This window comes from Ambystoma mexicanum, chromosome 7p (assembly GCF_040938575.1).
Source record: "Ambystoma mexicanum isolate Mex_15411 chromosome 7p, UKY_AmexF1_1, whole genome shotgun sequence".
In the NCBI taxonomy this organism is placed as follows: domain Eukaryota; kingdom Metazoa; phylum Chordata; class Amphibia; order Caudata; family Ambystomatidae; genus Ambystoma; species Ambystoma mexicanum.
Genome location: NC_090939.1, coordinates 857986156 through 858473742, shown reverse-complemented (window position 1 = coordinate 858473742; position 487587 = coordinate 857986156). Strand labels below are relative to the sequence as shown.

Below are 487587 nucleotides of genomic sequence, written 5' to 3'. Positions count from 1 at the left end.
TGAATCAGGGTTGTCTCTTGGCTCCTCTACTGTTCAGCCTCTTCATCTCGGATCTTGCTGAAATCTTCAAAGGCATTCATCATTTCTCACCGAATTTAGCATTCACGTGCTTGAACTACATGCTATATGCCGATGACCTTGTCCTTTTTGATTACACCCCAATCGGTTTGCAGCACAAGCTCGATGCCCTGGATAAATACGCAGAGATAAATCACATAGGTATAAACATAACAAAATCACAGATACTAACATTTAGACCAGGAATGAAACAAAAATAAAGGCGCTTTCAGTGGAATATTGGTGGTTCGCCTCTTGCAAATGTTTCAAACTTCTGCTACCTGGGATGTAGAATCCTTGATCTCCACAAGAAAACGAGCTTCAAAGTTACCAACGTTCCAACATGTTAATGTTCACAACCCAAACCTTTGCTGTGAACCAGAAAATCGCCCACTTTTCCCTGAACCCGGTCCTAGAATTTTACAGGGCGAAGGTACCATCAGTAACCTATGGGGGTGAGAACTGGGGCCTCCCACCCCTAGTGGATTGTGATGCCTTGGAGGAGGGTCTTACACATATCAAATGGTGTTCCGGTGGCAGTAATCTTGAGTTTGGATTATCTTCGATAAAATATCATCTATATTGAAAGAACCTCTAGCTGCTGAGAAAATTTCATTGTGCCAAGGACGAGTCAATTTGGTGGCTGTTAAAGCAACTGCTACACAAAAAAATCTTGGGTTGCCCTTCGAAACTGGGAAACAGAGGGTGAGCCGATTTGCAAAAAGTATGATATATCGAAAGACACACTATTATAATCCAACCCAGATAAAAGGTATAGGCCAAAATGACTGCACCGAAAGTTCCGACCCATACAAAAAAAAGGGTCGAACCTTTGGTGGCATGCCTTTTAGGTAGGTAAAAAAAGTACAGTATAGTGAGCGGGGGGTTGCGGAGGACACCCCCGCAGCACACCCAAGAAAAAATAACAGGGGCTGCGGGGTGCCCCCGCAACACCCCGCTCACTATACTAGAAAGCATAGTGAGAGGGGGTTGCGGGAGGAAGCCACTGCAGCTGTCCGAAAAAAAAAAAAAAAAAGAAATGACCCTGCGGTGCCGGTTCCCGATCACAGAAGTGAAAGGGAAATGGCGCCGTAGGGACACAGCGCGTCTTGAAAGGTAAGTAGGGTGTGCGTGGGGGAATGGGTGTTTGGTTTTGTAGGGGTTTTAAATGCATGTTCGCATGGTAAATGTACAAACCTTTTGTGGTGCGTACATTTCTCATTCAAACCCTTTCTGTCGCTGACTTTTCCGCGCTGGAAAAAACGCAGATGCAGATGAAAAGGAGTGGGACTGGATCGACACAATCTGCAAAGTCAGAACCTATCATCAGTATGCCGACTTGCCGTTTGATAGGCCAGTCTGAACCTGTCCTGAATATTTGAGTAGGTCGCCCAGTCGATCATGGCGGTCAAGGGTGATTAGATTAAGATTGAATTTGATCCACACAAAGGAAATTCTTGGTGTTTGGAGTAGGGTTCCGAGAGAGCCGAGTTTGTCACTTCTACTCTTCCCCTGAAGAGGTGGAGACGCTACACCACATAGTGCTGCACTGTAGAACATTAGAGGCGAGGCGTAAGGTATACTTTGGACACTTAATTCAACCATATGTTCAGCTTCACCCTGGCAGAGAATGGCAGCTAATTATGAAATCATTTGGCCCTAATAAATGGATGGTCCTAGACGCATGTAAAGTGCAATACGACCAATATAATTGGTATTTTGGTTATGAGCTCCTTTTCACGAGTTGCTAGGCTGTATTATTTTTTCTTATTTCGTTAGCTTCTATATGTATATTTTATGTGACGCCATACAGTTTATTTTTTCTTTTTTTCTAGTAAAAGGTTTACATGATTAGCTTGCAATTTGTATTCTAAATGGAATATTGTATCTTACCTTTGTTAAAGGTTACTTGTTAAACGAAAAACAAAATAAAGAATAACGAATACATAGCAGTACATTACACAACCACGGGAGGTGGCAAGGCTCAACAGAAGCAATCAATTATTACCTCTGGAACAGACTCACCTCAAGCGAACAGGTTGCTTAGCACTGCTTGGCTGACTCTGGACTCCTCCCTGGAATTCCTGTCGACGCAGTAGAATCTCATGAAGGTGTGCACGGACCTCCACAAAGAAGCCCTGCAGATGTCCAGCAGGGGCAGACCAGACAGGACAGGAACGCCGTAGTTGCAGCAATCGTTCTGGTGGAGTGGGCTCTCGGACAGCCAGGCATCGGTCGGTACACCAACCGACGACAGTGTGTGATGCAGTCGGAGAGCCACCTTGAGATGGAAGCCTTCCCATGGCTCACAAGACCAAAGTTCACAAACAGTTGAGAAGACTTCCGAAAACTCTTTGTGCATGCCACAAAGAACTTTAGAGCACAAGCAACGTCCAGCGAGTGCAAGACCCTTTCTTCCGGTGACAAAGGCTTCAGAAAAAATACACAGGTGACACCAAAGGCTCATTGAGGTGGAATTCCGACAGAATCTTTGGCATGAAGGAGGTGTGCGTCCGCAGCACCACCCACGATTCATGGAAAGTCAGGTATGGCTGTTTGCCATCTCACCCACCCTCCTGGCAGAGATGATGGCCACAAGGAAAGCAGTTTTCCACAAGAGTAACTTGAGCGGGGGCTGATGCAGACTCGAATGATGTCCCCCCCCCCATGAACCTCATCAGCACCACGTTGAGTTCCCACGCCGGGGCAGGAGCCTTCATCGACAGGAAAGATCGAAATAGTCCTTTGGTCCCACCTTCTCATCAAGGAGTTCCTCAAAGAGAATATCTTCCTGGAGACCTGGTGTAGCGGGAGATAGCCGCCAGATGCACCTTCATAGAGGCTTGCGCCAGTCCCACCTTGGCCAAGTACAAGAAGTATGGAAGAATCTGCGGGGCAGTGACCCTCAGAAGGGGGGTGGGGAGGAGAGGGGTTTCTGCGACTGGCACCATGTAGCAAAACGCTTCCACTTGGGACAGTAGCACTTAAGAGTCGACAACGCTCTGGCCTTGGCAAGGACCTCCCCGCAGTCAGCTGGCAAATCGTATATTCCAAACTTTAGGGCTATGGGGTACAGGTGTCTTGAAACCCTTTGCCCCAGGTGATGTTGGACTGAACGCCCCACCAGCTAATTGCCCGACAGAACTCATCAAGCAGGATCTTGTACGCAAAGCTTCCTGACACCTGAATCCAGCGAGCGTCCAGGAACTCCTGAAGAGGTTGCATCCATAACCTGCAAAGGCGGATAAAGTAGATGCAAGACGACAGTATGCTTAGCAGCGACCTGATGGTCCGCACCGCGGTGGGCTTCAGTGACAACCGTTGCACTCTCCCCAGAATGGCCGCTACCCTCTCCTCTGAGGGCGACGCCAGGCAGGACACCGTATTGAGCCTGGCTCCCAGGAACAGCGCGATCTGCGATGGTGTCAAGCAATCCATTGGATAATTGATGGAGAATCCCAGATAAGTCAGCAGCTGGACTGTCGCCTCTGTGTCTGATGGCCAACTCTCGCAAACCGGTGAATGAGCCAATGGTAGCAGTACGGGTACACGTGTATCACCCACAGACACAGATGGGCCACCACCGGTGCCAGGCACTTCGTGAACACCCTGGGGGCCAACTTAAGGCCGAAAGGGAGGGCCTTGAACTGGTAGTGCCATCACTGCACTACGAAGCGTAGGAACCTTCGGTGCGTCTTGTGAATGGGGACGGTGACGTCAAGAAAGAAGTCTCCATCCTCCAGTTGGCCGAGCATGAGCGGCAACGTGACCATCCTGAATTTTTGGGACTTGAGGTACTTGTTGAGACGACGCAGGGCTCGAATGGGCTGCCAGCCCCCGCTTTTCTTTTTGACTAAAAATTATCTGGAATAGACTCTGGAGCCGCAGAGTCATCTTGGAACCAGCTCTATCGCCCGTTTTCGTAGCATGGCCCGTACTGCCTCCAAGAGTGTAGGGTTGTGCTTCGCCTGCCGGGCCACCGAAGGGATCCACGGACACTTATGCTGAGACTCCAGGGTATGTCCATGGGCGAGAGCGTCCAGCAACCCTCTGTCGGAGATCTTCTTCCACTCGCTGATGAATCTCGTCAGCTGGCCTCCCACCGGGGTGCATGGGTGGGGACCTGACGTCTTGGCCCGTTCAGTCGTGCTTCTGGGCCGGCGGCCCACCTTGAAGACGGCAACAGCGCTGACCACCTCTGCCATAGGCCTTGGAACGGCCTCTGTAGGCCTCCTGGGTCATGGACCTGGAGGGCTAGCGGTACAAAGAAAACATTTGTCGACCTGCCCACTTTCCTCTGGAGGTGCAAAAGGAAGAGCAGTGCTGCTGGAGAGTGCTCAGTGCATGGGCCGTTTCTGTATCCGCCTTGATTGGCTGCAAGGACTTCAGCCAGCCTTGACGACGGAGGCAGACACCGTTCCGACCCCATCCCCGTCTACCAGAACCCTGTGTTGGCGATGTCCAGCGCCACTGTGATGGCATGGTCTGAAGCCACCTCTCCCTCCTGGAAGAGGGGGGGAAAATCGCCTCCATCCTTTTGTCGGGAAGGAACTTCAGACGACAAACTAGGCCCTGTGCCGTCGCTGCATCCATTGTCCTCCTTCACGTACTCGTGGACCGTGTGCAGGGACTCCAGGTGCTCGTTGTCCGTGAATTAAACTTCTATGGCCTGGGACTTCATCGCTTCCCTGCACATTTGGCACCCTGAGGGGTCGGCGCCGGGCTCAGAGACAGCATCCTCTTCTCTGGCGTGCCAGCAGTCTTTGCCACCACCCCCGCTGAGGCCTCCCGCCTCGGAGGCAGGGACACCCGGGGCGCACTAGGGGTTACCTTCACAAGGTCAGCCCCTTTGCCCTTCGAGAGAGAAACTGCCACCAGCTCAATCGTCGACAAAGATTTCTCATGCACCGCCTGGGCCTTCTTCAGCAGGTCGGCCACCTTTTCCTCCGTTCTGGCCTTCTTGAGCTTCTCCTGCAGCTTAGCCGGATTGGACGATTTCCTTTTTGAGGAGGAGCTTGATTGCTGGCTGGCGATGGAGGCGGATGGTGATTTTGATCACTCCCTGCCCATCGCGAGACCCGCTTGCACGGTGACCCTGATGGAACCGGACTTGCTATACTTGGCCTCGTCTTGGGCCCACACAGATGGGGCGTCCTCAAAGGACTTCAAAGCCTGCTCCTCGGACCGGTCAGTACTAGGTGAGGCATGACCCTGCTTGGGACACGGGGGCAGAGGCCTTGGCGTTCAGCCATGCCGCTAGTCTACTGTGCCTATCCTTCGTAGTCTTCTTGGAGAAGCCAAGGCAGATCTCGCACTTTCTCCTTGTGGTCCGGAAGAAGACAGTAGAGGATTGGCAGGTGTTTGTCCTCCACAAACATGTTCCGCAGCCCGCACTTCTGAAGAAGGAATCATCCTTCCTTCTCCTCCATCATGGTCGGAGGGCGCAAAGTAGGCCTGATGGCTTTCTGGAAACTGACAAAACTTCGACGATCGGGGTGCTGAAATTCACTGCCAATGGATCCCTGCTGTCAGCAGATGGAGACAAGAGCACACAGGCTCTTTTGGAACAAAAATAGAACCTTTTTCTGTGAAAAAACACAAAAAATGCAGAAGCAGCTCAGAGCAAACTCGAGGACTCCCAACACTGAAGAGTGCAGTAAAAATCTGAAGATGGCTGCCAGAGGAGGGGCTTAGGGAGAGGACAGTCAATTGATGGGGGCAGTTTGACCCAGAAGACAGTGATTGGTTTAGAGGAGAAACACAGTGTGTAAGTGAAAGTGAAACGGTTTTTCTTTTTACTGAGGATTCTCAGCCTAAGGGGGAATATTCATGAGCATGTGACTCCATCCCATGCTGGGGAAATGGGGAATACCATGTCTTACCTTCCGGTGTCTCCTCCCCACTGCCAGAGGACCCCCTACCCAGGTGATCCTCCCTCGCTTGTCCACCCCCCAAATCAGGATCCAATATCGATGGCCCTTCCCTGGCCACCTGAATAAGGGATCCCCTGAGACTGAGTCGTGAAACTCCTTCAGGTTTTTCGCACCTCCTAGCATTCTGTAATTTGTCCAATCGTCTGCTGTTTCAGAGTCTTTGGTCTGTGATGTTAGGAAGTGGGGGAAGAGGCACAGGAAGATTTGGGAGCAGTAGGTAATCCCCATACTGTGGAACCTCTCTTGCTGGAAAGCCTTCTACAGGGCTATGTTACTTCCACTACGTTGTCTGCCACATCAAAAACTATGTAAAAATTGACACCCCAGCGTGAGCTCCTCATTTCGTGACCGGGGTTGCTTTGAAGCAGTGGTTCCCAGCTAACCCCTGGTTAGATCCCCTGACTTTTGGCAGAGGTGAAAAGCCTTCCCAGAGATATCAATTAGAGGAGGTGAGGGATTTGATGGGTTGGGCACACATGGTTGGTTTGAGTGAAAATCAGTTGCCAGATGCTGCTTACACAAGGCCTTGTCAGCGAATGAGTCACTATGACCAAGATGACAATATAATGAGAAATAGATTTAGGTAAGCAGAATTGCAGATTCTCATTTATTTACATGGCTTTTATTTAGAGTTTCATCTGCCACCTAGGAGCATATCATTACATAATGTTGTATGGGAGCTGCGTATGGTTAAAGGCAGGCAATGACCATTGGAATTGGGTTCCATCAATATGTTGCCAGGAATGTATTTTTGCATTATATAGCACTTCATGCCAAAGTGCTACAAAAATAAAACTGGAAAGAACAATGATTCATGATTTAAGGAAAGAAGATATGTTTTAAGAGAGGAACAAAAAGGAAGAAAGAGTGGTTTAAGACCCAATAGACATGGGGTAAAGAATTACAAGGCATGGGAGCCAATAAAGACGAGGCATGAAAGCGAGAAAAGGCACAGGGAGGTGTAGGGAAAGAAAATGAAGCAATTCAGAGTGAAGACAACAGGATGAACATACATAGTAGCAAGGGAAGAGCAGTAAAGAGGGAGGCCAGGCAATGAATACATTTGAAAACAATACATAAATAATAAAGCAAGTATGGCTCAAAGGTAAGCTAGGACATAGAATTAAGTGATGGGAAGATAGATGTACGAAAATACATTTTAGAAGGGGGAGAACCTGCAATGAGGGAGACCAATTCGTAATACAGAGCAGTAGTTAAGACGCGATAGGACCAAAGATGTGATTAATAGTTTAGTAGGAAAGAGCTTTATGAATATTATAGAGTAGGTAGCGACAACAGCGACACACAAGAGAGATATGGTCCTGAAAAGAGGAGTCAAATACATCACCAAGATTGCAGGCGGAACAACTGATCGCAATAGCGGAAGGTGTGAAAGAGGTAGAAAAAGGAATAGACGAAACAGAGGAAGCAGGGCAAAATACAGATTTTAGTCTTGGATTAATTTTGGTGTAGAAATTGTGAATGCATCCAAGACTGAACAGCCAAGAGTTCTGTATTGTAAAGGAAACATTAGAATTCATATATAATTCATTCAAACAAGGGCATATATCGTATCCCTTGTTAATAGGTAAATCGACAAACTCAATTAACAAAATATTGAACTAAAAAGTTAGAAAATGCAATATGTTCTTATTTTTCAGTCATTATAATCAACAGGACACACAATCTGTGACATTCCAATTAATCATGGTCATGATAGGATACAGCTCCCTTGAAGCAAAGGTTTGCTAGGGTGTCACTTTGGTTCCATCTTTTATTAAAATGTAAAATTTCACAAGATCTTTTGCAGTTTAAGGCCATTTTGGCCACATTAAGAGTTTGGTGTTAATTCCGCCGAATTACTGCCCAAGTTGTTTACCGTTAACGCCACTTGGTCCACTGGGTTAACCACAGGATTACAAGTGGTCGTAGGTAGGCGTTAGTCCCGATTAATTGAGTCCTTGGGGATTTTTGGTGGAATTGCCACCGGCGGAATTACTGAGTGGTAATTCCACAAATTCTTGGAGTAAAAGTGGAGGATTCACTTCCAGCATAATGCTGGAGGTGAAAACTCAATTTTCCCTAAAAAAATCCACAGAATTACTACTGGGTAATTCCGCCGATTGTAATTCCGCCAAAACCTGTAATTTGGCGGTGAGGGAAAAATGTAGGTAATGGAATGACCTCCACTTCTTTCTCGCACTGCCAAACTCGTAATGAGACTTTGTTTTACGCAAGAGACCCTCTTGGTGCCATGTTCGCAGAAAAAACGGAACTGAGGCTACGGGCGTCGTGCGTCCTACTTATCACATCGGGTGACGTCGGCTGTCGGAGGAGGTCCTCGGGGATGGCGCATCGACGCAGAAGATTTTCCCAAGCAGCACAGCTGTGGACATTACCTGTCATATATATGGAATATGTCGGAGGACCCAATCCCCTCGAACGACACGTTCTCCCAATGCTAAATATTGCAGCTTTTCTTTTTCATTAAAGCAATAACGCAACTGTCAAATTTATGTAAACAAGAAGCAGAATACATTGAATGTCAAATTGATCTACGCCATAATTGGGAAGTTTTTTTATTGAATTCTAATCAATACCTAGTTGAAACATTTATGTGTCCTTAACAAAGGGTTCACACAGGGCAATACAGAAGGAAAGAGTCTGTACAATGTCTGAGCAAGTCATCATATAACAAAACAAAGATATCCTCTTCACAAGAACAGTGTGGGTCACAGCAAATATAATCCAGCCAATTTCTACACAGGAGCTAGAACACGGCGACAGGAAGGAAAGAAGGATTAGTAACTTGTAAATCCAGTTCTTCATCCTGTGTACCTTCACTGAATGAAAAAATTTAAAAAACACCATCTCTGCTAATAAGCAGGCTCTCAGAACACTTTTCCAATTTGGAGAGAAATCTTAACTGTCAATAATAGTAATAATGATAATGAGTCCTCAGTGTCACCTTATCCATATGAAAGAATGTGTGAACTTGCGGGTGTAGAGCAACTGAACCTCGCTTACATTAGCAGATGCAATGACCATCTAAAAAGACACCTTGCCAGGAGAGGCAGATCAGCTTTGGGCATGGGCTCCAAAGGAGAGTCCATCAGCGTTTGATCTTTGCTTGTAGCATACAGTTTTCAAGGAGGCACTGGATTCCTACCCAGAGGTCTTAAACCTTTTGTAACCAAACACATCTCTGGGTTTTTTTTTTAAAAAAAGGATTCCTGCGAAGGATTCTTCTTATTTTCTGCAATGGCAGAGTTCTAGTTTTATTGAGTATAATTACTGACCAGATTTAGCCAACCAAAGTATGTTCGATTGTACTGGTTGTTCTTGGTAGGTTGTCGGATATTTCCGCTGTCTCAGCACCATAAGAACCTCTTCCACTGTAAGATGTAGGAAAGGGTTGTCCAACTCCAGGCCTAAGGGGGTGACTTCCGACACATTTTCAGGATATCGCTCTAATATTTATGAGAACAAATGTGTATACATTAAGAATCATTGTATGCAAATGTATCTCGTGAATATTAACGAGAGACATCTGGAAAAAAAATAACTGGTTTCTGGCCCTCGCAGCCTGGCGTTTCGACAACCCTGGTGTAGGAGGACCTTGTAGATCTTCTGGCCTCCCTCAGAAGCTGCATGTACTCTTCTGGCGAAATCAGGAGTCCATACCGCAGGTACTCAGAAGCCACGCAGTCAGGTTCAGTGATTGCAGGTTGTAGTAGTACACAAAGAGGTAGGTTGATTCTGGTTAAGTGGTTTGGTTTGCATGGCGAGGTCCACTGTGGTGCCCTCAGGTCTACATACCATTACCGAGACCAAGCAGGTACTGTCAGGCTCATTTTTGCTATAGAGTGTTTCAGTTTGATGATCTCCTTGGGTAACAACAGGATCGGGGATACACAGAGTCAAAGACCCTGGACCAGCTGACATTCATTTTGGACTTTGATTCTGGGAACTTTGAGGCAAAGACTTGGCATTTAGCATTTTCTGCCACTGTGAACTATTCCAATTGGGTAAGGCACTATTTTTCAAAGATACATTTTGCAACATGTTTGGTTAGCACCACCTCATGATCATGAGGTCCTGGTTAGAATCTTGATGCCTTTGCTTTTATTAAACGTTGGTAGGAGCTGAGAAGGTTTCCATCATTGGTTTTAGTAAACCAGAAACAACAGGACTAAGTGACACTGAGCTTGTCTGGGTTGGTTGAGCTCCTTCAGTATGTGAAGAGACAGGTTTATTAAGCTTCAGAGCAGCTCACTATTATACCATGTGCAGGCAAGGACATCATCAGTTGACAAGATTATTGCAAGTGGTGTGGACAGAGATGCTTGAGAATACTCCGACCAATCTGATGATTAAACAGTATGAGGTGAAGGATCCCATGGCAGTGAAGATTCACTGGAGATGGTCTGGATTTTGAAATTTGAAAGTAAGATTTTGAGGGTCTACAGACCCATATCTCATTTAGTTGTCTATATCAACTATCAGACAGGTTTAGCAGCCTTTTCTGGAAGTTTTCTATGCTTGACGGCAAAATGCTGAACATCAAAAAGTAATTAGACGTCAAATGATTCCCTCAGCAGTGAGTAGGCTTTCATCGAAGCCCTCAACATTTAGAGTGTAGGCATTGGGCAGTGGGCGCAGTGCCGGTGGCGAGTATGGTGCTAATCTGATGGACCTCAGATATGCTGTATCAGAACTGGTCCTAAATGAGCCAGGGCCTTTGGAATTGTCCTTTTTCTGAGATTTTTTCTTCTTCAGAAGCCAAGCATAGTCTCATACCATCCGGATTGTCGAGTTTCCTGCAAAACATACTTTGTCATATAGGGCACTCCTCCACCTTAGGGTTCTCAGAGAGGAAGCCAACACATGACATTGTTATCCCTTGTAGAATGCATTTTCCCCCAGAGGCACCACACTTATTGAAGAGTCACATGTCAGGCACAGGACCGTTCAACAGCCTTTCTAGTGAAAAAAGACACTAGAAAAAAGCCCTACCTGAGGAAGGGAAAAAAAAAGTTCAGAGGAGTAGGAAACATCAAAAGACATCAAACTACGTTGAAAGAATTTTAAAAATCAATTAAACAAATTCACTGAAAGGATCCTACTGAAGAAGTGTTAAAGGATCGATCCTCTTGCAGAGATTGGAAAGACTGCCAGTATAGTGCATGATGGTAGCGGGCACTCTGACTTTAAAGGTTTGGTTTCATTGATTTTATGTTTTTTTGCTACAGCTGCCTATCCACAATTGCTCCATTTTGTTAATTCTATGTAAAGGGGTATGGAAATGCAGTTTGGATAGACTGCCTTTGTTTTATGAAGTGGACATTTTGTAAAACAAAATATTTCATGCCATGTAGGCATTTACATTATTACTAATATGATACTGTATTTAATAATTTTGAGATTTCTCTCTGCATATAGTCAGAGATTTTCAGTGTTCACAAATATCAGTGAAGACCCCAGGATGGGAAAAAACCTAACTCATAATCCTGCTTTTCCAGCATGGGTATCGCTCCAACCTTGGGAAGGCTATCGGAACAATTTTCCTAAAATAAATGTAAACCCCATTTCTAAATTAGAAAATAAAATGTCTACCTGATTTTTCTTCACAAACATTCCCCAAAGGTAGAGCTATTCAGGATTTATAAATGTTAATGAATACCCCATGGTGGACAACCTTGCCTATCAACATAAATAAACGTACAATCTTTAATACAAAAAAAACAAACGTGTAATTGAGGAACGGAATATGAAAACCTCCCCAAAAAATGTGCATGTTAATGAGCAGACAAGACAATAATGGAAGAAAAAGGTGACCATGCTTATTTGGATCCTCCACGTCCCATGGTGAGATTGTGGATATTACTGTGGATATTACTCATCCATTCCAAGTCACTGCAACATTTAGGTCAGTGTCGTGCCACTTTTGGCTACCCGGATGTTTTGAACTAGAGAACCCATCAGCTCCAGGCAGCCTAGTCAATGGTGAGGGATCATCGGTGTCTTAGTCCAAACCATCTTGAGAGCCACAGCTTGCAGACCTCTCCCTCAGCCCCAATTTAAACAAGCTACTTTAGCTGGGGCAGTTACATGTTTCTGTGTAGCCAGACTGTCAGTTGTGTTAAGTAATTCAAGCAAATGCCACCCTTACCCAGAACTTAACATAAAATGTTGGCAATGGCAAAGATTTAATATGGTTTCTGGCTAGAATGGAGCATTTGACATCATAGGCTCTTTAATATTCACTTAGGTATTGTCAGTCTATTGTATCACCTAATAATGTTAGGAAATAATTTCCATTTGGGCTTTGGGACACCAGACCAGATTCTTTATGCCTCCTCGTAATGTTTTCCTTATGAAACGAGGTAGGGTTCTAGTGAATTATTGTGCAGGACATCTCTTTTACTAATGCTTATAATTATGTGCAGATAAAAAAAAAAAAACTATTTCCTTTCCAATACAACGTTTAACACATGGCAATTAAGCCCTATGTGGGTATTTTGATGATAATCGGCACGTAAATAGAAGTGGATCGTTTAGCGATACTGATGTCTTTGTGAAGGCAGGTGTATACAGTGAGGGAATGCTTAAGTGGCTGAGCACATTTGTTCATTTTAAAAAGGTACTACAGGGATAGCATAAAGGTGGTTATAAAGGAAATTGCTCAGATTACCTACATTGGTGTCAGCTTTAAATAATTTGAAGATTGTAGGTGTTTATGAATAGTCTAATGGAAGCTGGACATATTTACATTTACACACTGCAAGGAACCAGTCACAGACTGTCCCAATTCATTCCAATTAGTAGCAATGTTCTGCAGACCAGATCACGTTTAAGACCCACAGAATTAAAACTTCAATTTTCTGCTGACAGCCCAAGTTAGAAAACACAATTTCAAGGAAAACCATATTGAGAATGGCCGAAAAGTAGTTTACAAAATGTATTCAACACAAAAAACTTCTCACTCAATATTCTCAAAGTTTAGGAGCTTGGTGAAGTGGTCTAGTTTATCACCTTCAAATGTTCCTGGGAATTGGAAAGCAAAGGTCAAAGAGCTTTTTCCTGTGGAAGTAATTGCAAGGCTTGTTATATAAGGAAACCGGGGATTAAAAGCTTGGCACAAAAACCACTTAAAAATCCCTGCACAAGATGTGCAGATGGTACAGCATTCAACATGGAAATGCATGCCTTTTTTAAATAAAACATTCACAAAATGAAACTTCAGAAGCATTAAACTACACAGGATTATGAATGAGTATAGACCTAAAAAGAATTGACAGCTGAGTTTCCCCTGCAACACATCTCTTTAAAAATTGGAAATTCTCTCTGGCACATGTCTTTATAATAGGTCATTTATCTAGCTCCTTCAATGTTCGAGGCGGACCTTAAAATTCAAACTTAAAACGGAGATTCGATTTTTATTGTAATTGTTAAAAATAACCCTAAAAAATAAAAACATTGAATGACAAATGGCTGCTTTGGCGGTGCAGTAAAATCTTAATGACTCGGGGAAATGTGTTACCACTACTTTGCTGATGACATTTTTGGGTGGGAGGCATTTGATTGAGGTAGCACATACTACAATGAAGAGTATATGCGTTTCCACTGCATGTACAGTCTATAGACACTCCTGCCCTCAGAGGTGTAGTGTGGGAAATGTACGTGGAGGGCTCTTCCAAGGGTTACCAGGAGGAAGGTACTTTGAGGAATTGTTTGTGGATGGTGGTGGAAGGGTACACAGTATGGGATAGGTACAAATAAAAAGGAACCAACCCAAGACACAGAACACACAATTTTCAAAACATAATATTTGTATACTTTCATCTGGATGTGTACTCCACCTTTCCATGAACCACCCTCACCGCAATAAACCAATGTTGACGGCATCTAGCAAAAACCTATTAAAAAAATGTCATCCCCTAGCCCCCTTAAAAATGTAGAAAGTCTTCTGCAGTGGGTTTTGTCATGTAGTTACAAGATGTACTCTGCGTCTTCTGCGTTATCTTTCCAGAAGGGTGCGTTGTACTGAAATGAAAAGAAAAAGATACCTTTCTTTAGAACCATGTAAGCATCAAGGATCTCTGTATTTCTGGCAATGCGGCTGACAAATTTACTTTTCCACTGTTTTTAGAAAGTGGTGGGACACAAATAATTTCTGGTGGCCATCTGGAAAAAGTGACTGATGATCGCTCAACTCATGCCATTAATGTTTTAATATAAGAGTCACAGTATGACAGCTTTGACTTCCATATCCAAGGAAATAGACATTTTATTGGTTGGCATGGTTCCATGTCTTATTTTATTGGTTGGCATGGTTCCATGTCTTTATACCAAAATATTTGATAAAGAATCAACATATATTGAATATTTTTTAACAAAAAATGTTATAGTGAATGCACTTTTTGGGGGTGGAGGTTCCCCCAAGCCCCTATTTTCCACCCCAACTCTTTATCAAAAATATTTAATCCTTTAACCCACCCCTAAATGCATTCTCTCTAAAGTTTTTCGTAATAAAATAAACGATATAAAGACTGCATACCGATTGCGACCATTACTTACAGGACTTGCACTGTGCCAGTTCTAGAATCATGTGTATGGGTTGTAATCAAATAAAAGTAGATTTACACCTTCAAATTACAAAGGAGCCCACACCAGTCCTCCATACCAATAGACAGACCTTTTGCCTACTTGTATATTCATGGGGCGGGGAATGGGTTGAAGACAGAGTATGCCGATTAGGGGTTGTACGTTAATGCAAAATATCCTGCCAATCAACAATAAATTATACTAGACAATTGTTTTTGCAGCAACTTCTTACTTCATATAGTACTAACAGCAACCAGATATTTAACGTTGTGGAGTGTAGAAGTATACAATAGCAGCTCATATTTTCACATTTATCACTCATTCCCTCTTATTACATGCCAACATCCACATTGCATTTAGGGGAGGTGCTAATCCGGTTTCTTTTTTCTATGCTTTCTGGAACTTGCAGTTCTGGATTTATAATGTGAAAATCCAGAACTACAAGTCCCAGAATGTAAAAAAACAGGAGCGGACTTGCATCTCCCCCAAAAAGGATTGGGGATGTAAGCACCTGTGGTATCCAACTGTTGAAAATAACAGGCTTACTGGTGGACTTGGTCAACCTTGAACCATGCGCAAGGCTGCAACAGCCCTGCAAGAAATTAAGCCTTCGACTTTCAGGCTACACAAAGACCTCTGCAACAGGTATATGGAATCCCTGAGTTCCCTTACCGGCTTTGTAAAATCACACAAAATGCTACCCATCTTTAACTGCAGAAATACAACTTCAATTCCCTTACAGATGCATACAGTATGCACGTAATCTACAAGTCAAGCTAAACACTTGTGAAAATATTTAAAGAAACCTTTTTTTTATTAAATCATCAACGTCAACCCAAAGTGCACATTTGATTTACACGATCCTCTCAGCATAGGGCATCCTCAACAGTGGCAAGTGAAGCTACTATTTTACTCCATACTGTACTGCAGCCATATTGAAAGCTGCCTTGAAAAGGTTTGTCAAAGTTACTTTACTATGCACAGCATCTAAATCTAGAACAGATTAATGTTGCAACAGCAAACATTACTTACCTTTAACAACAACTTTGCAAAGAATTCTCTTAAAATATTGACATGCTACTTACCTGGCGACCTAGAATTTAAAAAGGTAACCCAGCATGAAGTTGGATGCAAAGGTCAGACAAATCTGCAGTAAGATGCAGACCTGCATTTATGTCTGGGTTCCATAGAGGTTTTGTCTCCAAATCCTATGTGTGTTTAGACTGAGCGTCCCTATGGGATCACGAGTAGCAAGACAGTGGGGTTTGAGAGAAATTGGGCTGCATCCAGTTGGCAAATATCAGTTACCCAGCATTAGTTTTTCAGTAGCTTGTATATGTTTAGAGTCTAGTGGTTGGCTCTCAGTATTACATCTTTTTCGAATTTGAAAAACTGGGCAACAACAGGGGTGCTCCTGTAACACTATTTCTCTCCTACATGTACAGTGACCCACAATCCTTTGTATGTCGATGTCCTCAGATTGTTTGTTTTTCCTGCCCCACAGTATGTTGTTTGTACTGCAACTGAGCACCCACTGTTTTCTTGGGGGGGGTTTTGGGGGGGGGGGGGGGAGGGGTAGGGTGGGCGCCTCCGACTAAGCACATGCAAGCTACAGAACCATAATTACTGTGCGAGTAATATTTGTCTTCTGAAGTTTGTGAATCTGCTTAGATCACATGCTATGCAAAGATCGTAACAAGCAGTACTTGAGCAGGTGGAGGGTGAGAAGTTGGAATAGCATAAAATACATGTTTTTAGAATTGCCAGTCCCACTTGTGAATCCGCTCTAGCTTGTGTCTCTACACAATAGTGTTGCGTAAAGGTATGTGCTAAGCCCCATGTCGCAGCTTTGCAAATCTCTTCTAAAGGTACATTAGCAACGAAAGCTAAGTTTGTCCCGTTGCTGCATAAGGAGTGAGGTCTTGGTGTAAATGGGACTGTTTTTTGTGCCAGTGTTAAGCAAAGCTAGATAGATTTTACAAAATGATAGGCAAGATTGTATGCAATACCCTGTGGGAGACAGCACCAGCCTTGTCCTCTTTGCAATGGTTAACCCAACCTTTGATATAAGCATGTACTACACAATTTGTTAGAGTGACCGAGCAGCCAGACTAATCTCAAGAGGGGTCAATGTGAACTGTAAGATTATGACAGCGAGTTTCACAATGAGTTATTCAAATAAACACAAGGTTTCCTGATTAAACAATTATTAATTTAATAGTCAGTTGAATAAGCCTTGTTTAGAAGTCATAACAAAATATACTTCAATTAATACACATGTTCAGTTTCAGTAAATCAGTTGATACCCATTTGGGATGGCACACAGACACTTCCTACAACCTGAGATGACTTAAATAGCTAGGACACTGGACATTAATACATCACTGTTACATTTAGAGCAATACTTAGACGTAGGTCAAAGATGAAGGTTATAAGAACAAAATAAGAGATCTCACAAATATTCTGAAGCAGGTAAGTACTTTGGAAACCCCCCAATGCAAAGATATTAACCCCTTTCTGGAAGGAAGACCAAACACAGTCAGAGGGAAGAAGAGTCATTCAGGGAGCCAGGCCAGGCCAATGTAAATTGGGCAAAAGTCTAATGTTAATGTTAAAGGATATTTGTACCACGCACTATCACCACCGGAGTGGTCCCCTGGTGCTCTGGCGGCTCTGAAAAAGGGAGGGAGGGAGAAGGGGGGGGAGGTTAGTGGGAATAAGCTGGAAAAGTGCAAGAGCAGTGATGTGCTGTTGGCAGCCTCAGCCCGGTGGGTCCGTTGGCTGGGCCTGGGGTGTTTTACGGTTCTAGGTGAACTGAAGCACTTTACAGGTAGGTAAAAGTCTTGCAATGTTTTACAAGCTGAGTAGGCTTGTGAGGTAAAGAAGCTGTTAGCAACTCACCTCTACAGAACCAACCAAGACAAGTCTCACCTGAGAACAAGCAAGGCTACACACAAGAGGTAAGTTCTCTTACACTGTACAGTACCTTTGGTTAGAAGAAAAACGGTTCCAGCTGGCGTCTGTTCTTGTGCAGCTCTGCAGATCCTGTGTTCCTGGGCCTCAGTCGTGGGGACAAGAGGGAGGACGTCTGGAGAACTCATGCACTGCATCGGGACGATCAGCGACAGTAAAGCACCAACTTCTATTCAGTGGCACTTTGCCGTTTCAGCTCCTTGCGTCTCAGCAAATGGCACCACCGCGGTTCTTGGTTGTCGAGTTGGGCTTTCCTTGCATCTGGGTTCCAGCACTCTGTTGAGGTGGCTCAGGCTCGGTCAGTCCTGCTTCCTGGGAGTCCAGAGGATCTTCCTGGAGCTCTTGGCCAACTTAAAAGCAACGTACACAATCAGGTGTTCTTCTCCCTGGCTCCTAGGTTCCAGCAGCAACTGCAGTGGAAATACAACCACTTCGAGAGGATGTCCAGACGGGATTACTTTGGAGTTGATTGGTCCCACCAACTCAAGGCGAGAAGTCATCCTTGCAGGGCTTCTCTAGTCGAGGCGAATTCTGAGCTTTAGCACAGCAGCAGGGCTTCACCGAGCAAACCGACGGTCCAGGAGTTGCAGCAGGCGTCTCTTCAGAGTTCTTCTTCGGATTCCTTCGTCCAGTGGTCGACTGCCTTCCAAGCTAAAAAGCCTCGCCTTTTATGCAGGTTTCTCCCATTCATTCCATCCTAGCTGTCAGTTACCCAGCAGAGGGTGGCTGTCCTTGCCGGACAGCCAGCCAGTCAATCACCTAAGAGAGCATTTCTGTCTCCTAGGAGACTAAACCCAGGGAGTTTCGGGCACCTCCCTCACTTCCTGCCCCTGCCAGACACCCTGGAGCCAGAGGCGGACTTCACCCGTGAATCCTGCCAAAGACAAAAACAAAGGGACCAAACCTAGTTTGGCGCACAGAGTAAATCTCAAGAAGGACCTTTCCACAAAGAAATGGCGAAAAAAAAGACCACCATGGGTGCTTTACTGCAGCTGCAATGCAGCCGGCGGTAAAAGCACACCACAGTAGTTAAAAGGAACAAGTTACTTACCTGTAACTGTTGTTCTCCAGCATGGGTCTGGCATGGATTCACATGCTCATGAATATTCCCCGTCGTCAGGCTGGGAATCCTCGGTAAAGAAAAAACCAGTATCAGTTTCGTTTCTGATCTGTCTTTCGTAGTAATAACCAATCACTGGTCTCTGCGTCATACTGACCACAGCCAATGACTGCCCTCTACCTAAGCACCGCCTCTGGCAGCCATCTTCAGATTTGGAAGCACGTGAAGTGGCAGTATGACCAAGTGAAGAGCCGCAGAGGGGTAGGCGGGAGGGTTCGCATGTGAATCCATGCCAGACCCATGCTGGAGAACAACAGTTACAGGTAAGTAACTTGTTCCTTCTCCAGCATGGGGTCTGGCATGGATTCACATGCTCATGAATAAAGAATACATAGCAGTACACACATGCACAACCACGGGAGGTGGCAAAGGCTCAACATTAAGCATCACATCAACTCAACATTAAGCATCTTACCTCCTCACCAGGCTCACCTCAGGCGAACAGGTTGCGCAGCACTGCTTGGCCGACCCTGGACTCCTCCCTGGAATCCCGGTCGACGCAGTAGAATTTCGTGAAGGTGTGCGTCGACCTCCACGTAGCAGCCCTGCATATGTCCAGCAGGGGCACACCAGATAGGAACGCCGTGGTAGCTGCGATCGCTCTGGTGGAATGGGCTCTCGGACGGCCAGGCAGCGGTCGGTTTGCCAACCGGTGACAGTACATGATACAGCCGGAGAGCCATCTGGAGATGGAAGCCTTCGAGAGAGCCTTCCCCTGATTGACAGGTCCAAAGTTCACAAAGAGTTGTGACGTCTTCCGAAAACCTTTCGTGCGGTCCACGTAGAACTTCAGCGCTCTAGCTACATCCAGCGAGTGCAAAGTCCTCTCAGCCGGCGACGAAGGCGACGGGAAGAACACAGGTAACACCAAGGGTTCGTTGAGATGAAAGTCCGACGGTACCTTGGGCATGAAGGAGGGGTGCGTCCTGAGCACTAACCTCGTGTCGTGGAAAGTCAAGTACGGGGCCTTGCAGGAAAGGGCCTGGATCTCTCCCACTCGTCGTGCGGAGGTGATGGCCACGAGAAAAGCTGTTTTCCACGAAGAAACTTCAACGGGGCCGAGTGCAGAGGCTCGAACGGAGGTCCCATGAGTTTGGTCAGTACCACGTTGAGCTCCCACGCCGGGGCCGGAGCCTTCACCGGCGGGAACGATCTGAACAGTCCCTTCATGAACTCTTTCACCAGACGATGAGACCACAAGGACGTCCGGCCCGTGGTTCTGGTGTATCGGGAGATCGCAGCAAGATGAATCTTGATGGACGCGTGTGCCAGACCAGCTTTGGCCAGCGTCAGCAGGTACGGCAGCACTTGGGGAGCCGTAATCCGTAGAGGGTTAATCTTCTGTGCGTGGCACCAGACAGAGAACCTCTTCCATTTGTGTCCGTAGCATTTAAGAGTCGAGGACGCCCTGGCCTTTGCAAGAACCTCTCTGCAATCGGCCGGTATGTCGTATCCTCCAAACTCTAGCGCTGCAGGAGCCAGGCCTGCAAGTTCAGCGACTTCGGGTCGTGGTGGAGGATGGCGCCTCCTTCCCTGGAGAGTAGATCCGCGTCCGCCGGCAGCTTGATTGGCGGGGACGCCGACAAGTCCAGAAGGTCCGGGAACCATATCTGCCTCGGCCACGCAGGTGCGACGAGGATCATCCTGCACCGTGACCTCTTGAGCTGGTTGACGAGCCGGATTAGCAGAGGCAAGGGAGGGAACGCGTAGAGGAACAGGCCCTCCCAGGGGAACGAGAAAGCATCGCCCATGCTCCTCGTCTGGGGAAACCTGCTGGCGAACCTCCGGCACTTGGTGTTCGTCGCCGTCGCGAACAGGTCGATCTGGGGTGTGCCCCACCGTCGGAAGAGGCGATCCACCAGATCCTGCCGTAGTTCCCACTCGTGGCACGAGCGCAGCTCCCTGCTGAGTGAGTCGGCGATGGTGTTTTTTATCCCTGCCAGATGAAACGGCACCAGAAGAATCCCTTGGGCGACGGCCCAATGCCACAGGTCCTGCGCCTCCTTGGACAGCGCTGGGGACCTGGTTCCGCCCTGTTTCCTGATGTAAAACATGGTGGTGGTGTTGTCGGTGAAGATCCTCACCACCTTGCCCTTGAGGGACGGAAGGAAGGACCTGAGGGCCCAAAACACTGCACGGAGCTCCAGGACGTTGATATGCAGGGACTTCTCCGTCGGGAGCCAGAGTCCCCTTGCGTGCAGATTTTCGGTGTGCGCTCCCCACCCTTCTAGGGAGGCATCCGTGGTCACAGTCACCTGGTGGGCTGGGGTCTGGAAGTCCATGCCCGCCGTCAGATGCGCGCGGGTGCCCCACCACCGTATCGCTCGTCGGAAACTCTCGTCGAGCTTGATCCTTTCCTCGAAGCTGCCCGTCGTCTGGATCCAGCGCGCATCCAGGAACTCTTGCAACGGGCGCATCCGGAGCCTGCACATGGGAATGAGGTAGATGCAGGAAGACATCATCCCGAGGAGGGACTTGATGGACCTCACCTTGGCCGCGTCGGCCACCAACATCCGTTGCACCTTGCCCAAGATGGTCCTGGTCCTCTCCTCCGACGGGGAGGCCAGAAGGGACACTGTGTCGAGCCTCGCTCCCAGAAACAGTGCGACTTGCGCGGGCACCAGGTGGGATTTGGCGTAGTTCACGGAGAATCCCAGGTCCGTGAGGAGTTGGACGGTCCTTGCCGTGTGGACCACGGCGAGCTCCCTCGTCTTGGCGCGGATGAGCCAGTCGTCCAGGTAGGGGTAGACGTGAATCCCCTCGCGGCGCAGCTGCGCCGCCACCGGTGCGAGGCACTTGGTGAAAACCCTGGGTGCCGACCGCAGTCCGAAGGGAAGGGCTTTGAACTGGTAATGACGCCCTTGGACCACGAATCTGAGGAATTTTCGGTGCCCCTTTAGGATGGGAATGTGGAAGTAGGCATCCTCCAAATCCAACGACGATAGGAAGTCTCCTTCCTCCAGCTGACCCAGGACGTGCTGGAGGGTGACCATCCGGAACTTCTGCGCCTTGATGAACTTGTTCAGGCGTCGCAGGTCCAGGATGGGGCGCCATCCTCCCGTCTTCTTCTTCACGAGGAAGTAACGCGAGTAGACTCCGGAGCCCCGAAGCCTCTTTGGGACGAGTTCGATGGCGCCCTTTCTGAGCATCGCCTTTACCTCCAGGAGAAGTTGAGGGACGTGAAGTTCTTTCCTGGCCACGGGGGGGACGCGCGGGCACCTTCTTTGAAACTCGAGCGCGTGGCCCCGGGCCAGGGCGTCCAGCACCCAACGGTCGGTGGAGATGGACTCCCACACGCTGACGAAGCCCGCCAGCCGGCCTCCCACCGGGGTGCTTCGGTGGGGGCCCGACCCCACGGCCGGTTCAATCCTGCTTGGACGCGGCCTTGCCGCCTTGGCCTCCTTGGCGACGACGGCGGGGGCCGCCAGACTTGCCTCGTCCTCTGTAGGCCTCTTGCGACGACGAGCGGGCCGCTTGACGGTAGGAAGCGAAACCGCCGCCGGAACCTTTGGAGGCGCCCTTGCCTCCGCCGCTCCGAAAGGGCGTCCGCCGTTGCTGCAGTACTCCAAGGGCCCGGGCCGTCTCAGTATCCGCCTTGATGGCCTGAAGGGAATCGTCCACTGTCTTCCCAAACAGGTTGTTCCCGTCGAAGGGCATGTCCAGGACCCTGGTCTGGACGTCCTGCCGAAAGTCCGTAGCCTTGAGCCATCCGCGACGTCGAAGGCAAACGCCGTTGCCCATCTGGCGGAACCCAGTGTCGGCGATGTCCGTCGCCACGGTGATGGCGTGGTCCGAGGCCACCTCACCTTCCTGCAGGATCTCAAGGGCCTCCGCCCTCTTGTCGTCCGGCAGAAAATCCAGCAGGGGAGCTATCTTGTACCAGAGTTCCCTGTCGTAGCGGGCCACGATAGCCAAGGCGTTGGCCGCTTTAATCGTCGTCGCCGCCGACGAGATGACTCTGCGTCCCATGGCATCCAATTTCTTTCCCTCGCCGTCCGGCGGGGAAGTCGACGTGGAGGCCGCACCCCCCCCCGCTTTCTTCCTGGCTGCCGCGGAGACGACGGAGTCCGGGGTAGGCTGCGCCCGGAGGCATAGGGGGGCCGAGTCCGGGACCCGGTACTTTTTCTCGTACCGGTCTCTTTTCGCTGGCGTCGTGGAAGGGTTCTTGAGGAGGGAAAGGCCCTCATCCCAAATGTCGTCCAACAGAGGCACTGCGAGGACCGTCTTCCTCTTGGTCTCGCGCCGTTGGTAAAGGAAGCCTTCCTTTTTCTTCTCCTCAGGGCAGAGTTGGAAAAGCTCGGATGCCCTGGCGATCATTGAGTGGAACGATCCAATCTCGTCGGGCGGAGAAGCCCTGGTGGGAGGCGACGACGGAAAATCCTCGTCGTATGCCTCGTCGTCCGTACCCGTCGCTGCCGTGTCAGTCCCCGTATCATCCCCTCGGGTGGACGGGGAGGAGGGCTGGACGGGGCGCGACGGTTGAAAAGGAGGCGGTGGATGGATCCTTCTTTTCTTGGTAGGGGGAACACCAGAAGGTCCCGGTTCCGGATCCCCCGACGGGAGGGGTTCCTCCGTCGGTAACGGTAGTCTCGTCCTTATCTCGGAGCATAAGGACTGTATAGCCAACAAAATGGCCGCTGAGTTGTCTTGCGGCGCTGGCAGAGGGGAATCCGACGGGCGGGCAGGGGCCCCGTCGGTATCCTCGACGATGTCGTCGTCGTCACCTGCGTCGGGGCCCATTCCGACGGGCTGGTCTTGTTCCACGCCTAGGCCGTGGCTTAAGACCTCGATCAGTTCCTCTTCTGAGGTTGAGGCCGAATCTACGACGACGCCCTGCCCCCCCTTCTTCCCCACGGAGGGTTTCACGGGGGTCCTATCGATGGGCACGAAAGAAGACTCCCTCCGAGGAGGCAGGGAGATTCTGGGCCCCGAGGCCGCCACCACTGGTGCAGCCTCCACAGGCTGGGCCAGGGCCGCCGCGACCGTTTCGATAGAGGGCTTGGTCGAATGGATCAAGGCCTTCACCACCTTAGGTGCGCTCACCGCCTTATCCTTGAGGGAGGGGGCACTGCCACGCTCCTCCTCTGCCTTAGAGCTCGACCGGGGTCTCTCCAGGAGCTTCGCCGGGTGCTCGGCCTTCCTCTTACCCAACCCAGAGCGTTGGCTCGTGGTTGATGGTGCCGGGGAGGGTGCGCCCTGCCTGGCGCCCGTAGAGCCCGACCGTTCGGCGCTCCCGGTGCCAGCGGACTCGCGGTGCTTGGCCTTATGTTGGGCCCCCGTCGCCGGGGCGCCCTCAAAGGTCTTAGAAGACCGCTCAGATTTCTTCTTCTTCTCGCCAGACGGGCTCTTACCCTCCAGCCAGCTGGCGAGACGTTGATGGCGGTCCTTCATGGTCCGTTCCGACATGTTGCCGCAAAACGCACAGTCCTTCTCCACGTGCGTCTTGTCCCCATGAAGGCAGTAAAGGCAGAAAGAGTGTTCGTCCTCCTTGAAGACGTTCTGCAGCTGGCATCCAGGGCAGGCCCTGAACAGCTTTCCGGGCGTCGAGCTTCCCTTCTCCTGGGCCATCTCCGAGACCGGGCCTGAGAAGCTTCTGGAGTCCTCCGAAGTGTAGCTCGACGAAATCTTCACCCTTGAGGGGCACAGATGAATCCGACACGGGTCCCCGTTGATCGGATGTAGGATCGGTGGAGCTTGAGGCTCTTTTGACCGAAAGAATCGAAGTTTTTGTGAAAAAGCGCGAAAAAATAGCACTAACGCTCGAGAGCAATAGCACGAGGATCCCAACACATGAACGTGCGGTAAAAATCTGAAGATGGCTGCCAGAGGCGGTGCTTAGGTAGAGGGCAGTCATTGGCTGTGGTCAGTATGACGCAGAGACCAGTGATTGGTTATTACTACGAAAGACAGATCAGAAACGAAACTGATACTGGTTTTTTCTTTACCGAGGATTCCCAGCCTGACGACGGGGAATATTCATGAGCATGTGAATCCATGCCAGACCCCATGCTGGAGAAGTAAAACACTGCCACCATGCATTCATCTAGGAAAGGTTAACATAAAAATGTTACGTGAGAAACTAGACAACAGGGATACTAAGTAACCCCTTCAGCACCCTATTGTAACATGGTGTGTGCTGGGTCTAGAAAAGGTGCAAATGTAAGTAAATTTCACTTCACTGCTCTTGGAAACAGTAGTTTATCCACAAGAAGGTATTTAAACCTTGGGGAAGTCTGGAAGACTTCTCTGTGTCACTGCACTGAAGGTGCTGTGTGACAATGTAAAGATGCCTATGCAGTTTGTCAGACTCCATACTAACAAAGAAACAGTTCAAATCACATTAAAAAATACATGAGTGGGAAAAAAGGGTCTCTCTCTCCAGGTTCAAAATTAAAAGTCCTAAAATCCAGCAAAGTTGCTGGGGGTCTCTAAGGTAGAGAGGAATTAACACATTTCTGAGAATTCTCCCTAACACGCAGTAATGGTGTGTGCAGTAAAGGGGTGACAGCGACTTTCCACCCTAGTGATGGGCCTATGTAAGATTACCGTATACCGCACAATGTTTTTAGTGTGGTCGTTATTAGGAAAGATTTATCTTTTCACAACCTTCCCTCCATATTCTATGGAACCTGTCAGGGTCCAGAAGTAAAGGGCTGACACAAACGTGGCATGCTTTTGGCTATAGACTTATTGTGAAAAGGAAAGGGAAAACCTAGCTATCCCTACTGCTAAGAGGGGTTTCCCTGCCTCAACTAATGAACTAAGGGGATGTCAGAATGTCCAGCAAATCATAAAAGTTCACTGTCATGTCAAACCTACTTTTGTCCCCAACACTTATTTTCCAACTAAGGATAATGTCTCTAGGAGGTCCATAAGGATGCCTCCCTCCTTCTGGATAGAGGATTTTGCCAGTTCGTAGTAAGGTTTACCAGGATAGGCGGTTCCTCTTCACAGGTCTTTCTTTCAGTGTTCGCAACTACCAGAGGGGAGGGATGACTCTTCTCCCCTCCTCCAACCCCCTGGTTGTTTCTTCTTACTTCTATACACAAATACTAGAGGACTCCCTCCCCCTGGTTTATTCTTCTCCTCAAGAACTGCGCTGAAGAAGAGGTATTGGCTTCTCTTACTTCTTTGCTTTCTTTGACCATTGACTAACTATGGGGTATTGCAATGGCGACTATTTCTCTGCCTGTTGCACCTGGTAGGCTCTCCTGCCAGGTACTGTGACTATGATGAGCACTCTTGATGCCTTTGCATTCCCATATTGTTCCCTGTTTGGGGAGCCTTTCATTGTTTGCCCACTTTTGTCCCTCTGGCTTGGGTATACTGTGCCTCCTCTGCCACCTACGTACCCTTTTCTCTGGTCTACGGCGGTGTCTGGTTTCTTCGGAAGTCAGCTGTGTGGTTTCCCTGCCAATGCTCACCTGCCTTCCATCTGCGGCGGCTCTGCAGGGGCCACATCTCTTGGTGGCAGGACCTCTGCTTCCCAAGGTCTATGGCCTCCCAGTTCACTGGGAGTTTTTCTGTCGGCTTCTCCTTCATGACTGTACGACACCAGGCCGCCTCTAGATTCACTTTCCCTTCATGCGACGTCCTGGCCCGTTCTCCTTCTCTGTATTCCTTGAACTTTGTGGTTCCTCCAGGGAGGGCAGTTTGAATTCCGCTAGTCCGTAGTTTACTTTTGAAGAACGTATTGTAATTGTCTACTTTGACTAGACTGCGTGTTGGATCTTTGGAGTATTCCTCATCACTCTGCACATCTTCCTTGTCACAGTATCCTAACTGCTATGATTAACTGAGGGACAGATGTTCTTCCTGTCTCCGTTTTTCTACATGATTCACATGGGTAGTCCCTACTCTTTCTCATCCGAGTACTTGTAAGGTGGAAGTATCCGCCTTGCACAGGTACATGGAAGTGTAGGGTCCTACTGGATCCTCTATAGTGTAAGAGGGTGAGGGAGGTTTTGAAGGGGTGGGTAAATACTGCGTTCTCTCTAGTGTGTCGTCCCTCTTCCGATAAGGGGTTTCCATCCCCATGTGAACCTTCCATGGTGCACCCCCCCAGGGGGATTATTGGACTTTGGCACACCACCCTGGCCCCATGAGAAGTGTCCCCCCTTACGGGAGAAGGGACGACATTGAAGGATCCATTAACCCCCAAACATTTTGCTTTTGAACCGGTCCTGACCTTTTACATGGAAGTCAAGCCTTCTGCTTTACTCCCCTGGCCTTTTGATTATTTTGTTATAGGGAACTGATCAGTCCTTCAGGAAATCACTACTGGTGAAACTGATAAAAGGGTCAGAAAAGGCCAAATTGCCCTCTTGCTGGCATTTGTCAAAAAAAGAGACAACACAAAGTGTGGTTTGTTATATGCTAAAATGCAAGGTAAGCAGTTTATTGCAATAGACTGGGAAAAAAAAATCAAGAAAAAAGCCAAGCTCCAACTCCAGAATTCTCCAATTTTTGGACAGACACCAGGAGTTTATATAGTACAGAAGGGTCCCTGTGATGTCACAGTTATGAAAACCTATTGCTCCTGCTCATTGGCTCCATTTACTAAGCTACCTATGGAACCTATATGTGTGCACCAAGGGATTGGACAATCGTTATCTAAGACCCCACCCATGGACCTTCCCCTAAGAAAGTGCTACCTCATCATATCTGGAAAATAATTGGTAAGCCCTGAATTACTTCTGCAGTGAAAAAAAAGACATGTGCTAATTGTGCGGCCATTAACTGGCTGCATGCTGACACATTTGTGTAGGTGAGAGCGGGAGAGACAAGTGCATCACCTTATTTTAATTAAAATCAAATAGCCCATGTTTGCCTCCCATGCCATGCTGAAAGCCTTGTTTGCAATCAGTAATCGCCATCCTGCTCTTGACATATTTATGAATAATTACTTCTGTGAGTCATCCTGCTCTAACCCTGTTAAGATTTCATCGCAGCATTTAATTGTTTCTTCTTTAGCCGCTCCTCGCATCCTCCCGTCATGCCTAGCCGTGCAGAATGCATCAATCTGTGACCTCCTGATTTCTTGGGAAGTTATAAACTTTAAACGGTTTGCTGTGTCCTTGTAACTCAATTCATCTGACTACTGACCAGACACAATATCTTACTTCGCCATGTGTACTTCCTGCAACGACTCAGCATTTTACATTCCTTTGGCTAGTCACCATCAAGCCGGCTACAGCATTTTCCCCGATTTGTTCAAGCGTGTGCAACTGGGCCTTTCTTAAAGTTGCAAGGTTGAATTCTCTGCTGGTGCAATTTTTAAAATGGCATTTTGTTACGTTCTGTTTCTTCTGCAAAACACATTAGCGCTGCATTGATTTGTTGCCGCCTACCGGCCTAGTGCATGCCTGGCACATGACATTTCTCCATATGGGTATGCTGCAACATGGCCCTACCTATAGAAATTCTGCCCTACTAGTGTCCCGAGTCCCTCATCCCTGGTACACACTTAGCTGTCACCTAGCTTCTATTTAAAAAGGACACCAATTGTGCGAGCTAATGCCTCCTCTGTCCCTACTTGTGTAGCAAAGCTAACTGTTCTTTGTGCCAGCTGCATTTCCAGGAGAATTAGAGTGCAGTTTCAAATGTGTTCTTTCTGATTCTGTAATTTTGTGTTTTCTGGGTAGGCGAGGGCACCTGCTTTCTAGCCAACAACTGCTCCACTACAAAATGATGTGTCTTTGCTGGTCTTTTTACCTTTTTGTTAAATTTTTAACAGTGCACACAGCATCTTAAAATGCATTGTAGTGGGGATACTTTTGTATCACCCTAGTCTTTTACACTTAGGATTTTTAGTTACTTTTGTAAGTGGCCAAAGACCAAATGGTGGCAGAAATTCACACATTTGCGTTTACCACGTATGGCTTTTGAACTCTTCAATGGGCTACCTCGCTACAATCATTGTTGTTCCATGTTTTCTGCTGGAACTTCAATAGTCGCCAGCTTGTAGTGCAAGTCGCTTCCTCCCGAATTTCATGCTCTCAGCTTTAAGGGATCCTGCTCTTCAACTGCGACTGGAAGGATGCCTGCTGTCACCTGTGTTCAGTAGCTGTCGCTGGAACTCAATTTACCCAGTCTGATGAAGAAATGCTGAAGGAACTGATGCAGACATCTTCAGGACACTTCATTGCCAAGGTTTGTACTCTGCTCCTGAAACCGACCGGAAGAATCCTTGCATCAACAGTTCCTGTGCACACCTCACTGGAACAAATGGCAGGAAAACCTACCTCCAGCAATCCCCCACCAGTTGACCCATCTAGTTCTCTGGGAAAATCACAGTCAGGGGGGGGGTAAGAAATCGCAAAGCATTTGTTTCGCCCTATTATCCTTAGAATAAACATTCGTTATTCCATTCCATCACTTTTTGATAATTGCTTCTAAATTAAGCTGTACTTGAAAGATGGGAACATAATTTTACTTACCATTATTTCTATGGAACATTTCACCAACACAAAATTCAAACCTTAGACCCTTTTTCTAAGAAGAAGCTTTGTGGCTTTGGGGCAAAAGGCCCCACTCATAGGGATTGACCCAATACAGTTAAGGTATATTTCATGTAACTTGTTCCATTCTAATGCATCACCACTTACCTTCTTTTTGTTGAAAAAGTTATTGAATGCATTTCTAAGAATCTGAAGGTGACTGTTAGGACTGATTTTCTATACTCTGGCCTGTGGACAGATGTACAGAATGCCAGCCTATATTGTGAGAGGGACAACTTTTGGGGAGCTGTAGCCAAACCAGTTCAGGTAGCAGTGACAGGTGGTCTAGGCCAAGTTCTTCAGAGGTGGTGAGCTTGTAAGGGGTCCACAATGAGGTCACATAATGGGATTCACAGATTACACTTAAGACAGGATGTATACAAATACAATTAGTGTTTATTGGCCAAAATACACTATAGAAAAACTACTACTGGCAAGTAGAGCTATCACACAACACTAATACAAATAGATACATATATACATTCACTTATTAAAGGGCATCATTAAGCAATATGCCCTGAGCGACGGGGGCATTACCGACTCAGGTAATGCCCTGGGGCATTACCAGAGTCGGTAATGCCCCCGCCGCTCGGGGCATATAGCTATTAGTACCCCGGCCCGCAAAAACTGCGTGACCGGGGCACTAAAAGCTTTTTTTTGGTCCCGAAACGCTGCAGCGTTTCGGGACAAAAAAAAAGTCGTCAAAGGAAATGGCCGACATGGCCTTTCCATGGTGGCCATTGGGAGCAGACGCACTGGAAACAGAAGGGTTTCCAGCGCGTCCGCTCCCGAAAAAAAAAAAGAATGTAAGTGCGGTTGGGAGGGCGGAAGGGAGGGGGAAGGAAAAACGTACCTGGGTTCCCGGCGGGGGATGATAGAAGCCTCCAGCCGTGTGGAGGCTTGGAGAGGGGATGGCCCCGCTCAGAGTCTCAACACGGCAGGAGGCTGCCATCGTCCCCCACCGGGGACAAAGGGTAGAAGGTAAGTGGGGTGGGGAGGGGAGGGCAGGGAGGTTGGAGGGGGGAGGGAGGGAGGGAAGGGGGAAAAAAAAAAGCCAAAGCTTTACCCGAGTCCCCGGCGGGGGGCGAAGGCAGCCTCTCAGCCGTGGGGAGGCTCGGAGCGGGGATGGCCCCGTTTCGAGCATCCTCATTGGCCGAGGGGCTGCCAGGCCCCCCGCCGGGGATTAAAAGCCATGGAATCCTGACAGAGGGATTCCCGGCCTGGTAATGACTTGGCGAGGGCCAATCAGAATGGCTCTTTCATTCTGATTGCGCCCTTGCCGGATACTAATATTCAATACAAACCCCTGCAAAGGAAAAGTAAGATGAGTAGTATGCACTCAAGGTCCACAGAGAATGATCCCCAACTTAAACTGTCCAGCCCTAAACTGTCTGCGGCCTTTTGTCCAATAGTTCAGGTAAAGGTTCCACAGAATCTTTGAGGCAGGAAAAAATGCAGGTAGGTCTCTGGGGTACAGTGAAGGTTTCTAAGCGTGGACCCGGGGATTGAACCTTTGTTGCTCCGTGTCGTCTCACTTCCACGATGAGCACGTTGCCCCCCCCCCCCCCGAGCTATCCTCCACAGCCCTCCAGTAGCCCGCCTAAAGCTTCTGCTTTCCTGGGCACTGGAAGTCCTTATAAGGATTCCCCTGGCCTCTCAAGCCAGGAAGAAGGATAAAGAACAAGATGGCAAAAGGACAAGCAAAACATCTTGTGGCACGGCCATGTTTGACCAGTAGCCACAGTTAGTAGCCAAACGCGGTAATGCTAACGATAGGGAAAAAGTCACTGCTGCCACCAGCTTATCCTTTTAGCACACCTAGAGTAACCAAAAACCCTCCGAGTGTTAGTCTAGAGCAAAACAAAAAGTGTACCCCATTGTACTGCAGTGTAAACTGCATTGTACAATAATAAAAGTTACCACAACTGATACAAAGTAACCAAAAGTAGTGAAACGACTAAGGGAAACAAGGTTTCCCAGTACCGACAGCCTAAAGGACATGCCAGTTTCCCCATAAAATATGAGCAAAAGCCAGTGTAGTGAAGCTTAAGGTTTCACGCACTGCAAGAAAAGCAGAACAGAATCAAAAATAAAAGCAAAAAGTTTGGGGGTTCCATAAAGATGGAAGGAAAGGGGCAGTAAAGAAAAATGTTTCCTAACAGACTGCATATTTGTTTATAAATTAGTGTTGTCTAATATCACCCGTTTGTTTCATTTCCTGGTGTGTGTTTTGGGCCTAGAATGCATATAGTATGTTTGTACTTACCTGCCGAAATTGAATTATTGTGAGCTTCTCTGTGGGGACTCATTGTGGGCTCCTGACCCCACTGACCCTCTTCTGAGAATAGGCGTGTCTGGGTTTTGGTTAACCTCTGAAGAGATCCCCTGCTCATTATAACTAGGGTGGCCTCCTAAAATCTGTCCACCAGGTCAGATTCTAGAAATCCATTTTAACAGTAGCCAGACAGGCCAGCGTACTGTCGGTGAGGCACTCCGTTTCAGGGAAGGGGAGCCAGTGTAAGGTCGGGGAGATGAGATCTAATTTGCTAGAGTTGGTGATGAGGCAATCTGCAGTGTGGTTGGCCGCTTGAAGGTGGGGGCCACAAGAGCAGCTGGGAGCCCTGTTCAACGGGTTTTACCCCTTTTGATATGCCTCCCGAAATTGCAACTTTTTTCGACTCCCCCTTGCAATATATATATATATATATATATATATATATATATAGTATGGAATATAGTATGGGGAGGACTGCGGGGGGGGCGGGGGGGGTCTCCCCCCGCATATGTATGTGGTGTAAAGGGGAGGTTGTACTTATTTATTTATTTTTTAAGTCCGCATTTTCGGCTGTCAGAATTCTGGGGGTCGTAGTAATCACATAGATCTGCATGCAGTACCATTCAGAGTCCTAGGGCAGGATGGAGGCTTGAACTTGCAAAGTAGAAAGATCCGACACCTAGCCATTTAAGCATTTTTCACAAAGTGTTGTTGGAAAGATCACTTGCTATCCACAAGATTGGGATTCTGCGCAGTGGGTGATTTGATTCAAGCACGTTTTGTCCACCCACCTACAAGTAAGTTCATGATTGAAGGGGTATACACATTTGGTGGGGATAGGTTTCAGAAGGTACTTGCCATCTATTTTTGAATGGTTTAAAAGGCATCAACAAAGCCTCTTTTGGGCCCTTAACATACAACTGCGCATCCTTGCATACTGGTGTATCAAGATGCTGAGGTCATCTAGGTGCAAACTCCGCTGTTCCATATATAGGTTAAAGAGTGGTCAGCAGTGGACGGCAGGCAGAAGAGTGAGGTCATATGAGCTCAGTGTCTGCTGTTGGAGGCTGGACCTGCTTACGGTCACCGGTGTCCCTTAATGGAAGCTTGAGGTGGGTCAGTAGTGGATGGTAGGCAGAAGGCAGGTATAGCAAGGTCTTGTGATCTGCTCTCACCACGTCGGCCTTCAGACGCTCGATCAGTTTATGCCTCCGGTGTCCCTCTTGTTAGGACAGAATTCCTATTTTGAGGGCCCCTCTACTTTCTTGCCTTTTATTTTATTTATTGGTTGCTGACCTATTTCTGGTGGCCAGAGGGCCTTCTCACCCGAAGACAGGCTGTGTCTTCATTTTTTGTATCGCCTCGTGCTCTGTGTAGAAAATCGTTTTCCATTACCTAGTCTGATATTATGTTTGCATTTGTAGTATTTTAATAGTATAGCCAAGAGGGTTGAATTTCTGTAGTGTATCAGTGTTGGTCTTTGGGATTTCTTTTTTTTTTCAAATTCATCTTTATTGAACATTTTTAAAACAGTTAATGACAAATGTTAGAAAAATGTGAGATTGTTTTGGAATTGTGAAGAGGGAAAGGAAATAGAATATATTTGAAGTCTTTAATTGGGTTTTTATCAACAGATCTTGATATGAGGGGGAGAGGAAATGAATTATGGATTAGAAAGTCAATTGCAAATAGGAAGATTGGTTTGATTGTATGAACTGTTTTATTGTCGATTCGTTTCTCTTCCCTCTTTTGTTTGTGTTTTCTTTTTAAACCTATGATTGTTTTATGGTAAAATATGGAAATGAGGATTGATTGATTGTATGGTTGTAAAAGGTTAAGTTAACCAAATACAACAATAAATAAAAAATTTAAAAAAAACAGTTAACATTACTTTGTGAGGCATACATTTGAACAGCTTTGCAAACCTTACTGGAGCCCCCAGCCTCCGCCTCAATCACCTATGTATCGTCACTAAACCGCCTTCCTTCCACCCCCTCTCCTTGTACCCAACCTCTAACCAACCCCTTTTTCAAACTGCTATTCCCTACCAACCTTGTTAAAGCCATTAGTGATAAGCATTCACTCTCCCTTCTGTGGTCCTCCGTTCCCCTGTAACCTTAGTGTTGCCTCCTTTCGCTAGTTCTCATTTTGTGGCATCCCCTACTTGCATTCTCTCTACTCCCCAGCCCCCGGCTCCTCCCTCGACCTCAGGTACTTATCGACAAACGCTCCCCACTCCATATCCAGGGTCCTTTTTATCTGGGGTCCGGCGGTTTTTCCATTTCGTGGCTAGACATGCTCTTGCCACTAGAAGCAGGCCTGAGGCCATCTCAGGTATCCTACCATACCCCGGTTCCCGCTCCTCCATTCTGAACAAGACTAACAGGGGGACCTGGCTCGGCTGATCACCTCCACCTCCTTAATCCTGCCCAGGACTTCCTCCCAGTAAACTTGCACCCTTGGGCAATCCACCACCCGTGCCAGTAGTCTGCCTTCTTTCCACACTCCGACCAGCAAAGTGGGCTGGCATCTCGATACATTTTAGCCTGTCTGACTGGGTCGAGTTGCCACCTATGTAGGAGCTTGATGCCATGCTGTTTATATTGACTCGATACGGAGGTCTGATGAGCACTCCTACAGAGACTTCCCCCATAGTGTCGCATCTATACCCCCTTCCAGGTCCCTTTCCCATGTCGCCCTCAGGTTTTCTGTGGACCCATAGCCGGATTCTAAGAGATCCTCATACATTGCTGAGATCAGTCCCTTCATCTCCGTCCTCGTATCCATAATTCTTTTAAAGGGGTTCAGGTCCTGCTATAATGGTTCCCTCCATGCGCTATCAGTAAGGACCCCCTTCATTTGCAGATACAGAAATACTGAAAGTCTCCCTATACCCAGTGCTTGTGTAGGTTTATGAACCTGTCCCTTTTCAGACACTGGTTTACCCTCTCCAAGCCAGCCTCACAGTAAGTCTGGAATCTTTCTGGGTTAGGTATCACACCTCTGAGTCCCGGGACCCATAGATGTCCCAGCGGTAAAGGCCACATTGTGCCCCCCCCTTATACCCAACCCTTTCTTCCAGATGTTCCATATGGTCCCCAGTATGGGGTGGTTGTGAATTCTACTGGGGATACTGCCTCTCAGTACCCATAGCCCTTCCCCCAATGTAGCCAGGTGATGGTTGTCGAGTGCAATCCATTGGAGGTCTCCCTGTGCCCCGAGATGTGGTATAAGAACCCTAAATTGGGCTGCCTCATAATACCTCTTCACATCCAGCATTCCCCCCGGCCCCCCTTTTCCCTTGGGGAGCAGGAGTACCTTCCATGCTATCTTTGCATTCTTTCCCTGCCACAAGAACCTCGATCGGGAGCACCTCATATCTCGGAAGAAAGAGTCTGGGATGCCGATCAGGAGCATCTGAAATACATAGAACAGTCTCGGGAGGACAACCATTTTTATTGCATTGAGGCGCCCCTGCCATGACACCGTGAGCTTACTACATCTCACCAAGACCTGATCAATCGTTGACTTCAGTGGAGTGAAACTGGCCTCAAAGAGCTCCACCAGGTCTTTGGTAAGATTGATACCCAAGTATCTTAAACTATCCCACTAACTTGCACTAACTTGCATCCCCAGGGGCTCCAATCTCTCCTTGTCCCCGCCTCCGTCCCTGCCCAGTGGGAAGATAATGGATTTGGACTTATTTATCTTCAGTCCGACAAGGGTGCCGTAGGCTTCTATATGGTGGACCGCCGCTGGTATGGAGGTAAGAGGGTTCACTATGTGCAGTAACATATCGTCTGCATTTAGGGCGAGTTTATATTCTTCCCCTCCAACACATTTCCTCCACGCTGTTGCACAGAGGATTAGGGAGGATAAGGGGTTCCAGAGAGAGTGCATACAAGGACGGGAGAGGGGGGCAGCCCCGCCTGGTCTCCCTTCCCAAGTCAAACCATCGGGAATACCCCCCCCATTCACCGCTACACAAGCCTTTGGGGACAGATACAGTGTGATTATGCCGCGAAGGAAGCCACCTCCTATACCGTATTTGACAAGTACTGCCTCCAGAAATTCCGATTCCACCCGATCAAATGCTTTTTCAATGTGGACAGAGAAGGGCTGAGTCGCCTCATCCGTCGCGGCTAACATGCATCAGGTGTAAGGTCTTCCTCAGTGTGTCCGCTTCCTGCCTGCCCCTAATAAAGCCCACCTGATCCAGGTGGCCCAGATGGGGCATGTAATCCTCGAGTTGTGCCATCAGTACCTAGTGTACATTTTTTGCATCTATATTTAGGAGGGAGATCGGACGATATGCGCCACATTTCTTAGGGTCCCTCCCAGCCTTGGGTTATCACCAAAATGAAAGCCCTTGAGAAAGACTGGGGCTTTACCCGTCTTTATAATATCTGTAAAAAGTACAGCCGTGAAAGGAAGTCAGACTTAAATGAAAGCCTTGTAGAATCCTGTGTCCCCCCGGGTCCTTCCGCACAAGCAGCCTCTCCACTGTGGCTGCTTCTTCCCCCTTCCATCTGGGAAGGCAAGTATTCGCCAAGTATTCGCCAGGTACTCTGCAATCCCTTCCATGCCAGGGGTACGTTTCTAATTTATATAGGGCCTCAGAAGGCTACAAAAGCCTCCTGGATCCCCTCTGTGGATGTCTCAATTGCTTCCCCATCCCTCTATTTCTGCAACCCACCTTTCCGCCCTCTGCCCTTTTAATCTGGCTGCCAGGAGTGCGTCTGCTTCATTGCCTTTTTTGTAAGATTTCTGTTTAAGAAATTGCAGGTTACGCATTATCTTCCCCTCCTCCAGGAGCCGTAGTTCATCCAGTTTCCCCCTAGCCTCCTTGATGGCATCCTCCCGCCCCTCTCCCTGCACCTGTGCACATATCTAGGTTGTATATCTATTCTTGTAGTGTGTTCTCCATCAGAGCCCGCTCCCTTTATTTCTGCGTTCCTTCCCTAATCAGTGCGTCCCTCCAAATAGGTTTCCCTGCCTGCCACACTGTCCTTCTGTCCACTTCTATGTGATTCGCGACAAAGAATTCCTCGATATACCTAGCCATCTCCTGTTGGAACACCAGGTCCTTCCATAGGGACTCGTTGCACCTCCATTTAGTCACCCCTTCTACCCCCGGTTCATTGCCCACCCACCCGAAATCCATTGTCACCATGTCATGATCTGACCACGAGGTCTGGCGAATTTCGGCATTCAGTGCCTCCTCCCACAGGCCATTTGAGACACAGATAATCTGTTCTTGTTAATGTTCCATGGGGTGGTGAATAAGAGGTATATCCCCTCTCTCGCGGGGGGAGTAGCGCCACATATCCCACAGGCCATATAGCTCCAGAGTCTCCCTTCCTCTCCCTTACAGTATCTAGTCTCCTGGAGGAACATGACATCCAGCCCCACCCTGCGAAATTACCTCACCATTTGTGACCTTTTATTAGGAGAGTTCAGGCCCTTTACATTAAGCAATAATCAGCCGGCTTGCTTGAGCAAGATCGCTTGTGATCGAAGTCAAGTTACCCCACTACTAGGGGGGACTCTGATCCCCTAAAGACCCAGCGAGTCAGGCTGCCATATTCTGCCTGCTTGTTAGGGAGAATTCTCAGAAATGTGCTAATTCCCTTCTACCTTAGAGACCCCCCCCCCCCCCAGCTCCTTTTGCTGGACTTGATGACTTAATTTCTAACCTGTAGAAGGTGAGACCTTTTCCCCCCCATTCTCTCATGTATTCTTCTGTAATTTGGACTCTGTTTCTTCCGACTTTGGAGTCTGACAAACTCCAGAGGCATCATCTTTACATTGTGACACACAGCACCTTCAGTGCAGTGGCACAGGGAAGTCTCTTCGATTTCCCAAAGTTTAAATACCTTCTCTTGGTGAAACTACCGTTTCCAAGAGCAGTGAAGTTAAATTGCCTTTACCTTTTGCACAGACCCAGCACACACACTATCTTGCAATCGGGTGCTGGAGGGGTTATTTAGTATCCCCTTTGTCTAGTTTCTCATGTAATATATTTATGTTACCCTTTCTAACATTAGTTGCTGGTGCTAGTGGTTTACTTTTTCCTACCATTGTGTTTCTAACGCGGGCTGCAATTGCAGCTGCAGTAAAAGCACCCATGGGTGCCCATTTTGTCAAAATAGCCCCGATCTTCTTTTTTCGCCATTTCTTGTGGGAAAGGTCCTTCTTGAGATTTACTCTGCGCACCAAACCAGGTTTGTTCCCTTTGTTTGTTTTGTCGTTGGCGAGATTCACAAGTGAAGCCCGCCTCTGACTCCTGTATGTCTGGCAGGGGCAGGAAGTGAGGCAGGTGCCCGAAACTCCCTGTGCTTAATACCCTTGGTTACAGGAATGCACCCAAAGGTGATTGGCAGGCTCGCTGTCCGGCAAGGACAGCCACCCTGCTGCATTATAGACAGCTAGGCTAGAATGAATGGGAGAAACCAGCATAAAAGGCAAGTCTTTTTGGCTTGGAAGGCAGAGTCGACCACTGGATAAAGGAATCCGAATAAGAACTAGGAAGAGACGCCTGCTGCAACTCCCAGACCGTTGGTTTGCCCTGTGAAGCCCTGCTGCTGTGCTGAAGCTCCGAATTTGTCTCGACTAGAGAAGCCCTGCCAAGGACAACTTCTCCGCTTGAGTTGGTGGGACCAATCAACTCTAAAGTGAACGCGTTTGGACATCCTGTCAGAGCTGGCTGTACTTGCGCTGCTGGAACCGAAGTGCCAGGGAGAGGAACACCAAACGAAGTGCATCCCTTTTAAGATGGACCCGAGCTGCTGGAAGAGGGCCCGGATTCCCAGTAAGCAGGACTGACCAAGCCTGAGCCACCGCAACAGAGTGCTGGACCCCACATGCAAGGAAAGTCCAGAGTGGTATCCGTGAGACCGCAGTGGTGCTATTTGCTGAGACGCGAGGAGCTGAAACCACAAAGTGCTGTTGAATAGAAGTTGGTTCTTTTCTGCTCCGGACTGTCCCACTGCAGTGTAGGAGTCCCCGGAGGTCCTCCCTCTTGTCCCCACGAATGAGGCCCAGGAACAACGGGATCTATAGGCTGCACAGGAACAGGAACAGAAGCCAGCGGGAACCATTTCTTCTAACCAAAGGTACTGTAAAGTTTGAGAGGACTTACCTCTTTTTGTAGCCTTACTTGATCTCAGTTGAGACTTGTCTTGGTTGCTTCTGTAGAGTTTCTTGCATTTTCTACCTCTCACAAGCCCCCCAGCTTGTGGCCCTTCATTGATTCTAATTTTTCTACAAAGGCTTCTAAAACATTGTGCACGGCTTCCGTCACCTTCAAGTAGTGTTTCAGCTCACCTAGACATTTGCCCAATTGATTTTGGCTGACCTGGCTCCCTGAAAACCTCTTCTTTCCTCTGACATTGTGTTTGACCTTTCTTTCCAGGAAGGGGTTAATCTGCTTTGCATTTGGGGGGCGGGGGGGTTCGAAATCCCTTACCTGCTTCAGAATAATTGTGTAATCTCGTGTTATTCTATAACCCCTTTCTTTGACACACTAAGAGTGTGTATTCTTGAGTGTATTTGTGTGTTACTGATATATTGCCCCTTCTGAAGACTTATTCAAACTGACTGTTAAATTAATAATGGTTTAATCAAGAAACCTTGAATATAGGGGTTTATATGGATACTTGTCACTGTGAATCTCTGTGCATCTCCCCAACTGCTCACATTTATCCCTCTTGAGATAAGCCTGGCTGCTCAGCGACACTACCAACCTGCGTAGTACAGACTTATATCAAAGGTTGGGTTCCTATTGCCAGGAGGATAGGGTTGTTGTAGTGCACCCACATAGGTATCTACTGATTTATTGAAACTGAGTGTGTATTTTTGAAGTACTTTATTGTGTTACATATTTTGCTCCCTTCTAAGGAAGGCTGATTTAATGGACTTAAATTAATAAATAATAGTTTAATCAAGAAACCTTGAGTGCAAGTGTTTATTTGTATACTTGTCATTGTAAATCTCTGTAATAACCCTACAGCTCACACTGACCCCTCTTGAGATAAGCCTGGTTGCTCAGTCACTCTACCAACTTGTGTAGTACATGCTTATACCAAAGGTTGGGTTAACTATTGCCAAGAGGACAAGGATGGCGCAGTCTCTCACAGGGTACTGCAAACAATCTTACCTAACAGCGCCCCCAAGTGGCCACAGTCTTTAGGATTTGAGCAATTTTTCCTAACTTAAAATATCCGGTTCCCTTTTCTGCCTATCCCGTATGTGTTGGGCCCTATCCCCTGGTCTAGGACCTACCATACATAATAGGGTTGGGTTGTGTCTCTAGCACACTGTGCTTAAATGTGTAGGCCCATTAGGAGATTTTGCTTGCTTTGTTAGGTTGTGTGTTTCACTTGAAGGCTGACTTATGTTGAATGCCTATCTGATGGTGGACTCCCATTTCGGCAGTGGGGTGAGGAGAGTCTTAAAATACATTTATTGTTTTTTATAATATCCTATGCATTTCTGAAGACTGTGTATTATGTGCTGTGAGAAACCAGAGGGTGTCTCACCTATTTGTCCACAGGGATCTCTCGCTTAAGTGGCCAGGGCACGTCCATCGCCTTTGGATCCAGACCCTGGGGGTAGACCAGTGCAGCAGGATCACATGGGTGAGGGGTCTTCGGGGATTGGGAGTGAAACAGCCGATGGTCAGACACAGTATTCCCCCTTTTTTGTTCATCTACCCCATCCTATTATTGTGTAGGATTTCCCAAAGTCCGAAACCCCCTTTTTAGACTAATATTGGGCCGAGGAAGAGAGGCACCGAGAGCAACCAGACTCTCAAATCGTCCGGGTCAGGCAAAGTCAGGCACTTTACACTATGTGCATACACCCGATACCAGTAAGCTCCCACACGAATAAAAGGCAACACCTACAGAAACACTGTGCAGAACTTCCGGGACGGAGGCACACCTACTGGAGCAGAGCAACAGACCAAGGGACAAGAGAAGGGGCCTGAAAACCCCAAGTGTTCCCTACTGGAGGTTGTTGCCTCCAGCAGACTGCGAAAGACACATGGAGAAGGCCAGATCCCACAAGTGAAGATTGCATTGTGTTTTAAGGATGCCAGTGACACTCCTGGGTGAATGGCAGAGTTGGGGAGGCGAGACTAAGCCTGCGTTACTAACCTTGACTCGTGAATTGGAAATGGCAAAACAAGAAAGAAGCGCACACAGCCGGTGAGTTGGCAAGCGATCTGAGAGACCGTTACGTGTTAAAGCCAATGGAGTAGCAACATTTCATCACAAGCGAAGGCTGCATGTGTGTGGATGAGGCGTGAAGAAAGGCAGACCTGTGAGTGAACTTTGAAGTAATAGGCAGCTGTGAGATCAGCGATACTAAGTAACAGAGTGGTACATCGAAAGGAAGTAGCCCTTTCGAAAGTCTCAGTGAAAGGTACATTGTTTGAAGTTATAAAGTGAGCAAACAGCAGGCGTGAATTAAATGAGAGTAAACGTGAACACTGATGTCGAAGTGGTCCTGCGGTGGTCCGTAAAGAAAGCCATGGACATTCGAAAGTCTTTTTGACATCAAAAAGGGGGACTGAGCCTGATTGAGGGAGACCCGAAGTACAAAAGGATTGTGGAAGGGCTCCCCCACTATCCCCCGGGCAAGTTTGTGTTGAACTGTGATAAGCTTGGAGGGAAGGGAGCCCCCGGCAAGTTTGTGCTGACCGACAGAGGGGGGTGGGGGGATACCTACGTGATCTGTGTGCTGTAAGGTCTGAGTCCGACAGAGGGGGACTTTTGTGAACTTCGCGTTGGAATACAATTTTGAAAGTCAAGAAAGACTTTAATGTGGAAGGCCAGGCGGGCCTCAATCCACGATTTGGAACGGCTAAGAGTGCTAGAACCCGAGCCAGATTGTCATTCTGCCAACAAGGACAACCTTACTCAATGAGGTTTAACTTGAGAAGGAGAGCTGGTTCAACTACTTTGATTCTTTTGAACACTGATTTTTCCTTTGCATACATTTCTACTTTTTACACTTTTCGTACAAGAGATAGGGCAGGCAGTAGGTTTTTGTTAGCATAGGCAATTTTGATTTGACGGACTTCACTAGGACTGCTTTGTTTATCGTTTGATGACCAAGACTACCCCCATTTTAGTTATTGGGCAAAATAGGAGTTTCTCGAACCAACATTTTTCGATAGAGGTTTCACAAATTGTATCCATTAAGTCAGTGTCATGCTTGTGATACCATGCCTTCCCTACAGTGCTAAGTACTTATTTGACTTGCTAGAGCTTTAAGAGTAACAAAATAAAAGTAGATCTTTTTCAGTATATCAGTGTGGTGCATTTTCTAGAGAGTGCCTGGACTAAATTGTACCTATGTGTCAGCCCATTACCCCTACCTAACCAGCCTTGTCTATGTACATGTTTACCTACCTTTAAGCAAGGTTTGGTTTTGCTTCCCCTTGTCAAGCGTTTCAGCCCACTACTTGGGTTAGTGATTATATCCCTCCCTAGAGGGTTGCACAAAAACTGCCTTAACGCCAGAGGTGGGCATTGTCAGAAATGGTTGGCATGAAGAAGTGGGAATAGCAAGGTCCCATGACCTGCTCTTAGTGCGTGTGCTGCTGGAGGCTGGATCAGCTTACGCCACTTTATGGAAGTCCGAGTTGGGCATGGTCGGCAGTGGATGGCAGTCAGAAAGCGAGAAGAGAGGTCAAATGCTGCTGGCTTACCTGGCATGCAGGGAGCGGGAAATCCAGCCCTTTCCAGGCCCTAATAGGACGAAACAGGAATTGCCCTTTTCTTCATCATCTGTCCTTTTCTTTGTCTGCCCTTTTCTTCGGATGCATGTGCAAGAGACGCCCTGTGATCTAAGAGTTGAAGGAAAAAAGGGGCAGGCTAAGCGGGTGGGACAGAGGTCATGTGACCTAGAGCCACTTACAAGAGCTGACCAACTGCAAAGGAGAAAAGGCTGGAAAGCAGCTTTAGATAAGAAGGAAAGGGGCAGGGTTAAGGAAAAAAGTGCCAAAAAGAGGCACCAAAAGGTCAGGAGAGATTAAAGGGTGGGTTCGATAGATGTCGCATAATTTGGATCTACTTGCACCAGCTCACCAACTGCAAAAGAAAAAAGGCTGGAAGGCAGCTGAAGCAAGAAAAGAAAGTGGCAAGGTTAGGAAAGTGCAAAAAAGTGTCACCAAAAGTTAAGCAAGTGGGAGGGGCAGCGGTCATGTGACCTAGATCCATTTTCACCAGCTGACCAGTTTCTTTTCATTTACAATTTGGGCTTTCCCAACCTTCACCTTCACCCAGCCATACACTTAACTCTCTCTCCTACTTTCATTTTTTCCATCGCCATACCTATTTTTTCCTCTTTTCCACTGACCTTTCCCTGACCCTTTATTAAAGGCATGTAGCCAGGTTATGAAGAAACCATTAGTCAAACGGTCTTGTTTTCCATTCACTGTCTTGGGTTTGTCTAAAGGACTTAATGAGCCTGGAATATGCAGAGGTAAATGAGACATGGAAAGGTTTGACAAGATGTAGGTCGTGAATTGAGGACTGAGGAGATGAACGGAGTAGTTGTGGAGGCCAGTGGGGGGATGTTTGAAAAGTCCAGCTTGTCAAAGTGTAGTGTTAATTAGAGCCTGAATTTTAAGTGATGGGAGAGTTTAAACGTACAAAAAGTCATAGTGGCAGATGCGATCAAAGAGGTAGTAATAGTGTGTCTGTTAGGTCATGATAAATCTTCTTGACCTGTGTCAACACCAGGAAGCTTTGCTTTGACTATGTAACTATTTAACCTTGTGCCTAGGTGAAGGGGAATCCTTTTCCCCTCTCACCTAGTCTTTTACTCTTTTTTATGGCCGACCTGTCTCTTCATAGTGTATGGTTGAAGTTATAGTTTCCTACCACTTTTGGGCTTAGGCTGGGTTGCCCTTTGGGCTCCCCCGTTAATTTCTCTTTAATGTTCCTGGGTGAACCATCGTTCCTGAAGAAGTAGAGAGGGATTTTCATCCCCCTTTACATTTCATCTAGGGAGCCAGCACATCCTACCTTATGTGGAGTGCTGGGGGGATACAATGTAGCCACTTTCTTACTTACCTGGTAACATTTTGTTACAATTGCGAGTCTTACATGAATTGCTGGTGGCAGGGGTTTTACCTTTATGACTTAGTCTTAATTACCCCCTTTTAATTCAGCCTCAGTAATGCACAGAAGGGCCACCATTTTTCTTGTAAAACGGTGGGCTCCTTTTTTTGCCATTTCTTGTGTGATTGCGGTTTCTGATGTCTTCCATTGCCAATTCTGGGTTGGAACGACCTCAGTGGCTGTTTTGTCTTTGGTGGAAATCCTGTGGATTCTCCGGCCAGGCTCCAGAGTATCTGGAAAGGCAGGAAGCGAGGAAGGAGCCCAAAACTCCACAGCCCTTATGACGATAGGTTATTTATAACGCGCTTAACATGCAGAGGTTTCAAAGCGCGGACCCGGGGATCAAACCTGTGGTGCTCCATGTCTTGCTTTCAAGGAGAGCATGTTGCCCCTGAGCTATCCCCCCGCCCTTTGTCTTCCACCTTACCTAAAAGGTAACAACTCCCAGTGGAGGGTTGGCTGTCCTGATTGGAAAGCCAGACCACTCCTTGCTGTAAAATGCAGGGAGAGAAAGCAGAAGTTGTGCTGTAGTTCCTGATAAATACTCGAACCTGGAAGCTGATGACAAGTCGACCACTGGAACGGAAGATGAAGAAAGGACAGGCACAGTGATTTCCAGCGACCAGAGAGCCTGCTGTGTAACCAGAGCCTGCAGTTACCCTTCCGGCAAGTGACCTGGGGACTCCGAAAACGACGACTCAAACCCAGTGCCTGATGGGATCTACTAGAGTCAAGAAGACCTGCATTTTCAGACATCCCACGTTGTGCTGCGACCTCGCAGGGCTGCAATACCCCAAAACCCTGGGACCTCGATCCATTGTGCAGTGCACTGTCTTCCGAATTCCTTGGTGGCATCCTTCTATAACCCGAGACACAATTTGAGTCCTAAAAGACCCCTAATCTGAGTGCTTGACCTTGCAAACAACGAGAATCGACAAGTGATATTCAGTCTTCTTCAGGCTCCTGAAAAGGGCACCAAAACCACAGAGCCGCATCAAGCCGGTAGGAAACTCTTGTCTGGAGCCTTCTCCGTTGATACCTGCTGGAAAATCCCTTCCAAAGTCCTGTCTTCCATCTTTATGACAAAGGTATCCACTGACAAGGGTTTTGGCTGCAGATCCTGCGGTCTTCCTGCTGCAGCTCTTCTTCTGTGCTGTGGTAACGTGTTGGCTGGGGTATTTACTTACATTAAGCCTTTGTGATTTCTGTAAAGCTTTTGGGGAGTTTTCTGGGATTGGGAGACCTCACCCAGCTCACCCAGGACCACTGCTGGAATCCTCCTAGGTTGTCTTCTCTGAAGTACCTGGACCCTAACTTTAAAGTGAACTACTACTTGTTTAAAGTCTGCCACGTGATCTCTGACTTTTGCCTGCAACAGAACCCTATCTCACCCTGCCTACAGCTAGCACCTATACCACTAGAGCCCCTCTTCTGCCTCTGAGTGAACTCATGCAATAGACTAGGGAAGGACTGGATAAGTAAAGGATTCTGTCTTGAAAAGTATAACAAGTGTTGAAAAGTACTTACTTGCGAAAGAGTTAGTTGGTAACTGTCTCTCAGAGTGAACAGTTACAAAAGTTCTTACTTACCTTGAATGTGTGTTGTGCTATTCTGAAGTATAAAAAACAAACACACATATATAAAGGTTAATGTACTTACCTGTGAATTGGTTGTGCCTCTTTCCCAAAAGTAATGCTGTTGGCTTCACTAACAATTTCTTTCAGAGAATAGATGGGTAAGTTCCCCAACTGGGTTTTGCTTCCCCTAACTTGCTGTATAGCCTGTTTAGAATAATTCTGCCTTAGGTTTTACCTACCTAGAATAACAATGAGTCATTCATAAAGTGTAACATTGTGTTTTTCTTTCTCTGGTCTGTTTTATACAGATTCTAAAACAGTCTTGGGTGTGTACCTACCTTTAAGTTGCTGGTAGTTCCTTTAACAATTATATAGGTTTTACTTTCCTTGAGTGAGCTGTGTGCCATCCGAAAAATAAGTTAGAGTTATTGCTTACCTCCGTCTTTGTTACACAGATCTGAAAAGCAACAGTAATGGTACATTCCAACATTAGGTTTTACCTGCCTAGAAAAGCTGTGTGCCATTCTTTAAAAAGTGTTCTTTAGGTGTAGCCGACCTGGGTCTGCCTGGTGGCATGCTATATTGGTGTAAAGAGTTATTGCTTACCTTAGACTGTTCCACTGTGCTGAAAAGCAACTGTAATACTGTAATTGAATATTACACCAAAAGGCTGTACACGCCTAGTATAAATGTTATCCTGAATTTGTTATAGGTATATACTGTTCCTTGAATCTGTGTTCCACTATTCAGAAAAAAATCCTGTTAACAGGGTTAGTTGATTATGGGATTTGTTTGCAGAGTGCCACTACCCTTGTTTTGCAGAAAGAAGTCTAAAAGTAACCAATGATTTTTACTCCCCATGAACAGGTGTGCCCTACACTAAATGTTTTTGTTAAGGTCTGATTTACCTAGAAATACTGTTCGTTTTCTAAATAAGGTCTATGCTTTGGTCCGTGTACTTTAAAGCATAGTGCTGTGTTTTTATAATGTGCTTATATGATCTGCAATAGTACTCATTTCCCCCAAGATTTATCTGGGCCTACTTGTATTTAAATAAATCTTTTATTTTTACAATACATAGTGTTTCAGTGTTTCTTTGGACCATCTGTCTGCTACAATGTCTTTGTACCGATTCTACAGCCCTCTCTCCCTCCTAGGATAAGCCTGACTGCTCTGTCTACGCTACCATATACTCAGGTGGTAAAGCCTTATACTAAGAGCAGAGACTTTTACTGTCTCAGTTGAATGGTTTCACTAAGCTCTTAGTTGGACTTCAGAAAACAGTTGCAACAGTGTCTCACACTGAAAAATAACCCCAACTGCTGGGCAACCAAGAGGGATGAACTTAACGCATGAAGCAGTCTGTATAGCTTGTGGAGCAGTAGGTGAGAGGAGAGCATTATTCAGCATACAGCTATTCACCATTCAATGATGTAGGGTAGCATAGCACTGGGTAGGGGGTGCAAACTAGTGAATGCAGCCAATTAGCCAACCCCAGATAAATACACAGACCATGGGCCAATCAGGAGGCCTATGATTAGTGTGTGCCCTGCCCCTACCAAATCATAGGAGCTGCAAGGGTCTTGTGCTCTGATTGGATAGCAGAAAGCAGCAGATTATCACAGGCTAAGGGGGAAGGGGCGACTTAGGACAGAGCCTTGGGGAACATTACCAGCTGGTGAAGTAGGTGTAGACAGAGAAAAACACAACACCATGGACCAGGTCATTCGACTAGATAGAAGAACCAGCAAAGTGTAGCCCCAGTGATTTCCAATTTTGAAGGGGAGATCAAGAAGGTAGAGAATTGAGTAGTGTATAGCTGGTAGTTGGCAGCAAGACAGACCAGTTTTGTGAAGTATAGGATTGAAATGCGGTGCTGGGTGAGTGACAATGTCGTGAAGAGGTAAAGATGCTTTGAAAGACGTAATCATGGTAACGTTGAACTAGAAAGAAAGGTTGAAAGAAGCTGGCAGACTTAATCTAGATACATAGGGATAGATTTGTGATTGTCATGTTGGAGCGGAAGTGTTCAGAAAGAACAGTTCAATCGGTGAGCAGATTAAGGAGTCCGAAGAGTATTTTCTTGTGTTTGAGAAGACAAGTACCAAGATTGTAATTTCCCCATGAGAGATTTGTTGAGACATCACCTCAACCAACCGATGACTTAGTCAACATTTCTCCCATGCAATGCTTTACAGTATTTGATTTGAGGCAGTAAAGTTGCCATTGTGCTGGTGGAAATTTAATTTCAATTTATTTGCAATCCCACTTACTTTGGTTTGAAATATTTAACACACGACTTACCTTGTGGTTCTGATTTGTCTCCTGCATGCTGCTCCATGTTGACATTTTCTCCATCTACAATAACAAAATATATATATTTGTTTGATATTGCCAATAGATCGTTCTTGTGGCCAACGTTAGTACATCCAAATATTGACCAAGGATTGATCAAGTTTAGCTCTACTGGCAGTTTGGCCATGGTGTGCAATGGAGCAAGGGTGGAGGTAAAGAGTAGGATTTTGGAAACCATGGCTTTTGGGTTGATCGGTCTGTTCTAAGTTGCTGTTTAACATCTACAGTAATGATACCAAAGGAAACTCGAAGGAAAAGAAGCGGGACACTTCAGGAGTAAATGGTGAAACCATTAGCATTCTTTTATCTTCGCAAAAAAAGAAAAAGAAAACATTAGATTATTGATTTCGAGAATATTTAACAAAATAGACTCTGACAAACATCCAAATACATAAAACAATGATTTTGAGCCAAAGGAATATTGTTCAGGGGATCCGCAAGAGTATGGTAGTAATCCAGTTTCAATTCTTTAACCCGCCAATTTACTAGTACAACTTTATGGTTAACCAGGATTTGTGATGTGTGTTCAAAAAAGCTCTTAAGCTCCTAAAACTAAGAAGCAAATAAATAATAAAGAACTGCTGGAGAGCAGTGCACGTTTTTGGCACCAGTCACACCCCCTCTAAGGCCATTTGTAGGCCGGTTGCCATGACAACCATCACGCAAGTATGCTAGCCGGCTTCTTTCAGCCCCAGCTGCTCGACGCATGAAGGCTCTCCCGATGCACCTTCTTGCATGATACAGCGTTTTCTGTTCTCGCCGGACGCTCCAGCCCTTTTCTACATTCCGGCTAAGCGTGCACCATTCTGTGACTGCACAGGTAAGCAGACTTGACACTGATCTGTTGAGGGTGCTTTACTGTGTGTACTGTGGATGACTCTTTGATCCCCACGCATACACTAAATATGTACATGACGCTGCCTTCCAATTTCTTTAATACAGGCGCTGCAGTCTATTGTGCTGCCCCCCTTTCTTGGTGGTTTTTTCCACCCTTACAAATGCGCATTAATCGTCCTATTTGTAATTGCTCGGTTCGGGTGGTTTTGTGCTCTTCTTTCACAGCAACCCCTGTGCTGCCGCATCCGGTCCGTGCAACATCAGTCCATTCTGGACTGACCTGTGTTCATCACAGCATTTCTACCCAGCATCGATTGACATCGTGCCTACAGGTAACCCTCTCCTGACACCGTATACACCTTTTTAGCTTCACCAGTGTTATATACGGGTCACTTAACTTTCACGGGCAGCTATTTTTCCTTACTCTGCCATCCTGTGTATATGGAGCTTAGAATTGTGTCCGTTGTGTCTGCCGCTCTCTCTACACTTTCATCTCCCACACCCCTTTCCCCATTTTAACTTCTCTTTAGTACACAGTCACTTCTGTGCCCTCCCTTTTCAGGCAATCCCTGACGCATGGTGTATGTCCACACACATATACTAACACACCACGCAATTTTGCACAACTGCCAACCCCATGACTTTTTTCTTCAATTTTGAAATCTGTTCTCTCTTCTGCTTGCTGTGCTAGAAGTCCAGCAACTATAAAGGCAAGCACAAGTAACAGCCCTGGCCCATTTCCCTCGGCTGTTTTTACAAGCAGTACAAGAGTCTTGATACACCGGGGTAGCAGCCCCGTGGAATTCCCCTGCCCTCTATACACATAAAGGGTGAGTGATCCGTGTCTGCTTGTTAACAGTATTATAAACCTTGACATCCCATTGAATATATACTATAGAGTACCAGTGGTACCAATCCTGTTCTATTTTTCTCTGCCCCCTTTAGGGATAAATTATCATACCACATTAATTCTGCCCTGAGGAAGGCTCCAAATACTAAAGCCTGTTTAGGCTCGCCGAAACGTGTTCTCCATGCGCTTTGTTCCCCTCCCTCTTGGAAGTACTTTGGGAACAACTCCTCGAACTTTAAAACACGTTGGCAGTTAATTATATGGCAAGACAACCATATGACCTAAGTTGATTGAATGATTTTGTTCTGTCTAAACCAGGGTCATTTTTTATACACACGGGTTATATCTAGTCCACAGGTACAATTGTTTTCCTGCCGGGCCCCTGTTTTTTCATTAATTGGGTTTCTAAATAATATCCAATCTCCTTTTTCTGATGAATTTACCGCCTTTGGAAAACCGATGTACACATGATGAATGTTAATGTTATGTTTTATGTTCTTGTCTCATCTTTTGTTATGTCTTTTAAACTTGTGTAAAAAGCATTCTGAAGTTCTAAAAATGTGTTTTGTATAATAAATGTACTGCACATACTCCTAGGACTTTTCTTTGTTTTTTTTTTGCTCGTGACTTTCTTTGAAAGCATACACCTTGTATTAACATGGAGATTTACCTTAAATAATTGACAGAATTTAGGACTGTCATAAGCGTGGGTACCTCTTTTGGTTCCTTTTTTTGGATAGGCTTGCGAGTGGCAAAGCTGCAAGCAACTCCGCAATGACACCCAAGACAAGTCTCAACTGAGTAAGGCTAACACAACAAGAAGCGAGTCCTCAACTTTACAGTACCTTTGGCTAGAAGAAATGGTTCCAGCTGGCTTCTGTTCCGGGGTAGCTCTGCAGATCCTGTTCCGGGGCCTCAGTCATGGGGACAAGAGGGAGGACGTCTGGGGACTCCTGCACTACAACTGGAAGGTCAGCGGCAGCAATGGGCAAACTTCAATTCAGCGTCAATTTGCAGTTTGCATCTATAGCAAATAACACCACTGCGGTCTCACGGCTACCACTCTGGACTTTCCTCGCATCTGGGGTCCAGCACTCTGTTGAGGTGGCTCAGGCTTGGTCAGTCCTGCTTCAAGGGAGTCCGTGGGATCTTCCTTCAGCACGGGTCTGTCTTAAAAGGGATGCAGTCGGTTTGGTTCTCCCTGGCACTTCGGTTCCAGTAGCAGCAGCAGAGGTACAGCCAGCTCAGAGAGGATGACCAAACGAGTTCACTTTGGGGTGGATTGGTCCCACCAACCCAAGGGGAGAAGTCGTCCTTGCGGGGCTTGTCTAGTCGAAAAGAATTCAGAGCTTCAGCACAGCAGCAGGGCTTCACCGGGCAAACCAACGGTCCAGGAGTTTCCTTCGTCCAGTGTTCAACTCTGGCTTCCAAGCCAAAAAGCCTTGCATGCAGGTTTCTCCCATTCATTCCAGCCTAGCTGTCTATCACACAGCAGGGTGGCTGTCCTACAAGGACAGCCAGCCGGCCAATCACCTTTGTGTGCATTCCTGTAACCAAGGGGATTAAGCACAGGGAGTTTTGGGCACCTCCCTCACTTCCTGCCCCTGTCAGACAAGCTGGAGCCAGAGGCGCGCTTCGCCAGTGAATCCCACTAAAGGGACCAAACCTGGTTTGACGCGCAGAGTAAATCTTAAGCACCTTTCCTACAAGAAATGGCGAAAAAAGAAGACCGGGCCATTTTGACAAAATGGGCACCCATGGGGTCTTACTGCAGCTGCAGAGGCAGCCCGCGGTAGAAACACACAATAGTAGTAAAAAGTAAACCACTGCCACCAGCCATTAATTGTAGAAAGGGTAACATAAAATGTTACCTAAGAAACTAGACAAAGGGGATACTAAGTAACCCCTCCAGCACCCTATGGTAAGAGTGTGTGCTGGGTCTAGAAAGTTACAAAATGGAAGTAAAGTCAATTTCACTTCACTGTTCTTGGAAACAGTAATTTATCCAAGAGAAGGTATTTAAACCTTTGGGAAATCTAAGAGACTTCCCTGTGCCACTGCACTAAAGATGCTGTGTGTCACAATGTAAAGATGATGCCTATGGAGTTTGCCAGACTCCAAAGTCAAAAGGAAACATAGTACAAATCACAGAAACCTACATGAGTGGGAAAAAAAGTCTCACTCTCTCTAGTTTAGAAATTAAGTCCTAAAGTCCAGCAATAAGAACTTAGGGTCTCTAAGGTAGAGGGAATTGGCACATTTCAGAGAATTCTCCCCAACAGTGACAATACAAAAGTGGCATATAGGGCAAAGTGTGATGAATCCTGCAGAGTCATCATGAAATCCCAGCCTAAAGTCTCCTCCCATGTGGCCGGGGAAAGGCAGCCGCTACCTGATCCTAGTCCTGGGTCGCCATCATTCGGTTGTATCACCTGGGAGGAAATGGCAGTCAGGGGAAAGTGGTGACTACGTTAGGAGAGACACATATACATCCTCTTCTGAGGATGAGATTTCCTTATTGCCCAAATATCTAAAGGCATGTTGTCACTGTAAGGCTCTCTCTACCAGAATTACCCTAAGTGCCAAGTATGAAGACCCTTTTTACAAACATGAAAATAGTACACAGGGAGATCCAGACGTTAATGTTACAACTTCCAGTAGATATAATTCTACCTTTTGTTTAGATCTTAGATCCAAGGGAAAAATATCAACTTCCTTAAAACCCTTCCTTAAGCGTACACCCTCTAAATCACTCAGACAGATTGGATTAATTGATGAAAGAACAAACAAGAAAATTATCGACTCCAAGTCTTAGTACTGAGACGAGGAAGAGGGGTCCAGAGGAAGCAACTGTTGTGGGTGGTCTAGTTATTGTAATGACCAACACCTGAGCCTCAGTGGGACCTCTAGGTGCTAGTGAGGAAGAAGCAGCAGGGAGAAGCTGGAGTTGCCGTTGTGACGGCAACAGGACTCCGTGTTGAAGACGAGGCAGAGGTCGGGACTCCTGGGATATGAAGAGGACACGCAGCGGGAAACAGTATGGAAGTCTGCCACCCCATGAGAGTGAGAAGCGCTCTACACACCGTAAACTGCTCCGGTAGTGGATTTCCACCAGAGAAGGCACAGAGCTGGGAAAGCTTAACTAAAGATCAGCGCAAGTGGCGTCAGATGGACGGGAGCTGTCAGACGCAGAGGAAATCCCAAAAAGTGAAGCAGCAGTACCGACGATTCAGAAGGAGACTCCGGGTCATACTGGTGAGTTGGCCTGAATCAGGAGACCCTGGGGCGCTCCGAAGGAGACCACTAGGTAACCATTTTTTTTTAATACCGAACAATTGAATTAAGGCAAACTGGGCCCAACTAAGGGATTCCGAATAGGGAAATATTGTAACCGCATTGCTAAAGCCAAAGAAAAGTAATTATAAGGCAAACTGGGCCCAATTCTCCTAAGGGATTCCAAATAGAGGAATATTGTAACCCACATTGCCTTATAATTGCTTCTCATTGGCTTTGGTAAAGTGGACACAACGCTACTCAGGAGGGATTTCAAATAGGGGAACATTGCAACCCACATTGCCAACACCAAAGAAGACAGTGAAGACACCAAGGCAATATGAATCCAATACTCACAGAAAGAGATGGCCAGAGGGAGACAGTTGTAAACCAAATTGCCAGCAGCCAAAAGGTTGTACAGTTAGAAAACAGACTGCAGGAGCAAAGCCGTCCTTGTAAAAGGGATCAAGGGGGAGAGAACGGTATCCTGCATTGCCTAAGGCAAATACATGAACAAGAGAATCATTATCCTTTTGTGAAATGTACATTTGGAAGAAGATATAAGCCAATTGTGTTAGAAGTTAAAAGACTGAGCAGAGAAACAGTTGTTTGTTCAAATCTCCCCATTGATGATTCTAGTGTGGAGAGTTTGGAACAAGATTTACCACAGAGTACACATTGTAGTAGTTGGAGTTTTTATACTGGAATGACAGTGAACCAGGAAAGGGACAAATTGTAGTTAGCCCTGGCAGGGTGTATACCAGGAAGAAGATGATTTAAAGTACTGTGGTTGTGGTGGAAAAGTGTCAATTCCATCATCTTGTTTTGATTAACTGTTGCATAACAAAGCAATTGTTGAACCATCCTGGTTATGATGTGCTAAGATGTGCTAAGAAAAAGTCTTTTGGTTTACCAAACTGAAGGTGGTGGAACCGGTTAGGGAGATTTATCATTTGTACGCTTCATCACCTCTGTTAATGTTAAAGGATATTTGTACTGCGCACTATCACCACCAGAGTGGCCCCCTGGCGCTCTGGCGGTTCTGAAAAAAGGGAAGGTGGGCAAGTTAGTGGGAACGAGCTGGTAAAGTGCAAGAGAGCAGTGATGTGCCGTTGGCAGTCTCAACACAGTTAACATCGTTCGCCGGGCTTGGGGTCCTTTCCGGTCGATAGCCGTTGTGTGCTGTTGTGTGAGTCTATGTGTGGTTGGTTTGTTGTAGTAGTGTAGTAAAGTTTGTTGTTGTGCTATAGGGTTGTGGTTGGTTAGAGTTTGAGAGGTGTATGCAGAGGGGTGAAATTGTTAGTGGGTTGGTTATTGGCATCACTGTCTAGAAGTGATGTGCTAAAATTCCACGTTCTTGCAAGATGTGGCACATTGATATCTCTGCATTTCTATCTAGATCCGGTATTGGCTGATATTCGCAATCCTATCTAGATGCGATGCAGGCTAATGTTCACGATTCCATCTAAGTGCGGCACATGCAAACATTCACATTTCTATCTAGGAGCGATGGATGCAATGCAGGCTGGTGTTCCCGATTGCATTTAAGTGAGGCACGTGCTAACATTCATATTTCTATACAGATGTGACACTGGCTAATGTTCATGATTACATCTACGTGTGGCACATGCCAACAATCAATCCTATCTAGATGTGACTCAGGCTAATGTTATACGATATGATATAATAGGATATTTATAACACGCTTAATACCCAGAGGTTTCTAAGCGCGGACCCGGGGATCTAACTTGTGTTGCTCAGTGTCGTCTTGCTTCCAAGGCGAGCACGTTGCCACTGAGCTATCCTCCCGGGAAAGTGAGGCACATGCTAACATTCACATTTCTATCTAGCTGCGACTCAGGATTATGTTCACAATTCCAACTGAGTGTGGCACATGCTAACATTCATAATCCTATTTAGATGCAACGCAAGGACAAAAAATTACAGTCCTGTCTCGGATAGGTGTGTGCTGATGGTCACAATTCTTTCGAAGTATGAGTGTTGTAAGTGATTTTGGCCAGGCAGTCTATGTTTTGGTAAGGTAATGTAGAGTGGCAGGGCTTTTGGAGTAGAGGGATTGCTTTACTCCCCACCGATGCCACACTTACGTTTTTGCCGTCGATTCACGATTGGCTTCACTGGCTTCCCTTGCCGACACCTGCACACACTTTCTGGAGCCGCCAGTGTTGGAGCTGCCCTTAGCCTTTGGGCCCTTCGCTGCAGGGGCTGCCGGGCAGAGGGCTGCCCTGTGAGAGTGCATTAAGACTAGGGAGCTAATGGGTGGGGGAGCTTACAGGAAGGTAGACAGACAATCACGGGTGGAGGGAGGATTGAGTGGCGGGCAGTGGGAGAGGAAAGGGAAGAGTGAGCCGGTAAGCTTGCCAACACATAGAGCCTGGAGGCAACCCACGATACGGCCACAGAAATTCTGGGCCCAGAGTGTCAAGGAACCTAATACTGCTCACCTGGGGACGCCAGATGGAAGTGCCGTTCCCCACAGTGCAACAGTGCTATGGAGCTTGCCGGAAGGCACACAGCCAATCACGGGTGAAGGGAGGGTTGGGAGGCGGGCATAGGGAGGGGAAAGGGAAGAGGGAGCCTCTACTAGTGAGACCCCAAGCACTTTTTGCTGGACTTCTGGAACTTTTTCTTTATATCCTGAATGAGTGGAGCCTTTTTTCCATTCATTCATTATTTTTGAACTCTGTTGTCTGTTTTACTTTTACTATGAAGTCTTCTTTGCTCATCCATCTCTTAAGGCAGCTGTGTTTAACTTTTGCAGCACCCAACTCGTTATGGACAGCTTTGCTGGGAACCCATGGGGTTCTCCTTTTGAGATTCTTTCTTTATCCTCTAGTAACTACAGTTACTAAGGCTAGAGGGATACTTTGTATCTCTCCTAAAACCTTATACTATGAAAGATTGGCACACACCACCTTATGTGAAGTTCCAAGGAGATACATAGTATCCCACGTCTCTTTGCTCCTGTGACTTTTTAGGTCATATAGACAACCCTCTAGTTATGGCTGGTGGCAGTGGACGTGTTCTACCAACTATTGTACTATTTCTTACTGCAGACTGTAGTCACAGTCTCGGTTGTGCACAATAGGGCTACCTAGGTTGTAACATGGTTGCTCCTTTCTTTTTTCGCCATTTCGAGTGTGGCTCTCCTTTGTTAGCCCCTCTACCATTCATGGAGGGGTAGGTGTATGTGTACTTTGCCTTTGGCAGGAACCCTTGGGAGTCCCTGCCTAGGCTCCAGTGTGTCTGGGCAGGAAGGGGCGGGGAGGGGCGTTTCACTCCCCTTCCCTTTGTTTGCTCGAGTGCCTGAATGGAATCAGTGCCCACTGGGGGGATGGACAGCCACCCGCCCCTTTCTATGAACTGCTGAGAGAGATTGCAGTGGAGTGTGTGCTGAAACTAAATAAAAGGTGAGGTTCCTGAGGTGAAAGCCAAGTCAACCACTGGAACTTGAAGTAACCGAAGATGATGACAAAAGACACCTGTAGACCCTTTGCAACGCCATGAAGCGACCACTGCTCTCCCAACCACATTTTCTATGCGACAGAGGAGGGCTAGGACTGATTTTCTATACTCTGGCCTGGTGGACAGATGCATAGAAGGCCAACCTATATTGTGACAGGGACAACTCTGGGGAGCTGTAGCCAAACCAGTTCAGGTGTCAGTGACAGGTGGACTAAGCTAAGTTCTTCAGAAGTGGTGAGCTTGTAAAGGGTCCACAATGAAATCACACGATGGGAATCACAGATTACACAGACAGGATGTATAAAAAGACAATTATCATTTATTGGCCAATCACACTATAGAAAAATGACTACTGGCAGGTAGAGGTATCACACAACACAGGAAAAATAGATTACATATATACATTCACTTATCAGACGGCATAATATACATCACAAACTCCTGCAAAGGAAAGGTAAGGTTATATTATGCACTTTAGGTCCACAAAGAATGATCACTAACTTAAAGTCCATCCCTAAGTTATCTGGAGACTTTTGCCCAATGCTTTAGGTGGTGTCCAATTAAAGTACTGAATAGAAAAGAATCGAATGCCAAAAGGTGAGGTTGCATTTTTTCAAAATCCAATAGGGTCGAATAGTCAATTGTTAGAAAGATTTCCGAAATTTTTTTTTGCTTAAAATAATGAACTACACACTTTGTCTGCATATTATGCATTTATTTTGTTATATATATATTGTTTTAATGTTTCTTAAATATAATAGCTTGTTTAATGCAAAATGTATTTTATATATATATATATATATATATATATATATAGTGATTCTAACATGTTTTATTCACTTTTAAATATATGTATTTAATGCCTTTGAACATTTTTTAAATAATTAAATATATTGAACATTTTGTAACATTCAAACAAACGTATTATTTTTTCACCAGTAGATGGTGCTGTTGGTTTACTTTTAGTACATTAAAGTTTTGTATAGGTTTTCATTTGTGTCCAACGTGTGACATCTTACGTTGCGTAAGGTAATGTAGTAGCCATTTTTGGTGTTCTCTGTTCCTGGTCCAGTTGCTTTTTGTACGCGCTCCCCGCTTTCAATGGATTTTTTTTTTCCAATGGAATGCTTTTTCTGTTTTTTTTTTTTTAGCTTGGATTATTTTTTCCTGTGGATTGTTGTTTTGGATTGAAGCTTTTTTGCATGGATTTTATGGTCGTATGCTTTTTTCATCTGGATTCATGGATTTTTTTACTACAGAGTTCGGAACTGGATTACTTTTTTTCTTATGGTTTTTTCCCATGGATTATTAATTTTTTTCGGTACCTTTTTATTGATTTTCCACTTCGATTATGTTTCGTGCCTTCTTCGGATGTGTTTTTTCACCGTTTCCTGCATTTGGTGACTTCATCCGGTGTACAGAACTGGCGGTTTTTGGCGAGTTTATTTTAAGTTTTACTAGCATTTTAAATTATATGCAATTGCTACTAGGTATTGCATTGGTTCAATCGTTTGAAAACTGTTTACAATGCTGTTTATGTGTTCCTCGTAGTCTCTATTTTCTTTTGCTTTTAGGGTTGTTTTCCATTGAGATTGTTTGCGCTATTTTTATTTCCGGTGTAGTTTGTTCCGATTTAAGGTGGTTGATAAAGTGCCACAAGTTTGGATTGTTTGTATTGAATTCTTTATTGATTTTGCTATGCCCTCCCTCGTGTATGTTATTGGTTTTTGCCCAGTTTTCTTTAACTGATTTGTGGCAATTGCATATTTTTATTTCGTATTTTGCTCTTCTCCTAGTGCCTTGTCGCGTTAGCTGGCCAATCCATGTACTTTCTAAATAGTCCATTAAATTACATAATTCCTCTTCATGATCGGTAAAGTACTGTGATGAAATCAATGTGTCATAATCTGTTACTACACTGTCCTCGCTCACAAATGCCAATGCATATAATTTCTTGATTTGATGTTGGAATTCACTGTCCTCTACGTATTTTGTTCTCAGTCCTATTTTCTGTATTTTTTCCACAATGATTGTCCGAAATGAAAATAACAGCCTTGAATGTGAGTGTCCGGGGATATTTTTTCAAAAGCTCTCATTTGTCCTTGTTCAAAATCCATGATTGTCTTTGGTGTTTTTTCTGGCAACGATTCTTTGATTAATGTATATATATATATATATATATATATATATATATATATATATCTGTACAGTTCCTCTGATTTTCCTGGCATTAATACATAAATTAACGGTATAACTGTCCCATTGATTGTTGCGCGATTACTATAAAATTGATGAAATGGTGCTGGACATGATTTAAAAGTTGCATCCCCGTGCCATATAGTCGAATCCCCTAGGTGCAATAAATTAGATAAAGTAGCAAAAATCAAACATTTTCTCATTTTTAACATCCAATGTTTTCCACAAAAATTGTTCACCTTTGTCCGTTTTCTGTAAAATTTCTGGTACATTTATATTTAAATATGTCTGTGGTGCCATCGGCAAATTCTCCTTGTGTTGTTTCTGCCCGTTTACATTTCTTTTCATTAGCTTGGTGTTTGGCATCTGCGCGGCATTATGTAGTGGCAAATTTTCATAGGCTCCGTTTACTAGCGAGCTGGTCGCTTCATTTTTATTTTCATCCACATTTTTTAAAATGTTACTTATCGATTTTATTATTAATATACTTGTAGTGTCTGGCATATGATTATGCTCCAATGTACATCTTATATTTTAATTCTCAGTTATAGCTCTTCCCGTACACTGACATTTTTTATACTCCGTGCATTTCCAGTAACTTGTTTCTTTCTGTGTAGATTCTCTACTGTAGATATAGCCTTCATATACCAACTGCGAACCTCCCATTTGCGATTTAATGCATTCCATATCCGTATCAAAAGGTATCTGAAACAGTCAATTTTATAGATTACTATTGGTGTTTGACTGTAAAGTGCTAACGATTTAATTATTTCGTCTTTTCTATTTATTTTACTTACCACTTTATTTTAGTGAGAAATACGCTATCGTCTCGTCGTTTGTGTCAGCTGCTCTCTCCTTTTCACCTTCCCTCACGCACTGACAGTTTGTTTCCAACCGTCACCTGTGCATATGCTTTTTATACAAGGTTCTTTACTCTTCGTTTTGTTGTCGTCTTTTAACCCTTTCTCGATTTCACTTTCATACATTATGGTTTTCAATGTTCGATCCTTTTGTTTCGAGCAAATTACCTTTTTACATTATTTGTACATGATGTCGATCCTTTTACTTTCGATCCTTTTGATTCGACCCTTTTGTTTTTCGGGCCTTTGTTTTTGGTAATTTAACCTATAACCACTTTAGGTAAAGTTCCACAGATTCTGTAAGGCAGGAGAAAATGCAGGTAGGGTCTCTGGGGTCCAGTGAAGGTTTCTAATGATCAGAGTCCAAGCTAAACTAGATACCCGGAGTAGTCCTAGCTTTCAGAAGTCTTGTGCTAGCAAGCAATGGCAAAGCCAATATTGTTAGAATAGGTTTATTATAAGGCAGAACACTTATAACGGGAGTTTTGGGGGCATGCAAGTATAACTAACTTACCCCCTGTACTCTGATTCGTCCCAAGACTTGGCAGACCGATAGAAGAAGGTCCTAACTCAATTTTCCCACCGTCAGCCTCAGTCCTTGATTCACAAGGGTTGCATGCTCTAGCAGCTCTCCGGTTGGTGTCTTTGGCTGGTGTAAGGACTCTCGAGTGAAGAACTTGGTAGAAAACGATGCAGAATCACTCTCAGGACTGGCCTCAGCGCAGCCAAGCAATTTCGGATGGTGGTCAAAGCAGCACAGCGACGCAAAAGGATTCAATTGCCACGGCCAGACTTTCCCTCCTATCTCGGGTCACCTTGATGCTAGGACACCGACACCTGGTTGTATTGTGTTCAAAGAATTCATTCACAAGCCTAGTTACTATACTGTAAAGTACTAAACCATGTCCACTACGGAAAACTAGAAGGCAGAAGCTCTTATTCATCTTACAGTTGAAAAACTAAAAGGTGTAAAGAACAAAGCCTTATTACTAAAGGAAAGCAAGCAGAGTTAATCCAAAATGTGTCGGATTACCAAACTGAGTAGGGCTGTAACAACTACTCCCAGAATTGATCTGGATAATGGACAAATTATAACTCTAGGCACTCGTCTTCCAGCAAGTGAGGCAAATTATGTGGATACTAATGTAATTGTTAACCCACCTCCAAACCGCCTAACCTCACCCCAACCTATGTCTAACATGTCAGGAGAGCTGGCTCTTGAATTAGAAAAAAATGAAAATACAGCTTGAATAAAAAAGACAGGAGTTTCAGTGTGAAATGCAAGAAAGAGAATTAAGGAAGGAAATGACACTCCGAGAAAAAGAGATGCAGCACGAGTGTTGTATGAAAAAGTTGCCCCTTAACTCCCCTTCAGTTTAAGAGCATTCTATGTCTGACACCTGCAGGTTCAGGAAACCTCGTCTCCCCATTGATTTGATGAGTATGATACTAAAACTGATATTTTGGATTGGCCGAGTACATTTGGTTTAAATGCAAAGTACAAGGTATATGTGAAAGTGAGTTTGTTCAATGGGGAATCTATAGGCTCTGCAAGAGTGGCTGTGATGGTGTTGACTGGTGCTGTATACGGGTGCCTAAGCCCCCCCCCTCCCCCCCCGAGTACAGATAACATGAAAGGCAGATCAATAGTTCCAGTATTGCAGAAATCCGAATTATAGTGCCTTTATTTTAAGGGGGAAAAAGTGCACAATGGCACAGTGCATATTTGGGTTTTAATGACCCAGGAAGTGAAGGGTGCTTTAAATATTACACACAGATCATGAGTATATGAACATATATCAGGAGAGTCGGATACAAAGTGAGAAATGCTCAAATAATTAAATGACTCCCCCCTGTTGGGTAGCACAGCACTGCAGACTGGGATATATTTCAAAATGGATGCCCAAGTACAAAATGGTGTCTTAAGGACAGGTGTGGAAGGCCTGACTCATGCCGATAAGGAATGGTCTTTGGCAGCATCTCGCTGTGAGATAATGGAGTCTGGAAAGTTAATCTTGGAACTTGGCAGGAAAACTAGACAAGATTCATAATGAGAAGGGTATGATGTACTTTCTGAAGACCAATTTGACAAGACCAGCTGCATTACTTGGCAGCAAATCAATGAACCTTTTTGTTTTTCCACGGTATAAGGGCTAACTAAACTTGGCAAGAACCCGGAGATAAGAGATTGACAGTGATGCGATTTAAATTGTTTTGGCAGGAGATGAACAATGTAATTGTGTTCAGCGGGTTTAAAATTGCTGGTCAGTCTATGTGCTAGACAGCAAGTGTTTGCCAACTATGAACTAATGTGGGCTTTGTGATTGACAGATAAGCCGTCGTATGAGGAAGGGGAGGGCTTTACTCTGGCTAAAAGGACCTATCAGATATATGCTCTACTACACTAATAATTTGCATGAGGGTGTTGCATCATACATAAAGGCCTACATATGACAAGTTGACGGCAAAATGGCTAGGAAGGCTTTTCCGTAGTGTGTTGTGTAACCACGCTTAATAAAAGAATGCAGAGAGAAACTTGCAGGTGCCTTATTCTCTTCTTGCCACTGTCTTGGCTTTAAGAATGTTCATAGATGCCAGAAGCTGACGAGATGGGAAGAAGTCCCCCTGTTCACTTGGCAACCATGAACAGGGACCCTAAAATCTTTCACAAAATTCAGGGACAAGGACCCAGGCTTCATGTTGGGATGCTGGCAGGGATGGAGAGCTGCTTGAAAGAGACAAGTTCAGTGGCAAAACTGCAGTGTGCTCTCATATTTTGTCAGGAGCATCTCCCCATGACTGTCAGCATGACACACTTTGCTTCTGTGAATTATTGTATGTATTATGAGGGACAGAGGCAACAAGAAAATAAAAACATGTTTATGTACATATTACGGGGTTGTGGTAACCTTAAAGTAACAGGAGTAACGGGAAATATTGTGTAAAGGGAATAAGTATATGAAGAGAGAGATAAAGTGCCCAAGATTCCGGACCCAAGCGGGTTCCAGAAGAGGTGGTCTCACACTCTAATCGGAGTAAAACTAGGCAGCGTGCAGGACAGGTTCACTGCGGAGACGAGCTAAACGCTGTAATCAAGTATTAATTAGGGGCGAGAGGATAAAGGGTGATCATTGCTGTTTAAATGTAAAGAGTCGACTAGTTTGTTTGTTTTGTGAAGTAATTTGAGGAGTAACAGTGATTGAGCATAGCAAAATGATTGGCGCCAATCAAAAGAATAGACAGGCTGTTGAAATTAAAGGTTTGATCCGCGATTGTTGGAGCGCGCTCATATTGTGTTTTTGAGATGTTTAAAAATCTGGTAAAAAATATGCAGTCAAATTGTGACTCCACGTTGCACCTTTAAAACAAGCAAGTAAAATCAGGTAATGGGTTAAAATGTATGTACGCACAATAAGACGACTCAATAGACTAAAATGCTTTGCACAGCAGAAATTCGACAAGCAAATAATACAAACTAAGAAGAAACAGATAAGCGATGTGGGAGAAAACAGCCTTGCTTAAAAAAAAAAATTCAAAAGGGAAATGCACAGTTGGAAAAAGATTCTTTAAATTGAGTTAGGAGTCAAAATCCCGCAGTAGGTTCCTTTTCTGTTTTAGCAAATGAAGGCAATTTCATACATGACATGTTTCAAAAAAACAACAAGGCAGAAACATAGCCATTCTTTATAAGGTGCATAGCTGATAAGGCGTTACGCACTGACATGCACAGTGAAATGTATGTTCCAAACCGCAGTGCTTTTGAAGATTACCCAATGATCCTCGTGCTGACAAAGCCAAGAAGTGATTAAAAAGTTACAGGAATTGAAGGGTGCGTGAATTTTGAAAAAGGAAAAAAAGAAAAAGATAGCTTTTCATGACAAAATAGCTATGCATCAGTTTGCACAGAGAAGCAGAAATATGCTATTGACAATATAATTTACGAAACATTAGTGAAATTGTCAGAAACCTAGAGCGAAATTATGTATTTGTATTAAACATTGAAACAGGAAAATACATAAAAAGTCATGGAGATGATTGAAACAAGTGTCATTTGTGCATTCTATTAGAAAAATGTATATTTTTGTACCAAGCTGTAAGTGAGCCAGGGCGGACTCTGACCCTAATGGAAATATAGTTTTGAACAAGAACTCATTGAAATGAATTTTGTTTTTGGGGGAATTTTTTGTGATTAACACATGTAAATGCTTGTGTTTTAGAATAAGAAATCTCAGCTGTAGGTCCGTATAACAAACTTCAGCTGAGGAAGTTGACAATTGAGTATGTTTTGAAAAATACAACATTTTCATTGCATTTGTGTATGTTTATTGATGCCATGTGCTACAGAAACAATGGATTTAATTCATACATTGTGGACTGGTTGTTTAGTCAAGCAAGGGTATATATTTTGAAGAATTGTTGATTTAGCCAGGGGAACTGTATGTGGTTGAACTTTATTTTGAATATACTGTTTTGTACAGGAGGTTGCACCCGGCTATTGTATATGTGTGCGCTGGGGAGGTCCTATTGGGTCACTGTTTTAGGGTAACAAGGGTCACTTCTCATTCTTAGGGGGTTTGATGGTTATTTTTGGGGTTGGTACTCGAGGCTTTCTCTGTTAAGCACACGTTAAAGTACCCCTGAGTTGTTAAAATTCTTTGGCCTGACGTCCAAGAATAAGGAGTGCACTATTTATTGTTTTTTGCAGCGTTTGTTTAAATGGATGTACTTATGAATAAGTGCAAGAAGGCTGGGCACCGACAAACAGAAATAAGTAAGGCTTGGCATAATTAAGCACAATATGGATTATTATGCGCAATTAATTGATTTATTGGGATAAAGAGTTTGAATACATAAACAAAGAAGATATTTTTTATGAGGCAGGGGAAAAATAGAGATGATTAAGATAAGACTGTCATGATATGCTTATAAGGAGAAGGGGAGTCACACACACACACTTGTGAAAGTACCGGCAATCAATGGATCGCAGGCCTAATCCACATAAAACACCGGTAGCTAAAGAAGAAATTCAATATTGCAATGAGAAAACACATCTAGGATGTTTTTGCTTTACATTAAGAATACCAGTTAGGAACATTATGTTTTGCAAATAATTATATAAATTAGCTAGATTTTTTGGAGACTATAAATGGAAGAGAGATGGGGATATTAGGGTTCGCCAAAGGTCAGACATTGTATCAGAAGCAAGCGCAGAGAGTGCAACAGGAACAATAGCCAGAGCAAGCACAAATGAATTCTCGGCGACTCATGCAGACTCGGCGATACGCAAACACAGGACAGGTATTGACACCCAGAATAGAAGGTGCCACTGTGGTAGGAGGAAATCCTTTCACAGGAATGAAGGTATGCATGTGCCTGCAATGGGATAGTTCACAGGGTGACTTGATGTGTTCAGAACTATCTGTGACAATAGGAGGCACATCCTTTTCTTTTTAATAGAGACTGGGGCTACACGTTCATGTATACAGGAGGAAAAGTATCCAATGTTGGGAATTGCCATAAATGCTCAAGGATTCTTTGGAGCTACAAGTTGAGTTGCTTTTTACTGATGAATTACCAGTCTCTATAGGAGAGTGTGACATGACTGTTCCTTTGTTACATCTACGACAGACATCAGTTGATCTGTTTGGAAGGGACTTGATGACAAAACTTAACATGACTATTTCATTCAAATCACTAAGGGATGGTGTCTTCCATTTCAGGAATACACTATATAAATGTGGACGAATTTACACTGGCATTCACAGGGCAAGTGGCTCTGCAAGGCATTCCAGTTGAGTCAGAGGGTTTTCCTTTATGGATTGAGCATTCTATTAACATGGCTACCTGGCTTAGTGGGGAGGACCGTGAGGATACCGGACAAATTCTTGTTCAGACCACAGATACCTATGGACGAAGAGGGGGGGGACAGACAATACCTCTAGAAATGGAAGCAACCATAACACGAAGGGAAATGGCAATGCTCCAAAGAACGGACAATGAGGGTAGACAATGGAGGACAGTGATAGTTCTCAAAGAGGGGTCTAGGTTGACTGACACTACGGATGACATGTTTAGAGAAGACTAAACAAATAATGAAGTGGTGTTTTTTATGAGCATCAGATAGTGAAAGGGAAAGGGGAAATCTCACAGCGTACGGCAATGAGGCAGCGCCCAGCATAAGTTCAAAAAGACTTGGAGAAGGTGCCAAGTGTCCTGTGGACCAAAAGCCCTTATGACATGTGTCTATTGAAAGAAATAGGGGAACAAAATAAAATGTACACGCATATAAAGGATTAGAATTTGTAAAATATGAGAGTTTGTGTTGCGATTAGACAATTACTGCAAGATAATAATAAACAGTTAAAATGAAAAGCACTGAAGTAAGAAGTTCAAAACCAAAAGACTGATGTCAATCCAGGGGGTGAAATAAAAAATGAATGAGTGAATGAATATTAAAGCAGCAAAAAACACAAATTGATAGAAGGTGCAAATAAAGAAACAAAAAATAACATTGTGAGACAATGGTAATGGAGGGAGTGGATAACATATCCAGATTTGCAAACAATGAGCACAATGGATGGTGCTTGTTTCAATTGATCAGTGTAGTACATTTGATGAAAATAAAATGATTAATGAAAGGCCAAGAAGGAATGGGTGGCCAAGATTGAACAGTATGAGAGAACCTTTAGTAGAATTGCACAAAAGAACATAGGAGAGTAAGTAACAAGAGCATTGTTTATGTTTATATGAAGATGTTGATTTATGTTTTACAGATGAAAAATATTGTCATTTTTGGAGAACAGGAGGAATGTCTATATGGCCTTAGTGGAGCATAACAATTTAATGGGAAGAAACATATTATGACAAATAGAAGTACAAGTAGATAAGTAGAGAATTAAAAGGTAAGTACCAGTTGACACAGTAAGTGTGTGAGCAAACCTTGTTAATCATTATAAGAAACCCAGGTGAGTACAGAAAAAAGGTAGTAAGAGATAGAGTCCTTTTGAATAGGTAATGCCTTTGCCCACTAAATACCAGTACTCTGAAAGGGTAAAAAACATTTTCATACTGGATTGTGTCCACACATGCCTGTTCTGGTGCACCTATATAAACCAGTACCAGTATTTCCAGATAAGAAAATACTCCAGTTTACTTTGCCCATAAGGCCAGTAATGATACAACAACAAAACATGTTCATTCTGGGTCTGTCAATCTATGCCACGTAAGAACATACTCCCATTGGCTTTGCCATAATGGCAGTAAAAAATAAAAATAAAAAACGACATTTTTTAAAAAAAAAGCCCTACCACTGTAGGACAATATCCTTGCTGGAAACACAAATCCCCCACACCCCCACCATTTAGAAACCACTCATTTTGTACTCCCCACCCCCATTCCCCCCAACACCAGTACAATCTATCATACCAGCATAATAAAACATCGCCGGGCAGGCTGCACCAATGCCCCTCCATTCCATATACATTATGCTGCGTTCGACCTCAACACCAGTAAAAAAAATTGCCAAGCCACATGAAAGAAACATGCCATACCCCCCCCCCCCCATGTAAAACACTCATGTTGGCTTTGGCCCTTAAAGTACAAAATTCAATGCCACAGTAGTATTCTGCCAGTCCCAAGGTTGTGTCCTATCCTCCACCCCAAACCCTCCTTCACATAAGTGGTTGTCTTTGCCCAAAAACGCCAATAAAACATGCCATACCCCGGTCAAAAAGAATGTTCATGCGCCACTGCCCCTCCCCAGGTCCCCGTCTCTCTCTCTCACACACTCACACACGCATACACACACCTCGTCATTCACAGAAGCAGCCAGAAAATTCACAGGTCATTCTCATTCACACGTGCACTCGCATCAATGTTCACCATTCGCACTGAATTCATTCATACGCATGCACACAGGCACCCCCTCACATATATACACACACACAATTACACATCCATTAGCATGCAGACAGGCATACATTTGTTTATTGTTCCTTAGTTTTTAGCATATCCGGTGATTGATTCAAAGCGTCATATCTCAAGCGTTCTTGCAGAGCGGTACGATTGCCGGCATTGTCGTACCACTCTGCAAGAACGCTCGAGACGTAACGCTTTGAATCAGAATTAATATTTCGATGGATGGATGCCACAAACAGGCAGACAGATTAATCCATACCAGAACAATCCCACAACTAATAAAAACATACCAATTGGAATCAATCACCGGATATGCTAAAAACTAAGGAACAATAAAGGTTCCATATTAGAAGTAACTAAACTTTCAATAGTTCAATTAACTACCCACAAAAGCATAATATCTGAGGATAACTAATTAGATAAACATCCAACAGCTGAACTAAGCCACCTAAACCCCTGATGAACCGTCACACCTAGGACGGGGAAACACGTGTCGGAAAGGGATGGGCAGGATAAATGTATCTGGATGCAACAAAGAGCAATTGGCGAAAAATACAAGTTGTTCACTATTTGTATTTCGTGTATAAATATTCACTAAGGATTCAAAATTGTCTGAATGACACCAATTCAACAAACATTAAAGCCACAGAACAGAAATAAAAAGTGCTGAAATACAAGGATAACATTGAGTGATTTCTACTAATGCATGGACTCAAAAGTAAGCGCACATATCTACAGGGTTCAACAGTATTGTTTTACTCCGTCTATTTTCCTGTTCAGTCTCAGGATCAGGACCATGCATTTGCAGCTTCTTGATTCAACAATCTATATATACAACTAGGAGCAGTGCCTTAATCTATGCAAGCTGATCAGTCTTCTTTCTCTAAGGGTCCTTGCTCACTCTGGCCCTATTCGGTCAATGCCTCTGGTGGGGATAAAACAGGACCCCTTACCCAGTGCTAAATTTGTATCCAGCGCCGGGACTTCTGCAGGCCGGGCTGAGCAGCAGCACTTCTTTGGCAATCGCATTGGTCTTGTTATGCATTTAAAGCAGCACAGAGCAGAGGAAAGACGATAAGCAGCAGTATGATTTCTGAATGCGGTTCTAGCATAAGCATACCACATGAGATGGCCCTTTACTTGCACTTGCACCCCTTCTGCCAAAAGGCTTAAAGCGGCATAATATGTAGCACAGAATTTGTACATAGCATATTTTATTGTTTATATATTTACACATGAACGATTTATTTACTGTACAAAGTGGAATGACAGCAGCATCAACCTGGAGTCCCAAGCTGAGAGTCCCCAAATAAGACAAATGATATTGCCCTACCCCCTCAGAGGCAATTTATGATGGCTTGTATTATGCACAGAGGGTTCATGGGTACTGAGAAACAAACATTGCAGCAACTGTGGGACCAGCTCAGAACCAGAGCAGGCGTAGACAGCAGGAAACCTGCACGTGCACCAAGCTTGAGGGGGAAATCTTCTGTTAATACTGTATGTAGACCGTGTTTTTGCTGCTCCTGTGCAGAGTCCTCCACTTCTGTAAGGTATGCTATTTGGAAGGCCTAAACGGAGCCTGTGGAAGGCTGTGCTTGTGTCCCTCGCTCGGCAAAGGAGCACTAATTCCCAGCTGCCATGGAGGCAAGAACATCCAGGCTTTTGGGAGCAACTTAATGAAACTGACTGCAACCCATGAAGATGTGCACTTTGATCTACTGCGAGCATGACCCCCCGCTCCGTGCTGTACATGCCTCGGTCTCATCATTGTATCCTTCACAAAATGCATGCATGTCCGCATCTGCTTCCTGAAGTCACAACACAGTTTCATCTCCCCACTAACAATTATTGTTTCCCTTTTTACATGAGAGCAATTTGCTTTATTATAGAGAAAAATGCATTGTGTCTGGTGAAAAAGAAAGATAGTATGATCCTAATAAGGCAGAAGACTAGCAAAAAATATTTGACATTAAATCACACTTCTGCGTCAGGTGTACACAGGTAACCCAGTCATCTTTGTTTTTTCCTAGACACAGCCCACAAAGAGTACCTGGACATGGCTACCATTAGTGTCCAGGGAAAGTAATCCACAGGAGATACCTATGAATGGAATGGCATGCCTCAGTAAATGCGCTAGGAATGACTGATGAAATTAAAAAAACACTCCCAACTGAATGTGCCCGTGTTTGGAAAAGATTGTAGCAAATATAGAAAGAATAATGGCTTTAAATGAAGGTTTTGAACCCGTAGGCCCTTTTGAGCGTGGTAGTGCTATATGGAATGGATGGGGATGCAGAAGTTACTCAAACATCAATGATGAGACCGACTCAGGAAGTTGGCAAATATTAGCTGTTTTATTAACAAATATCTAAAACAGGGAGTACAACGGACATTCGCTCAAATCTCTCAAAGCTTACTCAACACATTTCATTAAAAAAAAAGTAATGAAAAGTCATCATAAGTGACTTCATACTACGTGGCAAAGTAAGAAAACCCAAACTGGGTTGTGGTAGGACAACAGGAAACATCTAGGCATACTTTCTATGGGGGATGGAATTGTGACTGGGTCTCTACAGTCAGGTGGACAACTATGCCCATCCCTAGTGCAAGTCAGTGTCATAAAGTACACGTTTCATTGGGTCTCTAACTATATGGCTCTTTAATACGTGGCCTTCTACAATTGGTTGTCACGCTTGTTCCCCTCTGGAATATTCCACTCGCTAGCTGCTTACAAGGTGGTACCCCAGGTGCTGGTGGGTTGGACTTGACCAGGCCGCCCCACCCAATTAGCCCATCATCCATCATCACTCAAGCTCTCCGCCATTAGAATAGTCTTTGAACTTGGCCTTGTAGTAGCTTTTCTCCTGTGAATTGAAGGGAGTTTGAGCATGCCCTTATCTTCAGGTCTCGGTGTAGCTTGCCCAAAGTCTATTTTCATCCAGACCATGTGATAGGAGACTGAGTTTTGAGCTCCTTTTTCAAATTTAATATTATTAAGATGACTAAAACTTGCCACTCGTTGTCTTTCTGTCGCACCTTAACAGGAGCCTGTCTCGCTTCTCACGTTCATTGCATCTTTCCATGATGGATAACCAGATTCTTGGCTGCCCTGGACAAGCCTTCGATTCTTTCTTGCTCATCAGCCGTTCTTATTCTACTGCGCCACACTTTCAGCCCTTCTGCTTAGAGGATCCCAGTTTGCTAAAACACGACGTGGTACATCCAGATAGTTATATCTACTTTGGCGGCACCACCTGCAGTCTATTCACTACGTATAGGCAGCCTTCATGAATACTTCGTCTACTTGCGTTACTGCATCTGTACAATTATAAAATGGCTTGAGTTATTTTCTGTGCTTTTTACACGTGCAATCTTCATTCTGCAAGGGTCACTCGATTCTTTACTTTGCCACAAGATTCTATATGGTCCATTCACTTCCTCTGTTGGCATCTCTTCTTGGCTTGTCACCTTGCTTCATGTGACGTCACTGGTCTCTTCTTCCATCCGTCTTTACATGTTCTTCAGGGATATCTCAAGAGGCTGTCAGCTCTTTATGGTTACATAAAGAATGGTTCTCAATGGGCACCTTGTCTCAAAGGCTTTTCGTGTTATGGGCATCATTACAGGTGTCATGCTTGTCACCATTTCGAGTTCCCAACATATAGGCAAGATGGGGGCGGGACTACTGGTATAGGCATTTGGCTCCTCCTCTACACCCCCCACCGACCCCCTCTCTGGCTGATTAATCGACCATTTCTCACCAGTTTCCACCTCTAGACCTCCTCTTCTGAAATAATGCTTCTTCGGAGTCCATATCTTCACCACACCTTTTAACGACCTTGCTGATTTTACATGGTCATCAACACTCCAGGTCATGTGGCTACATTGTCCATTCGGGCTACAGTAGATCCCTCCCCCACATACTTCTTATGGTTTCGCGGATACAGGAACTTACGTTCCCTCGGGTGAATGGATGCTGGATTCTATATATTTTCTAATTTCTTCATCAGTCGGCTCCTTGGGTACAAATCCAGATTCAACATCGATCATGATCTTCATTCATAATTATCCTGATCACACAGAATCGAAACATGATCATCACCAATAATGCTCCAAAAAATTTGAAAATGTTCGTCATCCATTGTGGAGCCTATGAGCAGACTGATGCAATCCAGCCGTCATCTGCAATATCTTCTACTTCATCTTCAATCTTGATGCGCAACTTAGTCAGCAATGTTATGGCCTCTGTCAAGGTGCCATTCTCATCATCGTGAGAAGGTATGAATATGCAAGATGATTCCCTGATTTTGTCACAAACGCCTCCATCCATCGCTGTAATCATGTCCAGGACATATCTACTCTGGAGACTCAGTCTTATGGCTCTCCCGGATATCTTTGAATCCTTTTATGGTAGTGTAGATTGTCCGCAGGAGCCCCCATCTGGTTATTTGTAATCATTTAGCATTCGCCATAGTCTGGATCCCTGGCATGAAAATAATCGCGACTCCTGCCAAAGTCTGACTGAACAACCTGTGTTCATATGGAATAGCACTGAAAGCTTCTATAGATTTAGCTGAAAATTAATTCTCCCTCTTGGTTCAATGGAGGAATCCAAGTGATCCCCCTCTTCCTCGTAGGAGCATTTGCTTTTGGAAACTCCCCAATGTTCAGGTCACTCTTTGGAATCAACAGCACTGGAACATGAGTGATCACTATAGAACACAACCCTCTCCCTAGTCCTTGGGCAGCTTCTTATAAGCTCTGGATCCAAAATCCCAGCAGTGGTCCATTATTACTACTGTCCGATCCTTCATGCCTGGTACATCGAAAGTTCGATCACACTGTTGATTCATCCAGACTTTCCTCTTGCCATTGTTTCTGAAACACAGCTCTGCACTGGCTAGAGGCACTATCTGCAAAGGTCCTCCTTTATCATCGACCCATGTCAGCAATTTTGCATTCTTCAGCCAATGCTGCTTGCATTCATTCTCTGTAGTATTTATGACTTTCTCATGGTATCCTGTAAGTGGTAATGCCCTACATATGACCATGCCTTCATCCCATCCATGTGCAGAAAGCACAGTTCCCTTTATTTGCAACTGACCTCAATTTTTGCGTCTTTGTCTTTATTATGTTTTTACTTGACAATTGAGCTTTTTGTTTATTTCCCCATCTGATTCCTGCTCCCCTCATTCCAGGCTGTTCATATCTAATCGTGTGATCTCTGATATGTGCTCTTGTCTTCAAATCTTGCACATAATTATCTTTTTAGGTTGACCACTCGGTTACCCATACCAGGGATGCTGTTCGAACCTGGAACTGACCTCTTGTATGGCAAAGTGCAAGGTGCGTCAGGCAATGAGCTTTCTAGGCTGCTGCTTGAATATCTTAGAATTCCCCAGAGCATAAGGTAGGAGAGCACAAACATAGCAACCCTCTTTGGATGTCCTTTCTCCCACCTCTTTCATGTGCTGATACCACATGTTATTCCCCAAATGTGCTGTACCGTCTAGATAATTATTTAACTCAATCATCTTCCCTTGTGCTTCTCTTGTGTCTCCCTAATGCACGATTTACAAAATACTCATGTAGCATATCAAAAACAGTTCTCTTTGTGGGAAGACTTATAGGATAATTTGTCAAAGAAATTGGTGACCTTACATGTGTCACTGGTGTAGGGATAATCACAAATGGCCTTGGCCTTTCAGTAACAGACAATTCTGAGAGAGTCACTGGAGTGGGGAGAATCAAGAGGATTTCTGCCTTCTTTGGACCAATAAAGGAAACAGTCCATGTGTATCAAAAGAATCAGAAAAGCAATGATAAATACTCTGCATGCATATATTATTCACCAATACATCAATCCCCACCATTCACGATTATCTACACGTCGTGGAGTATGCTCACTTTCCAATACTGAACCACTCTCAAAATTCCTCACTGTGCCCGTTTGCTACTTTAAGGAAGGAAAAAACCTTTTTAATCATGTAACTCTGTTCGATGATCAGGTAATTGCAAGATCTGCTCAATTATCGCAGAGAGTAACCTTCTTATCGCAGGGCCATTTTTAGGATCATGCAAAAAGACATATATTAGTACTACGCCCAACAAGAGCAGGATAAGCTTGTAGAATAAAAATAATGAGAGCCTATGGACATCGACATCAGATAGGACCATTGGTGTAACTAAACAAGAACTCGGTGAGGAACGAGTCTGGAAACTGCTTGCGTTTCCAGTCAAATTCAAAATCCAGATCTGGCATATTTAGTGCTTCAACACTTTCTAAAGTCCAATTCAAAGATTCCTGTGACTCATGGTTAATGTTATCCCAGTAGAGCTTCAGGTTCTAGAGGCAGGTTTGTGGCACAGCAAGTCTTTCAAAGTCAAAAAGGCTAAAAGGTAGTGTGTATGGTTTAAAGTCTTGCAAAGCAGCAAAAGTCAAATGTTCCTGTGGATACCTTCTAGTCTCTATGAAGGTTTTAACCAAAGTTGGAGACCCTGTTAAAAGGACTCTAAAGAGACACAAGCAGCGGCTTGAGTCAGAGGTAAGAGGGGGTGAACCTGGACCCCTCTAGGTGCACTCCAATGCTCTGGAGCACTTTCTGGAATCAGGTAAGCAATACATTTTTCCCCACAGTACCTTAGGTTAGAGCAAAAGGTTTGTGGTGGATGCTCTGCAATGTTGCAGCTCTGGACTCGACCTCCGGATTCCTTCGTCGGATGACGAAAGACAGGACAATGGACAAGATCTCTGCAGCAGTCTCGAGGGAGGATCTCTGCCACGACTTTCAGCAACTTCTCAGGTCACTTTGCGGTGTTGGCACCTTTTCTGCAGTACCAACAAACAACGCTATTCTCCCGGTCAATCTTCTTCGCTTCCTGCAGTCCTGCACTCTGATGAGGGGGTCTGGGCGAGTTGGATCAGATCTCTGGAGTGTCCTTGAGGGCTCAGCAAAGATTTAGACAGATTCAGCCTTTCCACGCCGATGCACTCGAAATGGGCAGCAGGTCTCCTGGTATTGGGGTTGTGCAGCTCTGGAAACTCGCAGGACCTCTGGAAATGGCTTAAATCAAAGGTAGTCTTCGGACTGGTTATTCCTACCAGCCAAAGAGAAGGAGTCATCCTCTTCAGAGCTCCACTGTCACACAAACAGGGTTAGGACAGAAGTGGTTGCTTCACCGTGCTGCAAAGGGTTGTTCGGTAAGAATTGGTGTAGTAACACTGTGTGAGACTAAACACCACTTATCTGCTTGGTATTCGGTAACCCACCTTTTGGTATAGGTCTGTACTACACAATTGGTAATGTGACTTAGCAGCCAGGCCGATCTCAAGAGGGGTAAATGTGAGCCGTAGCAATGAAATACATAAATACAGGTAACCAAGTAACACTTACACTCAAGGTTTCAGTTATAAATAATTATTTATTTAGTTATCAATTTATAACTAAGCATTCGTTAAAAAGGCAATTTGTGTAACAAGGTCAATATCCTCTGAAACACTTTTCAGGATCAGCACAAGTTTATTGAATACTCTAGATATCCTTTTCACACACTTCCTACATCCTTCATTCACAAGGACAGTAATGGCATTTATCGATCACACTGAATAAACTTTGCAGATTCTGAGGTTGCAGAAAGGAAAGGTTTAAGGAAGGAAAAAGGTTAAACAGGTTCTCAGTAGAGGGGAAGACACCTAAATCTTGCGAGGTCTAGACAAGCCTTTCCCAGCAATAACAGTCTAAACAAGTTACCACCTATGGGGGACAGAAATATCAAAGTCAATGGACTAGAATAGTCTGCAGGGAGCCAGGGCAGTCAAAGTCAATCGGAGCACAGTCTGTGGAGCTGAGGCACTTAGATAAAAAGTCTTGCAAAGTTAGAGAGTTTGTAGAAATCACTTGTAGGGTCATAAGCTGTGCAGCCTGTGAAAAGCAGAGTTGGAATCAACTCTAAGGGAAGCTAATGCAATTCCCAACTCAGAAGAACATTGCTAAAGAGACACTGATGTAAGTACCCCAAGTCTAAACAGTACCGCTTGTTAGAAGAGTGGTCCAGCTGGATTCTGCCCTGATGCAGACCCTGGGTTCCTGAGCCTCAGTCGTGGGGCCAAAAAGGAGGACGTCTGGAGGGCTCCTGCAGCGGCAAATTGGAGGTCGTCGGCAGCTACGGGCTCTTTTTGGTTCAGTGGCACTTCGCGGTTTCAGAGCTTGGTAAACAGCACCACCGCGGCTCTCTGATACCGGTTGGGCTTCCTTCACTCCTTGGGTCCTGCACTCTGTTGAGGGGACTCGAGCTTGGGTCGTCCTGCTTCTGCAGAGTGCTTCAGAGACTTCTGGAGCTTCTGGCTGGATTTCAGACATTGCACTTGACTGCGGATTTCTCGACCCCCAGCACTCGGTTCTTGCAGCAGCGAAGAAGTACAGCCAATCAAGCAAGATTGTCCAGTGGAGTTCATCTCAGGGTTAGTTGGTACCACTAACCCAAGGGAGTTGTTCCTTCCGGAGCTTCTCTGTCGAATTGAAAAAGGAGTTTCTGCACAGCAGCAGTGCTTCACCAGTCGATTCAAAGGTCCAGGAGGATGCAAGCAAGCTTTGTTCACGGTTTTCTCGTCGGGTGTTTCTCCCAGTGGTCGACTGCCTCTAGTCACGAAACCCTAGCCTTTTAAGCAGGTTTTTCCCCCCATTCATGCACAGCCTAGGCTGTCAATCACAGCTGGGAGGCTGTCCTTAAAGGACAGCCAGCCAGTCAATCAGGACTGGTTGCATTCATGCACTCCTAGAGACAAAGGACAGGGGAGTTTCGTGAACCTCCCTCACATCCTGCCTTTCCAGACACACTGGAGCCAGAGGCAGGCTTCAGGGCTGAAGCCCGCCAAAGGCAAAATGAACAAAGGGCTCAAACCTGACTCAACGCACAGAGTAAAACGCAAGTAAGACCTCACAAACAGAAAATGGCAAAAAAAGAAGGCCAGAGCCATTTTGACAGCTGTATTGCAGCTGAGGATTCAGCCTGCAGTAGAAAAGCACAATGGTAGGAAAATTAAACTGCTGCCACCAGCCACATAAAATGGGGTATGCTGGACCTACAAAAGAGAAAAGAGAAGTAAAGTCAATTTCACTTTACTATTCTTGGGAACAGTAGTTCACACAAGAAAAGTTATTTAAACCTTATGATAAATCTAAAAGGATTTCTCTGCGAAACTGCACTGAAGGTGCAGTGTGTCATCATACACAAAGTAGATGGCTATGGAATTTTTCAGACTCCAAAAACAGAGAATACACATAATCCAAATCAGGTCAAAACACATGAGTGAGAAAAAGGTCTCACGCACCCCAGGGTAAAAATGAAAAAGTCCTAAAGTCCAGCAAAAGAGCTGGGGTCTCGAAAGTTGAAGGGAATTAGCACAGACATGAGAATTCTCCTTAACAAGTGTCTGCAGGTGTTCCTATCTTCTACGTTTACTTCAGCTTCCAGTGGTCGACTTGCTTTTCACTCCAGGAGTCTCTCCCTTTATACAGTTCCAGCACACACTCCTCTGCAATCTCTCACAGTAATTTACAGAAAATGGCCTTTGGCTGTGCAATCAGGACCCCTAGAGGGGGGGGGGGGAACACACACACACACACACACACACACACACACACACACACACACACACACACACACACACACACACAACACTACCCTCCCCTCCCCTCCCCTCCCCTCCCCTCCCCTCCCCTCCCCCAGAATGGTAGAACAAGGGCTAACCAATAACAACCATTCTAGTAATGGCGAAATAAGAGTGCACTACCGTACATAGCATGCAGTATAGAAATGACAATAGTTGGCAGAACACGTCCACTGCCACCAGCCATAACTAGGAGACTGTCTGTGACTAAAATGTCACAAGAGCAGAGAGAAGGTGGATACTAGGTATTTGGCACTTCACATAAGGTGCTGTGTGTCAATTTCACAGACTATAAAGTTTTAGGAGAGATAGAACTGTAGTTACTCTAGGATAAAGAAAAATGGTCTCAAAGAAGAACCCCAAGGGTCCCCAGCAACACTGTCCATAAGGAGCTGTATGCTGCAATAGTAAAATACAGATGCGTTTAAGAGCTATGGAGGAAAAAGTGACTCCATAGGACAGGTAGAATATAAAGACTAGAGTGCCAAAAGACAGAGTCCAAAGAAAGAAGGAGTGGAAAAAGGCTCCACACATTTAGGATTAATGAAAAAGGTCCAGAAGCCCAGCAAAAAAGTGCTGGGGGTTCACTAGGTGAGGAGATGAAGCATAAAAATGATAAATAACCCTAACAGGTGTCTGCCTAAACTAGAGTTGTATGAGCACAATGCTCTTTTCAGTGCACCGGAGGAGTATCTGTTGCAACTCTGCATGATAAACGAATCAGAAAACCATCTAGGGCATCAGAATGCTTTACAAAGTGCAAACCATCCACTTTACTGACTATTCAACCGGAAGTATTCAGATGTCTGGCTGCAGACATCTTTCATCACGATTTCAGATGTCTGGCTGCAGTCGGTTGTAAGAGAACATTGTTCAGTAAAAGAGCCTTCTGAGAGCCTTATATGCCAGCAACAGTCTTTGCCACCGACCAGCTCCATGAACCACAGTCATTATCTCTTTTATCCATATAAAAAGAGACTGGCCGATGGGGTGTTAGGCAAACTCTTTGAAGGTAAGGTTTGGCTAAAGACTGTCCATACAGGAGGCCTGGCATCTTATAACGTATACTTAATGTTCTGTTTGTCCCCCTTTTTATCCAGACTCAGAATACATTAAATCATTTATAAACAAAAGTGGTTAGACAGCAAACTTTGACTAGGTTCTTCAAAAGCGCTTTCCAATCTAGGCACCTCATTTAGAGCCAACATCTACAGGGTAGTGCTCACAGAATGCACGAAGAGTAGATATCATGGCAGCCCTACAGAGGGCTTCCTTACCGTTTAATGTACCAAACTTTAATCTTCCACCAGAGGAACAATCCCTAAACACTTGTCCAATCATAGTTTAGTACAATCTATAAAATCAGCTCATAGAGGTATTATAGTATGTATGTAAATACACTAAACAGGTGTTCACGTGTGGTGCACTACTGCCTAGTGAAGATCCAGTCAAGTAGCATTAGCTTGCAGTTTGGCCCTCTTTAGTCATTCGGTCAAACAGAAGCGACTCTCCATGCAGGCCAAGAACTTTCTTCATAGGGACTTAAACATTGAATCAGACAGGACTGATACCACACACATACTAAGGAAGTCTGGTCTTTATATAGTGCTTAATGCCCGATTCTTCATGCTTATTACTAGCAACTTCTGTATGGAAGCTTTTTCTAAAAACTTAACGCTGTTGATAGTAAGCTCGACAACACACAATGAGCGGCTGTTGGTGTAGCCTCATTGGGTGGCGCTCCCTAGTGTTTTTAGCCCTATTTGAGGAGCTGTTTGAACATTAGTCTTCAGTTTTTTCCTGAACTGCAGGTGTGTTGATCGGTTTGAATGTCTGGAGTGATATGGTTCCCAGTGACGCTGCATAACGGGAGGCCAGGTTCTGTTAATTTTTTCTTTCCATCAGTTTTTGTTTTTAAGCCTCACAAGGGTGCAGATTATGGAATTGCGCTGACCCATGGAGATGACTGCATTGGTCACCAATGCCTTGCTGTTTTGAAGAAGCACATTGTCGGCCAATGTTATAATCTGGTAATTTTGCAATGCTAATCTATTAAAATGTGGCTGATGTTGGACGCCTATACAAAATACAACATCTATAATGATGTGCCACAGATTCGCAAGGATATCATTTCTTAAACCATTGTTGTTCACTCCTCATTTTGCATGGATATAAAAGACAATCATCTGCTATAACATTTGGCGATTTAAATTTTTTTTTTACAGTTGGGAGTACATTAATCAAACATTTTCTTGCAATTAAAAGAAATTTGCTGAGTACACAGTTCATTTGGTGGGCATTGCCCATCCGGGAGGATAGCTCAGCGGCAGCGTGCGCGTCTTGGAAGCAAGACGACACAAAGCAACAACAGGTTCGATCCCCGGGTCCGCGCTTAAAAACCTCTGGGTGTTTAAGCGCGTTATAAATACGCAACTAAGACAAAAAAAAACACAATTACGCAACTAAGAAAAAAAACAAACAATCTCTGTAACAGCGCCTCGATGCCTGCGGGCTGTGTGAGCGCTTTATAAATGTTAAATAAATAAAATTGCAACATTAATGTGCAAGAGACTCTAAACCTTGAGCAAACAAACAGCTAGTGTACAAATAACAATTTGCACACATACTACTTAGCATGTGGTGGAAAGTGAAACAGGGCGTGTTTTTATAAAAGAAGTAGATCTAACATAATCACATTCCTAATTGTGAAATGCGTCCACCCTTTCCCCACCCACTTGAATGTATGAACTCTTCGAAAAAAAACGGCGTTATAATTTGCTTACTGACTGTAGTGTTGTTGCCTGTAATACACTGTGAAGACAAACCTGTAGTGGAATGTATTCTGAATTTCAACTAGGTCTCCACATTTCAACATCCACATTTTAACAAAGGTCTGAATTTTAACTAGGGCCAAGTGTGTGTGTGACTCATGTGTGAGACTCAGGTTGAATCTAATAGATGCCAATATTGGGAATGCACAGAACACGTGCTAGAAAAATGAAGGGTGTTATCACTTTGCACCACGACACCACAGTTGTGGGCTTAGTTTCACTGAAATAAAAAAAAAAACGTGAAACTAACTTTACCTTATCCATTTAACATAACAGATTTCCATACTAACAATCACTTCAAGTCATTTCACGCCGGTTATATAAACTTGGTGCAGATTGATGGAAATTAAGGGTTGGTTTGGAAATTAAATAAATTAAATGTGCAGGATTAAGGCTGAGCTGTGTCTGAATTGGAACGTGACAAATCAGAAGTGTGGAATGTGAGATCCATTCTGCTAAAGACCATGCATTATTTTAAAAACGTAGAGAGCAGGAAAACAGCACCGAGATGTAGCTATTGCTTCAGTTTCTAAGCTATCAGGATGAACACCGTCAGAACATTCTGGGTTGGCGGATTGAAAAATGGGAGGTGGTCTTGAACGACACATGAGGTCACAGAAAGAGGCGGGCATTTGTACAGTTTATGTAGGTCGGATCAATATTCTGGGGAGGTCTCAGAAAAAGGTTTAAAACCGCTTGCAGGAGAAAAGGCGGCTGGCTCTCTTTTTCTCCTTCACCATCCCGGGCTGCTGGACTTCATAAACTATGGCTTCGGGTTCCGGGCTGGCAGCCGTCTCAGAAGAGTTCTGCGGACACTGGGGGAAGTGTGCAGGCAGAAAGGCTGACGGATGACTCAGTGGGGCTTGTTTCAGACGAAGAGGGAGTTGGACAGGGGCATGTTCAGGATACATTTGAAGAAGTTATCTTTGGTGAGTTCAGTCAATGTGAGGAGCAAGCTAATTTGTGATCAGATAGTGTATAGTGGGAAAATCTTTTTCAGCTGTTGCACTACACAGTGAAGTTTTAAATGTGTGTGCATAACTGTTTATATTTTTTTACGATTCACGCAACAAAATTCAAATGTAATAGAGGTTTAGTCTCTGCCAGGACCTGTTAGAAGCTCAATTCACAGAGTGCTGGCTAGTTACCAAAATACACTGTCTTGACGGCTCATTTATTAAAATGATAATTAAAAAAAACTAACCCTATGAAATCTAGCATAGCAAGTCCCTTTTATTGCAGAGAAAATAACCAAGTGAATTGCACTGAGAAATGTTTGTCGATTCCTGGTTCCCTGATACAAGTGAACATTTTGCATTGTATATGCTGTGTATTTTGCATATTTCTAACTTCTGATAAAGAATAATTCAAAAGTCGAATTAGCTCAGAACATTAATTGCGTTTTTAATCTATGATGGCAACACGGGCACTGGGAATAACCAATAATGAGTTTGTACTGGGAACTAAAGTGCACGCCTGACCTTTTATTTTTTACTTGAGTTTGTACTACCGCCTGTGGTAACTTCACTTTACCACGTGTGAGACAACAAAACTGGTTATTGTACACTGGGTTTTAGAAGGGCTATGTATGTGCATGAATGTTCATATGTCATTTACGTGGTAAATGTGTTCTGAGATGCAAGCCAAATGGGCTTAAAAGTAGTATAGTAAATAAAATACTGCAGTAACATCGAGTCAACCTTGGGAGTGTACTATGACCAGTATTTACTTGCTGTTCATGATCCAGTTATAAGAACCATTATCAGACAGTGCTCTAAAGTTAGGATCACCCCTATACCACAGATACCACTATACCAAAAGAAATATCACCAACCGAAATACTAAAATAACAAAAAGAAAAAGAAAATACTCTAACAAACCGCTGTGTAAAGATGAAATTTAGGGCTTTAATTTGACCCCACTAATCACCTAAACTTCTGGTAAAAACAGTTCCGGTCAAGAAAATGCTGGAAAACAAAGCTTGAATGTCGATAATAGGGCAAAAAGGCCAAGAAGCTTCGCTATTCGGCCATACCGCTTTATTATCCGGCCAAAATAATTCGGTTAACCCAAATTCTTGATGGTCTAGCACCAATGGGTTCCCACATGTGCCAGCTAATTGAGCTTTACTGTATTTTGTCACGTTTATGAATTTAACTAAGGATTGAACACAATGGCTAGTGTAGGGGAGGACTGGCCGCGAGGCCCTCCTCACCTGCAGCCTTCTCCCCAGGTGAGGACCATGACTCGGTGGCCGTCCCCTCATGCCACCCGGGCCCAGGTGGAGGAGGGGTCACCCGCCGACGACATTGCCCACACATATCCGTTCCCTGCATATACCCAAATTCAGTTAGGCCTAGAAGCCATCTTGTTAGGCAAACATGGCGTGAGTTCAGCACACTGTAGTGAGGCCCCCACCTTTGGAGGACCTTTCATGCATCTCTGCCGCCGCAGTAGCCTTGGTAGATCCGCTGCGAGCGCGTTCCCATGAGAAAGTCGGATATGAACTAACCCGAGATGCTAACATTGTAACATTAGTCTCATCCACAATGTAATATCGCACCCGGTATGACCTGGTCCGCGAGGCCGGGGTGACGGGAAAAAAGCTGAAGCATCACTATCTGAAGAAAGTAGAAAATAATTCAAGTATTGGCATTAACAAACTACCTCGGGTTAAACAGATCATGTAAACTGTGAATAAACCATAAAGATGTAACGTTACATGATACCACCCTAGGTCTGGACTAGTGCTGCTACAACCACAGAGAAAGATTTCGGCCAAATGTATAGCCTTTACTTACTCATATATGTTTCCTTAATCACCTAACGCAACGAGCATCAATTTCTGTAGGCCATAACCTAGAACGACCTCGTGTAACGTTTAATGTACATAAAATAATCACATCATGTAGTAAATATAATGTTAGGTAACGAAAAGGTACTCGGACCGACTGTATTAAAGAAATGTGTAACGAAATGGAAATATATATGTGTGTTTAAATAACATCAAAATAAGGCGGAACATTATAAAAGTTCTGCATTTAAAAGTTAGCAACGCACGAGGAAAAAACCTTTGTGAGTATATGCAAGGCCATTCTCCCTCCCACCCGGCCAAGCCTGCCAGATAAGGAAGCTAAGGCCTGTGCCGCACTCCCTCACCTCCCCCAACCAAGCTGGAGCCGCTTCAGAGAGTCAGAGGCCCCGGTACCGCATCCAAGGCCACAGCCCACCACCTGGGTTATTTACAGCACGGTAATAAACCCACGTTTTGAATCCTCTGATCTACCAGCACCCTCTCGTAAAGTCCACAACCCTCCCCCTAGACCACCCCAAGAACGACCCCCATCACTGGGACAAGACACAGAGACCCATTTATATAATAACTTCTAACGCGGCAGACAGGCATGTACCAGTCGTCTCAGGCCCCAAAACTCAGCCCCTCGACCTAGAATACCGGTCAATAGGACACAGGTAAATCTCACCCTAACCGACAATCACCGGACCTCTCAAGAGGTGCATTCCTCATGCGTTGCGTTTATTGTATAAGACAAACTGCTGAGCAATTTATTGATGAACTTAGATGTCGTTTCTTGAATAACTGCAGTGTGCATGGCCTAGGGCAAACGAGTCAGGAGAGGTATTCATCTTTGTCACAGGCTGCCCCAGCATACCAACACCGCTCGGATGACCTCAAGCTGGCCTGCCAGGCCCAACCCAACCCACGAGGCTGACCAGTGACGTCCTCACGCCAAGACCAACCGCGCTGCAGCAACACCTATAGTTAGTCGACGCCACCCAATCCCAATTAACTTGTGCCCCCTATAGTGTGTAGGTTCTGATGACGTTTTTTGTATTAGAAATACGCCTGTCTTTGCTATTGTCAGACAGAGCGCTCTCGGAGGTTGCAGAGTTCTTTGCATGCCCTATTCTTTGGATAAACTCCCACTTACGCTCACCCGCACTCTGTCTTGGTCTTATTCCCACTACGGGAGAGTCCCTTATTGTCTCTCATTGCGGGGAGGATCGTGCTGAAATTGGGGGCGCTTCCTTTCAGTGGTGACCCCGATAGCGTGATATCTCCAAATTATTTTTCCTAACTCCTTTCTAACGACCCCCTTGTGGCACGAGAATCTCCGGTCGAGAAGGGATACGCACGGTGAGCCGGCTCCGGGAGGCCGCCCGCCAACGGCGACCGGCACAATAAGAAGTGCGCACTCAATGAGAAAGGGTACGGGATCCCGATTGGAAAAAAATCCCCTTTGAGTGCCGCTCGCCGGAGCCAGGGGCTGACCGTTGAGTTACCGGTGACACCGCCTGGACGGACCCAGTTTCGGAGACTATCGGTTCAAGACGGGCACGTGAGTACTGAGTGCGAGCGATCGTAAAGGGGAAGGGAGGGGAAATGGTGAACAGGAGAACGGGGACAGGTAGAGGAGAAGAATAACGGGGGTCTACTAAAGACGGGTCTTGAAACTTTCTTTATCTTTTCTTTGCATATGGCCATTAGGAGTAAGAAATAAGTGAAGTGGTAGAAGTGACGGAAACCTAGCTCCGAAAGGGGGTGGAAGGCGGCGCCGCATAGTGCTATCTAAACTAGTACTGGGAATATATGAAGAAGTAAGAAATAAGTTATTGGTGTCTGGCAAAAGGAGACACCGGGAATATTTTTTTTAGTGATTGCTACTCTCTCTATTTCTTTTTTTCCAATCCACAGGGCAGGGGAAGAAAGCGAAAAGGGTATAAGATAAATATACTAGTAGAAGGACTATAAAATAGGGAGCACATTTTGACGAGTGGGGGCTAAGTAGTGGCACGTACAGACGTGAACATAGCAACCTTAGCAGAAAAATAGGGACAGCTGGCCAGGGAGGAAAGGGAGGAAATAGGAGGAAGTGTGAGTGGAAAGGCATTGTGATGGGTGCGCGCACCGTGTGAGTGTTGGAGACGATCGGTTGACCGCGAGGTGGCGCCAGAGAGTGTTGACCATAACTAGTACTTGATCAGTTGTGAGTGGAATCACATGAGAGTGTATGGGAATGGAAAGGAAATGAGCTATGGTAAGTGCGAAAGGATTTGCGCAGTAAATAAACTTGGGTGATAATATTTGAGACGTCCGCTCTTGTCTGTGCCATAAAGGTATACATACATAGATCTACACCTAACTAAACGTAAAGAAGGTGGACACGGCTGTGAGAGTGATTTAGAAGATGGGGGCCGAAACTCCCTTGTCACATATTTGTAAGAGCTTACCGGGATACGCTGAACGAATAAATAAATATCACGATCAATGGGTAACAGAATTGAAGGGGGAGGGTCTGCCCCAGATTTGGCCCGAGGGAGGGTCTTTTGACAAAAGCGTTCTTGATATGGTACGAACATGCATTAGCCTCAAGTATAAGGGGAAACAATGGCAAAATAGGAAGGAGATATTAGACCTCTGGAGATTGTTTGAGGAGGTACCCCCACCCAAAGCTCCGGCACCAAATATTGATCTACCTTCCACCACAGATAATCCATTGATGATTCCAAGAGAGGAAAAGGAACAGCTAAGTACAGCACAACCTGCGGAGGTGATTAGTTTGTACCCGATATTGCCTAAACCAGCCCCCGCAGCAGGATACAGTGACCCTACGTATGTGCCTCCCCCCACAACTGGTACACCACAAAGACCAACAGCCCCCCCGCCATACGAAAGCACCAGAGAGCGCGCCCAGGGAAGCACACAGAGGGTGGATATAGAGAAGCTAACGAGTGACTTAGAGTCGAGGCTTACTGTGGCAAGGGATGAACTCTCAAGGATAAAAGACATATGTGAGCGCACAGCGTGTGCCCCCACACAATCAGGACGCACGTCTAGAGCGTCGAGCGAAGGTAGACAGATTGAGGAAGGATGGAAAAAGGGGGAAATACTGTTCAGGATTGAGGAGGAGCCGACACGAATAATAGAGGTAGGAGCAGTAGAAGGGAGCATTGGTGATGAATCACGAGAGAGAGGGATCAGAGACGACTTGTTATGTGATGTCAGAGGAGGGTTGGATGACAGTGACAGGTTGAGTATGGCAGTGGGAGGGGAAAGCGAGGAAGTGGACGGTGCATGTTCACTAGGGACTATAGACGACGAATGGATGGGACGACTAAGAAATAGGGTGGGGAAGATGGCGTCATTGAAGTCAGCAGCGACTAAGGAAAGGGAGGGTGCAACTGCAAAAGGGAAGTTACAACTTCCATTGATACACAGAGGGGGGGGGGAGACCAAACTATATACCATGGGCTCAGATGGATAAGGCTAATTTAATGAAATTATTGCCCCAGCTGTCAGGAGGGGCGAGCAAGTGGATATATGCATTTGAGAAACATACCGCCGGCATACCGTTGGCAGTAGGCGATGTGAAAAGCCTACTAGTAACCGCAGTAGGAGATCAAGCGGACAGAGTATGGGCTAAGGCTGGTTTCCCGGCCGTGACGTTAGATTGTGATCGCCATGATGGGGCTTCCTTTAATACAGTACGAGCAAGGGTGTGGGACGCGCTGCGGGAGACATTCCCAGATACCCCTGATTTACAGTCAGTAATGCAATGTACAATGAATGACGGGGAGGATGCTATGGATTACATTCTCCGGGTGCAGGAGATGTGGAGAGCGGAAACGGGCACGCCCTGGCACCAATCCACATCCCTATTTTATTTTATCATTAAGAGAGGGCTCCCAAAAGAGGTGCAGAAGGCACTCGATAAGATAGCGGGCGTTGAGGCGAAGGGGTGGCCAGAGATCCAAAGTATAATAGTGCACCATTGCAAAAGGATCAAAGAGAGGGAGAGGGAAGTAGCACAGAAAAGGTTGGCAGACGAGGCAAAGTTGGTACAATCAAAACTAGTGAAGGTTGCAGCAGCGGTAGCAGGACTCCCACTCATGAGGGAGGGAGAGGAAGGAGAGGAGGGGCAAATAGCAATACAAGGAAGAATAGCAGCAAATTGGGCAGGACAAGGACAACGACAGTGGACTGAGCAAGAGCAGAACGGAGGTCCAATGTGGCAAGAGTGGGCCCCAAGAGGGGGAAGAGGTGGGTACCGGGGCCGAAGAGGAGGACAAGGGTATGGAGGAATGGGAGGTAATGGGTGGCAGGGTCCCAGAGGTCCACAGGGGAGCTGCTGGAATTGTGGGAGATGGGGGCATTACTCAAGAGAGTGCAGGAGCAGACAAAACAACGGGTTCCAGGAGACAGGACAGTACGGTCACCCCCACCCAGGAAGCCCCTACGGCCTCCCCATGGGACAATATCAACAACCAGAAAATGTAGGACAAAGAAGTAACGCACAGCTACACGGACATCAGTACAGGACACAAAACCACCCACAGAATAATGACAACATGCAATACACGCCAGGTAACACTTTCGCCACAGTAGCTAACGGAGCACCTGCTCCTGCACCTTACAGTGGAGTGTCAGTAGTTTCGGGGAACATTTTTGATCAAGGGGGGGCAATGAGACACCCCGCATAGGACAGCCCACAGAGAGCACTTGCGTGTCCAGTACTATCTACGACCCACAATGCATCAGAGGAACCATTGATAGGAGCGCAGATAGGAGACAAGCAGTTCATATTCATGGTGGATTCGGGAGCGGAGAAATCATGCATTAGAGAGGGCCGGTTCCCGTTATCTAATAGAACGTTAGAGACGCAGGGGTTCTCTGGGGCTGTAATTGAAGTTCCTTACACAGAAGCATTGGATGTGACAGTGGGGGGTAAAACAGTGAAAGCACCCTTACTGTACTATGAACACTCTCCCATTAATTTGCTGGGGAGAGATCTCTTGAGCAAACTAAACATGACAATATCATTCACAGGGAGCGGCATCGTATGTTCGACGCCAGGCATATGCCCTCTCCGCATATTAGCAGTAATACACGGCCACACAATAATGCAAGAGATCAGAGGGTTACCAAGAAACGAGGAGATGTTTGTTGAGGGCATGAGAGCATTGGCTCTCATAGTACCAGAACTGAAAAGGATGGATTGGAGGATTCCAGCCGAATTCCTCTTCCGCCCCATAGCAAGCCCCGACACTGCTCTCGGGTCAGTGGTATCGTTGGATTTACACGCAGTACACGTGTCAGCAAACAGAATATGTGTGATTGGCGTTGACATGGAAGGATGTGAGTGGCGGACAGTACTGTGTACAAATGCAAATATCCCACTGAGGGAGCTCTCGGACGAGGAGCTATTTTCAGACACTGAGACAGATGGCGAAATAGTGATGGAACTAGCAATGCCGTGTGACATTGTAGTTACAGCCAGAAGAACTCAAGTTGAATTAATGGCAGTGGTAGGAGCACCACATGCATTTTTTGATGACGACATGCGGTTAGTACCCACTAACATATGGACAAATGGCCCCCATGACGTGGGGTTATTACATGAGGTTCAGCCTGTGGTAATAAAACTGAAACCGGGAGCAATTATACCCCGGGTAAAACAATATCCATTGTCACGCGAAGCAGAAGAAGGGATCAGAGAGACACTAGACGCACTGCTAGCACAAGGAATAATAGTGCCCTCAAACTCCCCATGCAACACATGTATTTACCCGATTAAAAAGGCGAAGGGAGGTTCATGGAGGATGATACAGGATTTACGCCCACTCAATGATGTGATTCAGAAGGAGTTCCCTTTAGTCCCGAACCCATCAACAATACTGTGCAACATTCCAAAAACGGCGTCCCACTTCACAGTTATCGACTTAAAAAATGCATTTTTCTCGATTCCCTTAGCAGAGGAGAGCAGGTACTTAACAGCGTTTACACTAGGGGGGAGAAGGTTCGAACACTGCAGACTACCTCAAGGGTATTGCGAGAGCCCAAGCATATTCAACAGGGTACTACATGAAGATCTGGGGAATTTGTGTGTAGAAAGCACAGTGATTCAGTACGTTGATGATTTATTGATCTGTGCACAAACTGAGGAAGAGTGTAGAAAGGACTCAATAACGCTCCTGACATTATTGGCCAATAAAGGGTACAAGGTGGACAAGGGGAAGTTACAATACTGTCTGACCGAGGTCCTATACTTGGGACAGCTGATATCAAAGGATGGCAAGCGGATCATACCCGACAGGGCACAGGTGATTAGAGCAGTTGGGGAGCCCAAAACAGTAAAAGAGATGCAGAAATTTCTGGGAATGTGCAACTATTGCCGAGCATGGATATTGGATTATGCAGCATACACGAGGCCCTTGTTACAGGCACTAAAAGAGGCACAACAGGAAAACAAACACATAGAATGGACAGAAGAGATGAACACAGCATTTGACTCACTAAAAGGGCTGATATCAAGCGCCCCAGTACTGGCAAATCCAGACTATGGGCGCGAATTCTTCTTATTTTCACACTGCAAAGGAACACTGATGACAGCAGTATTGACACAAAAGACATCGTTAGGGCACAAACCACTGGCTTACTATAGTGGCACCCTAGACGCAGTAATGCAAGGTCATTTCGCGTGCGAGCAATCTCTAGCTGCAGCCGCGTTCGCGATTGAGAAAAGTGCCACGATAGTGATGGGCTGTCCCGTGACACTGTTTGTGGAACACTCACTCTTTGCAATATTAGAGCGATCAAAGAGCACATTGACAACACAACGCGCCACAGCATATGAAATAATACTGTCCAGCGCAAACATCCACATAGTAAGATGTAAAACAGTGAACCCAGCCACATTCATCACAGAGGCATGCACCGTAGAGGACATGCAAAACCACAACTGCGCTACGTTCACAGGTGACGAAGGTCAGGATCAAGTGATTTTTGAGAATGCCCTGAACGAGGGAGAGGTGTATTTCGTAGACGGGTCAGCATCAATAGATATGGAGACAGGAGAGAAACATGTGGGTATGGCAGTTGTACGATTAGAGGAAGATGAATACGAAACACTAGTGCAACACCGCCTCCCATCCCACTATTCAGCCCAAGCAGCAGAACTAATTGCGCTAATAGAAGCATTGCATGCCGCCAAGGGGTGCGCAGTGACAATATATACCGACTCAGCATACATGACAACGACAGTACACGGCGGGTTGGCACGGTGGGGGCGGAGAGGGTTCCGACGAGCAGATGGAACACCAGTTCAGCATGCAGAACTATTGAAAGAACTAATTGAGGCTCTGCAAGACCCCACGGCAGTGGCCATCGTAAAATGCCAAGCCCACACCACAAATACAGATTTTATATCTTTGGGGAACGCGGCAGCAGACGCCGCTGCCAAAGAAGCTTCGTATTTACAGAAAGGTGTAGTAGGAGAATACATGTTGCACCACACAGCAAGCCAAGAGGTCCCCACAGGATACAACATGATGCCCACACAGGAAATAATAGAGCTGCAAGAGGGAGCTAGTGCAGAAGAAAAATTGCTGTGGACTAAAAGGGGATGCAGCAAATCGCCGACTGATTTGTTATGGCGACAAAAAAGTTCAGGAAAAGCGGTAATGCCAGTCACATTGTTAGAAATAGCATTTCAACAACTACACTTTCCCGCACATAACGCAAAGCAACACATAATGGCAGAGATACAAGAAGATTGGTTTGCACCTTGCCTCCATGAACATGTCACAAGACTGGCTTTAGAATGCACGACATATCAGATTTACAACTCAGGTATGACATTGCGCACACTGAGAGGAACGATACCCAAACCAAATGGCCCATTCAGAGAGCTCCACATTGATTATGTAGACATGGGAGAAAGATGTAACGGGGCTCGCTACATGATTGTGGTTGTATGTCCATTTTCGAGATGGGTGGAGGCAGGCCCCTGTGCGCGCCCTGATGCGAAGGGCGCCGCGAAGTTCCTAGTGCGGGAAGTGTTCCCGCGCTGGGGGATTTGCGAAGTTATTCGCTCAGATAACGGCACGCATTTTGTTAATGAACTATTGAAGGAAGTGACTACCCTATTGGGAATAAAGCACAAATTATGTTCAATTTATCATCCTCAAAGTAATGGCGTAGTGGAAAAAATGAACGGTCTGTTAAAAAGCAGATTGTCAAAACTGTGTTTTTCCCTTAAAAAGACTTGGATGTACTGCCTGCCTTTGGCCTTGTTCGAGTTACGAAATCAGCCAAGTAAAGACCACCACTTGTCCCCGCATGAGATCGTCACGGGAAGGAGAATGCACACAGCGCATTCACCTCTCCGTGAACGTTCTGATGCACACAGAAGCGCAGCGATATTAGGAGAGGAGTTCACAGAGTACTTGAAAAAACTGACACGGGCAGCGCGCGTAATTGCAAAGCAACTAGCCCCCCCCTCTACAAGAGAGGAGGGGAACACAACAGAAACAGAGACAATGCCGGAAAAACCATTACAACTAATGCCTGGTGACCTTATATATGTCAGAAGTTTTGTGCGAAGGTGGAATGCACCACGTTTCCATGGCCCTTATGAGGTAGTGTTTTGCACACCCACAGCAGTAAAGGTAAAGGGCCTACGATACTGGGTGCATTTGACAGACGTACGCAGAGCTTATAGCGCCGCGGAAGGTGAGGTACAGGACGGGGCACAGACAACTGCGGACAATGAAGTTGTGCAGAATGGATGATGGAAATTTTGTGTGCATTAAGTGTTGAACACTGAACACGAATGGCGCACGACATGCGTACTAAAATGAACATGTGTATACACATATATATATATAATTTTTGCAACTTTTGAAGGTTTTTTTTAGTAATTTTTGAGTTTTGGAGAAGTTTTCTTTTCTCTCTCTCTCTCTCTCTCTCTTTCTCTCTCTCTCTCTCTCTCTCTCTCTCTTTCTCTCTCTCTCTCTCTCTCTCGACTTTTCTCTTTATGTATGAAATAATGTACTGATAGTAATATTTGTAAAGTTACCTTGTCTGTGGACATACCCCCTCCTTCACCCACTCCCATACTTTGCCGATAAATTTCACAACGTTCTAAATGTTTACATGGGTGTACTTAATGCACTTTTATGTCTCAAACAGGATTTACTATGGCATCGGATGGGCAGCCTGCAACTAATAGATTTGTTAGATTTAGAGAAATGTTAGTGGATAGATTGACATATTCATACGAATGCGGTTTATCAATGTGTGTTATTGTGTTCTTAATCTCCATATTCTGCCTAATGACACATTGGGTCATAGCGTTCATCTCTACTGAGATGAACGAGGGGGGAGGGGGGAGTAACACCACCCTTGCCCCTGGCACGAATTCAATTACAAATATGAATATTAAAGAAGGTGATTTTTTGATCTGGGATGGATCCCGCCTTGTATGGGGCTACTACACTGCACCACCCACTGCTACCCCGTCACGATCAAAAGATAAAGATATGGAAAATGACACAATGTCCCTACCTGAAATATATAACAGCCCCACTACCCTTCCCGCCCCGATACAAAACAGCGACTTGTTGTTTATTGAGGAAAATGGAAAAGTAATTACAATGACAGAACACAAGTCCCTATATAAAGAATTGGAAAAGGGGGGAGGGAATGAGAAAGGGGGGCCTATTCTTACAGCTATCGAAACTATAAGGTATAGGAGGGGGGAGAGAAGTAGGCGAAAAAGAGAGACAAGCAGGAGGGGGTATGATGAGTATTATGGGTTAGGATTAGACAAGATGGAAGACCCACGACACCCCCACCAAGCAAATAAATGGTATGCAGATATGAGTACAACAGCTAAACAGACAACTAATGAAAGCTGCTATGTCTGTTCGCTCATCCCCCATGCATCAGGGACACCCAAAGTGTTGTTGCCAAGAGAATTGCCCATTGTGAATGCCCAATGTCTCCTTCATCTCACACTGTGTAGAATAAAGAACACCTTTCAAGCACACGATGTCTCTTTCAAAATAATACAGGACAACAAAACGTGCTATTCAAAAGAGTCTGGAGTGGTCTGTCCTAAAGAACCTTTCTTTGCAATACAAGGGACGCTGTTTTCAGAAAACAAATGGAAAGATGAAGAAGTACTGTGCAAAGCGGAAGCACTGAGAGGTGTCCAACCAGACAAACTGCGATGGATGGAAAAAACGTGCTTACCAATATGGAGAGAACACATCTCTAAACTAACATGGGTAACAGCGATGGAGAAACCCTTCAAGCTACAAAGTGAAATACAAAACGAACTATGTTTCAAGGGGGAAGGAAAAGTGGCAATGGGAACGAACAAAAACTGTAACAAAACTCTCACCATCCCAGACATGAAAAAAGGAACAGCAGCACTAATGGACACATACTGGGTGTGCGGGAATCAGGCTTACTTGCACCTTCCCCAGGCATGGAGTGGCAGCTGCTCAATGGCCACTTTGCATTCGGCCCTAATGGTGATTCCAGAAAGCCACGTCGACAAAAATAAAAAAAACGCAAGGAAACATGAACAAGGACGAGACGTCTCCCACTGCAGAAGCACACCTCTATGTCCTGTCCTCCGGAGGGAAAGAAGAGGAGCTATCACGGAACAAGCGAGCATCAAACTATATATCGCAAGCGTCATCCGATTTATTGGCACAGATCCCAGACAGGTATCGCCTGTTCAGCTCCGTGGAAACATTTTTTGCATCTCTGGTCTCAAGTGTCCAAGCAAGAGCAAATGCAAAATGGCTTCAGATCACACGGTGGGAACTGATTCAGCTGGCCAATGACACTGAAGAAGGATTCAACATAATAAAGGTGGAATTACGAGCTCTGCGACTAATGACCATGCAGAACAGGTATGTTCTGGACCTGCTAACAGCAATCGATGGAGGTGTTTGCCGGAAAATAGGAAGTGCGTGCTGCACGTTCGTACCTTCTGAAGACGCAGAAAATGGGTCCCTGTCCCACGTCATTGAAGCAGTCCATAACCTGGGAGAGAAAATGAAGCTGGAAGGTGGGGCTAAAGACAGCTCATGGTTCGACAATATCTTCTCCTGGGTTCCCTCCTGGCTTGGAATGACGATGAAATTATTGATACCGGTTGCGGTGGTCCTCCTCGTGGTGTTCTGCCTGTGCCAGGTGGGCCTTCGATGTTGTGCTAACGTAGTCCCTAACGGTGCGATGATGATGGGGACAATGGGCAACTCAGGTGGTACAATTAAGGCAACACAAGAAGTACATGTACAGACAGGACCGGATAATACTCCCAGATACCAGTTAGTGCCTATGTGCCGTGATAAGTACATAGTAGACAAACTATGGCACACCACTATCAAAGAACCCCGAGATGTGGAACTGGAATGGTATGAGGAGGTCTGGGTGGACTTGGAAGAGACGGGTGACTGTATATATTTAACCTGTACCCCAGATGAGTATGCTAGAAGAGGTGAGAGCTTGAGGGGGGTATGCAGAGCCTGGATGCCTAGAAAAGGAACACCTGCATGGGATGACGCAGTGATAGAGGAGCAGGAATGCAGAAGATTAGAAGAGCTAAAGAATTCGTTACTTTAGTAACGAAAGGGGGGAAATGTAGGGGAGGACTGGCCGCGAGGCCCTCCTCACCTGCAGCCTTCTCCCCAGGTGAGGACCATGACTCGGTGGCCGTCCCCTCATGCCACCCGGGCCCAGGTGGAGGAGGGGTCACCCGCCGACGACATTGCCCACACATATCCGTTCCCTGCATATACCCAAATTCAGTTAGGCCTAGAAGCCATCTTGTTTAGCAAACATGGCGTGAGTTCAGCACACTGTAGTGAGGCCCCCACCTTTGGAGGACCTTTCATGCATCTCTGCCGCCGCAGTAGCCTTGGTAGATCCGCTGCGAGCGCGTTCCCATGAGAAAGTCGGATATGAACTAACCCGAGATGCTAACATTGTAACATTAGTCTCATCCACAATGTAATATCGCACCCGGTATGACCTGGTCCGCGAGGCCGGGGTGACGGGAAAAAAGCTGAAGCATCACTATCTGAAGAAAGTAGAAAATAATTCAAGTATTGGCATTAACAAACTACCTCGGGTTAAACAGATCATGTAAACTGTGAATAAACCATAAAGATGTAACGTTACATGATACCACCCTAGGTCTGGACTAGTGCTGCTACAACCACAGAGAAAGATTTCGGCCAAATGTATAGCCTTTACTTACTCATATATGTTTCCTTAATCACCTAACGCAACGAGCATCAATTTCTGTAGGCCATAACCTAGAACGACCTCGTGTAACGTTTAATGTACATAAAATAATCACATCATGTAGTAAATATAATGTTAGGTAACGAAAAGGTACTCGGACCGACTGTATTAAAGAAATGTGTAACGAAATGGAAATATATATGTGTGTTTAAATAACATCAAAATAAGGCGGAACATTATAAAAGTTCTGCATTTAAAAGTTAGCAACGCACGAGGAAAAAACCTTTGTGAGTATATGCAAGGCCATTCTCCCTCCCACCCGGCCAAGCCTGCCAGATAAGGAAGCTAAGGCCTGTGCCGCACTCCCTCACCTCCCCCAACCAAGCTGGAGCCGCTTCAGAGAGTCAGAGGCCCCGGTACCGCATCCAAGGCCACAGCCCACCACCTGGGTTATTTACAGCACGGTAATAAACCCACGTTTTGAATCCTCTGATCTACCAGCACCCTCTCGTAAAGTCCACAACCCTCCCCCTAGACCACCCCAAGAACGACCCCCATCACTGGGACAAGACACAGAGACCCATTTATATAATAACTTCTAACGCGGCAGACAGGCATGTACCAGTCGTCTCAGGCCCCAAAACTCAGCCCCTCGACCTAGAATACCGGTCAATAGGACACAGGTAAATCTCACCCTAACCGACAATCACCGGACCTCTCAAGAGGTGCATTCCTCATGCGTTGCGTTTATTGTATAAGACAAACTGCTGAGCAATTTATTGATGAACTTAGATGTCGTTTCTTGAATAACTGCAGTGTGCATGGCCTAGGGCAAACGAGTCAGGAGAGGTATTCATCTTTGTCACAGGCTGCCCCAGCATACCAACACCGCTCGGATGACCTCAAGCTGGCCTGCCAGGCCCAACCCAACCCACGAGGCTGACCAGTGACGTCCTCACGCCAAGACCAACCGCGCTGCAGCAACACCTATAGTTAGTCGACGCCACCCAATCCCAATTAACTTGTGCCCCCTATAGTGTGTAGGTTCTGATGACGTTTTTTGTATTAGAAATACGCCTGTCTTTGCTATTGTCAGACAGAGCGCTCTCGGAGGTTGCAGAGTTCTTTGCATGCCCTATTCTTTGGATAAACTCCCACTTACGCTCACCCGCACTCTGTCTTGGTCTTATTCCCACTACGGGAGAGTCCCTTATTGTCTCTCATTGCGGGGAGGATCGTGCTGAAATTGGGGGCGCTTCCTTTCACTAGCCTCTACGCACATATGTGTGCAATACTGTACACATTTCCATCGAAGATGATATCCAGACACTTACATTTCTGCAAGACCTTGATCATGACTTCTTGCGTTGTCACTTTTGGACTTTGTCAGGTTTGCAAATTTGGCACAAAAAAAAATAAAGTCTAGAAACAACTTTTTCTTTTCCAAACGCTTATGGTCAGTTCATTTTGACGGCACAAAGCAACAGATTCATCAGTGTGAATTTTTTTTTACAGAATCCCCAAAACTTCATAGCATTTTCTTGGGGGGCGGGGGAGAGGAGGGAGGTGGGGGTTCAGAAAGATGCACACAGATATAAGTAGTGTGGTCAGCCAGAAACGTATAATTTATTATAAGTAAGATTACAAATTATTCCAAAAACCTTATATAAGTTTCTCCACAGTGATGCATGTCAAAATGAAGTCTACACCAAAGCCTATAAAATAATTTATAAGAGTTTAATTTATAAAAGCACTGTTAGCTCATATGTGCACAGGCTGAGAGCAGGCTTCGGTATAAAACAAACAAATCAGTGAACAATAGGCACTTCATGGTAAAAGCTCAGATTCCAAAGTCCATTTCAAGTCCCGTCACCAAGCTGGAGCGGCAGACATTTCCATTGGAGTGAATGGAGACCTTTCTTCTGTGCCCGGTGGTTGGATATTTCCCAGGAAGGTTGCTCGGCCAGAGTGCAACTTCAAACCTTATACTGTGTACCGCCGGGTCTTGTAAACCGGGACAAGAGGTCACTCAGAGGAGCTAGACCGGAGAAGGAAGAAAGCAGGGATAACTTTGCATACAACAGCAGCGTTTCACTTCACATGGCTACTAGTGTCGTTGGCATGGGGAGAAGCACAGCAGCTTTCGGAAACGGGGATGCAAAGGAGGAAACGGAGCTGCTCACCCAAAAAGCATCCCTGCTTAATTCCTTAGGTCATCAGTACGGCACTTGACCACAGCAACCAAGCACCAAGATAGAAAAAAAATAATAAGACTGGCAGAAGAAGCATCCATTCAAACAATGGAAATATGAGCAAAGCAAAACCCTTATCGCACCTTCTTTCAAGCCCAGTCAACATTACCCCTTGTGAAATAGTTACCAACCGTTCCCATGTCACCACAAGCCACCTTCCAGTTGTGAAGTTCATGCAATGTTGGCTAAAAAAACAATGATCCTGAAGACCTGGTGTCAGTTGATAGCTATGCTATGAAACAGCATAGATAAAGTTATTTTCTTCATATGTGAAAGAGAAATTAACTTTGGCTCATGCATCACCTTAAAATGACCAAATAAAACGCAGAAAAGGTTCTCAGTACACTTACCACCGCCAGAATTTTTGAAGCACAATTTCTTCTTCTGGTAGGCAATGTAGCTCGATACAGCTCCAATAAGCGCCGCTCCCACTGCACCGACAATGCCAGCTATCACCGATGTTGGTTGTGCTGCAGAGATTTAAACGTATGGTGACCCCATATTCAGAAGACAGAACATTACTTCCTACGTACCCCATGCCATCTCATATGAACACATCCAAACGCAAAAGGAGAACGTATCCTAAACGTATAATTTGCATTGCAAGCAGTGTTTGGCATCGTCAGGATTCACAGATCTCTTTCCGACACTCTCTCTGAACTCGATAGAATCCCTTCATTAAACACTGGAGGTCAGGAATGCAAACGGGCTAATCGGCCGAGCAATGTGCTTGACAATGATCGACTACCTTCATGCATCCTATTGTCTGCCGTACCTACCTAGTTTCTTCAACATCAAAGCAGACTGCTGGCAAGATGCAACCTTAGCGGTGAAGTTTAGGAGTGATCAATAAAGGGGGGGGCTTTTGCATTTTATTCATCTATATCAGGGGTCTGTAACCTTTGGCTTGACAGAGGTTTTGGACTACAAATCACACCAATCATAGTCAATGGTGAGGGATCATTGGAGTCCTAGTCCAAAACATCGAGAGCCACAGGTTGCAGACCCCTGATGTATATTAACAAGCGGCTCGCCCTTTTGTTTTGCAATCTGGCAACTTCTTTGAAGCCAACTATGAAAGCGCAACAATACTAGGATGCAGAAACAACCAAAGGCTAAAGGATCTTCAACCAATTAAATTCGATATCACTGGCACTGTGACTAAACTACCCTGAAGAATCTGTGGCAAATATCCATGACACATCATTTTATATATTTATTGCCAAGTTAAGATGTCACACCGGGCTTCGGGGCAGCAGTGGTGAAAACAGGACTAATTGTGGCCAACAATCTTAAAAGCAGGGTGGAAATAAATTCCAGAGCTAGCTTTCAGAGAGAAGTGCTCACCATTTACATGGCCATAGAAGTCTCTCAGATATGGACTGGATTAACGAATGCTATAGGTGCTCCATTAACTCTCCTCAGGTGCACCACAAGGTGTCCAGTCAAACGCTTTCACAGATACACCATATGCAAAACACTAAACAACGAATCCCAGAGAAGCGGCTGCAAACGTTGCCTCGCCAGACGTTTCGCACTACAACTCCCAGCAGTCCTAAGCAGCATAGCCAATGGTAAGGCATCATGGGATTCAAAGTCCCGAAAATCAGGGCAGTCTCATGGGTCAGTACCTAGAAGACTCAAAAGCATTGATTTCCAAAGAATATGCATTAAACAGAACGAAATGCTAAGTAAGTTCGCGAATAAATAAATTTGATGCACTTTCACCTGAGTGGATCTCTTCAAAGCCAATTCTGGCAATGGAAAATCTACAGGAAAGAATTCCCACGATTCGTGTGAAAATCTTAAGAAGCTTTAGGAAGACAATGTGAGAGTTACCAATTGTACAACGTCCTTCCGGAAAATTGCATAGTGAGCAGGTAAAACTGATGGCAGCTAAGCCTGCACACTATCGTCTAAGCTGATTGGAAGCATTCGGGGGAACTGGTGCCTAAAGCAAGATGCGTCAATTTACACATGGCCACGGGCGCAAATCAAAGGTTTTAGCCAAGTGTTAAATAAATGTTGAGTTCCCACTGTAGAGCGCGTAGCAGAAGCAGTACTTGTAAGCGAATAATCAAGTTATGGGGGATTTAAGCCTAGAGATCTGCACATAGCCTGCTGCTCACAGCAATACATCCTGGTGGGCCGGGGCAACAGACCCTTTGGAGCCCCACATCTTCCGGCTAATAGATCTGTGCAAACTCTACAAACCACTTGAACACACTTGGGGATAGTGAGGGGTGGAAGCACTGCGTGCAACAAGTAATGCGATAAGACGGCTTTCTAGGGTCCTAGTTCGGCATTATGCATGATACAGCATTGCCAACTTGTGGTAACCTACAAGGTTCAGAATTGGTCACTTGCCAACGAGCTCTCACCCCAGGTTATGGGCATGGATTCACACTACTTGAAACTATCTCCTCCACCCCCTCCCCAGCTACGGAACATATGTACATAGGAGCCCATGAGTAAATTATTTTTTAAATAGGTCCAACACACTGCTGATGGTTGTGCCACATGTTGGGGATGGCTTAATTTATGCTTTAAACCCAGAAGAGTGGTCTGAACGCCCTAGGATTATAGACAGCCATCTGGCTCATGGAGCCAGCTCTTCTTTGGCGCACAACTCTAGTTGACATTTTTAATTGTATTTTTGCCATTAAGTTATCTGCAAGAATCGAAAAGCGTGAAGCTGTATCCAGACAAAATGGGGACCTTTTGAATAATGAATAAAGAAATGTCCTGAAATCTAGGTGGGTCTAAGGCGGCTGCACTGTATAGAAGTAAAACTGGTGTTACCCAGTCCCACCAGCACATTCTACTGCTGCTCTGAGAGGTAGGTCAGCCCATGCCATGCCGCCAAGAAGCAGCCCTGGTTGAAAGAAAGCGGTAACTGTGCCCATTGCATCCAGGTTCAAGCAGTGCATGGTTCAAGAACAGTGACAGAGACTGACCCAACGGGGAAGTAAGTGGCAGAAGGGCATTACATTTAGTGTGATGATTTTGAAGCAGCAGAGGAGAAAACCGAGTATTTCCTTAACATCCTTGGCTAACCAGCAGATTATGTTGGTTTTAATTTTCGTCAAGCAAAACAGAAAAAAACAAAACCCACATACAAACAAACCAAGTTCACCATCATGGTGGGGCGATTGGCTTCTGAAGTGAAATTGCCTCAATTAACTGGGCTCCATCATTTCAGGTCAGCAGCAGAAAGTAAGAGGTTTCAACTTCAGAATTGTAAACGGTCTATCACAATTACAAAATCACCCTGGGAACAAAACGGGGTGATTAAAGAGCACACCGGCCTAAGAAGCAATATGGGCTGCTAGGGCAGCACATCCTAAAAAGGGGTGCAGTGGCAGGGATTCAGGACAGGCAGAAGCTATGCAGGGACCCATTTCAAAATCTATGGGGGCAACCTTCCGCACAGTTGGGAAAACCTGCCTAAAAATGCACTGGTCTGGCAGTAATTTAAGGTTTTAAAAGAAGTTGAAAAGGCAGTGGAACATGGTATGTTTTTGGGGGCAGAAGCAGTTTCAGTTGGTGCAGTTGTGTATCCCAGGAGCACATATTTTATCACACATTATATATCATACAGAACCGGGAGAATTAATTCAGGGCAACATAGCTAAAGGATTGTGTGATGAATAGATAATGGAGAATTGACTTTCTAGTGCCAATTGCAATGGGTTAGGGTTATTGCCTTGGTTTCATTATCGAGTTTGCATAACAAACCCCACCTTTAACTTTATTCATTGCTACCCATATTGGCAGCCTCACAATAAAGAGCTGAAAGCAGGGTGAAGCGTGTGCGACGACTATTAAATGCCTTTTGGCGAGGCCAGTCAATACACTTTTGAAGGGACAGCCGTTAGTGTGTGAACAAACACACGTCCTTGGAAAATATGCGCCTTGGGGTCCCTCTGTGGCAAAAACCAAGATAAAGCAGCCTAACACCCTAGGGGGGGGGGGGTTGAGTGGCTGCAGATTATGACAGGGCAGGTTTATTGGCAAAACAACAACAAAGAAAGGGATCCAGATTTGGAAGCAGAAACACTGAATGACCACTTTGGGAAAGCGTGTAAGCTTTCTTTGTTTGGGTCACAGATAGGTTCCCCCCGCCCCCTAAAATGTGGGAGCCCATTTCAAATGCAAGTGTTAAAAGCCTCCAATGCTAGGCCTTGCGGGGTGGGGGCATCAGTAGAAGCAACACTGGCCACAAGAGTCCAGTAAAAAAACAAAAATCATAGAAAAATAGTGTCCAGAGAACCCCAAAAATTGAATTCTGCCCCAACAACTACTCTGGAGAGGGTTTACAATGGTGCCGCTTATCCAAGTGGTTGTTCGATATTACCGGAAGTCCTCGTTATGCACAGACCAGACCTGGATCTTCTTAAGGATGGTTCCGGCTTCCTGTGTAGCACCCTGTAGAAATGTACATTTATTTTCGGCAGAAGGGGAGCTACGTTTGACTCTGCATTCTGTCGCGATCACGAAGCAGGCATCAACATTTTGTTCTATCATTTGGAAACACAGAAGACTACGGACCTCAATATTACAGTGTAACACTAAAACCAAATACCCAAGAATGAAGAAGGAAGGATTCAATGCTAGGCTGTTGGGTGGGGCTAGATTTCGATTAGAAAAAGACAGACCAAATTAGGTTTACACTGAAATCTCTTCACTCGCTGGCTACTGGTTGTACTGAAGACATTCCACACAAGGACTAGTACTTAAAAGTACTGCTCCAAAACCAGTGCCTCATTAAACACCAAACAGGAACGGGGGGAGGGAGGGACCTGGGGAGGGTGGACCCAGCTTGCTCTAGAACTTGCAGACAGCCAGAATTCGATGATTAGAATAAAAGTGCAGAGCATTGGGACTGGAGAACAGCCATGCTGCGGCTAGCATCCAGTATTTGTGCAATCAACTGTAGCTTGTGATGGGAGTCAATGAGGATTGGAGCAAATTCATAGATATCCCATGAAACACCATGCGACCGAAACACAACTCTGGTAGGTCTTCAATACAAAAATCTCTATGGTCAACCCGTTATTCTGATCCGAGTAGGCGAACTGCGTAATATGGGCCGGAAGGCTGGCATGTGTTGCAACGGCCGTGCCTCCTTTTCTGACAAATGTTAGGGCGCTCAGCCCTGGCAATCTCTAAAAACTGCACACTGCGACTCACTGAACTTCCCCCGACCTGCTTCCCGAGCAGGCTAAAGTAAACACAAAGAGGAGTGTTGTGGGCTGGACCAGTGGTCAAACAGCGACAGAGGAAGAACATTGGGCAGAAGATTTCATCAGGGTGGTGTCGGAGGGGAATGTTCCCAACTCCATGTCCTTAAATGAGTCAAGTAGCGAATCCATGGATGACGAGTGTTTCCGGATTATACAAGATGCCATTATCAAAAGGAGAGTGGAAGTGGGTATTGGCTAATCTGGGCAGATGCACTGAAATTGCCAAGAAGTCGTTAGAACAATGGCTAGTGAAAAGCGAATGGACATTTACAGGTAAGGGCCTATTGTTGAGAGGCTCCCAGACCGTGATTTCATCTATACTCATCCCAAGGGCATCGCACTAGCCCACAAGGGACAGCAAAGACTAAGGCCCATTCACGATTGAAAGTGTGGTTCCCTGGGATAGAGGAATGCGTGGATGAGTTTCACCTTGGTTGCAAATTATGCCAAGCTGCCCCTGCACAGAAAGCGCTGACCATTGATTCCATGCCAAGTGGGTGTACACCCTGGAAAGTGGTACACATCGATTTTCGTTCAACCTGCCGGGACCACCATTCCCTGGTCATATTTGAGCAATGGTCCCGGTACCCGGAAGTGGAGTTTGTGCCATCCACCTCTCTCCGATGTTGCCCTGGCGATCGAGAGAATATTTGCCACCCATGGTTTTCCAGAGGTTGTGTGCTCTGATAATGATGCTCCATTTCAGAGTGAAGATTTTGCAGAGCTTTTGTGCACCTATTTTTTTTTTTTTATTTTTTTTATTGATTTTTTACAAACAAAACAATGAAAACCAAACAAGAAGCATAATCATAATGGTTCAATTACACATCAAGTTATCGTAGTCACTGCTCCCATTATCCCTCCCTCCCCCCGTGAGCCTATTTGTCCATCTCTTTCAGTGTTTGGCACATGCGGCCGAGTTTCGTCCTCTTCGGAGTCTTTTGGGTTTGATATTACTCCAAACAATTCTGTTATTAGCGTTTTAACCTCCTCCCATTTCTGTAAGTCCTTCCACCATACATCCACCTTAGGTTTGTGGCATTTCTTCCACCCCGTGGCGATCCTACGTTTCGCAAGTACATACGCCAGATTTCTTAGTTTCTCAATATGTTTGAGTTTCCGTGGCCTAGGGAACCCGCCCAGTAAGCAGGCCGAAGCCGTGTCTATGACAAGAGTAACCCCTCTATCGGCCAGTTTCTGCGCCACATCACTCCAGTAGCATCTAATAATCGGGCACGACCAAAACATGTGTCATGTCAGCGTTTTCCAGGTTACATTTAGGACACACTTGTATGCCAGCGTTTCGGAACTTAGATATCCTCAAGGGGGTCATGTATGCCCTATGCGTTACATACAGCTGAATTGGTTTTAATCTGGCATTTCTAGATACTTTTTTGTGGTAACCCAGGGCACGCTCCCACATCCTGTCCTCCATCGGGGCCCCCACTTCCATCTCCCAGTCCAGTCTCAAATGCGTCAAATCTTTACCCACCTTAGCCGTCACCATCTCGTACAGTCTCGAGATCTCATGACCCCCTTCAGCCATATCATACATTGCTTCCAAAACTGCATCTGGTTCTTCTATCAAAACTGTTTCTGGCCAGGTGCTCTTAATCATTCGCACCAATCTAATGTATGTGACATATTGCCCCGTGTGTAGCCCCGCCTCTTTGTTGAGTTCTGTAAACTCCTTAATGGATCCCTCCTGCCATACATCGCCTAGCGTTGCCAGCCCCACCGACTCCCAGTAGGTCCTAACAATCGCCCTTAGCTTATCATCCCCTCCTGTCAAAGCAACCAACGGTACCTGCGGGGGGTATGGGACCTCCATTAGGCGACAAGCCCTATGCCAAATTTTCCGCCCAAGCTTCAACATCGCAGGGCGCCCCCTCATTTCAGTTTCGGACAGCCAGATCATTTCTTTCAAATAAAACGGGGCACAGTCCTGCCCAAGCACCCTGTGCTCAGGGGTCACTTCATTCGGAAAGCCACTTAGCCACATATTGCAACTGTCCCGCCAAATAATAAACCTCAAAATGGGGCAGTCTAATTCCTCCTTTTTCATAAAAGTTCTGCAGTTTCCAGAACGCCACCCTATTTCGGGTACCGTGCCACAAGAAATCCCTACACATGCTGTTCAATTTACTAAAAAACTTCTTGGGTGTTATGTATGGGATATTACTAAAGTAATGCAAAAGCCTGGGCAGAACTACCATCTTGAGCATAGCCCCCCGCCCCATCATCGCCAAGGGCAATCTTGCCCAGAACTGCATGCTGTTTCTGATTTTCTCGACGGCTACTTCCGTATTGTGTCCGTGTTCATCTTGCGCCGTGTGATATATATCTATGCCCAAATTGCGAAAAGAGCTTGTTGCCCACGGTACCTGTAGCACCGGTAGTCCTTCTGCAGGGATCCCCTTATAGCTACCTAATGGGAATATGACAGACTTTTGAGGGTTCACTGAGATGCCCGACAACTCTGCATACCTTTCCATCACTTCAAGTATGCATAAGAGATTTTCTTCTGGGTACAGCAACAGATCGTCCGCGTACAAGGATATCAAGTGTCGTTCCCCTCCCACCTCAATGCCAATCGTCTCATACTGTGCCCAAAGGCATATTGCCAAAGGCTCCAAGGCCAAGATGTAAAGCATCGGGGACCAGGGGCACGCTTGTCTGGTGCCTCTGCCAAGTTGCCATCTTTCTGATATCACCGCTCCAGTTCGGACCCTGGCAAGCGGCTCACTATACAACATCTTGGCCCACCTGATATAGCACGGCCCCATTCCATACCCTTCCAAAGCAGCCAATAGCCATGACCACTTGACCGAGTCAAAAGCCTTGACTGCATCTAGAGACACTATTGCCATCTCACCCTCGTTCTTAACACCCCATTTGACCACCCGATGAAGTCGCCTATGGTTGTGTGTAATGTTCCTGCTCTGGACATAACCCGTCTGATCAGGATGTATGAGTCTGCCAATCACTTTCCGCAATCGATTTGCAAGGACAGCTATGAGAATCTTGCTGTCTTGATTGAGCATCGACAGGGGCCTGTAGGAACCACATCTGTGCTCCGGTGTATTGGGCTTGGGCAGCGGTATTATAATCGCCTCTCTAAGTGACTCAGGCAACCGTCCTATCTCAAACGCTTCATTCAGCATGTCCAGCATGGGGGGAGGATTTCCTCCTTGTATACTTTATAAAATTTGCTGGGGAACCGATCTGCCCCTGGGGCCTTACAAGTGGCCAGCTGCTTTACTACCTCTTCTAATTCCTCCAACGTGATTGGCTCATCTAACTCCTCCCTCTCTTCGTCGCTTATCTTGGGCAGCCCTATGTCTTCTAATGTTTCGGTTATCGTGCGCTGGTCGCCTATCTCATCTCCATACAGCACTCTGTAATATTCCACAAATTCTTTGTTAACCCCCTCTTGCGTGGCCACCTTTTCTCCGTCCTCCCTAATAATAGTCCTAATCAGAGGCTTAGGGGTCTCGCTTTTGTATAGCCAGGCCAAAAGGCGGCCTGTCTTGTCTCCCCCCGCGTGCTGCCTCTCAACATATTTCTTATAATTAAGATTGCAGAGTCTTTTCCAGTGCCCTGCACATTGTTGCTGTAGTTGGAGTACCAGCTCCGTGTCTACATCTTCGCTCTTTAACTTTGTTTCTAGCTCAGTTTCCACCCTCTGTAGGTCAGCCAAGACCCCACCCTGTAACCCTCTTGACTTAGCAATGGCCGCCCCCCGCATCACCACCTTAAAAGCTTCCCATAGTGTGCCCACAGAGTCAACACTTCCAGTATTTTCCACAAAAAAGTTAGTGATCTCCTCTCTTATATCTTCTCTAAAGATTGGATCCTTGAGCGCCTTCGCTCGGAGGCGCCATGTAGGGATTTTCGCCATCGGAGGGCAATATTGCCATCCGCGGATCAGGGGCGAATGATCCGAGAGGACCCTGGCCTTGTATTCGGTTTGCGTAATCTCGGCCATCACATCTGCTTTGACAAAGTCGTAATCGAGCCTAGTGTGCAGTTGGTGCGGGGCTGAATAGTGCGAGTATTGCCTCTCAGTGGGATGTTTCATCCTCCACACATCTGTAAAACCAAAATCTGTTAGCAGCGTCCGCAACGCTCTCGCCGCTGGGCTAGGCTTACCCACCCTGTCATCTGACCTGTCCACCACCGGATCCAACACACAATTGAAGTCCCCGCTCCAGATCACCGCGCTCCCCATACACACACTAAGATTGGTACACAGGGCTCTGAAATATGCTGCTGTGTTTTGGTTGGGGGCATACGTGTTTACTATGCATACCTCCCTGCTCTCCACCAGCCCCCGCAGTATAGCCGTCCTTCTATCCATTTCAACCACCTCTTGTGTCAATTTGAACGGGACATGCGGTGCCACCCAGATTAGCACTCCCCGGGCATATGCAGAGTATGCCGAGCCCACTACAGTCCCTTTCCACTTTCTCTTAACTAGGTCCAACTTCTCCCGCGTCAAGTAAGTTTCTTGTAGTAATGCGATGTCCATTTTCTGCCTTTTCAGATACATCATGATCTTGTTTCTTTTCAGGTAGCTGTTAAGGCCCCTGACGTTCCACGTTATCCTGAGGTCCCCCATAGGTCGTTAATAAGCATCCACCCGATCCTCCATCGATTACGTCCCTTCATACACCGCAAGTACCACAAACTGATTCTCCCAAATAGGCTCGAAACAAAACTTAAACTCCCCATAATCACACACACACACAACTCCCCATCCCCCAACTTTCTGCCCACCCACCCCTCCCCCAACAATGCCCTCCCCAACCGTTGCCCAGCTCCATTCCTGGATCTCAGGCACCCCCACATCTAGCCCTGCCGAGCGCAAGCTTCTACTCGGGGCTTAGTAGGATAAAGCCACCCTAATGGCCGCTGAAACTAATAGTCTATTGGGGCAGGTCGTCCGCGTTCTGTTGCTCCTTTCAAAAAACATTACACATTCAATTGCCAAACCGTTACCAATTACAGTTACACTCACTATATTCCAGTCCGAATCGAGCACCAGGCTCAGATTGTGTACCAAGTCACAGCTTCTCCATACAATCAGGGTCCTTCTTCTTACTGAATCTTCATTTGGTATGATCCTGCCGATCCCGATCCACTTCTTGTTCCGGGCAGCCCTGCAGGTCCAGCCATGCGACAACATCCTCAGGGGTATCGAAAAATAGCGCTTTGTTCTTATGTAGCACTTTTAATCGTGCCGGGTACAGAAGCATATATCTGATTCCTGCTGCCCTCAGCCTCCTTTTGACGGCTACGTAGCTGTACCTCTGCCTCTGTACCAGCATCGTGTAGTCCGGATATGCTGTGATGTTGGTGGATGCTCCGTCTATCGTGCTGCCCTTACGAAAGCATTTGAGGATCTTTTCTCTATCTCTGTAATTCAGGATCCTCGCGATGATCGGTCTTGGGGTGGCCCCCGGCCGGGGTTTCCTCATCAGGGCGCGGTGCGCCCTCTCCACCGTAAATCCCTGCGAAAGATTACCAGCTCCGATCCCTTGCAGGATCATGTTTTCAACGTAGTTTGTGGGATCTTGGCCTTCTTCTCCCTCTGGAAAGCCAACCATGCGAATGTTGTTTCTCCTCGCCCTTCCTTCCGCCTCTTCCACACGATTTTCCAAGTTAGCGACCTGTTTTAAGACATGAATCTCCTTCGCATTGCTCGTGCTAACATCGGTATTAATCTTCACCCCACTTTCCAAACCACTGGTCCTTTCTGCAAGTGCCCTAACATCTTGACATAGCAGGGTGAGTTCTGTACCCACAGCATCGATCTTATTCTCCAGAGCTGTGCGTAGATCCGCCATTGCCAAGTCCGATTTAGCGCTTAGCCCCGTTATAGCTTCTAGGATCTGGTGCTTATCCCCTTCGGGGGCATCCTCAGCAGGGGTCTCGATCGCGCTCTGTACTGATGTTGAGGGGGTCCGTTGCGTTCTCGTGAAAGTCTCCATCGTGGGTTGCTTGGTCTTGACTCTCAACCCTTTCGCCGACATGGCGCTTCCCGCTGCTCCTGTACGCCTCCGCTTTAGTGCCGCTGTCGCACCGTCCTCGGTCCGACAATGGTCGCACATTCGAGATGGCACTTCCAATTGTCTTGCGGATGGGCTATGGCCTCCCACTCCCCATGCAACTTCCGTAGGCCTCGTCCCCCAAGCATCCAATGTCATCTCCTCTTGCGGTCAGATCGCCGAGGCTCCATTCGCGTATGTCAGGCCGGGCGCTTTCATGGATTCGACCACTCTGCCATATCACCCAATTGTGTTACTTCTCCAGGCAATTTACCGCAGCCGTGTCCCGCAGGTCCAGGGAATAAGTTTCGTTTCTCCTCGGAGGCCTTTCCTTTGTTAGCTGCCATCTTGGTGTCGAAGCAGCCACACAATTGCACCAACAAAACCATGTATAACTCACGATTCTCGGGGACTATGAGCTTCTCCAGCGAACTTCACTTAGCGTGCGGCTTCCGGCACCTGATCCTCAAAGTTTTAGGCGCTTGTTGCAGTTTCAGCAGGTAAATTTGGCAAAAATAGAGTCAGATCATCAGGAGCTCCTCACGCAGCACGTCCTATTCCATGGCCAGTTAGCCACGCCCCCCGCTTATGTGCACCTATGGCATCCGGCACAAGAAGATCACGCCAGCCATTAGGGCCACACGCTAATGGGAACACAGAGACTCAGGATAACTTATGATTGCGCGCGCCCAAAGATTGTGCCTCAATAGGCCACTATACCAGTTTCTCTTGGAGTACCGCACCACACTGCATTGTTCAACGGGAGTGCCCACAGCAGAGACCCTGTACGAGAGGTGCCTCCGCGGCTTCATCCCAGACAGAGAAAACTGGAACCCCAGAGTTGTAGATGAAGCCAGGATTGAGCTCGGGAGAAGGAACAACGATTATGAGAGCGTGAGGAGAGGGCTACATGATTATCAGCTAACGCTTGGTGATATCATCCTGGTGAAGACGAGAAACCAGATGGGGAAGTTGGTCCCAATTTAGAAACTGTCCCGCTACAGTTGGTAGACATGAAGTGGTGACCGCATCTAATGGCCACAATACAGAAACAAGAAAGGTGTTCTTCTTCAAGAGGTATTGCGCCCCTGCAGACGAATGTATGGAGGATTCTGTGCAAGGCATGTCCTCTGGCGAGTGGAGAGATCTGTGAGAAAGGACCAGAGCAAGGACTCTGGTGAAGGGGTGTTAGGGAGATGTATCAATGTTATACTTAATCCCCTCTCACCCCCCAGCAATTTTAGCTGGACTTTGACCTTTTTCTTTCTCTCATGAATGAGGGGAGCCTTTTCCCCCCTCATTCATACTTATTTGCTCTGTCTTTTGGAACTCTATTCTTTGAATTCTACCTGTACTATGGAGTCTGTCTGCACCATAGCTCTTAAAAGGCATGTGTGGTTTTACTACAGCAGCACACAGCTCCTTATAGGCAGTGTTGCTGGGGACCCTTAGGGTCCTCCTTTAAGATTACTTTTCTATATCCTTCAATAACTACAGTTTTCAAGGATAGAGCTACTTGGTATCTCTCCCAAAACTCTGTAGTCTGAGAGATTGGCACACACCACCTTCAGTGGAGTGCCAAAAGGATACCTAGTATCCCCCTTCTCGGAGCTCCTGTGACTTTTGTCACAGACAATCACCTAGTTATGTTATGGCTGGTGGCAGTGGACGTTCTCTACCAACTACTGTGTCGTTTTTATACCGCAGGCTATGTCCATAGACTCGGTAGTGCACAATAGGGGCACCCAAGTACCAACTTGGGGTCTCCCTTCTTTTTTCGCCATTTCTAGCGTAATTTTTACTTTGTTAGCCCTTCTTCTACCTTTCTGGGAGGGGTAGGTCAGTGTGTGTGTTTTGCCTTCGGTGGGAACTATTGGGTGTCCCCGTCTAGGCTCCAGAGTGTCTGGGCAGGCAGGGGGTAGTCGAGGAGTCTTCACTCCCCTGTCTTTTCTGCCAGAGTGCCTGAATAGGACCAGCTCCCGCAGGGGGTCTAGCTGTCATGAATGGACAGCCAACCCACCCCCTTTCTGTAAAATGCTGCGTGAGATTGCAGAGGAATGTGGGCTGGAACTGTATAAAAAGGCCAGGCTTCTGGAATAAAAAGCAAGTCGACCACTGGAAGCTGAAGTAACTGAAGAATATGACCAGAGATACCTGCAGACCCTTTGCAACACCGTAAAGCGACCACAGCTGTCCTGACCCCTTTTTCTGTACGACAGAGGAGCTCCGAAGAGGACAACTCCTTCCCTTTGGCTGGTGGGAACAACAAGTCCCAAGACTAACTTTGAACTGAGCCATCTCCTGAGGTCCTATGAGTTTCCAGAGCTGCAGAACCCCAATACCTGGAGACCTACTGCCCATATTGTGTGCATCGTTGTGGAAAGGCCAAATCCATCCAAATCTTTATTTAAGCCATGAAGACAATCAAGGGATCCGATCCACCTCACCCAGACCCCCTCAGAGTGTGGAACTGCAGGAAGCGAAGATGATTGACCGGGCGATCCGTGCCCTTTGTTGTTGCTGCAGAAAGGGTGCCAAAACCGCAGAGTGAGCCAAGAAGTTGCTGAAAGTCATGCCCCAGGTTCTCCTCGAGACTGCTGCTGAGAGACCCTGTCCTTTGTCTTGCCGTCATCACACCTAGGAATCCGGAGGCCAGGTCCAGAGCTGCAACCTCGCAGAGCACCCCCTCTTACCTCTGACTCAAGCAGCTGCTTGTGTCCGTTCATAGAGTCCTTAACATGTCTCCCTTGTTATTTAACTTGCTGCTTCTATAACACTAGAAACTGGAAGAAACCCACAGAAACTCTTTGCATGCTGCTTCTTGTAAAGAATTTGAGCCCTCTCCGAACTGCCTTTAGCTAGGGTTGCTGTTTTGGATTGAAAGATTTACTGGGCAAAGAAGACCTTTCTAGAACCTTGAACCAAGCCAATGTTACACTTATCATTTTCATCCCTTTAAGTGACTTTACTAAATGTGTTTGCAGAGTAAAAGTATTACTGTACTAACTGTTAGAATCCGCAGGTGCGCGTAGTAACTGATAATACGATAACATTGCCTCTTACCTTTCTAACGTTGTTACAACTGTAACTGCAAACAAACCGTGAAAGTGCCCTTTGAAGTGTATTCTCAAGTATTGCAAAGTGTTCTAGTGTAAACGTCCAAAGTATTTAAAGTGATTCTGGTGTGTATATATAATTAATACATAATTGTATATTTATATTAAATATGACAATGCATTACTTACCGTAAAAGCATTTCTGATGGTTGTATCTGCTTAGATTCACATGCTGTGCATAGGTCCGACATCCAGTGGTCACTGTGGAGTATTGCATTTTGTTTTTCGTAGTCGAAAAGGGGACGTCGACAAGGCGTGTCTAACACTATCCCTATAGTGACGTGCGTTGTACCCACAATCCCTCACGCGTCGAGGTCCCTCTGTATGTTGTACGGGCAGGGCAGTTTCACTGGGGGAGATAGAGACATCTCCATCAAGTGAGCGAACCATGGCTGTCGGGCCCACATTGGGGCCACCAGTATCATGGTCACTTGTTCCTGGTGCATTTTGTGCACCACCTTGTTGAGAAGGGGAGTCGGGGAAAAGCGTAAACAAATTTCCCTGACCATTGAATCGACAGACCGTTCCCCTTGGATTGGTTCTGGGGGTACCTGGAGGCGTAACTTTGGCATTGTGAGTTCTCCAGGGTTGCGAACAGGTCTATTTCTGGGAAGCCCCATTGCTTGAAGACGTCGAAGACGAGGTCTTCGTGCAGTCGCCATTTGTACTCTTCGGGCAGGGGGAAATCCCTGCTGAGTTTGTCTGCCAGCAGATTGAGTTCCCCTGGTACATGTTGTGACAGTAGGAACTTATTCTGTTTGAGAGCCCACTTCCATATATTTTGGGCCAGTTTGGACAGTCCTGGAGAGTGGGTTCCCCCTGCTTGTTGATGTAATACATGGCTGTGGTGCTGTCTGTAAGGACCATCACTGTCCTTCCTTGTAGGTGTTCCTGGAAGGCTTTTAGCGCCTTGAACACCGCTAGTAGCTCCAGAAGATTGATGTGTTTGGATGCTACGTTCGGAGTCCACTCTCCGTGAGCAGTCTGATGGGATAGGTGAGCCCCCCATCCTGTGAGGGATGCGTCTGTGGTTAGAGTGGCTTCCACCGCGGGTGTGACAAAGGGTTTCCCTTTTTCCAGGTTTTCCTTTGTCCACCACCGTAGCGAGAGAACTAAGGCCTGCGAGACCACCACTAGATCGTCCCATAGTCCGCTGGCCTGACACCACTGGCTGTTGAGCCACTCTTGCATTGGGCGCAGGCGCGCGTGAGGTACCAAATAAATACACGACGCCATCATGCCTAGCAAGCGCATTGCTTTGCGTACCGTCACCTCTCGACCGGCCACATATTGAGGGATCTGAAACAGCATGTTTTGGACCCTCTCTTTGGAGGGGAAGACGAGGCCGTCCTTTGTTTGAATTAGAGCCCCTAGGAATTGTTTGATTTGGCTGGGGTCTAGGCTGGACTTCTTTTCGTTGATGGAGAAGCCCAACTGGAACAAAAGGTCTACAGTCTTTTGGGTATTGGAGAAGCATGTTTCGTAAGAATCCCCTGTTATGAGCCAGTCGTCGAGGTAAGGGTAAACTGGGTGGACAACCTGCGCAGGTGGGCCGCTGCCACTGCCAGCACCTTCGTGAATACCCTTGGTGCAGATGCTATGCCGAAGGGTAGCACTCTGAACTAGTAGTGTTTGCCCTCGATCATGAACCGGAGGTATTTTCTGTGCGCTGGCAACATTAAAATATGAAAGTATGCATCTTTCATGTCCAATGTTGTCATGTAATCTCCCTGTGATAGCAGTGGGATCACTTCTTGTAAGGTCACCATACGAAACTTTTGGGGTTTGATAAACTTGTTCGCTGGGCGCAGATTTAATACAGGGCGCATGGTTAGATCCTTTTTGGGTACAAGGAAGTACACTGAATAAATACCTTCCGTTACCTGAGATAGAGGTACGACCTCTATGGCTCCTTTTTCCAGCAGTTGTTGTACTTCTTGGAGAAGGATGGCAAGATGTTCCGGTGTCATGCGACGTCCCCTCGGGGGTTTGTATGTTGGGGAACTGTTGAATTTGATGCAGTATCCGTGGGCTACGGTGGAAAGTACCCAGCGGTCTGACGTTATACCCTCCCATGCTGGAAGAAAGGATGTTATCCGGCCCCGACCGGTGTTGCATGGGAGGGGACGCGAATCTTCGCGTCACTTGGTGTTGTTGGGGGCTTGGGAGCCTCTGGGGGTGGACCCCCGGCCTCTTCCTGTGCCCCAGCGCTGGCCTCTTTGGCTGTACTGGCCACTATTGGTCTGGAAATTGGTGGCAGGGTACTGTTGCCATAGCCGCGCCTGGTAGAGGACTTAGAGATTTGGTCAAGAGTTTTGATAGTATCGAACTCTTTTTTAGCCATCTCCAGAGCCTCATCCACCGCTTTCCCGAAGAGGTTTGAGTCTTCAACAGGTTTATTTATTAAAGACGCCTGTGTCTCCGGTTTGAACCCTGAGTTGCGCAGCCATATGTGGCGTTTTAGGATTATTCCCTGAACTAGGGAACGTCCCGCAGTTTCTGCCGCATCCAGAGAGCTCTTTACAATACTCTTGTTGACCTGGGTTCCTTCGCCAATAGTTGTAAGCAGGCGTGTACGTAATGGTTCCGGCGCTTCTTCGGCGTCTTTGCACAGTTTGGCCCACTGCGCGTCCGCATAGCTAGCGAGCAAAGAATTGTGGTTTGCAATTCTTGCCGAAAAGGCAGCCGAGGATGTAACTCTTTTTGCAAGGGCATATAACCGCTTGCCCTCCTTGTCAGGTGGTGCCTCACTGGTGGAAAGCGGTACACCTGCCCTCTTTCTTGTGTTGGTTACTACCAGGAAATCCGGAATGGAATGTCCCCTGATGTACAGCGGGTCTGAGGGTGAAGGAGTGAAAAGTTTTTCAATTCTAGGATTGACCCCTCTGATTAGTGCGGGCGTGGACAGCGAAGGGATGATTCTTCTCTTCACCGAAGCGAGGAGGGGAATGGTCTGACTGACCGGGGGTTTCTCCTTAATTACTCTTTCCACAAAGTCTAATTCAGGGGAGAGCTCCCCAGTGTCCAGTTCGAAATTTGCTGCTGCTCTGCGCAACAGGGCATTAAATGTGGGCTGATCGTCAATGGGAGACGTGTTTCTTATAGGTGAATTGTCAGGAGGATTTAGGTTCAGGACATCAGTGTCAGAATATATTGATGGGGATTGCCAGGGGTGAGAAGGTCCTTCTGGATTTTCTCCGAAGCCTTCTCCTACCAAGTCTGGGCTGTCTTCCAGACCTTCCTCCTGGTTCCGTCCCTCTTCCTCGTCCATAAAATCATCCTCTTCCTCAAAATAATGTTCTTCCCCAGTGAGGTCCTACACACTATGGAAGTCTGAGGCTGTGTCCTGGTGGGGATTGACTAGTCTCGGAATTTTGGCCCTGGGGTCCTCCTGAGGCCCTTCTCTTATTCTCTTGGGAGTGGGAGGGTTCTGGGTATTCATAAACCTCTCCATTCTTTCCATGCAGAGATGGAGCCTTTCCATGGTTTCATGGGGTACCCCTGAGCGGTCTAGCGGGGGAAAATTGGTGTCTTGTAGCTGAAAACGGCTCGACCTCTCCCACAACGTCGAGGAAAGTGTCCCGTCGCCCTCCGAAAAGCCTTCAGGTGTGTTGGGAATCCCTTCGACTGAAGGAGATCGTCCCTGCCTTTCTTCAGGCATTTTCGGCGTGTCCTTCGACCTTTGCGTAGCGCTCGACAAGTCTTTCGGCGTACGCTTGTGGGCGTCAGCTACCACGATCCTCGCCAAGCTCTCAGCGACTCGTTTGTCAGCGGAGGGCTGTGGTTTTGACGTTATGGGTGTCGATCGCTCTACGGCGGCATGCGCTTTCTGCTGATGCGCGCCGGCCGATGATTTGGGGGCGGCGCCCTTATTTGCCGAAAGCCCAGTCGCTGCGAGAGGGGCTTCGAACCCGAACGGTCCGAGGAGGCCGCCGGTGAAACCTGCGTCTCTCCTTGGGCGCTGATGCTCTCTTCGCCTTCGACGAAGAAGAGCCATGGGTTGTGTGCTTATGTGTGGTCTTGTGTGCGTCAATGTCGCCGGGGTGTTCATCCCCATAAGCAGGGCGTGAGCCGAGCCCGTCGGGGCCGGGGACAGACGACTAAGCGCGTGTGCGCTCTCTAGGGGGGTTTTCGACTTCCATAGCGGAGGTCGTGGTATCACGTTCCTCGTCACTGTCGGAGGTAGCAACGGTGGGTGGAGCGTCGGCCTTCGACATAGCGTAGGCCGCCCACCTCTTGACCCTACGGTCTTTTAGAGTCTTCGGCTTAAGAAGCCGACAAGCCGTGCAACCTTCCTCTTTGTGATCGAGGGGCAAGCAGCGGTTACACCGTGAATGCTTGTCCTTCCAAGTAAACTTGCCCTTGCAAAGCGGGCAAAACCTAAAGGGTGTCCTCTCCATAGCCGAGGCAATAAATCGTGATAACCACCCCAAGGGAAAGGAAGGGGAAAAGGAAAGGCATTCTCAGAAAAGAACTAGAGATGTCCCACGACCCCCACTCTCCCTACTGTATTTGGCCTGCGAGGCCAGGCCACGTGTTCGGCAACGCCGAAGGATCTCCTCCGCTCGTCCCCTCCGTCGAAGATCTTGCTCGGCGGAGACAGCTTCACAACAGCGTTGAGGGGGGGAATCGATATGTTCTATATTAATATAGAAAAACGACCAAAGGTCGAGGAGATGAAATCTGCAATGTCTCTCGAGGAGCTCCGCGTAAAGGCGACCAGTAGCTGGGCGGAAAAAAACAATCTGAGGGACCTCGACGCGTGAGGGATTGTGGGTACAACGCACGTCACTATAGGGATAGTGTCACAGACACGCCTTGTCGACGTCCCCTTTTCGACTACGAAAAACAAAATGCAATACTCCGCAGTGACCACTAGATGTCGGACCTATGCACAGCATGTGATTCTAAGCAGATTAACAAACATCAGAAATGATTTTATATAAATTATACATGTAAGTTTCTTTGGTGTGCATGTCTAACTAAGGGTCAGTGTTAATTTATGCAAAACAAAGGGGTTGGTTGAGACTCTCCCAGGGGCCATCCACCCAAGAACAAGTCAATGGACTGTGTTTGTGCTGGTAGAGAGTTTCCCAGACCCCCCCCCCTCTGTTTTGCATACCAAGTAACTTTGGGTCTCATCCTAAGTTACCAGGGGAATCCAGACGTGGATCCCTTGCTCAGTGCTCTTAGAGAGGCACAGTTTCACCTCACTGATGATGTCCAACTAGGCTGAAACACGTGTATCGGGTTGCTGTGGTACTCTTGTTCAGAGGAGAATTGCCTAGCATTTCGGTGCTTGACTGCCACTGGGCAGGACAAAGACGGATATGCGATGACATTTCTTCTCTGTGAAAATAACAGTGAGCTAAAGCCTTGGTTGAGACTCTCCCAGGGGCCATCCACCCAAGAACAAGTCAATGGACTGTGTTTGTGCTGGTAGAGAGTTTCCCAGACCCCCCTCTGTTTTACATATATACATTCACTTATTATAGAGCATGTTGCATATCACAAACTCCTGCAAAGGAAAGATTCGTATTATGCACTCAAGGTCCACCGAGAACGATTCCCAACTAAAACTGTCCAGCCCCAAGTTGTCTGGGGCCTTTTGCCCTATAGTTCAGGTAAAAGCTCCACAGAATCTTTGAAGCAGGAAAAAATGCAGGGAGGGTCTCTGGGGTCCAGTGAAAGGTGCTTATGGTTAGAGTACCAGTTAAGCTAGTTAACAGTAGTAGTCCCAACTTTCAGTCTTGTGCATGGAAGCAATGGAAAGCCAAATGTGTTAGAATATAGGTTTATTATAAGCCTGCTGACTTAATGGGAGTATAGGGGTAGGTAAGAAGCTCTGTAACTTACCCCCCGTACTTTGATTCTTCCCCAGATTTGGCAGGACAAAGTGTCTTCGGTTGCTTTTTCCACCAAAAGCCAGTCCTCGATTTGCAGCGGTTGCAGGTTCTAGCTGATCTCTGGTTGGTGTATTTTACTGTTGCAAGGACTCTCGATGGAAGAATGCAGCAAAACTCAATGCAGGACCCCTCTCAGGACTGGACTCGGGTCAGCGATTTCGGACGGTGGTCACTGCAGCACAGCAACACAAAGGGACTGCAGCAGTCAGACCTTCCCTCCTATCTCGGGTCCCCTTGGTGCAAGGACGCCGATTTTTCGCAGAGGTTAGTCTCATAGGGCCAGCTGTGGAACTCCCAAGTTCCAGGTCAAAACTCAGAACGGCAATGCCAGCAGCATGGTAGCCCAAATTCGTAGTTGGCCAGCCACAGGACGATCCCAGGACACTTCTGAAGGCTCTTTGTTTCAGGGTACCAAGCAGACATCAGGAATGGATGGTCCCCTCCACTCCAAGGGTCACAGCTCCTTCGCAGGACTGCTAAAGATCTTTAGCAAGACAGGGCTCCTCCACGACAGTCGCAGAAGTTGGTTGCCAGGCCTCCTTCAGTCGGGTTTCCGGTTTCTTCGCAGGTCTCACAGCTGGATAGGATTCTTGGCTCCTTCAGGTTTCTTCAGGATCTCCGAGGAATGGGTGCAGGGGGTAGTCTTATCCTAAAAGCCAGGTAAGAACTGCTGCCCTCACTAGCCAATGACAGAACTAGCACCCCCACATACCCCAGCAGTGGTTCAATCAGGACCACTGTTGGGAACATTCATGCATAACACTGACACAATGAAACCAGTTTGTGGATTGGGACCAGAGAGTCTCAGCCGACATCCTGCAAAGACGCACGGCCCTCCAGTAGCCCATCAAAAGCTTCTGCTTTCCTGGGCACTAGAAGTCCTAATAAGGATTTTCCTGGCCTCCCAGGCCAGGAAGAAGGCTAAAGAACAAGATGGCAAAAGGACAAGCGAAATATCTCGTGGCACGGCCAAGTTCGACCAGTAGCCACAGTTAGAGAAAAAAAAAAAAAAAAAAAGAATTCACTGATGCCACCAGCTCTTTTAGCACACCAAGCGTAATCGAAAATCCACTGTGCGTTAGTCTAGGGCAAAACAAAAACGTACTCCATTGTAATGCAGTGTAAGCTACTTTGTACAATGATAAAAAGATGCCACAAGTGATACAAAGGTAGTAAAACAACTAATGTTTCCCAGTACGACAGCCTGAAGGACATGTCAGTTTCCCCATAAAATATGAGCAAAAGCCAATGCAAAAAGAGCAGGTCAGAATCAAAAATAAAAGCAAAACGTTTGGGTGTTCCCTAAAGATGGAAGGAAAGGTGCAGTCATGAGAAATCTTTTCTGAATCAGCATAAGCTGTTACTCCTTTCTAGGCCTGGGGAGGAATGGAGTCCCTAAGCATGGCCGAAAGTGAAGGATGCAGGCTGCCACAATCTATGATGTACTATTGGTCCCTGGCAAAAGGTACATAGTAGACCAAACCACTGAAAACAAGATCCAACAGCAACCATTCCATTGGCCCATTAATTCCAATTGTGCCCAGGGCCACATGTTTAATTCCTATGTGACCCCCCAGATGTCTTGGACTACAGCTCCCATGATCCTCTACCAATGAATATGCTGTCGAGGGACCACTGAGACGAAGGACAAAATATCTGGAGGGCCATGTAATGAGTACCCAACCAGATGTTAAAGGCAGAAACATAAATATCAGAATAAGCATTCGTCAGATGCCAAGTTGTAGATCCTATGCATCCACCACACAGACAGGTTAAGTTTGTTTTTATTTTTTTTAAAAAAAAACTCAAGCAAATAATCTGCATAGAATACATGCCACTTAGACATTAACAGATTTCTAATTAGCAAATGTGGCATGGTATTAATCCCCCAGAAATGTCTTACCGTCAACGTTGGCATTATTGGACTGTCCTTCATCTCCTGCAAAAATAAACAGATATTAGCTCTGCAAAGTAAGAAAATATGACGTGGGAGACAGCAACCTCCACTTCTGAAAAGAAAATAGTCATCACATGAACTTTCCCTCGCAAGGCAACATGCAAAGTGCCAGCCTGAGCATGCAACATTAGGAAAGGCGCTTCGCTCTAGCACACATTGGCTAATTGCGCAGGAGGCAAACGAGGACCACAGCGCAAAGAAGAAGAAAGACTGGGCTGAGCTCAACCGACTAAAGAGATATTTAGCATGGAAGATGAATAGAACCGCTTTCCGACAGGGATGATATGGGCAAAACCTATGAAGTAATGGGACAGAACAGACACAGGCAAGTAAAGAGTGGGAGGTAAAATAAGACAATGCGAGAGGAAGTAGAGTGTAAACAGTTACAGCAGGCCCGTTTAGTGACAGCCCAGTTCTCAACTGCCTAGCCTGCTCTCGACATGCAGTGTTTTAACGTGCACCAATATCCAAATAGATGCAAGGGGTCATGACCCGCTTTTACCATGGACTTCCATTTGAAAGCTAGCGAGCAGTTCAGGTCTTCTAAACTGTCTCTTTAAAATGTGGCCATTGAAATCAAGCGTTTGAAAATTTTTCTAGAAATTTGAATATCTGTAGTGCTCAAAGCAAGCCGCTCTCTACTGGCAGAAGCCCGCAAGAGAGATCAGACATCTTAAAATGACCACCGTATCAGACAGAGCACGGCCATCGGAAAGAAATCTCCAGCACAGGCAGCTTTCTTTCTGTCACACACGATATGATTTATAACGCGCTTAATACCCAGAGGTTTCTAAGCGCCGAATCTATGTCGCTCTGTGTCGACTTGCTTCCAAGGCGAGCACGTTGCCGCGGAGCTATCCTACTGAGGCAACATGCTAACAGATATTAAAACTGAACTCCCACAAGCCCATCCATTACAACTAAAAAGCTAACACACGATTCTGGGTTACCGCTGCGAAGGGTAACAGACCAGGGAGTGAAACGATTTGCTTTGAAAAAAGCCCAAAAGCGGACTTTTGCACGGACCATGTCTAGGGTATTACTTCACACTGCGATTAGGCATTGTACCCAGGACAAAGGGGAGGTCCTTCTAGGCCCAAGTGGCCATGACCTGAACTCTACCCTCTGAAAAGTTATGCATGGCAAGGGACCCGCTGTCTTTCAGACACAGACGGAAACACTTACATGCCTGCAGCCGTCCTTTCTTTATATTCAGTGCTGTGTTGCCAATGGGGCTGTTAGCAGGTATTTTTAAGCCTCAGAAGAAAGTTCATGACTGGTCAAGGACGGTTATGGTCGGCCATATCATGAGACTGGGGGTGGAATGGAGCTGGCTGTGGTGGTTGGGGATCCAACACCAGGATGCCATTTCAAGCAGAACTAGTGACACGGAGGTTGGACGAAGTGTGTGGCTCCAATGTGTGCTTCAACACGTGCCATGCTCTTAGAGTGTCGCTTTGGATAATGATCTGCTGACGTCCATTCAGAAAGCGCCTGGGATAGGCAAAAAGGGGAACTCTGGCAGCCTGCGAGTCTGGTTTCTACTTCAGACCCCGATGACGAGGCAAGGTGGCTGCGTGGGCACCACATCACAATATTCTGGGATCTTGGAGAGAGAAAGATCTATTTTTATTGTCTGCACCCCTTGGGGAGATTACCACAAAAGAGTTAGGAACCTACTCAAAATTGCTTTTAGATATGCCACATGATAGAAAGTCTGCTGCTCACATCTGCAGTCAGCCATTGTTGGTGGACTCTCTTGCAAGCTCATAGGCTGAGCCTTCTGCCAAGTATGCGTGGGGCGGGAAAAGAAGCATGCCAATTCATTTAATCAAACCTGTGTTGCTCTGCAAAGCCCTGTGGCGGAAAATAAAGCCATCTGCGTCATTCACCATCTGCAGCATTTCTGGACTGTGGGAGGGACTGCTTGCCCATGTGGAAAACAGTCATTGGCAACACATGGGTCGGCTCCATTATAGTGCATTTCAATGCTGGTGCCAAGATCTACTTCTATTGGGCACTGCTGCTGCGGGTTTCAGGGTTCCACCAGTGCACATGCGCAGAGATGGGCAGTGTGGGTCTCACACTTGCCAAAGGTGTATGGTTTAGTTTTTAGGCAGCCTATGAATACTTCTCTATGATGCGAGCATGAGTGCATGTCTTAGGGTCATGGTGATTGACAGGAGAAAAGGCAGCAAAGTAGTGGCCCCATGAGAAGCAGGGCCGCCTTATGTACCCCTGCTTGTAACCCTCCAAGGGCCCCTGCCACTCCTTTTCGCTTCTAATCTCCCTTCTTGCCTGGCAACAGATGGAATGGCGCATCCAAGCTGGGCCTGGAGACCTGCTGAATAGCTTAAGGAAGCAACAGAGGACATTTGCAGAGAGGAAGAGGCCATCTCACAGGTGCATGCCACAGGGTAAACAACTTCAGCGAGGACCAGCAGGATTGCTGCACTGGCAACAGGTTTATCTCCCCTAGCAACAATGACAGAGGTTGGCCGGTCAAGGATGGACCGGTGGTGACATTCTATCTAGTTCCTGACGTAGTACAAAGTGACATGAAAGGACAGAGTCCCTGGTCTTCCTACTCCCTTACAGCCCAGCATTTTAAGCAGTCTCGGTAAGACTAAGCAACCACAAAAATGTGCTTTATATGGCAGGAGAACAGCAGAGGAAATCCATTTGGTTGTGGAGTAGAGCAAAGGGAGATGGCTTCTTGGGCTCTAGCCAATTGGAAGATGGGCACGTGTCACTCGCAAGCCAGCAGCAACACGGTGCTCTTATCCCTCTATGCTAAGGCTACACATCTCACCAGGTGCACCAGGTCTGAACCTCAGATTAATTAAAAGATCTCGGCTTTGTCAGTCGTTATGAATGTGTGCACATTGAGAACCACGTACCGACTCTGAAACCACCTGCAGATAATAAGGACATCATGAACGCATTCAGGTACAGCATTTTTGTAGGTTTTGATGTCTAAACACATCCTGTATGTTTTTATTTTCGCCTCCCTATGATGTGCTTATTGGCATTAGGCAATACATCTACTTGATTGAATATTCAATTTACTGAAATGTGCTTGGATTGTGCTCAACATATATCCCTATCCTCCGCTCTCCTGGCAGAAATCACACTACCACATTTGGCAAAGTGGCTCTGGTGAGCCGTTTGGACGCCTGGTCCAAGGGTGTCTACAACAGACAATTGCAGGGGTGCCTTAGACTCTATCCAAATACAGATCTTATGCCATCATCTGCCCTTTAACCTTGATGACTCAAATAAACAGAAGTTGCCATGCCACAGAGTGCAAGCATCTGCATTTCCACATCATTTAGGACACCTTATGTTCAGGGTTTAAATGTTAAAGGTATTTGTACCGCGCACCGTCACCAACGGAATTGGTCCCCAGGCGCTCAGGCGGATCTGGAAACGATAAAGGTGGGATGGGTTAGTAAGGTGAAGAAGGGAGTAGGATAGTGAGAGGAGTGGTGTTCTGTTGGCAGCTTCAACTCAGTATACACCGGGTGCTGAGCTTTGGTGCGGGTATCGGATCGGAGTCAGTCCGCGTGTGCTGTTGTTCCGGCTTATGTGTTGTTGCAGTGTTGTGAAGTGCGTGCGGCTTGTTGTGCGAGAGATGGTTGTGTGAGCTTTTTGAGTGAGATAAGTATGCAGAGTTTGAGCTTATATTGGTTAGTGGGTTACCTGACCTTTACCATGCCAACATTCACAGTTCCGTCCGAGTACGGCACCCGCTGGCCCCCACACTCCCATCTAGACGTGGCGCAGGCCAATGTCCAGGACCCCATCCAGGTGTGGTCATGCCAACATTCACACTATTATCTAGATGTGGCGCAGGCTAGTGTTTAGAGACTCGTCCAGGTGTGGGCATGCCAACATTCACAACTCCATCTGAGCGCCACGCAGGCTGGTGTTCACAACTCTAGGTGTGGCACATGTTAGCATTCACGTTTTTCTAGGCGTGGGCATGTTATCCTTCAATCGATCCTATCCAAATGCGACGCGGGCCAGTGTCTATCTAGATGTGCCTGCCGGTCTGGATAGGTTCGTCCGGTACGTACGAGTGGGAGTGTCACTTGAGGCTTTCGTCTGGGTCTAGGTATGTGGTCAGTCTCTGCAGCCTTCCTTTGTGGCTATTTTCCATGTCGTCTTATGCTCTGTCGAGTGGTTGGTTCTTTGGTTTGAGTGTTTGTCCAATTTGAGAGTGGTCAAGGTTGGAGTTATTTTCGGCATTGTTTTAATGTCTAGGCATTCTAGTGCGTCTTTGTTGTAGTTACGCTTTGAAGAGCCATGATTTGAGGAGTTTCCTGAATGCTAGGTGGTTTGTTGTATTCCGTATATTCTTAGGTAGGTCATTCCAGGTTTTGGGTGCCTGGTGAGAGAAAGACGATCCTCCCCTAAACATTCTAGCATAGTTGCCGCCTGCTACTTCCATCAACATTAACATATAGATGGACAGCGATCCATTCACACAATGGATACTTGGACCAATCCTTCCCATTTTTCATCGCTAGGTCAGAGTGCCATCTTAAAGAGCATTGTGTCACCTGTGCTTACTAGTCTTCAGCCAGAAGGCAAATTGCAACACTTATCCCAACTGGCCCCATTCATGGGCATTTACAAGCCAGGGTTTCTAATGCTTTCTTCCTGGTCTTGCTTAAAAATAGTTCAAGTCAAACGATGCATGCAAGGCTTGATACGGAATTACATTATTTTTTTTAAAAGCCAACAACAATGCTCATTTTGTGATACAACTAATATGAATAGTCCGAGTAAAGAGGCTATGGTGATCCCCATCGTGGCTACTCTGAATGCGCAGGGATGGCGACAGCCCCAAAATACAGGAGTGCCCTCAACAACAAGACGTGCTGTAACTCTACAAAATCAGAGGTGAAAAGAGACTAGGACTACACAAACATACGTCCATGCTGTAGAACCACAAGAGATCGCAGATACTATCCTAGAAAGAAGTGTGCGCGGTGAAGTGATACCGTCATGGTGGGAAGGTCAAACGTACCAGACGGCTCGGATGCACGTCCTATAAAAGGAAACAAAGCAGATTATTGCATAGCTTCTTGCGCAAGAGTGAATAATGACTTGCTGCATGAGTTCAGTAGACCAGAGTGAAGTTCCTACTTCTGTTAGGCTAATGGCCGTAACGGCAGAGCAATGTTAATTACATTCCCAATAAGATGTAGGACATTCAGTCTGGCATCTACTTCACAGGACAAGGGGTTGCAACCTGTGGCTCTTCTGCTGCCCATTATCCGGCATAGTCAACGGCAAGGGCTTGTGGGAGCCGCAGTCCAAAACATCTGGAAAGCCACAGGTTGACAAGCCATCATAGGACAACCCCTCTTTATCCTCTTTATCAAGTGTGGAGGGTGTAAAAGAAAATGTCCTTTCATGGTGATAAATTGTGCAGCAAATGATCATTTACCAAGCAGCAGCAGCATCATCAAACCGTAATTATCCTTTAGAACAGGGTTGTCCAACTCCAGGCCTGAGGGCTGGAATACATGTAGGATTTTCCAGATACCCCTCATTAATATTTATGTAATACATTTAAATACAATGCTTCTAAATATGTGCACATTTTTGCTCATTAATATTAATTAGGGATATACTAAAAACCCATCAGGTTTCCGGCCTTCGAAGCCCAGAGTGGAACAACCCCACTTTAGAATAATTACTGCAGGAAAACATCTCAACCATTGTTAGCAACGTCAACGTTTAGGGCGTGATTAGGAACAATGGTCTCAGTGTCGAACCCAAGCACAGACTACAGCAACTCAAGCTTTTGGGACGCACCAGAAACGGGAGTAGGAGCCGCCTAGCTGCCCCACCAGGAAGCAGTTGACATTTGCACAAAGTTACTAATACAGTGCACTCCCATACTGTTCCAAATGACGAAACAGTAATGCAATGCAGCGATTGCAAACTTTTCAGACTGAATAGTGAATTCCACTTAACAAGCACCACACACCATTTGGCAAGCTTTGCATTGGAGGCAGTGGCCCAAGCAAGCACACATTAACTCGCAAAGCAGGCGAGAAAGCCACAAATGACAGTTGTGATAAGATACAATAATAGGTTACTCACCATAATGTAAGTGGTACTCCTATATAAATATATATAGTCTTCTTTGGTCCACACTATCGGGTTGTCTAGGGCAAGAGCCCTTTGTGCAACATGTCTGAAGAAATTAGTATGGTTGCATGCTTATTCACCCCACGCAACCAACACTTTGCCTTATGCAACCTGGTTCCTGCAGTCCTTTTCAGCCCGCTTTCAACATTCCACATAAGCTATTATATTGGGGGTGAGGGTGAAGATGGCGTTTTAAGGATGAAAGGGGTCTATGGACTAAAAGTTACACATGTGATATTTTACATGATCCTTTGCTACATACAATCACTGATAAATGAGAATGGCGAATCGGGCAAAAAAGTTCTTCAGAACCGACTGCTCCAATTAGGAGTTGGAACTTGACTGGACTCCGTGGAGTACGATTTACAGAAGGCATTGGCAAGTGGCTACGGTGGACATCCTTTCCCTGTCCTTTAAGAGGAGACACTCCCGCAAGGCCACGGAAGCTGCCTGTGCCAAAACCAGGTGAGCATAAATGCACTAGGCATACCCGGAAGAAAGTAGCACAGGAAAAGGTCAAGCCAGATGGCAAAGGCATAAGTCCCAGAAGAGTGCCTTCCATAATGGCAAACATTCAGTTGGCAGTCCCGATTTTCACAATATGGGCATTGTCGAATTTCAGGGTCCTGCTCACATCCATTTATTCGGGGCACTCTCCTTTTTCATCAGATGGCTTAGGGAAATATAAGCTCATGCACTTCCTGGTTGATACGTGACTACACCACCATTGTCCTCTTGGTATTAGGCAAACCACCTTTTGGTATAGGCCTGTACTACACAAGTTGGTAGTGTGACTGACAGCCAGGCTTATCTCAAGAGGGGTAAATGTGAGCTGTAGGGCTGTAGCAATGAAATCCACAAATACAAGTAGCCAAGTAACATTCAAGGTTTTCGTTATAATTATTTAACATCAGTTTTTTAAATAAGCATTCTTTAGAAAGGGCAATGTATGTACAAATCAAATATACTTGAAAACAGTTTTCCAGAATCATCACAAAGCTAGTAGAAACTCTGGGGATGCTTCTTACACACTTGCTACACCCTGAGGTGACTTCACTAACTAGGACAGTAATGGCATTTATAGAACCGCTAGTACACTTTGCAGATTGAGGTTTGCAGAAAGGAACGGTTAAGGGAAGGAAAACTGTTAAACAGATTTTCAGAGCATGTGATCGCTTTGAATCTTCCAATGAAGTCTAGATAAAAACCTTTCCCAGCAATAATAGTTAATAACCAAGTTATCACCTATGAGGGACAGTAAGTATCAAAGACAAATGGACTAGAAGAGTCTGCAGGGAGCCAGCACAGCCTGAGTCAATTGGAGCCCAGTCTATAGAGCTGAGGCATTTCTTAGATAGCAAAGTCTTGTACACATTTAGAGAGTTTGTTGAAGACAAATCACAGTAGGGTCACAAGATGTTACACTTGTGAAGGGAAGAGCTGAAATGAACTCTAGCAAAGTAGCTACTGCAAGTCTCAATTGAGAAGAGCAAACCTAAAGACACTGATCTAAGTACCACAAGTGCGAACACTACCTTTGGTTAGAATAGTGGGCCAGCTGGCTTCGGTCTGGTTGCAGTGATGAAGATGCTGGGTTCCTGGGCCTCAGTCGTGGGGACAAGAGAGGACGTCGGCGGCAGCAGCTAAGGGCTCTTTTCAGATCCACTTTACAGAGTGGTTTCAGCGCTCGGTAAACAGCCCCACCGCGGATCTTGAATACTTGTTGGGCTTCCTTCACTCCTTGAGTCTTGCACTCTGGTGAGGGGACTCGAGCTCTCATCGTCCTGGGGATACTCCGGGAGCTTCTGGCCCGATCACAGACATTGCACTCGACCACAGATTTCTCGGTCCCTGGCACTGTTCCTGCAGCAGCAAAGAAGTACAGCGAGTTGGGGAAGATGGTCCAGTGGAGTTCGTCTCAGGGTTAGTTGGTCCCACTAACGCAAGGGAAGAAATCGTCACTTCTCTTGTCGATCAGAAAAAGGAGTTCCAGCACAGCAGCAGGGTTTCACCGGGCAATTCAAAGGTCCAGGAGGATGTAGCAAGCTTCGTTCACGGTTTCTTCGTCAGGTTGGTCTTCCCAGTGGTGACTTGTCTTCAGTCCCAAAATCCTCGCCTTTCAAGCAGGTTTCTCCCATTCATGCACAGCCTAACTGGCACTCAAACAGCAGGGTGGCTGTCCTGAAATGGCTGGTGGCAGTGGTTTAATTTTCTTACCATTGTGCCTTTTTACTGCAGGCTGAATCCTCAGCTGCAGTATTGCAACCATGGGTGCCCATTTTGTCAAAATGGGCTCGGTCTTCTTTTTTCGCCATTTCTTGCTTGTGAGGTCTTCTTTGGGTTTTACTCTGTGCGTGAAACCAGGTTTGGTCTCTTTGTTAGTTTTGTCTTTGGCGGGCTTCAGTGCTGAATCCCGCCTCTGGCTTCAGCGTGCCTGGCAGGAAGTGAGGGAGGTTCCCGAAACTCCCTGTGCCTATTCTCCTTGGTTACAGGAATGCATCCAAAGGTGATAGTCACCCTTCTGTGAGCGCGACAGCTAGACTGCAAATGAATGGGAGAAACCTGCATTAAAAGGCGAGGTCTCTTGGGAGAGAAGGCAGAGTCGACCACTGGACGATGGAACCGAAGAAGAACTGGAAGAGAGAGAAGCTTGCTGCAGGCTCCTGGACCGTTGGTTTGCCCGGTGAAGCCCTGCTGCAGTGCTGAAGCTTCAAATTTCATATTGACTAGAGAAGCACAGAACAGATGACTTTTTCCCTTGGGTTGGTAGGGCCAACTGTCCCTAAGACGAACTTGACTGGAACCCCTCTCCCTGCTGGCTGTACTTCTTCACTGCTGCTGAAACCGAGTGCCAGGGGACAGGAGCACCAGGAATGAGTGCGTTGTCTTTAAGCCGGACCCGAGCACCAGGAAGATCCCGAGGACCCTCCCTAAGCAGAGTGACCCAAGCCTGAGCCACCTAAACAGATTGCTGGACCACAGAAGCAAGGGGAGCCCACAAGGTGTCTAAGAACCGCAGTGGTGCTATTTGCCAGTAGCTGAAACCACGAAGTGCCGCTGATCTGTAGTAAGCCCATTGCCACCACCGGCGACCTTCGAACTGCAGGAGTCCTACAGATGTCCTCCCTCTTGTCCCCACGACTGAGGCCCAGGAACACAGGTACTGCGTGACTGCAACCAGAACAGAAGCCAGCTGGATCCTTTTCTTCAGACCTAAGGTACTGTCTAACTAGGGGTGCTTACCTCTTGTTTGTAGCTTGCTTGTTCTCACTGGAGACTTGCATTAGCTGCCCTTTTGCAGAGTTGCTTGCATCTTTGCTTTTCACAAGCCTCCCAGCTTGTGGCCCTACAGTGATTCCTTTCTACAAACTCTCTATATAACATTGTGCAAGACTATGTGCTATCTACACGAAGTGCCTCAGTTCCCCTAGACTTTCTTCAAGTGATATTGGCTGTCCTGGCTCCCTGCAGACTCGTTTGACCCTTTGACTGTGTTTATCTGTCCCTCATAGGTCATACATAAATTACTTGTATTGCTGGGAACCTATACTTCATTGGGGGATAGTAAAGTACTTACCTGTTCAGAGAACTTGTTAACCTTTTGTTTACTTCCCTAACCTATTCCTTTTTCCACAACCTAGTGTTAAAGTGATATATCAATGCCCACAGTGTCCTAGCTATTGAAGAGGTGTGTGTGGTGTGTGTGTGTGTTCCCAAAACGGTATCTACTTACTTAACTGAAGGAGTATATTTTTGAAGTGTATTTTATTGTTGCATATTGCTCGATCTAAAGAAGGCTCATTTTAAAACTGACCGTTAAATTAATAAATAATTGTTTTAATAAGAAGCCTTGAGAATAAGTGCTATTTGAATACTTGTCACTGTGAATCTCTATGTTGTACCTCTACAGCTCACATTGACCCATCTTGAGATAAGTCTGGCTGCTCAGTCACTCTACCAACTTGCGTAGTACAGACCTATACCAAAGGTTGGCTTACGTATTACCAAGAGGACAAGGCTGGTGTAGTCTGCCACAGGGTTACGACATACAAGCTTGCCTAACACTCCCAGGCGCTCACGTGTTTTACTCGATGGTTGGAAAAATTGTACTTTGTTGCCGATTTCCCCTCCATAAGACACTGGGGAGTCAGGGACTCTTTTTGCTATTCTTCTGAACCTTTCCTGACTTTTGGAGGCAAGTGAAGCCTTTCTGCTCCACTTACCTTGCTAAGCTCATCTGTTCTGGGGGCACTGATTAGTCCCTATAGCCATCAGTGCAGGAGAACTCTGTTCTCCATTGTAAAGAGTTGTGTTCATTTTTCCAGCACACATCACCTTCAGTGAAGCGCAATAGGGACACTGTCACTGCAACTTTGTTTTTAGGTAGTTTTTGGTTACTTGCATGATGTGTCCAGGATAGGCTGGTGGGGTCAATGGTGGTGCCGTTTGGATCCTCCTCTGAATCGCCGAAACCAGTGTCTGGAGGGTTGAGAGAATATCCTGCGACAGATCTCTGGTAGGTGCCTGGGGGACAGGGTCACTGGGCTCAGTGCCTGTGTCCCCCCCCCCCCACCCAGTCGTAATTGCTGCCTCCGGCGGGCAAATCCTTGACATTCTCGTCATTGTCACCAATCCCCTCCGGGATGGTGTGGATGGAAACAAGGTCTTCCTTATCGGACGAAGAAATATCCATGCCTTGTAGCTCTTCCACGGCCCCCCTTTCTTCGGGTCCTGAGGGGTTGGCTTCAGGCTGAGGTCTGGCATCCTCTTCTCTGGAGTCTCCACCACTGGTTAGGCCAAAGACTCCCACCTGGGAGGGAGCGCCACCCTGGCCGCCACCGGGGTACCCTGGACCGGGTCAGCCCCTTTCACCTTCGAGAGGGCAGCAGCAACCATCTCGATAGAAGAGTATGTCTTGGCCTGGATCACAAGGGCCTTAGCTGGCAGGACAAACACCTTATCATTCTTTGACTTCTCCAGCGTCTCTTGTAGCTTCCTCGAGGTAGCTGACTTTCTCTTGGACGAACAGCTGGAGCGATGGCTGGAGATTGAGGCTGATGGAGACTATGAACACACCCCGACCATCACGGGACCCGCTTACGCAGCGACCCCGGCTGAAGCAGACTTGCAGTACTTGGCCTTGTCTTGGGCCACCACGGATGGAGCGCCCTCAAAGGACTCTGGCTGGATCCAGATGAGGCATGCCCCTGTGGACAACACTGGGTACAGGCCTTGGCCTTGAGCCACATCGCCAGTCGGACATGCCAGTCCTTCATTGTGCACTTGGAGAAGCTACAGCAGATCTCACCAACTTCTTCCTTGTGCGTCGGATGTAGACAATACAGGCACTGGGAATGCTTGTCTTTCGTGAAAACATTCTGCAAGCCGCAGCTGGTGCAGAGCTTGCAGAGGGAAGCTCTGTCATTCTCCAGCGCGGTGTAGGCCTGATGGGCTTCTGGAACTTCCAAGAAGAAAACACTCATTTATGCCCTTGAGGTGCGATGAGATGCCAAAAAACGGGTCCCCGTTAATCAGATGGAGAAATGATGGAGTACACTGGCTCGATTGACCAAGAAACAGTTTTCCTACCAAAAAAGCACAAAAAACGCAGAAAGCTCAAAGAGTGAAATACAAGGATTCCCAGCAGTTGAACGTGCAGTAAAAATATGAAGATGGCTGCCGGAAGAGGGCTTTAGAGACAGGGCAGTCATTGGCTCGGGCAGTATGTTTTTTCTTTTACTGAGGATTCCCAGCCTGACGACGGGGAATATTCATGAGCATGTGAATCCATGCCAGACCCCATTCTGGAAAAGTAAGAACAGCTCACTGTCATAGTTACAGTTACCAACTAACTCTTTAAGTACTTTTCAGTCCTTCCCTATTCCATTGCACGAGTTAACTCAGGGACAGAAGAGGTACCCTAGTGGTCTAGGAGCCAGCTGTAGACAGGGTGGGATAGGGTTCTGTTGCAGGCAAAGGTCAGAGTTCCCGTCTAAGACTGTTGAAAAAAGTAAGTATTTCACTTTAAAGTTAGTTAGGGTCCAGGGACTTCCACGACGACACCCTAGGAGGATTCCAGCAGTGGGCGTGGGCGAACCGGAGGAGGGGACTCGCAATCACAGAAAACACCCCAAAAGCTTTACAGAAATCTCACAGGCTTAAGGTAAGTAAATACCCAGCCAACACAGTACCTTAGCACAGAAGAAGAGTTGCAGCAGGGAAGACTTCAGGAACTGCAGTAAAAAACCAGTCGATTGATTACTTTGTCATGAAGACGGAACTCGGATAGGGATTCTCAGCAAGGACCAACAGGGAAGGCTCCAGGCAAGAGTTTCTTTACGGCTGGATTCGGCTCCGATTTTGGCGCCCTTTTTAGGAGCTAAAAGACTGAAAATCGCTGGTCGGATGCTTGTCATTTGCCAGGTCCAGCACTCTGTTGAGTAAACTTTTTGGATTTGATTCACGTATCTGGAGGACAAACAGGATGCCACTAAAATGTCAGCTTCATTCGGAATACCATGCACTGCACAATGGCTCAAGGTCCCAGGTTATTGAGGTATTGCAGCCTCGCAAGGTCGCAGCAAGACATGGATGACTCAAAATGCAGGTGTTCTTGAGTCTAGTGGATCTCATCAGGCTCTAGGTCAGGGTTGCTCGTTTCAGAATCCACAGGTTGATTGGAAGGAAGGGTAACAGCAGGCTCCGGTTACACAGCAGGCTCTCTGGTTGCTAAATATCGCTACGGCCGTCGTTTCTTCATCTTCCTCTTCGGTTTCAGCTCCAGTGGTCAACTTGTCAGCATCTTCCAAGTGCAGAGTTTTTATCAGGAACTACAGCACAATCTCTGCATTCTCTCCCTGTATTTTACAGCAAGGGGCGATGTTCGGGATTTCTCAGAAATGTGCCAATTCCTCTCTACCTTAGAGACCCCCAGCAACTTTGCTGGATTTTGAGGACTTGAATATTTAACCTAGAGAGTGTGAGACCCTTGTTCTCACTCTCTCATGTATTGTAATGTGATTTGAACACAGTTTCTTTTGGTTGTGGAGTCTGAAAAACTCCATAGGCATCATCTTTTTACATTGTGTCACACAGCACCTTCAGTGCAGTGGCACAGGGAAGTCTTTTAGACTTCCCAAGGTTTAAATACCTTCTCTTGGATAAACTACTGTTTCCACAAGCAGTAAGTAAAATTGACTTTACTTCCATTTGTAACTTTAAAGACCCAGCACACACTATCTTACAATAGGGTGCTGGAGGGGTTACTTAGTATCCCCTTTGTCTAGCTTCTCATGTAACAATTTTATGTTACCGTTTCCTTGATGAAAGGCTGGTGGCAGTTGTCTACTTTTAACTACCGGGGTGTGCTTTTACCGCAGGCTGTGTACGCAGCTGCATTAAAGCACCCAATGGTGCAATTGTTTTGTCAAAATGGCCCGGTCTTTTTTCACCATTTCTTTGTGGAAAGGTCCTTGAGATTTACTCTGCGTGCCAAACCAGGTTTGGTCCCTTTGTTCATTTGGTCTTTGGCGGGATTCAGGAGAGAAGCCCACCTCTGGCTCCATGGTGTCTGGCGGGGACAGGAAGCGAGGCAGGTGCCCGAAACCCCCTGTGCTTAGTCTCCTAGGAGACAGGAATGCACTCCTAGGTGATTGGCCGGCTGGCTGTCTTGCAAAGACAGCCACCCTGCTGGGTGACTGACAGCTACGCTGGAATGAATGGGAGTAACCTGCATAAAAGGCGAGGCTTTTTGGCTTGGGAGGCAGAGCCGACCACTGGATGAAGGAATCCGAAGAAGAACTTGGAAGAGACGCCTGCTCTAACTCCTGGAACGTTGGTTTGCCCAGTGAAGCCCTGCTGCTGTGCTGAAGCTCCGAATTAGTTTCGACTAGAGAAGCCCTGCAAAGACGATTTCGCCCCTTGAGTTGGTGGGATCAATCAACTCAAAAGTAAGCCACCTGGACATCCTTTCGAAGCTGGTTGAATTTAGACTGCAGTTGCTGCTGGAAACCATAGAGCCTGGGAGAGGAACAACAGTTTGTGTGTTGCTTTTAAGTTGGCCAAGATTTCAGAAAGATCCTCTGGACTCCGAGGAAGCAGGACTGACCGAGCCTGAGCCAGCTCAACAGAGTGCTGGACCCCAGATGCAAGGAAAGCCAATCTCGACAGCCAAGAGTCTGCAGTGTTGCCTTTTGCTTAGACGCGAGGAGCTGAAACCGCGAAGTGCCACTGAACAGAAGTTGGTCCTTATCGGTCGCTGACCATCCCGATGCAATGCAGGAGTCCTCCATACGTCTTCCCTCTTGTCCCCACGACTGAGGCCCAGGAACACCGGATCTGCAGATCTGCACAGGAACAGAAGCCAGCTAAAACACTTTCTTCTAACCAAAGGTACTGTACAGTCTAAGAGAACAAATCTCTTGTTGTTCTCAGTGGAGACTGGTCTTGGATGCTGGTGTAGAGTTGCTGTCAGCTGCTTTATTTTACAAGCGTAATCAGCTTGTGGCCCTGCTTTGATTTCTTCTTTTCTACAAAGACTTCTAAAACATTGTGCAAGATTTTTACCTAACTGCAAGAATTGCTTCAGCTCACCTCAACTTTTGTCCAATTGACTTTGACGTGGCCTGGCTCCATGAATATCTCTTTTTCCCTCTGACTCGGTTTAGCCCTCCTTCCGGGAAGGTGTTAACTTACTTTGCATTGGGGGTTCCCAAAAGTACTTACCTGCTTCAGAATATTTGTGAAATCTCTTGTTTTATTCTAATAATCTGTTACTCCCAAGCATTACTCGCCTAAATGCAACAGTGATATATTAATGCCCACAGAGTCCTAGCTACTGAAGTCACCTGAGGATGTAGGAAGTGTCTATGTGCCATCCCAAATGGGTGTTTACTAATTTAGGGAAACACAGAGTATGTATTTTGAAGTGTATTTGTGCGTTACTATTATATTGCCCCTTCTGAAGAAGCCTTACTCTTACTAAATTAATAATTTAGTAATCAAGAAACCTTGTGTGTAAAGTTTATTTGAATACTTGTCGCTGTGAATCTCTCTGTGCAACTCCCCTACAGCTCACACTGACCCCTCTTGAGATAAGCCTGGCTGCTCAACACGCTTCCAACCTGTGCAGTACAGACGTATTCCAGAGGTTGGGTCCCTTTTGCCAGGAGGTCAAGGTTGTTGTAGTGCACCCAAAGGGTACTGCATACAATCTTGACCAAGAGGCGGTCTGGCTGTCCAATTAAGACAGCCAGCCCACCACTGGGAGTGGTTTCCTTTCAGGCAAGGTGAAAGGCAAAAGGGCTGTGGCGTTTTTGACTCCTCCCTCGCTTCCTGCCTTTCCAGACACTGGAGCCACAGGACAAAACAGCCACTGTGGTTGCCTAGCATGGCTGGGGTAGACCTTAAACAGCAAGCATACAAGAAATGGCTAAAAAAGAAGGAGCCCATAATTTTAGCAAAATGGTGGCCCTTCTGTACATTACCATGGCTGAATTAACTGCCTGCAAGTAATGAAGACTGAACAGTCAAAAGTAGTTACACTGCCAGCAGCCATTCTAGGAAACTTGCAATTGTAACAAAATGTTACTAGGTAAGTAAGAAAGGGGATACTGTGTATCCCCCCAGCACTCCACGTAAGGTGGGGTGCGCTGGCTCACTAAATAAAATGTAAAGGGGGATGAAAATAGAATCACGATAGCTCAGAGTGGTAGTTAATTTGACTGTGAGAACAGCCACGTTTTGACCTTGTTTCGGAACGCGAGGAACACTGGATCTGTCCTTAGTGCAAGTGGTAGCTTGTTCTAGGACTTGGCCGCAAGCACTGGGAAACTGGTTCCTCCAGCTTTGCTAAATTTGAATTTAGGTATGTTGATACAATGGGCGTAGTTGGCTCTGGTGGGCTCCTTCTTGGAGAATTTGTTGGTAAGGTATTTGTGGGCCGAATTGTTTAGGCACTTGTGAATAATCATAAGCGTTCTAAAGGTAATCCTGTCTTGGATAGGGAGCCAGTTGATGTTGCGTCAGATTCGTGAGATAGGAGTGGAGCGGGGAATATTTAAGGCAGCTCTCAGTGCATTGTTTTGAAATACTTCTAACTTGGGAGTTTTCTTTGGCTGGTGCCTAGGTATAGAGTATTACAATAGTCCAGTTTGGACAGTCTTGCAAGGGAATGGTCTACAGGCGTTTATCAGTTTAGCTGTGTAGGCCATTGAGGACGAGGTGGCGTTTATTTGTCTTTGTAGTGATAGGGTGGAATCTAGATAGAAGCCTAGGGTTTTGACCTTTCTCTACTTTGATATTGTTGCCATCAATATTGAAGTATGAGTATTGGGGGCCTAGCTTGTTGAGTCTTACCTTAGAACCTATGAGTGGGGCTTGGTGTTATCGTCATTGAGACATAGGCCATGCTTGGCCATCCAAGCTTGGATTTTGCTGTAGATGTCATTTAGGAGTGTTAAGTCTGATTGATAGTCACCTGAAAGAGTGAGTATTTGCGTATCATCTGAGTAGTTCGTATATGATACGCCAAGGTCATCTAGATGATCAAACAGAAGCTTAGTGAATATGTTGTAGAGTGTGGGGGAGACACATGAGCCGTGAGGGACTCCACATGCGATTGGGGAGGGTTCAACGGTGGTGGTCGGGGAGAAAACACCTGGATGTGTCGGAAAGGAAGAAATTGACCCACGCTGCTGCTTTGGGGGAGAATGAGGCCACTGTGGTGAGGTGGTTGGTTAGGATGCTGAGGTCGACTAGGTTGAACGCTGCCGTCAAGTCAATTAAGAGGAGTAGAGCAGGCTTTCGATTGTCCCTAGCTTCATCCATTTGGATTTTTAGATCCAAAAGGGCGGTTTCGGTCCCATATCTTGGTCTGAAACTGGATTGTCGGAGGCCTAGTAGGTTGTTAGACTCCAGTTGCTTTTGTATTTGAATATATGCTGCCTTGTCGAAGATGCTTTAGAAGAAACGGCACTGTGGTGATTGGTCTGAAGTTGGTGGGAATATTGGGGTAGAGGTTCCGTTTTTTGATAAGTGGCATGGCCCAGCCGTCTGAGGTTTTTAGGGACTGTGCAGGAGGCAAATGAGGAGTTAATAAAGGATGTGATAAAAAGGGCCAAATTCTTTAGCTCCTTTTATGATTGAGGCTGGACAGATGTCTCCTTGGCACTTTGACAGTTTGAGACTTTTAATAATGGCTTCTACCTCTAGCTTAGTGATGGGAGAATTTGAAGACTTTGTTTTGATTGAGAGGCGTATGGTGCTGTTAGTTCTGATTGGGTTGTACATTTTCTGTGTTGCTAGATTTGGTCGTGGCCGCTAGGCAGGTCCATTTTGCTTCCATTTTTGACTGAAGTACAGCAATTATATTCAGTAAAGCCTTCTGGACGTTTGCACACCAAAGGGCATCTTTGTTGCACGAGTCAGGAGTGGAGATGGGAGATTCCAAGTCTTTGAGAATGGTGAAAAGATCTTTGGTATTAGATTTGGCATTAAGGATTCTGTTATTGTAGTTTTCACTTTTGGTTTCCAGGATGGCAGTTTTGTATGCGTTGGAGGCAGGCAGGAATTTCTCCTTATTTTGCGATGATGTTTCCGACCCCCGCCACCCCCAAGACGCTGCGTCTTAGTTTTTACGTAGAGTTTTCAGTTCAAAAGTGAACCATTTGTTAAGTTGTGCCAGAGGTTTGGCTTTTCTTAGTTTGAGTGGAGCTAGTTGGTCGAGGGCCCCCGAGTAGATTCTGATTGGTCTACCAATTTGGACAGATCTGAGTCGGTGGACAGGTGTTGGTTGACGATGGGTTGAATTAGGGGGAGTATGCTTTCTAATGAGATGAGCCGGTTGTTCCTAGTTAAGGCTGGTGGGGCTTGGTGCGCCTTATGTAAGGTATGTTTAAGGTCCTGGCTTTTGAAGGAGACGAGGTTGTGGTCTGACCATGCACATGGTGTATTAGAGAGGATTTGTGTATTGCAATTAAAGCCCGCTATCCAATCTAGGAGTCTGCATTTGCAGTGTGTGGGGTCAGATATGCACAGCAAGAAGCCTAGTTCTGTGATAGCGTTTTCTATGGCTAGTGCATTGGTATCTAAATTGTCATGAAGGCTGAGATTCAGAGGATTAAGAATATTAAAGAATGGTAAAGTTGTGAAGTTAGTGAAAAAGAAGCTATAGCAAAAACCCTAGTGAAGTGTTTGGTACCAATCCAAAAGGTAGAGATAGACGGTTAAGAAACTAGAGGTTTGAACGGCGATTGATGGTGCACGCTCATATTTGTTATTTTAAAAAGTTAAAAAGAAAGTGGTTTAAAGGTTGTTTAAACAAACCTAATAAGTATTGACAGTCAATTGAGACTTGTCACCATGGGAGATATACCTCTTATGCACTTATGCAAGATACTGCCAAAACACATGCACAAGCTCAAACAGTACAGTGCGGAATGGGTGAAAGGCACGGCAGATAAAATGTTAATGCCGTGACCACAAGGGGGTGGGGTGGGGGGATCACCGTCAATAGCGGTATTGCAACACATGGCCACATATTTACACGCTGCGTACACGGGGAAGAAATTAGAGAAAAGGTTAGTGATTTTAGAGCTCTGGAAAATGTACCAGGAAGAGGAGTGGATGCTTAGCCAGTTTAAGGAGGAAGGCGTTGAGCCTTCAGCTGCCCTTACCTCGCCTGAAGAGAAAGGCTCTAGTACAGAAGAAATAGGGTTGTACCCTTTAAAGGAACTGAAAGCGGTGACAGGGTATAGTAATCCGATAAATATGAACCACCTGCTTATAGCAGTGACAATAGCCCAGAGGCGAATAAGAGAAAAGATGAGATCTAGGATTCTGCATTTGCAGTGTGTGGGGGTCAGATATGCACAGCAAGAAGCCTAGTTCTGTGATACCAATGCACTAGCCATAGAAAATGCTATCTAAATTGTCATGAAGGCTGAGATTCAGGTCACTTAGAAGCATAATTTGCGAATCAGGTTTGAAATTATTTGTGAGGAGGCAAGTAATGTCTTCCTCAAAGGAGATTTGGCCTGGTAGTCTATATAGAATATGAATGAGAAGTGTGCATGCAGCTGAGAGACGCAGTTTAACGGCGAGCAATTCTCCTGAGGGGAAGGGTGAGCTGGTACATTCTAATGGCCAGGGCGTTTTTGGCAATGATAGCGACCCCCCCTACTCTATTGGTGGTTCTGTCTGTTCTGAAACTACTGAACTCGTCTGGGACTGCTACCATCAAAGCGGGACCTGCAGCTGGGTGTAGCCAGGTTTCTGTGATCGCTAGGAAATTAATTTATTTGAGGTGATGAGGTCAGAGCATGAGCAACTAACGATCTAGCGTTAATGAAGGCCCCTTTAATAGTTGAAGCTTCTGGCTGTGACTGTGCCGAGGAGGTGTTGGGCATCAGTATTTGTGATGGGGGAGGCATATGAGTGAGGGGGATCATTGTTGGTTTTGTTGGTGCGATTTACTTTTGGATGTGGTACGGGAGCCAAGTCTTTTGTTCCTGTGGCTGTGTACTCCCACAAGACTGACACCCTCAACCTGCCCTTCTAATAATGTAGAAATAATGATTGGCACCTAGATAGAAGTGCTCCTCTCCCGACGTGGATCTGGGCACCCCACAACCCCCACCCTTTTCTCCAGCAGCTCCTTTGGTTTCCAACATCCCAAGACTGTTGTTGTGTAAGATCTTTTTATCAATGATAAGTCTTCCTGACCTGTGTCAACCCCAGACCTTTTTGTTTTGACTAGGAAACTATTTTACATTGTCTCTAGGTGAAGGGGAATCATTTTCCCCTCTCACCTAATCTTTTACTTTTTTTATGGGTGACCTTTTTATGTCTCTCCATAGTGAATGGTTGAAGTTATAGTTTCCTACAACTTTTGGGCTTTGTCTGGGTTGCCCGTATCGGCTCCCTTGTTAATTTCTCTTTCATGTACTTGGTTGAACTACAGTTTCCAAGTAGTAAAGAGGGATTATAACCAAGCTGCCCTAGTGACCACGCCCATAGCCTAGCCTGTATCACCAGATGATCCCCTAGGTCTTACTGCAAATTTGTCCTAAGCCACGTTATAAACACTGTATATCTTGCATAAATTCCCACCTATTGTACATTTTCCGTATACATCTGTAAATATTATTGTACATTTAATTTACCTCTGTATATATCGCGATAAGTCTTGCTTATATCCCCACCTATTGTATGTTCTGAGTACACATCTCTAAATATTTCTGTATATTTTTCATGTACCTCTGTATATATTATGATATGCCCTCCCCCATTGCATATTTTCCTCATATGTCTGCAACCATTATTGTCAGTCATTCTACTGTTGTAACCTTATTGTACACTAAGCAAAAGTGCCCAGATAACTCCAGGTTTGGTGTGCTATACAAGCAAATAAAACAAACATGCACAGGCTCAATGGGGACTCTAAACTAAGGGATGTTCAAGGCCGCACCAGCATGGGAATTATGCAGTCTCAATCATACGGACCAGGTTTTATGAACTGCTGCATGTAAGCAAAGAGGTGAAATTTGAGGGCATTTTATTTATTACCGGACATGGGCCCCAAAACTGAAGGAAGAGGTATTTGTTGAGCATTAGAATAGAGTTACAAAAATATAAGCCTCTGGCATCCCTTAATTACAGTGAGCAGTCCAGCACTGTAGCAAGACAGATCTGCAGTAAGTTTAATTGTAAATAAACGGATTTACATTTTTCTTTTTAAAGTTAGGAAAAAATTGAATTCAGGAAGAGCCAAAAACATACCAGCTCTTTAGTAAACACCTATTAGAACGAGAAAAGGAAATAGAGCACACTATCCATGGTCTCGGTCCCACTGCGGGATGTGAGAAAAAAAAACAGAACTCTTAAAGCATTGGATGCATAAAACATAAAAGTGCCATTTTTCCAATCGGTTTATGACTTTGAGGGAAATTTGCGCCCAGGTTTGTCTGAACAATAGCAGTAGTACATTTCTATATGACAGATGGCATGCAGCAGAGTCAAACAACTGCAATATTTCATACAGTGAGGTTCCACTGCCTTGTTGATTCATGATCATACAAAATTCTAAGGCCCCCCCCCCCCCATCACCAACATCAACATTTAATTTCATTGTATGTTTGCCTAGAACTCTAATTCGCACTTTTTTATACCAATCTACCATCATTTTGGGGATACAATGAGGCAATAAAGCATATACTTGAAAGTTCATACCACTTGGGTGACTTGGCTTATGAGGCTTGTTCGGATCAACCCCAGCGAGAAGGTCATCATCACTAAAGCTTCCTGAAAGACAAAGGTTTTGCTGTAAACATCATTGTAACTAAACACATTTGTTACACTTTGTATGCTTGACATTTAAGACATTCTGGTCCTTTAAGTCAGTCTTCAAAGCTGTGGGTCCCATTCGTTCACAGAATCCTTAATGAAGACCTTTGCAGTTATTCCAAAAACCCACCCCAACACCAGTGCTACAAATGACACCCTTTCACAAAAGACTAATCAGCACCCGTTTTAGCACTCAGCGGTAACCAGATATGTTATTCTGCATCCCATCCACTGCATTCGTGTTAACCCAAAGGGCTCTAAAGCTCACGTGGTATCACTGCGGATGGTTCAAAACAAGTTCACCTCCAGTATTTTGGACGATTGGACATCCTCTGCCATCTAGCTGGAAGATCGCTGGGTTTCCTGTGGAGAGCGGCCAATAGATATAAGCTTGCAAGTAGAACCGGGATGGTGGGTAGGTCCCCCTTTGACGAAATCCCTGCCCGCTTTCCACTGCCGCTCTACGGACGGAAAGCAAAGTGGTTGGTTGGAAAAGGAGACAATACCGAAGGCCTTGAGTAGATTAAACGAACGAAAGGTGAGTAGACTAAGGGGAATGGCATATTAAGGGGATGGGATTGTGATCATTTTTGAGTAATGGGAAATAGTTTGAAGAGAGTAGCGCCTAAAGAGAGTAGCTCCAAGGGAGCTTCAGAAGAAGACGTCTCAAACTCCAGTAGGAGTAGAGTGAAATATAACGCACTAACAGGTTTGTGTAGGGTGACGTCTTAAACCCTATACCGGGTATTTAAATAGAGGCGAGGGAGAAAAATAAGTGATCACAGTGTTTATTTAAAATGTGTAAAGTTGACTAGTCTGTATTTGAGGAGTAAGAATATTGAAGAATGATAAAGTTGTGAAGTTAGTGAAAAAGAAGGCATAGCAAAATCCCTAGTGAAGTGGTTGGTACCAATCCAAAGGTAGAGATAGCCGATTAAGAAACTAGAGGCTTGAACGGCGATTGATGGTGCACGCTCATATTTGTTATTTTAAAGAGTTGAAAAGAAAGTGGTTTAAAGGTTGTTTGTATTGACAGTCAATTGAGACTTGTCACCATGGGAGATATACCTCTTATGCAAGACACTGCCAAAACACATGCACAAGCTCAAACAGTATAGTGCGGAATGGGTGAAAGGCACAGCAGATAAAATGTTCATGCCGTGACCACAAAGGGGGGGGGGGGCGAGGGGGGAAATCACCGTCAATAGCGGTATTGCAACACATGGCCACATATTTACACGCTGCGTACACGGGGAAGAAATTAGAGAAAAGGTTAGCGATTTTAGAGCTCTGGAAAATGTATCAGGAAGAGGAGTGGATGCTTAGCCAGTGTAAGGAGGAAGGCATTGAGCCTTCAGCTGCCCTTACCTCGCCTGAAGAGAAAGGCTCTAGTACAGAAGAAATAGGGTTGTACCCTTTAAAAAGGAACTGAAAGCGGTGACGGGGTATAGTAATCAGATATATGAACCGCCTGCTTATAGCAGTGACAATAGCCCAAAGGCGAATAAGAGAAAAGATGAGATCTTTAAGATCCTGCAAGACAAACAAGTGAAGAGTGAGCGATCAAACATATCGCCAGAAATAGAAAGGGAAATTAAGAGATTGAAAGGAAAGAAGGATAAAGCTGATGAGGTAACGCTTGTGCAGAATGAATGGAAGGGTAGACAGATATTACTCAAGCTAGATGAGAAAAGGATTGAGTAAGTTAGGAAAAGGGAAGATAAGGATGAACAAGATAGAAGAGATAAAGAGCAAGAGAAGAGATTGAAAGAAGATGAGCATACAAGAAAGAGCAGGGAGCGACGAACGCAGATGTATCAAGAGGAGCAAGAGAAAAAGGAAGAACGAGCAGAAGAACAAAAAGTATGACAATAGACAGAGCGATACAAGACGGGGATAGAAGAGAAACGAAGAAGGAAGGAGGAAGCATAGAAATTAAGGGACAAAACAATCCCGAGGCAGAGGGAAGAAGAGGAAAGGAGGGCAGGAATAAAAGAATCAGAAGAGAGGCGAGAAAACAAAGGGCACTAGATGAGGAACTAGAAGAAAGGAGGAGGCAGCGGGATCTTGAGTCTAGCCTTATTCGAAAGGAGCCAGTAGGGCCAAGCCCAGCAATACGATGGGATAGAACAGAAGAATTCCTTCCGATAAAGGAACTACGCCAGGGGCATCTAGAATTCTAGAATGGCAATGGAAGAAGAAAACTTTGATTTAGTTAGCATCAGAGATATGATCGATAAAGTCTATCAAGAAATAAAGGAAGGTAGCAACTATAGAAGTCTAGGGAAGAGGGATCAATCCAACATTGCAGTTACGAAGTGACAAAGAAAATCCATTCCGTCTCGAACATAGAGCATTGTCCTTAAGCAGACTGAACTTCGACCAGGGTGAAGGGGAAGATAGCCATAGTTCTTGGGGACAAGAAATGTCAGACGGGGACAGAGTCCATCTTTGAGGCAGGCTGGGGGAGCACATGTGTCCCCAGAAAAAGCCTGCAGTTAGCCAAAGTAGTGAGATGGTCGGATTTGGAACAACCCAAGTATAGGACGCCAGATCCCATTGCATATGCAGAGTGTCCCGAGGACGACCGTACAGTGAGACGGGAGAATAACCTCCATAAGATTGCTACCACCAAAAAGACAGTCAGGGACCATTGTCCCTGCCATGGATAGGCGGACTATGGGAGCCGACTGCGGGTTGGGCTTTACAGGTTCCCTTATTAGAAAAAATGGGTAGGGTGGAGACCACAGTATATTACATTGCCGCAGATGGATAAGGATCATTTAAGATGCAAGCTCCCGAGTTTGACTTCAGGCGCAGGGAAATGGATATACGAGTTAGGAAAAAAAAGAAAAGACAGGAAGAAACACGCTGGCCATAGGAGACATTAACGGTCTCCTGGCAGCTATCCTTGGAGAAAGTGTTGATGACATATGAAGGAGTATAACACAAATTAGACAGTAGTTGTTTAGTTAAAACAATTTATTCCTGGATCCAAGTCCCTATTGGTAGCTCTCTGGCCCTGTGTGTGAATATCTCATGCACCCGTAGAGTGGTACAACCATCCCTGGTTGGTGATGTGCCGCCTACAAAAAGTGTAGAGATCCTTGCCCTCAACTCTCACTGCTTTCCTCAGTCTGAGTAATTAGATGCACATTTCGTGGAGGTCTGTTTTCCTTTTAATATTACCGCCCCCAGTCTATGTGTCTTATAGTTAAAACTGTTTTGACCAAGTGGTCAGACAACATAAAAAGGTTTTATATCATTCAGTAAGTTCAATCTTGTACTGTTAGATAAAGTGAAAATAAAATTATGTATTGATTGCTCGAGCCCTCTCCTTAAACGTATGTAGGGTCTCGGAGTTGTGGTCATCAGCCCTTCAACTCTTAATTTTGTCAATATGAAGGAGAGCAGGGTATTCAAGTGTGACAGCACAGAACACAGCACATGGAGCGCCATTTAATAATTGCAGAGCAGATGTATGGAAGGCTCTCAGGGTACAGTATCCCGACGTATCAGATATGGGGGCAATTATGACACGTAAGATGAAGGAAGATGAAGACCCTATTGCTTACATTCACGATATTCAAGAGCCATGGCAACTTGAAATGCGGGAGCCGTAGGAAAAACCAGTGGCATTATTTTACCACATTTTATGTCAGGGGTTGCCCGAGCCAGTACAGAGACAGATGAAGAAACAGGTGGGAATGGAAGCAAAACTATGGCCTGAGATACAGTTGATGATAGTCCATCACTGTCGGTTATTGCAAGAAAAAAAAAGAAGATGCGGCCAAGAAAATCGAGGAAGCTAAGCTAGTTCAGAAGAAATTGTCGAATTATGTCGAAGATTGGCGATTGGAGAAGGATTGGGAATGCAGCAAGCAGAAGGTGCATCACAAGTGAGTAATCAGCACCTGATGGACCAAGGTGGGTATGGGTTTGTGCCACGAGGCAGAGGTATTGGCTACTGAGGAGGAAGAGGTGGATTTCAAAATAATCGAGGCGTGTTTCAGAATGCACAGAATCAGAATATACAGGGAGGATTTAACCCAGGAGGACTTGCTAGACAACCACCTCCAGTATGTTGGACTTGCGGGATCACAGGGCACATTGCATGCGTATGTGGGAGTCAAGGGAATGTACAGAATGTCCAATTTTCAAGGGGGCGAGGGAGGCACCTTATCCTCCACCATATGCTACACAAACTAGGGAGGGGTATGCCCAAGATCAGGCATTCTATCAGACACAAACACAGCGAGTACAGCAACCAGTGCGTGTGTAAAGGAATCCACCGCAAGGGCCGGCGCAACAAGCCTTCATGCAGACAGCAATATGCAAACACAGGACAGGTGTTGACACCCAGAATACTAGGTGCCACTGTTGGAGGGAATCTTTTCACAGGAACAGTAATATGCCTATACCTACAACAGGACAGCTCACAGGGTGACTTGATGTGTTCAGTACCATCTGACACCAGACCCCCAAGAGGAACCAAGGGTCGATGTGACGATAGTAGGCAAATCCTTTTCTTTTCTAGTAGACACTGGGGCTATTCGTTCGTGTATACGAGAGGGAAAATATCCATGTCAGGAATTGCCATGAATGCTCAAGGGTTCTCTGGAGCTAAAGGTCGAGTTACTTTTACTGATGAATTACCAGTCTGTATAGGAGAGTGTGACAGGTCTTTATTTGTTATATTCGCGACAGACAACAGTTAAGATCTTGGGAAGAGATTTTATGGCAATACTTAACAAGACTTTCATGCGCTGATCGTGTGTTCCACTCCAGGAATACACTACTTAAACGTGGACGGATTTAAAATGGCGTTCACACAGCAAGTAGCTCTGCAAGGCATTCCAGTAGAGCCAGAAGTTCTCTTGTATGGGGTGAGCATTTTACTGACCTGGTTACCTGGCTTAGTGGGAAAAACTGAGAATACCTGATGAGTTTTTGTTTAGACCACAGATCCTATGGACGAAGAGGGGGTACAGACTATCCCTATAGAATTAGAAGCAGCCATAGTACGGAGGGAAATGATGATGCTTGAAGGAATGGACGATGAGAGCCGACCATGGAGAACAGTAATAGTTCAAGAGAAGGGTATAGATTGACATCACTGATGGCAACATGTTTAGAGAAGGCCAAACAGACGACAAAGTAGTGTTCTTTATGAGCATCACATACTGGATAAGAATAGAGAAGAGGGAAATCCCACAGCGAATGGTGATAATGCGGCAGAGCCCAGAATATTTTCAGGAAGACTTGGAAAATGTGTCAAGTGTCCTTTTAAATACAGGCCCTTGTGATGTGGGTCTGTTGAAAGGAATAGGGGAAGTAAAATTAAAACTGAAGCCAGGGGCAATTTTACCTCGAGCAAGACAGTACCCAATGTCTCGAGAGGCTCATAAGGGTAGATTTCAGACTCGGCACTGATGAAACAAGGTATTCTGGTGCCATTGGAATCATTGTTTAATACTGTGGTGTATCCGATCCATAAAAATCAAAAAGGAGGGTTGTGGAGATTTATACTAGATATGAGACCGAATAACCAAATTGTAGAAGCAGAGTTTTCTTTAGTTCCCAATGTGGCGATGATACTCTGCAGTATCCGTGGAAGCTCGATATTTCACGGTGATCGATTTGAAAAATGCGTTTTCCCGATCCTGTTGAACAAAGACTCACAAGACTTGACCTCCTTTACATTTCGGCAAACTCGACTGAAACACACTCTTTTGCCCCTTTGGTACTGCGAGTCTCCATCGATATTTAACAGAGTCATGCAGATGGATTTAGGCAATATTGATCTTAAAAGGGCGGTGATGAGTACATAGATGACATTTTAATTTGTAGCCCCACGGAAGAGGACTGCATGCAAGATTCGATTCAGTTGATGACTGAATCGCGCCTTGAAACACTTGTGTATAGGCGCATTACAAATGCCATATCATATCCTAGCTGACAAAGGATACAAAGTAGACAAAGAAAAGTTACAATACTGTCAGGAAGGGGTGTTCTACATAGAGCACTTCATCTCACATAAGGGAAAGAAGGCGACACCTGAAAGGCGATTATGAAAAACAAAAAGCCAAATACAGTGAAACAAATGCAACAGTTACTGGGATTATGCCACTTCGTTCAAGCCTGGGTGTTTGATTACTGTTCATACACAAAACCACTTTTGCAAGCCTTAAAGAAAGTACAAGTGAATACAGTAAAAATAGAATGGACTGAACAAATGGAGGAAGGGTTTGAGGAATTGAAAAAAGCTATTTGTATTGCCCCTGTTTTGGGAATTCCCAATTATGCTGAGGAATTTATTTTCACACACAAATGGACTGTCATGACAGCAGTTCTCAAACAGAGGACTGGATTGGGGTACAAGCCTCAAGTGTATTACAGTAGGATTTTAGACCCAGTTATGAGAGGACAGTCATTGCGAACAGTCATTGGCTGCTGCCACCGCATTCGCAATTGAGAAGTCCACAAGTAATGTGATGGGCTGCTCTAAAACACTCTTCGTAGAGCATGCTCGGTTTGCTATTTTAGAGAAACCCAAAGATACATTGACATCCCAAAGAGCATCAGCTTATTAGGTAATGATTTTGAATCCAGCATTTAAAATTGTCAGATGCATAGTGAATCCTGCCACATTTATAGCTGAGCCAATAGCTGATGGCGATCATGAGCATGACTGTACTAATAATGTTGAGTTTTATGATGATATGCCATGTGTGAAAGAAAATGCTTTAACAGGAGGGTAAATTCTCTTTATTGATGGTTGTTTGAAAATATATCAAACTAGTCGGGAAAGGCATTCAGGCGCAGCGGTAGCGAGGCACAAGTTAAATGTGTAATTGAAGTTGTAGTAAGCACAACCAGCAGAATTGGTAGCGCTCATTGTTGCGCTCGAGAAACACAAAGGGCAGGAAGTGATGGTGTACAGCGACTCCGCCTATGTGACGTCAACCATACACAGGCTAGCACGTTGGAAACGGCGGAGCTACCTTTGTGCGGACGGCATGCTATTAGAGAACACATCCTTATTGGACAGGCTTAGCAAGGCACTGCAACTCCCAGTGGCCATAGCAGTCGTCAAGGGTATGTGAAGTGCTGAGATCCGATAATGGGACACATTTTGTTAATGAGTTGTTTGAACAGATGAACAAGTTACTTTCTTACCTGGTAACGTTCTTTCGATGGGATGGTCCAACGACGCATTCCATATCTATGACAGTAATCACCACAGCTGTGCTGCTTCGGAAAATCTTTCTGCGTCGATGACGTCGATACGCTGTCCTCAAGGGCCTCCTTCGAGCCGACGTCACCGGATGTTCTAAGTAGGACGCACAACGCCCGTAGCCTCAGTTTTTTCCCAGAACGTGTGGCACCAATCTAATGCCAGTATGGCCACAGAAAGCCTTGCGGAAACGTAAGCTGCAATCGCATAAGAAATTCTGTAGCGGGGTAGGCAAGGCGGGAGCGATATGGAATACGTCGGACCATCCCATCGAAAGAATTTTACCAGGTAAGAAAGTAACTTGTTCTTCGAGGGGATTGGGTCCTCCGACGTATTCCATATCTATGACAGACTCCCAAAGCAGTACCAATGTAAGGAGGTGGGAAAAGAATTTAGAATATACAAATTTAGAATGCCGAATCAAATTTCAGAGTAAAGGACCGCCTTGCCAAAGGCCAGATCCTGCCCATGGATAGAATCTAGGGAGTAGTGACGTACAAAAGTATGGGCCGAAGCCCAGGTGGCTGGATCACAGATGTTATGAATAGGAACACCCCTCTGCAGGGCAGTAGAGGCAGCCATACCCCTAGTAAAATGGGCCCGTAAGCCTACCGGAGGGTCCTTACCCGCCAAGCGGTAACATTCAGAAATTGCCAAGATAACCCATCGAGACAGTCTGCTTAGTAACAGCTTGTCCCAAACGCCTTACAGCGTAACCAATAAAGAGCCGATCGTCCACTCTGACCCGGGACAAGCGTGAAATGTAGAAACTTAAAGCTCTCCTAGGATCCAACCTATGGAGCCTCTCCTCATCTTTACCAGGATGTGGAGGAGGATAAAATGCCGGAAGAATAACCTTCTGGCTCAAATGAAATTCCGACACCACCTTCGGAAGAAAGGAAGGACGAACTCGAAGGACAACCCTGTCCTTATGAAACATAGTAAAGGGTGGCTTAACTGAAAGTGCCTGTAACTCACTCACTCTGCGAGCGGAAGTGACCGCAACTAAAAAAACAGTTCTAAGGGTTAACAGTCTCAAAGGACAAGAATGTAAAGGCTCAAATGGAGCACCCATTAGAAACTTGAGAACAAGGTTCAGATCCCAACCGGGCACCTGGAAAGGTGACGGAGGGAACACATTAGTGAGCCCTTTCAGAAACTGAGAAATTAAAGGGATTTTAAAATAAGAACACTCCTCAGACGAGCGCTTAAATATAGACAGCGTCGCCCGGTAACCTTTTATGGTACCCACTTGCAGGCCCCTGTGGGCCAAAGAAAGCAAAAAAGACAGAACTACAGGAATGTCACATGAAAAAGGATCGGAGCTGAAGGAGGGAGAGAGTGCACAGCTTTTTTCTTTTCTTGTGTTATACCATTTCTTTTTCAGTACTGTTTCATTACTTAAGTGTTCTTTAGTGGGGTGCAGCCCACTGTCAAGTGCCACCGTGTGGGGCACTAAATGTGAACTGGAACAGAAGACAGACCTAGGCCAATTAGCCTTCGGTGTGGGCCGCACACCCTTACTTCCCACTATGGGTTAGACGGTTTCTTGATGATTCTATATCAACTTATATGCAGTTATCCTTGTTTTAAAGTGATTTTATTGTCCAAAACGTGTATTCTTCAAATACCAAATTTTAGATTCAGTTTCGTCTGATAGGCTAATATTGAGACTGTGGCAAACAGTAACCCATCGGGCTAATGCATTTCGGAGTTTTCCTTCATCAGAGCCCGAGTTATTAGTACTAGTTTCGTAAATTATTAAATCAATTAATTCCATGTAACGCCACCAATCATATTTTCAAAATGCATATGACAATTATATCAAAAAACGTTTTTCAATTAACAGGGCGCCCACAAGTACAAACAAACATTAAACAATGAGTAGAAAAGATAAGAGAAAAAGAACATTGACTACATCAATCTCCAATTCCAATTCAAAACATGTCCTGCTACCTTCGACATCGACGATGTATTTGGCATTTGGCAAGGAACTAAAGAATCACTTGATGAATTCATGATTTACATCAATAGCATTGACCAATGGATCCAATTCACCTCGGAAATCGGCAACCCAGGCATACACTACCTGGACATTAAGGTTAATGTACACAATTATCAGATTACAACTTCCCTATTCACAAAACCAACGGACAGAAATAATTTACTACACCGTATGAGTTTCCACCCGCAGAACACTTTGAAGAACTTGCCTTATGGCCAAATGCTACGTTTGAAACGGATTATCAGTGATGAGAGAGAATGTGAACAAGAACTAGAGAAACTAAGTAAAAAGCTAAAAGGAAAGAGGCTATCCCAATGAAGATCTACAAACAGCAAAGGACAAGTTGTTAACCAAAACAAGAGCTAGCACACTTGCACTCAAAGACAAGAAACAATCCCCAGCTTTAGTGTATGTATCAAAATGTTCTTCAAAGCATGCAGATCAAAAGGTGTATCAACAAACGCTGGACAATACTTAGGAGTGATGAAGGAACCAAGACTCTCTTTTCCGAAACTCCCACATTTGCGTACCAAAGATCCAGCAACTTAACAGACTTACTAGTAAATACTGGGGATACCAAGAAGAAAAGGAGCAAACCAAAGAAGATAGGGACTTTTCCCTGCCTCAATTGCAGCAACTGCAACAACATCATGAAAGGTGGACTAGTACCACACCCGTACACTGGAGAAAAAATTACTGTTAGATGCTACGCGACTTGCAACGGAGAACTGCATCTACTGTATACGTTGCCCGTGTGGGCTCTATTACGTAGGTGAAACAGGACGGAAGTTGAGAATTCGAATAAATGAACACAAGTCGTGCATATGCAACAATAACATGAACTCCGCAGTTGCAAGACATTATAATGACAAACAGCATAACATCTCTCAGATCAAATTCCAAGTGTTGAAAACAATCGAGTCACACGGTTCACATACAGACATTAAAAAGAGAAGGCAACAAAAAGAAGCGTATTGGATAGATCGCTTAGAAGCGCTATCCCCGCGAGGACTCAATGTAGAGTTCGATCTTAATTTTTTTTTATAAATCACTTTGATTATTTGTTCAGTGTAAATAACATTGTTGACCTGTGTTTGTTTGGTCAAAAGTACGGAGTAACATCATATATACAATTCGAATGCTAGTCCTTAGCACCTGTTAATCATAAGTGCAATGTCACACTGCAGCACCCCGGGATACATACCGCAACCTATTGATAAGATTGGGAAAATACTAATTAATCCAGCGTATATTTACAAACATACATGATTTAATATCGAATGAATTATGAATATTTTGAACATATAGGTAAACACACATGCTTAACATGTGAACACGTACAACACATTGATCTCATTACTGCATCACCACATGGGTCCAAACACATAGATCGCAGTAAGTAGTCCAATTCACTTATTTTGCCACCTCCAATATGGCCGACATGTCAACACTCGCGCGGCCATATTGGTACCCAAACGTTACTATAGCAACGCTGCGAACCGCGAACTGCTTTTCGCCGGCAGCAGAAGCACTAACCGGCTTCCTTGCACACAAAGGTAAGATAACATCAATACAGAAGTATAATACTTAAGCTTATAACAGCACGATATTGATACACTGCAACTTGACTCTCTGATTGCCCAACAGTGCATTACGATCACTCTACATGGTATACTCTGTGTCAACCAAAAACACGGCAGACAGGTCAGTGACTCCTGTGCATGTCAGCAAGAAAATGCACAGTCATGCTTTTCACTCGCTATATAGCTGTAGAAAGTTCACGAGCTGTATAAGACACTAATCACAATCGTGAGGAGTATTGAATGAATAGTATGATTTTAGTGAACTCGATTGGAACAGAGCCAAATATAAACACAAGCTGGATGAAATATAACACTTCGCGCATGCTAATTAAACAAAAGGCACGTTTGTTAAGAGGTAGCAGGACATGTTTTGAATTGGAATTGGAGATTGATGTAGTCAATGTTCTTTTTCTCTTATCTTTTCTACTCATTGTTTAATGTTTGTTTGTACTTGTGGGCGCCCTGTTAATTGAAAAACGTTTTTTTGATACAATTGTCATATGCATTTTGAAAATATGATTGGTGGTGTTACATGGAATTAATTGATTTAATAATTTATGAAACTAGTACTAATAACTCAGGCTCTGATGAAGGAAAACTCCGAAATGCATTAGCCCGATGGGTTACTGTTTGCCACAGTCTCAATATTAGCCTATAAGACGAAACTGAATCTAAAATTTGGTATTTGAAGAATACACGTTTTGGACAATAAAATCACTTTAAAACAAGGATAACTGCGTATAAATTGATATAGAAGCATCAAGAAACCGTCTAACGCATAGTGGGAAGTAAGGGTGTGCGGGCCACACCGAAGGCTAATTAGCCTAGGTCTTTATTCTGCTCCACATGAAAAAGGATCCACATTCTTAACCCTGCACCAGTCGCAGAACTTTCTCCAACGTCAACGGTACAGGGACTTTGTTGCCGTTCGTCTGGCCGAAAGCAACACCTCCATTGCGTCTTCAGGGAAGTCCCATTCCTTATACCTGAACCTTTCAGAAGCCAAGCGTGAAGGTTGAGGGGTCTGACCTCTGGATGGAGAAGCTGACCCCCCCCTCCCGTGAGAGCAGATCGTCTCGGTAGGGAAGACGACGTGGAGGGCAGATGGACAAGTCGAGAAGGTCCGGGTACCACGGCCTCCGGGCCCATGCCGGAGCAATGAGATCATCTGGAAACCGAACCTCCGTAACCTCCGCAGCACTTGCGGGATGACGGGGACTGGAGGAAACGCGTACAGCAGTGGGAAGGACCACTCAACCACGAACGCGTCTCCTAAGGCTCCTCTCTGAGGAAATTCCCGCAAGCAAAACCTTTGCACTTCTGGTTGACACTGGAGGCGAAGAGATCCACTTGAGGGGTCCCCTAAAGGCCGAAGATCTCCAGGAGAATCTCCTCAGCCAACTCCCACTCGAGAGATCGCGGTCTGCCTGCTTAGAGCGTCCGCCGTCTCGTTTTAGTCTCCGGCCAGATGAACTGCCAAGATCGAAATTTCCTGCTGGATGGCCCAGAACCAGAGCTGCATCACCTCCCTGCACAGAGGAAGCGACCCTGCCCCCCCCTTTTTGTTGAGTTAGTGCATGGCCACTGTGTTGTCCATCAGAATAAGGACATTGTTTCCTCGCACAGTCGGCAGAAAAGCCTTCAGGGAAAGCCTGACGGCCCTCAGCTCCAACAGATTGATATGGAGTCTGGACTCTGACGGAGACCAACGACCGCTGACTGTCAGCTCGTTGGCATGAGCTCCCCATCCCGTGAGGGATGCGTCCGTCACGATCGTCACCTCCGGCCAGGGAAGCCAAAATGGAGCCCACCTCATCAGATTGCCTTCCACGGCCCACCACAGAAGGTCCTGGGTGACCGAGGGTGGCACCTGAACGTGATCCGACATCATCAATGTCCATGATGGGTCTCAATGCTCTGTCTTTCTTCGAAATAAAAAAATAAGGGGACTACCATCCCTTGTTCCTCTCCGCTACCGGCACCAGTTCTATGGCGCCTTTCTCCAGCAGGGATTGAATTTCCTGCGCAGGGAGCGGATCCGGACTCTTCAAAGAGATTCCCTGGCGGATTGCCAGGAGGCCTCTGCCGGAAAGGAAGACAGTAGCCGTGGTCTATGATCTCCAGAACCCACACATCTGAAGTAATGGCACGCCATTCTACAAGATGCTGCGCCAGCCTTACCCCAACCGGAGAAGCATGGGCCTCACGACTGAGCTGAAGCGGCTGCAGCAGTGCCTGAGGGCAAAGAGGCAACTGCTCGAGCAGCCTTGGCACCTCGAGTACCTTGTTTTCTACCTCTGGCACTCCTACGGTTGCCCCTTTGACTTGCAGCTCCTCTCGATTTACTAGGACGAGTAATATCGAAAGGAACCTCCCCTCCATTGCTGTCCCCTAGGATGAAAAGGGGGAGGTTGACTAACTGCAGCGCCCAACGACTTTGCTACAGCTTTGGAGGACTGCAATCTCTCAAGACTCTCGTCAGCCTTGCTGCCAAAAAGATGTTCACCATCAAAGGGCATGTTGAGGAGCTGGGCTTGCACATCAGGAGCAAACCCTGACTTCCGCAACCACGCAAACCTGCGTATTACGGTGCTCGCCGCCATGGACCGGCTGACGCAATCAACCATGTCCAGACCCGACTGAAAGGATTCACACATGGCATCCTTGCCATCCTGCACGATAGCAAGGAAACCATCCCGTTCCTCCCCTTCGGGAATATGATCAGCCGCTAAGGAAATACAGTTCCACAGTGTGCGTGAACCGAGACAAGGCACAAACGGAGTTGGCAGCCTGAAGCGCCATACCCCCAGAAGAAAATACCTTCTTCGCCCAGCCGTCAAAACGTTTGTCGTCCCTATCAGGAGGGATGGTAGGGTACGACGCCTGCTTTGCGGGGGCCGTAGCCGCCTGCACCACCAAACTTTCCAGAGTGGGGTGCATGGTCAAGTAGCAGGGGACGCCACTGGCTGGGCGATATTTCTTCGGCAAGGACTTGCTCACTGCCAGAAGACTCTCCGGAGAACTCCAAGCCACAGCCACCCTTCTCTGCAAGGCCATATGGAATGGCAGCACTGGGTCAGTTGGTGTACCATGGTCCAGGATATCAGTCAGGTCATCCTGCTGAAAATCCCCAGGGGGGGCAGACCACCCCAGGTAATCTGTGACCCTCGACATCAGGCGCCGATAAGAGGAGTCGGCATGCGTGCCAGGCTCAGGACTACCAAATTCCACCTCCGGAGAGGTGTCGAGCCCACTGGCGTCATGCAATGACTGGCGCAGGTCCTCAAGCTGGCTTTGACCAGAGACAATGTCATCAGGGTCCTCTGCAGGAACCACACCTTCCTCAGACCCCTCATCCACCTCAAATATAATCCAGAGGTTGGAAAGAGGGAACCGAAAAAGGAACAAAGACATGTTTTGCCTTAGCCAGCCTAGGGGGTTCCCTCGTACCACAAGGCATCCCCGACAAAGCTGCCTCGAAAGGCGTTGAGGCCGTCGGTGGAATCCGCATCGACGACGAGCGCAGCGCCGACAGCATCGACACAGGCCTCAAGGGCGGAGCCCCGAGCGTGTCGACAGCCTGGGCGCCGATGGCGTTGCCGACTTCCTCGGACTCTCGAGGCCCCGCCTCCGTTGACGACCTCGGCGCCGCCAGCGTCGATGTCTTCCTCGAAGACATCACCGGTTCTCGCTGTCTCGAGGGCGTCGAGGAGCGGAACCTGGAACAGGCATGTCTAGAGCGACCATTGTTGTCCGACTGGGTCCTCGAAGGCGTCCGGTGGTCGTGACGACTTCGAGCCCAAAGGCGAACGAGCAGTGTCCCTAGCACGGCCACGACCGGCGTCCTCAGATGGTGCGGACGGACCGGAGCCCTGCGATTGAAAAATACCCAACATCTCCTTTCAAAAGGAATCCCATTCCTCAGGAGTGGAATGCTTGTTTGGACAAGAAACCTGCCGACGGGAGGAGTCCTCGGAAGAGGACAGGGAAGGCGACCGGTGACGGCGCTTCCTGAGTGCCTCGAAGAGGCAGAGGAATGGCAGGACTGACTCCCAGACCAAGAACCCCCGGACTCCCGACGACGATGTGTAGAGTCGCCCCTCGAATCGTCCATCGAAAGACCTGTGGAACGCGACTTCCGGGACTTGGCCACCTTACCGACCGACAGCTTCTTCTTATGCTCCCGCAAGGCCTTCCATGTGAGCGATTGGCAGTCGACAAAGTCGTCCGGATCATGGTCCTCCGCGAGGCACCAGAGGCAAGCGTTGTGCGTATCCGTCAGCGACATCTTGGACCCGCACACCCGACACTTCTTAAACCCAGACCACGGGGTGGAAGAAGCCGAAGACGACATATGATAGCAATGAAGAAACAGGTTTGAAGAACCGAAAGAACAGGATTCAGTAGAATCGAGGCGCGCCGAGATCTCCGAAGCGAACACGTTCACGGAAAAAACGGAACTGAGGCTACGGGCATCGTGTGTCCTACTTCTAACATCCGGTGACGTCGGCTTGACAGAGGCTCTCGAGGACAGCGTATCGACGCAGAAAGATTTTCCAAAGCAGCACAGCTGTGGTGATTACTGTCATAGATATGGAATACGTCGGAGGACCCAATCCCCTTGAAAGGGCTCTCATTAGATATTAAACACAAGTTTACCTCTGCTTATCACCTGCAAGCAAACGGACTATGTGAGAAACTCAATGGCCGGCCCCCTTGAAGGATTGCCAATATCAAATTGACCCTGAAGAAGGGATGGCTATATTGCAGACCCTTAGCTTTATATGCCCTTTGGAATCAGCCTGGTTCAGACCATCACCTCATCCCCCCAGAATTAGTGACAGGGTGCCGAGGTGTAGAAGCGATGGATGCCCAGGTTACAGCTAAATTGTTAGGTGAATTAAATAACTATTTGACATGTATGACCTCTAGCATCTCTCTCATTTCAGATCAAGTCAAGCATCAGGGGGTCTGTCTCAGAACACAGATGAAGACAATTCAGCAATCAGATCTGAACTTTTATCAGCACTAAAGTTGTTTGTTGGTGATCTCGTGCTCAAAGAAATGTACTCAAAAATGGCAAAAGCCACGCTTTCATGGCACCTTTTGCATAGAAAAATATAACCCCTTCAGCATTGAAGGTCCAAGGCAGGCGAGCTTGGCTTCACTTCACTGATATGAAAACAAAAGGCGAGATCTTACCTCCGACCGTTGCCGATCCAGAAGCCAGACAAGAAGAAGAATTTCAGCGTGTGCAGACTCAATTGATGACCAAGCAGAAGGATGTTAAGACGGCCAGCTGATAAATGCAGATTTTGCATGTGGACTAAGACTCACATGAACACTCCTTATAGGTATTTTAGCAGGAATGTAAACCCTTGCTGAGAGTTTTAGGAATTTTGAAAAAAAGGACTTTAGAATTTTATTGGACATATCAAAGTTATGCCTAAACATCAGTTTTGGATTACGAATTGGAAAGGAGCTCAATATCCAGATTTATTGCTTGGTGCATATTTGTAGTTAACCTCTATGGTTCTCTAGACAGTGATGTGCATAGGCTTGTCCTTGCTGTTTTTGTATTTACCCTTAGAGCTTATCCTGCTCTTGTCAGAAGAGATGTTGATATACACACTTTTACAAGTCATTTCACAGAATGCAAACAAGGAGAACGGAACTCCATGGACCAGGTATGGTAATTTTACACCAGAACATTGAACATTGCACTACTGACGGGCGTTGACTCATAACACCCAAATTGAGTGACAAGGTTGAATTATCTGTTGTCCAATTCTGAAGGCCACCGGCCAAAACACGTGTTGTGTACTGGACACCAGTTCTGATCAAACATTAATGAATTAGACCAGTGAATAAAACCATACATGCAAACTGGTGCAGACAGTATGGTGGCATCTTTTTACACTGAACGAGAGTATAGTGGGTTAACTCTCATGCGCACAAGCACTGTGACAGGCGTTACTAATCAGACCACTTAATTTCATCTCAACTCACAGACCATGTCACCCCAAGATCCTCTTTAGATTTTCCACAACCTTTCTCACCTTGTTCCAAAGTAGTTAACCTCTATGTTCATAGGCTTGTGCATGCTGTTTTTAGATTTATCCTTCAAGCTTATCCTGCTCTTGTCAAATGACATTGATATTCACACTTTTACCGGATCCTAAAATGGCTGTGTGATTAGAAGGCTGCTAAATGCAATCACTGAACAGATATTGCGACTGCGGGTGTAAAATAATTTGGTCATGTGCATTAAAATGAGACATTTGGAAGCTTGAAAGGTTCTAGAGAAAGAACAACAAGTACCAGGATGTCAAAAAATATGGATGTCAATGTTTTGGTTCACAATATATGCCTGCACAATTACACTCTTTATCTGTCCATCTCTTTTCGTTCATAGTCTCCATCATATTAGTACTCCTATTGAGGTAGAGGGGACATGTTCCCCCCTATTAAAGGCACTGCTTTTGATTTACTTCAACTGGAGGTAGGGGCTCCTATGGTTCTCCCCACTACGAGAACTCTTCTTGATTTGCTTCATGACTACTATGCAAGCTCTGACTTTGTGGTGACACAAAGGAGAAATGTAGAGTAAGATAATGAGGGGCATAAATACCTATTTAGACAACGCAGCACATCTGGGTCATAACATGTGGTATCAGCACATGAAGTGTGGGAGAGAGAATATCCAAGGAGAGTTGCTATGTCTACAGTCTCATACCCTATGCCATGAAAACAGTGCAAACTTTTATTTCAAGAGCCATCCCAGAACACGATGCCAGATGCCTTGTTCATCTTGCAGCATGTATCAACCCAGGACAATTGCAGGGAAGTTGGGCAACTCTGCGGTGGAGATCAAAAAGGTCATTCATTTCAGGATGATATCAAAACTACACAGATGGAAAAAGAACCAGCATTGAAGAGCAAAATGCTCAAGTATCCTGCGACAGGACCGGAAAAGGTAGTCGTTGCAGAGATGAAGAGACTGAACTGCCCTGATAAAACAGAAGTAGCTGGATGGCCTGAATGTTGGTAACAAACTCAAGTCTTAGTTTATGGGCGAGTGAAATCCAAGAAGGGATGGGAAGAGGGACTTATGTCCTGCACAGCTCACTTACTAAAGGCAGAATATGTACAAGAGGTGCAGAGAGTGAACAATGGATCTTTAAAGTCATGGGCTAAGCATGCCAAACTACTGACATTGGTAGAAGATTAATCAGGTCCTAGGATTGTGATCCCATTGGGAATGCGACTGTGTGCTTCCGGAGACAGAAAGAATCATGTAGGAGATAACAAAGGCTGCAAAACTACAGTCGATGTTTCCATAATGTGAGCAGGGACAGCTGTTCTGATGGATTGATATTGGGCTAAGGGGCCTAGAGCCTACATGCTGCTTCCCAAGGAATGGGGAGGGATGTGTTCCTTGGTGATTGTCCATGTTCCAGCAGTAGTGATCCCTCAGAGTGACTTGAACATTGGAGAATTTCCAAAAGTGGATGCCCATTTGAGAACTGAATTTCTAAAACGAACCGGATGGGAGAACTACTTATCAGCCATATCAATAGACACATATGAGGCCATGCCATATGAGCATAGGTTGTTCAGTAAGACTGTTCCAATATTCACAACTACATTCATGCCTGGGATCCAGACGATGGCCAATGCTAAATGGTTACAGATTACCAGATTGGAGCTTCTGCAGACAATCACACCACCATAAAGGGATTCAGTTCTATCAAAGTAGAGCTGAGGGTCATACGATTGATGACCCTGCAGAACAGATATGTTCTTGGTATGATCACTGCGATGGAAGGAGGAGTTTGCGCCAAAATCCAGGCATCATGTTGCACATTCATACCTTCTCACGATGACAAGAATGAAACCTTGACAGAGGCCAATAATGCTGTTGACAAACCTGCACAACAAGATGGTAGATGAGACAGAGGACATTACAGACGACAGTTGGTTTGCGTCCATGTTCTCATGGATTCCGCAGTGGATGGCTGTTAGGGAAGATTGTATGCAGTACCCTGTGGGAGACTGCACCAGCCTTGTCGTCTTGGCAATAGTTAACCCAACCTTTGGTATAGGCATGTACTACACAAGTTGGTAGAGTGACTAAGCAGCCAGGCTCATCTCCAGAGGGGTCAATGTGAGCTGTAGGGTTATTACACAGAGATTCACAGTGACAAGTATCCAAATAAACACTTACACTCAAGGTTTCTTGATTAAACAATTATTAATTCAACAGTCAGTTGAATAAGCCTTCTTTAGAAGGGAGAAATGTATATGCAACACAAAAATACACTTCAAAATACAAATCAGTAGATAACTATTTGGGATGGCACACAGACACTTTCTTCACCCTGAGGTGACTTAAATAACTAGGGCACTGGGCAATGATATAGCACTGGGATATTTAGAGCAATACTAAGTTTGGTGTCAAATAAAAGGTTTTGCGAAGAAAAGCAATGGCTAACAAATATTCTTAAACAGGCAAGTACTTTTTGAACCCTCGAATGCAAAGTAAATTAACCCTTTCATGGGGAAAGGTAAAGCACAAAGTCAGAGCCAATGTTAGTGGAGCAAATGTTTAGGTGAGCTGAAGCACTTCTTGCAGGTAGCTAAAAAGGCTTGCACAATGTTTTAGAAGTTTTTGTATAAAATGAAATCACTGTAGGGCCATAAACTTGGAGGTTTGTGAGAGGCAAAGCAGCAAGCAACTCTGCAAAGGGAACCAAGACAGGTCTCGGAGACCCAGCAAGGCTACACGACAAGAGGCAAGTCCCCTTAGTCTTACAGTAACTTTGGTTAGAAGAAATTGGTTCCAGCTGGCTTCTGTTCCTGTGTAGGTCTGCCGATCCTGTTCCTGGGCCTCAGTTGTGGGGACAAAAGGGAGGACATCTGGGGAATTGAAGGTCGGCGGCAGCAATGGGCAAACTTCAGATCAGCAGCACTTTGCGGTTTCAGCTCCTCACGACTCTCGCAAAATAGCACCACTGCGGTTCTCGGATACCTTAATGGATTTTCCGCGCATCTGGGGTCCAGCACTCCGTTAAGGTGGCTCAGGCTTGGTCAGTCCTGCTTCATGGGAGTCTGGAGGATCTTCCTGGAGCTTGGGTCGGACTTAGAACTGACATACTCGATTCTGGTTTTCCTCTCCTTGGCAATCTGTTCCTTCAGCAGCACTGGAAGTACAGCCATCTCTGAGAGAATGTCCAGACGAGTTTACTTTGGGGCTGATTGGTCCCACCAACCCAAGGGGAGAAGTCGTCAGTTGCAGGGCTTCTCTAGTCGAGGCAAATTCGGAGCTTCAGCAATGCAGCAGGGCTTCACCGGGCGAACCAACGGTCCAGGAGTTGAAGCAACCGTCTCTTCCAAGTTCTTCTTCGGATTCCTTTGTCCAGTGGTCGACTCTGCCTTCCAAGCCAATTTGCAGCCTAGCTGTCAATCACAAAGCAGGGTGGATGTCCTTCAAGGACATCCAGCTGGCCAATCACCTTTGGGTGCATTCCTGTAACCAAGGGGATTAAGCACAGAGTTTTGGGCACCTCCCTCACTTCCTGCCCCTGCCAGTCACGCTAATAAAAGTCTTTTACCCAAAAACATGCCATCTTTGTGTCCGACTCTTGCTTCTGTACCCTTACAATTGTACAATTTATATTTCAAATTTGCATGTTATATTCTCACTTGAATTCACTCACCAACGACATGCACTTTTGAGGTTTGCCTTCATATTTCCCTCCTTTTTTATACTTATAACTTTAGTACTGATTTAAATGGCACCTTTCTCTAAGCACTCTTACATTTCTTTTAGGACTGCTCTACTAACGAATGTATGTACATTTTGAATCGATAGGTCTGGTTCTTTGGGCTTGCACTTCGGTTTTAACTATATGGTCACCAATGTAGAATTATTCATGTGCAAATTAAGTTTAGTTACCATTAATTGCAAGCTACTCCATTGCCAAGCATATGCCCACACATAGGGCCTGATTCACAACATTTTCCTATAGGATTGGGCCATTATAAAATGCTTTTGTGAATCAGGCCCATAGTGTTTACCATAAGGGTTTCTTCGTACCCGGTGCAAAGTGTGTAATTTTGAATAGGTTTTTGCCTCATTGCACTGTTTTATCTGCCCCCATAGGCCAAACAGACATTGTTCTTTTTACTTTGCATACCGCTGACCATTTCAGACCATTTACTTCAGCTATGTCGGGAAGCAGCCGAAGTGCTACAATAGATACCCCATCAGAACATTCAAAGGAATGTCATTTATGCATGGCCTCGTCAATTCACCATTATACCATAATGTTCAACTAAAAAGGTGGACTTTAAAATTTTACTTCTGAAGATAATCTCTGACTGCTCAGGAGCTAAATAAACTCTCATATGTAGTCCTGCATTACCAGGACATTGCAATACTTCGTAAGACATGTGCCACCTATGGTTATGATGAATTAAACCTAGTGAGATGAATCGTGGGATTCAGTCACTGCTCCCCAGGGGGAGCCTTTCCATGAGGCTAGGCAGGGAAGCCCGCTACGCGATACCCTCCCTAAGGGTAGAGACAAGCGGGACCTCCCCGAGAGAGATGCCCTACTTGGGGACAAGGATTCTGTTCCGAAGAGGAACTCCCCAAGTCACTCACAATCCAGCAGTAACCACAACTACCGGAAGGAAAGAAGACATACAGAACTAGTAGATGTTAGTTATTACCCGATCGAGTCTAGGAGAAAATCTGAAAAGAAAGGCACTGGTACTGCAACTAGGAAAACCATTGGGGTAATACTGATTACCAACACAACAAAGAAGGACTTTGACGTTGCTAAAGTCCCAAAGCCTCGTCATAAAACAAGCAGGAGTCCTGGGAGAGAGAGAGAGAGAAGCCCAGCAATTTGAAATCAGCTTCTGAGTGAAGCTAAAAAGGGATGCATTTCTGGAAGAAAACTGCTGTGCGACCCGAACCCGGAGAAAGAGCAAAGTCAGAAAAGTTGGAAGATGAAGTCTAGCACAGGCACGCTAACCCCAGGCACTAGCGTGACCGTGAGTCGGTGGACAGAGGTCTGATAACGCAGAGACCACTTGCCAAATTGAACTGCAAGACATGCACAGAGGAGAGAATGAAGCCGAGAGGCCAACCGAGAAGAAAATCCTGCCTTGACTGCAGGCCCAGTGATGCCAACCATAAGAACAGAAGGGCAGAAGGTAACAGGGAAGGCGGGAGACCCAGGAGGGATACAGACAATAACGAAGGGAAGCATCATACTCATCCAAGTGTGGAACAAATATATAAGAAGAGCGAAAATCATTACTGGGTTACTCCTACTTGTCCCAGTAAGGAGCAAGTATATGTAATGTAATTAGCATTTGTATAGTGCCTTTCACCATTGGTATGGTCCCAACACGCTGTAGATTGAACGTCCTCGAGGGACCGCAGTCCAGGTATGGGAAAGATTCGTCAGGAGTTCAGAATGCGTGTGTGCATTACAGCCAAAAGCAAAGTTAGGTAGGGGTGGTCAGGTCCCTACTAGCTACCCATGTCGAGCAGTTAAGTGGATTGGTGCTTTGGATATAGGAGTGTGTGGGAGGAATAGAGTTCATTATGTGTCCAGCTACACCAGGTTTCCGTTGTGGTGGTTAGCTGCATTCTAATGGCAGAGGTGTTGTGCAATATGTTGTTGGGAAAGGAGTATGGTTGCAGATGTGCGAGGGTGAGTGGCCTTGCCTTCGGCTAACTTGCATAAGTATGGAGTGCGATACATTCCCGTCCGATGTTGTTTGTTTCTTGGATTCATGCCTGTGGCGTTAACTCCCTTCCGTGTTCCACTGGAGATTAATAGTTCGGTTCATTCTTACCGTCCTTCGGTGGTCATCCCAGGGTGATAATCGGTGGCTGAAGATGTCAAGGATTGTCAGAGTGCCGGGGGGAATAGCCATGTCTTGAGCCCCCTCAAGGCTTTGTGGTCATCTATGCGATGGATGCTGAGCGGAATGGAATTGAGTTTGAGGTAGAGGGGGCTTAGACAGAAGGTGGCGCCATCTATTCTGGTTGATTTGAAAGCAGGGGGTATCACCAGGAAGAGGGCAGTGCCTGAGCGCAGGTTTCTATTGGGGTGGTAAAGGGTGATTTTCTGTTGAAGGTATATTGAGCCTGTCTTGTGCAGGGCTCATGAGTGATACACATGGCTTTGAAAGTGACCCATCGCCCGACCAGAAGCCACTGAAGGACATGGAGGGCGGGCGCGATATGCTCTCTGGGACCAAGGGTGAGGAGGAGACTAGCTGCTAAATTCTGGACCCTTTGAAGCTTTAAGTTGATAGGCAGGGGCACCAAAGTAAAGAGAGTTGGCGTAGTCTAGTTGGGAGAGGACAATAGCCATGATTGCAGTCACTCTGTAAGGGTAGGAGAGGTAAGGGAAGATGCATCTCAGTATGCCAAGGTGGTGGGAGGATTTAGAGTGTTAATGTGGCGAATTGAGCAGGTCAGAGTCTATCGTGCAACCCAGGTTTTTGACTACAGAGGATGCAGCAGGGGCGAGGGGAGGTCTAGGAGCGGAGGGAGTTGAAGGACGAGGACTGTCTTTCCGCAGAGCATGATTTCTGTTCATCCAGGACTGAGTAGGAGGTGGTTGATCGTCATCCAGCGATCAATGTCCACAAGGCAGGATGCGAGGTCAGGCTGGGGGGTGGTGACAGACTTGGGGATTTTAAGTATGATTTGTGTTGTCTGCGTAATTTTAGCGGGTGAGGCTGTGTGAGCGGATAGTGTGGGGACAGGCCTCATTTAGAGATTAAAGAGAAGAGGGTGATAGGCATGTACCTTGAGGGACTCAGTTATTATCGGGGCATGCCGTCGAAGTGAAAGGATGGAGGTTGGTGATTTGGTGTCTATTGGCAAGCAATGAGGATATCCAACATCCAACTTAGTGCTATGTCCCTGATGTCAAGGGAGTGAAGTCTGTCAATGAGGATGCTGTGGTTGATAATGCCGTTGGCTGCTCTGGGGTCGAGGGGTATGTTTCAGACACAACCCTCTGTATCTGCAGTGTTTTTGAAGTCATAATATGGAGACATGGGATGATTGTCCCATGCAGGGGTCTGAATCCCGATTGGGCTTGGTCCATAAGGTGATTGGTTTCCGTGGCGGTGCAGAGCTGGCAGTAGACTGTACAGTCATTGAGTTTAGCTAAAAAGCGGGTGGTGGAAATTGATCTGTAGCTGGCAGGGGTTCTATGCGTTTATGATGACAACCAAAATAACGACATACATTTTCAGTGACACTATATTAACAAAAACAGTTTTGTTCTCTTTTTTAATTTGGGGTCCCTCCCTCCCCAGTACCCCATTTCTACAGCCATTTTACCCTCCCACAACTACCCCACCCCTTTAATCCATCCCCCTCATATATTCTTTTACTAAAAGATTCAACTTTGTTGTTATTTAGGCGTCACTGAAAAGGTTTGTCGTCATACATTTTTTTGTTAACAACACTGCATACCGTTGGCACGCCGTCAAGAGAGGTTGTTTATTTTAATGGTGTCACTAGTGTAAAAAAGAACACGTTCATTGCATCTTAAAATAACAATACCTAGGTTACAAATCAAATGCTCACAAATAACAAATCAATCATCTATATTGCAACAAATTTACAAATGCACATCTCCCCTAATCTAACATGTAATAAAAAAATTGTACAAGTGGCAATATCATTGATGCATTGTGACCTCCCAATAGATCGTTCCAAAACCAATCTGTTTCCAGACTATCCTCCTGCACCACAAATCTCCGCAAAATTTCAGGACAGGATGTGGCCCAGTGGTTAAGGGACTCCAAAGAGTCTTTTCCACAAGTCTTGACCCAACTTAATTTTTTGATACATCTTAACTGGTGGTTTCTTATGAAACTATTCTTATCTATACCGCATTTTCCAATATTAGTACCTGGCTGGGGGGGGGGGGGGGAGCCTCTCAGCCAATGAGGAGGCTCAAAACGGGGGCAATCACCCGCTCCAAGCCACCTCATAGCTGGAGGCTGCCATGTTCCCCCGCCAGGGCCCCTCTCCCCTCTCTTCTCCCCCATCCACAGAATTCCCTCCCAGCCCCACCACCACTTACCTTCTTTTTAGTCCATTTCGGGAGTGGACGTGCTGGGAACACTTCTGTCCCCAACGCGTCCCCTACCAATCTCCGACAGGTCGTCATGGAAAGGAAGAAGGGAGTACACATAGTCCCTTCCCTTCCAGCCATTTTTTTGAAAAAAATAAATGTTCTGTTACGAAATGCTCCTGCGTTCTTCGGCCACAGGAAACAGAAGTAACCGAAGACTATCACCAGAGTCGCCTGTAGACCTTTGTCGCGGAGGAGCCAACACAAACTCTTTCTTCAAACCAAAGGTACTGTGGGGGGAAAAAGGTATTACTTACCCGATTCCAGTAGAGGTGCCCAGGGCAATCCTTCTTACCTCTGACCCAAGCTGCTTCTTGTGTCCCCTTCTCCAGTCTGTTTCTAGGTCTCCTTTGTTGTAGCTTGCTGCTTCAATAACTTTAGACACTGGAAGAAATCTGCAGGAACTCTTCATTATTGGCTGTTTGTCAAGACTTCAAGCCCTCTCCGAACTGCCTTTAGCTAGGGTTGCATTTTTGGACTTAAGACTTGCCAGGTGAAGAAACCATCTCTAGAACCTTGAACTAAGCTCATGTCGCACTAACCCCTTATTTTCCTCCCTTTAAGTGACTTTCCTCTATGTGTTTGCAGAGTAAACGTGTTACCGTATGACCTGTGGAAAAGCGCATGAGTGCGCCTTTATCGATAAAACGATAACCTTTTCTTTTCCCCTTTCTAACGTTGCTACAATTCTAACCATGAACAAACACAAAAGTGGCAGTGCTCTTTGAAGTGTATTATCTAGTATTCCTATGTGTACTACCGTAATCGTCTGAAGTATTTAAAGTGATTTTGTTCTAAATATAATATATATATATCTTTTATATAACTATATGTCTAAGTGCTTCTTTATTGTGACGGTTTAAGATTCAGAGTACTTACCTACAGCTCATATCGTCCTCTTAAAATAAGCCTGACTGCTCTGCCACACTACCGAGGTCCTGAGCTAGTAAAGACTGATACTAAGAGTTGGGGATCTACAAACCACTGGGATAGCTTACTAAAGTCTTACTGCCAGTAGGACTTTAGGAAAACTCCCCTAAGAAAGGCAGGGGCTGGCTGGTGTGTTCATGTGGGGGGAGCACGTAGTGGGGGTAGGAGTGTTGCTAGTTTTGTGTTGATGGTGCAGGTTCTTTCCATCGCTGTGTTGCAGAGAGCAGGGGGAGGAGCTAGAATCATTACTGGGTTACTCATACTCGTCCCAGTAAGGAGGAAGTATATACGAAGAGTGAGAATGATTATGGGACTACTCCTACTCGTCCCAGTGACGAACCAGCATGGAGAAAGTGAGCATCATTATTGAGATACTTGTACTCATCCCAGTACGGAACATGTGTATAAGAAGAGCGAGGATCATTGCAGGGTTAACCATAGTTGTCTCAGTGAGAAACAAGTAACTTAAAAGAACAAGAATCATTACAAGGTAACCTATTCTCATCCCAGTAAGAAACCAGTGTGGGGAAGTAGTAAGAATACTTAAGTTGCCCATGCTAGTCCCAGGGAAGAACAAGTGTGGAAAAAGAATAAGCTCATCATTGGGTTATTACTACTAATCCCAGTACGGAACCAGTGAGGGCAAGAAAGGAGAATCAATAATAGCCTATTCACATCCCTACCAGTGAGGAACGAACATGTGAGAAAAGTGATGAGCATTACTGGGGTGCTCCCTTGACCCAGTAAAGAGTCAATGTGAAAGAATAATAAGATGGAAACAGTATGAGAAAAGAGTAAGAATTATTACAGGAGTACTCATACTCGTACCAGTGAAGAACCAGTGTTGGAGATACATAAAGAGTGAGACTGATAACTGGAATAACATTTCTTATCCTAAACCAGGAAAAGATTGGACAGTGAACCAAGAGAGTGTCTCAAGTGTGTTTAATGAAAGAGGAATAAAAGGGAACCAAGAGATTAACCAACACAATTAATAAAGCAACAAGAGAAAGTCGTAGAGAAGCAGAAGAACCCAAGTGATGAACTATATGATCTGATAAAAGTGGTCGCCAAGCAGCACCTTCAACTAATTTATCAAAGTGAACTGTTAGAGAAATCAGTACACCGCAGAATGGAGATATTCCCATATGCCTTCATTATTTTGTTGGTGGTAGGGTCAACATAGGTTAGTTTTGAACAGTGGACAGATCTTTCTTTTGGGACTAGCGGATGACTGATGAGTTAGTTTGGTTAGGCAGGGAACCACCATAGCTTAAGGAAAGGCAGGCATTGTCATATTTTCTTTAAAGATGAAGTCAAACGGAAGATCAGAGCACTAGTTCTCAGTCTGACCCGCCAAACTGGCTAACAGCTTAGGAACATAGCATTGTTTGACATCTTATTCCCCATTCCTTCCTCTCCGCCCGATCACTCTTTTGTCCCCATTATTAGGCAAGATTGTTGGCAGTACCCTTTGGGAGACTACACCAACCTTGTCCTCCTGGCAATAGGTAACCCAACCTTTGGTACAAGTCTGCACTACACAGGTTGGTAGTGTGGCTGAGCAGCCAGGCTGATCTCAAGAGGGGTCAACGTGAGCAGTAGGATTTTTACACAGATTCACAGTGACAAGTATTCAAATAAACTCTTACACTCAAGGTTTCTTGATTAAACAATTATTAATTTTAACAGTCTGTTATATAAGCCTTCTTCAGAAGGGTGCAAAACATGTACCACTTGAAAAAATACTTCAAAACACACTCTTTGTTTCTCGAATCAGATGGTACCCATTGGGGATGGCACACAGACACTTCCTATACCCTCAGGTGACAAATAGCTAGGACACTGGACATTGATTTATCACTGGTACATTTAGAGCAATACTGAGTTTGGTGCAAAGGTTAGATAGGGGCATAAAACAAAGGTTAACAAATAAATCAAACTGGTAAGTACTTTTTGAACCCTCCAATGCGAAGCAGAGCAACCCTTTCCTGGGGGAAAGGCAAACACACAAAGTCAGAGGTTAGAAGAGTCTCTCGGGGAGCCAGGACAGCCAATGTTAGTCGAGCAAAGACTAGGGGAGCTAGAGATCTTCTTGCTGGTAAGTAAGAAGCCTTGCACAATGGTTTTCTTTTTTTTTTTTATTGCAACATATAGTTTAGCTAAACTTTTATTACAATCTAAATCTATCACATTAGTCATTAGCAGAATCATTTCACCTCATCCATCTTTAAACTTATGTCGGACAACTTCAATTTCATCAAGAACTCTCTCTTTGTGCAGCTCAATTCCTTAACTATTACATTACATATTAGGACATTGTTAGAATCTTATCCATGTAGTTAATTACTGCACAAATTCCACTCTTCCATATTTCCCGTTAACGGGATGAATTTACTTAGGAAGAGAGACCTTATGTCTTTTAATTCAGTACATTCAATTATCAAATGTATGGAGGATTCAATGTGTGTCTTACAAAATCTGCATAGATTGGAGTCATTTTCCTTATCTCATTTCAGACATAACATCGCCTTTGTTTTGTAGAGATTCAGTCTTCATCTTAAAAACTGATCTCGATAGTACCGTGAAGGAAATAATTTTAGATATTTTGATGTTAGATCGATTCCATGGGTCACTGGTCCATTATACAAGGAAGAAACAAGGCAATTTCGTTTGTCTTCATTTTTAATCTAATTCCACAATCTTAGCTCTTTCTTAGCTATTTGCGGTAGCTTTAAAAGCATATCCAACTTAATATCAGCTTGATAAAGAATCGCTCTGACTTTGTCAGCCCAGCTCTTGATCAGACCATCATGAGGGAATTCTTTAGTTGATGCCAAGATGTGATATGGAAGGGATGGTTTGGATAAGTACATTTTCCTCAATAATGCTACAGATCTCCACAGAACTGTTCCATACAAGGATTCTATAGATAGCTCATATCGAATTGCTGATACTGATATGTTTGACGGTAGCTTTAGTATTTTCCGCCAAAAAATTCCTTCTAATCGTGGCCAAATGTCTTGATTCAAATTCCAAGCACCTTCACTCCCAAATGTTATCGTTGGTACTACTTTTTGTAGATAGAATGTCAAGACTGGAGTTAGCGAAAATTTCCCATATTCGGCATGTAATTTTGTTCCTTGAAGGGACAACATTCGCATACGACGAATTAGTTCTTGAGACCAGTCCCATTCACAAATAGATTAAATAGGACTCCTAAATAGCATATGGTTGAAGTAATTTCAATTTGTTCACCATCAATTGTCCATTTAAAGTTTTTATTTCTTTGTCCTTTTGAAGATAAAGTTGTAGCGAATTTAATAATCTTTGCATTCCGATCGGAGTTGAGTCGATCAGAAGCAGATCTTCAGTGTAGATAGCCCAGCTGATCTGTTGCCCGTTTATTTTCGGGGGAAAGGATTTTGTTTCCTGCAATGATGTTGGTAAGTCCGCCATGAATAATTTAAAAAGCAAGGCTGCCAATAGGCAGCCTTGCTTTACACCTTTTTCGGTCTCATTTGTGAGATGATCTTGTGCGTTGATGCGAACACTAATTCTTGTGTTCTCATGTAAAGCCATTACAGGATCGAGTAATTCTGCTGGGCAGGACCATTTCCGAAATTTATCCCACAGCAAGTTCCGATTAATACTATCAAATGCTTGCCGTAAATCTACAAAAGCAAGGAATAGATTTTTTGATTTTTGTAGGGCTTCCAATTTTAATATATTTAATAGGGTTAGATTTAATTCTGTGCCGACTCCTTGCGTAAAGCCCGTCTGACGGGGGTCCATGATCCCGGCATCAGATGCCCACTTGGTCAATTTTCTTTGTAAAAAGGTTGCAAAGATCTTTCCGATAGTATCAAGTAGGGCAATCGGGCGATAATTGGCAGGGTCGTCCCGATTGCCCTTTTTAAAAATCGGAACTACAATTGCAGTACTCATGATTTTGGCAGTTCTCTCATACTGGCAACTCTTACAAAGAGATCTTCAATAAATTGAGACCAAGATTCCTTGTTTTCTTTAAACATAATATTAGTGAGGCCATCTGGGCAGCTGCTCTTGAATTTTTTAATCTTTCAATTGCAGGCAGGATGTCTTCAGATGATTCAAAAACATTCCATTTAGTGTTCTTCACTGGTGCAATTGGTGCTGCAATTTTAGATGATTTTTTGAATACCGATGTACAATGGTTCTCCCACATATTTGAGTTAATTCCATTTGCCATCATTGCATTTTGATTTAACGATCTTTGGTTTAGAATTGTCCATATCTCTCTGGTGTTATGTTTCTTGATGAGACTTAATATTGTTTCTGCTCTTTCTTGATCTCAAATTAGTGCAAAAGACTTCAGCCAATTTCAATATTTTTGTCTTCTTTTTTTAATGGCATCGGACGATTTTGTACCTAGCTTTTTTTTCAAGCTTCTGATGTCCTTGAGCAGTGCTTTTTTTTGTTTCACTGATTGTAACGCTGTAAACATGTTTATTCAAATGTGAGATGATTTTCTTCCCCTGTTTCTTGATTTTAAATTGTTGAAGCAAGGGGGCATACTTTATTTGACTTCTTGGCAGCATTACATCAGACATAAGAGTTTTCTCTAATATATTTATCTGCTGTTTGCTAATTCTCAATCTATTCGCACCTTGGTTAATCTCCAGGTTTCCAGCATATGATGCTGCCGAAATTTCACTGGGCATCCTCCAGGTTAACTTAAGAGCATCGTGATCACTTTTTTTTGTTCTTAGAATTCTCAGCGGATCAATTTTGCATAGCAGATTTTTTGTTGACCAAATATAGTCTAATGTTTTATGTGACTTATTCCGATGCCAAGTGTAACTCGCGGGGATGTCTCCTCTAACATTTCCATTTAACATTTTGCAATTCCTCAGTTCGAGTTCGGATTTCCAGAATTGCCCTCGAGATGTCTTCTGTATCTTTAAATTAGGCGTATGAGGCAAAGGCCGTTTTGAATTTTCAAACCAAGAAAAATTCAAGTCTCCACAAATAATGACTGTCAGATCTATTGAGTCAGCCATGCAGTTATCAATTATTGAAGTCACTGAGGTTATATATGCGCTGGTTGAAATCATGGCCGGATTCCAATATGTGTTTATAATCAATAGCTGGGAGGTCTTCATATATTCCTCTTGCGTACTTTGCAATAATGTGCTCTGCACAAATAAATTTGGATTTTCACTTCTGATCACCTTCCATACTTTATTGATGTTTATCATCGTCACTAGCCCTGAATACGGACGGCCTTTACAATTTTTTCCCGCAGGATTTAACAGGATTTCATATCCGTCTCTGACAGGAACTTCCCGTAACTATGTTTCCTGCAGACATATTGCCAGATTTTCTCGAAGTGTAAAGGGCAATTCATTAAATAAATGTGTGAATCCCCTTGTGTTCCATGAAATCAGGGAATATCGGTCCTCCTTCTGTTTTATTTGCTCCTAATGATGATTGAATTGCCTTGATGTAGAGATCTCAGATCTTCTCTTTTGAGTGGCATCTATCCTAATAGATTTTTTCATTGGCGACTTTGATTTTCTTGTGTTCTGTTCAATTAGTCGTCTTTCTGCATTCAGAGTAATTACCAAGTTTGTGAGTTATTTTTACGTTGTCAGTTGAATTGATTTCATTTCCAGATGACAGCTCAAATCCAAAGAAAAGTAGTTCATCTTTTGCTGCTAATAAAGTTTTTTTGATTATTTGAGACTGTATGTGCAGCATCACCCAATCAGAGCGTTTTTCCGTCACATATTCGACAATCAAGATGTCCTCCGAAATTATTGTCCTCAGAGAGGGAATACAGTGTAAGAGTTTCATTACATTTCTTCGATTGAGATTTACTTCATTCTTATTATTCATTTTCAAGTTGTAATTTCCAAGTAGTAGTCTGAGGTTCATTCTTATACTGCTGAATCTCGCCTGATGGGTTTTTAACTTGTTTCCATTGCTGTGTCTGCTAGATGTAATTGACTGATCTGCGGTGCAGTTTGCTGTCTCTGACTCTTCTCCTTCTTCCACTGAATAAGTGGATAGATCACATAGCTCATCAGACACATTTGATTGGAAGTCTGTTCCGTCTTCCAATTCAACTCTTGGACGTTTGTTAGGATTTCTCGTGTCTACTTCTGTGTGCAACTCTTGATTGCTGATCTTAGTGTCACTGATAAATTTTGATGTAGTCTGTGGTGGAGCCTTTCCAATACGTTCAAAAAGGCCCAACTTCGGGGGCGTTGATAAATTCCTTATAAATGTCTTAGAGCTGTTGGACCTTCTCAACTGGCTACCATTCGTTTTAGTTGTCCTTGCTTTTGACAACTTCTTTTGTTGAACTCGTGGTATTGCCTTCTCGGCAGACACCAGAGTTTTAGCAGGACCGGAAAATATCCCAAAAGAGATCAGATTTTTTTTGCATTCAATGTTGTACTTGGAACTTGCTCATTATTGGAAGCAATGGTTTGAGATTTATCGGTTTCTAGCTGTATGCAAGATGGTTCATCACCAGACTGCATAATGCTCGTCGCTGAAGGCTTTTCTTGCTGGAAAGTATTTAGAGCGATCGCAGGCATTACGTTTGCTACACCTTGTGATTCTTGATGTGTTTTTAACATTGCAATTCCGGAAGTCAACTGAACAGTCTCTGAGGAACCCTTCACCGAGTCACTAGTTGCAATCAACTGACTATTCTTTATTTTCGTGATAGGTGAGAAAGCACTCTTTGAAGTATGTAGTGCTAGGGCAGAGTTCATCTCACACTTAGTGTTAAGAATACAGGATGGCATCCCTGTTGCAGCTGAATTTCTTGCATTATGACGGATCCATTTAGTGCATTCTAACACTGCCTCTATCAAGTCAGATTTATCTGTCAATTCTTTAATTGCAATGCCACTCAAACGATGTTGCCATTTTAGGGATGCTTCTGCTTCAATATCTAATCGATTTTGAAGATGTAAATTAACAGATTCCAATGTTGTTAATTTTGTTACCAGATTTCCAATCATCGCGGCTTGGTTCTTTATTGCTTCATATGAGGGCTCATAATTTCGTGAAAGGTGTAAGGGCAATTGAAGTAGCCGCCAATACATTATTATGTATTTGTAAACTTGCCGCAGTGGAAAGACTGCTTTTGAAACTATTTTCATTTTCCATATCAAACTGTTTCTATACCAGTGTTTGAAGAAGCATGACACACTGCACTCCTTGGTTTCGGCATTGCTGAGCTGTTATTTTCTTTTGGATTCCCTTCCAGATTTTTTGGTAGTGTTACTATGCTCTTTGCAATCAGAGGCGTAACTGGTTTCCTGTGTGGGGTACTTGTGCGTTCTTTCAAGCTATTAGAGTGGACATCATTTGAATTTCCCGTTAATTGCAAATCCTTTAATTTCCCGTACTTCGATGACTGTAAGGGAGAGGGAAAGTTTTTAGCGAAACTCTCGTCTAACCTCTCCTTCATCGCTTAAAAGTCCATTTTTAGGCACTCTGTTAACCGGGCTTCTCGGGCCACTAGGTCATATGGAGGCAACCTATCACTAAACGGTGCCTTCATGTTCAAATAGATCTTCTTGGCTGGTGAGGATAAAACATCTGCCTGAGTGTTCTCAATCTGCTTAGAAACACAGCTTACACGATTTGTTCTGGCCGCTTCATTACTCAGCACATTAACAGGTACAGGTGAGTTAAGGCAGGCAGCAGAGACACATTTGTTTGAAGTAAGGTCAATTATGATGCCATTAGCGCCACTTTGTAACTCGCTGCTTAGATCCGCTACGTTTATTGACTTGATTAACTGCATCGATGGCATGATGGGCAATTGTAATTCCCTTTCAGACCCACCCGCCTGCAATAATACTTGCGAGGGGAAAGGGAAAACGTTTTGCTGGCTATTAGGCAGGTTGTTTGTCAGCTGTATTTCACTTGATGGAATTTGAGGCGATTTTAAAACAATGTCATATGTGTCGTGCTCCGACGGAATTGTAACTTCGAGTAATTCTGTATCAGTGATGTCGAACGGAGATGGAAATAAAGCATTATTTACTTCAATTGGCAGATCGTCGGTCATATCCTTACTGCTATCACATTGTTTTGTGATTGACGGAAGCAAAGGCGGAGGCATGATGTTAGTCTCAGATAATCCAGCGAGGCATCTGGTTGCTTATATAGCTAGAGGGAGCACTACTTGGGAGCTCGGCATATTTCTTTGAAAATGTTCGTTGTAACTGCTTACCTTGCTTACCTCATGAGGCTTTACTATGTCGAGCCGCCGCCGCTGTAGCAAGGTCTTTTGACAAGTCAGCGGACCAGAAACCACCGCCATGAGTCTCTCCCCTTCACGTCCTGTAGCGGACTGAAGCAGACTGGACTCTACTCGGGACTCCAATGGTTTTCAGAAAAGTTTGTAGAAATGAAATCACTGAAGGGCCACAAGCTGGGAGGCTTGTGAGAGGCAAAGCTGCGAGCAGCTCTGCAAGGGCAACCAAGACATGTCTCACCTGAGAACAAGTAAGGCTACGCATCAAGAGGCAATTCCTCTTTACTTTACAGTACCTTTGGTTAGAAGAAATGATTCCAACTGGCTTCTGTTCCTGTGTAGCTCTGCAGATACTGTTGTTCCTGAGCCTCAGTCGTGGGGACAAGAGAGAGGACATCTGGGGAATCCTGCACTACAGTTTGAAGGTCAGCGGCAGCAATGGGCAAACTTCAATTCAGCGGCACTTTGCGGTTTCAGCTCCTCGCGTCTATAGCAAATAGCACCACTGTGGTCTCTCGGATACCACTCTGGACTTTCCTTGCATCTGGGGTCCAGCACTCTGTTGAGGTGGCTCAGGCTTGGTCAGTCTGCTTCAAGGGAGTCTGAAGGAACTTCCTGGAGCTCGGGTCCGACTTAAAAGCGAGGCTCTCAGTTTGGTGTTCCTCTCCCTGGCACTTCGGTTCCTGCAACAGCAATGGAACTACAGCCAGCTCCAAGAGGATGTCCAAACAAGCTCACTTTGGGGTTGATTGGTCCCGTTGCAGGGCTTCTCTAGTCAAGGCGAATTCGGAGCTTCAGCACAGCAGCAGGGCTTCACCGGGCAAACCAACGGTCCAGGAGTTGCAGCAGGCGTCTCTTCCAAGTTCTTCTTCGGATTCCTTCATCCAGTGGTCGACTCTGCCTTCCAAGCCAAAATGCCTTGCCTTTTATGCAAGTTTCTCCCATTCATTCCAGCCTAACTGTCAATCACACAGCAAGGTGGCTGTCCTTGCCAGACAGCAAGCCAGCCAATCACCTTTGGGTGCATTCCTGTAACCAAGGGGATTAAGCACAGGGAGTTTTGGGTGCCTCCCTCACTTCCTGCCCCTACCAGACATACTGGAGCCAGAGGCGGGCTTCACTCGTGAATCCCGCCAAAGACAAAATGAACCAAGGGACCAAACCTGGTTTGGCGCGCAGAGTAAATCTCAAGAAGGTCCTTTCCAACAAGAAATGGTGAAAAAAGAAGGCCAGGCCATTTTAACGAAATGGGCATCCGTGTGTGTCTTACTGCAGATGCAATTGCAGCCCACGGTAAAACCCACAATGTTAGTAAAAAGTAAACCACTGCCACCAGCCACTAATTGTAGAAAGGGTAACAAAAATGTTACATGAGAAACTACACAGAGGGGATACTAAGTAACCCCTGCAGCACCCTATTGTAAGATATTGTGTGCTGGGTCTAGAAAGTTACAAATTGTAAGTCAAGTCATTTTCACTTCACTGCTCTTGGAAACCGTAGTTCACCAAGAGAAGGTATTTAAACCTTTGGGAAATCTAAGACTTTCCTGTGCCACTGCAATGAAGGTGCTGTGTGACACAATGCAAAGATGATGCCTATGGAGTTTGTCAGACTCCAAAGTCAAAAGAACAGAGTGAAATCACACACAAAGTACATGAGAGAGTGGCAAAAAGGTCTCACTCTCTCCAGGTTAGAAATTAAAAGTCCTAGAAATTAAAAGATTAGGTGGCTGAGGCTGCCTAATCTGAGCTCCTGGCCCGGCACAAATATTAAACATCTTCCGTGCGGCAATTCTAAGATTGAATTACTGAAGAGGCCGCGTGTCATGGGCAAAGGTTTGTAAAGCTTGGCGTGTGTCAGCGTACACCGTGTGAGAAGTTCCAGGAAGTTGCGTAGGTGAGGAGGAGCGGCCCATTAATCAGCGGAGGACACGCTGATACGAAGCCATCATGTCCTGTCAGCTTTCGGAGAGCGCAGCCGAAAGACTCCAGTCGTTGGGAAGCACATTTGCTTCACGACATGGTTCAGCTTCCTCACGCATGTAAGATCCAAGCAAATATAGTTTTCAATACGAACGCTTGCAGTATTATGCAGCTAAATAACTTTACAAATGAATACCTATATTTTTTTTCAAGGCTCAAAAAAAGATATATAGTGCTTTAAACTATGTTTCCTGTCAACGTATGCTAAACAAGATATCTATGACTTTAATTAACTATTTTTGATACATGCCCAGAAAATTAACAAGAATATTTAATACTGAGGGACCGTTAGTCCTTTTGCTTGATGGCTCTGCAAAATAATCAAGTCCTAAAGTGCCTATTATTTGAAATGCGACCAACAAACCCGGAGTGCCTCTGGTCTATCATTATTGATGTATAGAAAATATTGCTTCATTCTGCCTTGCTTCTGCCAATTTTGTGAGAAATTAAAGTGGCTGCTAAGCTCTAAGAGACACCCTGTACTACTAACACGAAAATCTAAAACAACCTTATTTTGTGTACATCATATTACAACTCTACAGAGAGGAGCTGCACATTCAAAATAAGTGCACGACTGGGCTTCTGGCTATAATATCTCCATCTATTGTGAAGCAGTCTCTCATCCAGCGATATTTATCCTGCCTTAACAGGTCTTTAAAAAAGGGGCAACCCAAATAAAGATCAGTTACACCCATCAGTAATGCCCCCAAGAGACAGAAAAGTGACTCTCCTACGCCTAAGGAAGATATGCAAGATCTAGTCATGCATGCTATCCTAATCTATATTAAGTCTCTTAAACCATTAATGGAAGCCAAAAATGCCAAATTGCAGATGCTTGACGATAAGTGGTCCACATTTGAATCTAGGATAATGGAGGTGGAAAGAAGGGCGAGCAACGCTGAGGATGTTGTAGGTAGAGTACAATCTTGGAAAAATACAGTCCTAGCACTAGAGAAGCAAACAGAAAATGTAGAAAACAGGAACAACAATATACATATTGTTGGTCTTCCCGAGAACATTGAAAACGACAACCCTACTCAATTCCTTTATCACATGCTCACCACACTATTGGATCTTACTACGCCTCCACTGTTCAATATCCAAAGAGGCCATTGGATAGGTCCTAGAAATCCCTCCTGTCATGCTCCACGAACTATTATATTTGCTCTAATGGATTAGACTCACGTTATGTTAATTTTGGAGAAGGCAAAACTTGCATGGGAAGGTACCAAGATCTTCATAACTCAGGACATCTCCAACATCACAGCAGCAAAAAGGAAAGAACTATTGGCATTTAGACCTGCACTGGGCAGCTTAAGGACAGATATGGGATCATACATCCAGCATCCCTGAAAGTCACTCTTAATGGTCATATGTATACATTTCAGGAACCAAGTGACTTGGTCGGAGAAGAAAAGGACACAGCAAAACCGCATATATGAATTCGATATTACACACGGGATGTTGGCGTTTTATTATGATAGTTATGCTGGAACGGGGCACGGAATGGCCCATCTACATCCGGTCTCCACCCCCTACCTATTATTGACTGTATAAGAACATGGTTTGGAGTGGCTGTATCTAGTTAGCCACTACTGGTTTACATACAAGTCCAGTGTTACATAAACTGCAAAATTGCATGTTCTTTCTGTTTGCCCCCCCCCTGTCTCCCTACCTTAGGTGTACAATACTCTATTAATTCAAACTTTATGAGTACTTCTATTCTTCTGAATGCCTTGCATGTCACATAATATAACTTTGTGGAATGTCAAAGGCCTCCACAATCCAATCAAGCAGCAAAACATTCTCTCCCATCTTAATAGGACTAAAAAAGCCATAGCATGTATACAAGAGTCACACCTCTCCCAATTGGAAGCTGCCAAACTGAAACGTTTGTTATGGGTAGGGCAAGTCGTTGCAAGCGCAGTATGTGGAAAGAAAAACATAGTGAGCATCCTTATTAATAAACATCTCCAATGCAAGTTATATCGACAGAGTCTGATGATGGAGGCAGATGGGTTTTGATCAAGCTTCTTATTCTGAACATTCCATTCTAAATGTTTATGGTCCTACAAATGGTGACCCCACTTTTTGGACTCAATTAGGAAACCATATATTTAGATCTAGCCCAACTAATCTTATAGTATGTGGAGATTGTAACAAGATTGTAGACCCTCTTGATAAAAAAATAAAAAAAAATAAAGAAAAAAAAACAAAATCGAATGTAGGCTTAAACACCACAAACGTATAATTCACCAACTTCGTATCAGAGTTAAGGCTCATTGATGCCTGGCGTCTAGTCCATCCTACAGACCTAGAATATACTTTCTACTCCCCACCACACAACTCAAGAATGTTTTTATATCCAAATCTATGACCAATCTGCTGTTAGATGCTACAATTGAACCCATATTCCCGTCTGACCATGCCCTTCATGTTCAATTATCTAATTCACATCACATGCACCAACAAAATAGATGGATGAATTCAGTGAATAAACACACCAACTTTTTTAGTCTTAAACAAGAATCTGATGATATCCTCAAAACTATGAAACACCTAGAAGCAGAATATATTCACACTAATACTAATCCAATTCTATGTCAAGACCAGAGGCTCACGTTACGCTTCTCTATTTATTGAAACACATAGAAAGCTCAGCAGCAAGATATTTCTTTGCACCTGAGCGCAAGACATATGTATAATAAAAGGTGCACCAAAAAAATATATAAACAAAACACAAGAAAAAACATCAGTCCATACGAGTCTCTGGGAGAAGAAGAAACTCCATTTTCCAGAAGTCTTTCCCAGAGTTCAACTAGAGGCCACCACCATGTGACATCAGTCCTCCAATAAGTATGAATCTATCCTCAAACAGTCCTGAACATGATGCAACTTCCTCTTTCTTTGCTGCTCGCAGCAAGAGATAAGTACATTTCATGTTCAGCACCGTTTATGAAGTATTTGCATTATTTACATTTATTTATATCATTGGATTTCATATTCTTTAGTATTGTTGCTGCGTTCTGCAAGCGTTTAATGGAATGTTTATTTGTTTTTCTTACCGCCATGCGGCTCCGTAATTCATTTCCTTGTTCTCTTCGGAGAGCCCTGTAATATACGAACTCCCTGTTAGTTTTCAGTATGTGTCATTCAGCTGATCAAGATCCGCCGAAGCGGACCTTTGCGCACTCCTGCGTTTTGCTTTCCCGGCAGAACAGACTTTCTCTAGGGCACGGGAAATCCTATGCAAATTCCCTTCTACCCGCGGCGTCGCCCACATCAACCAGGGGGAGCTCCTGCTCTCCTCTGGTCCTTTACTCAGCAGTCTGGCACTCGAGAACGCATTTCCGCTCCATTTCATAACGGATTTGCGAACGTGAGGGCCGGAGGCTGTTTTACAACTGTTTTATCATTCGGATTCATCAAAAAAATAAAAATAAACTGACAGTAAGAGCAGACCGTTATTAGAGGACTAACTGGGATAACTATCTCACCTTAATCACTCTTACTGCTGGGCTACAGAGAAGGCATTCAGTGAGCCCAGAAAGAACATTAAAACAAAAAGAAAAAGAGGTGCATTATATAGACCATGGCAGCTCCGTACTCTCCTCAGTCAGATCAAGCTTGGTCCGAGTGTGAGGAAGATACTTGTTATGTTGATGAAGTGGCAATGGCAAGAAGCCTTCGGATGGTGCTGGGATCTTCTGTTGAGGCCAGCATTAAAAAAGCTGTAACAGATATGCTCCTGCCTACACAGCAGCACCTGGACACTATGGAGGAGCACATGCAAGAGACCTCCCCCTCCAGGGAGAAACAAGACCCAGAAAAGAAAGCACCTCTCAGAAGGGGGATGTATTCCGGCTCGTAAGAGCAAAAGCTCTCCGACCCCCCAGAGCCAGCCAGAACCAGCCACTGCTGCCTTATCGGATGCCTTCTCCAGGCTTAAAAGAGCCTTTATGAACAGGAAGGTAACCCCTTCTCATGATGGACCCTCTTACCCAGAGGAGGACAACAGGGGTACTGGACCCTCAAGCCCGGAAGGAGATGGACAGGGCATGGAAGACGACCAGAGCAGAGGGGTGTATGACAACAATCACTCTCACACCTCCTCAGATGGACATTCAAACCGTGGGTTCAAAACCCTCAAGCTCGGGGATTGTGGCAGCCCCCCATCCCCAAGAAGGCAGCCGGAGGACAGTTTCCTTCAAAAGGGGATGTTCACGCCCGAGGATCTAATACATCCCCGATCCACTGACTGGGAGCCATCATCTAGGACAACCGATTACATATTGAACAGACTGCGCAAGCCCCTCGATAAAGAGGTCAGAGCCAGACTCTGGGCCGAATGTCCCCGTCCGGAAATGCCCGTAGTAGCTCATTTAAGATAACAGAGTGTCCGGCTAATAGTTTATCTGGACGACATTACTTTCATGACTCAATCTCAAGAGCACTCGACAGGAGATTTGCAGACTTCTGCAGAGGAATCTCATTTCCCTCCGAAAACTAGCGAGGGCAATAGGCCTGCTATCCTCTTCCATCCAGGTGATATTTCCTGGTTCCCTTCACTACCGAGAGCTGCAGAGGCTAAACACTTAAGGCGCAGCCTCTCTTACTCCCAGTGCCTGATACTTTCACCTCAGACGAGAATAGAGCTCTACTGGCGGCTCACTCACATGTAAGCCTGGAATGGCAGAGCCATCTTCAGATCCACTGCAGATACTGTCATCGGGTCAGATGCCAATCACTCCGGTTGGGGAGCGAGTTGCGTCTCGGTAGCCACGGGAGGAACTTGTCTCCCCCAGGAACTGGAGATGCACATAAACTGCCTGGAGCTCCTTGCAGGCTCTTTCACGGTTCGTTCCTTTGCCAGAGTTGCTGTATTTTGCTGAAAACGGACAACGTTTCCGCAGTAAGATACATTAATCACCTGGGTGGTACCAAATCTCGTCCGCTAGCGGAACTAGCCAAAGACTTTTGGCATTTCTGTCTGGAACACCCGATCTCCGTCACGGCGGAATATATCTCGGGTCTCAGGAACGTGGTGGCAGACTGGCACTCCCGTCATTACTCCGACTCCAGCGACTGGAGGCTCAACAGAGACCTCTTTCTCCGCCTTCAAAAAAATCTGGGGCCCCATGTCCAAGGATCTCTTTGCCTCCCGCCTCAAGACTCAGCTTCCAGTGTTTTACAGCTGGAGACCGGATTCAACAGCATCGGCGACAAGACACGTTCCTGCAACTTTGAACAGAAGGGATTCACTATGCATTTCCCCCCCTTTACCATGATAGCGAGGACCCTTGCGAAGGCCCGTCAGGAGCAAACAGAGCTGGTCCTCATAGCCCCAGTCTGGACTGCTCAGACCTGGTATCCAGTTCTTCTAGAACTTTCTATGGATTTTCCAATTCTTCTACCCCACTTTCCAGATTGTCTAATGGGTCCGCTAGGATTTCAGGGCGAGATGGAAACTTCCAGGTATGTCCCTCAAGGTGATTAGTCTCATCGAGGAGAGCTGGGCCCCCGCTACCCTTAGAAGATACTCCAATTCTTGGAGCGCCTGGAGAGCTTGGTTCCAGGGCCAAGGTTTTCACCCAGTTTCAGCACCTTTAGAAGAAATTCTCAATTTCCTGGCCGCCTTGGTAGAAAGAGGCCTCGCCTACAGGACGGTCAACACCTACCGCTCGGTGATTTCCACAGGCCACGACCTCGTCCAAGGGGGCCCAGCAGGGGAACATCACCTTGTTTGCAGATTGCTAAAGGACATTAGGCTTACAGTGCCGCCTCCATTCCGTTATGACAAGCTTTTGGAAGTCAATAGGGTACTCAATCTGTTTCTCTCAAGGCCACCCAACAAAGAGTTGTCACGTACGGCTCTCTCTCCGGCAAGCTTACTACGCTTCTCTGCTTGGTTTCTTTCAGGAGAATTTCGGACCTAGGCTCTAGACCTAGCAGGGAGGACCTGCTCTCCTGATGGTATTGTGTTCCACGTACACAGAGTACATGTGGTTCAAGAGTGATTTCTTACCCCGCCTTTAGGGAACAACCCAAGCTTTGCTTAGTCAGATGTTTGAAGACCTACGAAGAGGTAACAGCTCCCCTCAGAGCCTCTCCTTGCGGCCAGCTACGAATAGCTCTGCGCAAACCCCACAGAGCAGTTTCTGCCCCTACTTTAGCACAGGCAGGGATAGACACTCATCACTTTGGCGCCCACTCTGTGAGAGGGGCCATGGCCTCCAAAGCCTTCCAAGTCGGTGTCCGTTTAGAAGACATCATGAGGATGGCTGATTGGGCAGGCGAGTCAATCTTTAAGCAGTTCTACCTGAAACCGGTAGAGCAGCCTGCATTGATTCTGGTAAGTAAGCTTTGAAGGAGCATAATGTGAGCCTCCGGTCTTGACATAGAATAAAAATTTTCCATAATAACTTGCTAGAAAGTCTCAATTCTATTAAAGACACAGAGGCAAGCATTATCCCACCGGGCGAAAGATAACAGCGGCGTGTATCACGCTTGAGAGGTATTATGTGCATTGCTGTGTATTCCTGGTCATTTGGAATTTACGTAGGTTTTTCAGAACAACACAATGATTTTCTCACCCACCTCAAAAGGGGAACTAGGGTTGTCATATACACAAAGTTTTCTAGTCTTTCATTTCTCTCTTGACCGCGCCTGCAGACAAGTCCGCCTGACCTGCAGCTCGCCTCCGTCTCCTTCTACAAGAGGATTACAGTTTAAATTCTATTTACCGATTTATTGACAGCCAAGTTCACAGCCTCGAAAGAGGAAGTTACATCATGTTCAGGACTGTTTATGAGGATATCTTAATACTTATTGAGGACTGATGTCACATGGTGGTGGCCTCCAGTTGAATAGTTGAACTCTGGGAAAGTCTTCTGGGAAATGGAGTTTCTTGTTCTCCCAGAGACTCTTATGGACTAAGTCTGATGTTTTTTCTTGTGTTTTGTTTATATATTTTTTGGTGCACCTTTATTATACATATGTCTTGCACTCAGGTGCACAAAAATATCTTGCTGCTGAGCTTTTACGTGTTTCAATAAAGAAAGAGAAGCATAATGCTTGCCTCTGAGTCTTTAACAGAATTAAGACTTTCTAGTAAGTTATTATGGAAAATCTTTATTCTCACAAATAACCAAGTTAAAAATCCAATATGACAATCTGATTACGCAATACTCCTGTGGCAACCTCCTAAAGTATGAATCAAAAATGTACCAATTCTCCAACTAATCAAGTAAATCATTAGCTACATACCTCAAATAAAGGATAGCGACAAAATTACGGCCATAAAAGATCAAAATGGAAATAGAGTTCTCAAAGATTAAGAAATCCTACAAGCCTTCTCGAAATTTTACCAAACATATTCTTCAGAATCACTACCCAACAACACCCATGCTGGCGACTTTCTAAGAAATATACATCGTGATTTATAGACCACCATTAATTTCCAAACCTTAAATGAACCTATACCAGTTAATGAAATTAATCAAGCTATAAAAAAGAAAAAGCCCCAGGACCAAATGGATTCCCGACAGACTTTTTTGCTCACTTCAAAGATCTCCCGACTCTGAAATTCCATGAACTCTATTCCTCCTTCATCACTAATGAAAAAGCCATGGCTTCTTTTTCAGAAGCAATGTTAATTGTCTTTCCCAAACCAAATAAAGACCCCGAATCAGTCCAAAATTATAGACCTATTTCCCTAATCAATACTGACTGTAAAATCCTAGCTAAAATCCTAGCTAATAGATTAAATCCCTTCCTCCCAAACTTCATTAAAAATGACCAAGTAGGATATGTCAAGGGAAGATTATATTCTGCAAACATTAGACTTTTTAAAAATGTCATCAACATAATTAAGACATCCACTAATCCTTACGCAGCTATAGCACTCGATGCTAAGAAAGCTTTTGACATGGTGGAGTGGAATTATATGTTCAAAGCTCTTCAATGGCATGGTATCCCCATTTCCTTTACCTCGATAGTGAAAATATTATATTCCAACCCCAGAACGGCAGATTTTGTAAATGGACATATATCCTCCTTTTAGCAGAGGAACCTGCCAAGGCTGCCCACTATCCCCTCTTTTCATTCTGGCTATAGAACCATTCCTAGAGGCAATCAGACAAAATGAAAACATCATTGTAATCCAACATGATCACATCCATGTAAAAATGGCCGCTTAGGCAGATGATGTTCTACTCCTATTACAGATCAAACATTTGCCATGATCATTTCCTCACCACAATCTCACAATTTTCCTTAGCATCCGGCTACAAACTTAATATTGAAAAATCAGAAATCCTTCCACTGAACATAACACTGTACAAGATACCACTGCTCCAACCTAGGAATGAAATGGTGTCCCACAGGGATTAAACATTTAGGTATTAGAATAACCTCCTCAATTAAGGATACTATAAAACAAAATACCACGAACATCCTTAATAGAGTAAAAGATCTCACTAGCTCATGGTCTCCTTTGTTTTTGTCATGGTGGGGAAGGTTGGAATCCATCAAAATGTCCATTGCTCCAATTGTTTTTTTATTTACTAAAACATGCTCCCAATCTCACTTCCTGCTACGTTCTTTAAATCTCTGGACACATATATTCTTAAATTTCTTTGGGGAAAAAAAAAACCACAATGTTTTTCAGCTTATAAACTTAAAACCCCTAGGCTAGATGGTGGTGTTGGTCTCCCAGATTAAAAAAAAAAAAAAATACCACATAGCATTTGTTCTACGTCAAGCTGCGCAATGGTTTGTAAACACTTTGTTGAATCCACCATGTGGAATGTGTTAAAATCCATCTTTCACTTACGACATGAATTTTGCATTTAATTTCTGTTCCTAGGAAGCACAGCCATTAGGCCAGCTATTTGTAAAAACAAGGGATTCCTGTTCGATCTCTTTATCGCAATAGATATTCAGACTATTACCTCAAACTGGAAAGATCTTAAACAACTGTACTGTAAAATATGGCGGAACTCTATTTGTAATATTCATAGAATGGAGAAACGTAATGCTTCATCCCCACTTCTATTAACCAAACACGAATTGACATGGAGGTTGTTTACTGAATATTTAGAACATACAGTAATGTTCTATTTAACTAATAGCAAGTCAATAATGTCCCTTCCCCACTTTGTTTCTGTCGGTCACGTTTGTGCTTCCTATTTTAACTTTCACAATATATATAGTGTACACATATTAGTTTATCTTGAAATATTGCATAAATGTTTAATTTATGCATTAGGATTTATCTTGTTTTGTTCTGCATGCTAGGCCTTTATTACATTATCAATTTATATCTGAAAAGTTTTCTTTCACAAGTGATTTACATTGAATTGATTTCTGTATGTTTCAAATTAGCCCTGTATGCCAATGTATTTAACAATAAATATTTAAACAAAAAAAAAAAATGTAAAGTCTTAAAGTCCAGCAAAAAGAGCTGGGGGTCTCCAAGGTAGAGGGGGATTAGCACATTTCTGAGAATTCGCCTAACACTCATGCATTCAGATTCACACCTCAAACTCTTGTTTCAGCACTTCTGTCAGCTTACTTTGTGAGCCCAGGTCTCGTGTTACAGGGTGCATTTCTTGCAAACTAAGCTGGTCAAAGCCTTCACACAACTAGGGACCGCTTGAGCACATCTGAAGTGCATCACGCAACCAGCCATAGTCTGCACTAGGTCTAGATATTGCCGTCACAATTAAGTCTTGCTTGTTAAATGGGCAGCATAGTCATTAATTTCTCACGCTTACTAATCACGAATTAGCAACTAGAATCCCTCCTTATCTCCTCATATGCTTTTCCCACACCAAATTGTTTTTCTACTGGTTTAATACTTCTTTCGTATCCTTTTCTATCGACTCCTTCCCCCCCCCCCCCAACCCTTTTTCTTGCAAATACACAGACCAAGGTCTGGGAACACCACGACAGGGTTACAAAACACCACTTCTCGGACAAGGTCAGGCCTGTAAGACCACTATAGTGGTGATGTGTGCAGTATGAATACCAATTAATATAACCTAGAAAAATCACGATTAGCGAGGTAAAAAGATTGGTATTCTTTTTTTGAAAATGGGCTTAAAATTATAAAATGGAAGGCAGTGCAGTGTGTTTTAATGCTGGGGATGTTTGCAGGGTAAGTGAAGAGGAGTTGTGATGGTTTGAGGTCTCAGTGTAGAGTAGATGTTTTTGTTTGAGCGTTTGCCCTCCGAGAACGAGATTGAAGATCTTGATTCTGATCAAGTGGGGAAAAAAGTAAATACTCAAAAAAACAACAAAAAAAACAAGGTGTGGCAAGCACAGTTAACACTAATTTGAGGAGGCAGAAGCATTTTAAGTGAATTAAGGAAGCAATACCTACATTATAAAAATTTACCTATATTATAAAATGTAGGTACTGCTTCCTAAATGTACCTAAAATGTGTGACAGGCCGGCATTAAGGGGCTTCGAAGCTTTGGAGTGTGAGATCAGGGAGAAGGTTTAATTAAGCCATTGTGACAAATCCTGTGAGGTCGTCCCCAATTCCCTAGGGGGAGCCCCTTCTCATGAGGCCAGGTAGGTAAGGCCGCTACCCAATAGTCCCCCTACAGGCGGTACTCAGCAGACAGATCTCGTGGGTAGGAATCCCCTCTGTGGGACTAGGGACGACTGGTAAGAAGAGCCAGGTCTACAGAGAACTCCCAGGGAAATCCTGGGACAAGAAGCACTCCTAAAAACACTACTGAGCAGTCTAGTGTTTGACAAATTCTTTATAACAGTTGGGGGGTGGGGGGGATACCTCCCTTCCCCTGGCCATTCTCATACACTTTGTTCACTTGTTGTGGATCCCCGACGCAGGTATCTTCCTTGGTACGTTTAGGCAGGCCTTGTTCACTATCCTGCCAGGTACTGCCACGAGGAAGATGCAAATGAAGGCTCTCCTCCTGTTCAAAGTGTGGGTCCCAGACCTGATTCTCTTGACTATATTTGGGTTTGCTATACCAGGTTTCCTATATTGCCAGTTATGGTAACCCTTCTCGTTTCTTCTCACTGTATTTGGTTCCCACACCCTAGTTATGCAAGGTCTCTTACTCCTGTTACGATCCTGGCAGACCCTGTACCTTCTGGGGTTTTGCCGGACACTCTGTACCAGTCTTGTGGTCTTCCATTGCCTCTGACAGCTTCCTTGCTTCTTTCGTGTATGCAATGTCTGCCGTGGCTCCGCAACGTTTCTCCAGGGCTTGGCTGCACATCTTGCAAGGACTGCATGGTACGATGGCGTCCCTCACCCAAATCTCTTCCTTCAGTGATCTCTGCTCAGTCTGTGCACAGCAGACCGTATAGAGGCACCTGAGCCCCTCCACTCGCGCCCCAGTCAGCAGCTCTGCTCCCTTCACAAGCGGGGCATTCTCCTTGTGGGCGGTGCCTCCAGAAAGAGTGTCTCTGCCTGGGTTTCCCTCTTCTATTTTGTAATGGCCTGGAGTTCATGAACCAACTGATCTGGTGTCACTGGAACCAGGTGACCAGTTGTTTCTGGGACACCTTCCTGAGGCAGACTGTCCAGCATTGTGGCAGCACTGTGATGATGGGTCCTCTTTCTCGGTTGCCCATGCGTCAGTTACTTTGTGCCTGTGCAGTTCTCCTGTGGGGTCAGTCCGCACCATCCACACGTGTTGCGTCCCGGTGATGATGAATGCAGCAAATGATGAGGCAATGGAGCAGGCTTGGGTGGAGCATGGCCGCAATTGTCCCTATTTTTTCTTCTTCAGAAGTCCCATAATAGTAAAAACACTGAATGAATATTAAAGGGCATTGGGATTCATGTTAGTGATGGTATTCAGTAAACTTAATGTGTAAAATGTATATGATAATATTTTAGCATGAATTGTAGTCCACGCAATATTGCATTCATTTGTATGGATCGTAATGTATTGTTCTATGTCTGCTTTGCTCTCCACTGTACACATACTCCAGCGTTGATTTCAGTTTATCTTTCAGGCTGGTGCAAATGCTGCGGGTTCCTATGACAAAGAATCATAGGCAAATGTGAAGGGGACGCACTGTGCTAAAACGTGGTTGTAGACACTTCCGAAAAGGAAGAAATTCCATAGAACAGGGTATTTGACGCATGTTTGTTCACAGTAAATGGGCTCGCCCACACGCCTTTTCAATTTCCTTTGAAATCTGCCTGCTTTTTACACAAGCAAACAGCAGGGTCACGATTTCCATCATATCCTGCATGCCAGAGCCTAACCTCCAACCTAAAGACAGTCTACATGCCCACATTGGGCTGTGGCAGGTTTTGAAGAAGAGAATAGTGCTGTACCCGGAGCAAGGCTCAGGAGAAAGCTGGGTTTCCGCACTTGGTGCAAGATAAACTACTACACCCGAGCGACAGACCTGCTATTGAACATCAATTTTGTTGTGAGTCTATCTCTACAGTACCAATTGCTTATCAGAGTGTATGATAAACAATAGATGCCATCAATATAATCCCTACACAGTTTTATCACTAAACCAACAAGTATTTGTAATATAGGGCCTGATTCACAGAGCGTATTCCAGTAGGATGGCACCATTGTTAAACGATTCTGTGAATCAGGCCCCATAATGTCTTTTATACCCAAATAGAAACACATTAAGAATGTTCTCACTCTTATTTAGCATATATGTATATTTATTTTTTAGTAGAGCAAACACAAGAGCATGAATAGTGTAGTCAAACCATATACAGTTCCCAATATTAGCAATATAGTTGAGTAGATATGCAGCATACTGCTCTTCTAAAATCTTAAAACTACCTACACCCAATCAAGAATGCATGTGTAGTCATTGTGGCACAGTTCAATTTAAGATCATACTCGCAATTGTGATGCTGTGGATTGGTGAACTATGGGGCAGGGGAGGTTATACAGCCCAACCTTTGAATAACTAATTAGAAGAAAGGGTTAAAAAAGGCAAATGTCCATGGTTCTCCAAGAACAATCTAAAAGCAATCTATAGCCATGGACCAGAAATTACAGGTAATGCATTTTAAACCCCCCTGCAGGGATCCGCATTACCCTTCCTCTGCTTTGATGGATCGCAGCACATCCATCTTTGGACGCTGTGCCGAAACTCAGTACTACACTAAAATCAGCGTTTCACCAGCACAAGCAAAGTTGAAAGGACTGCCCAACAAAAATACATCATGGCGTCCATCGTGGTAACCATGGAATAGAAAAATGTAAGTTGCAAAAATGGGTAAAGGGGACTTATTTCAGCCCCCCAAAGTATTAAAACTGTCAAAATATTATAATCAGTACAAATTGGCTAACTGCAAGGTTTAATCCCCATGAGAAGTTTACTGTCTCCGGGTGAAGGTGGCTTGCTTCTTCTTGCCAAAGCAGCTCGGCCCTGTAATTTAGCTTTGCATCCAATTTATTAAAGCAAGCATTACAAATCGGATTTTCTTTAAATTGGCAAGGTGCCAATTTCTAGGCCCATTGACTAGAACTACAGTTTTAGCTAAATCATTAAATCTCCTGCTTGCTCTTAGCCATCAGAGGTTGTCCTCCAAGCACTGCCAGGAGTTGCAGTGATGTACCCTCTGGCGTTTTCCAAGAAGTGCAGCTCTCTGCTGTCTGAAACGGTTCCAAGTCGTTTTGCTGACAAGAATTCCTTTGAAATATTTTACTTAGTCAGAATTCCGCCAGCAAAATCCATCAATATTTTATTTTTATTTGCGTCCGGGGGGCGAGGGGAAATCACCCCTCACCCCCGTCCCCCAAGGCCACTCTTTTCCTACACTAGTTCGCCTTCCCCAAGCCCTCCCCACCCCTTTTATCCCTGTCGCATATAGATTTCTATACGTTTTGTCCACGGAATTCTTTCAAAGTAAAGAACTTCGAAAGAATTCCTGTCGGCAAAAGGATGGCATGTGGCTGAAACACCTGGTTTATATGAAGGATCGGATCCCGCTCTTCGGCTTAATTGATTCCACCACCGTTTCCCTGCTAGCCAATACTAAACTAAAAGATGGTGTCTTGCACCGACTACTCGGTTCGTTTACATTGAAATGAAGACAACATTACCCAGTTGGCTGCCAAATGGCATTCATCCAGGAAAACCGTACCGGTTTGTCTCTAAACAAAGATATGCAAGACCAAGGTTCACCATTTTAGCATATTAGTGACTAACCTTGCCAAAGAGAACAGAACGGCAGTAACGCCCAAAACAAGAATGATTTCTGCTTGAAGCGGCATAGTTCAATAACTGCTGAAGGAGCTCAGTTTTAATTTACATCAACTAACATGGCAATCCATTGCGGATTCATATAAGCAACTTCATATTAGAACATGTACAACCCCTCATTATACGTCCAACTTAGCATCTGCTTCATATGTGTGCATGAATTAGGTCACATTTCAATATGTAGAATTACCTTGGTTTTGGGTTGTGTGGAGTATTTCGAAGAAAGAATCATTTAAAACTATTTTATAGAGCAGTGCGTAAGCGCAATCATGTAAATGCATTTCTATTACAGTGTCTAACAAAGCATTTTCAAAATACACTCCTCATGTTCAACAAATAGGCATACTTTGTTTTGAACCGTTACACTCAGTTGCTGTACTTTAATAATAAAGAACACAATTTGCAATGCACTTCTTTTGGTACAACAAGAAGCATTTTGTGACAAAATTATTTTTAAGTTATCATTTGCATAGTATGTCTCTGCACGTAGAAAGAAAATTTAGTTTGAATGCTCATCGCTCTTGTGGTTCAGTCAGATCCGTCTCATAGCCATTCTAAGTATTTAATAACAATCTATATATTCCGTGAATTGTGCTTAAAGAGAGGGGTCAAAGCAGATGGATGCGAATGCACACATGTGAAATGCAACTCTGTTAAATTCAATTGGACATTAACAGGCATATACGACTTGGCTTGGATTGAGAGCTGTTCAAATTAAAGGTATTCTTATGCATTTTATGACAGCAGGAGGGTTCCATAGAAATCCATTGTAAAGGCTAGCAGCAATGCATAAAGGCTGTTAGGACAGTTTTTCTAAAGTCCACACAAGGGGCTTTATAAAACTATACTTTGGGCAATACAGAACCACCAACTCTTAGTATAGACCTCTAATACTTAATTTGGTAGCGTGGACAGAGCAGTCGGGCGTATCATGGAAGGGAGAGAGGGCTGTAGGAAGGTACAAAGAACTTGTAGCATACATATGGTAAAAAGAAGCACCGAGGTATAGAGATAGATAGATAGATAGATAGATAGATAGATAGATAGATAGATAGATAGATAGATAGATAGATAGATAGATAGATAGATAAAAGGTTTCTTTTATATGTTTTTGATTTGGAGTAATATATTACACGCACCAGACAGAATAAACTGTATTCTGGCGCAGATGGTAACTAAAAAATAAAGGATTTCATAAGAAAAGAACAGTGCATAGCTGGCATTCTGATTCGTTAACTGTTTGCATTTATTTAAATAGAAATGTTTTAAATTTCTTCTAAAAAGGTCCAGGGTTTCACACTCTGATTTCAGGAGGTAGTGGATTCCAAACTTTAGGACCATAGGCACCAAAGCTTCTATCTTCTCTTGAAATACATTTTGTTTGTGGAATGCAGAGTAAGAGTTTGTCCTCTGATCGTAAACTCCTTTTCGGCTGATATAATACAATTTTATCAGCTAAATATGCTGGGGCAAGCCCATTTAATGCATTTGAACACTAGGCATGCCATCTTAAATGTAATTCTATCTTCCACCATCAACCAGTGGAGTGATCTCCGCATTGATGACACATGGTCTCTTTTCTTCAAATTTCCAATTACTCTTAGTGCTGCATTTTGTGCTCTTTGGAGTCTCATCATTTGCTTTTGAGAAATTCCTGCCAGCAAACTATTAGAGTAATCCAGGTGGGGGTTAGTCATTGCCCCCACCACAACTACGTCTTCCATCGGAATGTAGGGGAGTATTTTCCGTAGTGATCGTAGTGCAAAATGAACTGTTTTCACTTTAGCTCCTACTTGCGTCTCACTATTCAAATTCTCCTGCCACCAGCAGCCTAGATTTTTTACTTTTTTTGCATATTGCAGTTGTTCCCCTAGGATCAGAGGGGGAGAACTTTGAATTTCCGATGCTTTTTTATTCTTTTGGCTGAACAGTAGGATTTCCGTTTTTGCTGCATTTAGTTGTAAATGGTTATTATTCATCCATCCATTCATTAAGTTTTCATACATTGGTTGATTCTCTCAAAATCCTCTTCACTATTTTCTAACTCAATATACAGATGCACATCATCCACATATGAATGAAATAGACCATATTTCCTGAATATCCTAAAGACAGGGCGAAAATAAAGATTAAAAATGAGTGGGGACAGAGAGGAGACCTGTGGAACCTCACAATCAAGTTCCACCATTTGTGAGGTGAAACCATCCAGTATGACCCTCTGGGTTCTATCTTTGAGAAATGACTCAAACCATTTCACAACCCGTTCAGAGGCTTTTCCCACCTGCTTGATCCGTTCTGCCATTATCAGGTAATTTACAGTATCGAAGGCCACAGAGTGATCCAACATGAGTAACACTGTGGATCCCCCCCCACTCCCCCACCTCAGCAGCCTATGCACAGGCAAAAAGAATTCTTCAGAAAGGTAAGTTCTAAGTCAAACAAAATATCAAAACCAACTACATTCTTATGGTAAGTAAACTACAGCATAAACTACATTTAGAATAGCAGTATGCAGTTCAAGGTGAGTAAAACCCAGTGGTACACATTTAGAATGGCAGTATGCTATTCAAGGGGACTAAAACCACATTAGTAGACTTTTAGAATGAGCCAAAGCAATTCAAGATAAGCAGACCCTATTGGTAGTACACTATTTTACTTATCAGTTATTAGAATAATATAGTTACACCAACATTACTTTTCAGCACAGTGGAACACAATTCGAAGGTAAGCAAGAACTTATGAATTACTTTTCAGGAGGGCAGTATGCGCTTCAAGGATAAGTAATTACCCTAAGTCGTTACTACACATTTAATAAGTTATTCAAGGCAAGAAACCCTATTGGTAATAAACCCTTACACTTATTCTATTTTAGGAATAGGTAGGCATACCACTGTTGCTTTTTAGAGGAGGGTACACACTTTAACTTTCTATACTTTTCAGAATGACAAACAATTCAAAATGTTAGGTAAGAACATTGTAACTTATTCTGTTTTAAGAATCAAAATCCCATCACTAATACATAGCAAGTAAGTACTTTGCAACAGTGGTTATAATTTCTCTGCAGAGACCTATCCTTTGGAAGTCCTTACCTATTCTAGGGCATGAGTGTTCTCAGAGGAAGAAGGCAGGCGTTGGTGGTCCTGCAGCCAGCTATAGGCAGGTCAGGATAAGGCAGAACAGTAGTAAAGTCAGAGTTCCAGAGGATTTCTCGTTAGACAAGTATCAGACTTTATAGTTTTTGGAAATGTTTAGGCCGCCTTGCCGTTCCAGTGTTGGGCCCAAGTGCACAGTATGGGTGAACTCCCATCTACACAAATCACCACCCTAGCCACACAGAAGCGACACAAGACTTTAGGTAAGCATTACCCTAAACCACACAGTACCTCAGCAGTGAATGAATAAGAGCTTGCAGATGGACGCCTTCACAAGACCTGGTCTCAGGATTCTTGGTCAGGAGACAGGACACTGGATGGGAACTTGCAGCAGCAGTCGACAGAAAAGGCTCCCAAAAAAGGATTTTTCAGTGTTTCTCGCAGAACTGTGATTTTGGCGCCCTTTTCAAGGTACCAGATGAAGGATGGTCACCGAAAAGATTTGCCTCGCTATCTCGGTCCCGGACTCTGGTGGGGGGAGGAGGGGACTTCAATGAGTGTAGTCGTGCTACTGGAGATCCAGCAGGAGTCCAAAGTTTCAGTGAGATTTGATATTTAGAAGACGTTGCACAACACTCAGGCTCGAGGTCCCAGGATATTTGCCGTATGAGGTCCAGGAAGGTCACAGCTTGTCGTTGGATGGCTCGAAATGTAGGTCTTCTTAAGATGGATTGGTCCCACCAGTCTGTGGGTCGGAGTCGTCTTCAGAACTCTTCTTTTGCAAGGATGCAGGGTCAGCACAGGCAGCGTTACTCAGCAAGCATCTCCTGTTGCTGGAAGTAGCTACAGGTATCTTCTTTTCATCGGAACAGCTCCAGTGGTCGACATGTCATTAGCTTCCAGATACAGCCCTCTATCCCTCCTAAGGTAAGCCTGGCTGCTCTGCCATAGCTACCATTATACTGAGTGGTACAGGCCTGCGCTAAGAGTTGGAGTTTCTGTATTGCCCAAGGATAGTCTCACTTGGGTGGACTTTAGAAAAACTGTTCTAACACACATATACTTTGGACATAGAACAGAACGTCATCACACTAAAAACGTGTTGCACAAATGTCTAGCAGTCGAGGCAGCCAGAGTATTGGGATTCTCATGTGTATTTTGTAGACAGAGGTAAGTGTGAAACCACTGAGACTTCCGTGGCCCTCTTCCTGAAAGGAGAAGGCGAAAGTATTGAGAATCCCACATGCATTTAGCATGCATAGAATGACCAAAGTGCTGTCTAGTTGGAATGCATTTTTTGTATGATGCGAAGGGGGATGTAGTTTTTTAAAAAATGTTTTATTTTTATTTTTTAGGCAAAAGTCTCGAGAACTCCAGATTAATTTAGTAGGCATACAAGAATATTCACTGAGCCCACTAAGAATGCCATATGCCTTTTGTTGGCGAGAGATCATGCTAAAGGGTCAGAATTGTGCAGGACTATAATGGCTGCGTTAGAAATCCAAACATTTGGAGTGGTAGGTTACTCAAAAGTAGAAAGGTCAAATATAGTATTTGATTAATGACACCGAGGTGATACCCAAATGCGTGATAGTATTTAAGTGCACTTTATTTCAGCAATTCTAATCACATTTTCCGCTTAAGGTATGCAATGTCCCATTTCATTATTTTCATGTTCATGGTTATATCTTTCAGCATTTCTTTTAGTTCTTGTAAAGTTTTGCGGATTTCATCAGTTTCTCTGTTCTGGTCTTTGGGGCATAGACTTTGTTTTCCTCCTTGAATCACTTCATCTGTTGAAAGGAAGTGGAAAACAAACAGATAACAGAAACTTTAATTTGTGGGAAAAAGAATATGTTTTTAGGGGTAGGGGAGTATTTGTTGCAAGCAGAAGGGGTAGTGGGGAAATTGGAAAAGAGAAAGTGGGCAGAGACAGGAGAGTGGTGAGGACTGCAAGCGTTAGCAATTTTAAAAATACTAGAGGAAAAAGAAGTGGGGCTATGCTAGGAGCACCCGGATGTGAACAGCGACACAGAATGTGACAAAGGGGCAGCTGCATACATGAGTGGGTTGAGGTGCAGTTTGCAAATAAGGGGAATTAAAGGACATCTTGCAGAGGTGCAGGTTGCTTACAGATGACCAACAGGTGTCTTCTGTGTTCATACTACATCAAAGCAATTGTGCACCCCTGCTTTGACACCCAAGTGTGGTATTTTCCATGGCTTTGTGAAATGTGGCAGAGGGGATAACTTTCAAAACAGCCCCAATGACCTGCAGTGGATTGTCAACGTTATAGTATGAACGTAAAGAGTGGAACAAGATAAGCTCCTTTACTCTTCACTCTTACTCTACACTTTGTTAAAAAAGTAAACGGCACTGCAAGTTAGGCTTCGGAGGCGGATTTACTTATTTGTTTCTATGGAATCTGCCTGCTCATTAGCAACTGCAAATGCAAAGCAGATTCCATAGAAATCCATTGGTTTTACACCTACATGTCTGCCAAAAGGGGATTTTTGGGTATGGTGATAAGCACCTGGCCTCCTACCCTTGGTTAGCAGTGGGGAACAACTGACCTCATTTTTAAGATGTGGAAGCTTCTCCAGTTTTTCTGGCTTGTGCATGTTGGGAGAATTACATCCGTGCAAAGGCCTTGTTTTGACATGTTCGTGTGTTTTATGCGGGATTTTGAGTTAAAGGTGAAAGGGCTTGGACTGAAGCAGTTTAAAATGAATGGTTAAACCAAATATGGCGATTAGCCTAGAGCAGATGGCTTTCTGGCTGTGGGTGCAGGGTATATAAAGCAGGGAGACAACCAGATTGTATGCAAGGGGGATGGAAAGGCATCATGTACAAGGGAAGGTTGTGGATGAACAGCAGATAACCTGGGCACGATGTGTATCCAGGTGTACCATTTATCAGGGTTAAGACAGACCCACAGCCAGATAGCAAATTTGCGATTTGCTATACAACTGCAAAACCAACTGTGTGCCGCCATTACTGCCAACTATATGTTCATGGCCACTCACAAACAAAATCCTACTCCAGACAGCTGGCTGTATGGAGCACAATTGTTTAACTGTATTTTTGTTTAGTTGAATGGAGGTGTGACTACCTCACTGATCTGCATGGCACTGAGTGTGCCTGCTGTGCGGGGGAAGTAGAGGTCGCACAGCAAGCAGAAACATAGCTTCCCCATTGGATGGGCACATGAGCGGTTCCATTCTAGCTCAGCGTACCTCAGGCCTATGTGTAGTGCCCTGAGCATATGTTCCTTCCCCTTTACTCCATCCTGGTGGGCGATTCCACCGAGCAAGAAACATTAGGGTGGAGCTGTGATAACCTGCTGCATATCTATGATTAAAGCAAAGAGGTTCTTCCGAATCACCTGACCAAACTCTGCATTGCGCCTGGAGCTGGTGTCCAGTGAGTAGTGCTTACAGAAGGCAGACGGAGTGGCCCAAGTAGACGCCATGCTGATGACATCCCAAGTTGCAGGTCTCTGAAAAGCGATGGCCGTGGCCTTGGCTGTGACCGCATGGGCATGACTTCCTTCAAGAACAGGTCTGCCCATGGCTGTATATGCTTCCGAAATGGCCAGAACCATTCAACGGCGATAGATGCCTGAGCGCCGGGGAGTAGCCCCCAAAGGTCACGAACAATGCCTCCGACATCCTGAAGGATTTCGTTCAAGAGAGGTAAAACTGGAGGACGCTCTTGAGGTCCAAGGAATGAAGGGCCCTCTCTGCCACTGACTAAGGGTTTGGGAAGAACACCGGCAGGCAGATCTCTTGATTCAGATGAAATAGGGAGACCTGCTTCGGCAGGAAGTTTGGGTGAGTGCGCAAGATGACATTGTCATTGCGAAACATGGTGAATGGCTCATGCCTGCAACTCACTAACCCTGCATGCAGAAGTGAGAGCCACCAGTAAGTCTTCAGTGTCTGTCACCAAGCGAATGTCCACAGAGGCCATTGTCTAGAAAGGCTTGTGCTGCAATGCTGCAAGAACCACATTGAGGTCCAAGACCGGGTGAGCCTATGCACCGGCAGAAAAAGCCAAGACAACCCCATAAGGTGGGCCTTAACCACAGAGTTGTTTGCAGAATACACATGCTCGGAGGAATTCTTGTAAGCCCCAATGGTGGCCAAATAAATGCGGCAAGTATGCACCTGAACTCCAGAACGAACCACGTGTGCTGAAAAAGCCAGCATGTCATCCAGAGGACAGGGTCCAGACCCTTGTCACGAGCCCAATGGCAAACCTAGTCCATTTACTCTTATACTGGGCCCTCGTCAAGGGCTTCCTGGCGTGCTGAATGATGTCCCAGTTGTCATCCAAAAATTGAGCATGCTGAACCCTCAGCTTGTCAGGAACCAGCCCGCCAGTGCCAGCTTGGCCGGATCTGGATATTCCAACGCCACCCTTCCCCCCCCCTCCCCCCTGCTGCGTTAGGAATCCCCTGCTGGAGATTGGAAGGTGGACAGGACAGGACCCTGGGAGCACAACTGCAGCAGATCTGAAAACCAGGGTCTCGAAGGCTAGTGGGGGGCAATCAAGATGAGGCTGCAACTCACCCAAGTCCGAAACTTGCAGTGGGTCTGTTGGAGCAGGGGGGAGGGTGGGAACGCATAACATCTGCGGCCGTGCCAACAGATCTTGAAGGCATCTCCCAGAGACCCATGACCCTGTCCTGCCCACTAAGCAAACAGGGGGCACTTGGAATTCAGAAGAGATGCTAACAAGTCCAGGTCCGCAAACCCCCACCGCTGGAAATGGGGCAACAAGGAGTCGTCGTGTCAATTCCCACTCGTAGGTGTCAAACCCCAAGCGGCTCAGCTGGTCCGCCTCTGCACTGCTGTTCCCCGGGAGGTGAACTGCTGAAATCCAGACCCCCTCAGTCAGGGTCCATTCCCAGATCGATACCGCCTCCATGCACAGAAGAGGGGGTTAAAGGGGTGGGGGTGAGGGAACGGGCGCCGCTCTGCTTGTTCAGGTAAAACATTGTAGTAGAATTGTCCATCCTGACCAGAACACACCTGTCCCTGATGAGGGGCAAAAATGCCTTGAGGGCCAGGCCCACTGCCCTGAGCTCAAACAGCTTGATATGCAAAAGGGCTTCAGACCTGGACCATGCTCTCTGAATCGTGTATCCCTACAGCCCGAAAGAGAAATCTGTTGTCGCCTCCAGGGTCGACTCCGGTCGGGTGAAGGGGGCTCCCACTGAAACATTGCCATCCATCATCCACCAGCGAAGATCAGGCAGTAGGAGCAGTGGCATTGGTATCCTGTCTGACTGAGATCCGATCTCCTGATCCCAATTGGCCGCCAGAGCTCGAGACGCCTCATCTTGAGGCGAGTGCGCTGCACACTGAGCATGCAGGAGGCCATCAGGCCCAGAATATGATAGAACCACCATGCCGAGGTGGTCAACTTGGCCAGAAAGTGCCCCACCGCCTTGCATAGGAACAGCATCCTCTCGGGCATAGGGAACACCCACTGAACCAGTGGAGTAACGTTGATGAAAATGTTGGGGGGGGACATGACATCTGAAAAAAAGGTGCCCCAGCCAAATGAATGGGGACAAAATGGTGTGCCATGAAAGTTGGGGGGGACAAACACCCCCGTCCCCCCCTAAAATTACGCCCATGCACTGAACCATAGTGTCCCAACGCACCCATAGGAAGACCAGCTGCTGAGATGGGCACAACTGACTCACTGGTTAAGGGAGAACCCCAGCTGATGAACGATATTCACCAGTCTCTTAGCAGGTGTGCAGGTGTGTGACACCCCCTTGTGTGACCCCCCACCCTCACCAGCCAGTAGTCCAAGTACGTGTACAGATGATGGCCCTCCAAGCGGAGAAGGCCCGCACTGTGTTCATCAACTATGTGAAGACATGAGGGGCAGAGTTCAGGCCAAAGGGCAGCACCTTGTACTGAAAATGAAATGACAATCGTGAACCGCAGAAACATCTGATGCGGTTGGTAGATGGGTACGTGCAGGTACATATCCATGAGGTCCAGGGAACACATCCAGTCCCCTGCACACAGAGACTCAGCTATACGCGCAGGAGTAATCATCTTGAAGCGCTCCAGCGTAAAGACAGATTTGGAGAGGACAGGTCCAGGACAACCCTCAGGCCAGCCTGGTTGTTCTTGGGTACTATACAAATCCTGCAATATTACCCGGAGCCTGATCTGACGAGGAGGCGGCGAGGATGGTCGAAGGAAAGGAAGCCTGAATCGCATGGAGACTATGGATAGGATCCACGGGTTGTTGAAGACGCTTCTGGGTGTCCTGGAAAAGCCAGACGGCCCCTCGTTAGGCACAATTGTATGCAGTACTCTTTGGGTGCCCTACATCAACCCTGACCTCCTGGCAATGGGAACCCAACCTTTGGTATAAGCCTGTACTACACAGGTTGGTAGCGTGGTGAGCAGCCAGGCTCATCTCAAGGGGGGTCAATGTGAGCTGTAGGGGAGTTAGAGATTCACAGTGACAAGGTTTCTTGAATAAATAATTATTAATTTATTCATCAGTCAGTTAGAATAAACCTTCTTCAGAAGGGAGCAATATAACAGTAAGCAGCCTACCAGTTAACGCAACACAATAAAGCATGCACCCTTTTAAAATGTGTTCATACCCATAAACTATGTTTTGGATAAGTTTTACTCTCTTGCAGAGGAGAAAACTCATTTTTACTCTCTTGAAATAAATTGCATTTACGCTCCAATTTGAAAAATCATGCGTAAAATACTCCCACCTAAAAATCTTATCTGGAGCACTGTCAGTAAGATTCAAATATACTTCAAAACCCAAACTTTAGAGGTTGTCAAAGGGAAAGATTGATATGACATAAGGGATCTCACAATTAATCTCAAAGCAGGTAAGTACTTTGGTAAACCTCCCAATGCAAAGTTAGTTAACCCTTTCCTGGAAGGAAGACCAAACACATTCACAGAGGGAAGATGCGTCATTCAGGGAGCCAGGCTAAGCCAAAGTCAATTGAGCAAAAGTCTAGGTGAAACTGAAGCACTTCTCAGAGGCAATTCAAAGTCTTGCACAATGTTTTAAAAGTTTTTGTAGAACGAAGAATTCAAAGTGGGGCCACAAGCTGTTTAGGCTTGTGAGGTAAAGAAGCTACCAGCAACTCTACAGAGCAAACACAACAAGTCTCACAAACAGAGAACAAGTGTAGTTACACAACAAGAGAAAGTTCCTTCAGACTTTACAGTACCTTTGGATTGAAGAAAAGTGCAGCGATGACTTCTGTTCCTGTGCAGCTCTGAAGATCTCACTGTTCCTGGGCCTCAGTCGTGGGCACAAGAGGGAGGACTTCTGGGGACTCCTGCACTGCAATGGGACTGGGACGGTCACTGCTCGCAATCAGCAATCTTTCTACGACTACCGCAAATAGCAACACCATGGTTTCTGGCTGTTAAGATGGACTTTCCTTGCTTCTGGGGTAGAGCACACATTTGAGGTGGCTCAGGCTCGGTCAGTCCTGCTTCCCGGGAGTCCGGAGGATCTTCCTGGAGCTCTTGGCCAGCTTAAAAGCAACACACACAAACTGGTGTTCTTCTGCCTGTGGTTTCGGTTTCCAGCAGCAACTCAGTGGAAATGTAACCAGCTCCGAGAAGGATGTCCAGGTGGCTTACTTTGGAGTTGATTGGTCCCACCAACTCATTGCAGGGGCTTCTCTGTCGATACGAATTTGGAGTTTCAGCAAAGCAGCAGGGCTTCACCGGGTAAACCAACGGTCCAGGAGTGTTACGCTCACCTGGTATCCACAGGGACGCCACCCAGCCAGGTTACTCGCTGGTATGCTTCTCAGCTTTGCCCTGATGTGGTCTGCGGGGAAGGTTCTGCCTTGTGGTAGAAATAGGCATGCTCTCCGTCCTGCCTTCTTTGCAGGGGCGTGTTGTCTTTCATGGGCGAGTGCGGTCCAGTTACTTCACTGACGCCAGCCCGTTTGATATTGTTCAGGTAGGTCTTATTGCTGTTCTTTAGTTTTGTTGCTATCCTGCATGCCTTTCTTTGTTTAAAATGTCTCTTTTCTCCCTTAGGTATGCAGAGCTTCAGCGCGGCGAACTGGCTTGGTTGAGCCTCGCTGGTAAATGATGGCGCATTAAGAGCGCTATGATGCGGTAAGTAAGCGCTACGCGCATCGCTGCAAAGTCTTGCCTTCGCTAACCTGTGTTTTCCTTCCTTGTAGGTCGCGGTGTTCTTCAACGCGAGTGGAATGTCCGGAGTGGTGCCAGCCGAGAGGCGACCAGCCAGGTAAGCCTTTTGAGCAGTTCGTAATTTGTAAATGTCTCTACTGCTTTCTTTGATGTTGCCTCCATCTTCCTCTTTCAGGTCGTTCTGTCCGGGAGGCGTGCAGATTCGAGGAAGCTGTTCTCAGTAGCTGAGTGTTCAAAGATGAAGACTGCAGGTAAGATGCTGCTGCCAATGAGGTTCCTTTTGTCTCCTTGCAGGTTCTGCTTCTCCGAGGTTCGAGGGAATAGCTGGACACTGAGCGTCATGTTGCAAGCTGCAAAGTAACGCTAAGCGTGTTATCTTGCTCGGGTGTGGTTTAAATAGCCCCAAAAAAATAGTCCAGGTAAAGTAGTCCCTAGGCTACCACACCCAAAACACTAGACCGCATAGCTTGGTTCGTAGGAACCAAGCTATGTGGATGCCTCCATGTTGGCTGACAATACAATAAATTAGTTCCCAAGCACATTGTTTTTCACGGTGTATGAGCCTGGCGACAGGACTGGCCCCATGAGGGTTTTTGAAGAGGATGCCAGGCTCTAGAGGCCCGAGCCTTGACTCCACCTGGCCAATGGGTTTGCCAGAGGGGATTTTGGGCGAGGGTCGTGACAGGAGATGCAGCAGGCGTCTTCTTCAAGTTCTTCTTCGGTTCCTTCGTCCAGTGGTCGACTGCCTTCCAAGCCAGAAGTCTTGCCTTTTATTCAGTTCTCTCCCATTCATTCCAGCCTAGCCGTCAGTCACCCAGCAGGGTGGCTGTACTTGCCAACAGTCAGCCGGCCAATCCCTACACAGTGCATTTGGGTCTCCTAGGAGACCAAGCACAGGGAGTTTCGGGCACATCCCTCACTTCCTGCCTACCCCAGACAACCTGGAGCCAGAGGCGGGCTTCACTCATGAATCCTGCAAAGGCAAAGCGGACCAAACCTGGTTTGGCACACAGTAAATCTCAAGAAGGACCTTTCCACAAAGAAATGGCGAAAAAAGAAGACTGGACCCTTTTGACAAAAATAGCACCCTTGGGTGCTTTACTGCACCTGTGAACATAGCCCGCGGTAAATGCACACCACGGTAGTTGAAACAAAACCACTGCCACCAGCCATTCAGTGAGAAAAGGGTAACATAAAAATGTTACATGAGAAGCTAGACAAAGGGGATACTAGGTAACCCCCTCCAGCACCCTATTGTAAGATGTGTGCTGGGTCTAGAAAGTTACAAATGTCACTAAAGTCAATTTCACTTTACAGCTCTGGGAAACAATGGTTTATCCCACAGAAGGTATTCAAACCTTTGGGAAATCTGAGAGACTTCCCAGTGCCACTGCACTGAAGGTGCCGTATGACAATGTAAAAGATGATGCCTATGGAGTTTGTCAAGACTCCACAACCAAAAGAAACACGGAGTTCAAAATCACATTAAAATACGAGAGTAGGAAAAAGGGTCTCGCTCTCCCCAGGTTTAAAAAAAAATCAAGTCCTCAAAATGCAGCAAAGTTGCTGGGGGTCTCTACGGTGGAGGGAATTAGCACATTTCTGAGAATTCTCCTTAACAGGAAGGAAGGGCTATAGAACGCTCTGGTTACACAGCAGGCTCTCCGGTCGGTGGAAATCGTCTCAGCCGCTTTTCCATCATCCTCTTCGGTTTTGGTTCCATTGGTAGACTGGTCTTCAGCTTCCCGGTTCGAAGTATTTAACAGGAATTACAGCACAACTTCTGCATTCTCTCCCAGCATTTTACAACAAGGGGCGGTCTGGTTGGCCAATCAGGACAGCCAGACTCCCACTGGGATTTGTCCCCATTCAGGCAAGGAGGAAGACAAAGGGCTGTGGAATTTTGGACTCCTCCCTCGCTTCCTGCCTTCATAGACAGACTGAAGCCTGGGCTGGGAATCCAGCTGAAGATAAAAATCACATAAAGGACTTTCCCGTCCTGAATGTCAGGGGAAGGAAGGCCAAGGAACACTAAAATGGCAAAAAAACAAGACTGGGGCCATTTTGGCAAAATGAGCACCATTGGGTGCCTGTACTGCAGCTGTGAACACAGCCCACGGCAAGGTGCACCGAATTAGTAAAAGGTATCGCTTGTCCCTGTAACATAACTTACAGTTTTAGTATGAAATGGGATACATTGCATCTCCCCAGCACTCCACATAAGGTGGGGTGCGCTGGTTTCACCAAATAAAATGTAAAAGGGATCCAAAGATCATTTCTACCCTTGGGAACTGTTAGGGAGAATTCTCAGAAATGTGCCAATTCCCTTCACCTTAGAGGCCCCCAGCAACTTTGCTGGATTGTGAGGACTTGATTTTTTAACCTGGAAAGAGTGTGTGCCTTTTTTCCCCCACTCTTATGTGTTTTGATGTGCGTTTTACATTTGTGTTCTCTGATTATGGAGATTTAGATAACTTCATAGGCATCATCTTTTCATGTGTGTTACACAGCACCCTCAGTGCAGTGACACAAGGATGTCTTTTAGACTTCCCGAAGGTTTAAATACCTTCTCTGGGATAAACTACTGTTTCCCAGAGAATGTAAAGTGAAATTGACTTTACTAGTCTTTTCCAAATTCATAGACCCAGCACACACCATTTTACAATGGAGTGCTGGAGGGATTACATAGTATCCCCGGTGTCTAAACAATCATGTAGCAGACAAATGCTACTCTTTCCTATTGAAAAGGCAGGTGGCAGTGGTTTTACAACGAACAACCATGATTTTTCCCAACCGCGAACCCCGGTAGCTAAAAATGACTGGAGCCATGTTTTTCAAGATGGTGCCTTAAGCCCCTTTGTTTAAACAGGTCCCGGTTTTCTTTTTGTGCCATTTCTTTTTGGAACGTTCCTTCTAGTGTTTGTCTCTGTGCGCCAAACCAGGTTTGTACCTCTTCATAATCTTACCCTAAATTAATTTCCTGAAACCCTGCCTTGGTCATCAGAAGCAGAAGAGGTTTTTGTCAAAATGAATTAAGAAGTTTCAAAGGCTCCAGCATTGGATGTGCCAAACATTTGAAGACTTTTAGCTTATTTTGTGAGGAGCGCGAGGGGTTTTGCTCAAGATCGATTATCTCAAATGCATGTGACAAACACGCTATCCAGTAATATGGTTGGCGATAAAAATTGCAGTTTTTACATAAGATTGTGGGCAAAAAGGATGTGGTGTAACCCGGTAAAAGTGTTTCCATTATACCGCACAAGGGGAGCGGGGGTGTTCCCCCGCTCCCCTTGTGCGTGATCACGTTCCAGGGGCCTGCGGGGGGTGTCCCCTGCATCCTTTACATGGATTGCAGGGGACACACCACAGACCTTTTGCTGCGTTTCTTTTTTTAAAGTGCCATTTTCACGGCAACTTTATTATATGGAACTGACAAACATAACCCCATTTTATATTACAGTGTAGCACTAGATCCTGTGGCTGCAGGGTTATCTCTTCATGTTTACAAGCAGCTACTGTTTTATTGAGTTATGCTTTTTTTCAGGACATCCAGTAAATGCTGCAGGGCAACATTCTGTCTTGGCATTGCTACTTAAAGGCAAGACCCAGCACACATCAAATTCTCAACTGACAAAGTATGCAAAGCTGCTAATTATAAAAGGTACTGTAAAAAGTCTGAGAATTTACCTCTTATTGTAGAGTTGCTTGCATCGTCTACTACTCACAAGTCTAGTCAGCTTGTGGCCCTACATTTGATTCTTCTTTTCTTCAAAGACTCCCAAGACATCATGCAAAGACTTTTCTATTTACCTACCAGAAGTGCTGCATCCGATATAAGACTTTTGCCGGAGGATCTTCCTGGAGCTCTTGGCCGACTTAAAAGCAACGCACACAATCTGGTGTTCCTCTCCCTGGCTTTACGGTTTGCAGCAGCAACTCTGTGGAAATTCAACCAGCTCCAAGATGGATGTACAGGTGGCTTACTCTGGAATTAATTGGGCCCACCAACTCAAAGGGAGAAGTAGTCCTTGCAAGGACTTCTCTGTCGATACGAATTTGGAGTTTCAGCACAGCAGCAGAGCTTCATCGGGCAAACCACCGGTCCAGGAGTTGCAGCAGGCGTCCTCTTCAAGTTCTTCTTCGGTTCCTTCGTCCAGTGGTCCGACTCTGCCTTCCAAGCCAAAAGGCTCGTCTTTTATTCAGTCCTCTCCCATTCATTCCAGCCTAGCTGTCAGTCACCCAGCAGGGTGGCTGTCCTTGACCGACAGTCAGCCAGTCAATCACCACAGAGTGCTTCTGGGTCTCCTAGGAGACTAAGCACAGGGAATTTCGGGCACCTCCCTCACTTCCTGCCCACCCCAGACACTGAGGCGCCAGCGGCGGTCTTCAGTCTTGAAGCCCGCCAAAGGCGAAAGAACAAAGGGACCAAACCTAGTTTGGCGCGCAGAGACAAACTCTAGAAGGACCTTTCCACAAAGAAATGGAGTAAAAAGAAGACCGGGGCCTGTTTAAACAAAGGGGGCTCAGGCGCCATCTTGAAAAACATGGCTCCTGCGAATTAACGCTACCGGTGTCCGCGGTCAGGAAAAATCATCGTAGTTCGTTGTAAAACCACTGCCACCAGTCATTCTGAGAGGAAAGGGTAGCATTTGACTGCTACATGAGTATCTAGACACAGGGGATACTAAGAAACCCGTCCAGCACTCTATTGTAAGATAGGGTGTGCTGGGTCTAGGAATTTAAAAAGGCAAGTAAAGTCAATTTCACTTTACTTACTCTGGGAAACAGTAGTTTATCACAGAGAAGGCATTTAAACTTTGGGAGAGCCTGAAAAGGTTTCCCTGTGCCACTGCACTGAGGGTGCTGTGTGACAAAAATGAAATGATGATGCCTATGGAGTTGGTTAGACTCCATAACCAAAGAAAACAAGAGTAAAACACATTTCAAAACACATGAGCGAGTGGGGAAAAGGGCCACACACTCTCCAGGTAAAAAAATCAAGCCCTCAAAATCCAGCAAAGTTGCTGGGGGTCTCTAAGGTGAAGGGAATTAGCACATTTTTGAAAATTCTCCCTAACACTTATACCAAAGGTTGGGTTTCCTATACCTGTAGTCACAGTTGTTTGTAGTGTTCCAAGAGGTTACTGCATACAAACTTTGCCTAACAAACTTCATGACCCCTAGTGTTGACTCAAACGGTGTAAGTGTAGTTGTGGTGGGTAATGCAGTAGGTACACCTGCTAAATTGGATTTCTAGAATCTGGCCAGGTGAACAGATTTTAGGAGACCACGCTACTTACAGTGAACAGGCAACTCAGAGGTTAGCCTACACCCAATCAAGGTGGTAATAGAGGGCAGTCAAGACTATTCTCAGGAGAGAATGAGTGGGGTCAGGAGCCCTCAAGGAGTCCACACAGTCTAGCACACCAATTAAATTTAGAGAGCCAAGTATGAAAAAACAATTATAGGCCTTTTGCACACACAGAAAACTGGCACCATCACACAAAATTATGATACAAATATATACATTCAGAATAGGTTCATAGATGTTATAAATACCCTATTCAGCAAGCAGGCAAGTACATCAAATGCAGTCAGGAGTCAATGATGGAACCAGGTCACACGTTAATTCCCCAAATTAAGCAGTCCAAACCCGAAGAAGAATGGGGCCTTGTGCCCAAAAGACACAGGGGCCACAATGCATCTCCCCAGAATGGAGTCTCTGTAGGTAAGTATAATGTACATGTGCCGGTGATGAATCAAAATATTCAACAATTTTACTAAGGTATGTGTATGGTTATTTTGTGTTTGAGAAGTTACTACCCAGGTTTGATGACCAAATGGCAGTAGGAGAGAAAAGGACTTGTTCCCAATGTTATCCTGAGGCGGGTGAGGGCAAGATGAGGTGTGGGGGGCATTGGTGCCAGGAGAGGTGCCCAGGAGCTGTGGGTGCAAGAATTCTTCCGGTTGGGCACAGCTACAAGATGCAACCCTTGGCAATTAAGAAATGCAAGAACCACCGATGCAGACCGCTATAGGACACTTCACAGTAAGGGGCAAGGCGGGTTCCAGCAGCGGGCTCTGCACACAGGCAACGATAGGCTTCCTTCCAGTCGCGGTTACAGAAGCTTATTTAGGAAATGATCCTTTAATGCTGAAATTCAGAGGGAAGGCGACTTGTGGCATAAGCTGGCGATGAGCAGAGTTCAGTGGCAACCATGGAACAGCGACGATTCTGGCAAAGTAGTCCACGAAAGAGCTGATCAGGTGGTGAAGGGAGGGAGCAAGTGAGTAAATGACAGTGGTACACAAAAATAACAATCATGGTCCTACTAGGCCTTGTGGCATTCGAACGTGTATGTGCCAAGAGGAGAAGTGCAGGAATTGAAGGGGGCAGGGTATGGCAAGTGCTAGTGGGAGCCCGGGAGGGAACTGCCAGGGGGTGTTAAGGCGAGTGGCAGTGAGGATTAGCAGGAGAGGGAAAGCGGTAGAGAAAGTTTGGAGAAGTTTACGGAACGAAGGAGATCCGGCTCAAGTCTGAGAGGGCTAGGGAGGCAGTTCCAAAGAAAGGCACCAGCTGAAGAGACCTGTCCCCCCATTCTCTGCTTGGAGAAACATTTGACAAGCAGAAAGTTGGAATTGGAGGAGTGGAGGGCTCTAGCAGGTACGTATTTGTGGAGAGCAAGTTGGAGATTGCATGATCCCAGGCCACATAAAGCCCTGTGAATGATGCAGTGTCTTGAATTTGAATCTTGCAGGCACTGGGAGCCAGCGGAGGGATGTCAGGGCTGGAGAGAGATGGTCCCTGGGCTTGAGTCAAAGGATAAGTCTTGCAGCCCTATTCTGGATTAGCTGGAGGGGGCGTAGGGAGCAAATGGGGGAGGTTGAGGAATAGACTATTGCAGTAGTCTAGCCTAGAGAGGACCAGAGCTCTGGAGACATTAAGCTTCTGGGGGGAAGGTGAGCAAAGGGAAAATGCCTCCAAGGAGGTAAAGCTGGAAGCGGGCCTTCTTGGCAAGGTCCAAGATGTGAGGGGTAAAGGTCAGGAGTCTAAGATGACCACAAGGTTTTTGGCCTCATAGTATCGTGAGGGTAGAGGGCCCAAACAAAGAGTAGGAGGGAAACAGGGCGGAGGTGTCACAATAAGAAGGATCTCAGTCATACTGGCATTGCGACAGAGATCATTAGCTGCACACTGTTAGGGAGAATTATCATAAATATGCCAATTCCCTTCACCTTAGAGACCCCCAGCAACTTTGCTGGATTTTGAGGACTTGATTTTTTTACCTGGCAACAGTGCAAGCCTTTTTTCCCCCCACTCTTTCATGTATTTTGATGTGCGTTTTACTCGTGTTCTTTGATTATGGAGTTTTAAGATAACGCCATATGCATCTTTTCATGTGTGTTACACAGCCCCCTCAGTGCAGTGACACAGGGATGTCTTTTTAGACTTCCCAAAGGTTTAAATACATTCTCTGTGATAAACTACTGTTTCCCAGAGAATATAAAGTTAAATTAACCTTACTAGTCTTTTTAAATTCCTAGGCGCAGCACACACTATCTTCCTATAGAGTGCTAGAGGTGTTGCATAGTATCCCCTGTGTCTAAACACTCATGTAGCAGTCAAATGCTACCCTTTTTCTATCAATATGGCTGGTGTAAGTGGTTTAACAACGAACTACCATGATTTTTTCCCGACCAAGAACACTGGTAGCTAAGAATCGCGGGATCCATGTTTTTCAAGATTGCGCCTTAAACCCTTTGGTTTAAACATGTCCCGGTCTACTTTTTTCACCATTTCGTTTTGGAAAGGTCCTTCTAGTGTTTGTCTCTGTGCGCCAAACCAGGTTTGGTCCCTTTGTTTCTATGCCTTTGGCGGGCTTCAGGACTGAAGACCGCCTATGGCGTCTTGAGTGTCTGGGGTGGGCAGGAAGTGAGGGAGGTGCCCGAAACTCCCTGTGCTTAGTCTCCTAGGAGACCCAAATGCACTTTGGTGTGATTGGCTAGCTGACTGTCGGGCAAGGACAGCCACCTTGCTGGGCGAGTGGCAGCTAGGCTGGAATGAATGGGAGAAAACTGTTTAAAAGGCGAGTCTCTTGGACTGAAAAACAGTCGACCACTGGAACGAAAGAACCGAAGACGAGCTGGAAGAGGATACTCCTGGACTGTTGGTTTGCCCGGTGAAGCCCTGCTGCAGGTCCGAATTGCCAAGTTCATCACGACAGAGAAGCTCCTTCAAGGACTACTTCTTCCTTTGAGTTGGTGGGACCTATCAACTTGTAAGCCTCCTGGATACCATTCTCGAAGCTGGATTAACCAGGTGGAAGGCCACCAACTTGTGTGCTTGAATTACAGCTACTGGAACTCAATTTCCATCTTGTCCGCATCTTTTGACGATCCCGTGCAGGAGTCAACCCCGCCCTCCCGTCTCCTCCCCCCTCCCGTGCTCTCCCACACCCCGCCCCCCCCCCCCGACATCCTCCCTCTTGTCCCCACGACTGAGGGTCAGGAACAGCGAGATCTGCAGGAACTGCCAGGAACCAACATCTTCTGCTGCATCTTGTTCTTCATATTAAGGTACTGTACCAACCAGATTAAGAGAACTTCCTTCTCGCGATGAAAGTTTGTGGAACTTTCCCAACTTGCAGGCCTAATCAGCTTGTGGCCCAACATATGATTATTTTTCGTACAAACTACTTCTGAGAACTTTGGCAAAGACTTTACTGTTTATTTCAAGAACTGCTCTTTCCTATCCAAGACACTAGTCCATTAACTTTGGCCTAGGCCTATTGAACTGAATCGAGTCCTCTAATGAACTAAAACTATTTGCACTGCCCAAGTATGTATTTGTGATCCATTTTGCTAACTTGTGCCTTTTTACTCCCATTGAAAGTAACTGAAATGCCATTTTGCTCCTATTTCTGGGGAGCCCAATTTGTTCATAAACTTATTGGTTTGGTATTAAAGTGAAGTTGCCTCCTTCTAGTGAATGTTTTCTACATGATTGTGCAATAAATTAATAAGTGTTTTACCAAGAATCTTTGAGTGCAAGTGTCTACTTGAACCACTGTGATTGTAAGACCTCTGTGTAACCTCTTGTACTGCACATTCCCTCTTGAGAAAAGCCTGGCTGATCAGCTCGCTACCACAAAACTGTAGTACAGACTTATACTAAAGGTTGGTTTTGCGTACACCTCTACTCCTAATTGTATGTGGTGGTCAAAGAGGGTACTGCATGCAATTGTGCCTAACATACTCCATGCCTAGATAGTGGTCAGCCAATCAGGGACGAGAGAGGAGGAGGAAGTAGTAGAGGGAAGTTTGAAGGAAAGCTGTGCGTCATCAGCATAACACTGGAAATGAGGGGATAAGGAGGAGATTAGGTGAGCCAGAGGGGCAAGATAGATATTGAAGAGCCACAGCGATAGGAAAGAGCCCCGAGGGACGCCGCAGGTACACAGTGAGGTGGTGGAGGAGAAAGTGCCCAGTTGCAACTGGGAAGGGCGGTTAGTGAGAAAGGATGTCAGCCAATCCAGTGCCCGGTCCGTGATACCATGAGGATCGAATGGTTGAGTGTGACACAGGTGGAAGAGATTGAGGAGAATGAACAGCAGGAGAGTTTGAGTCACGGTTTGTGACCATGTCTTCACAGGTTTTCACAAGAGCAGTTTCCATGCCTCTGGATGCCCAGAATGCAAATTGATGGTCATGGAGGCAACCAACAAGTTCAGTATGAAGGATCGGATGGGGGGCAGGGGAGGAGAGAGGACCTACTTCAAGAGTATGCCCAGGAAGGGAGTAGTTTCTTACCTGTAACTCCATTTCTCCAGCGTTGGCATCTTTCATATATTCACAGCATGTGAATCCATTAAAGAAACAATGCTGGAGAAGGGAGGACAACTTTCATCAGGAGCTATGGGCAAGAGGGAGAGCCATTGGAGGTGGGAGGGGGGGATGTGCCTGGGGAGGAGAAGGAGGGGAGATGGGTGTAGAGAGTGAGGACAGGATGTCCTGAGTTTTTGATGTGAAATGGGAGGCCAAGGTGGTGCAAAGAGCCTAGGACGGAAGCAGAGAGGTGGATACTGCAGTTGGATTGGCGAGTTCCATGCAGATTAGAGTTCAGCTGCGTTGATGGTGGCTCCAGAGATGTGGACTTGGATGTAGGCCCTCTTCTTGGAGCAGACAGAAAAATGATATTGCCTTTGGAGCAGGCGACAGGTCCGTTTGTCAGAGGGTGAGTCAGAGGATTGCCACTTCCGTTCAGCAACTCTGCACTTACGTTTCAGAGAAGCTAGGTTAGAATCATACTAGTTGTTGCACATGAAAGCTGGCTTCAGGCGAATCCTCACGACAGTGGCAAGGATATAAAGGGTGTTGGAGATGAAGAGGTGAAGTAGCAAGAACAGAGTCGGGAAGAGTCGGAAGAAGGGGTTGGAGGGGGATGAAGGTGGAGGCAAAAGCATTGACTGACACTCGCTTCAACTGTCAAATGTCAGTGAAGGAGGTTGGCAGTGCGGGAGGCGGCTCAGACAGAGGGCCAAGGGGCCCCAAGTGGGAGGAGAGGAGGGAGTGGTCTGACCAGGAGAGTGGGGTGGTGGCCGGGTTAGAGGTAGGGATGGCCCCAGAGATTAAGACATCCAGAGTATGACTGGCTAAGTGGGTCGGGCCGGAAGGAAGAATAGTAAGGGAGAGGGAATCACAGAGGTCCCGGAACCATGAAGTTGCTGGTTCAGGAGAGTCTAGATGGATGTTGAAGTCCCCAAGGAAGAGGAGTTTGAAGTAGAGGTCAAGAGGGAGGAGCTGAGGTTGGCCCATTCAAAGAGGGATAGGACCAGGGGAACTGTAGATGGTAGCGAGGGTGAGGGAAAGTAGGAGAGACCCCTCAGCCAGCACACGAGGCATTCAAAGGAGGAGTAGGATTGCTTAGGTATGATAGAAGCAGGGACCCATGCAGGGAAGATCAGGGCAACACCTCTGGGCTGGTTGGGCCTGGTTTTGGAGAGTTTGTAGCCATCAGGAGAGAGATCAAGAGCAGTGAGAGCTGGCATTGAAACAAGTCTCGGTAGGGGTAAGGGTGAGGACGTCAAAGTCTTCAAGAAGGAGACAGATGTAAGGAGTGTTTGACAGCAGAATGAGCTTTCGGAGTGGCCAAGTGTAGCTGGTTTCCACCTTTGAAAGTTTTCTGAGGAGGGGTACAGGGGTCTGGTTACAGGGGTGTGGCACACCCGTCAGTGGTGGTGGGGAGGTTAGAGAAGAGCAGATGAAGCAGTAGCAGGGGGAGGGGGCAAGGTAAAGAGGGCAGGAGTCGGTTAAGGCCTAAATTACTAAGTGGGAAAATCTGTTAAGACATTTCCCCCTGCACATCTGGCCCTAGAAGGCCCTTTTCTAAATGTGCATAATGATTTTATACAGCTCCCATTTAACGTTTGAGGTTTTTTGGTCATTGCAAATTTGTTTACAGGGTGGATTAAGGCCTACCCAGCAAAACATCAATATAAATCAGAAGCTTCTTACAGAGTTCAGCCATAGGTTTTGTCTCCCTACTATTATGTATTGTGACCAAGATTCTCATTTTACTGGGTAAGTCATCAGATGTCTGCAGGGTTTAAAACAACTCTCAGCAGTCAGTTTCATTATACATACAACTCCAATCTAGTGGAGCAGTTGAACGCAGTAATGGGAACATTAAAACCACCTTTCAGGGGTGTGTCAGACAGCCTGAGGCCATGCCCAGAGTCAGAGCCATACCCCCTATACATGCAAAATAATCCTAACTAAAGCCATGGGCTGTCACCTCATTAGATCCTAATAGGATGCCCAGTGTTAATGAGTACAAACCCTTCTTTGGCAGCAAATTATTAAGATATTCAATTTGAGGGTGAACGATCTTGGAATTTGCAGGTCAAGTAAGCACTAACAGAGCCAGCTGTTGGGCCCTGCCATTCTCTTCAACCGGGTGATTGTCTACTGCATTGCAACCCCACTTGCAAGGGCCTCATCAAGCTCTACTCACCAATCCGACGGCATAAGTTATTGGGCATATCAGACTTGGGTCCATGCCTTCAAATGGCAGCGAGCCTACCCTTTGCTGGAAGCACATGGAGCGACTCATCCTATGGTCAATAAAGGAGAGGGGACACCGCCAAGTCCTCCACATCTACCTCTGCACACATTTGCAGCGATCCTGAGATGAGACCCACAGCTACAGAAGACATTTTGCAGGCAGCTACAACAAGTTATGGATTCCCACCGTCAGCGAGTACTGAAACACAGTAGGAGAGCAACCCCCGTCTGTTTCTGCTTTCTATGGTTCTGATTCACCAGTGCATGGCAGATGTAATCTTCAGTGTAGAGGACAACATTTTGCTCTGCCAATATGTCAACCTAACTTTGTGTACACCGTTTCCAATCACAAGCACTCTAAATCATGAGGAAGTTGAAGACATTCAGGGGCTGCATAGATACTGTTTGTTCGAAACATTTTGGCTTCCCATCAATAAATGCGCTAGTGGATCGTTTCTATTCAAGGTTGACCTTCTTGTACTGATCTGAATGTATGGCCACCTCTTACAATGCCAGATGCAGCTGATCTTGCAATTAATCTGATAAGTGATCTGAAAGACAACTGTTGTATTCTTTTACTGCTAGCCTTACATTAAATGTACCTGTTTTTCGATACCTTGTAGGAACTGACCGATTCCTGCACTTTGCTTGACATCTAATACCATGACAACTGTCAGATGTGAAGGTTTTTCAAAAGCCTGTCAAGACTCAGTGGTGGCTCTTCCTTAATGGGCGATAGGTCATGGACCCAACCATTTTGAACGAGCCACCAAGCCAGCAACAGTAAAAACACAAGCACTCCCTCACTGCAGCAGGCAGCTGAGGTAGCGCTTCTGGGATGGCTTGAACTGTCAAAGGAAAATAAGGTTTCCCTTTGACAGTTCGAATCCCAGCATGCATGTCCAGTGGGTCATGCAAGGGCAGGGGATATTCGCTTTGCCAGACTTGGCCAATTGGGGATGCAGGCTGGGGTACTGCAGAGGTGGATGTGAGAGGGTGGCCTCCCTGCACATTCAGAGCTGCCGGGGCATACGCCAGGGGTCGCCCCAGCTCCTGCACGGATGTGCAGACAATCGGAAGCGCTCCTCACTTTCAGTTCATGTTGCGCTGAGCCGGAGTTCGTCTCAGGAGCTGGAGGAGCCGATTCTGGACCAGGGCTGCAGGATTCAGGCTGTGAGTCCAAGCCCACCAATGGTAAAGATCTGCAAGATTCAAACTGCCCACAGCTGTCCAATCACGGAAAACTACTGGTCACACATCTTTCCAGCACTTTCGGGTGCCAGAGGATGTGGACTGGGATTAGATAGTCCCATCCCCCTCTGGCTCACATACACAAAGCCCCCTTGCTCACGAAAGCCATAGCTTTCCTCCGGAATTTGTTTTCTCCACAAGGCATTTATGACCTTAGAAGGAAGGAAGAAGTTCAAAAGAACAATATGGCAAAAGACCAATATGGCCAAAGAACAAGCAAAAATCTTGCGGTGCAGCCATTTTAGGGTGCTAGCCACCTTTAGGAGGCATTTGCTGTAAATATCACAAAATTGGTAAAAAAAATAAAAACAATAACAAACAAAAGATCAAGTAGCCACCTGCTTGTCTTAGGAACATATACAAAGTAACCAAAATGACATTATATAATGAAATAAGGATACAAAGTATCCTAACTGCACTTCACTGTAAGGTGATGTATGCAATTGTAACAATACAAGAATTCATAAAGAGAGACCCAGTCTCTCCACTTTTAGGGCCTTGTCAGTTTCCCCATAAGAATGAGCAGAACAGGCAAGGGATGTCAAACAAAGCTTCACTTACCTCCAAAAAGCCAGGACAGGGTTTAGAACCAGCAAAGGATGTCCCATAGAAATCTATGGAGGGAAAGGTGAAAAAAGAAAATCTTTCCTAGCAGGGTGCATTGGCAGTTCTGTTGTCTTTGCTGGAGAGATTGTTACTTTCCATCATGCATGGAAAATTGAAATCTGAATTTCTTTAATTTGGTTAAGAAGGAGGCTGTCCCTACATCAACAGATTGCACCATTCATGAGAGGACCACCTTGGTACCCAGTAGCATCCGCTGCCCTTTGAAAGCCACCATCCAACACATGCCTAACCAAAAAGCCTTCTTGTACAGGCCTCACCAGAAATCCTTGCATCACTCTCTGTACTCTTCTTCCAGATTTGTTTAGAGCCAGAGAGAGAGGTGCCTTCGTGCCCTTCCAACTCCCCGCCTCGCTACTTATCTTGCAGTTTCTCTGAGATTACCATTGATGTGGGGGTGCCCATTTTCACGCGCACAGCTGGTCACTTCACCCCCAAGCAAAGATGTTCTGTTTCTTCATCCGACATGAGAGGTGAGATGTAGTGAAATCTTGGTTTATGTCAGAGATCTACTATTGTCTTTTAGGGCAATTGATTTTAATGCATTTTAAAAAATGTGGCCACACAAGCAGTCTAGAAATATCATGCTCCTAAAGAAGTTCCTCCTTTGTATTCACAGGCTTTCTCAAATATGGGAAAATCTGAAATTAACGAACCAATAGAATGGTTTAGTTGATCACTATGCCACGTTAGACTTTGTAACCAGAAAATAAGCCAGTTAACTATGGTGGTTTCCTGCCCCAATGGCCAGCCTTTTTGCAAAATTGCCAAACAGATGTGAAAAAAAAATCCTGCCTTGTTCTTTCATTGGCCACAGAAATCACAATCCCTTCAAGCCCTCAATAAGAAATGGAGGTGGGGGGGGGGGTCACATTTGTAGGCCTGTATGGTTCCTTCCTTCTGGCTTTCAAGGTGGCAGCCTCTTTAGAATCAGATTTCTTCCAAAGTTCTAAACCAGGATAAGAGGGTCTCATCTGGAGCAAGGATTAACGTGGGTGTGCACCCTCGGACAAAGTCCCAACCCTATGGTGAAGAAACAGGCAGTTCAAAGGATTCTCTATGAAGAAGGACGTCAACTAAATATGCTTAGAAGAGATGTCATTTGGCCACACAGCGCTAGGTCAGGAAGTAGCAAGAACAAAGGAGAAAGAGGGGGAAAAAATAAAGTAACAAGACAGTGCCATGGAAATTATATTCAGAGCCTTGCTTAGGGCACTAAGCTGTAAGAGCCCATACTCTTCGGTGTGTTCGGGGGACAAATGATCTGAAGTGGCTGCCATCTCCATAGTGGACCATATTCATACCATGCATCACAATGCAATGGGATCCAGTTTGGAAGAGAGGACGAGCAGACAGACTCTTTGACTTCAGGAAGTAGGTCTGCCAACTCTCTCTCAGCAAACTGGTTTGCTCCATAACATGTGAAATCTTTGCATGTCCAATTAAGATGTTTTTCAATCATTTAGCTAGGAAAGTCACATTGTCCACCAAGCCTAGCATTAAATACAGAAGACCTCCAGGCACCAACCTGCACCAAGAATTTAACTTGCATCTCCTTAAAATGGTTATCTATTCCAAGTCTGTCTAATCTGAAAACTGTTTATACAGAAAGGACAGCACCTCCTCAGGAAAGCAGATGCCCAAACATTGAATACATAAAGCCCCAAAAGCATTTAATCTTATAAACAAAATCATGTGTTGGGGTGACAGCAGGGGATTTAATGCAAAAAAATCTTGCATGCATAATCAGAGCAGTTGAGTTCATCATGCAACGATCAGACCAACAATAAGATGGAAAATGTTCCTATGTAATATATATTTCTTTTTTCTTACCACCACCAGCATCTCCTCCAGCTCCGGGATTAGGTTGAGGAACAGGTTTTTTCGTGACCGGACCTATTGGATGCAAAAAAAAGGGTCAAATTACACAGCACCATAAGCCATGATTCAATAGAATGAACAAACATACAATGAAGCAAACACAATAAAACTGCAACATACATCTTTAGAGGCGGTATTATCTAGACATGCTGACTTCCTGTCTACTGGTACCTTTGGGATAACGAAAGGATACACCTAAGGAACTACTGTACCTTTTGGATCTGGCAAAGGCAAGCGCGACAGTAATTTGCATGATTTAAGATGGTGGTAATGGCAAGAGCACCTTTTCTAGGTGTTCCCATTGTTATGGATTGATCGCCTCAAGATAAAAGTGAAAGGGGTGCCGGATAGGTTCATTGATGGTTTAGCTTCTACATCCATCTATCCATCAACATGTCTACAATGCAGTGGGGAACAAATCGACCAATATAAAGGGTCAAGAAACGACATAGGTCCCTTTTCTGCAATGTCCTCTAGGAAACATAAAACCTTTTTCAGCATGGTGATCCTAGGGATTGCTTGTCACTTGAATATTCCGCACGATGCCTGGATATTGTTTCATATACATAACAGCTTCAAGAACAAAGCGCTTCCAGTTCAGCATTGACGGAGGGAGAGGGGTTGATTGGGTTTGTAGTATCATTCTTTAAACCTGCAATAGGTGGTTGATCATCCACTCGAGGCAAATATACAGCCTTGTCAAAACAAAAGGAGACGGGAGAACCAAATGGCATGGTCTAATTGAGGCAAACTGGATCTTAAGAAGGTCCACCGATTTCCATCTTTAAGTTAGTGTATGAGCAATACATCCTTAGCTCGCCCATAAGGACTGTGCCTACATCGGGTCACGCGTTAGTGAGCCGCGTGCCTAGTATTCACTCCAGTCGCATCTGAAGCCATGAGCCACTGATGAAGACATGTGCACAACACTAAGGGAGCTTCTACAACAGATTTGCTTCCAAGGTCCACAGAGCAAGAACTAGTAGAAGTGCATTTCCATTTACTATTCCGAGTTCAATGCCAGAGCAAGCACACAGACTTAAGTTGAAGCACTGCCAGCATAACCAACAAATGGAACCCAATTGCCTGTTTCTAGGGTAAACACAACAGTCACCTTGTGGCTCTATACAGATTAGGACCCACACAAGCCCTAGCATTTAAACCTAGTTGCAGTTAGAGGAAGGGTTTATGAATTTAGGAATGTGTAGGCTGTGTTCAGCTTTTCCCAGCATATCTATCACAGGCAGAGTTCTGAAGTTGGCTCCTTGGTGATACAGCTTTAGCTTGCCTATTTAGCCAATGGGACAGGTTGTAGAGCGTTCGGCCGAAAGCCAACTTTACCACATATGGTCGCCCCTTGCACTTTTATCTGGCTTTTGAGTTTGTGAAATGTTTTTCTCTCAGTCAGGCATAATCCAAAGCCTGGCCCCTAAGGTACCCCTTAGTCTCCAAGGGAGAGTACACTTTCTGCCAGTCACGCGGTTAGGATGGGGATTTCTTTTTTGCCACGTCATAATCATTTAACATAGCTTAGTTCTTCTGGGCTGCCCCTCCATTCATCAAAATGGAGGTTTTAGTGATTTGCCTAGAAAACCCTAGGAGGTCACACCTCTAATCCTTGTACCTCTGTGCAAGAGGATATAGTTATCTCTGGCCACTGGATGAGCGTCCTAGGACTGTAGGCTGTATTCAGATTGAATAGATTCTCACTGGAATATGCACACACCTGTCTGGGACAGTGTAGATTCTTTCCTTTGTGTGAGCAATGCTTTTAGATTGCATGCGTGTGCTTGGACGGATGGACTGCCATCGGTTGGTCAGCCCTCTGTCTGAATTATGCTTGCTCTGAGATTGGGTACAATGTTCGCTTAATGATTTCTGAGGGGAATAACAGGAGACCCCCCACACCCTGCCCACTCCTTGTATGCAGCTGGATTCTTTGCCTGTACTCTGGAAGGCCTGCTGATTGAGGAAATACCAAAGTTCTGCACAAGAATCCTTTGATGCTCCAAAGAATCCGGTGGAGTAACCAGCTCAGTTTTGGATTACTTTGCCAAAGAGTTCCAGTATGCACATTTATTCCTGGAACTTCACTAATTGCAAGCTAGTTCAACAAGTCGCCTTCCTGCCAAGTTTCAGCGTTCTAGTATCCAGGGATCCTGTTCTGGAGGGCTTCCTTTGTTCGTAACTCGAGAGATGCCGGCCTTCTTTAATAAAATGGCATATTTTGATCAATCAAAAAGATGTCCGCCTCACATTGCCGACCCCTCGCAGGAGTCGCAATACTTACCAGTGCCCCATATCGCCTCCATTACAAAGCTTGTGAAGAACTTCATTTATACTCCATACAATCGCTTTTTAAACTTTTTTTGAACAAGCTGCTCTAGAAGTTAGGAAAAGTACTGAACATTGTTCATCCCCCACAAGAACATTTTCTAACTTTATTCTCTCACCTAAAGGAACGTAGGACTGATAAAGTGAGGGCTCCTATTCCTGTGGACTGGTTATCCAATTGCTTCATGGGTGAATTTTGTGCATTGTTATAACTGTTCGGAGAGTTTTTCTAAAGGCTACACAAGAGGCTTTATAAAACTATACCTTGGGCAATACAGAGCCTCCAACTCTTAGTATAGACATGTACTACTTAATTTGGTAGCGTGGACAGAGCAGTCAGGCTGATCTTAAGAGGGTGAAAGGGATGTAGGAAGGTACACATTACTTGTAGCCTAGGTATGGTCCAAAGAAGCACTGATGCATTGTAAACAGAGGTTTAATCTATATATGCACAGGCAAATAGAATTCTTCAGAAAGGTAAGTACTATGAGAAGTCAAACACAAACTACATTTAGAATAGCACTATGCAGTTCAAGGGGAGTAAAACATAGGGTTACACATTTAGAATAGCAGTATGCTAATCAAGGGGAGTAAAACCACATTAGTAGACTTTTAGAATGTCAATAGGCAATTCAAGGCAGGCAGAGCCTATTGGCAGTACACCAAGTTACTTATTCAGTGTCCATTATAAAATAGTTACACCAATATTCCTTTTCAGAATAGTAGAACACGATTCTAAGCAAAGCAAGAACCTACAAATTCCTTTTCGGGTGGGCAGCATGCACTTCAAGGAAAATTGAGAACTCAGTATTGCACATTTAGAATGGCGGTATGCTATTCAAGGCGAGTAAAACCTTATTGGTAATAAACTCTTACACTTATTCTACTTCAGGAATAGTTTGTAATACCAATGTTTCTTTTCAGAATAGTTTAACAATTCTATGGTAAGCAAGAACTCTCACTTTCAGAAAGGCAGTAAGAAGTTCAAGGTAAGCAAAACCTAATGTTACACATTTGGAATGGCAGTAAACTATTGGAGGTGAGTAAAACCCTATTGGTAGTAAAATGTTAACTTATACTATTTCAGGAATATGTAGGTACACCAACATTACTTTTTAGACGGGGGACACACTTAAAAAAAACAAATAAACAACTTTGTATACTTTTCGGGCAATAAGCAATTCAAAGGCAAGTAATAACTTTGTAATTTATTCTGTTTCAGGAATCAAAGTTATATCACTAATACATAGCAACTAAGTACTTTGCAACACTTGTTAACATTTCTCTTCAGAGGCCTTATACTTTGGAAGGGTTGTTGAGGAAGGGGAGGGTGATCTGGAGGGGGAACCATGGTGGTTTAGGATCCAGTTGTAGGCAGGTCAGGATAAGGCAGAACTGTAGGAAAGTCAGAGTTCCAGAGTATTTCTCGTCAGACAAGTACCCAACTTTAAAGTTACTGGACGTGCTCAGGGACGTCGTAGAAGTCTCACTATAGGGGGTTCCAATGTTAGGCCTGGGTGAACGGTATGGGCGAACTCCAAGAGCACGAATCACCACGCTAGCCACATAGGAGAGACACAAATAGCCACACAGTACCTCAGCAGTGAAGAAGAGCTTGTAGATGGATCCCTTCATGAAGTGAAGCACAGGACTCAGTCTCTGGATTCTTGGTCATGGTGATGAAAGAACCAGAACCGACACTGAATGAGAACTTGATCCAGCAGTTGATGTTAAGCAAAATTGTATGCAGTACCCTTTGGGTGCACGACAACAACCCTGACCTCCTGGCAATAGGAACCCAAACTTTGGTACAAGTCTGTACTACACAGGTTGGTAGCGTGTTGAGCAGCAAGGCTTATCTCAAGAGGGGTCAATGTGAGCTGTAGGAGAGTTACACAGTGACAGGTATTCAAATAAACACACACAGGTTTCTTGAATAAACAATTATTAATTTATTCATCAGTCAGTTAGAATAAGCCTTCTTCAGAAGGGAGCAATATAAAAGCAACACACACGTACACTTCAAAACTACACACTCTTAGTCCCTAAATAAGTAAAGACCCTTTTGGGATGGCTCACAGTCACAACCTACACCCTCAGGTGACTTCAATAGCTACGGTGCTTGGGACATTTATATCTTACTGTTTTCATTTAGAATACTCTTAGAACTTGGTCAGAGGAAAAGGTTATTTTAACAAACAAGAGACCACAAATATTCTTAAGCATGCAAATACTTTCGGATCTCATAAGCAGTGTCATTCAATGTTACAAGTTGTTAGCGAGAATTCTCATAAATGTGCTAATTCCCTTCACCTTAGAGACCCCCGGCAACTTTGCTGGATTTTGAGGACTTGATTTTTTTTCATGGAAAGAGTGTGAGCCTTTCCCCCCCATCTTTTCATGTATTTTGATGTGTGTTTTAATCTTGTGTTCTTGGATTATGTCGTTTTAGATAACTCCATAGCATCATTCTTTCATGTGTGTCACACAGCACCCTCAGTGTAGTGACATAGGGATGTCTTTTAGGCTTCCCAAAGGTTTAAATACCTTTTCTGGGGTGAACTACTGTTCCCCATAGAATGTAAGGTTAAATTGACTTTATTAGCCTTTTTAAATTCCTAGATCCAGCACACACCATCTTCCCATAGAGTGCTGGAGGGGTTACCTAGTACCCCACTACCCCCCCCCCCACCCCCCCCCCCCCCCCCCCGAGTCTAGAAGCTCATGTAGCAGTCAAATGCTACCGTATTCTTTCAAAATGGCTGGTGGCAGTGGTTTTACAACGAACTACCATGATTTTTCCCGACCGCGAACACCAGTGTCTAAAAATCACGGGAGCCATGTTTTTCAAGACGGCGCCTTAAACAGGTCCGGTCTTCTTTTTTTGACATTTCTTTTTGGAAAGATCCTTTCAGTGTTTGTGTCTGCGCACCAAATTAGGTTTGGTCCCTTTGGCGGGCTTCAGGACCGAAGACCGCCTCTGGCGCCTGAGTGTCTGGGGTGGGCAGGAAGTGAGGGAGGTGCCCCTGTGCTTAGTCTCCTAGGAGACCCAAATGGACTCTGGCGTGATTGGCTGGCTGACTATCCGGCATGGACAGCCACCCTGCTGGGTCAGTGGCAGCTAGGCTGGAATGAAAAGGAGAAAACTGTTTAAAAGGCAAGTCTCTTGGACTGGAAAGCAGAGTCGACCACTGGAAAGAAAGAACTGAAGAGAAGCTGGAAGAGGACGTCTGCTGCAACTCCTGGACCGTTGGGTTTGCCCGGTGAAGCCCTGTTGCTAGTCCGAATTGCCAAGTTCCATCTCGACAGAGAAGCCCCTTCAAGGACGACTTCTTCCCTCGAGTTGGTGGGACCAATCAACTCATAAGCCACTGGATACCATTCTCCGAGCTGGTTAGGATTATCCAGGGGGGAAGGACACCAGCTTGTGTGCTTGACTACAGCTATTCAAACTGAAGTAACTACATTTTGTCTGTGTTTTCCGGTGATCCGGTGCAATGCAGGAGACCCCCTACATCTTCCCACTTGTCCCCACGACTGAGGCTCAGGAACAGTGAGATCTGCAGGAACTGCCAGGAACCAACGTCTTCAGCTGCATCTTTTCTTCATATTAAATGTACTGTGCCAACCCGATTGAGAAAACCTATCTCTCGCGGTGAAAGTTCGTGGAACTTTCCCAACTTGCAGGCCTAATCAGCTTGTGACCCAACATATGCTTCTTTTTCATACAAACTACTTCTGAGAACTTTGGCAAAGACTTTACCGTTTACTACAAGAACTGCTCTTTCCTATTCAAGACACTAGTCCATTGACTTGGGCTTAGGCCTATTGAACTAAATCAAGTCCTCTAGTGAACTGAAACTATTTGCACTGCCTAAGAAAGTATATGTGATCTATTCTATTAACTTGTGCCTCTGCCCTCCTATTTAAAGTGACTTAAATGCTATTTTGCTCCTATTTCAGGGGAGCCTAATTTACTCAGAAACGTACTGGTTTGATATTGAAGTGTATTTGTGTATGATATTAAGTTGCCTCCTTCTAGTGAAGGTTTTCTAAATGACTGTAATAAATCAATAAGTATTTTACCAAGAAACCTGCAGTGTAAGTGTCTACTTGAACCGCTGTGATTGTCAGACCTCTGTGTAACCTCTTGTACTGCTCACATTCCCTCTTGAGATGAGCCTGGCTGCTCAGCTTGCTACCACAAACTGTGTAGTACAGACTTATACCAAAGGTTGGTTTTGCTTACACCTGTAGTCCTAATTGCATGTGGTGGTCCCAGAGGGTACTGCATGCAATTCTGCCTACCACAGGTTAAGCCAAAGTCAATGGGCAAGAGTCTATATGAGCTGAAGCACTTCTGGTAGGTAAGTAGAAAAAGTCTTTGCATTTGTGGTAGGAAAGTAGAAAAAATATTTGCACAATGTTTTAGAAGTCTTTGAAGAAAAGAAGAATCAAATGTAGGTCCACAAGCTGTTTAGGCTTGTGAGTAGTAGAAGATGCAAGCAACTCTACAATAAATGGTAAATTCTCTCATACTTTACAGTACCGATGGATTGAAGAAAAAGTTCAGCAGATGACCTCTGTTCCTGTGCAGCTCTGCAGATCTCACTGTTCCTGGGCCTCAGTCGTGGGGACAAGAGGGAGGACTTCTGGGGACTCCTGCTCTGCAATGGGATGGTCACTGCTCGGAACCGGGAATTTTGGAACAGGGGTGCTGTGGTTTTGCCGCCACAATCATGCAAAGGATGCGGGGGACAACCCCACAACCCCCGGACCCATTATACCATTTAAGGGGAGCGGGACACCCCCGCAACCTGCGCTCCCCTTAAATGGTATGATGGGGTACACCTTTACTGGGTCAAACCACAGCATTTGTGCAGCGATTTTATTACCCGATACCTTTTCAAACAAGTGGCACTTCAGTGTTTCAGCTCCTCCCGACTACTGGAAATCGCAACACTGTGGTTGTAGAGATGGACTTTCCTTGCTTCTGGGGTCCCGCACTCTGTTGAGGGGGCTCAGGCTTGGTCAGTCCTGCTTCCTGCGAGTCCAGAGAATCTTCCTGGAGCTCTTGGCCAACTTAAAAGCAACGCACACAATCTGGTGTTCCTCTTCATGGCGTTTCGGTTTTCCAGCAGCAACTCTGTGGAAATGCAACCAGCTCAGAGAGAATGTCCAGGTGGCTACTTTGGAGTTGATTGGTCCCACCAACTCAACGGGAGAAGTTGTCCTTGCAGGGGCTTCTCTGTCGATACGAATTGGGAGTTTTAGCACAGCAGCAGGGCTTCACCGGGCAAATCAACGGTCCAGGAGTTGCAGCAGGAATCCTCTTCAAGTTCTCCTTCGGTTCCTTCGTGCAGTGGTCGACTCTGCCTTCCAAGCCAAAAGCCTTGTCTTAGTCAGTTCTCTCCCATTCATTCCAGACTAGCTGTCAGTCACCCAGCAGGGTGGCTGTCTTTGCCGAACAGTCAGCCGGCCAATCACCACAGAGTGCATTTGGGTCCCCTAGGAGACTAAGCACATGCAGTTCCAGGCACATCCCGCACTTCCTGCCCCCACCAGACACCCTAGAGCCAGAGGCAAGCTTCACTCGTGAATCCCGCCAAAGAAAACGAACGAAGGTACCAAACCTGGTTTGGCGCACAGAGTAAATCTCAAGAAGAACCTTTCCAGCAAGAAATGGCAAAAAAACAAGACCGCAGACATTTTGACAAAATGGGCCCCCATGGCTGCCTTACTGCAGCTGCAAACGCAGGCTGTGGTAAAAACACACACACACACACACACACACACAATGGTAGTAAAAAGTAAACCACTGCCACCAGCCATTAATTGCTGAAAGGTTAACATAAAATTGTTACATGAGAAATGAGACAAAGGGGATACTAAGTAACCCCTCCAGCACCCTATGGTAAGATAGTGTGTGCTGGGTCTAGAAAGTTACAAAATGTAAGTAAAGTCAATTTCACTTCACTGTTCTTGGAAACAGTTTCACCAAGAGAAGGTATTTAAACCTTTTAGAAATCTGAAAGACTTCCCTGTGTCACAATGTAAAGATGATGCCTAAGGAGTTTGTCAGACTCCAAAGTCAAAAGAAAGTCCAAATCACAGAAGAATACAGGAGAGAGTGGGGAAAAAGGGTCTCACTCACTCCAGGTTAAAAATAAAATCCCAGAGTCCAGCAAAATTGCTTGGGGTCTCCAAGTAGAGTAATTAGCACAATTCTGAGAATTCTCCATAACAATGCTTTAGAGAGGGTGGGTAGGCTTTCAGGTCATAAGATCAATTGGGACAAAATGGAGGTCTTTCCGCTCTCTGACCGGTCAGCAGGGAGATTTTGCAACGTGGCACTGCAAGTGGCCAGATTCTCAGTATTTAGGATGATACCTAAATAGGGATTTGAAGAAAGAATTGCTGAATTTAATGTGAGCAAATTGGTTGAGGTGCTGTTGAGGTATGTAAGGAAATGGGGTTATTATTACGCTAAGGGTATTTGGGCTAAAATCAATGCTATTAAAATGTCCCTTCTGATGAAAGTGCTCCATGTCATTCAGTCACCCCCCCCTTCTGATTCCTGGAGAAGTTACGGAGGAGAATTGATAAGGTCTTTCAAGACGTATGGGGCGAGAAGAAAAAAAACGAAGATCCCTAGATTCACGCTGATGCATAGTGTTCGGGAGAGTGGCTTTGGTTACCCAGACCTTGTTCATCATCATAGGGATTTTTTATTAAAACAGCTTAACTGCTGAGCTTCAACCAAGTCTATGCAAAAAAAGACGAGCATACTTGTCCTTAGCACTCAAGGGGTTAAAAAAGGCGGCCCATTACTTTGCGTCCAAGGGATCCCCGGAGCCACTTTGGAGGACGATGGTGAAAGATAGATTCTCTCCTTTCTTGCTGGATAAGATTTATTCTATGGAGAAAATGCCGAACATAAGTGATAGATTACCTTTGACTGATCCGACTCAAGAGGCTCTTGTGTTGTGGTTGACGGTCAATGATCAGAATTTGTGGTCACATTATGGAGCTTCGATTTGGCACAATCCAGCACTTCAGATTGGGAATAAAACACTATTGGCAAAGCAGGATTCAAGGGCGGGTGAGAATGATAATGATATGATAGTTTATTTATATAGCACCCATACACAATGTGTTTCAAAGCGCTTCAAGGCAAGGGAGGGAAAAAGGAAAACTACGACATTCTTACAGGCCATGAACAGTAAGGATGTGAAGTTAACTATCATACTCGGCCTGACGACATTTCAGATAGTGCAAGTGCGAAGACATAGATAAGGAAGGGAGGGGGAGAGTGGGAAGGAAATGGAAACAGACAGGCGACTACCGTACTAAACCTGATGACATTTCTGGTAGAGCCAGAGGAAAACAAAAGGTGACGGAGAGGGATGCAGAAAGGGAGGGGAGGAACAAAACAAGGGACTATTGTACTAGGCCTGGCAACTTTTCAGATAGTGCTGGAGGGAGGGGGGGGGGACAGTAAGCGGATGTGGGAGCTACAGACGAGGTTGCTGAAGATAGGTGATGTGTTGCAGGAGGGGTGGATGGTACCTTCTGCAGATCTTCGGCATAGGTTTGGTCTGGGGAATAGGGAATTGGGCAGATATAGGTGGTTAGAGTTGCTTCGTTCACAGAGCCTGGGTTTGCTGTGATTTGATATTTTAGTGCACAAAGCCCAAGGACACTTAGGCGCTAGTTACAGAAAGTGCATAGTACATGGTGTGGTTCCAAGTGCAAGAACTCACGTTTGGGTTACAATGTGCAAGTATACACACTAGCATAGCCTCCCCTCATGGTGCAGGGACTGTTTCATGCATGCAGACGATCAAAAGAGTAGGCAATTTAGGGAGTACAGGTAGGTGAAGAACAAAAATAATGTAAGTGTGCAGTCTGGCGGATGCACGGCTTGTGGCTACTGCTGTTGTACATTTAGGCATAAATTGCTAAGTTTGGCACATAGGTACATAGTTTTGCAAGATGTGGTTGTGTCCAGTAAATAGCTGGAGAAGTCACACGTATATCACTAATGGAATATAGGCAAGCATAGTGTAATATGTTTTGAGGAAAACATTGTTACTGCAGGCTAAGGGGTGTAAAAGGGATTGCGATTTAAAGCAGGCACATAGTGGAAGGGTAAAGTGTAATGAACCGGCAGACTCACAGCTAGATGGCTGGGGGGCTGCCCCAAAATCATACGCAATGAGAGATACGAGGTAGTAGGTAGAGAGTGCTGAGGAGATGAACATTAATAGGTTACAGATGCGGAAAGGCGGTTGGAAAGAACATTAAGCACATACATAGCGCACCGGCGTGGCTGGGGCTGTGTCGGTAGTACATGCAAGACGGGACAAAGTCAGAGACACGCAGCAATTACTAGAGTCACTGGAGGTACATATGCCAGAGTCAGTAGAAGAGCAAGGCGAGAGGTTCGGTGAGAATAGACTCCTTACCTCCTCCATGCCATGGCTTGCCTGCGATAAGGTCGTTTCGGCACAAGTTGATTGAGTGAAAGTACAGAAGTAGATGGATGGGCCGGCTGGATATCCGTAGTGAGCAGAAGGTAGAAATAAATTCTGCGGCACCGTCCGCACACAGACAGGCCCAGACAGAGATTGATAAAATGCCTTTATGGTTGGCCCTTTTAGGGGGCCGGAATCGCCTGCCAGCTCCCAGTGCTAGTTCCATAATGCAAGAGCCTCAGCCAACCCGCTGACTGCAGAGGCAAGCTTTTTGCATTCCAAGGTCTTGGGAGCAAAGGGAAGGCTGTGGCGGCCATGATAGAAGAGGGCTAAAGCGCAGTGGTGCAGGTTTGAGCCCAGCAAGGTCTTACCTGCAGCAGGTCTGCTCCACTGGGTTGTCCGCTCCATTGGAAGCAGAGCCAGTGGCATGTGATATATATGCATCACCACCGCATATGGAATCCACATTCCAGAATACAATGCCTATGAATCCGTTGCATGTTGAATTCTGGGATAAGCTGCGACAGACTTGAAGGGGAAATTGGGGTATGACATTTTGGATAAGGAATGGGGATGGGTGCAAAAGGCTGGTTTTAGGTGTAAATTGGACCTGAACTTGAGACTTACCAAACAGAAGATCATAGAAAATCTGTATTGGACCCTGGTGCAAATGCATAGTTTGAGTCTGTTAGATAAAGATGTTTGTTGGGGTTGTGGTAAGGGGCGGGCACCTTGTTGCACATTTTGTGGGGTTGCTCCAGGGAATGCGAGTTTTGGGAGGGTGTGTTGGACAGGATGAAGACATTTTTATCTAGGATTTTTCAGGATGCCTCAGCAAATTCTTTTGTCTGGAAGAGGTAGATGAGAGGTTGCTAGACAGTACGAGCAGTGGATGGACAAAGCCATGGTGGTGGAAAACCAGAAAGAAAGCCACAGGTGGCGAGTTGGTTGAATGATTTGCAGGTTTTGTCTATTCTTGAGGCAGTTTTGTTCCGTAAGTAGGATTGGGAGGATCTTTATCTGGAACTTTGGGCACCCTTTAATGATTTGTATAGTTAGTATGGAGTGCCTTGTATTGGGTTGTGCTCAGGTGGGTGGTGGGGGTTGTGGGGGAGTAGATGTAGGTTTCTGGTGTGTTGTATTGCTTTATGTTTTGTGTTAGGTTCATTTTTTGGGAGGGTATGTTTTGGAATGGTTTACATTATGTTTACTTGCTGTTCGATTGCGTTCTCAATGCATTGGGGCTTGTTAAACAAGCTGGCAGGATATTTTTCTACTACCGGTGGAGTTTTAACCTTGATGCTACATTGCATTTCACATGTTTGGTTTTCTTTTTGTGAAAGAGTGTAAAATCTGTAAACAAATGGGTAAAAAAATACTGCAAAGGTTAGCTCTGATTTGAGCCTTGGAGGCAGTTGTGTGGGTGAGCCCATGCTTTGCACTTAGAAGAATTTGGGCATGGCTAGCACTGGTTTTGTACCTGAATAACTGTGATGGCTGGAAATTGGGCTGCACTTAAAAGGAATTGGGTAGGTTGGCACCCGCATTACACATGAAGAACTGTGAAAGCTAACACCTGTATGGCTCTTAAAGAATTGGGACAGTCGGCACATGCACTGCATTTAGAAGACATTCTGTACATTTAGCACACCTATTCCACTTGATCAACTTTGAAGGCTGGCACTTGTATTGCACTAAGATGAACAATGTTAGTTGGATGGATCAGAGAGTGGGCAGTGTGTGGCATTAGATGAATCTGGGAGTGAACATCTTATGTTGAGCCTTATAATGTTGGCCTGCCCATTACGCTCGAAGATATGCGTTGGTAACCCTCCATTGCACTTATAACTAACGCACAGTGGTTATATGCAGGTATCCGTGATATCGCACTTCGTACACTCCTGTTGGTTAGCGTTTATAAAACCTGGAAGATATTTAGTAAGACTATAAAGGTAACCTGTCTATGCGCTTAGAGTATCCCATGAACAGATTCGATGGTAGCCTGTCTGTCCCCGCCTAGAAGATGTTCTAGGACAGCCAGTCTATTGCGCTTAGTTGACTTGAGGGTAGCCTGTCCATAGTGTCTAGGGAAGTCTACAAAGGTCACTGGTTTTCTTCGTCCACAGACAACAGGATGACACAGTGACAGGCACGGATGGTGTCTGAAAGGAGTCAGAAGACAAGTCAACCACTTGTGCATGCAGTTGAGAGTCAACACAACATTTAATTCCCATATAACCAACAAAAAAAGTGCCTGTCCTCTAAGGGGGGGGCGGGCAGGTGGTGAAGAAGAGGTCAACCTCAGCGAGATCCAACGTTGCCTGTCCCTCAAGGAGTTAAGCCAAGCAGGCTCACTAGCCTAGTCCCAAAGGAGGTGGCTCCCCTTGGGTAGAGTGGACGAATTCCCTGCATTCATCACATGATATTTTGCCTTCTGTACACCCTGTGAACAGGAGCAGACAGGTCAGTGTGTGAGGTGGATTTAATCTGTACTGCACGCTTTATATTTTGTCGATGACAAGGAGTTTCCCTTGTGTCTTAGAGCGATCAGGGTCTTAAATACGGTGCAACGATCCTGCATCTTCGGTTCAGTGCTTTTGGGTGTGCACTTTTGCTTTTAATCTTGACTTTGCATGTTTCACAATCATGGGGTCATTAGGAGGGATCTACTTGAGCTACATTGAAGCAGGCCCTTTGGAGCTGGGAGGCAACTGTGAGGGTTTCTCCTTAGAGCGATCCTTTGATGGCTGATCAGGGGTAGTCTCATTCCCTTTCCCCGGTCCACGACGTCAAGAATTTATTTGGCGGTGAAGGACTTAGCCTGCTCAAATCCGGCCTGCATTGCGCAGGCTGCCCAGATGCTCTTTGAGCGCCTTGGTTTTAAACTGCACACACACTGATCATTTGTTCCTGGACAGTCTCAAAGCACATCTGAAGTAGCCTGTGTGTGAGGTATCTAAAGGCATACTGAATGCCTCCGAGGGAGAATAACCCCTGATTCCACTTTCCCTACTGTACACCTGCAGGCAGGGGTCATTCACTGGACTGAAGATCTAACGGTTTCCATCGATGTGTAGCAAAACGCTTTGTGTTCAGCCTCAGAGTTGATCAGTAACAAAGAAAACATTGACATTCTTACAGGGGTCCAAACTGCTGGAAGCTGGGACCAATATAAGCTCCTGCTTCCAGCCTAGGAGAGCTCAGTTAGCTTGAAACCAACAGCGATTAGGGGCTAGTTTTAGCGCCCCAAGACCTACTCTTACTTCACAAACATATATATGCGTCATCACCGTTAGAGTATTTGAGAATGTTGTTAAAGTAGTATTAGGACACACAGTATGCATTTAAACATGTTAGATAAAACATAATGTGCAAAAAGTTAAAGTGTGTCGAAGTTATATTTGTGGTGCGCTTCGGGTTCCACAAGTGGTAGCTCCTGCCTACTGGGTGATCCCTGACACGAAGAAGCCCCTTCACTAACATGTACTACCATGAACCAACCACCAGATGGCAGCCTATGCAAAGCGTATGCAAGTCTAAACAGCTACATATGCTATACTGCTTGCTCGAGAGCATTACAACTCGTACTTGTTTGAAATTTACTTTATGTGTTTCAGGGTTTGAAATTGTTGGCAGCAGGGAGCTATTTAAAGTGTCTGGTTAGCTTGACATCAACAGCTACCAGGAGCTACTTTCGGCTCCGGAGGTCAACTGGTGCCATACAAACATACTTGTGTGACACTACATTTCTGTATTTGGGAATGCGTATATACAGGCATTAGCCACATCTAGGAGATGTTTAAAGCATAAGGACTGTATATGATGGTCAAAACGTTAAAGTTGGCATCTGACGCGAAAGTTGGATTTGCGGCACGCTATGTACTAGCTCCTGGTTCTCTAGGGGTAGCTCCTTCTGCCTTTTAGGTGATGCCCGATAGCCAGGAGCTAGTTTTAGCTCCTGCTCATGAAATTTTAATTTCAACCTCTGCTGTAACCAAATAATAAAGTGCATATTTTTCAATATTCTGTTTACCTGTTCACAACCCCTTTTTAATCCCTTGAGTGATGCCCGACTGTTCTGCCATAGTTCCCCGTTTAGAACGTTTGGTCAATCTTTTGGTTAGAGCTGTATGTACCCTCAGGAGAGATGGTTTCACACCACAGAGGGCTGTGGAAAAACCTTCCTAACGGCTATTCATTTGGGACATAACACATTTTAGAATCAACACAGTTCCAACCAATAGTCTTCGAATACCTAATGTATGGGAAAACAGATGTTAGTCAATATACCATAGGAACCGTGTCTAGCAATGTTCCACGTAAGTATTTTGATTCAAAGTATTTGAGTGAGATTTCAGAGGCACTCTGAAATCTCCCATGTGGGTACACTGGGCTCAATTCAATAGACAAGTCTTTGGATAGTGAACATTTGTTTCATGAAGAAATCAAAGTTCCTCTAAAAGAAAAGTGCAGCTGCCAGGTTCCAGCCATCTGCAGGATCTCCGGCAGGATTGATCTACCCATGCTCCAACGCCTATGATAAGGAAGGTTGCTGCTTAATTGGACTTTATGCCCAATGGTTTACTATGAGGGAAAGTGGGCATTGAGATGGATTTTCAGAATCAGCCCTGCGGACAGGCTCCGAGAGGCCTCGCTATTCTGATCAACATGGACGAACACTAATGTCTAGCCAAACTACCTGGGTAGCGTGACTGAACAGCAAGGCTTAAGAGAGCGCGAGAGTGGTGAAGGATTCAGTGAAGCACACACAGAACACACTGGGATGAATCTAAGGAGATTGTCACCCCTCCCCAGGGGGGCAGCCACCCCCCCTAATGACATAGCGGAGGCACCCGCAGCCCCATTGGGACCGGGGGGGGGCCACGCTGCCATACGTCCTGGCGGGGACCCATCACATTTAAAAAAGAAAACGTTTATTTTTTAAGTCGTTCTGACTTCATAAAGATACGGTCCTGTAACAGAAATAATGTCTTTATTAAGGTAGAAGGACTTCAACAAGAAACTATTTTGAATTCATAGCCCCCCCCTCCAACCCCATAAAATGGAGGTTTCCTGGTTGGAGGCCTCCATGTCACGGGGTCAGGAGAGCCCTATGACTTAAACATTTTCTTTTTGATTTTAGAAGTCCTTCTGCCTTCAAGAAGAAATTATTTCCTTTATACTAATTGTTCTCGTAATGGAAATAATTTCTTTATGAAGACAGTTACTTCAAAAAGACAATATCTTTATTAAGTCCTAGGGGTCCCCCACACACTGACATGGAGGCCTCCAGCTCCATGACAGGAACAGGCATTCCTGCTGCACTGGAGGTCTCGTTCCCTGTCCTGGATCAACGGATTCGAAGGTAAGAAAATGTATTGTGTAGATGTGTGTGCGTGCATGCAAGTCTGTGCATGTGAAATCAGTGAGCGCATGATGCATCGGTGGCTGCCTTGGTGTGCGAGTGTATGGTGAAAGGATGTAATGTATGGATGACTGGGAGAGTGTATGGTGAATGCTCTGATTATTTACCGTTAATCTTCATTACTTCTAGTCATACTCTTCCTCGTGGCACGTTGCCGCATCCACAAGTAATAGGATGAGGTAGAGGGACGTAGAGGGACGTGGAGGTAATGCCGGTCTTAGTTACCTGTAATCTTCATTACTCCTAATCCCACTCTTCCTCATCCCAGTAATTACCTATGAGGCAAGGTGCCTTATAGATAAGTACTGGGATGAGGAAGAGGGACGTGGAGGTAATTATGGGCCAAGGAGCTGATTTTAGCAGTTGAGGTGGTAGTCAAGACCAGCCCAGAGTGTGGCGCAACCCAGGATTTCTTTGCCGAGTGTGGGTGGCCCTCAGCAAGGCTTGAAGGGGGAACCCATATTTTGTGCAACACTGTCCATCCCCTTTGGGACCAGGGAGGTGAACACACTATGCTTAACACCTCCTAGGGGTCAGGGAAAGTGGAATTCCGTTGGCAGTGAATCCCCCTTAGTTGACAGGCAAACTCCATAGAGGGACTTAATCACCCCGCCCCCCCCCCCCACCTCAAAGACCACAGCCCAAAGACACCTTTATGGGGTATGTATGAGCTACTGTGTATGAAAACCCTACAATGCCTTTAATGGCTGGATGGGCTTCTGAGGCCAACTATACTTAGTCTTTATGGGATCCAGCAGAAAAACAAAAAGAACTATCTCATGGAGGCACTTCATCTAAGGAACCAATCAGGAGAAGGCATCAACCCAGCCCGCAGAGTTAGATTACACTGCAGCGCACACTGGTGGTGTGGCCGGCAGGAAAAAGAATGCCAGAGGTGGCATTGTGGCCGAGTGTGCAACTGGCGAGTGCAGCAAGGCCTCAGGGATGGGTAAGCAGAACAGTCCAGCAACACAAGCAAGAACAGAGATGCTCGGCGGGCTGTGGAAAAACCCAGAGAAGAAACTGCCCACTGGTCCTCGCACAGAAAGTGGGAAAGAAGAGAATCCAACGGCCGATGTGGAGTCTAGTTGACAAGTCGCATAAGCGGCTATGCAGAGAGCGGAATGCCAGAGAGATGGCACAATCCCCCCCCCCTCTCAGGAGCACCACCCATTGCAAGCAGTTACGCAGTGGCTCCTGTGGACAGGGAGGCGGACAGCATGGCAAGACAGTCACAAGCCCTGGACTCGGAAGGAACCGAGAAGCCCCCGGTGGGGAGAGAGAAAGATACAAGGGCCTGGTATAGGGAAGAACCAAGGAGAAGAACTGAGACAAGCTACGGAGTACTGAGAGCCACCGAGAAGGCACTGAGTGAATAGAAAAGAATAGCGGAGCCTCAAAGTGGGCAAAGCAGGAAGAAACCCCAGGGTGGGGAGTGAGAAGGAGAGGATGCCCCACATTGGGGAGAAAGGAAAACAGACTGGGCAGAAACAAAACAGAGGAAAGTGTTCCTGAAGGGAGAAAGACTAAAACACAATTTAAAAGAGAAACAGAGACCTGGCTGGTCCCTAGGATAACACTCCAGCAGTACACCAAATATGTGTGAACATAAGCAAAGGCCTCTGGTAAGGAGTGGGGGTCCAAGGCCAGCCACAAAAGAGCGTCTGGTCGTTTTAGGTTTTTCTTTTGAGCAGGAGGGAGAGAAAGTAGGTTAGAATAGGATTCTGGAAAGAGGATTTCATTTAGGTCTTGACATCCTGACGAGCAACCTTTTTGACCTTCTTTTGTAATGAGTAGCGCTTAGCATCACAGGTTTAGGGAAATATTCGGTCCTTTAACTGAGAAGACAGAATATAACATATGCAAATCATGCCTCCTCGTCCATATCCTGATTCTGACATACAACACTCTTAATAGAAGTTAGGCAGAATGTACAAAAATATAGTTATTTATTCAAGCCGCACACAAACACTTAGCAATGAAAAACCACAGGTAAGTAACACGAAAACATTCACTACTATTGTATAAATATTCACATTGGTGTGCTCTAAGAGCATCATTAACTTCACCTTTAAAATAGTTGGAAGCAGTTTTCAGAATGTATAATAGTAAAGCAGGTGAATAAAAAAAAAAAATACAACCACGTAAGTAACTAACCGTTAGAGAACTAATAGGATGAAAATAGAGCTAGATACACCATATAAAACCTGAAAAACTCAGGTACTATTCTGAAAACGTCCTTCACTCGCTTAAAAAAAGCACCTAGTGCCCTAGAGTCACAGGTCCCAATTGAAGTGTTTTCAGGAGTCTCTTTAGAGAGTTAAAGAAGCATTGGCTTAAGCCAACATACAGCTTCTAAGTGTTCAAAATTACAATGTATTTATTGTTAATTATGATTATAGCTCAAAGAGCTTTAACATAATACATTTACAATCAAATTCTTAGAACAAACAGTAAATAGCAAGTCAACAGGTAGTGTCCATACAGTACAAAGCGTGTTACTTACATTCATTTCATAGAAGAGTGATTACTTAACAATTAAAATAGTCGCTAGAAATTACTTACAAAAGTTCAACAATTTATCTCAATCTAAATTTAGTCTCCTCAATACATTGCACAAAACATTAATAAAATAGTGTTCCTAAAATATCATAATTTCATTGCGGCTACATAAAATTAATAAAACTAGTACTAACTTCCAAATCTAAAAGTAGGAGGATATAATGGAGCTGTAACTGCACAAATCAGGAGGTTGCAATGTCTCCAACTCAATGTGCTAAAGACTGTCACGTTATAATCCATATTGCATAATTCCCTTCTCATAGTTCATGATCAGTGTGCCGAGGGAATTATCAGAGTCGTTAATCGTTAGTCATTATTAGATGTCATTTTCAATACGATGTGATGCAAGACCCTACCTTACCAGGTTTTAGAATTTCTTTCCAGATGTTAAAAAGTACACAGTGCATAGTTTTATGGCCCGAGTTCAAGTAGTACCACCAAAATGACTTTGGGATCGGAGAGGAAAGCTCCCAACCTGCTTGCATACAGAGAGCCATGTTCCCTGCACTCTGTTAGGACATGCTGGGCAGTCTCCAAGTGGCTCCAGAGCCCACAAGATCGGCAGATGTTAGGTAAGAATTGGTGCGGTGCAGTCACACGGTGTGAGACCACACAACACTGATCTGCTTGGTATTAGGTAACCCGCCTTTTGGTATAGGTCTGTACTACACAAGTTGGGAGTGCGACTGAGCAGTCAGGACTATCTCAAGAGGTGTAAATGTGAGCTGTATAGCTGTACAAATGAAATCCGTAAATACAAGTAGCCAAGTAACACTTACACTCAAGGTTTCTGTTACAACAGTTACTTAATGAACATCAATTTTTAAATAAGCGATCTTCAAAAAGGCAATTTGTGTAACAATGTAAATATACTTTAACAATACTTTTGAGAATCAAACAAGTTAGTGGATAATCTTTGGATATGCTTCTTACACAGTTCCTACACCCATAGGTGACTCAAGAACAAGGACGGTAATGGCATTTAGTTATACTTTGCGGATTCTGTGGTTGCAGAAAGGAAAGGTTTAAGGAAGCAAAAAGGTTAAACAGGTTCTCAGTATACGTGAGGGCACTTAAATCTTCCAATGAAATCTAGACCAGCCTTTCCCAGTAAAAGTCTAAAACAAGTTACTCCCTATGAGGGACAATCAATATCAAAGTCAATGGGCTAGAAGAGTCTGCAGGGAGCCAGGACAGTCAAAGTCAATTTGAAACAGTCTATGGAGCGGAGGTACTTCTTAGAATCAAAGTCCTGCACAAAGTTAGAGAGTTTGTAGAACAATCACTTGTAGAGTCTGTTCGTCAAGATTGTCTGCAGTACCCTTTGGGTGCACTACAACAACCCTGACCTCCTGGCACTAGGAACCCAACCTTTGGTATAAGTCTGTACTACACAGGCTGGTAGCGCGATTGAGCAGCCAGGCATATCTCAAGAGGGGTCAATGTGAACTGTAGGGGAGTTAGACAGAGAAGAGATTCACAGTGACAAGCATTCAAATAAACTCTTACACACAAGGTTTCTTGATAAAACAATTATTAATGTATGTAACAGCCAATTAGAGTAAGTCTTCTTCAGAAGGGGCAATAGAATAGTAACACACAAATACACTCCAAAATACACACTCTTAATATTTATATATCAGTAAGTACCCTTTTTGGGATGGCACACAGACACGTCCTAGACCCTGCAGTGACTTTTGTAACTAGGACACTGTGGACGTAAATATACTACTGTTGGTATTTAGAAGCAGACTTAAGAGTTTGTCAAAGAGAAAGGTTGTTATGACAAAACAAGAGATCTCACAAATATTCTCAAAGCAGGCAAGTACTTTTGTAAACCCACCAATGCAAAGTTAGTTAACCCCTACCTGGAAGGAAGGCCAAGCACATTCACAGAAGGAGAGTCATTCAGGGAGCCAGGCTAGGCCAAAGTGAATTGGGCAAAAGTTTAGGTAGGTTACAGTCTTGCGCAATGTTTTAAAAGTCAGGGCCACAAGCTGTTTAGGCTTGTGAAGTAAAGAAGCTATCAGCAACTCTACAGAGCAACCACAACTAGTCTCACCAACAGAGAACAAGTGCAGTTACACAATAAGAGGACTGTACAATACCTTTAGGTTGAAGAAAAATGCAGCAGATGAAGTTCCTGTGCAGCTCTGCAGATCCTGGTGTTCCTGGGCCTCAGTCGTGGGGACAAGAGGGAGGACTTCTGGGGACTCCTGCACTGCAATGGGATGGTCACTGACCGCAACCGGCAATCTTCAAACAAGTGGCACTTCGGTGTTTCTGCTACTCGCCTCTACCGCAAACAGCACCACTGCGGTTCTTGGCTGTCGAGATGGACTTTCCTTGCATCTGAGGTCCAGCACTCTGTTGAGGTGGCTCAGGCTCAGTCAGTCATGCTTACTGGGAGTCCGGAGGATCTTCCTGGAGCTCTTGGAAAGCTTAAAAGCAATGCACACAATCTGCTGCTCCTCTCCCTGGCATTTCGATTCCAGCAGCAATTCTATGGAAATTCAACCAGCTCTGAGAGGATGTCCAGGTGGCTTACTTTGGAGTTGATTGGTCCCACCAACTCAAAAGGGAGAAGTCGTCCTTGCAGGGGCTTCTCTGTCGATACAAAATTTGGAGTTTCAGCACTGCAGCAGGGCTTCACCGGGCAAACCAATGGTCCAGGAGTTGCAGCAGGCGTCTTAGGTTCTTCTTCAGATTCCTTCGTCCAGTGGTCGACTCTGCCTTCCAAGCCAAAAAGCCTCGCCTTTTATGCAGGTTTCTCCCATTCATTCCAGCGTAGCGGTCAGTCACCCAGCAGGGTGGCTGTCCTTGCCGGACACTCAGCCGGCCAATCACCACAGAGTGCATTTGGATCTCCTAGGAGACTAAGCACAGGGACTTTCGGGCACCTCCTTCACTTCCTGCCCCCACCAGACACCCTGGAGCCAGAGGCGGACTTCACATGTGAATCCCGTCAAAGGCAAAATGAACAAAGGGACCAAACCTCGTTTGGCGTGCAGAGTAAATCTCAAGACTGACCTTTCCACAAAGAAATGGCAAAAAAAGAAGACCGGGCCATTTTGACAAAAATGGCACCCTTGGGTACTTTACTGCAGCTGCGAACGCAGTCCTCGGTAAATGCACACCATGGTAGTTAAAAGTAAACTACTGCCACCAGCCATTCATCGAGGAAAGGATAACATACAATTGTTACATGAGAAGCTAGACAAAGGGGATACTAGTAACCCCTCCAGCACCCCATTGTAAGATAGTGTGTGCTGGGTCTAGAAAGTTACAAAGGTAACTAAAGTCAATTTCACTTTACTGCTCTTGGAAACATTAGTTAATCCAAGAGAAGTTATTTAAACCTTTGGGAAATCTAAAAGACGGATGTCTTCCGAAGACAAAGTCTTCGGAAGACATCACAGCTGTTTGTGAACTTTGGACCTGTGAACCAAGGAAAGGCCCTCTCGAAGGCTTCCATTTCAAGATGGCTCTCCTGCTGCATCATGTACGGTCACCGGTTGGCAAAACCGATCATTGCCCGTGCGTCCGAGAGCCTATTCAACCAGAGCGATTGCTGCTACTACGGCGTTCCGGTCTGGTGTGCCCCTGCTGTATATCTGCAGGGCTGCTACGTGGAGGTCGACACACCCCTCACGAGATTCTACTGTGTCGACCGGGATTCCAGGGAGGAGTCCAGAGTCGGCCAGGCAGTGCTGCGCAACGCTTGAAGGTGAGCCTGGTGAGGAGGTAAGAGATGCTTAATGTTGAGTTGTTGAAATTATTAATGTTGAGCTTGCCCCTCCTGTGGTTGTGCATGTGTGTACTGCTATGTATTCATGAGCATGTGAATCCATGCCAGACCCCATGCTGGAGAAGGAACACGTTACTTACCTGTAACTGTTGTTGTCCAGCATGGGTCTGGCATGGATTCACATGCAAACCCTCCCTCCAACCCCTGTCCGGCTCTTCTCTTGGTCCTACTGCCACTTTACGTGCTACCAAATCTGAAGATGGCTGCCAGAGGAGGGGCTTAGGTAGAGGGCAGTCATTGGCTGGGGGCAGTATGACCCAGAGACCAGCGATTGGTTATTAGTAGAAAGACAGTTCAGAAACGAAAGTGAAACTGATTTTTTCTTTACCGAGGATTCCCAGCGTGACAACGGGGAATATTCATGAGCATGTGAATCCATGCCAGACCCCATGCTGGACAATTAGCACATTTCTGGGAATTCTCCCTAACAGAGTCACAAGCCGTTAAGCCTGTGAGAATCAACTCTAAAACTAAGCCACTGCTAATCTCAACTGAGAAAAGCACAGCTGAAAGACTATGTGGTAAGTACCTCTCGGGAGGATAGTCCAGGAGCAACGTGCTCGTCTTGGAAGCAACACGACGCGGAGCAACAAAGGTTCTATCCCCGGGTCCGCATTTCCAAACCTCTGGACATTAAGCGCATTATAAATAACCCATTACATTACATCAAGTCTAAACAGTACCTCAGGTTTGAAGAAGAGTGGTCCATCTGGATTCTGTCTTGCTACAGCGGTGCAGACCCTGTGTTCCTGAGCCTCAGTCGTGGGGACAAGAGGGAGGACATCTGGAGGGCTCCTGCAGCAGTACTTGGGAGGTCGTCGGCAGCCAAGGGCTCTTTTCGGTTCAGCAGCACTTCGCGGTTTCAGCACTTGGTAAACAGCACTGTTGCGGATCTCGGATACCGGTTGGGCTTCCTGCACTCTGTTGAGGGGACTCGAGCTCTGGTCGTCCCGCTTCTGGAGGGTCCTTAGGAAACACCTGGAGTTTCTAGCTGGATTTCAGATGTTGCACTCGACTACGGATTACTCGACCCCTGGCAATCGGTTCTTGTAGCATAGAAGAAGTACAGCCAGTCGGGGAAGATGGTCCAGTGGAGTTCTTCTCAGGGTTAGCTGGTCCCACTAACTTTAGGCAAGAAGTTGTCCCTTCCGGAGCTTCTCTGTCAAATTGAAAACGTTTCAGCACAGCAGCAGGGCTTCACCGGGCAATTCAAAGGTCTAGGAGGATGCAGCAAGCTTCATTCACAGTTTCATCAGATATTTCTCCCAGTAGTCAACTCTGCCACTAGTCCCAAAACTCTCACCTTTTAAGCAGGTTTCTCCCATTCATGCACAGCCCAACAGGACTGGTTGCATTCAGGCATTCCTAGAAACAAAAGACACAGGGGTTTCGGGACCCTCCCTCACATCCTGTACTTCCAGACACACTAGAACCAGAGGCGGGCTTCAGGGCTGAAGCCTGCCAAAGGCAAAACAAACAAAGGGCTCAAATCTGCTTTGACTCAGAGTAAAACCCAAGAAAGACCTCACAAACAGAAAATGGCAAAAAAAGAAGTCAGGGGCCATTTTGACAAAATGGTAACCCATGGGTGCTGTACTGCAGCGGAGGGCTCAGCCTGCGGTAGAAAAGCACGATGGTAGGAAAAATAAACCACTCCGACAAGCCATTTAAAGTGGCGAGGGCAACATACAAATGTTACATGAGAACAAGGATAGTAGGATAAAGAGCACCTAGGTAACCCCCCCAGCACTCCATATAAGATGGTGTGTGCTGGACCTACAAAGGGAAAAGGTAAGTAAAGTCAATTTCACTTTACTATTCTTGGGAACAGTAGTTCACACAAGAAAAAGGTATTTAAAACTCACAAGAAATCTCAAAGGATTACTCTGTGACACTGCATTGAAGGTGCTGTGGGTCACCATACAAAAAGTAGATGCCTATGGAGTTTGTCAGACTCCAAAAACAGTGGAAACAATCCAACTCATGTCAAAACACATGAGTGGGAAAAAGGCCTCCCTCACTCCAGGGTTAAAATGAAAACGTCCTAAAGTCCAGTAAAAGAGCTGGGGGTCTCGAAGGTTGAAGGGAATTCGCAAAGAAATGAGAATTGTCGCTAACAGCAGAGCCTCGCCTCTTTTTTAATTTCCTGCTCTGGCCCAAGTACAGACAGCAACGTTTCCTGTAAGGTGCCCGCGGCCGCGCACCTTTGATTGGCTGTGCATATTTTTTATTTTACCGCGCACGACTTCCAATCACCATTGTTTATTTTTGTTTGTTGAACAAACTTTTTCCTGTTGACGGGCTGCATGGCTCAGCCACTCACAAGTTGCTGCAGACACATAACATGCCTTTAATTTGATTGGCTGTAGCAGCACTTTGATGCACGTGCTGCACTGCTACAGCCAATCAAACACTGTTGCTGCCAGTGCGTACATGTTGCTCCCGCCCACGCACTTCGACATGGAAGATCTTGTGAGTGAGGCCTGGCAGCAGGCAACCAAACACCTTGGTTGGAACTTGGAGGCGCTTGGTGCAGTGACTACCAGCATTTGGACGCGTGAGCCTCAGGTAATAAGCATTCTAATACATGCCTGGCAAATATGAATCAAAAAGGGTGAGCAAGGTCACGAGAAGCTGTTAGTGTATAGGACATTTGCCTGTGCCAGTATTGTACAGGAGCCGTGTGCGTGTTTGGTGGGCGCAAAGGAAAGGAGCCACGGGCCCAACGAGCTAGTGGGGGGAAGGGAGAGAGCTGTGTCGCCGTAGGCAAGCATGGTGACTTGAACTGGATGGGGTATGGTCGTGCTAGCGGGCCGCCAGTTACCAATCACCATATGCGCAGTAAAATATCAATTTAAATTGAAGGAGCATTGTAGGTGAGCCAAGGGCTGTAGATCTGCGGGTAGTGATATGGGACAGGGCAGTCGATAAGACGGGGGTGGGGGGAAGGTGGGGTGGAGAGCAGAGGAGTTTAGGAGCTTTGGGGAGTGCTATGTGAATTGGGGAAATGCGGGGGGGGGTGGGTGGGATGGCCTGTAGGGCAGTGGCCAGGTCACAGGAATATCAAAGGGCCGTTGCGGATGCACGTCTGAGACAATGGGGTTCGGGACTAAGATGGAGAGAAGGCAGCAACGCAACTGGTGTGAACTCCGGGCACTTGGGAGGGAGGGGATGTCAGGTAGCCAATGAGTTGCAAATGTACATCCATTGCATTACTTTCTGGAACTATATGCGATCACGGTCCAAAACCCCTGTAAATCGGCAGCAGTGGGCAGAACTTGCTTGTATGTTTTTCTTTGATCGTTATGTGGTATCATTGCAAAGCATGAACTGGTCTCCGTGCCACATTTTTTCGTGCTTCTATGCTATGTGAAAGGTTGCTTACGTACATGTATTTCTAGAGCTGTGTTTGTAGAAATGTATATGAAGGGAGCGCTATGAAGTCGTGAGAGTTTAATTATTCAAATTGATTGATGTTGATCAGGGTGGCTTAACAATTTATTAAAGTATTGAACGTATGTGCTTTCCTTGCTGCAAATGGCAGATTTTGGAAAAGGTCATGCAGTTGGGATCGTGGGTGCACACGGTTGGACCGGAAGGTGGGGTTGGGAGCGGTGGACGTGGTGAGTGGTTGCAGCCAATGGTCCGGCGTTGTTTGCAGGCATGGAGGTTGGGGGCAATTGGGCAAACGGTCTGTGTGCGTCGCTTGTAGGCGGCATAAAGTTTGGGATGCGATCCGCACCACGTGTGTTGTGGGGTGCCTGTATTGTGCGGCTTGTGGCCATTGGCAGCCATTTCTCAAAAGACTACTGAGCATCAATATCAGTCACTCACAAGACTGTTTCCGTGCTGCATTGTTTGCCAGGGAGTTGGTGGGTGCGAGCGCTGGGATTTCAAGGGGGCTGGGGACCAACCAACACAAGTCACAGTGACGATAACAGTCGGGTGGGTGTAGTTGCAAACGTTGATTGGGGATCCATGTTGCCAATTGCCCCCTCTTGTTCCCAGCCGCTTGCTGACCCTGGTATTATTGGGATGGCAATTTTAACATACACTCCCTCTTGAGCCACGTTTACCTCAAGAGCGTGTTCCCTGGGCCAAACACAGCAAGACAAAATCATTTCTGATTCAAGTTAACATCTTTGTTTTGGTTTGGGAATGGGGGAAGCTTAGCTCGCTAACGGGGCCCTATACAGCCGGGGCATTCCATAGGGTGACAATGCTGGCGTTGAATGATTGGGGAATTTCGACCGCTTTTCAAAACGCAACCCATTCTAGCAATGCCAACATTATGGGGATGGTTTAGATACTAGCGATTAACATTCTGGGTATCTAATAAAGAAATGGAATGTAAAACTGCATCAATGTGTTCCAACGATTGTTGTTGCACATTTATTGTCAAAACGTATGGATTATGTGCAGAGGTCGGGAAGGGAACTTTCAAGCCTGTCTGTTCCCAGGTCACAGCTAGGAAGACGCGCGCAGAGCATCTGTAGCTTGTCAAGTCGGTAGGTCCTCTGGCAGCAAACACGTTTCTCCTAGTGGCAGCGCTTACATTAAGCACGATGGATGTTGTACTTCCCATACAAGGGAATGGCGTGCTGATTGTTGCTAGTTTAAATATCTGCATCCAGCTGTGGCACGCGGTTGCCATTAGACGGAAAAGAACACTGGGATGCCATAGGGTTAGACGCTGGCTCTTTACATAAGAAGGCATAATTTAAGAACATAAAGCCCACCGATTTCACAAAGACGCATGCAACATTTCAGGCCCCAACTACTCATTGTGGTAACAAAGTATGGTGTCAGTCAGCTTCCCTATGAATATCTGCAGAATAATAAACATAGCTTGTTGGAGTGAAAGTTTTCAGTACAGGCAGGTTAGATACAACCTAGGTTATCTTGGCCCACCCTCTACATAAAACAAAATAGAAGGGGTTGAGGGGGGTGGGAAGAAATAAATGTTTGACATGTTTGATGGCAACAGGGGAAGGGTGGGGGCCTTTGGAGAAAAGGAGGTTCCACCAGGTAATGAGCAAGGTCTGACGGCGCATCACTCAGTTGCGCACACAACTGAAAAACAGCCCACACAACTATTCTTTGGCACACACAGCCCAAAAAGAAATTTGAGGGAACATTGACAGACAGTACCGGCAACTTGACAATTCGCAGGTAGAGCAAAAATCTGCGTAATTCAGGGCAAGGACACAGCAGCAGGTATCCCTGCAGTAATTTATAGCTGTGTACCAGCTGTTCCATTAGGCAATGGTAGCTAGATTGAGTAGCCAAGTGTGCATAATTTTTGCACCAATCTCATTGCTTCATTTCGCGGGCTGTTTACCAAGTCAAAACATGCAGATCTCTCTCCATCGCCGGCTGCCAGCCCGCACTAGCAAAGACATCAAGTGCCAGGACACAAGTGTTACAGATTTTGTAGTGGGAACTATTCTGCCCAGTAAGTTCAGCAAAGGACAAATCGGGAGCTAAGTATAATGGGCAATGTTTGTTGATTACCAGAGCCAACAGGGAAGTAAGTCTTAATTCAAGGTGCAAGATCTCAATTGGGACACTGGGCCCAAGCCCCAGCATTTTTCGCCAGAATCTTCCCTCCAAAGGTTTCAACCATGTTAGATCCTCCATACAGTGTGCCTCCAGGCCATAGAACAGTGAGGTACTAAAGCATCACTAAAGAGTGTGACCCTTTTTCCCACTCTCATATGTATTTTGATATGGGTATTACCTCTGTTTCTCTGGTTATGGAGTCTAACCAACACCATCATCTTTTTCAATTGTGTCACACAGCACCCTCCGTGCAGTGACACAGGGAAGCCTTTCAGTGTTTCCCAAGGTTTAACTACCTTCTCTAGGATAAATGACTGTTTCCCTGAGTAAGTAAAGTGAAATTGACTTGACTAGTCTTTTAAATTCCTAGACCCAGCACACCCTATCTTACAATAGAGTGTTCAAGGGGTTACTTAGTATCCCCTGTGTCTAGATACTCATGTAGCAGTCAAATGCTACCCTTTCCTCTCAGAATGGCTTGTGGCAGGGGTTTTACAGCGAACTACCATGACATTTCCCAACCGCAAACTATTCGTAGCTCGCGTGAGCCATGTTTTTCAAGATGGCGTCTGGGCTCCCTTTGTTAAAATAGGTCACAGTCTTCTTTTTTCGCCATTATTTTGTGGAAAGGAGAGTTTTTCTCTGTGCACGAAACCAGGTTTGGTCTCTTTGTTCATTCGCCCTCCGGCGCCCAAGTGTCTGGGGTGGGCAGGAAGTAAGGGAGGTGCCCGAAACTCCCTGTGCTTGGTCTCCTAAGAGACCCAAATGCACTCTGTTGTGATTGGCTGGCTGACTGTCCGGCATGAACAGCCACCCTGCTGGGTGAGTGACAACTAGGCTGGAATGAATGGGAGAGAACTGAATAAAAGGTGAGTGTCTTGGCTTGGAAGGCAGAGTCGACCACTGAAATGAAGGAACCGAAGAAGAGCTGGAAGAAGACGACTGCTGCAACTCCTGGACCATTGGTTTTTGCCCGGTGAAGCCCTGCTGCAGGTCCGAATCGCCAAGTTCGAATCGACAGAGAAGCCCTGCAAGGACAACTTCTCCCTTTGAGTTGGTGGGACCAATCAACTCCAAATTAAGCCATCCGGATACCCATCTCGGAGCTGGTTGAATTTCCTCAGATTTGCTGCAGGAATTGAAGTATGCCAGTTGTGAGCTTTTTGACAAGTCCAAGTGCAGTTCAAGAGTCCCCTGACGTCCTCCCTCCCCACGACTGAGGCACAGGAACAGCAGGAATTGCCAGGAACAGAAGTCATCAGCTGCAGCTTTTTCATCATTGTAAAGTACTGTGAAACGAGACACGAGTACTTACCTCTCCTGGTGAAAGTGCTTGAAACCTTTGCAACTTGCAGGCCTAATCAGCTTGTGACCCAACATATGATTCTTCTTTTTACAAACTACTTCTGAGAACTTGTGCAGAGGCTTTACCGTTTACTTACCAGAACCGCTTTATCCTATCCAAGACTTTAGTCCAAAGACTTTGGCCTAGTCTATTGAATTGAATCTTCTGGTGAACTCAAAGTATTTGCACTGTCTAAGAATAATTGTAATCTTTCATGTTCTAATTAGCTTTGCCTTTTACTCCTCTTGAAAAGTATTCTGAAATAGTATTGAAGTATATTTGTGTGTTATATAATTGCCTCCTTATGAATGTTTTTTTATAATTTACAGATAAATAAATTAATAAGTATTTATCAAAGAAACCTTGAGTGTAAGTTTATTTGAACACCTGTGAATTTACACCTCTGTGTAACATCATTACTGCTCACATTCCCCTCCTGAGATAAGCCTGGCTGCTCAGCACTGCTACCAAAACTGTGCAGTGCAGACTTCTATCAAAGATTGGCTTGCTTACACCTGTAGTCCTAGTTGTGTATAGTGTTCCCAAAGGGTACTGCATTCAAACTCTGCCTAACAGGGATCATGGACGTTTTCATTAATATAGTTTGAGCATCATTTTCCCCAATTGCACTGATCTCTTCTGAGGGAATTTCGGAGTTAAATCCCACCAAGTAGTTTCCAAAACTTACTGGAGTCCCTATTATTCGCAATTTCAACCAAGTACTGCCACTGTGCAGTTCTGCCTGAAGGAAGCCAATCCTTCACCCACCTTCGATATCTATTTTTGGCTTTTAGTGCCAACAACGCTGCCGCCTGAACGATATGCAGGTTTCTGATCTTATTTAACTCACGTTTGAGGGATTTTATTTTACTCTCATCGTTCTATCAAATCGGTAATTCTTGTTGTTACAAATCATAGGATTGCTTTTATATACTTGTAAAGGTAGGGTGGTGTCTTTAATCTTTAAAACAACAGCATGGAGCCAATCTTCAATCTGTGAACAGAAAATTCTTCCTGCACTCTCAATGCTCCAGTGTGTCCAGCGGATTCTCCATCCTGCGTGATTTCTTTCCAGTTCCCCAACTGACCCCCGGCATAGGCCGTTGTTAGTCCCCACTATGTGTAGGGAAAGCATGGTGTGATCACTGAAATTTGTGTGAAAGATGTCCAGCTCTCAATATATAGGGTATTGCCGGCAAATTACAAAACACGAAATCCAGAGTGGATGACTTCTTCCCAACCGCAATTTCCTGCTATATCACCTTTAACTCTTCTGTTCATGAGGAAACAATCCCAATCATGCAAGGAGTCAACCCAGGAGTTAACTTTACGATTACCTTTAGCAACCAAGTTTGTAACCGACTTGCTTTCAATGAAATCTGATTATTTTTTTGCATGGAGGCAGTTACACCATGCATTCAAATCCCCTCCTATGTAAATTTGTGCAGAGACGTCCCGGTTTTGGATGTCACAGATGAGGTCAAGAACCTACAACATCCTCAGTGGCTACAAGCCCGGGAGGATTGTTAATGTGTGACATTAATACCTCCCACCTCGCTGTTTCGTCTCACACAAGCTGCCAAAACATAAGGACTATCAATTTTAGTCTGTATTTTTGGGGCTGTCAAATGATTTCGAACTCACACGACAAGGCCTCCATAGGTTAGCCTGTTCTAGGAATATCTAAAGACCATTGATAAGAAGTTCAGACATTAGCCACACTTCTTGGAGTAGAAAAATGTCATTCTTTATTAGATGGTCTTTGGACCCCCAGGCTCAATGAGATGGGAGAAGCCTCTTGTGTTCCAAGTACAGGTGACCATATCTCAGTTTCCAGCTTGTTGTCTCCATTTGTAACCAGCCAGTTCAGTATGCCCAAAATGTTGGCTTGCAAGGCAGAGTTGTTAGGCATATATCCAGGGTTATTAGTGGCGATTTTGTCTTTTAGAGATCTAATTTCTAACAGCTGAAACTGTTTGGGGATAGTCACCACCTCAATGACATCCAGCTCATAGCCTAACTTGGCGTATCGGCCGCTGTATGAACTAATCAATTGGGCGGTTTCATCAGTGCCACAATAGAATTTGCTGAATTGAAACTAAGGATCCTTGACTGGTTCAACGAAATCAAAGTCCTTAGTGTCCAAAATACTGAGCGGTAGCATTTTGCAATTTAAAGAGAGAAAATTGGCTCCATTAATGCGAGTATGTAGTTTGGTTTTACCAGGGGATTTTTTCTGAATACTGATGGTGAGAGGCAAGCTATTTGCTACTAACTCCAAAGTATTATCATAGATAATTTCATCATTTCCAGAGTCTATAGGTTGTGGCTGTATGCTGGGGCTGGAGCTAAGGGTTTGAACAGGTGTAAAATTATCCTGTGAGGCCGGCAGTAAACCCAGTGGACACGCGGTTTTCCGAACTTGGCTTGTAGTATCTTTCTTCGGGTTTTGTTTGTTGTCATTCAGCACCCAGCTAGTAAGTGTGCCGATTAATACAGTGGCATTCTTCTTTTTCCTGGTGATCTTTTTTGCTCCTTTAGTAAGGGGGGCCGTCTTAGAGGCCTCCTGTGAATTATCTCTCAGCTGAATTTGTGTGGGGTCTAGGTTGTTTGCCACCTTGCAATTTAATCATCTTCTTTTCCTCCGTTGTTTATGGGTCAGGTAAATAGTGGAGGATTCACTGGGAAGTTCAGCCACCTCCTCCCCCACGATCACAATGGAATCAGTGTTGACTGCTATGGAACAAGTTACTTACCTGTAACTGTTTCTCCAGCATGGGTCTGGCATGGGTTCACATGCTCATGAATATTCCCCGTCAGGCAGGGAATCCTCGGTAAAGAAAAAAGATCAGATCAGTTTCAGTTTCGTTTCTGAACTGTCTTTCTACTACTAACCAATCACTGGTCTCTGGGTCATACTGCCCTCAGCCAATGACTGCCCTCTACCTAAGCCCCTCTGGCAGCCATCTTCAGATTTGGTAGCACGTAAAGTGGCAGTAGGACCAAAAGAAGAGCCGCAGAGGGGTTGGAGGGAGGGTTCACATGTGAATCTATGCCAGACCCATGCTGGAGAACAGCAGTTACAGGTAAGTAACTTGCGCCTTCTCCAGCATGGGGTCTGGCACGGATTAACATGCTCATGATACACACATGCACAACCACGGGAGGTGGCAAAGCTCAACATTAAGCATCTCTTACCTCCTCACCAGGCTCACCTTCAAGCGAACAGGTTGCACAGCACTGCCTGGCCGACTCTGGACTACTCCCTGGAATCCCGGTCGACGCAGTAGAATCTCGTGAAGGTGCGTCTACCTCCACGTAGCAGCCCTGCAGATGTCCAGCAGGGGCACACCAGACAGGAACGCCGTAGTAGCAGCGACCGCTCTGGTCGAATGGGCTCTCGGACGGCCGGGCAACTGGTGACAGTGCATGATGCAGCCAGAGAGTCATCTGGAAATGGAAGTCTTCGAGAGGGCCTTCCCTTGGTTCACAGGTCCAAAGTTCACAAACAGCTGTGATGACTTCCGAAAACTCTTCGTGCCGTCCACGTAGAACTTCAGCGCTCTAGCCACATCCAGCGAGTGCAAAGTCCTCTCGGCCAGCAACGAAGGCGACGGGAAGACAATAGGTAACACCAAGGGCTCGTTGAGATGGAAGTCAGACGGCACCTTGGGCATGAAGGAGGGCTGCGTCCTCAGTACTACCCTCGCCTCGTGGAATATCAGATATGGAGGTTTACAGGAGAGGGCCCGGATCTCTCCCACTCGTCGTGCGGAGGTGATGGCCACAAGAAACGCTGTTTTCCACAATAGGAACTTCAACGGTGCCGAATGCATAGGCTCGAATGGTGGGCCCATGAGCCTGGTCAGCACCACGTTGAGCTCCCACGCCGGGGCCAGAGCCTTCACCGGCGGGAACGAGCCGAACAGTCCTTTCATGAACTCCTTCACCAGGAGGTGAGACCACAGCGACGACCGCCCCGGAGTTCTGGTGTAGCGGGAGATCGCCGCCAGATGGATCTTGATGGAGGCATGTGCCAGCGCCACCTTGGCCAGCGGCAGCAAGTACGGCAGCACTTGAGGGGCCGTAGTCCGTAGAGGGTTGATCTTCTGTGCAGAGTACCAGATAGAGAACCCCTTCCATTTATGCCCATAGCACTTAAGAGTCTAGGACGCCCTGGCCTTTGCAAGGACCGCCTTAAACTCCGCCGGCTATCGTAGCCTCCGAACTCTAGTGCTGCAGGAGCTAGGCCTGCAGGTTCAGCGATCCTGGGTCGTGATGTAGGATGGCGCCTCCTTCCTTGGCGAGAAGATCCGCGTCCATCGACAGTTTGACTGAGGGGGGGGGGTGGACGCTGACAAGTGCAGAAGATCCGGGAACCATATCTGCCTCGGCCACGCTGGTGCGACGAAGATCATCCTGCACCGGGACCGTCCGAGTTGACTGGAGTTGCTGAAGCAACAGTAACAGTGGGAACGTATACAGGAACAGGCCGTCCCAGGGGAAGCAGAATCCATCGCCCATGCTCCCCGGCTGGGGAAACCTGCTGGCGAATCTCCGGCACTTAGTGTTCGTCGCAAAGATATCTATCTGGGGATTGCCCCATCGTCGGAATAGCAGATCCACTTGATCCTGCCGTAGTTGGCACGAGCGCAAGCTCCCTGCTGAGTGAGTCAGCGACGGTGTTCTTTACTCCTGCCAGGTGGAAGGGTACCAGGAACATCCCGTGGGCAACGCCCCAGTGCCACAGATCCTGCGCTTCCTTGGATAGGGCTTGGGATCTGGGGCCCCCTTGCTTCCGGATGTAGAACATCACGGTGGTGTTGTCGGTGAAGACCCTCACTACCTTGCCCTTGAGGGACGGAGGAACGACCTGAGGGCCCAGAACACGGCTCGGAGCTCCAGGATGTTGATGTGTAGAGACCTCTCCTCCGGGAGCCAAAGGCCTCTTGCGTGGAGATCTCCGGTGTGCGCTCCCCATCCTGCCAGGGAGGCGTATGTCGTCACCGTTTCCTGATGTGTTGGGGTCTGGAAGTCCATACCCGCCGCAAGATGCTCACGGTTGCCCCACCACTGGATCGCTTGGCGGAACGTCTCATTGAGGGAGATCTTGTCTTCGAAACTGCCCGCTGCTTGCCTCCAACGGGCGTCGAGGAACTCCTGCAGTGGTCGCATCTGCAACCTGCATAGGCGCACAAGGTAGATGCACGATGACATCATGCCGAGTAGGGACTTGATGGACCTCATCCTGGCCATGTCCATGGTCAACAGCCGTTGTACCTTGCCCAGGATGGCCTTCGTTCTTTCCTCCGACGGTGAAGCCAATCGCGCCACTGTGTCGACTCTGGCTGCCAGGAACAGGGCGTCTTGCGTTGGTACCAAGTGGGATTTCGCGAAGTTGATCAAGAATCCCAGATCCGTGAGCAGTCCGACGGTCTTCGCCATGTGATCGACGGTGAGTTCTCTCGACTTTGCTTGGATGAGCCAATCGTCCAGGTAGGAGTATACGTGGGTCCCCTGCAGGCGCAGCCGCCCCGCCACCGGTGCCAGGCACTTGGTGAAGACCCTTGGCGCCCTTGGACTACGAATCGTAGGAACTTTCGATGTCCTTTGTGTATTGGGATGGGAAAGTAGGCATCCTCCAAGTCCAGCGACGATAAGAAGTCGCCCTCCTCCAGCTGTCCCAGCACGTGCTGAAGGGTGACCATCCGGAACTTGATGTATTTGTTGAGGCGGCAAAGGTCCAGGATGCCCCGGAGCTTCTTCGGGACGTGTTCTATCGCACCCATTTTCAGCACTTTCTTCTGCACTTATCAGATATACCTTTCTGACTAACTTTCACCTGCCACTTGCCGGCTGCACTACCATGGTTTAAAAGCCCTTATTTATTCTATTTAATATTTATTTATGTTTTCTCTCCTCTGCTTAGCACTTTCCACCCTCCTCCCCATTTTCCTTTCCCATGCACATGCACTTGCGCTTCCTTAAATGTCACTGGGCCTAGCAAGATCGCCGTTTTTTCTTCTTCTGTTTTTTCTCACCCTTGTCCCCCCCTCCCTTTTTGCCTGGTCGCACTCTGAAACACTTGTGTACGAGCGCAATATAAATAAAATATCATTTCATTTCAGTGCTCGTACATCCAGAAGTAGCTGTGGCACGTGGTTTTCCTTCCTGGCTACAGGTGGTAGACAAGGACACTTTCTTTGGAATTGCAGAGTGTGCCCGTGGGCCAGAGCACCCAGCACCAAACGGTCGGTGGAGATGGACTCCCACACGCTGACGAAATTCACCAACCGGCCTCCTACAGGGGTGCTTGGATGGGGGCCCGACGTCACGGCCGGTTCAATATAGCTTTGCCGAGGCCTTGCTGCGGCCTCTGTAGGCCTCCTGCGACGATGAGCGGGCCGCTTGGCGGTACGACACGGAACCGCCACCAAATCCTTTGGAAGCACCTTGAGACTTGCCTGCGGGGGTCCAAAAGGACGGCTGTCATTGATGGAGAGAACCCAAAGCCCGTGGCGTCTCAGTGTCTACCTTGATGGCCTGCAGTGACTCGTCTACTGCCTTGCTGAACAGGTTGTTCCAGTCGAAGGGCATGTCGAGTACCCTGGTCTGAATGTCCCGACGTAAGTCAGTGGCCTTGAGCCACCCACGCCGTCAGAGGCAAACGCTGTTGCCCATCTGGCGAAAACCGGTGTCGGTGATGTCCGTGGCCACAGTGATGGCGTGGTCCGACAACACCTCGCATTCCTGTAGAATTTCTAGGGCCTCCGCCCTCTTGTCTGGCAGGAAATCCAGGAGGGGAGCGATCTTGAACCACAGCTCCCGGGCGTTGCGTGCCACGATCGCGAGGGCGTTGGCCGCTTTGATGGTCATTGCCGTCGTCCCATGGCGTCCAGCTTCTTCCCCTCGCCATCCGGTGGGGAAGTGGAAGTTGATGCCGTCGCCCCTGCCGATTTCTTCTTGGCCTGGCGATCGTGGCGTGAAAGGAGCCAATTTTGTCGGGAGGGGAGGCCTGGGCAGGGAGTGATGGGAGATCTATCCCGTCACCACCGTAATCAGTACCCGTCTAATCCCTGGGTGGGGGGGGGGGGGAGGAGGTGAAGGCTGGAAAGGAGGGGGGAGGATGGATTCATATCCGCTTGTTCGGTGGGCTCCCCGGCGGTCCAGGTGCCGGTGGATCGTCCACTGGGGGGTAAGGGCAACCTTATCTCCATACACAGGGTCTGGATAGCCATCAATATCGGCTCCTGAGTTGTCCTGTGGCATAGGCATCGGTTGCGACGGGAGCAACGGCTGGGGCGTGGGATCCTCCGTCTCCTCCACGGCCCGCGTCTCCTTGTTGGCTCCACCGTTGCTCTCTATGTCTGCCTCGTTGGGATCCCTCCCGTAGGACCAGACTTCCTCGAACTTCTTGTCCGGGATCTTTTTGACGCCAGCCAGTTCATCTTCGGAGGTGGTATCTGTGTCCGTTATGGCTACCATGCCCACCCCCTTCTTTCACGTCCAGGAATTTTACGGGGGTCCTCGATAGGTTGAAAAGCTGATTCCTTCCGGGATGGCAGGGAAACTCTAGGCCCAGAAGTCGATTCCACTGGGGTAGCCTCCACAGGCTTCGCCAGGGCCGCCACGACTCCTTCAATCGAGGCCTTCGCCGGGTGAATCAGGGCCTTCAAGACCTTGGCCGCGTCTTGAGCCTTCACCTTAGGGGGAGGCTCACCGCCTCGCGCCCCCCTTGGCTTTCTCCGTTGGGATCGACCAGGGCTTCTCCCGAAGCTTACCCAGGTTCTCCGACTTCCTTTTCCCCCCGAGCCAGAGCGTTGGCTCGCAGTTGATGGCGTCGGGGAAATCGCGCCCTGCCTGGCAGCCGAGGAGCCAGAACCAACGGCACTCCCGGTGCACGCGGACTCGCAGTGCTTTGCCTTATGTTGGGCCCCCGACGCCTGAGCGCCCTCAAAGGTCTTAGAAGACCGCTCAGACTTCTTCTCACCTGCTGCTGGGCTCTTCCCTTCCAGCCAGTTAGTCGAGTCCGACGGTCCTTCAATGTCCGGGCGGACATGTTCTAAAAGAACGTGCAGTCCTCTTCCACACGGGACTTGACGTCGTGAAGGCAGTAGAGGCACCGGGAGTGCTCATCCTCAAAGACATTCTGCAATCCACATCCAGGGCAGTTCCTAAACAGCTTGGATCCAGGAGGCGTTGTGTCTCCTTTGTCCTGGGCCATGTCCACGTGGAGTAGACCTCAAAAATCTTCCGGAATCCTTCAAGAAGAGAAACTCAACGAAAATTCGCCCTTGAAGGACGTAGAAAAATTCCGAAATGGGTCCCCGTTGATCGGAAGAAGAATCGGTGGAGCTTGAGGGTCGAATGACCGAAAAATAAGCGAAAACTCTTAGGAAAAAGGCAAAACGCAGTAAAAGCTCGAGAGCTATAGCACACGGACTCCCAACACTTGAACGTTCAGTAAAAATCTGAAGACGGCTGCCAGAGGAGGGGCTTAGGTACAGGGCAGTCATTGGCTGGGGGCAGTATGACCCAGAGACCAGGGATTGGTTAGTAGTAGGAAGACAACTCAGAAACTAAAACTGATTTTTTATTTACCGAGGATTCCCAGCCTAACGGGGAATATTCATGAGCATGTGAATCCATGCCAGACCCCTTGCTGGAGAAACTTATTTCCCTGCCACAGGCATGAAGATTATCCTGATTTTCAGATGCATAAGGTGTTGCTGCAGCAATCAATGCATTTAGGGCCCGGTCATCCTCATAATCAGGGGTACTAAGGCTGGTCAAGAGCGTAACCTCCTCCAAAATCTTACCACACAGCTTCAAGAGCACCTTCATGGCTAAATTGACCTCCACCCCCTTTATATGTTCTCGTTGCTCCCCAATTCCTAATAACTGGGAGTTGTAGGTCATTGGGTTTGAGAGAGTCCCAAGAGAGTAGCACAGGGCCAGCAAGGTGTGATTATTGTCCATGGCCGAAAAAGAGAGGTCAGACTGAGTAGAATTAGTAGTTCCACTGGGTGGTTCATCATTGATTGGTAGCTGAGTGGGTACTGTCGGCAGCATAGGAGGTAGATTATATTTTGGATCTAAAGAAAAGTAGGAATCGATGGCGACGGATAACTTCTCTGTTAAGATTACCTCTAGGAGAGCTAGTTGCATTTACTCTCGAGCCATTTGCTTTGGATCCTTGAGCTCGGTTTCGCACCCCCGAGCATGTTGGGTTCTTAAAGATTTGGCGCGCTTTTCTTCTGTTTGTAGTTGTTGCATCTCAAACCCATTTTCCCAGGCATGTTCAAGCTAGAATCGAATGAAATACGGAAGATCCAAAAAACTAGTAGCTATTTGGACACTCCCACCAGCACAGATCAGTAGATGCGGACCAATATCTCACCCCGGTCAGTTAAAAGAGCTGCACTCAGAAGGAATCACGCAATAGAATACAAAATGTTTGTAGCAATCTAGGTGAGATAGTGAAGCAAGGGTAGCCAGGCAGTCCCGACACTTTGTTTACAGTACCTGAACGGTTACAATAAAATCACTGAAGGTAAATTGCGCAGGCTGCGCCAGACGTCTCTCAGTTCTCCTTGAGAGGCATACTTGCGGAACGCTCTCCTCTAAGAATATAATAGTCAAGGACTTACTTGGAAATCATTCACTGAATCAGTACCGCCTCCTGCTTTCGCGCCGTAAATATTCCAAGAAGGGTAGTTGGAAACCGCAACTTCGAGATAGATGTTTCAATCAGAGTTTCCCAGCTCGCCAGCGCTCCAGAGTAGACTGCGGCGACTGCAGTACAACTCAACCACAACTCAAAATTACAATGAGAACAGCAGAAAAAGAAAAGTTCTTAACAAACCCTCTCCCAATTCAGCCACCTTAGGGGAGACCAAGGGAGGCTACCCGGCCAGAACACGACCTATCAAGGCTAGGCAAGTAAGAGGTATGGCCAGGACGTTATGCTCGTACAATCCTATGGAAGTGAGGTCTGGGGGCAAAACAGGTATGTTTATTCACCCCCCGTACTCAGATTCACTCCGGGATAACCATAGGAGTACTCATTTTCGGGGCCTTCTGGATTTGTGCCTTGGTTTTGTTGAAGAAAGTCCAGGGGCCTTGTGTGCAGCGGTCACTTTAGACGTTGGGTTTTTGGGTCTGGCTAGATTGCGGTCCTCGGCTCTGATGGATCGCTTCTGCACTCTGAACAGCCGGACAATCAGGACACAACTATTAGACCACCACTCTAGGGAGGACCTCATAGGTCTACCCGAATGTGATGGAGGTGGCGAACAGCGATGACCACTTGAAAATGGATGAAGACAGCCCTCGTGGTGGAGAGCTGAAACTTAAGTGCTTCTTGTTCCAGAAGTAGAGGATTAGAGCTCCCAGGCTCAATTCGAGAAGCGCCCATTAGAGAGAAGTAGCCCAGGAGGACTGCAGGACTCAGAGCTTCCAGGAGCTGGATCTTCGAGCATAGGTCGGGACTGGTTGTTCCCTCCGGTCCAAGGGTGGAACACCCAATAAAGGTCTTCAGGAGACATGCAGAGAGGTAGGCTTCAGCAGCTTAGTGATCAAAATGCTGCTGGCTAGCTTCTGAAGATAAGGTTGAGGCCTTCAATGGGCTGTTCTCCTTTGTAGGGGTCTTGGTTCCAATGATCTGTTGAACAGCTACAGGAGCTCCCCTTTTATGCCGGATCCGGGCCAGAGTTACCCCCAGCCCACCAATGTGAAGGATCAGCATCATTAAAACGTGGCAGGGGATGTCCAATCCTGGACAGCCTCTGGTCACTGCAACTGCCTGGCAACAGATACACTTGACATTGATGTGGACTGGATCCAGACAGACCTAACCCCTACATCTGGCCACGCATGCAGACCACCACTTTACCTGGGAAAGCTGGAACATTTTCGGGAAAGGCCTTACAATATATGGAAAATCTGGCCCTGGCAGGGCGGGATGAAGGTCAAACTACAAGCTGGCAAAAGACAAGCGAACTCTTGTGGCATGGTCAGTTTACAGTATGGGGTACACTAAATGGTGTTATGTGGTAAAATGCAAAAGTGCACAAGACTAAAACAGAAAACAGTAGAAAGTATCCGCTGCCGCCAGCCCATCCTGGACAGATCATGCAATTATTCACAAAGTTGAGGATTTAACACTGTCTGCAATGGCATCAATTGAAGGATATTCTCCGGATACACTTAATTTTGAGAGTTTAAGAGCCCCTTTGGTGACATTTTGTGTTAACTGCACAGAGAGCTCAATCCCTTGCATAGGAGTCCATTTAGACTAGAGTTCTTGGTCCTCTATGTTTTACTTCTGTTTCAAATCCCTAAAATTTGGCTCAGTCATCTATTTTCAACTGAATCGGTGGACCTTCCAATCTCAAATGGCATAAACATTACAACACTTTTCCTTTCTAGTTTCTTAATGCGTAGGCTTGGAACACTAACACCATGCAACTGGGATTCCCTGGTAGACACAGGTTAAAGTGAGTGTTAATCTCTGCAGGAACCGATGGCTACACCCAGAGTAGAACTTAAATTGGAGTCTTGTCCATGAGCCAAAACGTATAAAAACACAAGCATAAAATTAACAACATTTTGAAAAGAATTCTCACATGAACTAGCCGATAGGTTTTAAAAAAAATACAAAGTAATGTTTCTCTTTTGATGTCCGATAAGTCTCACAATTTAGGAAGTCACCCTAGAAGTTGTTCTCTCACTCTAACCTAATCAATGGTGGAAAAAAGCCTGACTGATGCATTAGTCAGAGTGTTAGGCTTGATTACATATTAACATGCTTAGTGACACTTTTCTTTAGTACTGCAATAATTCAATTGTGATATATTTTGTTTTTATTTAAAAATTGCATATGACAGTCTAAAGACGGCCACATCAGGAGTTGTGCGGTATCCGGGTGCTAATTGCGCCAGGATACTGCCCAAAGCAATTAGCGTTACCGCTACTCAGTCCAGCGCAATTTGGGCCTGATCACGAGTAGTAGTAAGGCGCTAAATCCCCCATTTCCCATTGGATCCAATGGGGATGGGTGGCGCAATTACTGCCGGCAGTAGTGGCGCCGAAAATGCCCACACTGCCAGCGCATTCACCTGCAGCTCAGAGCTGGAGGTAAAAGCATCCAGGTAAGGCCATACTCAGGATTGGACGGAGCAGCAAATGCGGCGGTAATGGCGTTACTGCTGCACCCAACTCCTGATTGGAAAATGGTTACTCTACTTTGCACGACCAGGCAATCACAAGTTTCTCTTATAAAACTCAACTTACTTTGAGGAGTCAAACACAGTGGCCATGGCTTTATTGATGGCACTGGAGCCATTTAAACATTTGTTTCTTACACTCGAGATTTCAAAGTTGAATCCAACGACCAAGTACAATGAAAATAAGCAACATACTGCTTAGTGACAAAATAATTAGATAAGAGTTTACCTGCGCCTCCAATGGCATCCCCCAAATCAAAGTCTGCATCTAAAATATTAATGAAAAAATAGTCAGCATACAACCGAGAACATAATCTCCAAGGAAAACGCTTTCAAATAAACAAGATGCTGCCTACATGATGCATTGCTTATGTTCTCCATTGCCCTTCCCTTGGACCGTATGGGGGACGTGTCCCACGTATGACATAACCATAAAGTGTGATTGGTGGAAGAATTTGAATTCATCTGAAAACACAGGCGGTGCTCTGGGAAACCTACCACAGCACAGGTCTTAGTCTGCTGGCACCATTGCAGAAGAGAGCCAACTATATGCAAAACAGTCTGGTACTGAACGCATTGGAAGCGTCCCCACCCACACTGCGAAGCCATGTTCCCTCAGCATGGAAACACAAGCAATTGCAGTTATGTTTCAGCCTTGCTGGGCCACAGTGAAGTGGAGCTCTGTTCCCTATGGTGCAGCAAGTAAGGGAACCACCTCTCGCTATAGCGCATCCAATGTGTCCAACAAGTGGTGCATCATCACACGTGAGGTCTTTGAGAGCTTGACACATTGAGTCAACACGATGCACTACCTCCTCCTATCCGTTGACTAGAGCATGCACACTATACAATAAGGGAGATACATGATGTGCGCTTGGTCACCCCACTGCAGGAAATTCTGAAAATGTGCAAGTCAGTCAATTTCTGTTATCATTTATGGGTCAGCAGTCTGGGCTGTGACAGAGTCCAACACAAGAAAATGCCCTTCTACACTCAAGTCTTTGTTTACCAGTCTCCCCCACTTACTGTATCCACAATGAACTGGGGCAATGCACATAAAGGAAGCAATCAAATTAGAGTCTTTCAATTCTATTGGGCCGCAGTTTGAAGGAATGAGGGGTTGCTCCTCGCCAGAGTTCTCCAAGAGCCCTTACTAAAAAAAGATGTTAAAAATAAAAAAGGGAATTGCTGCATGCATTGGTTCTTGCGACCACAATCATTCCAGAAAACCAGAAAATGCAAACAGTTAATAGCATCCAAACAAAGGAGAGAGAAAAGGAGAAAGAGGAAGAAAGAAAGAGAAAGGGGGGGGGGAGGGAGAAAAGGAGAGGAACAAATACAAAAAACTAGCAGTGTCCCTTAATTTATCATACGTGACTAAATTGGGTATTGTTGCAAAAGATTTTTTTAATGATTTCCCCCGTAGACCTGTATGGAATTCCTCAACGTTGCACTCTTCACCTTACTGTAAGGTGCAGTAGGGATACGTTGCATCCCTTTAACTTCGTTTTGGGTAACTGTGTGGTTACTTGTATGATGTGTCCAAGACGGGCAGGTGGCAGTGCATATCTTTCTCTCGTTTCCTTCTATTCTCGCATGCACTTACATTTTACTGCTTACTATCTTTTAGAGAACCAAGTGCTCTAAACTGACTCTGCCACAAAATGTGTTTTTCGCCTGTTAGGGAAATGCTCAAAAATGTGTTAATTCCCTCCACCTTAGAGACCCTCAGCAACTTTGCTGGATTTTGAGGACTTGATTTTTATTAACCTGGAGAGAGCGAGACCCTTTCTCCCATTCTCTCATGTATTTTAAATGTGATTTTATACACAGTTTCTTTTGGGTTATGGAGTCTAACCAACTCCATAGGCATCATCTTTTACAATTGTGTCACAAAGCCCCTTCAGTGCAGTGCCACAGGGAAGTCTTCCAGATTTCCCATGGTTTAAATACCTTCTCTAGGATAAACTTTCACAGAGCAGTAAAGTGAAATTGACTTTACTTAGCATTATACTTGCTAGACCCAGCACACCCTATCTTACAATAGAGTGCTGGACGGGTTACTTAGTATACGCTGTCTCTAAATGCTCATGTAACATTTTTTATGTTACACTTTCCTCATTGAAATGGCTGGTGGCAGTGGTTTCGTTTTGAACTACCAAGGTTTGCATTTACCGTGACCTTCCGCGGACCCGGTAACGTTAACCGCGGGAGCCATCTTTTTCAAAATGGCGTCCAGCCATCTTTGCTAAAATGGTGCCTGGTCTTTTTTCGCCAGGTTTTTGTGGAAAGGTCCTTCTGGAGTTTTTCACAGCACGCCAAGCCAGGTTTGGTCTCTTTGTTCACTTTGCCTTTGGCAGGGTTTCTGAGCGAAACCCGCCTCAGGCTCCAGAGTGTCTTGGGTAGGCAGGAAGTGAGGGAGGTGTCCGAAACTCCCAGTGCTTAGTATCCTAGGAGACCCAAATGCACTCTGTGGCGATTGGCTGGCTGACTGTCCGGCAAGGACAGCCACCCTGTTGGGCGAGTAACAGCTAGGCTGGAATGAATGGGAGAAACCTGAATAAGAGGAGAGTCTTTTGGCTTGGAAGGCAGAGTCGACCACTGGACGAAGAAAGCGAAGAAGCGCTTGAAGAGGACGCCTGCTGCAACTCCTGGACCGTTGGTTTGCCCGGTGAAGCCCTGCTGCAGTGACTACTTGCCAAGTTCGCATTGATAGAGAAGCCCCTGCAAGGACGACTTCTCCCTTTGAGTTGGTGGAACCAATCAACTCCAAAGTAAGCCACCTGGACACCCATCTTGGAGCTTGTTGAATTTCCTCAGAGTTGCTGCAGGAACCGTATAGCCAGGGAGAGAGACACCAGATTGTGTGCATTAAATTTAAGCTGGCCTAAAGCTTTTGGAAGATCCTTCGGACTCCCATGAAGCAGGACTGACCAAGCCTGAGCCCCCTCAGCAGAGTGCGGGACCCCAGAAGTGAGTACAGTCCACCGTGACAGCCAGGAACCACGCTTATTCCTTTTTGCTGTACCGCAAGGAGCTGAAACGCGAACAGCCACTGAAAGTAAAGTTTGCCAGTTGGCAGTTTCGACTGTGCCAGTACAGTGCAGGAGCCCCCCCCGACGTCCTCCCTCTTGTCCCCAAGACGGAGGCCCAGGAACAGTGAGATCTGCAGAGCTGCACAAGAACAGAAGTCATCAGCTGCATCTTTTCCTCTTTACCAAGGTACTGTAAAACAAGTCTAAGAGAACTTACCTCTTGCTGTAGAAGTGCTTGCAATTTCCACAACTCACAAGTGTAATCAGCTTGTGGCCCTACATTTGATTTTCCTTTCTTCAAAGGCTCCTAAGAACTTGTGCAAAGACTTTTCCATTACTTACCAGAAGTGCTTTATCCTATCCAAGACTTTTGCCCATTGACTTTGGCTTAGCCTATTGAATTAAATGACTCTTCTAGTGAACTCTAAAAGTATCTGCACTGCTTAAGAATATTTGTGTGTTGCTACTCTACTGCTCCCTTCTGCAGAAGGCTTTATAACTGACTGATAAATTATAAAAAATGTTATGCAAGAAACCTTGAGTGTAAGAGTTTATTTGAATACCTGTAACTGTGAATCTTTGTGCAACTCTACTACAGCTCACATTTCCCCTCTTGAGATAAGCCTGGCTGCTGAACACGCTACCAAAACTGTATAGTACAAGCTTATACCAAAGGTTGGGTTGCCTATACCTGTATTCATAGTTGTTTGTTTGTGTTCCCAGAGGGCACTGCATTCAAACTATGCCTAACACTGGTGGCAGGCGGTGAGGATATATTGTAGAGTTGTTACATTGAGAGTTTGCTTTACTTTTGTTCAACTAAAAACCTTCACAAGGCTAAGCTCCACTAGAAAAGCAATTGTAACATGCCAGATATGGATAACTTCAGACAGGAATCCCTGATCATTTTAACAGTAGAGCAACTGAAAGAAATGTGTAAAGTTAACTCCCTGTTAAAGGAAAGAAAAATGAACTAATTGCAAGATAGTAGTCAAAGTCTGGGTAGTAGGCCTGTCACACCTACTGTCCCAGTAAATGTGGAAAATGATGAGGATGATGATGATGATGATTCAGAGTCTAATATTGTGAAAGAGTCAGAAGAGCTAGAATTGTCTCAGGAATAGAGACCCTCTCTATCTCAACAGGCCCTTATGCCTCAACCATTAGCCACAGGGACCCTACCAGGTCCAGTACAGAGTCCAGAATTTGTCTCTTGAAATAAATGAGACTTGATTCAGAGTTTAAAAAACTACAAGTCCAAATGAAGCCAAACATCAGGTTCTCAAACTGAGGGAAATGGAATTACAACATGCTCTTGAAATGAAGAAATTGTCTCTTGAAAATGTGTCTATCCCAGAGTCTTCCATGTCTTCCAGTCCTAAGAGACTTTGCATGCCTGAGGAAGCTGTGAGTAGGTATGAGGTGAAACCTGATGTTTTGGATTGGTTGGGTGCTTTTGAATATAACTATGGGATTCAGGGTTTCACAGGGAATCAGTTGATTCCTTTGCTTTTGTCTAGGCTCCCCCAGGTTGCAAATGATGCTGTAATGGAGGTGGGGGAACTTGAAAAATTGAAGTATGAAAATGTGAAGCTAACTTTAATAGCTAGATTTGGGGAAACTCCTTCCCAGTACCCTAAGAGGTTTAGGACCCTCAAAAAGACTAATGGTACCCCTTGGGCTACCTGGGAGTGTGAATGTTTGAAAAACTTAGATGGATGGGTTAAGAGTTAGAGTTAACACTTTTGAAGGAATGAGAACTCTGTTTTTGTTGAAATCTATTTTTTGATGCCTGCTATCCTGAGCTGAGACAGCACTTCGCTGACTAAAGAGATTGATCCCAAGAAGCTAGCAAATGCTGCTGGCTTGTGGGTTGCCAACAGGGCTACTTAAGGATTCTGGACCACTCATGAAAAGGATGAGGGGAAGCAGCACAAGAAAGATGACAAAGCGAATTCTAAAACCTCCAATCCAAAAGAGGGCCACAAACAAAAGAAGGGTAAGCCACATGGGAGACCAGGTCAGTTGAGTGAAACCTCTGGTGCCAAACCGGAGGGAAGTCAGCAGAAGCCCCCCCATGTGTCAAAACATTTGGAAAATGTTTTGCTTGTGGGTCTACTGACCATGTGAAAGGAGATCCCAGATGCAAGGGTAAACCTTCCTGGGTCCACACTGCCTCCTTAGCGTTCATCCCTGAGGGAGAAGTACATATGGCAAGTGGAAATGTTCAACTATTGGCTGAAGACCCCATCGGAGTTTCTGCCAGTGTTTCTTTAGTGTCCCTGGGTCTTTGGGAACAGCAGAATATAGATGTGTATAACTATACCGAATAACACAAAACAATACTACAAGGACAGTGTACTTGTAAATGGTCAGGAGACCCCTGCCATTAGAGACACTGGGGCAAGCATCACAGTAGTGGGTGACCACTTCTTCAAACCTGAAGATGTTGCTAAGGCACCCAAATAACCCACTAAGCTTGCTGGGGGCCCTATCCAGATGGTTCCAATACTAACAGCTCTGATCCAGTGTAACAGGACTATAAGAATGCCTGTTCATGTACAAAGTGCGGTTCCTTGGAGAGTCCTGCTGGGGAATGACTTAAACACTCTTGGAGTTGTATCAAGCACCCCCAGGCCTCCCAGTAAAAGGAAGTAAGAGCGGACAAGGAAGGCCAGAGAGTTCACTTTAAATGTCTCTCAGTGAGTTGTTACAGAAGAACCTATAACAACCAGTCCACAGGAAAAGCCAATATCTATTTCCAAGAAGAAAGACAAAGGGGAAACCCAAGGTCTCAGGAAACAAGAAAGATAGCACTCCTGTGCATCTAACCAGGACATCCCCAAGAGGACAGTCCAAGGTCACACCTCTGACTACTCCACCAGCTGAGGCAGAGTGTGAGAACCAACCAGGAGAGGTTGAGTCAGCTGCTGAATATTCAGAGCTGGAAGAAGACCTTCCCCCCTGTTGGAGATCTGGATCCTAAAGACCATTCTGAGCTGCAGTCTTTACAGGCAGAAGGTGGCCACTGTAGGGCAGACTTCAGCAGAGGTCAAAGAGTGTCCTACTCTTGAGAATGTCCAGCAGGCAGCTTCCCAGCTGGAAGGGCAAGAGCCAGGGAAGCACAAGTTATACTGGGAGGATGGCCTTCTCTACAGTTAACCTACCGAGTCTACACCAGGCGACTGCAGAAGACTTGTAGAGCCCCAGGAGCGGAGACATCAGTTCCTACAGTTAGCCCATGAGATTCCTTTAGCTGGTCACTTAGGTTTTAAGAAGACCAAGTAAAAGAGTGCTCTATAGGCCTAAGTTCTACGGGCCTAAGTTGGGTTTGATGTAGATACATTCTGTAGAAGCTGTCACACTTGACATCTGGCAAGAGTGGAGCCAAGGATGTGGCAGCTTTGGTGCCCCTCCCAGTGGTGGGAGTTCCTTTTGAGAGGGTAGGAATCGACCCTTAGGCCCTCCTACATCTTCAGGCAACAGATTTAGATTGGTTGTGGTAGACCATGCTACCAGGTATCCAGAAGCTATACCTATGAGGACTGTTACTGCTCGGGCAGTTGGCAAGATCCTACTTGGTATTTCTATCAGAGTAGGTTTTCCTAAGGAGGTTATCTCTGACAGGGGATCAAATTTTATGTCCCACTACATGCAGAACATGAGGAAAAACTGGAGTGACCCACAAGTTCTCAACTGCCTACCATCGCCAGACAAATGGGTTGGTAGAGAGGTTTTTTCTTATAGTTAAGTCCTTCAGGAAGGGGCTGGATTCAGTCCTTTTGAGCTTCTCTATGGTAATCTGGTTAGAGGTCCATTGGCCCTAATCAAGGAGGGGTTGGAGAGTGCTCCTTCCTACAAGCCAGTGAGATTCACTGACTACGTTAAGTCTCTGAAGGAGAATGACACACATGATGACAGAAGCTTCAAAAAACTTGAAAGCAGTTCAAGCTCTGAAGAAGCATTGGCATGACCAGAAGGCCAACATGGTTGAATTTACTCAAGACCAGCTAGTTCTTGTTATGGTGCCTACAAGGCTTAGGGCCTTGCAGGACAAATTGATTGGACCCTTCAAGGTTGTGGGAAAACGTAGGTGTCAATTATTTGGTGGACTTCGGCAATCCTAAGGAGGACCCCAGGGACTTTCACACCAACCGACTAAAGACCTATGTCTCTAGACCAGACCTGGGAGCTTTGCTTCTTGCCTCTGATCAGGAGGAGGATGAGAGTGAGCCTCTACCAGACCTTCTCAGTGGACAACCTTTAGATGAAAAGATAGGAGTTAAATCTCTCTTCTGATCTGACACTGGAATAACAGGAGGAGTGCAAAGCTCTGTTAAATCAGTTTGCCCCTCTGTTTTCACCATCACCAGGCTTGACCCCTTGGGGCCAGCATGAGATTCTCGCTGGTGACTGTTTACCTTTTAAAAGCAGAGGTTACAGAATGTCAGACCATCTAAGAACCCACATAAAGGAAGAGGTGAACAAGATGCTTGGTCTAGTCTAGTTGTGCTAGTACCAAAGGCAGGATCTAAGGAATTGAGATTCTGTGTGGACTATAGAGCCCTCAATGCAGTCACAAAGACTGATCCCCATCCTTTACCTAGGACAGATGAGCTGGTGGACAAACTTGGTTCAGCCATGTACCTCAGTACATTTGACCTAACATCAGGCTATTGGCAAATAACTCTTGACAGACCATGCCAAGGAGAAAAGTGCCTTTTCAACCCCAACAGGCCTCTACCAGTTTAAGGTTATGCCTTTTGGATTAAAACAATGTGCCTGCTACATTCCAAAGGATGGTGAATCATGTTCTGAATGGGATGGAGGACTTCTGCATGGCATACTTGGATGACTTCTGCATGGCATACTTGGATGACATTGCAGTGTTCAGCCCTACTTGGAAAGAACATGTTGACCACTTAGGATATGTATTGCAGGCTCTTGAGCAGGCCAATCTGAACATGCAGGCAAGTAAATGTCAAATTGGTCAGAGTAAAGCGGTCTACCTTGGACATGAGGTAGGAGGATGTGAAATAAGGCCATTGCCTAGCAAGGTACAAGCTGTACAAGACTGGGCCACCCCTACTACTCAAACCAAAGTGAGAGCCTTCCTAGGCCTCACTGGTTACTATAGGAACTTCATTGAGAACTATGGGACCATAGCTTCTCCCTTAAATGTGATCTCCTTGTGAGCGAGAATTCTCATAAATGTGCCAATTCCCTTCACTTTAGAGGACCCCAGCAACTTTGCTGGATTTGGAGGACTTGATGTTTTTACCTGGAGAGAGAGTGACCCTTTTTCCCCCACTCTTGTGTTTTGAAATATGTTTTACTCTTGCGTTTTCTTTGGTTATGGAGTTTTAGACAACCCCATAGGCATCATCTTTTCATGTGTGTCACACAGATACCTCAGTGCAGTGGCACAGAGAAACCTTTTCAGGCTTTCCCAATGTTTAAATAGCTTCTCTGGGATAAACTACTGTTTCCCAGAGTAAGCAAAGTGAAGTGAAATTGACTTAAGTCATTTTAAATTCCTAGAGCCAGGGGTTACTTAGTATCCCATGTGTCCAGAAACTCATGTAGCAGTCAAATGCTACCCTTTCCTCTCGAAATGGCTGGCGACAGTGGTTTTACAACAAACTACCATGATTTTTCCCCGACCGCGAATACCAGTAGTATTAAGTCGCGGGAGCCATGTTTTTCAAGATGGCGTCTGAGCCCCCTCTGTAAAAACAGGTCCGGTCTTTTTTCGTCCTTTCTTTGTGGAAAGGTCCTTCTAGAGATTTGTTCTGCGCACCAAACCAGGTTTGGTTCCTTTGTTCATTCGCCTTTGCTGGGCTTCAGGACTGAATACCGCCTCTGGCGCCCAAGTGTCTGGGTGGGCAGGAAGTGAGGGAGGTGCCCAAAACTCCCTGTGCTTAGTCTCCTAGGAGACCCAAATGCACCCTGGCGTGATTGGCTGGCTGACTGTCCGGCAAGGACAGCCACCCTGCTGGGTGAGTGGCAGCTAGGCTGGAATGAATGGGAGGACACTGGATAAAAGGTGCGTCTCTTGTCTTGGAAGGCAGAGTCGACCACTGGAACGAAAGAACTGAAGACGAGCATGAAGAGAACGGCTGCTGCAACTCCTGGACCTTTGGTTTTCCCGGTGAAGCCCTGATGCAGGTGTGAATCGCTAAGTTCATCTCGACAGAGAAGCCCTGCAAGGACGACTTCTCCCTTTGAGTTGGTGGGACCAATCAACTCCACACTAAGCCACCTAGATACCATTCTCAGAGCTGGTTGTATTTTCCTCAGAGTGCTGCAGGAAACCGAATAACCAGTGAGAGGGACACCAGTTTGTGTGCTTGACTAGAGCTACCGGAGTTTAAGATTTGCCAGTTGCCAGCTTTTTTGCCCAGTCCCAGAGCAGGATTCCCTCCCCTGACGTCCTCCCTCTTGTCCCCACGACTGAGGCCCAGGAACAGCGAGATCTGCAGGAACTGCCAGCAAGAGAGGTCAACAGCTGCATCTTTTTCTTCATTTGTAAAGTTACTGTAAAATCAGACAGAGTACTTACCTCTCGCGGTGAAATTTCTTAAAATATTCCCAACTCACAGGCCTAATCAAATAATGGCCTAACCCAACATATAATTCGTCTTGCTACAAACTACGCATAAGAACTTGTGCCAAGACATTTCCATTCATCTACCAGAACTGTTACCCTATCCAAGAGTTTAGCCCATTGATTTTGGCCTAACTTATTGAATCGACTTCTGGTGAACTGTAAATATTTGCGCCGTCTATGAATAACTTGTAACCTTTCATGTTCTGAATAACCTATTCCTTTTTGCTCCTACTACAAAGTATTCTGAATGCCATTTTGCTCCTCCTTCAAAGTAGTCTGAATGACTCAGAAACTTAAAGTGATTAGTACTGAAGTATGTGTATGATCCTGCCTCCTAGTGAATGTTTCATAACTGACTGTTGAATAAATTAATAAGTGTTTATCAAAGAAACCTTCGAGTTTATTTGAACATCTGTGATTGTAGACCTCTGTGTAACATCATTACAGCTCACATTCCCCCTTGAGATAAGCCTGGCTCCTCAGCTCCGCTACCAAAAACTGTGTACTACATACTTATACCAAAGGTTGGTTTTGCTTACAGCTGTAGTCCTAGTTGTGTGTAGTGTTCCCAGAAGGTACTGCATTCAGACTTTGCCTAACACCTGTCCTTTGGGCATCTTGTATTTTGTTTACTCCACATTTCCTTCCATTTCTATGGACCCCCAAACCTTTGCTTTTATTTTAGTATCTGACCTGTTCCTTCTACATTCCAGTAAAGCCTCATGTTTCACTACACTGACTTTGGCTGATCTTTTGTGGGGAAACAGATACGTCCTTCAGGCTGTCAGTACTGGGAAACATGGTTCCCCTTAGTCTTGTTACTTTGTTACTACTTTTAGTAACTAGTTATCACTTGTGGTAACTTTTTATCATTGTACAAGGCATCTTACGATGCAGTACAATGGGGTACTCTTCGTTTTGCCCTAGACTAACACTCAGAGGATCTTTGATTCCTCTAGGCTTTTTAATTGGACAAAGCAGCAGTTATTTTCTACTACTTTTTGGTGCATTTTGTTTTGGCCTTACCACGTCTGGTTTCTAACTGTGACTAGTGGTCAAACATGGCCATGCCACAAGGTTTTTCGATTGTCCTTTGGTCATGTTGGCAGGCTATTGGAGGGCTATGTGTGTTTGCTGCCAGGAAGTGGGCTGGGGCCGTCGGGCCCCAAGCCCCAAACTGGTGACACGGTCGGAGTGGTATGCGTGAGTTTTGCCGCCAGTGGTCCCGATTGAACCACTGCTGGGGTGTGTGCGTGAACCAGACCTGCCATTGGCTAGTGGGAGTTTCAGCCCTTAACTGGCTTTTAGGATAAGAAGAGGACCCCGGCACCCACTAGAGAGATCCTGTAAGAAGGAGCCAAGACTCCTGTCAAGCTACAAGACTTGCGAGGAGACAGTGGACCCGTCAGAATAAGGCTTGGTGACCATCTTCTGCTGCTGGCCTAGTAGAGCCCTGTCCCGTGGAAGATCTCCAGCTGTCCTGCGAAGAAGCTGCAACCCTTAGAGTGGAGGGCACACCCATTCTCGACGTCAGCTCTGAGTCCTACGAAGAAAAGCCTTCGGAAAGGCATTGGAACCGCCCTGTGGCTGACGAGCTCTGAGTTTGGGCTACCTTGTGTTAGGCAGAATTGCATGCAGTACCCTCTGGGACCACCACATACAATTAGGACTACAGGTGCAAGCAAAACCAACCTTTGGTATAAGTCTGTACTACACAGTTTGCGGTAGCGAGCTGAGCAGCCAGGCTTGTCTCAAGAGGGAATGTGAGCAGTACAAGAGATTACACAGATCTTACAATCACAGTGGTTCAAGTAGACAGACACTTATAGTCAAGGTTTCTTGGTAAAAAATGTATTACACAATCATTTAGAAAACATTCACTAGAAGGAGAGAACTTAATATCATACACAAATAAACTTCAACACCAAACCAAAACGTTTCTGAGTAAATTAGGCTCCCCGGAAATAGGAGCAAAATAGCATTTCAGTTACTTTAAATAGGAGGGCAAAGGCACAAGTTAATAGAATAGATCACACAAATACTTTCTTAGTCAGTGCAAAGAGTTTCAGTTCACTAGAGGACTCGATTCAGTTCAGTAGGCCTAGGCCAAAGTCAATGGACAGGAAAGAGCAGTTCTTGTAGTAAACGGTAAAGTATTTGCCAAAGTTCTCAGAAGTAATTTGTACGAAAAAGAATCATATGTTGGGTCACAAGCTAATTAAGCCTGCAAGTTGGGAAAGTTTTCGAACTTTCACCGCAAGAGAAGAGTTCTCTCAATCGGGTTGACACAGTAAGACTGGTTCCTGGCAGTTCCTGCAGATCTCATTGTTCCTGAGCCTCAGTCGTGGGGACAAAAGGGAAGACGTCGGGGGGACTCCTGAACTGCACAGGATCATCAGAAAACGCAGACAAAATTGAGTTACTTCAGTTCAAAATAGCTGTAGTCAAGCACACAAGCTGGTGTCCTCCCTGGTTAATCCTAACAAGCTCCGAGAATGGTATCCAGGTGGCTTACGAGTTGATTGGTCCACTCAACAAGGAAGTCCTTGAAGGGTCTTCTCTGTCGAGATTAACTTGGCAATTCGGACCTGCAGCAGGACTTCACCGGGCTAACGGTCCAGGAGTTGCAGCAGCCGTCCTCTTCCAGCTCGTCTTCGGTTCTTTCGTTCCAGTGGTCGACTCTGCTTTCCAGTCCAAGAGACTCGCCTTTTAAACAGTTTTCTCCCTTTCATTCCAGCCTAGCTGCCATTCACCCAGCAGGGTGGCTATCCTTGCCGGACAGTCAGCCAGCCAGCCAGCCAATCACTCATCAGTGCATTTGGGTCTCCTAGGAGACGAAGCACAGGGATTTTCGGGCACCACCCTCACTTCCTGCCCACCCCAGACACTCAGACGCCAGAGGTGGTCTTCAGTCCTGAAGCCCGCCAAAGGCATGGAAACAAAGGGACCAAACCTAGTTTGGCGCGCAGAGACAAACACTAGAAGGACCTTTCCAAAAAGAAATGGCGAAAAAAGAAGACCGGGACCCGTTTTAACAAAGGGGTTCAAGGCGCCATCTTGAAAAACAAGATGGCTCCCGCGATATTTTAGCTACCAGTGTTTGCAGTCGGGAAAAATCATGGCAGTTTGTTGTAAAACCACTGCCACCAGCCATTTCTATAGGAAAGGGTAGCATTTGACTGCTACATGAGTTTCTAGACATAGGGAATACTAGGTAACCCCTCCAGTACTCTATTGTAAGATAGTGTGTGCTGGGTCTAGGAATTTAAAAAGACTAGTAAAGTCAATTTAACCTTACATTCTTTGGGAAACAGTAGTTCATCCCAGAGAAGGTATTTAAACCTTCTGGAAGTCTAAAAGACAACCTTGTGCAACTGCACTGAGGGTGCTGTGTGACACAAAGAAGATGATGCCTTGGGAGTTGTCTAAAACTCCCTAATCAAAAGAAATAAATACAGAAAACAAACAGATTTAGAAAGTTCAAAGTCCCAAAGTACAGCAAAAGAGCTGGGGGGTCTCTAATGTAGAGAGGAATTAGCACATTTTGAGAATTCTCCCAAACAAACTGATTGTTAAATAAATAATTGTTTAATCAAGAAACCTTCAGTATAAGTGTTTATTTGAATAACTGTTGTCTGAAGCTCTGTGTTATAAACTTACTGCTCACATTGACCCCTCTTAAGATCAGCCTGGCTGCTCAGCCGCACTACCAACGTGCGTAGTTCAGACTTATACCAAATGTTGGGTCCCTATTGCCAGGAGGTCAGGGTTATTGTAGTGCACCCAAAGGGTACTGTATACAATCTTGCCTAACAGCAGTATAGGTCCAAGCCCTAGATGTGGTTGTCCGCATCTAACACATAGGTAGGGGATAGAAGAAAAAGGGGAATAAAAAGGTTACCACCAGGGAGGGAGAAAAACTCTGGAAACTCCTAAGGACTATAACAATACTCACACATGTGGTCCCCCTTTGCCCCTGACAATATTAAAATGAATGCAAATGCACACCGGCTAAGGCATGGAAGTATTAGAGGGTAGGAAATAATGTTAAATCAAAGACTTTCATGACGTATTAGAACATTTTAGGAACAGGTTCCTTGTTCATACATTTCAGGGACAAATAGAGCTATCTAAATTAGTTACAATGTTTAAAATTCAGAGCACGACTTTAAAAATTTATTAAAACCCAGAGGTTTTTTTAAAAAAAAGATATTTGGGAAATGGCAGTTCTCTTCAGTCTACAAAAGACACTCATGATAGACACCCCTCTTTTGGGTGGATTTTCTGTTTTGTTTGAACCCGCCAAGGAGGGCTTAAAAAGGCAAGCCCTTCGGGGGTCTATTGTGAGCCACGAAGGACTCACCAAGGTCAAGTGTGGAAAACTTATGCCTGGGTCGCTCTGACATGTTAGGCATTACAATAACATGGTGGAATGACCTAGAAGTTGCATGGAGATGGTTAATAGTTTTAAATGTGTATTTTAACCGGTTGTTCCTACTGTGCTAGATCTCTGTTGTGTGATTACTAAGGTGTTTGAATCTTATTGTTTGACAAACAATGCGGGAGGCATGTGGGATTTATGGTATTGGGTGATTTTAACTCTGAAAGCCTGGATGAAGTCTGGTACTCAGTGGGAACTACTAGACAGTTTTCGCAGACTGCTAGAACCAGGGTTATATCGTTCCACGCTTGCCTGGATGGTGACCCCAATTCTCTTGAATCGTAACATTTTGGACGATAGGCCACCTAATGATAAGTGGTTAAATGGTTGCCATTGCTCTACGCTGGATTACTTGCTTATCTCCAGCTTATTAGGGTCCAGAGTGGTGTCCTTTGAACATACAGTGATCCTCCTGAGATGTGGGGCCAGTCTCTGGCCAGTAGTAGTTGGCAAGTGTTAGCCCGGCTAGAGATAAGGCCCACTGAACATGCCATAATATGGCGGCTAAGGTGGGCGAATTGCTTTAACAGCACAGTTGAGCAAGATCTCAATGGGGGTGTTTTTGCGGCCATTTCTTCCCAGGCAGTCGGTCCCCATTTACAGGATATTCTTGGTGGGCTTTAACCTTTGATGCGACCCGGTAATGAGAATAGAGTGGGTGTCACTGTTAGGACAGTTTTTCTAAAGTTCTACCCACCTTCATCAAAAACATTTAATTGAGACAGTACAAGACTTCACTCTTAGTATAAGGCTGCACCACATTAGTTTGTTGGTAAAGTAGACAGAGCAGCCGGGCTCATTTTAGGAGGGAGAAAGGGCTGTAGAATCAGTACAAATGAAATTGTAATACAAAATGGTCCAAAGAAACATTATGTATTGTAAAGGTTTTATTTAAATACTAGCTGTCCCCGGCCATGCATTGCTGTGGCTCAGTCTGGAAAAAGTGCACGTTTCTAATATGTTTAATTTCACAATGCCTGTTGGTGTACAATATTTTTTGTTGTTCCATTGTCTGTGCAGATATGCCGACTGTAGAACATGCAACATATAATTGTGCATGTGAGAAGCATCTAAACCGCACAATTTTAAAGATTGGCCTCGAGCTTTGTTGATGGCGATTGCAAACGCAAGTTGTCATGAATTGAGCCGTTACGATTTCTGCACCGAACAACGTCATTTGGAAGCGTGAGTTGTATTTCCTGATGTTAGATAGGAAATCCTTTGATTCAGCGGTATATCCAGCAAGCAAAGTTTTTAATGGCTCTGGCGGTTCTCCAAGTTGAGGCAGTTTAATTTTCACAAAGGCGCAACACATTCCTTTTGTTTCTCCATTAAATTTCAGAGCCTTGCAATAAGGACACTTCAGTCATGGTGCATATGAGAACATGCCGGCTCAAACTATAATCATCAGCTGGGTTGTACCGGAATGCAAGCCGATTGTAATCGCGGGATTGCTGAGCACAGAGTCGTGTTTGATGCCGATCTGCTGTTTCTCGTTGACGTCTTTCAGCCACTCTAAGCCTGTCGCGTTCATTTTGTTGAGAACTAAGCAGATCTGAAGCTGCTTTTACGTCCAACAGATGGCGCCGTTTTTCAGAAAAGGCATGTTTTTACCTGTCACAGGTGTGACATCTATGTATAGTAGGTACATAAAAACACGCACCTATTCGAATGCAACGTGTCAAAATTTCAAAGCAATCGGTGAAGAACTTTCAGAGATTTAAGATTTTGAACAAACAAACATTTACATTTTTATTTATATAGACAAGTAGGCCCATATACATTTTGGGGGAAATAAGTACCATCACATTATATATAAACACAATTATAAACACACAACACCTATCACGACACCTTGAAGGTACAAAGGCCAAAGCATATAACCTTATTTGGAACACCTAACATTAGTTCTAGGGAAGTCGATCCTTTTCATACACATTCAGTATAGGTCACACCTATTCTTGGGGGGTAAAAACCAATGGTTACTTTCAGATTACATTCAGTAATTTAAGGGTGGTAGACCCTACCAATTGTACCGCGACACTCAGCAACAAATAACAAACAATAAAAGGGGTGGAGAAAGCAAAAGGATTAGGGGTCCAATAAAATGAGACTGCAGAACCCTCAAAAAATTGAATTCTGCCCAAAACAAGTACTTATCTCCACTACAAATAATGAAAAACACATTGAACGGCTCAAAGGCTCATGTCCAAGAAGAGAGCAGAGAGCCTGGTGGCTGGGAATGGATCTGAAAGGCTGATACTAGTTAGTACCAATACCAAGGACCTGGGAAAGATCTGAGAGGTGGAAGGAAGTGGCGAGAAGTCAGATACAAAGGCCAGTCCCTGTGACGGGAAGACAGGAAGCTGCAGGAATAGGCTGTTCGGGAGAAGTCTCAGAAATGTGCTAATTCCCTTCTACCTTAGAGACCCTCAGAACTTATGCTGGACTTTAGGAATTTCTTTTTATCCCAGAGAGAGCGAGACCTTTTTCCCACTCGCTCATGTATTTTTCTGCGATTTGAACTCAGTTTCCTTTGGTTTTGGAGTCTGAGAAACTCCATTGGCATCATCTTTTTAAATTGTGTCACACAGCACCTTCAGTGCAGTGGCACAGGGAAGTCTTTCAGATTTCCACAAGGTTTAAATACCTTCTTCTGGATATACTACTGTTTATCTACAGTTTACTTTCACTTGTAACTTTCTAGACCCAGCACACACTATTTACCATAGGGTGCTGGAGGGGTTACTTAGTATCCTCTTGGTCTAGTTTCTCATGTAACATTTTTATGTTACCCTTTCTACAATTAATAGCTGGTGGCAGTGGTTTACATTTTACTACCATTAAGTGTTTTTACCATGGCCTACAATTGCAGCTACAGTAAAGCACACATGGGTGCCCATTTTGTCAAAATGTCCTCGGTCTTCTTTCTTACCATTTCTTGTTGTAAAGGTCCTTCTTGAGATGTACACTGCTAGCCAAACCAGGTTTAGTCCCTTTGTTCGTTTTGTCTTTGGCGAGGTTCACTGCTGAAGTGTGTCTGGCAGGTGCAATTAGTAAGGGAGGTGCACAAAACTCCCCTTGGTTACAGGAAAGCACCCAAAAGTGATTGGCTGGCTGTCCTTGGAGGACAGCCACCCTGCTGTGTGATTGACAGCTAGTCTGCAAATGAATGGGAGAAACCTGCATGAAAGGCGAGGTCTTTTGCTTGGAAGGCAGAGTCGACCACTGGACGAAGGAATCCGAAGAACAACTTGGGAGAGATGCTTGCTGCAACTCCTGGACCGTTGGTTTGCCCGGTGAAGCCCTGCTGAAGCGCTGCATTCTCCTCAACTAGAGAAGCCCTGCAAAGGACGACTTCACCCCTTGGGTTGGTGGGACCAATCGACCCCAAGACAAACTCATCTAGACATCCTCAGGAGCTGGCTGTCTTTCCATTGCTGCTGCAGGAACCGATTGCCTGGGAGAGGAACAACAGTATCGAGTGTATCGTTCAGCCAGACCGTAGCTCCAGGAAGATCCTCCAGGCTTGTTAAGGATTCAATCGGGTGTCACACACTGGACCAGGACACTTGGTGTTAGCCTGGAATGTGGTGCTCAATAGGAATGCTTTTTCTTTAATGTCAACAAATTCAAATTGAGCCGGTACCCGACCCGTCTCACAACCCCTTTTACAAATACCCTGGGTCGCAATGGACCATGAACCAGGCCGGTTGGTGAAAATACAATATTAATTTTTTTTAAGTTCACAAATTCACACAAATTATAATATTGGGCAGCAATCACCAATGGGGTGATTATGACAATGGAAATGAAAGCAAAGCACTTGGTTAAACTTCTAGTAAAACATATCCAAAAGCACAAATGAATAGGAGCACTTTGTAAATTAGGATAGATAGCACCAAAGTTAAGGTTTCCCCCTGCAATGTTCCCTCAACCCACAATCGAACTCTGAGTGGATAGAAAGAAGCAGCAGGTAGTCAGGGATAAGAGGCAGCAAACAGAATCAAAATCTGACCCTCACAAATAAGAGGCAAAAACAGACTAATTCTTTTGCAAAGGCCTAAAATGACACTCGGATTCTGTAAATAATTATATGTGTGCTGAAATAATGATAAACATATGTTTTATCACAGTATTAGGGATGTTATATCACTATCAACCATCAGGCAAAGTATCACAAATGCATACAGTTCACAAAACAGATTGAAATTGAAAACATTTAGACTTTCAGCTTTAAATGTTAAAAATGGGTTTTACACAAAATGGGTGAAAAAACAATCAGAAAACAGTTTTTTGGTAGGGTAATAGATGTATAGCATAGTGATAATGTAGAAGTGAAAGGAGGGTTATAGCTGGTGAATTAAGAGAGATTTGGAAGGTAGAATGAGGTTCGTTTTAAGGAAAATAAAGCAGTTCGGTTTTGAAAGAAAGGCAATTTTACTTAAACTAAATACACAGTAAGATCCAAGGTTGATTTGCAACGTCAACCTTGTCACCCCAGCATACAACTTTATGTGGAAATTAGTTTGATTGCTCAAAATATGACTAAGGAGTTACTCGAGAAGATGAATGAAAGAACTGCGCTAACACTTGAAAACAAGAACAGGGTGCACAGAGAATTAGAACAGTCTATACAAGTTATCAGGGTATGGTTAGGATTGCCTAGAGAGTGGAACAAAGATAAAAGTCAAGATGGGGTAGACTATGTGTCCTACTCACAGTCCACTTTTGAATCTGGGATTTTGGACAGTCAACCGGTTCTGGTCACAAAAGATTCTGGTCACCAGAAAGCGGACGCTCCTGGCAAAAGACAGCTGGGCAAAGGTATTGTCACTGTATAATCAGGACAGCTGGATGGCAGGGCTGCAGCGGGTATGCAGCTAGTGGGCAAGGAGCCGGTCTGGTTTCAGGATGCTTCCTGAAAAGAATACCACAGCTTCTCCCTTTGGGTATTGGGATTTTTTAGTGGGGTTTCAAGATTGAGGCCTTGCATGGTCAGCAATGCTTTGGCCTTGCAGTGAGATCTGGAATCAGCTATTCTTTGGCTTTGCAGTGGGATCTGGAGTCTGGCAAGATGAAGGTAGAAATTCAGGAACGGAGGTGCAGGAAATTAAAAGAGTCGGTCCAGAGTTCTGTCGGGCACCCTTTTCATAGAGCATCATGGTGACATCATCGAATTATATGGCAGGGCAGGCTTAGCTAAGCACGCCTCTAAACAACTGGATTGGTCAGGGGTAATGGTTGACGCGTTGCTCTCAACTGGTTGGCTTTCAAGGGCATGATATCAGATTTTTTATTTGAGTTTTACAATGTTCAGAACCTCCCACAGTTACTGTAGCTAAAATCCAGTTTTGCCACAAATGGCACATTTGTACAGTTGGGGCATCTTAACAAATTACATAAATAGGTTACATATTTCCTGCAGAACATGCCAGTCCAACTCTACAATTGGTAAGACATTGTTTTGCCCTTCTATATATTTTTAGTTATTTTTCATGTGAAATAATCAGCCTAAAATTCTATAACTTTACACATATGTGTGGATCATCATTAGGCATGTCAGTATCAAATCTTACATTGGCATCATGTACACTTTCTGTGGAATACCCAATTCTCTGCCATTCCAATTCCCAAGGTGGCAGTAAAGGCTACAACATCTTAAATTATAAACCACAAGATTACATTCACCCTGCTAACTTTACATGTTTGCGAAGTCCTGTTGCAAAGATAATAATAAAATAGTCTCTGGAGGCAAATGTTCAGTATTGTTCCCCATATATGGGCATAGCTTCCAAGGCTAGGCTTGAGTTGGCTGTGAAACTCCCAGCAGAAGTTGCAGGGAGGTGCGATTTCTCACGTCACACATATGTGTCCCAGATCTCCATAATAAGAGTGCCCAGCCCAGACCCAAGTCTGCCAAGGTAGCAATTATCACTTGTGTGTTCTAGGATCTACTGTGAGGGGCCTTCTGTTGCTAGCATCACCCTCAAGCAGAAAGCTGTTTGGGTGTTTTTTCCCCCTGTAGCCACTGCCTTATTCCTTATTTTATTTATTTTTGTTATAAATCAGAATAAAGTCTATTGAATAAGATCTCTCATCTTTCACAGCAAAAACCCTTTCACATTGCTAGATAAGGGCAGGGCCTTATCCAACATACACTTTTAAACAAGTATTTTTCTTTATTTGCAAGAGTACATTTAAACATGTAGTGCTGCTGGCCTTTTTCTTGCAAATTTGGGTTGTCTCTTCCACCTGCCTTAGTTAGTTTCTTGTACCCAACAGTCTGTACAAGGCCATGGTCTCTTGAGATTGACATGTGCACAGAGAGCTAGAATCTCTTTTAAAGTAGTGATTTTTGACAGTTTGCAGCAAAGTCAAACGTTTTTCCGTGTAGCTGAAGTAAAGCTTTTGTTGATTTTCCCAGATTTGGCTGACACAGCCTGCCATTCAGGGATACTGCTCTTTTCTGATGGAGCACACTATGAATAGGCATGGCAGGGTCTCACTGATGAAAGTAGTGTGTTGAGGAACAGATGAAAATAGTGTCAGAGCAGCATCCTTTTCAATGTGAAATATTCCCTTTTTCAATGGGAACTTTGGCCTTGCAGCAAAGCAGCGCTGCTTTTTCACTCCCCTTATTTTGTACGTGTAAGCAACACACTGGCAGGCTTTTTCAGTGTGCCCCCTTGTTCCATGCTGTCCAATGTGCTTGGCAAGATGGTGCAGCCTTCTTTTTGTAGTTGCAAAACGCAGTTTTGGTGTGAGGCAGCGGTGGTCAAAAGAGCCAGCGCAGCCATTTTGCTGTTTCTGCTGAAATGCATCTTTGTTATGGATGGGGGTACTGTCAAAGTAGCCAGAGAGTCCCGTGAAGCAGGACTGACCGAGCCTGAGCCACCTCAGAGTGCTGGACCCCAGGTGACAGGAAAGCCCATAAGGTATCTGAGAACCGCAGTGGTGCTATTCGCAAGAAGCTGAAACCGCAAAGTGGCGCTGATCTGAAATTTGCCCATTGCTGCTGCCGACGTTCGAATCTTAGTGCAGGAGTCATCCAGATGTCTTCCCCCTTGTTCCCACGACTGAGGCCCAGGAACAACAGGATCTGCCATACTACAACAGGAACAGAAGTCAGCTGGACCCAATTTCTTCAGACCTAAGGTACTGTGAACTAAGGGGTACTTGCCTCTTGCTGTGTAGTTTGCTTGCTCTCAGTTGAGACCAGTTTTACTGCATTTTCTAGAGTTGCTTCCCAGCTTGTGGCCCAACAGTGATTTCTTTTACAACAAAAACTCTATAACACTGTGCAAGACTTTTTACTTACCTTCAAGAAGAACTTCAGCTCCCCTAGACTTTGTTCAAGTGACATTGGCTGTCTTTGCTCCGTAAAAGATTCTATCCTCCGATTTTGTGTTTTGATCTGTCCCTCCAAAAAGTCACATTCCTTACTTCTATAGCTGGGAAAGGGTTAATCTACATTGCATTGGGGTTTTAAAAGTTTTAAAAGTACGCAGTTTGAGAAACTTGTTAACCATGGTTTTCGCCCTCTAACCTTCTCCATTTGACACCAAACTCAGTATTACTTTAACTGTGCCAGTGATATTAATGTCCACAGTGTCCTCGTTAAAGTCACTTAGGGTGTAGGAAGTGTGTGCGTCATCCCAAAAGGATAGCTACTGATTTATTGAAACTGAGGGTGTGTATTTTGAAGTATATTTAAAGTGTTATATGTTTTGCTCCCTTCTAAAGAAGGCTTATACAACTGACTTAAATGAATAAATAATTGTTCGATCAAGAAACCTTGAGTGTGTATTTGAATACCCGTCACTGTGAAACTATGTTACAACCCTACAGCTCACATTGACTCCTCTTGAGATAAGCCTGGCTGCTCAGTCACTCTACCAACTTGTGTAGTACATGCTTATACCAAAAGGGTTGGATAACTATTGCCAAGAGGACAAGGCTGGTGCCGTTTCCCACAGGGTACTGCATACAATCTTGCCTAACACAGGCATTATAAATTCATTTCCAGAGAGCCTCTGGAGAGAAGATGCTAGTGAAATCAGAAGGGGATTGGGGGGGGCAGGAAGTCACAGACTACGAGTAACCCAAAGAACTAGTGTAGAGTGGGACACACTTACTAAATTAGCAAGGTTTTGTGGATTTGCTTTTGGGCCAAGCGATTGAGTTTCCGTTTCTATAGTTGGAAAGCCACAGTGCTATGGACAGACCAAGTGTATGTTTTGAGACAGAGTTGGCCATCATTTTTAGAACCTTTGAGTTTAAGAAAAGGGTGTTTTAGGAGAGATGGGAATTCAGGAACAGAGCCCGTTAGGAAAGATTTCTCTTTTTGCAACTTTTCTTCCATAGTTCCTATGTGCCCCCATTCTTTTTGCTCTGTTTTTAAACCTGGTGTGACTTTTTGAAAGGAAGTCAATCCTTCAGCTTCATTTCCCTTGCCTTTTGCTCATTGTTACATTGTTATGTTTGTTAGATTAGGAAACGGTTTCCCTTATGAATTCTTAACTTTTTAATATTGTACGCATGACCTTGCAGTGAATGGGGACACTTCTGCGTCACCCTGGCTTTTTACACTTGAGATTTTTGGTTACTTTTATGTGTGCCTAAAGACAAGCTGGGGGCAGCCGATACATTTGCACAATTTTTGCATTATTTTTTGTGTGCACATTCGGGTTCATAGCAGATGGCTGCTAAACCGATCTAGTGCCTTAAAAATCCTGTGCCACGAGATGTTCACTTGCTTCTTTGGCCATATTGTTGTTTGGCCTTCTTCTTGCTTTGCTAGGTCAGGAAATCCCTTCTACGGTATTGGACTTGCCCTGCAAAGCTGATGCATTCAAGGGCTAGCGATGACTTTGTGTGTGGCCCAGGAAGGGGGTGGGACATTCTAGTCCTACTCCACAATCCAACTAACAAGGAGGAAAAGGGGAAAAAGATTTATACTGCTTCACCAAAATGGCCCCCTAACTTGGGTAAGCCTGAACATCATAAACTACTGATTTGGTAAACAGTGTACTGTCACAGGAGGGATGTCCAACCTCCCCTGGGAAGAGCCTAATGGGGAAGAGGTCACCACCCTACAAAGCTAATGGGCAGGTTTACTGAGTGATTAAACAGCAAACTTAACACTGAGTGATACACAATAGAAAAAATATTAAAATGTAAATTTTATTCGTACCATTAACAATTAAAAATCACTAATAAATGAAACAACCCATTCCATGGTTATTACAATTATTCGACACAATCCGATAAAAATTGCAAATAAACAAAGGCACCACTACAAAAAAAGCACTCGGATAGGAGGTGTAAATAAACTAAAAAGAAACAAAGGTTTAACCCTTTAAGTGCCATGGGTATTTCTCACCAGTGCCAGGGCCTTTTTTGGTGATTTCGGAATGTGGCCATTCAATGGCTTGTAACTTTTTTGTTACATGAGATATCTCGGCCAAATTTGGCTCCTTTTTTCCCCCACATATAGGCGGTCGTAACGCCACCCAGGAATCCTAGGTTGCTGTAGGGGGGGGTGAGAGAAAATAACCAAAAAGGGGGAACATTTTGGGTTTTTTCATAAAATGCCAATAAACTGATGTACAAAGTAGCCTGTTTTTTCCTTGTAAGAGCTAGGAAGGAACAACTGGTTTGCTGTGCTGAATTCCCCAATTTCCTGGCTTTCAAGAACAGGTTTAGTGGAAACAGAATAAAAATTATTTTGATGGGGTTATCAACCGTTTTGTGAGAGGTAGGCGATTTTGGCCATTTTTGCCAATTGGACATGCATGGACGGAATGGAAGAAAAGGGTAGGAAAGCCGATTGAGGACAGAAAGGCATATATTTCTGAAAAGTAGACAAAATTCCAAGTTTAGGAAGGGGTGATTTGCATAGGTCAGGCAACAACTAGGTAGGGGAAACTGCCATAGATTGGGGGAAAAGCGGGAAAATGACCGAAAAAAGGTATGTGTTGGACATGGTTGGCTTGGTACGGCAATGGCTTCTATGAATTGTGAGAAAAGCAATGCTCCGCTACATTCCCCCGACTCTTGCAGTTAGGAGAGCACAATTTTTTGTAGCGTTTTACAAAACAAGCAATACCACAAGCCAAACACTGAGCCATAGTACACAGGAGTTTTACGCTCATGGCCTGAACAGATGCACTTAGCATGTGTAAATCGGGAAAACCAATGTGGTGAGGAACGGCAAGCATACATTTTTTGAAAGAGCACAGGCAGACCTTTTCAAGGGTAGGTGACTTGTGCAGGTTGCAAAAGTGTATGGTGCCTAAAGCAGCGACTAAATGTAGGTCACATTTGGGAAATTAAAGGGTTGTGTGACAAAGGGCACCAGCAAATGGGTCAAAACGTTATGAAAACCACACAAACAACACATGGCCTACCGTCCCGCGTTCCCACAGGTGTCCCCATGAAAACGGTACCTCACATGTGTGGGTGCACCTAGCTGGGCACCAAGGGGAAAGCCTAAAACACAAGTAACCCCAAGACTGTTTTCATACTGGAATTTCAGACTCTATGCCGACTGGCACACCATACAGATATGGGCCTCGGGTGTCCAAGCCACCAAGGAAAACAGGGGACCCCATGCATTTCCGAAAAGAGGACACCCGTGGGAATCCGCAGAGGTACGATTTGGGCAAATTGCCCCAGAATTTAGGACCCAGACACCCCTGCAAAGTCCAAAATGTGGGAAAAAAAAAGCATTTTCCGCACATTCGCTCGGCTCACCCATCAAAACACGCCCCCAACAACACATGGCTTACCGTCCCGCGCTCTCACAGGTGTCCCGATGAAAACAGTACCTCACATGTGTGGGTGCACCTACCAGGGCGCCAAGGCGAAAGCCTAAAACACAAGTAACCCCCAAGTCTGTTTTCAGACCGGAATTTCAGACTCTCTGCTGAACGGCACAATATACAGATATGGGCCTCGGGTGTCCAAGCCACCAAGGAAAACAGGGAACCCCATGTATTTCCAAAAAGAGGACACCCGTGGGAATCCGCAGAGGTATGATTTGCGCAAATCGGCCCAGAATTTATTACCCAGAAGCCCCGGAAAAGTTGGAAATGTGCCAAAAAAAACCCACATTTTTCACTTTGTCAGGGGTTCTTGGTAAAACATTCTGGTCCACTTTGCGCAAGTTGGACCTCAGTGGATTCCTACTGGTGCCCTCTTTTCAGAAATGCATGGGGTTCGTAGTTTTCCTTGGTGGCTTGGACACCATATGCCCAAACCTGTAGGTTATCTCCCCAAACCCTTTTGTGGTTATCAATGGGTTAGCCTTTTGCCTTTGCAGCTAGATTGGTGAACCCACACATGTGAGGTACCGTTTTCGTTGGGACACCTGTGGGAACGTGGGAAGGTATGACATCTGTTGGCGGCGTGTTTCGGTGGTTGAGCAGAGTGAAATGTCTGGAAATTGTGTTTTTTACCCCCAAATTTGGAATTCGCCGGGGGTTTTGGGTAGTAGATTCTAGCCGGATTAGCGCAAGTCAGACCTCTGTGGATTCCCACGGGTGTCCTCTTTTCGGAAATGCATGGGGTTCCCCGTTTCCCTTGCTGGCTTTGACACCCTAGGGCCAAATCTGTAGGTTGCCCGCATGAACAAAATGGGCAGTGGCGAAAGGCTTGGGGTTACCAGTGGGTTACCCTTTTCCTTTTGCGCCCCCGGTAGGTGCACCCACACATGTGAGGTACCGTTTTCATCGGGACACGTGTGGGGACGCGGGAAGGTCAGCCATGTGTTCTTGGTGGTATGTTTCGGTGGGTGACCAGAGCGAAATGTCTGAGAATTGTCTTCATTTCCTGCCAATTTCAGACACATTTCCCTGTGTCCACTCACCGAAAAACGTCGCCAACAGATGTCATACCTTCTCGCGTTCCCACAGGCGTCCCGACGAAAAAGGTACCTTGCATGTGTGGGTGCACCTACCGGGGCGCAAACGGAAAAGGGTAACCCGCTGGTAACCCCAAGCCTTTCACCACTGCCCATTTTGTTCATGTGGGCAACCAACAGATTTGGGCCTAGGGTGTCGAAGCCAGCCAGGAAAACAGGGAACCCCATGCATTTCCCAAAAGAGGACACCCATGGGGATGCGCAGAGGTCTGGGGAGGGGGCCAATGCCCCATCCCATTAAAAACCTCCTAGACCCTTTGGGGTGCCCCTCAGCCCCCCCTAAAAAGCAGCCTACGATTTTGTATTATTTTCTTTGTTTACCCAACTTCGCTTGGCCCAGATGGCCACATTAGTGTGCCAATCTGCCCCCAGGGTGCCCAAACCCTACTGCCCCATCTATTGGGGGGGCCTGTCCCACCATTTGTGGTGGCCCTCTCCTCACCCACACCGAACGGAGGGGGGGCACATCATGCAGCCCTTCCTAGGAGGGTCAGGGAGGGCTCTATGAGGTGGTCCCCCCCAGCCATTTGGGGTAGGGGCAGAGGGCCACCACAAAAGGTGGGGCAGGACCCCCAACTCACAAACGGATCCATGGTGGTCCAGTGGGTTGCTGGTCACGGATCGAGCGCTCTGCGCCGATCCGCGACCAGCAATGCCTCATGTAGATGGTGTCCTTGGAAAGGGGAGAACCTCCCCTTTCCAAGGGGACCATTTTTTGCCATATCCCTGGTGGTCTAGTGGGCCCCAGGGCCCGAAAACCCCCTCCCACCTCCCCTCGATTTCTTTTTTCCTATTCACCCCTGGGGGCAGTGATCATCTGCCCCCAGGGGTCTCTGGCGCTGTGGCCCCATGCTTTGCGGCCACGGGGCTGCTTACCTAGTAAGCAGCTCACCCCTCCCCCACGTCACAAACTGATCTGTATTGATCCGGTGACATTGCTGCCCGCGGATCGTGCGCCCTGCGCCCGATCAGCAATGCCACACAATGGGTATCGTTGTAAAGGGGAGAATCTCCCCTTTCCAACAATACCCGCCTCGATCTCCGGCTTGGAATACAGCCAGAGATCGACGCAGAGAAAGAAGGGCTCTTACCTTCTTTCTTCACCGCAGCAGCCGAAAATGGCTGCTGCAGTGATTTTACTTTCAGTTTCACGCCGACGTGCTTTACGAACGCCGACGTTAAACTAAAAGGTAATCCAGACCCCTAGCCGGGGGTTGGATTACAATTTTGCTCGATCCCTGCATTGCAGGGATCGAGCAAAGCAGAGTGCCAAAACCGACGAGCCGGCTCGTCGGTGGCAACCTGGAGCAGTTTCCACTGACGAGCCGGCTCGTCGGTGGCACTTAAGGGGTTAAAAACTCAGACAGCGAACCAAAAACATTTGTATAAATTAACTGTGTTATCAACCCAACATGAATAAAGTTGACTCATTTAAAAAATGAGAATAAACTTATTAATTCACCACTCAATCTCACACTCCTTCATCGCCCATTCAGGCCAACATGTTTCATTCCTCACTCATTCCAAACGCACACAGTCAGGGCAAATTCATCAGGGGCATGCACTTATATCTAAAAACAATTTGTGCCAGGAGTATTTATAAGATTTGGAAGGGTTATGCAGACAAAGGTAGTACTTTTTTGTTTAGATCAGAGAGTTGAATACTCCCAAGGCATACTACACCAGTCCTACTCCACATCTGTGGTGCCAGAAAGTCTAGATGTGGGGTAAATGTGAAACCAGTAGTAGTGCCTGATTGGACAAATACTGGCTGTTTGAATGGGGCAGGCCCTTACCATTGGTGGGCTTGACTTGCTTCCAGCTCGGATTTTGGACAAGAAGAGTACCTCTGCAGCCATTTCGGCAGATCGTTGGAGCTAAGAATTCCTCGAAGAAGCACAGCCTGTGAGGATCCGAAGAGGACTCCTGACGTGGCTCAGCATTCCTTCCTGTGTCTGGCCTGGTGAAGCCCTGGGTGACTACCTGATCTCCGAAGACCCCGAGCGGTGCTTCAGCCCTTGGACTAGTGCGATCAACAAGTTACTAGGTCTTCGACGATCGTGCCCTTATGAGCCTTCTGAAGTGTCCCTGGACTGTCCGGTGGACTGACCAATTTTATCATGGGCTGCCTCTCCAGAAGCGTTGCCATTCCACGTTCAAGCCTGGAAATACAGTGGTCGCCAGCTCGTGCCACAAGTCGCTTGCTCCCTGAATTTCGGCGTCCCAGCATCAAGGGACCCTGTCCTGGAGCAGCTTCTGCGACTGAGGACACCTGTCATTGCCTGTCTGCGGAGACATCTCTGGAACTTGCCTTTCTCCAACCAGTCCTGAGGAGGCCTGCATACGTGTTTTTTGCATTTCCTCATCGTCAGAGTTTGCATCTTGCAGCTGTACCCGACCAGAAGAATCCTCGCACACCAACTCCTGGGCATCACTCACTAGAACCAACGTCTGAAGATCAAGCCCCTCGCGACCTCCAGATGGGTCCAGGGGGTAGGTAAACACAGTGCATCCGTCTTCCCTGTCCTCCATAGGATAACACTGGGAACAGGACCCTTGGTCCCCTGCTTTCCTTTCCACTCCTCCTTTGGTGGAACCTGGGTAGAGTAACCTGAAATATAAGAAAACATTTACTTACCTTTTGTAAAATGGTTACCTGAAGTACAATTATTGAAGAACATTTTGAACCATCACATGTGTATTGCAACTAACCTGCAGAGACTCCCCTTCAGGGGAGGAACATTGAGGCTCCTGTGACTGGTTCCATCATTTAATCTACTTACACGCTTGCTGAATAAGTTACTTTTAATGCATTTGTGTACCTATGGTGAATGTATATATTATAGTTTTGTGCTATAACACTACCAGTTAAGATGTATTCTTCAGTGTGTCCAGAAGGCCGATACGAAATACCTCAGTTTTATACTTACTGTTTAAATTGAATTATTGTGTGCCATACTGTGGGCACTCATTGCGGGTTCCTGACCCCACTCGGACGCTCCTGTGGATAGGCCTTCACTGCTCATCCACATTATCTTCATTGGGGGTTGGAAAACCTCTCAGTTAGCAGTTTACTATAAATAGGGTGCCCTCCTAAAATCTGTCCACCAGGCTAGGCTCTAGAAATCCATCTTAACAGAGACCAACATCAGTCAGAGAGGGAAGAGGAAGAACCATATTCTCCCAGGGGAGACCATCACCTTTTGTTATAAGACCTTAGCAGGTCAGGATTAAGAAGTTTGGCCCCTATGAATTGTTAGACATGTATCCCACCTTCCTTTTTTATTTTGTGGTTTTGGTTATGTGGAAAGTTAGTTTAGTCCTCATTTGACTTCACAGGTGAAGCAGACTGAGCAACTAGCCAAAGCGGACCATAGAGGGGACCTACAAGTAGAGTCGAGCACAGGGTTCAAGAACCAACATTGCAGGAAGAGCTGCGGTCAGAAAAGATCAGAGGCTTTTTCCAGTAAATGGTAAAAAACAGTAGATAAGGTGATATATAAAATCACCACAACTCCCGGACGTCAAGGTCCTCCTGAAGAACAGAATTCAGAATAGATCAGGACCCCAGTATAAGGCTCAAGTGACAGCTCATGGCTTTTGGACCAGAAACAGTTCTAAGGTTCTTTTTAGATCTGGTTAACGGCAGGTCATCAGTCCAGGACTCAGGGATTTGTGCCTTTAACCAGCAAGAACCGAGAGGGCCAAAAAGATCAATAACCTGGATACCCAAGAGGATGGCCGGTTAATCAGAAGCAGCAGTGACGATGATGGCACCAGGGCGATGGAGGAACCCAACCAAAGGTTCAGAGCAAGGAGAGGGAGGAGGAGGCAGTCATCTAGAGAATGGTCCCATGAGGGAAATGGCAGGAGGTGGCCCAGTACGGCCCAAAAAGGAACTGAGGTGGGAAGCGAACCATCACTCATCCAGGCAAGGAACACTCCACACCTCAAGATACTCTGAGCAGGAGGAATTTACAGCTTGGCAGCAAGGCAAGGAAAAGGCCATACAAGAAAACAGCCTGTCTAGCCAGCTAGGACAGCAGTGAAGTCAAGAAATCGATAAAAAGGATTTCACCAGCTGGATACAGGGGAAAATTAGGTCCCCGGGCCGAGCCATTAAGGCCAGCTGTGGATCTTCAGCAGCAAGCCAGCTACACTAGCAGTCTCCAGGAGTTCCAATAAGAGTGAGCTAAAGCCAGGGTGTCCCACCAATACCCTCTTCCATACAGGGCCATCTACGCAAACCCAACATTGACATCCCAGGGTAGCACACAGGTTTTGGTGACAGCAAATTTGTCTGGGCACAAAAATAACCAAACACACTGGCCCACTTTCTCCAGGATGCAGAATGGGGATGTCTGGGAGCTGTAAGCCATTTAGATGTAGCCTACAAAGCGTGAGTGCAGTGGTGTTCAGCACAATTGCCATTTTAGGTCTGCCTCATGGTGCTCTGAGACCAAAGAATGGCCAAAAGTAGAATGGCTGGGGTACAGAATTTAAATTAACGCATTGGTAGCCCAATGGACACCCTATATGAAAATTCCAACACCAAAGCATTAACATTCCTTTTCTTAAAAACACACAAGGGTCTGTACCCCAAAACAAAGTCGGGAAACCAGCAAAATAAAAGTAAAATATTCTCGGGTCCCACAAGACTCAAGAGAACCTCAAAAGTGGAATCCTGCACAAACACAACGAAAGGACAGCTTTATCTTGGTGTAGAGCAGATTGAATAAGTAGACTTGCAGGATGTGAAGGAGACAACTAAGCAGCAACATCGCAAACTTGTAATACTAGTTCTCAATCAAATCCATAAACAATTGTGTCGTCTTTGGAAGCCAGATCATGGACCACTAAAATGGAGAACCACTCCAAATCACTAAATATAATCTCACATCATACATTGCTTTGATCCACATTATATTGAATGAATATATTTTGTATTTGTTCTCATCTTGCACGGTATCAAGCCCCAACAATTAAGAAGAATTGTTACTGATATATTATTCCAGTAACATGACAACTATTAGTAGTACCATGACAACTACTAGTTTTCTCTCAACACACCATCAAGTTAGAATTTAGTTTCCAACACCAGGATTATAACCCCATTTCATTATTACACTATGCAAAGTATCCCTAATGTTATTGAATACTTGCTTTCAAATAAGATCAGTTTTGGACCTCAATCTGAAAATGTGCAGAATTTTCCATTTCTACACCATTATACCTAACACAAGTATGTTAGTTTCCCGCCTCAAGCATACAATTTGGCCTCATCGGTAATTTCAATATTTCCTCTCTAGCTAGACCGAATTTAAGCATCTCCATTTGTTTTCAAGATGCATAGGAACTTAACTGAAACTATGGTCGCTTGCACGGCACCCAACTGAGGAAGGTTCACTTTTTGAAACCACATTATGGGTTCCTTTATCAACTACAACCATTATCTCAGTGTACTATATGTACCTTAAGTTTTGCTATCCTTCATTTGGATTATTGGCATTCTAAACAATGTGTTCTGTGATGTTTGGCTTGATATTATGCCATTAATGTACTTGTTTTTTTCTTCTCCCTTGTCTCCGCTGTTCCCACCCCCTTTCCCAGTTTTACTTCATGTCGAGAATATCAAGTCTAAATTGATATCATGATGCAAATTTTATATTGCACTTTTGTTTATAACTTACAGGCAATACTGCCTCACCTTTAAGTTAATCTTCCTTTCCTTATTGAATCAGCCTTTACAAAGCCACTGTGAAAGCGAAACACATGCACGTTCTTAAAAGTAGGCTCGATCTTGAACTTGGCTCGATCTTTAACTTAAATAATTCAAACAATAAATCACTGAAATGTCCTACAATTTACATAAACTTCTTTTCATTTTAGATATTAAAACAGCACAATATAGTTATTTCTAGCCTGGAATCCTCAAAGATCGCAATGAGCAATCGAGTTGACACATATTGGTTACCTGGTGAAGGCAACCATCCCTCTTGGTATATGCTGCAGAAAGTTAATCGGCATTAGATATAATATTCTCTTGCCAAATAATGTCTTCAGTAGCTGGCACAGGTTTGACATTTCACCACATCCTGTTTATTTCAACCATAAACATGTTTTACATGTATCGGAAAACACAACAGAGAGACAGGCACTTAGACAGAGGATCCTCCCTTGGGATTTGTACACGATTGTTACCGGATGAAGCAATGAAATGTCACTCAATGGAATTCTCAGTGGTTAACAAGCATTGGCTCAAGTATTTCCACTCTTCACGATTCACAGCATGCCATTGGTTCCCCCACACAGCTGACAGGTTTTAAATGATACTTGCACGTAAAGGCTTCTCCTTAATTGCAATTCAACTCACCGGCTCCAGAATCTGGCTTCAAAGGTGGAACTGGCTTCTTTGTTGGGGGTGCTAAAGTAACAAAACAAAAAAAAACAGTTTCAGCGCATTAGCAATACTGCATGTAAATGAAAAAGTCTACCAACTTTACAAGGTAAAAACTCAATTTTATGAAACATACAAGCAACATGATTTGTACAAGGTATTCTCTAGATTCCCATCACCAGGAAGGATAATCGTGAACTTACTAGCAAAAAAACTATAAACCCACTACGAAAGATCAGTGCTGAGTAATAGTTTCTCTCAGAATTGAAAGCACCATTATAGCTCTACATAATGTAAAACATACTGGCTTATTAAGTGTTAGGGAGAATTCTCATTTCTATGTTAATTCCCTTCAACCATAGAGATCCCAAGCTCTCTTGCTGGACTCTCAAGACTTGTAAGCCCTTTTTCTCATTCTCTCATTTGAACTCCGCGTTTCTATGACTTGGGAGTCTGACAAACTACATAGGCATCACATTTTGTATTGAGACACACAGCACCTTCAGTGCAGTGTCACAGAGAAGTCCTATGGATTTCTCTTAAGGTTTAAATACCTTCCCTTGGATAAACTACTGTTTCCAAGAGTAGTAAAGTCAAATTGACTTTACTTTTTTCACTTTGTCGACACAGCACACACAATCTTATGTGGAGTGGAGGAGGGGTTACTTAGTATCCCCTTGGTGTACTTTCTCATGTAACATTTTTATGTTGCCCTCACTACAATTAATGGTTGGTGGCAGTGGTTTATTTTTCCTACCATTGTGCGTTATTACCACAGGCTGAATCCCCAGCTGCATTATTGCATCCATGGATGCCCATTTTGGAGGACAGCCACCCTGCTATGCGAGTGACAGCTTGTCTGCAAATGAATGGGAGAAACCTGCATAAAAGGTGAGGTCTTTTGGGACGAAGGCAGAGTTGACCACTGGATGAAGGAACCGAAAAAGAAACTTGAAGAGCAGCTTGCTGCACCCTCCTGGATCGTTGATTTGCCTGGTGCAGCCCTGCTGCAGTGCAGAAGCTCCAAATTTCTAATAGACTAGAAAATCCCCTCTCCCTGCTGGCTGTACTTCCTTGCTGTTGCTGGAACCCAGTGCCAAGGGCCAGAAACTCCAGAATCGAGTGCATCAATTTTAAGTCGAGCAGAGCTCCAGGAAGATCCCAAGGACCCTCCCGAAGCAGGACAACCCAAGCCAGAGGCACCTCACCAGAGTGCTGCACTCCAGAAGCGAGGGGAACCCATCAAGTGTCCGAGATCCACGGTGGTGCTTTTTGCGAGTAGCTGAAACTGCGAAGTGCCGCTGAATTGAAGAGAGCCCTTTGCTGCCGCTGACCTTTGAACTGCAGTGCAAGAGTCCCCACACTTCTTCCCTCTTGTCCACACGACCGAGGCCCAGGAATACCGGATCTGCAGAACTGCAACAGGAGCAGAAGCCAGCTGAAATCTCTTCTTTTAACCAAAAGGTACTGTGTTAACTAAAAGGGGTGCTTACCTTATTGGTTGCGTAGCTTGCTCGTTCTCACAGGAGACCTACAGTAGCTGCTTTTTCTGCAGCGTTGCTTGCAGCTTTGCTTCCCCCCCCCAAGTCTTACAGCTTGTGGCACAACAAGTGATTCATTTCTACAAAATCTGATAACATTGTGCAAGACTTTTTGCTAAATCTTCAAAAAGTGCCCCAGCTCCCCTAGACTTTGCTCAATTGACATTGCTGTCCTTGCTCCCTGCAGACTCTTCTGACCCTTTGGCTTTGTGTTGATCTGTCCCTACAGAGGTCATACATACGTTACTTGTATTGCTGGGGAAGGGTTAACCTATATTTCATTGGGGGATTGTGAAAGTGCTTATCTGTTCCGGAGAACTTGTTAACCTTTGTTTACTTCCCTAACCTCCTTTTCCTTTTGTTTCATTACTCCAGTATTGCTTTAGTGTCCTGAGGGTGTAGGAATTATCTGTGTGTCATCCCAAAATGGTATCTACTTACTTGACTGAAACTGAAGGAGTGTATTTTTGAAGTGTGTGTAATTGTTGCAACTTGTCTTTTCTAAAGAAAGCTTAAAGACTGACCTAAATTAATAAATAATTTTAATAAGAAACCTTGAGTATAAGTGTTATTTGACTACGTGTCACTGTGAAAACCTATGTTGCATCTCTACAGCTCATAATGACCCCTCTTGAGTTACGCCTGGCTTCTTACAGGCCTATACCAAGGATTGGGTTCCCTATTGCCAAGAGGACAATGTTGGTGTAGTCTCCCAAAGGGTTACTACATACAATCTTGCCTAACACTGGTGGTAGGCGGTGAGGATTTGTGTAGAGTTGTTACATTGAGTGTTTGTGCTTGTGTCCAACTAAACCTCCACAAGGCTAAGCTCCATCAGAAAGTAAAACTCAATTGTAACATGCCAATGTGGATAACTTCAGTCAGGAAGCCATAACCATTTTAACAGTAGATTAACTGAAATAAATGTGTAAAGTGAGGGGTCTTGCTGTAAAAGGAAAGAAAAATGTGTCGATTACAAGGTTGTTGAATCACCAAAGTTTGGGTAGAAGGCCTGCAACACCTACTAACCCAAGAAATGTGGAAAATGATGAGGATGATCGTATAGGGTCAGGAGAAGTAGAAGAGTCTCAGGGCGAGGATCTGTCTATCTCAACCTGCCTTACTACCTCGGGCCCTTTCCACTGGCACCCCACCAGGTCCACCACTGAGTCCCGAATATATTTCTCTTGAGATAAAGAGAATAGAATTGGAAACCAAAAGATTGGATGTTCAAAAGAGAAGCCAAACATCAAGACATCAGAATCAGGGAATTGGAAATGCAGCATGAGAAAGATATGCAAAGACTGTCTCTTGAATCCGTTTCCTCCCAAGGGTCGTCTAGGTGTTCCAGTCCCAAGCGGTTTCGCCTGCTTAAAGAAGCAGTGAGTACATATGATGTGAAGAAAGATATTTTGGATTGGTTGAGTGCTTTTGAATACAATAATGAGATTCAGGGAATCAGAGGGAATGAGTTAAGTCCCTGGCTTTTGTCTAGGATATCCCAGAGTGCAACTGATGCTATATTCGAGTTGAGTGTCCTTGCGAGAAAAAAGTATGAACATTTGAGGCTGCATTAATAGCCAGATTTGGGAAAACTCCTTCCAAGTACCCCAAGAGGTTTAGGATCCTCAAAAAGGCTAATGGTAACCCTTGGGCTACCTGGGTGTGTGAATGTTTGAAAAATTTAAGATGGTTGGGTTAAGGGTTACAAAGTGAACACCTTTGAAGGAATGAGAAATCTGTTTTTGTTAGAATCTATTTTTGATGCCTGCTCTCCTGAGCTGAGACAGCACTTGGCTGACTCTTAAGAGATTGATCCCAAGAAGATAGCAAAGGATGCTGACTTGTGAGTTGGGGTGTCACGGTATTAGTTTTATGACGGTACGATAACCTTCTTGCCAAATGATGGTATATCATGGTTATCGCGGTATAGCAGGTGGAGTTAAATAATCTTAACAAATATTTTCTAAAAGGTCATAAATTGACAGATTTAGCATCACAAACAAAACCAGGCACCCAGGGCCAGAATTGGGCTTTCCAACATACTTTCCACTGAAATGCCTTGCTTCCACCAAACACAAACAGACGTGTGGAGAGGAGGAGGGGGGAGCCCTGCTGCAACTGGCAAAGCAAACTGAATAGCTTTTCTTAAGTGGTCATTTAGGCTTTTTGCTTCCCCCACTGGCTACTGGTGAAGATGAACATGTTGCCATCTTGATAACCTGCATGCCACCCATCAATGGAGGCTGATGGTAGTATACGCTTGTGCGCATATACACACACAAACACACACACACACACACACAGACACACACAGACACACACAGACACACACAGACACACACTCTCTTTACGTTACAGCCTTTAGTTTACTTGCGGGCCAAAAGGTGTTCAGTAATCACAGACATGTTACCCTTTGGTATGGCAGCAGCGAATACCCACAGAGATGAGTGAATTTCGCAGTATGACTTATTATATGTAAATTCAATAATAGAACCAGGGAAATCCCCCATTGCCATATGTTTAGAGAACATTATCCATTATAAATATATAAACCCCAAAGCCGCCAACCCAAAGTAACCCCTTTTCCTTCTTGGCACTGTATCTATTCTTCCTATTGCTAACATATTGATTTTGTGTCAGGCATGTGTGGTTTATGGAATGGCATTAAAAACTGCTCCAACTGAAACTACTTGGCAGACGGCACATCCAACAGCGCAAGACCAAGACTGCGCAGCACTTGCTTACTGCAGCCTTTCCAAATTGAAGTTTGAAAAGCACACTTTACGGTATGAACGGTATAAACAATGTGACGGTTATTATTGTTCAATTAAGTGGTTCACGGTATCTTTAACGGTATACCATTATACCGTTACATCCCTACTTGTGAGTAGCCAACAAGGCTACTCACAAGGATTCTGGGGCCACTCACAAAAAGGATGAGGGGAAGCAGCACAAGAAAGAGGGAAAAGAGAATTCTAATTCCAACCATCCAAAAGAGGGCCACAAACAAAATAAGGTTAAATTCCAAGGGAAACCAAAGTCTAGTGAACCCTATGGTACCAAACCAGAGGGAGGTCAGCAGAAGCCCCATTCCAGAAAGCATTTGGTAAATGCTATGCTTGTGGGTCAACTGACCATGTGAATGGGGATCCCAGATGCAAGGATAAACCTTCAGGGGTTCGCACTGCCTCCTTATCCTTCATCCCTGAGGGAGAATTTCATATGGCAAGTGGTTACTTTCAACTATCGACTGAAGACCCCATTGGAGTCTCAGCCAAAGTTTCTTTAGTGTCCCAGGGTCTGTGGGAACAGCAGAATGTGGCTGTGTACAACTCCATTCCAGACAACACAAAAAGAATACTACAAGGACAGTGTACTTGTAAATGGTCAGGAGACTCCTGCCATTAGAGACACTGGGGCAAGCATTACAGTGGTTAATGAAAGCGTTTTCGAACCCAAAGATGTTGCTAAAGCACCCAAAGTTCCCACTAGACTTACAGGAAGCCCAATCCAGATGGTTCCAATACTGCCAGCTCTCATCCAATGCAACCATGACTGTTAGAATACCTGTCAGCAGTGCTCCAGATAAGATTTTGAGGTGGGAGTATTTTACTCCCCGTTTATAAAATTTGAGAGTAAATGTGATTTTAAGAGAGTAAAAATGACTTCTCCTTTGCAAGAGAGTAAAATGTATGTGACATCCAGCCGACGCATGCACAAACTGTATGGAAATCATTACCGTATGGCAGCTTTCTGCATTGTGACAGAATACACCTTTCATTATTTCTCTAAGGTCTGGCCATTTGATCTCTCCTGTATATATTTAAATGTTGTAATCACAAAAACCTAGCCAATTACATAGTAAAGCAAACATGAATTGTATTGTGTGTTTTGAGGTTTGATAGCAGAATTGTCATTTGATGTTTAATGAGTTCTCATTTTCTGGCACCATTACTACCTAATGGTATGCTAATGTTATGCTACAACAGTGCAGAGAGGCAGGCAATGACTACATGCTAAATTCTACATCTAATCTAATGGTCAAATGGTTATTCATATAGCGCTTTTGGCCAAGCGCTAAACATAGAACATATTTATCACATCAACAAGTCGGTACTCCTTGATCAACCTCGAAAGGATGAAAGGCGGAGTTGGACTTGCCGGGATTCGAGCCTGCAACCTACAGATCACGCACAGATTGCAGCACGGTGTGCTCAACCGGCTGAGCTATCTTATTGGCTAACATCCTTCAGAGGTCGGTTGACTGAGTATCGACTGAGGTATAATAACCACAGTACCTAGATGTTGGACAAACCATTTATGAAGCACTACATGAAGTTAAATACCTATCTGGATTATCACAAGGACAGGTTTTGCTGAGTTTCTATTTCAATTACAAATGTAGCTTTCATTTGTTTGTTTTTGAACAGCGCTTGCGCTTCCTGGAGAGTCAGGTTTTGGATTTTTTAAATGTAGTCTTGAAGATTTGAGAAGCTAGAACACCTGTGATTGGTGTAATGACAATCACTCACCCTTAAGCAAAGACTCTGCTGCCACTGACCATTTAAAGTAATGTACCCCATTGACTGAAAGGTTGAATGGATGTAATCTAGACTGTGCATAGCCATCATTTTACACACTAATTAGAGTGTAAATTAAATTATTAGTTTAAAAATGACCTGCCTCTGCATGTTAAATATGTACACAGCACCAGAACTCTGAAAATGCAATTGTGCAATACTGGTTTGCTTTCACTGGGGAAAAAAAAGCATAATTTGTTACACAATATACATTTTCAATTGCGACTTAGTTTTCAATCTTATTAATTATACAATCCTAAAATTCTAGGAAATTATGCACAGTGCTTCTAAAGCTGAATGTAAAGAAGCCATTCTTTTTATCACAGTGTGCAGTTTCTTTTTTGAAAGACTTCAGAGAAATACATTCTGTTTCAAAGGTGGCTTGCAATTACATCCATGTAGATGGAAACTAGGAGGCTTCTTTTGATTTTTATCAAGGAACCTGACCTTTTGCATTGCCCTCTGCTCTAAACCTGTGTGTAAATGTACCCCAAAAAAATAATAGAGCTGTCGCATTTACAAGAGTTTCATGCATAAAAAGGCCTTGTACCCACCTTATCTGGAGGCCTGCCTGTCAGTGTACAAAATGAGGTGCCTGGAAGAGTCCTGTTGGGGAATGACTTAAAAACTCTTTGTATCAAGCACCCCAGTCCTCCCAGTAAAAGGAAGCAGGAGCAAACTAGACCATAGAGGCTTCTCTAGATGACTCAACGGGAGGTTACAGAGATTCCTCTAAACCCCCCCCCCCACCCCCTCCCAGTCCGCAGGATGGACACCCTTCTAATTCCAGGCCAAAGAAAGAGACAAAAGGGGAAACCCAAGGTCTCAGGAAGAAGGAAAGGTATCACACCCGTCAAAGGACAAGGACGTCCCTGTGAGGACAGTCCAAGGTCAAACCAGTGACCCCTCCACCAGCTGAGGCTGAGTGGGAGGACCAACCAGAAAGTGGTGAAACAGCTACTGCTGAAACAGAGCTGGAAGAAGCCCTTCCCTATGTTGGAGATCTGGATTCTAAAGACCATCCTGAGCCTCAGTCTTTACTGGCAGAAGGTGGACCCTCTAGGGCAGACTTCAGCAGAGGTCAAAGAGAGTGTCCTACTTTGAAGGTCTTTTCCCAACAGGCAGCTTCCCAGCTGGAAGGGCAAGAGTCAGGGAAGCACAGGCTTTACAGTAAACCTATTGAGTCTACCCCAGGACACTACAGAAGACTTGTAGTGCCGAAGGAGGTGAGACCCCAGTTCCTAGAGTTATCCCACGAGATCCCTTTGGCTGGTCACTTAAGCTTTAAGAAGACCAAGATATCTCTGTATTTCTAATGGCGCAAGATGGGGTCTGATGTAGATCTATTCTGTAGGAGCTGTCACACTAGTCAGACTTTTGGCAAAAGTGGAGCCAAGAATGTTAGGTGCCTCTCCCAGTGGTGGGAGTTCCTTTTGAGAGGGTAGGGATTGCCATTGTTGGTCCCCTAGACCCTCCCACTTCTTCAGGCAACCAATTGATAGGGTTTGTGGTAGACCATGCCATCAGGTACCCTGAAGCCATCCATACCTATGAGTACTGTTACTGCTCAGACAGTGGCTAAGGCCCTCCTTGGTATTTTGACCAGGGTTAGGTTTCCTAAGGAGGTAATTTAAGACAGGGGGACACATTGTATGTCCCACTACATGCAAACCATGTGGAAAAACTGTGGAGTGACCAACAAGTTCTCAACAGCCTACCATCCCCACACCAATAGGTTGGTCGAGAAGTTTAGAAGAACCCCTTAGAAGAAAGTGGGACCTTCTACTGTTTCTCTTTGCTTATAGAGAGGTCTCTCAGGAAGGGGTTGGTTTCAGCCCGTTTGAATTGCTCAATGGTCGTACGCTTAGAGGTCCTTGGCCATAATCAAGGAAGGGTTGGAGAGTGCTCCTTAAGCCAGTGAGAGTCACTGGCTATGTGCTAGGTCAGGCTCTGGTCAAACATTGGCAGGACCAGAAGGCCAACATGGTGGTAACATTGGTTACAGGAATGCACCCAAAGGTGTTTGGCAGGCTGGCTGTCCTCGGAGGACAGCCACCCTGCTGTGTGACAGCCAGGTTGCGGATGAATGGGAGAAACCTGCATAAAAAGGCGAGGTCTTTTGGGACGAAGGCAGAGTCGACCACTGGACGAAGGAACCGAAGAAGAAACTGGAAGAGAAGCTTGCTGCACCCTCCTGGACCGTTGGTTTGCCCGGTGAAGCCCTTCTGCAGTGCTGAAGCTCTAAATTTCTAAAATCGACTAGAGAAGCCCAGAAAGGACGACTCCTCCCCTTGGGTTGGTGGGACCAATAGACTTCAAAACGAACTTACCTGTAACCCCCTCCTTGCTGGCTGTACTTCCTCGCTGCTGCTGGAACAGAGTGCCAGGGCCCATAAACTCCAGAATCAAGTGCATCATTTTTAAGTGAGCCAGAGCTTCACGAAGATCCCAAAGCAGGATTACCCAAGCCAGAGGCACCTCACCAGAGTGCTGCACTCCAGAAGCGCATCAAGTGCGAGATCCGCTGTGGTGCTATTTGAGAGTAGCTGAAACCGCGAAGTGCTGCTGAATTGAAAAGAGCCCTTTGCTGCTGCCAACCTTCGAACCGCAGTGCACGAGTCCCCAGACGTCCTCCCTCTTGTCCCCACGAGGCCCAGGAACACCGGATCTGCAGAACTGCAACAGGAACAGAAGCCAGCTGAAGTCTCTTCTTCCAACCAAAAGGTACTGTGTTAACTAAAAGGGGTGCTTAATTTTTTGGTTGTGTAGCTTGTTCATTCTCGCAGGAGACCTACAGTAGCTGCTTTTCCTGCAGAGTGGCTTGCAGCTTTGCACAAGTCTTACAGCATGTGGCCCAACAAGTGCTTTGTTTCTACAAACCCTGATAACATTGTGCAAGACTTTTTGCTAAATCTTCAAGAAGTGTCTCAGCTCCCCTAGACTTTGCTCAATTGACATTGGCGGTCCTGGCTCCGTGCAGATTCTGACCCTTTGACTTCGTGTGCATCTGTCCCTACAGAGGTCATACATAAATTACTTGTATTGCTGGGAAAGGCTTAACATTGATTTCATTGGGGGATTGTGAAAGTGCTTACCTGTTCCGGGGAACTCGTTAACCTTAGTTTCCTTCACAACCTCTTTTTCCTTTTGTGCCAAAACCCCGGTATTGCATTAAGTATCAACGCGATATATCAATGTCCACAGTGTCCTAGATATTGAAGTCACCCGAGGGTGTAGGAATTGTCTGTGCGTCATCCCAAAAAGGTATCTACTTACTTAACTGAACCTGAATGAGTATTTTTGAAGTGTATTTAGTTGTTGCAACTTGCCCTTTCTAAAGAAAGCTTAAAGAGTTGACTGTTAAATTAATAAATCATTTTAATAAGAAACCTTGAGTATAGTGTTATTTGACTACTTGTCACTGAATACCTATGATGCATCTCTACAGCTCACATTGACCCCTGCTGAGATAAGCCTGGCTGCTCAGTCACTACCAACTTGTGTAGTACAGGCCTATACCAAAGGTTGGGTTCCTTATTGCCAAGAGGACAATGTTGGTGTAGTCTCCCACAGGATTACTACATACAATCTTGCCTACCATTAAGAAAGCCCCAAAGAAAACCAGGGAAGGCAGCAAAACTAAAGTCAAAGTAAAAGGTTTAGGTGACCGAAAGGTGGGTGGAGCGTGCCTGGCAGTTTTGAAACCGGATTCCGAAGCAGATGGCCTTCTATAAAGCAACAAACTTAAAAATAAGTGTCAAATATGCATTGCCCCTATTTTTTGCTAGATTTATTGCCAATCATTCAACAAGTGCTTCATGTCTTGTGTTACCTTGCAAAAAAAGAGGCAGTCAACCATATGAAATTGGTAGTTTCATCAACTGTGAAAAGAAAAAATGCCGAGTAAACCACGGATGGTGATTGAACACTGCTGAAGGGGAGGGGGGAGGGGGGGAATAACTTCATGAAGCCACTCTTCAAGCCAGATTTTGAAAAGGCTCCATTGATCCGAAATGCTTGTAGCCACCTTGGCATTCGTGCACAAGGTCACAGAACAGAGACTTTCAGTCATACCTTTCTTCCCCCAGCGATGAACGAATACATGCCGAAAAGGTTTCATATTTAATCTTTCAATCCCTGAAACATTGAGAATCAAAATAAATCTACCACCTTGAGGGGGACATCAGATCCACGTATCCCTCAAATTGTTAAGGGTTCCCACCTTGAGCTATATGGGGACGTAAAGGGGGGGAGGGGGGTGTTCTGAAACAAATATTTTTGCCAATTCCCCATCTACGACTGTTCAACTTCTGAATGGCAGCAAAATGTAGTCTTCAAAAGCCTGTAGAAGTACGAGTGGAAAATGAGAAAGTGAAACTATAGGCATTATTAGAAGAGAAAAGGGAGGGGCTTCCATTAAAGATGAGGGAAGTGGATAAAATGAGCCAGAGGAGGCATTGGATATATTGGGTGGGGAACTGACGACATACTAGAATGTGGATGACCGCATCCCTCACTGTCGAGGAGAGTTGCAGTCAACACTGCGGTTCAGCTTCCTGAACATATGCTACACCATGGGCACCCTCACAGGAATTCCAAGAGGGTGACAAAAATGTGAACCCCATTTGTAGACGCGGATAAAACAGGTGAGAGAAATCTCTCAATTAAGCCCTGTGACAAGAATCCAACACGCAAATTCAAATATCCATAAGGGAAAGTATAAGCGGGGGACCTATATGAAAAGAAGACCATTCGGCCTAGCCAATCAAAAGGGCCGATTTAAAGAGCCAATCCTCAGAAGACCTATTCAAGAGTGGAGAGGAGAAGATCTGGAAAGCCAGATCACTCCTGCATACACAGGAATTCTGCAACCTAGGAGGAGGTAGCCGATCACTTGGCCAGTATCAGCTACTCAGCAGAAGGTAGAATAAGTGTACTGATCCACAGGAATATTAACTGCTGGAAAGGAGAAAGGCCTTGTTCTTGGTCCTGAGCCAAGTAGAAGGATACTTTAAGAAAGACTACACTCCCAGAAATGACCCATGGCAAGAGGGTGACAGAATATCGTCTGCCTGAAAAAGAAACCTGAATGAGGGGGGACAGAATACCCTCTACATGAAGGATCTGGGCGAGGCCTAACCTGAATATTAAAGAAACCCAAGGACTGGAGAGATTACTGAGAAAAGCCAATGTCTGGTCAAGGCCAGTGTGAAGAAATCCAAAGTCTAGTAGAGACCTACCATCCACAATGGGAGCGCAGGGAGGAAATACCCCAAAAGACCGAATGGGATAGTTGACCAAACTTGGGCTGTACGAAAAGTTTGTACAAACAAATAATTCATCAAATATGCCATATAGGTTGTCTGTCTGTGTCTGTCTGTGTCCCTCCCTCCCCCTCCCCCTCCCCCTCTCCCCCTCTCTCCCCCCCCCCCCCCGGGCCCTCTTCCTTCTCCTACCTGTGAGGCTAAGAACCTTGGTGTCATCTTCGACTCCACCCGCTCCTTCTCGCCTCACATCTCTAAGAAGTAAAACTAACAGCTGCACCTTCTCAGAGTTATCTTCCTTTTCTCACTTTCCCCCAGATGCTCAGTGTCTCCAGAGCTCTGGCCCTCCCTCTAAATCTTCCTGACTCTTCCTTCCCATCTCCCCTTCCCACTACTCCTTTTCTTCCCTCTCCTCCACGACACCTATGGCACTCTGTCTCTCCTAATTTTTCGAACTGTTTCCCCATTGACTATCCTACCCTTCGCACGAAGGCTGGTAGGAAAAAGTTTGAAAAGGATATCTTGGCGTCTAACCCTGTCCCTATCGTAGACACCTACTCCAGCGCTTCCTCCAGACAGAACCTCACCAACATCCTCTTTGTCGTTCCTTTGCCAGACCTTTGGACTCATATGGTCCCTGTGCGCTCTCCCTTCTCTTCCTCACCCATTAATGGTGGCACCCATTGGGAGGCACTCCTGGACCCCTTCCGCTCATCTAAGGTAATCATGAATGTCTACTGTAATGGCACAGTCATGGTCCAAGGCCCTCAAGCCAACCTTCTCTTTGATAGACGCTTCCCATGACTTATCAAGTTCCTTTCTTCTCCTGCTGTCCAGTCTCTCCCTTCTTCAGCCTCCTTGGCTACCTTGCCCTCTCCTTCCTCTTCTACCCCTCTGCCCCCCAGGCTCCTCCTACACCTACGCAGGATGTACATCTGATTTGTACCCCTCCCCGGAAGTCCTTCAAGGATGGCAACCTTCTCCATATTGCCACTCTCAGCTGTCTAACACTCCTCTGACATCTGCCGCCTCCTGGATGAACTTGACCTCCATGTCCTTGGTCTCACCGAGACATGGTTCACAGCCAGCTCAAGTTTTGACACTCTCCTTCCTGATGGCTACAAGATCCTCTCTGCGCCCAGATCCAACCGTTCCGGAGGGAGTGTATCCTTGATCTTCCCGGCATGGATTCCTGCCTCTCATTTCTATGCAGGCCCACTCCTCTTTCAAATGCCTTGTCTGCAGGCTCTCTCTCCTGGCCACTCTCTTACCGTGGCTACTATCTATCGGCCAACTGGTCGTTCACCTCTTTACTCTGAGTGGGCGGACCCCTCCTCCTCCCTCATGGCCTCAACCACTCAACATCCATCTGGATGCTTCCTGTCCCTCCTCTGAATCTTTCGCGACCTCTGCGTCTCTCTCCCCCCTCTGGCCCGACTCACTCTGCAGGGCACACTCTGTGTGTTCTGATCTCTTCAGACCTCCCCCTCTCTACTCCTCGGACCACTCCTCCCCTGGCATCATCACTCTCTGTTCTGATCTCTTCAGACCTCCCCCTCTCTACTCCTCTGACCACTCCTCCCCTGGCATCATCACTCTCTCCTTTCCTCCCATCTCTCCCTCTCTACCCCTCAGGCCAAGCCAACTCCAACACTGCCTCCTACCTTCTCGGTCATCCGACCCATGAAACGTGTGTCCATTGAGCTCAAGCTACTCCTCCGCCTCCTCACATCCTGACACAGCCCTTTCCATGATCTACTCTTCCATCTCCGATACTCTTGATGTTCTTGCCCAGTCATGAGGATCCGCTTGAAGCCCAAAGCAAAGTGCAACTCCTGATACGGCTCTGACCTAGTTACCCTTAAACGCAAGTGTAGGGTGGCTGAGAGGCAATGGTGGGCTTCTTGTGCATCCTCCGACAAACTGGCCTGCTCCAAAGGCAATACCGGCTCCTTTTAGAGCCCATATCCAAGCCCGCGTCTCTGCAGCATCGAACAACTCTATCAAACTCTTTAAAATCTGCAAGGAGCTGACCAACCCTGCTGCAGTTACTACCTCTCCTGTCGTCTCCGAGGCCCTCTGCACGGCCCCTGCCTCGCATTTCATCTTAAAAAACACAGGACATCCTGTCCACCCTCTCGTCCTCTCCTCCTCCTCCCCTAACCCCTACTCTCTCCGCTACCGCTGGCCCCCATGCAGCCGCCTCTCCTCCCACTTTCTCATCTTTTACTCTGTTCTCTCCCGACGAGATTTCCAGACAAGTCCTATCTATGAAAGTCTTGTCAAAACAGGTACTTCCCCGTTCGTCCAAAACCATCAAGGACCACATTGACACCCTTGCTCCTGCTCTGGCTGACATCTGCAACCACTCATTCGCCCTGGAGCCTTCCCCTCCCCTCGGAAGCACTCTTGTGCACTCTCTTCTCAAGAAACCCACAGCCGACCCCTTTTGCCCGGCTAACTATCGCCCAATCTCCATCACTCCTTTCCTAGGCAACCCCCTGGAAAAGCTGGCCATTTTCCAGCTTAATCTTCACACTGATTCTGTTGGTTGTCTCCATGACCATCAGTCTGGCTTCAGAGCTGCCAGAAGCACGGAAACTGCTCTCCGGCACATCCGTGAAGACCTGCTCTCCCACCTGGATTCTAATATCCCATCTGTCCTCATCTGACTATCTTTCTTCTGCCTTTGACATGGTAAACCATCCTGCTCAATCACCTCTGTGATAACCTGGGTATCACTGATCAGGCCCTGGCCTGGCCTGGCTGACCTCCTTCCTGTCCAACCAACCCTCCCAGGTCCAATAGGTCCTTCCTTTCCTCCATCTCACTTTCTACCTGCGGTGTTCCCCAGGGGTCTAACCTCTCTCCCTGGTTTTTCAGCCAATACCTGGCACTGCTCGCCCACTGCATTGCTGCTCTCTACTCCCCTCTACCACTTCTCCCTCTCTCATCTCCGACTGACTGCAATCCAGGAGTGGTGCGCCGCCAACAACCTCTGCCTTAATGCCAGTAAGAAAGAAATCCTCCTCATCGGCACACCTGCACCTTCCTTTCCTGTCTCTGGCCGGCCTCCCAAGGCCCTCTTCCCTTCTCCCACTTCCGAGGCCAAGAACCTCGGGGCCATCTTCGACTCCATGCTTTCCTTTTCTCCACACATCTCTGACATCTCAAAAAAGTCTAACAACCAACTGCACCTGCCCAGAGGTATTCTTCCTTTCCTCACTTTCCCCCGAGAGGCTCACTGTCTCCAGAGCTCTGGTTCTCTCTAGGCTGGACTATTGCAACAGCCTCCTTCTAAATCTGCCTGCAACCACTCTCCACCCTCCACCCTCTGCAGCTCATCCAGGACTGCGAGACTTGTCCTTGGCCTCAAGCCCTGGGATCTTATCTCTCCAGCCCTGAAATATCTTCATTGGCTCCCAGTGGCTGCAATTCAATACCCTTTGCATTGTCCACAAGGCTTTGAGGCTTGTGTCCACAACACCTCCAACTCGCCCTCTGTAAATACCTTCCTACTCGAGCTCTTCGCTCCTTCACCTCCAACTCCCCCAGGGTCAATCGCTTCTCCAAGCAACGAGTTGGGGATAGATCCTTTCCTCGGCTGGGGCCACCCTCTGCAACAGCCTCCCTGAAACTTGAGGAGAACCATTTTCAGTTCCGGAAGCACCTCAAGATATTCCCCTTCGCTCTTCCTCTCCCATGCTAATCTGTCTGCTTTGGCACCGGGCACCTGGTTATCCTCCGATTTCTGGCCCCGATCTCTGTCCTCCCAGCCACACATCCGCACTGCCTCCTGGCAACCCTTGCAATTGGGTCTTTATCTGCTACCCTACAGTCCCCTTCCAGAGCTTATCAGACACCTGTTGTCTACACCTTATTCTCGCACTTATCACCTGCTGGCCGCACTACCTGTTGTTCTATCACATGTTCAGCACTTGCCACTCCTCCCCTGCCCCTCGGTACTCCTTCCCTCTCCCCTGCACTACGTTCTCAAAGCCACTGGGCCTACTAAGATCGATCTTTTGTCATCCCTTGTTTCCCCTCCCTTGCCTCGTCGCGCTCTGAAACACTTGTGTATGGGCGCAATACAAATAAAATATATCAAACTAATAAAATACAAATATATCTACTCTCCGTCCTCTAAACCCTGTCCCAAACAGGACTGCGAGATTTGTATCTCTCCAGCTCAGAATCTCTTCATTGGATCCCAGTGGAGGCAACGATCATGTTCCAAGACCCTCTGCATTGTCTACAAGGCTTTATGGGGCCTGGGACCGCACTACCCCCAACTCTCTCTTCCTATACATCTACCTTCTCCAGCTCTGCGCTCATTTACCTCAGATTCACTCGCTTTTCCAAGCGAACAGTTGGGGGCAGATCTCCTGTTAGGGAGAATTCTCAAATGTGCAAATTCATCTCTACCTTAGAGACCCCAGCAACTCTGTTGGATTTTAGGACTTTATTTTTAACCTGGAGAGACAGACACTTTTTTCCCCCCACTCTCTTTTTAATGTTTAAACTCTGTTTCTTTCTGGTTTTAAGGAGCCCGACAAACTGCATAGGCATCATTGTTACATTGTGTCACACAGCACCTTCAGTGCAGTGACACAGGGAAGTCTTTTAGATTTCCAAAGGTTTAAATACCTTTCTCTTAGATAACTACTGTTTCCAAGAGCAGTGAAGTGAAATTGTCTTTACTGTTTAAATTTAACTTTCTAGACACAGCACACACTAACTTACCATAGGGAGCTGGAGGGGTTACCTAGTATCCCCTTTGTCTAGTTAGTTTCTCATGTAGCAATTTTATGTTACCCTTTCCTGCAAGTAATGGCTGGTGGCAGTGCATTTTCCGACCATTGGGTTTTTTACAGCGTGCTGCAATTGCAGCCTTGGTAAAACACCCAGGGGTGCTCATTTTGTCAAAATGACCCTGGTGGTCTTTTTTCGCCGTTTCTTTGTGGAAAGGTCCTTCTTCAGATTTACTCTGCGCCAAACCAGGTTTGGCCCCTTTGTTCATTTTGTCTCTGGCAGGATTCACGAGTGAAGCCCACCTCTGGCTCCAGAGTGTCTGAGGGGGCAGGAAGTGAGGGAAGTGCCCGAAACTCCCAGTGCTTAGTCTCCTAGGAGACCAAAAGGCACTCCGATTGGCTGGCTGACTGTCCGGGAAGGACAGCCAACCTGCTGGTTGACTGACAGCTAGGCTGGAATAAATTGGAGAAACCTGCTTAAAAGGCTCACCTTGAATGACTCTCAATGGGAAGTTACAGAAGTACCTCCAACTTCCAGTACACAGGATGGACCTGCTTCAAATCTTAGGACAAGGAAAGAGACAAAGGGTCTCAGAAAAGAAGGAAGAAAAGGTGCCACTCCTGTAAACACCAGGACATCCCCGAGAGGGCAGTCTACTGTCACACCTGTGACACCTCCACCAGCTGAGGCGGAGTGTGAGAAACAACCAGAGGATAGTGAAACAGCTACTCATGACACAGAGCTGGAAGAAGACCACCTTCCCCCTGTTGGAGATCTGGATCCTAAAGAACATCCTGAGCTGCAGACTTTGCTTGCAGGAGGTGGCCCCTATAGGGCAGACTTCAGCAGGGGTCAAAGAGTGTCCTACTCTTGAAGAACTTCACCAACAGGCAGCTTCCCAGCTGGAAGGGCAAGAGCCAGGGAAGCACATATTGTACTGGGAGGATGACCTCTACAGTGTACCTATTGAGCCTACCCCAGTGGACTACAGAAGACTTGTATTGCCCCAGGAGGTGAGACCTCAGTTAGCCCATGAGATTTCTTTAGCTGGTCAAAAAGACCAAGGAAAGGTTTTCACTTTATTCTACTGGCCAAAAATGGGGTATGATGTAGATGGATTCTACAGAACCTGTCACACTTCTGGCAAGAGTGGAGCCAATATGTGGAACCTTTGGTGCCTCTCCCAGTGGTGGGAGTACCTTTTGAGAGGGCAGGAACGAACATTGTTGGTCCCCTAGACCCTCCCATCTCTTCAGGCAACTGATTTATATTGGTTGTGGTAGACCATGCTACCAGATACCCTGAAGCCATACCTACGTGGACTGTTACCGCTCAGGCAGTGGCTAAGGCCCTACTTGGTATTTTTACCAGAGTAGGTTTTCCTAAGGATGTCATCTCTGATAAGGGATCAAACTTTATGTCCCACTACTTGCAGGCCATGTGGAAAAACTGGAGTAACATACAAGTCAACAGCCTACCATCCCCAAACCAATGGGTTGGTTTAATAGAACTATGAAGAGGATGATAGGTGTTTTAGAAGAAACCCTTAGAAGAAAGTGGGACCTTTTACTGCCATGCCTTCTCTCTGCTTATAGAGAGGTCCCTCAGGAAGGGGTTGGCTTCAGCCCCTTTGAGCTGCTCTATGGTCATCCAGTTGGAGGTCCATTGGCCCTAATCAAGGAGGGGTTGGAGAGTGCTGCCTCCCACAAGCCAGTGAGAGTCACTGACTATATGTTAGGTCTCCGAAGGAGAATGAGACACACGATGACAGAAGCATCTGACAACTTGAAAGCAGGTCAGGCTCTGGTGAAGCATTGGCATGACCAGAAGACCAACATGGTTGAGTTTACTCAAGACCAGCTAGTTCCAGTTATTGTACCTACAAGCCAGAGGGCCTTCCAGGACAAATGGATTGGACCCTTCAAGGTTGTGGCCAAACTTGGAGAGTAGCAAAACAAAAGAGTGGATGGCTGGAAGGTTTAGAATAACTCTTGACCTCTGGCATTGCTCTGCGCAACCCTCCAGACCATCGTTCTTCGCCTACCAAGCCATTACAAAAGGGGAAAGCCCATATGCAAATCAGGCTTGGTCCCACCCCCAAAGGGGTAGTCCAGCCCGAACTGCTAGGTCACATCCCTTTTGCACAAGACCACAAGTATCCCCAGACATGTTTCAGCCTTGTTGGGCATCATCAGTGAGGAGTAGCTTGGGTCAATTATTTGCCAGACTTCGGCAACCCTAAGGAGGCCCCCAAGGTCTTTCACACCAACCGGCTAAAGTGTTATATCTCTAGGCCAGAACTAGGAGCTTTGCTCTTAGCCTCTGAACAAGAGGAGGAGCAGAGTGAACCCCTACCTGACCTCCTCAGGGGACAACCTTTAGATGGCAAGATACAAGGAGTCAATCTCTCTTCTGATCTGACTCTGGAACAACCGGAGAAGTGCAAAGTTCTGTTAAATCCGTTTGCCCCTCTGTTTTAACTAACAACAGGCTTGACCCCCCCCCCCCCCCCTTGGGGCCAGCATGAAATTCTCACTGGTGACTGTCTCCCTGTCAAAAGCAGGGATTACAGAATGTCAGATCATGTCAGGACCCACATAAAGGGAGAGGTCAACAAGATGCTTACTCTTGGGGAAATAGCACCCTCTCCCAGTCCATGGTCCAGTCCAGTTGTACTAGTGCCAAAGGCAGGATCCAAGGCGTCGAGATGCTGTGTGGATTATAGAGCTCTCGATGCAGTCATCACGAAAAAATGTCCACCTTTTACCTAGGACAGATGAACTGCTGGACAAACTTGTTTCAGCCAAGTTCCTCAGTACATTTGACCTAACCTCAGGCTATTGGCAAATAGCTCTGACAGATCATGCCAAGGAGAAAACTGCATGTTCAACCCTAGGAAGCCTCTACCAGTTTAAGGTTATGCCTTTTGGATTAATGAATGCACTTGCTACATTCCAAAAGAATGGTGAATCATGTTCTGAATGGGATGGAGGACTTCTGCATGGCATACTGGGATGCCATTGCAGTGTTCAGCCCTACTTGGAAAGGCTTGACCACCTAGGATATGTTTTGCAGGCTCTTGAACAGGCTAATCTGACCATAAAGGCAAGTAAATGCCAAATTGGTCAGATTAAAGTGCTCTACCTTGGATATGAGGTAGGAGGCGGTGTAATAAGGCCATTGCCTAGCAAAGTAAAAGCTGTACAAGACTGGGCCACCCATACTACTCAAACCAAAGTGAGCGCCTTTTTAGGTCTCACTGGTTATTATAGGAACTTCATTGAGAACTATGGGACCATAGCTTCTCCCTTGATTGTGATCTCCTCAAACAAATTCCCCAAGAAGGTCAGGTGGAATGAGGTGTGCACTAAGGCATTTGAAGGACTGAAGAAATACCTTTGTCAAGCTCCAGTCTTCAGAGCTCCTGACTACAACCAATCCGTTATTGTACAAACTGATGCTTCCAATACAGTTATAGGTGCAGTTCTGAGTCAGGTGGATGATTAAGGCAGGGAACACCCAATCTGCTTCATCAGTAGGAAAATTAAGGACCCTGAAACAGGTGGACAACCATAGAATGTGAACGTTTTGCCATTGTGTGGTCGTTGAAGAGCTTTAGACCATACTTATATTGATCTACTTTTGTGATTCAAACAGACCGCCAACCCTTGAGATGGTTAATGCAGATGAGGGGGGAGAATCCTAAATTGTTAAGATGGTCAATCAGCGTACAGGGGTTCGATTTTCCAATAGAACACAGGTCAGGTTGTTATCACCAAAATGCTGATGGTCTCTCCAGAAGTATGACCGACTTAGGAGATTCATCCAGGGGTAGATTAAATCCTCCTGTTCCTTAGTCGGGGGGGGGGGGCGAGTGTTAGGGAGAATTATCAGAAATGTGCCAATTCCTCTCTACCTTAGAGACCCCCAGCAACTTTGCTGGATTTTAGAACTTTTAATTTTTAACGTGGAGAGATTGAGACCCTTTTTCCCCCCACTCTCTCATGTATTTGACTACGATTGTTTTAACTGTTTCTTTCTGGTTTTATGGAGCCTGACAAAATCCATAGGCATCTTTACATTGTGTCACACAGCACCTTCAGTGCAGGGACACAGGGAAGTCTTAGATTTCCAAAGGTTTAAATACCTTTCTCTTGGATGACTACTGTTTCCAAGAGCAGTGAAGTGAAATTGACTTTACTGTTTAAATCTAACTTTCTTGACCCAGCACACTATCTTACCATAGGGTGCTGGAGTGGTTACCTAGTATCCCCTTTGTCTAGTTTCTCATGTAGCAATTGTATGTTGCCCTTTCCTACAAGTAATGGCTGGTGGCAGTGGATTTTCCTACCATTGTGTGTTTTTACCCTGGGCTGCAATTGCAGCCCTGGTAAAACACCCATGGGTGCCCATTTTGTCAAAATGGACCCGGTCTTCTTTTTGCGCCATTTCTTTGTGGAAAGGTCCTTCTTGAGATTTACTTCTCTTTGGCAAGATTCACCAGTGAAGCCCACCTCTGGCTCCAGCGTGTCTGGGGCGTGCAGGAAGTTGGGGGGGGGTGCAGGAAGTGAGGGAGGTGCCCGAAACTCCCTCTGCTTAGTCTCGTAGGAGCCCAAAATACACTCTGCGATGATTAGCTGGCTGACTGTCCGGGAAGGACAGCCACCCCGCTGGGTGACTGACAGCTAGGCTGGAATGAATGGGAGAAACCTGCATAAAAGGCTAGGCTTTTTGGCTTGGAAGCCAGAGTCTACCACTGGATGAAGGAAGCGAAGAAGAGCTTGAAGAGAATGTCTGCTGCAACTCCTGGACCGTTGGTTCGCCTGGTGAAGCCCTGCTGCAGTGCGGATACTCCAAATTCGTATCAACAGGGAAGCCCCTGCAAGGACGACTTCTGCCTTTGAGTTGGTGGGACCAATCAACTCTAAAATAAGCCACCTGGACATTCTTTCGGAGTTGGTTGAATTTCCACAGAGTTGCTGCTGGAAACCGTAAAGCCAGGGAGGGGAACACCAGTTTGTGTATGTTGCTTTTAAGCTGGCCAAGAACTCCAAGGAGATCCTCCAGACTACCAGGAAGCAGGACTGACCGAGCCTGAGCCACCTCAATAGAGTACTGGACCCCAGAAGCAGGACAGTCCATTTCGACAGCCAAGAACCACGGTGGTGCTATTTGCGGTAGACGCGAGCAGCTCAAACACTGAAATGCCACTTGTTTGAAGATTGCTGGTTGCTGTCAGTAACCGTCCCATTGCAGTGTTGCAGTGCAGGAGTCCCAAGAAGGGTTCTACGTTATTTCGTCAAAGTACTTTTCATCGTGGGACTTTTCATCGCCACTTTTCCATCGACCAAAACTCTTTTTTTATTTATGGGGGGTCTCCCCCCCCACACCTCTCCTTGCTTATGTAATCATACCCCAACCCCAATAAAACACACGAGTTTTGGTCGATGAATAAGTGGGGATGAAAAGTCCCACAATGAAAAGTACTTCGATGAAATGCGTGTATACCCCAAGAAGTCCTCCCTCTTGTCCCCACGACTGAGGCCCAGGAACACTAGGATCTGCACAGGAACAGAGGTCACCTGCTGCATTTTTCTTCAACCCAAGGTACTGTCTAGTCTAAGAGAACTTACCTCTTGTCTTGTAACTTCAATAGCTCTCTGTTGGTGAGACTTGTGGTGGTTGCTCTGTAGAGTTGCTGATAGCTTCTTTACTTCAGAAGCCTAAACAGGTTGTGGCCTAACTTTGATTTCTTCTATTCTCCAAAGACATTTTAAACATTGTGGAAGACATTATCTACCTCTGAGAAGTGCTTCAGTCAACCAAGAGTTTTGTCAAATTGACTTTGGCCTGTCCCGACTCCCTGAAACATTCTTCATCCCTCTGTGAATATGTTTAGTCTTCCGCCCAGGAAGGGGTTAACTAACTTTACTTTGCAGGGTTATTAAAAAAGTACTTCCCTGCTTTTAAGATATTTGTGAGATCTCTTGTTTTGTCCTAACAATCTTTTTCTTCGACAAACTCTTAGTCTGATTCTAAATGCCAACAGTACTATATGAATGTCTCCAGGAACCTAAGTATTGAAGTCACCTGTGGGTGTAGGAAAAGCCTGTGTGCCATCCCAAATGGGTCTCTACTGATTTAAAAATATTAAGAGTGTGTATTCTGAAGTGTGTTTAAGTGTTACTATTATATTGCCCATTCTAAAGAAGGCTTATTCAACTGATTGTTAAATAAATTAATAAATGGTTTATTCAAGAAACCTTGAGTAAGAGTTTATTTGAATACTTGTCACTGTGAATCTCTGTGCAACTCCCCTACTGCTCACATTGACCCCTCTTGAGATGAGCCTGGCTGCTCAATCACGCTACCAACCTGTGTAGTACAGACTTATACCAAAGGTTGGGTTCCTATTGCCAGGAGGTCAGGGTTGTTGTAGTGCACCTAAAGGGTACTGCATACAATATTGCCTAACATCGCCATCTTCAGCTGGGGCCACCCTCTGGAATAGCCTCCATGCCTCTCTCAAACTTGAGCAGAACCACCTCTGATTCCGGAAGCAACTCAAGACCTCCTTCGCTTCCGCTTTCTCTCTCCTGCTGATGTCTCGACTGCTCCATGCGCTTGTCACCTGGCCACCCTCTGAACTTGGGCCTAGGTCCCTGCATGTCCAGTTGCATCTCGCACTGCCTATCGGCTTCCCCAGCACTTGTGGTCTGTATCTGCAACTCTACAATTCCTTCTTTCTGCACTTCCGAGCCACCCTTTGGCTGCACTTTCTGGTTTACCTGCACTTCGACGTCCCCCTCCCCTCCTCGGCACCCCCCCTTCCACTTCCCTGCACGATCTGATTGACACAAGGCCTAGAAAGATCGCCGTTTTGTCCTCCTCCATTTCCCCCTCTTTGTCTTGTCGCGCCTAGAAACATTTGTGTACAGGCATGTTATAAATGCCATATCATAAATGTGGGTAGTGACTAAACATGGCCATGCCAGGAGGTATTTTGCTTGTCCATTGGCCATCTTGTTTTTTAGCACTGTTCCTGGGCTGTGAGGCCAGGAAAATCTTTATATGGACTTCTAATGTCCGGGAAAGCAGAGGCCTTTGGCGGGCTACTGGAGGGCTATGTGCGTTTGCTGACAGAATGTGGGCTGGGACCGTCTGTTCCCAATCAACAAACTGATTTCAGTGTGTTTGTGTTCCCGCTAGTTGACCTGACTGGACCACTGCTGGGATGTGTCTGGGGCTAATTCTGCTATTGGGAGTCGGCGCTTACCTGGCGTTTGGGATAACAAGAGGACCACTGCACCCGAGAGATCCTGGAATAACCTCAAGGACCCAAGACTCCTGACCAGCTGTAAGACCTGTGAAGAGACCAGAGACCCATCTGAAGGAGGCCTGGTGACCAACTTCCGCTGCTGTCCTGGAGGAGCCCTCTCTTGCTGTCAATCTTCAGCAGTCCTGCGCGGGAGCTGCGACCCGTGGTGTGGAGGGAACATCCATTCCTGAGGTCTTCTCAGTACCCTGCGAAGAAGAGCCTTCGGAAGTGCCCCAGGATTAGCCCGTGGCTGACCGGCTCTGAGTTTTGGCTACCATGCTGCCAACATTGGCGTTCCTTGTTGAGGCCTGGGACTTGGGGGATCCTCAGCTTATCCTACAAGACTTACCACAGCTCAGTGAAAATTCAGAGTCCTAGCTTCAATGGGACCCAAGATAGGCGGGCAAGTCTGACTGCGACAAGGGAGTCCCTTTACTTCGCCGTGCTGCAGTGACCACCATCTGAAACAGCTTAACTGAGTCCAGTCCAATTCTGAGAGGGGTCCTGCATCGTGTTTTTCTGCATTCTTCATCCAAGAGTCCTTGCACCAGCTAAAGACACCGACCGGGGAGCTGCTCGAACCTGCAACCCCTGCGAATCAAGGATTGAGGCGGATGGTGGGAAAGGCGACCTCTGACCTTCCATTGACCTGCCAAGTTTTGTGGAGAATCGAAGTACAGGGGGCGAGTTACAATGGTTCTTACCGGCCCCTAAAATTCCTTTTAAAGTTTTGCGAACTTTTACTATATTTTGGCTTTGCCACTGCTTGTTCACGCAAGTCTTCCCGAAAGTTGGGGACACTTGTTAATTCGAATAAACTGTCTTCGAACCCTTGTAACTGTTCACTGGACCCCAGAGACCCTACTTTCATTTTTCCAGCATCACAAACTGTGTAGGAACTTTTCCTGAACTTTTTCCGCATAAGGCCCCAGACAACTTAGGGAAGGACTTTTGAAGTGGAGGTTAATTCTCTGTGGACCTGTAGTGCATACACTCTGTACTTTCTTTTACAGGGGTTTGATTTGTATTGTGCCCTACTCTAGTGACTGTATATATGTAATAGATTATTAGTGTTGTGTGATACTTCTACCAATTAGTAGTCATGTTTCAGTGTTTGGCCATGAATAAATAACTGTATTTTTATACATAGTGTCTAAGTGTAATTTGTGATTCCCATTGTGTGTGTACTCACTGTGGACCCTTTCACCACCTCTTGAGACTTAGCCTAGACCTCTCATCACTGCTACCTTGAACTGGTTTGGCTACAGCTCACAAAGTTGTCCCTGTCACAATATAGGTAAGCCTTCTATACATCTGTCCACCAGGTAAGAGTATATCTTGGGGTGACTGTTGGTTTCTGACTTTCTCGTCGGGGGAAGCCTCAAACTTGCGTCCAGAATCCCGCTGCTTCAAAGTCCATCATTGAGCCCAGTGTTTGCAAACAATCCTCTGTTCCGCGGTGTGGTAGTGGTTTTGCTGTTCAGAGTTCAGCCATTTAAAAACATTAGGACATGAGGTCCACCTGCATCTATCCTTGCCTTGCACCAGTGGATACGGCATTGGCATATGAATGCTGTCTGAGGTGCCCTTACACCCTAGAATTACCACTTCCCCTTTCTTTCCTGCAACCTTGACTTAATTACTTATCTTATAATACAAAGTTGGATCCAAAAGGGGCTGTATTGAATTCAAACGACCATTTTGAGACACTTTAAGCCTTTTGGTTCTATAGTCGAGCCAGTTGAGCCATAGAGGAATGGTTGAACTGTTCTGTCTTAACCAGTATAATTCTGGTTACTCACCTGGACAGAGTGGAGATGTGGCAGAACTTAAGCATTAGTAGAAGTATTTGGAGTGCATAAGAGTAGAAGGCTTGGGATTTGTGTTTAATACACCCCCCCACCCCCAAGCTATATATGCCCATTTAACTATGTGAATACAAGCGCGGTCAGTATGGTATTTTGTATTACCTAGCCAAGGCATACATTTGTTTTCAAAAACTGATTAGCAGAGTTTGCCAATTAAAATGTTCTTGATTAGCAAACAACCCCATTTGATTAGCAATGTTGTACTGATATCTATAATGTCACTAGAAGTTCTATGATATGGAATTTATAACACCTATACACAAGTGGTTCAAGGCGCAAAACACATTTATGTAGCCAAGACATAAAATGAGCAACAATACAGCAGTTGTGTTCCGCTGAAGTAAGACAGTGAGATGAGTCAGGCCTTGCAAATTCTTTAAAATTCCACTAGACCTGCAGGACAAGTAATTTAGTTTACACACTCAACCTAAGAGAAACGCACTCGACCCATGGCAACAAATTTAAATGCGCTTTCTGTAAACTAGTGCATGTCACCACAAACCCGCTTTTTGTTTGAGCACTGCTGCCACCCAGAGGCCAGGCATGCAGTGTATTTTGTATTTGGCATTTACTGCAAACATAATAAAGGTTTCAAACATCCCCTGAAAATGGTACTCGTCCTTCATAAAATCTACTCGACTATGTGAGTGAGCAAATTTGCAAGCCCTGGATGAGGGTTTGTAAAATGTAAAAGGTTAGCTGCATGAATAGACACATAGATTTGATAAAAAGGTGCTGAAAACAGTTTGGTCAGTTCTCTCCTGCAGGTACGAATTCATAATGCAATCAATCATAGAGCAAAGCGAGCTTTGGAGGCTTTGGAGGATATTTTAGTTTGCGGCCATCTCACTTTCATGGTTAGCTGGTAAAAAGAAAAGAGAATAAGCTAGAATGTCAACGAGTATGGGATTAGCTCATGGGTTCAGCCCCATTTTCAAGATGTATGCAACCAGCATCAGTTGGCCCATTTGATCATGAACATTTTCAAAAGTGTTCACTCATCAATATGATGCATCTTCCCCAACAAAATTTAATTTAGTTGACAATGAAATTTAGATACACCAACGGAAACTTTAATGTAAAGCATGGAGACAATGCAGTGTTTTACAGTAGCAATACTAAAAGTAGGCATTATGTAACAACTCTAATTTTTAGGAATGCAATTGCATGACTGTCTTACAGCAAACAGAATATAGTTAGCTTAATACAAGCATCATCCCGATTACTTCTGGTTTGCAATTATTTGAAAAATAAATTCTGCCTAGAGTGGAAAATAGGACTTCTGCTGCAATCTCTCTCCATTAGCCCCTTTGGACTTGCAGTGAACAGAGGAGATACGAAGGAGAGAGCCCTGAAGGCAAGAGAGGAAAGCAGTGGGAGCTGTGCTTTCATTGAACAGGGTAACTTAAATAGCTGGCTTTGCTAAATAAGTGTCAAATCAATTAGCAAACCTACATAGCAAATTGCCATGCAAAACTGCTTGTCTTATACCTTTGCTAACTGTGAACGCGAATAGTGCTTACTTCTTTGTGTATTTAACTTGATGCAACCCATTGATTATGTTGTACTTGACTGAGAGGACCCTCTTAACATAAAACTGTCTAAATGCTTTAGGCACAGGCCAGAATCAGGCAGAGAGATTAGTGGGAATGTAGATTGGGTGCCAGAGAGGACACCTCTATACTTTAAGCTCTCTCTCCAGAAATGTTGGACTACAGCGCCCATCAGCCCTAGCCTGCACAGTCAATGGTGAGATATTGCCGGGAGTTGGTCAAAAACTTCTGGAGAGACGCAGGTTCCAGCTCCATTCCTTAAAGAAAAGTGGAGGTTCTTGGGAGTATAAAGTCTCCATACTTTGAGGGGTGACAAGTGGTGGATCATGGTTGATCTCTGAAAATTCTCTCATGACAGGATGTCTTCCATAGGTCTCTTGTCTCATTTGCAGCTGCCCATAGGTAGCGAATGGCAGGAACCCAGCGAGATCACATGGTCCATAATCCTTCTGTAATTTAAGGGCTTGAAGATGGCTCAGTGCACTGACCCTCGCTCTTGCCCAGTTAAAAAAAAAAAAAGAAGGGATTACGAGCTTGCTACAATGCCACTAGGGAAATGGAGCAGCTTGACAGGTGGTTATTTTCTGCCTTCTCTTTGTAGTATGTATGTCATGTATGAATAAGAACACATGCAAATGTATAAGGTCCCCCAAGTACTACATTTTCAAAATACTCAACTGGAAATGAGAAAGCACATTAGATTGGATTCTTTCAAAAACCTATTGCATGAAATACTTACGTGTGGGGTCATCATCCAACGCACCAGCCAAGTCAAAATCGTCTTGACCTGTCAAGATAAAAAATTTAGTACAAATTTAGTACAAACACCGAAAACAGATTCTTGCTTTTCAACAGCTTCTTGTAACATTACAACAAAAATGATTTAGGACCATCACAGGCACCAAGTGATATTTAACCCAAATGAAGAGGGATGGGGAAGTGTGCCCCCTCCGATACAATACATGACACAGAAGAAGGCCAGGATACACCACAATCGCCCATACTATTTCAGACCGATTCCCAGTGTTCCAATGATTGACAAGTATGTCGAGAGGTACTCCCTCAGCCAGCCTGATAGGCCAGGTGCAGTACAAATCTATCCCAGAGTGTGGACAAGGAGCCCCAGGCTGCAACGAAAGACACCTCAATTGACAGTATTGATTAGAGTGCCAAGAAGCCATGTTGCTGACTTCGTTGGACACCACGATTTAGCAGCGTTAGACATTAAGCACACGTGCCATCAGCACACAAACATGCACTCTAACACACAAACACAAGCGTACAGTTCTATAGTTAGAGGACAGATACCTATACATACTGTCATTTATTTGATTATGTTGCCATTAGCTAGACACAGCAACGCAGAAACCGCAAGAAGCAAGAGATCCTGAATAGAGCTTGCAGATGCTTATATGCACATAACCTTATGGAACTCCATGAGCACAAGGGACCTGACAGAATCAAGTGTGACTAACCTATGGAGAACATAGAATAGCATGAACACTGTAGAAACCGTGTTATGGTTTAGGAAAATGACAGCATGCCTCTCAGCAGGGATCAAGCTGAGCTGAATTCAGGTTGACAAGAGCAAAACGTGTGAGATAGAACCTGCTGACAAGGCCACTAGATACGGGTGACATTCCATTCCCTGACCGACCAAGGCACCAGCTGCAATAAACACGAAAAATTCCTCATAATTCAGAGCTGCATAGCCAACCATTTTGGTCTCGGAACACGTGACCCGGCTGACGTAGATCATGGACAGCAACCAGCGCTGGGAAAGGGAGCCAATCTCATGTTACCAGACAGAAGCTTGCAGCCAAGATGCTACAATGTGAGACAAGTGTTGTACCAAGCAAAAGAGCACTCCTAGACTAAGGTGGTACATACGAGTTACAATGCAGACACAGTCATTCATATTACCTTGAAAAGGTACACCGAGAGCAGAGAACCTTTGCAGATGCCAGGCCTGGGGATGTCAGCTCTAGCCAATCACAGTTTAGTAGCCGAGGGGTGGGTAAAAACGGGCAATAACCAATGGTAAAACCATCACACTGCAACATTGTTATAGATAGTGACTTGGAGGTGGACCAGGCCAACCACCTGACATGAGAGAGCCAGTAGAATAACATATAGGTGACCATAGAGGTTATTAGGCGCCCTCCGGCCAATCTCAGACGTCGATAGGTTTCTGGAGTAGGGCCCAGGTTGTGACATCACTCTGAGGTAACTAGGGTGGAAATCTGGCCTGCGGGCGATGAGATGTTGAGATGTCCATGGATTTATTCTGCTCCTGTGCTGATCCCTGTTGGTTTTATTTGTAATAAAACACAGTTTGAACTTGCCGTTGACTGAGTCCTCGATTTGTCCTGTGGAAGGTGTTGGGCCTTTCAGAGAATCCGCGAACTCCTAGTGGCCCTCTGGCATACCTGGGAATGTGTGCCCCAACACAAATATACATTTGTGGTTGGAGCCATTTACCAAAATCACTTTTTATGGTACTAGAAAGCACCAGATCCTGTGAAAACAGTCTATTTAAGCACTACCATGCCACGTAGGTATAAATGACATGCTACAATAGCTATTGTAAGGTACTGTACCTTACATCATTTGGAAAACGAATCACAGACAGCAACAGAGCTTACTTAAGTGGTGCAGGGGGGCTACAAGACTCATTCGTGGCAATGCAATTTACCCATTGCATAGCAGAAAAATAAGGTATATTAAATGATCTCCCCAAGAGATGTGTTACCAGGCTTGCATAGTCTTGTTTATGACACCTGTAAGTTATTCAATGAATGGACTTCGGTTCCCCAGATCCAACAGCCCCACACAAATTATTGAAACAATATGGATACAAATACCTTTAATCATCATTTGACTTCCACCCTGGCACAAATATATACATGAACATCTTACTGTAAATATACATATGAACCAAATGAACAATGTCTTATAAAGATGTAGATTTGGCTTCCCTCGACCACCAGAACCACAACATGTTCAGGGAGGGACGAGTAGGTTGAGAGAAAAAGAACTTGGAAGCCTAATCACTGGCCCAAGCACAAATATCTCTAGGCCATCGATCTCCAAACATGGAAGGAGAAACTGCTCTCCCCAAACTTCACCGAGCGTGCTGTGTTAAACAAATAGCCAAAGAAGCCTTTGAAAGAAGCCCTCCCATCGCCTCTGCCCACCGTTGGAACAGAAAGATTTGAACAACAGCTGAATTCTCAAACTGTGTGTGGCTTTGAATGAGCAAAGACAGCTAGTGCCCAGATTGGCAGTGTACTTGAAGTAAAACCAGCCCACTCTTAAAATCCTTCTATGAAGAGTCCAACAAAAGTACTGTCCCATTCCAGAGGATGTCCACTACTCTGTGGAGGAGCTTGGGAACAGAGGCGACCACTTAACCACACCTGTCCCCTTCCCCATCATGTGCCTTAACTTCATATGCTGACTAGTTGAAAACAGACAGGGGGGAGGGGGGGGGTCATCGCTCATGAAGTCATGTGTTTGTCCCTCTTCATGCATTTCTAACATTAGGGAGGGTCAAGAGAAGACGGGGTGCGAGAAGGAGCAAAGAAGCAGGTCTTAGCTGCAATACTGTTCGTGCAAGGTGACCGCCACACCAGCCACTCAAACTGTTGCCCTTAACGGAGCTCCACCCACATTATCTGAAATGGGGATAGAGAACCCTAGCTGTACATCAGCTCTCAAACCAATTTCCAGAACAGCTATTGCAGAGGCCAAGGATCATTCACGCTGTGAAGCGGGTTGGTATTCAGACTGACTAACAAAGTCGACACAAACAGCAATATAATTTGGGATACAAAAAAGAAAAAAAAAAACCTTCATAAGTCAGGGCCGGCTAGCTAGATGAATTCGCTGGCAGAACGCGGTACCACAAACTAGAAAACATGCACTTTGATGGCCAATTGTGCATTTCAGGTTATCAATGAAAATCGCTCTAGAAAGGTTTCTGGCACAGTGCGTCAATGTTACTATCCTCTCCCTTAACTTGGTGTTTAAAGACCAGTACACAAGATTACTGGGCACGTCTGCCCACTGAAAACATAACACAAAGCTTAGGATCAACTTAAAAAAGTGTCTGTTAAAAATTATTTTAGCAAGCAACTTAAGTGGTCACAACAGTTTGTCTCTCTATAAAAGAATGGGGTTAAAGATGGTCACAAAGGTTAATATTGCAAGTAGCCATCTAAGCTATGAATTTGTAAACCGTCCTCAAAACTGGCAGAGTACATTTCCATGCCCTCAAGGTTGGTGTTGAAGGGAAGTGAGGGAGGCCCAGGTAGATAGAGTTTCCCAAGGTCACACAAATGCATCAAGTGCAAGCAAGAAAGAAAGGGACATTCCCAGATTCCACAGTCAACAACTGGCCACTATTCGGCATCTCCTCCAAGATAGCTTGATTTCATATTGCCATTAAACAAGGCAGTGTTATGCTCTTTAATCTTGTTCCGGCGCTCATGTGGGTCACCTGTGGACATAGAATATTATGCCTGCAGGATCAGGTGACGGTTAAACCACCCGCCACCTTAAACCATGCAGACTCTCCTCAGATTTCTCCTTACCAATAAATATGTATCTCTATACCTACAGCCTCTTCATTTCGATGCCAAGCTGCATTGTGGAAATTAGAACCTGGCTTGATAACCCACCTGAAGACTCCCTTCTACGGTCACTTCCTGTACATGCATCAAGTGTGTGAGCAACAAATTGTGGTAACCGAGCAGCAATCATTAGCCCACCCATCTGGTCAGTTGTTTATAGTCACACTCCCAATCCAGTAGGAGAATTCCAATTATTCTATGGCATGTGAACTGGAGTGGACGGCAGCAGTAAAATCATCATGCCGCTAAAGAGGTACATGGAGGGACTTTAGCGGGACCAAGCTCGCTAAAGTGCCGCCTTCAGGTTTGCTGAGCTTTCATCTAGACTGCTCAGATTGGTTGCCATATTACAACAATGCCTGCCCGATCTGGAGTACATACCTGGAAAGAACAATGTGGAAGAGAATGGTTTCCTGGAGAGCGGCCCATTAAACAGGACTGTGAAGCAGCTTGGGTGAACTACTGGAAAAATGTGTTTTCAGGAGATCACAAGCATAAACCAGACTAGCTTTGTACACAAACGAAAAAACGGGAAATGCCCAGGGAAAGCTGTAGTTCAGATGGTGCATTAGTACCGTATAGCAAGGGTTGGCCCCATGAGTGCAACATAAGAGGTGAATTTAATTTTGCTTATATGTCAGAGCCATCCTGGCATCTATAGCAATAAAGGCAAATTGTCACACTTGGACTCACATGTTGAGGAGCAGGTTTAAGCACGTCAAGTATGTCAAATGAGAGATGAAAGCTGCCTGACATTTTACGTGTGTCCCATGCTTACGTGGCAGGCCGTGCCAAAAGATTGCTAAGGGTATTGCAGGACTAGTCAAGGTGTTACCAGATGACTGTCGTTATTTAGTCCGCCTGATTGATTATTACTCCCAGCAGTCCACAGTACAACCGACGAGAGAGATTTAGGACTACTTACGTCGAATAAAACTTTTATGAACTGGACGGAGGACTACAAATATCAGACACTTTCTAGAAAGCGCTTTTAGAAGGAAGGGACTTCCAGAGGAGATTTCTGAAGGACCACAGACTCCATAAACTAAGCTCTGTGCCAACCCCATGGGAATGGCTTCATTTAAAAGGTTCAATTGCAGTTTGAAGGAGTTTGTCCAGCTGCGAGTACAGAATGAATGGCTCAAGAATAACTGCTTAACTTAATGCTTTCTTCCTGAATCACAGATCACAAGCAGGAAACCCCATTTGAACATGTGTATGAATGACCAATGTACACAGTCTGTGTGGTATATCACACAGTTTCTGTTGGTACGATCGAGAACAGGAGTTACGGAATAGGGCGATGGAAAGAAACTGCCATTAAAGCTTACACAACGTTAGGTACCAGTTAGAAAAGATTCCCCTTTACTGCACTTTTCCTTCCATTTCTATGGGCCCCCAAACTTTTATTTTATTTGTACAGTGCAGTGAAATCCTAATATTCACTATACTGGCTTTTGCTCATCCGTTATAAGGAAACTGACATGCCCTTCAGGCTGTCAGTACAGGGGAAACATTGTTTGCCTTAGTCTTGTTGCTTTGTTATTACTTTTAGTAACTTGTTATCACTTGTGTTAAATCTTACAATGCAGTACAATGGGGCACACTTTTTGTTTTGCCCTAGACCAAAGAGGATTTTTGGTTACTCTAGGTGTGCTAAATGGACAAGCTGGTGGCAGCAGTGACTTTACAATTTTTTGGTGCATTTTGTTTTAGCCTTACCGCGTTGAGCTACTAACTGTGGCTAGGGGTCAAACATGGCCATGTCACGAGATCTTTCGCTTGTCCTTTGGCCTTTTAGCCTTCTTCCTAGCTTGTGAGGCCAGGAAAATCCACATATGGACTTTCAGTAACCAGGAAAGCAGAGGCTTTTGCCGGGCTACTGGAGAGCTATCTGCGTCCATGAAGTGAGCTGGGACTGTCTGGTCCCAATCCACATACTGGTGCCAGTGTGTCTGGGTGGAATGAATGGATTTTTGCCGCCAGTGGTCCCGATTGGACCACTGCTGGAGCTTGACTGTGTGTGGGCCAGATCAGTCATTGGGTAGTGGGGGCAGCTCCTCTTATCTGGCGTTTTGGATAAGAAAAGGACCCCTGCACCCACTCTACAGAAATCCTGCAAGAAACCGAAGTAGCCAAAACTCCTGACCAGCTACAAGACTTGCAAGGGGGCCGTGGATCCGTCCGAAGAAGACATGGCGACCAACTTCTGCTGCTTCCCTGCCAGAGCCCTTTCCGGTGGAAGATGTCCAGCAGTCCTAAGAAGGAGCTGCGACCCATGGAGTGGCGGGAACATCCACTCTTGACATCAGCTTGGAGTCCTACGAAGAGCCTTCGGAAGTGCCCCAGGACTGCCCTGTGGCTGACCAGCTCTGAGTTGAGACTACCGCGCTGCAGACGTCGCTATTCGAAGTTGAGGCCTGGAACTTGGCGGATCCTCAGCTTGTGCAACAAGATTTACCTCTGCGAAATGTCGTGGTCCTAGCACCAAGGGGGCCCCGAGATAGGAGGGAAAGTTTGACCGCAACAAGCGAGTCCCTTTCCGTTGAAGTGCATTAGTGACCGTCTTCCGAAATTGCTTACCGGCGCCAATTCCTGTCCCGAGAGGGGCCCTGCATCGAGTTTTGCTGCATTCTTCCACCGAGAGCCCTTGCACCAGCATTAGACATTGACCAGAAATCTGCTCAAACATGCAACCCCTGGGGCTCAAGGGCTGAGGCTCCTGGCAGAATAAGCGACCTTGGACCTTCAACCAACCTGCCAAGTCTCATGAGGAATCGGTGTACGGGGGAGTTATAGCGATGCTTACCTGCTCCCCAAACTCTTTAAAAGTTTGCCGACACTGGCTTTGCCATTGCTTGTTCAAGCACTCTGAAAGTTGGGAACATGTTTGTTAGCTATTTTAACTTCTCCCCTAACCATTGAAACGGTTCAACGGACCCCAGAGACCCTACCTCCATTTTTCCAGCTTCACAAACTGTGTGGAACGTTGCTGAACTTTTGGGCACAAGGCCCAAGACAACTTAGGGTTGGACTTCTGAAGTTAGGGAGGATTCTCTGTGGACTTGTAGCACAAATACTAATCTGTACCTTTCTTTTTTAGGGGTCAGAGATTTATTTTTTCCTACACCAGTAATTGTATATATTTATCTAATTTTAGTTTTGTGTGATAATATGATCTGTTAGTAGTCATGTTTCACTGTTATTTTGGCCTTAAGTAAAGCAGTATTTGTATACCTGTTTGTCTAAGCGTGTTCCTTAACTGTTTTGCTGTGTGTGCTCATTGGGGACCCCTTACAAGCTCACCATCTGTTGAGACTTCGCATAGACCACTCGCCTTGCTACCTTGAACTTGTTTGGCTACAGCTCCCTCGAGCTGTCCCCGTCACAATATAGGTTGGCCGATCTGTCCACCAGGCCATAGTATAACAAAATCAGTCCCAACAGTACCAGACCATCTATAAGATCTGATGAGAGTACAACACATGGGAAGGTGACAACGGGCTTCCCAAGGTTCTCCAGCCCTAAAAAGAGCATGCGAGTGCGCGTTTATGCAACATCCGTCTGTCCACATAATGATTCCTGTTGTCCTTTGGCGGATTTTGTCAACACCACCCTTACACAGCAAAACAGGAATGGCGATAGTGCTCTTCCTCTGTCCAAGCTCACATCTGCACATGTAACCCCCCCTGACCCTATTTGGGCCTGGGCGAAGCAGAGAAGATGGATACATGATTTGCCCACCAAAACGTGCAACCTGAAGGCACTCTCCCAGGCTAGGTGATCAGACCAGTGGCAACAATGGGAAGAAATAGGCATTCTCAGTACCTTGAAAATGGTACACCAAGCTCTGTGAACAGAACAGGGTCCCATGCCTGGGAGGACCTGCTTAAGCCAATCCAGACGCTCCAATCATGGGGTGGTGTAGAATGATGCCGACCAATGGTCTTCATGCGACCCTGCAACAATGCACTAGACAGTTTTTGGGGAGAAGTGGAGGGGGGGGAGGAAGTCTCAGGCGAAGCCATTTGACATGTTAAACCAATGACAAGATAGACTCTAGCTATCCAATTGGGATACCTTTTGGGATGGAGTTTATTTTGTGACATCACCGGGGTATAAAACCAGCTCAGGAGTTGCAATAGCTGGAGATTTGGGATTTCCTGTACGATCCCTGTCTATTGGAGAAAAGACAGTACACTTTGCCCCAAGGCCGAGTCTTCCGTTATTGTCGGGAGAGGTTTTGATGGGCCTTCGATACTCTGCTGACTTGTGATATCATTGGTACAAACACCCCTGTCCTCTGGCATACTATTACAGCACCAACTGCAAAGGTGGGGGACAATACCTAGAACAGATCCCATCCACCTCCAGACCATGATAAAGCACCACAGGTACTTAAGGGTGGCGTCACAGCAGCCACCACATGCAATATTTGTCATTTACCTTATAAAGCATTAAATGTACATGAATTATTATAGTTCCGTTATTAAGCTGAGAGTGCATGTTATTAAGTAGGGGACTACAATTGGTTAAGAGTTTAGATAAGAGTGGGATAGAGAGGGTGTTGTATTGTACTCTGGCGTGAGGAGCAGAAGAGTCAGCATGCCCAGGGCCGCCTAGGAGGTGATATCACCCACTGGAGCCATCTCCTGGCCATCCTGCAGAGTGGTGCCACATAGGAAGCAAGGGCCCGTTTCTTCAGTTACATCCATAGGGTCTCCCTTTGAACCCTCTCATGGAGGGTGGTCTCACAGGGCAGATTCCCTCAGCCAATATTCACACCAGGGGGACCGTGAAGAAAGGTTTTAGAGCTGGTAAGGTTCATACAGTTATTGTGTCGAGTTTTTATAAATGAAAAGGAGTCTATGTGGAGATCCACACAACATTTCACCTTAGTGCGTCTCACATTTAAAGGAAGAAGCTAAGAACTCCCGGAGTAGCCCAACTCCTGTTTCAAATTCAATTTTATTTGCAGGTTGCATATTGCCTCTTCCTGATCAGCTTGGTCAGGGGTTGGGATAGCTGGTTCCCTTGGGATGTGTCCCTCACATATGGTGAAGGAAGTCCACACCATTCCCCAGACCAGGGCCAGAAAAGCAGGGGCTAGACACGCCACTCTCATGCACCTCGAAGTGGAGTCCTGGTCAGCAGCGGTATCTCTGTCCCAGACTAAGGACATGCACAACAGATGCAAGATCCAAATATTTTATAATGTACTAATCATTGACACACGCATTTTCCACAATAGTATTTCCTCTTATGTACTTTATGGCCTGTGTTCAGTCACTATGTGGAAAGATGTGTTGTGTTCTCCACTTTTGTTTTATTGGCTGTCCGTATCCTTTGGTTTGGGCGATCCAGCGCAAGCCACCGATTGTAATAGAACATTACTTACACCTGCAATGTACGCACAAAGCCAAACCTTCCGCCACCTTGTGACCTGCAGTCAAGCCCGGCCTTAGCAGTGGCAGTGCCCCGGGCAGTGAAACAAAAATGTGCCCCTCCGATCCCTGGTCAATGCATCAGCGTCCCATTCTAATGAAAACTGTCCCGCTCATGGAGCGGGGAGGTAATCACTTCAATAGGGTGCCGATTTGAAAGCATTGCATCAGCGCCCTATTGTTATTAAATGGGCCCTGCTCCCATGCTGGACAGCCCAGCGCCAGCACAAGAGTGGGGCACATTTAATTTCAATAGGGAACCTGCCGCGCCTTAGCTCCACCACGCCAGCTGAGGGGGGACCTTCTTGACACCCCCCCTCTCCTCACCACCCCCCGAGCTGGCGTGGCGGGGAGCTAATGGCGCCCCAGGTGGTCGCCCGGTCACCTCTGTCCTAAGGCCGGCCATCATCATCATCATCCCTGTGTATTAACCAATGACAATGACAATTTACCTTTAGATCTATAATTCACCTTCATTTCGCCTCAACACACAGCAAGCAGTGACACATATAGGTAGATAAATATCTAGTAAAGTGATACTTTCATCTCCGCAATTAAAAGATAATGGTACACTTCATTTTTGATTCTGAAGATCATTTTATTCGTGGATGAGAAAGTTGGATAACACATTACAGATATCAAATAGCCAAACGCTCCATCTCCTAGACTGCCAACCGGGCAGCAACAACCAACTAGCAACACAAAGCACATCCTTTCTTCGTATTATAAGCGGATGCCACTAAACAGGAAGACGCGACACCACACCAAGATGCAATATACATATGCATCCACGAAATGAAAATGAGGAATTGCCCACATTTTGCAGATGGGCCCCTGTATTGGAAAGTTCGCCATGACAACCTTCCAAAACAGTGAAGTTAAAAACACTCACATCGGCAGCTCAGGAAGAAGTCCGCTGCGGACACAACTCCTGAGCACACACTGAACAGAATGACCCGAGCACGTTTATACTCCATCGGCAGGTAAGCTCGAGTCGAGCAAACGGGCGTTTATTTCACCAGACAAGCCCCGTCTCTCTCTTTTGAAAAAGCTCAGCCAACTGCCATACTTTAAAGGAGCGCGAGAACCCGGCTGGCGGGTGGCGCAGCAGATGCGTGACTCATCAGTTTCCGGCTGCTTCTCGCTGGCAGAGACCCCCTTTAGAACCAAGGCTTGTCTTAAGGGTTTGGGTGTGGCGCAGCTGCAGAAGACACGCGGCACGGCAAGCCCCGGTGGCCATGAGGTTCGACATTTGAGAATGTAAGATTGTGCACCAGGAAGAGGTTTGTTTTTTGCCCGTCGATTAAGAGTTAGAGGAAAGTAAATGTTGGGTCAGTTAAAAAAAAAAAAAAATCCACATCAATACTTTTTGCTGAACATTCGTGAGTGCCATAAAAATCGGAATAGTTGGAGGGTGGGAGAGAAGAAACTGAACAGTTTAAGATACCACATATACAGCAACAAATCTAATGCACATTTTCATTCGGGCAATGCAATATACATTTTAAGGGCGGTTCTACTGGGGTTCTGGAGATAGATTTACTCAAAGGGTTGGTGGGTCTTCCAGTAACATGTTTGCCATTCCAGTATACAATTTCCCACTGCTACAACAGCTGAGGAGTCCCCTGTGCGAACATAGGGCACCATGCCAACAGTCCCCCGGGCCACAATGTGCCAGGTGTCCACGCGCGTGGATGGCAGACAGTACCAGCTGTGCCTCTGCTCCCCGAACGCATCATTAGTTATACATAAAGCAATGACCTAACCAGCCAACTCCAAGGCAAGCTTGGCTACATCTGCCAACTCCACTCAATGGCTATGCAGCAGCAGCCGCTCATATACGAGCGGCAATGTTTTGATGCGGGTCAAGAGGGAGGAGTACCTCTTCTCTGCAACAGTGCCCATTCGTGTAGCGCTACCATGTGATATACCATGTCATGTGATCCACGTTGTAGGAAAAACACTTCACGGCGATACTAAAGACAATCCGCAACGTGGGGTCTATACAATAACCACAGAAAGCTGTGATGCCCACAGGATTCCAGGCAGGCTCAAGTTGAGGGTACACGTGGTGGACGGAGTGCACCCACCTTCAGAGGGTGCTCTGAAAGCCCCCCCCACCCATCTAAAATGAGAAGCATTGAATTAGTTCTTTGAATTAAAGCCGATCTCGGGGATCGACCCGCAGTCTCAGGTTTGCATGCCAGACACTTAATCACCTCACTGTATAACCCAGTGCTTTAAGTGGGCCAGGGCCTGCCAGTAGGCTCCAAAAAGTAGGGCTGTGCCGGGGCCCTGCCGACACATTATGCCGCAGCCGCGACAGGAGATGCGCCTGCCATTTTCGAGTTAGGCAATCTGACAGAAGTGCCAACTAGCCACAGCTGTGGCTGGCTGGCACTTCAGTCAGTGTAACTGCCTCCTGTGAACCGCCGTGCGGGGCGGTCACAGGAGGCAGTTACTGTCCAGGTCACTGAGGCGTCTTTGGGTTAGGGAGAATTCTCATTCAATGGCCAATTTCCCTTACCTAGTGAGTCCCCCAGCAGCTTTGCTGGATGTCTGGAGTTTATTTTTGCCACTTGGTAAGAGTGTGAGCTTTTCCCCCCACGCTTACCCATGTTTTGCCATTTGTATTTCCTCTGTTTTTGTGATTGTGGACTCTGGAGTATACCACTTCAGTAGCCCCCTTCTATTGTGCGTTACACAGCACCTTCAGTGCAGTGACACAGGGTTGTCTTTTAGACTTCCCACCGACTCCATTTCTGGGGCCCGACTACTGTCCCACAGAAAAGGGTAAAGGTACCATTAACTTTACTCATTTAAACACAGATCCAGTACACCCAATCTTACATGGAGTACTGGAAAGGGTTAATCACGCTCTGAAACACTTGTGTATGAGCGCGATAGAAATAAAATATCAATCAATCCTTCCTTAGCCCTTTTTAGCTGTACCTCCTAGGGCATTGTTTCGCTCTTTTAACATTTAGACTTGGCTGGTGGCAGTGGTATCTACCCTAACTTTTCTACCGCGATTATACTATATAAACGTGGGATTGTTTTAGGCTATTATATTAGCCTCGAACTTAAACCCGCTTGACCAAATACTTTTTCTTTTGACTCCAGTCGGGTTTATTCGCCATTTCTTTTTGTTAAAGTCCTTCTTGTGTTTTACTTTGCGTGGCAAACCAGGTTTGCCTTCTTTGTTCACAGTCTTTTGCAGGCTTCTGCCAAGAAAATGGCAGATATGTGCCCAGGGACGAAGATAGAGCTGCTTTGTTCGCACCTAAGGGAAGTACATCCAACCCTTTTAGGAGTAGCTACACTGCAACAGAAACTCTCAAACAGAAATTTGTAAAACTAGAAAGACTATCGAAAAAAGAAATCAATAAGTACTGGGAACATGCATCTTTAGCAAATTATTTAGCAAATGGTATTATTCCCAGGGGTTTGAGAGTTCTGATTTTCCCTAATTTTGATAATGATGAGGATGCTGATCTGGCAGAGAATTGGGAGAAGAATTTGAAGCAGAGTTGTAAAGTAATGTTATAATTATTGATAACACATGCTACAAGAGAACACAAGAGGGTTATAGTACAAATTAATAAAGTCAAAGAAGAAATTAAGGCCATGCCAGGCTGTGTTTTTCTCTAGAATTAAAAACATTCATATTGAAGGAACACTTGGAGTGACTTTATGAATAATGATGTTGGACTTGCAAAAATTTAAAACTTAGATCAAGTATATGGTGTGAGCGCAAGATATCCTCCCGAACTACAATCTTTTCTACTCTTGAGATAGGCTTGGCCGCTCCGCTACTGCTACCACTTTAACATACTAGTACAGGCTTGTACCAAAGGTAAAACTTGTATTGCCACCTGTAGTCTTAATTGTGTGTAGTGGTCCCTAAGGGCACTGCACAGGATTCTGCCTAACACTTTGACCCTCGGCGAACCTGGGGAACTCCATGCCATATTTCCAGTTTTATAAAAGATGGCTTGAAAAGTACACAATTCAAGACACCTTTTATAAAGCTTTGCCGGCGGACAAAGACGCCTCGGACTTTGTCCATCTAAGCTTTATAAAAGATGGATTGAATTGTGTACTTTTTCAAGCCATCTTTTAAAAACAGATATATTTCGATGTTTAAAAAAGATCTCAAAAGTACACAAACCAAGGTATGCACACAAATATATAAATGTTATATATTTGTGTGTGTACCTTACTATGGTTTGTGTACTTTAACCCATCTAAGTACACAAACCATAGTAAGGCACGCAAACAAATATATACAAGTAAGCATTTATATATTTATGTGCGTACCTTACTATGGTTTGTGTACTTAATTGTTTAGGCCATGCCCATCCCACAAGCCACCCCCCCAAATTAGGGCCCGCCCTCGATTGGGGGGTGGGGGGGGTTGGTCGTTGAGGCTCACCTGGAAAGCGAGACCATGGGCAATCAGATAGGTAACCCATGCCTTGCGCTGGCCCGGTGTGTATTACATATATTGTGATGAATCCAATGGAATCATCACGGATTCCTCGGCGTTGGCCTCCTCCCATGTGGCCAGGGGACGGCAGCCGCTACCTGATCCTGACCCTGGGGGTGGCTTTATGAAGGAGGATCACATGGGAGGAGATAGCCACCGGGGGGGGGAAATGTCATGGCTTCATCGGATGAGATGCAGTATCACCACTTTCCCCAAGAGGGAGACTCCGTTGCCCAATACCCTAATGGCTTATTGCCGTATATTTCTCCTTCAGGTATAACTGATTATCCAGGTGAATAAGAAAGGCCTTTTAATAAGGAGACGTAGCAAGAAGCTCCGAAAGATCCTAATAAGTAAAAGAAAGGGGATGTCAGTGCAACCTTATACAATGTTAAAGGCAAATATTCTCCTCCTAAATATACATGGCTGAATCAAATATAATCTCCCTGAACGTTCAGGGTTTGAACTCTCCAATCAAACGTCGGGTTATCCTCGCTAGGCTGGTAAAAATGCAGACAGATAGGGATACTGCAAGAGACTCACCTCCTCTCGAAAGATGAAAAGCGTATGGCACATCTAGCATTTCCGCAACAATATTTTGCTCCCAGTGGGGAGAAAAAGAGGGGGGTGGCCATACTAGTGGGGAGGGCTCTAGCCTTTCAAAGAACCCAACTTTGTAGAGATAAAGAGGGTCGGTACCTGGGTTTGAAAGAGTTGATTAACAGTAGAATGTACACACTCCTGGCCTTATATGCCCCCAATGAACACCAAGATGTGTTTATTACAAACTTACTGGGAAAACTGAGCAGCTGGTGTGAGGGCCAATTGATAGTTTGAGGAGACGTCAACTGTGTTATGGACCCAACCCTGGATAAAACGCTCCCTCCCACAAACGCAGATCAAAGAAATAGACAGGCACTAGAACGTTTTTTTAGGGAAATGGGAGTCATTGAGACCTGGCGATTCTTTCAAGGGGACAGCAGGGAATATACCCACTACTCGGCGGTTCACTTGGGCTATTCAAGAATAGATATGATCCTTGTCTCTAATACGTTAATTCCACAAATAACTGGGGTGGAAATCTGGGTGGAATATCATTCAGACCATGTGCCAGTGATAGTGGGTGTGGCTTGGGGAGAGGGAGACCACAAAAGTAAACCACCCTGGAGACTGAATGAACTCCTACTGAGAGACATAGCACATATTGAGTCCTCCATAGATAACTACTTTAAAGAAAATGACAATGGGGAAACAAGCTGGGGGACAAGCTGGGATGCAGGGAAGGCGGTGATCAGGGGTGAATTCAAGTCACAAGCAGCTATATACTACCGAGAAAGAGCAATAGTGACTCATCGGTTAGAAACAGAGGTAAAAAATGTGGAACTACAACATAAAACTTGTCGCTCAAGGAAATCCCTGCGAACTCTTCGAAAGATTAGAGCACAGCTCGAACATCACACTGCGGACCAGATTGCCCCATCACTACTCCGCACAAAACAGTCCTACTACATTCATGGAGGCAAAGCAAACCGTTTTCTAGCGGCGAAACTGCGGGAGCGTAAAGCCCGCAACTACATAGTACAATTGGTCGATGAAAATGGGAAGCCGCACACAGCAGAGCCAGACAAAATAAAAATAATCAAACATTTCCATGAGACATTCCTGAGCGCCGAAAAACTTGAAACTACACAGCAGATTGCCTATCTAAGCTCTCTTCCCCTTCCCCAAATAACAGAACAAGACAGAATCAGCCTTGGAAGTTCGATCTCAGTGCAAGAAGTCAGCGACGCCATCTCGGCCTTACCAGCCAACAAAACACTGGGCCCTGATGGCCTCAGCAGCGGTTACTATACAACCTTTCGTACGCAATTACTCGGCCCACTGACAAAGCTTTATAACACTATCAGAGAAGAAGGGAGAGTGACGTCTGATATGGAAAAGTCCACAACTATTCTGCCCTTGAAGCCTGGGAGGGATCCGTGCAACTGCACAAGCTACCGCCCTATAACGCTATTGAATACTGATGCAAAGATTTACGCGGAGATACTGGCCACCCGACTGATGAAAGTACTCCCAGATATAATACATGATGACCAAGCGAGATTCATTACAGACCGTCATACACAGGATAATATCAGAAGGTCAATAGATGTTATGGATGCGGGGCGAAGGACGCAACAGGAGTTTGCAATAGCTGCCTTGGATGCCTGCCGTGCATTTGACAGTATGGACTGGAATTATCTGTCTCTAATCCCAGAGCCCTTTGGTTGTGGCCCGGTGTTCACCAAGATGGTACTAGCTAACTATCAAACCTCATCGACAACTCTCATGATCAACGGCCAGAAAACGGAACCAATGAAAGTCAGAAGAGGCACGAGACAGGGGTGTCCCCTGTCCCCGCTGATATTCGCAATGGAAATGGAACCATGTGCCACGCTGTTCAGATTAGAAACAAACATCAAGGGCGTGACCCTAGGTTCCGAAACTCAAACTCGCATTATAGGCGGACGACATTCTCTACATGGGTGATCCAGGTAATACAATGCCCCGGGCAATGACTAGATTAGAGGAATTCAGACAGGTCTCGGGATTCTCTATACATTTCCCTAAATCAAAAGCAATGAACATCACGGCGAAGAGGGAAACAATAGCAAGGCTTGAGCAATCATATCCAGTGACATAGGCGAAAGACTCCCTTGGCTACCTGGGAATACGACTCACTACGGAACCAAGGAAACTCTTCCAGGCGAACATCACTCCCTTATGAAAGCAATTTCAAGAAGACATGCTCAAATGGGAATCCCAGGAATTATCGTGGTTTGCCCGCATCACGGCAGTAAAAATGACCATACTCCCACGCCTACTTTATGCAGTAAGCTCAATCCCGGAGTCCATCCCACCAATCAAGATCAAAGAACTGCAGAAAGCAATCATTAAATTCATATGGCAAGGCAAGAGGCCAAGGATTCAGAAGAGTATCTTAATGCGACCCCCGCTCTTGGGAGGCTTCGGAGTACCAGACGTGGGCAGATACATATTGGCAGCCCACCTAGCCCCTATGCTGCAATGGGCCAAGGTTGAACAACACAAAGGATGGTGTAGAATAGAACAGTCAGTCACGACGATCCCTCTGATCACACTCCCAAGTTTGAATGCTAAACACCGCAGGTGGCGGTGCCCTCCTGGAATCCACAAAGGGGTCCTATTAGAGTCGGGATATGGCCAGGAAACAAACGTATACAACCGGGCCTGGGCCCATACTCTCCTATACTACATAACCCGGAATTCACCCCGGGCCTTCGAGGCAAAGACTGGGAGGGCTGGAAGGATGCGGGGACCCTGACTTTGGCAGAGATGTACAGAGATGGCTCCCCACTACACTTTACTGACTGCCAGCAGAAGTTTGATATAGGAGAAAGGGAGCGATATAGGTACTTGCAAATCAGACACTGGATAACTCAACCCATGGTGAAAAAAGCGGGCACACGACCACCGTCCGGCTTGGAACTAACCTTACAGGAAGGACAGACCAAAAAAGGGATCAACAGACTCTATAAACCTCTTTCAAACTCCCAAACGTCAGATCGTCTTCCATATCAAGTGAACTGAGAAAGAGACTTGCAAGTAACCATAAAGGAAGAGGAGTGGTGCAAAATATGGTCACGAGCGCATGGTGCCTCCAGATGCACCACGATTAAAGAATGTGCCTATAAAATGAGCTTTAGGTGGTATATGCCCCCACACCGTTTACCACATCGTTTACATAAGATCACCAAGACCTACTCGCCGTTCTGCTGGAGAAACTGTGGAGAGAGAGGGTACTTAATCCACATGTGGTGGTCGTGCCCCAAGGCAACCGTCTATTGGAAGGAGATTCTGGGCCACATTAAAGATATCACAGGTGTGGAACTTCCGATGTCCCCGAAAACTATCCTATTAGGTGTCCCGATAGAGGGCAAATATACAATGTCCGGGGCGACCGCAACTCTCATTACCCATTTGCTATCGGCTGCAAGGATGACTTTAGCGCAAGACTGGAAAAATGAGGAAGGCCCCATAGTGGCATGGGGGTGGGTCAAGATCTGGGGAGTGATGGCCATGGAGAAAATCTGCGCACTTAAGGCTGGAAAATAGCAAAAAATGTTAGCGACCTGGTCCCCGTTCCACGAGTGTGTGAGAGCGATAGAGAGGCCCTCTTCATTAAACCCTGTCTTCTCAGGAGTATACATGTCATATGAGGGATAACAACAGCACGGAGGAATGAACTCAGGACTTGTCCTAAACGGAACCCTTTCATATATTGATCTCTGTATTGTGTTATGGTTTTTTTGAAGTGTTAGTTAAAGCGGGGAGGGGGGAGGGAAAGGGAAGGGGAAGACAGAAGGGGAAGGGGACTACAAAATGGAAAATGAAGAACTCCCAGAGGCTAAGACGCTTTACCTCTTGTTGGTCATCAGAAATAGAGGGAAGTTGACTAAGAAAGTTAATTTACTGTTTCTGAACTGTTTATATATACTTGTATGCCTTTGAACCAAAAATAAAGTGTTTAAAAATAAAAAAAAGGCCTTTTAAGGCTCCTGCATCAAACCATCAATGGACTTTTACTCCCACAACCACCTAAATTCTTAGTTAATAGTGGACTTCAATTCCCATAATCCCTCAAGTACTGAGACAAGGAAGATGAAGGAATTGATACTTAGCGGAAAGCGTGGTGAATGCGCTAGTCATTGGATGAAGGCATCTGTGCGCGGGACCTTTAAAAATGGCCACTGCTCTGAGAGATGGAGCTCAGGAGAGGACATGATCTCTCCAGGAAAGGCGGGCGGAGGCTGGAGGCACTAGCTGGTACGTAGATGCTGGAGTCACGAGTCAGTGTGTAGAAGCTGGAGGCATGAGCCGGTATGGCAAGGTGAAAGGGCTCGCTGGCAAAGAAGTAAAGAAATGTGGTGCGAGCAAGGCAAGCCGTGGAGATGTCCGGAACTGCAAAAGGGTCACAGGGCATCCTGCAGTCAAGAGAAGCAGCACTGTCCTTACCAGGAGCCGGAGAGAAGACAGTGTGCAGGAGTGGAGCCGCTAGAGAGCCTGGAGAGATGTTGGAGCAAAACAGAGTGAAACTGTTGGCAAAGGTACGCGTAAGTGTGAGGGAGCCTGGAAACACTGCAGCAAGCCAGTGAGCCTGCCAAAGCAGAGTAGGGACCCCAGAGCATTTGGCGACCACGCTGAAGACAGAGTATTGCGAAGTTACAAAAGTGAAGACTGTATGAATAAAAGGGCAAAATGTTTTCTTGAACATTGTGAGATTGCGGAAAGCAAAGTCAAAGCGAGGATGGTTTATGAAGAAGGGTATATGCTATTTGAATAATAAAGAAGAACTGTAAGGCATTTTAAGAGTGCAAAGAGAAGTCCTGACAGGAGAGTACACCAGGCATTTGAGAGTGTATAAAGAGTCCTGGAAGGGGAGTATGCCAGGAAAATTGGAATCCGCAGAAAATGTCGAATTCGAAATAAGCCTATGCGAAAATGTTAGTGAAATTTGACTGAATATTATCAGTTCACATTGCACCAAAATGTATTTCAACCCGTTTAAATTACTTTAAATGCATGTTTATCTTGGCTCCGTCCTTTCTACAGGATTAGATCTTCTGTGTTTTTGAATCACTTAAGAGTGCGTGAGATGATGGAAATGCTTGTGTATGACTGACACAATATGATATTCCGCCTTTCGAAACAGTGAGGTGCTTAAGTACTTAAACCCATTTTCTTCGTATTTGGATATTTCTCGTCGCTTTTTCGTTTATACAAAGCAGGTACGTTTAAATTTTTCCATTTACTTACTAAAGTGAAGCGAAACAATAGGCAGAATCTAAACAAAGGTAAGTGAAAATACGCGCACGCAATTGCTAATTATTGCTTTGCTGCAACTTTTTTAAAAAGCAACCAGTGTTCATTTATATGCACACATGTGGCAGCAGATCAGGCATGTATATTACAGCACATATTCTATACTAATAAACCATACACGTGCATGTTTTTATGTTACTCTTCAAACTAAAACAAATAAGTCACGTGGAGCCGGTATTTCGACACAAGATGCTATTTTGGTGCACTGAGGTGGTCAAATTAATTACTCATTAGCAAAATCATTGCTTAGGAAAGTAAAACCCATTTCCAAGTTATTAGCGGAGCAGTACTCAGTTAAATGTACGAAATGCACCGGCTAATGTTTAGTTATGAAAACTAAACATATTGTGAAGTTCATTTTCGCTGAACGTTGTATTTCACTTTCGTTTTGCGAAAGCAATGTCTACATAAGTGATGCACATTTTCATTTTCTATTGAATCTAAACTCCTAAACCATTTATAACTTTTTTGTATTTACGTTATTTTCGTGTGGCACAATTACAATAATGTTGTCCATACTTTTTTTCGAAATGTTCACGTACATCTGGCAAATTGCAAACCTACAAGAGTTTAAGGCAGAAACAGTGCTTGTGTGACGATAAAGAACTGTTACAGGAGAATTTACAATACTGAACTGAGTTAATCTATCAAGATTGTTGTGAGCCAAGGAAGGTATAAAGAACTGATAGTTTCAGATCTAGGGGAAGGGAATCACCCTCTGGAATGAAGATCTTTTGGATTTTGTAGAACAGTTACATTGAAGCCATTCAACTTGTATTAAAAGCCACCTTTTTGCAAATACCAGCTTAGAAACATCTCCCTTGTCACTTTGTTATTTTTTTTTAGTGTGAGGGTCAGAATAAAATGTTTTGGCCAAAAGGACGGCTTTTTAATTTATGGCATCCTGACAAAGACAGATCATTAGTTTTTGGTTATTTGGTAGGGAAACTCCTCTTTAAAATAGTGTCAGAGAGGCATTTCGCCCCCCCCCCCCCCAACCCTTTTAATTTGAATAAATGCCTATAATCAAAAACATGACAGCTTTGCGTCTGGATTTCATTTCTGACACCTCACAGCATACATACTTATAACGGAATGGCCAGCCTTATAGTGCAAGCTTTTGTTTTAATTTGTATTAAGATAAAATGATGCAGGTAATTCGGATTCTGAAAATATCCCCTTTCATAAATCCTCCATGCCAAAATTATAGTACTCACAGGTTCCCGACAGCTGTTGGGAAACAAAGTTCCCATAGGCAGAGGTGTCTTTTTAATCGTCTGCACCTTGCTTTACAAACTTAATAATGGTATACCTTAGTCAGTCTGGTAGCAGGCACATCTTTAATATATAAGCATGACTAGTTGTTGCATGGTCACTAGTAAGGGCACAAAATTATACACACAGCAATTTGAGATCCTACAAGCATCAGCGGGCCCAGCTATGTCAAGGCAATAGAGTTACTTTTGCAATTATGCATACAATTACCTAAGGCAACGCTTACTTTTGCACTTGTATGCAAACAGGTTGCCTCTTGATAAGTGTTGGCATTTGCACAGCAGAGTGCAAAAGGGAGGTGTAAACTTGTAGAGAAGCATATTTACACATTTTGCACTGCAGAGTGCAAAAGGAAGGTGTAAACACAGCTTGCCATTTAAGCATGGGAGGCAGCACCTACAATGTATATCATAGGAATTCATTGGTCTTACGCCAGCATGAGAAGGTCATGCTGGCATAAAACCAAGTGGTTTTTGGAGGTACAGGAGAAAAATTGAGGTGGAAACTCAAATCCACACCCTCCCCCCCACTCCCAACCGTCAAAAAGTACAAAAATGGGCTGAAGCATGAACAAAGGCGTCAAGACAGGCAGAACACCTTTATGTAAGAGTAGCCAGAGGCGTCTGGGGAGGAGGTAGTCCTGGAGAAGGGTCCCACCATCTTGGCGTTGGTCGTGGCTCGGTTCCTTTTCCTGTCCCCTCGATTTCATGCAGGCAAAGTACTGTGTGTGAGGTCATACGGCTTGCTTTGGACCAATCCGCTATGGCATTTTGCCTTTCAAAGGTGATGGAAACCACCTCATTCTAGGATTCAACTTTGGACACTTACAAGGACAAGATGGATTTTCTGGACCTCCGTTTTAAGTATTGGCTACGTCAATGCCCTCTGCTACAGAGGTGAAGACAGACGCATTCAAGACAGAGATTGCACTGTTCGAAATACATTTGAGGGAACATTTCGATTGGTTAATTTACAGGTCAGCTCTTTGGATTGGCTCTTTCACCACACGATAGTGAAGTCAGTGTAAGCTTGGCAGGGCTTGAGCATTTCTCGGGTGCATTAGGCTGCATTATGTTTAAAACGTGAAACTGAGAATCAGAAATATTTGGGATTATTTGAATGTGCAAGTGCACTCGTTCAGAACAGTTGTGTACGTGCCGCTCATGCCCCCACAGCAGCATTTTAATTCAGTGGATAAGACTTTACATGTCCGCCCAAACTCATTTACCACCAGCAGGAGATTTTCATCCTAGCGGTAAACCAATCAAATATGTGTTTGTTTTTTCAACCTGGTAAAAGCTTGCAGATTGCTTTGCACTTCATTGTAAATGCCTGGAAGTGTAAAAGATAGAGGCTAATTTGTAAAAAGCTCAAAACGCAAATTAGCATCCTGGCGGCGGGGTGCCAGCCAATCAGGTGGCTAGAAACACAGGCTTTAACAGCAGGTGAAAGCCTGCATTTCACGCCGCCCGACTCTCCCCGCCACCATCTTCCGCCCCACCCTCCATCCCCTTTTTACATCCTCCCACCCCCCTACTTACCTGGTCTCCCGCAGGCTGCCATGGAAAGGGAAGAGGGGCTCTGTACGGAGCCCCTCCTCCCTTTTCTATGGCAGCCATCTTTGTAAAGGATTTTCCATTGTTCAACGGGCGAGTGCAGTGCTAGTACCCCAGGTTACTGCTTTAGTAGCCCGGGGTGCTAATGGCCTTAAGCTCCTGTTCCAAGTGCTGGAACGAGGGGGCCTTGAAACACTTGTGTATAGGCGCGTTACAAATACCATATCATATCATATCATATCAACAGCCCAGAGCCCTTGTTAATGGCCCTCGCTTCGCTCGGCCCATTAACTTGGACTTCCGGGCCGTTACCCCCACCCGTTCCAGCCCTACGGAACGGGGCGGCACATGAATGGTGTCAAATCCTTGTGCAAGCCTTCTGCCATTCATTCAGGTCACATCTCATTTTCATTCATTTGTATGGTGGAGAGGAGGGACAGAAGGTAACGTACCTTTCCGCAGTTCGCTTCCTCTCCACCATACTAATACTAAAGCATTTGCGCCGGCATAGATTTGCATGCGGATGTAAATGCTGTGTTGTCCTAGGGAGTCCACCTGCTTTGAAGACCATTGTAAATGTTGCCTGCCACGCGTACATGGCAGGGGGCGTTTACTTTATTTGAACAGTGCAGCACAAAAGGAGAGGATAAAAAGGTTGCATACATGCGTTTGCACTGCCTTTTTACCCCCCCCCCCCCGATGTGCAAATGAGTAAAAAAATATGCCGGCCCTGCCAGATGTTATCGCCAAAAACACCAGTGCTCTCCAGAGAGAAATGCAGGTGCCAACATGAAGGAAGCATACCTTTTCCGGAGCCTGCAGCTGCATTGCCACTCACTGGGCCATGCTAGTCCTTTACAGTCTTGACTGCAGAAATGCATCGAGGACTGAAAAAACGAGCACAAGCCGGCGAGCGGCGATGAAGGGGGGGGGGGGGGGGAAGGGGAGGAGTCCATTTTTAAAAATAATTGTAGCAGGTTGTGAATTCGATGGAAAGGCCAATAGCCTAATCGGAACAGGAGCTTGCATAACCTAATAAAGTGGGCATTGTGGGTAACCAGACTGGCTGCCGCCCGCTATTCGGGCCATTTAGACATTTTCAAAAAACGGCTTGTGGTGAAAGTGTGCCAGGTTGCGAAAATAGTGGCTAGACAATGGAACACCAGGCAGAGACATACTACACTGACACACAACTGCTAATCATGCCCAACACCCACTTTGGCTGAGATTTAGTTAAGAAAGAGCAGGGAACGAAGTCTGCGGTTTTCATCCAACTGTGTGCGTCGCCAAAAAGTCTGGCACAAATCACGACTCGTCACGTCACACTGAAAAATGACCTGCTTTAACTATTGCTCCAAGCTTGTCCCATTCCTTACCTTGCATCTGTCACTCTAAATGTGCAGCGAGCAGCCGCACAGGCTTCTGCATAGCCCCGCCACATTCTTATCAATTTCTCACTAGGCTGTTCCTTCAAAAGCCTGCAGACCGGTGGCACGTCTGTGACAACTGCAAACGTTCTTAGCAGCTCTGGCAGGGTGCACAGTGACAACACGTGGCTGCAAATTCCAAGCGTTTACAAAAAGGTTGCTGGCTTCTGTGTCACGCATTAGCTGCAAGCAACTTCCCACAGTGTATATGAAATCAGAAACTCCGTATATGCAAGCTCAGGGGCAGTTACCAAAGTTTTAGGGCCTAAATATCCGAGTAAGACAGGGGTTGGAGCGGGTCTTTGAAATGCCATCAATCATGGAGTTACGTTAGTCAAAAAAGACAAGTTCCCAAAGGTCATGAATGCCTACACCCACGAGTTCCAGAATTTCAACCCCTATCGAAGAACTAACAGATCACGCGATTAAGAATAACTTCTTAAAGCACATGGAGGTAATGCTAGAATTACCGCTCTCAATGTTTTATTTGCAAGTCTGAAGATGATTCAAGCCGTAGGGGGGATCGGAACATCTTTGTACTCTGCCAACATCAAGCAGGCAATTTTGATTTCAAATGTTATTTGTTTAGCTCAACTCTGCACATTTAACTGCTTCTAGCTGCCAAAAACACATGGTCCAAGTCAACAAGGGAAGGGACTAGCAACCTACTTGATCAATTTGCGTTGCAAGAGCTGGAGAGATGACCAGGAATCTCACGGCTGTTCAGGGGCACAGTGTTCCACAGTTTACAAGCAAGTGGCAATCAGATGATAGAAAATTACATGGTCTGCATTACTTGCAAATCAATATCGAACGTACACAAATCAAACAGGCAAGGAACCAATTTTAACAGGGATTGGATGGCCCGGCATCAGGTCAATAATGGAATAGAGGACCACCTACAACTGGCCCGACATCTGCCCTTTCCTGAATCCACAACAAAGCTTGACATATGGGCCAGAGAACACCAACCAATACACCATAGTAAAAATCTTACAGTCCCCTAGGCCTCTTCTGTGACCAGAGTCTCTTCTGTGACCAGAATCATAAAGGCAGAGTTGGAGGAGACTTGCAAAGGCCTTATGGGGTACACTTGGGGCATAGGTAGACAGATACCCTCTTTTTTGCTCTCCCTTGGATGTTCTTTCTTTCAGAATTGGTTTTGTCAGGAGTTCCGATTGTCACCATTGCACCCTGAATCCCTCCACTTTGTCTAAACTGTTTTTGCTTCCCTCCTGTACTTTCATTGCAGTTTTAAATATCCATTAACTCCATCTCTGCTCATGGAATACCCACCGTCACCTACACCTTACAACGATGGGCAATGCAAACCTAGCATCATTCGACATTATTTGCCTTCAAGAGACCTGGCTGGTACAAACACAGGCCATGGACGGCTACGACATCATCCTGGCCCCAGCCAATAGAGGGTTATTGGTTCGTCTGACCTCAGGCCTCCTTACGGCTTGTCAGCAGGGAATTGGCCTGAAATATAAGGCCACACTTCTAGCAAACCTCTCGATCCTGGCAGTACTACTTGATTGGGATGAAGATCCCCACTCCAGAGCATCGCAAATTGGGATTGTTAACACATACTGGAATCCAGCAGCCATAAACCTACAGTCCTATCTAACTATGATGGAAAATCCGGTTGATGAAATCCAAGCCTCATACCAGGTTCTTTCCATTATAATCTGTGGGGACTTGAATGCCAAATGTCGTGATGGCCTCCCAAAGCCGGATAAATCATCAAACTTGACTCCAGCAGCGAAAAAAGAGGGCACATCTGGTCGGCCTTAATGTCTTCAAGAAATCTGGAAAACTTGAACTTTGTCTTTCCAAACGCTCATCGTCTGTCAACTTGGGAACAAGGTTCCCTCAATGCCACCATTGATTATATCTACACAGCCAGACAACTTCTGGGCAAGGTGAAAGACTTTGAAGTCCTCAAAACAACAGCCAGCAACCACAACCAGCTCACGATGTCACTGGTCAACCACTTCATACAGCCCACTCCGTATGTCATGGGGGTGGAATCGAATCTTCGTGGAAACCGATTAAATTTGACAGGACTAGCAGTTACCGCTCTGCGGGCCAAATATGTTTGTGAGGGGAGCGTCGAGGGAAAAGAAATCCTGGACTACATTCCTTTACTGGTCCAACACCGGGTGAAATCAAAACAGTCGATTCCTACGTTTATCCAACCCAGACATTCCTTCGATGCTACACTTTTAGCTAAAAGACGTGAACTCCGTAGGCTGAAGAGGCAGATGGGAAACCTTCCGCAAAATAAAGTTCAACTAAAGTCAGCAATATCAACCTACAAAAACAGGGTAAAACATCGACACCAACTTTACCAGCAGGATGCCGAATCCATGCTTAAGGCTATTTGTGGAAACAAAGCGAAAGAGTTTTGGTCACTGTTAAAATCTTCGGTGCCCTCACTCAACAACTCAACCATTAACGCCAAGGCTGAGCAAAAATTGATTTCTCACTTCACCTCAGTTTTTCAAGCTCCTGATACAACTGCCCTTGCAACAGCTGCCTTACCCGGATCCAGTTCGTTGCAGTCGGACTGGCTAAAATTGGACGACCAAGCCGAAATTGAAGACCTTATCAAAAAACTGAAGACCTCTAGAGCAGCGGGCCCTGATGGAATCTCTAACATTGACTTGAAAGCAAATCCAGCAGAATGGGCATCGATTATGGTGTCTATTTTCACGAAATGCGCGGATCAGAACTCCCTGCCACCTTCATGGACAAACTATTATCGTCCTGATCTACAAGAAGGGCGACATCACAGACCCACTAAAATTACCGCCCCATTGCTCTCTTGGACTGTATTGGCAAAGTCTATGGGAGTCTGCTTCTGAAACGTTTTCAATCTTGGGCGGAGTCGGCCCCGTGCAACGGCAAGTTTCAAACAGGCTTCAAAAAAGATGGGCACAGCGGCAAATATCCTAACCATCAGCACCCTAAAAAGTAAGGTCTGGCAAGGTAAACCTCGAATTTTCGTTGCTTCCATCGACCTCTCCCAGGCCTTCGACCTAGTGGATAGGCAACGTCTGTGGCAAAAACTAGAAGGGTGGAGCTGCCCTCAGGAGATCCTGCAGCCAATTAAAGCCCTACATTCGGACACCACCCTCAGGGTCCGTCTGTCACAAAGGGGCAATCTATCAAGGGAAATTCAGACTGGGCGGGGGGTAAAACAAGGCTGCCCATGGCTCCTGCGCTGTTCCTGTCCTACATCAGCGACTACGGGGCCTCAGAAGACCTGGCGCGCACTTTTCCGCCATCAGTCGCAAATGTTAAAATAAGCCATTTATTGTATGCCGGCAACCTAATCTTAATGGATCAGCCTCAGATCGGCCTCCAGAGGCAGCTTTCAAATCTTCTCACCTACACCAAGGAAAACAACCTAAAAATAAACAAAGAGAAAACCAAAATCTTGATATTGGCAGCTGGCCAGAAAAAATAAACGACAAATTCATATGGTGTCTTGAGGAAAAAGAGATCGAGAGGGTCACCGAATAGAAATACCTGGGCGTTTCGATTGACAGCTCGAAACACGAGATCTCCACGCAGGCAACCCTTCAAAACAAAATCAAGAAGTTGGCCTCTCAAGGGAAAGCAATCGACATAAAATTTGGAAAATTCTCATGCATCCCAGTGTTAGAATTCTACAGGAAAAAAGTTGTGCCTTCCATCACCTACGGCGCTGAAGCCATGCCATCGATCCCATCCAAAACTTGGAAGATACTAGAAAGCCTGTTTTGGAAGTCGGTCCTTTGCCTTCCAAATTTCACTTCCATCGCTGCAATTCGTCGCGAGCTGAGCCTTCTATCATTAAAGGCAACGGTAAACATCAACTCCCTCAGGTTATACAGGAAATGTATAATGGACGACAGCGATCATATTTACGGACTGCTCAATAAAGAACTCCACTCTGACAAGGTGAAGATGTTGACATCCGGGAAAGATTTTAACAGGGCCCAACTTGAGTCGGTTGTGTGTTCGGAAATTGAACTCAGCGCAAATCCTACAAGAGTCTACCAGAAATTGAAAGATCTAGACTGGATTCAAACTCAAGAATCAGCATCTAACAATAAACTTCTCCTTCACCTCCCGCCCTCGTTCTCCAAACTCAATGAGCCGATGAAATACCTTCAAAAATTTCCCAGCAGGGGGGCCGAAACTCTCTCCTAAGGATCAGGCTGAACCTGCTAGAGACCAACGAAATCCGGAACATCAGAGGATTATCGGACTCAAGTATTTGTCGCTTGTGTGCATCTGAGACTGAATCAGAAATCTACTTCTGGCGTGTCTGAAAAACGCCACTTTGAGAGCGGCTTACTTTAAAACATCTAATCGGGGATGATCGAGGATGGGACGAAGAAACATGGTGGCCAAGACTGATCGGAGGAGATCGTACATCGTGGGTCCTAGCAAGTACAAAAATCTTAGAACACACCATGAAAATGTTAACATCTTGAGGATCCCACCCTGAGTAGTCGCTGTGATTTTGTTTTTCTTTTCTGCAACTTTTTCTAAAAAGTTCTCTTTTGAACACACACAAATAAAAATAAAAAAATATCCGTTTAGAGCATCCCCTTTATCCCGCAATTCGGGTTCATGCTTTTGCAATGGCTCTTCCCACCACCACCATCCAGACATCTGCCCAACTAACCTACCTTTTGATGTTTTTGAAGGACGTTGGTTGACATTCTCCTATTCCAAATCTCTTTCTGATCCGTGATGGAGCAGAAGCTTTTGCTGCAGCGCACACAGAGTTTGAGGCTGCAGTTTTAGATGTGCTACATAAGTGCCTCCAGAAAACCTAGTATAGGCTTGGTGCACAGAGGCAAGGTAAGGTGGTCGTGTACCAGTTTCCTTCCCTCAGTTGCTAGGGAAGGCAGCAGGCCACTCGGTGAGCAATGGAGGAAGGGGCAATGTGAGGGAGTTACATTACACCAAAGATGTTTTGCAAACACTTTCCACAGGTTACTGATAATTGCAAAACAAGATATATTTGCTGGCAGGAAACAAAGAACATCTACAAAAGGGGCAGAATAAAAGGTACTCGCCTGACCACGTAACAATAATAAGAGCCTCAAAGCGGACAGCATACTCTATAGCTTGCAGCAGCTATACAAAGGTTGTTTTCCCACCCACAGAAAAAGTTGGACGCTGGACTTCGAAGCATTTCATCGCAAATACTTCTAGGATGTGGAATGGTACTGGTGTCCACCTGAATACATCCAGGGACTTGTTGAATTATCTGAACCACCATCAAATTTTTCCCAAGTACCATCACTGCCAGGCGGACCATCTTAAGGATCTACAAATTCTGGGGACTTGAGGGAAAAGTGAAGGCTTAAATATAACACTAGCAACAAATGTTCTTACCAGGGCTCAAAATGCGCACTCGCCACTAGACCTTGGTTAGTGATATTTGACTCTTGGCGAATAAGAAATGGTGTGCTGTTTGTATGTAAAGAATGAAGGTGGCAAGTAACTTTTATGGCTTGCATGTAGTTTAGTTTATTATTTGATAATGCGCTCCAAACCCAGGGGTAGCCGGGCGCAGCAGTTACAAGTATACTTGAGCTTGGTTACATACAATAATACAATAATACATGAAGAAGGTATAGTACAAGTGTTGTTAACGATTAGCAAGCAGGTAAGAAGGTACAGGCCGAGAGGCACTATTATGCAACGAAGGAACTTGAATTGTTGCCCCCAGTTCTTAGGTTTTCTATGCTTTTGTCCACTGGGACTCAAAGAAAACATAGCTTTTGTGCAATTTCTCAGATATATACAAAAATGGGCCTTCGCCTATAAACATGAAGCAAAAACAGAATGAATGCATCTTTTTCTTCGAGTGTTTACAGAGTGCCCATTTAATCGAAGGCCTCTTCATGTTCTGACAAAGAATGCATTGATACAGTACCATGGAACAAATAATACAAACAAGAGCATAGCAAACAATGGCCCAGGTAAAAAGCCGGAACTTTACAGTACAGAATAATGTCTAAAAACTAAAGCCAACTCAAAAATGCCTTCCTGAAAGAGCTATAGATGTGTAATTCACCAAAGTATCCTTCCTATTGGATTGCGCATCTTCCTCGTTTCTACTATGAAAATGGTTCCCCTAAAATATTGCAAGGTGTAGTGGGATGCGTACGCACTTAAGAACATTTGCTACAGTGTAAAAATGCACAACCATTTCCAAGGCCCGATTTTAGACTTTAAAGACAAAACTGGAATTTGCACACTTCTTTAACTTGTGCCTCATTAGAATCGAAGAACCCGCAACTATGGACATGTGGTAAAGACCAGGCCCAGAACTGGAGTGCAGTCATATGTAATGTCCTGGGTCCCCAAGTACTCTGTACTCTAATGCAATAGATCGGATTATAGGTATTGCAAGCACCATCTAATAGCCCAAACTGACAAGCAGTGGTAAAGGCAACCATTTTGGCTTGCGTATAAGTATTAGGCATTCGTCAGGCACTGCTATTAGATGCCCAGGTACTTGCACCATTTTGCACCTGCTACCGTCAATGGCCAGTTAATATCTAGCAAGTGCCTTTCCCATGCCTACACAAAAACCCAAACTGTTGACATTGCCAATGCTGGTTATTTTTGCCTCTACAGAAATCCATGACCCAACGGCATTAGCACCCTGCCTCCTCTGATGCCAACAACAGAACAGGTTCTAACAATATTCTCTGGAATGGTTGTCTACGCGGGCGAGACTGGGGTTAAGGGAGATTGGGGTAAAACGGGGAGTCCCACAGCAACCTAGAATAGAAGAATAGAGAGATTTGCAATGCACCAGTCAAATATGTACACTAATGAGTCTGGGCTCATGCGGTAGGGCAGCGGTATATGCGGATTCGAGGATCATACTGGAAAGTACATGAAGCATTAAAAGATGGCACCAATCTTAAATGGTAGAAACAATCATTTTTTAAATCCTGCGGTAATCCACCAGTTTCTCTAGGCCTTGCATTCATGCAGAGCCAACGTCACAAAACCCAAACCACCAGACTCGGAACTAAGCCCCACAGCACCACTGAGTCAGGATCTGGTGAAGTCCCAAAGCGTGAGGTTGACAAAGATGTCCTACTCGGATAAGAAGCATCGATAGCTGGTCACCACCCTCTTCCAGATGCGTCAACGTGACAACAAGCAGGGATCAATCCTCAATTCACCCAGTGTCATGAGATTACCAAAAAGCAGGTAGAATCGACAAATTACCCCAAACGCAGTATTTCTGGGAATGAGTGATTGAACGTACAGCCTACACGGGACTCATTAATAGGAGAAAGCACATTTAGGCGGGAAACCAGGAAGCTTCCAGTTATAATTCCGGGGGAACAATTGGGAGAGGGCCTGCCGAGAAGAGACCAGCAGTGCTCCATGGAGGGAAAACACTACTATCTGGTATTGACTCATATGCAGACTTGTAGCTTACTGTATAGGTGCCCTTCCTGAATAACAGATACTGACTGCAGACGTTTTGCTTTCCCGTTGTCACGTGACTATCCTTTAAAAATGAGAAACTGCTCAGCATCTCCATGCTGCCGAAGAATACAGCATCCAGCAAGGAACTGTGAAAAGCTGTGGAAACAATCCAGGGGGGGGGGGCTAGACTACAATGGGCAACAAAGCGTCGACCCACTCATTTTGGATGAGCCGCCAAGCCAGCCCGGGGAAAAAACACTAAGCGCTCCCTCAGCTGCAACGAGCAGCAAAGTGAGCGCTCCTAGGCTGGCTTCTTTGACATTTAGCACCCTGGCGAACATGTCAAATTGACCATGCAATGCCGGGCCCATTGGGGCGCGTGAAAGTGTATGGTATGTGTGCGAGGGTGAAAGTTATGAATGCTGTAAATATGTACAGGCGCACTTGTGAATGTGTATGAATTCATGTAGTTGGTTGCATGTGTGCTGGTGGGCGGTCCCCTGATTTGATGCATCTGGGGATGCATTTTTTACTGGGCATCAAAGTACTTAAAGCAAGTGGTGGTGCCAGGCTACACTGGCCTACATGGCTACAGCCAGTCTGGATATATTTTCTAACTGCGGCATGGCATTTATTACTGGCAAAGCTAACAGGAACAGGTTCCTGTATGGTAATTGTGGCATGCATTCTGGATGGACATGTATGGGTATATCCAGCATGAACATGTTTAATACTGGCATGTGTTGTGGGCAAAGTCTTCACGAAAAGGAGCTGGAAAATACTGTGTGCTGTTCGGAACTTGTATTATTGGATTTTTTTTCATGCGTTACCCTACAATACCAATTGTAAAAGGTGTGGCTTTTGAACCAATTATTCACAGACAGCATGCTGTGAAATGCACCATTTGAACACAGAATTGGTTTAATTTTCTCGGGGAAGGGGGCGAGCAGGAATAAACCCCAAAAACACCTCCCATGGTTTGTTCGGGTTCCTTTGCTATGCTCGCTTCCACATATTCATGGGAACGATGTACACCCCACCATTTAAAACATAAATAAAACGCTATTGAGGCAACAGTGAAAGCGCACTGAAGGTTTATTTCATCCGCGGAGACACACAAACTAAACAGATTGCACTTCCTGCTGCACATCCACTTCTGGCGTCACATCCCCCCTGCACTGATGACGCTGGTGGCCTTAACTGAGGTGGAATCTTGATTAGCATGGAGCACGGACATGCTAGGAGAGCCCTGGCAGTGCTTCCGGTTTATGGCTCCGATGCCCATACATGTCTTATGGTCTGGTGCCCAGCAAAATGGCTGCAGTTCTCACCACCGGTTTCCTGCCTGCGAGATGATTCAGCTCGAAAAAGTGTGAGCCGTGCCCACAGGGTGTCCCAAATTCTTCAAGATGTGCCTTGCGAGCAAAACGCCCTCTGCATACATCAGCACGCCCATGCGGTTTTATGCACTTAAAACTGGTTTGTATGTTGCCCCAAAGAGTCCAATTTACCTAAAGTACAGCACTGCTCCTCCAAGTTCATGTGGAGCTCGTGGACACCCCTGATCTCTAGCCATTGCAGTCCGTTAAGAGAAACCAGAGGTCTGGAACTTAAGACTGCCCCCTTAAAGAGAATCCCCCAAAAAAGAAAAAGAATAATGTACCTAATTTTTCGTATTCAGTTTACAACTAGGAAAATTCCTCTCTTGATTACCGAAATAGAGAATCCTGGACCTCTCCCACAGCCACACCCGACATCTGCCCCCATGTCTCATGAGCCTGCCCCAACTTTAGTCCTTTCATAAGAAACAGCTGGGTCAGGGCTGGGCTTTTACGTACGGCTCCAGCTTTTTACAACTGAAAAAACGTTCTCATGGCATTTCCAAACAAGTGGTTCCAGCCAAGAACGGGGATGTCTCCATCAGTTACGAGAGTTGAAAAGGCGGAAAGGGAATGTTTGGTCGTGGGCCGGTATTGGATGAACCGGGAGAGTCATTCCTGCCCCCTAGCCCCTATTCCCCCCCCCCCCGCCTCCCCCATGGCATCAGGAAGATGGCTGGTAGATGGGTGGCCTGGAAAGGACTTTCAGCTGTATTTGCAACAAGAAAGTGAATTTTGGCAGGACAGTGCCCTGCTACCCACTATGCAGGAGCGAGGTGGCCAACACCCAGTAAAACACGAGTGCTTACTCCATGAGGTGAGCAGCTGTGCGCCCCTAGGATGGCAAGTGGTGCAGGGGCATTGGTATCATTGATCCACGCAGTCAACCACCCCTGCCTAATGCCTAATGGTCGATACGAGGATGGGATTAGTGTTTATGCATTGCAGCACTAAATGGCCTGTTTTTTCAGAAGGCTGGCGGGGTAGAGCAGGCATTGTCTAAAATGAGGGCAATTTAGAGCAGTGTATGACATCCAGGTCTTGGTGAGGGGTTGTGGGTGCAAAAATCATTGCACAGGGGAATGCACAGAAGGCAGGACTTGGAGAGAGGTGTGCGACTCCTCTCCCCAGCAGAGCAAGCAGTCAAGTGATCTAGCAGAGCTCAGTAAAAAAAGTTTTAAAACAATACATCAAAAAGCAGAGAGAGAAAAAGTTAGCGCACATGAGAAAGAGACAATCTTGTGTTAGGTATATCTGCTGGCATCATTTTCATTGTACTGGTTCTTGTGCAAATTCAGATACCATTAAAATGTGTGTTTTAGAGGGCAAGGTTGGGTATAACCGGAATTAAAAAAAATGATCAGTGGCATAATGGCACAGAATGAGCCCAGACAGCATGGACATGGTATACAGAGGCAATACTGGCATATTTTGTTTCGCACTGGCAGCTTGAAAATATGTTTTACAGGGCAAAGCTGGCATATAACGTTGAGGCATGCATTATGTTTGTTTTCCATGTACAATGCCAGCATAAAAACATGTTTCAAAATCAAAATGCTCCCCGGTGTCGTTGGGGGTCATAGCATATAGTGAAGCATCTTATGTGTTCCACGCAATTTTTTTCTAAACATTGGCTTTAAAAATGCACAATTCTTACCCACTATTTAAAAAAAATGTCAGGGGGTAAATGGGAGAACTCCCCGATATAGTTAAGAGAAAACGTACCCCCCTCCACTTCAATAATTGGAAAAATGGGATTCGAAGTGAACAGATCATAGTTGGCACCAAAGATTTCTGGAAGAGCCAAAAGCTTCAGATCGTTCTATGAATGCGAGAAATTGCACATTTTTAAAACAAGCAAGGCAAAATGGACTCAAAGAAAATGGATTCAAAGTGAGGATTCTTTTGCTTTATTTAAACAGGTGATGCTGGCATAAACTGGACGAAAGGCAAGAATTGTAGGATGGTCACATACATTTCGCCTCCTTTCTCCTTTATTGGCAACTGGTGATGTAATCCTGTGATAGCTTGTGCTTTGTGTGTCATGACGGCATAATGGGTGCTGCAAATTAGGGAAAATTCCATCGAGGGGAAAATGAGATGTGTCAGAGCGGTTATATAGGATGGTACTGGATGAAAAAAGCGAAAGAAGGAATGTAAAAAGGGATTTGAACCTACAACCCTGATGCTAAACAAAACAACTGAAAGTTTTCGGTTTGCTAATCCAACCGAAACAACATTTTTAGTTGAATTACAAAATGTGAACAAAATAAAATGTACCGAAAGATAAGGGCAATCAAATGGAGCCCCCCCACCCCCATTTGCTGACTGAAGAAAGCATCTGTTAAAGCCAGCTTGCTACTGCCACGTAAATATGTGGTAAAAATGAGTGCAGAATTAGTGAGACTGACAGGAAGCACTATCGTTCATAAGGGAGTGGGAAAAATCAGACAAGACACTTGGCACGAGCCCCTCCCTCGCATTTCCCTGGCAACCAGGGTGCCATTTTTATACCTATGAGAATTAGTTGTGAACTGCCTTTTGTAATCGCTGCCAAAACAGGGCCAACACCCGCTATTCTTCCGACACGCCTCGTGCTCTCAAATGACACATCCATGTGTAGAATACATGAATTAAACCTCACATGAGCCACCAGGAACGACCACTCCTCGCGGGTCTGCTCTTGGCGATCGGCTCCCAAATAGCACTGAAGGCAACTATTTAAAGTACTCCTGGGAAAGAGAAGTCCAGTGGTTTACCGGCAACCCAAAGTGTAATGCGAATAGAAGCATGGCTTGATAATAGGGCCAGTGTGAAGGCAGACATAAAAAAAAGTGTAGGGTGTAAATGGTAACGTACAAACACGTCAAGAACAAACGCCACCCTCTATAGAAAAAGCATCCGAAAAACCCTCCTTGTATCCTGCCGTTACTTCCAATTTTTGCCCCATTTCTCTCCTTCCTTACCTTTCTAAATTGTGGAGAGCCTCGTTTCTCACCAGGTTTCATCTTTTGTCACATTCTATTTTACCTCGTTTCCAGTCTGGTTTTAGACCCATTCACTCTACGGAAACTGCTCTTCTTTCAGTCTGTGACTCTTCCTTCTGCCTGCTATTCTAAACTCTATACCAATACACTTGGACTTATCCGCTGCTTTTGATACAGTGGATCACACATTACTTCTTCAAGCCCTTTCCTCTTGGTTCTGTAATCACCTGGTTTAAATCTCATCTAACCGTACTTCGTACCTTGGGACAGTTTTTTTCTGATCCCCTTCCTCTCAGTGCATAATTTTTCAGGTTGATAACACCCAACTATTTCTATTGGTTTCTTCTTTTGCACCTACTATACACATGAATCTCTCTGCCTGGATCTCTGCTATCAAAATCTGGATGTCGGACCACTTTCTCTTTTTTTCCTGCAAATACTAAACCTCTGCTCGTTTCTCCTCCCTCTGTCTTATTCCTCCTTCTCATCTGCCTTTACTGCCCACAATCTTGGCCTCCATCTTGACACTAATCTCTTTCGCTCATCACATCCCGTTCTTGTCGTTTTCATCAATATTTGGAAAGTTAGACCTTGATTAACTTTCAGTGCCACTAAACTTCTTCTCTCGACTATTCTATTGCTCTGTATTCCTCTATGGTCTCCCCATCTCTAGTCTAGCACCTCGTACACACACACACCCACCCCCCCCCCCCCCACCCCCCCCCACCCCCCCTCTCCTGGACCCGTCCCGTCAGCCCCTGCGCGCACTCATGCATGGTGAGGGGTGTGGCTTGGCAGGCTGGTATTCTTGCAGGCACTGGCATTCTGTCTTTTTTGCCTGCAAATCAATAGATCACCGGCAAAAGATCCATCTTCCATTCATGAATTCAGCCTTGTTAGTTATTCTTCCATTTCATCCTTTTTTCCTTTAAATTCCTACCGTTGGTGAAGGGGCAGGGGTGGTTCTCGCATGCTACTCAAGCAAAGCCAGACTTGCACCGAAGCAGTTGCCCTTAACAGATCACTTGGCTGGGAGTAAGGGGGCTACGGCCCACTCCAAGTTAGTTCTAGCCCAAACTTCCAGACCAATTGGAAAAGTAAAACTGCCCGTGTCTCCATCCGCTCAGGGCCGCATCAGTCTTTTTTCGTTCTCAATTCCATAGGAAATCTTTGAAGCCCTGCATTAACATTGACAACCTGGTATTCTCTCCCAAAGAGGTCACCAACAGCTTGGCTACCGCATCCAAGCTCTGCAAGAGTTGAAAATAGATAGGATTGGGACTGTTTAATGTTGCGTAAGGGAACCTTTTGCTAATATAAGCTGAATTCTCAACAAGGGCATGGATTCTGAATAAGGCTCTTGGTTTCTCACTGCTGCGTTGAGCAGTGAACCGCATGGGAATCGTTTCCAAGACCGCTATGAATTGCCCGAGTTTGATTATTTATTTCTGCAAAATGAACGGCATGTTGAGCACTGGATAGGAACTTCAGAGTGGTCCGGCATGGAAGGGGAAGCAGGCTATCGCAACTGGGGATCCTTATGTCCTCACCAAACGACAGCTCACCCTGTGAACCCGGAGTCGCACAGTGCGGTCACTAATCAAGAGTCGCCGCTTGCGAAATTGCTCGCTCCAGCCTCTGGCAGGTTTTTCGCTGTGTAAAGTGTACAGAGCACCACAAAAAATCATCAACCACTCTCAAAGGCCTAGGAAGGAGACTTATTGTCTAGGAGATAGTAGAGGTGGTAAGTTATCACTCTGCCATGGTTTGTACTGCAGTTGCTGATTATTGGTTTTACCTTCAAGATAGAGTGGAAATGTCAACCATTATCTAGCCCTGTTCCGATAATGGGGTCTGTGGAAGTGATATAATTACTGCCATCTGTAACAGGCCCTCAAATGGGGGGTCATTTGTCACCTCCTCCCTTTTACCTCTACCTCTCACACAGTGCACAAAAGAGTTCCGCAGGGGGCATATCCATCTCCTCTCCTCTTTGATATCCATTTTAGCCCTCTCCCTGCACTCATTCAATCCCATAACCTCATCTATAGCAACTACGCAATGACACTCGGATCAACATCAAAATTCACAAATCGCTATGATGCTCCTGCTCCTCCTCCTCCTCCTCCTCCTCCTCCTCCCTGGAAAATGGAAATCCTAGTATGCATCAAAATCACTCTCCTCCCCAACCTATCCCCTGGCCTCAATCTCCATTCCCCTCCACCCCCAGACTTTGATGAAAAAAACTTGGATGCACGTCGGACTCAAATCTATCCTTCTACCAACACCCTCTATCCAGAACCTGCTTCTTCCACAGATTCAGGCAAATCTTCCTATACCTCACCTATCCACACCGAATCACTGCCATCCTCACCCACTTAGTTTATGCAAACATCCTTTATCTAGGCGCACCGGCTTTCCAACTCAGGAAACTCCAAAGAATACAAAACACTGCTGCCAGTCTCCTCGTGGGCCTCAATGGTTCACTCGAGGTGGAAAATGAGGTGCACCTAGTTGGATTTTGTGGATAGGGTTTGGCAAAGCACTAAGATGGTTTTTGGGGGTATAAAGCGTGACTCACTTAGACGGATGTTATTTGGGGACGGGAACTAGATCATAGTTGAGATCCTTAGAATACATGCAAGGACATGCCATAGGGCTGGGCCAAGACATGTGGGTGGCCTGGGACTGCATCTAATTAACACATGTGGTTCACTTGGAGCATTACGCCTGCAAGTTTTCTGCCCACCCATGATGCTCTAAAATACTTGTTAGCAACCCCCTTTGCACTTATAACTGCTTAGGTTAGCCATTGAAGCACACAGTTATTACATGCAAGTAACCCTTGACATAGCGCTTATTAGATTACTTGATTAGAACGTGGAAGACATGTGGTAGCCATGTCTATTTCATTTATTTGCTTGCCCCTTGCACTCAAAGAATCCCATTAGTCTGGTTGTTTTCCGTGGCAGCATGTCTATCCCTACTAGAAGATGCTCTTGGACAACCAGCCCATCACCCTGGCAGACTCAGGGGTAACCGGCCCATAGTGCCAAAAAGAATCTGACACAGTGACATCGAAGATAAACTCTGTCCGAGGTTAAGCTATGTATAAATGCACTACTTCTGTGGACACCCGCTACACGCACGTCTTTCCATCCATGCACTATAGAATGCAGCTACGGCTATGACAAATTCAGTCTAGCAGGTCACATAACTTTTCTCACTGAAACACCCGACTTGCCTCAACACCATTGCCATTAGAATACAGTGACTATCTACGACAAATTCGATCTAGCTGGGTGCACATCGAGTCTACTGCACTAGCGCTCCGTCATGACCACCCTCAGCACCTACTCACGTACCTGACCTCTTGGGTTGCTTACTGAAGCCTTGCCAGCCCTTCCAAATCCAAATCTCGGCCAAATGCACACACGCATCTTAAAGTCTACTCTTACAACTTTTCCTACACCTGTACTTCGGTCCCCTAGGGCGTTCCCACCACAAAGCGCTTTCAGGCCGTACAAATTTGAAAATGAGCTTTATAAATGACAACTACAATACCAGTTTAGCGCAGAATTTCATTTTTGGGGTTTCCCCAGGTCATTTGTTTCCACTGGTGGTAAAAAAGAAACCAGATTCCTCCCATCTACAGCCCCTCTGATCCTCCAATGGGACGCTGTATGCTTGCGAGGACTGCTATACATCTGCTTCCCAAAGACTTTTCAATGTGGAATCTGCCCAAGCACAGATTAGGCCTGCAGGCCAAGATGGTGAAACTCAATCTGCCTGGACAACCTTGCCCAATCAACGTCATATTCTCTTGCTTTAGCCCATCAATTTACACCACCATATCTCTCAAATTCTTTTGGGGCCATTTTGACCCACTTTTCTTTTTTTTAAAATGCATGCCAGACAGACCTTTACCATACCAAATGAAGATTATAATTTGGCCAACATGTCAGTTTTCTCACACACGTTCTGCAAGTCCGTCTACCGACCTTTGCTTTATTTGAGAGCACAAAGGATCTATGCAAGTTTGGATGGGTCCCCTATAACTGGCCTTCATGGACAGGTCAATCACCAAACGTCATCCTAGTATCTCAAAAAAAAGACTCTTCCTGTGGGGCTTCCCAACTTAATAAGTACAGTGGCTATCATTGCAATTCAATATTACCATTACATATAAACATATTATTAACAAGCAATGTCTAAGTGAATGAAACTGTTAAATATTTATTTATTTTTAAACTAGAATTTGCTGAATCACTCCACCCTAAGCATGAAGCAAATATACCATCCAATCCGAATTTGCAGTTATTAAAAAAAAAAAAAAAAAAAGTACAACTCCCAAAAATGTGTAAAGCTATAAGGAACCTACAAAGAATTCCTCCAATTCAGGTCGTAGAGCCTCGGGGCTCCTTTTACCAAACTTGATCGACTTGCTCTCTGAAAGTGGAGAAGAAGTGCCCTCAGAAAATATTAAATGATCAACCTCTTCAAATGCTAGGAGAGTTACTTGCAAAATAAATTGCTGCATCAAAGGGAATCATTCTCTGCACAACATAATCCCTGGGTGTGGCGGTTTCATTCCCCACCACAACAAGGAAACACAAAGGGGCCTTGTCAGCCAGTGTCCATTTTTAGCTCAGCGCTGGCAAGTACACCCAGGGATGGCATGGTTCTCAAAGGCGGGTCACAAAGCTTTAAACACACACACCCTCTACTGACACCAGTTGTCTGCAGGTCAAAAGAAAAAGGCGTTATGCACACGATTCACACAAAGGAGGGGAACTGAACGATGAAGCATGATATGACTAGAATGGGGTCTGTGAGATTACCTGCATGGACTCCTTGACAGGCGAGCAAGGCCGATTAACCAACGCATTGGGACTACTCAAGGGCCTACATTTGAGCAGCCCATCGACCCTACAGTCTCTTGCATCAACACAAAGGGGTAACCACTTCCAAGTGTATCGATGTATGAGCAATGGGTCTTAATTCAAACATTCCATTGGGATATCGAATAATATCAGAGAAATAAACATTGACATTCGGTAATTAGAAGGCACTGCAGCCCCGACGCGCCCTCTCCCCCACCCAAAGCCAATAGTTTAACAATAGCAGTAAAATTAACTTTTCTTTCCGAGGAAAGCCGTCTGCAGGCAGGACAGGCTCTGTCTAAGGGTGCTAATGAGCTAGAGCCCAGGAGTCTGCAAATAGGTGCGACAGAGAGGGTCACAGTGCAAGGGAAGAGGTGTGTTTGTGCATGGCTTTAAGAGACGAAGTGAGAGGAGGCGAGAGTGGTAGGGTGTGTGAGAGCAAGGGTGCGTGCATGTAGTTTTCTGACAGGTTGAAAATACGCCCAGGGCGAGTGATGGGAATAGGAGTGAGTTGAGAAGTAAGAAGAATGCAGTAGAGACAGTGTGAAAGGGAGAGAATTCTATGGTGCGGGGCCAAGGGCACAGGTCTTAACATGACAGAGGGGCAAAGCCACCCATCCGCCTCCTTAAAAGAAGGAGCAGGAAGCCAGGGTCACAAGGATGGTGACCCTGGAGGAATAGGAAATGTAGTTAAAAAGGGGCTTTGGGACAGGAAGGGGAGGAAGCCCCCTCCTCAGGTAATCCCGATTGAAAGGCGAAGGTATCTTCGTACCTCAGGAAGCAAGACGACACGGAGTAACACAGGGAATATCCGGGGTCACAGATTCGATCCCTGGGTCCGCACTTAGAAACTCTGGGTATTAAGCGCCTTATAAATAACCGATCATATCATATCAGAGGCCCTTTGGGACCTCTATATAGGGGCGGCATGGGGGAGTGTACTCTTCCGCCAATTTACCTCCCGAGTAATGAGGAGGCTTGTTTTGCTGCCGCGTGGAGGAGCTGATCACCCATGATCGCCCGCGTGTCCGTGTCCTGGGAGCAGCAGAAGCGTGGTGGAGCTATCCACCAGCATGGAGAAGGCAAGTGGAACACCTCGTTCCTGACGAGGCAGGGCAGAGGGGAGAGACACCATCTGCTTGCTTCCATCGAGTCTTGTGGTAGGCAGGTTGAACTAGTAATGCTTGTTTTGTGTATAAAAAGAAGCCGATTAATTCTCAGCAGCCTCGGAGTAGAACAACAAAAACAACCAGGCACCGAGTATACATGATTAACTGTGTGCATTAATATTCTTTGTTTACAGAGTTTTTTTTACCTACTTTCATCCCATCTGAGATCTGTATCAGTCACAACTGTTACCAATGGATGGGTTATTTTGTACAGATCTGCTAAGCCTTGTACTTTTCGCATGCTGTTGTGTGCATTATAAATTGTAAATGTTTTGTTCTTTGCCAGGTTAACTCAATTATGTAAAATAAAATGCTAATTCGTCACAACCTGGAGACACAGCACAGCGTACTTTGTTCTGATTGATACAGAACAACTTATAAGGATCCCCAATGCCATAAAGGTTCTAGACGTGTAAAACATGTTTCCATATGTTTACACCTTTTTGCATACACAGGGATTCTATACTCCATTCCTTTTTCCTGTTGGAACACTTCTGTTGTATTTAGAGCAGCAAGTGGTGCGCCACCGGCGCTCTATCAGGAATGGACCTCTCGCAGGCAGGGGGGGGGGGGGGGGGGGCAGGGGAGTTGCTAGGTCTGGAAAAGACCCGGGGCTAAGCTGCTTTCGGAACTGTTGGGACTGGGGGCTAGCTGGTCTTTTGGCTGTAGCTCCTGAGATTCTATCCGGGGCTACAACCAAAAGATCAGGGGCTATAGCCCCCTTAGCCCCCCCTAGCAACGCCCCTGGGGGGGGGGGTGCATGCACAATGCAAGCAACAGACATTTTGCCTAGAGGAAAGGACCCAAAGACATGCCAGAGCGAGGCAGCCATTGTGGGTTCCGATAACCCATTCACAATAAAGCCACGCTCGGGGAGACCGTTAGGAGTGACACAGGGAGATAGCAGTCAAATACTCCATCATTGAGCTGTTGATGAGGTCCCCGGTTCGTCTCCCCTGAATGGAAATGTAATGTCAGTGGATCCTTAACGTTTCAGCAATTTAGAACAAGGATTGATCATCGCATCACAGGAATCTTCGTCGGTGCAGTGATTCTTCAAAAAAAGAATATTGCAAAGAGCATCAATCGGTCAGACAGGCAAATATTCTATGGTGCCATCCCCTGAACAATGGCAGGTATGGCGAGCTGTTGGGGCAGAGCAATAATAGAAAGCCAGGCGGTTTAAAAAAGGCTAGCAAAATAGAAAACAAGGAAAGAAAAGAGAAAGCAGGGGTGAAGAAATCTTGTCTTTGCAAGCAGCGCAGAAAGATCCCAGGAACATCAAGCACAGAGGGTGCGGATGAGATGGCAAATTTACTGAGGACTAGAGAGGTCACTAAAGAGAAAGGCGTGGACTGGCTTATAGCTCAAGCCACAGCTAAGGAAGAGAGTGAGCAGGACAGCATATTGGTGCTGCAAGATACAGAAGGGGAAGATTTCATCCCAGATACACAGCCACAGCAGGCAGAGCAAGATTAAGTGAGGTGTTGGAGTTACCATAACATCGATAGAGGAAGGCAGCCCTTCAGTGGCGGGGATGGTGGTTGGTCCAGACGGCGAGCCAACTGCAAGTTTAAGCACTGGTGTAGCAAATTCGGCGGCGACCATACGGCCGCCTGGTGTGCTAACAAAGAAGCAGGTCTCAAATCAGAGAGATCAAAACACAACAAAGGAGGAGGGACCTAGGTTAATTAAAAAAAAAAACAACTTTGATCAAACTGGAAACATTGCAGTCGCTTCTTAAAGCATATGACACAATAGCAGTTGAGACACTCTTATAAGGCTTCTAAAATGGGATTAAGATACTGGGCCATAACGTTTTTATTGATCCCCAGGAATTTGATATCAGCAAACCAGATACAGTGGAATTAAAGATACAAAAGGAATTGGCAGTATAGGAGGGGCCATTCGAAACAGCACCATTTGAGGAATTTGTAGTTTCTCCCTTGGGGTTGTCCCAGAGAATGAAGGGCAATTTAAGTTACTCCACCATTTGTCATACCCCAAGGGAGCGTCAGTAGACAGTGGGTTAAATCCAGAGCAATATCAGTAGGATATACATCTTTTGACAAGGCTCTGGACGAGGACTTTGTTGGCGAAAGCAGACATTGAGTCCTTCCTTAACCCCTGGTGGGGTCGCCCGTGGATCCTTGTGGCGAAACTCCTTAACTTTCGTGACAGGGATGCGATCCTGTAGGACGCCTGAAGATGCCCAGCATCGAATGTGGGAAACTCGAAAATGATGGTCTTCCCAGATTTTATCCAAGCAGTGCAGAGGCAGCGCAAATCTTAGACGCATTGAAGAAGAAGTTGTGGCCGTTGTGCCACAAGTATATGACATTTTATCCGGTCTAACTAAAAAGGTGCTAGCGGAGGGCCACTCCTTTCATGGCTCAAGCAAGGCCTGGGACTGGCTGGAGACTAGGCAATCTGGTGGGGGTCGGGGGGGGGGGGTCAGAAATGGTGCCAGAATTTTCCCGACCGGCCACTGTTTGTACTGAAGTGACCAACTCTGCCAAAGCCCTCAATGTAGATGACCCAGATCACACTCTGGTGGACTTCCGGAGCTGAGAGAGGAAGACACTGGGAGGTTGATTTGTCATGGTAAGGCAGTCGTCCTGGCTGGGATTGGTGGTTGGAGCCTAGGAGAGGAAGGGGCCTATTCTGGGGGAGATTGCTCCGGGCTGCAGGATATGGGGAAAGGTGCTAAAATAACTATGTAAGTTACGGAAGTGCCACTGGGCTAGGGAAGACATTGCAAGGGCCTCCTGGGGGTTGGGGAGATGTTATTCTTCTAAGGGTGGGGAGGCTGGGGTATTGCTCTCCGCTCCCCTTAGGGGGGGGGGTTTAGTTTGCTCGCTCTTCCCTCAATATATCTATACTCAATTGAGTGAGGTATCTTTTTGGGGATGATGGGAAGATTTTTGTTTTAGTTTGTTTTTTTACAACCAGGGAACATACATTTCTGTTTCAACTCCATATCCATTCGATACTCGAAGATGCTTTCAATATTTTCCTAGATCGGCTGAATGAGAGACACTGCTGACAAGAAGGTAGTGTGTATTGTGAGAAACCAGAAGGCGTCTCATGCCCTAGTCCCCGCGGATCTCCCTCTCAGGTGGCCCGGGCACGGCCAACGTCTTTGGATCCAGACCCTGGGGGTGGACCAGTGTGGGAGGATGGCGAGACGCAGTATCTCCCCCCCTTTAACTCTTTGACCCCTTCCCACCAGGTAGGAACTCTACCCCTCCCCTCTACTCTACTCGCCGGCCCCAACCCCCCCCCCCTTTCCCGTTACAAATACTTTCACACGGACAGCCTGCTCTGGGAGAAAACAGACTAACACCAGAGAAGTGTACCCGATATGTCCCATTACAATGGTCAAACGGGATCAAGCAATCACTCACACATGACTTCCATTAAACTTCCCCACACGAATAAAAAGCAGAGCATGAAAGCATCCTCGGAGCGAGGCAAAACACACAAAAGGAACAGAAGTTTGGAATCGGCAGCTGAATGAAGGGTGAAAGACAGCAAACCACAAAGGGTTCACAAGGAGGGAAATACCCTTAACCTTTTTGACAAGAAACCGTTACTTTCACAAAATCTTTGATAGAGAAAGCATAAGGCCAGGAAACCCGCATAAAGAATCCTTCATTATGTGTCAAAGATACCGGAGGCCCTCCCACATGGCTGACTAAGGCAGGGAGGAGCAGCAGCCGTGGTATCTTTCTTGGCTCCAAGAAGAACGCCAGATAGATCAACACAGTCAGTGAGTTGGGGAGACCGATGCAAGACCGGTCCGTGTTGAAGTCAAGCATGCAGCAACATTGTAACGCGTGTGATAGCTACACTGCTGATGAATGTTTGAACTTGAGAAGGAAAGATGATACCATGGACAAGAGTGGTCCAGCACCATGAATGTGCTCAATCGAAGGTCTCTGAAAGGTATCCCCTAAGAAGTGAGAAACTAAAGTAGAAGATTGAAATAACATTGTGTGGACCTGCAACGGTTAAAGCAAAACCCATCTCCCATTCGAAAGTCTTTCAATTTTGATATCATGAGGATCTGAGACCGAATAAGGGAGATCCATGGTCCGAGCCCGAACGAGGGAGACCAAGTGTGAACCTTGTGATGAAAAAGGAGTGTCGGCCTGAAGGAGGGAGACCCTTGATGAACACTGAAAGTGAGAACTTGTGCATGTGAAAATCCTGGAACTTTGAGATTTGTTACAAAAGACCCTCGGCAGTAAGAGACTTATTGGAAACATATGCTTTGAAATGTGTCGTTGTGCCCAAAGCATCAAGAGTGTGCACAAAGCCCAAACATGCCGCCTTGTCCAGTGATGAAAAAGTAGGGAGCTTCGGTGCTCAACTATCTGGACATATTAATTCATGAACACTTTTCCTTTTTGCATACACTTTTATCCCACACCATTCTGTATTTAGAAGTAAGGATTGGCAATAGGTTTATTAGTATAGGCCCATTTATTGTGACAGAGTAGACAAGTACTGAGTTATTATTATTGGATAGTCATAGCTTGCTCCCATCCTTGGATTTAGATGGGTGTTCAACCAACCCATTGAAGTTCAATCAACACCCTTGAACTGTCTGTGATGACTTTTGTCTGTCTTCACTGTTTGATACCATGCCTTCCTTACAGTATGTCTTGGAATGTCAATGGCCTGTGCAATAGGATCAGTGCAATAGGATCAAGCATGGTACAGTGTTTGAGACTTTCAACAGATACAAACCAACATTAACGTTTCTTCAGGAGACTAATTTGATGGGGACGGGCTGTATGATTTAAAAAGAAGTCCAACTATGAAACTAATGTGCATGCAGTCTTTACAAGGGGATCAAGAGGAGTGATGGTGCCAATCCAGAAACTGAAACGGTTAACTATTGCGTACGTCATCCTGGATGTTAGGGGGAGATGTTTTGGTAATGGGGTATCTCAGAGAAAAGTCAGTGGGGCTCTGCGTACTGAATATGGATCTCCTAGAGCTTCAGCGGCTGTTCATACAACATGTAGACTGCTGGCTTGTGGGCAAAGACTTTAATGATGTAATGGATAGTGGCCGGGATGGGTTCCCAGCCCTGATGGGGACTTAAAAAAAAACACACAAAACTTTGTACGTTTGTGAGGACAAACAGTTTGGCAAGAGTGTGGCGCAGTAGGCATCCACACAAGCCAGGGTATTCCTTCTATTCGGGGCAGGGCTTATTTTTTCATGCTGAGCCCCGCCTCCTATAGGGCCACCGAAGCCCAGCAGCTGCCAAGAGGTATTTCCAATCACTCCCTGTATATTTCTGTGGGAAAGGTAGAGGTACATAATTAGTTTTCTTGGCGTCTAAACTCACATTTTTTGGGATTTGCAGAGGTGATCAGCAGGTTACAGAATAGGATCTCAATATACTTTTGAGTTGAAGACCCCTTTTGGTGAATAGTCCTGGGATACTCTGGGAAGATTATAAGGTGGTTTTACAGGGTGAGGTAATCTAGGTCCTCGCCGCAGGGAACTAGAGGCTGGCAAAACTGACAATGACACTGAAATACTGCTGATGCGACTTGAGCAGCAGTTTAACAACCACTCCCGGGGGAACACGGCACCAGCTGCTGTAGGCAAGAGGCTCTTACTGCACCATTGCAACTGATCTTGTGAGATAAGCCCATCTGGCGTCCCACGCTAGAATATACGAGGTAGGGGAAAACTACTGGCGCAATGTGAACAGCAAGATTCACCTCCCAGATATGTAAATAAGGTTGCAAGGGTAGGGGGACTGGTTAATGAGGACAGCAATTACCCTCAATTATGTAACTTCAGATAGAAGCTCTGGAAGCTGGAAGTGGCTCCATTCTGAAAGTTCTCCGGGACCTATTGGCTTTCCGGCAGAGCTGTGGACAAGGCCTAGTGATGCAGTATCTGACCCCATGTTATTGATGTTTCAGAATAGTTGGAGCAAGAGGTGACTGCCCGATGACAAGTGACCATTATAGTCATACCTAAAAAAGAAACTCTGCGCCTTACCGGCTAATTTTGCTCTTTAACATGAGTCTAAAAATTCAGCTAACACATTAACGATGAGGTTGTCGAACATCCTGCCCGCGCTGATCCCTCAGGATCAAGACCATTTCCTGCAAGATTGTTAGTCCCAAATAAGGATTATTGCGAATAAATCAAGACACACCAGTCACGAGAAGCAAATATATAACAGTGCATTATCGCTTAAACTGACCCAGATTCATCAATGCATGTGTACAAGCGTAGAGAAGATCAGCAAAGGCATGGGGGAGCGAACATACTTTATACTTTTACAGAACAGTTAGAATAGGTTCTCGTCCATCATGTGATGAGGGTTCATGACCTACATACGTGGGCATTTTACTATGGTAACACATGCTGAAGCACTCTCCGTCATCTCTCAGACCATTGTAGAAGTATATCTTGTTCCTAACACAACGTAACATTCCTTGCGCTACATTATTTGTGTTGTTTCTAGACTAAAAGGTCAGTCTGCATTTTGACTCAGTAGCTTGGCTTTTAGGAATACACGTGGCTATGAATTGTGCTTCTTTTAATCATCTAGACTTACATTTACAATTAGCTGTGGAAAGGCAAGAGAGTCAGGAATACAGGCAGGCACCCAATTTACAGATTAGCTATGTTCATGCCGGTCCTCCAAGGCTCTAAGTTAGAGACAAACAATGTGCTCAGCAAATCTAGCATTCCTGTGCAGGGGCATGTTTTGAAGAGCTTTCGGAGCGGTGACTTTGTGAACCTTTACCGCGTGTGGAATGAAAACCCAGGAAAGTGAGCAAAATTACCAAGATGGAGTTCGGGAGGTGCGATTGCGTGATTCAATGTGTGTGCGCTCAGGCCAATACAACTTAATACAAAATGGATGTCCTTTTACAAGATAGGGCAACTAGTATGAATATTCAGAGACTCCGTGTAGCTTTGGTCAAGGTGGACTGTATACGGGATCTGCTGACGATTATGACCATCGAGTTCGAGAAGGCTTTTGACTCAATATACTGAGATTTTGTTTGGGCGGTGTTGTCGGGTATGGTTTTAGACCGATTTTCCTGCAATGGATTAAACTGTTGTATGAACGCCCCCTGGCGACGGTTCAGGTTAATGAGGTGAATTCTCGATATTTCCCACTACAAAGAGGTACACGCCAGGGCTGACCTCGCTCCCAATTATTGTTGATCCCAGCTGATCTGGCTGACGGGGTGATCCCTCACGAAGGGATTTGTGTGGCTGTCGGGACAGGAAGACCGCATTTCATTGTATGCGGACGACCTGCTATTGTATCTCATGGAACCACAAAAGGCGATCCCCAGAATAATGGAAGTCCTACAAATGTATGGATGACATAGCAGCCTCTGGGTCAACTGGAAAAGGCGATTCTATTCCAGTACAAGGCAGGTCTGCAGCAATCTCTGACAATTGCGACTTCAAGGTAGCCATCTGTTTATTTAAGTACCTCTGCATTCACGTCTGCTGGGACTCTGCCACCTTTCTTGAGAGCAGTTTGACACCCACAACCAACAGGTTTATGGGCGACACTACATTTTGGTTGTGTCTACCCGGTCCCTTTTGGGGAGGGCATCATTGTTTAAGAGGACTCCACTAGGTATTTGTGCCGGTAAGATAGCTCAGCGGGTTGAGCGCTCGCTGCTGCAATCTAAGCATGATCTGCAGGTCGCAAGTTTGAATCCCAGAAAAGCCAACGCAGCCTTTCATCATTTCAAGGTCGATAAAGGATTACCAATTTCGGTTGGGTGATACTGTATGTAAATATGTGCTCTGTAAAGTGCTTTGGATTAAGGCTCTATATAAATAACACATCATCATCATTATTTGTATATCCTTCAGAATACACCCGTTAGAATCTCCAGAATATGGAAAGGGCTCCAAGAAGGTAACTGGTGTGATTCTCAGCCTACAGCTCAGAAATCCCTGTATATCTCAGTGTGGGGCGGTGGGATCAGTCTCCCAGATCGCAAGAAATATTATTGGGCCTTTCAGCTGGCATTGGTGAATGAATGGCTGCAGGGAGACTGGTCGCGCCCATTGTTACAGTGTAGCAAAACTAGAGTTTACTTGCAGGAAACCCATTCTTCAACTTTGAATAAGATGAGGTTTATCTTTGATACTTGTAACACGAGTCCCATAATCTTGGCTTCAAACATAAAGCGAGTAGGGAAACAAACTGTAAAATGTCTTCCTACAGAAGCCAATATTTATTGATTTGGAAGCACTTGCATCTAAGCTATGTATAGCATGAATTAAAAAAATCTGTATACAAAAAAGTGCACCCAACGCAAAGAATCAACAATGAATTAGGAAGATGAAATAAGATCAAAAGCAGTATAGAAGGAAGCAAGTGTAGGGGCTGAGAAAAATGACAAATAAGGCATTGCAGAATTGAGATGCAAGAAAAATAGAAATGGAATGAGCACAAGGGTGACGTGGCAAACAACTGAAATAAAGAAGAATGCTAAGAGCGAGGAGAGTATACAGATAAAGATAAAGAGCAGGACTGTGAAGAAACGTACAAAAAACAAAACGGAAGAGGAGTAGAAACAGAGAGCCAACCCAGAGAGAGGAGAGAAGAGGAACTAGAAGAGCGAGGTGGGACTTCGACTAGTAAAAGAATAGTAGACTTAACAATACTTAGGAACAAGAGCATATGCAGGGAGACCAAGAAGGAGAGAAGAAGAGTCTAGTTGTGAGAATGCAAGACTAAATATTGGAGTCTTACTAGCAGAAAAGGTAAGAAAGGGACTCCTCTCGCAGATCTTGAAAAGTTGGTAACGGCACAAATGCGCAACAGAAGAAATGTGAAAAGGAAAAAAGTTTTTAAAAATAAAAAAATAAAAAACGATAATGCGACTGCAAGCCTGAGGAGGAAAGACGAGTGTCTGGAGGAAAATGAAGGGAGCGCGGATAACAGCAGTTAAAGTAGGGTGCATGGGAAAAAAAAGAAAAAGCAGGCCTTGGATGAATTGTGATCCAGGGAATGAGACAACTTCCAAGACTTAACAGTGAGGAGGCCCTACGAAATGTAAGAGTATAGTAGCTCAGAAAAAGGCGGAGGGGGCGAGGAATAAAGTTCTGGGTTGTCATCAGAATAACAATGACACTCAGACCAAAGGAATGAATAATGAAGGTCAAAGGAATCATATTAGCGTAAACAAGAGGAGGTCCAGGACAGAGCCTTGGACAACCTCAAACCATAGAAGGGATGATGATGAGTGAGCATCCACCAAAGGCACAGAATAAGAATGATAGGCAAGATAGGATGAGAACCAGGAAAGAACCATGCCATGGATGCAAGAGAGAAAAACAGAAACGAATGATCCACCATGTTGAAAGTTGCAGATAAGCACATCGGAATAAGAAGTGAGAAAAACTTGGGAGTGTCAAGTAGAATCAATTTAGTGACATGAAAAAGAGCAGTTTCCGTCAAACAAGAACCAAACGGAAGAGAATAGGTGGCTTTTGCCACATCCTCAGTCAGAGGAATTAGATTAAGGCTAAGAACAAACATAACCCCTCCAGGCCTGACCGGAGAAGATCATGATGTGGAAATAGGGGGGGTTGGAGGGGGGGGGGGGAAGAGAAAGGAGTGTAAGAGACTTAGTACTTTCAACACCACCAGATCCCAGAAACAGGATCTGGATTAGTTGAGCTGGCGCCAAAGATTTAGCAGATTGGAGGCAACTCCCAAGTAATGCGCCTGCAGCACTGATATGTGCATGCGTAGCTACATGGTGGCATGCAATTTTGTATCAACGATTTGAAGCTTTAGGTAGGTTTCCACAGAGCTTAAGGTGGTGGGGGTCAGGTTTTTAAATCAGCTACGCTACTGTAGTAGCAAAACGTTACCGAAAAAAGAAAAAAAAAAAAAATTACTAATAAGAGATAATACCTTAAAATTGAAAGAAAATAAATTCTGCTAAAATTCTACCTCATTTATGAATATATTCAGCCCAATAGAACATTATCTGTCATGAATACCAGAAAAGAAGGATAGGCGGTGGTGAACTAAGTTCAGTTTAAGTATACTTTCCGAATGGGAAAAACTTGCTTCTGTGGCAAAAACCGAGCCAGGAACCCAATATGTTCCTCTTCTGCTCAGGTAGGGAAGAGACCAAGATGCACTTTATATTATTTTGTAGTAAATATACACGAATAAGAGCACATACGCTGATCAAATTAATGCAATCACAAAATTGCATTCACTTTTGGCTATGCTCCACCTAAAAAGGATTCCAGACAGGGCAGTTGTGTGTGCTACGAACACAAAATAAACCTTGGCCAGGTTATTTTACGATGAACTTTTGTAAGCTTTACGATTATTTTAAGATGTTTCAGATGTCAAATTGTTGTTGTAAGTGTTTACTAGTTTGTTTGCAAACTAGTTAACAGTCGAAATAAAAGTATATTCATTAAACTCGCCATATTATTGATCTTGACACCAGGATTGGAAGACAAATAAATGAAGGCCATCAGTATATCCTGGTAAGGTTCTGGATGCAGATAAGTGACAGAGCAAAGTGTGTAGATGAATGTTGAAAGTAAGAGTATAAATGGAGACAAAAATCACCTAGGAATATCACATGATCTCAGATTGGACCAGCCACCGAAAATATTTTTGAGCCATCCAATCACCTCATGCGACACAGATAGTCAGACAAGATAGCAGGAGACCGCGAAGCACCATTTCAAAAGCAGACTAGAAAAAAATAGGACATTAAACGGATGCTGTGAATTTAAGGCTCTTCCCTGTACCCAGGGTGAAGCCAGATTAGTAAGAGACAATGAAGCGTTGACTCGCCAATACGTTCCCATAACTGGTTTTTCAATCACCTATGTAATGAGAGGGACCTCTGCAATCGCTCCAGAATTTCTTCCTTGTACATGGAGCATGGTTGATTTTTCAGCATAATTAGCGGCTGAGAAAGGCGTTTTTGTTTGGCAGCGGAAATAAGGTTGGCGGAGGACATGGGCGCAGGTCTTAAAAGGCCCGGATAAAATTGACTGACGATCAATACTACTGTTGAGCATTGGCAGGAAAAAGAGTTTGATATTTCACCCCAAAACTTGATGGAAAACTACTACAAGTCTACAGCCTGTGGATTGTTAGGTGTTTTGTACTGAGACTCACATTTTCCCTTGATGTTCATTATGCTGGCAATTGCTGAAAGGGGTTGTAGTCCAAATAATTTGGAGAGCCAATGGTTGCAGGCTCCTGGACTAATTCAAGGAGCTGGAATGTGATCAACTTTACCAAAGGCCGATCTCAATTTAGAGACTTTTTTTTTTAAAAAAAGCTTTTGCAAAATTTGCATCCGAAAAGGTTTTAATGGTATTAAAAGCAGCCTTGTTAGCCTGGATAAATAAAGGACTGAACATTAACTAGGCACAATTTAGTAAGCAATTTCTGCATCCTGCATGGAAAATCTTAATAGGGCTAAACTCAATCCATACGATTCAAGAACCCACTGATCCAAGATTGGAGAGCTTCGGTCTAAACATTATTTTTTAACAAAAGAATTACGATTCCTTGGGGTCGGCCTCAATTAAGGTAAATGGTGCCTGGATCTCTGCACGAGTAAGACTGCTGCAAAAAAAGTGAGACTTAACTTCCATTGCCTCTGCCTCACCCAAAAATGGGATCACAATGATTAAGCGACACGACCCAACGCTACAACCCTGCAATCATTCAACCCTCCAAAAAAACAGTCAGTTATCCCAGTCTCACCCATTCAGTAACCTGCCAGGAAGCCAATGCTTTGGCCCAGTATAGACGAACCACCCTCTGAATATCCACACGCAGCCAAACATTTTCCCCACATTCAGCATATGCCAATCCACAGGCATAGTAAAAAAAAAAAAGAAATTAAAAAATAAAAATAATAATAAATTTTAAAAAAAAGAAAATCTGGAATCTGAAGGCCGGAACAAAATACCGACCTTGCCGATTCCAGGCCAAAAAGGCCTTTTGTTCATGGCCCTCTCCCAGTCTCTTTCAACCCTGGATTCCCCCCCAAACCACCCTCTGCTCTGCAGCACACACCGCCACCCACAAACCTGCTGCGCTCCGGTGCACTCATCCACCTTACGTCTATGCCAGTGGCATTCAAAACTTTTATGCTGAGCCCCCCGTTGAGTAAATACATTGTTGTTGGGCCCCCCTGCACCCTCAGATGTCATATCTGCTTCTAATTTAATTTGAGTACCCGGCGAGAGTCAACCAGAATGAAACAAACATTCTGATTGGCTCTCGACGGGGCATTACCCGGCCGGGAATCCCTCGGCTGGGGTTCCACGCGATTGTTCCCGGCGAGGGGCGTGGAAGCCCCTCGGCCATGAGGAGGCTCGAGGCGGGGCTATGCCCACTCCGAGCCTCCACGCGGCTGAGAGGCTGCCATCGTCCCCTGCCGGGGATTCAGGTATGTATTTTTTTCCTCCCCTCCCAACCCCACTTACCTTCGGATTTCTCCTTTTTTGGGAGCGAACGTGCCGGAACACTTCTGTCTCCAGCGCGTCCACTCCCGAAGGCCGCCAGGAAAGGGAAAACGAACAGTTTTCGCTTTCCTTGGCCATTTTTTTTTCTTTTTCGGAACAGAAAAGAATGCCATTAGTAGCCCGGGCTTGCGGGCGGGGTACTAATAGCAATATGCCCCTCGCCGGGGCATTACCGAGGCAGGTAATTCCCCGGTATAAATATGGGCCCGGGGCATTACCTGACTTGGTAATGCCACTGCGGCTCGCGGGATATTGCTTAATTAAAAGATGTCGCTATACTCCCTTTTAGAAGAGCTTTGCGCGCCCCCTCCCCCCCCCACACCTCCACGATAGCATCCTCTACAGGTCCCTATGGGGGGAAGAGGGGGGGACTCTAGTTTGAAGACCACTGTTCTATGCTGTGTAACCTACAGACCTACATGGGTGAGGCGGCCTTCGATACTTGAGATTCTAGGGGGTGCTGCCTAGAGACCCCAAACGTTAAAACAAAAAATATATATCAAAATCCAGTCAGCTTTTCAGGCTAGGTTCAATGAATATGCATATTAAAACATGTACATGTATTGCGTTTTTTAGGGATTAGCATATTTATGGATCATGAAAACCTGGGTGGATTAAAATCAAGAGTGTTTATTAGAGCAGCCAAAATAATAACGGGATAGAAATAATAATCTTCGTATACCGTTTGCAGGCTTCAGAACCCAAAAAAAATAATAAAGTTTCAGAAACATGTGCTCGCTTTTCTTAGCATATTTGCCCCAAAACAAGACTTACAATAAAATAGGGTTCGGGGTTGGCATGCACGAGTTGATGGCAAAGTGAGACAGGCCAAACTTTAGGGCTAAGGTAACTGACGTATTAGACTGAAACGGGACACCATTAATCTCCAAAAATCCTAAAAACCGTTTTGACGACTGTACTCTGGCACTACCAATGCATATCCAACTTGAATTTTCGTCGAAATGCATTGTTTGACAAAACAGAGTGTGGAATGCAGGCCGAAGCAGATTTGAGAGCTAGGCACAGAATGGGCGCTGCACTCCTGGAAGCATCAGACGCATCTGACGCAGCGACAGGGACGCACTTAGCCCATTGTGCTCTCCAGTTACCAAGTCTCGGGCCCAGTGGCGTAGAGCTATGTTTACTTCAGCGCAGCTGAGTCGTCTAACTTTGGAAGCAAAGTAATACCAGGGTCGTTGGCCTGCATTTCTTTCCAGTGCACATTTAGTTTTTATGCGGAACACGTTTGGAATGTTACCAAACACTGTGCACGCGTAAATGCACCACAACTATACACTGTGCTGTGTAAAATAGACACATTCGCCTAAACACAAAAAAACTAATTGAACAAGAAAAATAATCAAAATAACAAATCGCACCAAAGACTTTCACGCTCTAGAGAGCTTTCCATTTGAACGTCTATATGCGGAAACCATGGGGGTTTAAAAAACAGACTGAGTCCCATATTCCGGATCACAAAATGGACTGTCGGGCTAACACCACCAATCAATGTTCTATTATCGCACATGCACGTCTTGCTGTAACACTCGGGTGAATAGTGGTGTCATATTAAATGCGGCTTGAACTTAAAACAACCACATAACTCTATACTCTGTTGTAGGTCAACACTCCTGGGAGCATGGTAGCTCCCAGGACTTGTGTAATGGTCATATGGGGCTAACCATGTGACCAACCTAATAAAAAGGATGAGCAGCTTCCAGCTCATCATTCGACCAAAAACTGACTGGTGTTTTTTTTGAAGCATGCTGGTGCCACATCGTATGGGGAAGGCCTGTTGAAGGGGCCCTGCATCTGGACAGTGCCCCTGCCAGGCAACACCGTCCTATAGTCCTTGGTATGCCGCGTGATCATGGATATGGTTGCCGCCATGGCCTGGGTGCCTCCAGCCACAAAGTCCTTTCTCTCTTGGTGCTCTGTAAACGATCGTACAATGGGGGGGTAATGACATTACGAAGAAATGTAAAAAACAAAAAAAATCCTTGTACTCATAAATAACCCATTGGAAGAGGACCAGACAAGTGGTTGATACTCAATTTTAGTTTAAAAAAAAAAATAAAAAAATAAGTAATTGTGAACCTACAAATGATTCTTGCAGTAGAATATGCTCCCCCGAATATTAATGGGAAGTTTAAAATTGGCCCTTCATTTTAACCCTCAGGAGACCCTCATTTAGGACGTTGTATGCTCGTCCTTTTTGCATAGACTTGCACGCTAGCCTGGCAGTTAAGAGTTAAAGCTCGACCGTACGGCAGCCGTCCCCTTTGACTTCATAATAGAGTCAGAAGACGAAGTTGTTAGAGCTGTTCGCATCAACACCGCGTATGCAGTCGAAACACTAAGGTCACAATAACTGTACTAAATTACAAAGAATGTGCGGGAGAAAAACCTACACAATTTCAGGCATCGACTCTGGAGGGCTGCAGCAAGCCAATACATTCTGGAGGGGCTCGGAGCTTCATCTGCAGGCATTGCAAGCCCCTCACTATTACGTGTATGTACACGGTTTGCTGTGACAAAATTAGGCCTGCACGACAGGAATAAAGTAATGGGTGGTGTACAAAATTCCTACTCTACTCAGCCCCACACTACCACCAAACCAGCAGTGATCCCAACCATAAAAAGGTAAACGGGCACAATCCGATTGTTATACCTCCTTTACTGCTCGTCAAAAGAGCATAGGGCCAGCTGTACTCTTCAGGAAGGATGCGAGCTAGCAGAGAAGCAGTCCAACAGGACTGTAGAACCAATGTAAGACTTTCCAATCTGTTCTATAAAGGGAGGAGACTTGAAACTAAACATAAAAACCACACTAATCAAAAGCAGTACAACCCACCCTGCAAGAGAAGACATAGAAAATGCACACTTATAATGACAGTGGGGACTCTGGGTCAGAAGACAGTAGTACATAGGCAATATTTTCGGTAGCAAAGTCAAGTGCAGTGAATTAGGCATAAGAAACTGAAAGACTTCAAATACCCTTTAGGCTTGTTTTTGGCTCTCAAAAGCAAGCTTCTAGGCATTACTGTTCGAGTCAGTTAGGAAAGGACAAATCGATAGCTTCCTCTGCTCGAGTCAAGTGTTCAAGACATTGAGAGGACTGCTTCCAGCAGGTCGAGTCGGCATTTGAGACACAAAAGTTGCTGGCTGACACTGGGTCAAATCAACATTGAGATGGATTGAAAAAGCAGACGGCATCAGAGGTAGCTCTGGGTGCTTGCATCAGCTCAAACAAGTCGATCAGGGGGGCAAACACTGTCCAGAGCCCCAGGGGAAGGGAGTACTGGTTTTGCACTTCCCAGCCAGAAAGGTTAGCAGAGAGCACTTGCCGAAGCTCTCCAGTGAGCTGTTTCCTGGGTACCAGCTAACAGAAGCCTTGTCCAATCGCAGGGCATCTTAATGTTCCCCTGGGATGCTTGGGGAAGGGCTGGTTCCTTTCTTGAAAGTCTTTTTTCACCTCTATGGAAAAGGACTTTGTGGCAGACTGTTCCTCCATTAAAGTCCCATGTGTAAACCTTCTTCTGTAGTCCCAAGATGATTCAACACAGTGGGTGGTGTCTCCCCTGTAAATAGTCAATATACCAGAGGATTGGTCCCCTTCTAGCATTCAGACAAGGACCTGGCTGCTGTGTTCAGAATCTTTTCCCTGGTGAGGTCATACTCATGAGGGCTTTCTCTGCAGGAAATGGGGAGCGGGCACAAGAAATATGGTGGCCTAAGAAATACCAAGATGATGGCACCTCTCTGTTGCTGGTCATTGCCCTCCTGAGACACACTCAGCCCTTTCCTGGCCTATTCTACATCAAAGGGACTCCAATAAGGAACACCCTGGTGGGAACTATCCATTGAACTGCTAGGGCTTGCCTTTGAAGCACTGGTTTTCAGCTAACTACCCTGGGGAGATTTCCTGTCTTTTGCTGAGGGTGCCAAACCTTCCCACAAAGATCAAAAGGGAGCTTCCTGGGCTGGGCCCAATGGTTGTTTTAGGTGACCCCCAGTCCTAGAGAGATGATTACATATCGGCAATGTCAGGGGAACGAGTTACTGGCAACCAAGCCGATAATACAATTACATTAAAAGGTTGTGGCCACTATGTCAAAACTCAGCATAGCTTATAATTAATTTGAATCTGCCAAAAGCCTGTGCAAATACACAATTTTAGTTTTTTGGATCACAGCTGTCCACAGCCAAAGGCAACCCCTGGCTGTTGCAACTTTGGGTTCCATCAGGATGTTGGGGGAATGCACACGTCAAGTTGTAACTGCCATGTTGCCAAACTACAAGACAGCTGCTTAGGGGCGTCAGTAGACCGGCTCAGCAGTTACCTGTTTACACTGTAGTTTTCAGCATGGAGTATTATCAAAAGTGGTGGTCTGATTAGCAGACCTCACATTCAGAGACAGATCACCCTCACAGATGGCATTCTGTCACATTTGCTAAATTGTATGTGGGCTAGGGCAGGACTGTTATTCTCGGTTTTCTAAAGTTTCAAACTAAGCACTTTGTTAATCAGTAAACTTGAATGCACATTAAACTGCTTTTCGCAGGATTCGGAAGCAAATCAATGGTATTCAATGGCTTGAGGTTTCAGATGAGTGTAAGATTCATGAGAGCTTAAGAAGGAAAATGGGACGGTCCCTTCCCCCGACCAACGTACAAACTATGGCCAATGATGTCACGACCCAAGCACCCTTGGCGGGAAGAGTTGGCACCTCTGTCCACTGCGCCGGATGTCCACATCCACCGTGACCCTGCTCCACTTGCAAACCCTGGCCATGTCCCACCCAGAACACGAGGAGGGAACCACAATGGAGCCAAAACAGATCTCATGGACCAGCTCGACTAAACGTCATAAACATGCGCCTGCCATCGTTACAGATGACAACGACATAGCCACAACGGACCAATACACACGTGCCGCCGTGCACCTGGATCAGACACACCAAAACCACACGAAGAAAACGCTCAGTGCTACGACATAGAGGACCATACACACTCACAGACATGCATCATTTTTCATATACGTCAGCAACCACATCGCAGAAATGCAAGATGCCAGAAGAGTTTGTGTACATGCTTGAAGACGCTTCATGCAACTAACCCTGCAGACGAGACCATATGGACCAATGCACAAAGAACCGCACCGCACTCCCACACCATGAGCCCTATGGACCTTATACCGCTACATATAACAAAGCCAAAGTAGACCTCAAAACCAGAATCGGCAGGCCTGGATCAGCTCAAACGAAGCGCTGAGCACACAAAACCGCCCCCAAAATGGAGCCGCCGCAGCCAAGGTTGCAATCCACATTTCGAGCTCCGCCAGCCAAGGTTACACCTGCCACTGCTGCCAGAAGTTAAAATCCAAATCAAATCCCCGTAATTCTGCCTCAAACACTGTCCCTCAACACGTGACCAAGCTGACCTGAAATTATGCCAAGCCTCAAGAACTGAAGGAGCACTGGGGTCCAAAATTTGGGACCCAGCTTGCAACAAAAGAGTAACAAACTCATACCCCGGCAACAGTGGGAAAGGAGCGCTCTAATGGCAAGTACCAGGACCTGTCCATTGTCTTGCACCGACACATAGTCACACTTTGTTGCCAACACCAGGTACATTGCGAGCTGGAACGACGATGGTCCCAGGCTTGGGGGCTCGTGGATGGACCAATCAGGACGCGTGGGGGACAATCACTGATGGCATAACAACACAACCAATCACTAATCTCTTCATGTAACTATTTTCAAGTAGCAATTTTTAGGGACAACCCAAGCGTACCACTTGACCTCTTCTCTACCAATAACCCTTTCCAATATACTGTCCTATACTGACCCTACCACTCGGGAGCCAACCCAGAGTAGCGGTAGGTTTGGGGATGAGCTTTCACAGAGGACATACATTGTTACGTCACTCGGTTACAAAAGGGGCCTGCGAGCCCACTTGCGACAAGAAGTTTCCTGGAACCTACGCTCTGTGAACATGTCCCTGTCTGTTTTTTGCAATAAACGGCAGTAACCTATTGCTCTTGTGTGGGCCTCCTACTTCTTGGGACACGGAAGGAGATAGGGCCTTCCCACAGCTGGAGGTCTGCAGACTCTGGGTGCTGCTCTGCCGACCTCCAGAAAATGACCCTAACACTTCCTTCAATGGGAGGTACATGGTGTTTTCTTATTTAAAAAGCAAGCGTGTTGTATATGAAGATGACTTCGGTCCAAAGGATTAAAGCTGTACGTGGATGTGTGTAAAATACTAAGAAAAATAAGAACTGGCTACCCCTCTCTCGGTGCTACCAAAAACAGGCTGAGCAACTTACAGCATATCAATATGGAAATGAAGTCATTTTTCAATTCATGTATATAATGTGAATTGCATAAAGGACCAGAATGCCAGAACAGGAAACCATCTTATGTCAGAGCTAAAAAATGTTCACACATTATCATATTTAATATTAATTTATTCACAGTCAAAGACAAAGTCTAATAATAAAAACACACTATCATACGCATATATTACAATCAATATTGCACATGAACAAGTACAATTCATTTCAAAAAGGGATTCAGCACGTTAATCATGGCCACTCTTATTCAAGGTGGTTTTGCAGATAGTAGACTGTCAATTTAGGTTAGTCCAGCGTCATGTGTCGACATGTTTCGGCCATCTACATATATGGGACACTATCCCTAGTGTCCCTATACACAATCAAATCAAGGCCTTCTTCAGGACAGACCAATTTCTTTTTAGAAGATGAAATTTCTTTCCCAAATCCCCGTTTGCCAGACAAATACGATCTAAAAACAAACAAAAACATTTATCACATACTAAAAAAGAATGGTTCCGTTCTTAAAACATCAACATCTCTGGATCCTTGTATCCACTTGTTTTGATCAATAGTGGATCTTTACATTTCATGCATTCATATTTCATCATATTATTTTCACAATTAATTCAATTGTAATCTGTAACCAAACTGTAAATTGCGAAAGCCTTTACTTACATATTTGGCAGCACTAGAGCTTTTTAACAGTCCCTCTTCATGAAGACGGATTATGATTTCCAGTGTTCACAACAAACACCATTAAGCCTGACCCATTCGTGGCTTGGAAGAGTTCTGTGGAAAAAGGGGGGGAGCCCCACCATATGTTTAATACATACTATGTGGAAATAGTATGTATTAAACATATGGTGGGGCTCCCCCCCGTTATGTGGAAATAGTATGAATTAAACATATGGTGGGGCTCCCCCCCACCCCCTTTTTCCACAGAACTCTTCCAAGCCACGAATGGGTCAGGCTTAATGGTGTTTGTTGTGAACACTGGAAATCATAATCCGTCTTCATGAAGAAGAGGGACTGTTAAAAAGCTCTAGTGCCGCCAAATATGTAAGTAAAGGCTTTCGCAACTACAGTTTGGTTACAGATTACAATTGAATTAATTGTGAAAATAATATGATGAAATATATGCATGAAATTTAAAGATCCACTATTGATCAAAACAAGTGGATACAAGGATCCAGAGATGTTGATGTTTTAAGAACGGAACCATTCTTTTAAAGTATGTGATAAATGTTTTTGTTGTTTTTAGATCATATTTGTCTGGCAAACGGGGATTTGGGAAAGAAATGTCATCTTCTAAAAAGAAATTGGTCTGTCCTGAAGAAGGCCTTGATTTGATTGTGTATAGGGACACTAGGGATAGTGTCCCATATATGCAGATGGCCGAAACATGTCGACACATGACACTAGACTAACCTAAATTGACAGTCTACTATCTGCAAAACCACCTTAAATAAGAGAGTGGCCATGATTAACTTGCTGAACCCCTTTTGAAATGAATTGTACTTGTTCTATTTTTTACAAGTGAGAAGAATCCCAAAATGTGCAATATTGATTGTAATATATGCGTATGATAGTGCGTTTTTATTATTAGACTTTGTATTTGACTGTGAATACATATTAAATATGATAATGTGTGAAACATTTTTAGCTCTGACATAAGATGGTTTCCTGTTCTGGCACTCTGGTCCTTTATGCAATTCACATTATATACATGAATTGAAAAATGACTTCATTTGCATATTGATATGCTGTAAGTTGCTCAGCCTGTTTTTGGTAGCACCGAGAGAGGGGTAGCCAGTTCTTATTTTTCTTAGTATCCCTTTAGTACGTCTCCCGTTTTGAGATACTGGCCCCCCGATAACAAATAAGCATGGGAGTTTACCGTTATTGACATAACGTGTGTAAAATAATACAAATGCTTGCTGCTAGTTTCTGCAGAGAACTGGGCATGCTTTCTGTCAAGGATCATCTGATTGCTTCTCCAAAAATAAACATCCATCAGTCGCCTGCATTTGAATTTGAAGAGGGGGCAAGAAGCATCACAGTGTGCATTGGACTAAGAACTGAAACTCAGGCACTTTAACCTTAATAATTGTCAAAATTCAGCCAAGGTTCTGTCCCTTGAAGATGACTAATACTCTTTTGTTCAGCTCTTCTTGCCCACCCGCTATTCATGATAATGGAGAACTTAATTACTACTGGCTCCAGTAACTCTGCCATATTGGATTCTTTAATTTCACCATGTGCGGTCTTTATTCCTTAAGATGTAAAAATCATTTAGAATTGTAGGCCACTTTAGGGTCTAACAATTCTCCCCAATAAAAAAAAAATGACAACAGTGGAGGGGGTTTGAACCCAGCTCACGAGGTGGCTTTTCTTTTTCCCCCCATAAAAAAAGAAAAAGAAAAGGCCAATGTGTGATTCTGTTAACTACCAATGCTGTGGTTATAAAGGGCATGCAGAAGTATGTAAACTTGACAGCAAAAAAGTCCATCACTATTCATTGGCCACCATCAAATGCCAAATTGATTCTTGAACAGGCTTTTCTCAATTCCTTATTAAGTCTGAAAACTGATGTGCAGAATCAGACAGGGCAGCTATATTTGCAAAAAATATAAAAGGCAAAGTCTACAGGATTTTTTAAAATGGTGGACTGTTGAATATGTAAAATGTTATTGTCTACATTATTTTTGTCTGCCTACTAATAAAAATAAATAAGACATTGAATTTGATGGCGGAGGGGGGGGGGGGTCTGACACTGGAGAGCTGGAAATCACCCGCAGGTCACAGTGCTTAAGTTCACCCCCGCCTCCTTCAGGTACAATGCTTTTTTTTGTTTTTTTTTTTACCAACTTCCCCCTCTTCTGTTTGCCCATGCACGGCCATAGCAAAGGTGGCAGCAATTTCTTACAGCAACAAATTGATGCCGGCAGCGTTCAACAGAGGCATTCTATAATTAAAGTGTTCATAACTCTCACTACCAATGCTGTAGTCTTGAAGTGTGTACAAGAATGGTGTGGTTCGTCACTGTATGCCTGGAACCACAATGGACCCTGGAACCATGCAACATCGCAAATGGCTTGACATGTGCCGGATAGTTGATATTTTGCACATTGATTAATGCGACGCAAACTAAAGAGCGTAGACGTGGAGTTAGTTTGCATTTAGGTATATCAGCTATTTTTTAAAGTGCGGCGGGTGGCTCGCTGAGACATACGGTAGTTTACCACAGTAGGGTATATGGCATGTTGGATGATATTACATATGTCAATGCAAGTAATGTAGAAGACCTGGAATTTGTTGCATCGTTCCAATGCAACAATTTCATTGCCCTGGAGATTTGATGGGCCCATTTTGTCAACCAGTGACACAGCCTGCATGCTATTGAGCCCTCTGTAGTTTGTTAAGCGGCAAATATGCCATTGCAGTGCATGAGACTAACATTACAAGTGTGTGGCAGGAGAAAGTAGAGGTGGGAAGGGGGGCAGTCGGTGGATTCCAAGCAGGAGGAGCAGGTTGTGGAAGCACTATTTACTGCCTTTAATTACTTGAGGTTTGAAAGAGCGTGATGGCAAAGATCATTTCCATGTTTCAAAGGTTTTGCTTCCAAGTCCAAGGGGAGAAGGTCTAAGGAAGAAGTGGACAATGAAGCGGTGAAGTAGAATCCAGACTTTGAAGGTAATGCGACAAATGTTGTCATGCATACATTTCATTATATATACACGTCAGGCAATCCGATTCCGTGATATTAACCAGAACTTACCTGTAACTTGCAGTACTTTTTAGCATCGATACACGGTGGTCGCACAGCATGAACATTTACTCTGGGAAGAAGGTAAATGTTTATTCGTGAAGGTGTCTACACCATTTTCTCTCCATCCCCATTTTTCACTCTCCTCCCAAATGCACTCAGGCTGCTCCTCTCTACCACATCCAACACACTAACAAACCCATCTACCATAGCTGCCTTTGCATCTACTCACTCAACTACCGCCTCCAATCCTGACCCGTCCCCCACCCACATTCCCATTCTCTGCAACAAAAAACTCCTTTCTCAGTAGACATTTAGATTCTCATCACCCCAAATTCTCAGTAATGGCTACCACTGAAACCTCATTAGCTATTCACATTGACGTTTGCTCCTTTCTCTCACTCCCCCCAGCTTTTAAAAAAAAGGTGGTGGTGCTGGTCTCATGATTAGTAAGGCCACATCAACAGCATCCGTGCCTCACTGAGATTTCACACCCTCCTCCTTTGAGCAGAATTCGGTCCAACTAATTTCTGTCCTTCTTACTATCCTCATTTACCGTCCACAAGACACCATCAACCCCTTTTTATCAGAGCTTGACCCCTTACTTGAAACGCTACAAGCTGATGTCCATGCCATCATAATAGTCAACCTCTCCAATATGTTTAAGACTCAACAACTCCAACTAGGCTTCACTCTACTCACAGAATCCTCCAACATACATCCAAAGCACCCCTTTCAAATACATATTCCAGTTTTCCTCTTCCTCACAATGGACCCCTCCTCTTCTAACCCCGAACATGGTTCAAAATTCAGAGTAGCTGGGAGCTATTTATCACCTGCATATAGCCTAGAAGAGCCTGGTCAGCTTGATAACAGCTATCAGGGGCTACTTTTGGCTCTTCCGGCCAACTGATGCAGAGCAAACACACCTATGTGAATTTAACTCTGAGACAAACTATAAACATTAGGATACATCTACACACAAGCACAAGGGGTCATACATAATGGACACAATTGTATTTGTGCCTATTATATGGAAGTTGGATTTGCGGAATGCAATGTACCAGCTCCTTGTCTTGCCGTGGTAGTGCTTGGTGACTGGATACCGAGGAGCTGCTCTTAGCTCCTGCTTTTCCAATCTTAATACGATCCCTGCTCCCTTAACAAACCCATCCCTCAACTATCGCCAAATATAAATTCAAGCCAGGCTCCATTGTTCCCCTATCGCAAGCAAGTCAACATCTCACTGCAAGCTCTTTCCTCCGCTTACTCACTCCATTGATCTTACCCTCGCTGAAATAAATGCTACAGTACCAACCTCCTTATCGCCACCCTGGCCGTTTCTTTACCCCATCCTGCCCATACCATTGACCATGAATCTCCACAGCCACTGAACACAGCAATGCATTGCTGCTTATGTCACTGGCACAAAAACAGATTTCCCACACTCCTTGCAAGGACCATCTACCGAACCTCTATACACTAATCTTCCATTCCCTCTCCTTCCATACTATTACAAACTATCTAGAATCCTAAGGTCACGCCCCCAAGAACTGCCGTTTACTCCTCTCACTCTATGAATTGACTTCCTATTTTTACACCAAAAATAAAAATGCGAGAAGTCCTGTCCATCCTATCTCTCCCATTCTCCTCGCTCTCCTCTCTATCCTACTTTTTCCCCTACCTCTCCCACTGAACGTATATACATACATTGCCCTGCCAATCCATCATGCGCTCCAAGTGACCCATTCAACCGCAAATTGTAAAGGAACATGCACTCATCAACTCCGCTTATCTCTATTTAGTCAACCTCTCTCACTTTCCAGCCCATTACAAAATATCCAGTCATATCTCTCCTAAAGAAACCAAGTGCTGGACTCCATAGGGCCTTCAGTATACAGAGCTGTCTCTCTCTAGCCTTCCCTAAAATTCGAAAATCCTCGAAAGCACAGTCTTCAACCCACAGTCATCTATCGAGGGCCACTCGCATGTCGATCCTCTAGAATTTGGTTTTCCAATTCAAACAATGCACTGTGACTACTCTCATCCACATCCAACAATTATCTCATCACTGCCCACCACTCTCACTTCCCCCATATTCTCTTCTATTTAATTTGAATTTTTGTTCAGCCCTGGCGCACGTTACAAGCTTCGAATGGGCAACAGAATGTTTTCAGGATAGGAATATTAGGACAGACGGGCAATAGTAGGGGGAGGAGGGGCTGGATTATGTGTAGGGAAACAGGTTATGTTTTGAGTCGTTTTCGAAAAATGGTGGTGGAGGGTGCTGTACAAATGCAAACTGGTCATGTGTTCCATGTTCTGGGTGCCCAATGGACAAACTCTTGTTTTTGTGCAAATGTTTGTTTGCAGAGTGGAATGTTTAGAAGATGCTGGCTAGCTTGGCTTTTTGTTTGGGAGATGGGTTTAAGTTTGCCATGAAGGTAAGATGGGGTTTTGAGATGGATGAATGCAATGCAGTCCTTCAAAATGCAATTATCTGCAGTACGAGGAGCCAGTGGAGCTGGTTTGATGTATCAGCATTTTGGTAGGTGAAGGAGGAATCGTGCTGCTGCGTGATGTGGCTTGCAGGGGGAAAACGGTGCTGTTGGGGAGCACAGTGAAGAGAGCATCATAGTCCAACTTGGACAGAACCATAGCTTGGACTGCAGTGTGGAAGTCGTAAGGGCGGGGTGAGTTGTATGTTGGGTAAGAGATGTAGTTTTAGATTGCGTGTTTCAGTGACAGCAGATATGTGGTGTGTGGTGGAAAGGTGGGGATCCATGGTGAAGCCAAATGATTTCACAGATGGGCAACGGATATGTGTGGGTTGCCAATGGAGATTTCTTTCATCCAAGAGGTGAGGTCAGGTTTGTGCCTGTGGGGCACATGTGGTTTTCAGTTTTGGATGGTTTGAGGAAGTGTGTGGCCATCAAGGTGGTGATGGTAGAGGGACATCTTTTGAAGGTGCAGAGTTGAGAGAATTTAATTTGGAAACATTTGTGCGTTGTCTGTATTGGAAATTAATGTTGTGTTTGCCAAGAGTCTACCCAAGGATTCTACATACAGGTTGAAGAAAGGTTGTGAGGGCTTTGAAACAATATTTTCTTATTGTATAAGCGGCTAACAAGCAAACAATAAAATAAATAAGACAGGGGAAGCTTGCAGGACTCTGCACTTGTCTTGGGTGGGGTTGGATCAATAAGGGGGCATAGAGACAAAGGGTGCTCTGTCAGTTGGGAAGGGGATGAACCTGTTGAGGACAGAGCCAGAGAGTTTCATCCTGTGAGCTAGGATGTTGAGGAGAATGCTGTGATCGATGGTGTCAAAAGCTGCAGAGAGGTCATTGGGTAAGAGCAGGGCACTGTGTCCATTGTCAGTAATGTTGTGGAGATCATCAAGGATGTGAAGTGTAGCAGTCTTGGTGCTGTATCCAGGTCGATAGCAAGATTGGAATGGGTTCGGGAGATTGTTTGTGGTAACGTGTTGTTGGAGTTGGGTTGACAAAGTGTTCCATGTTTCGGTCGATGTATGGCAGGATACTAATGGGGCGGTAGTTGAGGAGTGTGTGGCTCGATGGATGAATTTTGGAAGAGTGAGAGATTTGTCCAGTTTTGTGTGTGGAGGGTTAATACCATTTGAGACACAGGAGTTGAATAGGTTGAGCCAGTGCGGAAAGAGGGTGATGATGCAATTGGAATGCGGATCGAGGTGGATATGCCTCATCCAGGAAATGTGCAGGTTTTTTTTTGGCAGCTAGGCTATCTTTGTTGCTGGGGTCGAAGGTGTTCCATGTTTTCGAATTTTTGAGAGTGGGACAACAGACGGGAGAGCTTGTTCGATGTGTATTTTAGCGATGAAGTCGTCAACGAGGGAGTTGCATACTAAAGTGGATGTGGGGGTGGAGAGTGACTTCTAGAACTTCTGCCGAATTCCACCCTTTTTAATTTTATTATTGTGTTATGGTTTATCAAAGAAAACCTTAAAAACGTTAAATCATACATGCAGACATCCTCATACATATACATCCACAGACCCCATACAACGAACAGTAGAGCCACCTCGCACAAAAATACAAAATAATAATTACTGTCCTAAAATGTAAACAGTACAACAGATCGCTGCTAGTGTCAGGGCAACTGACTTCCCCTCTATCATTTGTGCCCGAAACAGCCGTGAAGCGTTGAATAGAGAGCTCTGGGACAGAGCTGGGCTCTATGATTTTACATTTCAAAATAAAATATATTTCCCTACGGCCTCCATCGTATGGATCCTCTTTCCTCCAGTGTCTTTTTTTTATTTTTTTTTTTTTTTAACTTAAACGGCTGCTCATCTATTACTTCAACTGATCTAGTCAGGCTGAACAGGCTACATAGAATATCCTTCACCTATCTGTGTAAAATGGATGGAGAAATTATTAAGGTGTACAACGTATTAAAGAGTGAATTCCACACTATGGGATACCCCTCCCTCTATCAAACTTTTCCCTCCTTTGCTTCAACGGCACTGTACTCGATTGGGTGTCCCATCTCCGACCACTACTGCTCCAGCTCATGGGTCTCGAGCCTCTACTCGACATGCCTGCCAGTGGGCATTCCTCACTGATCAGTCCTAGGCCCACTTCTCTCCATACTCTACACCATCTCCCTCTGCAAACATAAGATTCTCTGCCCCGCTCTACTCTTGACATCAGCAAACTGGACTTCTGTGCAAACCTAGTTGCTGCTAAACCCCTCTACTCTTATGCTCCCCTCAACCAATCCCTGATGGGACACACACCGTTTTCCACTTTCCCAGAACCCCCTCCACCTACCATCTCCACTTCGGACTCCCCCCCCCCCACCTCAGTGCAGAAACAGCTCACTCTTACATTTTCTGCTACTAGTCTATTAATCCATGAATTGTAACTGCTCTCCCAAACCCTTACTACTGCCTATGCTTTCCCTCTCAAGCTCTACCCAACCTATCAGTCCACTGCCTTTCCTCTGCCTCCTCCCACTTCTGTTCCTTTTCCTTACTTGCTCCTTACTTTCCCCATTCCGGTGGACTGCCCACTCCCCCAACGACCATCAAAGCCACCTCTGCAGCTGAACTCCTCAAAACACGGCTCAAACTCCACCTGCTAGTCCCCAAAATCCTTACACCCTCCTATCCAAATTAACCACACCACCCACTCCCCATGCGTTCTGCCTTCATGGCCAGGCCATGTAATTTGCAAATGTGTAAATACTGGCCTCGGGCTATCAAAAAATATTGTGATGTCCTTCACTCTGAGGCCCTGGTCTAGATTCTGAATCTTAACCCCTCTCCACCCAGCATATTTCACTCCATCAAGCAATGCACTTATATAATGGTGTCACTAGGACTTTCCCGGTGCTCCATTTTTGCTTACGTAGGCCATGTGCGTTTGCAATGACACCCAGTTCTTGAATCAATACCCCCCAAAAAATCAGGAGGGAAATAACTTGGTACGATGTTACAGCGCCAGTTTTTTGAGGAGTCTCCCCCACCCCAACAGTTTTTTGAGCAACGATTTAAAAATAACTTAAAAAAATTATGGGGCGGGGATGCGGAAGGGGATATAAGGAGTAGGGGGGGGAATAGGTAGTAAATAATAAGGGGGCTTAGGAGGGAGCACGCCCAACAAAAATGTTCGATTTGTATTTTCGGAAAGAAATAAACGAAAAAGAAAAACAGGTGATGTAAATGTGAGGAATTCGACCATCCACACTGGGCTGGGCTTTTTTTGTTGTTGAAGTTTTGTAATTAAAATGAATGATGGGAGATCAACCTCAAAAAAATGTGTGGGGCTAATCCACACACATTTTCCTCTGCTCACCGCACAACGAACACTAGTAAAGTGTACTCTGGGTGTGATCGGGGGAAACACAGTCTACAGGCGCAGTCTTCCCAGTCACGTTTAGCTGGAATGTACAGCAAGGCAACACCTTCCTCTGGCCATGGCCAGCCTAATTAAAATATCTAAGGCCCCATGAATCTGCCCTCTATATTGTCTAAAGTTCTCATACTGATGAGTAACAGGCCTGAGTGTAGAACTGACAGAAGGGGCAGGATACTAGCACCTCTTTGATATTCAATGTGTCAACTTGAAACTAGCTCCCACCCCCCTGTATGAAGGCCAGTGAAGGGCATATCTGGGACAAATGTTTACAGTAGGCAACTCCTGCAGGGATGCCCCTTTCAGAGGTAAGAAGTATGTGAATTGAGGGAGAGAGAAGTCTGTTCTTGCCACAAACTTCAAGGGAGACCTGTGCTTTGAACAAGAATCACAGATAGCTCAATTAACCAGAGAGACAGTATCCACAACAAACAGAATGATGGGTGGGACTTAGTAGTAGCTTCCTACGTGGGAAGTGCCAGAGAGTCTCTGAACAAAGGGCAAGGCCTGCAAACCCTCTCCTCAGCTTTGGGCCATCTGCCTTAAAGGACGACACGAGCTGTGAGAAGAAGCTAGAGTGCCACAACACGAATCAACCAGCTTCTATCTTTTAAGGACATTTTGAGACAATCGAGCCCTCGAACCGTGACCGGCTGCACCACTGACTGCTGTCACACTGTAGTCACTAAAGCTGCCCGAGACGCCTCGACCTGCGTTCCAGATCCGCCAACCAGCACAGAGACAGTGATTCTTGACCCTGAGCCACTGTGTATGCCATCCTGCAGCTGTTCGTTCAACCTCGCTTACCGAACTGCCTGTCGCCTGATTCCCACAGCTGTCTCCGTCTTGAAGCTGCAAAGGGGCCTGGAACCGACTCGACTCGACGTTGTGCAGAATCAAGATCATTCCAAGCACCAGGTACATTGTGATTCTGTCTCCCTGGTCCTTCTCTGAAGGCCCCTAGTGACATTTACGACCCCTTGCTCCCTTGGTGCTGAAACCAAATGACCTTGAACAGTAAGATTGATTGCTTTACCGACTACCCTCCTGTCAGTGTCCAGAGTGAATCCCTTTCCTTCGTGAAACTGTCGGTCCTCTGCGTTCCTTTACAGGGTAGACTATTTTGTAGTGTGATACAACTTTCTGTTGTAATAATAATAAAGTAGATATTTCTATACAAGCTTGACTGGACAGTCCCTTTTATCATTGGGTAATAACTGTATTTTCGCTGTGTTGCAACGATCTATGACCTTGCGAAGTTAAGCCTGCCGTTCTGTCCACTTTACCTTGGACAAGGAGGTTTATAATATACTTGCGTTTCCAATTTGTTCAGATCTCCTCTGGTGTACTAGAGGTGTGGGGCTGATTGATGATTTAGAAACCAGTATTCATCCCTGGACCATGGGTGCCCCGGAAGTTGATTTGTCACAGTACGAACATAGAACCAATACCTTCACTTAGTGTGGTTTGACAGAGAGGAACACAGATGTTTCTTTGTATCCCCGTCAATGTCACATTGTGCAAGTATAATGGGGGAGGCTGTGAGCAACTGCATTGAGAGTGGCTGAGATATCCACTAGATAATAAAGCGGCATATCACTAGCAGCAGGGCTATTGTGCAAGGACTTCTCATTGGGAATGCTTTACTTTCAATAGGGAAGTACTGGAGCACGTTGTTCCAAGCAATGTGGCTATTGATTTAATGGGTATTGACACCGAGCTCCCCTCTTAATCACATTATGCACATATGTACATCCTGGTATTGTTCCGATGCAGCCTCTTTCACATGCTTTCCCTCTCCCATGTCACGAGCGATCGCTGCCTAAACCTACAGGCCTTTCATAAATATTCTCTATCATGCAGTGCAGTACGGTTTGGTTCTGGAGAGAAGCTTGGTTCTCCATGATGCTGGATTAACACTTCAGAGATGTTCTCTTGAATCACAGAGCAAAGAGCCATTCTCCTGCTGAAGTCTCTGATCCCGTAACACGCGTACCGGGATCTACCCTCTATAAGAAGAAGCTCCCCGTCGCGGACTTCATACACTTGAGGTATTCTCCATCTGCTCTAATGCATTAACTTTTCCTCAGAGAGCTAAAGCTCTGTTAAGACAGGCAAAATGTCAAATAAAAACATTTGCTAACTTCCTGCCATCATCAAGAACCGAGGCCCAAGTGATTTTGGGTATTACCACGAGCGAATAGCTAGCTGGGCTAGGCGGGGCACGATTAAGAACAAACTCAGTAAATTCCCCTGGGTGTGGTCATGAGATTAATTGGGAGTGTCACTACCAGGAGGAAGATATGGAGGCGGTCTTGTATTAGCACTAGCGTTTAGGAGTGCAGCTCGGATTCAGCCCGTGTGTTTTCAGGTGTAGGTTCTGGATATGTTAGGGGTGTAGCTGAAACGGAGCATGCGTTTCATCTCGAGCAGAGTCACGGCAGAGTCCAGCTATTTATGAAGAAAAAAAAAAGTCGTTATTGACTTTGGGTGTCATGTAGAGCACAATTGAGAAAGGCTCAATTTTTTTTTTAGAGCATGGTCTGGGTATTTAAAGAGCTCTGAAAATAGCTCTGGGTGACAGTGGGTATTAGCAAGACTAAAGGCACAGTGTTACATTAAGAAAAAAAAACAGCAACAGAAAATCACAAGCTCATATTTTAGAACTTAAGGAGATTAGACACTGAAACTAACAGAAAAGAGAAAACTGCCCATTTCAAATACTTAACAACCCGACTTGTATGTGCTCCTCTGTATAGCGTGCAGTGATTTGTTCTGCAAATACTATGACAACACGACCACAATATTCCACTATGATAAATGCGTTGTTATACAGCTTGCAATTCAAAGCCTCTACTCGCCACTTGGAGTATTGCTCAAGGCACATCATTGCTAGGAGCCGCTTTTCAAAACACTGTTCTATTATTAAGTGGCATTATTTCTGGGAGTGCAAAAAATTTCTGAAGGCAGTTTGCTGCCTGGAACACTAAAACTTATGGTGACCCTTTTAAACATAATAATGACGATAGCAGATCCCCTGCACACAGTATTTATGATTGAGCATTACCGTTGCAGCGAGTCAAAGGTGCAGACAGACTCAATGACCGATTAACATTTTCCAGTAATGCACCAAGGGGGGGTGGACGGGGCGCGTGGGGAACCAAGCATGCTTCTGGCGGCAGTATAAACATGTTTTATAACCTGCAGAGGTTTTTCTAGAGCATCCTAGCTAGAATAATTTTTATTTTATTATGCATTTGTATGGCGCTCATCCATCAAGAAATTGTGTTTTAGTAGAATAAGCTGATGAACAGGAAATGGGCGGTCCTACTGGACATTGTGAGCATTCAGAACGTGCAAGTGCAGAGAGAGAGAAGAGACAAGGAAGAGGATACGCATTAGGAGTTCCACAGAGGGAAGTGCCAAGGACTCTTGTGTGCAATAGTAAGTGCCTGGCAAAGATGGCATGGTACAGTGATCACCTGCCAATAATAAGTGCAGGCCTCTGAGAACACAAGCCAGTTACTGCCCGAAAGCAAGTGCTGGAATGGGGGCGGAAGGCTGAAGGCGATTGGGCGGAAGGCCGAGACCCAGATGGACACAAAGTCCAAGGCCACCAATCTCAGTGGCTGTGGGTTATTAGCACAGGAAAGAGAGGGAAAGGAGAAGGTGAAGAGGAAAGGCTTGAGGAGCTTACAGAATTTGAGGGGGATCTGGCGAGGAAGGGAGCGACTGTTCCAGAGGAGGGAGCCAGCCGCAGAGAGGGATCTGCTGCCAACTCGCTGCTAAGAAAAGCGCCTGACTGGCAGAGCGCTGGAGCCGGAGTGTAAAGACCTAGAAAGAAGCTATTTGGGGAGATCAAGTTGTATATAGCCCTGTGTATGAATCTTAACATATAACATTGTTCCCTCCCAAAAAGACGATGTCAACAGCAATTTGTTAGCTCAATGATTGGCAGGGCAATTTTGATTGAAATGTGAGGTCTAACAATCATCACACCCCAATATAAGCAATTGTACCCGTATGAATTGAAATACAATGCTGAAAAATAGAGCACAAGGCCAGGCTGGCTTTATGGGGCAGCAGCGCCCTGGGTGAATTGGCGCCCCACCCTCAACCCTGGTCAACAGGTGGCAGGGCGGAGCGGGCCAGGATGTGCCACTTTTTTTCTTTTCTTTTTTTAACCTTCTCGCTCTGGCGAGGAAGTAATGATACGAATAGGGCGCATCAGCACCCTACTGTTATTAGATGCGCTCCGAGGATCTGCGTGAAATGACCGAATGCAAACCAAAATTTTCCCCACGCAAATATATATGTGGGGGGAGACCCTCCAAAGCCCCCCCACCTTACCCCTATACATTTTAATTAACTTTACCCCCCACATATATATATTTGCAGAAAAATGGGGGGGTCAGACTTTTTGCCCTCGGTCATTTTGCCCTATTCCGCGCTCCACTGTTGAGGGCGCATTTAGTAACAATTAGGCACCTGCCACAGCTTCTGCCACTACGCCAGCTCGGGGAGGCCCTTGAAAGGCTCCCCCAAGCTGGCGTGGTGGGGGCTAATGTTGCCTTTTGTTATTAAAAGCACCTGCAGCGGAAGGGCGCATTTAATAGAGAAAGCCCGCCTTCCGCACCTTCTCCCAGTACGCCAGCTCGGGGGAGCCCTTGAAAGACTCCCCCCGGAGCTGGCGTGGCAGGAGCTAATGTTGCCCTGGGAGGTGTGGCACCCCAGGCAGTCGCCCGGCACGCCCCCCCTAAGGCCGGCTCTGCACAAGGCCCCCCATGTTTAGTGTTGGATATAAGCCGGTGCTTTAAGTGTACCTATCTTCATGTGCTGTGAGGCGAAACAGCCTGTGGATGTTTGCGTTTTTACCCACCCATTGGCCGCCCATGGGCTTGCTATTCATTTGCATTGGTTTGACTATGCAAAGAACAGGGATGTCAATTTCGATTAGAAACGGTTTAAGCACACATTCACAAACTGCCGAGGCCGGAAGGCATCGCACAAAAAACCAGAACAAGCGGTGAGCCGTATTATATACAAGGGACAAAACAAACATGAAAAATAATTTATAGAGGCGATTTACAAAAGGTAGCATTACCCTAAGGGTAAAAGTGCTTCAAAGTAAAGAGAAGTACTACATAATTATACAAAATTACATTATTAAGCGTTAATGAAGTCCCTATGACCACTCCTTGCACCGAATTCCTGATAAAAACAAGCACTTGCTAGATCAACTATTTCGGCTCATGTTATAGGCATTGGATAAGCATTTGACGGGCATTGCTGTTGCATACCCAGGTGCTAACAACACGTGTTAGATATTGTCTTCTTATATCCCATGCATTACCAAAAGCCAAATCTGTTGGCTTTGACAATGCTTGTTCATACCTATCCAGGGTAACATCGGTTCTTACACGCTTCCATCAAAAGCTGTTGGCTCATTTACAACATTCGCTTGTCCAGTAACACTCGGTTGTACACACAACCCATAGGACTTTGTTGAGGCGAAGCTACAAGTCCGCACCCTCAAAAAATACGGTAAAAACGACACTGGCTTAATTAGACATTTTTGGCTATTCCGAAAACTCAACCGGATTTTAGTATTCCATCAGAGGACGTGCTCAGCTCTGGAAAGGACGCTAATGTGTTCGCGGACACTTGGCCCCTGCTCAACCAACTTTCAAAACAACATTTGTGGTGGGGTAACATGCCATTTAGCTGGAGCTTCTCTCTGGGAGCGACTGCAGCCAGAGAAGGGGCGGCCCTCTCGGGACTCCTAAACGAGATGACTTCCCACAAAGGTATTTCACGCCCGCCCGCCCGCATGCATGCATGCCAGCCAAGAGCCAAAGCAGCCCGGCAACATGAGGTCTCTCCCTGCGAGTAGAGAAAAACAGGGAAACCCTGAGGGTGGGAAGCTCTCCAGCTTTCCCTAGGATAGTGGGCGGGGTGACCCTAGACCCGCAGCGTGGTGGTGCGACCGACCGCCCCGAGGCACCGGGCCACGCCCGAATAGAATAGGTACTCTCTGCACGGTCGGGTGGAAGGGGCTCCGAGATACTTACACCCCGATCTCTACTTTCCCTCGCACACCTTTCCGGAGACACAAGGACATGTCCTCAACACACACTTACAGGCTAACAGAGACAAAGTAAATTGTAACAAAATAATTAAGTCAACTCGATCCCCCGTTGTTTAGCTCTGATGGCGGGTGGGAGCGGATGGAGACTTATTGATATAATGGAGGGAGAGAGAGAGTCCTTCTCCACGTCGAACAAACCGACCCCCGGGACAGCACACAAGCTCACGCCGCTCCCAGCACAACGACTCTCGGCTCTTACCTTGGATTTGCGTTAAGGCGCAGGTCAGACACAGCAGGAGCAGGGCACTCCTCACGGCCAGCATGGTGAACCAGATGTGATATCCGCAGCAAACAGACAAAAAAATTCTAGTAACCAAAATATGAAGGGAGAAAGTTGTCTTTGAGCCGAATCTAGCAACAACAGAGCTATACGAAAACAGCCAGCAAACTTGTTCCACCCTGCCAGCCAAAAAAAAACGCTGGCTTTGCAATCACAAACCTGGCACTCGCCCTCCGTCGTCTGCTCAAAGTAAGCTCGGATAGACAGGGGAGGGAACCAATCTGCAGAGGGCTGGAGTTCTCAAACAGCCAAAGAGGGAGAACATGTCTAACTCGGCTCCGCCCTGCCCCACCCTCCTGGGTGGCTGGCATCCAACTCAGTGCAAACCCATATGTTAGAGACCCTCCCTGCTCAGAGAGGCTGTTCCTGCTTCGTTGCCGCGTGCTTCTTCACTAACAAAAGTGCGACAGCTGCGCACACACACACGGTTACCGAGCGTCTTCCCGGCTGTTTTGCAATTTTTCGGAGTTTTATACAGAATCTCACTGAAAAAATATACATTTCAAAACTGCTTTATATAGGGTTACAATATATTAGAAACGTTGCCAAACACAGTGCTTTACTCAAGTTAGCCATACATGTTTGAGACACTTTACTAGAGACAAACAACATACATAGATTATTCTTTGGGAAGGTATCCGCTCTGGAGGGTCTATAACCGACCATCATAGACTTTTTTTGTGGGTGGGGCAAATTTACTTGGACGGTATGTTTTATGAACTAGTGTCAAATTAGCAGGCCATTGGTACAATTTAACGGCCATTGATCCAGTGACATTGCTTTTTAATTTTATTTTTTATTGTGTTTTGGATTAATTTAAAAAAAACTTTTACACATTCCCGTTTCCTCTTATTTCACTTTCATAGTTAATCAAATTCTCTTTAGTTTCGTGTCCTATCAACCTGATTCTTATCTTCAAAACAAGAAAGCAACACAGAGTTTTGAGTCGCTTCACTCCGTTATCTTGTCGTTTTACTCGGTGGTTCCTTCTGTTATTCTTTCTTGTTGGTTCATTAGTTTGTCTAGAAGGTTTATGCCTGCACACGCAAGCCGTGAGTTGTTTCCTTGCAGGAACTCACTCCACCAATCTTCCTTCGATCTTGTACATTTTTTCAAAAACCTTTCTAAGAATTCCGATCTGTCCGCTTTCACAGCTGTACAGAATAGCAGCAGATGCTTTACTGTGTCCAGTGTTCCTTGGAGTTGGCAAAATCTACATAGTCCATTATTCACACCTGTGTCCTTATTTGCAGCAATTTTGCTCGATGATACTTGCTGGGAAATTTTGTCAAATATTGCTGCATTGTATCTCTTTTCCTATGTTCATTAGCTGCGTTTTTCTATGTTTTATAGGCTAGTCTTGTTGTTTGTGTGATTATCCCATCTTCTCTCTTTAGTTTTTCCTTAGCTTTTTCCGGGTTCTCGATAAGCTTGTCTATCGAGGAATCTAGAGACCCAAGATGTTGACTCCATTTGTCCTTCTAGCTGTTCAAAATCACTGCACTCTTTCCGTTCCCTTTTGCTGAGAGAATTGTATAACCGATCACTGGCTCATTTAATGTAGTTTTCCTCAACAGCGCTAGTGACTTCCATCATATTGGTGAATGCAGGGATTGGAGCCCTAGCTCTGCTTTTAGGGTGGCTATAGGGAGGCTTCTTGGTAGCTTTAAAATTGGTTTCCAGAACCTTCTTTCGAGCCTTGACCAGATCTTCCATGACAAGTTTCGGCCTGCTTCCCCTCCATAGGTGATAATCGGTGTCACTTTCTGGATATAAAATGTCCTCAGGGGAATTAGGGAAAATTTCCCATATCGTCCATTTAATATTGCTCCTTGTGAACATAGCATTTTTTTTCAATATGTTTTTATTGGTGTTTATGCATGCAAGCTTAACAGTGCATCATCAGAGAAGCCTTTCATAGTAGGCATGCAAGTAAGATATTACAACGAAGAAGAGAAACAGCAGAAAACATGAACGGAAAACAAGGAAGCCCAACGATGGGCGAGTCTTTGGGGTTCCACGGGGGAGTGAGAGGGGGGGAATGTCAATAGCAGGGTGTAGGGGGGAGCTGATTGTCTTAGGTTGACGGGTTAAGGGGGCAGAGCGTTCCGCTTTCATGGGTGCAGGGCTCTGCCGAGGTGCAGACTTCCCCGGGTCCGGGGCACAGGAGGGGGTTGGGCCAGGCCTGAGACTGTTTGCTGGTGGCAGAGTTGTGCCCTGTTCCGCCTTCCTGTGTGTGTTTTAAGCCTGTTTCCCCATCCAGCGAAGGTTGGGGGGCTGTCTCGTTAGGCCTGGATATTTCCCTGTGTAATCCAGGAAGGGGGACCAGATTTGTTCGAATTTTGAGGTATTGCTGAATCTTATGGCCCTGATTTTTCTGCCACCACTGTCTCCCAACATTTGGACCACCACATTTGCATGGCTGGGCCCTCAGGGTTCTTCCAGAGTCTGGCCAGGGATATCTTCGCTGCAGTCAAGAGTTGGTTGCATAAGTCCGCTATGCGACCTGTTAGCGGGAACTGGCCCTCGCCCTTACCTCCCAGGAGGACGATGCGTGTGAGGCACGTTATCCCTTTGATTTGATCCAGGAACTCCCTCCAGGACAGTGTGGACTTCGGGCAGGTCCAGAGCAGGTGGAGCAGCGAGCCCCAGCCATTCCAACATTGTGGGGGTATGGCCGGGTTGAATTTGTTCATAGCCTCTGGGGTACGGTACCATCTGTAACACACTTGTAGGTGCCCTCTCTATTTGTCATGCATCTAGAGCTCTTGTGGGCCCGGGACCAGATCTGACTCCATTCCTCCGGCTCGATGGTTCTGCCAATAGCTTTTTCCCACTTGAGCATGTACAGTCTTTTTTGGAAGGGTCTGACCTGTCGAGCAGTTTGTATAAGGTCGAAATTTTCCCTTTGGGGAGGGGTTCGAAGTGAGGGTCCGCACTAGGGCTGTTTAGATCTCTGCCGCCTAGTTTCTTGGCCGCTCTGCTGGATAGCCAGTGCCTGAGCTGGGCGTAACAGAATCTTTCCGTCTCGGGGATCAAGAATTTGGCCTTGCATTCTTCTAAGTTGAGCGGGTTCCCGTTCTCGAAGAAATCCGCCATGGTTCTCAGGCCACCCTCCTGCCATCTGTTGAAGGTGTTTGGGCGAGTCCCGAGGAGAAGTCAGGGTTGCCCCAGATTGCGGTGAGCGGACCTGTCGGGCACCTACATTTCCAGAGGTGAGCCGCTTTCTTCCAGTTTGACACTGTGTTCCGCGTTGCTGGTAGCGAGCCCATGTGCCTGGGCATGTTGCATACTTTCATGTGGGGAAGTGCTTCAAGCCGGGTGGTGCTCCATTCCTCTTTCAGCTTCAGCCATCTGGCCCGATTGGTGCTTGTTTTCCAAGCAAAGGCGTGGGAAAGCTGGGCTGCGAGGTATTATCTGGCTATGTCTGGGACCCCCAGGACACAGATGGCAGGCCCGCGGAGCATGATGTGTCTTGGGATTCGCGGTTTCTTGCCCTCCCAGACATTTTTCAGAATGGCTCTTTGCAGTTTTTGCAAGGCTTTCGTGGGGACGGTTGTGTGGAGCCCCAGGCAGAAATAGAGCAATCTCGGGTGCAGGTTCATTTTCAGCGCCGTGATGCGGCCGAACCAGGAGATTTCCTGCTTGCGCCAGCGTCCCAGGTCGTCTCTGAGTTCTCTGGTTAGTTGTGGGAAATTTGTTCTGTAGATGTTTTCCGGCTTACACGGGATCTGCACCCCCAGGTAGTTTATCTGTGCTTTAGCCCACAGGATCGGATAGGAGGCTTGCAATCGTTGCATGCGGCGGTCCGGCACGTTGACTCCCATAGCTGTGAACTTGGCGATGTTTATCGTGAACCCAGAGGCTTCTATGAATTCCCCCAGATCTTCCCATAGGGCCTGCATGGACCCCTCTGCTCGAGTTAGATTGAGCAGTATATCGTCCGCGCAGAAGGCTGTTTTATAGGATTCTCCCTTAAGTTCCAAGCCCTGGATTGTTGGGTTGCTCTGGATCCTGCTAGCAAGTGGTTCCATGGAGAGAGCGAAGATAAGCGCGGAGAAGGGGCACCCTTGCCTGGTCCCTCTCGCAATGCTGATTTTCCTGGAACAAGCTACGTTCAGTCTCAGGTGGGTGGTTGGATGCTGGTAATTAGCAAGGGCCCATTTCCTAAAGGTCGGGCCGAACCCATAGTGGTGGAGGGTTTCTTCTATGTAGCACCAATCCAGCATATCAAATGCTTTGTGTGCGTCCAACGAGAGGACCACTAGGGGGGGTGCCCATTCTGTTCGCTGACTCAATGACATTGATTGTTCTTCTAATGTTGTCCTGCATGTTGCGGCCCGGGATAAACCCCGTTTGATCCGGGTGGATGATGTCTGGGAGGATAGGGGCTGGTCTGTTGGCCAAGATTTTGGCAAACAGTCTGGCATCATTGTTCAGCAGCGTGAAGGGTCTGTATGATGCGCATTGTGTGCAGTCTTTGCCCGGCTACAGGATGACGAACGTGGAGGACTCTTCCCTGGATGGTGTGGTGCTCCCCAACATTAGAAAAGAGTTGAACAGGACAGCCAGCTGCGGTGCCAGAATGTGGGCGAACATCTTGTAAAATCTTGCTGTGAGTCCTTCTGGCCCGGGGGCCGTGTTTTTCAGAGTGCTGATCGTGTCGGCTACTTCCTTTGTCGTGATTGGCTGCTCCAGAGCTTCTAGCGCCAGGTGTAGTGGGGGCTTCTGGATGGCAGCCAGGAAACTGGCCCGGGCCGGGGCGGCCGTAGGGGGACCTACCTTAATGCCTTCATGATGCTGCATCATAAGGTCGAGCTTCTCTGCCTCTAAATAGCACAGGGTACCGGAGTGGTCAGACAGGCACTGGACGTAGTTCCTCGTTTGTATTTTCTTCAGCTTGTGCGCTAGGAGACGGTTCGCCTTGTTGCTATTGAGATAGTAAAATTGTTTGGTGTACAACAGGGCTCTGGCTGTCCAGTCTGCCTGGTGCATTTCCAGTTCTGCCGTTGCTCGTTTGAGGCCGCGGCCGGTAGCTTTAGCCAGGCGCTTTTTAAAGCTGCTTTCCAGCTCCATTACTTTCCTCTCCAAGTTGGTTTGATGTAGCTGGTTGAGTCGGCGGAGCCTTGCTGTGGCATTCATGGCTACCCCTCCGGATCACTGGCTTCATTGCGTCCTAGGTGGTTGCCCAGGCGACGTCCGGGGTGGCGTTCTCCTTGAAGTAGTTCACAAGTGTTTCCGCTAGTTCGGCATTAATGTCTGTGTCCGAGAGGATATGGTCTTGGAGTTTCCAGGGCCTTTAGTGGGGCTTCGGGAGACCCTGAGTACGTTGGTTCAAAGTCACTGGTGCGTGGTCTGAGATGGTGATGTGTCCTATGTCGATTCCTTCCACGCAGGGTGCTAGAGAGCTAGAGGCTAGTATCAGGTCAATCCTCGAGTATGCCTTGTATACATGCGACAGGTGTGTGTAGTCTCTTGCTCCTTGATTGAGGAATCACCAGATGTCTAAGGTTTCTGTTTCCTTTAGGAATTCGGCCAAGGCTAGGTGGTAATGAAGTCCTCTCTCGACGGCAGGGGAATTTTGTCCAAGATAGGGTCTGGTGGCAGGTTGAAGTCCCCCCCAATTAGCAGCTGGCCTCTGGCGAAGGCGGCTATGATCGGCAGTAGCTTACGGAGGAAGGGGCCTTGGTCCTTGTTGGGGCTGTAGATGGTGATTAGAGTGATCAGTAGCTCAACCAGTAGGCCTCTGAGCAGCAGGTATCTGCCCTCAGGATCCTTTTTGGTGGTGCCCTGGGTTAGGGGCAGATTGCCACTGATGAGGATAGCAACCCCCCTTTTCTTTTGCTTCGCCTAGGCAAAGAAGCGTCTTGGATAGCTTCGGAAGTTGATGCGCTTCTCGTCTGGCACTAAGAGATGCGTTTCTTGGAGGAAGACAATATCAGAGCCACGTCGAGCTAGCTTTTGGTCCACAAGTTTCTGTTTCCTGGGTGTGTTCAGGCCCCAGACATTCCAGGTAATCACATTGAGAGTCTGCTCCGGGGTCCCCATCTGTGGCTACTGTGGAAAAGTGTTTTGTCGCCCTCCAATGCGCCGAGTTCCCGCTGACCCTTTTGGTTTGTCCTCCTTCTGCAAAGTTCCCCCCCCCGCCGACCCACTGAACAAACTTCTGGATCAGCCTTGAGCCATTGGGGCAGGCGACCGACTGTCTAACGTGCCAAGTCAATTGGAGGCAACAGTGCCTCTTATGCAACCAGTGAAACTGATAAAGGGTGTCGCATGGGGCACCCAGGAAGTGCCGTTTCGGTAGTCTACCGGACCTCGGCGGGTGGCCCAGGGGCCTCTGTGATGTAGGGAATTTGAGGAGTTAGGCTGTTCATGTCGGGCACGCCCCCAGGGGGCGACAGGGTCGTCCGGATATTGGGCTGCTGGGTTCTAGTGCGCTGTCATTCTTCTTGCTTTTGGCGGGGGGCGCGCAGTCTGCGCCGTCTCTCGACTCCGGTCCAAGACTTCAGGGGCTCCCGCGGTCTCCCCTCCGGGGTCTGGGTGGGTCCGTCGACCTCGCTTGGTGCCTCCTCTGGATTCATGAAGCTTGCCGCTTCTCTGGGAGTGAGGACGTGGCGGGTTTTGCCTTCCCATGCAAAAGATAGTGAGTTGGGGAATCCCCAGCGGTATGCAATCTTCCTCTCGTGGACCCAGTCGGTCTGTGGTTTCAGGGCTTTCCTCTTTGCCAAGGTGACTGCGGCTAGATCTTGGTGTAGGGAGATTACCGCATCCTGGAAGAGTACTCAGGGGGAGCTTCTAGCCTCGCGCATGATCTCTTCTTTGATCTTAAAGAAGTGCACCCTCACTAGGACGTCTGGTGGGGAGGCGTTGCTTTGCCTAGCCCTGGTTCTGTGGACTCTGTCGAGCTCCAGGGGGGCCCCATCTGGGAGGGTTAGAATGAAGCACAGGAGGTCGTTAGCGTAGGGCCTCAGCTCTACGTCAAAGATTGTGGGGGGATTCCCCTCAGGCGGATGTTGTTCCGCCTGGATCTGTTCTCAGCATCCTCCTGTTCAGCTCTAGGGCCTCGCACCTGGCCTACAGCGCCGCAATTCGGTCCGTGCTCTTGCCGATTTCCAAGTTCTGCTCGAATAGGGTGGTTTCTATTTCTTCCGTTCTTGACTCGATTTCTCCCACTGCTTATCCAAGGTGGAGATCTTGCCTTTCAGTTCCTCTGTGCCTTTTTGATATTCTTTGGTAATCGCCTCAAGGAGGTCTTGGAGATCCCCTTTTGTTACCCCCCACACTGATTGGTCAAGGCTGGCTTCCACTTGGGTCCCCGAGTTGGGTTCTTCGGGGCACTCTCCCCGTTTGGGTTCCTCCATCATGGTTCCCACGAATAGGGAGGAGATGTCTGCTTGTTTCGGGGTCCTGTGGTTCGTGGACATTCTGGGATGCTGGTTGCTTGGCCTTTAGGTGAGGCCCCCCAAGTTGATCACCTAGCCAAGAGCGCTTTGTCCTGACTTCTGCCCGCGTAGGCTGTGGCAGCACCTGACTCCCAGGCACCTGGCGTGTAGGAATAGGGCTCCTGGTGCAATAGGCGTACCTGATTCCAGCGGCGGAGGGTGGGTGCAGAGTTGGTCTGGGAGGTCGAGGGCCCGTTAGCTTGGGAGGGTCCTTTTGGTGCTGGTGGGGCCTGGGGAGGGACACAGGGTCTGCGGCCCTCCGGACCGGGCCTCGAGTGGGGGGGGGATCAGTGCTGGGCTGCATGTTGAGCTGCCGGGGGGGTCTGCCTGAGTCCAGCGGGGCTGCCTGGTGCGCGCCGCCCCCTAGCCCGTGACTAGAGCCCCGATGTTGCAGCGCCAGAGGTTTGCAACTGTTGTCATGCATTGTGGGAGCTGGAGTGCGGCGAGGGGCGACCCAGGGGACTGCTGTCTGTTGGTGGCGGGCGATGTGGGCCTTGGTGCGCTGCGTGGTATCCGGAGCAGCAGCGGGGTGCGTGGGGCAGACTGCTGGTGTGAGTCCTTCGCATGTGCAGCAGAGGAGCTGTGTGGAGGCAAGCTGTGGAACAATGGCCCCCTCGTTTGTGTGGGCCCCAGTAAATCTTGTTGGCCCTACTCCCACCTGGGTAAGAGGGGTAGGGGGAGGCTCAAGGCACCCCGTCTGGGTGGCGGGCTGCAGGTCACTTCTGAAGGTGCTTGGGGGGGTGCCTCTGTCGCCTTTCTCCTCTACCGGCGTGCTGAGAGGGGCACATGGTGGGGGCGAGAAGTGGAGCGATGGTCCCCTTGGCTGGTGTCCGGGGGCCGCGCTGCCCCACCGCTGCGGGAAGGATGTAGCAGGCTGGACCAGCAGCTGTCCCCCTGTGCTGCTCGAGCGGGCAGGCCCATCACCAAGCGAAGCTTGTTGCTTTCGCTCCCGTTGAGTCGAGGGGAGGAGAGTGCAGGTATCTCCCCAGCAGGATTCGAAACACCACAGAATCAATCTCCTTATCTCCAGCCTGCTGATGCACCCTATGCTATGTGCCGGCTCCGGCGCTCCAGAGCGGGGCCGGCAGTCCTCAGGCGTCGGGGTCCCGTGGCAGGCAGGACGCTGGTGCGTGGTTGGCAGCAGGTCACGACTGGAGGTGCTTGGGGGAGGGTGTCTCTGCTGCCTTGTCTTCTCCACTGGCGTGCAGGGAAGGATTCAGGGAGGGGGCATGATGTGGAGCGATGGTCCTCTTGGGTGGTGTCGGGGGCCGCACTGTCCCACCTCTGTCCCCCTGTGCAGCTAGTACGGGCGGGCCTGTCGCCAAGCGGGGCTACAGCACCAGCAGAGCTCACTGCGCACGCTGTCTTCACTCCCGCAGAGCCTGGTGGAGGAGAGTGCAGGCACCTCTCCGGCAGGCTACGGATCGTCGCCGACAATGATTCAGGGAAGGAGTCTCTGCCGCCGTACCTTTCTCCTCATCCCCGGCCCGCAGGTGCCCCTCATGCTACGCGCCGGCTCTGGCACGACGAGCAGGGCAGGCAGTCCTCAGTTGTCCGGGGTCTCGCGGCGGGCAGGATGCTGGTGTGTTGCAGGCTGATGCAGGGCGGTGGGAATGGAGCGGAGCCCCTGGGGCACTCAGCAGGCTGGATGGGTTGCCTGAGTGACCGCCAAAACCTGCACACGGTGCAGCGGGCATAGTGGCTTCCTTGACTGTGCTGCGCCTGCCATTTTGGAGTGGAGGAGGCTTCCCCAGCCCCTGCTCGACTGGGTGATTTCTCGGGGCCTCGGCACTCCCGTGGGCTGAGAGTTGGCCTCTGCATGCAGGAGCCCCACCGAAGCTGGAGGCACCGTCTAGCGTATTAGTGTTGGCGCGTGGACATGGTCAGGAGTTCTTAGAGAGCCAGACCTGCCATCATAGCACCAAGCCACGCCCCCATCGAACATAGCATTCTTATCTTGGATTGAAGCTCTTTTTCCCAAGTTTGTTCGGCTATTGACTGATTGAAATGTATTCCTAGGTAGCTAATTTCTTTTACTGTTTCCAGTTTTTCTGGGCCGATTTTCCATCTAAATGGTTTAACTCTCATTTTTGGTTGCCTCTGATCATCATGATTTTAGATTTGTCGGCGTTAATGATTAGATCGTTTAACTTCATGTATTTTTGGAGATGATCCAGTAAGTGCTGTAGTCCAATTGGCGTCTGGTCTACCAGGACCAGATTGTCAGCATATGATAGTACTGATATCTCAGTGTTATTCATTTTCGGAGGGAAGTACTTTGCTTGACTCAGTGCTTCTGTCAGATCCGCTATATATAACTTAAAGAGTGTTGCCGCAAGTGGACAACCTTGTTTGACGCCTCTTTTAGTAGCAATTGCTGCAGTTAAAGCTCCTTTGTTATTCAGTCTGACTTGCGTTGTAGTCCTCTCACAGAGAGCTTTAATTGGTTGCAGGATCTCCTCGCGGCAGTGCCACTTCTGTAGTTTTGACCATAGTTTTTGTCGGTTCACCCCATCAAAGGCTTGCCTTGGATTTATAAAGGCTAAGTATAGTTTGCCTTTTATTCGCAAGGTGTTAAGCTTCAATAGTGATAGGATGAACAGGTTTAGCTCTGTCCCTGTCCCCTTTGTAAATCCCGTCTGCCCGGGATCAGTGATTTTCTTTTTGTGCCCAATTTGAGAGGTTGCTTTGTAGGATTGACACAAACAATTTTCGATTACATCAAGTAACGCTGTCGGCCGGTAGTTTGATGGATCTTCGCGGCGCCCCTTTTTGAAAATCAGGACTGTTATACTTGTTGTCCATGATGTTGGTATTTGTCTGCGTTCCTCAATGTTTTTGAATATTATTGCAATCAGCAGTGCCCATTTTACTGGATCCTTTTTAAGTTTCAGGTTTGTGAAACCATCTGGTCCTGCTGCAGAAGAATTATTTTAGCCCCTTTATCATTTTCTCAAGTTGGTTGTCTTCAATGTTCAGGGTCCAGTGGTGGCAGCTCTTGTTATTTTGGTCTAAATCTTATTTGTTCCTACTGCTAAAGACTTTAGAATAATGATCGATCCAGTCCTTTTCCGGGATGCTACTATTTTGTCGACTCTGTTGGTTTAGAGTCCAGTTATTTATTAGGACCCACATGTCTTGGGTTGGCACATGTCTCATTGCATTCAACATCATTTCTCCTTGCTCTTGGTCTCGTTGTAGTTTAAACCCTGTTAACCAGTTTTTGTAATATTGCTTTTTTGCTTTAATTTGACTTATTTGGTCATCTCTGTTGCCAACATTTTTCTTTATTTGTGCTATTTCCTGCTGCCTTCTTGTGACAACCAGTTTACTGCATTGATGTTTTAGTTCCAGTAAAGGCAACTTCATTCCAGTTTTATTTGTTCTATAAGCGCTTAGTAAGGCGTCGCTTGAAGTATCATTGATCTCATTTCTTGTTTGTTTCATATAGTCATCTGTTAGTGTCAAAATGTCTGATTTTCTTAACCTCAATCGATTTCCACCATGATTTATCTCCAGTGGTTCGGTTCTACCCATTGCGTCATTACAATTTTTCCTGATCCATGTTAGCCTTAGTATGTTGTGATCACTAACATGTTGAGGATTTATGGATAGGCGTTCATCTTTATGTATTTGATTTTTGGAGATCCACATTTAGTCGATCGTTGACTTCTGGTTCCCATTTGACCAGGTTTCCTTTCCTGGAGCATCGTCCTTAATTTGCCCATTCAACATCTGCAGATTGTGTGCATCTGCCATCTGCACCCACTGTGAGTCGTCTTTTTTTCCTTTTCTTAGTTGTTCAAGTCTGGGTGTACCCTGTTTATTGAGGCATTTTATGTTTAAATCAACACAGACAACTATTACTGGGCTTCTCTCTAGTATATGGCTTCCCTTATTATTTTGCTGATTTCAGTCAGTATCTTTGTTGTACTTATTTTGGCCGGGTTCCAATAAGAATTGATCACCATTATTTTGGAATCTGTTTGTGAACCTTGATCTTTTTTTTTAATTAATGCTCATTGTATGTGTGGATTAGGATTCTCATCTGTTGTTAGTTTTATCTGGATCATCAGCCCCCCCCCATACTGTATTCCGTTAACTCCCTTTTTTGCAGGATTTGTTATGGTTTCATGGGTTTCACACATACTGCATTTTCTTGTAACCAGGTTTCTTGGAGGCAGAATATTTTTGCTCTCATTAGTTGTTGCTCCAGTTGGTTGAACAGATGTCGAAAGCCTCTTGTGTTCCAGGATATTAGAGTATCATTTCCGTCTTCTTTTTCTTTTGTTTGTTATTCCTTTTTTCTTTCTTTATTACATTTGCCAGCCACGATCAGTCATTCCTATTTTGTGGTTGATCGTTCCCTTTCAGTGTTCTTTCGTTGTCAAATGTCACTTTTATTGATTTTCTCCTCAGTGTTTCTTTTTCACTACTCTTGTCCTTTGGATCCATCCCTCTCACTTGTTTTGTTTTCTGTTGTGGTTTTGAGTGATCTACTTTGTCTTTTTCTTACATCTTTGGGTCGTGAACATTTGTACTGGGGAGAGCCCCGGCCGGCCCATAGAGTCATGATCACTGCATTCCCATGAGTCATTCCTGGAGCCTCAAAAATTTGTCCGCAGTTCTGATTCTCTCCCATCTTCCTTGTGCCATTGTTCCTGAAGCACAATTTCGGGCTTTCGAGCGGCACTATCTGCAAGGGTCCTTCTCTGTCTTTGACCCATGTTAGTAATTTTGTAAGTTTAGGCCATAGTGGTTTGCACCGTTTTTGTGAGTTTTCGATGGCTTCCTTTCAGGGTCCGAGGACCATCTATGCTCGGCATATCACCACTCCTTGCTCCCAACCATCTGGTGAAAGTACTGTTCCTCCAATCTGCATTTGGCCTCTGGTCTTCCAAATTTGAGACTCTTCTGGAGTTTTCCCTTGGACGTTCAGTCTCGGGTTTACTTCCCATCTTATTCCTGTTCCTTTAACTCCAGGCTTCTCGTACCTGATTACATGATTCCTAGTATGCGCTCTATTTCTCGTCTTAATGTCCTGAGCATAATCCTCTTCATCGGGATAAGCTGTTTCAGTTGCCCATATCAATGAGGCAACAATTCCCATGAACTGGCCTCTGGTATTGCACATTGCTATGTGTGAGAGACAGTGTGCTGTTGGGTCATACATTTCTACAGCCACGAAGATCGTGGACTTTCCCATGCTGTACGGTAGGAGTTCGCAAACGAAGCATTCCCCTTTGGATTTTCGTCTTCCAACTTCATTCATGTGCTGGTACCAAATGTTGTTACCTTGGTGTGCTGTGCTGTGGAGGTAATCGTTCAGTTCGGTATCGTCTTCATGCATGCTTCTCTTGATTCTTAAGGTTTTCATGTAGTTTGCTATTACTACATCTCTGAATGCATCTGTATGGTTCTTTCTTGCTGGAGGGTTCTCAGGTATACTGGTCCATGGTGCAGGCTTCTTCCTCTGTGCCATTTGGGTGGACAGGAGTCTGGCAGCTCTTTCCTGGTCCTCATGCATCGTTTCTCTGCTGCGTGCAAATGCTCATGCCAACCAGCCTGACACTGGTCCGGTATATGGCTGTATTGTGGAACTGGTACTTGTCCCTCGTGTTGGAACATATATGCTGGGTAATGCAGTCTCTGTGGTTTTATTTTTCAGTTCCTCATGCAGTTTCCTCGCTCTGGCTATGTGCGGGAATAGTAAGTCTACTAACATTTGTGTCCTTGCAGAGAGTTTTTCTGAGGCTGCTTCTGTTTTCTTAAGGGTTTCTGATATGAGTGCTTCTCTTGGTCTTTCTCTTAATTCTTCTTGTTTTCTCCCACTGTCTTCTGTGAAGGTTTTTGTGGTAGGCAGTCACATCTTCTCTGCTGTTTTTGTTTGTGGTTTTGCGGTCATTGACACTAGGCCTGTTTCGTGTGCATTCAGTGTGTGTGTACGTGTAGTTGTCAGTGTTTTTTCTTCATTCATTTCATGCCGACCCTGTCTCTGGCTTTCCTGCTAATTCGTTACCATAAGTGTGTGTATATCACTATTAATCACGTTAATTTCAAGTTCATTTCCTCTACCATCAGATTTTCTAGGGACTGGAATAACTATATAAGGTCTGGGTGCTCTTGTGGGTTTTGTGCGTGTATCATCAGGTGGGTGCACCAATAAAGAATGCAGTTCTGATTGTTAATGACAGTAAAATAATGATAAATACAATGCATAAGTGCATTATGGTTCGATATGTAAGGCAACAGCATTTCCTTCCAGAGAAGCGGGGGTGCCTCTCTGCTTGTGGGAGGACCAGGTTGCTGCTCTGGGCCCCCATCTCGATCATTCGCCAAATGTCAATGTTATTATTTCCCTAACCAATATCGTCTTTCAAATACTGTGTTTCGAGTGTTAGATGGTTCACAAGTGTCCCCCCTCTTGCGGGCGATGGAAGACACAACCTTTTGCACAAAAGTTCTTTGTCTTTACTTTGCTGGTCATGCGTCCTTCTTCCTAGTCATGGATCTCGTCTGTACGTGCTGTGGTTCTTTCCCGTTGTCTGTAGTCTCTTCGCGGTGGGGTGCAGGCAGGGGTGTTCCTCCGATATATGGCTTGATATCACCCAGGAAGATCCAAGCTCTTCTTCCTTGTAGCTTGACTGCAGACGGAGTAACGTCTTCAACGATGAACTTTCCGTTGAACCTTGGCCTGTCTCACCTTTTCCTTGTGTGATTCCTTACAAAGACGGATTCTCCAGGGAAGATGAGTGGAACACGTAGACCTTCAACTGGGTCTGTTGCAGTGTCTCCTTCTGTGTCTTGTGTTGCGTTGCACTCCTTTCGTCGTCGCTGCAGCTGGTCTGAAATTACAGTAAGGCAAGATGTCATGCAGTTCAGATAGTTGTGCATTTCAGACCCATCTATGCTCGGCATATCACCACTCCTTGCTCCCAACCATCTGGTGAAAGTACTGTTCCTCCAATCTGCATTTGGCCTCTGGTCTTCCAAATTTGAGACTCTTCTGGAGTTTTCCCTTGGACGTTCAGTCTCGGGTTTACTTCCCATCTTATTCCTGTTCCTTTAACTCCAGGCTTCTCGTACCTGATCACATGATTCCTAGTATGGGCTCTATTTCTCGTCTTAATGTCCTGAGCATAATCCTCTTCATCGGGATAAGCTGTTTCAGTTGCCCATATCAATGAGGCAACAATTCCCATGAACTGGCCTCTGGTATTGCACATTGCTATGTGTGAGAGACAGTGTGCTGTTGGGTCATACATTTCTACAGCCACGAAGATCTTGGACTTTCCCATGCTGTACGGTAGGAGTTCGCAAACGAAGCATTCCCCTTTGGATTTTCGTCTTCCAACTTCATTCATGTGCTGGTACCAAATGTTGTTACCTTGGTGTGCTGTGCTGTGGAGGTAATCGTTCAGTTCGGTATCGTCTTCATGCATGCTTCTCTTGATTCTTAAGGTTTTCATGTAGTTTGCTATTACTACATCTCTGAATGCATCTGTATGGTTCTTTCTTGCTGGAGGGTTCTCAGGTATACTGGTCCATGGTGCAGGCTTCTTCCTCTGTGCCATTTGGGTGGACAGGAGTCTGGCAGCTCTTTCCTGGTCCTCATGCATCGTTTCTCTGCTGCGTGCAAATGCTCATGCCAACCAGCCTGACACTGGTCCGGTATATGGCTGTATTGTGGAACTGGTACTTGTCCCTCGTGTTGGAACATATATGCTGGGTAATGCAGTCTCTGTGGTTTTATTTTTCAGTTCCTCATGCAGTTTCCTCGCTCTGGCTATGTGCGGGAATAGTAAGTCTACTAACATTTGTGTCCTTGCAGAGAGTTTTTCTGAGGCTGCTTCTGTTTTCTTAAGGGTTTCTGATATGAGTGCTTCTCTTGGTCTTTCTCTTAATTCTTCTTGTTTTCTCCCACTGTCTTCTGTGAAGGTTTTTGTGGTAGGCAGTCACATCTTCTCTGCTGTTTTTGTTTGTGGTTTTGCGGTCATTGACACTAGGCCTGTTTCGTGTGCATTCAGTGTGTGTGTACGTGTAGTTGTCAGTGTTTTTTCTTCATTCATTTCATGCCGACCCTGTCTCTGGCTTTCCTGCTAATTCGTTACCATAAGTGTGTGTATATCACTATTAATCACGTTAATTTCAAGTTCATTTCCTCTACCATCAGATTTTCTAGGGACTGGAATAACTATATAAGGTCTGGGTGCTCTTGTGGGTTTTGTGCGTGTATCATCAGGTGGGTGCACCAATAAAGAATGCAGTTCTGATTGTTAATGACAGTAAAATAATGATAAATACAATGCATAAGTGCATTATGGTTCGATATGTAAGGCAACAGCATTTCCTTCCAGAGAAGCGGGGGTGCCTCTCTGCTTGTGGGAGGACCAGGTTGCTGCTCTGGGCCCCCATCTCGATCATTCGCCAAATGTCAATGTTATTATTTCCCTAACCAATATCGTCTTTCAAATACTGCGTTTCGAGTGTTAGATGGTTCACAAGTGTCCCCCCTCTTGCGGGCGATGGAAGACACAACCTTTTGCACAAAAGTTCTTTGTCTTTACTTTGCTGGTCATGCGTCCTTCTTCCTAGTCATGGATCTCGTCTGTACGTGCTGTGGTTCTTTCCCGTTGTCTGTAGTCTCTTCGCGGTGGGGTGCAGGCAGGGGTGTTCCTCCGATATATGGCTTGATATCACCCAGGAAGATCCAAGCTCTTCTTCCTTGTAGCTTGACTGCAGACGGAGTAACGTCTTCAACGATGAACTTTCCGTTGAACCTTGGCCTGTCTCACCTTTTCCTTGTGTGATTCCTTACAAAGACGGATTCTCCAGGGAAGATGAGTGGAACACGTAGACCTTCAACTGGGTCTGTTGCAGTGTCTCCTTCTGTGTCTTGTGTTGCGTTGCACTCCTTTCGTCGTCGCTGCAGCTGGTCTGAAATTACAGTAAGGCAAGATGTCATGCAGTTCAGATAGTTGTGCATTTCAGACCCTAAAACCTCTCCTGTTGACTGGTTATCACATCTAGCTCTATCTCGTGGTGTTAGGGGAGTTCTCATTCTTCTTCCTGTGGCTTCCAGTGGAAGGCAGTGCAACCATCCCTTCTTTAGAGTAAGATTCAACTTGGCTATCCTTTCCTTTAACAAGCCATTAAGCTTTTCGCAGGTCCATTAACTTGTGGATGATACGCCGATGAGAACTTTATACCAAGCAGCAAGTTAATCTGTTCGAACACTGCATTGACAAAGTGAGCCCCATTATCTGATTTCATGACTTCACACACCCCCCACCTGGGGAACACTTCCCTCACTAAATATGTGGCCACACAGGTAGAGTTTGGGTGTGTACATGGACCTGCCTCTATCCATCTAGAGAATGTACACACCACAACAATTAAGTATCTGTACCCGTTGCATACTTGAATCATGTCGACGTAATCGACATGCAAGTGCTGAAAAGGCCCATTTGGCCTGGGGATAACTCCTCTCATAACTTTTAATGTGTGCCCAGCGGTGAATTTCTGGCAGATTATGCAGTTCAGCATAAAGAATGCAACATGCTCAACTAAAGTCGGTATGAACCAGTCTTCTGCGAGTGTTGCTGCTAGTCATATGCGCCGGGTAATGTAACTGTTCCAGCGCTATTTTTAATTGGGCTACAGGAATTACTGGTTTACCAGTGCTGTCTTGTCGCCACAAGCTGTCAGAGGGGTTTAAACACCCTCGACGTTTCCACAGGTTCTTCTCTTCCTGCGGTGCCTCCCCTTGGAGCTCCATTAGTTGCGTTTGCTCAAGATCGTTATTGGCTTCAGATGTTGTTCGTGCAACCATCATTCTTTCATTAGTGCACGCCACTTCAACTTCCATAATTGTCTCACTTTTGGATGCCATACGCTTGGCTCCTGTGTCTGCTGCTTGGTTTCCGCGTGAGACAAAATCTGTCCCTTTGGTGTGGGCGGCACATTTCACGACCGCTATGCCCACTGGGAGCTGTAGGGCCTTAATCAGCCTGTCCAATATGGCTGCATGCAGTACTGGCGTGCCATCTGCTTGGAGGTAGCCCCTCGTTTTCCAGTGCGCTAGGCCTGAGTGCACTGTTGACGTCACATCGGCAGAGTCACTGTACACAGTTACTTCCTGGTCTGCGTGATTCTAAATGGCGAGTATCAACGCCAAAAATTCTGCAGCGTGTGCTGAATAATGAGATAATATTCTTGCATTAAGAAGCACTTGAAACTCTCCATTAGGTGTGTGTTTCACCACAGCGACGCCTGTATATCTTTGCCCGTCATTTTCATCGATTCTCGAAGACCTGTCAATGAAGACGATCTCTCCTCCTGCCAAGGCATTTTCTTTCATCCTGGGGATTTCATCATAAAACTCTTCATAATTTGCGCAGTCATGTATGGGCTCTCCCTCAGTGACTTGCTCTGCGATGAACATAGCTGGGTTTACTATATTACATCGTACCATTTTAATCGATGGGTTTGATATGATCACTTCATAAGCAGAATCTCTCTGGGATGTCAATGTGCCCTTTGGTTTCTCTAAAATGGCAAATAATGAGTGCTCGACGTACAACGTCATGGAGCATCCCATCACAATGATTGTTGCCTTTTCTATGGCAAACACTGCAGCAGCTAAACTTTGTTCGCATGGGAAGTGACCCCTCATTACTGGGTGCAGATTCCTACTGTAATATGCCAGGGGTTTGTACCCCAACGAGGTTCTTTGAGCGAGCACTGCCGTCATGACGCTGCCATTTGTGAGTGAAAACAGGTAAAATTCCTCTGCATAATTGGGAATTCCGAGAACTGGAGCTGTATAGATCACCCTCTTGAGTTCAGCAAACCCTTTCTCCAGGGCCTCAGACCATTCAATCTTTTCTTTCATCACTTGGGCCTTCTCTAGGGCCTGAAGTAAAGGCTTAGTATAAGAGCTGTAATCGAAAACCCATGCCCTAACATAGTTGCACAGGCCTAGAAAGCTCTGCATTTGCTTTTTCGTGTGTGGCTTAGCCGTGTTCAGTATGGCTTCAGCCCTTTCTGGGGTCACGTTCTTCCCTTCATGTGAGATCAGCTGGCCTATGTACAACACTTCCTGTTGACAATATTGTAATTTTTCCTTGTCAACCTTATACCCTTTCTCAGCCAGTATAGTCAATAGTTGAATAGAATCGTGCCTGCATTGCTCTTCTGTGGTGCTGCAGATTAGGATGTCATCCACATACTCCAGGACGACACTTTTTAATGTAATATTACTTAAATCCATCCACAGGACTCTGTTGAAAATAGAAGGAGAGTCACAGTACCCCTCTGGCAGCCTCATGCTTTTCAGATGCATTTGTCTGAATGTAAATGACATCAGATCTTGTGAGTCACGGTGCAGCGGGATTGAGAAAAATGCATTTTTCAAGCCAATGACCGTGAAATAATTTGCCTCAACTGGTATATTGCATAATATTGTAGCCGGGTTCGGAACTAAAGTGAACTCGACCTCAACAATATCATTTATCGACTTTAGATCTTGAATTATCCTCCAAGACCCCCCCCTTTGATTTTTGACAGAATACACTGACGTATTTCATGGTGACTCTGATGTCACTAAGATGCCCTGGTCCATCATGGCAGAAATTGTCTTAGAAATTCATTCATCTGCCTCTCTGGACATGGGATATTGTCGAGCTCTCAGTAAAGTTGCTCCTGGTTTCAGTTTAATCTTCACCTCTCCAACCCACTTCAAGAGACCCACATCAGAGGGTCCTGTAGGCCACACTGCGACAGGCACTTTAGCTATATTGTCATCAAAATATTCAGGACGTTTTAGTGCCAACATCATTCTCTGAGGTACTTCTCTTTTAATCATCTTTACCCAAAAGATGAGACTTACTTCCACCATTGTCTCTCCCATTTCTGGTTGTTCTTCAAACAGATTGTCATCAGTGACGTCAGTAACTGGATATCCTTCTTCAATGGCAATTATTGCGCACCATTGTCTGCCTTCATCATCGTAACCGTCAACCAAGACCACTTTCCCTAGCACTGCAGCTGTGTGTGTCATCAAGGGAAATACTTGTCCCTTGTCCTCATGCATAGGTGTTCTTGGTCTGAATAAAAACTCATCAGGGGTTCTCATGATCCTGTCTGCAAGGCCTGGCAATCCTGCCATAAGCACTTGCATGCTATATGCAAAGATCTCTGGCTCTAATGGTATGGCCCTCATTGCTATGTGTCTTGAGTAAGCTGTAATAATTTCACATACATTTGAGTAGTGCATTCCTGGAGTGGAGCATACTATGCCCTCCTCCGTGAACAAAATTGTCATGTTCAACTTTGTCATTAAGTCTCGACCCAAAATATTTACTGGGGTCTGACGTGAATACAATAAAGGTACATTCATTTCGCACTCTCCTATTGAGACTGGGAGTGCGTTTGTAAAGGGAACTCGATTGTGAGCTCCCGTAAAACTCTGAGTATCTATGGCCTCGCCGGTTAAGGAAAACTTGCCTTCACGTATGCACGAGCGTGTCGGACTCGTGTCAACTAGGAAGGAATATTCTTTACCCCCTATAATGACATCCACCCTGAGGGTCTGGTGTCACTGATGGGATAGAGCACATCAGGGTTCCCAGTGAGCTATCCTAGTTCATATACAAGTTTGATCCGCCGTGCACCTGTGAATTTTACCCATTCCCATTGTTACTTCCCCTTCCAGGGTTCATGATCTGTGATAGTTGCAGCGGTGCCCCTTGGGATTGTCCTTGTGAAGAATTCCCCATGGTTTGTGGTTGCATCCCTTGTTGCGCTCCTGGCGCTTGTTGCTGCACCGTGTGATTCTGTGCAACGCCATGTTGTAAAATTGCAGGTGGATTTGCCATGCCTGCTCCTGTTCCTTGGCCGTTCTGCATCATGCCTTGACTTCTGCATGTGCGTGCCAGATGCCCTGTCATTCCACACAGCCAACATACTGGTGGTGGTTGGATCATTTGCCCATTCGACATGTCTTGGCTACCATTTTGCATATTTTGAAAGCCTCCTTGATTATTTTGGAACCCTCCCTGATTGCTCTGCCATCCTCTTCCTCTAAATCCTCTTCCCCGTGGGTAAAACCCTATGTCACCCTGATTAATTTGTTGTGGACTAGCCACCTGCTGCATGCTTGATTCAGCTGCGCTAGTTAGCACGGCTCCTTCAAGGGCATACTTTTATAATTTCTTCTGCACCAATTTAGCTTCCTCACCCTTTCGAGTTGCCTCCTTTTTGCGATTCTTTTCCTGTAGCAGTATGCAATAATGTGCGATGGCCAACTGTATTTCTGCCCAAGGTTTGGCTTCGATTCCCACCAATTTCTTGAGTTGTTTCTGCACCGGTTCTGGTAACCCATGGCACAGTATATGGTAAAACACAGGTATAGATTTTTTCCAAGATTCATGTGTTTCGAGCACCCACGCGCCTTGGAAATTCTGTATATAAATTAGCAGATCCTCAGAATCCTTCATTTTTTGAGTCATTATAGTTCCCATACCGGAAGTATCTGGGTACTCATAGTGCTTTCCATACTGCAGCTCTACAATTGTTAAATGGCGCTCCGTCATGCGCAGTATTAATTGTGGTTACACCAGGGTGGCCTGTACGTGCCCACACATCGTCTGCTCTCTCACCAAGTATGGCGATCAGGAGACCCTTGATGTCCCCTATAGCTAGCGTGTTGCCTCCTGTCATTTGTTCTAACTCATGTATCCACTTTCCGGCTCCCGATGTCAGCATTGAAAGCTTGTTTTTCAAGTTTTCTTGATCCATGTGTGGCCATGGAATATATTGTGGTCTTACTCACCCCTTCTCTAGTAGCGGAAATTATAATGCATAGCCCTCTTTCTCTTCTCTCATTGTTCTCCTGTCTATTGCAGTGGTAATATTCCTGCATTGCCGTCTACTTGGCAATGTCCTTAGTCTGTCTACATAGCATTTTGAAGAGACCCCCCTTTGACTGTGAGATACTTCTTCAAATCGGTCAGGCTGCGTCGCGGACTCTGACGCTCTTGGCGCTGACCATCTTATTTCCTTTCCCCTTGGGAGTCGCCTTTCACTTTGCCCCCCTTCGTCATTTTCTTCACGCTCTTCCCTGTCAGAGTCGGACATTGTCTGTACCCAATTCACACAACTTCTCGTATCCTCCTTGTTCCTGCTTATTTCTAATCTATCCAGGGATAGCTCTCTGATCCTGCTGCTTCGAGTGAGCTCCTCAGTGTCATACAGCTGAGTGCTTTCCAGGCGCTCGTTCCCCCACGCCCCTTGGGGTATTTGTTCTAGCCCCATTTCATCATATTCTATCAATCGTTTCTCCGATGCTTCTGATGTCGAAGTCATCATCAATATTTGCCCTTGACGTGCCTGGTACTGAATCGTACTCAGGGAATAATTCTTCGATGTCTTCCCAGTCTACATCTGGAGCAGGTTTTTAACCTCTCTCCCCAGATATTCAAGATTGCGTGCTCTCTGTCTTCGCTTACGTTCTACGTCGTCATAAAATTCTTTGCCCTTCCTCGCCTCTTCTCTGAGCCTATCTTCTTCCTTTCTTTTTCATTTCTCCGTTCATCTGCTCTTTGAATTTTCTCATCTCTTCGTCTCCTTATCCCTTTTTCACGTACCCTTTGCTCTTCTTCTAACCTTTGCTGTTTCTGTCTGTCTTGATCATAGGCTGCTCTTGGGTTGCGATTGAGCTGCTTTTCTTGATCTTCGCGATATAGCTGTTCTCGCCTTTGCCTGTCTTTCCTTCTTATTCTTTCTTCTCTTAACTCCTTCTCTTTCCCCTTTCTCTGTCTCAACTAACCTCTCCTTTTGTCTTGCGTCATCAATGTCTTTCCCATCGAGTTTCAATAAAATGTGTCCTCCCATCCATTCGTCTTTTGTGAATGCTATCTCATCAGTTCTGTCTTCGCTCCCTTTCCATCTCTTCCTTTCTCTCTCCTTGTCGAGAGATGCACTTGTCTGTGCCTGTTCTTTCCTTTCATAATCGCGTCTCCCCTTGTCTCTTGGGACTACGGAGGCAATCATTTTGTCCTTTTCTCTCCCTTGATTCTCGTCACTACTGTCATGATGCCTACCCCCGGGGACCCAGACCACGTCCAGCAACCCCGGAAGCAGGCATCAAGTTATCCTAAGCAAGCCCAACAACCCCTGCTAGGGGCTATTTGGGTCCAGTCCTGGCGCCTATGGCACCAGGCTCATATGGAGAGTCAGTCCTGGCCCATTGGCGCCAGGCTCATAGATTAAAACTTACCTGATGCAGACCATGCTGCAAACTTACCTGATGCAGACCATGCTGCAAGACCTCCAAGCCAAAAGAGGCTTGGAAGGGACTACTTTACTTAGGGACTATTTTTTACTTGGGCGGGGCTGGGGAGGAATACTTACCTGGGACTACTTTGGAGGCTATTTAAACCACGCCCGAAGAGCAGCACACGCTTTGCGTTATTCCGCATCCAGCAGCGTAACGCTCTCTGTGCCTGCAAGTCTGCATCCAGCCTTCTGCCACGCCCGCCTCGAGTTTGGAGCTCCTAGAAAAAGGGAGAAAGAAGGAGAAAAGGTTAGAACAAGAGCAATACCTTTTAATCCTTACCTGAATTCCCGATCCATCGTGCCTTCGAGCTGGAAGAAAGAAGTTATTTTATGTGCGTCGCCTCGCCTGCTGCGGCGCCGCGCTGAACTCACCAGCCTTCGCAGCATCTTCACATTCCACCGCATCCTCCTGCATGTTCCCGCCGCACTCCGACACCTAAGGAGAAGACAAGAACAGCAAGGTGAGCCAAGGGAATTCACAGAGGAATATTAGTTATCCCCCCCATAGACTTACCTGATTTTACAAACGGGGGTACTATTCCTCTTCAAGGGTCAGCGCAGCTTCCACTGCATCTTCGCCGAACCCCGGCCCCTAAGGGGAAACAAAAGGACAGCACGGTGAAACAAAGGGACTAACAAGGGGAACCCTCCTCACCACAATAGCCTTACCTGATTTTACCGCCGGAGGTATTATTCCCCAAGACTTCATACTTTCTCTCAGCGCCTGAATAAGGGAGAAAGCAACAGGTTACATATTGACATTATTTTATCGAACTGTGTTGGAAAATACAAATCCTTACCAGAATACTACCGGTTGCCACAAGGAACTCTTCATTAGAGTCAAGCTGCAACCTGCAAGGAATCGGACAAGAGTGAGTCAGGCATTTGAACTCTTACGAACTTTAGAATCTCAGAGTCAATATTGTTCTGGAACTCACCAATTCCTTCGAGCCAGTGAAGCAACTGGTTATCAACGCGCCCCTGCGCTCAATGCACGATGGAGAGCTCATCTTTTCAAACCATCAGGTAAGACTATAAGAGGGGACATCAAAGGCGATCTGTGGGGAGAACAACAGTGGGTTAGGGGGGATTTACACTCAACTCCACGGGTGGTTAATTCCCTTTCTCCATTTGCAGATGAATATTCCTCAGGGCCAAGCAAACAAAGCTAGGTGGGCCAGTCCAGTCTGTCATCTCGGCCCTGCGCGTCACTTTTTTGGAGACCGCAGCTGTCCAGTTCCGATCGACGCCTCTGTGAGAGCCAGGTGAGCGTAACAACTACTATGTGTAGGTGACTCATGTGCGGGGTTGCTGTACCGCGTGGCTGCTTTAAGATCCCTTAACGGGTATAATCCCTCGTCCTTACTTTCTTAGATTTTTGTTTTGGGTGGGGTAGGTGGCATGGTAGGGATCGCACCTCCCTCTATGCATATATTAAGTATCCAATCTGTTGGCGGCTCTTCCTCCTTTCCCTGTTCATACATTTTCCACAACTCGAGAACAGCAAGGGGTTTTTCGAACTTCTTGCCTGTATAAGTGGCATGCAAATATGTTGTCATATGTTGTAAGACGGCTTTAGACAAAGACCCATTTTGTGGCCACGGCATAAAGATCTTGTGGGCGGTACCTTTAACCCACTCGGTGCTATATTTCTTTAGCTTGGGTGCGTGTTTTGGCAATTGCTTGCATCAGTGTGCTAATGGAGTTATGTCTTCCATGCTTAAATCTGTTCCCTTTCCTCTTATATAACACTTGTCAATGCTTTCATGCAACTTCAACACTTCCAATAATATGAGCGAGCACCAAATATCGCAAGCTCCAATCCAAATTTTTCATGAAATTTTACACTTCCAATTTGTTAAAAAAACATCAATTCATGTGCGATTCTGTCTCAGCCATCAAACAGCAAACATTTTAAAACAGTTCTCTTAAAAAAATGTCAATATATATGACGTAAAAAAAACTAACATATAAAACAGACACTTAACAGACTAGACAGACACGAGATGAACACAAATGCCTCTGCCTCTAATCATTACCCCTTCATGGAGTGTAAACATACCCCTTTCATGACGTCCTTAAACGTTGTGGTAGCCTATGCATTTCCCATTATACCCATTATGTAGGACTTTAGGTACACGTTTCTTCTGGCCGCTATACTAAAGCGCAGGAATAAGGCGAATCCTCACAATTCTCAAGTGTCCGCCCTGGTAAACTCTCTCTTCTCGGGTGTCCACCCCGGTAATCTCTCATTTACCCTTTATTACTCTAGAGTCATTATCCCCTAATATATATAGTCTGCTCTACTTCTAACTATATTTTGTTTTCCCTCCTCCCTCTGTTACCTTTTCCCTCTACTTGTTCTAAGGCATACACGGTTTGCCAAAGCACTTTTATTTTTCTTCTTCACTCACCGTTCGCATAGTTCCTCTCTGGACCTTCGGGATCACCGCCTTTGTTACCGCCTCCTTCAGCTTTTCGCTCGCTTAGCTGCCCGTAGTAATGGGAAGAGAAGTGTGGGAAAACAGGTTCCTGCAGGCCCTTTCTGCAGTCTCTTGCTTACACTACTATTCTCAATGGGGAGCTTCACACTCTACTCAGCCGAATGGCAAAGGACTCGCGATATTGCGAAGACATAAGGCCTCATTACAACCCCGGCGGTAAGTACCGGTCATTACCGGCATGGCGGAAGTACCGTATCCGTGCTGGCATTAGACCGCTAAAAGCGCCCTATTACGAGTATGCAGGCACGAGCTTTGCGCCATGCCTGTAATGACCCCATCGCATGACGTAAAAGTGCGAAAAATCCCCCTTTCCGGCATCGTCTGTAGTGCAAATATCTCCTCCGGCATCCAAGCCATCGGCATTAGCGGCGACCGCTAATACAGGTCACCTCTAATAGCAGTCACCGCTATTAGCGGTCACCGCAAATAAGCGGAACCGGAAGTTGTGTCATTGCACAGGAACAGGAAAGAGCACAGCGCCCATCTTTAAAAATACAATCCATTGCCATCCACCACAACCAGGAGCCATCTGACCCCCAGAACTCTGCCACACCTTCAACACCACATGCTGCATCTCACCATGCCGAAAGTTGTCAAGAAAACCACTGATCGCCAGTGCAAGGAGCACTTCTCCCGAGAGGAGTTAACCATGCTGGCAGAGACGCTGCAGGAACATGCAGATGTGGTGTTTTCCACATACATGACCCGTGCTGCAGTGCAGCACAAAAAACAAATATGGGTGGAGGTCGCCCAGAAAGCAGTGCCGTTGGCACCACACCCCGCACTCCCAAAGACTGCCGTAAGCGCTGGGATGATCTGCGTTTATGTGTGGGGAGCATCCTCTCTGCCAACCGCAACCTGGGGATGGCAACAGGCGGAAGTGCGGAGGCCCCCATCAAATTGCAACCATGGGAAGAGATATGCGCCACCACCATAGGGACAGAGGCAATTCAGGGAGACGGGGACATGGAGCGAGGAGCCCCGTCATTAGCCGATGCAGGTACGTGTCCCAAATGATACAATGCTAATACCACCACGATGATGTCCGCCTGAACTGACAGGACAATGATGTAGAGCAGGGTCCACCAGACACATGAGTACAAGACTGCCTACAGGCAGTGCAGAGCATCACCTTGTCCACATGCAGAATGCACCCCATATGTGTCAGCCCAGATGCCTCCATGCATCACCCACCCAAAAGCCAAGCAACCCGTATGTCACTCCCTCAATGTCAATCATCTGCCATTCCATATGAATGCAGCCACCCCAATGCATGCCTGATGCCTGTAGAGCCATCACTAACCCTCTCCCTCTATTGGTCCCCCACAGGCACGCATTCAGACAGTGGTGATGAGGACACCAGGGAGGAAGATGCCACACCACGTAAGAAGGCCAGGGCCTAGGAGGGAGAAAACCGCCCCTCCAATTCAAGGGGTATAGGCCAACTGGCACCACAGCGGAAGGCCAAGAAAGCACCACAGGCCACAGCACCAATGTGCTCTACGGCCCCCACTACAGCACCCACAACAGTCACCAGCACCCAAGTATCAGCGGCAGAAGGGACTGCATTGGCTGCCAGAAGCACAGTGGGTGAGACAGCTGCCACAGCAGCAGTTTCTGACAATGAGGAAGATGATCAGCTGGATGTTGCAACTCCCGCCACAGGCCCCCTGCATTCCCCACAACTATCCCCATGCAGCATGCACAACAGCAGCATGCACGGGCTGTCTCCGGTTCATTCATGGCCTGCAACTCCCAGCACCACGCCAACTGTGCCCGAGGAACATAGCATGTCGGAAACCCCTCCAACATCCACCGCAACCCCAACCAGCCAAGAGGGGAGCCGGGATATTCAGAGGCACCAGGAGGAGCTCACAGGCCTGTTGACGCAGCATGTAACGGAATGTGGGAGGGGAAGGGATGACATTCGGGAATGTGCTCCATCCTTGAATACAGCTATCGAGTCATCCTCGAAGGACATTTGTGCCGAATTGGCAGCAGTGCGGCACATCCTCTCTGAAATGGTGGCAACAATGCAGGCCATGCATCCACAATAGTTGCCAGAACAACCTGGAACATCTTCGACTGCTAGTTCAACAAGGACCAGCCTATCCCCATGCAGCATGCACAACAGCAGCATGCACGGGCTGTCTCCGGTTCATTCATGGCCTGCAACTCCCAGCACCACGCCAACTGTGCCCGAGGAACATAGCATGTCGGAAACCCCTCCAACATCCACCGCAACCCCAACCAGCCAAGAGGGGAGCCGGGATATTCAGAGGCACCAGGAGGAGCTCACAGCCCTGTTGACGCAGCATGTAACGGAATGTGGGAGGGGAAGGGATGACATTCGGGAATGTGCTGCATCCTTGAATACAGCTATCGAGTCATCCTCGAAGGACATTTGTGCCGAATTGGCAGCAGTGCGGCACATCCTCTCTGAAATGGTGGCAACAATGCAGGCCATGCATCCACAATAGTTGCCAGAACAACCTGGAACATCTTCGACTGCTAGTTCAACTAGGACCAGCCCTGTGCGTAGGTCTGACAGGAACCTGCGCAGATCGGACAGGGGGGCACCTGGTGCTGGAAGAGGGGGAGGGCAGTAGGTACAGCCATGCATACTGGTGCCATGTGGACTACTGGTGCACGCTACTGCACACCATGTGTGGGGAAGTCAAGGGGGAGAGAGGAGAGGGTGTGTGGGGGAGTTGAGGGGGGGGGGAGAGGGTGTGTGGGGGAGTTGAGGGGGGAGGGGCAGAGGGTGTGTGGGGGAGTTGAGGGGGGAGAGGGTGTGTGGGGGAGTTGAGGGGGCAGGGGGGAGAGGGTGTGTGGGAGAGTTGAGGGAGGAGGGGGAGAGGGTCTGTGTGGGGGAGTTGAGGGGAGAGGGGGGAGAGGGTGTGTGGGGGAGTGGAGGGAGGGAGAGGGTGTGTGGGGTGGAGGGCTTGTTCACTTTGTTATAATTCTTTAATAAACATTTCGGTAACTCATGATTCAAATGTATGGACATTGCTTATTGCGTACGTGTGCTTTATTGGTGAACAGCCTACAGTGTCCATGTCCGTGACACACCCAGTGCCCCGAGTGCCACCTCCATGTCACACTCCCCGTCCATGTGTGCTAGAAACATTGCTTGATCAGAGTCTGACGCATGGCACGTCCCTCCTGTACAACGCTGCCTCCCTGAGGGGCTGCCCCATCCCCACCCTCCTCATCCTCATCGTCAGGTGGTTGCAGTTCAGTGTCAGGGGGCAGGGGCACATTCGTCTGATGCACATATTGTGTAGCATGACACATTCCATGATGATCTTGGCCACCTTCTCATGGCGGTACAGGAGCGCCCCACCAGACCTGCTGAGGCAGCGAAACCGTGCCTTCAAGAGGCCAAATGTCTGCTCAATCACCACACGGGTACGTGTATGTGCACGATTGTAGTCCTCCTCGTGCCTGTTCTGTGGTTTCCAGACTGGGGATGGAGCCACCTCTTCAAGGGATAGACTGCATCACCTGCATGTGGGCAACAATGTATATGTGTAAGTCATCACATCATATGGGGCCTCTATCAATGACACCATAGCATGCATTGATTTCCCATGCATGAATGGAGACACACAATGTGACTGCTATGTGTGTATTCATCTTATGGACTGGTGTGCGTGCCATCAACTAGTGGGCGCAGGGGGTCCAGTTCCTTGTGAGTGCTCATACACTGTGTTAGTCCACGCCGGTTGTTTCCATGATCTGGCTGATGTACAGTATTTTGTATGCTTTCACCCTGGCACCGTTGATGTCAGCCTCATGATGATGTCACTGTGCACAACAAATGGTGACATGCACTTTTGTTGGACCTCTGTGTCAGTATACTGGTGTATTAATGTATTTGGCCCTCATGTGATTCCTTTGTACGCCGTAATGGGGGACTGTCCATTCAGTTGATGTTATTTGGTGCTGTGTATTGGCCATAGTAATTGCTTGTAGACGCATTGTGTTGAGGGGATACGGTCTGATTAGGTACAGTGCACATGTAGATGGCTATGGAATGGTTGTGACACTGCATCATTTACATGGTAGGGCAGCTTTCATCTTGCATTATGTGGTCAGGTGTCAGGTCCAGTCTGGCCTGCTTTGGGGTATGAGCATGGTCCATTCTCTCAGGCACTCGCAGCCAGGTGAAGTATACATCTCCCCCCCCCCATCTCAGCCAGGTGAAGTATGCATCTCTCCCCCCCATCTCAGCCAGGTGAATTATGCATCTCTCCCCCCCATCTCAGCCAGGTGAAGTATGCATCTCTCCCCCTATCACCTACCCACTTCGCATTTCCATGAGCCTAACATGCGACTCACCAAGAAGCCAGGATCTCTGCCCTGCATGTCGCTCCATGTAGCGTGGTATCGTGGAGTTCCGCAGGACCATTGAATCGTGGGTTGATCCGGGGTATCGGGCACAGCAATGTGTGATGATCTTGTTTGAGTCACATACCTTTTGCACGTTGATTTAGTGGTATATCTTACGGTTGTGGTACGCTACCTCCATGGCATGTGGGACCACCAATTACACAAGGGTGCAGTCGATGGCGCCAATGCAACCAGGGATGCCGGCCAGTGAATGGAAACCAACTTTGGTGTTTGAGATCTCCTGGGCAGACCGTGGTAAGGAAATGTGGTCACCTGTGTTCTTCAGGAGGGCATCAAGCTCTTGGGTCAGCGTACATGAGAATAATGGTTGTGATATGCCATGCATGTGCCCCACTGTGTGCTGGTAGGTGTCTGAGGCCAGGAAGTGGAGCACAGACACTGCCTTCAGTAGGGGTGGGATGGTGGTCCGTGATTCAATCAGGCTGACAATGTCGTCATGTATCATATCCACAATGGTGGTGATGGTGTCCCGGTCCAGACGGTACAGGGTGTGGATCTGGTCAGGGGTTAGGTTGAATGGACTGGCTCTGATGCGAGGGATTGGGGCTGCCTGCGTGGTGCCACTGGCTGCGCTGGTGGGGCATGCTGGCCCTGCCTCGCCCTCCTTCTCCTCCTGCGTCTCCTCTGTGCTGCCTGTTGTTGTTGTTGCAGCAGTTCCACTGCAATCATGTCCTCCAGCATTGCTAGTAGTATTGGAATCATTGTGGAGTGTGACTGGGTGTGGAAAGGGGTGGGGTGTGCTCCTTTTGTGCTGGCCTAGTCTGTATTGCCTCCACCTGTGCTGATTGTGTGCACCTGTGGCAGTTGGGAACACTGCACATGGCTGTTTACGGGTGGTCTGCGATGCCGGAATTAGCTCCATGCCGGTAAGGTACTTTTCGGGCTTCAGTAGGGCGTTATTTGCATGTCCGCCTGCCTTGTGATGATCCTCTGTTTGCACCATGCCGGTATTGGTGGCATGGATGGTCGCGTGCCTGCGCTCCTGGCGTTATTAGCGGCACCGTTAATTCATGGTGCCTAGTTTTCTTCAATTTGTGCATTTAATTCTTGTTCGGCTTGCCACCTGCCTGGGCCTCCTTATCTAGGCCTTCCTGAGATAGGCTGTTCTGTTCTTAAGTTTCGATTCCGCAAAGCTACTGTTCGCTTCTTCTATTGGTCTGACCTTGGCTCCCCAGGCACGAGTTGCTCTTGCTGAGTTTCGATTCAGCCATCTCTTCTCGTTTTAGCTGGAATACGAATCCTGTCCTGTTTGACCTCTAGTAACCTGAGTTAATTCTGCTTTTGTGTAAAGTGGACTCGCACTTGTATGGTGTGCTTCGTTGAGGTAGATGTGTAGGTGGTGCTTGCCGCGGTCTATCTTAAGCATAGCAAGCTGCCCTGTTTTCTTAGCTTTCTTGCGTTTCAAGCATATGTATAGGCGTTTAGCTGGTTGAATGGCTTCATCCTGCTTTACAGCTTAAGTTTCTTTATATTTCAACATCGTCTCTCCTTCTAGGTTCACAATATCCTTATTCATGGCGTTTCGTCTATGTGCGTCATCTTTGGGTCGTCTTATCTTCTATCGCAAGTCTGTCCGGGCCTTTGTGACATCACCATTCGTCTTCAATTAAGGCCTTTTGAGTTTCTTCCGGGACAGTGTTTAAGCAACCTTCATTTCGTTTCATTTGCTGGTAGGGTTTTCTCAATGGATACCTTACTGTCCATGCTTGTCTGGTTATTGGTACTTCAACAGGTATTGTTCTTCTGATAGGCACTGGGCAGAGCCCTACTGCGGCTCTCTGCTGGTTTATTTGCTCATCATACATCACATATCTCGGTGTGAATGTTCCTGGTACTTCAAAATGGGCGGCTGGAGTGCAGCCTTTATTTGGGACCTCCTCTACACATTTGACTTCGAATCCTAGCCGAAGTAGCTCTGTTGTTCCCTTCAGGATTTGGTCTTTCACTGTGTGTGATTTTAAATGTAAAATTGTCTGCTCTTTTTCCATCCATATATTCCACTATTACGATGTCATTTGATGAGATTTCCCTTAAAGAAGATATAGATTGCAGCAAGTGTATTACATTTTTCCGGTTTATGTTGGTGTCAATTCTGTCCATGAGCATATTTTCATACCTGATTTTGGGTGTGTTTTTTTCATGTTCTTTCATTGGGTGGTGTCTCGAGAACCTGTGGATTCTTTCTGTGGTCTTTCTGCCGGTCTTGTTGGTTTCCAATTGGTCTGTTTTTTTTGGTCATTTGTAGATAGTTTTTTTGCAGCCTCGTTTTCCTTCTGGTTAATTCTTTCCCGTTTTTGCAGCAATGTTAAAAATGGTGATTCGTCTAGTGAGTCTTCAGATTTTCTTTCCTCACTCTAGCTCTTTACTCGTGGAAGATTGGAACCTATTCTGATCTTATCGAACAATGTTTCTTGTTCATCTTGCATCTCTTCTTCTTCTTCCAATTAATTTCATGATTTGTTATTTACAATGTAATATGATGCATCAGCAATAAGGTTATGCGTTGTTTCTGGCCCTTCATTATCTTGGTCAATCTCACTTTCCTCTAGTGTTGAGTCTAATTGTATTACCGCTTTTCTTTGTTTGGTCTCTTTTGTTTCCATTTCCTTTACCTCGTCTTGTTCTTTGGACATTCCTGATATGTGAGGCAGTGGCGTTTGCATATTTCGTAGGAATGCCCGAGACCCATTCACTCTCCTCTTTATTATGCTTTTTATGTTATTGTTTTTTTTTCCTCTGGTATTTTCTTTCAAGATGTTGTTTTACTCGTTTGTTGTCGTTCATCGTTCTCCTCTTGCACCTTCATTTTCCTCAGTTGTGCCTCTTTTGTGTGAAAGACCGAATAGACTCCCTCTTTTCTGACTTCAATCTTCTCCACTTATCATTTCAGCACTGTTTCTGCTTCCGACTTCGTTTCCTTCACAATCTTTTATTCCTATTCATGAATTCTCCCTTTTTCCTATCAGGTTATCCTTGCTTGCAGTTCTTTGTGAAGATTTTCTTCCTCTCTGATATATCTGTCTCCTACTCTCCTCTCCGGTCCTGTTAGTTCCTGGTTGAGTTAGTTTGTCTTCTGCTTGAGATCTTTCTGGTCTTCCATTTGCTTTATCTTCTTTGTTTGCTGTCGACTTTTGAGGGAGGTTTACTGTCGAACTTTCCTGAACGTTTTCCTCCTCTTGGTTCAGCGTCTGCGTTTTTTCCATTGTTTGCTTGTTGCATGCTTTATCTCCCTCTCTCCCATGCCTGCAGATTTTCTCATCCATTTTATGGTATCCATTAGAATTGGCATGATCATTGTTTTTTCTTCTTGGTCGCTGCTTGCGAGGTCGCACAGTCTCCTCTGCCACAATGCTGAAGCTTCAGCTTCTTGATTTAGACGCTCTTCTATTTTTAATGATACATTCTCCAGATGTACCAGTTTACTATGTAACATAGCGGGCATTGTTGAGTTGTCTTTAACGCTTTCATGATTCGTCTCATATAACTTGGTATATGTTGCCAATGAAATCGTTGTTATGGATTTGTATCCCTGCTGCAATGGACAGCTGTGTTTTGTCAGTCAGTTTTATGTTAGATTCCCTTTCTTCTACAATGAAGCTTTGTGTTTTGCTATCGTCGTCTATTTCTTGGGTTCCAATATGGCAATCCAGGTCTTCTTTTCTCTGTGGACGTTTCTTTAAGTTTGTTGATTCCATTAAGTCATCTTTTGTTTTTTTTGTTTGGTCTTCTGGTTTCCCTTGGGCTTTCTGCGTGTTTTTTTTTTTAAATTTTTTTTTTTAATTTTTATTTTGAAAGCAAATAAACAATACAAACCAAACTTGCAGCATTATTTACAACAGGCTCGTGAACATCAATTAACGCTTGTTACTGCTCCCCAAATCCCCCCTCCCTCAAGAGCTTTTTGCGTTTCTCGTTCTGTATCCGCTGCGTGTGGCTGGTTATCGCTTCCTTCCGAAGCTGCAGAATCCACTACTGTGCCAAACAGTCCTGTTATTAACATTCTCCAAGCCATCAGGTTACCCACTTCTTCTTCCCCGCACTTGCTACATGCCTCCTGCCACACCACCGTTTCAGCCTCCGCCCATTTTTGCAAGTCCCACCACCATACCTCAACCCATGGCTTATGGCTCTGCTTCCAGCCCATGGCAATCCTTCTTTTAGCAAGCACATATGCCAGGTCCCTCAGTTTCCCAAGATGTTTAGTATTTCGTGGTCTGGGAAACCCTCCCAACAGGCAGGCCCAGGCCGTATCTATGTTGAGCATGACCCCTTTATCCGCTAGTTTCCGTGCCACTTCCCCCCAAAAAGCTTCAATCACTGGGCAAGACCAGAACATGTGTGTCATATCAGCATCTTCTTCATCGCATTTTGGGCATGCCCGTCTTCCTGCGTTTACAAACTTAGATATTCTCTTCGGGGTCATATAGGCTCTATGCATTATGTATAACTGTATCTGCTGCAATCTGGCGTTTCTGGACACCTTCTTGTGGTATCCTATAGCACGTTCCCACATTCCATCGGTCATCTGTACCCCCACCTCCGCTTCCCAGTCCAGCCTCAAATGAGTCAAATCCTTCCCCACCCAGGTCATCACCATATTGTACAGTCTAGAGATCTCGTGCCCTCCTTCTGATATGTCATATATTGTTCCCATTAGGACGTCTGGCTCCTCCGCCAGTACAGTCTCTGGCCAGGTTTTATGAATAGTCTGCACTAGCCTAATATACGTGACATATTGGCCTCTGTGCAAACCTGTCTCTTCTCCCAGTTCTTCAAAATCTTTAATAATCCCTTCTTGCCATACATCTCCCAATGTGACCAGCCCAACCGATTCCCAATAGGTCCTAATTATTATTCTGAGTTGGTTGTCTCCTCCAGCTAAGGTGACTAGCGGCACCTGTGGGGAACACGGGCACGGGTTCTCCATCAGTTGGCATACTCTGTGCCACATCTTCCACTCAAGCAACAGCATACCCGGGCGTTCTTTCATTTCTTTCATTCTTTCTAAAATGGGGTGCAGTCCTGCCCAAACAGCCTAGATTCAGGAGTTACTTCATCAGAGAGCCATTTGGTTACATATTGCAACTGACTAGCTACATAATAGGCCTCAAAATTCGGCAGCTTAATGCCCCCTCTATCATGGAAGTTCTGTAGCTTCCATAGCGCCACTCTATTGCGAGTGCCATGCCATAGGAAGTCCCTGCACATGCTGTTCAGTTTGACAAAAAACTTTTTGGGTATGAGGTATGGTATATTACTGAAGAAAAGTAACAGCCTGGGCAGGACCACCATTTTGAGCATCGCCCTCCGTCCCATCATCGCCAGCGGCAGCTTCTCCCAAAACTTCATATTTGTTTGGATTTTTTTCACGGTATTATGCAAGTGTTCCCTCTCCACCGTATGATACACATCTATTCCGAGGTAGCGGAAGGAATCAGCCGCCCAAGGTACGGACAACACTGGCAACTGTTCCTGAGGGGCTCCTATGTAGCTCCCCAATGGGAACATGCTCGATTTTTGGGGGTTTACCGCTATGCCGGACAGTTCTGCATACTTGTCATGATGCCTACCTCCAAGGAGCAAGGTCCGACCCAGCAACCCCAGAGGCAGGCATCATTTCCCCCAGGGGAGTGCCAGCGGGCCCAAGCTGGGGCTCTTTGGACGCAGTCCTGGCGCCTTAGGCGCCAGGCTCATGTTGGACCCCTGTCCTGGCGCCTTAGGCGCCAGGCTCATAAAGCTAGACATGTGTTCAAGTGTTTTAATGTGCACTTACCTGATGCATACCATGCTGCTACATCCAGGCCCTCTTGAGGCCTGAATGGAACTACTTTACCTGTGGGACTACTTTCCACCAGGGTGTGGTCGGGGAAGGATACATACCTGATCGGTGGAAGGATACACACTTTGAACTTCTTCCAAAGCTATTTAAACCACGCCCGATCAGCAACTCACGCTTCGCGTTGTTCTGCTCCTCGCAGCTGGACGCTCACCATGTCAGCTCCTGCATCTGGACCTCAGCCACGCCTGTCAGTATCCTGGGTCACCTGCAAAGGGAGACAAGAGACCTTACCTGCTAAATCAGCACCACGGAGACATCACACCGACGATCCTGAAAAGGAAGACATCACTTTTAAAAGCATTTCGCTACGATCGCTGCAGCGCTGCATTTCACTCACCTTTCCTGGGCGCCTCCATCTTCAGCAGCGATCATCCGGATCCACAGCCACTTCCCGGAGCCTAGAGAGAAAAAGACAAGAACAAAGGTGAGAGAAGGAAGGGAATAGGAAAAGCTCAGTTTCCTTCTAAGACTTACCTGTTGGGTCATTGCCATTTCATTTCGCTTCCAGGCATTTTCCGGACCCCGGCCCCTATGGGGAAAAAAGACAAAGACATTGAATGAGCGGATGCAAAGACATTACCCGAGCGCTCATCCAGAATTTACCTGTCATTTACTGGAACTGCACGTTTCACTTCGGGTCGGCGCCATATCTCCGGCATTCCGAACCCCGGCCCCTAAGGGGAAAAAGACATAAGCATTAGCGCTTGCTGCAACAAGACAATGAACATTATTATTAAGGTTGAACTTTTGAACTTGCAACAGAACTTTAACAGCGCCTTACCTGAATAGTCAAGCTTATTTGAACTCCCATCAATCCTCAATCCAGTGAAGTAACTGGGTTTCAACGCGCCCCTGCATCAGAAGCAGGATGGAGAGCTCATCCTTTCTGACCCTAAGGTGAGACTTCACGGGGAATCGTGGAAGGGTATCGTGGAGGGTTGGAAGAGAGTGGGAGGCTTGAGCATAACTCTGTCAGTAGGTAATACTCCCTTTTCACGCGCAGGGGAATATTCCTGCGAGCCAGAGAAGCCAGAGTAGAGGGGCCCTTCCTGTCCATCTTCAGAGTCCTGCGCTTCACCATTGAAGAAGCATCAGCACTCGAAGCCAGACCTGCGCCTCCGTGGGAATCAGGTGAGCGTTACAGAATGCGAAGCCTACCCACAATTTCCCACCCGGGCGCTATGGAGACTTCCGAGACTGACCAGCTGGCCCAGCTTTTGGGGGAATTACGGGCAGAGGTGCACTCAGCCCGCCAGGAGACTAACGCTCTCAAAAGAGAACTGATCCTATCCAAGGAAAGAACAGATGACCTGGCCAAAAGGTTATTGCAGGCCCAGGCAAGGCACACTCCTTTACCTAATTCCGGAGGCATTTCCACATCAATGGGTTTGTATAACCCGGTACAAATCAATCTACCTGGACACATGCCTTTGGCCCCGCCTGAACGTTTTGCGGGGGATCCCAAGAAATATGCCATCTTTATGAACCAATGTCGTTTACACTTTCTATGCAGACCCAGAGCCTTCCCTAACGACCAGACCAAGGTAGCCTTTATACTATCTTACCTCAGTGGCAGTGCTGCCGATTGGTCTATTCCATTGGTAAATCAGGATGATCCCATTCTCCAGAATTTTCAGGGCTTCCAGGCCAGCATGGAAAGATTGTTCGCTCGACACTCTCAAGGACAGGCCCTTGATAACAAACTGCTATCCTTACGACAAGGTAATCAGGATCTTCTGCCCTACATTGCCCCCTTTAACAGACTGGTTGTGGAAACTGGATGGCCAGAAAACAAAAGGATCACATTGTTCCATCGAGGCCTGCGCGGAGAGCTTAAGGAAGTTCTAGCTCAGATAGTAAATCCACCCCAGGTCTGCGCAGACTACATAGACTTGGTGGTTCAACTTGATCACAGACCTCAAAATAGAAAAGCAGATCGGTTCAAGTACGAAACCCGAGTACCGATCAAAACCCACGCTAACCCCAAGAGTACCGACGTATCCGAACCTATGCAAATTGGCGCTGTTAAAGGACCATTAACGCAGAAAGAACGAGAGAGAAGGCGGCAAATGCAACTTTGTCTGTATTGCGGGACTTCCGGTTACTTTCTTCGATATTGTCCAGTTAAACCACCTAAGAAGGTGGTTGGAGCCACAGATAACGATTTATTGACACCTGATTTGGGAAACGATCTAGCCCGACAAGCGTAGGGGTCCGCTTGCCGAGCTTGAAAACTAACTCTTTCACCTCGCATTTTGTCATGCCAATGGTGCTCGTGGACCCAAAACAGCCTCAGCAGTTGCATGCTATAAAAGCATACATCGACAGTGGAGCTATTGTAAATTACATAGACCGTGAATTGGCTTCCAGGATTAAGCTTCCTCTCCGCCCGAAAGTAACCCAAGATGTCATTACTACAGTAGATGGAACCGAAATAGCCTCAGGGCCTGTAACACATTCCACTGTTGAAGTGACACTGGTGGGTCAGGATGGACATCGGGAAGCAATCGTGTTTGATGTGATCAAGGCCCCACAATTTCAAGTAATTCTTGGAATTCCTTGGTTAGAAACACATAATCCCAGAATTGACTGGCGAGCAAAGAAGATAAGTTTTCCTGATTGTGAACCAACTTGTTATCCAAGAAATCCAGCTATGGGTCTAGCCTCAGCAATTTCCACCCCTGTACAGCTACCGTCAGAATACCAAGAATTCCAAGACGTTTTTCAGAAAGTACAGGCTAACACGTTACCTCCCCATCGGTCTTATGATTGCCAAATCGATCTGGTACCCAATACTCAACTACCTTGTAGTAGGATTTATGCTCTTACGGAACCTGAGAACCTGCATTTGCGTCAGTATTTAGATCAGTACCTAGCCAATGGTTTTATTCGCCCGTCCAAGTCTCCTGTCTCTTCAGCTTTGTTCTTCGTGCCGAAAAAAGAGGGCGACCTTAGAACGTGTATAGACTATCGCGCCCTAAATCAAATAACGATTAAGAATCCTTATCCTCTGTCCCTGATCCCTGAGCTTATCGACCAGGTGAAAGACGCTTGTGTGTACACCAAGTTAGATCTCCGAGGAGCTTATCACCTAGTGCGTATAAAAGAAGGCGACGAATGGAAGACTGCATTCCGCACCAAATTTGGGCTCTTCGAATATCAGGTGATGCCCTTCGGTTTGTGCAATGCACCTGCCGCCTTTCAGTAATTTATGAATGATGTTCTTCGGGAACTTATCGATGTCTGTGTCATTGTTTACATTGACGACATCCTGGTGTACTCTTCTTCAGAATCTGATCACAGAAACATGTTAGGGCAGTTCTTGAGAAATTGCGCCAGCACAGACTATTTGCAAAACTCGAAAAATGCGTTTTTCATACCACAGAAGTTGAGTTTCTCGGATTCATCCTGACACCTCAAGGAGTCCGAATGGACTCGCGAAAGGTGGACGCCATCCTCAAATGGCCATCTCCTAGCTCGGTGAAGGGAGTTCAGAGCATGCTCGGCTTTGCCAATTTCTATCGAAGATTCATCCCGAAATTTTCCTGAACAGTCCAACCCATCACAGCTCTCCTAAAGAAAAACAAACACTTCGAATGGACTCTTGAGGCCGAACAAGCCTTTCAGGACCTGAAAACCAAATTCACCTCTGCACCTGTATTGAAGCACCCGCACCCAGATCTCCCGTACATTGTGGAAACCGATGCATCCAGTTCGGCCATGGGAGCTGTCCTGTCGCAAAGAGACCCAAAAACTAACCAACTACACCCAGTGGCCTTTTGGTCCAGAAAATGTTCTCCTCCTGAAATAAACTATGCAATTACCGATAAAGAGTTACTGGCCATCAAATCTGCTTTCAAGGCTTGGCGTCACTACCTTCTCGGGGCAAGACACACCATCACCGTAATTACGGACCACAGAAACTTACAGTATTTAAAGACGGCCAAACCTCAATCTTCACAACAACTCCGATGGGCTCTATTCTTTGCGGAATTTGATTTTGTAATTACCTATCGCCCTGGCTGCAAGAATGGTAAAGCGGACGCCTTATCCCGGATTGGCATGGAAGAACCTAATTCGAGCTTAGAACCTGTGCCCATCATACCTGAGTAAAGAATCTTAGGCATAACTTCATTGCAAACTATTGAGGACATCCAAACGCAAGTAAAACAACTTCTAGACTCTTCAACCTTACTGGAATGGAGTCAAAAGGGTCCTCATTACACCGTTAAGGATGACTTACCCTACTTCCAGGAGCGGTTGTTTCTGCCAAGTAAAGAATTGCAAGAACTTGTTATTGCCCATCATCATGAATCTTTAATGGAAGGACACCCTGGTATCGCTAAAACGGAGGAAAAAATCAAACGCCACTTCTGGTGGCCTTCTTGGAGAAAAGACATAAAGTCTTTTGTTCTGTCTTGCGGAATTTGCGCCCAAAACAAAGCTCAAAAGAAAAGGCCAGCCGGCCTACTTCAACCCTTGGATATTCCACCGGCACCATGGCACACCCTGTCAATGGACTTTATAACCGACCTGCCTCCTTGTGCTGGTTACAACTCAATCCTTGTAATTGTGGACCTATTCTCCAAAATGGCCCACTTTATTCCTTTAAAAGGTTTGCCTTCAGCTTCCACCTTGGCCAAGGAATTCCTGGAGAATATAGTTTGCATACATGGTTTCCCTTCCATATTAGTCTCGGATCGTGGAAGTCAATTTATCTCCCATTTTTGGAAGAAGTGTTGCCAATTAGCACAAATAGATCTGCGGTTATCCACCAGCCACCACCCCCAGACCAACGGACAAACCAAGAGAACCAATCAGACTCTCGAGCAATATCTTCGGTGCATGTTACACCAATCTGAGTTGAATTGGAAAGACATTCTTTGGATCGCAGAATATGCATACAACAACTCGGGGCATTCTGGAACCTGACAAACCCCTTTTTATACTTTGTATGGTCACCATCCTCGGACCTCTGACCTAGATCCACCTCTGACCCCGGAAATGCCCGCAGTAAATCATCTGCATTCCACAATAACCCAAGCCTTCAAAGAAGCTGCAATTCATTTACAGCAAGCCAAGAAAAAGTATAAAGAAAACGCTGATTTGCACCAAAGTAAAACTCCTCCTTACCAAGTAGGAGACCAGGTATGGCTAGCAACTAAACATTTACCCCTCAAGGGCCCGCGAACCTTCAATCCCAGATTCATAGGACCTTATCCCATCAAGGCTATAATCAACCCAGTGGCCTTTAAACTGGATCTACCGTCCAACATGCGTATTCATCCAGTTTTTCATGCATCACTTTTGAAGCCAGTACAACCAGGAACCCGAATGTCTAAGCCTCCAGATCCAGTTCAAACTGAAGGGGAATTAGAATTTGAAGTTAAAGACATTTTAGACTCCAAGGTGGTGAAGTCGAAACTCTTCTATCTCGTTGCCTGGAAGGGATATGGACCTCAGGAGAGATTGTGGGAGCCTAGTGACCATGTCCACGCACCTTGATTAGTACAAAGGTTTCACCGGAGATTTCCGAACAAGCCAAAACCCCCGGAGGAAAGAACCTTGGGAGGGGCCTTGAGGGGGGGTACTGTTATGATGCCTACCTCCAAGGAGCCAGGTCCGACCCAGCAACCCGAGAAGTAGGCATCATTTCCCCCAGGGGAGTGCCAGCGGGCCCAAGCTGGGGCTCTTTGGACGCAGTCCTGGCGCCTTAGGCGCCAGGCTCATGTTGGACCCCTGTCCTGGCGCCTTAGGCGCCAGGCTCATAAAGCTAGACATGTGTTCAAGTGTTTTAATGTGCACTTACCTGATGCAGACCATGCTGCTACATCCAGGCCCTCTTGCGGCCTGAATGGAACTACTTTACCTGTGGGACTACTTTCCACCAGAGTGTGGTCGGAGAAGGATACATACCTGATCGGTGGAAGGATACACACTTGGAACTTCTTCCAAAGCTATTTAAACCACGCCCGATCAGCAACTCACGCTTCGCGTTGTTCTGCTCCTCGCAGCTGGACACTCACCGTGTCAGCTCCTGCATCTGGACCTCAGCCACGCATGTCAGTATCCTGGGTCACCTGCAAAGGGAGACAAGAGACCTTACCTGCTAAATCAGCACCACGGAGACATCACACCGACGATCCTGAAAAGGAAGACATCACTTTTAAAAGCATTTTGCTACGATCGCTGCAGCGCTGCATTTCATTCACCTTTCCTGGGCGCCTCCATCTTCAGCAGCGATCACCCGGATCCACAGCCACTTCCCAGAGCCTAGAGAGAAAAAGACAAGAAGAAAGGTGAGAGAAGGAAGGGAATAGGAAAAAGCTCAGTTTCCTTCTAAGACTTACCTGTTGGGTCATTCCCATTTCATTTCGGGTCTTGCCGCTTCCAGACATTTTCCGGACCCCAGCACCTATCGGGAAAAAAGACAAAGACATTGAATGAGCGGATGCAAAGACATTACCCGAGCGCTCATCCAGAATTTACCTGTCATTTACTGGAATTGCACGTTTCACTTCGGGTCGGCGCCTTATCTCCGGCATTCCGAACCCCGGCCCCTAAGAGGAAAAAGACATAAGCATTAGCGCTTGCTGCAACAAGACAATGAACATTATTATTAAGCTTGAACTTTTGAACTTGCAACAGAACTTTAACAGCGCCTTACCTGAATAGTCAAGCTTATTTGAACTCCCATCAATCCTCAATCCAGTGAAGTAACTGGGTTTCAACGCGCCCCTGCATCAGAAGCAGGATGGAGAGCTCATCCTTTCTGACCCTAAGGTGAGACCTCACGGGGAATCGTGGAAGGGTATCGTGGAGGGTTGGAAGAGAGTGGGAGGCTTGAGCATAACTCTGTCAGTAGGTAATACTCCCTTTTCATGCACAGGGGAATATTCCTGCGAGCCAGAGAAGCCAGAGTAGAGGGGCCCTTCCTGTCCATCTTCAGAGTCCTGCGCTTCACCATTGAAGAAGCATCAGCACTCGAAGCCAGACCTGCGCCTCCGTGGGAATCAGGTGAGCGTTACAATACTTATCCATAACCTCTAGAATATACTGAAGATTTTCTTCCGGATATTTCAATTATAGTAGTAAATCGTCAGCATACAAGGATATTAGGTGTTTCTCTCCCCCTACCTCAATACCGACCGTGTCATATTGTTTTCTGAGGTACACTGTCATGGGCTCCAGGGCTAGAATGTATGACATCGGGGACCCTTGTCTGGTGCCTCTACTGAGTTGCCACCTCTCAGATATCACCGATCCTGTGCCTACTCTGGCCATTGGTTCACTGTATAGTAATTTTGCCCACCTAACGTAACCCGGCCCCATCCCCTATTCTTCCAGGGCCACCAGCAACCATGGCCACCTCACTGAGTCAAAAGCTTTGACTGCATCTAGGGACACCCCTCGCTCCTGTTTCCCTCTTCAATCACCCGGTGGAGTCGCTTGTGGTTGTGGGTTATGTTTCTGTTGGGGACATAACCTGTCTGGTCCGGGTGTATCAGTTTGCTAATAACCCTTTGCAGCCTATTGGCCAAGACCGCCGTCAAGATCTTGCTATCCTGGTTCAACATTGACAACGGCCTATAGGAGCCGCAGCTATGCCCTGGCTTGTTGGGCTTAGGGAGCGGCACAATTAATGCTTCTCTGAGCGATTCCGGTAGCCGACCCATCTCAAAAGCCTCATTGAGCATCTCTAGCATAGGGGGGAGTACTTCCACTTCATATGTTTTGTAAAACTCGCCAGGGAATCCGTCCGTGCCCGGGGTCTTGCAGGTGGGCAGCTGCTTCACCACCTCCTCTAATTCCTCTTAGGTAATCGGTGCGTCCAGCTCCTCCCTTTCTTCATCACTAATCTTAGGTAATTCCATGGCCCTCATTACGACCCTTGCGGAAATCGACCGACCGGACCGCCATAGCGTAAATAGCGTTTCCGCCATTGCACGACGGAGCAAAGTGCGGCTCATTCTGACCCATCGGGCACGAGCACCACGCCATGGCGGAAGTGCAAAGTCCGCGATGGCGGAAATGACCCCAAAACGGCCCACACCGCCGCCGTACGGCGCCCTAGGTGCAATTCCGCCACCCATCTTAGCGGTCACCGCAATGAGCGGCAACCGGAAAGTACGGTGACCGGAAATATACGCAAACGGAAGTAAAAACATGGTCCCGGAACGGGAAACATCACGCCGTACACCTATAAAAACACTATTTCCACATAACCATTAAAAAGACTACCCTGAGACACATCCCAACCCGTCAGCCACCCTAGTGAAACCAAGAACAATGGGAAAATTAGCGAAGAAAGCGTGCGACCGCAAGCGGCAGGTCCACTTCTCCCGTGAGGAACTCACCGTGCTCACAGAGACCCTCCAGGAGAATGCTGCCGCCGTCTTCTCCACGCAAATGACCAGGACGGCACTTGCGAACAAGAAGGCCATATGGGCCCTGGTGGCACAGCGGGTAAGTGCGGTGGGGACCGCACCCCGCAACCCACAGCAATGCAGAAAGCGATGGGACGACCTGCGGATCCGCGTCCGTAGCATACTTTCTGCCAACCGCAACATTGCCACAGCTACCGGTGGGGGATCGGAATCACCCATCAAGTTGACCCCCTGGGAAGAAATCTGTGCCTCCACCATTGGAATGGAGAGTATAGAGGGAGTCGGAGGGATGGAGAAAGGAGTGCAGACAACCGAAGAATCAGGTAGGTGCCCCAAATAAAACAATGCCAAAACCACAATGTCCAATAATGTGAAGTACCACGTGTCCACATAGTGCAACAGTAACACATGTCCAGGAGAACGGCCACATGCATAGGCCTGATAGCACACTTTAAAAGTCACATTAAATACATAAATAATTAAAAATCCTAAAAACACCCTCTACACGTGCAGCAGGCACACCCTAACTGCAGGCTGCAAAACAACTGCACCCTCACTCCACACACAAATGAAACCACCTCCAAGGCCCCAACCCAAATCACCCTCAGGTACCACCCCAATGCATGTGATACATTGCCATTCCAATTTCCGCAGACCCATTAATAACGCTCGCCCTCCTTTATTCCACCACAGGGTCCGATTCAAACGACGAGCTCCAGGACACCCCTACCAGCACACCTGCAAAGAGGGCCAAGACCAACAGCCAAAGAACCTCCACCTCAGCTGCACGCATCAAGACACGGCAGCAGCACAAATCGAGTGGCAGCACACAGGAGGGAACTCCAACAGGCACCCCAGCAGCCAGCATGCCCACAACAGCACCACCACAGGTCCCCCCAATGGATGCCACAGTAGGCACTGCTTCTGGTGGCAGCAGCACCATAGGTGACACTGCATTAATGGCAGCATGCTCCGACACAGAAAACGGTGATCTCGATGTAGGATCCATCCATGACCTGTCTCAATCCCCCTGTTTGTTTCATCCCGTACACCATGAGGATACCACGCAGGGGCACCCACAAGACGACGACTGGCCATCCCCCACAAGCCCTGTGTCAAGGCAACATGAGGTGATCAGCCCCTCTGTGACACCACCGCAAATGGCCATGGCCCAGCAGAGGCAACAGTCCCTCGACCAGGTGATCGTGCAACAGCAGCAACTGGCCACGCACCTCAAGGACCATGCTGATGAATGTGGGGGTACTAAGGCAGCCATAGAAACATCTACTGAGACACTTAGGGCAGAAATGGAGAGAAGCACCGAGAGCCTGAGAGTACAAATGGAGAGAAGCACCGAGAGCCTGAGAGTCCAAATGGAGAGAAGCACCGAGAGCCTGAGGGGGGAACTGCATGCGACGTCCAAAGACGTATGTGCTGAACTTGCCGCTGTGCGCCGTGTGCTCACTGAGCTCTCACAAACCCTTAGGGACATGCATGGACGTGAGCAGGCAGAGACATCATCCGTTGCAAGTTCCGTCCAGGGCAGCCCCCAACGTAGATCTGGGAGGAACCTGCGCCCCACAGGCAGGGGTGCCCCTGATACCCGGAGAGGGGGCTTGCAATAGCGTCTGCCCACTGACAATGAGCATCTTTGGACACTGGTGTTCGGGGGGGAGGTAGGAGGGTGGAGGGGGTGTGTTGGGCTTACTTGGGTGGCGGGTCGATAGGGTGTTTAACATGATATCACATATGCCATGAACAATGCACGATCATACAATGAGATGCGTGGACATTGATCTTTGTGTACGAGGCCATTATAGGCGTACAGTCCATATTGTGCATGTTCCACACACACACAGTGCCACAAGTCCCGTGTCCATGTATCAACCACCAGGCGTGAGTGCTAGAAGCATGCATCTATGATATGCTGACGAATGTCACAGCCCTCCTGTGCCTCGCAGACTCCTTGAGGTGCTGCCACATCCCCACCCTCATCATGACCATCTTCAGGTGCTTGCAGTTCTGCGTCAGGGGGCATGGGCACATTTCTACGTACGCACATGTTGTGTAGCATGACACATGCCATGACCATCTTTGCAACCTTCTCATGTCGGTACAGGAGTGCCCCGCCAGACCTGCTGAGGCAGCGGAAACGAGTCTTCAGTAGGCCGAATGCCTGTTCAATGACTACACGGGTACGTGAGTGGGCATGGTTGTAGTCCTCCTCATGCTGGTCCCGTGGGTTGCGGACTGGTGTAAGGAGCCATCTCTTCAGTGGATACCCGGCATCACCTGTATGTGGACAATGAAGGTATTTTGAGGAATGCCATTGCTACGTACGCACCCCCCCCTTCCTGCCAGGTCATTGCCGCATCACATACCCCACACTATCATGCTTGAAATGAGACTCACCGAGTAGCCAGGATCTGTTCCTCAAGACCATAGAATCATGGGTTGATCCTGGGAATCGGGCACAACAATGTGTAATAATCCTGTTCGAGTCACACACCATTTGTACATTCAGGGAATGAAATTGTTTTCGGTTGCGGTACTGGGCCTCCATGGCATGTGGGACAACCAATTCCACATGGGTGCAGTCGATGGCACCAATGCAACCCGGTATGCCGCCAAGTGCATGGAATCCCACTTTTGCGTTCGTAATTTCCTGCTCCGAGCGTGGTAGAGAGATGTAGTCGTCTGCGTGCAGCAGGAGGGCATCGAGCACTTGCAATAGTGTCCGTGAGAACAGTGGCTGTGAAATGCCATGCAACTGTCCGACTGTGTGCTGGTAGGTGCCTGTGGCCAGGAAGTGTAGTACAGACACCACCTTCAGTAGGGGTGGGATGGCGGTTGGGCTATCTATCATGCTCACAAGGTCAGCGTGTGTCATGTCCACAATGGCGGTTATTGTGTCCCGGTCCAAACGGTAGAGGGTGTGGATCTGCTCATCAGTGAGGTTGAACGGATGTGCTCGGAGGCGTGGGATAGCGGGCTGCCTGCGTGGTGGTAGCGGCTGTGCTGGCGGCCCTTGCTGGCCCTGCCTTGCCCTCCTCCTCCTCCTCCTCCTGCGTCTCCTCCGTGCGGCCGGTTGTAGTCGGTGTTCGTCTTCTTCTTGAAGTTGGATTACTTGCAGTGCTATCAGGTCCCCCAGGGCCAACATGGCTAGTCCTGCCGGTAGCATTTCGGAGTGGGTGTGGTTGTGGGAGGGGGTTGGGTGTGCAAATAATGTGTTTCCAGGCTGTATGGCCTCCACCTGTGGTGATTCATTCCACCTGTGCAAGCTGCTCTCCCCTTTGGGCGAGCACGTCCCGCACACAACGCTGCAATTCGACGAATGGCATCTTGCCATTACAATCATGTATTTGTACCCGATGGCAGTGTAACATTGGTTGATATGTTCATTCTGCTTTGGTCCCATTGTTTCACATACTATCTTTGCAGTCGCGAACAGACTTGTGAAGGGTCAGTGGAACGTAGTACTCGAGTAACGGTGGACCCTCATGCAACACTGCACCGAGGTTCACCGACGGGCGGGGCGTCCCATTTGTGAGTGAAGGCAGTTGCCGTTTTCACACACAGCCGCACTAGATGGATTAATTTGTGATTTCAAGCGGCCACAGATGCCTTTTCGACGTGATGTTGCAAATGAGGAATTCGAAGGACGGCGCTTTCGGTTTTCAGCTAGCGGCGTGGAGATGCCCACAGGTCTGACTGCGAATATAACGTTCTATTGTTCAATGTCCTTGGGACAGGGGCCATGGCGAGGATGCAATGATTGATATGAATAGAATGGGATGCGCAATAGCGAAGTGGGCGATAAGGCCGGACGTTCCCAATTACATGTTGCTTCACTACACTGGAAATACGGGCTGGGGGAACAGTGCATTTTGCAGGCTGCATTACGCACAGACTCAATGGAAGTTTCACATGTCATGTGAGTATGGAAGCAGGCGTTTGTGATAGTGTTTTCACCTCGATATAGGTAGTTATGATTCGCTAGTGGTTTTTGGTTGGTGATGATCCTTTGGAGTGGGCTAGCATGCATATGGCTGTGGATTTGGTGTGATCATTGAAGTGAGTAATTCAAATGTAGTTCTGATGGCCATTCTATTCTTTTTCATTTCGTTTGGGTGACAGGTATCTCCTCCCCTTTTGCCACTGCCATCTGTATGCCACTCCTGCAGATGGATTTTACTCCTGACACCTGCTGCTTCGTGTTAATCAGTGGAGCAGCATTACGATCTTATGGGACGATCGCCAATGGGCCACATGCCCTTACGCAGTACTAGTGGCTAGGAGCAACATTTCGGCCTTTCAGCTGGACTAGTGCCTCCCTATTGGGACGGCCCTGCGGGTCGAGGCGCTTCCATGTTGCCTTTTCGTACGAGAATGTAGCCCCTGTGTGCCATGAGGGTACAGGGCGTCACACAAGAAGTAGCTGGTCATTAATTGCGGATGCAGCCCATAATGGTGAAATGTATTTTGGAGTTAATGGCCTGATGGCTGTATGGGCTTGGTGATTTTGTTGTGCATTAAATTCCTATTCTGATATGAACCGTGTAGCGTTATTCTTTGCAGGTGATGTGTCATATTCCTATTTGGGGAGCGATGTATTGTGAGGAGATCTGCATTGGGTTCCAGCTTCGGAGTATAGTTGCGTGGTACTGTGCTGGGCGCATTTGCCTACGAAGCCCAGTGAGGTCAGGGATGAGGGCTGCCAATGTGACTGTTTTGATGATGTGATGCTCAGGGGCGGGGGAATGGCTTTGGTGTAACAGATGCCGGTCAGCCAGTTGGATTGGTGGTATGATGTGATTATCAGAATATGGCTGGTCACAGGTGCCTGTGTTTGCGTGCGTTTCTTGGAGGGAGACTGAGGTCATGTCCATTTGTGTGGCTTCTGTATTCGTGCCATCTGTGCCCGGCAGCTTCCATTGGCCCCTCTTGAGATTCATTTGTTCGTTGGCAGGCATGGATGACTTGTACATTTCACTGGTTGCATTGTGTGGCTTCATTGCACCTACGGGGAGTTGTACAATGTGGCCAGGGAGCGGTGTACAGGCACTCAGTAGGGCCGTTTACGGTTGGTTCGCGATGCCGTACTTCTCACCATGGCGGAATGGTACTTTCCGCCGTGCTTGATGGCGTTAGGTGCATGTCCGCTGGGGTCAGAATTCGCGTACCGTTGCGCCATGGTGGTAATTGCGGTTTGGCATGGCGCGCGCGCGCGTACTTGGTGCAGTTAGCGTTGGCGTTCACTGCGGTGTCGCTAATGGCATCGTACTTTGCGGTGACGGGTCATAATCGCACCGAGCGCTATTCGATGGCTGTATTGCATTTCCGCCATCGTTTTTCGATTTCCGCCAGGGTCGTAATGAGGGCCCATGTCTTTTAGAGTTTCTCTGATCTCCTCCCGATTGTCCCCTTCTCTGTCCTCATATAATGTTCTATAATAGACCAAGAATGCCTCGTTGACTCCCTCCTGGGTGTCAACCACCTCCCCGTCTTCTCTAGTTATTGTCCTAATCGGAGACCTGGGGGTTTCACTTTTATATAACCACGCCAACAAGCGGCCAGTTTTATCCGCGCCTGCATGTTGCCTCTCAACATACTTCTTGTAGTTAAGGTTGCAGAGCCTTTCCCAAAGCTCTGTGCACCTTTGCTGCAACTCGAGTACAAGTTCCGCATCCCCTCCCGCCCTGTTGCTTTCGCGCTCCAGTTTCTCTTCCGCTTCCTCTAGTTCCGTTAGGACCCCACCCTGCAGGCCTTTTGACTTAGCAATCGCAGCACCCCGCAATACCACCAGAGCGTGCACGCTGAATCTACGCTGCCTGTGTTTACCTTAAAGTACTGTGTGATCGCATCCCTGATATCTTCCCTGAAGACTGGGTCTCGGAGCGCCTCCGCCCGGAGGCGCCATGTCGGTATCCACGCCCTGGGGCGGCAATACTGCTAGCTCAGCACCAGAGGCGAGTGGTCCGACAGGACCCTCGCTCTATAGTCTGTTTGGGTGGTCTCTATCACCACATCTGGCGTGGCAAAAAAGTAATCCAGCCTCGTGTGCAGGTGCTGCGGAGCTGAGTAATGCGAGTACTGTGTTTCATTAGGGTGTTTCAGTCTCCAAACATCCGCCAGCCCAAAGTCATCTAGTAATGTCTGCAATACCCTGGCCGCTGGGGTGGGCCTATCAATCTTCCCATCAGATCGGTCTGCCTTTGGGTTGAGCACGCAGTTGAAATCCCCTCCGCAGATAAACGCTCCTCCCATACACGCGCCCAGATGAGTACACAGGGTTCTAAAATACGTCGCAGTGTTTTTGTTGGGGGCATACGTATTTATAATGCACACCTCTCTATTCTCTACCAAAGCCTTTAATATGACCAACCTCCCCTCCGTGTCCACCACCTCTTGTGTAAGTTGGAGCGGAACGTGCGGTGCTACCCAGACCAGCACTCCCCTGGCGTAGGCAGAATACGAAGAGCCTACTACAGTACCTCTCCACTTCTTCCCCACCAGTTCCAATTTTTGCTGGGTCAAATGTGTTTCCTGCAACAACACAATATCAATCTTCTGTCTTTTTAAGTACATCATGACTTTGTTTCTCTTTAAGTAACTGTTAAGTCCCCTGACATTCCATGTTACGATCTTAAGGTCCCCCATGGTTCATGAGTGTCTTCTTGCCTTCTGTGTAGCGACTCCCCTTTGCCCATGTGATACAGATACAGCTCTCCATCTTTGCTTGTAGCTTCTCGTACCAGCTCAAACTCCCCATAACTATGTACACAGCAAATTCCCAACTTCCCTCCCCTCCCCCCACCCATCCCTTCCCCAACATCACACACCCCAACTGCTGCCCAGCTCCATTCTCGGAACTCAGGCACCCCCACATCTAGCCCTGCAAGCACCAAACAATGCACAGAGCTCAGTAGAGTGAAGTCGCCCTAATGGCCACTTAACTAAAATTGTTGTGGGGTAAAGAGAACCGCTCTGTAAGGCTCCCGTTAATTCAATAATAACTACAGTGCTTATAACATTTAGTGCAATAGTCTGACCTTCTCTACTGAAGGCTGCGCAAACGACTATATTCAAGTCCCACGTGCCGCGCCATCTTGTGGCACCTTCTTCGTGCATTACTTATCTCTTCCGTGCTCTTTCTCCGTCCGAACTTCTGACTCCTGGGGACATCCTTGCGCATCAAGCCATCCCATGGCATCCTCCGGGGTCTCAAAAAACAAAGTTTTGTGTTTATGAATGACTTTCAATTTTGCCGGATACAGTAACATATATTTGTGGCCCGCCTCTCTCAATCTCCGCTTTACCGTCCCAAAGTTCATGTGGCTATGCTGCACAGACAGGGTATAGTCCGGGTAGGCCGTGATGTTTGCCGCTCCTCGTGTAATCGTTCCTCCCTTACGAAAGTGTTCCAATATCCTCTCCCGATCTCGGTAGTTAAGAATTTTGGCTATCATCGGCCTAGGCGGGTTCCCCGGCGGCAGCCTCCTTGTTAGAGCTCTATGTGCCCTTTCCACTGCAAATCCTTGGGATAGGGCTCCTCCGGGTATCTCTTGCAGTAGCATGGATTCAATGAATTCCGTGGGATCATGGCCCTCCAATCCCTCCGGCAGGCCCACGATGCGGATGTTGTTTCGTCGGGCTCGTCCTTCCGCCTCCTCCGCTCTGCTCTCCAAGTTGCCCACCCTTTGTATCAGGGCATGCAATTCAGCCTTATGGGAGGCGCAATCCGCAGTATTCGGGCTAACTTCCTTCTCAAGGGACTCCGTGCGCTCCGCCAAGGCCCTGACATCCTGTCGGAGTAGATTAACGTCCTCCTGCACCTCTCCGACCTTGAGGTCCAGTGCCGTTTTCAGTTCAGTGACGGCTAGTTCGAGATTAGATTCCCAGGCCGCCCCTAGGTCCACAATCGCAGCTAGGACTTCTTGGTTAGCGCCCGAAGTAGTCATGCCGCTTGCAGGCGGCTTGTCCCTGCTCTTGGTATTGTCTTGACCCGGGGACGTCTTAGCAAAGTCGTCTAAGGTGGGCTGTTTCGCCTTCGGCCTCACCGTTCTATTCAACATGACCCAGAGGACCTGTATTTTGCACAAATGACAAATGTGCACTCAGTACGCCCCTTTCGCTCAGTCACCGTGCGGCCTGCTCCTTCCTTTGTTCCGGACATTGGTCGGCCATTTTGTGTCGTCTTTCGTCTCCGGCGCTCATTATCTTTTCCACACAGATCTCTGCCGCCGTTCTTCCTGCACCATCCAGAAGTTCACCACGCGTGGCCCGATCATTCACACACCGACATGTGTATTTTCAGCGGTCGTCGGCCATTATTAGGCACTTTTTCACCCGGATCATTACAGGATCTCGGGAGCTCCTCCAGATCACGTCCTCCTTCATGACCCTCGTAGCCACGCCCCCGGGCTTTCTGCGTGTTTAATGCACTTAGTGTGTGTCCCGTCTGTAAACCACAAGTCCTCTCTTGTGCTCCTCTCGCTCAGTGTTTGTTATTGCCTTACTTGTGTTCCCTGTACTAGTATTTGTATGTTGGCTTCCTGTGTTCACAGCCTGACAACCTCTGTTGTTATTTTGGTTTGCATTTGCTGTTGTTTGCTCTGAGGCCGTCTGTTGAAGTTGAAATTTGAATAATTTTTTGTGGGATTGTGGCCTTAGTAACCAGGCATCTCTGAGTTTCATTCTTTCTATAAAATTCGAGCGTTACTCGATTTATCGTATTTCGTCTGCTATTGAAGTTTCTTGCAGACTTACACGTTGTCCTTTCCACCTTTTACCAGTCAGCTGGGTTGACATTTGGATCCCTTGTAGATGTTTGTTTAAACCAAGTGTTGCCGCTGTCCTCTGCTGCGCGTTTAATATGCGTTGTGTACTGTTAGGCAAAGTTTGTATGCAGTACCCTCTGGGAACATTACAAACACCTCTGACTACAGGTATAGGAAAGCCATCCGTTGGTATAAGTGTGTACTACACAGTTTTGGTAGTGTGTTGAGCAGCCAGGCTTATCTCAAGAGGGGTCAATGTGAGCTGCAGTGGAGTTACACAGACATTTACAGTTACAAGTATTCAAATAAATTCTTACATTCAAGGTTTCTTGAATAAACAATTATGAATTTATTTATCAGTCAGTTAGAATAAGCCTTCTTCAGAAGGGAGCATTATAGTAGTAACACTTAAATACACTTCATGAAATACACACTCTTAATATCTCTAAATCAGTAGATACCCTTTTGGGATGGCCCACCAACACTACCTACACCCTCAGATGACTTCAATTGCTAGGGTGCTGGGGACATTAATATATCACTGTTGCATTTAGGATCATATAGTAATAAGTCAAAGGACAAGGTTATCTAGAACATACAAGAGACCACAAATATTCTTAAGCAGGCAAATACTTTTGGATCTCCCCAAGAAGAGTCATTCAGTACAATAGGCTAGGCCAGTCAATGTGCAAAAGTCTTGTATAGGAGGAAGCACTTCTTGTAGGTAAATGGAAAAGTCTTTGCACAATGTTTTAGAAGACTTTGAAGAGGAAAAGAAGACTCAAATGTAGGGCCACAAGCTGATTAGACTTGTGAGTAGAGAATATTCAAGCAACTCTGCAGCAAGAGGTACGTTCTTAGACTTTGTACAGTACCTTTAGAAATGAAGAAAAGATGCAGCAGATGACTCCTGTTCCTGTGCAGCTCTGCAGATCTCACTGTTCCTGGGCCTCAGTCGTGGGGATAAGAGGGAGGACGTCGGGGGACTCCTGTAATGCACTGGGACGGTCAAAACTCGCAACCAGCAAACTTTACTTTCAGTGGCTGTTCAGTGTTTCAGCTCCTCGCGTCTACTGCAAATAGCAGCATCGCGGTTACTGGCTGTCAAGATGGACTTTCCTTGCTTCTGGGGTCGCGCACTCTGTTGAGTGGGCTCAGGCTCGGCCAGTCCTGCTTCCTGGGAGTCCGGAGGATCTTCCTGGAGCTCTTGGCCAGCTTAAAAGCAGCACACACAATCTGGTGTTCCTCTCCCTGGCTATACGGTTTCCAGCAGCAACTCTGTGGAAATTCAACCAGCTACGAAATGGATGTCCAGGTGGTTTACCACCAACTCAAGGGGAGAAGTCGTCCTTGCAAGGGCTTCTCTGTCGATGCAAACTTGGCATTTCGGCACTGCAGCAGGGCTTCACCGGGCAAACCAACGGTCCAGGAGCTGCAGCAGGCGTCCTGTTCAAGTTCTTCTTCGGTTCCTTCATCGACTCTGCCTTACAAGCCAAAAACCTCGCCTTTTATTCAGTTCTCTCCCATTAATTCCAGCCTAGCTGTCAGTCACCCAGCAGGGTGGCTGAACTTGCCGGACAGTCAGCTGGCCAATCAGAACTCTAAAAAGAGGGAGTTTCGGGCACCTCCCTCACCTCCTGTGTACCTCAGACACCCTGGAGCCAGAGGTGGGCTTCACTCGTGAATCCTGTCAAAGACAAAATGAACAAAGGGACCAAACACGGTTTGGCGCGCAGAGTAAATCTCTAGAAGGGCCTTTCCACAAAGAAATGGCGAAAAAAGAAGACCAGGGCCATTTTGACAAAAAGGGCACCCTTGGGTGCTTTACTGCAGCTGCAAACGCAGCGTGCAGTAAATGCACACCACGGTAGTAAAAATGAAACCACTGCCACCAGCCTTTCAGTGAGGAAAGGATAACATAAAAATGTTACATGAGAAGCCAGACAAAAGGGTCTACTAGGTAACCCCTTCAGCACCCTATTGTAAGATCTAGAAAGTTACAAATGTAAGTAAAGTCAATTTCACTTCCCTGTGCCACTGCACTGAAGGTGCTGTGTGACACAATGTAAAAGATGATGCCTATGGAGTTTGTCAGCCTCTATAACCAAAAAGAAACACAAAGGTCAGAAATCACATTAAAATACATGAGAGAGTGGGGAAAGGGGTCTCACTCTCTCCGGGTTAAAAAAAATCAAGTTTCCAAAATCCAGCAAAGTTGCTGGGGGTTTCTAAGGTAGAGGGAATTGGCACATTTCTGAGAATTCTCCCTAACACAGGGGCCCACCAGAGGTTGGTGGTACCCCAATGTCTCATCACAGGAGGGTACTACTAGACTAAGCTTATGGCATTGCTTTGTCAGGTCATTTATGTCATTTAATAGTGGCCAAGACAGCTAACAGGTTGTCCACCCATTTTACTGGCCCCAGATGATTGTAAAAATACAGGAGTTTGTAAGGACCTGTCAGGCTTGCCAAGCATCTGGTAAATCTAATGAAGCCCTTAATTCCACTACCAGTGGTTAGGCGGCCTTTCAAGAGGATCGTCATTGACATTGTGGCTTCCTTGGAAGCAAGTCATGCTTCCTGACTGCTACAGAGACTGGAAAGCTGACCGAAGCCCGAATGCCTACTGGAGGTGCTGGCAAGGGCAGAGGGAGACGCAGGAGCCAGAGAAACATCCAAATTGGAGTCAGAATGTCAGGAAAGCACAAGAAGAGAACCAGTGAGTCCAGGGAAAGGGTTGGGATGCAGAAGCACAGTCAGGCGACATAACAATGCCTTAGACAGTGGGACTGGGGTCGGGGATCCTCAGTACAAACTTGGCGGAGTCCATGAAGGGAAACCAGAGAGACATTACATATTGAAACTTGGTAGAAAAAAAAATGTTTGCAAAGCCACGTGTTTGAAAGAAACTGCACAGAGTTCCTGGCAGGAGAGTATACCAGGCAAAGCCAAGTGTCTGAAAGAAACTGCATGCAAGTCCTGGCATGAGAGTATACCAGACAAACGTCAAGCGTGTGTGATAAATGATGGTAAGAAGAGAATCTCAAGGAAGATCCATGCCCTTAAGATTATGAATTGTTATAAATCTGGAAAACAGCCTGGCAAGGAAGTATACTAGGTGACCTGCACGTTTGGGACCTGCACCCAAATTGTAATATAGTGAAAAGAGAATCCAAAGGAAAACATATGCCCTTAGGATTTTGAATTGTCTTGAATGTGAAGAGAAACTTGGGGAAGGAAGCCATTTCTTCAGGAAACGTGAACCCAACAGGAGTTATCCTCTTGTATTACACGGACATTGGTTATTCTTTGTTTGAACTTTTCATTTCAGAGAAAGAGGAATCTGGGGTAGGAGCCGTTCCCTAGGACTGTGAACATTGTCCACTTGGATGTTTTTGGTTAGATTCATCATTTTGTGTTGGATTTGAGCATTTGTGCACTTTGAAACTCAGAAACAATGGGCCTCATTACGAGTTTGCAGGTAAAAAAACAGAATTACCGGCATGCCGCTACTACCGTGACCGAGTAGCACTGCTGCCGGAATCTACGGTAGATTCCGATTCAGCATCCACGCGCATTCCGGCATGCAGGTAACGGTAGCACTGGCATGCCGGTAACGCCTCCTGACCCTAGATACCGGCATCCTCGATGCCGCAGGCACCGGCACCGAGAATGCCGTAATTACCAGTACCCTGATGCCGGTAATACAGGCACTGGAAATAACGTCAACGCACCGGAACGGGAAATGCCTCAGTGGCCATCTTGAAAAACACAATCCATTGCAATCCTCAGTCCACAGCACTTGACCTGGAGAACTGAGTAGGCAGGAGAGTAGCTGAACAACATGACAACCAGCCAAGGCACCGCCCATCGCCGGAAACCCTGATTCAGCGACATAGAACTGACCATGTTGGCCGACACACTGGTTGAACATGCAGATGTTGTTTTCTGCGCAGACCTGCGGCGGGCCGCCCCACTAAGGAAGAAAGCTGTATGGGAGGAGGTTGCCCGCAAGGTCTCAGCGGTGGGGACAACAGCCCGGACCATCCGTGATTGCCGAAAGCGGTGGGACGACCTACGTCTGCGGTTTCGCATCCTCCTGTCGGCCCAGCGCAGCCAGGGGATGGCCCCAGGAGGCGTCCACCATCGCCCATCAGGCTTGCCACATGGGAGGAGACGTGCAGCACCGTAATGAACATGGAGGGCATCGAGGGTGTTGGAAATGCCGAGATGGGAGCTGGATCAACGGATGATGATGGTGAGTCTCCCTTATTGTAACCCCAAAGTCACACCACACACCTTCCTCCCAAACCCCAATGGAGAAGTCAAAATGCCAAGTTGGTGTCACGGATTCCATGCTGCATTAGCACCCACCTAAAGCCACCTGCCAAGCTACCTCCCACACAATGTACCTGCCATGAACACAACCAACAAACCCCACTGACACACCACACATGACCCCTTAATTGACAACACAAGCACCATCAGCATGCGCACACACACATACACATAACTGTACAGCTGCTGCTCTCACCACTGTGCCACCTCATGGCAAGATGCACACATTACCTCCACCAGTTGCACACCTGACACACCCACCATGTACATACACGAAGTGTAAACATCAATGCTTCAATGTACATAATAATGTGTGCACATCAGTTCCACAACCAAACACCCCATGCAAAAAAGCCCCTGTGGCATGGCCACAACACGCAAACTACTACACACCTGTAGTCCACCCAACAGACACCATGCACAACATGTCTGCACCATAAGAATGCTCCAACACTGCATCTTCCCCCAGTCCTGTGTGCACCATGACAGGCCCCCCAACATGTACATGACAATGCGCATGAATCCGAATGTAGTACCATTGATGCATGTTGGATGTGTACACACACATGACTAATGCCCTGCCTCACTGTCCCCCATAGCCACTGGAACAGACAGCAAGGGTGATCACGCCCCAAACCCTCAGAGAGCTGCTGGACGTCAGCATTGCAGCGAAGACACCAGCTCCAGCCAGGAGCCGACAACCTCTAAGGCGATACCAAAGCATGCCACGCCTTCCACACCACAGCCCCCCCATCAAGAGGACACACACAGGCCGGCCAGCAGCCCGAAGAGACAGCATCTACCTCTAGCAAGGCCCCCCAGCAAACCATGACTCCTGGCAGGAAAGGGCTCCCGGCAATATCCACACCTGGCAGCAAGGGTACCAAACCAAGATCCACTCCTGCCTCCAAGGCCCCACTACAGACATCCACATCATGGGCACAGGAGCCACTCCAAGGGGAAGAGCCCGTATCCCCTGTGGCCAGTGAGCCCGAGGAGGCACATTCAGCGGTTCAGAGTGAGCAGGGTGAGGCGGCTCAATCCGCACTTCACAGTGAGGAGGAGGACGCAGACTCACCAAACAGCAGACAGCAAGAGAAGGGTGAAACAACACAACACAGGCAGGGAAGCACGCCTAGTGCACCTGCACTTGGCTCAGTTGCGCACAGCGCAGCGGAGGTCTTTGCCACAGACATCGACAGCGACAAAGATGCTTTCAGCCCTGCAAGCCCTCCCAGCCCACCTCCACTGGCAGCACATGCACCACAGCGGATCAGGGACATTGAGGGGGAGACTGACGCGCATGGAAGGCCGGCAGCAAGCAATGCAGGCCCTGGTGACCCAGTACGTGTCGGACGCTGAGGAAACACCCCAGGCCATGCAGGAGGGCCTACATGAGAATGCTAGGATGGTGAGCAGGGCTGTCTACCGCGTGGCCAGGCACATCCATGAGGGTAATGCATCAATGGTTGCCCTTGCGCAGTCTATGACACAATTGGCAACCTCCATTGCGCAGCAACGTACTGTAACCACAACCCCCCAAGCAGGTCCATCGTCGAGCAGCACACAGGCCAGTTCAACTCAGACGAGCCCTGTACGTTGCTCGCAGTGACTTGTGCGCCACACAGAGCCTCAGCCCCCCTCCGGAAAGGGGGCATGAATAATGGAACTCAGAACTGCATGTTGAGTTGCAGTAGTTGTGATGCGGTTGTTTTGGTAGTGGGGTAGGGGAAGTTGGGGAATTAGGTGTGATGGTAGTGGGGGAGGGGGAGTTGGGCAATTGGGTGTGGGGATCCTGGGGGAGGGGGAGTTGGGGTAGTGGTGATGGGGCCCCTAGGGGACCTTCGCGTATGGAAACAAGGCATAATCACCACACACAAACTGATACGCCAGACACAAGGTTCACTTCCCAAAAGCTAGGGTTTATTGCAAAGCAAATAGTCGAACATCTCACTATCAGCAATGACATGTTCAATACCGCCCATAATGTATTTCCTTTTAAATGGATTCGATGATTGACAATTGTGACAAATATGTCACCTTCAGACATTCATTTAGCAACAGTTTGCAATCTGCGGACTTGCAGACATGATTCTTTGTTTGAGGGAACACACTGCTCTTGTTCTTTCAAGCAAGCTGCGTGCAGGGGAGAGACACATTCCAGGCCTTGCTCTATGCATGAGCAGAAATGAAATAACGGAATAGAATAAGCTTACAGCAAAGCAGTTTGAACAGAAAGCAAGAAGCGAAAATTAGACAAAATGGTGAATTCGATTCCATCAACATGGACGCACTTTGGTCATGCTCATGAGTCTGTACTACCGATGCTGAATACATGATGTGTTGGTTTTCGACCAACAAAATACATCGCCTATGCTATGGGAGGGTAATTTCTAGACTCACAAACCCTCCTCTTCGCCGTAAACCAAACGCATCATCCATACATTGCATCCTCTTCTGACCAAGTATCTAATTCCGAACTTTGCATACTACTATAATCGTCATCATTGTCATCAATATTGATTGACATGAATTCTTTCACTGTCTTCATTTCATGATTCATTTGAGTATCCAACCCACGAGATTTTTCCTTGTTACTATATGTACACACTCCTCACTTATTTCAGTGCAAATTATTGGTAAACAATGTATGCAACAACAACATGTCATAAATATACCTAGCACTGCTACTAGGATTGCAACTAGTTTCCATCCCCATGAGCGTAATATTTCCCAAAACCAGGAGCTTATGTTTCATTCCCAACTACCTTCTGGGGGATGGAGGTCGGAGCTCAAAACGTGCAACTTTTGTATTGCTTCAAAAATCGCAGGAGATGAGTCACTTACAAATACGCAACACAATGATCCCATGATTTTGCAAACTCCCCCACGATCAGCCAAAATATATATCAAGAGCCATCCTATTTTGGAGTGTCATCAATCTAATCCCTTTTTCCTCCAATGTCATGTTGTATAGTATGACTGTTGTCCCATTTATCGTTTTCTCTAATATTCTGGACAGTTGTCTTATATTATAGGAGTTTATTGCTTGGCCCCAAAATGGTATAAATGATTTTGCTATTTCCTCTGCAATTAATCCTCCCTCCTCGTCCCGCCGTGGTCTTGATCTGGATAGTTTGGCTATGTCGGCTGTTTTTGAAAGAAATACCTCTGGAAACATAATCCCTAAATAATAAGTACCTCCCCAATTTCTAGGCAACCAGGGATAAGCTTTTTCTCCACATATGAAATAGACAAGGTCACCTATATACACTGGTTCTTCCTCTCTCTCAAGGATTGCAATGTTCATACACCGGGTATATGTCCCTACTGAATAGGAGCCTTTTTTCTTTAGACAAAATGGAACAGAGCGTGGACTGTAATTTACTGCATAGGAGGGGGCACTGTATCTTTATTTCCTTCTAGGTTCATATGAAACGTAATTACAGATGATTGATATGGCACATATAATCGATCTTTTGGTGTGACTGCTGGTCTTATTAATCTTGCTTTGGTAAATATAGAGCAACCTACAGATTTCATTACCATCTCCTCGAATTCATCCATATTTGTTCTATCTAATTGACCCGTTTCACTCTTATTCCATTTCCCGTAGTACAATGCACTTAAGGATGCATAACATGCAGAATTTAATGGCAATGGCTGCACATACCAACTTATTCCCTTACCACCATGCTGTGGTAAGTGAGCACACACCCAACAATTGTTTTTTCTCAGAATTGACTGTGTGATATTCATTATTAGCAGTAGTGTGTTATTTCCATATCCTTCCCTATGTCTCTCTTCCATTGGGGATAGAGTATAAATAATTACATGGACCAGGCTTTCAGTAGCGGAAATATTTCTAATTGGCAAGAACACTTCTAATGGGTGTATTTCTTCTAAATACCATAATACCAATACTGTCATTACCGGTGCTATTATACTCATAACACACATAACTATGGTTAAGATCAGCATACAATTCTTTCGGCACTGTTTTTTTGGCATTCTTACAGTCTCTATATTTACTGCATTATCAGCATTGGTGCAGGAGCGGGCAGAAGCTGGTGCAGACATTTTTATCGATTCTTCTTCTCCAACAATGTTCGTCGTGAATACCTCTTACCGTTGTACTCGTTCAAATATTGGTAAGTTCAGGAATGTCAACAAAGTATTTTGCCAGTTCTCACCAGCCTGGATTGCTATAGGTTGGGCAAGATTTATCGTGCTTCTGGACATCGCTCAAAGAACTCCAGAGCAGTTATCAATTGCCTTCATACCATATGAGCCCCTCTTGTCCGTGAGGGGTGATCTACACATGGATTTTTCAAAGATAGCACTGGGGAGCCGCGTTCTTGAGCTGTCGGATTTGCACAACTCCCACGCCTCTCTCCCGTAGGCCTCCGGTTCCCACTCCATCCGTGATGGGAAACAGAGGCAACAAAGATTAAAAAAAAAACGAAGATTTGATCACTCCTTGTTTCGAGGCTGTAAATTATACCGCCTTACTCCTGGTACTGTGTGATCAATGAATAGTGCGGGTGCACTTCCGGACTAAGGCTCAGTGCCAGCCTGTGGCGCAATGATAAGTGGTGGGCGCCAAAGTGTTGATGCAGGCTTTGTGTCAGCCAGCAGTGATGCAGATTCTGCTGGGCAATGTTGGGGAACTTTTAGCCCTTTCTCCTTTATAGGAATCTTTCCAGGCTTTGTTTCAGGATCAGACATATTTTGTGACAAAGAGCAGGCATCAATTTCTTTCGGTTCTGGGGCCGCTGTCTCTCTTTTGTCGTCTGGATCGGTCAATTCTTTTAATGGCGATGGGACCTTCTTCGCATGTGTTGCATGTATCCACGCCTTTCTACCGTCCACACGGATTGCAGTCTGTGTTGCCAAAAGGATTTGGTAGGGTCCACGCCACCTGGGTGCGAGCAATGATTTTCTTTCAAAGTTCTTCAACAGAACCCATTCCCCTGGCTGTAGCGAATGCCCCGGACCAGTATATCTGATGGGAAGAGCCTCCTGCACCTGCTGATGAATCAATTTCTGTATTAACAGGTTACAACATGTACTGAGCACAGGATACTCGACTTCTCTCAATCGCCTTGGCTGAGGTGCACACCAAACATTCACCGACATCCCCATCACGATCTCGTAAGGGGAGAGCCCAGTCCTTGCTGCACAGATGGGTGCATGCACAATAACGCTAGGGGCATCGCATCTGTCCAACGCAACTTATTCCCTGCACAGATTTTGCTAATTTTGGCTTTTAATATGCCGTTCTGGTGCTCAACAAGGCCGGCACTCATGGGATGTCTGGCGCAATGGAATTGTTTGTCAATCTGGAGACCTGCGCAAATTTGTAGTACCACTGCGCCCACAAAATGTGGGCCATTATCTGACCATATGACTCGGGGCAAGCCGAACCGTGAAAAATATTCCTTCAACATCACTTTTGCAGTGCTCATGGCAGTGCAGTCCTTCAATGGATATGCCTCCACCCACTTACTGAACTCACACACAACCACTAGAACATATCTCAAGTTTTGACCTTTTTCCTTTCTATGAATTCAAAATGGATTACCTCAAATGGCATAGAAGGTGGGCCAAAACTACCTGTTGGAGTCGCTGTCCCCTTCCCCACATTGTGTTGCAGACACGTAATGCAATTCTGGACCAGTCTTTCTGCATTTTTCTTTATATGTGTGTTTTGCCATACTGTGGCTAAGTGCTGGACTATCTTTTTTGCACAAATGTGTGTGGGACTGTGGGCCATTGTGAACATCGCGGTTACATAGGAGTTGGGCAACATCCAATTTCTACTTTTCTTATCCACCCAGCAACCTTCTAGATCTAATTCTGCGGAGCCATCAGCCCATTCCTGTATTTCATCATCAGTGGCTTCTGCCTGCATCTCTTTAACAGTCGCAATCCCATTCTCTATCATGCAAGGCACTTCCTCTAACTGTACTGTTAACATCTTTGTATTCAAATCAGTGGCAGTTTGCTTCGCAATCCTGTCTGCAAATGCGTTTCCCTCTCCCACTTTACATGTTACTTTTTTATGTGCCTCGCATTTCACTATTTCTAGGCGCTTTGGACACGTACGTGCAGACAGCAATCGCACAATCAAAGGCCCATGTTGAATTCTAGTTCCATGTGATGTCAAGAAACCCCTCTCAGCCCAGAGTCGGCCAAAGTTATGTACCACCCCAAAGGCATAATGGCTGTCAGTATATATGTTTACACTCAGATTTTCAGAAATCTCACATGCTCTTGTTAATTTTATTATCTCTGCGGCTTGTGCCGAGCTGTAGGGGATTCTTTTACTTTCTACATTAATTTTCTGTGTCGTAATAGCATAGGCAGCAGTAGATGTGCCATCAGGTAATTTGAAGCAGGAGCCATCACAAAACAGTTCTCCATCTGGCTCTTTCTGTGGAGTGTCTGTTAAATCAATTCTTCCTTTCATTTCTTCCTCAGTGACGATTAAACAATCATGGGGAGGTGATTCACTCTCACCTAGTTCTCCATTGGGAAGTGGCATTAATTCTGCAGGATTCAAAGCGCTACACCTCATAATTTGGATGTGTGGTGCAAATAGCACAATTTCATATCTAGTCAATCTGGCGGATGTGAGGTGTTGCGCCTGCGTTCTATTTAATAGAACGTCTATGGCATGTGGAACCATTAAAATTAAGGTGTGCCCCAGCACCATTCCTTCAGTTTGTTTCACTGACGCAGCTGCTGCTGCCACAGCTCGCAAACAACGTGGGAACGCACAAGCGACAGGTTCCAGCGCGGAAGAAAAATAACCGCATGGTCTATTTCTTCCACCTTGTTCCTGTGTCAAAAAGGCCAACACGCAGCCTTCATTCTCATGCACAAACAGTCTAAAAGAAATGTCATAGTTTGGTGTGCCCAAAACTGGGGCGGAGCACAATGCAGTTTTGAGCAGATCAAGTGCTCTCTGGCATTCTTCATTCCATTGCAAAGGCATCACAGCATCCTTTTTTGCCAATGCCACCTTTGGTTTCACAATCATTGCAAAATTCACTATCCACTGCCGGCAATAGGAAGCCATGCCTATTATGGCTCTGACTCCTTTCTGTGTTTTTGGACTAGGCACACCAGCAATACTCTCTATTCTTTCTGGTGTCAGTCTTCTCCCCTCTTTCAAAAGTAGGTAGCCCAAATAATGAATGTGCAAATGACACTGAACACAACGTGTATATGTGTCCGTGCTATTATGCTTCACAAGTGTGCAATTTTCACCAGCTATGACCTTCTCTACGTGCACCCCATGTCTTAGTCAACCAACTGTTTGCCCGCTCACACGCGCTCGCGACTGGGCATATCATGGTATTCATTACTATAGCTCATGACAATTTTGCCGGCCCTATCCATGGGCCGCCGCTTTGATTAATTTTTCTAATTTAATTTTTCAATTTTAGTTAATGTGCATCAGGCACTCCCGCGAACACCCCATTAGTGAACATCTTAAAATGGCTGCCTAACTCGTTCTCAGTAACGAACGGTGAACCGACACGGTGCACCATCCACGGGTCTCGTGTTCGTCTACAGACACTCCGCTGCAGACATCCAGTCTCCGACCTTGAGGTGAGTTGTGTTTTTTCACGTTAGACCAACGATTATGATCGCTCTCACCCGACCGCACGCATGGCCATGTACAGCACTCCTTTGTGCATTTAAACACACACATTGTGATAGAGCCAATCTAGTCGCCTCTAGGTGCCACAAGTTACCACATGCGACCGCTTTGTGCCGCATTATACGATCACTTTGTGTATTTTGGCTACCACTGGTGAATCTGCCACGCCTAGGGCCTATTGCTCCTAGCATTAGATTTGTCCTTATACCGTATGTAACAGCACATCCCACAACAACTAAGCATGTTGATGCACAAACGTTCTATCTTTGACTTAATTCTCACAACTTAGTCCACGCAACATCATTGTGCCACACTGCACCCCTTACTCGGCAGCATTCCAATCCGCACAGGCACACACATCATTGTAGCATATCTGCTACTGATGGGAGAACATGATTGTAAGCAGACCCCTCCACACTAACGCATGTCACGCCTATCTCACCACTCTATGTCACACGGGCACCTAGACCATCACGAGACCCTGACACATGTCCTGACCTGAACCTTATGTTCATTTGGTGGATTGACACAGTGTCACCCGACGCCTACCTGATGAAACACCCTACATTTGGGTACCTATAGGTAAGTCCCTACCCATCTGGCGATACTTACTCTATTCTAAGAGAGACGGACAACTAAATGCCTTTTGTCTTGTCCACAGGATCAAAAGACCTTGTAAATTCTAAACAGTGTATTTGGACACTGTTTTCTTCCAAGCCACTGTGCTCCCCAGACCCGGTAAGCACCGGCTCTTCTCCTCTGTGATTTATGTCACTATTTTACTGCCAGATTTGCCTCTTTTGAAACGCTCCTAAAACATCCCTGTCTGTTTCCCTCAACAGACCTCTTAAGATACCTCCGCTTTTGGAATCATCTTGTCCTGATGAAGGCCGTCCCACCAGAGCTCACTTAAGCTCACTTCCTGGCCGAAACACTGTTGTGTTGACCTTCTGTATTGTTATGTGTTGTTGTTGTTCAACCTTACATTGTTCTGATTACTTATATTACTCATATGCTAACACATCACTAAGTCTGCTGGTTTCCTTCCCAAGGACCCCCTAGTAGACGTGGAAGCAACTGATTGAGACCACAAATATCCAGCATTTGTACCCGACTAACTGGTTAATTAACCTCAAAAATGTACACCGCTTGATGTATCTTTTGCTTATGATTACGTGTATTGAAAACACCCGCTGCAATTTAATTAAAACCCTGTTGCAGCTCACTGAATCATCTCATCAAAATATTTGTTACAACTATTCATCTCAGTATACACACCACCACCTACAGGTGGCTATCTCTGAGGATTGTGTTCATCTAAGCACTCAGCAGTGAGACACTTATGTCCTTGCTCAATTTTGTTCTTTTTACCAGGTAGCCCAAATAAGCCACCTCCTTTCGACAATACTGGAATTTCTTCAAACTAGCTTTATGGCCATGTGCTGCTAAGTGTGACAATAACAAGACAGTACTTTCTTTACAAATTTTCTCCGTATCTGCAGCAATGAATGAATCATCGATATATTGTAATAATACGCAACCTGCCAGTAGTTCTAACATATCTAATTGTTCTTTCAATGCCCTGCTATAAATACTCGGACTCTCTGTATAGCATTGTGGATTGCGCATGTGTCATGGTGCCTACCCCCGGAGCACCAGGCCAGGCCCAGCACCCCCACGAGCAGGCATCACGCCCCCGGGTAAAAGCCCAGCGGCCCTTTATAGGGGCTCTTTGGACTCTGTCCTGGCGCCGTTGGTGACAGGCTCATGTTGGACATCAGTCCTGGCGCCATAGGCGCCAGGCTCATAAGGGGAAGTGTTTGGTGCACTTACCTGAAGCAGACCATGCTGCACACTCACCTGATGCAGACCATGCTGCATGAAGAACCAAGCCAAATGAGGCTTAGGAGGGACTATTTTTCTGAAGGAACTATTTTGTTACTTGGGTGGGGCTGTGGAAGAATACTCACCTGGAACTTCTTCCAAAGCTATTTAAGCCACGCCCGGACAGCCACACGTGCTTCGCGTTGTACTGCATCCCGGCAGCTGAACGCTCACCTTGTCTGCTCCTGCACCTGGACTTCAGCCACGCCCGCCTCGAACCTGGAACACCTGTAAGGGAATAAGAGAAGAGAAAGGTGAAAACCAAGAACATATTCAACCTTCTTACCTGCATCTGGAATCTTCACGCCAGCATTCCTGAAGGAAGACTTCCATTTAAAAGCACTGCGTTGCTCGCTGCAGCACCGCGCTTCTCTCACCTGTTCCTGAGACGCCGCCCGGCTCCATCGCGGCTCTCAGCACCGGTCGCCACATCTCTGCACCTAGGGGAGAGAAGAAGAGACAAAAGGTGAGCAAGGGAACACAAGAGGAAAGCCGAATTTTCAGCCATATTACTTACTGGCTTTTCTTGGTGAACCATTCCACATCTCGGGTCGGCGCCGCATCTTTGGCAGGTACCGCACCCAGGCCCCTATGGGGAAAGGACATTTTCAGCCATATTACTTACCGGCTTTTCTTGGTGAACCATTCCACATCTCGGGTCGGCGCCGCATCTTTGGCAGGTACCGCAACCCGGCCCCTATGGGGAAAGGACAAAAGACATTACTGGGGAATTATAAAGACATTTAGAGGGGTCGCCCTCATCACTAACTCACCTGATTTTACCACCGGCAATTTAACCCCTCAACGCATCGCCTTTGTTCTGCACCTGAAATAAAGGACAGAAAAGACAACATAAAAGGAGGCTCACACTTGAACTTTTGCATCTTCATGCTTACGGCGTATCGCTCAGAAAAGTCAAGTGGATGTGCCAGCGCCATTCTGAAAACCAGTGAAGTAACTGGACGAACGCGCGCCCCTGCACCAGAAGCAGGATGGAGAGTTCATCCTTCCAAACCATAAGGTGAGCTTAAACCGGGGGTTTTGGAGGAATCAGAGAAGAACGAAGGGGGATAGGGGGGAGCAAGCACACTATTCGGCAGACAGTTAATCCCCTTTCTCATCTGCAGAAGGATAATCCTACGGGCCCGACAAGCAAGATTTGGGGGTCCTGTTCAATCGGTGGTGCGAATTCTGCGCATCACGCTTGAAGAGGCCACAGCAACCCAGACCAGCGCCTCCATGGGAGCCAGGTGAGCGTTACATCGTGAATGTAAATGACCGCCCTCCTAATGTGAAAGCAAACAGGTATCTGCTATCTTTGTGTACTGGGATGCTGAAAAAATCATTTTTAAGGTCTATCAAACTAAAATATTCTTCTGAGGCGGGTACCATTGTCAAAATCGTGGTGACGTCTGGGACCAATGGGAATTGAGGTTCAACCACTTTGTTCAATGCGCGCAGATAAATTATGAAACGATACGGTATCTCATTACCTCCTTTCTTATACACCCGGGAGAATGGGGCTGTTACATGTGCGACCTGTAATTTCTTCAATTACCTTCAATTTTACCAAATCTGAAACAATATTTTTCAATGCTTTCTCTCCCTCCATTGAAATCTTGTATTGAGGAATATGTGGCAACGTTACTCCCTCCTTCTAAACAATTTTTACTGGCTCTATTTTCAAGCATCCCACATCATTGTCATTCATTGCCCATATGCAAGCTGGTACCTCACTCAACTCCCCCGGCAAAGGTTTGGATAAAAATTCAGACACTGGTATATTCTGTGGCGAAATTGTCAAGAACACTCCATCAGGAGTGCAATGGATAACTGCACTCAGTTTTTTTCAACAAATTTAATCCTAAAAGATTCTCCCCACAATTTCCTGTTAAGAGAAATCGACAATATTCAGTAAATGGACCTAATGTCTCTGGTACTGATTGGGAGACTGGATTGATTACTGGTGTACCTGCAAACCCTACTGAAATATTACTTTGCCCTGACAGTGGTATTTCTGGAACCAAGTGGTGGTCTATTGAGCATTTTTGCGCACCTGTGTCTACGAGAAAGCTGTGCTCTCTATTCCCGACTTTCATTTCTACATAGGGTCCTTTTTGATTCACAGGAATAGACACTGGTTACGACCCCTGTCTTGGGCTGTCCTATTGGGGATATTGGGAAAACAACACATCATCCGATGTGTAGTCGCAACAATAATATGTATTGGGTTGGGAGTCAAAAATGTTTCCGCTTCTGCCTTTATTTTGCCCACTTTGATTTTGGTTATGAGGAACCTGACTCTGTTCTTGGCTCTGATTCTGAGTGCCATTTCCTTGATTATTCTGGTGTTGCTGCATATTATTATTTCTACTCTGTCCATTTGTTCCCGGTTGTCCCCTGCGCGGTCTTCTCTGACCAAACCCATTCCTGTTTTGCAAGTGTGGACATTGCACTCTCCAATGACCCTCTTCTCTACAATATGCACACTGATTTAATCCCAGAGGCCCTCCATGCATGTTAGAATTACTTCTCCCATGCGCATTCCCTCTCCCTCTATTGTGTCCAGTCACCTGCTGAAGTAACACCCTCATTTTCAAATTTACCCTGTCCTTTGCCTCTTTCTCTTTCTCTGTGTTCACCCTATTCTCATAATACTGGGCCATATGCAATACTTCACTCAATGATTTTGCTTGCCATGCACTTTCCGAATTCATTATCAAGTTTTGAATTGGAGGTATTAATCCTCTCACATACTTATCAACAAATAGCCTTTTACCTGCCTCCCTGCTTACATCCTGTCCACTAAAATCTGTAAACACTTCCTCAAATCTATTGAAATAATCTGTAGATAATTCATCTTTGTTTTCAACACATGCAGTTAATTTGTCCCATACAATTATTTTTTCTGGAACGATTGTTTTCAGTTTTAGTATTATTCGTCCTGGTAGTGCTGCCATATTTGGCAATGGTTTCACGCCTGCTTTTCTATCCTTATCCTCTTTTGCTAGATTTTCCCATGTGGCACCGTAGGCCTCATCATCATCTACTTTCCTTATTTGCTTCCATATATCCCCGGGCAAAATTACTGGGAATATTAAGTCTATATCATTCATTGTAAAAATGGACGATCTTAAATAGGACTCTATTTCCTTATAGAATCTCGCCGGATTCTTCCTCAAATCAGGAATCGTTTGTTTTATATTATTCACCTCTTGTCTGGAGAATGGGACATGTACATACTGTGCTGTACAATGCGCTTCCGTTACCTGTGCTGGTTGATTACCTGATGCAGGAATTTCTACTTTTGGCACAAAAGTAGGTGGGAGTTCCCTCATAGGAAATACCGCACTTACTGTTCCTCCTCCCTCCCTCATATGCAATACTATTCCCAAATCAAGTGATAAGGCTGTTTCTCCCGTTCCGCGTTCTATTGCTCTTTTATATATTACCATCAATTCGGGGGGGCTAGCTTGTTTATTGTCTATGTCTTTGCCCTGCAAATATTCAACCATCACCTGCAATGCTTTTTTCTTCATTGGCAATGTGTATTGATCAGTTATTTCATGCACTTCCATCGTGGGAATACTAGGATCTGTAATCCATTTTAGCGCCTCTCGTGTACATATTTTTTATTTTTCACTCGCCTGTTTTGACGGCAGAAGAAATCGCTGCTGCACATATGGTACCCCCTCTTTCCTATCCGTTCTTATATCTTTATTCCTATACCCCGGTATGGCAAACATTTCAGCATATGCATCATCAAGTTCATTTTTAAATTCAAAAAGCCTGTCCACATGTTCTTTTATCTCTTCATCTCTCTCTCTCTCTCTACATCGTGCCAAAGCATTCAAATCCTGCAACTTCTGCAGCGGTACCATTCCAATTAACTGCTTCCATCTCTGCATTAAATATTCTCCCATGTATTCCAACAGTATCTGCTTTTCACCAGTCTTTCTGAAATCATACATCGAATCCAGCGTTGATATTTCATCATTTCCATCTATATACATCTCTGCCTGTTCTTTCAACTCCCGTTTTTTCTCCTTGCTGACCACACTACGGGTTACTCTAGTGCACGCACTTTGTGCTGTCCCCTCTCTCTCTCTATCGTCTTCTCTTATTACAGTAAATTCAAGTTCAATGGGTGGAGGGGGAAGGGGAATATCTTGGGAGGGAGGTGCGGATGGAACAACCGGACCGGGAATGGGGAGTGGCTGCTGCGGCGCTGAAGTTGCGGACCTCGGCGCTGCTGGCTGTATTATCTGTGGCTGTACTGGGATCTGAGCAGCTGGGAGGGGCTGGGCAACTGAAGGGGGTTGAGCAATAGGCACTGGTGCAATCCTCTTAGTCTCTCTTTTTGGGCGCTCTTGCCTAGACTGAGTTAATATTTTATTTATTAACTCATCTGATGAATGCAATTCTCGTTGAGGATATATTTTGTCTACCCCCAACTGACCACATCTCTCTGACTTTATCAAATTATCATCCCATTCCTTTTCATCCTGCTCTTTCACTCTTTTGACGTCAAATGCCGCAGGGTGTATTATTTTTTTTCAGCAACACTTTTTCCAAATAATCTATCCTCGAAATCTCATAACTCCTGTGTCTTGGCCATTGTAAATCTTCTTCGTGCCTGGTTTGCCTGTGCCAAATTTCACAAAACATTACCGCCCCTAGACCATACTTTACATACATTTCTCACGCCGGCGACCCCATAGGTGGCGCGACATGGCCAGTTTCCAAAGATTACCTTACTCTGGGTGTTTGATTTTGCAAAAACAACTCTCAACCAATATCAGGGTTATTTTAGAATTGGGGAACGACTCACCTGATCAACCAATTCGTCCTTCAAGACGCAATTTGTCCGTATAGAGATGCAACCAAAAATCGTTGTGTCTGTGTATCTTGGCTCACTTTGCCTCGTTTCGGGACCCTCGCCTCCTTATTCTCTGGCCGGACACGTCGATCAGTGATCAGCTGTGTACATATCTGCAAAGGAGTCTCTCATCACTTTCACAGGGGCGTCCCGAACACCTCTTGATCCCGGCTCGACCGTCTTGTCCTTGCTTTGTTTTCTCTTCTCGCCTTCTTTATATTACAACGTACACGATGGAACAAGTGGGGGAGGGTCCCTATTCGGGCGCCATTTTGATGGGGCCCCTAGAGGACCCTCGCGTATGGAAACAAGGCACAATCACCACACACAAACTGATACGCCAGACACGAGGTTCACTTCCCAAAAGCGAGGGTTTATTGCAAAGCAAATAGTCTCAGTTGGCCAACTGGGTCTCACGTCCCGCAACGTGTGTCTCCAGACCCCGAGTTACGCAAGAACGCGAGCATTATACAACAGTTACATATATACAAAACGAACATCTCACTATCAGTAATGACATGTTCAATACCGCCCATAATGTATTTCCTTTGAAATGGATTCGATGATTGACAATTGTGACAAATATATCACCTTCAGACATTCATTTAGCAACAGTTTGCAATCTGCGGACTTGCAGACATGATTCTTTGTTTTAGGGAACACACTGCTTTTGTTCGTTCAAGCAAGCTGCGTGCAGGAGAGAGACACATTCCAGGCCTTGCTCAATGCATGAGCAGAAATGAAATAACCAAATAGAATAAGCTTAGCAAAGCAGTTTGAACAGAAAGCAAGAAGCGAAAATTAGACAAAATGGCGAATTCTATTCCATCAAAATGGACGCACTTTGGTCATGCTCACAAGTCTGTACTAACGATGCTGAATACATGATGTGGTTGGTTTTCGGCCAACAAAATACATTGCCTATGCTATGGGAGGGTAATTTCTAGACTCACACTGGGTGTAGGGGTAGTGGGGGAGAGGGTGTTGGGCTTAACTCAAGTGGATATTGGTGGTAGTTCTGCATTGGCACATGTACATAGTTTTTCTTTGATCAATACAGCATTTATGAGATTGAAAATCACATGACTGGACATTGCTTCTTGTGTGTGTGCCAATTTATTATGTACAGTGACCAGTGCCCAGTGTGACCCATACCCAGTACCCTAGTCGTCTCCAGTCCATCAGAGGTAGTGGTCAATTACATCTTGCTGTGTCGCACATCCTTCATTCACATTGTGCCGCTGAGGATTTCCGCCATCTCCCCCATCATCATCCCCATCCTCGGGTGGCATCATATCCATGTCACATACCCCTGTATGTTGCGCCGGATGCACATGTTGTGTAGCATGGCACATACTAAAACTATTTTACCCACCTTCTCCGGCCCATAAATGAGTGCCCCCCCACATGCTGAGGCAGCGAAACCGGCCTTTAACAGCCCAAATGTCTGTTCAATGGTGACACAAGTGCATGTATGTGCACGGTTGTACTCCTCTTCGTGCCTGTTGACTGGTTGCCTGATAGGGGTCAGGAGCCATGGCTTCAGGGGATACCCGGCATCACCTGCATGGGAGCAATGGAAAGGGTACTGGTGAATCATATGTACATTTCATTTTACCACTGGCTGTACAGTGTTCTTGATTACATGCAACAAAGGATTCATCACTGCACATGACTTCTTCCATTTTCAAGGACCCAGGGAAGTATACTTAGGGATGTTACATGTTGGGGGGAGGGTTGGTTGGCGTCACAAGGCCCATTCATTATGTACCTACACTCACACAAATCAAGTTGTGACCCCCAGGATGACCTCAGTTTTCCATTATGTGCCACCGATGGAAATGGCCTGTGCATGTACAGTGCATAATCACGCATTTGCCTAATGTGCATCATGTAACACAGTGGTTTCCACCATATGCATTCTACGTATCCATGTCAGCATGTACATGGCCATCCACGCCTTCACCTGAATGACTAGGTCTGGTTCACATTGGTGGTATGGCCCACAGGTGAAGGGTTAACTCACTGTGATACGGCTGGGTGGAGGGTGGCATGGTGGTACTAAGGTACTTTGAAAGGGGCCTGCTCCTATCAATCATATCTTGGTGGTACTACAGGTCTTCAGATTTTAATCATTCCCATGCTTGACCCATTGTACTTGGAGGTGTTCCTTAAGGTCACATTCCTGCCATACTGATCTGCGGTGTACCTGTGGAGTGCAGTGATTTTTCAGTGTGGAAGATGGATTTAGTTGTCTATGCTTGTGATCCTACCCCCCCAAATCAACCCCCCTCATGGCCTTTGGTTACACTCACCCAGCAGCCAGGTACGTTGTGCAGTGTGTCATGCCATGTACCGGGGAAGCGTGGAGTTGAGCAGCACCATGGCGTCATGTGTGGAGCCAGGAAATCTTGCACAGCAATGGGTGATGATTTTGTTCCATCGCACACCATCTGTACATTCAGGGAATGTACACTACCTCCACAGCATGCCGGACAATCAGCTCCACATGGTACAGTCGAGGGCACCAATTACATTTGGCATGCCTGCCAGTGCATAGAATGCTATTTTGGTAGCATTCACCTCCTCAGCAGTCCGTGGTAACTTGATGTGTTTGCTTGCGTGTTTCAGTAGTGCATCTAGCACCTGGCACAGCACACAGGAGAAACAGGGTAGGGTTGTGAGAGTCCATGCAGCTGCCCCACTGTGTGCTGATAGGTGCCTGTGGCTAAGAAGTGTAGCACAGAAACTACCTTCAGCAAGGGGGGATGGCCGTCTGGATATTGACCAGGCTCACCAGGTCATCATGGATGATGTCCACTATTGTGGTGATGGTGTCCCTGTCCAGCCGGTACAGGGTGTGGATCTGTGCAGGGGTTAGGTTCAATGGGCTGGCCGTTGGGCGGGGGATTGGTGGCTGCTTGCACAATGGGTATGTGCTGGGCCAATCTCACCCTCGTTCTCCTCCTGTGCCTCGGCTGCATTCTCTACCTCACTGCCTCCTCAAAGAATAGCAGCGCGAGCATGTCCTCCAGCTCCAGTAGTGCAAGTGCTATTGGTAGCATTGTGGATTTGGGTACAGTGTGGTGTGTGGGAGTGCTCCTTTTGTGCTGTGCCAGACTCAATTGCCTCCACCTGTGCTGATTGTGTGCACCTGTGGGTGGCTTCTACACAGCAGATTCATATTAATGCCTGTGCCACGATGCTGGTGTTAACGGCATCATTGTATCCGTTATTACCGGCATATCCATGTCGGTTATTGCATGTCTGTCCACCTCATAATGTGCACTTCACTCCGGCATGCCGGTGTCACTGGCACGGCTGCGGCGTCTCGCCGTCCCGTACCAGCAACGGTGTGGATGGTCAAGGTGGGTCCCTGCCGATGCCGGTGACTCCGGCATTGCAGCTCGTAATACTCTGTCCGGTAAATGATGCTGGTACGGTGGTACTGGCATCGCTTTTACCGGACTGGCAAGCTTGTAATGAGGCCCAATATCCTTTGCACCTTAGAGTTTGTTTTTAGTGTGAGGGCCAGGATAGGATTTTGGACACGGGACTTATTTTTGCATTGGACATCTTGACAAAGGACAGACCCATTCGTTTTGGTTGAGGTATGGAAACTCCACCTAGAGTAGGGATACAGTGGCATTTTCCAACCTCTTTATCGTTTAATAAATGTTTATAGCCAAAACATGAGTCCTCTGTGTCTGTGTCTCATTTCCAACTCATCACAGCTAGCTTTAGCCTAATCACCTAAAGGTATTTGCCTTTAAAAGAAGGGGCCTCCCACCACTTCTTTGAATCATCACTGGACTACAACCTTTCAAGAAGATTTCATTGGACCCTGTTGGAAGAGCAGTCCTTTCTAAAGTCCTCTAGTTGTGAGGTGAAGGTAGACGCCAGATGTGTCCACTAACAATCCGCAGGGACCATTGCACCTGCACCTCTGACAGCCACATTGCTGCCCAGGCCCGCACTGTGTTGAAGGACCCCTGGAAGGTGTGTGCCATCCTGCCCCATATTGGGAGCCAGAGAACATTACTTATCTTGTCCCTGAGAACCATGAGTGTGACTCAGAGCTCCTGAAAGCCAAGACAGCGAGGATTCCTGACACTTTGCCAACAGACTGCTGCAAGAAATGGTTTGATCGTGTTCGACCAAGATCGAACCATCTGGACCATCCGGAGCAGCCTTTGGCTCTCGCTGGACTTTGACCGCTGTCCCGCACACTAAAACCCATTTGCTGCCACAACGTGCCATCTGAAAGTGTGTCATTGCCTCGGCTCGAAAGAAGTACCACTGCATCTGCACTACCACTGTACTGGTTCGGTCCTCCAACTTCTTCCTCCCCGAACGAGTCTCTGATTGCACTGATTCTTGTGTTCTTCACATCTGCCGAATTTCAAACCGCATCAACCCGGCAAACAGCACTGAGAAGCCTGGCTCGCCGTTCTCGAACCTCCAAGACACAGCAAAGGTATTTTTGACTGATATTTTCCCACTGATCCATTTAGTGCCAAAGGGTCCGGTTAGGCCATATTAGTCCCCTTTAACAAAGCAAGAACATACAAAAGAGACCACATCTCAGCAGCAAGAAAGGTGGCCCATTGTTACCCATCCAGGAAAGGATTAACTTCAAAATCCTCACAATCACTCACAAATGTCTATTGAACACAGCCCCTGAGCATTTGGTCCAAAGAATCATCAGAGCTAACACTATCAGACCCATGAGGTCAACCTACATCCACTGCATTGCACCACCGAAATTCAAATGTGTCGGAGGATGAGATGCTAGCTTCCCTAATGTGGTGGCATCTCACTGGAACTCTGTTCAACCCTCGTTAAGAGCAGAAAACTCTCATGGGGATTTCAGGAAAACTCTAAAAACTTGGCTCTTTGCTTAGACACCACTTTTTCTGCCCACTGACATTGGGAGCGAGGAGGCACGATTCGATTCTCCTCACCTTTGTTTTTGTTGATTGTTTTTCTCCCCAAGCATATGCACCGTGTAACTGGTTTCGCAACAGCGCCTTGATGCCCCTGGGTTTAGGTATTTTACAATTGCAAGTAAATAAATAAATATCCTTTGAACATTGTGACTTATATTGCCTTTTCCCCCCCTCTCTCACTACCCAGAGTGCTGCATCTTGATATCTTGCATATTCTGTGTTCTTTCTACAGGGGTGGTTTCATGTAGTGTTTTCCATTTATTTATTATGGCGTATGGTTTGTTTAATTAACATATAAATATTTTTGATAGAACCTTGATTGGACATTCCTTTATTTTGGCCTGTTGTACTTTGCTGTTTGCAGGGCTCAAGTCGAGGGCACACGCCGGTGGACGGCATCCACGCACCTTTTTCAGAGGGCGGATATTGCCTGGCACTTTACCACTGCTCCATATAGCTGGTGAAAAATAACGAACAACTAAAGGTGAAATGCCACTCGCCAGGGAAAACATTGGCATTGATTCATGGGGTTTAAAACCTGCACACCTTTTTACATTTTCAAACAGTATTAGAAGAAAATATACTTCCTTGGTTTTATGTTTGTGTTGATTTTATGAAAGGCAAATGCCCATTCGTCCTGTGTAATTTGTTTGGTTATGCCAATTGAATGAAATTTGCACATTTCATCTTGCTATGCTAATTTCTGGTGACGTCACATCCCATTGCGTATGTTAATGAGTCCATCGACTTTTTTTTTTCAGGACTTGACCCCTGGCTGTTTGGGTTGCTACTTCACCACATTCATACCCCTCTTAGAAATATAGCCTTCCCTCTGTCCTCATTGCCACAAAAGGCAAAGGAGATACATCTCTTAACTGTGCCCTTTTTACCTTTATGATTGTGTTAGCCTTTTTGCAGAACTCTGAGGGCTGAGTATGCACTTTAGCCTCTGCTCATCCTTGTACTCATGCAGCGTAGAAGTCAGTTTGTCATATTTCCTCTGAGAGATCAACCCTGCCAGCCCACCCTCCCTGAGAGCAGTCAAAGAGCAGTCATGGTGGAACAGATTGAGCAGGCTCCTATTGCCTATGGAAGAGGGCCAGGAAGTGGCACGAGTGGTCAGCAGGCCGCCACTTCTCCTTCCTGTCTCACGGCAAGCTACTCCCCAATACCTCTCCTTATCCAACTCCCTCACTTATTCGAACTACCAACCAATTCCATGTACATTCTCAACTTAATTAATTACATGCATAAACACCTCAGTAACTATAAATATAACCACAAACATACACACTTAAATACATACACATCAAAATACACTGCAAACAATACTAAACACGTATCTACATTATGTTACATGGGTGTGACTGCTGCAATCAGCCACCCCTTTTCAGTACCTGTAGTGCTGCCTTTGGTAGGGTGTATGTGGTCAGCTCCCAGGCTGTAACATGGGGCTGTCCCACACCCAGATACTACTGCTCTTCTGGTGGTGTCCTGTCCACCACATGGGACACCACCTCAGTTTTGGTCTTGGGTAGTCCCATTTACCACATGGGGCCCCCAATGTCACTGTCGCGTATCTTGTGCTTATAGTTCATTAGATGGTGGCTCCCATTCCTTGAGGGGGCCAAGCAGACTCATTGTCATGCCCCGCAGCAAGAAAGATCTTCTTTTCCAGCCCTGTGCCCTGGGTGGCCTCCAACAACACTGGCTCGTCTGGCGCACTCTTCCTCTTTGCAGCGGCCTGTGCCCTGGGGAAGACAGCCACACTCATAACTTTATTAGGCAATAGTGCTTACAGAATTTTTGCAATACGTCATCATGTTTAGATCTCAAGCAACCTAATTTACAAATACTATCATCTCTATAAAATTATAGTTTTGCCAATTATGGTATCTAAATGGGGGCTTAAAAATGCAACCAATGGAAGAATATTTGTACGTTTCAGCGATTTCTATCATGACAGACAATGGTATGCTAATTGGTGCATGTTTTGACCAACAGCAGAGATCTTTTCTGTTTTGTCATGAAACGGTCTTGATTGGTTGTTCTTATTTTTGGACATTCTTTATTTTTTATTTCTTTCATTTTGCTAAATCATTATTTTCCCTTTTACAATTTGATTTATGTTTTCATTGTTATATTAATGAATTACTACATTTTCTCTTCTAATGACGAATTTATACGGAAGTGGCGACAAGTGGTAATCAACGCGTTAGCTGATGCTGATGTTACCCTTAATGACCTCCTCCATAATCCCACTAGTGCAAAAACCAAATTGTTCCTTTGAGACTGGATCAGAACTAGAGAACAATGTCTTTTGTATCGAGACTTTGATGGTAATCTCAAGTTGCATAAGAAACATAGTACAACTGAGGCCTATATGATTAAATCTCTGTCACCTACTCATAGATCTGATTTCTTACGACTCAGATTTAATTTATGGCCAACTAAGGAGATGTTAGCCAAACACAAAATCATCCCTCAACAAGACAATTTCTGTCGGTTTTGCAAAGTCAAAACTCAATCGGAAATGTTACGCCATTTAATGGCGGACTGTGAAGTCCTTAGACCAAAACAAATCCAATATCTAAAACCAGCTCTAAAAGAGTTTAGAGAAATAACTCCAGACAAATTGTGGCAGATGATTTTTTGTGGTATGATCACATCGCTCAGAATTGGTGCAATTAGATTTTTAAATGATTTGAAGCTACATGATGTTCTGATTAATTGATTGATTTATGTGTATTTTCTTTTGGTATAATTTAGATACATTTTTATTATTAATCGTTTTAAAAAGCAAAGGAAATATGTTTTCTTTTTTGATTTTATATTCTGTAATTTTCAATGTTAATTTATGAAATGTTTTGATAAAATATTGTAAAGCTGATGTATTTCAGCTATATCAATACAAATAAAAATGTGTGATTATGTTTAATAATTGTACACTAATACCAACTAACAACAAAGGAATGTTTAATTAATCCATAAAGAGGAGCGCAAAGCTCGAGACATGTGTAGCAGGATATGATTTGGAATATAATTAGAGAGAAGATTGCAATACATCTCTGAATATATCTACTTATATGTAATTTTAAATTAGTTGGTGCAGCCAATACTTTAAATACTCCATTGTTGTTTGTGGACTCTCTTTGAGGCAAATAGATAAGTGTCTCATTATAGGGTTGGTTGTGACGCTTAAGAAATTAAACTTGCCCAGTGAAGGTGTTTAAGTGCTTTCTTCTCTGACATATTACAGCTGTAAATATAGTAACAACTTTGACAGGTTGAGGGTTGTACGAGTGCTGCATGTTGGAGCATTATCGAATTTCCAAAATGTACATGCTATAGGGACATGGAATTAGAACCTTATAATGCACAACCTAGTAAGAGGGGCACCTGGAGGGGCATTATGAAATGTTGCAAAGTGTGTTTACAGAAGCAGTACGAACCTTACATATGTGAACACGTGCTTTATGGTAGCAATGGAAATTGGAATGTGTGTTAAGTAGGACTTTAAGGAAAATGACATGGTCTGTTGCTAGCATAATTTTATTGCGTGCATTGAAACAGTGTATAACTCAAAAGACAAATCTGTCTTTTTTGGAGAGTTCCACTGTGACAAAATAACTACTGTTCTACAGGAGCACATGGATGAGTAGTGGCTAAAGCACCTACTCAGCCCCACACTTCTACTAAGCCAGCAGTGACCTCAATCATAAAGGTGTAACATGCACAGCCTGACAGGTATACCTTACTTTGCCTCTTTTGTTAAAGTGGGCCGAGGGCAGGTAATACTATTTAGGAAGTGTGTGAGATGGCACAAATCCAACACAAACAACAACAGTAAGCTGGTACCAAAATAAAAGGATGTCCAGCCAAGGTTTTCTTCAAATAGGATCTTTAATTAAACTAACATAAATGCACACAACTAATAAAAACAGTACCAGCACCCTCTGCAAATGAAAACACAGAGAAAGCATTCTTAAAAGCAAAGGGTATTCTATGTTGGAAGTCTTAGTGCTCTGGCAAACAGTTCAGCAGCAAAATGTCCAGTTCGTGACGATGTATTTCAAAAGGTAGAGAAGGGGACGTAAAAGTCTCCAAGGTCCTGTAAGGTGGATGAGGGGCGTCAGGGCCTCTTGAAATACCTTATGTGATTGTCAAGTTAGGGATGCCAGAAGACTAGGCAGATCTCAAATGCAAGGAAAGCAGAGCTCTGGCACAGAGTGATATGAGGAGGCAGTCAAATTTCAAACCCAGGATTACTCCAACGGTTCCCTTGGATGGCATCGAAGGGAGCCAAATTAATGCTAATGCAGTTTGGAGATGCAGGGACAACCACATAACTTCCTTGGTTATGTAATTGGTGGGAGACCCAGTCCATGGTCTCAGGGGCAAGCTAGTCCTTTCTTCCGCCGTTCCCAACCCAGAAGGTTTGTAGAAGGCACTTGTAGGGGTTCTGTCACCTCAGGTTGCAGGGGGCTGTTTACCAGTGCCTCAGTTGCAGTAGGCCTTGTCCACAAAGCAGTTGTACCCCAAGTGTGATCTTGTGGTAGGTAGGGAGAAGAGCTATATATACTCTTCCTTCAAAGTCTTCTGTCTTCACTGAATAGGTTGTATCCCAAAGAGAGTTTCAGGTGAATCCTTCTTGTCTCGAAGTCTGAAGATGAATCAACTTGGGGGAGGGTTTCCCCCACTTATATAGACAACATGCTACTGTGGATTGGTCCACTACAAGCGTGTTGTTAGGGGTCCAATCTGGGCTACTGCAACTAGTGTCCTTTGCCTGCTGATATACCCACAGTGTCTTCTCTGAAGGAAGTGGGGTAACGTTTGGGGAGTCCTTACAAAATGCAAGATGGTGGAACCCCTCTCTGGACTAATACTGTCTTCTGGGCTTCTCTAAGTCAACAACTTCCTCTGTCTGCCTGCTTCAAAATGATTCCAATAATCAGCATCCTGCTGTGAGAGGGACATTGTCACGTTAGGGCATTCTTTGAAGCACCAGTTCTGTGTCAACCTCCAGGGAAGGGTTCTTGTCTCAGATACAAAGTGTTGACCCTCCTCAGGGTAATCGAAGAGAAGTTTGTCTCACATGATTATAGTGGGTACATCAAGTCCAGGTTTCTAATAAACACCCAGCCCGGTCATGAATGGGCCACCTCAACAAGCAGACAATAATATTACATCCAAATGCTTCTGTCCATTTAATTGTGTAATCTCAATGGCCACCATGTCTTAACCAAACATGGTGTATATATTTAGATATTAATGTACTACCAGGTTGTTGGGGTACACAAATATAAGGATTTGAACCAGAGATACAGGTGATTAAAAAGCTAACTGTGCCTGTTGGAACCTTGTGTTCCAACAGCTGTTCATTAATGCACATGCAACCTTTGAATTACCTCTGCTGCTGTCGCAGGGCAGGCACTGGGGATGTCAGGAGACGGTCACAGAAGGTTCTTCAGTCTAGGACTGGAAGCCAGGATAAATAACTCTGTTTTGGAGTCATTAAGAGCCAGTGAGTTTATCGCCATCCATGCTTGAATTTTAGCATATATGTAGTTCACGGCATCTGCATCCGTCTGATAGTTGCCCGAAAGTTCAAAGAGGATCTGTGTGTCATTGGCGCAATTCACAAATTGGACACCCAAGTCCTCCAGGAGATCAAGAAATGGTCGAATACATATATTAAAAAGCAGGGGCGAAAGACAAGAACCCTGAGGGACGCCGCATATATTTAATATGGATTTGGCTTGAAATTTCTCAACTGCCACACTGGAGGATCTAGGACCCAAGAAGGACGCAATCCACTTTGCTGCATTTTCAGAGCAGTTTGCAAATAAATGAATAATAAATAAATAAATAAAAAACATTGTTTGTCCCGGCCCACAGATCGTTGCTCTCCTCTGTCTGCGCGTATGATCCGGATGTGTGAGATATTACTGTATTCTCTTCAGAAATCAGCACGCCACCATCAGGTCACACTTCTAGAGTTTTGTGGTATTTTTTTAAATAATTTGCATGTGTACATTGCATTCAGTTAATAGGCCACCACCAACTAGTCAAATTAAACCCAATGCCCTATTTACATTAGGCATATGTGATTCATACATATAAGTAAAGGATCATTTCCATTAACGCAAGCATTGGCAAGGCCAATCATTTACATTAAAGCAAGCACAAGCAACGTTCAATGCCTGCTATAGGTCAAAGCGTGGCTTCGTTGATGCTTAGATGTGAGTGACATTTTATAGTGCATGGCTAGCTGGGTGAATGGATGAGTAGACGGATGGTGTGTGGGGTATTGCAAGACACATTCGAGGGAGGTACCCCAATGGACCAAAAAGACCATTTAAAAGCGGGACCTCATAAAGTGACTCATTTTGAACAATCAATCTTTGTAGGGACCCGAGACACTCTCTTGGAGCCCGAACGTTATCACTTATTTCATTTGGTCACCATTCTGAGCAATGCTTTTCTGGCAACCTTCTTCTGTTTGCTTTTTCTATAGAGACACACATAGGCTTTATGCTAACTCCTCCCTGGCAGAAGACAATACAAGTCTATATCAGCCTACTTACAAGCTGTTTCTAGTAATTTATGAAGAGGCCATTTGTGACAGTCCTTTGCCCCTCTGATGCTATTGGCTAGTGCTCCTTTGGGTCACCTCTTGTAGAAGTATTTCCCCTCTCTTTCCCATTGGATTTAATTGTTGCACACTCCCTAATTTCCCATGTTCTTTAAGGGATTGATTTGATCATTGCTCTGCAATCAGGGGGCTTAAATATTCCATCCGCCATCTCGAGATCAGGCAAAGTTACCGTGGTTGCCAAGCATTCCTCTCTTGTGCTCCTTGTATTGCTGGTAATATGGTTCTCCTCCTAATCGCTGTCATGTGTTCATGAGAATCCACTTCTCACCACTCTGTCTTCTCCGCTTGTTCAGTGCTCAGAGAAGTCTGCTCCTGTTTCGTAGCTGTGTCTGCGCCGTGCATCTGAAGCGAGTGGCAAGCTTGCTGGATCTCCCAGGCCTCCAGCACTTCCCTTCTAATTTTGCGGTTTTATGTGTCTCTAGCCACTAGCAGAGTTCCGCCCCTGACACTCTAAATTTGGGAATCCTTTATGCACTTCTCATACATCTCCTGGTGGGTGACAAGAGGAGGGTTCCCATGAAATGCAGGATGTGGGGCTTGTTTTAGGTCTGGAGAGGGGAGGTTGGGAGGACTCTTGGGGATCCCCATACAACATCCAGGGATTGCATCTAGTAGCGAGTGGCTTCCTCTGCCCCTAGAGTTCCCCAGAACCCCTTTATGTCCCACTCATAAGTGATGTCCTCACACATAATTGATTATATACTGTCTTCAAGATGGTCTGCCCTTGTCCTTCTAATCCTGGCCTATTCATTTTAAACATGAACTGAAAAACCGCATTCTGGTACTAAACATGGAGATGAAGAAACTCATTATAAGAAATGGGAGTCAAAATGGTGACCACAAGATGAATTACGTCTACAGGGCCCGGTTTAGATGGAAGCGAGGAAGAGACAGTAAACCCCATGTATCCCTTATCATTTGTCCTACTCAAGTCCCTCATTACACTATATAACACAGTGCCTCGCCTTGGAAGAAAGACGACATGGAGCAACAGAGGTTCGACCGATCTTAGAAACCTCTGGGTATTAAGTGCATTATAAATAACCTATCATATCATACCCCAGTGAGTAGTTGCCATCTCCTACCACTTTTCACCCTCACATGTCAAATTTCAGGTCCTGTCTCCTTAGCAGCCATAGTCCTGCCGCCCACCCTGTCTTCAATCCTTTCTCTAATGGGTGCTCTGCTTCTCTGTCTACCCCTCATGACTGCCCCTGCGCCTCCCCCGTCTGGAGGTGAGTCTTACGGTCCCGTTAGTACTCATGCTTTAGAAGAATCCTAAGGGAAAAGACTTTAAAAGTTGCATCCAAACAAGTTCTGTAATCTCCATATTCTTGGATTTAAGATTCCCTCCTCGATCTCCTGTTCTATGCTGCAAAAATTGCTTTCGACAGCAATTATATTCTACGGCTGATCCCAGTTTTTCCTTGTAGTGATTTCCTTTTTATTTTTCAAATGTATATTTATTTATTTATTTATAGAGGACACCTAACCCGAGTTATCTGGGCGCATTGCTTAAGGAATACAATATGGTTACATACATAGAGAATTCACGACATTAGCCTCGTGTTACAGATAGAAGGCAACTTTACAGACAAACATAAGTCCTTGTAAATCCTCAGGCACCTTTAACAATCCTGTGCAAAGAGCCAAGTTTTTACTTTTTTTCTAAAAATCCAGAAGGACGGTTCGGCTCTTAGTGCTATAGGCAAGGAGTTCCATAGTTTGGCCGCTAGTACTGGGAAAGTATAGTCGATAAAATGTCTACGATTGTGTTTACCATAGGTTATTCCGGTTACTGTTTTATTTTAATATTTTTCATCATTAAGTGCTTTGGATCCATGTTATACCCATCGTAGAATATTCATGTCTCTACCCAAACCTCCCTACCAACCGCACAGGGGCATCTTTCTCAATATCTGCATGATAAGAGTCATCACAGATGCTGGAACGCAGCAGTAGGCGCTCATTTTGTTGGAGCCTGTACATTGCATGGAGAAGACCTCTTCTGTATACACTTCCGCACTGCAAATTCTCTCTGCGCTATTTTGATTGATTTCATAAAAGGGGTTTAAATCTGCACACAAAATCAGACGTATCTGGATTTCCGTGCGGATTTAAAATTCGTTTGGGGAATCAATTATAAACGCCCAATTCTGCGCATGGCCGCCGGCGTTTACACTATTCTTTATAAAATTTGCATGATGTTATGGGAGCTCATTTTGAACTTGCCGTAGAGGAAATGACATGCGTTAAACCCTTTCGCAAGGTGTTAACGCGTGTAATTTAGCTACAGCTAATTTTCCTTGATTTTTTATGTTGTATTGGAGGGGTGGAACGAAACATACGGTTCTTCCGCTCCTTTCTCTCCACCATACAAATACTCTAGCATTTGCGCTGGCATGCGGATTCCTATGGCAGACTCCATAGGAATCTATTGTAAACACTGCCTGCCATACATACATGGCAGTCGGCGTTTACTTCATTTGCATGGCGAAGTTCAAAAGGGCAGCGTACGATCGTGTACGCTGCCTTTTGACCTCTCTCACTCCGCTGTGCAAATGAGGATGATTTGTCAGGGGGGACCCTGGTACGTGAAAGTGTACACGTCAAATTACCCGGAACACCAAAATGAGTCCATGATGTTTGCAGGTGCAAAAAGAGAATTGCATACAAAGTAATTAGCTGGCAGAGACAGGATAGCTTCAGCTTAGGCAAAAGCATTTCTCTTTCCCTCCCACTTGGCCTCACTGCATTCCCACCGAGTCGAGGTCCCCGTTTGGATCTTTCCTTTTCTTCCTAGTCCCAAATAATAAATTAACAAAAATTATGAAGGGGGAATTCCAAGTGACTTCCCCTTGCATAGCTGAGCTGTTATGATCTCCACATCAGAACATGCTGTTGTAAGCAACCTAGCTATCTTCAGCAATTGTCCCAGTACTTGCTCTTCGCTGCTGACCTCATGTACCAGGAATGTACGCAGGGAGGCTTGGGAGAGTTGATCTCCCGGTGAGTACATGGACAAAACGGATCAGCTTGCCTTCCATCTGCTGAGGCGGCTACCCCACGTCTTGTTCAGTTATTTAATGTGATATGGAGGGAAGCATACCATTAATGCGACTTTAAAATGTCGCCCCTTACCAAAACTGCCCCTTTGCGCAGTACCAACATCCCGACCCCCATTACACTGGCTAAGGGGAGCAGGGGTTGCGATGGTGTCCCCCGCTCCCATTAGACGGAGAGCAGGGGACAAGAACGTCTTAGGCAAAAGAAAGAAAAAAAGGACCCTGCGACGCCAGCACCGACCCACGTAAGTTGATGGTAACTGACGCTGCAGCGCTAGAGGGGAGTCGGTGGCACACTTCTGTGTGTGTCGCCGAGAAGGTAAGTGCTTTGGGGGAGGGCAGAGCAGGTGGGGGGGATACAGGGCACAGTGATCTATGTGATCACCGGGCCACGCCGTAATGAAAGTCAACATTTTCGTGATCGACATTTCAGGCGGCACAGTCATCACATAGATCCATGTGAAGCCACAGAAGTTGGTCTGCAGGCTTTATTCATGTAAGAAAAGCAGAACTATTTTTAATATAGCGCTTGCTACAGCTGTTTTTTTCATTGTGCACTGCAAGCTGGGGTTAAAATGCCTAACCTTCAGTTTGATCGCAGATGTCAGAAATGTGTTGCCTAACTAGCATGACCAGTGGGAAAATGAATGTATGAAAAACGCTTCCTGTGTCATGAGTCATGCCTTCTTTCCACCAGAGTAAGCTGTCGATGAAGCCAGCCAGAATAAGTGAGCCACATTCCAAGAGACAAGCATGTTCTGTCTTTATCATCATACCTTGGCCAAAAAGTACACACTATTTCTTCCCATCTCTCATTTCTTGATCACATCCATTTTAAAACAGTGCATAACCTAACACAATTATCTTTCTGCGGAATTTGTTTGTTACATAAATTATGGTCTTCGGGATCTTTTTCTAAACTACCTCAGCCCTAAGTTCTATCCGTTATCTGCATTTGTATCTGTTCTTGTAATGGGGTTTTGAAAATCGTGGACAGTAGTTTTGTGTTCCTGGGGTATGAACATCTAACCTGGAGGATGTGTGTGTGTGTGGAGGGAGAGAGGGCGCTGCCGTCCACTGTGCAGCACGTCTCCCCATAACATTAAAATGCAACACTTTCTATCCCTCACCACAAACAGTATATGGACTACAATACCCTACCAAGGGTTAAACCACATGAGCTTTTGAGGACCTGTTAAATTTAGTGCAGTGGTGTGCCTCCACCTATTCCTTTCTGGGCAAGGCTAGGAAACCCCAATACATTAGTGTAAGGGACAGAATGCAACATATGTGTTCTATAATAATGAACGACCAGTCCATTAATAAAAACACATACAGATCCATGCAATCAAGTCTGTGGTTGAGGCAAAGTAAACAAATGCAATCACAAAATGGTGTGACAGAACAGCTCCCACACGCTGTGTAGTTTTGACTCTCAGCCCTCTCACAAGTACAACGTGCAGGAACAGCCAGACCCAAAATAGGGGAGATTTTGGTATGTGAAGTTCTCAACAAATAGACATGGGTCAAATAAGCCTGTCACTACTGTAGATTACTGCAGGAAAAATGGCAGACATGGGGAAAACGCATGAAAAGTGAAAAATAAATAAAAAAATAAGAATTCAAGGTCACTACCCCATATTGCATCCCATTTTTTACTTTTACCCACTTTTCTCACTTCTGCTTTTTTCTGCAAATAGCTAGTTGCAGCGAACATGAGAATGTTGTGGCCGATAAAACATGTTAGGAACGTTACCTGTGAACCATATAGCTGGTAACGTTATCTCAATTCGTGGCAACTAAACAACTTGACAACTTGATACTTCAGTTACCAACTTTCAGCTCTTGATTCTAGCTTGTGTTGTACTCCGCATCGGTCTCAGGTTCAATTTAATTCTCCGTTCTTCTCTCGCAGATTCTAGTGCTTTCACTCACACTCTGATTTTCTTGCTGCTTCCACCATTGTTTTGGTTTGGGTCCGGACTGGCAAATTATGAAAAATTGGTTTTGACTTCTCTGTACTTTGGGGTCTAATTTCTCATAGTGGCAGCTACCTCACCTCCTGAATCAGTCTGGTCAATTCTGGCTAGGGCAACCATCCACTGTGCAACACCTTGCAGTGTGCTTTTAATTCAGATTACGTGGTGTTGTTGTCTAACTCCCGGGATGATATTTCAAGTGAGATGGAGTCATTCCTGTTTCACAAATTATCTCTGGCTTTTTACCTCAGGCTATTTCCATCTCATTTCAGTCAGTTTCTGGATAATCATCAAGACCTTCCTCTTTATATGTTCTTTTCCGGGAACATTAGACTGACCCTCTTTGTGATCTCTTTAGTTTCCTGACTTATTCTTTCTTCTGCTTGCTCTGTTGTTGAACAACCTTTATTTGACAAAAAAAGTCACCAGGTTCAAAACGTCATAAAATACATAATATTAAATATAGAAAACTTTAAAAAATGAGAGTCCTTCCATATCGCACGGTAGTACTTTTTTAAAAAAAAAACTTTATTTTTTGGTTTTTCTCTTTTGGTTTTACATAACAACAAACATTCAAGCACCACTTGGGTGCAATATTAATCCCAGTGTCCATCCAGCACGCCCCTCCCTCCCCAGAGCCCAGCCGCGTCTCTGTTAGGTGCAGGAGTTATGTATTGACTGGCTCTCTTTTTTGGTTGTACGAGGCTGTCAGTGCTGTGGGCTAGTTAGTGTTTGATTCAGTTATTTCCTTCAGATTGCTCTCCTGAGTCTGGGTCTGTTGCTGTTGTAAGCAAGTCTGCGACATATGGGCCCCAAACGTCCGGTGGGCGCGCATGTAGTGGGAGTGTACGCAGATATTCGGTGTCCAAGTCTTGGCAGTACAGGATGTCTTTTTTCCATGTTGCCAGAGAGGGGGCTGGACCGTGGACCCATGCCACGGCAATCCTCCTGCGTGCCAGAACCAAGAGGAGAGCTGCCAGTTTCTTTGTTGAGGGGTGTAGGTATTTGGTCAAGCTGAGGAGGGCCGCCAAGGGGAGGGGTGTCAGCTCTTCGTCAGCTCCTCGCCGATGATTTCCGCTATCGTTTGTAATACTTGAGACCAGAACTGGTAGACTGCGGGACAGCTCCAGGCGAGATGGAAGAAGTCAGCTGTCTGAGCGCCACACCTCTCACACTGTGCTGGTGTCTCCTGGTGTTGTCTGTGCTTCTTGGCTGGGGTGAAGTAGGTTTGGTGTATAAAATTGAACTGGATTTGCTTGAAGCGTGTGTTTATTGGCACTTTCTGAGTTTGCCGAAGGATATGGGTACAGTCTTCTTCTGAAATCGTGGTTTGGATGGCCTTTTCCCAGCGCTCTTTCGTTCGAGTGTCTATTTTCACTGTGTCTGTTAATAGGGTTTTGTATATCTGCGAAGTTAGCTTTCCCTCCCCATGTGCCTGGATTGTGTTGTGTAGGAGAGCCCGTGTCTTTGGCTGTTGGGGGAATGATGGGAATAATGACTGCAGGGTGTAATGTAGCCTGAAGTACATAAATGTGTGAAGCTGCGAGTCCCCCTCTTTTTCTCTGGCTGACTGGGGAGTTATGAATGTGCCTTCGGGGAAGAGGTCGCCAAGGGATTGCACATTAATTTTTTGGAGCCACTGGTGAAACACCTTTACGGCTGTCAAAGGGGCACCTGGAATTAACTTAATTGGCAGCAGAGGGGAGAATCTGACTTGGACGTTATATTTTCGTGCTAGTTTTTTCCAAATTGCATAGGTGGAAAGGACAGTATTCATTGTGTTTTGGGGTTTTGGCATGTGGCCGATGATAACTGCTCTTAGTAAGTTAAGTGAAGCTAGTGCTCTTTCTATCTGGACATGGCGGCGTATAAAATGTATGGTATACCAGTGGCTCAGGAATTGTGCCTGGGCTGCCCAAAATTATCTCTCCATGTCGGGGAGTGCGAGGCCGCCGTGGGATGTTGGTAATATTAAGGTTGTGTAGGCTGCTCTTGCTGGTTTCCCTGCCCATAATAACTCCAGTAAAAGGCTCTTGATTTTCTTAAAGAAGGTCTGTGGCAGGAGCAGCGGTATGTTTGTAAATAAGTAGAGGAGCTTGCGGAGGATCGTCATTTTAATCAGGGAGGCCCTTCCCCAAAGAGTTAGTGGGAGCGTCTTCCATCGCTGTATGCGCTCTTGGAGTGATTTCAGCGTCGGCTCATAGTTGTTGTTGTAAATATCCCTATGATTAAGGGACATATATATGCCCAGGTAGCGGACCCGGGAGTCCTCCCATTTAAACCCATGGTCGTCTACGAATTTGGTGGTCTGTCGTGTTAAGGGGAAGATCACTGATTTGGAGTGATTGGTCTTGAGGCCGGAGACATTACTGAACTTGATCACTTCGGGAATTACTGGATTAAGGTTGGTTTGGGGGTCCTGTACAAATAGGACCACATCGTCAGCATAGAGTGAGGCGTTTAGTTTATGGGGGCCGAAGGTGAGGCCCCGGTGGAGCTGTTGGGCCCGTAGTTGTGAGGCTAGGGGTTCCATTATAAGGGCAAAGATAAGAGCTAACAGGGGACAGCCTTGTCTGGTGACACGTTCGAGTCTTATGGTGTCAGATTTTGTGTTACCTAGGGTGATGAAGGAACAAGGGTCGTTATAGAGTAGGGAGACTAACTTGATAAAGAAATTCCCGAGTCCCATTTGGTTTAGAACTGCAAACATGAAGGGCCATTCGACGGAGTCGAATGCGTTTTCAGCATTG

The 487587-nt window shown here is 46.0% G+C and overlaps 1 protein-coding gene and 1 long non-coding RNA gene across 8 annotated transcripts; both read right to left on the bottom strand.

Annotated features, from left to right (window-relative positions):
- Window positions 1-13409: 13409 nt before the first annotated feature.
- LOC138526371 (CD99 antigen-like) lies at window positions 13410-397024 on the bottom strand. Of its 7 annotated transcripts, XM_069637030.1 has the most exons (13): window positions 396858-397024; window positions 396618-396724; window positions 319842-319889; window positions 292200-292250; window positions 260044-260082; window positions 218027-218089; window positions 140441-140512; window positions 124080-124100; window positions 118991-119026; window positions 97120-97239; window positions 47480-47533; window positions 42182-42319; window positions 13410-14036 (listed from the first exon to the last, which is right to left on the bottom strand). In XM_069637030.1, the coding sequence occupies exons 1-12, from the start codon at window positions 397007-397009 to the stop codon at window positions 42222-42224; spliced, it is 861 nt and encodes a 286-aa protein (XP_069493131.1). In that variant the 5' UTR covers window positions 397010-397024; the 3' UTR covers window positions 13410-14036; window positions 42182-42221. The 7 variants fall into 7 exon arrangements, with proteins under 7 accessions (XP_069493131.1, XP_069493134.1, XP_069493136.1 ...); XM_069637033.1 differs by lacking the exon at window positions 42182-42319; XM_069637032.1 differs by lacking the exon at window positions 124080-124100 and having other exon boundaries at window positions 13800-14036.
- Window positions 195657-216184, bottom strand: LOC138526372 (uncharacterized). Its single transcript, XR_011283567.1, has 2 exons — window positions 216131-216184; window positions 195657-195865 (listed from the first exon to the last, which is right to left on the bottom strand). It is a non-coding gene; the product is annotated as an uncharacterized lncRNA (long non-coding RNA).
- Window positions 397025-487587: the final 90563 nt, after the last annotated feature.

What these genes read in the sequence shown, in the direction of transcription:
- LOC138526371 (XM_069637030.1), bottom strand. Translation starts at nt 397,009, where the DNA reads ATGCCAGCCACCCAGGAGGGTGGGGCAGGGCGGAGCCGAGTTAGACAT. An exon ending in TGGAGGAGATGCTGGTGGTG is followed by an intron (nt 140,513 to 218,026) that starts GTAAGAAAAAAG and finishes TTTGTCTTTCAG; the next exon opens with GAAGCTTTAGTGATGATGAC. An exon ending in AGACAAATCAGAACCACAAG is followed by an intron (nt 42,320 to 47,479) that starts GTAAGTCGTGTG and finishes TTCAACTCTTAG; the next exon opens with ATCACAGGGCGTCTCTTGCA.